This window comes from Mastigoproctus giganteus, chromosome 2, assembly GCF_048544385.1.
Source record: "Mastigoproctus giganteus isolate SK-2022 chromosome 2, ASM4854438v1, whole genome shotgun sequence".
Lineage (NCBI taxonomy): Eukaryota > Metazoa > Arthropoda > Arachnida > Uropygi > Thelyphonidae > Mastigoproctus > Mastigoproctus giganteus.
Window position 1 is genome coordinate 171,783,022 of NC_143576.1, and position 551,157 is coordinate 172,334,178.

At 37.2% G+C, this 551,157-nt stretch overlaps 2 protein-coding genes across 2 annotated transcripts; one reads left to right on the top strand and one right to left on the bottom strand.

Annotated features, from left to right (window-relative positions):
* Positions 1-32,826: 32,826 nt before the first annotated feature.
* Positions 32,827-194,935, bottom strand: LOC150089752 (succinate dehydrogenase [ubiquinone] iron-sulfur subunit, mitochondrial-like). The gene is made up of 9 exons (XM_090368781.1): positions 194,793-194,935; positions 171,659-171,730; positions 144,157-144,215; positions 136,236-136,321; positions 112,098-112,155; positions 102,520-102,598; positions 64,078-64,194; positions 58,056-58,280; positions 32,827-33,265 (listed from the first exon to the last, which is right to left on the bottom strand). Exons 1-9 carry the CDS (start codon positions 194,859-194,861, stop codon positions 33,173-33,175), a joined length of 858 nt encoding a protein of 285 aa, XP_090224907.1. The 5' UTR covers positions 194,862-194,935; the 3' UTR covers positions 32,827-33,172.
* An 8,038-nt stretch (positions 194,936-202,973) lies between these two features.
* melt (ventricular zone expressed PH domain-containing protein melted) lies at positions 202,974-486,770 on the top strand. Its single transcript, XM_090368782.1, has 16 exons — positions 202,974-203,043; positions 206,660-206,906; positions 241,152-241,296; positions 244,848-245,022; positions 269,950-270,113; positions 282,157-282,366; positions 285,347-285,567; positions 310,417-310,721; positions 323,173-323,371; positions 335,499-335,811; positions 361,240-361,375; positions 371,519-371,658; positions 400,038-400,166; positions 422,705-422,854; positions 461,018-461,116; positions 486,555-486,770. The coding sequence occupies exons 2-16, from the start codon at positions 206,686-206,688 to the stop codon at positions 486,768-486,770; spliced, it is 2,823 nt and encodes a 940-aa protein (XP_090224908.1). The 5' UTR covers positions 202,974-203,043; positions 206,660-206,685.
* The last annotated feature ends 64,387 nt before the right edge of the window (positions 486,771-551,157 follow it).

Below are 551,157 nucleotides of genomic sequence, written 5' to 3' on the forward strand. Positions count from 1 at the left end.
AGGAGATAAATCAGAAATTGGAAATTATAGACCAATTAGCTTGTTATCCCATATCTACAAGTTGTTCACAAGGGTCATTACTAACAGATTAGAAAGAATACTTGATGAGAATCAACCGAAAGAGCAAGCTGGCTTTAGGACAGGATTCTCAACTATGGATCACCTTCACGTAATATCACAGCTAATGGAGAAAGCAAATGAATATAAAACACCATTATGCCTGGCATTTGTGGATTATGAAAAGGCATTTGACTCCATACAGCATAAGGCAATGTTTCAGGCACTGGAAAGACAAGGCATAGATACTCCATATATTATGATTTTGAAGAAAATATATGAGAGTGCTACATCCTTTATTAGACTAGACAAAGACAGTAGCAAATTTAAAATCGAGAAAGGAGTTCGACAGGGAGACACAATATCTCCGAAGCTGTTTACTGCTGCCCTTGAGGAAGCTTTCAGAAGATTAGACTGGTCGCAGAAAGGAGTCAATGTGAACGGAGAGTACCTAAACCATTTACGATTTGCAGATGACATTGTGGTCATAAGCCACGATCCCAAAGAATTAGAGGAAAATCTTAATCAATTATGCACAGTTAGTAAGGATTTTGGACTAAAGATGAATATGGCTAAAACAAAAGTAATGATGAACAAGTATGCCACAGAAAGGGAAATAATGATTGAAGGAGCAGTAATTGAAAACGTGGAGTCATATACTTATCTGGGACAAGTTATTAGCTGTAATAATGATAAATGGCTGGAAGTCAAGAGAAGAATAAATTTTGGATGGATAGCATTCAGGAAATATAGTCACATACTGAAGAGCAATATCCCAGTTTCTCTGAAATGTAAAATAATGAATCAATGTATACTCCCCACCATGACTTATGGAAGTGAAACTTGGGCACTCACCAAAAGAATGGAAGAGAAGCTGAGAACTACACAGCGAAGAATGGAACGAATCATATTGGGAATCAGACTGTTAGATAAGAAGAGAAACACATGGATTAGGCAGCAAACTCAAGTAAAGGACATTCTTATCAAAATTAAAGAACTAAAATGGTCTTGGGCAGGACACATAGCTCGAAGACATGATGACAGATGGACTAAGAAAATAACAGAATGGTACCCAAGAGGAGCTAGAAGAAAACCTGGAAGACAAAGGCGGAGATGGATAGATGAAATTCATGAGTTTTCGAGTAGTAAATGGATGGCCAGTGCTCAAAACAGAAGGAACTGGAAAGTTGCTGGAGAGGCCTTCATCCTGCAGTGGATTGAAAATGGCTGATGATGATGATGATGACGGGGCATCTGCCCATTATGGAAGGTGTGTTCGTGACCATTTGAACAGGCGTTTTGGGCGTCGATGGGTTGGCCGTGGTGGACCCGTTGCCTGGTCCCCACGCTCACCTGATTTATCAAGCCTTGATTTCTTTCTGTGGGGGGGGCCTCAAATCTATCGTGTATGAATCGCCTGTGGAGACGGAAATGGATCTCGTGGCGAGACTCGTCTGCTTTGCTGCTACTGTCAAAGAAACTCCAGGTGTGTTCGACCATGTCCACCAATCAATGCTGCGACGGTGTCACGCATGCATCGCATCTCATGGTGGAACCTTCGAGCATCTGTAGTAACATCATGAAATGCATCCATCTCATACTCCATTATTAATATTATGTCAAATAAATGTTTGCCACTAATTACTGTCTTGTGTCATTTCTGCTTCTTGTGCCTCTGCTACTACTTTCCCGTGATGCTTCCAGTTATGGGTTCCTATGCGATTCACATTCCTTTAGATGTTACCTACCTCCCTTAAACGTTTGTACCAATATTTTTGAGACACCCTGTAGTAGAACCTGGATAAGAAGTTTTCCAAGGGACTGGAGGTTTAGAACTTCTTAAGAGGGAAAACCTCTTAGAAGGGAAAATGACCTGAGGGTATTGAAATATTAACTACACAAATAAAAATTAACAGATACACATGCATAAGTTAAAGATCATTTTTAAGTACTATTTCAGAATTTATAAATATTTTACTTTGCCTATGGGAAACATTTTTAAACTGAGGATTTCTAATTGCTTAGAACTGTTTACACAGTTCTAAGCGATTAGAAATTTCTTTTAGAACTGTGTAAACTACACTTTACATATTTAAATAAAAATGTTTGTATAATTGCATAAAATGTTTATAGATCTATATCACTTTTCAATTACAAAATAGCTATCTGTGATTACACCACTCTGCATGGTTTTTGTCAGTTTGCAAACTAATAGCTGTTTTTAACCAAGTTTTTTACACTGATTTCAGAAATGCTATTCATTTTTTTATATCATCTACCATTTTTTTTACTAATCACTTAAGATGTCACAAGATGTATGACTGAAAGTTAGAAGGAAATGCTGGGAATTTGTAAACTAAATCTGGTGAGTATGGGCTTGGCAAACCCAGGGTCCTAAGCTGGATATCATCATTATTCTCTTTCTTGCTTTCTTGATGATTCCCTTCTACTTCTCTCTCTCTCTCTCTCTCTCTCTCTCTCTCTCTCTCTCTCTCAGGGTAATGCGGGATTTTTTTTTTTTGGCTGATGCAGCATAAGCCTTAGGCTTCCATGCACCATATGGCTAATAATAATAATAATAATAAATCTTCACATGTTGGCAACACTGCCTTCAGTCATTTGTTTCTTGACCTTGAGAGCTCAATCTAGCAGTGTTTATCACCGTGAGCTCAGTTTATTTTTGAGCTTATCATGTCAAACTTATGCTGAAAAGTGAGTAAAATGTCTTTGAACAATCCAAACTTATTTTGTTATATTTGTGGAAGTTATGTAGTCCTTAAGCAAAGACAAGATATTACTGATTTTTTAAAAAAATATGTATTGTGCTTATTTTGGAGTGAAACTCAGTGATAAAGATAAACAAATGGGCTCCACATAAAGTTTGCTGAACCTGTGTTGAAGCGTGAGATTGGGGGAAAATGGTAAAAAGAAGGCTATGCAATTAGCATGATTAGGTGGAAGCCTACAAACCACTGTGATGACTGTTACTTTTGCTTAGTTAATGTAGAGGGATACAATACAAAGAGTAAGAAGGGCATTGTGTATCCTAACATTCCATCTGTCATTAGACCCGTCCCACATGTAGATTACCTGCCAATTCCATGCCCTCCACTTATATTGGAAAATGTAACAGCAGAGTGCTGAAAGTGAAGCTTCTGAAATTGAAAGTGAAATTAAAGTCTACACATCTGGAGACATTGAGTCCAGCCCTCAACTGTTTTCACAGCATGAACTCAGTGATCTGGTGAGAGATTTAAATTTACCAAAGGAATCTGCAAAACTCCTTGGTTCTAGACTTTAGTCAAAATCTTCTAGCACTTGAGACAATTTTCTCATAGTACAGACACAGAGAACAAAACTAGTCCCCTACTTTTCTGAGGACTATTCTGTGGTTTTTTGAAGAACAAGGCTGGTTGGTCTGTGCTGAATTTAAAGTAATAGGCAAGTAATAATTACTTGGATAGCAATCTGGTTACACAAAAATGCCTTGCTTTTAATGTGAGTGATACAGTCAAGCAAGGAGTAAGCAGTGGGTTTTTTTTTTTTTTGTTTTTTTTTTTGTAGTTGTTGGCGCATAGGCTTCTGTGGCCATAATGCACCTCCCAAGGTTTTTGCAGTACATTGATCCAAGCCCGAGGCGGGAATCGAACCCGCGACCTTTGGGTTGCCAGGCAGGCACTTTACCCACCCGGCTAGCCCGGTCGGCAAAAGCAGTGGGATGTCAAGGTCTGGCCAAAGAGGGGTAATTTGTTTCCTGGTTCAAAAGAACATAATTCATAAACCACTGGTAGACCACAAAACTGTCCTCCACCCACATCAAACTGGGTTTGATGAAACTGTTTGTGAAAGCTTTATCTCAGGAAGGTCCCTGCTACTACCTTTGTACTAAATTCCCATCAATCACCCAAGAGAAGTTTAAAACAAGGTATTTTTTGTTGGACCTCAAATTTGTAAACTGATGAGGGACCAAGATTTTGAGGGAACTATGAATAAAAGTGAAAAACAGGCACGGATTAGCTTCAGGTCTGTTGTTGAGAATTTCTTAGAGAATAGCAAGGATCCAGACTGCAAGAATATAGTTGAAAATATGTTGGCAAACTTTAAGAAGCTGGACTGCAACATGAGTGCAAGGTACATTTTTTACACTCCTACATTGACTACTTCTCAGAAAATCTAGGAAGTGTTAATGAAAAATAGGGTGAGACGTTTCATCAGGACATTAAGAAATGGAGATGTTTTTAATGTACCAGGGGAGGTGGAATGTCAACATGATGGCCGACTATTACTGTATGCTGAAACGAGACTATAAAGTAGAAGAATATGCAAGAAAATCAAAGAAATGAAAAATCTGACCAGTTTTTAAAATGGGTAAGTATTTAGTGGACTTCTTATTATACCAGCTTGTTAATAGTGTTTTCAGCATATATTTAAATATAAAAGTCTGGTAAAAGTAGCAACTCGTTATAATTTCAGTGCACAAATTCTGCCAAAAATTAATAAAAATCGAATTTTCTTTTATGATTTTTAAAGAAACTTGACTTAATGGAAACAAAGAGAAGTAATTTTTGAAATAGAAAATGATTCAGAAACATCCCTTTCTGAGAAAATTGTGAATTTTTTCAAAATGTATAGTGTTATCAAAACTGCATTTCCACAGGGTAACCCATTTTAAGACAGTTGAATTTTAACATTGTAGAGTGTGTGCACACTGTGTAATTTTATCCTTTAATTTAATCTTTACTGCATTCTTTATATTAATGAAGGGTTAATCACTAACAGTTCTAAGTGTTCAAACTATTCATTTATCAAAGCTGGAATTTCATTTGGTAATAATATTATTTTTGCACAATCTATTATTATTTTTGCATAATAAGTTGTTTTTTTGTATTAACAAACATCCATAGTATGTATATGCATAATACACATCAAGTTATTTTGTATTTAATTATGACTGCATTCTTATTAAAAAAAAAAAAAAAAAGTCCAAACTACGATTCAGAGCATAATGCAGCCTTATTAATCATTTTCTACCAGGCAAATGATAATACACATTTTCTCACTGCAAATCTACCAATTTCTAGAAAAGCATACATTTATAACTTAAGGGATATTTGTTGTTGTTGTTGTTATTTGATTTTTAGGAGCATTAGCAACTAAGGCCATATTGCTCCGGGATATGCGGTGGTCATTCCCTGACCTTTCCGCATCCTCCGTATTTGGTGGTGACGGGCTCGAACCCCGGTCTAATCAAGAAGCGAGTGCTACGCACTGCTGCTCCTTCCCACCTGGCTACGGAGGCGGCCAAGGGATATTTGTATTTTATAGCACTTCACCAATCTGTTCAAATTTATTGGCCATTGAAAATTTTTACATTCTGTTATATTTTTTCCAGTAGGGTGGGGTAAAATAGCAAAAATAATTAATGCCACTGATGGAAATGTTTCCTCACCTACTGTCATGATGTGGACCCTAATGGTAGCAACTATCCTTGCTTTTTTTTTTTCAAAAAATCTGCACTGAAAGTTTTCACAGCAAAGATCCACTTTTCTACATATCAAAATAGGCTTTGCTGACAAGATTTCCAGAAAACTACAAAAGTAGATATGAATTTAGGCTTATTACTTCCCTTTCACAAGTTTTCAACAAAAACTGTTATACTGGGTTACCCAAGAAAAACCTCATTCATCTAGTATTAGTATTGGCCATTTGGTGCAAGAAAACCTAAGACATGCTACACCAACCAAAAAAAAAAAAAAAAAATAGTAAAATAATAATAATAAAAAAATTAAATAAAATAAATAATAAAAGAAAAGGAAATAGACAATCTATGCATTTCCTTCCTCCTGTAGATAACTGTTCAGCTGACCTTTGAATTTCCCCAAATTATCCAATTCTACCACCCATGTAGGTAACTTATTCCAGTAATTTATAACTCACTGGCTAAAATAAAACTTCCTGTAATCCAGTCTAAACATCCCCTCCCCATAACTTGAATTTAATCATTATCATCTGTCAGTCCGATGTTCTACAGGTTGATGTAAGAAACTTTGTCATGTCTGCATACTTCTCTCCATTGTTGATTTCATTCCAGTTTTCTCCTCTCTTAATGACATCAGTCTTTATCATGTCCTACCACCACATTCTTGGTCTCCACCTTGGTCTTTTGTCCTTTAATTGTAAATCAAACATTCTTCTTGGCAAACGCCTCTCATTCGTCATCTTGACATGTCTGAACCATTTCAAATGGGACCTTTCAATCCTGTTCTGGAGTTTTTCAACCTGAATTCTCTCCCGAATCACATCATTCCTGATTTTGTCACGTCTTGTCTTTCCAGCTATACTCCTCACAAATCTCATTTCTGCCCCCTGTATTCTGCTTTCATCCTTTTTCCTCATATTCCAAAAATTTCAGATGCATACATCACAATTGGTATGTAATAGGTATATGGCCTTCTTACACTTCAGCAGTACGTTTCTGTTCTAGATCAGATCTCTTGTCTGCCTGTAGAAAATCCCGCCCACTTGTATCCTGCTACTTATTTCTTCATCTATCACTCCAGTCTTTGTAATTGGGCTTCCTAGATACTTGAAGTTGTTAACCATTTTAAACTCTTTCCTTTTCATTGTAATGTATCAATCAGGCTCTCCACTCCTCTTTAGAACCATTACTTCACTCTTCTCCTGACTGAAAACCAGTCTAAAATCATTAATAACCATAAAAATTTTGTTCTCATTCATTTTACTTTTGTCTCTCAGAGCCTTAACCACCTCAGTCAAGTCTCCTCTCAAGTGCCTAGTTTCCAGACTGTGCAACCCACACATTCGAAGTCGTTCCTTATATGGATAAACCTTTGCCAATTTCACCAGGCAAGTTACCCATCTTTGGACCCTTTCAAGAAGCCCAGTCTTTTTTTAGGTGCAGTCTCCATACCTAAACACAGTATTCAAAGTGTGATCTAACAATAGCATTATATAATGGGATTATGACGTCCTTATCTCTGCTAGCAAATGTTCGATAAATCATTGATAGCACACCATGGGTCTTCCTTGCAACCTGTCTACAATGCTTGGAGAACCTCATCTTTAACCGTATCGTTGTTATTTTGGTTTTTAGGAGCATTAGCAACTAAGGCCATATTGCTCCGGGGATATGCGGTGGTCATTCCCTGACTTTTCTGCATCCTCCGTATTTGGTGGTCACGGGCTCATCAAGAAGCGTGTGCTACGCACTGTTGCTCCTGCACACCTGGCTACGGAGGTGCCAGACCGTATCGTAACTCCCAGACTACCCATGTGTATTATGTCCATTAACTGCACTTGTTCTCTGGTTGGTTTGCCTGTTCTGCTGTTAAAAAAAAAAGTCCAGTATAAAAACCTTGCTATTTTTGCCTGAGACCAACTAACTTAGCATGGAGTGAAAAGCCTATAAAAGTTCCTTGCATCATCGGTAGGATTCAAACCTGGGTCTTTTCCATCCAGTATGGAAAAAACTGCCTGGTTATAAACACAGTGATTATAACTGCTGTGTTATCTGTGAGGTGAGTAAAGAGACGGGTATTTGTTGATATGGGGGGTTTGATGGCGCATAAGCTACTTTGGCTATAATGCGCCTATTCATTTATTATAAAAAGAAATGAGAAAGTTTCATAAATTCAGAATTGATTAAAAAGTCCAGTTTGCTTTAAGAAGTTGAAAAATTCGGAAATATCTGCATCATCTCCAATGAGATTCTCTGAAGTTATTGATCTACGAAGATTAACCAGTGATAGCAGGGTTGAAGTTCTGTCTTGTTCATAGGCAGTCAATGAGAATGTGTTTAATACTCAGATTTATATTACAAAGTGGACACTGTGGCGGGTCGTTCCCTGTGAGTAAATAGAGGTGGGTCAGATAAGTATGTCCTATGTCCTATTCTTACCCTTGAAAGGACTACTTCTTCTCGTCTTGATGTGCGGACACTGGAGCGCCAAATTTTTAGATCATGTTTAAATTGAAAGAGTTTATTATTAATTTGAGAGTGCCATATTGCTGTCCATTTTGACAGGCATGCAGCCTGCATGGTTAGTGCATAGTCTGATGGCGGAACAGGGATATTAGTTAAGTCGAAGCTAGTTGGATTTTTTGCAGCTTTATCAGCCAGTTCATTGCCCAAAATTCCAGAATGAGCTGGAATCCAACAGAAGCTGACCAGTTGATGGCGTTCTTCAATTTGTAGTAATATGCTTTTTATTTCGTCTAGAACAGGGTGTACTTTATCTAAGGGGTTACATAAATCCAAGATTGAGCTGAGGGAATCAGTGTAAATAACAGATTTTAAAGCACAGTCAGAAGAGATTTTGTAAAGCTAGTTTGGTTGCATATAATTCAGCTGAGAAGATACTGAATTCAGATGGCAAGGATGCTGAAATAACGTATTTGGAAACACTGCAGCTGCTCCAACGTTTGAATTAGATTTAGAGCCGTCTGTATAAATTGGAGAAAAGTCAATGTATCTTTGAGTGTGAGCTTCGTGAAGTTGTTTAATATTTGATGTTTGTAAAATGTTCTTTCCCCATTGAGAGAGGTAAGTGTCACAGGTCGGTATAGCAGGTGGAACCCATGGTGGTTGAGAACAAGTTGTTACCTGTTGTACGGAATGGATGGAAACATTCCAAATTTGCATCAGTTCAAGAAGGCGAAGACCAGCTGGCTTTACTATGCTTGGTTTATTTCTGAAAAGGTTTTCGAATGGTGGATTGAACAGGTATGACTGAGTCGGATGCATGGCACAGCTTTGTATCTTGACAGCATACTTCAATAACAGTGTTTTCCTACATAAAGTTAGTGGGGGTTCATGGGCATCGATGTAGAGACTATGCGCTGGTGATGTTCTGAAAGCACCGAGTGAAAATCTCAAAGCACTGTGTTGAATTGGTTCAAGCCAGCACAATGCACTCAATCTGGCTGAATCATAGATGGGAGCTCCATAATCAAGACGGGATCTGATTAATGCGCAATATAGCCGAAGCAGAGATGTGCGCAGAGATCTGCGCCCCATGTTTGGGAGGATAAAGCTCTGAGTATATTTAACTTTTTTAGACAGGAAGTACGTACATTTTTAATGTGGTCTAAAATTTAACCTGCTATCAAGGGTTAATCCTAGAAATCTGATGCTATTAGTGACCGGGATGGAGACATTATAAATTTGAAGTTCAGGATCCGGATGAAGTTTGCGCTGTCTACAAAAATGGATGGCAACTGTTTTAGACCTCATGTTTTGGGAATGGCAGGAGATGGAAAGATCATCTGCATAAAGGTAAGTCTCAACTGTATTTGGAAGCTGATTGGTGATGAAATCTATTCTAAGAGCAAACGAAGTGGCATCAGTACTGATCCCTGTGGTATTCCTCCTTCCTGTATAAACATTTTGGAGAGGGCATCTTGGTACTGAACTTGAAACGATCTAGTACGTAGGAAGTTCTGAACAAATATAGGAAGGTTGCCTCTCAGACCAAGAGAGTAACGATCACTAAGTATGCCATGCCGCCAGGTAGTGTCAAAAGCCTTCTCGATATCTATTGAAACCATTAAAGATGTTCATGTTTAACAAAGGCATTTCGAATGGCGAATTCAGCCTTGACCATAAAATCTAAGCAAGACCTATTTTTACGAAAGCCATATTGGCTATGGCTCATTAGATGTTGTGACTCAATGATCCATACGAGTCTTCTGTGGACAATTTTTTCAAGGATTTTGCTCAGGCAGCTTGAGAGAGAGATCGGTCTATAGCTATAGGGATTAGTTGGATCTTTCCCAAGTGTTAGGAATGCCAAAACAAGGTGATGCCAAGAAGCTGGAAAAACATTTTCTAAAAATATACGATTGTAAAAAACCAGAAGCAGGCGTAAAGCTTTGTCATCGAGATGTTGTAGCATGACATAATAAATCCCATCTGGCCTGGCAGCACCATTGTGGGCTGTTCTAATAGCATGCAAAAGTTCAGAGTATTGCAGAGGTTTGTTATATGGAAGAAGACGGGCAGTTTTAAAGTTTATGGCATGCTTTTCTCCAGTGTTTTTAATTCGTTGGAATGATGTAGAATATGCTGATGCTGCTGATATTTCAGCAAAAGTATTGCCCAAAGCATTAGAAATATCTAAGGAACTGGATAGATCTTGCCCTTTCCAGGAGAGGATTGGAGAAGGTATAGTGGGAAACTTACCAGATAACTGTCTAATTTTTTTCCATATAATTTTGGGATCAGTGTTTCTGTTAAAGGTCGATGCAAAACGGGTCCAGGATTCTTTCTTCACTTGCCTTTGTGTAAAACGTGCTTTTGCCTTTAGGTTCTTGTAATTAATAAGGTTGATTTTGGTTGGACATTGCCGAAATAAATTCCAGACTTTGATTTTTGCTTTCTTTGCTTTTGTGCATTCATCATTCCACCAGTAATTATAATGCTTGCGACCAGGGGGATTTGATAATGGTATTGTGTCCTTGGCCACTTTTAGGAGATGTGATGTAATCTGTTACATTATCAATATTCTGGAGCAGTTTTTTTTCTCGTCAAGAGAGATTGATGATCGAAATTTTGCCCAGTTTGCACGAACAAATTTCCATTTCCTGCGGAGTTTGTTTGAAGGAGACTGTGATATTAAAAAATTGCATATGATTGGAAGGTGGTCACTGCCCATAGGATCATTTAAAACATACCACTATTGGAGAACAAATTGAGAGATCTATTGCTGAGGTGTGTCCAGTTGGGAGTTGAGTGTGCGCACCAGTATTGAGTAAGGTGAGGTTTTGTGACTCTAGAAAGCTTTCAACGAGTTGACCACGTGTGTCTAGTTTAGGATCGCCCCATAAGGGGTGGTGCCCATTAAAATCCCCTAATATACAGAGAGGTGGAGGTATCTTCAAGATCTTTTAAACAGTAAGTATGGTTTGGTGGTAGGTATATTGAGTCAAATGTTATTGAAATATGCAGAGTTATATGAACAGCAACAGCTTCTATTTCAGTTTGAAGTGGAAGGTTAGGTAAGTTTCCTGAAGACAAAGGGCAACTGGAGAATATCAGTTAATTAGATCACGGATATCATCTGTGTTGCAACGAAAGCTTCTGCAATTCCATTGTAAAATACAAGGCATTATTTGTGTTTAATTGATGGAGGTGTATCTGACTGCTTTTTGAAGGTTACTGGCTTATGACGTTCTAATTTAGATTTATCTTTTTTGGAGAAAACTGGCCGACCTGTGTCCATTTCTTCTTCTGCATGGATTTCTAGAAGGGGATCTTCCTGTGTCCTGAAAATTTTTCACTACATTTGCGTTTGAACTATGAGATATGGTATCTATGACTGGAGTAGGAGATGCCGCTGGTATTGTCAGAGGACTATTATTTGCCTGGGCAGAGAACTTGGAGTGTTGCTTAGAAAGAACATTTCTAGCCCAATCAGAAATTGATTTGTTAGTGGGAACTGTTACATCAGTTTGAGTGGAGACTGTCTGATATTTTTTTACAGCATTGGCATAGGTCATATTTTTGGTTATAGAAGGAGCAAGTAATTTTCTCGCTTCTGGGTAACTTACTTTGTTCTCAACCTTGTATTTTACTATTTTCTTCTCGGTTTTCCACTTTTCACATGTCTTTGAATATGCAGGATGGTCACCTTTGCAATTTGGGCAGGTCATTTTTGTAGCTGTACAGTTACTTTGTATGTGATCTGAGGATCCACAATTAGGGCAGACAGGAACTCCTCTGCATACAGTTTGTGAGAAACCCTTTTGGCATTTGTAACACCTTAAAGGGTTTGGAATGTAAGGGCAGATGCGGCAAAGTAAATAACCTGCTTTTACAGAGGGTAAGTTGGGTGTATTGAAGGTGAGAATAATATTTCTTGTAGGTGTAAGTTCATTATCTTTTTTAATCATTATTCGTCTTGCTTCAATTACATGTTGTCCCTGCAGCTCTTGGGTTATTTCTTCCTCAGTGACGTTTAATAAGTCCCAACTGGATATCACACCCTTAGATGAATTTAGGGTTGTGTGTGTGGAGATATTTTAACTGGAATGCCAGCAAAGCTTGTAAGTTGTAACAGCTTCTCGGAATGTCTGTGGCTGGTGGTTTCTACTAGTAAGTCTCCTGATTGCAGTCTCTTCACCGTCTTGGGAGACCCTGCAATACCCTCCAGATGTTTTTGTATGACAAACGGAAACAATTTATTAATGGGCTGACTAGGAAGAGAGTGGATAATTAAGAACGATGGGCAAGGTTGCTCCATCCGATCAGTCTTTTGTCTCTTTGGATTATCATTCTCAATATCCTGATGGTCTGTGTTTGCCGTGTTTGCTCCTTTTAGCCCTTGGCAAGTGGACTTACCTGTCAAGATTTCCGGCCCCGCCACAGGGAGGCAGGAGCAGTGCTGCTAGGAGGCCAAGCGGTTAAAGTGTTAGTTGGTTAGTGGAAATAGAATATATGGATAAATAAAGAAAGGTGAGTTTCCTTTCTCTGTTCTAACTTGTGGCTTTTAAGTGTAGAACGATATAAAAATAAAGCTGCTAATAGAAACATACGAAATTAGAAATAACTTTAATCGCTTTTGATGAGCACTCTATATATAGCAGAAAAATCGCTTGACCTAGAATTTGCTTGGCACCCGGGGCCAGAGACTGGTATCTTGCATGTGCTTCCATCAGTATACTGCAGGAGAAATAAGACATAGGATAATCTGGATTAATTCAGCACAAGTTTTATGCTGTAAAAATTATATCCCCACTTCCATAAATTGTAAACTAAAAAAAAAAAAAAATTGTAGTAAAGGCTGTTTTGTTTCCTGTAAATAATGAAATCAAGTAATTCAAAGAAATGAGAAAATATATATCTCATTTGGTTTTAACTGATTTATTTAGCATATTCTGAGTATTTTAAGACCAAACATTATAGTCTTGAAAATACATTAAGACCAAGTGCTGTTTGATATCAGTATCACAACTGGGTACAATAAACCCTTCATATTTACAGGGGATATGTTCCTACCGTTGCCATAAATATTCAGTACCAAGGCAAATGTTCACAATCAACAATAATTGAAAGATGTAGACTTATGTAGCTGCTGCAAACGGATGAGTTTTCCTTGCATTTTTATCATATTTTTGATTAGTTAACGTATTAATTTGTGTTTTACAAATATCATTTATTAATTAAAAAATAACAATATTTGTAAAACAAATTAATATGTTAGCTGTTTTACAAAGATTTTATCATATTTTTGATTAGTTAACGTATTAATTTGTGTTTTACAAATATCATTTATTAATTAAAAAATAACAATATTTGTAAAACAAATTAATATGTTAGCTGTGTTTTACAAAGATTAAATAGGCTTAGTAGCGTCCATTAGCACATTTTTAAAATTTAGCTGGCGACTTTGTAAGTTACAACTCTACTTGTACCACTATTATATCGGTGTTTGGCGGGAATATCGTAGCGTAACCAGTAGTGCAAGAATAGTAGGGTGTTAATTGTAATTAATAAGTATTTTGAAGGTTTTAATCACTTTTAGGGTATATATCTTTTGTATTTAGCTAAGGATATAACTAATTTAATATTGTGATTGTTATGGTATAGTGTAACATGATAGCGTATATCGAAAACTTGATAGCTAAGATATAATATAAAACTATAAGGTATGTTCGTGTCAGACGGCACCTGGGATTTCTCCCATCTCCGCATGTGTTCGCTGTATCGAGGACAGTACACTGTCAAGCCAGAGACTTGAAAGTGTGTGGGCCATGTCTGTGTAGTGTGATGTGTTGTGCCCATTGTTTGTCCGGCTTATTGGCCACCAGGCCCCTAGCGGGGCCCGACGTTGCCCATACCTCGCCATGTGGAGGCTAGCCAGGTGTGTCCAGTATCACAAGTTGCTCTGGCAGGTCCTGCCACCTAGTTTCCTCGGATTTCAGTGGCTAGGACCTAAAAAAAAAAAAAAATTATGCATTTCACATTAATGCTTAATGGGATTGCTGTTAGGAAATCGTTGGTTGGAGTTGAGCGCTAGAGAGATGTGTTAAAAGGCCTAATAAGTCAGGCAGAATTTTGATGTTATTAAATTTAGACATGTGAGGCTATATGCTAGATAAAAGTGTTAGTTGTCTTAGAGATTTACATGAAACCAGTAGAATTTAGACATTGATTAGAATTTGGAGGCATTGTTAAGGGGTGTACTCAGCCAGTTTAGTGAAAGGGGAGAGACTGAAGACTGCGGGGAAAACAGATAGAAGAATAGGGACAATACAGTAGGCATCCCCAAAGGAGTGTCAGCAGCAAAGCCGCAGTATGTCTTTGTCAGTCATGGTTGTCATGTCCGTGTATTGTCGAATCCGCTAAGGTCAAGCTGCCCGTCCCACTCTGGGGGTGGGATATGTTAGCTGGCAGCGGGAACCCACCAGGCAAAGGGGTGGGGGAGAGACACATTTACTTCATTCATAATCTGCATTCTCACTCTACATGCATTTTTTTTATTACTTTTTTTGTATTTTATATATATATATATTTTTATTTTCCCCCAAGTTTTACATATACTGTATATATATATATTTTTTTTTTTCACTCACACTCATTCATCTTTTTCTCACACACCAGGGGGGGATGCAATGTACATAGCAGATTTCGTATTACTGCATTAGCTTAGTATAGTATTATATAGTCAAGTATGGTATTGTAAATTAATCAATTAAATTTATTAACCTTATTAATTTTCATTGTTAATTACATCGTATTTAAACAGAAATCATGCCCCAGACTAGAGTAGCAAAGCAATGTGTACAAAAAAGTAGTGGGAGTGTTGTGGCTCGGGGGAGAATCGAAGGGGGCGATTCTCCAATGCATCACAGGCTAAAAAAATATGCAACTTGTGAAATGTTTGCAGAACTTTCTGGAACGGGACATTACCAATGGGGGACGTCTTTGTGTATGCACGGTGTAAGGAGTGTGAAGAAGTTAGGCGCCAACTCAGCTTTGTTATGGGCCTTTACAAGAGCTTGAAGAACAGGGTAGATGCCCTCAACAGACTTAAATTGGGGAACCCATCAAGCTCTCAGCTGCCCATAATACCAGAGCTTGCACTTGATCATCAGGCAACACAGTGGCAGAATGCACTGGTCCCACAGGCGGTGACTCTATTTTTAGGGAAATGGGAATATATTGTGGAAAAAGGATAGGTGGAACAGGACCAGGGTATGTCTGTCAGAGGCAAAAGTTAATAACATTGTAGAGTGGATATCTTCTTTAAAGGGCACAAAAAAAATGACATTGTTGTATATGTTGGCACTAATGACATTAAGATTAGGAGAACAGTGGCATTACATAACAACTACAGATCAATGTTGAAAAAAAGCTACGAGTTAGGGTTGAATTTGAAAGTGTCTGCAATTCTATCCAGACATGATGGGGGGGGGGTATATGATAATGACAGCCTTCTCAATCAGTTCGGCCTTGGAGAGATTGTGCACGGCTCATGGGGTAGAATTTTTCTCAACCTGGTCCATGCTTGGTAACAGGAAAGACTACTTCGACAGGTATGGGATACACTTAAATAGAAAGTGTGCAAGAATATTTGCTGATGCTATCGAGGGCAGTGTTAGATGGGTCGGAAAACTGCTAGCTTGAGAGGATTCACAGACTAATAGATTAACTATAGCCACAGGCAGAGATGAAAGTGAATGTTGCTTTCCAAGCTGCATTCTCATTCCAACAAAAGGAGCAGCAGCTTGGAAAGCAAGATGCTGGGGATTGCAAGGGCTGATGGGAGTAATCATGGAACAAGTAAATAAGTGGGTTGTGTTAGAGTAACTAAGGGAACATGTGCATGTATACCAATTCTAGGAGTAGAGTAAATAAATTTCATGAAGTTGAGGTGCTGGTGAAGACATCAAAGGCTCGTTGTTGGGATATCAGAGACGTATCACACAGAGATAAGGAATGCAGAATTGGAATTTGAGGAGTACAATGTGAACAGAAAGAATAGAAGAGGAGGAGAGGTGTTGTTGTTGTTGGTTAAGAAATACAAAATCTAAGGAAGTGCATCCATTTGACATGGATGGACAGTGTAGTGTGGAGTCAGTTTGGTGTGATATAAGCACTGAGAGAACGAAGTTGAGAGTAGGAGTGTGTTAGAGGGCTAATGACTGATGAGTATAACGAACAACTGTACAGAGAAATAGAGTGGCCCAGTATATCAGATTACCTTATAATGGGGGATTTTAACTTCCCAGATATAAACTCGAACTTGTGGGTTGGTCAGCCACACACTAGCAAGACTTTTGTGGATTTATTGGATGATTGCTTTCTACAGCAGCATGTTCAAGAGGCAACCGAAGAGAGTAATACTCTTGATCTCATTATCAGCAGTGATTCTTCATGCATTAAGAATCTGCAGATAAAGGAACCACTACAATGCAGTGATCACAGTGTACTGATGTGGAATTTACTTAAAGAGTTAACTACCATCAGAGATACAAGGAAGGGTTTTTGCTTTCATAATGACTACAGTGGTCTCAGTGATTTTTTAAATTCTATACAGTGGGCCAACTGATGATGTTGTTACAAACAGCAAAATCTAAATGAGAAGCATTCAAGGAATTAATCTTGGAAGCTACTAGGCTTTTCATACCAACTAAGAAATACTGTTCAAGGTTTAGGCCTAAATGGATGTCAGATGACCTAATGAGACTCGTGACAGAGAAGAAAATTGCATGAGACACGGATGCCGGTGGTAGATATAAGATAGTCTGTAATCAAATCACAAAGGAAATTATGCAAGCAAAGGCAGATAATGAGAAATCTGTGGCAAAAGATGCAACAAAAAACAGTAAAGACTTCTTTACGTATGTAAACTCTAGAAGGAAGGGGATGAATCAGATTGGTCCACTTGTTATCGACGGTTCAATTATTGATGAACCTGCTGGGGTACCTGACAAACTAAATGAGTATTTTTCATGTACATGAGGTCTATAAGGAAGTGGAGGCCAGAAACATATTAAACTCTGGCAGGGAGCAAATTATGATTTTGTGATAACTGAGAGCAAAGTGGAGGAGAAATTGTTGAAATTGAACATAAGAAAGACACCTGGGGTGGATGGCATCTATCTAGTTATATTAAAGGAAGGAACAAAGGAAGTAAGCAAACCCTTGGACTCAGGGGAGGTCCCCATGGACTAGAGATGTGCAAATGTGTCCCCAATTCACAAAGGGGGTGACACAAGTAGTAGTAGTGGCATGTGATGCAAGAAAGCAAGTGTATGAGCTTATGCAGCATCAGCCAAAAAAAAAAAAAAATCACACCATTCCCTCCAAATGCCTGTCCAGTTCCTCCTTAAATTTATTCACCCTATCAACTTCCACAACGACAGATGGAAGTTTGTTCCAGCAATTAACCACCCGCTGGCTAAAGGCAAATTTCCGCACATCTATTCTACATCTGTTCTTTCTTAATTTGAATTTATGCCCCCTTAGGTTCGTAATCTGAACAAGTGGAAGGATCCCATCAGAATTCAGTGTGCTCAACCCATTCAAGGCCTTATATACCTCAATCAGATCACCGTGCAGGTGCCTAATCTCCAGCCACTGCAATTTACAGAACTTAAGTCTCTCTTGGTAAGAGGATCCCTTCATTCCCCTCACCAATCTTGTTGCCTTCTCTGTACACGCTCAAGCAAATCTACATCCTTCCTAAAACGAGGCCTCCAGACCTGTACGCAGTAGTCAAGGCGTGGCCTGACCATTGCCTTATACAGAGGGACAATCACCTCCTTTTCCCTGCTAGCAAAATTCCTATATATCATTGACAAAACCCCATGCCCTGCCCTGACAGCCTGTCTGCATTGCTCAGAAAACTTCATATCTGACTGCACAATTACTCCCAGATCTTTTTCATTTTCTACCACCTTAAGTGTAGTACCACACAGTTGGTATGTTTCTCTGGGGTTACTTCTACTCATATGCAGTACTTTGCATTTGTCAAGGTTAAACTTCAGTTGCCACTTCTTAGCCCATCTGCCCAAATTATCTAGATCCTGTTGCAGTAGCACACTGCCATTGCTGTCATTAACAACCCTGCCAACCTTTGTATCATCTGCAAACTTCGACATTAAGCCTGATATACCTTCATCAATATCATTGATAAATATACAAAACAACAGTGGACTCAACACCGAACCCTGTGGGACTCAACCAATAATATTAGTCCACGAAGAGCAGTACCCACTGATTACCACCCTCTGTCTTCTCCCACTTAACCATCCTTTTATCCATTGTAGCAACTTACCCTTAAGTAAGTATAGACCTGTTAGTATAACTTCTGTTCCAGCAAAAATAATGGAGTCACTGTTTAAGGAAGCAATGCAGGATCATCTAGAAAAGGCTGCAGCTGCAGTTATAGATCAGACACAGCATGGGTTTGTTAAGGGGAAGTTTTGTCTGACAAATTTGATTGGATACTGTGATGTGGTCACAAAGAAACTGGATGCAAAAAATCTCTTTGATATCATATACAGCAGACTCTCAATTAACAGGGATCGGATTAACTGGGACACTTCAAGACTCCAAATAGAAAAAAAAAAAAAAAAATCAACCTGAAATCAAAAACTTCAAGTAATAACTAAAGTAGATATAAACAGATGAGATGTATAAGGCTTTGAATGGCTTTAGCAAGCTCAGTGTTGATGGGATTCTTCCTCTTTCTCAGGTAACACCTCAGGGGACATAAATTCAAATTGAGGTAAGGCAATTGTAGAATAGATGTTCTCAGTGTACACCAACGCAGTCGAGCCCTGATTGGTCGGACATTGTCTGAGTGACCGTTATTAGTGTAAGTTATTTTCCACGTACTTTAAGACATCTATACCTTGAACATTTAGGGGTACTAAATATATTTGATCTAATACAGGATAAATAAAAGTTATTTAATGTCACTATATTTATGATATTGAGAATATATATAACAATACGTTCTCAGTGTCCCACGCAGTCGAACCCTGATTGGTCGGACCTTGTCTAAGTGACCATTAGTGCGAGTTACTTGCTACTTCAAGACATCTATATCCAAAACATTTTAGGGGTACTAAATATATTTAACACAGGATTAATAAAAGTCAGGTAATATCACTATATCATGATATTGAGAATATATTAGTATTAGTAACGGCCGCATGGTGCCAGAAAGCTTATGGCTTATGCTGCACCAGCCAAAAAAAAAAAAAAAAAAATCCGAACAAAACAATGATAAAAACAAAAAAAAAATAAATAAATAATAATAATTAATAAATAAAAAAAATAAAATAAAATATAAATAAAAAGGAAATTAAACCTATCATCCTATGCGCTTCCCTTACCCGAAAGTACTATCCAGATGACCTTTGAATTTCCCCAAACTGTCGGCCTCTACCACCCATGTAGGCAACTTATTCCAGTAATTTATAACTCGCTGGCTAAAATAAAACTTCCTGCAGTCCAATCTAAACATTTCCCCCCGTAACTTGAATTTATGTCCCCTAGTTCTAGCATCATTTATAATCTTGAAAATTTTGTCCTCATTCATTTTACTGATGCCTCTCAGAGCCTTAAACACCTCAATCAAATCTCCTCTAAGGTGTCTAGTTTCCAAACTCTGCAACCCACATATTCGAAGTCTTTCTTCATAAGGACGCCCTTTGCCGATCTCACCAGGCGAGTTACCCTTCTTTGCACCCTTTCAAGAAGCTCGATGTCTTTCTTTAGGTGCGGTCTCCATACTTGAACACAGTATTCCAAGTGTGGTCTAACATAAGCCTTATATAATGGGATTATCACGTCCCTATCTCTACTTGCAAAAGTTCGATAGATCATCGATAGGACACCATGGACCTTCCTCGCAACCTGTTTACAATGCTCAGAGAATTTCATGTCTGACCGTATCGTAACACCCAAGTCCCTTTCCTCCAGTACTGGGTTTAGTTGAACTCCACCAAGTGAATAAGTTTTTTTGGGATTACTGTTTCCCAGGTGTAATACCTTACACTTTGTTGGATTAAAGTACAGCTGCCATATTTCTGACCATTCTTGAAGTCTATCTAGGTCTCTCTGAAGAAGCTCAGCTTGACAGTGATCATTAACTACTCTACCAATTTTAACATCATCTGCAAATTTAGACATCACGCCCTGTATCCCTTCATCAATGTCGTTTATGAAAATTAAAAACAGCAGTGGTCCTAATACTGATCCTTGGGGAACCCCACTTCTTACATCAACCCAATCTGAGGAATAGCCATTTATCACAACCCTCTGCCTCCTGCCCTGAAGCCATCCTTCTATCCATCTAAGGATTTTCTCAGTGATTCCAACCTGTTCCAGCTTATAAAGCAACCGCTCATGTGGGACTGAGTCAAAAGCTCTGCTGAAATCTAAATAAACAATGTCGAAATTATTCCCTAAATCCAGCTCGTGAGTGACCCTTTCGAAATAGTGAACCAGATTTGTTAAACATGATTTTCCCTTTACAATAATAATATATATTAATATAATATATAATAATGTGCACAGTGCTGTCCTCCCAGAACGAATAATAAACTAAGCACAACATCCAGGTATTTTGGTAATTAGGGTTGAGACCTTTCCCCCCACCTGGGAAGCTCTGGGTCAACAAGCATAAAACAGAATCTGAACTAAGCATTGCGCTCCTGCAGCTAAGCAATTCAGTAGCTGCCCTTCAGAACTCTTCATCCAGGGAAAATATGGAACCGATAAACCGAAACAATACGGATAATCTGGACCAGGCCGAAAAATCCAAGTACGCCTCTGAAAAAGGCTATAAATAACGATGCCCCAATACTTATAGAGAATAACGAAGATTTGGACAGTACTCTAACAGCGTCCACAGCGAAGAGAAAGGGCAAGCAATCCACAGCTCCCAGATCGGTGATGAAAACCCACTCTAAAAGCAAGAAACAAAGACCAAATGGAGCAAACTATCTCCCAACAAGAAAATGTGACAGAAAAAGGGCAGGAAAAACAAGAAACCCTACTGGACCCCAGACTGCCTGAAGGCACTGCACTGGAGCAGTCTCTTATTCTAAGGACTACCCTAGAAAGCCTATTTAAAGATCAACATAACAGGATTATGACTGCACTCCAGGGGGAAATAGTGGGATTATGGATGAAAATGGAGACAATCCTAGTCCAGACCAACTTGGAAAAAGAGGTTGCTTTAGCCAAACTTCAAGTCTATCAAAACAGTAGGGCAAAGGAAATGCTACAGCGCACCCCTACCTACTCCCAAGCGCTGAGGTTATTATTTGGTTTTTTTTTTTTTTTTTAGGAGCATTAGCAACTAAGGCTATATTGCTCCGGGATATGCGGTGGTCATTCCTTGACCTTTCCGCATCCTCCGTATTTGGCGGTGACGGGCTCGAACCCCGGTCTAATCAAGAAGTGTGTACTATGCACTGCTGCTCCTTCCCACCTGGCTACGGAGGTGCCCCCAAGTGCTGAGGACCAACCTAAACAAGCCAAATGAAAGCACCATTACAAACCGAACCACAACAGCCCAGAGGAAAACCCTCATACCAAAACAGCACCTAGTTGTACTAAAGCTAGCCTCTACAGAAACACACAAGACCAGTGAAGAAGTAAAACAAACAATAGTAGAAAAGCTGAAGGGTGACTTCAAGCATACTAAGATTAGATCTATTCGGAAAACAAGAAACGTAGGGGTGTTAATTGAAACTGAAACTGCAGAGGACATAAAAGGTATAATCAGCAATCCCAAAATTTCAACGCTGGGACTCCTGGACGGAAAGGGCCAAGCATCATTGTATTTGATAGACAAAGAGATAACACCAGAAGAATTAACAGAGGAAATATACTGCAAAAACTTGAAGCAGACACTCATGAAGGAAGAATCAGGGCAACACATTATGCCGAAACATAAAACTAAATCCAGAAAGGAAATGCCATAAATTGGATCATAGAGCTCTCAGCAGCGGCCTGGAAATCTTTGAGCTTACAATCAAGAATCTGTATAAACTGGGGCAGCCACCGTTTTCGTGAGCACATGGCTGTTCCCAAATGCTACAGGTGCTGCCGCTTTGGTCACATGACCCACACCTGTAAGCAAACGCAGCCTACCTGTGGCCACTGCGCGGACACTGAACATGAATTCGCATTCTGCCCCAGGAAAGCAGAACCTGCAATTTGTGTGAATTGTAAAGAAACAAAGTTACCATTTGATCACTCACTACGGGATAATAAGTGTCCAATCTACATAAAGGCTAAGAGTGCATAACAAAACAGAACCGACTATGGGGAATAACAAGAATCACCATAATCAAACAAAGATTAAATTAGCACAGCACAATGCTCAGAGATCTAAGGCTGTTGCCGCACAAATGGCTAAAAAAGCCACAGAAGAAAATTATGACATACTAATGCTACAGGAGACCTACAATAAAGAAGTAAAAGGCTACCCCCTACATTACAAGATCGTACAAATCGATGGAGACAACCCATGGGCTGCCATAGCTGTCCGGAATCCTGACCTCACGGTAACCAAGATCTCAGACCTATGTACAAACTGGGCTGTATGTACCCATATAGCCTCACCTTTAGGGGAATTTTATGTCACCTCTATATATGCCCATCCGGGAGAAGATATATTGTCTGTGACAAGATATTTGCAAAATATCCAACTACAAATGCAGAATGCCAAACTCATAGTAGGAATGGATGCCAACTGCAGATCCCTTTCTTGGCACAGTGAAAGACCAGACCGTGGGGGTGCAAGAAATGGTCAGCACCTGGAGGATTACGTCTCCAACAGTAATCTAGCAGTTCTGAACAGACCTAATCAACTGTCAACTTTCTCCAGCACACTATGGGAGGTAAATATTGATGTAACTCTCGCCACTTGGTCGATTGTTGGGCATCTCTCCCCCTGGGTGGTACAAGAATACTGGACTACCTCAGACCACAGAGTCCTAACCTTTGACCTCCACCACTCCCTCGTAGCACAGTATCCACCTAGATTCCTCTCGCCAAGATATGCCATCCAAAAAGCAGACTGGAACTTATTCCAATAAACATTGATGGAAAAAGCCAGGAATTTCGACCCAAAATATCTCAATCCAGACCAACACCAACAAAAAGTAACGCAGCTTATAACTGAAGCAGCAAACATGGCCATCAGGAAGAAGAAGCCCGTTCCCAAAGCGGTCCACTGGTGGTCACCGGAACTCCAGGCAATAAGACAGCGAGTGAATAATGCCTGAAAAAGGTTCCAAAGGGCACGTAGATCTTCGCCCCAAGCAGAGGTTGACATACTCAGACAGCAATACCGGGAGGTCAGGAACCAATATACGGCTCAAATTAAAACAAGAAAGAGACGCTCCTGGGAAGACCTTGTATCCACAGTGGGAAATGCAGACCCCTGGGGAGTGGTATATAAAATCACCACCAGTAAATTCCCCAGGGGAGAAGTCGTTGCTGCCACCTTAACACCTCAAGGGACATACACCAGATCCTGGCACTTTTCCATTAATAATATATTGGACCATATCCTCCTACCTTCAATAATTCCACACACGCACAAACAGAGAACTCTCTGAAAGGGGAATGATAAATACTCCACCGACAGTGGAGCCCCCTTTCACGATAACGGAACTCAACATAGCTGCAGCCAGAATGCAAAACAGGAAAACTCCCGGCGAAGATCAAATAGAGCCGGAAATACTAAAAAAAGGCAGTGGAAATTACACTGGATACTATATTAAACCTAGCAAATCAATGCCTCACGGAGGGGTTTCTTTCCAACTTCGTGGAAGACAGCCCGAGTCAGACTTATCCTGAAAAACCCCACTAAACCCCAGGCTCATACAGGCCTATCGCTCTGCTGTCAATGCTGAGCAAGCTCGTTGAGCGACTCATCTACCACAGAATTGAAAATTGTTACCAGAATTCTCAATTGATGTCAAGAAACCAATTTGGTTTCAGGAGGGGATGCTCCACCACTGATGCCCTCGAGAGGATCATCGATGCAGTCAGAAACTGCAACAGGAAATATTTCCTCCTCATCTCAATTGACTTCGCTGGAGCCTTTGACTCCCTCTGGTGGCCCAGTGTTCTGGCCAGGCTCCAACGGGCTCAAATCCCATCAAATCTATTTCACTGCATGAAATCTTACCTGAAAAACTGAAGAATCACTGTCAGAACTCCCTTTACCTCTGTATCCAGACCGGTTTACAGGGGCTGCCCCCCAGGGATCCGTCCTAGGGCCACTCCTGTGGAACCTGGTGCTTGATGAGTTTTTAAATCTGGATATTCCAAATGTCATTACACAGGCATACGCTAATGATCTATAGAACTTATGATTATGATTATGATACTTCAAGCAGACAGCAGGGCTCAACTGGAAGCCATAGGCAATCATGCCACACACATGCTACAGGATTGGGCTAAGAGGAATCTTCTAACGATCTCAACTGAAAAAACAAACTCAATACTCCTCAGGGGTGCTCTTGACCCTGGTAGACCTCCACTAAACAAAATAAATGGAGCGACCATCAAACTCAAACAGGAACTAAAATACTTAGGAATAATACTAGACCGAAACTTCACATCTCATCTGTTATCTCAGAATGAAAACAAGGAGGCTCTCAGCCCTGATAACCAAAATCACCAGGAGGGACTGGGGACAACCCGCAAAGAGGGCCCTCTCTGTTCTATACAAAGCTCTCTTCATCCCTATCCTTGCCTATGGTGCAGGTGCCTGGTATCAGAAAGCAAATACAGCAGTCAATAAGAAAAAGCTGAGTCGATACACGGATCCATACTATTGACAACAACTAGAGCCTGCTGCACAGTGAGCACCCATGCGCTCCAGGTCCTGGTGGGCTTCCTTCCCCTGGACCTGGAGATTGTGAGCTGTGGGCTGCTACACCAACATTCGAAAGGAAGAACCACAACTTATCTAGACTACACAACAGATCCACAGAAAAGCAAATCCTCAGAAAATAAGAGGTTAACGGAACACCTGCAATCTATCTGGCAAAATAGATGGAATCTTACCACAAAAGGGCAAGTCACCAAAAAATTTATGCCCGATGTCAGTAGGGTATATCCTATTTCCCAGTCCTGGTTTTCCCCTGGCTTGCACACCACCTTCCTTCTTACGGGACACTGATCCTTCAGAGGGAAACTCCACGAGTTGGGAATCTCCGACAACCCGAGCTGTAACTGCGGTCAGAAGGAAATCTGGGAACATCTTATCCATGACTGTGACAACTATGAGGACCTCAGATGTCAGCTATATACGTGCATCAACTCCTTGCTAAGAAACCAAGAAGAAATAATACTGCAAGAAGAAGATAATTACTGGGCTTTCACCGTCTTTGACGGTGAAAGCCCAGTAAAGAGTAATTCAACTCTTTGAAAGACAAAGATCCCTGCCACATCATCACTAACCTATGAAAACACAGATGTAACTACCTGAGATGATTGCGAAACTCTGAACTAGTGACCACCTGAAGTAGATACAACACATGAACGTAACGAACTGGACCTGACTTCTGGACTTGGACCTCCACCAGACTAATGCAAAGACGAAGATTGCAACTTAGACTCGGACCTTGAAGATTGCATCTTATGATGCCATACAGCGCCCCGGCTCTCTCTAGCCTGCTTTTTACTCCTTTCCCTAGAAGGGGGGAGGGGACGTCCTGCCACCCTCTTTCTCCTTTAGTGGGGCATGCCCCACTATTTCAACAGGGGTCATCTTCCCTGTGGACTCCTTACTTCCAATTTCCAACCCCCCAGTCTTTCCCCCTCCTATCTCTTTCCTCTTACAACAGCACCTGCCCCACACGTACAAATTTAACACCAAAATTCATGCCCAACCTATTAGGAAATCTTATCACCTCCAGCGCTTATCCTTTATAGCCCCTCTAAGCAGCGTATAATGTACCATCTGTGCCCAAAAGAAAAGAAGAATTTTTATTTTAATTATTTTTTATTTATTATAATTTTTATTTTATTTTATTTATTTTTTTATTTATTTATTTTTTTTAGGTCCTAGCCACTGAAATATCAGGAAAATCGGTGGTGGGACCTGCCAGAGCAAACTTTAAGGGAACACCTGGCTGGCCTCCACGTGGCAGAGTGCGTCAACGACAGGTCCCATCTGGGGCCTGGCAGCTAACAAGCCAGAGGAACAAGGGGCACAACACATGACCCACACACTTTTAAACCTCTGGCCTTGACAGTGTACTGTCCTCGATACAAAGAACATACGCAGAGATGGGGTAAATCCCTGGTGCTGTTAGACCCAAAAATACTCTGTACTGTGTAGAATAGATGTGCAGAAAATGCCTTTAGCCAGTGGGTGGTTGATAGTTGGAAGTCAACAATTTGAATAAGTTCAAGGCAGAACTAGACAAACATTTGGAGTGAATGGATGGGTGAAATGGGAAGGGGGGTTATGCCTCTACTAGTGCTAATTAACATATGTAATGACCATGATCATTTAAAAAAAAATAACGAGTTCAATGTTTTTCTTTTATAAATTTTTTTTTTTTTTCTCTTTGTTAGTTGTTGGCGCATCGGCTTCTGTGGCCATAAAGCACCTTCCAAAGTTTTTGCAGTTCTCTGATCCAAGCCCGAGGCGGGATTCAAACCCGTGACCTTTGGGTTGCCCAGCAGGCACTTTACCCACTGGGCTAGCCCGGTCGGCTCTTTTATAAAATAAAAATATTGAACTCATGGACAATGACATTATTGAAAAAAAAATAATGAAGACAGTGCTGATACAAGAGGATGGATTAGAAAAATATGGGATCCTACTGATGATCTTTTCAGGATGGTGCTGCCTTCTAAGAGTCTAGAGAAGGATACAATTGTGTTCTTGAAAAACTTGCAGATATTCATTTCCTCTTTCATTGAAAATCCCTGTAGGTTTCCTTGTAATGGAGTATAAAAGCCTTCAATCATCTTTAAGATTTCAGAGTACATTCCAACAAGGGGGGGGGGCTATTCAGCCAGAACCTTAGACATGCACAAAGTCTCCACCATTACCTTAAGTGACAGCAGAAGCTTTTTAATCGCATCGCTCTTTTCTTCTCAATTGCTTTCGCCTTACTTTCTTTAAGATCAAAACTGCTCTCATCATCAATGGCCAAATTCATAACCCTCCACAACTCTTCTTCTTCCAATAATATGCTTTCAGGTTTTCCACTGCATCAGGCAACAGCTTCCTCCAAAATACAATTCACATCACTGGTTTTATTTCATCTAGAAATTCCTTTATGTTTATTAAATACAGTTCAGCTATGTACTTTTTCCAGCAATTACTATAACACAGCAGAGTCACTATTTGGTCAAGGATTCTTGCAAACATGCAGCAGGTGTTGTAGTTGAGACATTGGATCAATGTCTCAACTACAACACCCCTAAACAAGTATATATTAGTTAGAAAAAAAAAGCTTGGCTTATCGAAATTATTTGTTAATAATTGAAACCACAGATATCAAGGGTTCACTGTATTTCTGCATCTGGACGAGTCCCAGGTTGTCCCCACCCACCAAATTTAGAGATTCAAAAACCAAAAATCTGTATTCTTCTCTCTCTCTTTCTTTTCTTAGTTGTATACCCAGTACCCCCTAATTACCCCTCCCTAGTTCTGTTACTATATGTGACAGTATTTCACAGATACCTTGACTGCAAGTAAGCATATACACTTGTAATAAAAAAAAGGTAATTGTGCCTATTTTAGAGTTTCCAGGGAAGTATCACAAAAAAACCAAGTTGAACTGTATCTAAGACTCTACATTTCACTTTTTACCTAATTAAAGTGGATGGATTTATAGAGATCACATATTAATGTACAGTCTGTCCTCGTATAGCACGAGAGTTGTGTTCCTAGAAACCCTTGTGCAATGCAAAATCGTGCAATATAAACAACAGTCCCTATGGGAAAAGTGGGGTTAGGTGCCGACCACCCAAGATTGAACACACATTTGGAACCAAAACATTAACAAACACAATAAATAATCGGGTAATTTTAATCGTTATAAAATACTTACGTATTTCATAACGATTAAAATACATAATAATAATATAATATATTTTTTTATTATAATATAATAAATAATAAATATTTTTATTATTTATTATATTATAATAAAGTATTTTTAGTATTTTTTAATACTAAAAAGTATTTTTTACGAATAAAATACGTATTTTATTCGTAAAAAATTTATTATATTAAATAAAATAGTCGTAATAAAATGCTTACATATTTTATTACGACTATTAAGTAATAAAATATTGCTAATGCTTTTGTTTCTATCATAAGCAAACTTGTTTTTGTTTGATTTTCTATCCAGATGACAGCCGTTCCATCTCTTCCGATTCTTGTGTCTTAATCTAATGGATTTTAATTACACTTTCAGTTGTTCCCGCTATGAAAGTTGTTTTTTTTTTTCTCCGCATTCTTTGTAATTCTCGGCGTTGCCTCATTTAGGTCTGTAGCACGTGCAATATCACATGGTCTTTCATTTCGCTCAAAGCGTTTCACAATTTCATATTTTTTTCTCTATCGACAGAGGCGGACTGGCCATAAGCCTTACCCGGGAAACCCCGGTGGGCTGGAAGCCGGTGTGATTTTGGCCATAAACATAAAATAAGAAATTTTCCCGGGTAAGAATTTTTGACCCAGTCCGCCTCTGTTTATCGATATTGCTTTTTTTTTTTTTTCTCTCTCTGAATCTGCAGTGTCTTCGCCAGGACGCTTCCTTTTCACACCTTTTAAGTATTTTACTAATTTTTAGGGAATAAAGCGCAATTACAAAACGAGGAGGCATGCTTGATACACATAAACAAAGCTGCGCGTGTGTAGCAACTGAATAAACAACACCGTAAAGGCTGAGATACACTATTAACACCTCACATTTTACTAAAGCACATTTCTAGGGGTTATTTACCATAAAACAATAAAAACAATTTCCAGTTGTGTTTCTGCTAGTGGAATCTGTTATAAACAGGGTTGAATTTGAAAGTGTCTGCAATTTAGGGTTGAATTTGAAAGTGTCTGCAATTCTGCCCAGACACGATAGGAGGGAGTATATGATGAGAACCTTGTCGATCAATTCGGCCCTGGAAAGATTGTGCAAGGCTCAAGGGGTAGAATTTTTTTCAGCCTGGACTGTACTTGTTAACAGGAGAGATTGCTTCTACAGGGATGGGATACACTTAAATAGAAAGGGTGCAAGAATATTTGCTGATGCTGTCGAGGCAGTGTTAGGTGGGTTGGAAAACTGCTAGCTTGGGGGGGAGACAAAGACCAATAGATTGACAGTAGCCACTGGCAGAGGTGAAAGAGATTCTTGCACTGCTTCTATTAGAATGAGCAGAAGCCTGAAAAACAAGATGCATGGTATTTCAGAGACTGCTGGGAGCCATTGCGGTACAAGTAAACACATGGGTTGTGTTAGGGTAGCTAAGAATAGAAACAGGTGCAGGTATACTTGCGTGTACACCAATGCTAGGAGTTTAGTAAATAAATTTGATGAATTTGAGGTATTGCTCAAAACATCAAAGGCAGATATTGTTGGGATATCAGAGACGTGGTGTCACACAGATATAAGGGATGCAGAACTGCAATTTGGGGAGTACAACGTCTACAGAAAGGATAGACAGGATAGGAAGGGGGGAGGGGTTATGCTATTAGTTAAGAAACACATAAAAACCAAGGAAGTGAAGCCAGTCGACATCGCTGGACAGTGCAGTGTTGAGTCAGTTTGGTGTGACATAAGCATTGGGAGATCAAAATTGAGAGTAGGAGTGTGCTATAGGCCTAATGACTCTGATGAGTATAATAAGGAACTGTACAGGGAAATAGAGTGGGCCAGTAAATCAGAGTCTTATAATGGGAGATTTTAATTTCCCAGATATTGACTGGAATTTGGGGGCTGGTTACTCACGCACTAGCAGAGCTTTTGTGGATTTATTGGATGATTGTTTTCTACATCAGCATGTTCGGGAGGCAACTAGAGGGAGTAATACTCTTCATTTGATTATCAGCAGTGATTCTTCATACATTAAGAATCTGCAGATAAATGAACCACTAGGTGGCAGTGATCACAGTGTGCTGAAGTGGGATTTACTCAAAGAGGTAACTACCATTAGGGGTAAAGGGAAGGGTTATTGCTTCCGTAAAGGCGACTACGATGGACTGAGACAGTATTTAAATTCTATACAGTGGGACCAACTGATGATGTTACCAACAGCAAATTCAAAATGGGAAGCATTCAAAGAACTTATCTTGGAAGCTACTAGGCTTTACATACCAACTAAGAAATATTGTTCAAGGTTTAGGCCAAAATGGATGTCAGATGAACTAATGAGGCATATGGCAGAGAAGAAAAATGCATGGGATACTTACAAATTAACACATGACACAGAAGCCTACGATAGATACAAGTTAATATGCAACCAAGTTACAAAGGAGGTTAGGCAGGCGAAGGCAGATTACGAGAAATCCTTGGCAAGGGATGCAAAGAAAAACAGCAAAGAGTTCTTTACTTATGTAAACTCTAGAAGGAAGGGGATGAATCAGATTGGTCCACTTGATATTGATGGGTCAACTGTTGATGATCCTGCTCAGGTAGCTAACAAACTAAATGAATATTTTGCATCGACATTCACACATGAGGAGTTATTCAGCAAAGGGAATGCCAGAGGTGTATTCAACTCTAGCAGTAAGCTACAGAATCTTGAAATAACTGGGAGTAAAGTGGAGGAGAAACTGTTGAAGATAAACACAAGAAAGGCACCCGGGGTGGATGGGATCTATCCAGTTATATTAAAGGAGGCAGCAAAGGAAGTAAGCAAACCCTTAGCCATAATTATGAGAGCTTCCTTGGACTCAGGGGAGGTACCCATAGACTGGAAATGTGCAAATGTGACCCCAATTCACAAAGGAGGATCAAAGGCTGACACAAGTAATTATAGACCTGTGAGCTTAACTTCTGTTCCAGGAAAATTAATGGAGGCACTGGTTAAAGAAGCACTGCAGGATCATTTAGACAAGACTTCAGTTATAGCTCAGACACAGCATGGTTTTGTTAAGGGGAAGTCTTGCCTGACCAACTTGATTGGATACTATGATGCAGTCACAAAAGAACTGGATGCAGGGAATAACTTTGATATTATATACTTGGATCTTAGAAAGGCTTTTGATACTGTTGCACATGGAAGACTGCTACACAAATTGGAGCAGTGTGACATTGGAGGCAAATTGCTGCTATGGATAAAGGGGTGGTTGAGGGGGAGAAGACAGAGAGTGGTAATCAATGGACACTGCTCATCGTGGACTAATGTTATTAGTGGAGTCCCTCAGGGCTCAGTGTTGGGTCCATTGTTGTTTTCTGTATTTATAAATGATATTGATGATGGTATATCAAGCTTAATGTCCAAGTTTGCAGATGATACAAAGGTTGGCAGGGTTGTCAAGGACACTACTGACACTATGCTGCTGCAACAGGATCTGGAAAGGTTGAGCAGATGGGCTGAGAGGTGGCAAATGAAGTTTAACATTGACAAATGTAAAGTACTACACATGGGAAACAGCAACCCCAGAGCAACGTATCAACTCTGTGGTACTACACTGACAGTGGTAGAGAATGAAAGGGACTTGGGGGTGATTGTGCAGGCAGATATGAAGTTCTCTGAGCAGTGCAGACGGGCTGCAAGAGTAGCTCATGGAGTATTGTCAATGATATACAGGAATTTTTCCAGCAGGGATAAGGAGGTGATTATTCCATTGTATAAGGCAATGGTCAGGCCACACCTAGAGTACTGTATACAGGTCTGGAGGCCTCATTTCAAGAAGGATGTAGAGCTGCTGGAACGAGTACAGAGAAGGGCAACAAGACTAGTGAATGGAACAAAGGGGTGCTCTTACGAAGAAAGGCTTAAGTTTTGCAAATTACAGTGTCTGGAGACTAGGCACCAGCGAGGTGATCTGATAGAGGTGTATAAAGCCTTGAATGGTTTAAGCATGCTCAATGCTGATGGGATTCTTCCTCTAGCTCAAAAAAATCACCTGAGAGGGCATAAATTCAAATTGAGGAAAGACAGATGTAGGATAGACGTGCGGAAATTTGCCTTTAGCCAGCGGGTGGTTGGTTGGTGGAACAGACTGCCATCCCTTGTGGTGGAGGTTGATAGCCTAAACAAGTTTAAGGCTCAGCTGGACAGGTATTTTGAACGAACAGAGGGGTGAAGTGGAAGTGGTTTTTTTTTTTTTTTTTTTTTGGCTGATGCTGCATAAGCTTGCTTTCTTGCATCAAATGCCTCTACTAATGCTAATGCTAAACTGGTAGTAAACTCCATCTAATTGCATTTGCGATTATATCGACAGCTGGAATTGTGTTGGTTTTTACGTTATTATGGTGAAATGTGTTTCCCCTTCACTGATATGAAACACAAATACATTTTCAGAATCTTCTTCATTCCTATCGTGTTGCGTTCAGTTGGGGTGATTCCACGTTCGACTGCCATTTCTTGTAAACACAAAGGCGAATCGTGTATAAGCGAATTCGGTTCGTGTTATATAAGATAACGTTCCCCTATTTATAAATCGTGTATGATCAAATTCGTGTAATGTTAACGTGTTATACGAGGACCGACTGTATTCGTTAATTCTGGAGTGAACCTTTTAAGCTCTCTTTATATTGAATATTGAATAAAAAAATAAAACCACCATCATATATAAAGAAAAAATTTTATTGCTGCTTCCATAAGTTTCCTATTTACTACAAAAGTGCACTCAAATGTATGCTGTGCATTTGGACCTGAGCTATATATTTAAACAGTTGAGCAAATAGCATTAACAAATGTAATAAGGATGGAGGAGGAGGAGGGGTGTATATGTATTTGAATGAAACTGCTAAACATAATTTCAATAGTACAATGTCCTGAGAAGCTAAGTGACAATCAACATGAAATACTTAGCAGATCCAGTTAAATGAAAATTTGTGTTCATGTCCAGAAATGCACACACACTAAAAATATACTTCTTGATTCATCTACAAACACTACTCTGGAAGTCATAATTTAAGCATTTCCTGTCATCTGTGGAGCATCTTTCTTTGATATTCCAGATAAAAGTTTTTTTAACTCTCCAATTGCTTTACCGGGATTCAGGCTCTGATGGAAATCAATAAACAAAGCAAGGTTAATCAACAGTAATAAAATATTACTCAAACTTCAACTTTAAAAAAAAAAAATTCATATTGAATAAAGAATAAAAAACATACTATGCATAAGTTCTAAATAGGATAAAAATGCAATATTCATTGGAATATTAAATTTCAATTTCTTACTCAACTAAAATTAAAAGTACACATTAACCCATGTGTTGTTGTTATTTTGGTTTTTTAGGCGCATTAGCAACTAAGGCCATGTTGCTCCAGGGATATGCGGTGGTCATTCCGACCTTTCCACATCCTCCGTATTCGGTGGTCACGGGCTTTAACCCATGTGAATTGTTACAAAACCAAGTGAATTTTAATAAAACTAACCTCTACACAATAGAATTACTTAATAATAGGTGATGTTTTTGTTTTTGGATTCAGTATTGAATCCTGTCATCAGACCTAATAAGGAAAGATTTGGAAACTATTCCTGATTTCACAGGGTAAAAGACTATTCACAATCCCAATTATGAATAATAATCTTCTCAACTATGAAACATTAAAAACAGGTGTAAAATCTTTCCTGATTCAGCCTAATGACAGGATTCAATATGGAATCCAGAAAAGTTGCCAATTAAATAGTTCTAATGTATGGTATCTAATTTGGTTATTCATATTTAATTAATTCATTATGAACAACCACATTAGCATTAGTAGAAACATACGATGAAAGAAAGCACCGTATGCCTCTAAAAAAAAAAAAAACTCAGATTTCACCCCTCTGTTCGTTCCAAACACCTGTCTAGCTCAGCCTTAAATTTATTTAGGCTATCAACTTCCACAACAAAAAGTGGAAGTCTTCCACCAGGCAACTACCCACTGGCTAAAGGCAAATTTCCACACATCTATTCTACAACTGTCTTTCCTCAATTTGAATCTATGCCTTCTCAGATTTTAATCTGAGGAAGAATCCCATCAGCATTCAGCTTGCTCAACCCATTCAAGCCCTTATACACCTCAATCAGATCACCTCCTATGTGCCTACTCTCCAGGTGCTGCAATTTGCAGAACTTCAGCCTTTCTTGGTAAGAGCACCCCTTTGTTCCCCTCATCAATCTTGTTGCCCTTCTTTGTACTCATTCTAACAACCCTAAAATGAGACCTCCAGACCTATACACAGTACTCAAGATGTGGCCTAACCATTGCCTTGTACAACAGGATAATCACCTCCCTGTCCATGCTAGCAAAATTCTTATATATCATTGACAAGACTCTATGACCTGCCCTTGCAGCTCATCTTGCACTGCTCAGCGAACTTCATATCTGACTGCACAATTACTGCCAGGTCTTTTCCACTTCCCTGAGTGTAGTACCACAGTTGGTACATTTCTCTTGGGTTATTGATACCCATATGCAGTAGTTTGTGCATTTGTCAATGTTAAACTTCAGTTTCCACTTCTCTGCCCAACTTATCTAGATCCAGTTGGAGTACAAACCTTTGTATCATCTGCAAACTTGAACATTAAGCCTGATATACATTCATCAATATCATTGATGAATACACAAAACAATAATGGACCCAGCACCAAACCCTGGGGAACTCAACTAATAACATTCGTCCACGAAGAGCAGTGTCCATTGATTGCCACTCTGTCGTCTTCCACTCAACCATCCCTTTATCCATTGTAGCAACTTGCCCTTAATGCCATACTTCTCCAATTTGTACAGCTGTCTTCCATACACAACAATGTGAAAAGCTATACTGAAATCCAAGTATATGATATCAAAATTATTTTTTGCATCCAGTTCCTTTGTGACAATATCATAGTATCCAATCAAATTGGTCAGACAAGACCTCCCTTTAACAAACTCATGCTGTGTCTTAACTATTACTGCAGCCTTGTCTAGATGATCCTGCAATACTTTAACTCCATTATTTTCCCTGGAACACCAATTAAACTAACAGGTCTATAGTTACTTCTGTCACCTTTTGAACCCCCTTTGTGAATTGGTAATACATTTGCACACCTTCAGACCATGGGGACCTCCCCTGAGTCCAAAGCAGCTCTCAAAATTATGGCTAAGGGTTTGCTTACTTCCTTTAATATATAACTGGATAGATCCCATCCAACCCAGGTGCCCTCCTTATATTTAAATATAACAATTTCTCCTCCACTTTGCTCTTAGTTATTACAAAATCACTTAGCTCCCTGTTAGAGTTTGATAAACTTCTGGCATTCCCCTCCTTGAATAACTCCTAATGTGTGAATGTAGATGCAAAATACTCATTCAGTTTATCAGCTACCTGAGCATGATCATCAGTAGTAAAACCATCTATGTTAAGTTGACCAATCTGATTCATCCCTTTCCTTCTAGATTTGTTTACATAAGTAAAGAACTCTTTGCAACCTTTGCCAAAATTTCTCTTAATCTCCCTTCGCCTGCCTAACCTCCTTTGTGACTTGATTACAGACCAGCTTATATCTGCCATGGGCTTCTGTGTTGCCTGACAATATATATGCATCCCATGCATTTTTCTTCTCTGCCACAAGCCTCATTAATTCATCAGACATCCATTTAGGCCTATGAATAGTATTTCTTAGTTGGAATGAAAAGCCTAGTAGCCTCCAAGATTAAGTCCCTGAAGGCTTCCCATTTAGAATTCAATGTTGGTAACATCATCAGTTGATCCCACATCAGTACACTGTGATCACTACCACCTAGTGGTTCCTTTATTTGCAGATTCTTAATGCATGAAGAATCACTGATGATAATCAGATCAAGAATATTGATCTGATTATCACCTGTTATTACTGCTCATTCCAATAGAAGCAGTGCAAGAATCACTTTCACCTCTGCCTGTGGCTACCATTAATCTATTAGTCTGTGAATCCCTTTTCCAATCTAGCAATTTTCCGACCCACCTAACACTCTATAGCCTCAGCAAATATTCTTGCACCCTTTCTATTTAAATGTATCCAATCCCTGTATAAACAATCTCTCTTGTTAACAAGAGTAATAAAGGAACTGGATGCAAAATAATTTTAACATCATTTACTTCATGTTAATTGATTTAAGAAAAGGTTTTGATGTTAAAATGGGCACTGCTGTTCTTGGACTACTGTTATTAGCAGTGGAGTTCCCTAGGGCTGAGTGCTTGGCCCATTGTTTGTTTCAATATTTATTAATAATGTTTCAATAAATTATTATTTTAATAATGAAGAAGGCATATCAGGCTTAATGTCCAAGTCTGCTGATGATACAAAGATTAGCAGGGTGGTTAATGATAGTAATCAAGCTGTGCTACTGCAAAAAGATCTACAAAAATTAGCCAGATGGACTGAGAAGTATCAATTTAAATTTAACATCAACAAATGCAAGGTACTCCCCATATGGGTAGTATTAATCTCAGAATAACATACCAAATCTGTAATACCACACTCAGGAGAATGAAAATGAACTGGGGGTAATTGTGCAGTTAGACATGAAGTTCTCTGAGTAGTGCAGGTGCCTGGTAGGATAGTCATGAGGTTTGTGAATGATATACCGGAATTTTGCCAGTAGGTATAAGGAGGTGAAGCCACATCTTGAGTAATGCTTACAGGTTTGGAAGCCTCACCTACAGAACAATGTGATCTGCTGGAATGGATAGAGAAGAGCAATAAGATGAATAAGGGAAACAAAAGGGTACTCTTACCAAGAGTCTTCAGTTCTGCAAACTGCTACATATGGAGACTAAGCACCTGTGAGGAGATCTGATTGAGGTGTTTAAGGCTTTGAATGGATTAAGTATGCTTGATGCCAATGGAATCCTTGCTCTTACTCTAACTACATACCAGGTGGCATAAATTCAAATTGAAGAAAGATGGTTGCAGGAAAGACATATGGAAATTTATCTCAGCCAGCAAATTTTCTTGAATAAATCCAAGGAAGAATTAAGCAAACTGTTAGCAGGAACTGTTAGCAGGAATGGGCAGGTGATATTGGAAGTGTTTTTTTTTTTTTTTGTGGGAAGTGAAGGTGGTTTCTTTTTTTTTTTCACTCTGCTGCTGTATAAGCTTGCTTTTTTGCATCAAGCTGCCATTGCTAATACAAAGTCTACATCATGCCATTTATGTAGCAGTCTACATAATGTGGTGCACAAAAATTTTGTCATACAGTCATTTTACAAAAACAATAACAGTTATGAGGTTGCTTGACACTGATTTCATCTTCACTGAAACATGGGTATGTAATTTTGAAGAAACTGATTCTGCTCTCGAAAAGAAGCCTCCAGATGGAATATGAAGTATCCATACACCAGGAAACTTCACAGCTGTCAGGACTGCTCTCATATGTTGTCCAAAGCTTTTTGCATATCAACATCATTGAACTTATCCGATAGGAGTGTATGACAAATACTGCATCAGTACTTAAATTTCCATCCTTTCAAGGTACAGGTATGGCAAGGATTAAAAACTCAAATGGATCATGAAGACTTTATTCACAATCTATGGATGTCTCGTGAAGTCCATGTTTTGTGAATAAACATAACTTTTGTTATTGGTTGGAAGAAACCCTTGCCAATTCCACCAGCAACCACTATACACTAACCAGGTAACAGTGTGGTGTGCAACTGCACACCTTCAAAATTATTTTGAAGATGATAATGGAAGGGTAACAGCTATGCTAACATGACTGCAACTTTTTTTTACTTAGGAATTAGCTACTAGGTGTCCTCAAGTTAATGAGGCAACTTGATTTTAACGAGATGGTGTGATGTCTTGTACTACCATGGTGTCAATGGACACCATATGAATGCTTTTTTTTTTTTTTTTCATAATCATATCATCTCCAGGAATGGTGATATTTCTTGGCTTCCAAGATCCCGAAGATCTGCCAGGATGTGACTTTTTAAGTGAGAGATACTTAGAAAGCAAGGTGTACTCTGACCATCCACACAATATTGAAGAGTTGAAAGCAAAAATTCATGATGAAATTGCCAAAATTCTTTTGGAGCTGCCATGTCAGATCATGGGAAACGTGCATGGGTGATTAGAGAATGTCTGCATAGGAATGCAGGTCACCTTGAGGTTATCTTCAAAAAATAAATGCTGTGCTATGTACTTAAAGATGGCATATTTGTTATTTAGCAAATACAGTCCATTCCGGTTATTTGGGACACATCGGGACTAGTGCATTTTGGCCCGATTAAGCGGCTGCCCCAATTATCCGAAGTTTCACGTAAATAGTTAAAATAGTTAAAAATACAATGTAACCCCCCCCTTTTTTACAATTGGTTCACTGTACAATCAAATCACGTTACCACGAACTCAACATAGTAAAGTACCATTCACTATACGATGTGCAGTAAGCGCCGGTCATTATGATCTCGTTTGTGAATTGAATTTTAATTCTATTAAACAGTGATTCTAATTAGCGAAAATAGGAGGAATATTATCCACAGGCTATAAAAGCAAAGATATGTTAAGCACAAATTTACCCTTTATTACCTTACCAATTAAAAAATTAAATGCTAAGTGAAAATCGGAATAATTAATACATACTGTACGTACATACGAACTAGTTGACATTTGTGGGCGGGGAGAGGTTAAAATTTAAAACAGTAAAAAGATAAGCAATCAATAACAAAGAACACAGCACACAGAAATTGCAAGTAACACAATACACGCAAGTGAGAACCGAGTAACGAGTTACAAAGCTTTAAAAATAGGAATGAAGAGAAGTTCTGAAAATTAATTTTTTTACATGATTTAAGATTTCATGGAAGTGTAAACACATTTCACCATAATAACCCACAGAATTCCAGCTGTCGGTATTATCGCAAATTCAGTAGGATCGAGTTTACTGTACGTTTATGATAGATTTCACTAACAGAAAAGCCCAATAAACAGGTGACTGCTAATTGTTTTATTGTTTTATGGTTGTGACCTCCAGAATTTCGACCGAACCACGTGGTACCGTCGGAGACAATCGTAGGGTAATCTCCAGTGCTGCGGTCTCCTGCCCCGATTAAACAGCATGCTGTCCCAATTAAGCGAAGTAAACCCTGGCTATTTTCTCAATCGGTTTCTGTTTTTTAAGATTTTCCCCAAATAAACGGCTGCCCAGACTAACCGGTGGCCCAAATAACCGGAATCCACTGTACAAACTTTTTTTTTTTTTTCCTTTTTCCCCACATCTAACATCTCTTTTCTGGGGCTGTAATTAAACAATCTCAGGTGGTGAGCATTCCCCTCCACATATTATTTACAACTTGCACAATGTGCAAAATGGCATCTGACTTTGAACTTTTCTTGAAATTTTATTACTAACTGGAAAACTAAAATTGTGGCACTACACCTCACACCTAATTCTAAAACTGATTATGACATGTATTTTACAAAATATCATGATAAATGTATAAGAAATTTTAATTATTTAAACAAAATAACAATATCACTACCACCAACTACTGTTGAAAACTTGGTTAATGACTAACACATTGATTTTAGCCTGGGATCTGCTGACGAGGCTAGTGGGAGCCAGACGTGTTCAAAGCCGCTAAGTGGATTTTCTTATTTATTGATTTGAAATTATTGTTTTTCCAAAACTTTTGATTTAAAATTTAGTAGTATAGCATTATTTTGTGATTTTATGATTAATCTGGTGTATTTATTCTTTACTTGGCCTTGTAATTGCATAAAAGTATCAGTAAGGGTATCATATCCACATGTTACAAGTTTAGCCATATTTAGCTGCTTTATTGACCAATTGATACATCAAATTATTTTCTATAAGTAGCTTATAGACCTAGTCAGGATCATTAGTTTATTCTGAATTGAGACAGCGAGATTTGGAAGTTAATTAATACTTAAGTGTCCGTAGATTTACCGTTCGTAACTTGCGCCATTGTTATACTATACGTTATATCCCAAACTAGATAGCGTTAGTATAGTACAGTATATATAATATAATATTGTCAATTAATCAGCAAAATCTATTAATTTTGTTAAACTTCGTTGCCAATTAAATTGTACTTTTAACTAAATACATATAGCGACTTAGATTACAAACAAAACATAATTAATTAATACATAACTTGATATGGAAGTTATATAAACGGAACTCTAGATAATATTTGATACTGAAAAATATATATAGCGTTATAACTGTGCTGGGATACAAGTTTAGGGTTATAATTTTGTACTGAAATTGAAATTTTCTTGAAATTAAATCGAGATCATGATTCGAGCCAAAGAAGCAGAGCAAAAAGCTCAAGCTAATGGGAGTGCTGTGGCTCAGAGGAGAACTGAGGGGGGCAGTTGCCCTCTGAATCACAGCCTTTTAAAATGCACTGTCTGCATGATGTTTGTGGAGAAATTGGGTATGGGACATGATATTGCCATGGGGGATGTCTTTGTGTGTGTGTGTGTGCACGATGCAAGGAGTGTAACGAAATCAGGCGACAACTCAGCATTGTTATGGGCCTGTATGAGAGTTTGAAGGACAGGATGGATGCCCTCGAAGTATCTAAAGTGAGGGGCCCATCAAGCACCCAGCTGCCCACATCAATGCCAGAGCTTGCACTTGGTCATCATGCAACACAGTGGCAAACCCCAAAGGCAGAATGTGCTGGTCCCACAGGAACTAGTAATTGTTGGTGACTCTATTGTCAGGGAAACATGCTTTGTAAAAAGGATAGGTGAAACAGGACCAGGGTATCTATGCCAGGAGCAAAGGTTGATGACGTAGAGCAGATATCTTTTAAGGGCACAAAAGGTGATGTAGTTGTACATGTTGGCACTAATGATAATAAGAGTAGGAGACCGGCAGAATTACTTAACAAGTACAGGTCACTCTTGAAAAAAAGCCGTGAATTAGGGTTGAATTTGAAAATGTCTGTAATTCTGCCCAGACACGATAGGAGGGAGTATATGATGAGAGCCTTGTTGATCAATTCGGCCCTGGAAAGATTGTGCAAGGCTCAAGGGGGTAGAATTTTTTTCAGCCTGGTCTGTACTTGTTAACAGAAGGGACTGCTTCTACAGGGATGGGATACACTTAAATAGAGAGGGTGCAAGAATATTTGCTGATGCTATCGAGGCAGTGTTAGGTGGGTTGGAAAACTGACAACTTGGGGGGGTTGTTGTTGTTGTTGTTGTTGTTGTTATGGGATTTCTGGCGCAAGGGCTACATAGGCCATATTGCGCCTATCAAAGCAATTAAGTGTACGTGTGATAACTGCTCTGGGAGCAATTAGAGTTGGTCATACATTTTAATTTTTTTCAAGTAGGTGAAAAATTCTGAGAGTTTTGCGTCATTACCTATGATGCTGTTGAGAGACAAGGGGTTTGAGATGGAGCTGAAAGTAGTCTGTCGGGCAGTGTCAAACAAGCTACATTCAATCAGAATGTGCTTCACTGATAACGGCTGCAAACAGTGCGTGCACTGAGGGGGATCATTTCCTGTGAGCAGAAACAGATGAGTAAGGTGAGTGTGGCCAATTCGGGTTCTGGCTAGAAGTACTTCTTCCTTTCTGATTTTACGGAGGCTAGAGGTCCATAGTTGTGGTTCGGGTTTCAATTGAAACAGTTTATTATGTGTTTGCTTTTTCCACAAAAGAGTCCATTGTTCCATACATATTTCTTGTATTTTATGTTTATAATCAGGATAGGGAACAAGATCATTTGATAAGGCTACGTTGGAGGGATGCTTTGCGGCATCATCAGCGCACTCATTTCCAGGAATACCGCTGTGACCTGGGATCCAGGAATAGACAACAGTGCAATGTTGCTCATGGAGATGTATCAGTTCTTGTCTTATTAGCTTTACCAAAGGATTGCAAGGAGAGGTGTCTGTGAGAGCTAAGAGAGCACTCTTGGAATCAGTGTACACTATACTTTTATTCGTTGACAGGAGGGAAATATTTTCCAGGGCAAGTTTAATTGCATAGAGTTCAGCAGTGTAGCTGCTGCATTCAGCTGGAAGTGGAATAGAAACAGTTGTATTAGGGAAGATAGCAGCTGCACCCACTTTATTGCCAGACTTTGAACCGTCAGTGTAGATCTTAGAAAAGTGGGAATAATTTTCTTCATGGACAAGATGCAATTGTCTGATGTTAACATCTGCTAGAACACCTTTTCCCCATTTTTCAAAGTAATCATCATATGAAACAGTTAAGGTAATCCATGGGGGATCCGGGTCTTTTAAATCTCTGATGATATTATGAAAGGAAATATTCCAGCATTCTAATAGGTTCTGTAATCTGATACCGGCAGGTCGGATTGTTCTGGGTTTGTTTCCATAGTGTGTTCTCCACTGCGGATCATACAGTAGTGGCCAAATAGGATGAGTGGGGATGCTTTTAATTTTAGCCGAGTAGTTTAACAGTAACATCTTTCTCCTGATACTGAGTGGAGGTTCGTGAGCCTCAACATACAGACTTTGAACAGGTGATGTTCTGTATGCACCCAGGGCAATCCTAAGGGCAGCGTGTTGGATTGGAGCAAGACGAGCCAAAGTACTCTCTCTAGCAGAGTCATACACAGGCGCTCCATAATCTAGGCGAGATCTAATTAGAGACCTATACATGTGGAGCAGGGTGTACCGGTCTGCACCCCAAGATGTACTGGAGACGACCCGAAGTATGTTAATTTTCTTAAGGCAGGTGGTTCGTAGGTGTTTAACATGCTCCTGAAAATTTAGATTTTTATCAAAAATTAGCCCTAGGAGACGAATACTGTTAACGATTGGAAGAGGATGATTGGCCAAGTGTAACTCGGGTTCTGGATGCATTTTCCGCTTGTTGCAGAAGTGCGTGGCCATAGATTTGTGTTTTGATAGTCGATATCCATTTTGTGTCATCAATAGTTCAATATTATTTATTGATATTTGTAATTGCCTCTCAATATAATTTATAGTCTGAGAATGGCAGGACAAGGTAAGATCATCAGCATAAATATATGAGTCAACAGTGTTTGGAATGCTGTTTGTGATATTGTTAATTCGTATAGCAAATAGAGTGGCACTGAGGACAGAGCCTTGAGGGACACCTTCTTCTTGTCTGTACGTGTGAGACAGAGCCTGCCGGTATCGAACTTGGAATGTCCTGTGGCAAAGGAAGTTTTGGATAAAATATGGTAAATGCCCTTTCATATCCATAGAATGGAGATCCTTTAGGATTCCATAACGCCATGTGGTGTCGAAAGCTTTTTCTATATCGAGACACACCATGACGAGATGTTGATTCCTGATATAAGCGTTTCTTATATTTGATTCAGCCTTTATCATGAGATCTAAGGATGATCTCTTCTTCCGAAAGCCAAACTGATTGTCGCTGATTATGTTTCTAGACTCAAGGTACCACGTCAATCGACGGTGCACCATTTTTTCTAAAGTTTTACTTAAGCAGCTGGTTAGAGAAATCGGTCTGTAGTTGTTAGGGATCGAATGATCTTTTCCTGGTTTAGGGATAGCAATTACATATGAATGTTGCCAGGAGCTAGGAAATGTGTGTTCATAAAATATCCGATTGTAAAATTTCAGTAGAGAGGATAACGATTGCTGATCTAGGTTTTTAAGCATTACATAGTAAATTCCATCAGGGCCAGGGGCACTGTTGTGGGACATATTTATAGATTCTTTCAATTCTGATAGAGTGAGCGGTTGATTATAGGGTAAACAGCGGGTAGTTTTGAAATTTAGTTTGAATTTTTCAGTATCGGCTTTAATTTTTTGGAATGATGGATGATACGCGATGGAGGCGGACAATTCAGAGAACACTGTTCCTAAGGCATTTGCAATATCTTCGGGATTAGAGATCTCCTTCCCATTCCAATTAAAAATAGGTGCAGGTAATGTAGGGTATTTACCATTTAGCTGCCTTATTTTTTTCCATATTATTCTGGCATCAGTGTCTTTATTGATTGATGAAGCAAATTTTATCCAAGAGTCTTTTTTAGCCTTTCGCCTGATGTACCGTGCTTTGGCTTTAAGTTTCTTATAATTGATAAGGTTGGCAGTGGTAGGGCATTTTCGGAATAAGTTCCATGCTGCATTCTTTTCTCTTTTCACCTTATTACAGTCATCGTTCCACCAGTGGTTGGTATGTCTACGATTTCTTAATTGAGACTGTGGGATGGCAACCTTTGAAGCTGATAGTATCTGCATTGTGATATGTTTTGTGACAGTATTGATAGAGGCAGACTCAATGATGTGATCATCAAAAGAGATATGATTTTTATATTTAGTCCAGTCTGCTTTAGAAAATTTCCATTTCATTTGTGGATCAGTTGTTTTGGAGTTCGTGGTTTGAATTCTGCATATTACTGGATAGTGATCACTGTTGAGAGGATTGTCAAGTGTTGTCCATTCGATACTTGGGAAGAGGATCGGAGAGCAGATTGAGAGGTCTATTGCAGATGGTGTTCCAGTAGGAAAATGAATGTAAGTGGGTAAACCTGTGTTCAGTAATGTTAAATTCTGTCTGTCTAGTAGTGTCTCAATGAGTTCTCCGCGTCTGTCTGAGACGGGGGATCCCCATAGTGTATGATGTCCATTAAAGTCTCCTAATAGGCAAACTGGTGACGGTAATTTCAAAACAAGGTTTTCTAGTTCATGAATCGTACATTGCTGATTGGGAGGAAGATATATTGAGACGATCGTTAAAGAAATGCCAATCATTACACGAGCCGCAACAGCTTCTAAGGCAGTTTGAAGAGGAATTTGTTTACAAGGAACCCTTGAGTCTATGAGTATGGCCACTCCACCATGAGCACTGTTTGTCCTGTCTTGTCGAAAAACAGTGTAATATTTAACTGACACGGACACTTGTGGTGTTAGATTTGTTTCTTGTAGGCATATGCTCACAGGATGATAACGATCAATTAGTTCATATATATCGTCTATGTTGCTACGAAAGCCTCTGCAATTCCATTGAATTATGTTGTTCATTGTGTTGGTTTTGAATTAGAAGTTGAATCTGTCTGTTTTTTAATGTTACTCTGCTTGTGACGGTCAATTTTAATTTTGTCCTTTTTTGGAAAGACTGGACGTGTGTCTATGTCGTCTTCTGCATGAAGATCTAGGATAGGTTCATTACAAGTATTGTTTTCTGCAATATCCATAGCTGTGTTATCAGATAATTTCTTTCTAACATGAACTGAATTTTCCTTCTGATCTGCAGTAACTGGATCTAATTTAGTAGTGGATGGTATCGAGATCGGGGTATTGTTTGTCCTATCTACTGTTTGGTGTTTTGTTGGCTGTGATGCAGGTGATAGCAATGATCGAGCCCAATCAGAAATTGACACTTTTGGTGGGACTGATATATCTGTTTGCGTTGAAACTGTTTGTTGTCTTTTGGATGCTTCAGCATATGTACGCTTAGGCATGTTTTGTAATAGGTTCTTTCTGGCTTCAGGGTATGTGTCCTTGTTCTCCACTTTGTATTTTTGGATTTTTTTCTCCAGCTTCCATTGCTCGCAGGATCTGGAAAAGGCTGAATGGTTGCCTTTGCAGTTTGGACACCGTAATGATTCAGCATTACAATCAGTATGGACATGTTCTTTTGATCCGCAGTTTGAGCAAACTGAATCTCCTCGGCAGACAGTTTGGGAATGTCCAAACTTCTGACACTTGTAGCATCGAATAGGATTGGGTATATAAGGACGGATGCGACAGTTTAAGTATCCTGCTTTTACTGCTGAAGGAAGGTTTGGTGTAGAAAATGTGAGAATGATGCTACGAGTAGGAACAAATTGTCCATCTTTCTTCACCATTATTCGTCTTGCTTCAGTAACTTTCTGGTCTTGGAGTTCTTGAACAATTTCCTCCTCTTTGACGTTCAACAGATCCCATTCGGAAATTACTCCTTTGGAGCTATTCAGGGTAGCATGAGGAGATACTTTAGTAGGAACTCCACCAAACGATGTAAGTTTCAGAAGGGACTCAGAATGTTTACGATTGGTGGTTTCGACTAATAGGTCGCCAGACTTCAGTCTTCTTACCATTTTTGGTGATCCGGCTACACTTTCTAGACATTTCTGTATATAAAAAGGAGACAAAGTACCCAAAGACTGATTCGTTAGGGAATGCAGTATGAGGAAAGATGGATATTCCATTTGAGGTACATCTGTTTTCATCCTCTTCCGTGTTTGATAGTCAGAGTCAGTTTGTTGCAAATCCAAAGAAGCAGGATTTACAGTCTTGAGAGGTGGAAAATTTTCGGTATCCATAATTGCTCCTTTTGGCCCCGGAAGGATAACTTTTCCTTCCAGGTTTCCGGCCCCGCCACGGGGAGGCAGGAGCAGTGCCACGAGGTGACCAAGCGGCTGTTAGTTGTGTTAGTGAAATAAGAAAAAGAAACAGAAAGGTGACTTTCCTTTCTGGGCCTTTGCCTACTACTTGTAGTGCGAAAGAGCTACTCTAATAGAAAATGAGGAAAACGGTATTTAGAACGAAAAATAATCTATATCTGGCAAAAGCTCTTTAGGAGGATCGCTTTAACGAACGCACTGAAATCGCTTGGCCACGGAACGCTTGGCACCCAGGGCCAACTTGGGGGGGATACAAGGACTAACAGATTAACAGTAGCCACTGGCAGAGGTGAAAGTGATTCTTGCACTGCTTCAATTGGAATGAGCAGAAGCCTGGAAAACAAGATGCAGGATATTTCAGAGACTGCTGGGAGTCATTGCGGTACAAGTAAGCACATGGGTTGTGTTATGGTAGCTAAGAAAAAGAACAGGTGCATGTATACTTGCGTGTACACCAACGCTAGGAGTTTGGTAAATAAATTTGATGAATTTGAGGTATTGCTCAAAGCATCAAAGGCGGATATTGTTGGGATATCAGAGACGTGGTGTCACACAGATATAAGGAATGCAGAACTGGAATTTGGGGAGTACAACGGCTACAGAAAGGATAGAAAGGGAGGAGGGGTTATGCTATTAGTTAAGAAACACATAAAATCCAAGGAAGTGAAGCCAGTCTACATTGCTGTACACTGCAGTGTCGAGTCAGTTTGGTGTGACATAAGCACTGGGAGATCAAAATTGAGAGTAGGAGTGTGCTATAGGCTTAATGACTCTGATGAGTATAACGAGAAACTGTATCGGGAAATAGAGTGGGCCAGTAAATCAGAGAGTCTTAAAATGGGGAATTTTAATTTCCCAGATATTGACTGGAATATGTGTGTTGGTCACTCACACACTAGCAAGGCTTTTGAGGATTTATTGGATGATTGTTTTCTACATCAGCATGTTCGGGAGGCAACTAGAGGGAGTAATACTCTTGATGATTCTTCATGCATTAAGAATCTGCAGATAGAGGAACCACTAGGTGACAGTGATCACAGTGTGCTGAAGTGGGATTTACTCAAAGAGGTAACTACCATTAGAGGTAAAAGGAAGGGTTATTGCTTTCGTAAAGGCGACTACCATGGTCTGAGACAGTACTTGAATTCTACACAGCGGGACCAACTGATGTTACCAACAGCAAATTCTAAATGGGAAGCATTCAAAGAACTTATCTTGGAAGCTACTAGGCTTTACATACCAACTAAGAAATATTGTTCAAGGTTTAGGCCTAAATGGATGTCAGATGAACTAATGAGACATATGGCAGAGAAGAAAAATGCATGGGATACATATAAATTAACACATGACACAGAAGCCTATGATAGATATAAGTTGATCTGTAACCAAGTTACAAAGGAGGTTAGGCAGGAGAAGGCAGACTACAAGAAATCTTTGGCAAGGGATGCAAAGAAAAACAGCAAAGAGTTCTTTACTTATGTAAACTCTAGAAGGAAGACGATGAATCAGATCGGTCCACTTGATATCGATGGTTCAACTGTTGATGATCCTGCTCAGGTAGCTAACAATCTAAATGAATATTTTGCATCGACATTCACACATGAGAGTTATTCAGAGAGGGGAATGCCAGAGGTGTATTCAACTCCGGCAGTAAGCTAGATAATCTTGTAGTAATGTACAGTAATGGCAGTGTGTTACTGCAACAGGATCTAGATAATTTGGGCAGATGGGCTAAGAAGTGGCAACTGAAGTTTAACCTTGACAAATGCAAAGTACTGCATATGGGTAGAAGTAACCCCAGAGAAACGTACCAACTGTGTGGTACTACACTTAAGGTGGTAGAAAATGAAAAAGACCTGGGAGTAATTGTGCAGGCAGATATGAAGTTTTCTGAGCAATGCAGACAGGCTGCCAGGGCAGGTCATGGGGTTTTGTCAATGATATATAGGAATTTTGCTAGCAGGGAAAAGGAGGTGATTATCCCTCTGTATAAGGCAATGGTCAGGCCAAGCCTTGAGTACTGCGTACAGGTCCTAAGGCCTCATTTTAGGAAGGATGTAGATTTACTTGAGCGTGTACAGAGAAGGGCAACAAGATTGGTGAGGGGAATGAAGGGATACTCTTATCAAGAGAGGCTTAAGTTCTGCAAATTGCAGTGGCTGGAGACAAGGCACCTGCGCAGTGATCTGATTGAGGTGTATAAGGCCTTGAATGGGTTCAGCACACTGAATTCTGATGGGATCCTTCCACTTGTTCAGATTACGAACCTAAGGGGGCATAAATTCAAATTAAGAAAGGACAGATGTAGAATAGATGTGCAGAAATTTGCCTTTAGCCAGCGAGTGGTTAATTGCTGGAACAAACTTCCATCTGTCGTTGTGGAAGTTGATAGGTGAATAAATTTAAGGAGGAACTGGACAGGCATTTGGAGAGAATGGTGTGATTTTTTTTTTTTTTTTTTTTTTTTGGCTGATGCTGCATAAGCTCATACATTTGCTTTCTTCCATCACAAGCCACTACTACTACTATTACATGGATTTATCTTGTAATATAAGCCAAAGTAGTGTTTGCAGATACATCTCAAGAATTAGTTTCCTGCCTGAAGATGTTCTGAGGGTGGCAACGTTTCAATTGAGATGGAAGATCTCTAGACAAAAAAGCCTAAATAACTTCAAGGGGTGGTTAGAAGAATACTTGGCCTTAACTTTGTCTACAGTAATGTAAAGAGCATTGTCAATATAATGTGCGAATTCATACTCCTGTTTGGGAAGACTAATGCTGACATAATGTGGCTAACTGAAATGATGTGTCACCCGGAAATTGGGGATGACAAGTTCCACTACGGTATGTTATTAAGATTCTTAGCAAAGCTTATTATCTTAGTACTTACCTCTAGATCCATATTGTTTAGGGTTAAATTTACATAAAGGAAAGTAAAGAGTAAAAGTTTGATTATATTAATTGATTAATTAATTTAAAAGCATGTCTCTAGGAAGAGGGAATGCACCACCTTTTTCCTGGTTGTCTATAAAATTATATGAAGAAGATTTGCATGTTGAAAAACCAAGAGCTGGACGAGAAGCTTTCAATGTCGTTGTCATCAGTTGATGAATGACATGAGTTGTAAGTGTTGATTTATAGTATTGTGGTACCCAAGATGCATCATGTTAAACACGTGGAAATTTGATTCGTGTGAGCTGCCATATTGGTGATAGATTCGTGGGTAATTTAGTGTTTAAAATTTCGTAAGAGCTATTTTGATGGAACCATTCTATAGCTAGGGCTTTGTACTGGAATATCTTATAATTCGATTTAAGTTTAATCAGTGTAATTGCATTATCTATTAATGGATCATGATTAAAAGAGTGTACATGCTGACTGAGTTCAGTTCCTGGTTGGTCTGATTTGAAAATATTATAATGATAGTATGCTCTCGTTTAGCTGTTCTGGAAGTTCCATATTTTGTGGTGGTGCTACCTATGTAGCATGTGTTACATCCAGATTGGCATTTTATAAGGTATATTATATTGTTTATGTCTTGGATATTGTATTTATATGTTTCTCTGTATTTGCTGAAAAAAGTACTTAGTTTATTATATGATGAAAAAAAATCAGTGTAATGTTTATACCTCTAAAAATATTCCGGAGCTGAGGTGCAAGTTGGCTATGATACGGAAGTGTGACTATTGTATTTTGTGTATGATCAGTACTAATGTTATCAATGCAAGGATTATTAATTTTTTCTTTTACAGCTAATATGGTTTCTTGAATTAACTGTTTCATTATAATAGTTTCAAATCATACCAATCAGGAACTGAACTCAGTCAGCACGTACACTCTTTTAATCATGATCCATTAATAGATAATGCAATTACACTAATTAAACTTAAATCAAATTATAAGATATTCCAGTACAAAGCCCTAGCTATAGAATGGTTCTGACAAAATAGATCTTATGAAATTTTAAACACTAAATTACCCACGAATCTATCACCAATATGGCAGCTCACACGAATCAAATTTTCACGTGTTTAACATGATGCATCCTGGGTACCACGATACTATAAATCAACACTTACAACTCATGTCATTCACCAACTGATGACGACAACATCGAAAGCTTCTCGTCCAGCTCTTGGTTTTTCAACATGCGAATCTTCCTCATATAATTTTATAAATGAAAACCAGGAAAAAGATGGTTCACTCCCTCTTCCTAGAGACATGTTTTTAAACTAATTAATCAATTAATATAATTGAAAACTTTTTCAAATCAAAATCAATTAATATAATTGAAAACATAAATCTCATTCTGAAGGACACACAACATGGTTTTTGTTAAGGGAAATTCATTTTAACTAACCTAGTAACTATTCTGACTATTTTCCTAGTGGAAACTATTTTGACACAAGTTACTCATGAGCTGGATATAGGGAACAATTTCGACACATGATAGGTTATTATATAAGCTGGAACATTTTGGGATTACTGGAAAGAATCTAAGATGGATCGCAGGGTAGCTGCAGGACAGAAGGAAGAGGGTTGTGATTAATGGATATTCCTCAGACTGGGTATCAATCTGAAGAATGACATCAGAAGAGGGATCTACCGAGGATTAGTTCTGGGACCACAGTTGTTTCTGATTTTCATAAACAATGTCTACGAAGGGATAGAGGGTGGGATATCAAAATTTACACACAATGTAAAGATTGGGAGAGTCGTTAATAATCACTGCCAAGCAGCACTCTTTCAGGATAACCTGAATGGACTTTGAAAATGGTCTGAAAAGTTGCAGATAGGTTTTAATGCAATCAAATGCAAGGTCTTAGACTTAAGGAATAGCGACCACAAAATAACTTACACTTTTGGTGGGACTGAATTTAAAACAGTAGAAGACGAAAGGGATCAGGGAGTTATGATACAGGCAGATATGATATTCTCTGAGCAGTGTAAGCAAGCAATCAAGAAAGCCATACTGTGCCCATACTTGGACACAGTATTCCAAAAGGCACTGAGCTTCTTGAAAGGGTCCAAAAACAGGCAACTGTATGAGGAAAGACTTCAATTATGGGGCTACAGAGCTTGGCAACCAGGTACTTTAGAGAGGGACCTAAAAGCAATTGAGGTTTAAAAGACTCTGAGAGTAAAATTAATAAAGGCAAATTTTCACTGTTAAAGAATTGCAGAAGTAGGGACCATAAATTCAAATTACAGGGGAATAGGTTTAAACTGGATTATTAGCATTAGCAGTGGCAAATGATGTGAGAAGTAATCATAGAAGCTTATACAGCATCTGACAAAAAAAAGAAAAAAAAAATTTCACCTATTCATTCCCTCCAATAGTTTGTCTAGTTTTTCCTTGAATTTATTTAAGCTATCAACTTTCACAACAGATGGAAGTTTGTTCTAGCAATCGACCACTTTCTGGCTAAAAGCAAATTTCTGCACATTATTCTGTAACTGTCTTTCCTCAATTTGAATTTGTGTCCCCTTGTGTGTGGTCTGAGCAAGAAGAAGCATCCCATCAGCATTGAGCTTGCACAATCCATTCAAAGCCTTAAACACCTCAGTCAGATCACCTCACAGGTGTCTAGTCTATAGATGCCACAATTTATAGAATTGAATCCTTTCTTGGTAAGAGCACCCATTTGTTCCCCTCACCAATCTCATTGCCCTTCTCTATACTTATTCCAATAGCTCCACATCTTTCCTAAAATGAGGCCTCAAGACCTGTAGGCAGTACTCAACATGTGGCCTAACCATTGCCCTTATATAATGGGATAATCACCTCCTTATCCCTGACAGCAAAATTCCTGTATATCATTGACAAAGTCCCTTGAGCTGCCCTAGCAGCCTGGCTGCACCGCCCAGAGAACTCCATATCCAACTTCTTGCAAGCAGCCTGTCTACACGGCTCAGAGAACTCCATATCCGACTTCTAGTCAGTGTGACCAGACTAACCGGCTGGGTCAGTCTAGTCACACTGACCCAGCCGGTCAAGATGAGGCTTTTGCAATTACTAATGACCATGCACAGATTGTTCATTTACCTACAAGAATACCGGACAGTCCTAACCATACAGCCAACATGCTTGATCTTTTTCTCACAAACAACCCTTCTAAGTACACGGTCAAAGTGAGTGGTCCTTTAGGAACCTCAGATCAAAACTTGGTGATTGTCTCTTCTCCAATGGAGCCTTTATCTCATGGCTATTACCAACCTTGTGTTGCTTGGCATTACAAGAATGCAAAATGGAATGACCTGCGAGATTTCTTTTCTTCTTTTCCTTGGTTGGATTACTGTTTCAAAACTTCTGATGTCAACGTTTGCTCAGATCGTGTCAGTGAAATTATTCTTGTAGGGCACCTCCGTAACCAGGTGGGAAGGAGCAGCAGTGCATAGCACACGCTTCTTGATTAGACCGGGATTCGAGCCCGTCACCACCAAATACGGAGGATGCGGAAAGGTCAAGGAATGACCATTGCATATCATGGACCATTGCATATGGCCTTAGTTGCTAATGCTCCTAAAAATCAAATAATATTCTTAGAGGAATGGAATCTTTTATTCCACACTCCACTTTAAAATCTTGTCCTTTATCTAAACCTTGGTTTTCCAATAAATGTGCTAAGGCTGTTCAAAAGAAAAATGTTGCATATCATAATTGACTTGTTTCCAATTCTTCAGTTTCATTTTCTGTCTACACCAAAGGTTGCAACAATTGTAAAGCAGTTATTAATCAGTTCAAACTAGATTTTGAACAGGCTAAGAGTAGAAAACTTGCTTCTTGCCCTAATGGTAGCCGAGCATTCCGGTCTCTTGCCAAAACTATTGTTCGCAACTTTTGCCCATCTCTGTTCCCACCTCTGTCAAAACCAGTTCTGTTGTCACTTCAGCCAAGGATAAAGCTGACCTGCTAGCATCCCATTTTTCTTCCAACTCATGTATTAATGATCTTGGTAAAACACCTCCCACCATTCCCAACACACTCCATTCAATGCCTCCTGTGGTCTTCATTCAAAAGGATGTCGGAAGGATTTTGACGAATCCTGATGCTAAGAAAGGTACAGGTCTTGATGGTATTTCTCCACTTGTTCTCAAAACCTGTGCTCCTGAACTTATTTCTGTTCTTTGCCGTCTTTTTTCACTTTCTTATTCCAAAGGTGTTTTTCCTTCTGCTTGGAAATTTGCTCATGTCCGTCCAGTTCCTAAACAGGGTGACAAATCCCTCCAATCCAATTATTGTCCCATTGCAATTACTTCTACTCTTTCTAAAGTAATGGAGAAATCAATTAACCGTCAACTCTTAAGCTACCTAGAAACCTTCTGTCCGATCAACGATTGCCAGTGTGGATTCCGTCAGTTGTTATTTGTTTTTTTAGGAGCATTAGCAACTAAGGCCATATTGCTCCGGGAATATGCGGTGGTCATTCCCTGACCTTTCCGCATCTTCCGTATTTGGTGGTGACGGGCTCGAACCCCGGTCTAATCAAGAAGCGTGTGCTACACACTGCTGCTCCTTCCCACCTGGCTACAGAGGTGCCAGATTTGATGATCTATCAAACTTTTTCAAGTAGAGATAGGGACGTGATAATCCCATTATATAAGGCTTTTGTTAGACCACACTTGGAATACTGTGTTCAAGTATGGAGACTGCACCTAAAGAAAGACATCGAGCTTCTTGAAAGGGTGCAAAGACGGGTAACTCGCCTGGTGAGATCGGCAAAAGGGCGTCCTTATGAAGAAAGACTTCGAATATGTGGGTTGTAGAGTTTGGAAACTAGACACCTTAGAGGAGATTTGATTGAGATGTTTAAAGCTCTGAGAGGCATCAGTAAAATGAATGAGGGTGAAATTTTCAAGATTCTAAATGATGCTAGAGCTAGGGGACATAAATTCAAGTTACGGGGAGGGGGGGGATATTTAGATTGGACTGCAGGAAGTTTCATTTTAGCCAGCAAGTTATAAATTACTGGAATAAGTTGCCTACGTGGGTGGTAGAGGCTGACAGTTTGGGAAAATTCAAAGTTCATCTGGATAGTACCTTAGGGTGAGGGAAACACACAGGTTTAATTTCCTTTTCTCTTATTAATTATTTATCATTGTTTTATTCGGGGGTTTTTTTTTTTTTTTTTTTTTGGCTGGTGCAGCATAAGCCATAGGCTTTCTTTCGCCATGCGGCCATTACTAATACTAACTGTTTTTTGTAATTGATTATCCAGTTTTCTCTCTGATCGCTCACTGAGGGTGATGGTAGATGGCTCTCTGTCTTCTAACTTACCCACTAATGCTGGCGTCCCCCAAAGTTCAGTTTTTTCCCCCCATTCTTTTCCTCTTGTATATTAATGACATTCCATTGACTGGAAATCCTATCCATAGTTTGCTGATGATAGCACATTGCATTCCACTTTCCATTTTGAGAAACCTTGCCCTGCTCAATCAGCTTCAACTTCTCAAATATTCACTACCAATTCCTTAAAATTCCGATCTCCAGGTATTTCTCCAGTGGGGTAAAGACAACTTAGTTGATTTCAATCCTTCTAAAACTCAGTCTTGTCTTATATGTAACAAAAAAGATTCTTCTGCTCCTATGCTTATGTTTGGTGACACTCCAATTTCTAGGCAAAATGATATATCTCTTTTGGGGATTACCCTGACTTCTAATCTCTCTCTCTTGGCACAAGCACATTACAAATATTGCTTCCTCTGCATCTAAAAACTTGGTTTTCTCTTTCGCTCTCAGTGTTACTTTTCTTTCAAGCAGCTGTTCACTCTACAAATCTCAAATCCGCCCTACTATGGAATATTGTTCCCACATCTGGGGCGGTGCCCCCAAAACCTCTCTCAGGCTTCTAGATTCCATTCAGAAGAGGGCAGTTAGGTTAATTAATGACTCCTCTCTAACAGAGTCTCTCCACTCGCTGTCTCATAGACTTACTGTTTCTGCTGCATGTCTTTTCTACAATACTTCCATGGGCACCGTTCTTCTGAATTAGCTTCTATTATTCCCGCTCTCTCTCTTTCAAAACAGTCCCGAACACGTGCCGCCACCAGCCAACATCCGTTTACTGTCCAACTTTAAACTCCAGAATCAACTTTTCATCTTCCTCGTTTATTTATTCAACTGTTGTTTTCTGGAACAACCTTCCTTTGTACGTATTTCCTGAAAATTACAGTCTACAGAAGTTCAAGTCTAATATCAACAAAAATCTTCTTTCATCTTCTCAACCTCCAACCCAAGCACGGTACCAAGTACTATAGGTTCTAATACCTCTCGTGTTTCGGGTTTTCATTTAAAAAAAAAAAAAAAAAAAAATCTGAAAATGGTGAGTACAGTATATACAGAAAGGAAAGATAGGACAGGAGGGAGAAGATAAAGGACCTATGCTCTTGGGCTAAGAAATACATAAAAATCTAAGGCTCAACGTTACTCTGGCTATCCGCATCACCTGGTTGATGTGGATAGCCAGAGAAATGTTGAGTCAGTCTGGTCTGACATATGCAATAGGAAAATAAAAATAAGTTTTCTCCAGTTCTTATCAGAATAGGCACTGGAAAAACATCATATAGGATTGTTATAAGCCAAATGACTGTGACATGTGTATAATGAACAAGTACACAGCAAAAAAAGGCCCATTAAATCAGAATGTCTTGTAATTGTAATTTTAATTTTCCAGATATTGACTGCAGCTTGTGGGTTAGTCATTCGCACAGTACATTAGGGAGTCAACAAAAGAAAGAAAAATAATTTTTATCTGATTATGAGCATTAAGAATCTCAGATAAAGTACCCAGTAGGTGGCAATGATCATAATCTCCTGACGTGGGATTTACTTAAAGATATAGCTATTGTCAAGGATAAAGGGAAGAGATTTTGTAAAGATGACTACAGTGGTCTTAGCCAGCTGTTAAATTCTTTTCATTGGAACCAAGTGATGATGAAAACTGCAAACTAACTGGGCAGTTTTTTTTTTTTTTGAAGTAATCAAGAAGCTACTAAGCTTTTTATATTAAGAGATATTCAAGTTTTAGACCTAAATGGATGTCAGATGAATAATGGACTAGTGGTAGAGAAGAAAAAATGTATGGGATTATTATAAATTAGCAGGGGGGGCATGGAATTGTACAGCAAGTAGAAACTAGTCTGCAACAGTTCACTAAGGGGTGGGCATATAGGCATGGTAAGGCAGATTATGAGAAATCCTTGGTTAAGAATGCAAATAAAAGTGGCAGAGTACATTACTTTGTTAATATTAGAAGGAAAGGGATGGACTACATTGGTCTACTATTGGCATAACTATTGATAAAAGTATTCAGGATAATCAAACTGAATAAATATTTTGCATATACAATCATGCATGAAGATACTTTTAAGGGTGGGAATACTAGCCATATATCATGTTATAACTGGGAGCTAAAAATCCCATTTATAATTGGAATTTTTTGAAAACTGAAAAGAAAATGAAACTTATATATTGTATATAAACTAAAAGTAAATATGGCACTATGGGCTGTTGGACACTATCCAATCTGGAGAGCCAGCAGCATCACTGTAAGGTCCTCTCACCATAAGTTCCCACATCAAGGAGGGCAATAATATTAAAAACTGAAAGGAAGACAAATGCAAGAGAGAATTCACTTAAAAGGCTTAGCATTATGATTTATAACACAGTGATGAGGATATTTCTCCACTTCAACCCATGGTAACATTGTAGAAAGGTGTCTAGGAAGAGGACAACTCAGCTCATTAGAGTTTAGAAAGAATAGTTGGTATTTTATTGTTGCCGGCATGGTGTAGTTGTATACACTTAAAGAGAAAATTATTTCTCAAAATGTCAACAAATTTTATAATCAGTAATGTCAGTTTAATATTTTCCTATGCTAGAATGTCTAACTGGATAAAAATGTTTTCATATATAAACAAAACTAACAAAACTTTTGCTGTAATAATACAAAATAATACACTTTAACTATTTTTGTTTTGAAACAGTCTAGACAGAGATAAGTGACATGCATTTTTAATATGACACTGGCTGTTACTACTGTCTTAGCCATCTCTTTTACACTGGATAAAATTCAATTGTTGTTCCTGTATATTATAAATGAAACAATCTGTTTCATTAAATTAACATATTGGATGTGTATTCTTCTGACACTGTGTTGAAGTTCTGAATGTTTTCTGGAAAATTTAAGTTTGGTACAAGGCATCTCTCATGCTGCCCAGAGTTATCATAATTCTAAAAGATCGCATTAAATTTCAATATCAGAAAAAAAAAAAAAAAAATCATCTTAATCTCAAATAGAGCAATGTGTTTGTTTTAATGTTTATTTCACATACCAATGACTCAGCATGGCTAAAAATCTTATAAGTAACACTTTCTTGATACTGTAAACATATTCAAAACTGAAATTTATGTTGACAACTTTGTCAAGCTGCTAAGATTTTCAAGCCAATACAAATATCACATACTAATTAATTTTATCAAATAAAAGATAACAAATTACATACCTTGGGACAAGTCTTTGTGCAGTTCATAATAGTATGACATCTATATACAGAGAAAGGATCTTTTAACCTATCTAATCTTTCATCTGTAGCCTGATCACGGGAATCAATTACCCAACGATAAGCTTGCATAAGTACAGCAGGTCCCAAGTAACGATCACCATTCCACCAGTAGCTGGGACATGATGTAGAGCAACATGCACATAAGATGCATTCATAAAGACCATCCTGCATATATGTAGAAAAATAAACATATGACAGTTTTAAATTAAAAAATTTTCTAAATACTACCTCTTCTATTTAATGATTTAACTGTATATTTTTACTCTTTACAGGCAGTCATTTTCATTACATTGGGCTTTTTATATAATTTGTATTCAGATGCCATGTAGATTTTGGATTTATAGCAGAAATATGCCTTATCTCGATGGTTTATCCTTTTTTTTTGTTTGTTTGCTGTATATTGAGTTAGATTTTCTGTTACATGATTTGGCTTTTAAGTTCTGCCAACTTCTAGAGTACTGCATTCAGTTCAGGTATTAGCTTTTGCAACTTTACATTCTGCTGCATGTGAATTTATTTAGATCTCCTACTGATATTTTATTTTTAGGTCTCCTGTCATTTGCTAGCATATTCTGCCATCATCTCTGCTTTTATATTTAACCAATTAACAGGTAGTAATATTAGTATTAGCTATATGGTGCAAAGAAGTAATAGGCTTATGCTGCACCAGTCAAAAAAATTAAAAAAATAAATAAATAAAAATAATAAAAAATACATAAAACAAAATACCAATTGACTGCTTCCTCAGGTAGGTGTCTATTTAACTGACCGCTGAATTTCTAAAAGCTTCAACCAACCACAAAGACAACTTAAAGTAATTAACTCTGACCTAGTTCTATAATCATTTATAACACTGAAAATTTCATCCTCATTCATTTTACTTTCACCTCTCAGTTTTATACACCTCAATAAAGTTTAAGGTGCTTAGTTTACAAGCTCTTAGCCCAATCAAAATCTTTCCACATATGGATATCCTTTGGCCAATCTCAACAAGCAAGCTGCCTGTCTTTGAACCATCTCAAAAGGTTCAATGTCTTCTCCTTTTTTTAGGTGCAGTCCCTATACTTGAATGCAGAATTTCAGGTGTAGTCTTATAATTGCCTTGTACTGTGAGATTATGATCTCCCTATCTCTACAATCAAATGTTCAATAAATCATCGATAGGCCACCATGTGCTCATGGCCACCATGAGCTCTATGTTGCTCAGAGAACTTCACGTCTGACTGGATTGTTAACTCCAAAATTCCTTTTTTACTCTATTACCTTTAATTCAACTCCACCAAATGGATAAGTTATTTTGGGATTGTTATTCCCCAAGTGTAAGACCTTACATTTTGCTATATTAAAACATAGTTGCCACTTTTCTGACCATCACCGAAATCTATCTAAGTTGTCCTAAGAAGCACTGCTTGACTGTGATCAATAATTATTCTACAAATCTTGACATCATGCTTCTGTCCCTTCACTTATGTCATTTAAGAAATATCAATAAATGACAGTGGTCCCAGTACCAATCTTTGGGGAACCCCACTGATTTTAGGAAGAACATCCCCTTATCTGGGTTTCTAAGGTTGAGAAAGAATGTACTGTGTAGCAATTTCACATGGCAGTATCGGGGATAATTGGAGTGAACCAGAGCTGAAGGCTGTGTTACACCAGAAAATAGCCTCAGTAAAAAAAAAAAAAAAAAAAAACTTGTATGAAGCATACTCTGATCATATAAAAAAAAATTTTTATTAAAAAGTTTTTATAAAAGTTTTAAAAAAAGTAAATTTCTGCTCACAGTTATTACAATGGGAAGTGACCCCTAAGGAGACCTCAAAGAATATTCCCTGTGAGGAGGGGAAGGGAGCACAACACACTATGATTAATTGAAAACAAAGAACTAAGCTTGTTATGAACTGTAAAGGAATTACAGAATGGGTATCAATTTTGGCCTTCCTCAACAAAGGTTAGAAGCTTAAGAAATACTGTTATAAAGGTTCTTAACAGAGGTTGCATAATGTCAACAAAATAAAACAGATATTTACAATTCCCAAATCTACTGATGCAATGACAAGAATGAGTGGCATTTCTTCCTGAGTAATTTTCCAGCTAAAGGCTAAAATCACAGTTGAAAGCACAGTACCCAAGCAAGTAATGGCTAGCACCCCAAAGTAGAAAAGAGGAGAAGAGAAAAATATGATCATCTTATCTACCACACAAAGAACAGTTCATAATCTTTTTAAAAAATGATATTCCAAAAGACAGCATTATATTAGAAGTTACCAATGAAGATGATTTGCCCAATTTTTCACAAGCAGCTCTGTGCAATGTTCTGTTTTAAATGTCATCTTCAAATTCAGTGAGAGAAAATATGAAGCAATGCCAACTGAATTTTAGGATGTATAACATCCATACTACAATCAGTTTTGTCAGCAGTATAATTTCTGTAATATTTCATTAATTTAAATTTTGCAATATACTGTAAGTTTAAATTTGTAAAGCTTAATATTCCGATAGCCTTTGTTATCAATATTTTGACGAGAACTTTGTATCTTTCCAAGCAACATTTGGTAGCTGAAATTTAACTTCTTTGGTGGTTAAAAGTTTTGTCAACGGTTTAATTTCTGTAATATTTTGTTAACATATTTTTTGTAATATACTGTAAATTTAAATTTTGTAATCTTTCTAAAGTTCAAATTTTACTTAAATAATGAGTGCTACAAGATCCACTTACAATACAAAGTCCAAGAACAGAGGTATGAGTTGCAACTCCATTGTTTGTATACCTGTGACCTGTATTCTAAGACTGGTCTAGTAGACAGACCCTAACTCAACTCACGATTCTTTTCTTTGCACCCGATGTAAGGAGTGTACGATCTCAAATTAGAACCTGATGCATTACAAAAAAAATTTGAGCCACTGAAGAAACGAGGGCTTGCAATAGAAACAAATGAAACTGGGAATTCATCAGGGATTCAAGTATCCCGTGACCTGTCAAGTGGTGTACCCTGATTCAGATCCGAGAAAAGAATAATCAAATGCAGACTGTTCTGGTCAAAGGTGTTCTAGTTTTATTGGGAGACTGTTGTCAGGGAAATGGGTAACATTTTTTGTAATAAAGGTAGGTGGTCCAGCACTAGAGTATGTTTTCCAGGAACAACAATTGATAATGTTACCAACAGATTGTCAGATTTTAAGGAACCTAAAGAGAGCATTATAGGAAGTAACGATATTAAATGTACATGACCCTGATCATCTGTTGGATTTTTTTTTTTTTTTTTTTTTTTTTTATGTGAACCCCAAACACGAGAGGTATTAGAACCTATAGTACTTAGTACCGTGCTTGGGTTGGAGGTTAAGAAGACGAAAGAAGATATTTGTTGACACTGGACTTGAACTTCTGTAGATTGTAATATTCAGGAAATACGTATGAAGGAAGGTTGTTCCAGAAAACGGCAGTTGAATGAATAAATGAGGAAGATGAAAAGTTGGTTCTGTGGGTTTGAAGTTGGACAGTAAATGGATGTTGGCTGGTGGCGGCACGTGTTCGGACTGTTTTGAAAGAGAGAGCGGGAATTATAGAAGCCAATTCAGAAGAACAGTGCCCATGGAAGTATCTGTAGAAGAGGCATGCAGCAGAAACAGTGCATCTATGAGACAGCGAGTGGAGAGACTCTGTTAGAGATGAATCATTAATTAACCTAACTGCCCTCTTCTGAATGGAATCAAGAAGCCTGAGTGAGGTTTTGGGGGCACCACCCCAGATGTGGGAACAATATTCCATGGCAGGGCGGATTTGCGATTTATACAGAGTGAGCAGCTGTTTGGAAGAAAAGTAACGCCGAGAGCGAAAGAGAAAACCAAGTTTTTTAGATGCAGAGGAAGCAATATTTGTAATGTGCTTGTGCCAAGAGAGATTAGAAGTCAGGGTAATCCCCAAAAGAGATATCCTTTTGCCTAGAAATCGGAGTGTCACTAAAGATAAGCATAGGAGCAGAAGAATTCTTTTGGCGAGATATAAGACAAGACTGAGTTTTAGAAGGGTTGAAATCAACTAAGTTGTCTTTGCCCCAATGGAGAATTACCTGAAGATCGGCATTTAAGGAATTGGTAGCAGATTTTCGAGAAGTTGAAGCTGATTGAGCAGGACAAGATTTCTCAAAATGGAAAGTGGAATGCAATGTGCTATCATCGGCAAAACTATGGATAGGATTTCCAGTCAATGGAAGAAGATCATTGATATATAAGAGGAAAAGAGTGGGGGAAAGAACCGAACCTTGGGGGACACCGGCATTAGTGGAGAAGTTAGAAGACAGAGAGCCATCTACCATCACCCTCAGTGAGTGATCAGAGAGAAAACTGGATAACCAATTACTAAAAACAGTTGGCAAACCATAAGATGGAAGCTTGTTTAGAAGACCTTTATGCCAAACACGATCAAAAGCCTTTAAGATGTCAAGAGCAACTACTTGTGTTTCACCGAACCTTTCCACTGAATTAGTCCATAAATGGGTAACATAAGCCAGAATATCACCAGTGAATCGACACTGACGCAATCCATACTGGCGATCGTTGATCAGACGAAAGGTTTCTAGCTAGTTTAAGAGTTGGCAGTTAATTGATTTCTCCATTACTTTAGAAAGAGTAGAAGTAATTGCAATGGGACGATAACTGGATGGGAGGGATTTGTCACCCTTTTTAGGAACTGGCTGGATATGAGCAAATTTCCAAGCAGAAGGAAAACCACCTTTGGAATAAGAAAGTGAAAAAAGGCGGCAAAGAATAGGAGTAAGTTCAGGAGCACAGGTTTTGAGAACAAGTGGAGAAATACCATCAGGACCTGGAGCTTTCTTAGCATTAAGATTCATCAAAATCCTTCTGATATCCTTTTGACGGAAGACCACAGGAGGCATTGAATGGAGCGTGTTGTGAATGGTGGGAGGTGTTTTACCAAGATCATTAATACATGAGCTGGAAGAAAAATGGGATGCTAGGGATGCTATCCTTGGCTGAAGTGACAACAGAACCATCTGGTTTGGACAGAGGTGGGAGCAGAGATGGGCAAAAAAGTTTCAGCCGATAGCTTTGGCAAGAGACAAGAATGCTCGCCTACCACTAGAGCAAGAAACAAGTTTTCTACTCTTAGCCTGTTCAAACTCTAGTTTGGACTGATTAGTAACTGCTTTACAATTGTTGCGAGCTTTGGTGTAGGCAGAAAATGAAACTGAAGAATTAGAAACAAGCCAATTACGATATGCAACATTCTTCTCTTGGACAGCCTTAGCACATTTATTGGAAAACCAAGGTTTAGATAAAGGACAAGATTTTAAAGTGGAGTGTGGGATAAGGGATTCCATTTCTGCAAGAATAATTTCACTGACACGATCTGAGGAAACGTTGACATCAGAAGTTTTGAAACAGTAATCCGACCAAGGAAAAGAAGAAAAGAAGTCTCGCAGGTCATCCCATTTTGCATTCTTGTAATGCCAAACAACACGAGGTTGGGAATAGCCATGAGATAAAGGTTCCAATGGAGAAGAGACAATCACCAAGTTTGATCTGAAGTGCCTAAAGGACCTCTCACTTCGACCGTGTACTTAGAAGTGTTGTTTGTGAGAAAAAGATCAAGCATATTGGCTGTATGATTAGGATTGTCCGGTATTCTTGTAGGTAAACGAACTATCTGTGCTAGGTCATTAGTAACTTCTATTCCTTCTATTCTACATATTTCCATAGTATTCACTTCATTTGGCTCATTTAATGTAATACAAGAGTTAATCTAGCATAAAATAATAAATACATTAAGTTAACTTTTTTATTAATTAGAATTCATCTGGATAAATAATTGTGATAATAAACAGCTTTTCTTTTTGCTTAAAGATGGCAAATTGAAGGAATGCATCTTTATAAAGAGAGAGAGAGAGAGAGAGAGAGAGAGAAAAATACATCTAAAAATACTAGTACATCATTATTTTACCAGTTTCTTTCTATCTTCAACACTCTGTAAATTTTGGCTTTTTCCAAATTCTCCTTCATCCCTCTTTTGAAGCCAAGGCTGGATAGATTTATACTGCTCATAAAAGTTGTTCATGTCCTGAAAGATAAAAAAGACCCATTAATGGATATATCAAAAAACAGAATATTTTACTTTACATATTATGATAGACTGGCAATAGTAGTATAACTGTTTTTTGCATGTTTTCTTCTGTATCTAAAATGTTTGGAGAAAGAATAACCCATAACTTCACAGCAGAAAATAAGACATACAGACATAACTTCCAAAATACAAGAAAAAATATATCGAACAAGTTAGTTAATGTGAACAGTGCATTTCATTTTAGGTGGGTTTGATTTTTTTCTTTCTTAAGTTAAGACTTTTTTAAAATTTTCTGTGATTAATAGAAGTGAAAAGTAAATATAGTTACTCCTTATCCATCAATTACTAAGATTATAACTTATAAAACACTTAATAAAACTCCATAGTTTTTCTAATCTTAGCCATTCAGTTTAATGTCAACTGTATAATATTTATTAGTCTCTCCCATATACTTTTAAGTCTCTTCACAATCAACACCACATTCATGAATGCATGCACAGACTGTCTACAGCTAGCAACACTGCATTTAATCTACGAATTTTTTTTTCATACACACTAAAATATACACACACTACATACAGTGAACCCCTGCTTTATGACTGATTCATTGTGTGATCAAATCATGTTACGATGGACTCTCCATAATAAAATACAGTTAACTATACAATATGTAGTAAACACCGGTCATTGTGATCACATTTGTGAATTGAATTTTAATTCTATTAAATGGTGATTCTAATATGCAAAAATAGGAGGAATATTATCCATAGGCTATGAAAGTAAAGATATAAAGCACAAATTTACACTTTATTACCTTACCAATTAACAAAATTAAATGATATGTGAAAACTGGAAGAATATTTTCCACAGGTACACAGCTTAATTAATATATACTGTATTATGTATATATTAAATGATATATAATTTTTTTTTTTTTGTTGTTGTTGTAAAATTTAAAACAGTAAAAAAAAAAAAAAAAAGCAATCAATAACAAAGAACACAGCATGCACAAATTGAAACTAACATGACACACACAAGTGAGATATGGAATAACAAGTTTATGAAGCTTCAAATATAGGAAAGAAGAGAAGATTCTGAAATTTTATTTATGTTTTTTATATGACTGAAGATTTCATGGAAGGGGATACACATTTCACCATAATAATGAAAAAAATCCACAGAATTCCAGCTATTGGTATTATCGCAAATGCAATAAGATTTGAGTTTACTACCCATTTATATAATAAATTGCACTAACAGAAAAGCCCAATAAACCAGAAACTGCAAATTGCTTTTGTTGTTTTATGGTAGTGACCTCCAGAAATATGCTTTAGAAAAATATTACAAAGGCATTCACAAAATTGATTGTTATAATCAAACATAAGATAACAAGGAAAGTATAGTGTGTTTTAATAATTTGAATTGGTTTTTTGAAATTTGATTCTGCAAAGCAGCTAATTCTACTAACCAGTGATCATGTTAACTGACGCCTACTTATTTCACTTAACGATGGGCTTACGATTGTCTCTGACCGGACCATGTAGTCCTTCCTCTGAGCCAACAGAAGTGTTTGTAAATGTGTAGCACACGTGTTTTGTTTTTCCTTCCTTTAGTTGATTTTTTGTTGTGCTTATTTGACATAAATTTACTGTATTGAATTCATGTTTATACAAAATTATGCAAACTGATAATATGGCCTCCTAAAAAGTGGAGTAAGAAGAAAATTTCAACTTCTGAGATCTCGAAACGAATTACCAAAAAACAATGTGTGGATTCACATTACAATATTTTCACGATACAGTGGTGTCTCTGGAACAGATTAATATCTGTAAAGCAGGGGTCCACTGTATTACACAATAATATATACATGCACACAGTACCTACACTATACGTACATACACACACACTATACGTACATACACACACACACTAATATATATATGAACACACTACGTACAATATATATATATACACACACACACACACACTACATGTACACTATATACAGTAGACTTTCAGAATAACGGCCTTCGGGGATTCAAGGTGCCGTTATTTTGATTTTTCCGTTATCTAGAAAGTTTTATTTCTAATATATTTAATGCAGAAATAATGAGGCTAAATAGAGAGATTAAGAATGCAATTTATTTTATTAACTTTATGCATATAAAATAATCCAATATTATATTCTGCCATTAATACACTCCTCCTCACACCCCATTCTATTTTCTTTATTATATCAAGTTTAGTCTGCACGGGTAGCACAATAGTACCATCACTGTCCTCCCCAAATCGGGTAGAAAAGGCCCAAGTTTGAATCCCATTGATGACACGAGCAACTTTTATGAGCTTTTTTCACTCCATGACTGAGTTAGTCGGTGTCAGGTGTAGATAGCAAGGTTCCCCCCCCCCCTGGAAAAACTGAGTTTTTCGTCCAGCAAAACAGGCAAATCAACCAGAGAACACACACAATTTACAGACAATACACATGGGTATATGAATTAACTTTCCAGGTGAGCCTAATTTAATAGTTTAGATTATATCAAGTTATGTCAATTATATCAATATAATAGTTTGGATTATATTAAGTTTTCCACTAATCTTTGTTATTCTTCTTTTCTTCTCTGTATGAGGTTAATTAACTTTAGGAGCCATAGAGAAGGGTTTTTAATTTAAAAGAAATGAAAAACAGCAGTATAAGCCATAATATCAGTACAGAATTCACTTTCAAAATGGTGAAAGTAAACAAACACAGTAATCAATTGCCTTGCCGTTTTATTTTTTTTGGCACTACACACCTGCACTGTATGTAAACATCCGATCTCAATGTGCCGTTATCTCGAATGTTCCATTATTTGGGGTGCCGTTATTTTGACAGTCTACTGTACACACACACAAATATACAGGGTGTTTCAGTTAAACGTTTCAGAACTTCTAAGAGGGGTAGGGTACATCCTGACAACTCGAAATCATATAGCAATGTGGGGTCGGAAATGCTTTCCTGAAGCGGTGTTGTACACAGAAGCACCATAAAGAAAAGAGACCGTAAGTGAGAAATCGTTTTAATAATACATGAAAAGAAGCAAAATGTACATGGATTAAAGTAAGTGTTCGAAGTTTCTTCCACGGGCTACAATGCACGCCTCACATCTCCGACGCATGGACATCCGAACATTCTGGAATACTCCAGGCGAATTTCGAATTTCTTCGGCAGCTACTGCGATTCTTGCAACTAGCTCCTCAGCATTGTCAACAGGGGTGTCATAAACTAGCGATTTCATATGACCCCAGAAATAAAAATCAAGACATGATAGGTCGGGTGACCGAGCAGGCCAACGCACGGGACCACTACGTCCGATCCACTGTTGACCAAATGTGACATCCAGGTAGTTACGAACATCTCCGCTATAATGGGCAGGGGCTCCATCGTGTTGGAACCACATTGTCTGTTGCGTCGATGCAGAAATCTGTTCATCTCTCAAAAGTTGTGGCAATACTTGCTGCAGAAAGATCAAGTAGATAGGTCCGGTTAGACGACACGGTAACAGGTAAGGTCCGATGAGGTGATCTCCCATAATACCGGCCCATACATTGACCGAAAATCGAATCTGTACTGCACGACGACTTCTGTGTACAATACCGCTTCAGGAAAGCATTTCCGACCCCACATTGCTATATGATTTCGAGTTGTCAGGATGTACCCTACCCCTCTTAGAAGTTCTGAAACGTTTAACTGAAACACCCTGTATATGTGCGCGCACACACACACACACCGATGAGCCAAAACATTATGACCACCTACCTAATATGATGTCCTCCACGTGCAGCCAAAACAGCTTGTACCTGGCAAGGCATGAATGCTACAAGATTTCTAAATTTGTCTAGTGGTATCTGGTACCAACACGTAACCAACAGATCCTTTAACTCCTGCAAGGTCTGTGGTTGAGACACCGCAGATCAGAGTTGCTGTTCCAACACAAACCACAGATGTTCAATGGGATTGATGTCTGAAGAATTTGGAGGCCAGGGAAATACCTGGAAGTCTTCCTCATGTTCCGCAAACCAGTCTCAAGCAATCCTGGCAGTGTGGCATGGTACGTTATCCTGCTGAAAGATGGCACCACCGGAGGGGGAAACCGTTGCCACGAAAGGGTGTACCTGGTCAGCAATGATGTTTAGGTAGGTGATAGACATCAAAGTGCCTGGCATTAAAAAAAAAAAAAAAAAAATACTTTCAAATTTGCTATCTCTGCCAGTAGTGTGTCAACCATTCTGAAAAACAGCATTTCTCAAACTGTTTGAGGAAACGGGACCCAGTTGGAAGTGTGCAAAATTATGCCTGTATGATTATTATATATAGATGAAGCCGTTATTAAGTGGGTGAAGTTGAGACAAGACCAAAACATGACGATATCAGGGCCATTAATAAAAGAAAAGGCTATTGAGTACGCATCTTTTCTGGGGCATAAAACATTCCAAGCCAGTTCTGGTTGCTGGAAAATTTAAAAAGAGGCATGGCTTACTCAAAAAAGTTTGGTGAAAGTGGACTTGTAATGGAAGAAGACGGTACCCATTGGAAAGAAACAATTTGAAAAAAATTATTGAGGACTACGAGCCCAAACACATATTTGCCATTGATGAAACAGGTCTATTTTTCAAATGTTTGCTGATGAATTATGCCTGTTGCAAATTATGCCTGCAATGGACCTGTGTAGGAGACAGACTTTTAAAGACACACTGACTTTTAAAGGTGATACATGCTAAGGTGATAAAATAGTAAGGAGTAAATTAGTCTTGGTTGGTGCAAATATGGCTGGTAATGAAAAACTGAAGCTTTTGGTAATAGAGTAAACAAAACTGATGTTTCAAAGGAGTAAAGGTGTTAGAGTTGGACTACAACTACAACAAAAAAGCTTAGATAATAAGTGAAATTTTCTAACGGTGGATTTTAAATTTCAATAGAAAGATGACTAAAGAAAACAGAAAAATCATGCTGATTGTCAACAACTGCCCTGCCCATCTTCACTCGGTAATTTTGAAACTTACAAGTGTAAAGCTTGCTTTCTTCCCTCCGAATACCTCGTCTAAACTGGGGCCAATGGACCAAGGCATAAGAATACAAAAATGTACTACCGAAGGAGCATACTGAGAATAGAAACCAGCCAGCCTATAGATTTTGTTATAGATTTGCAGATTTGCATATCAAAGTTGACAAAAGTGTGGAGTCAAGATGTGACGGAAACAACCATTACGAACTGTTTTGCAAATGCAGGTTTTGCTAAAACGCCAATTATCAGCGATGAGAGGGAACTACTACACTTGAACAATCTTGGGAAGAACTCCAAGTAAGAGGTTTGATAAGTGGAGAAATTGGTCTTGAAGAATTTTTAGGAGTTGATAATAATGTCATAGTGGCTGAATATCCAAGTGACTGCAACATTTTGGAGACTATTCAAAGAACTAGTGACAATATCAGCAATGAGTTGGATGTAAATGAAGGCAATATTAAACCTACCAAACATCAAATGTTGGCAGAACTTGAAACTTTGCGTTGAGGTCTTCAATGTGAAGAAAATGTGCCTGAAAATATATTTAAGTCATTTGTTATGTTATTGTTATTTGGTTTTTAGGAGCATTAGCAACTAAGGCCATATTGCTCTGGGATATGCAGTGGTCATTCCCTGACCTTTCAGCATCCTCCGTATTTGATGGTGATGGGCTCAAACCCCCGTCTAATCAAGAAGTGTGTGCTACGCACTGCTGCACCTTCCCACCTGGCTATGGAAGTGCCTTTAAGTCATTTAAGTGTTTATACAAATGCAAACATTTTTATGAACGATGGACAGTAAAATCCTGTGTACAACAAAAAATAACCAAATATTTTACGAAATAATTCTTAAAAGATGAACCCTGTCACCATTGGTTCGAAGAAGAATGGCCTGCACAGCTTTTCTTGAGACATTACAGCAAAAACATTAACTGTGAGACTGTCCCTTTCGTGTTCAAAAAACTCATGGAGATTTTCACTGCCCCATAAGTTGTGTCAACTTACTCATCCCATTATTTTGTTGCATGAAACACTAACACACACAGCCCGCTTTCTCCAGCACGGCGACCGTCCTGGAGAAAGCGGCCTGTGTGTTAGCATTTTGTTAGCATTTAGCTATATGTATCATTCTGGCAAAAATAGCACTGGCAGATGAGTGCCAATCTAAAAAAAGTTTATTGAATTGCTCTTTTAACTGGTATGTGTTTTGTGGTGTAGCTTGATGTAATTCTGAATAAAAAATTATCAAAATCAGAAACATCATTTACAGAATTGTCTGTTTTGGTTTTTAGGAGCATTAGCAACTAAGACCATATTGCTCCAGGAATATGCGGTGGTCATTCCCTTGACCTTTCTGCATCCTCCGTATTTGGTGGTGACGGGCTCAAACCACGGTCTAATCAAGAAGCATGTGCTACGCACTGCTGCTCCTTCCCACCTGGCTATGGAGGCGCCTTCATTTACAAACACCCTGTATATACTCACACTATATACACACAGTCAGTCCTCATAACACTGTAGTTGTGTTCCTGGAAACCCTCGTGCAATGCAAAATTGTGCATTATAAATAACAGGCCTTATGGAAAAATAAGTGTTAGGTGCCAACCATCTAAGGTTGAACACACATTTGCAACCAAAGCATTATCAAATGCAATAAATAATCATAATAAAATATCTAATGCTTTTGCTTTTACTGGAATCAAACTTGTTCCGGATCTCTTCTTTGTTTGATCTTCTATCCTTTTTTTTTTTTTACGAAAACCCCAAACGAGAGGTATTAGAACCTATAGTACTTAGTACCATGCTTGGGTTGGAGGTTGAGAAGATGAAAGAAGATATTTGTTGACATTATACTTGAACTTCTGTAAACTGTAATTTTCAGGAAATATGTATGAAGGAAGGTTGTTCCAGAAAACGACAGCTGAATGAATAAACGAGGAAGATGAAAAGTTAGTTCTATGAGTTTGAAGTTGGACAGTAAATGGATGTTGGCGGCACGTGTTTCGACTGTATTGAAAGAGAGAGCTGGAATTATAGAAGCCAATTCAGAAGAACAGTGCCGATTGAAGTATCTGTAGAAAAGGCATGCAGCAGAAACAGTACATCTATGAGACAGTGAGTGGAGAGAGAGAGAGAGAGAGAGAGAGAGAGAGAGAGACTGTTAAAGATGAGTCATTAATAAACCTAATTGCCCTCTTCGGAATGGAATCTAGAAGCCTGGGAGAGGTTTTGGGGGCACAACCCTAGATGTGGGAACAATATTCCATAGTAGGGCAGATTTGTGATTTGTACAGAGTGAACAGCTGTTTGGAAGAAAAGTAACGCCAAGAGCGAAACAGAAAACCAAGTTTTTTAGATGCAGAAGAAGCAATATTTGTAATGAGCTTGTGCCAAGAGAGATCAGAAGTCAGGATAATTCCAAAAAGTGATATATCATTTTGCCTAGAAATCGGAGTGTCACCAAAGATAAGCATAGGAACAGAAGAATCCTTTTTTCCAGATATAAGACAAGACAGTTTTAGAAGGATTGAAATCAACTAAGTTGTCTTTGCCCCACTGGAGAATTACCTGAAGATCGGCATTTAAGGAACTGGTAGCGGATATTTGAGAAGTTGAAGTTAATTCAGCAGGGCAAGGTTTCTCAAAATGGAAAGTGGAATGCAATGTCCTATCATAGGCAAAACTATGGATAGGATTTCCAGTCAATGGAAGAGGAAATGAGTGGGGGTAAGAACTGAACCTTTTGGGGGACACCAGCATTAGTCGAGAAGTTAGAGGACAGAGAGCCATCTACCATCACCCTCAGCGAGCAATCAGAGAGAAAACTGAATAACCAATTACAAAAAACAGTTGGCAAACCATAAGATGGAAGCTTGTTTAGAAGACTTTTATGCCAAACACAAATGAAAGCCTTTTAGATGTCAAAAGGAACTGCTTGTGTTTCACCAAACGTTTCCATTGAATTTGTCCATATAAATTGGTAACATAAGCCAGAATATCACTAGTGGATCAACATTGATGGAAACCATATTGGCAACTCTTAAACTACCTAGCTTTCTCGGTAGTTTAAGAATTGGTGGTTAATTGATTTCTCCATTACTTTAGAAAAAGTAGAAGTAACTGCAATGTAATGATAATTGGATGGGAGGGATTTGTCACCCTTTTTAGGAACTGGATGAATATGAGCAAATTTCCAAGCAGAAGGAAAAACACCTTTGGAATAAGAAAGTTAAAAAAGGCGGCAAAGAACAGGAGTAAGTTCAGGAGCACAGATTTTAAGAACAAGTGGAGAAATACCATCAGGACCTGGAGCTTTCTTAGCATGAAGATTCGTCAAAATCCTTCTGACATCCTTTTGATGGAAGACCACAGGAGGCATTGAATGGAGTGTTTTGGGAATGGTGGGAGGTGTTTTACCAAGATCATTAGTACACAAGTTGGAAGTAAAATGGGATACTAGCAGCTCAGCTTTATCCTTGGCTGAAATGAAAACAGAACCATCTGGTTTTAACTGAGGTGGCAGCAGAGATGGGCAAAAAAGTTGCAGCCGATAGCTTTGGCAAGAGACAAGAATGCTCGCCTACCATTAGAGCAAGAAGCAAGTTTTCTTAGCCTGTTCAAAATTTAGTTTGGACTGGTTAATAACTGCTTTACAATTGTCGCAAGCTTTGGTGTAGACAGAAAATGAAACTGAAGACTTGGAAACAAGCCAATTACGATATGCAACATTCTTCTCTAGAACGAGATTTAAAGTGGAGTGTGGAATAAAGGATTCCATTCCTACCAGAATAATTTCACTGACACGATCTGAACAAATGTTGATATCAGAAGTTTTGAAACAGTAATCTAACCAAGGAAAAAAAGAAAAGAAATCTTGCATGTCATCCCTTTTTATATTCTTGTAATGCCAAACAATATGAGGTTGGGAATAGCCATAAGATAAAGGCCCCATTGAAGAAGAGACAATCACCAAGTTGTGATCTGAGGTGCCTAAAGGACCACTCACTTCAACCATTTACTTACAAGGGTTGTTTGTGAGAAAAACATCAAGCGTGTTGGCTCTATGATTAGGATTGTCAGGTATTCTTGTAGGTAAATGAAAAATCTGTGCAAGGTCATTAGTAATTGCAAAAGCCTCAGCATCTTGACCAGCTGGGTCGGTGTGACTAGAAAACGGAAGCCAGCTGGAGTTCTGAACATTAAAATCACCATGGAAAATTACCTCACTGTTAGGAAAGTTTTACTCTTTCCTAACAGTGAGAAAGTAAAGTTGCAAAGAGAGGAAGTCAAAAAGCTCCAAGTAATTAGTGGAGTTGGGAGAATGGTAGAGACAACAGATGAATTTGACACAATGAGGTAGAGAGATTTTAAGCCAGAGAAGATCGAAGAGAGGAGATTCCAAATTACCAAGTCTCTGACAGGGAATATCAGAACGGACATATGCACACGTACCAGCTTTGAGGCATAAGGAATCATACAGCAAATAATTTGGGCAACTGAGATGAGCAGTAGTTGAATCAACCGATAACTGAGATTCTGTCAGAAAAAGTACATGGGGTTTGGCAGACTGCAAGTGGAAATGGATATCATTGAGATTAGAATTGAAATTTTTGGATATGGCATACACACGGTAAGAATATACCCAGGTCCTTGACATAATGTGTCCTCGACAATGCCCCCCCACATACACACTACTTGAGCTCCCTCCAGTCACTATCTGGCAGAGTAAAGTAGCAAGATTATACACTAGCTGATCCAGAAGCCTCCTAAAGAGTTACCAATAGGTTTGGTCCGGTGTACTAGCTAGCAGCCAGACTGCGAACACTGTTCTAGTGCTGTACACTCGAAATGTAAGAAAGATTGGATCTCACCATGATGTTCATCATAACCTCAAAAGTCATCAGTCATACTGCATGATGGAAGAGATGGGGAAGGGTTGACCGGAACTTAACTCTGGAGACTAAACATGGGGTTCCACCACTTCAAGCTTCCAATAAACAAAGTGGTGGTATTGCACTGGTTGATTAGAGTCATCTACCAACTAATATTGCCTAGTAACACAGAGGGGCGGCATTCTTAAATGTGGTGTGGGTACCACACCTCAATCTCTGCTTATGTTGGTTCACACCTGGGTGGTAACCCACAGTGTGCTTGTGCAGGGAGGCTATACCCAGGATTACTAACAGTCCCAACCTTGTGAAGGGGCAAGCCGAGGATTTGGCTGTCACAGACCGTCCGGACTTCACCGAAATTGGGTCCACTTGACTTAAATGTCACCCGAACATCAGTTCCACAGCGTTTTAGACTCCCAGGTAGCGAGTACAGCTTGTCTGGCATATCTGATGGCTGTGACAACCTCAAAGACCAAACGACTTCTGTTATCCAAACAGATAACAGAAGTTCCATCTCTTCCAATTCTTTGTGTCTTGATCTAATGTCTTTTGTTACACTTTGAGTTGTTCCTGCTATAAGAGTTGCTTTTATTTTGTCTGCATTCTTTCTAATTGTTCTCAGTGGTTAAGTTATGTTATTTCTTAACTTAACCTTACAGGTTAAGTTAGGAAATAATGTTTCTTAACTTCATCTGTAACGCCGAAACATCAATCAATATATCGTTCTCGTCTTCTACTGCCACTACCAATAACAGTCTGTTTATCGAGAATGCAGGGTGAAATCACGGTAGTGGTAAACTAGTCTGTCCAGTCAAGTTTCCCGTAGTTCTTTTCTGAGGTAAAGAAAGCGTTGTTGGCTTTCTTTACCTCAGCCGCTTTTCTTTTTCTCTTTGAACCTGCAGTATCTTCACCAGCATGCTTCCTTTTCACACCGTTTTCATGCATTTTACCCATTTTCGGGGAATAAAGCACAGGAGGCATGTTTAATACACATAAACCAGTACTCAGTTTTCTGCCTGTTAGAGTGTGTGTGTGTGTGTGTGTGTGTGTGTGTGTGTGTGTGTGTGTGTGTGTGTGTGTGTGTGTGTGTGTGTGTGTGTGTGATATTAAAAAAAGTTACATGATAGTTATTACAATAATATAACTATAAACAAAATTACAATTCATAACGCAAATTATATATATATAATTTTATTCTTTATATAGAGGTACTAAATATACATCAATTATAGATCACCACAAAATTAAAAGGATACTGTACACATTTTTATAATGAAATAAATATATAAATTTTAAAAAAAAAAAGTTTAAGTAATTTGAATCCAAATTACGTGGCACCCTGGTTTAAAACCACTGCTATGTATATTCACACACACACACTATATATATATATTCAAAGCTTTTTATAGCAATCCACCATAGGGATGACAAAAATGGTTATACAAAAAGGACATTATATCAAGGCTCATAAAATTGGCAAAAAACTAAAGAAAACATTTAATGGAATTGGAACATTTAATATAATCATAATAATATAGTCTAATGTACTTTAGAATATGTACTACAATATTAAACAAGAAAATGAAGAATGTACATTTTGGATCAATTGTACAATGTAGTAAGATAAATTTGTAATATTACATATGTACAATATCTGTGTGTGTGCAAGCGTGAGCAGGCTTGTTTGTTTGTTATTTGGTTTTTAGGAGCATTAGCAACTAAGGCCATATTGCTCCGGGATATGCGGTGGTCATTCCCTGACCTTTCCGCATCCTCCGTATTTGGTGGTGACGGGCTCGAACCCCGGTCTAATCAAGAAACATGTGCTATGCACTGCTGCTCCTTCCAACCTGGCTACGGAGTCGCCGCGTGAGCAGGCACATGCACATTGAGTGATCGCCGAATTATGACTACCTACCTAATAGGCCTCTGTAGCCGAGTGGTCATGAGCGGGAGTGCAGTAGCACACGCTCTTTGAGTAGACTAGGGTTCAAGCCCCTGAATGCTAAATACGGTCGATCTGCCAACCCGCATTGGACCAGCGTGGCAGATTATGGTCCATTTCCCTCAGCATGAATTGTTGAGGAGGATTCCATCCTGCAGTGGGTTGATAATTTCTGCAGTTTACCTTTTTTTTTTTTTACCTAATACTGTGTTGGGCCACCATTCGCCCCAAAAACAGCCACTATTTGCCTAGGCATTGGCTCCACTAGATGTCTACAGACATTTGGTTGGTTATTTGGTTTTTAGGAGCATTAGCAACTAAGGCCATATTGCTCCGGAAATATGCAATGGTCATTCCCTGACCTTTCCGCATCCTCCGTATTTGGTGGTGACGGGCTCGAACCCCGGTCTAATCAAGAAGTGTGTGCTACACACTGCTGCTCCTTCCCACCTGGCTACGGAGGCGCCTCTACAGACATTTGTAGGAATGTGCACCCATGCTGCCTACAAGGCTTTCCACAGTGTTGGAATAGAAGACAGCTGCTTGTCCATACACTTCTCCTGATGAAAAACATTCCACAGGTGGTCAATTGGATTCAGCTCAGGAAAATTTACAAGGCCAATCAAAATAGATGATATACTCATCATGTTTCTTGAATTCAGTGAATTTCAAGGAAGTGCACCTTCACTCGTGCTTACTATGGGCCCGATGACACAGCACACTGTCTTGAAAGTGAGAGCAGAGTGGAGGAGAAATTGTTCAAGTTAAACATAAGAAAGGTGCCTGGAGTGGATGGGATCTATCCAGTTATGTTAAAGGAAGCAGCAAAGGAAGTAGCAAACCCTCAGCCATAATTATGAGGGGGTCTCCGTAGCCAGGTGGGAAGGAGCATCAGTGCGTAGCACACGCTTCTTGATTAGACCGGGGTTCGAGCCCGTCACCACCAAATATGGAGGATGCGGAAAGGTCAGAGAATGACCACCGCATATCCCGGAGCATTATGGCCTTAGTTGCTAATGCTCCTAAAAACCAAATAACAAAACAACAACAACATAATTATGAGAGCATCGTTGGACTCAGGGGAGGTCCTCACAGACTGGAGATGTGCAAATGCTTCCCAATTCACAAAGGGGTATCATAAGGTGACATGAGTAATTGCAACCTCTTAGTTAACTTCTTTTTGGGGAAGATAATGGAGTCACTAGTTAAACAAGCACTGCAGGATCATCTAGACAAGACTGCAGTTATAGTTCAGACACAGCATGGGTTTGTTAAGGAGAAGTCTTGTCTGACCAACTGATTGGATACTATGATGTGGTCAAAAACAAACTAGATGCAAAAAATAATTTTGATATCACATACTTGGATTTCACAAAAGTTTTTGACACTGTTGCACATGGCAGACTACTGTACAAACTGGAGCAGTATGGCATTAAGGGAGAGTTGCTGTTTTGGATAAAGGGATGATTAAGTGCAATAAGCCAAAGAATGGTTATCAATTGCACTGTTCTTCATGGTCTAATGTTATTAGTGGAGTTCCCACAGTGTTCAGTGTTGGCCTATTGATGTTTTCTATATTTATCAATGATATTGATGAAGTAATAACAGGTTTAATGTCCAAGTTTGCAGATGATACTGTAATGACAGTACACTACTGCAACAGGATCTATAAAAGTTAGGCAAATGGCCTGAGAGGTGGCAACTGAAGTTTAACATTGACAAATGAAAAGTACGCATACACAGTAACACCAGAGTAATGTACCAACTGTGCAGTACTACACTCAGGGTAGTGGAGAATGAAAAAGACCTGGAGATAATTGTACAGTCAGATATAAAGTTTTCTGAGCAGTGCAGACAAGCTGCCAGAGCAGTTCATTGGGTGTTGTCAATGATATATACAGGAATTCTGATAGCAGAGATAAGGTGATTATCAAAAAAGGAATGGTAGAAAATGCCTTCAAAGTTTAGAAGCTCCATTAACCAACCAAGTCACCATTCCTATTATCTATTTCAATCAAATCAGTTACTGACTCACAAGGGACCATAGGAGAAATCACTCTCAGAAACATGCTTGTGATGATTGTCGCATTCCTCCAAACTCGGTTCCAATTGATTGTGAAAACTTTCTACAAAAACAGTTTTTTTTTTTTTTTTGGACAAAACATCAGAAGTTTGGAAAACAAACTTATTGAATTTGAATGACTGTTTCTTGCTCATATCCATGACTTTGTTTAACTGAAGTTTGCCTTAATGAAGTTCTTGAGGTTGTCGCAGACATTCTCTCAGATATGCCAGACAAGGTGTACTTGCTACCTGGGAGTCTAAAACGCTGATGGAATTGATATTCAGGTGACATTCAAGTCAACTGGACCCAATTTCGGCGACGTCTGGTCGGTCTGTGACAGCCAAATCCTCTGCTTGCACCTTCACAATGGTGGGACGGTTAGTAATCCTGAGTATAACCCCCATGCACAAGAACACTGTGGGTGAACACCCAGGTGTGAACCAACATAAGCAGGGGTTGAGGTGTGGTGCCCCTCTGTGTTACTAGGCAATATTAGTTGGTAGATGACTCTCATCAACTGGTGCAATACCACCACTTTGCTTATTGGAGGCTTGAAGTGGTGAAACCCCATGTTTGGTCTACAGAGCTAAGTTCTGGTCAACCCTTCCCCACTCTTGCATCATGCAGTACGACTGATGTCTTTTGAGGTTATGATGGGCATCATGGGGAGATCCAAACTTCCTTACATTTCAAGGGTACAGCTGAAAAACAGTGTCTGCAGGCCACTAGTTAATACACCAGACCGAACTTATTGGTATCTCTTTAGGAGGCTTCCGGATCTCCTAGTGTATAATCTTGCTACCTCTACTCTGCTAGATAGTGACTAGAGGGAGTCCGAGTAATGTGTATGCGGGAGGCATTGTCGAGGCCACATTATGTCAAGGATCTGGGTATATTCTTACCATGTGTATGATACCTGTTGTTGTTTAGGAGCATTAGCAACTAAGGCCATATTGCTCCGGGGATATGCGGTGGTCATTCCCTGACCTTTACGCATCCTCCGTATTTGGTGGTCACTGGCTCGAACCCCGATCTAATCAAGAAGCGTGTGCTATGCACTGCTGCTTCTGCGCAACTGGCTACGGAGGTGCCTGTGTATGACACATCCAAAATTTCATTACTTCATACAGAATGATCCCCAACTTTTCTTACTATTAAATACACAATGAATTGTCAAAATAATGGAGTTAGTTTATCTGTGAAAAGATCTAAACCTCAAAACACTACCTAGTCCATTTCACATATATACGTCGTCTCAGTTCTAATCTCAATGATGTCCATTTTCACTTGCAGTCTGCCAAACCCCATGTACTTTTTCTGACAGAATCTCAGTTATTGGTTGATTCAACCACTACTCATCTCAGTTGCCCAAATTATTCACTGTACGATTCCTTTTGTCTCAAAAGTGGTACTTGTGCATATGTCCGTTCCAATATTCCCTGTCAGAGACTTGGTAATTTGGAATCTACTCTTTGTGATCTTCTCTGGCTTAAAATCTCTCTCTACCTAATTCTGTCAAATTCATCTATTTCCTCTACCATTTTCCCAACTCCACTAATCACTTGGAGCTCTTTGACTTCCTCTCTTTGCAACTTGACTTTCTCCAGTCCAAGTTTCCTAACAGTGAGGTAATTTTCCTTGGTGATTTTAATGTTCACAACTCCAGGTAGTTTCCATTCTCAAGTCATACAGATGAAGCTGGCCGAGATGCTGAGGCTTTTGCAATTACTAATGATCTCGCACAGATTGTTCATTTACCTACCAGAATACAGAATTCCGGACAATCCTAACCATACAGCCAACGCACTTGATGTTTTTCTCATAAACAACTCTTCTAAGTACACAGTCGAAGTGAGTGGTCCTGTAGGCACCTCAGATCACAACTTGGTGATCGTCTCTTCTCCAATGGAGCCTTTATCTCATTGCTATTCCCAACCACATATTGTTTGGCATTACAAGAACGCAAAATGGGATGAACTGCAAGATTTCGTTTCTTCCTTTCCTTGGTCAGATTACTGTTTCAAAACTTCTGATGTCAATGTTTGCTCAGATCGTGTCAGTGAAATTATTCTTGTAGGAATGGAATCCTTTATTCCATTTTAAAATCCTGTCCTTTATCTAAACCTTGGTTTTCAAATAAATGTGCTAGGGCTGTTCAAGAGAAGAATGGTGCATATCATAATTGGCTTGTTTCCAATTCTTCAGTTTCATTTTCTGCCAACACCACAGCTTGGAACAATTGTAAAGCAGTTATTAATCAGTATAATCTAGATTTTGAACAGGCTAAGAGTAGAAAACTTGCTTCTTGCCCTAATGGCAGCCGAGCATTCTTGCCAAAGCTACTGGCTGCAACTTTTGCCCATCTCTGCTCCCCACCTCTGTGAAACCTAGTTAGTTCAATTGTCACTTCAGCCAAGGATAAAGCTGACCTGCTAGCATCCCATTTTTCTTCCAACTCATGTATTAATGATCTTGGTAAAACACCTCCCACCATTCCCAACACACTCCATTCAATGCCTCCTGTGGTCTTCATTCAAAAGGATGTCGGAAGGATTTTGACGAATCCTGATGCTAAGAAAGGTACAGGTCTTGATGGTATTTCTCCACTTGTTCTCAAAACCTGTGCTCCTGAACTTATTTCTGTTCTTTGCCGTCTTTTTTCACTTTCTTATTCCAAAGGTGTTTTTCCTTCTGCTTGGAAATTTGCTCATGTCCGTCCAGTTCCTAAACAGGGTGACAAATCCCTCCAATCCAATTATTGTCCCATTGCAATTATTTCTACTCTTTCTAAAGTAATGGAGAAATCAATTAACCGTCAACTCTTAAGCTACCTAGAAACCTTCTGTCCGATCAATGATCGCCAGTATGGATTGCGTCAATGTCGATTCACTGGTGATATTCTGGCTTATGTTATCCATTTATGGACAAATTCAATGGAAAAGTTTGGTGAAACAAGCAGTTGCTCTTGACATCTCAAAGGCTTTGGATCGTGTCTGGCATAAAGGTCTTCTGAACAAGCTTCCATCTTATGGTTTGCCAACTGTTTTTTGTAATTGGTTATCCAGTTTTTTCTCGGACTGCTCACTGAGGGTGATGGTAGATGGCCTCTGTCTTCTAACTTCTCCACTAATGCTGGTGTCCCCCAAGGTTCAGTTCTTTCCCCCACTCTTGTACTCTTGTATATTAATGACCTTCTTCCATTGACCGGAAATCGTATCCATAGTTTTGCCAATGACAGTACATTGCATTCCACTTTCCGGTTTGAGAAACCTTACCCTGCTCAATCAGCTTCAACTTCTTAAATATCTGCTACCAATTCCTTAAATGCCTATCTCCTGGTAATTCTCTAGTGGGGCAAAGACAACTTAGTTGATTTCAAACCTTCTAAAACTGTCTTTTCTTATATCTGGCAAAAAGGATTCTTCTGCTCCTATGCTTATCTTTGGTGACACTCCGATTTATAGGCAAAATGATATATCTCTTTTGTGGATTACCCTGACTTCTAATCTCTCTTGGCACAAGCACATTACAAATATTGCTTCCTCTGCTTCTAAAAACTTGGTTTTCTTTTTTGCTCTCAGCATTACTTTTCTTACAAACAGCTGTTCACTCTGTACAAATCGCAAATCTGCCCTACCATGGAATATTGTTCCCACATCTGGGGTGCCCCCAAAACCTTTCTCAGGCTTCTAGATTCCATTCAGAAGAGGGCAGGTAGGTTAATTAATTTATATACACTTAACTTATTTATACATTATTATTTTTAAATTGTGGTATTACTTGGGAGTGTCTGGTTTGTAGTGAACCCAACCAACCCACTAGTTATAATTAAAATTAGTCCTGGTATGGATAGCCTTACATATAAAAATATATAAGATACATATAAAAGCAACTAAATTAATGAAATTTTAAAGAAAGTTGGAGAAATTGGCAAATGTTAGTGAAAATTAATGACAATTAATGTTCCTCCTCATGGTCATACCTCTGCTACTCCTCAGGGGCTTTGAGCAGACATATAGTCATACTGGAGGAATGTATTATACATACTCATTTCTGTAATCTCTGTACCAGTTTTGCAGGTTAAATACTTGGTAGATAATTTGGAATTATAAGAGTAATCTTATTGAATATATGTACTAAATTTTATATAAGTACTAAATTTTAAGTAAACAGGGTGGTTTTCGTATATTACAGCAAACTGTGATAGGAGATTCAAAGCCCTACAGGTATGTAACATATTGAAATATCATAGTATCTCACCTCCATGTCCTGTGGTGGTCAGTCTGAAAATGTTCAGTTTCCCGCCAAATATTAATCCTTTTGTGTAGCAAAAAAATCGGTGAATTTTCTGTGTTATGGTTGTGTGCTGGCTATGCATGTATGGACATGTTTTACATAATTTACTGTTACCTAATAAACCTGATATTAATATAATAATATACCTGATAACATGTAAAGAATGCGGCATCCAGTATATAGGACAAACCAGTACTGTACTACACATAAGATTAAATCTGCACCGATCTCAAATAAAGAAATACGGGGAAAATCCACCAAAAGACAGAAATACAGATGCAGACAAATACACCAATGAAATAGAGCTAAGACTACCAAAAACACAACTTTACTAATATCACCATAGCCATACTAGCCATCATGGAAAACACCAACAAAAGGGAACTACTAGGAGATCTTTTCATTCTTCAATACAAATCCTTCTACCCTTACAGGTTGAATAATTGGATCAATGGTAGGAACTTCACCTATTCCTGTTATAAACAATGCACATATGCAATTTTTCAATTAATAAAAAACATACAAAGTAACGGTTTGAGAAAATATAAAATAAAACAAGATTATAATAGCTATAATAGGACAAGACCCCAAGACATTAACAATTTCGAAATACTCCTCACGGAATGGGATACGAAGCATACATAATACCCTGTTTGCACTAAAACAGAGTAAGCTAAAAGCCCTAAACAGGATATACCATAAGATTTCTATCAAAAATATACATCTTAAACACACATTAGAAGATATCATTAAATTCAGAATAGGATTAGTATACACTGAAAATACAAAAATGAGTATTGCACAATAAAATTTCTGAATTTTTTTTTTTTTTTTTTTTTTTTTTTTTATGAGAACCCCAAACACGAGAGGTATTATAACCTATAGTACTTAGTACCGTGCTTGGGTTGGAGGTTGAGAAGACGAAAGAAGATATTTGTTGATATTGGACTTGAACTTCTGTAGATTGTAATTTTCAGGAAATACGTATGAAGGAAGGTTGTTCCAGAAAACGGCAGTTGAATGAATAAATGAGGAAGATGAAAAGTTGGTTCTGTGGGTTTGAAGTTGGACAGTAAATGGATGTTGGCTGGTGGCGGCACGTGTTCGGACTGTTTTGAAAGAGAGAGCGGGAATTATAGAAGCCAATTCAGAAGAACAGTGCCCATGGAAGTATCTGTAGAAGAGGCATGCAGCAGAAACAGTGCGTCTATGAGAAAGCAAGTGGAGAGACTCTGTTAGAGATGAATCATTAATTAACCTAACTGCCCTCTTCTGAATGGAATCAAGAAGCCTGAGAGAGGTTTTGGGGGCACCACCCCAGATGTGGGAACAATATTCCATGGCAGGGCGGATTTGCGATTTATACAGAGTGAGCAGCTGTTTGGAAGAAAAGTAACGCCGAGAGCGAAAGAGAAAACCAAGTTTTTTAGATGCAGAGGAAGCAATATTTGTAATGTGCTTGTGCCAAAAGAGATTAGAAGTCAGGGTAACCCCCAAAAGAGATATATCATTTTGCCTAGAAATTGGAGTGTCACTAAAGATAAGCATAGGAGCAGAAGAATCCTTTTTGCGAGATATAAGACAAGATTGAGTTTTAGAAGGGTTGAAATCAACTAAGTTGTCTTTGCCCCACTGGAGAATTACCTGAAGATCGGCATTTAAGGAATTGGCAGCAGATTTTCGAAAACTTGAAGCTGATTGAGCTGGACAAGGTTTCTCAAAATGGAAAGTTGAATGCAATGTGCTATCATCGGCAAAACTATGGATAGGATTTCCAGTCAATGGAAGAAGGTCATTGATATACAAGAGGAAAAGAGTGGGGGAAAGAACTGAACCTTGGGGGACACCGGCATTAGTGGAGAAGTTAGAAGACAGAGAGCCATCTACCATCACCTTCAGTGAGCGATCAGAGAGAAAACTGGATAACCAATTACTAAAAACAGTTGGCAAACCATAAGATGGAAGCTTGTTTAGAAGACCTTTATGCCAAACACGATCAAAAGCCTTTGAGATGTCAAGAGCAACTACTTGTGTTTCACCGAACCTTTCCATTGAATTAGTCCATAAATGGGTAACATAAGCCAGAATATCACCAGTGGATCGACACTGACGGAATCCATACTGGCGATCGTTGATCAGACGGAAGGTTTCTAGGTAGTTTAAGAGTTGGCGGTTAATTGATTTCTCCATTACTTTAGAAAGAGTAGAAGTAATTGCAATGGGACGATAATTGGATGGGAGGGATTTGTCACCCTTTTTAGGAACTGGCTGGATATGAGCAAATTTCCAAGCAGAAGGAAAAACACCTTTGGAATAAGAAAGTGAAAAAAGGCGGCAAAGAATAGGAGTAAGTTCAGGAGCACAGGTTTTGAGAACAAGTGGAGAAACACCATCAGGACCTGGAGCTTTCTTAGCATCAAGATTCATCAAAATCCTTCTGATATCCTTTTGACGGAAGACCACAGGAGGCATTGAATGGAGCGTGTTAGGAATGGTGGGAGGTGTTTTACCAAGATCATTAATACATGAGCTCAAAGAAAAATGGGATGCTAGCAGGTCAGCTTTATCCTTGGCTGAAGTGACAACTGAACCATCTGGTTTGGACAGAGGTGGGAGCAGAGATGGGCAAAAGTTGTGGCCAATAGCTTTGGTAAGAGACCAGAATGCTCGGCTGCCATTAGGGCAAGAAGCAAGTTTTCTACTCTTAGCCTGTTCAAACTCTAGTTTGGATTGATTAATAACTGCTTTACAATTGTTGCGAGCTTTGGTGTAGGCAGAAAATGAAACTGAAGAATTAGAAACAAGCCAATTACGATATGCAACGTTCTTCTCTTGGACAGCCTTAGCACATTTATTGGAAAACCAAGGTTTAGATAAAGGACGAGATTTTAAAGTGGAGTGTGGGATAAAGGATTCCATTCCTGCAAGAATAATTTCACTGACACGATCTGAGCAAACGTTGACATCAGAAGTTTGGAAACAGTAATCAGACCAAGGAAAAGAAGAAAATAAGTCTCGCAGGTCATCCCATTTTGCATTCTTGTAATGCCAAACAATACGAGGTTGGGAATAGCCATGAGATAAAGGTTCCATTGGAGAAGAGGCAATCACCAAGTTGTGATCTGAAGTGCCTAAAGGACCTCTCACTTCAACCTTGTACTTAGAAGGGTTGTTTGTGAGAAAAAGATCAAGCGTATTGGCTGTATGATTAGGATTGTCCGGTATTCTTGTAGGTAAATGAACAATCTGTGCTAGGTCATTAGTAATTGCAAAAGCCTCAGCATCTCGACCTGCTGGGTCGGTGTGACTAGAAAACGGAAGCCAGCTGGAGTTGTGAACGTTAAAATCACCAAGGAAAATTACCTCACTGTTAGGAAAGTTGGACTGGAGAAAGTCAAGTTGCAAAGAGAGGAAGTCAAAGAGCTCCAAGTGATTAGTGGAGTTGGGAGAACGGTAGAGACAACAGATGAATTTTACACAATGAGGAAGAGAGATTTTAAGCCAGAGAAGATCAAAGAGAGGAGATTCCAAATTGCCAAGTCTCTGACAGGGAATATCAGAACGGACATATGCACAAGTACCACCTTTGAGGCGAAAGGAATCATACAGCAAATAATTTGGACATCTGAGATGAGCAGTAGTTGAATCAACTGATAACTGAGATTCAGTCAGAAAAAGTACATGGGGTTTGGAAGACTGCAAGTGGAAATGGACATCGTTGAGATTAGAATTGAGACCACGTATATTTGTGAAATGAATTAGGAAGTCCTTGGGAGGTTTAGATCTTTTCGCAGATAAGCTTGCTCTATTATTTTGACAATTCATGGTGTATTCAATAGTAAGAAAAAGTGGGTGGGACATGCTGTATGATGTAATGAAATTTTTGGATATGGCGTACATGTGGTAAGAATATACCCAGATCCTTGACATAACGTGGCCTCGACAATGCTCCCCGCATACACACTACTCGGACTCCCTCCAGTCACTATCTGGCAGAGTAGAGGTAGCAAGATTATACACTAGCTGATCCGGAAGCTTCCTAGAGAGTTACCAATAGGTTCAGTCCGGTGTACTAACTAGCGGCCGGCCTGCGAACACTGTTTTAGAGCTGTACCCTCGAAATGTAAGGAATATTGGATCTAGCCATGACATTCATCATAACCTCAAAAATCATCAATCATACTGCATGATGGAAGAGATAGGGAAGGGTTGGCCGGAATTGGGTCTATGACTACATTAATCTCAGAAATATCATGCATAAAACTAAAACTTTTCTTTGAATAAATAATATCAATATAGAAATCAGGCATAGATATGACAGACTCATCAACCGGTGCAATACCACCTCTTGCTTATTGGAGGCTTGAAGTGGTGGAACCCATGTTTAGTCTTTAGAGCTAAGTTCCGGTCAACCCTTCCTCATCTCTTCCATCATGCAGTATGATTGATGACTTTTGAGGTTATGATGAACATCGTGGTGAGATCCATTATTCCTTACGTTTCAAGGGTACAGCTCTAAAACGGTGTTCGCAGGACGGCCACTAGTTAGTACACTGGACCAAACCTATTGGTAACTCTCTAGGAGGCTTCCAGATCAGCTAGTGTATAATCTTGCTACCTCTACTCTGCCAGATAGTGACTGGAGGGAGTCCGAGTAGTGTGCCTACTGGGGGCATTGTCAAGGCCACATTATGTCAAGGATCTTATTATGTCATTATGTCAAGGATCTTATATTCTTACCATGTGTATGCCATATCCAAAAATTTCATTACTTCATACAGCATGTCCCACCCACTTTTTCTTACTATTGAATACAATATGAATTGCCAAACTAATTGAGCAAGCTTATCTGCGAAAAGATCTAAACCTCCCAAACACTTCCTAATTCATTTCACAAATATACGTGGTCTCAATTCTAATCTCAACGATGTCCATTTCCACTTGCAGTCTGCCAAACCCCAAGTACTTTTTCTGACAGAATCTCAGTTATCGGTTGATTCAACTACTGCTCATCTCAGTTGCCCAAATTATTTGCTGTATGATTCCTTTTGCCTCAAAGCTGGTACGTGTGCATATATCCATTCTGATATTCCCTGTCAGAGACTTGGTAATTTGGAATCTCCTCTCTTCGATCTTCTCTGGCTTAAAATCTCTCTACCTCATTGTGTCAAATTCATCTGTTGTCTCTACCGTTCTCCCAACTCCACTAATCACTTGGAGTTCTTTGACTTCCTCTCTTTGCAACTTGACTTTCTCCAGTAAAACTTTCCTAACAGTGAGGTAATTTTCCATGGTGATTTTAATGTTCAGAACTCCAGCTGGCTTCCGTTTTCTAGTCACACCGACCCAGCTGGTCAAGATGCTGAGGCTTTTGCAATTACTAATGACCTTGCACAGATTTTTCATTTACCTATAAGAATACCAGACAATCCTAATCATAGAGCCAATACGCTTGATGTTTTTCTCACAAACAACCCTTGTAAGTAAATGGTTGAAGTGAGTGGTCCTTTAGGCACCTCAGATCACAACTTGGTGATTGTCTCTTCTCCAATGGGGCCTTTATCTTATGGCTATTCCCAACCTCATATTGTTTGTCATTACAAGAATATAAAAAGGGATGACATGCAAGATTTCTTTTCTTCTTTTCCTTGATTAGATTACTGTTTCAAAACTTCTGATATCACGTTTGTTCAGATCGTGTCAGTGAAATTATTCTGGTAGGAATGGAATCCTTTATTCCACACTCCACTTTAAATCTCGTTCTAGAGAAGAATGTTGCATATCGTAATTGGCTTGTTTCCAAGTCTTCAGTTTCATTTTCTGCCTACTCCAAAGCCTGCGACAATTGTAAAGCAGTTATTAACCAGTCCGAACTAGATTTTGAACAGGCTAAGATAACTTGCTTCTTGCTCTAATGGTAGGCGAGCATTCTTGTCTCTTGCAAAAGCTACTGGCCGCAACTTTTTTTGCCATCTCTGCTTCCACCTCTGTCAAAACCAGATGGTTCTGTTTTCACTTCAGCCAATTATAAAGCTGAGCTGCTAGTATTCCCAACATCGTGTTGTTTGGCACTTCGAGACTTCACGGAAAACCTTGGTCAGATTACTGTTTCAAAACTTCTGATGTCAACCTTTGCTCAGATTGTGTCAGTGAAATTATTCTTGCAGGAATGGAATCCTTTATCCCACACTCCTCTTTAACATCTCGTCCTTTATCTAAACCTTGGTTTTCCAATAAATATGCTAAGGCTGTTCAAGAGAAGAAGGTTGCATATCGTAATTGGCTTGTTTCTAATTCTTCAGCTTCATTTTCTGCCTACACCAAAGCTTGCAACAATTGTAAAGCAGTTATTAATCAATCCAAACTAGAGTTTGAACAGGCTAATAGTAGAAAACTTGCTTCTTGCCCTAATGGTAGTCGAGCATTCTGGTCTCTTGCCAAAGCTATTGGCCGAAACTTTTGCCCACCTCTGTCAAAACCAGTTCTGTTGTCACTTCAGCCAAGGATAAAGCTGACCTGCTAGCATCCCATTTTTCTTCCAACTCATGTATCTTGGTAAAACACCTCCCTTGATTCCCAACACGCTCCGCCTGTTTTCACTTTCTTATTCCAAAGGTGTTTTTCCTTCTGCTTGGAAATTTGCTCATATCCAGCCAGTTCCTAAAAAGGGTAACAAATCCCTCCCATCCAATTATCGTCCAATTGCAATTACTTCTACTCTTTCTAAAGTAATGGAGAAATCCATTAACTGCCAACTCTTAAACTACCTAGAATCCTTTCCACCTGATCAACGATCGCCAGTATGGATTCCGTCAGTGTTGATCCACTGGTGATATTCTGGCTTATGTTACCCATTTATGGACTAATTCAATGGAAAGGTTCAGTGAAACACAAGTAGTTGCTCTTGATATCTCAAAGGCTTTCAATCGTATTTGGCGTAAAGATCTTCTAAACAAACTTTCATCTTATGGTTTGCCATCTGTTTTTTGCAATTGGTTATCCAGTTTTCTCTCTGATTGCTCACTGAGGGTGATGGTAGATGGCTCTCTGTCTTCTAACTTCTCCACTAATGCCGGTGTCCCCCAAGGTTCAGTTCCTTCCTCCACTCTTTTCCTCTTGTATATTAATGACCTTCTTCCATTGACTGAAATCCTATCCATAGTTTTGCCGATGATAGCACATTGCATTCCACTTTCCATTTTGAGAAACCTTGTCCTGCTCAATCACCTTCAACCTCTCGAAAATCTGCTACCAATTCCCTAAATGTGGATCTTCAGGTAATTCTCCAGTGGAGCAGACACAACTTAGTTGATTTCAAACCTTCTAAAACTCAGTCTTGTCTTATATCTAGCAAAAGGATTCTTCTGCTCCTATGCTTATCTTTGGTGACACTCCGATTTCTAGGCAATATGATATATCTCTTTTGGGGATTACCCTGACTTCTAATCTCTCTCTTGGCACAAGCACATTACAAATATTGCTTCCTCTACATCGAAAAAAACTTGGTTTTCTATTTTGCTCTCGGCTCTCGCAAATCCGCCCTACCATGGAACATTGTTCCCACATCTGGGGTGGTGCACCCCAAACCTCTCTCAGGCTTCTTGATTCCATTCAGAAGAGGGCAGTTAGGTTAATTAATGATTCATCTCTAACAGAATCTCTGCACTCACTGTCTCATAGACGTACTGTTTCTGCTGCATGCCTCTTCTACAGATATTTCCATGGGCACTGTTCTCCTGAATTGGCTTCTATAATTCCCGCTCTCTCTCTTTCAAAACAGTCTGAACATGTGCAGCCACTAGCCAAATTCCATTTACTTTCCAACTTCAAACTCACAGAACCAACTTTTCATCTTCCTTGTTTATTATTCAACTGCCGTTTTCTGGAACAACCTTCCTTCATACGTATTTTCTGAAAATTACAGTCTGCAGAAGTTCAAATCCAATATCAACAAATATCTTCTTTCATCTTCTCAACCTCCAACCCAAGCACGGTACTAAGTACTATAGGTTCTAATACCTCTCGTGTTTGGGGTTTACATACAAAACAAAAAAAAAAGAAAAAAAAAAAGACCCATAGGAATGACTATAACTACAAAAACACAATAGCCAACATGGCCATTGCAGATCAGCCCTGTTTCTGTCATGAAGAAAAATACAAAAATTATATAGATCCACATCACAACCACATATTAACCAGCGACCTTAAAATTATAGAAGACAATATTCTACAAGAAGTGATGAGCAAAGGAACAAAATTCAGACCCAACTCCAAAATTTACTTAAAAAACATACACAACTCCATTAATATGGATCTATTGCAATTCACATACAAAACAGCATATAAATACAACACCCCAGTGGAAGCTTTTTAAAGATGGATTAATATTATCACAAAACTTATCTTAACTAGATTCAGAGACATCATGACACACCAATATGACCACAAGATATAAAATTTAAATAGTATTAAAGAAAAAATCAAAAACCTACAAAACAAGTTCGTTATCACCAATATATAGACAAAGCAAATAACTTCAGCATAATTTGTAAGAGATTCTATAAACGCACCCTAAAACAGGAATTAACCACAGTGACACTTATAAGTTCATCAGCCCCACCCCTAACATAATCACTAAAAAACTAATAGCAATACACAAGAAAATTAAATTAAAAATGGATAACACCCTATATCCACACATTTACTGGATTCCCAAATTCCACAAAGACCCTACAGGCAAAAGGTTCATCACCACTTGTAGAAACAGCTACAACAATACGTCTAGCAAAATAATGGAATCCAAATTAAATATTATAACCAGCAATCTCACAAACACAAAATTCATCTCCAATAACAGGCAGTACATTGAATATATTAGAAACAACCATATTAACAAAGTATACACTTCAAAAACTTGTTCAGTAGTATATCTCATGACAATTTGATAAAAGTACTATCTGAATATTACATAGAATATAAAGATAAACTAGGATGTAGAAAACAGTACTGAATAGATCTCATCAACCTTAATTTGAAAAACAACTACATACAGATGAGCAATAGCATCTATGTGCAAATTAGAGGCGTGGCTATGGAATCAAGTAGTTCATACTCCATAGCTAACCTCTATTTGCACTTTTATGAAAATAAGCTTAAAGAAGACATCACATACTACAGGTACATAGACGATAGGGATTCCCGGGATCCGGGGATAAAAATGTTCCTTTCCCGGGATCCTGGGATTTTCCGGGATTATTGTAGGTGGAATTAAAACTGAAAATTTCACAGCATTTTATTTATTCACATATCTATATATATATATATATAAACTACAAATTGAAACGAATTCAAAACTTACTTTTTAGAAACTTAACATGTTCTTTTTAAACCTTGACAGACTAGTGACTATATTGTTAAACAAAAATTTATTTCACTTTAGTTTATTTTGAAACTGGTTTGGTAATTTACATGTAATATAAACATAAGAAACACAGGCAATTTACACTTTTATCGCTGAGTCTAGTTCTAAGTTTGGTTATAAATAGTCCTGCAGCCGAAAAGGACCTTTCAGCTTCTACACTTGTTGGTGGTATGGATTTGAGAGCGTCCATTAATTTTAATACATTTGTTGTTTTTTCACCAGTTGCCTCAAAGATTTCAAACTCCTTAGATATATTCTTTGCAAGTGATTGACCTTCAGCTTCATGTTGAGGGTCTTTAGAAACATATTCGGTTTGTTTTTTGATTTGACGTGCCAATTTCTCACAAAGCGTCTGCTATCTTTCACTCTCACTGTCACACTCTTTCTCGGAGTCGGAATGTGACGAATCAGATTGCGATGATTCAGAAGAGGAAAACCCACTGTCACACTCTTTCTCGGAGTCGGAATGTGACGAATCAGATTGCGATGATTCAGAAGAGGAAAACCCAAGACGAGTTATTATTCGTTTTGCTGTAACCAACAAGGCTGACTTGCTTAGAAATGGTTGCAACTCGATTTCTACTATTTTTATATTTCTTTTATAATACGTTTTTCCAGTTTTTATATACTTCAATAATCCAACCAAAGCTTTTTGCCTTCTCTCGTTTATCCTTAAAATTAGTGCTTCCTGAACTTTTCTCGAAAAGATAGAATTTTGCTCAGAAAGTTCTTGTATGATGAAAGAAAAAAGTCCCTCTGCAGTAAGAAGTGTCGCATCACGACTGCAAAGGTTTTGCGATCCGATTTCGACAGGTTTCAACGTACGCACAAGGTCATTAAGAGCTGTATACTCTGCTTCACATATTGGATTTTTCATGTTATAGTCAATCATTATTTTTTCAATTTGCGACTTTAACTGTAAGAATCGTTCTAACATGGCTACCAAACTGTTCCATCTAGTTTTAGAATCGAGTACTGGGCTTAAATTTTCTTGCTTGAATGAAGATTTAACATAATTCTGAAGCGTATCATTTTTCAAGGGAGACTTTTGAACCATTCGCACAATCGTTCTAACTTTATTAGTGATATTAGCTATGTTTAATGCACTGGAGAATAGGTCATCTCTGAAATCACATTTTTGTTGGATTGTTTTCAAAACTTAGATTTGAATCGTAATTTTCCATTTCATCCTCTTCTAAATCTTCCTCAATTACACCTTCCGAATCATTCTGTCTCTTGTACAGAATGTCACATATTGTAAGGTGTATAGCGTGAGCATAGCAAAGCTGATGTTCACAATCTATCAACTGTCCGAATTTCACCATAACACTTGCCCCATCGGTTACACACGCAACTATATGATGCTCTATTGATAATTTAAACTCCAATAACTTCTGTTTTACTTCTTCAACCATTTCTTCGGCATTTATTCTACCCTTAATAGCAATCATTCCTAGATTCTAAAATTTGTCTTTATCTTGATGAACATTGATATTTAAATAACATTTGTTTTTAAGCGACGAATATTCGTCTAGAGAAAGGCTGAACCTCTTACCATTTTTTAATGATTGTTCTATTTCTTTTATTATATTTTCTTTTATAATATTATACTGTTTATACACTAATTGCATAACATGATTGGGATTTTTAGGAAGAAACAAACCTTTTTCACTGAATGCTTGCTGAATAAATTCACTTTTACATATGGCACTGATAGGAAATCCATCTACAGCTACAAGCTTTGCAATGATTTCTTCTTTTGTGTCTTTCTTTTAAAAAACTAAACAATGTTGGCTGAGAATGAACACTTTTTAAACATTTTGAAGCGCTTTCTACAGATTCATCCCCTGCCGACATAGGCTTCTCAATAGAATGTTTAGTTTTTAAATGCCGAAGCAAGCCACTTGTAGAAAAACCTCTACATTTCAGTATTGGACCACAATGACTACACTTTGCTTCTTCATTATTATTACATTTAATGAATTACTGCCAGACAAATGTTTTTGATCTCTCCATCGTCACAAAATATTAAAACAATAAAATATATATAAAGTGGCTTAACTGCAAGAGGATCTTTCTACGACAAATGACATGTATAATCGAGAAGAGTCAAGAAATGACGACGATGACATTACAGAGATATGTAAGAAAGTGCTGGCCTTTTGCTTTCTGCTTTATATATATATATTACAAATATAATGTATGAAAATAAATATTTTTCCAAATTAAAATAATACACATCTTTATTGCTGACGATATCTCAAATTATGAAGAAACTATTTATCTTGCCAGCGCACGATGATCGCACATATATATAATGTGTGTGTAAGACTGTTAGTATTGATTATTAAAGTTAGTAATTCAGACCGGGAAATCCCAGGGATAAATCCCACAGCAAAAATCAACCGGGATCCCAAGAAACAATCCCTAATAGACGATGTACTAGTCATCAACCATACAGACTTCGACAACATGGCTAAAAAAATCTATCCCGAAGATTTGACTATAGAAAGAACCAACACAGAAAGCAACCAGCAAGCCACCTACATAGAAAGTCAAATCACAATAACAAACGACTTTGTATACACCAAACACTACAATAAAAGAGACCTGTTCAGCTTCCCAGCAATTAAACTAACTGGGAAACTAAATTAGCCAAAAATATACATGGAAATGTTATCAGAAACAAAATAAACAGAATTATACACATATGCAATAGCCCAGAAAGCATTATAGCAGCTTTAATAAAACTCAAAAATATCCTTATCAAAAACAAAATACCTAACAATTACATCAGACACCATATAAATGCAGCCACACAAGCTAAACTCATACAGCAACCAACTAATATTAGTCCTAATAGTATCATAGAAAAAAATTTTTCCATGGAGCATAAAAGCTCCAATTAGAGCTATAATTTTACCCCCTTTTGATCCCCAGGTTAATTGCGCATAGGTGTGGCTTGAAACCTATCCGGATGGTACCTGGATGTCCAAAATCAAAATACCCCAATAGCAGAGTTATTAACACCAGGAATGTAAATACACTGGTCATCACCATACAAATATAATGCATTTCCACTAATTCAAGATTTAATTACAAGCACATAAACGCAGAGTTAATATTCACAATGAAAGAGGCTGTATGTATTTGTAAATAGTTATCCCCATGGGCACATACAGGGCTGTCATGCCTTAGAAAAGCGTTGCCAGTCCACACCCTACGGATAACACATTTAATTTTAATAACTATCATTCCATCTTTTCCCATTTTATTTTAATTACCACCATGTCAATTATTACCATTTATTGCTATCATTTTTAGCCTTGTTAGATATCATATTGTATCTGCGTCCCACAATAATACACCATGCTTTAAATTACAATCAACACCAGCCTTCACTCAGGAATGCAAAGCATGTGACTTTGCCGATGGGCAAGGTCAACCATCATGCCACGGATAAAACCTGGTACGTCTGCGCAATGAACTGTACAACACACACACACACACACACACACACACACACACACACACACACACACACACACACAAACTAAACTTTGGCAGGAAATTGAACATTTTCAGACTGACCACCACAGGACATGGAGGTGAGATACTATGAAATTTCAATATGTTACATACCCGTAGGGCTTTGAATCTCCTATCACAGTTTGCTGTAATATACGAAAACCACCCTGTTTACTTAAAATTTAGTACTTATATAAAATTAAGTACATATATTCAATAAGATTACTCTTATAATTCCAAATTATCCACCAAGTATTTAACCTGCAAAACTGGTATAGAGATTACAGAAATGAGTATGTATAATATATTCCTCCAGTATGACTATATGTCTGCTCAAAGCCCCTGAGGAGTAGCAGAGGTATGACCATGAGGAGGAACGTTAATTTTCACTAACATTTGCCAATTTCTCCAGCTTTCTTTAAAATTTCATTAATTTAGTTACTTTTATATGTATCTTATATATTTTTATATGTAAGGTTATCCATACCAGGGCTAGTTTCAATTATAACTAGCGGGTTGGTTGGGGTCACTACAAACCTGACACTCCCAAGTAGTACCACAGTTTAAAAATAATAATGTATAAATAAGTACTTCGCAACTGAGATGGCATATTGTATTACCTACCCGCCCACTGATGACGGAGCCAAAAAGCTTCGAAACGATCGTCTGGGTGGTGGTACGCTGAAAATAAATAACAGTAGTCTTCTCTACTAGAGAAGCGTTATTTATTTGAAGTAATTCAATAGTAGCTATCTTGTTGTGAAGGCAACCACATTATGAGATACATTTAAAACGATGCCTTCTACGCTACAACCGTAGCTCAAATATATGGGTTAACTATGGTGTATTTACACCGATATTATATAGTTAATTATCAAAACCCATAAGGATTATGCCTAGTGCATTTAATTTTCCAAATAAATAAGTACATATACAACCCATGCACATGTAACGTCTAATTGTCCACAGACAATAACATTAAGGTTGGAGCCAATATTTATTTAAACCTAAACGTTATTTGACATAATTCCAATATATATATATAAACACACACACACACACACAGTTGAACTTAGTTATAACGAGCATCCAGGAACCAACAAAATTTCCTCATTATAACCATTACTCGCTATATCAGTGATAGCAGAGATGGCGGAACCCCTGGGGCCGTTAGACAATGAACACTTTATATCAGTGATGAGTTAAGTCTACCTCCTATTATTTTAAATTCTCAATAACTTGATAAAAAGATAGATTCAAAAAACAAAAGAAATATTAGAGAAAAAAATATTAATAAGTATATACCTACATATTATTTGTATTAATATGCTTGCATAAACTACAGTACGCTTAATACTAAACACAATTTATTTCTCTGTAATTAAAATCAATACTATTTAATAATAAACACAATTTCAATTAGTCTTTATTTATGAATATTAAAATTGTTGTTTGTTTTAAAGATTTCACTTTGATATTTCTTAAGTTTCCCCTTAAAACACTCAACGCATTAAAAGTCTCATTACTTGCCTCAGTTCCTTCAAAAAAATTGACTGTGTCCATTGCACCTTGAGCTTGTGAGATTGTTGGCAATGGTTTCGATTCACTTTCACTTGTCATCACTGCCGTTATCGTCTTTGTTGAGCACAACATCTACAATGTCCCTCTCTGTAGGAAGACCACTAGTTAACAATTTATTGACTCGTACAAATTCATCGATGTTATCTGTATTAAAACCTACAACATTGTTACATAGCAGATAATGGTAAGCTGTTTTCTTCATTTCCATCATCTTCATCTATGATTGAAATTTCATTTGAATTTAATTTCGATTTCTTGAAGCAATTCGATGTGGTTGTTGAAGTAATGTTGTTCCACGTATCATTCTAAATTTATAGCATCCAATATACTCAGTAAGTTTCTGTTCTTTTTGACTGATCAGATGTAGAACTAGAAATCTTTTATAAATCCTTTCAAACTCCTGATTACACCTATGTCCATTGGTTGTAAAATTGATGTCGCATTGGGAGGCAGAAGCACCAGCTTAATGTTGGACAAATTTTGAATCTAGGGATGTGCAGGACAGTTATCAACTAACAATAAAATATTTTTCTTCTTTTTAAATAGCTCCCTATTCCAATCATTTACGTATTGCCGAAAAATATCCAAAGTCATTCAAGCTTTCTTGTTTGCATTGTAATCCACAGGAAGTTTCCTTATGTTTTTGAAACACCAAGGTTTTAATGATTTTCTGATAACAAACAGTTTTTTTTTTTTTTTTAATCAGTTCCTGTCATATTTGCACATAAAAGCACCATCAAGCAGCCTTTGATTTTTTTTCTACCAACACATTTTCCCCCTTTGAATTTAAATGTATTGTCAGGTGCCAAATTATAAAAAAGTCCTGTTTCATCAGCATTGTAGATGTCTTCATCATTGATATCTTTCCTGATTTCTGCCCAAACACGGTCAATCCATTCATTTGCCATTATTGAATCTGCAGATCGGGATTCTCCACTAATTTTTGCATAAATTATGTTATGTCGGTTTTTAAATTGATCCAGCCAACCGTTGTTACACACAAAATCGTTGCATCCAAATTGTTTAGCAAATTTTTCCGCTTCAGCCTTCAAGATCGGCCTGTCTGTTGAAAATCCAGCACTTCTTTGTGTGGTGCACCATTGAAGCAATGCTTCATAAACGTTTGTAACCTCGCACTTTCTAAATTTATTTTTTCAGTTATGTTCTTTTCCAGTGCTGATAGGTAAACACTATTATTATTATTATTACTATTATTATTAGCTACATGGTGCAATGAAACCTGAGGCTTATGCTGTACCAGCCAAAAAAAAAAAAAAAAAAAAAAATTCCTCGTGTTACCCTGAGAGAGAGAGAGAGAGAAAGAGAGAGAGAGAGAGAGTCAGTCAAAAGTAGAAGGGAATCGCCAAGAAAGAGAAGAATGACAATATCCAGCTCAGGATCCTGAGTCCACAATGTCAATACATTTGAAGAGGACAAAGAAAACTTTTTACACACTTCAACACTTTTCACACCAACATTCTAACTCACGAATAATTTAGACTTTTTCACGAATTGAGAGCCACTTTCATTTTTTAGTAAACATGTTTCAGAAGGAAGGGTTCGTTTCTAACTGATTTTACTTTAAAATGATAAAGTGATCTGCAAACAAAGTTCTTAGATGCCCAAAATGCATAAACGTTCTTAGAAGTCCCGAAATAAATTTATGGTTCAGTGAATACAATACAATTTGTAAATAGGGTAGCGTGACAAGCGGAACACCAATGCACTATTGTATAGCCCCATCTCCAGAAGGTCAAGGTCATAAAACCGGTCACTAATCCGATGCAGGTGGTCATAAAGCTAAGTCACCATTTTCATTTTCGTCTATTCCAAGAATTGGGTTTTTTTCAACTACTCGAGCAATTAAGAATGTTTGCATAGTTACCAAAATTTTTTGGTATATCCATGTAGTACGCTCATTATAACAGTGAGCAATTGTATGGGAATACGCATAAATTAAAATCAATATGGCTTTTTGCTCATTACAGCCGTGATCTCAATATTTCCGTGCTCATTATAACCAAGTTCAACTGTATATAAAACCTATGTGAAATGGATAAAGGAATGGTCGAATATAAGAAGACAGAGTGGTTATCAATGGGCACTGCTCTTGGATGAATATTATTATCTCAAGAAGAGCAGTGCTCATTGATAAACACTCCCTCAGGGTGCAGTGCTGGGCTCATTGTTGTTTTCAATATTAATGATATTGATAAAGGTAAGTCAGACTTTAATGTTTTATGCAGTAACCACAGAATAACATACTACACAGTTGGTATGTTATTCTGTGGTTACTGCATATGGGTAGCAGTAACCACAGGATAACATACCAACTGTGTGGCACTACATTCAAGGTAAATCCTGACATGAAGTCTTCTGAGTAATGCAGACAGGCTGCAGGGACAGCTTAAATAGCTTTGTCAATGATATGAAAGAATTTTGCCAGAAGAGATAAGGTGATTATTCCATTGTATAAAGTAATGGTTAGCTCACATCATGTCTGGAGGCCTTGTTTTTGATAAGAAAGTTTTGTTGGAATGGGTCCAATGAGATTGATTAGTGAGGGGATTAGGTTACTACAAAAGGTTACTCTTACCAAAAAAGAGATCAGTTCTACAAATTGCAATGTCTGGAAACCAGGCACCTGTGAAGAAATCTGATTGAGGTGATTAAGGCTTTGAATGGATTGAGTATGCTAGATGTTCATGGTATTCTTAAGTCTTTCTCAGACAACACACATTAGGGGGCATAAATTTAAATCGAGGAAGGACGGTTGCATGATGCATGTGCAGAAATGCTCCATCTGGTGTGAAAGTAGTAATTTGAATAAAATTTAAAGGAGAATTGATAAATTATTAGAGGAAATGGATAGGTGATGTGGGGAGGTTTTTTTTTTTTTTTGTTGATGCTGTATAAGCTTCCTTCCTTGTATCATTTTTTTCTAATATTATAGTATGCATATAAGGTAAGTTCTGGTTATAGTGATCACATTTGCAAATTGAATTTTGATTCTAATAAATGGCGATTCTATTAAGCACAAATTTACACTTTATTACCAAAGGTTTATTACCAATTAAATGATATGTGAAAATTGGAAGAATATTATCCATAGGTTAGCAAAATAAAAATAAATTTATACTTACATACATAGCTTAATTAATATACATATTAATGAAACATAACACTTCGTAATATGATTATAATTTAAAAAGTCACTTATTTTAGATTTCTTTAAATTATCAGTACAAAGTATATTTATAGATTTTTCAATATTGTATAACAGTCTATATTCACGATCACTTGCACCAGTTTTTTTTCAACACTTTCCTCAGGACAGCTATAGCTTCACCAGTTTGCCATTTTGTAACTGGAATTCGTTCGGGTTCATCTTCATTTTCCTCCTGGCAAAATTATCAGTAGCAGACTGGGCAATTTCTTCATCTGTTAAAGCTGTAATAACTTGTAGATCACCTTCTATGTCCACCCAATCATTAAACTCCTGTTAACCCATGTCTAAGCTTTTCAACGTGATCAGTATCGTGACTTAGTTGACCATCATGGATAATTAATCTACATTTTTTGAAACAGTTGTTAATGCAGGTTTCTGAAACTTCATTCCAGGCACTCACTCATTGTCATATAAAGTGCATCTAGAACAGTTATCTGCTTTACGATATCGAATGATGTTCCCGAACCTTCATCTATAGACTGGATGATTCTTCATATCATATCCAATCTATAAAAAAAGTCTTAAAGGTTTTTATTATTCCCTGCTCGACAGGTTGAATCAGTGACGTGGTATTCAAAGGTAGAAAAGCTAATTCAATGTTTCTGAAAGTCAACTTTGGATGAGCTGGGCAGTTGTCCAAAACCAATGCAATTTGTTTGTTTTTCTTATCCAATTGCAAATCCCATTTATGAAGATAATCTTAAAAGAAAGATGTCATCCAAGCATGGCATTATTAGCATATTCAACAGGCAGCTGTTTTACTCCTTTAAAACATCTAGGCAATTTACTCTTGCCTATAACTAATGGCTTCATCTTGATTGTTCCCATCATGTTGCATGTTAAAAGAACTGTAATCCTATCCTTGATCTTCTTTCCTGCAGATGCAGAGGAATTTTTAAATATCACGCAATGGTCTGGGGTAGCCCTGCAGTACAACACTGCTTCATTGTATTAAAAATGTCTTCAGGATTATGAGTGCTTAACAGTTTGCCAAGAGGTTTTCAACCAGGTGTCAGCTGCATAACCATAGGAATCCTGTTTTTCTACATGGAGATTTTTGTAAACAATATCATGCCTCTCCTTCCATCTTGTCAGCCATCTGTCCATTGCCTTAAACTATTCGTGTAGGTTTTTCAGCAAAATCATTGGCTTTTTGAAGAAGAATGCTACGATTGATTGGTGCATTAAATGAGCTGGCCTGTTTGAGCCAAAAGAACAGAGCTTCATCTACTGTTTGGCATTTCCCTTCATGCTTCCTTTTTCTAGTTTCACTAATCCCATTAGTGTTTAATGTGTGGTGTGATTTTAATAATTTTAATAAAGATGACCGAGTCATCTTTATTAAAATTAACTAATTTCACTGCTGTTTCCTTTGAGACATATTGCCATAGTTTACTTTATCGTACATTTCTATAATTCGTAACTTATCTTTTACACTCAAATTCCATCTCTGTTCACTGACATTTTTTTTTTTTTGGTAGTAAAAAAGATAAGCATCAATCAATAACAAAGCACATACAAATTGGAACTAACATGACACATGCAAGTGAGACAAAGTTTAGATATAGAAATTAAGAGCAGATTTCAGCAAAGGGGAAACACGTTTCACCATAATAACATGAAAACACAGAATTCCACCCGTCGGTATTATCGCAAATGCAATAAGATAGAGTTTACTACCCATTTATTGCACTAACAGAATTGCATTAACAGAAAAGCCCAATAAACCGGAAACTGCAAATTGTTTTTATTGTTTTATGGTAGTGACCTCCAGAAATGTGCTTTGGAAAAATATCAAAGAGGCATTCAAAATTGATTCTTATAACCAAAAATGTGATTCTAGTAAACGACGAAAGTGTAGTGCATTTTATTGATTTGACTCAGTTCTTCGAAATTTGATTTGACAATGCAGCTAATTCTAATAACCAGTGATTACTATAACCGGTGCTTACTGTATTTAAAAAAATGGAGTTCATTGGTGGCTTGAAATAGCTACATAGATATTGGATAAATGAATAGCTTCAAGCTATTGCTTAACTGCTTTAAAATAAGAATATTTATTTGTGGACAGCAATTGATTAAAAAAATTTTTATTTATTTGCTATCCACAAATAACAGTTTTGAAGGTGGTAGAAAAATTTAATTATTGATAAACTTTTTCCTTAGAACCAAGAAATGGAAAGTTTTCTTGCAGACAGTCACATTTAATGAAGAGAAATATTACAGAAACACATTCTTTAATACAAAACAGAACAAATTCATTTATGAAATATATGAATTTCCCATTCAATTTTTTTTAGAATTCAAATGAATTTACTTACTGGAACTAAATCTTTAATGACATACATGTGAGGAAGAGGATATATTTTGGATGGTTTACTTGTGTTAGTTTCAATTTTGCTGTAATAAAGAAAATAAAAGAACAAGAAATCAAAAAAAAAAAAATTAACAAGTAACAGGTAATACAGTGAAATGTCAGTATAAAGAATCTGTGTTCAGGACCAAAATGTTCGTTATAATGAAATTTTAATACACTAAAATGCAATAAAATGTTAGAATAACAGTGACACATTACAAATAATTACAATGAAAGGAACTTACATGATTTTACATTTTTAATGAAAAATTTAAGTATTGTATATAAAAAGGGCACTATAAAAATTAGGTAGATGGGCTGAGAAGTGGCAATTTAAATTTAACATCAACAAATGCAAGATATATGGGTTCCATTATGAAAGAGTTTTCCTTCATAACAGAAATAAGTATGCATCCATTCTTGTAGCCCATTCATCACACTTAAAAGAAACTACAAAAATGTTAAACTTCTTTTGGGAAAAAAATTCAGTACAAGGATCATGGTTGGCTAGTGTGTGATTTTAAAGTTCAGAAGTTGAAGTGGATGGTTGGAATAAATTCAAGGAAGAACTAGACAAGCTATTGGAGGGGGATGTTTTGTATTTTCTGTTTTGTACAAATGAATGGATACGTGAAATGGGATGATTTTTTTTTTTGGTTTTGTTGGAGTTAGACTGTCTTGGCCACACTCCTTCCCCAGTGTTCACTCCTATCTCTAGTATCCCACTTGCACAAAAAGCAAGGCATTATTGCATAACTAGTTTGTTGGCTGAGTAGCAGACCAGTAACTTTAGTATTAGTAGTGGCAAATGATGCAAGAAAAATTATGCATCATCAGCCAAAAAATCTCATTTTTGGCTGATGTATAAGTTTGCTTTCTTGCATCATTTGCTATTACTAATGCTAAAGTTACTGGTCTGCTACTCAGCCAACAAACTAGTTATACAATAATGCATTGCTTTCTGTGCAAGTGAGATACTTGAGCAAGGAGAGAACATTGGGGAAGGAGTATAGCCAAGACAGTCTCTAACACCAGATTCAAAGAACAGTAAAGATGGGCCGCTAGCAGATTGAAACAAAATTGTTACCACCTCTGCCTATAAAGCTAGGTTTAATGAAACAGTTTGCCCACACCTTAAAAAAAAAAAAGAAAAATTGTTTCAAGTATGTTTGCACTCAATTCCCATCACTTACATAAGTAAAAATCAAAGCAGGAATTTATGTTGGATCTCAAATCTGCAACTGCTGCTATATGGTATTTGAAGAATCCATGAATCAAACTGAAACAGATGCTTAAACTGGCTTTAAAAATGTACAGTTTTTTGGAAAGCAATAAATTTTTGTACAATTTTTTGGAAAATAAACACCCATATAATGAGAACACATGACATACTGGAGAGATTCAGAAAACCAGGCTGCAATATGAGTGTTAAGGTACACTTCTTGCACTCTCATCCCAACTATTTCCCAGAAAATTTAGGTAGTTTAAGTGAACCACAGGAGGAAAGATTACATCAGGATATAAAAGAAATGGAAAAAAGTACCAATGAGATGGAATGCAAACATGATGGCCAACTACTAACAGATGTTAAAAAGAGGAATTTGGGTTAAACTTGCTCCTTTTTGAGTGCCTGAGGAAATAAAAAAGGAACAAGGTTAACTCAATCTAGTGTATAAGAAATCCAGTCTGCAGATATGCTTCACAGAAAAACTAGCCCCCCTTTCAAAATTTTCATTAATATTCTCAATTTTTCATTCACTAACTTTTGAAATTTTCATTAAAAATGTAGTTTGAATTTCTTACCAATAGTAAAATTCAGAGAACCTTTCTTAAAAGGCAGAGCAATATAACTGCTGGATTTCTATTTGTCCAATTTTAAAATTTTTGGGATGGCTCAACAAATTTTTCTAAAAGATTCAAATATAAAATTTCATGAAAATCCATCCACAGGGAGTCATGTTATTGCATGTAGACATGAATATGATGAAGATCAACAGGCACATATGCATATATAGGCTTAAAATACACTTTCTCCACATATTAAAATCATGAAATTTTTATATGGTACTCATATCCAAAAATTAAAATACAGAGCCATCTAACGTAACCTTTTAAGCACGTGATTATATTTAATAAATTTGTAATGGGAAAATATGATATCTAAGATTTAGGGGTGGGGGAAAATTGACAAAAAAATCAGAAGAAAACTAAACTAATCAGAAAACAGATCCAATTATTGGGAAACTTCTTACTAAGACAGAAGAGGTGGAGGGGTTATCTCTTGGTTAAGAAGCATATTAAATGTAAGTCATCCAGTTGACATGGTGACGTGCGTCAGTTTGGTGTTATATAAGCACGGGGAAAACAAAATTGAGGGTAGGAGTGTGTTATAAGCCTAAAGACTGTGATGAGTATACCAAACAGCTATACAGTCAGTTCTGCTATAACGCGGTATATGTGTTCCTAAAAATCTCCGCGTATGGCATTTTGTGCATTAAAAACAACATGGCTTATGGGAAAAAAAAAAAAAGTTCAGTGTGAAGTAAAACACTAAAAAAAATTAGAAACCCAAAAAAATTGCTAACAGGTTTAAACATCTTAAATTTCTAATATATAAATAAATAAATATTACAGTAAATATAGCATTGTAATATATATACATATACTAATTGATATTTCCAGTGCTTTTTTTTTATAAAAAAAAAAAAAAATGTGCCGGTACTCATTCTTTGCTATCAGGAAAAATTGAAAATTAAAAGGATATGAAAAGTACTCTAAAAAAATTTTTTTTTTCTGATATTGTTACTTTAGTAGTAATGTTTTTAGAATAAGAACAACGAATAAGAATAACACAGTTTATTAAGCAGAAATTTATTATTCAAGTATATAAAAAAATAAGTAAAATGTGAGTAAAATAAGTAAAAATAATTTCATAATAAAGTTTTTGTAGAATATTCCAAATTTTTATTAAGTTCACATCAGACACTCTATGCCAGGGTGTCGGCAACCTTTTTTGAGTGAAGAACTATTTTTGATCTAATTAAAAAAGGAGAGAGAGAGAATCCGAAGAGCCACACCTCAGCTCAAGCTGGGAGAAGGGAGGTGGGGGAGGTGAGAGTTTTTAAGAAAAGAAATAGTGGGAAGGTGTTTATTAAAAAATATATATTTTTTGAAATATTATTTATTAATATTGAAAAAACGTAACAAACATCCAATTAGGTACAAATTAATGTGATTTTTCTGATGAACTTCTTGAGCGAGTCTCTCAATATCATGCGAGTATGTTGCAATTAAACATGCTGAGCTTTAAACATGCTCACATTGTTCAGACGATGGTTTCTTGATTAATTTTTTAATATAGTTCATGTTCAAAAATATTTGCTCACAGAAATACGTCGAACCAAAAACTGAGAGAAGTCCAAATGCAAATATTTTCAAATTTATATGTGGGTCCGGTAAGCTACTGCATGCATCGAACACAATTTGGTCTGCATTTTAAACTCATCTATCGCCGTCCATTTGTGTAGAATTGCAAGGCCAGCCTTTTGCCTTTCCAAATCCTCAATTTCAGTTTTAAGGCATTTTAGTCTTGCACTCCATATGTCCTTGATTTTTAAGTCCTCTTAACTCATTTCAAATTGTGCTTCATGTGAGCTGTAAAGTTAAAAAACCGCAGTTACGTGTTAAAAGAGCTGCATGCAGCTTGCAAGCCGCAGGTTGCTGACCCCTGTCCTATGCCGACTTCTTTTCTTCCTTTGTGTGTCGGTTGCTGAATGACATTTCCAAAGCAGCCATGAATTGACATATTTTGCTAGATCGAAGCAGGTCAGTGGCGGGCCTACAATTTTAAAAAAACAGTAGTGAAAAAACTGTTCATGTCATCAACGAAGTGCTGGTTGGGCTGGCGATCAGATTCATTTGTGAAAATCCTCGTTCACATTCACTCGATGAATGTCATCAACGAAGTGCTGGTTGGGCTGGCGATCAGATTCATTTGTGAAAATCCTCGTTCACATTCGCTCGATGAAATTGGTATTGTACTCAGAGGGTCCTCATTTTCCATCTCTCGTCATCGGTATTGTGTCACTAGTTCTTAAATTTGAATTTTTTTTCTTTTCTTTGAAACTGTCCAAAATGTCGGTGTCATTCGGATATTCAGGTATTGTGACCATGTAAACAGAGATAGGGAAAATTTATGGAAAAATGTGGATAACGCACTTCTGCGAAACAACAGATGATAATTTGTTGGGGTAAAAGTAAATCACTTTTCTAATTCTTGAACACTTACAGTTGATTCACAGCGGTGTCCAATGCATGGGCCACCCGGAAAGTGAACTAAAACAGCATTTTAAATTTTGTTAATTATCAAAAAAATTCTCATTAAATGTTTTGTTTAGTAAATGTAATTATGTTTTGTACTTATTTTCGAATATTTTCAATTTTACTTTTTCATGCAACAAGATATGAAAAATGTAAAACACTAAAGAAATCTAACTTTGAATTTTTTTGAATATGGCCACTGTACGGGAAAAGGTTGGACACCACTGCAGTAGAATGTGGACCAGAGCCCATTGGGAATATACCTTGATCTGCTCACTCTTGACTAGCGCAACTCCTCCATATGTGGGCCAGGTGGTCAAATAGGTTTTACCAGGTACCACTAAGTTGTAGAATGCTTTAGCTCTCTTAATTCGCGCAGCAGGACTATGCCTGAAGGCAAGAAATGTGAACAGTACATACCGAGCTAATCCTCTCCTAATCTGTTCACTATATGAAAATTTTATTAACTCAACAGAAAGTTTGTTTGTTTGTTATTTGGTTTTTAGGAGCATTAGCAACTAAGGCCATATTGCTCTGGGGATATGCGGTGGTCATTCCCTGACCTTTCCGCATCCTCCGTATTTGGTGGTCACGGGCTCAAACCCCGGTCTAATCAAGAAGCGTGTGCTACACACTGCTGCTCCTGCCCACCTGGCTATGGAGGTGCCTCTCAACGGAAAGTATAATAAATGTAACTTCCAAGGGAAAGTCAAAATAATTCACTATAAAAGGACTTCGTTAAACAGAGGTCCGACTGAGTAATTTAGATTATAAAAATGGTTATACAGTTTTATATAGAAATATCTTAACAACAGACAGTAAAAAATGCAAATTTAGTTTAATAGTTTTAAGCTTACTTGAATACTAAGTAAACATATAAAAAAAATTTATGGAATATTACAAATTTCGAAGTGCACTGCATCCAAATGTCATACATCACTGTTAATAAAGGTGCCGGTACGGCATATCATTGCGTACTGTCCCAAAAAAACACTGGAAATTTCTGATATTTCAACGAAAACATCAGTCTGTTGATAAGCAATCAATAACAACAAACGCAGCATGTGCAAGTGAGATACCTAGTAACAATTTTGCACTTTAAAAATAGAAAGCTTAAAAAATAGGAATGAAGAGTAGATTCTGAAAATTTATTTGTTTTTTTTTATATGATTAAAGATTTCATGGTCCTCTTCTCTCGCTATCCCAACTCATGAAATTTCTGTAAGAACTGAAAAATGTGAGCTCCCAAAAACATCAGTCGGCCTACAATATCACGTGTTATCTTGTGAATACAGTGAATGACAACAGTGGACATGTGTTTTTGTAATGGGCGGCACCTAGAACGTCAGTTCATCTCCACCGACACAGTCATTTAACTCATTCGTTTCTGCTGAGGGCTGATGACCCTCCTATGTGTGAGTCCTGTGGCACAATTTTAACAATAAGACACATTTTAGTTGAATGTCCAGATTTTAGCAATATCCGTTTTACCGCTTTTAATCATCTGACTGAGCCGTATATACTGAGTCAGATTTTATCTGACAATGACCATGTGTCTGCTATTTTTAGCTTTTTGAAATCAGTAAACCATTTTACCCATATTTAAAAAATTAACCTTTTTAATGTTTCTTGTTTACTGATATTTGCCTTTTACCGTTTATACTTGTTTTTATACTTTGACTTGGTGACCTAATTCGTTAGGCCACTAAAAATTTTATTTTTTAATGACTAGGTTTTGGCACATTATAGCCTTAGTCGCTAATGCGCCAATAAAACCCAACAACCAACAAACAAACAAACAAACAAACAATCATCTCCGCCTCGTATCTCTGTGAAGAACAGTACCACTGTAGAAGGGCCAGAAATAAATGAATGACAACAGTGTGTCTCCAACCAATACTACTACTACAGTAAATGGGGAAATATAGCTCTCACACACATTTGACATTTTTAAGCTTTATGTATTGCTGCACAGGTCACTACATTCAGCTTGGTGCCAGGTTTTGCACTCACCTGGTATCACTCACAGACAAATTCATGCATGAACCAACGCGAAAATCGCGTTATACTCTCATTGTTCCTTAATATATCAGTCGCATCGGAGCAATTCGTGTTGTCAAAATGCGCGTTATAGCAGAACTGACTGTACATAGAAATAGAGTGGGCTAGCAAATCAGAATGTCTCATAATGGGGATTTTAACTTTCCAGATGTTAATTGGAATTTGTGGGTTGGTCACTCACACACTTTTGTGGATTTCTTGGAGGACTGTTTTCTGCAGTGGCATGTTATAAAGGGGACAAGAGGAGGAAATACTTTTGATCTGGTTATCAGCAGCAGTGATTCTTCATACATTAAGAATCTGCAGGTAAAAGACCCACTGGTTGACAGTGATCGGTGTACTAATGTGGAATTTCATTAAAGACAAAAACTGTCAATGGTAAAGGGAAAGTATCTGCTTTCATAAAGTGACTACAGTGGTCTCAGACAGTTTTTAAATTCTGTCAGTTTTACTTACAGCAAATTCTAAATGGGAAGTATTCAGGGAAATAATCAAAGAAGCTATCAAGCTTTTCATACCAACAAATGAAATATCGTTCAAGGCTTAGACCTAAATGGATGTTAGATGAACTATTGAGATAAGTGGCACAGAAGAAAATTGCATGTGATGCATATAAATTATCTGGTGATACAGAAGCCCATGGTAGATATAAATTAATCTATAATCAAGTCACAAAGGAGGTTACACAAGCTACGGCAGATAAGACGACTCTGGCAAAGAATGCAAAGAAAAATGGCAAAGACTTCTATGCTTATATTAACAGTAGAAGTAAGGGATTGGATCACATTGGACCACGATGTCTATGAGTTAACTGTTGATGACCCTGCTCAGGTTGCAGACAGATTGAATATGTATTTTGCGTCTACAGTCCCACATGAGGAATTCTTTAGGGAAGAGGATGCCAGCAGTTCATCAAACGTTGAGTAAGCTAAATGACTTTATGATTTAAAGTGGAGGAGAAATTGTTGATGTCTGACATAAAAAAAAAGACACACCTGGAGTGGAATCTATCCAATTATATTAAGGGAGGTAGCAAAGGAGATAAGCAAACCTTTATCCATAATTATGAGAGCATAGTTGGACTCAGGGAAGTCCCCATTGGCGAGAGATGTGCGAATGTATTCCCAATTCATAAAGGGGGATCAAAAGGCAACACGAATAATTACAGACCTGTTAGCTTACAGTGTGTTCCAATGAAATAATGGAATCACTGGTTAAAGAAGTAATGCAGGACCATCTGAACAGGTATGCAATTATACTGCAATCACAGCATGGATTTGTCAAGGGGCAGTCTAGTCAAACCAATCTGATAGGTTATTATGACATGGTGACCAAAGAAGTGGATGTAAAAAATAATTTTGACATCATATACTTGGATTTCATGAAGGCTTCTGATAGCATTCCACATAAGACTGCTGTACAAACTGGAGCAATGTGGCATTAAAGGAAGTTACTGCTATGGATAAAGGAATGATTAAGTGGAAGAAGACAGGGTGGTTATCAATGGGCACCGCTTTTCATTTACTAGTGTTATTAGTGGAGTTCCTCATAGGTCAGTGCTGTGCCCATTGTTGTTTTCAATATTTATCAATGATACTGATGAAGGTATATATCAGGCTTAATGTCTAAGATGATACAAAGGTTGGCAGGGTGGTTAACAACAGTCATTAGGGTGAGCTACTGTAACAAGATCTAAGAAAATTGGGTCGATAAGTTGATAAATGGTAGCCGAAGTTTAACACTGACAAATGCAAGGTTACTGCATATGGGCAGCAGTAACCACAGAGTAACTTATCAACTCTGTGCTACTACACTCGGGATAGTGAAGAATGTAAAATACCTGGGAGTAATTGTGCAGTCTGACATGAAATTCTCTGAGCAATGCAGACATGCTCCAGGACAAGTCATGGGGGTTTTGTCAATGATATACGAAAACTTTACTAGCAGGGATAAGGAGGTGATTATTCCTTTGTATAAGGTCATGGTTAGGCCACATGTTGAGTGCTGTACAGAAGTCCAGAGACTCACTTTAAGAAGGATGCCTATCTGCTGGAACGGATACAGATACAGACTGGTGAAGGGAACAAAAGGGCGCTCTTACACAAAAACGCTTCAGTTCTGAAAACTGTAGTGTCTCGAGACTAGGCACCAGCAAAGAGATCTGATTGAGGTGTTTAAAACCTTGAATGGACTGAGTAAGCTTAAAGTTAATGGCATTCTTCCACCTGCTGAGACTACACACATGAGGGGGCATAAATTCAAGCTGAGGAAGGATGGTTGCAGGATAGTTATGCAGAATTTTACCTTCAGCCAGCAGGTGGTTAATCACTTGAACAGGCTTCTATTGTTATGGAAGTGGATGGGATGAATAAATTCTAAGATCTATATAAATTTTTGGCGGGTACAGATTGGTGAACTGTGTAGGTTTTTTTTTTTTGGCTGATATTATATAAGTTTGTTTTGTTGCATTATTTGCCATTACTACTACTATAAATCAGAAGAGTTGGCAAATACAGATATCCATTTGAAGAAGGGGTTTCATTCAGATACTCTACTGTAAGGAGCATTCTCCTTACAGTAGAGTATCAAATGATCCATTTGAGCACTGACTCCTGAAGCCTGAACTGGGAGTGAATCACCTGGCAGTCAATAAAAACTTGAATCCCTGTTGAGTCCCCAGTTTAAAATTCATCTCTAGAGTATTTTTCAGTGACTTAATTTCAACTAGCAACTCACCAAGTTTCAGTTTTAGATTGAATATTCAGTTCTAGATTATATTACAAAGAAGCATATATTTACACTTACAAAGGGAATGCACGACTGTCATCTCAGATTTATTAAATTTTGTCAAGATAAAGCACTCCTTAAATGAAGAAAATGGTCAAATGATGTGACTGCAATGTTCAGAAACTCCCGAGAAAATCAAGGGAGAAAATCTGCCTTGCTCCTTATCAATACATGTATCAAATGTATCCGTTTCAATATCTAAAATAACAAATTTATACCTTTATAAATAAGTTTATATATTTATATCATAAATATGTAATACATATTTATGATATAATATTAATGTATATGCATGCTGTATAAATAACAAAATATACAAATTAATAACATTTATTACATTACAATTTTAAAAAATCGTAAATATGAAAAACATACCAAATACATGCCAATGTATTAACACCACCTATATTCATTGCACAGGAACCACAAATACCTGCAAATATTTTTGAAATATACTATAATACAGAAAAATTAAACAGAAGGTTCTGAAGCTAAACTTCTTTAACAATATTATTATGAATAACTTAAATTACAGGATTTCCAAACTGTGGGAAGGTTATTGCTATTATAGGCATTTTGCACAGGAATGAAGCAGAGCAAAAGGTTTGTACTATTTCTACAATTTTGCCCAGAATAAAACAGAAACAAAAGAATATTCGGCTAAGGTAAAGAAAGCCAACACGAGAGCCACGGGAAACTTTGGGAAACTTTTACGGACAAACTCGTTTCCTGCTACCACAGTTTCTCCCTACATTCTCGGTAAATAGATGGAATGGTGTGTGTGTTATCGGTAGTGGCAGCAGAAGTCAATAACGATGTATTGATTAGTTTTTTCTCATTATTAAAAGCAGATTATTGGAATTCATGAGTGGGCTGAAGATCTATATAAATCTACTTATGGGTACACTGTCTAGACTGCCTCAGTCTTAGAGTGTTTATCCTCCTCTTTCCTGCTGTTTTAAAATAGGAAAACAACTTCTAGAGACAGTGCATATTATTGGTAGTGGCAGTAGAAGTTCGTTTTCCTATTTTAAAACAGCGGGAAGGAGGGGGATAAACAACCTAAGACTAAGGTTATCTAGAAGGTGTACCCGTAAGTAGATTACAGCCGCAAAGGCATTACACTTATGAGCTCCAATAATCTGCTTTTAATAATGAGAAAAAACTAATCAATATATCATTATCTACTTTCATCAATTCAATAATATTAACACAAGCTTTACTTTTCTGCAAGAGAGCATTGGTGGAGATTTCTTGATTAACATCGGTTGCACAATACAGTGCAACCTCGATATAATGCACCTCTACATGCCATGGTTTCAGATATACTGAAATAAGCAGGTATGATCATGTCCCCCATGTTGAAAGTGTGTGTGTGTGCGTGTGTGTGTGCGTGTGTGTTCAAAGAACTAGCAATCACATATTGGAAAATAGAAAACATGAATACTGTATATATTTTTCTCTACATCCTATTTCTAAGAGGGGGAATTAGCTAAAAACTGACTGTATATTCGCTTTGATATAATCAGTATTCAGTTTCAGAGTAATTTTTGTAAACAGGATTCATCAGAGACTAATTACTGTGACCACCCAGTTTCTCCTCTCAACTAGAAAATGCAATAAAAGAATATATATGTGGAATGCCAATTACAAACAACTACCTCAGGAGAAGAATAGGGATATCATTCTTTTTTTGTTAGTTGTTGGCGCATCGGCTTCTGTGGCCATAATGCACCTCCCAAAGTTTTTGCATTTTACTCTGATCCAAGCCTGAGACGGGATGCGAACCCGCGACCTTTGGGTTGCCAGGCAGGCACTTTACCCACCTGGCTAGCCTGGTCGGCTAGGGTATCATCCATAAAGTGTGTTACATTTGTTATAAAGTAAATTTTTGTAAGCAATAACACACATCTTTTCTTCAGCTAGAAGTTACACTTAGGATAGCAAAAACTGCTAAAGGCTAACTGAAAAGTGAATGAACTGACAAGTGATTTATGGAGAAATCACATTACTTCACTTCTATGGTTTTGATTTAGTTTTATCAAAACACAGTAAATTCTAGTGCATCAGAAATAAACAGGCACAATTTGTAAATCAGTAGGACTGAAATAATGGCGAACAAAAGAAAAAAATAATTATACAGTTGAAGAAAAGTTAGATTATCGAAAGAGTTAAGAGTGGCAAAACAAAATGCAATATATTTCACAAGTGTGGAATTCCAAAAGGAATTCCGCACTCGTGAAATTCCACACTACAAATGAATGCAAAAAATTGCATTCATTTGTAGACTCTGTAGAAGATGAAGTAGGCTCCAAAGAAAGAAAACTAGACTTGTGAAAACAGTGATGTCAACCAATGCTTATATACAAGTGGTTTCTACAGAAGCATAATGAAGGAGTACCAATAAATGGGGTAATTTTGAAAGCACAGGCACTTAAATTTCATGAGCTACTTGGTGGAGATAACATTTAAAGTTTCTGAAGGATGGCTTTGGAGATGGAAGGCTCATTGTGGCATATCCCAGGTTAGTCTTGTAGGTGAATCTGCATTTGGTGACAATACAATAGCAGCATTTCCTGAATTTCTGCATAACATGATACAAACTGGTGAACTCACAAAAGAACAGTTCTACAACTGTCACAAAACAGCACTGTACTATAAACTTCTCCCAGACAAGTCACTGAATATTAAAAAGGCACTTAACAAAGCAAACAAGAAAACTAACAGAGAGAATTACTGTGTTACTATGCACAAACAAGACTGAAAATCACAAACTAAAGACTGTGCATCATTAAAAATCACAGTCCTCGGTGTTTTCAGCATGTCGACGTGAAATCTCTATCTGTGATTTATAAAATATAGTTCCAATGCTTGAATGACTCTGATGAGTATAATGAACAGCAGTACAGAGAAATAGAGTGGGCCAGTAAATCAGATTATCTTATAATGGGGGATTTTAATTTCCCAGATATTGACTGGAACTTGTGGGTTGGTAATTCGCACATTAGAAAGGCTTTTGTGGATTTATTGGATGATTGTTTTCTACAGCAGCATGTTCGGCAGGCAACTAGAGGGAGTAATACTTTTGATCTGATTATCACTAGTGATTCTTAATGCATCAAGAATCTACAGATAAAGGAACCATTACGTGGCAGTGTGTCAGTAAATGTAGGATTCACTTTAAAGAGTTAACCACCATCAGGGGTAAAGGAAAGGGTTTTTGCTTTCATAAAGGTGACTACAGAGGTCTGAGACAGTTTTTAAATCGCTCAAAGCGTTTCACAATTTCATATTTTTTCTCTATCGACAGAGGCGGACTGGCCATAAGCCTTACCAGGAGAAACCCCGATGGGCCGGAGGCCGGTGTGATTTTGGCCATAAACGCTAGTATGAGGCCACTACAAATTTTCCTGGGTATGAATTTTTGACCCAGTCCACCTCTGTTTATCGATATTGCTTTTCTTTTTCACTCTGAATCTGCAGTGTCTTCACCAGGATGCTTCTTTTTCACACCTTAAGTATTTTACTAATTTTTAGGGAATAAAGCACAATTACAAAACGAGGAGGCACGCTTGATACACATAAACAACGCTGCGTGCGTGTAGCATCTGAATAAACAACACCGTAAAGGCAGAGATACACTAATAACACCTCACATTTTACTAAAGCACATTTCTAGGGGTTACTACCATAAAATAATAAAAACAATTTCCAGTTGCGTTTCTGCTAGTGGAATCTTATAAACTGGTAGTAAACTCGATCTAATTGCATTTGCGATTATACCGATAGCTGGAATTGTGTTGGTTTTTACGTTATTATGGTGAAATGTGTTTCTCCTTCACTGATATAAAACAAATACATTTTCAGAATCTTCTCTTCATTCCTATTGTGTTGCGTTCAGTTGGGGTGATTCTGCATTTGACTGTCATTTCTTGTAAACACAAAGGCGAATCGTGCATAAGCAAATTTTTTTCGTGTTATATAAGATATTGTTCCCCTATTTATAAATCGTGTATGATCGAATTGTTGTAGTGAAAACACGTGTTATACGAGGACTGACTGTACTTCAAATTTATTTACTATGCTCTTAGCAATGTTGTACATGTAAGTATACAGGCACCTGATTTTACTCCTAGTAGGGCTTTCTCTTGTAGCATGCTCTCTGTATAGACTGACTTCTATACTCTGTATAAAGTCAGTCATTCAGTAAATCAATTACCACTCCACACTTTTTGTTTTGACTAAGTTGTTGTTGTTATTTGGTTTTCAGGAGCATTAGCAACTAAGGCCATATTGCTCAGGGGATATGCGGTGGTCATTCCCTGACCTTTCCACATCATTCGTATTTAGTGGTCACAGGCTCGAACCCCGGTCTAATCAAAAAGCGTGTGCTACGCACTGCCACTCCTTCCCACCTAGCTACGGAGGCACCTTGTTTTGACTAAGTATCAAAGTGATGGAGTCCGTGTTCCATCTATTATAATGTAACTGTCACAAAAGTCTTCTAGGTTAGTGCAGTACACAGAGAAAAGATTGCTGAATGTACAAGGCCTGTAATGTGCTTTTGATTTGGTGTCAGCATTTGAGGCATCCATCTTGCTGCACATTTCTTCATGCCCAGTGTATTAGTCAATATTATTAGTAGCGGAAAATGATGCAAAGAAGCAAGATTATACAGTATCAACCAGAAAAAAGGGGGGGGGGGGGAGAAATAATAATAACACTACCCACCTAATTTGTCCATCCTATCTAATAATATATCTAATTCTTCTTTAAATTTATTCAAACTATCCATTTCCATGACACAGATGGTAATTTGTTCCAATCATTAATTACTCTCGGCTGAAAGGAAATTTTAATACATCTACCCTGCAGCCTCATTTTTTCTATTTCAGTTTATGTCCCTTTATATGTGTCTTGCCCAAGAAAGAGTTGGAATACTATTGTCATTAAGTTTACTCAATTCACTTAGAACCTTAAAACACTTCAATCAGGTCTCCTCACAAGTACCTAGTTTCCAAGTGCTGCAATTTGAAGAACTGAAGTCTTTTGTGGTAAGAATACCCCTTTGTGTTCTTGACTAATCTGATTGCTCTTCTCTACAACTGTTCCAAAAAAAAAAAAAAGTAGACATCTTTCTTGAAATGAGACTTACAGACCTTTATACAGTACTCAAAATGTGGCCTAAACATTTCCTTATATAATGGGATAATCACCTCTTTGTCCCCTGCTGGCAAAGTTCCTTCACATAACTGACAGAACCCTGCGAGCTGTTCTGGCAGCCTGCTGAGAGAACTTCACACAAGACTGTACAGTTACCCCAAGGTCTCTTTCATTCTTCGCAACCTTGATTGTGGTACCACCTAATTGGTAAGTTATGCAGTACCTCACATTTATCAATGTTAAACCATAATTGCTGCTTCTCAGCCCATTTGCCTAATTTATCTAAGTTTTCTGCAATAGTATGCATTGATTCCTGCCAACCTTTGTATTATCCACAAAATTTGACAACAAACTAGGTATATCTTCATCAGTATCATTAATAATACTGTAAATAGTAACAGATCCAACACTGAAAACTAGAGGAATAATAAATTTTATGACATCTGCATAACAGTAAATAAATTTGATGAATTTGATGTACTTAATCAGTTGCAAAATGTGAATTAATCAAATGCAGATGTGGGGTTATCAGAGATATGATGTCACTCAGACATAAGAGATGCAGAACCTGAATATGAGGAGTAAAAAAGTGTGCAGAAAAGACAATTTATAATATGTACTTGTCCGGGCAGCACCAGAGGGTCACTCTCAACTCTACATGACCCATTGTATTGATACAGACTGCGGAAATCCGGTCAGTGGCGTAATGTCATATATACAGTAATATGTGCGGTATGTTGTTTGTGTTGTGTTGTGTGACTGGCTTCTTAGTTACCGTACAGAAAGGACATTTGTGTATTGTGTCTATTGTCAAGTGGAACAAGGGTTTCCTCTACAATCTGATCTGATAGAGGTGTATAAAGCCTTGAATGGTTTAAGCATGCTCAATGCTGATGGGATTCTTCCTCTAGCTCAGAAAAATCACCTGAGAGGGCATAAATTCAAATTGAGGAAAGACAGATGTAGGATAGACGTGCGGAAATTTGCCTTTAGCCAGCGGGTGGTTGGTTGGCGGAACAGACTTCCATCCCTTGTGGTGGAGGTTGATAGCCTAAATAAGTTTAAGGCTCAGCTGGACAGGTATTTTGAACGAACAGAGGGGTGAAGTGGAAGTGGGTTTTTTTTTTTTTTTTTTTTTTTTGGCTGATGCTGCATAAGCTTGCTTTCTTGCATCAAATGCCTCTACTAATGCTAATGCTAATACAAACCGCGTATTATAGACTGTGATGCTACAAACTATGTAAATGCCAGACATAGTGTAAGTTTTAGTGCATAGTGTAGTGTTGGGTTGTGTTGGCCTGTTGTTCCTCCAGCATTTAGCTAGGGATTCTAATTGAGCCCCACATTGCCCATCCTTGCCGCAGGGAGGCAGCCACTGTAGTACTAGTAAAAAAGTTCTCTGGCAGGGATGAACACTGGACTGCACCTGAGCTTGTCAGGAAGGGCCCTGGGGGAACATGCTAGAAGAGGAAAATGTGGTGGTAGGATCCACCAGGTAAAAAGTTGGGATGAGAGGTGGGGGAGGGGAGATGGGAGTGTGGGAGAAGAAAGTCAGAGGGTCAGAGTGCTCTATGTGGGGGAGAATCTGATCTATGGATACACAGTGCAATTCTTCATGAAATCCCAACCATCCAGTGTCAGCAGTTCCCATGCCATGCCTCAAAAAAGAGGAAGCATGGCATCAGCAAGGCAAGGGTGATTCCTTGTGAGTTACCCCCACTACAATCCAAGTAGGGGATGCCTGCCAGAACACTACACACACACACAACATATGTTCAAACCTTACACACACCTTCCACTCTTACAAATACACAGGTATACACTTTTTTATTATTATTATTACTTATTTAAGGGCAAACTGGTAAGTGACAACAATCACTCACTCATGTGCCTCTTTTTATACATCTTCATACACTCAGAGACAGCACACAGGTCCACTTAAACAACTATCAAAGCATCCACACTTTTTTTTTTTTTAATTCCTTTTTTGACTTGACACAACCACATCCACTGCACGGTTTACACAGATGGCTTTACTTGCACCCACATTTGCATATCTTGTTTGTTTGTTTGTTATTTGGTTTTTAGGAGCATTAGTAACTAAGGCCATATTGCTCTGGAGATGTGTGGTGGTCATTCCTTGACCTTTCCGCATCCTCCGTATTTGGTGGTGACGGGCTCAAACCCCGGTCTAATCAAGAAGCGTGTGCTATGCACTGCTGCTCCTTCCCACCTGGCTACGGAGGCGCCTTGTATATCTTAACCTGGAAATATACTTTTTTTTTTTTTTGCACACAGGGTATAACAATTAATATCTATTGGACATTCTCGTTCACTCATCAATCACACACATAGATCCCTTTTATAATAGTACCCTGAATATACATAGCACACCCACACTTCACTTTTTTTTTTTTTTTTGTTCCCAGGTTGAGTGGACTCATTTCCCACTCAACACTAACTACACTATTACATACTGACTCTTAACATACATTCCATCAAAAACATTTCCTTTCATACTTGAACTGGGTGGGAAACACATTCTAGCAGGCCAGTCATTATCAATAGTTGTCATAGTCAAGGACAGGAACTTTTAAGGTAGAGATGGGTGTCACAGTTTAGGTTATCACTGCATGGTTGCTTCTAGTCTTGAAAGCTTTTTGAGCAAGAAAAATTCTGAGAAGGCCATGTAATGCATATCATCAGAGATGAGAAGTTGTTCATTGCCGTGGCTTATTGGTCCTATTTTTGTAATGAGTGGGGATGATAATTGGGGCAGTCATATAAGACATGGCCCAATCCTGATCAGCACCACAGCTACATTTTGGGTCCTGTGTGAGGCCAAGTTGGCATAGTTTTGCATTCAGGGAGCCATGCTCTGTTAGTAAAAATGTAGTGTACAAGCCTGGTGCAAACCAAGATGGAGGCTTGGAGGAGACTAGGGTTACCTGTGGCAGGAATGTCCCCTTTATCTGATTGGTCCCATCTATCTTGCCATTACTGGTATGGACAGGTCACTATCCTTTTCTTTTCCTGTTTAGGATCAGCTCTTAGGTCTATGTTGGTCTATCCCTATGTCAGTAGGATCTGCCTTCTAAGCCTACAGTTTAGGCCTCTCTGAATTATTTCCAAATCTGATGGCAACACACCAACTAGAACCTGCAGGGCAGGTTTGCTGACATGCAGCATGCCCTGTAACATTCTAGGGAACCAGCCACCAGCCCTGTAAGTAATTACTGGGAGGAAGACAGCCTTATAAATGAGGGCTAAAGTCTTCCTTTTTAAACCTCAGTCAGATCTACTTATTCTGACAATTATGCCAGCATACCTTCTCGCTTTTTTACCATCATTTGTTGGATGAGAGTGAAATGTTAACGTGGAGTCAAAGATGACTCCAAGACATTTTAGTTCTGTTGTGAGGGCTATTGTTTTTCCTGAAATCGTTATCAGAGGTGATCTTAATTTGCCTTTTAGTATGATTAATTTAGTTTCTGTACTAGAAATTACCAGCTTATGGATTTGTGCCCAGTTCTGTAGAAATTGAGGGCATGATTTGCCTGGTCTTCCAGAGCCCTTCTAGTGTTACCCTTCACTGCAAAGGTGACCTTGTCCACTTGGCCTGTCAGCCTCCTGGAACTCATCCAGCACCAGGTTCCAAAAACAGGGACCAAGCACTGAACCCTAAGGGCATCCACAGGTAACATTTCGCTATATACATTAAAATCTAGTTTGCACTGCTTTTTCCTGTTATTAAGATAATTGTTGAAGCAATTATAAAGTTCTGTGGAATATCAGCAAGACGTATTCTCCTGATAATAATGGGCGACCATCGGCACCAGCAAAATAAATTGAAATAGCCAGTATGCAGGTTTCCTGGGTGGTTTAAGCTGCAGTAATTAGTTTATTCATTGCATCCTCAGTCAAACAGACACTCAGTCATCCTCAGTCAAACAGACAGTTTGGCTTCATTTTGAAGCCAAACTGTCTGTCCAACCAAAGGTTTGTATTCAGATAATGTGCTTCTAAGCAGTATACTAGGAGCCTTTCCAATACTTTGCTCAGAACTGGTAACAAAGCTATTGGCCTGTATGATTTAGGATCATTTGGAGGTTTTTCTGGATTCTTTACGATTAATCTCAGGTTTGCCAGTTTACATGTGGTAAGAAATATACCTTTGCTTAGACAGTTATTAAAGAGTTGGAGTAGATGTTGAGACTGACTTTTGGGAAGAATTTTTATAATTTCTGGTTCGATTAAATCATGGTCAGGCCATTTCTTTTCCTTGGTTCTATTAAGAGCATTTGCTAGTTCTACTATTGTGGAGGGAGAGTTCTATATCCAGAGATACATAGGCCTCATTCTCATTGTAGATTTGGTTTGTTTATTCATAAGTGAGTGATTGGTCATCATCCAGGAACAGAGTCGAGGATGTTAGAATTTGCTGTTGATAACATCATCAGATGGATTGATTGTTCCATCCCAAGCGTGGCAGTCCTGTCATAGCATCAGTGGTGTGAATTACATCACCTTTTGGCAGTTTATTGGTAACCATATGGTATACAACACTTCAGGGGTCTGCATTACATCACTCCTTATTGGGCATGGTTCTGTTTTGAACAAGCTTCATGAGATGGGTATCTCTAATGACACACTGTCACTGTGGTGAAGTTGAAGAGTGGGATCACCTCATCAATTCATTTTCCATCTATCTGAATCTTAGACAACTGCTTCCGGACCTTAACGATAAGAGCACTCCACAATTCTTTCTTCTTATTAATTGGGTATAATTATTTCTCAGGGAGCAGTGTATCCCTTCAGGCATTTACTTCAGCTGGAGGCCAGTTAGATCTAGATCTTTGAAAATGTACAGAAAGGACATTATTATTATGTCTAAGGTGGCACCAAGACTTCCGTCTATCTCCACCTGATAAGCTGACTTTGTGCAGAACCTCTGCAAAATAGACCTGTATGGAAGGTCTCCTCACCACCAGGGAGACGCTGGCACCGGCACAGCCGCTCCCTGGTGGCGAAGAGACTCTAATAACCGCCCATATTCACTTGGTACTGGGCCTGGTCTTCTATTTTAAGTGCCTCATGCACAAAAATCCCGCACCCACCGGAAATAGTGTTATACCGGTGGGTGCCAGCAAACCCGTTCCCAGGCTGCCCACAACTGAGAGCCAGCAAAAAAATATATATATATATATATATATATATATATATATAAAAAAAATAAAATTATATACATATATACACACACACACACACACAATATAAACTAAAAATTAAAAAAAAAAAAAAAAAAACAGATAAAATGTATATAACCAAATCTTAATTAGTAATCAGATTATTCCAATGTCTTCACCGTTGAAAAACAGTTACACAGAACTCTTGCAGTGCTTGAAATTTATCCTGATTAGCAATAAGATCACTTTCACAGCCTCTAACTAAATTACCAATCTTCACTTTTAGCCTTTCTCTATGTTCAACATACAAACTACAATCATATAATAAATGACTCCAAGTCTCAGGTTGACCACAAGTGCATAAAGGAGAACTGACTAGACCAAAGTAATGTAGTTTAAAGTTCAATGACCCATGGCCAGTTAAAATAAACGATGTTACCATAGAAGGAAAAAACCATTTGTTGTTACCTCCCCAGTTACACTAAGATCCCATCTCTGTTGCCATATACCAATCAACTGTGTTAGAACATTTTTCTTAGCTTTAGCTATCTCTATAGTGACATCAGATGTAATATTCATGAAAGAAACAACTATGCCTTTTTTTTTTTTAAGTAATAACAAAGGGCCGATACACAATGTACAAGTCTAGAGGCAAATGCCCGGCCAAAACCTGCACATCATTCGTTGAGACTGTTCTGCACAAACTAGAAATAACATAAAGCATTGAGCGCTGAATCGATAACAATTTCTGTTTAAATTTAACTTTAGTAACTCTGAAGTACCATGCTGATGCTCCATACGCAACTATGGGTAAGAAGACTGCCTTGTAATATAAATTTAAAACTTCCCTTTTCAACCCCTAATCTGACCTAGTTAATCGAATTATTGCTGCACTAAATTTTTTAACTTTTTTGTGTAAGTAATTTAAATGTGGGAAAAACAATAATCTATCGTCAATTCTTATACCTAGATATTTCACCTCAGATACTAGGGGAATCTGCCTCCCCTTAATTAAAGCTTTTGGCGGTCGCGCATAATTTAGTTTCCCCTTAAGAAGCATCATAACAGTTTTAGTTGTAGATATCAATAGTTCATGCAGATCAGCCCATGACACAAGACTTTCTAATACCTGAGCCACTCTTATTTCAAGCACAGACCTGGATTTACCAGTAACACATAAAACCAAATCATCTGCATAAGCAATCTTATGCAGATTTTCAACTGATTGTTCTAGCCATAAATTAAGTACTAAGTTCCAAAAAAGTGGGCCCAATACAGACCCCAGACCCCTAAGGACACCCTCTCGAAAGATTCCTATTAAACTGTAGATGCTTAGCTTTCAGTATAATTTTCCTACCATGCAAATAACTCTGTATCGTCCTATATAATAAGTCTGGACATTGCATATCCCTTAATGCAGACAGAATACTCTCATACCACACCATGTCAAAAGCTCCAGTAAAATCTATGAAGATGGCTAACACATACTTATCCTTAAATTAGAGTAGGAGTGTGTTATAGGCCTAATGACTTGAATGAGTACAATGAACAATTGTACAGAGAAATAGAGTGGGCTAGTAAATCGGAATGTCTTATAATGGGGGATTTTAACTTCCCAGATATTGACTGGAACTTGTGGTTTGGGCACTCACACACTAGTCAGACTTTTGTGGATTTATTGGATGATTGTTTTCTGCAGCAGCATGTTCGAGAGGCAACCAGAGAAAGTAATACTCTTGATCTGGTTATCAGCAGTGATCATTAATGTATTAGGAATTTGCAGATAAAAGAACCACTAGGTGGCAGTGATCACAATGTACTGACGTGGGATTTACTTAAAGATTTAATTACCATCAGGGGTAAAGGAAAGGGTTTTTGATTCCGTAAAGGTGAGTACAGTGGTCTCCGACAGTTTTTAAATTCTGTACAGTGGGATCAACTGACGATGCTACCAACAGTAAATTCTAAGTGGGAAGCATTCAAGGAATTAATCGTGGAAGCTACTAAAAGTTTCATACCTATTAAGAAATATTGTTCAAGGTTTAGGCCTAAATGGTTGTCAAATGAACTAATGAGACTCAACTCAGAAGCCTATGGCAGATATAAGTTAATCTGTAATCAGGTCACAAAGGAGGTTCGGCAGGCGAAGGCAGATTACGAGAAATCCTTGGCAAAAGATGCTAAGAAAAACAGCAAACGTTTCTTTACTTATATAAACTCTAAAAGGAAGGGGATGAATCTGATTGGTCCACTTGACATCGATGGTTCGACTTTTGATGATCCTGCTCAGATAGCAAACAAACTGAATGAGTATTTTGCATCTACATTCATACATGAGGAGTTATTAAGGTTTGAAAATGGCAGAAGGTTATCAAATTGTAGCAGGGTGCTTAATGATCTTGTAATAACTGAGAGCAAAGTGGAAGAGAAATTGTTGAAGTTAAACGTAAGAAAAGCACCTGGGGTGGATGGGATTTATCCAGTTATATTAAAGGAGGCGGCAAAGCAACTAAGCAAACACTTAGCCATAATTATGAGAGCATCCTTGGACTCAGGGGAGGTTCCCACGGACTGAAGATGTGCAAATGTATCCCCAATTCACAAAGGGGGATCGAAGGGTGACACGAGTAATTACAGACCAGTTAGTTTAACTTCTGTTCCGGGTAAAATAATGGAGTCACTGGTTAAAGATGCATTGCAGGATCATCTAGACAAGACTGCAGCAATAATTCAGACACAGCATGGGTTTGTTAAGGGAAAGTCTTGTCTGACAAATTTGATAGGATATTATGATATGGTTACAAAGAAACTGGATGCGAAAAATAATTTTGATATCATATATTTGGATTTCAGGAAAGCTTTTGACACTGTTGCGCATGGAAGACTATTGTACAAATTGGAGAAGAATGGTATTAAGGGTAAGTTGCTACAATGGATAAAAGGATGGTTAAGTGGGAGAAGACAGAGGGTGGTAATCAATGGATGCTGCTCTTCTTGGACTAATGTTATTAGTGGAGTCCCACAGGGTTCGGTGTTAGGTCCACTGTTGTTTTGTATATTTATCAATGATATTGATGAAGGTATATCAGGCTTAATGTCGAAGTTTGCAGATGATACAAAGGTTGGCAGGGTTGTTAATGACAGTAATGGCAGTGTGCTACTGCAACAGGATCTAGATAATTTGGGCAGATGGGCTAAGAAGTGGCAACTGAAGTTTAACCTTGACAAATGCAAAGTACAGCATATGGGTAGAAGTAACCCCAGAGAAACGTACCAACTGTGTGGTACTACACTTAAGGTGGTAGAAAATGAAAAAGACCTGGGAGTAATTGTGCAGTCAGATATGAAGTTCTCTGAGCAATGTAGACAGGCTGCCAGGGCAGGTCATGGGTGTTTTGTCAATGATATATAGGAATTTTGCTAGCAGGGAGAAGGAGGTAATTATCCCTCTGTATAAGGCAATGGTCAGGCCATGCCTTGAGTACTGCTTACAGGTCTGGGGGCCTCATTTTAGGAAGGATGTAGATTTACTTGAGCGTGTACAGAGAAGGGCAACAACATTGGTGAGGGGAATGAAGGGATCCTCTTACCAAGAGAGGCTTAAGTTCTGCAAATTGCAGTGGCTGGAGACTAGGCACCTGCGCGGTGATCTGATTGAGGTATATAAGGCCTTGAATGGGTTGAACATGCTGAATTCTGATGGGATCCTTCCACTTGTTCAGATTACGAACCTAAGTGGGCATAAATTCAAATTAAGAAAGGACAGATGTAGAATAGATGTGCGGAAATTTGCCTTTAGCCAGCGGGTTGTTAATTGCTGGAACAAACTTCCATCTGTCGTTGTGGAAGTTGATAGGTTGAATAAATTTAAAGAGGAACTGGACAGGCATTTGGAGAGAATGGTGTGATTTTTTTTTTTTTTTTTTTTGAGTGATGCTGTATAAGCTCATACATTTGCTTTCTTGCATCACATGCCACTACTACTACTACTACCAGGTTAGTGAAATTCATGAGATCATTAATGGCATCCTCCGTAGAATGGCCTCTCTTGAAACCATACTGATAAAGCAGGGTCAAACCATTTTTATCCATGACTTGGTTCAATCTTAAAAATAACAATCTTTCAAAAACTTTGCCAAGATTGGCCAATAACGAAATTGGTCTATACCCTCTTGGGTCATTTGGTTTTTTACCCGGCTTAACTAACAGCTTGATCACACCAACTTTCCAGATCTCAGGAAAGGTACCTTGAAGTAAGCATTTATTATATAAGTTTAACATGATGTTAGGATAAATCTCAATCACTTTAAGAACAGCGATATTCTCTACTAAATCGATCCCAGGAGCTTTGGAAATGTTAACTTTCTTAGAAACGGCTCTCAATTCCTCTAAAGTAAATAAGCTAATATCAACATACCTAAGGTATGTTACATTAGAGTCCTTGATACCTTCTTGCTCTGTTGTCTCCCCCCCTTCTTCCTCATGAGGAAACAACTCCGATGTTATTGCCTGCACTGTTGTAATCCAATCAGTTGTTTCCACACCATTGACGATTACGGTATTCATTATCTCTCCAGGTCTTACTTTATTCATACTTAATTTATAAATTAATCCCCAAGGATCTGTATTGCCCACACTAGTAACTAGATTTCTCCAAGCCTTTAATTTACTCTCATAAATAGCCCTATAATAAATTTTTTTTTTATTCCTATAACATGTGTGATAAAATTGAGCCTCATTCAGCCCCCACCGCCTATACCTCTGATATGTCTTCCTACCTAAAAATACTTCTTTCCTTAACCTGGATAATTCCGCATTCCACCAATTAACAACTCGCCTCTTAACTCGTTGTCTTCTTGAGGCACAACTGAGGGCTGTTATTTGTTATATTGTTATTTGATTTTTAGGAGCATTAGCAACTAAGGCCATATTGCTCCGGGATATGCGGTGGTCATTTCGTGACCTTTCCGCATCCTTCGTATTTGGTGGTGACGGGCTCGAACCCCGGTCAAATCAAGAAGCGTGTGCTACGCACTGCTGCTCCTTCCCACCTGGCTACGGAGGCCAACTGAGGACTCTAAGCAATGAAGACTGAACGAAAGCAGCATACTCACAAGCATTTAAAAAATTCAAATTCAAATATTGTCTCCTGAAAAATCTAAAGCCACTGACCGTGCAAAACTAGACCAGTGAATCTTCTTATAAGTAAATCTAGTTAATTCAAAATTATCAAAATCTAAAGTTTGGTTGATTTAAATCAACCAAATTAATATGAAAAACCAAAGATCTATGATCACTATTCGTATAGTCTGTTTTCACAAGCCAATGACAGATTCGTCTGGATAACCCCTGAGTAACTAAAGTCAAATCAATGTTCGACCTCCCATGAACATTATTAAAAGTATAAGGCTGACCTGATATATTGACTACACACAAATTATTCATTAAAATAAAGTCCTCCATTAAGCGACCTCTCTGATCAGTCATGCAGCTAAACCATAAGTTAGACTTTGCATTGGAATCCAATGCAATAATTAAATTACTACAACCAATTTCACTGAAAACTATTTCCATATAATGGATAGAATTAACAATTTCGTGACTTGGAGGACAATAAAGAGATATTAAATTAAAAGACAGCCTAGGAGTACTAATGTTCACACATGTTGAGTTCTGACTACACAGCCCAGAGAGGACAGTTATCTACAATAACTTATTAAAGACCACAATTGCTGTTTTAGGTTTCACATCAATTACATTTATAACTCTGGCATCAGCAGGAAAACCAACAATTTTATGTCCATGTGCAAAGGAACCAACATACGGCTCCTGCATACACAAAATGTCAACACTTTCTTGCACGGCCACTATTCTAATTTCATCAGTAACTGCACGACATCTTTGGGCGCTGAGTTGAACCAACTTAAGCACATTACCTTCATCTTTAAGTTGAAAACTACCATTCACATTAAAAGTACTACAGTTATCCATCAGAGGTACACGTACTGGCAAACTCTACAGCCTTTTTATACTCAGGACAACTACTACTCCTTAATGAGTGATCATAAGCTCTACCTCTGCACTTGCAGTTCACACAGCATGGATCTTTATTTTTATTTGGGCAATCAACAAAAAGATGGCCACCCTGAGCACAATGACCACACGACAGTCTTGTGTGTGCAGTGTTCTATAGAATGGCCATACCCCAAACACTTAAAACATTTAGTCACAACTGTAAAATGCCTGAATTTGTGTGATGTATATCCAAAATACAACCTGTCATTACACATCAAATTTTCCAACATGTGGGGAGCTACCCCAATCACCCAGTTATTAAACCTTGCCTTGGAACTGTTACTAAATCTAAAAACAATGCCCTCTCTGACCTCTTGCTCCTCATATCCATAATCTTGAAGGTTTTTCTTATATAAATCCCTAATAATATCCTCCTGAGTTAATTCCTTAGGTACATCATACACTAAGATGGTAAGGTTCTGTAACTTTACTTTATCCAGATTAATACCCTTTTGAAAAAATACCTCTGCCTTACTGAGTTTATCCAAATCCTTATCATTATCTGTTTCAACTAAGACTCCTTTATTTCTAATAGCTCTTAGTAAGTACACGTGCCCTGAGTGACCGGGGTTCAAGCCCGTGACTACTGAATACGGTGCTGTTTCTTGTATTCTATCTATCTTGTGAACTCCTCTGACCGTTTGGTCGTCCCGGAGTATAAACAGAAAATTTATTTATTTATTTATTTCTAATTTTTATTTCTTGAAACTTTTCCTTTAATGTGTTAACAATAACCTCTTTAACTTCCTGACTTGACTTATACTGTTCTGAGGACTCCTCAGCCCTGAAAATAACTTTATTAATTTAATTTTGCCACTTTGCTCAGCTTCCTGTTATTATCCACCATACAGATATCATTTAATTCAGCCTGCCTATTTGAGGCAGGCTGAATCCAGCCCTAACCTTGTCCGCATAAGTTCCCTTTTGTTCTACAACATTAGATAAAAAAGCTGCCCTCTTACAATGTCATCTAATAAACTGGCACGCACCTCCATCTCTTCTACCCTTGTTTTAAGACGTTCATTGTCAATGACTAATGCTGTTAATATAGTCTCCATGTCAATCCATACGTCAAGTAAGAAATTAGTTGCAGCTTTAGTCACTATTATTTTCACTAGTCATGTAGTCAATAACTTTTTTCTTCAACTTTGTTACAAACTCAAAAATAGTAGACACGTCAGGGTACCTCTGCCTTTGATCCTGTATGTTAGCAACAATTATTTCACTCTCACGCACATTTGTGCCTGTACTTCTCCCGGATTCCGAATAAAAACTATCTACATCAGAAATCATATTATCAGGCTGAATATCTGGAAAATCAGTTATCTTAACATTTGACAAATCATTTGTGAAATCTGTTACAGCAACATCTTCTTCTAACTGCACCCGCTATTCAACCATGCAGCCAACTTTAACTACATTTTCCACACCACCTACCTGAATATGAGAATCAGCATTACCAGACATCCCAGCTTTAGTATTCACACTAACAGTACTCATTGCACTACTACCTCCACTACTTAAAACATTACTTGCTTTAATATTTTTAACTTTAGATGATTTCCCAGAAGCCTTCTTTACAGAATCAGTATTGTACAACATGGGAACTCTGGAACGAAGTTGGGGGAAAGCTCCAATCTTCTCTTCCGTCTCCCTCCTTTACCAAGCTTCTTACTATGAATTCTGTCTTCATCTATAATTTGCAACATCTATAATAGTCGGTTCAAAGCAACCGACTATTATTAACTGAGACGCAACAATATTATTAACTGAGGATAAGTTAACTACGGCAAAAACTACAATGTCAATAAATAAATCTATCAAGAATTAATGTTACAACACAAGAAAACAGTAACAATCGAGCTAGCAACCCGACCAGTCTGCAGTCGCAGAGAACTTTTGCCACACACCCAAGCACTAGTCTACAGAAAGGACAAACAGCATAGGAAGGTGAGGGTGGTTATGCTTTTAGTTAAGAAGCACATAAATATCAAAGGCACTGCATCCAGTTGACATGGGTGGATAGCGCAATGTTGAGCATTTTGTGGCTTCAGTTCTGCAAATTGCAACATCTAGAGACTAGGCATCTGTGAAGTGATCTGATTGAGGTGTTTAAGGCTTTGAATAGATAGATTGATCAAGCTCAATGCTGTTGGCACTCTTCCTTTCGCTCAGACTACACGAAGGGGCATAAATTCAAACTGAGTAACATTGTTGCAGGATATACAGTTTTTTTTTTTGTTTTTTTTTTGGCTGATGCTTTATAAGCTTGCTTTCTTGCATCATATGTCAATCCTACCACTAACAATAATAATACCTGATGGGTCTATTGACACTAACTGTGGTGAAATCAAAACTTTGAAGATAATTTTAGGTCTCATAAGAGTAATGGAGGGAGGAAAAATCAAAAAATTATTGGTTTCCACCCTAACAAAGGTGAGTCAAATAAAAGTTAAATTTTAAATGTCTAAATTTAAATTACATGCCACATGAATTACATGTGGCATGTAATTTAAATGATATGCTCCTAAAATGAATTTAATTTAAATGATATGCTCCATGTAATTTAAATGATATGCTCCTAAAATGAATTTAATTTAAATGATATGCTCCATGTAATTTAAATGATATGCTCCTAATGCTCCTAAAAACCAAATAACAAACAAACACAAGTTGCCATAATTTGAGGACCACACATGGTCCTCAAATTATGGCAACTTTCCAGCAATTGCATGAAGTAATTGGGCATCCTCCATGTCTACACTTGATTTGCAATTTTCCTGTTATTGAAAGATTAAAAAATCTGGCTGGGTGTCAGTTCACAATGAGAACAAAGTGATAGGAGCTTTCAAACAATGGTACCAACAGCAACTGAAAGATTTATCACCAGAGTAGAAAAATTCTGGTATAAAGCTGGAATAAGTGGTTTTTTTTTTTTTTAACAAAAAAGTATTACAGATACTTGGGAAGGAATAAAAAAAAAAAAAAAAAAAAAAAGACAATCAAATCCATGTAATGTTACAATTTATTTGTTTTAATTCCTTTAGTTGCACTGCTTATATATGGTAAATGTATATATTTCACTGGTTATATTATTAGTAAATGTATATTTGCTTTTATAAACAGTACTGTATATTATGACTCTCAACCACACACATTTTCCATTATCAGTACACTATATTCATGTTTACATAGGGCTGCCCCCTCATAACAGAACAGAAAGGAAAAAAAAAATATATCCACAAAAGTATTTTGATGTGAAATATTTCTCTCCAATATTATATCGTATCAATTTAGTAGTACTGACTGATATCGCCAATTTAAACAGTATGTACAGTGGCGGACAAAAAAACTGCATCACCTTTAAAAAAATTAACATCTGGTCATTTTTTTGTTGCAAAGCAAAGGTACTGCGTCACATAACGCTTCTATTGCATCAGACAGTAATTGCAAGGTATTGCATCAGTTGTTTCTATAAATAGGCGTTGGATGGTTATACACACTCATTAGTATCCTGTTTTGCAGAGGTGTAAGCATGGCTCCATATGTTCAGTTGACACCAAGAAAAAAAGTGTTGTTCAGTCCCAGGAACGGCTTTCTACACGTGCTATCACTGATAAAATAGGCTGCTACCAGTCAACAGTGTCCCAGGTGCTGAAATTAAAGTTAGAAACCGGTGATGTGAAGAGAAGACCTGGATCAGGCCGTAAGAGAGTGACTACGCCTTCCCAAGATCAATATTTGAAACGGCTATGCCTTCATAATTGCCATGCTAATGCTCCTGATCAAAAATTGGACTTTGAGATGGCCTCTGGTGTTGAAACAAGTGCACAAACTATCCAAAGACATGCAGATCACATTAGGGCTTTCGGAATGTGGTCTGCATGCCTACCGGTTCAAGAAGAAGCTTTGTTGACCCAACAAATGAGGAAAAAGAGACTTGCTTAGGCCAAAAGTGCATGTTTCATGAACAAAATGGGACATCGTAATCTTTTCTGACAAATTGAAATTCAATCTGCATGGCTCAGATTGGAGCAACAGGTCAGAAGATGAAAATCAAAGGCATACTATTCTAACTGCATAACATTGACTGTAAAGTTCCCCAACGGTCAGATGGTCTGGGGATGCATAACAAGCAAAGGGATGGGGCGAATTAAGTTTATTAATGGAATGGTGAATGCAGAAACCTACACTGCTATCTTGGAGGAGTGCCTGAAACCCGTTATTAGGGATCACCACAGACATTCAAAACTGCATTTTTCAACAGGACTTAGCACCTTGCCACACAGCAAAATTGGTACGTTTTATGCTATTTAGATTTAATGATGAGTACGTCTTCTTGCCTCACAAGGCTTAAAACATACTTACACCAATGTTTTCCCTCATTTTTCTCCCTTAAGGTGCAGTCATAACTGAGAAATGCTGGCATTGCAGTGTTGGACTGGCCAGGCAATAGCCCGTATTTAAACCCTATTGAAAATTGCAGGTACATAATGTCATCTAAAATTGTTCAGAAGAAGCCAAATTTTCCTTGGTGATTTTAAGGTTCACAACTCCAGCTGGCTTCCATTTTCTAGTCACACCGAACCAGCAGGTAGTGATGCTGAGTCTTTTGCAATTACTAATGACCTAGCACAGATTGTTCATTTACCTACAAGAATACCGGACAATCCTAATCATACAGCCAATACGCTTGATCTTTTTCTCACAAACAACCCTTCTAAGTACACAGTCGAAGTGAGAGGTCGTTTAGGCACGTCAGATCACAACTTGGTGATTGTCTCTTCTCCAATGGAACCTTTATCTCATGGCTATTCCCAACCTCGTGTTGTTTGGCATTACAAGAATGCAAAATGGGATGACCTGCAAGACTTCTTTTCTTCTTTTCCTTGGTCGGATTACTGTTTCAAAACTTCTGATGTCAACATTTGCTCAGATCGTGTCAGTGAAATTATTCTTGCAGGAATGGAATCTTTTATCCCACACTACACTTTAAAATCTCATCTTTTATCTAAACCTTGGTTTTCCAATAAATGTGCTAAGGCTGTCCAACAGAAGAATGTTGCATATCGTACATATGCAACATTCTCCTATTGGCTTGTTTCTAATTCTTCAGTTTCATTTTCTGCCTACACCAAAGCTCGCAACAATTGTAAAGCAGTTATTAATCAGTCCAAACTAGAGTTTGAACAGGCTAAGAGTAGAAAACTTGCTTCTTGCCCTAATGGTAGCCGAGCATTCTGGTCTCTTGCCAAAGCTATTGGCCGCAACTTTTTCCCATCTCTGCTCCCACTTCTGTCCAAACCAGATGGTTCTGTTGTCACTTCAGCCAAGGATAAAGCTGACCTGCTAGCATCCCATTTTTCTTCCAGCTCATGTATTAATGATCTTGGTAAAAAACCTCCCACCATTCCCAACACGCTCCATTCAATGCCTCCTGTGGTCTTCGGTCAAAAGCATTTTGATGAATCTTGATGCTCCAGGTCCTGATGGTATTTCTCCACTTGTTCTCAAAACCTGTGCTCCTGAGCTTACTCCTATTCTTTGCCGCCTTTTTTCACTTTCTTATTCTAAAGATGTTTTTCCTTCTGCTTGGAAATTTGCTCATATCCAGCCAGTTCCTAAAAAGGGTGACAAATCCCTCCCATCCAATTATCGTCCCATTGCAATTACTTCTACTCTTTCTAAAGTAATGGAGAAATCAATTAACCACCAACTCTTAAACTACCTAGAAACCTTCCGTCTGATCAACGATCGCCAGTATGGATTCCGTCAGTGTCGATCCACTGGTGATATTCTGGCTTATGTTACCCATTTATGGACTAATTCAATGGAAAGGTTCGGTGAAGCACAAGTAGTTGCTCTTGACATCTTAAAGGCTTTTGATCGTGTTTGGCATAAAGGTCTTCTAAACAAGCTTCCATCTTATGGTTTGCCAACTGTTTTTAGTAATTGGTTATCCAGTTTTCTCTCTGATCGCTCACTGAGGGTGATGGTAGATGGCTCTCTGTCTTCTAACTTCTCCACTAATGCCGGTGTCCCCCAAGGTTCAGTTCTTTCCCCCACTCTTTTCCTCTTGTATATCAATGACCTTCTTCCATTGACTGGAAATCCTATCCATAGTTTTGCCGATGATAGCACATTGCATTCAATTTTCCATTTTGAGAAACCTTGTCCTGCTCAATCAGCTTCAACTTCTCGAAAATCTGCTACCAATTCCTTAAATGCCGATCTTCAGGTAATTCTCCAGTGGGGCAAAGACAACTTGTTGATTTCAACCCTTCTAAAACTCAGTCTTGTCTTATATCCCGCAAAAAGGATTCTTCAGTTCCTATGCTTATCTTTAGTGACACTCCGACTTCTAGGCAAAATGATATATCTCTTTTGGGGATTACCCTGACTTCTAATCTCTCTTGGCACAAGCACATTACAAATATTGCTTCCTCTGCATCTAAAAAACTTGGTTTTCTCTTTCGCTCTCGGCGTTACTTTTCTTCCAAACAGCTGCTCACTCTGTATAAATCGCAAATCCACCCTGCCATGGAATATTGTTCCCACATCTGGGGTGGTGCCCCCAAAACCTCTCTCAGGCTTCTTGATTCCATTCAGAAGAGGGCAGTTAGGTTAATTAATGATTCATCTCTAACAGAGTCTCTCCACTTGCTTTCTCATAGACGCACTGTTTCTGCTGCATGCCTCTTCTACAGATACTTCCATGGGCACTGTTCTTCTGAATTGGCTTCTATAATTCCCGCTCTCTCTTTCAAACCAGTCTGAACACATGCCGCCACCAGCCAACATCCATTTACTGTCCAACTTCAAACCCACAGAACCAACTTTTCATCTTCCTCATTTATTCATTCAACTGCCGTTTTCTGGAACAACCTTCCTTCATATGTATTTCCTGAAAATTACAATTTACAGAAGTTCAAGTCCAATTTCAACAAATATCTTCTTTCGTCTTCTCAACCTGAAACCCAAGCACGGTACTAAGTACTATAGGTTCTAATACCTCTCGTGTTTGGGGTTCACATAAAAAAAAAAAAAAAAAAGTAAGATTCAGCTGCAGGAAAGCATTGTAAGGGTGTGGTACCATGAAATTGGGCAACCGTACATCCAGAAGTTGATTAACTCTATGCCAGATCGTTGCAAAGCTGTAATTGCAGCTCAAGGTGGAACAACAAAATACTGAGGAGTTATTTTGCTGATTTACAGTACATAATACTATTACGTTAATGTGTCATTTCAGTTTGTACACGTAAATGCAATAAAATGTATGTTTGGTTGTCATGATTGCCATTTGCACAATTTCTCACATTTCCATTAATTATGCATTTTACCCTTTTAGAAGATATTTATGGAATCCAATAAAAAGATCATCTAATACAGAACTATAAGTTTTTCAAATTATTTCACTTTTTCACCACTACATCACTTCCAGTTTCTACTCTCCCTTAAACTTCTCTTAGTTCAGGCACTTTGTGTATTTTTCATTTCCATTTTCACAGACACTTTATTTATTTTACAAACCACACATTTTATATATATATAAATAATTGGTAATAAATAAATAATAAATAATTACTATATAGGTATTCAAAGTGTATTAAAACATTGGCATAAAAGCAGGCCAATAAAGCCAAAAGAACCTATAAAGACTAAGATAGCCAGTGTTGGTTTACATTGATATACCCTAGAAATAAACATAATTAGCAATAAAATAAAATAAAAATATAATGATTATGCAGCTAATTATTGATGATCAGATATAATTGGTACTATTCAAGTGCCGAATTCAAGGAAAGTGAAAAATGAGGTAAAAAGTCATTATTGTGATGTTGCTACTTCACACAAAGTGAAACATTAAGAAGGCTAGTGTATTTCAAAGTTACTTTACTGGTAACCTTTATTCTGTGATAACTTCAAATGGAAAAATTTGTGACATGTTCACTAGAACGTTTTTTTTCCCTCATTTTTAATCACAGAAACCACCCTATCAATTTGATGGGGACTTTTTCAAACACCCACCCTATATATGATCAATCTAACAACAAGTATAGATAAGTAAAGATGAACAAGAATAAATTACCTTCTCGGCAGGAGCGTCGAAATGTCAAAGTAGGATCGATTTCATTTTTTATTTTTATTAGTGCATCTAATACCATAGGACCACACCTAAAATGTATAAAAAATGCATTGCATTACATCATCTTTAACATACCATGCAATAACAAGAATATTTTTATATAATTTCCATTTCGAACAGAACTTTTTTTCCATTTATGAAACTCAAGTAATTTTATATTTAGGTATTACTGCATTAGTGATGGAGATACCAGAAATAAACCTAGTTATAACTGGGAGTTAAATGATTTTATGATAACTGAGAAGAATGTGGAAGAAAAATTGTTCAAGATAAAAGTGAATATGAAACCTATAACTGACAGAATCTATCTAATTATTTAACAGAAGCAGCAGAAAAAAAGGCCAACTTTTAGCCATAATTATGAGAGATTCATTCCAGAGGAGATCTCTACGAATCAGAGATGTGTAAATGTCTCTCCATATTTATAAAGAGAAATCAAAGGAAAAATTAAGTAATTACAGACCTGCAGCCTTGACTTCAGTGCCAGGAAAAACAGTGGAGTTAATGATTAAACAAGTAATGCAAAATCAGTTTGACAGGCATGCAGATGTATATGGAAAGCACAGCACAGATTTGTTATGGGAAGATCTTGTCTGACCAATCTGACTAGCTACTATGATATATTTAACAAAGGAATGCAAAACAATAATTCTGATATCATATAGCATTAGCAAGGGGACATGATGCAAGACAGCAAGCTTATATAGCATCAGCCAAAAACACACACACACACACACACACACGCACGCACGCACGCACGCATGCGCACGCGCCTTCTCATTTCACCCATCCACTAGCTCCGAATGTTTATCTAGTTCTGCCTTGAATCTGTTTAAGCTATCAACTTCTACAATGACAGATGGAAGTTTCTTCCAGCAATTAACCACCAGCTGGCTAAAGGCAAACTTCCACACATCTATCCTACAACCGTCTTTCCTCAATTTGAATCTATGCCCTCTCAGGCAATTATTCTGAGCAAGAGGAAGAATCCCATCAGAAATGATTTGAGCATACTCAAACCATTCAAGGCTTTATACACCTCAATCAGACCACCTCGCAGGTGCCTAGTCTCCAGACACTGTAATCTGCAAAACTTAAGCCTTTGTAAGAGCAACCCTTTGTTCCATTCACTAATCTTGTTTCCCTTCTCTGTACCAATTCCAACAGCTCTACATCCTTCTTAAAATGAGGCCTCCAGACCTGTATACAGTACTCAAGGTGTGGCCTGACCATTTCCTTATACAAGGGGATAATCACCTCCTTATCACTGCTAGAAAAATTTCTGTATATCATTGACAAGACACCATGAGCTACTCTTGCAGACCATCTGCTCTGCTCAGAAAACTTCATATCTGCCTGCACAATTACCCTCAAGTCCTTTTCACTCTCTACCACTGTCAGTATAGTACCACACAGTTGATACGTTACTCTGGGGTTACTGTTTCCCATATGCAGTGCATTACATTTGTCAATGTTAAACTTCAGTTGCCACCTCTCAGCCTATCTGCTCAACTTTTCTAGATCCTGTTGCAGCAGCATGTTAATCAATAGCATCATTAACAACCCTGCCAACCTTCATACCATCTGCAAACTTGGACATTAAGCCTGATATACCATCATCAGTATCATTGATGAATACAGAAAATAACAATGGACCCAAAACTGAACCCTGGGGGGGGGGGAACTCCACTAATAACATTAGTCCACGAAGAGCAGTGTCCACTGATTACCACTCTGTCTTCTCCCACTCAACCATCCCTTTATCCATAGCAGCAATTTGCCTCCGATGCCACACTTCTCCAATTTGTGCAGCAGTCTTCCATGTGCAACAGTATCAAAAGCCTTTCTAAGATCCAAATATATGATATAAAAATTATTCTTTGCATCCAGTTACTTTGTGACTACATCATAGTGTCCAATAAAATTGGTGAGACAAGACTTCCCCTTAACAAACCCATGCTGTGTCCGAACTATAACTGAAGTCTTGTCTAGATGATCCTGCAATGCTTCTTTAACCAGTGCCTCCATTAATTTCCCTGGAACAGAAGTTAAACTAACAGGTCTGTAATTATTATTATTTTTATTAGCCATATTGTGCAAGAATCCTGAGGCTTATGCTGCACCAGTCAAAAAAAAATTCCCGAGTTACCCTGAGAGTGAGAGTGAGAGAGAGAGAGAGAGAGAGAGAGAGAGAGAGAGAGAGAGAGAGAGAGAGAAGTAGATAGGAATCACCAAGGAAGAGAAGAATGATGATATCCAGGTCAGGACCCTGGGTGTGCCAAGCCCATACTCACCAGATGTAGCCCCTGGAGTATTAACCGTGTCTTAGATCATACTTAGATTTTAGTAAAGCTTTTATACTATTCTACATGAAAGTGAGAAGAAATTGGAGAAGTTTGGCATTAGGGGAAAAGGGAGGTAATTAAGAGCACTACTCTTTTTGAACAAATATTATTGGTAGAGTCCCACAAGGCTGAGCTAGATAGTTTCATTTCAGAACAGCTAATCCTGATATAATGCGACATCTCACAATGTACATTTCAAGTTACACACGTATTTATATGACACCCTGTCTGCTATTACATGCATGAAACACATTATGTTGCATTCTTTCTCACTAGCATCATTTCAGTTATGTATGTCTATAAATGCATGCTACATATTTTGATTTATTACATATTTTGTGTATAAAAATTGACATACAATTCCTATATAATATCGGTGCAGATATACCATAGTTTACCCATAAATTTAACTACATATGTAGTGTAAAGGCATCGTTTAATTTTATCTCAATTTGGCATCTCTCATATTCTGGAACGACTTCGCAACTGTGATAGTATGTCTGCATTATCAGGGTGCCTGCCTGCCCACAGATGATGATGCCAACTAGATCTGAAACAGCCATCTGGGTGGTGGTGGTGGTACCCATGAGAATAAATAACAGTAGTCTCCTCTACTAGAGGAGCATTATTTATTTGAAGTAGTGCAATACCTGGTATCTCATTGTAAAGGGAGCTACAATATGAGATAAAATTAAAGTATGCCTTTACACTACATATGTGGTTAAATTTATGGGTAAACAATGGTATATATTATATAGTTAATTTAAACCCATATCATATTATGCCTTGTGTGCATTTAATCTTTAAATAAATTTCCTATTTATTTCAGAAGTGGTGTCACTCAGATATAAGGCATGCAGAATTTGAATATGTGGAGAACAATGTATTTTTTTTTTTTTTTTTTTTTTTTGTGTGAACCTCAAACATGAGAGGTATTAGAACCTATAGTACTTAGTACCGTGCTTGAGTTGGAGGATGAGAAGACGAAAGAAGATATTCGTTGACATTGGACTTGAACTTCTGTAGATTGTAATATTCAGGAAATACGTATGAAGGAAGGTTGTTCCAGAAAACGGCAGTTGAATGAATAAATGAGGAAGATGAAAAGTTGGTTTTGTGGGTTTGAAGTTGGACAGTAAATGGATGTTGGCTGGGGGCAGCACGTGTTCGGACTGTTTTGAAAGAGAGAGTGGGAATTATAGAAGCCAATTCAGAAGAACAGTGCCCATGGAAGTATTTGTAGAAGAGGCATGCAGCAGAAACAGTACGTCTATGAGAAAGTGCAGAGACTCTGTTAGAGATGAATCATTAATTAACCTAACTGTCCTCTTCTGAATGGAATCTGGAAGCCTGAGAGAGGTTTTGGAGGCACCACCCCAGATGTGGGAACAATATTCCATGGCAGGGCGGATTTGCGATTTATACAGAGTGAGCAGCTGTTTGGAAGAAAAGTAACGACGAGAGCGAAAGAGAAAACCAAGTTTTTTAGATGCAGAGGAAGCAATATTTGTAATGTGCTTGTGCCAAGAGAGATTAGAAGTCAGGGTAATCCCCAAAAGAGATATATCATTTTGCCTAGAAATCGTAGTGTCACTAAAGATAAGCATAGGAGCAGAAGAATCCTTTTTGCAAGATATAAGACAAGACTGAGTTTTAGAAGGGTTAAAATCAACTAAGTTGTCTTTGCCCCACTGGAGAATTACCTGAAGATCGGCATTTAAGGAACTGGTAGCAGATTTTTGAGAAGTTGGAGATGATTGAGCAGGACAAGGTTTCTCAAAATGGAAAGTGGAATGCAATGTGCTATCATCGGCAAAACTATGGATAGGATTTCCAGAAGAAGGTCATTAATATACAAGAGGAAAAGAGTGGGGGAAAGAACTGAACCTTGGAGGACACCGACATTAGTGGAGAAGTTAGAAGACAGAGAGCCATCTACCATCACCCACAGTGAGCGATCAGAGAGAAAACTGGATAACCAATTACTAAAAACAGTTGGCAAACCATAAGATGGAAGTTTAGAAGACCTTTATGCCAAACATGATCAAAAGCCTTTGAGATGTCAAGAGCAACTACTTGTGTTTCACCAAACCTTTCCATTGAATTAGTCCATAAATGGGTAACATAAGCCAGAATATCACCAGTGGATTGACACTGACGCAATCCATATTGGCGATCGTTGATCAGACGGAAGGTTTCTAGGTAGTTTAAGAGTTGGCAGTTAATTGATTTCTCCATTACCTTAGAAAGAGTAGAGGTAATTGCAATGGGACGATAATTGGATTCGAGGAATTTGTCACCCTTTTTAGGGACTGGCTGGATATGAGCAAATTTCCAAGCAGAAGGAAAAACACCTTTGGAATAAGAGAGTGAAAAAAGGCGGCAAAAATAGGAGTAAGTTCAGGAACACAGGTTTTGAGAACAAGTGGAGAAATACCATCAGGAACTGGAGCTTTCTTAGCATCAAGATTCATCAAAATCCTTCTGATATCCTTTTGATGGAAGACCACAGGAGGCATTGAATGGAGCGTGTTGGGAATGGTGGGAGGTGTTTTACCAAGATCATCAATACATGAGCTGGAAGAAAAATGGGATGCTAGCAGGTCAGCTTTATCCTTGGCTGAAGTGACAATAGAACCATCTGGTTTGGACACAGGTGGGAGCAGAGATGGGCAAAAGTTGCGGCCAATAGTTTTGGCAAGAGACCAGAATGCTCGGCTACCATTACGGCAAGAAGCAAGTTTTCGACTCTTAGCCTGTTCAAACTCTAGTTTGGACTGATTAATAACTGCTTTACAATTGTTGCTAGCTTTGGTGTAGGCAGAAAATGAAACTGAAGAATTAGAAACAAGCCAATTACGATATGCAAACTTCTTCTCTTGAACAGCCTTAGCACATTTATTGGAAAACCAAGGTTTAGATAAAGGACGAGATTTTAAAGTGGAGTGTGGGATAAAGGATTCCATTCCTGCAAGAATAATTTCACTGACACGATCTGAGCAAACGTTGACATCAGAAGTTTTGAAACAGTAATCAGACCAAGGAAAAGAAGAAAAGAAGTCTCGCAGGTCATCCCATTTTGCATTCTTGTAATGCCAAACAACACGAGGTTGAGAATAGCCATGAGATAAAGGTTCCATTGGAGAAGAGACAATCACCAATTGTGATCTGAGGTGCCTAAAGGAGCTCTCACTTCAACCGTGTACGTAGAAGGGTTGTTTGTGAGAAAAAGATCAAGCGTATTGGCTGTATGATTAGGATTGTCCGGTATTCTTGCAGGTAAATGAACAATCTGTGCAAGGTCATTAGTAATTGCAAAAGCCTCAGCATCTCGACCTGCTGGGTCGGTGTGACTAGAAAATGGAAGTCAGCTGGAGTTGTGAACATTAAAATCACCAAGGAAAATTACTTCACTGTTAGGAAACTTGGACTGGAGAAAGTCAAGTTGCAAAGAGAGGAAGTCAAAGAGCACCAAGTGATTAGTGGAGTTAGGAGAACGGTAGAGACAGCAGATGAATTTGACACAATGAGGTAGAGAGATTTTAAGCCAGAGAAGATCAAAGAGTAGATTCCAAATTGCCAAGTCTCTGACAGGGAATATCAAAACGGACATACGCACAAGTACCACCTTTGAGGCGAAAGGAATCATACAGCAATAATTTGGGCATCTGAGATGAGCAGTAGTTGAATCAACCGATAACTGAGATTCTGTCAGAAAAAGTACATGGGGTTTGGCAGACTGCAAGTGGAAATGGACATCGTTGAGATTAGAATTGAGACCACGTATATTTGTGAAATGAATTAGGAAGTGCTTGGGAAGTTTAGATCTTTTCGCAGATAAGTTTGCTCTATTAGTTTGACAGTTCATGGTGTATTCAATAGTAAGAAAAAGTGGGTGGGACATGCTGTATGAAGTAATGAAATTTTTGGATATGGCGTACACATAGTCAGAATATACCCAGATCCTTGACATAACGTGGACTCGACAATGCTCCCCGCATACACACTACTCGGACTCCCTCCAGTCACTATCTGGCAGAGTAGAGGTAGTAAGATTATACACTAGCTGATCTGGAAGCCTCCTAGAGAGTTACCAATAGGTTCGGTCCGGTGTACTAACTAGCGGCCGGCCTGTGAACACCGTTTTAGAGCTGTACCCTCGAAATGTAAGGAATATTGGATCTGGTCACAACATTCATCATAACCTCAAAAGTCATCAATCATACTGCATGATGGAAGAGATAGGGAAGGGTTGACCGGAACTTAGCTCTAGAGACTAAACATGGGTTCCACCACTTCAAGCCTCCAATAAGCAAAGTGGTGGTATTTCACCGGTTGATGAGAGTCATCTACCACCTAGTACTGCCTGGTAACATAGAGCGGTGGCGTTGCTCCATGTGGTTTGCGTGCCACACCCGCACCCCTGCTTATGTTGGTTCACACCTGTGTGGTCACCCACCATGTACTTGTGCATGGAGGTTATACCCAGGATTACTAACAGTATACAGAATAGATAAGTCATGGTGTGTTTGTTTTTATTGTGGTCTCCAGGGTTCCCCCTACATCAGGGGTGGGCAACTTTTTTCGTCAGCGGGCCGAATAAAATTTTCGTATCATGATGCGGGCCGAATGAAATTTTCGCATCATGATGCGGGCCAGAATAGATTGAACGATTTAATAAAAAAAATCAGAACCTAAAAAATGTTATATTACTTGAATTACCAAGTTATTAATGTATTTTTAAAAAAAATATCTGAATGTCCAATTATCATTGAAAATGCGGCATTCGGCATCAATTTTTCTTTTTTTTTTTAATTGGCTCATTTTATGGGCTATAAATTATATTAAATTAAAAATTGTAATAATTAGAAAAGGCATAAAACAAAATATCTCGCACCAATATTATTTTTTTCAATAAGAAGTCAAACCCAAAGGAACTTCATTCGATCGATGCTACAATAATAATTAGGAAATAACTCTTTGACGCTGCGTAGAATCACTTGGTTACTGTTGTACTGGCCACAATTCCCGATTGAACCGAATTAAGCCGAACGTTTACGGCGAGTAGTCAGGTATGGATTTTCGATATTTATGCATTTACCGAGGGGGGCCGGATTCAACATCGTCGCGGGCCGGCTGTTGCCCACCCCTGCCCTACATGCTGCTGCAGCATCTGAATAGGCACAAGGCCAAGGCTTGTTGTTTGGTTTTTAGGAGCATTAGCACTAATAAGGCCAAGGCCAGCAAGTGTATGTATGTAGGTGTGTAAGTATGCATGTAGTTACATTGAGCATTGAGTGCCCCTGGCAACATCGCAGCCAGGGGACAGAAGACACCTGGTTCCCTTCCCCCTGACTCCCAACCTTGGCCACAAGGAGACTACTTGTTAGCTGAGACTCTTACTAGGGCTACCAGGCAAGCCTGGTAGCACTTCATACAAAAAATCAAAATAACTAACTATAAAAGAAAAATTCTTTGAAAAAAACTAAATAAAAACAACTGCTCGTAAATACTCTTACGTGTTCAAATCAACCTCATAGTTCTGCATATGCGGTTTCTCTCCAGGTTTGTCAGGATCCTGTAAAATTAACAATATATTATTATACACACATTATAAAAGCTGTTTAGCATTCGCACTCTCTCTCTCTTGTGTGTGTGTGTGTGTGTTTAATTGCACATAAGCTACACTGGCTATAGTGCACCTGAAAGAGATGAATAATCAGCGGTGACCAAATCTGGTTATAGCACAGAGCTTACAATATTACAGAACTAGTTTCAAAGTGTATGACTGTTGTATAGAACAGCACTCATTTGTCACTACAGTCTGAACCTCCTAAAACTGACTGTAGTCAACACTGATGGGAGAATGAAAAAGTCTTATAGAGTAAGTAAACTTTCTGAAAAGTTTCTGCAATCCCTGCAAGTGTTCAAGCATCAAATGAGTAGCTATACACAAAGTGATCACTTTTTTTTTTTTAGGTACACCTACCCAACCCATTAATGCCCAAGGGGTCATTAGCAACCCATCTTTTAAAAATCTCTCTAGTTCAGCACCCAACTAATAGATGAATCTTACATTAATACAGAAAATTTTTCTACGTCTGTTGTAATGTTATATTTTTAGCCGTAAAGAGCACTTGCGTGTTTACAAGTGCAGCAATTCAGAGTGATTTCTGGTGTGTCCCGACATGTCTTCACAATATTACTGGTAAATTGGTTTTAGTTAATTATTTTTTATATTCGTTATACGTTTTTGTTGGAACAAAGTTGCTTACAAACATTTTTGATATTATTCTACTTTTATGTTGAATAGAATATCAACTACAATGTATTTTTTTCCTGTGGGTCATTAATGACCCTTTGGACATATGTAATGATTTTCCCTGACAAATAAATATACTTTGTTTTTTAGAAAGAAACCACTGTGTACTGCTGAATTATTGGAAGAAATCATAAATTTTGACTTAGAAAATGATACAGTAGTGCCTGATGGTATCTATATTACTCCTCTGGAAAATGGTGAGAATACTGCCAGCGATTCCAGTGATGAAGAAGATTATGACCCAAACCATTTAAGTAGCAGACAGTTACAGGCAGAGGACGAATTTGTTTTCAAAGGAGTCAAAATTAAGAATTTTAGAGATTGAAGAAGAAAGTGAAGAGTTAGATGCAGAAAACGTTATGTCAGCAGAAAAAGTAAACAATTCTCGTCTATCCAATATTCAAGAAACTAAAGAAATCTTCCCAAATAAAGGAATTGCCTAAAAAAAAAAAAGGTAAAAAATTGGCAAATTTCAATGGGCAAATGGTGATCTTAGTCTTGTTATTCCCAAAACTGGCTGGAAGGGTACTATGCCATCGCCTTTAACGTTATCAAAATAAAGTCAGGAAAAAGAAAGAAAGTTGAGCTTTTTATGAACAAGTACTTAGTTGAAGAACTTGTAAAATACAGTATATGGTCATGTATGCTAGCCAAAAAAATGTAGCTGGATTTGAATTATCAACAAACAAGTTGTATGTGTTCATTGGTATTCTTTTTCTCAGCGATTATGTTCCTTTACCTCACAGAAGAATGTTTTGAGAAGGAAGTGAAGATGTACACAATGTTTTAGTTTCAGGAACAATGCACGTAAGAGGATTGAAGAAATCTATAGGTATTTTCATGCAGCGGATAACAACTCAGCTCAGGGTGACAAAATGGCCTAACCATGCCCTATTATGGTTATTCTCAACCAAAAATTTATTCAATATGCTCCAATCCAACCCAATATGTCTATCGATGAATCAATGATCCCCTATTTTGGTAAACATGGCTGTAAACAGTTCATCCAAAGTAAGCCAATTCGTTTTGGTTACAAAGCCTGGGTCATGAGCACCAAGCCAGGATATTGGGTACTGTTCGATGTATATCAGGGAAGACAAGCAAAAGGTATAACTGCTACTCATGGTCTAGGTGAAGCTGTTGTGCTAAACTTTGCTGAAGTTTTGCAAAGAAATTATCCTGATATTCGATTCTCATTATATTTCGACATTTTTTTTTTTACATCGGCCAGGTTGATTTATGATCTTATAATAAAAAAAACCTGGGTGCAACAGGAACAGTATGAGAGAACAGAATGGTTTAAAAGATACAAACAAATGAAATTAGGGAAGAGAGGGAACATGGATAGTGCAATTGATAAAGAAAAGAACATAATAGGTGTAAAATGGAAAGATAATAGTGTTGTGACTGTTATGTCAAATGAACATGGCATTCAGCCTATTCAAAAATGCAAGAGATTTTCCTTGAAGGACAAAATGAAAATAGATGTACCTCAACCCAATGCTATAAAGATGTACAATACAAACATGGGTGGTGTCAATCAAATGGACAATCATATTTCTAACTACAGAATATCTATGAGGGAAAAAATGGTAAACGTCCATACTATACTGGATGATAGATCTTTGTGTTACCAACGCTAGCCAGTTAGCACAAGCTTATGGATACGAGAAGGATAACCTATATTTCCGAAGGGAAATTGCACAGTTGCTTTTAAAAAAGTACGGAACCAAACTAAAGATGCCTGGTCCAAAGCAAGCATCAATATCTTGTACATCTGAAAAACATCACCTTATTATCTGCCAACAACCAAGATGATGTGCTCTCTTTGCAAAAACAAAACAAAAGCGTGAAGACTGCCAGGTTCCCCTTCATAACAAAAGTTTCGATACGTTTCATAAAATGTAGTTACCTGTTTTTAAGAAATAAATGATTTTCTTTTTACTATAATAGGTGTCTCAGTGCCCAAGGGGCCACTAGCAACCCACCTTCTAACTCATAAACTACAAGTGTAAGATTTTTTTAATAATTTTTTTACTATTTTTAGGTCAATTTGAACACACCATTATTTTTTTTTCACAAATCCTAAAGGTTTTATAATTCTGGGCATTAATGGGCTAATAGCAAGTAAGTCCCACTTAAACCTCACAGAACAGCCTGGATTCATAGTGACATGGGCTAAACAAGGTTTCAAAAGCAAGCCACAGGGATGCTGGTCCATGCTGACTTGACTATTTCCCCACAGTTGTTGCAAATTGAATAAGAATACAGATTGGATTACAGATAATTTCCTGTTGGAAAAACCCATTCACAGATGTATACACTGCATCTGATTGGAAACAATTTCCAGAATCTGTGACATTCATATGTTGTTCCAATGGTATCAAGGAGGAAGGAGGGGGGGAGGGTCCAAAGTGCACCACAAAAACATTCCCAATACCATTACATCACAAAGCATGCATTACTGTCACCTGACAGAGTGGGCTCATAGAATCATTCTGTCTCTGCCATATTCTGGAACACCAATCAGAAACAGCAGGAACTGGGATTTATGAGACCAAACAATGTTTTTCCAATCCTCCACTGTCCCAACATTGGTATTCCTGAGCACACTGTAACCATACATTTTGGTTTTTTATTTGCTAACAGAGTGCAATCCAGTTCAGCTGTTCGTTGCAATACCCCATCCGTGAAAGGTACGATGAACTGTATATTCTTAAATGCCTCTTTGGTTACAATTATTTTACTAGGTTATTATTTGACTGACTGTTACTCCGCACAATCCTTATCAGCCTCCATTGGCCTCTCACATCAATGAGCTATTTCTGAATATGGAATTGCTGTTGGCTGGATGTTATCTGGTTATTGGGGAAATCTCGATACGCTCAAGACACAGTATTACATGAAAATCCCAGTAAGTTTACAGTTTGAGATACCTGTACTAGTCTATCTGGCACCAACTACCATGCCAGGTCACTCAAATATTTTATCTTACCTATTCTTCACTAATTTGTATATGTGATGCCATTACTGAAGGAGTACTCCATTTTATGAAAATGGGTAGGTGCACCTTCCCATTTATTATAGGTACACTTTCACTTGGTGAAAGTGTACCTATAATAGAGCTACAAACACTAAACACCATTTTAGCATTTCTTGCACATGATGCAAGAAAGCAAGCTTATACAGCATCAGCCAAAAAAAAAAAAAAAAAAAAAAAAAGCCCTTCCCAATTCACTGATTCATTCATTCCAAATATTTGTCTAATTCTGTCTTTAATTTATTTAAGCTATCAACTTCTACAACAACAAATGGAAGTTTGTTCCTGAAATCCACTACCCACTGGCTAAAGGCAAAGTTCCACAGATCTATTCTACAACTGTCTTTCCACAGTTTGAATCTAGGCCTCCTCAAGGGTTGTAATCTGAGCAAGAATCTCATCAGCACTGAGCCTGCTCAATCCATTCAAGGCCTTCTACACCTCAATCAGATCGCCTCGCAGGCGCTTAAGTCTCCAGAAGCTGCAATTTCCAGAACTTAAGCCTTTCTTCATAAGAGCACCCCTTTGTTCCCTTCACCAAGATTGTTGCCCTTCTCTCTACTCATTCTAGCAACTCTACATCCTTCCTAAAATGAGGCTTCCAGACCTGTACGCAGTACTGAAGGTGTGGCATGACCATTGCCTTATACAATGGGACAATCATATCCTTATCCCTGCTCGCAAAATTCCAGTATATAATTGACAAGACCCTATGACCTACTCTGGCAGCCTGTCTGCACTGCTCAGAAAACTTCATATCTGACTGCACAATTACCCCTACGTCTCTTTTATTCTCCACTACCCTGAGTGTAACACCACATAGTTGATACATTTCTCTGGAGTTACTGCTACCCCATATGCAGTAATTTGCATTTGTCAATGTTAAACTTCAGTTGCCACTTCTCAGCCCATCTACCAAACTTTTCTAGATCTTGCTGCAGCAGCATACTGGCATTACTGTTATTAACCACCCTGCCAACCTTTGTATCATCTGCAAACTTTGACATTAAGTTTGATATACTTTCATCAATATCATTGATAAATATACAAAACAACAATTGCAGCTCCAGAAGCTGCAATTTCCAGAACTCTGGCCCAACACCGAACCCTGAGGGACACCGCTAATAACATTAGTCCACATAGAGCAGTAACCACTGATTACCACTGTCTTTTCCCACCCAACCATTCTTTTATCCATTGTAGCAACTTGCCCTTAATGCCATACTGCCCCAATTTGTACAAGTCTTCCATGTGCAACAGTATCAAAAGCTTTCCTGAAATCCAAGTATATGATATCAAAATTATTTTTTGCCTCCAGTTCCTTTGTGACCACATCATAGTATCCAATCAAATTGGTCAGACAAGACTTACCCTTGACAAACCCATGCTGTGTCTGAATTATTACTGCTGTCTTGTCTAGATGATCCTGCAATGCTTCTTTAACCAGTGACTCTATTATTTTCCCTGGAACAGAAGCCAAACTAACAGGTCTGTCATTACTCATGTCACCCTTTGTCCCCCTTTGTGAATTGGAGATACATTTGCACATCGCCAATCTGTGGGGATTCTTCCGAGTCCAAAGATGCTCTCATAATTATGGCTAAGGGTTTGCTTATTTCCTTTGCCACCTCCTTTAACATAACTGGATCCCATCTACCCCAGGTGCCTTTCTTGTGTTTAACTTTAACAATTTCTCCTCCACTTTGCTCTCACCTATTACAAAATCATTTAATTCCCTGTTAGAATTTGATAAACTTCTGGCCTCTCCTCCTTGAATAACTCCTCTTGTGTGAATGTAGATGCAAAATACTCTTTTAGTTTCGGCAGCTATCTGAGAATGATCATCTACAGTCAAACCATTGATATCACATGGACCAATCTGATTCATCCCCTTCCTTTTAGAGTTTATATAAGTGAAAAAGTCTTTGCTGTTTTTCTTTACATCATTTGCCAAAGATTTTTCATAATCTGCCTTCACTTGCCTAACCTCATTTATGACTTGATTACACACTAGCTTGTATCTACCATAGGCTTCTGTGTCACCTGACAATTTATGTGCACCCTATGCATTTTTCTTCTCTGCCACAAGTCTCAGTTAATCTGACATCCATTTGGGCCTAAACCTTAAACAAGATTTCTTGGTTGGTATGAAAAGCCTAGTAGCTTCCAAAATTATTCCTTGAATACATCCCATTTAGAATTTGCTGATGATAACATCATCAGTTGGTCCCACAATATAGAACCTAAAAAATATCTGTGACCACTGTAGTTGCCTTTACAAAAACTCTTCCCTTTACCCTTGATGGTAGTTACATCTTCAATAAATCCCACATCAGCACACTGTGATCTCTGCCACCTAGTGGTTCTTTTATCTGAAAATTCTTAATGCATGAATAATCACTTCTGATAATCAGATCAAGAGTGTTACTCCCTCTTGTTGTCTCTCTAACATGCTGCTGTAGAAAATAATCATCCAATAAATCCACAAAAGCCTTGTTAGTGTGCAAGTGACCAACCCACAAGTTCCAGGCTATATCTGGGAAGTTAAAATCCTCCATTATGACTGATTTACTGGCCCACTATTTTTCTGTATAATTGTTCATTACACTCATCAGATTCATTAGGCCTATAACAAACTCCTACCCTCATTTTTGCTTTCCCAGTGCTTAGGTTACACCAAACTGACATTTTCCTTAGATTTTACGTGTTTCTTAACTAACAGCATAACCCCTCCTCCCTTCCTATCCTGTCTATCCTTTCTGTACACATTGTACTTCCAAAATTCCAATTCTGCATCCCTTATATCTGAGTGGCACCATATCTCTGATATCCCAACAATATCCACCTTGGATGTCTTAACCAGCACTTCAAATTCGTCAAATTAATTTACTATACTACTAGCATTGGTGTACATGCAAGTATACATGCATCTGTTCTTACTCTTAGTTACTCTAACACAGCCCATGTATTTATTTGTTTCATGACCCCAGCAGTTCCTGAAACTAGCAACTTGCTTTCCAGGCTGCTGCTCATTCAAATATAAGCAATGCAAGAATCATTTCTACCTCTGACTGCGGCTACTGTTAATCTATTAGTCTGTGAATCTCCCCAAGCTAGAAGTTTTCCGACCCACCTAACATTGCCTTGATAGCAGCATCAGCAAATATTATTGCACTCCTTCTATTTAAGTGTATCCCATCCCTGTAGAAGTAATCTCTCCTGTTAACAAGCACAGACCAAGCTGAGAAAAATTTTACACCATGATCCCTGCACAATCTCTCCAGAGCCAAATTGGTTGACAAGGTCCATATACTCCCTCCTATCGTGTCTGGGCAGGGTTGCAGGCAGTTTCAAATTTAACCCTAACTTGCGACTTTTTTTCAGCATTGAAAATATTTAGAACAGCTTGTTCTACAAATTTTTGAATACAAATTTTTGAATAAAATATTTATTTATTTACATGTCACTCTGATATATCCATCAGGCTAAAATTACATTTTATGATTATATTTTGATACATCTTATGGTATTTTTATATATATATTTTTATATATATTTATACATATATCTTAATATATATATATATATATATATATATATATATATATATATACACACACACACACACACACAAGGGGGTATCAAAACGTTCGTACCCTGACCTAGATAAAACATCAGTAGGAAGGTGCTATATTTAATATAAGTTGTCTACATATTCAATAACTAACATATGAAATTTCATTCCCATAGATGATCATACACCAGAAGTGGAGCCCGGAATCTGAGGAAGGACGCTATGGTTGAAAAGGTGGAATAACAAGCAGTGATCAAGTTCCTGCATTTGCAGGGCAAGAAAGCTCAGGAAATTGACGAAGAAATGAAAGCTATGTATGGGCAGAATTGTCCATCCTATGACACTGTAAAAAAAAGTGGAAACAGGAGTTCCAGTGCGGTCGTACAAGTGTCTGAAAAGCCAAGAGAAGGAAGGCCATCAACATCTACAGACAGTGAGACAGTTGTAATGGTTGAGCAGCTGGTGCTGAGTGACAGATATGTGACAATTCATTTCATCGCAAATGCAGTAGGAATTATTTATGGGTCTGCCCACAGTATTTCACATGTCTAAGGTTTATGCATGATGGGTTCAAACATTACTGATGCCTTTGCAGAAGCAATGTCGAATGCAACGTTCTTGCCAACTGTTGGATTTCTGTGAGGCTTCGAACTACTGCAGCACCCACTCTATTCTCCTGACCTAGCACAGTCAGACTTCTTGTTTCAAGAAATGAAGAAACCATTGCGTGGATGCCACATTGATTCGTCTCAGGAAGTCATCAATGAAGTGGAATCGTGGTTTCAGGCAAAAAGTACAGACTTCTATGATCAAGCATTAAACAACTGATTCATAGATGGGAGAAATGTGTTATTATACATGGAGAGTACATCATCATCATCAGCCATTTTCAATCCACTGCAGGATGAAGGCCTCTCCAGCAACTTTCCAGTTCCTTCTGTTTTGAGCACTGGCCATCCATTTACTACTCAAAAACTCATGAATTTCATCTATCCATCTCCGCCTTTGTCTTCCAGGTTTTCTTCTAGCTCCTCTTGGGTACCATTCTGTTATTTTCTTAGTCCATCTGTCATCATGTCTTCTAGCTATGTGTCCTGCCCAAGACCATTTTAGTTCTTTAGTTTTGATAAGAATGTCCTTTACTTGAGTTTGCTGCCTAATCCATGTGTTTCTCTTCTTATCTAACAGTCTAATTCCCAATATAATTCGTTCCATTCTTCGCTGTGTAGTTCTTAGCTTCTCTTCCATTCTTTTGGTGAGTGCCCAAGTTCCACTTCCATAAGTCATGGTGGGGAGTATACATTGATTCATTATTTTACGTTTCAGACAAACTGGGATATTGCTCTTCAGTATGTGACTATATTTCCTGAATGCTATCCATCCAAAATTTATTCTTCTCTTGACTTCCAGCCATTTATCATTATTACAGCTAATAACTTGTCCCAGATAAGTATATGACTCCACCTTTTCAATTACTGCTCCTTCAATCATTATTTCCCTTTCCGTGGCATACCTGTTCATCATTACTTTTGTTTTAGCCATATTCATCTTTAGTCCAAAATCCTTACTAACTGTACATAACTGATTAAGATTTTCCTCTAATTCTTTGGGATCGTGGCTTATGACTACAATGTCATCTGCAAATCGTAAATGGTTTAGGTACTCTCCGTTCACATTGACTCCTTTCTGCGACCAGTCTAATCTTCTGAAAGCTTCCTCAAGGGCAGCAGTAAACAGCTTCGGAGATATTGTGTCTCCTTGTCGAACTCCTTTCTCGATTTTAAATTTCCTACTGTCTTTGTCTAGTCTAATAAAGGATGTAGCACTCTCATATATTTTCTTCAAAATCATAATATATGGAGTATCTATGCCTTGTCTTTCCAGTGCCCAAAACATTGCCTTATGCTGTATGGAGTCAAATGCCTTTTCATAATCCACAAATGCCAGGCATAATGGTGTTTTATATTCATTTGCTTTCTCCATTAGTTGTGATATTACGTGAAGGTGATCCATAGTTGAGAATCCTGTCCTAAAGCCAGCTTGCTCTTTTGGTTGATTCTCATCAAGTATTCTTTCTAATCTGTTAGTAATGACCCTTGTGAACAACTTGTAGATATGGGATAACAAGCTAATTGGTCTATAATTTCCAATTTCTGATTTATCTCCTTTCTTATGCAGCAAAACTATGACTGCATTATTCCACTGCTTAGGCATCACACCTTTTCTAATGCACTTTGTGAAGAGCCTTGCCAGTTTTTGTGTTATGTCTCTTCCTCCCAATTTTAACAACTCTACAGTAACTTCATCTTCCCCCGGGGCTTTCTGATTCTTCATTTTCTTCAATGCATGTTCTACCTCATCAGGAAGAATATCGGGTATGTCGTATGTGTTGCTACTTTGCAATCCATCTTCCCCACTGCTGGTATCATTCCCTCGCTCCTTGTATAATTCTCTATAGTAGTCTTCTGCTATTTGAATTATGCCTTCTCTGCTGTTTATAAGTACACCATCGCTATTCTTCAGTTTCAGTATCATTTGTCTTTCTGTATTACTGCTCATGGCTGCTGATTTCAATCCTTTGTTTTCCCTTAATGCTTGTTCTACTTTTCTTGTGTTAAATCTTCTTATGTCCTCTCTGAGTCTCTTTCTAATGGCTTTGCATAACTCAGTATACTCAATTTTCTCCCTGTCAGTGTTTTTCTTGCTCTTCATTTGTCGTCTTTGGTTCATCATGACAAGATTTTGGATTTCTGTTTCCCTATAGGTTTCTTGGGCTTTATCACTTTCAGAAAGTTGTAATATTCCTCGTCGATATCTTGGTCCTGAGCAGTCTGCAGAAGCTCAAACTTGTTCTTAAGTTCCAGTACATACTGCTTTTTCTCCTCCTCTGTTATCTCAAAGACCTTTGTATTATTTACTCGAGTCAGTTTTTTCCTTTCCTTTCCTACATCTATATCAAGTGTACATCTTACCATTCTATGATCACTTCCAACATTTACCTTATTCAGGACGGTAACATCATTCACACTATATCTTCTGTTAGTGAGGATGAAGTCGATTTCATTAGTTGTTAATCCATTTGGACTCTTCCATGTCCACTTTCTGTTCACCCTTTTCTTGAAAAAAGTGTTCATTACTGACATTCCTTGAGATTCTGCAAATTCCACAAGTCTTTCACCTCTTTTATTTCTTTCACCAATTCCAAAATTTCCTATAGTTCCTCTTTCTGCGCTGTTTTGCCTTTTTCCAACCTTAGCATTGAAATCCCCCATAATAATAGTGTAGTGGGTTTTCTGCTCATCTAGAAGACTCTCAATTTCAGTGTACATTTCTTCAACCTCTTCATCATCATGGCTCGATGTCGGTGCATAAATCATTATAATCTTTAGCTTGTACCTCTTAGAAATCTTGAGTATTAGTCTTGACACCCTTGGTGATGTACTTTTGAATTCCAAAATGTTGTTTTTAAAATCTTTATGGAGCAGAAACCCAACTCCACCTTCACTCCTTTCACTGTTTCCATTGGTGTACAGCAGATTTCCACTTGATAAACTTATAAGTGATTCATTTCTTCTTCTTGTTTCAGCCAAACCGATGATATTCCAATTTACATTTTCTAATTCCTTTTCCAGCTCTAATATCCTGTCTTCACCGATGAGTGATCGTACGTTATAACAGGCCAAGTTCAATTTCCGTGCATGGCAGCCTGGTCGTACCCAGAGATTCTTAGCACCCTCTGCTTCCACTCTGATCCTCTTGCTGCCGTAAGAGGGAGAGTGAAAGCTGCTGGGGACTGAGGGCCATTTGTATTGTTGTGCTCTCATTGCTGGAGAGTACATAGAAAAGTATTAAAGTTCGTGTGAAGTTCACCTTTCTAAGGCTATTATTTGTAGGTAAGGGTACAAACTTTTTGATACCCCCCCCTCATATATTAGTTTTTATTTGATAGTATGAACCAGGGCTGTAATGCTCAATAAGTTCTACGTTGATATCAATATTTGCAAAAGAATAAGAGAAGTTTACCTCAATATGATATGTAGAATCCTTTTGTATAATACTCTCCAGAAATTAAATTGAAAACAATTTTTTAAAAAAAATCGAAAATCTTACATTACAGTAAGAAATAATTAACGATAATTAAAAATCAAATGAACACAATTAAAAATCAATTTTAATGAAATTAAAAATTAAGTAAAAAATTAATTTAACAAAAAAAATGCAAAACAATTTTCCTTCCTCGAGGTAGTAAATTATAATTTAATCCTTTCGATACAAGTGAAATCTGGTCCTGCGATAGCATATACCAGGAAAGATTTTTAACCTGTTGATATGCAAGTTCGTTCAATGTTGGGCGAGGGAGTGTTTGCAAACTAGCTGAAGTATTCTGTGGTAGACCGCTGTGTGTATGTGGTGGGGGGGGGGTCATCAGACAACTCATATGCATTTGGTTGCAAGCTCGCGACAATGTGTTAGAACTCGTATGAACGTGTCTTAACCCTCTCAATAACGTATTCAATTTGTTAACATTTCTGTTTTTTTTTATTTCTGAGGCCTGTGCTTCATGTCGCAAATCTATGGAGGTCTTCAATACAGACCAATCGTTCCTAGGATGCAGATAATTTAATTTGTCACGAAGTTTCCTAACTTGGGAAAGGTATTTTTGTTTATCAGAATACCGAGATCTTAAGGCATGCTTAACTATATTATGCGATGTGGTAAGTGCTAGTTGCTTAACGTCCAAAATTTTATGATTTAAATTAACCCTGGCAAACTTCGGAATGATGTAGTTTTGAAGGCAATACTTTAGAAGAAAAATATGGTAACCTTGGGCCGAGTATCTTAGTGTTAATCTAATGTAATTTTGCACCAAGGTATTCAAAAAAATCCCCCATAATTGTGTGTATCGATAGTTTATACCTTTAGAGAAAGGAAATGAATGAAATAGTCAATAAGAGATTAAAAATGAATTTGATAGTATGAACCAGAACTGTAATGCTCAATAGGTTCATATCAATATTGGCAAAAGAATAAGAAGTTTACCTCAATATGATACATATTGAGGAAGGAAAATCGTTTTGCCTTTTTTTTCGTTAAATTAATTTACTTAATTTTTACTTACGTTAAAATTGATTTTTAATTTTGTCCATTTGATTTTTAATTATTGTTAATTATTTCTTACTGTAATGTAGGATTTTTGGTTTTTTTAAAATTGTTTTTGTTTTAATTTCTGGAGAGTATCATATTGAGGTAAACTTCTGTTATTCTTTTGCAAATATTAGTTTTTATTAAATTTTGTATAATATTATGATTATTTTATAACACATATATTTTATATATGTTATGTAATATTTTGACATTAATTTATTATGGTATATTTTACATACCATAATAATTCAGCAATAATTCCGACACAGTATGGATTTATTAAAGGAAAGTCTTGTCTGACAAATTTGATTGGATACTATCAGGTGGTTACAAAGGAACTGGATGCAAAAAATAATTTTGATATCATATACAGCAGGCCTCCGTTATAACGTGGTTCGCTTTACGCTGATTCGCTATAACGCTGCTTTTATATTATAACCCGTATCTGACTATAACGCTGTCACAGATCACTATAACGCTCTTTTACAGATTACATTTTTGACATATTTAACGATATCATTTCATTTGATGGAGTCGATAGCTTGAAAATGAATAGCAAAACAGCATTAAAACGTTTCCCACGCTCAGTGAAATTTAATTGCAGTAAGTGACTTGTTACGTAGTTCTGAGATCAACATTTTAAGAAATGATCAAATATATTGCTTGTAATATTTGCATTATATGCATTTATCCGAAGTCTAGTCATCACTCAGTACAGTATTAGACATCGTGCGTAATGGAAAGTTTACTTGAACATTGTATCATAATTAATTCAACCAACGCAGTTACATTTTCAAAGAGCTAATAATGACCGATAGGAATGAAAAAGCAACAACGTCTGGGCGCAGTAAGAAGACTATAAATGTAAGAAAAGCCTGAATTTGAAAATTAAATTAGACGTTTTGAAGCGAATCGATTCCGGTCAACGACAAGCGGATGTGTGCCATAATTTAGGACTTGCAACTTTAACTGTAAGAACAATTATAAAAAAAAATAAATAAAGAATTAATTTTAGCAGCGGGAAAGATAGCTGTTCCACGGCAAGCAACTAGGGCTAGGCCGACTATTAGGATTGAAATGTAAAGACTAATTTTATTGAAGATAATATTCCAATGCAGAATTCAGTTAAGTTAAATATTTAAAAAAAAAAAAAAAAAAGAGAGAGAGAGAGAGAAAGAGATTAGCCAATATGATGATCTGAAGAAAACTCGCCTAAAAAAAAAAAAAAATGTGGAACCATTTAAAACTGGTAAGGGCTGGTAGAATAGATTTAAAATCCAGGGAGAAGCCTAGTGCAGATCAAGGAGCCGAAACTTTCAAAAAAGAACTTGTTAAAATTATTGAAGAGGGGTATTATGTGTTATACTTCTCAACAAGTTTTTAACATAGATGAAGCATGACTTTTGTGTAAACGAATGCCTAAAAGAAGTTTCATATTGAAAGAAGAAAAAACATGCCAAGTTTCAAAGCGGCGAAGAATCAGTTGACTTTATTGTTGGGTGGTAATTAAACTGCGGGCCATTTAAAATTAATACCCCTTTTAGTTTATTTGGAAGAGGGCCAAAGTTCTACTCAAAATCCACACATTTTTCATGATTAAATTCATCCATTAAATTAAATCAATTAAATTCATTATTTTTTTTCGAATTTTAAGTTTACTTTTGATACGCAAGTAGTTACCACATAATTATACATATGTAATGCAGAATATTTGAATATTAAATATTTTGACCGACATTTGTGCATCTTTTCATTACTGTTTATTATTGATTAGGAAATACCTATGGCACCGACCCCCAGCTCATAAATACATATGTTACCTTATGGGAAAGCGGCACTCGTTTAGCGCGGATTCACTTAGCGCTCTGTTTTTCCGGAACGAATGATCAGCATTAAGCGGGGGTCACCTGTACTTGAATTTCAGGAAAGCTTTTGCCACTGTTACGCACTGACGACTATTGTACAAATTGGAGCAGAATGGTATTAAAGGTAAGTTGCTACAATGGATTAAAGGGTGGGTGAGTGGGAGAAGACAGAGTAGTAATCAATGGACGGTGCTCTTCTTCGACTAATGTTATTAGTGGAGTGCCAGGGTTCAGCCCACTGTTGTTTTGTATATTTATCAATGATATTGATGAAGGTATATGATAGGTGGAACAGAACCAAGGTATGTCTGCCAGGGGCAAAGGTTGATGATGTTGTACAGCAGATATCATCTTTTAAAGGGCACAAAAGGTGATATTGTTGTACACGTTGGCACTAATGTTATCAAGACTAGGAGATGGGCAGAATTACTTAACAAAGTACAGGTCACTGTTGAAAAAACGCCGTGAATTAGCGTTGAATTTGAAAATGTCTGTAATTCTGCCCAGACACAATAGGAGGGAGTATATGATGAGAGCCATGTCGATCAATTCGGCCCTGGAGAGATTGTGCAAGGCTCAAGGGTAGAATTTTTCTCAGCCTGGTCTGTGCTTGTTAGCAGGAGAAGCTGCTTCTACAGGGATGAGATACACTTAAATAGAAAAGGTGCAAGAATATTTGCTGATGCTATCAAGGCAGTGTTAGATGGTTCGGAAAACTGCTAGCTTAGGGAGGATACACAGACTAATAGATTAACAGTAGCTGCTGGCAGAGGCGAAAGTGATTCTTGCACTGCTTCTATTGGAATGAGCAGCAGCCTGGAAAACAAGATGCAAGGTATTTCAGAGACAGCTGGGAGTCATTGTAGTACAAGTAAACACATGGGTTGTGTTAGGGTAGCTAAGAATAGGAACAAGTGCATGTATACTTACGTATACACTACTGCTAGGAGTTTGGTAAATAAATTTGATGAATTTGAGGTGTTGGTCCAAACATCAAAGGCAGATATTGTTCGATATCAGAGACATGGTGTCAAACAGATATAAGGAATGCAGAACTGGAATTTTGGGAGTACAATGTGTACAGTAAGGACAGACATGATAGGAAGGGAGGAGGGGTTATGCTATTAGTTAAGAAACACATAAAATCTAAGGAAGTGCAGCCAGTCGACATCACTGGACAGTGGAGTGTCGAGTCGGTTTGGTGTGACATAGGCACTGGGGGATCAAAATTGAGAGTAGGAGTGTGTTATATGCCTAATGACTTAATTTCCGAGATATTGACTGGAATTTGTGGGTTGGTCATTCACACACTAACAAGGCTTTTGTGGACTTATTGGATGATTGTTTTCTACATTAGCATGTTCAGGAGGCAACTAGAGGGAGTAATACTCTTGATCTGATTATCAGTAGTGATTCTTCATGCATAGGAATCTGCAGATAAAAGAACCACTAGGTGGCAGTGATCAGTGTGCTCAAATGGGATTTACTCAAAGAGAACTAACATCAGGGGTAAAGGGAAGGGTTTCTGCTTTCGTAAAAGCGACTACGGAAGTCTGAGACAGTATTTAAATTCTATACGGTGGGACCAACTGATGATGTTACCAACAGCAAATTCAAAATGGGAGGCATTCAAAGAATTAATCTTGGAAGCTACTAGGCTTTACATTCCAATTAAGAAATATTGTTCAAGGTTTAGGATTAAATGGATGTCAGGTGAACTAATGAGACATGTGGCAGAGAAGAAAAATGCATGGGATACATATAAATTAATGGGTGACATGGAAGCCTATGATAGATATAAGCTGGTTTGTAACCAAATTTGGGCAGATGGGCTGAGAAGTGGCAACTGAAATTTAACATTGACAAATGCAAAGTACTGCATATGGGTAGAAGTAACCCCAGAGGAATGTACCAATTGCATGATACTACACTTAGGGTGGTAGAAAATGAAAAATACCTGGGGGTAATTGTGCAGTCAGATATGAAGTTTTCTGAGCAATGCAGACAGGCTACAAGATCAGATCATGGAGTTTGGTAAATGATATACAAAAATTTTGCTAGCAGGGACAAGGAGGTGATTATCCCTTTGTATAAGGCAATGGTCAGGCCATGCCTTGAGTACTGCGTACAGGTCTAGAGGCCACATTTTAGGAAGGATGTAGATTTGCCTGAGTTTGTACAGAAAAGGGCAACAAGATTGGTGATGGGAATGGTTGATTGATTGATTTTGATTTTATTGGCGCAAAAATAACTGCAGTTATACTGCGCCAAGAAAAGATGGGAATGAGGGATCCTCTTACCAAGAGAGGCTAAGTTCTGCAAATTGCAGTGGCTGGAAACAGGCACCTGCGAGGTGATCTGATTGAGCTGTATAAGGCCTTGGATGAGTTTAGCATGCTGAATTCTGATGGGATTCTTCCACTTGCTCAGATTAAGAACCTAAGGGGGCATAAATTCAAATTGAAGAAAGACAATTGTAGAATAGATGTGCAAAAAATTTGCCTTTAGCCAGCGGGTGGTTAATTGCTAGAACAAACTTCCATCTGTCGTTGTGGAAGTTGATAGCTTAAATAAATTCAAGGAGGAACTGGGCAAACTTTTAGAGGGAATGGTTGTGTGAATTTTTTTTTTATTTATTATTTTTTTTATTATTATTTTTTATTTTTATTTGGCTGATGCTACATAAGCTCGTATGCTTCCTTTCTTGCATCACATGCCTCTATTACTATTACATGGCTGTGTAATGTGTTCTCTTCATGACTCATTACACAGTCCTCTTATCCAATGTTATATACAGATGTTAAAAACTTAATTACACTATATAATTATTTGATTTTTACATTATATATCTATGTCTACAATCAAATATTTACATTGAATAACATGACACTAAGGATCCTAGTGTGACTGAAAAATAAGCAGATGTATATCTGCCAATACTTCTCTTCTGTCCACTTATTTGTCATTCCATTCTTGGTCCATGAAAATCATATTTACATATCTAAGAGGTTCTGTGAGGTATTACTCAGTAGGGTGAACTGTCCCAGCGCTGTGCAAACTTATTTTGGTTGCAACCCCCTTTATTAAATATAAAATTGATGCTACCCCTCAATGTAAATGAGGTAGGATAACCAGATTTTTAGAGAAGAAAAATGGAATTTTATAAATTATGTAGTAGAAAATTTTATTCGAGTACTGAGAGAGGAATAAAAGAATTGTTTCCTTTTAATTTACACATTAAAATAATTGTTTAATATTTTTATTGAATACAGCAAAAAAAAAAAAAAAAAAATCATATTCTTATTCTTCAACTAAGATTACAAAACAAAAAATTAACATTTACAAAACAAATACAAATGAGAAGGATGAGCCTGGATAACTGATAATACTTGGTTCATATTTGACACAACATTGAAACTGCTACTCTCATGTCATCATCTAGATCAAATCTGGAATGCTGTTTTGTATTTAAAGCTGTTAATTTTGAGAAACCAACCTCACATAAATATGTACACCTGGAAGGTAGCAATGTTTGTATTGCCATTTTCGATAATTCTGGATACTCATCTCTTAGAGAAAGCCAAAATTTTTCACAAGTTGCAGTCTTGAAACGAGAACATAATGCTTCGTTAGACGACAGGCTGACAAGATTTCCTTTTGCTGAATGCTAATTTTGGGACAAGAAGAAATTTCAAAAGCCAAGGGATCACGAATTGAATACAACTTTTTTTTCTGGAGATACATTAAATCGTTTGTAAAAATTGTTAATTAGCATTGTTAGGTGGGTGGCAATGAGATCTGTAAATTGTAGAATGTCGATATTATTGCTATTAACAAAATCAAAAAAAACATGGGAACGTTTCGGTATTATTAGGCTTAAATTCAGTTTTATAAAGATTCAGCTTCTTTTTGAAAACTTCTATTTTATCACTGATATTAATATATTTGTTCCCTGTACTTGAAGATTTAATTTAAATCATTATGTTTTTCAAATATATCAACAAGTTAAGTAAGTCTTCCAAGCCATTTTTGATTGGTAAAGAATTGAGCAAGGTTCTAAATTTTATCCAATAAAAACAATAAAACTTCATGTGTGAGGTCAAAAAGACATTTCAATACTTCACCACTGGACAATCACCTCATTTTCATATATAAAAGAAGCGTTTCATAAGCGGATCCCATTTCATTACAAAGTACACTTGGTCGTTGACTTACGACCTACGCGACTTACAACCGGCCGCACTTACGACCACAAAAAAATATATAAATAATAAATAAATTAATAATAAATCAGGAAGTCACTACTGAGGACACCCATAACCCAGGTGAGGAGGCACATCAATGACGGGAGGCCTGAGAACACCACCAGGCACATACACTCAGTTGCTTTCAAGCATCTGTTGTGTGTGGTGTATTAATTAAAATTCTACTGAAATACCCATAAAATGTTTAGTAAAAGGAAAATGCCTTCATCTACATATACGCCAGCTAAGACAAGGAAAACTATTGATTTAGAGTGTAAAATGAAACTTATCCAGCAGTATGAAGGCGGAAAGAAAGTGAATACTATAGCACGTGACTTGAAGTTATCACATTCCACGGTATTGATGATACAAAGAAAGAATTCGGGAAGCTGTGAAAGGTTCTGCACCTATTAAGTCTACAATTTTAACCGAACAATGGCAGGGACCCATCCATGAAATGGAGAAATTGATGTTTATGTGGATGGAAGATTTAAAAAAAAAAAACTACACCCATGAGCCTTCACACAGTGCAAGCAAAGGCTAGAAGTTTGTTTCGGAGTTTAAAATCACGTGCCGGAGACAATTACGCAGAAGATTTTCAGGCTAGTACTGAAAATCTTCTGCGTAGTACTGGGTGGTTTAAGCGTTTTAAAAAACGATTTGCTTTGCATAATGTACATGTCACAGGAGAAGCAGGAAGTGCAGATGAAGCCAAAAAATTCGTTAATAGTTTTGACTCTAATCAAAGAAGAAGGTTATCTACCGGAACAAATATTCAATGTAGATGAAACTGGCTTGCAATGGAAACGCATGCCTAATCGTATGTACATATACCAAGAAGCAAAAAAGATGCCAGGATTCAAAGCTTTTAAGGATCGGTTAACTTTGTTGCTTGGTGGGAATGCTGCAGGTTTTAAGCTCGAGCCTTTTCTCATTTATCATTCAGAAAACCCTCGTGAATTTAAACACATCAACAAGCACACACTGCCCATTTACTACCGTTCAAACCCTAAAGCTTGGATGACTCAAGCACTTCGAAGACTGGTTCATGAACTGCTTCATTGCCCAGACTCATGAATATTGTGCAGAGAGAGAGGTATCCCTTTCAAGATTTTATTGGTTATGGACAATGCCCCTGGTCATCTCCCTCATCTGGACGACCTTCATCATGATGTTAGAGTGGTTTTTATGCCTAACACAACCACTCTTATTCAACCCAGGGATCAGGGTGCTATTTCGGCATTCAAGGCTCACTATCTCAGAACAACATTCGCACAAGCCATCGAAGCGATAGATTCTGATGCTGATTTATCTTTGCAAGACTTTTGGAAGCAGTACAACATTCTTCAGTGTATCAAGAATATTTCGACCGCATGGGAATGTGTAACAAAGAATTGTATGTGGGGAATTTGGAAAAAGTGTCTAAAATGTTATGCGAATACTACATTTGAAGGATCTGAAAAAGGAGAGGAGCTGGAAGTGATTACAGAAAAAATAGTTAAACTTGCAAAAAATCTTAAATTAGAATATGAAATAGAAGACGTAGAGGAGTTGCTAGATTGTGAGACAAAAGAACTTTCGGATGAAGAGTTGACTGAATTGGAAGCACAGAGAATAGCACAAGAAAAAGCGAGAGAGGAAGAAGAGAAAGAAATTCACTGCAAAGGGTTTATCAGATTCTTTTTTGCAACTGAATAAAGCTCTTGCCAGTTTCGAAGCAGTGGACCCTAATGTCGAACGATTTACAAAGGTTGAACGTATTATTCAAGATGCTGTGCGTTGCTATTGTGAGATATATGAAGGAAAAAAGAAACAAACTGTTCAAACAAAGCTCAGCATGTTCCTCATCGAGAAAACATCTCCTACCTCAACCCAAGAACACGAACCTGATGATCCACAACCCAGCACAAGCAAAGATTAAAAATTGATTTTGTAAATTTCATTTGTATTAATTTTTACATTAATTTTAGATTGTATTTTTGTGTTTACAGTACATTATGTATAATATAATTATAGATTGTAGTTTTGTATTTTTATAAACAGTATGAATAATAAACCAATTAAAATGTAGAGAACGTTTGAATTTAACCTCATAGAGAGAGATAGCTTAGGCGTAGAAACGAAGGTATGTACAGTATCGCTAAGTAAAAGATAAAAACATTACTGTATTTAAAATGAAAAATAAAAGATGATAAAAATTTAAAAGATTATAAAAATAAATTATAAAGATGATAAAAAGATTATAAAGGTTAAAAAATACTGTTAATAAATATATGGCCGACATACGACCAGATCGACTTACGACCTGTCAGTCAGAACAGAAGTCAGTCGTAAGTCGACGACCAACTGTATAGTAAAAGTCTGCTATTTAAGCTTCTACTTTTAATAAAGTTGATCACACGTACTGCATCTTTCAAAACTTTGTGCAAATCAGTTTGCATTTACTTTGCTACTAATGCTTCCTTATGTATAATACAATGATTAAAAACTATATTTGGAGCAATTTCCTTTATTTGCCTTTTAAACCTTTATTTTCTCCTATTAATAACAGCCAAACCATCAGTACAAATTGCAAAACAGCTGTTCAACATTAGATTATTGGTTTTAAAGATTTTTATTTATAACATCACAAATCTTCACGCCCGTCATTCTAATTTTAATAAAGCTTTGCAAAATAGAAAATCCTTCAAAATATCCACTCAGTCATACGGTATCTGACATATACAATAAGTTGAGCAAGGTTTGAAATATCTGTGGATTCATCTACCTGTATTGCAAATATTGGACTTTCAATCGATTTAATAAATTGAATTTTATGTTGTCCACAATAACTGTAATATTCCGCAAGACTGTCTCTGGACAGAGCAGGTGCAGGCCATTCCGAGGGTGGACAGGGTGCATTGCACCCAGGCGCCAACATTCAAGGGGGTACTGAAAACCTGAAACTTACATACACATACTGAAGAAAATTTTAAAGGGGTGCCAAATTGTGATTGGCACCAAGGCATCACATTCCCTAGAACTCCACTGGGACAGGAATGGCTTTTAAGTCGTTGCTGTACTTTTCTCCATGAATAATTGAAATCATATTTATTGCAGCAGGGAGAACATGAGACTCGCAAAAAAAGATTCAGTTTTTTTTATTAGCTCTGGATTTCCATATGTGTCTTTTAATTTAATAGGTTTCATGCTTTCATTAGCCAGTTTTTCATAACATATTGCACAGACATTGCTCATCATCAACAACACTGTACATGAAGCCATACTTCATAAATTCCTCTTGATATTTTCTATTCTCTTTCTTTCCTTTTCATTTGGAATATGATGGCTCTCAACTAGAAATTGTTGGTTGCACTATACTTGAAATAACGTTAGTGTTCAGAGTTTCACATGCTATATTTCACACCTTATTAGCTTCTGAAGTATCGTCACTCCTCAGCCATTTTGTTCTGATTACCCAATTGTCCATGGTAAAATTTATATTTTTTCCTCTTAAAAACAACGATAATAATGAAACATGTAATATAAAAAGTAGCAGAAGAATGGAAAACACAACCAACCTGACGTGGAAGCACCAAATTTCGACGCAGAATAAAGCATGTGCAACAGACTTGCTATATAACATATATTTACTCCCACAGTATATTTGCACCTCTGGCCTTTAGGCAATTTGAGAATTTGTTCTGTAGGAAGCACGAATTAAGAGCTAGAGGGATCACAGTTCAGCAGCTGAGTAGTACTTCTCAGTACTACTCAATAAGTGAATTACAAAGCTGAATGTGTTACAGAGTGTCATGGATAAAATTGAATATCGATTTATTATGAAATTCTTGTTTTTATTATCTTGCTACACCCACCTTATTCTCTTGACTTGGCACTGTCTGACTTCTTCCCACAGCTGAAAAGTATTAATACATACTGAGAAGTCACATATTCCCGACGTGGACAATAAGTAAGAACGTCACCTTCGTCAAACGTGAAACCATCCTAACAAAATAGAGTGGCAGTAGGGTTCATTTGTATCTCAGACTTTGTTCAAGTAGTAAGGTCTCTACACAAAAAATAATTTTATTAAAAATTGCCACGACCCCTTTAATTTTTCCCGTGACCTTCTGGGGGTCACGCCTCACAGTTTGCACACCACTGAACTGTCCCAACAATGAAATCTGCAGAAGGTATCATGCAATATGGTACTTATTATAAACTGAGAGGAAGCCACTAGCACAGTTCCAAGAATCCTCGTAGCCACATTCTACAATGACATCTTAGGTAATCATACCTACCAGCACTGTCAAATTACATGGAAATGAACATGCATATAGCAATACAATTAATGTTCCAAATTACACAGCTTGTTGACAATTTGAGGAGAACAAATTTGAAACGACACCCTAATCTGTACAGAATCCTGATGAGAATCCCATGGGACATCTTTATAATGAGGATCAGGACATGGCCAATGCTTTTCACTGGTGAAATGTAAATATTACCCATCAAAAAAAAAATAATGATAATTAACAGTGTGGTTTACCCACTATGAAAATAGCAATTAGGAATTCATTATTTAATGTGATATTACATTTTTTCTTTTAAAATGACATTTAATTCTGTAACATTACGATACTGTTTTAATTAACTTCAAGTACATCATAATCAGAGCAACACAGCCATTCTTTTTTAAAGAAATTATCAAACTAAAAGTTTTAATTATTTATTAATATGCAAGTTAAATTAGATTTTCATCAACTCACTTTACAGAATTCTAATATGACACTCATCATATGAATAAAATCATGTAGGACTAGGTATGATGTAACACGCAACATTATACAGTACCTAGTCACAAGTGGCATCTATAATCAACCTATGTGTTCATTAAAACTTAGGCACCTTTTCAGTAAGCTTACTCTAGGCACCAAAATTATGACTACACAGTCCTGATAATGCCAATTTTTTTTTTTTTATGAGAACCCCAAACACGAGAGGTATTATAACCTATAGTACTTAGTACCGTGCTTGAGTTGGAGGTTGAGAAGACGAAAGAAGATATTTGTTGATATTGGACTTGAACTTCTGTAGATTGTAATTTTCAGGAAATACGTATGAAGGAAGGTTGTTCCAGAAAACGGCAGTTGAATGAATAAACGAGAAAGATGAAAAGTTGGTTCTGTGGGTTTGAAGTTGGACAGTAAATGGATGTTCGCTGGTGGCGGCACGTATTCGGACTGTTTTGAAAGAGAGAGCGGGAATTATAGAAGCCAATTCAGAAGAACAGTGCCCATGGAAGTATCTGTAGAAGAGGCATGCAGCAGAAACAGTGCGTCTATGAGAAAGCGAGTGGAGAGACTCTGTTAGAGATGAATCATTAATTAACCTAACTGCCCTCTTCTGAATGGAATCAAGAAGCCTGAGAGAGGTTTTGGGGGCACCACCCCAGATGTGGGAACAATATTCCATGGCAGGGCGGATTTGCGATTTATACAGAGTGAGCAGCTGTTTGGGAGAAAAGTAACGCCGAGAGCGAAAGAGAAAACCAAGTTTTTTAGATGCAGAGGAAGCAATATTTGTAATGTGCTTGTGCCAAGAGAGATTAGAAGTCAGGGTAATCCCCAAAAGAGATATATCATTTTGCCTAGAAATCGGAGTGTCACTAAAGATAAGCATAGGAGCAGAAGAATCCTTTTTGCGAGATATAAGACAAGATTGAGTTTTAGAAGGGTTGAAATCAACTAAGTTGTCTTTGCCCCAATGGAGAATTACCTGAAGATCGGCATTTAAGGAATTGGCAGCAGATTTTCAAGAACTTGAAGCTGATTGAGCTGGACAAGGTTTCTCAAAATGGAAAGTTGAATGCAATGTGCTATCATCGGCAAAACTATGGATAGGATTTCCAGTCAATGGAAGAAGGTCATTGATATACAAGAGGAAAAGAGTGGGAGAAAGAACTGAACCTTGGGGGACACCGGCATTAGTGGAGAAGTTAGAAGACAGAGAGCCATCCACCATCACCCTCAGTGAGTGATCAGAGAGAAAACTGGATAACCAATTACTAAAAATAGTCGGCAAACCATAAGATGGAAGCTTGTTTAGAAGACCTTTATGCCAAACACGATCAAAAGCCTTTAAGATGTCAAGAGCAACTACTTGTGTTTCACCAAACCTTTCCATTGAATTAGTCCATAAATGGGTAACATAAGCCAGAATATCGCCAGTGGATCGACACTGACGGAATCCATACTGGCGATCGTTGATCAGACGGAAGGTTTCTAGGTAGTTTAAGAGTTGGCGGTTAATTGATTTCTCCATTACTTTAGAAAGAGTAGAAGTAATTGCAATGGGACGATAATTGGATGGGAGGGATTTGTTACCCTTTTTAGGAACTGGCTGGATATGAGCAAATTTCCAAGCAGAAGGAAAAACACCTTTTGAATAAGAAAGTGAAAAAAGGCGGCAAAGAATAGGAGTAAGTTCAGGAGCACAGGTTTTGAGAACAAGTGGAGAAATACCATCAGGACCTGGAGCTTTCTTAGCATCAAGATTCATCAAAATCCTTCTGATATCCTTTTGACGGAAGACCACAGGAGGCATTGAATGGAGCGTGTTAGGAATGGTGGGAGGTGTTTTACCAAGATCATTAATACATAAGCTCGATAAAAAATGGGATGCTAGCAGGTCAGCTTTATCCTTGGCTGAAGTGACAACAGAACCATCTGGTTTGGACAGAGGTGGGAGCAGAGATGGGCAAAAGTTGCGGCCAATAGCTTTGGCAAGAGACCAGAATGCTCGGCTACCATTAGGGCAAGAAGCAAGTTTTCTACTCTTAGCCTGTTCAAACTCTAGTTTGGACTGATTAATAACTGCTTTACAATTGTTGCGAGCTTTGGTGTAGGCAGAAAATGAAACTGAAGAATTAGAAACAAGCCAATTATGATATGCAACATTCTTCTCTTGGACAGCCTTAGCACATTTATTGGAAAACCAAGGTTTAGATAAAGGACGAGATTTTAAAGTGGAGTGTGGGATAAAGGATTCCATTCCTGCAAGAATAATTTCACTGACACGATCTAAGCAAACGTTGACATCAGAAGTTTTGAAACAGTAATCAGACCAAGGAAAAGAAGAAAAGAAGTCTCGCAGGTCATCCCATTTTGCATTCTTGTAATGCCAAACAATACGAGGTTGGGAATAGCCATGAGATAAAGGTTCCATTGGAGAAGAGAATCACCAAGTTGTGATCTGAAGTGCCTAAAGGACCTCTCACTTCAACCTTGTACTTAGAAGGGTTGTTTGTGAGAAAAAGATCAAGCGTATTGGCTGTATGATTAGGATTGTCTGGTATTCTTGTAGGTAAATGAACAATCTGTGCTAGGTCATTAGTAATTGCAAAAGCCTCAGCATCTCGACCTGCTGGGTCGGTGTGACTAGAAAACGGAAGCCAGCTGGAGTTGTGAACGTTAAAATCACCAAGGAAAATTACCTCACTGTTAGGAAAGTTGGACTGGAGAAAGTCAAGTTGCCAAGAGAGGAAGTCAAAGAGCTCCAAGTGATTAGTGGAGTTGGGAGAACGGTAGAGACAACAGATGAATTTTACACAATGAGGTAGAGAGATTTTAAGCCAGAGAAGATCAAAGAGAGGAGATTCCAAATTGCCAAGTCTCTGACAGGGAATATCAGAACGGACATATGCACAAGTACCACCTTTGATGCGAAAGGAATCATACAGCAAATAATTTGGACATCCTGAGATGAGCAGTAGTTGAATCAACTGATAACTGAGATTCAGTCAGAAAAAGTACATGGGGTTTGGAAGACTGCAAGTGGAAATGGACATCCTTGAGATTAGAATTGAGACCACGTATATTTGTGAAATGAATTAGGAAGTCCTTGGGAGGTTTAGATCTTTTCGCAGATAAGCTTGCTCTATTATTTTGACAATTCATAGTCAATAGTAAGAAAAAGTGGGTGGGACATGCTGTATGAAGTAATGAAATTTTTGGATATGGCGTACATGTGGTAAGAATATACCCAGATCCTTGACATAACGTGGCCTCAACAATGCTCCCCGCATACACACTACTTGGACTCCCTCCAGTCACTATCTGGCAGAGTAGAGGTAGCAAGATTATACACTAGCTGATCTGGAAGCTTCCTAGAGAGTTACCAATAGGTTCAGTCCGGTGTACTAACTAGCGGCCGGCCTGCGAACACCGTTTTAGAGCTGTACCCTCGAAATGTAAGGAATATTGGATCTCGCCACGACATTCATCATAACCTCAAAATTCATCAATCATACTGCATGATGGAAGAGATAGGGAAGGGTTGGCCGGAACTTAGCTCTAGAGACTAAACATGGGTTCCACCACTTCAAGCCTCCAATAAGCAAAGTGGTGGTATTTCACCGGTTGATGAGAGTCATCTACCACCTAGTACTGCCTGGTAACATAGAGGGGCGGTGTTCCTCTATGTGGTGTGGGCGACACACCTCGACCCCTGCTTACATTGGTTCACACCTGGGTGATCACCCACCATGTACTTGTGCATGAAGGTTATACCCAGGATTACTAACAGTCCCACCATCGTGAAGGTGCAAGCAGAGGATTTGGCTGTCATAGACCGTCCGGACTTCGCCGAAATTGGGTCCACTTTGACTTGAGTGTCACCCGAATATCAGTTCCATCAGCGTTTTAGACTCCCAGGTAGCAAGAACAGCTTGTCTGGCATATCTAAGAGAATGTCTGTGACAACCTCAAGGACCAAAGTTACATTTGTATAGTTAGTATAGTTACATTTGTATAGTTATTAGTATAGTTACATTTGACATTTCAACTCACCCAACGATAAATAGAAAAAGTTTTCAAACTTGTTTTTGGAGCAGCACTGGCTGCTGTCTGAGCAGCCCTCACCTATAATAAAAAAAAAGTAAAATCTACCAAATATTAAAAAAAAAAATTTAGCACAAAATGGGCACTTGGTACATTATGTATTACTTTATTATCATTAAACAAATAGAGGTTTTAACTTATCCAAGTACAGTAAACCTTGATTTAAAGCCTGTTTATTAAATCTGATTAAGAGAAATATATACAACTGCCAAAGTTGCTAGAATTTTATTCCATAAAATTCTAGCAACTTTGGTAATTATATATGAATTATTATTTTATATTGGACTATATATGAATTATTAAATAATCATTAAACAGTGTTTAATGATTTTTATTTCATTTAATTATTAAATTCAAATTAAATTTCAAATTCAAATTGATTAAATTTCATTTAATTAATTATTTTTATTTAATGATTAAATTTTGGACAGCAAATAGTAATAATTCATAATTTATAACAAAAAAAGCCACAATTTTTATGTGCAAACAAAAAAAGCATTTCATCTCTGTGCATCCACCATATTGCCCATTCATTCTTCCAATCAGTTAAGGGTAACAAACAATATCCAGAACTTCAGTACAATATGCAGTATACAGATAGTCTATGAGATATGTATGGAAAAAAATGAAATACTAACTGCTGGATTTCTATTGGCCCAAATTTTTTTATTAAATATGGAAAGGCTCAACAAATCATTCTAAAAGAGCCAAATAAAAAATCTCATGAAAATTGTTAACTGGAAGTTTAGTTATTACATATGTACAAAGAAATAATAATTACCAGATTTCTATTAGTCTGATTTTAATGAAATTTAGGATGGCTCAACAAATCTTTCTAATAAAAAAAAACAATATAAAATTTTAGGAAGATCCATCCACTAGGAGTTGAGTTATTACATATAGATGGACAGAGGTGGACTGACATACATAGTGAAAACAATAGGCACTTTATGTATATATGCTAATGCACATGAAAATGGAGACATGAAAGTTCAAACTACAGCACAGTACTGTAGAACTGCACAAACTATAAAACAGTACTATAATGTAAAAACTTTACAACACTGTTGCCAATACAGAATGAATTACAGCATCGCAAGTTCACACAAGAGCAAAATTTCTTGTCTCATGCACATGTTCTGCTCTAAACTGGGCCCATTCCAACAATGGATTGGGTCCATTGTTGTTTTCTGTATTTATAAGTGATATAGCAGGCTTAATGTCCAAGTTTGCAGACGATACGAGGGTTGGCAGGGTTGTTAATGACACTAATGACAGTACACTGCTGCAACAGGATCTAGAAAAGTTGAGCAGATGGGCTGAGAGGTGGCAAATGAAGTTTAACATTGACAAATGTAAAGTACTACATATGGGAAGCAGTAACCCCAGAGTAACGTATCAACTCTGTGGTACCACACTGACAGTGGTAGAGAATGAAAAGGACCTGGGGGTAATTGTGTAGGCAGATATGAAGTTTTCTGAGCAGTGCAGACGGTCTACAAGAGTAGCTCATGGTCTTGTCAATGATATACAGGAATTTTTCTAGCAGGGATAAGGAGGTGATTATCCCCTTGTATAAGGCAATGGTCAGACCACACCTTGAGTACTGTATACAGGTCTGGAGACCTCATTTTAAGAAGGATGTAGAGCTGTTGGAACGAGTTCACAGAGAAGGGCAACAAGATTAGTGAATGGAGCAAAGGGTTGCTCTTACAAAGAAAGGCTTAAGTCTCGCAAATTACAGTGTCTGGAGACTAGGCACCTGCGAGGTGATCTGATTGAGGTGTATAAAGCCTTGAATGGTTTGAGCATGCTCAATGCTGATGGGATTCTTGCTCTTGCTCAGAATAATCGCCTGAAAGGGCATAGATTTAAATTGAGGAAAGACGGTTGTAAGATATATGTACAGAAGTTTGCCTTTGGCCAGCAGGTGGTGATTGCTGGAACAAACTTCCAACTGTCGTAGAAGTTGATAGCTTAAATAGATTCAAGGCAGAACATGACAAACATTTGGAGTGAGTTGATGGATGAAATAAGGGTTTTTTTTTTTGGCTGAAGCTATATAAGCTTGCTTTCTTGCATCATATGCCTTTGCTAATACATTCCCATGGTATATAAATTTAGACTTGTTTATAAATTCTTCATACAGCAGGAGTGTAAACAGTGCACATGGCATTTAGGGGGTCAGGCACCACCAATGGTTTCCCACATCTGTGCCATAAGTACTCTTGTGAAGAAATACAGTGACACTGTAAAAGCCAGAAAAGTTTTGTGTGTTGTATATGTAAATGTTGTATATGTAAAGGCCTTGAATGGGTTGAGCATGCTGAATTCTGATGGGATCCTTACACTTGTTAAGATTACGAACCTAAGGGGGCATAAATTCAAAGTAAGAAAAGACAGATGTAGAATAGATGTGCGGAAATTTGCCTTTAGCCAGCGGGTGGTTAATTGCTGGAACAAACTTCCATCTGTCGTTGTGGAAGCTGATTGGTTAAATAAATTTAAGGAGGAACTGGACAGGCATTTGGAGGGAATGGCGTGATTTTTTTTTTTTTTTTCTTGGTGATGCTGCATAAGCTCATACACTTGCTTTCTTGCATCACATGCCACTACTACTACTACTACTAAAGTGTTTTGTTGGGTTCTGGCTTTTGGCTGCAGGGCCCTTGGTGGAACCTTATGTTGTACATACAGACCGCTAGGAGGTAAGCCAGGCTGCCCATTGTTCTCTGCCAGAGTCGTCTGAGCTTCCTGTTCGGAGAACAAGTTAAAAAAAAAAAAAAAGAGAGAGAGAGAGAGAGAGAGAGAGAGAGAGAGAGAGAGAGAGAGAGTGTGGAGAGTACAGAGTAACACAAGAAGTGGGAAGTGAAAGTGAGAGGATGTAGATCAAGGCAGCCAGTAGCGTAGCTTAGGTCGTCAACGTCCGGGAGCAACATGTCTTCCTGGCACCCCTGAGTGTGATAATGTAATGTGAATGTGATAAATAATTCCTTCAGTTTGCTCCCCCAAAGCTCCGCACCCGGGGCAACTGCCCCTCTGCTCTCCCCCCCCCTCGCTAGGCTTCTGAGGCAGCTTCCCCTAGTTAAAGGTGGTGGATCTCTGTACTGAAACTAGCTTTCTCTGGATACTGATTATTTTTGTGCAAGTGTAAACACAAATTAAGTATGGTATTTCAACAAGTTACTTCAATGGTCATAAAAAGGAACAAAACTGCTTCATTATGATATAAAAGCAAGGCCAGCCATCTCACTGGCTGCAAGTTAAATATGCGTTATTGTAAAACTATTTAACTGATAGTAAATACCGTCAGACCAAGATTTATGACATCACCAGGTCCCAAGTAAGCAAAAACCCTAATTCAGTAGATGCTATCTGTTATTTCCAAAGTACGTTAAACTGACGATTTAGTGTATTCGTGCCCAACATGAATTTACCAGCAGGTAACAAAAATAAAACAGCATCAGTTTGATTCTTGAATTTGGAGAACTGTATCGATGGCAATCCCTTCTGCTTTAACTTATATAAATAAAAAAGAGAACAGCAGATATGGCTATAAAACTTTGATCACAAATCCAAATCATACTGAAATTTTTCTCATTTAAATAAATTTTTTTAAAAAATCATCAAATAAAAAAGAATACTCAAACTCCTTTAATCCAGTAACTTTGGGAGATGATTTATGACACGAAATTTTCTTGACCATGGGGCTTTGAACCTTAGAAGAGTAACCCATTTTTATTATTGATGATGTAAATATCATTAATAACACTAACCAACAAAAAAAATTTTTTTCTCATACCTCTGCAATGAAAATATGTGATTCTGGAAGAAATAAACGTGCTGATTACGAAAATCACTATAAAAAGTCTCTACTATCGCATCTACATCAAAAGATGTACTGTTTAATGTTAAAATAAAGGGATATATACATATAATTCAAGTTTGCAATACAAGTGTAAAAAATACCTGTAATTGTCCTTAAAAATGTTTGCTACTAAGGGATTTTCTCTTGTATTCCTGCTTACCCTCCCTCACAAGGACTAGCAGTAATCCCCCATCATTACAGGATCCCAGCGACCTTGATACCACTTTCCCATCATGGAAATATCTTGATGAAACCACTCTCCTTGTTCATCACTCACATCTCCCAGATTTTCGAAAATTTTGAGATGGGAATGAAGAAAATGAATTTTCAACGACATTCGAAAGCCCATGTTTTTATAGCACTTGAGTCAGACACCAAAATTTCACAGTTTTTGCTTTCCTATTAACAAAAAAACCATGTACTACAAAATTAATGATTAAATTCCTTCCTTAAGTTTGGCATATGCTAAATTAGGAAACACACTTCTCAAGTATGAAAATCCGTTACTTTCTTTATCTAGTCCCTTCACGAAATTTTTTTATCAATCCAAGTTCGACGTGCAGGGATGGAAGAAGAACCTTGTTTGATCACACTAAAGGAATGTAGTTTACAATTACATTGTCCCAATGTTGCACAATATTATAATGTTCTTCTGTTGCACAGCTGTCCAACAAACAAAAAACAACATTTTGTGAAATCCCCCTGCAAACAAATAACCTTAAGATCACTGCATATGTTCCAACCATAATCCTGGTATTTTATAGCATGAAAACCTTAGGCTTAAGGTTTTCATGCTTTCTTGACTTAAGTCCAACTGAATGAAACACAGGAACTGATGGAAATTTATTGCCATTATGAAGCAAAACTGCTTTTAAAATTACTTTTGAGACATCTGTGAATAAATGCCATTCATCTGACTTATGCATGACACCTAGTTCTTTCAGAAGTCCAATATTGTCTTTGCAAAAACACTGTCTTCCACAGCAAAATATTTCAAAAACTTTTCATTTCTTTTTCAAAATACTAAAATTTTTGTTCCTGCTGCGAGTATAGTCCACTGCTGTAACCTAGAACTTAACAGTTCAGCTTGTTCTTTCGGAAAATTTAAGTCTCAAACCAAATCATTCAACTCATCTTGTTTGATTAAATATACCTCACTACATGAGAGAGAAGTAGAAAGGAATCACCAAGAAAGAGAAGAATAATGATATCCAGTTCAGGACCCTGGGTATGCCAAGCCCATACTCACCAGATGTGAGCCCCTGGGGCTAAAAAAAAAATTATTCAAACTTTACTTCTAACAACACTACGGCAACAGATGGAAGTTTATTACAATTAATTACTCTCTGGCTGAATGCAAATTTCTGTACATCAATTCTGCAACAACACTTTTTAAATCTAGTTCCCTTGTGCATGACATCTAAGGAAAACTAAAGCGACATCGGCATTTAGTTTACTCAACCCCTCTTCAAGCCTTAAAAACTCCAATCAAGTCTCCACGAGCATGGCTTACTTCCAGATGCTGTAATTTACAGAACACCCCAGCCCTTGATAAGAATACCCATTTTCTCTCAACTAATTTACTCTCCTCAGCATCCTTTCCAATAGATCTATGACCTTCCTAAAATGCAGTTTCCAAATATGTATACAATATTCAGGATGTGGCATAACCTCAGTTTTATACAATGAGATAATCTTCTCTTTATCCCTACTGTCAAAGTTCTGTATATCACTGACAGAACCCCTAACAAATTGTCGGTACAGCAGAGAGAACTTCAGGTCAGACTAAACAACTATCCGGAGATCACTTTCTTTCGCACCTTGAGTTTGGTGCTACTCAAATGGTATATTATTCTGCTATTGAGGTTTACTGATTAATGCAGTACTCAGCATTTATCAATATTAAACTGAAACTGTCCTTTTGCAACTCATCAGGCAAAGAACAATGTCCATTCATAACTACTCTATCTCTTACCATTTAACTAGATATCCCTTTATCCATAAGTAAAACTTATCCCTAATTCCACATTGCTCAAATTAACAGAACACTCATTGGTTAAAATTCCCTTATTAAAGCACATTCCACTGTTTTTCATTTCAAAAATAGTTAAATTAAAAGAAACAAGTTAAATAAAAATTCATTGAATTCAAAATCCTTAATTGTAATTTGGATAGAACATATCTACAGATGTAAGGATTTTTCCTCACATCTAAAAAACCCTATGACAAAGCATATAAAACTGAGAGCCAACAGCCAGTGAGTTCTCAAATATTTTCTGTGAAGTGTTGTCAGCATCATGGATAAAAGTGTTCAAATTTCAGCAAAGCTTTTGACTCAGTCCCACATGAGCGGTTGCTTTATAAGCTGGAACAGGTTGGAATCACTGGGAAAATCCTTAGATGGATAGAAGGATGGCTTCAGGGCAGGAGGCAGAGGGTTGTGATAAATGGCTATTCCTCAGATTGGGTTGATGTAAGAAGTGGGGTTCCCCAAGGATCAGTATTAGGACCACTGTTGTTTTTAATTTTCATAAACGACATTGATGAAGGGATAGAGGGCGTGATGTCTAAATTTGCAGATGATGTTAAAATTGGTAGAGTAGTTAATGATCACTGTCAAGCTGAGCTTCTTCAGAGAGACCTAGATAGACTTCAGGAATGGTCAGAAAAATGGCAGCTGTGCTCTAATCCAACAACGTGTTAGGTATTACACCTGGGAAACAGTAATCCCAAAAAACCTTATTCACTTGGTGGAGTTCAACTAAACCCAGTACTGGAGGAAAGGGACTTGGGTGTTACGATACGGTCAGACATGAAATTCTCTGAGCATTGTAAACAGGTTGCAAGGAAGGCCCATGGTGTCCTATCGATGATCTATCGAACTTTTGCACGTAGAGATAGGGACGTGATAATCCCATTATATAAGGCTTATGTTAGACCACACTTGGAATACTGTGTTCAAGTATGGAGACCGCACCTAAAGAAAGACATCGAGCTTCTTGAAAGGGTGCAAAGAAGGGTAACTCGCCTGGTGAGATCGGCAAAAGGGCGTCCTTATGAAGAAAGACTTCGAATATGTGGGTTGCAGAGTTTGGAAACTAGACACCTTAGAGGAGATTTGATTGAGGTGTTTAAGGCTCTAAGAGGCATCAGTAAAATGAATGAGGACAAAATTTTCAAGATTATAAATGATGCTAGAACTAGGGGACATAAATTCAAGTTACGGGGGGAAATGTTTAGATTGGACTGCAGGAAGTTCTATTTTAGCCAGCGAGTTATAAATTACTGGAATAAGTTGCCTTCATGGGTGGTAGAGGCTGACAGTTTGGGGAAATTCAAAGGTCATCTGGATAGTACTTTCGGGTAAGGGAAGCACATAGGATGATAGGTTTAATTTCCTTTTTGTTTATTTTATTTTTTTTTTATTTATTAATTATTATTATTTAGTTATTTATTTATTTTTTGTTTTTATCATTGTTTTGTTCGGATTTTTTTTTTTTGGCTGGTGCAGCATAAGCCATAGGCTTTCTTGCACCATGCGGCCGTTACTAATACTAATACTAAATCTATATAAAAATAATAACAGTAAATGGATATACTGAAATGAGAGATACTAGTATAAAATCTAAATAAAATTCATAAATTAAATCAATAATTGCAAGAAACTTGAAATTTAGCTATTTCAATGTCTGTTGGATGTTTTACAGCTTGATCTGCAGGTTCATTTCTTTGAGCCCCTCTATGAGGTGATATCCAACAGAAGAAAATGTTTTATCCATTTAGAGTAAATTAGAGTTTCAAATATGGAATCGCACCTAAAAAAAAGACAGAGCATCTTGAAAGGGTCCAACGACAGCAACGCACCTTGAAAAATTTGCAAAAGAAAGCTCACGAGGAAAGACTTTGAGAGGTATAAGGCTCCGACAGGAGAAAGCAAAGCGAATGAGGGTGAAATTTTCACTGTTATAAACAACTTCAAAGCTAGGAACAATAAATTTCAATTACAAGAGAAGACATTTAGACAGGACTTGATATCGATGGTTCAACTGTTAATGATCCTGCTCAGGTAGCTAACAAACTAAATGAATATTTTGCTTCTACATTCACACATGAGGAGTTATTCAGGAAGGAGAATGCCAGAGGTGAACTAAACTCTGGCAGTAAGCTAGAGAATCTGGTAATAACTGAGAGTAAAGTGGAGGAGAAATTGTTGAAGATAAATACAAGAAAGGCACCTGGGATGGATGGGATCTATCCAGTTATATTAAAGGAGGCAGCAAAGGAAGTAAGCAAACCCTTAGCCATAATTATGAGAGCTTCCTTGGACTCAGGGGAAGTACCCATGGACTGGAGATATGCAAATGTGACCCCAATTCCCAAAGGAGGATCAAAGGGCGACAAGTAATTATAGACCTGTTAATTTAACTTCTGTTCCCGGAAAATTAATGGAGGCACTGGTTAAAGAAGCACTGCAGGATCATCTAGACAAGACTTCAGTTATAGCTCCGACACAGCATGGTTTTGTTAAGGGGAAGTCTTGCCTGACCAATTTGATTGGATACTATGATGCAGTCACAAAAGAACTGGATGCAGAGAATAACTTTGATATTATATACTTGGATCTTAGAAAGGCTTTTGATACTGTTGCACATGGAAGACTGCTGCACAAATTGGAGCAGTGTGGCATTGGAGGCAAATTGCTGCTGTGGATAAAGGGGTGGTTGAGGGGGAGAAGACAGAGAGTGGTAATCAATGGACACTGCTCATTGTGGACTAATGTTATTAGTGGAGTCCCTCAGGGTTTAGTATTGGGTCCATTATTGTTTTCTGTAGTCTGTCATCATATAGCACAATAGTTGTGTTCCTAGAAACCCTCGTGCAATGCAAAATCGTGCAATATAAACAACAGGCCCTATGGGAAAAGTGGGGTTAGGTGCCGACCACCCAAGATTGAACACACACATTTGGAACCAAAACATTACCAAACACAATAAATAATCGGTTAATTTTAATTGTTATCAAATACTTACGTATTTTATAACGATTAATTAAAATACGTAATAAAAAATAATATTTTTTTATTTTTATTATAATATAATAAATAATAAAAATTTATTAATAAAATAGTAAAAAATTTATTATATTAAATAAAATAGTCATAATAAAATACTTACGTATTTTATAATACGTAAGTATAAATTATAATACGTAAGTCGTAATAAAATGCTTACGTATTTTATTACGACTATTACGTAATAAAATATTGCTAATGCTTTTGCTTCTATCGTAAGCAAACTTGTTTTTTGTTTGATTTTCTATCCAAACAGATGACAGCCATTCCATCTCTTCCAATTCTTTGTGTCTTAATCTAATGGATTTTAATAACACTTTGTGTTGTTTCTGCTATGAAAGTTGTTTTTATTTTCTCTGCATTCTTTCTAATTCTCGGCGTTGCCTCATTTCGGTCTGTAGCACGTGCAATATCACATGGTCTTTCATTTTGCTCAAAGCGTTTCACAATTTCATATTTTTTCTCTATCGACAAGAGGCGGACTGGCCATAAGCCTTACCCAGGAAATCCCGGTAGGCCGGAGGCCGTAGTATGAGGCCACTATAAATTTTCCCGGGTAAGAATTTTTGACCCAGTCCGCCCCTGTTTATCGATATTACTATTTTTTTTTTCTCTCTGAATCTGCAGTGTCTTCGCCAGGCCGCTTCCTTTTCACACCTTTTAAGTATTTTACTAATTTTTTGGGAATAAAGCACAATTACAAAACGAGGAGGCACGCTTGATACACATAAACAAAGCTGCGCCCGTGTAGCAACTGAATAAACAACACCGTACAGGCCGAGATACACTACAGTAATACCCCGACTTACGCTACCCCGACTTACGCGAACTCGGAGTTACGCGGTTCTTGATTTTTTTCGTTTGGCAACGCTGCCGCCCACTATCTTCAAGGTCGTTTTTCATTTGTTATCGATATGCGGTGCGACGGCGGAGAATGAGAGCGAAAGATGAACAAAATTCAACTTTGTTGCTTTTATGTTTTTTATATCAGTGAAGGGGAAACACATTTCACCATAATAACGTAAAAAGCAACACAATTCCAGCTATCGATATAATCGCAAATGCAATTAGATGGAGTTTACTACCAGTTTATAACAGATTTCACTAGCAGAAACGCAACTGGATTTTTATTGTTTTATGGTAGTAACCCCTAGAAATGTGAGGTGTTAATAGTGTATCTCTGCCTTTATGGTGTTGTTTATTCAGTTGCTACATGCGCGAAGCTTTGTTTATGCGTATCAAGCGTGCCTCCTCGTTTTGTAATTGTGCTTTATTCCCTAAAAATGAGTAAAATACTTAATTAAAAGGTGTGAAAAGGAAGCGTCCTGGTGAAGACACTGCAGATTCAGAGAGAAAAAGAAAAGCAATTATCGATAAACAGAGGCGGACTGGATCAAATATTCTTACCCGGGAAAATTTATAGTGGCGTCATACTATGGTTTATGGCCAAAATCACACTGGCCCACCGGGGTTTCCCCGGTAAGGCTTATGGCCAGTCCGCCTCTGTCGATAGAGAAAAAATATAAAATTGTGAAACGCTTTGAGCGAAATGAAAGACCATGTGATATTGCACGTGCTACAGGCCTAAAAGAAGCAACGGCGAAAAGCACATGACAATTGCAAACTTGACAGGTTGAAAATTGAAAAGGGCTCAATTGTAAAGGGCTTAAAAATTTTAGAAAACAGACTCCAACGAAGAACGCGTTATAGCTACAAAGCAAGGAATAAAAAAATTATTAGCTTGCTACGAAGAAATTCTGCGTGAAAAAAAGAACGCGCTGTGTCGTCAGACGAATTTGTTAGATTTTATGAAGCCATCGACATCGAAATAACTTTTTTTACGTAAGTCATTTGTTTTTCTAATACATATTTTGTATTAATATGTATAAACAACTGCAATTTTATTAATATTTTTCTTCTAAACTAGTGTTTTTGTTAGTCCTTGGTCCCAATTAAGCAAAATTTATATGTATTTATATGCAAAGTTGTACCCCGACTTACGCGAATTCGACTTACGCGATTTTCGTCGGACCCACCTATCGCGTAACTTCGGGGTATTACTGTATTAACACCTCACATTTTATTAAAGCACATTTCTCGGGGTTACTACCATAAAACAATTTCCAGTTGCGTTTCTGCTAGTGGAATCTGTTATAAACTGGTAGTAAACTCCATCTAATTGCATTTGCGATTATATCGATAGCTGGAATTGTGTTGGTTTTTACGTTATTATGGTGAAATGTGTTTCCCCTTCACTGATATAAAAAACAAATACATTTTCAAAATCTTCTCTTCATTCCTATTGTGTTGCGTTCGTTTGGGGTGATTGCCATTTCTTGTAAACACAAAGGCGAATCGTGCATAAGCGAATTCGGTTCGTGTTATATAAGATATCGTTCCCCTATTTATAAATCGTGTATGATCGAATTCGTGTAATGTAAACACGTGTTATACGAGGACCGGCTGTATTTATAAATGATATTGATGATGGTATATCAAGCTTAATGTCCAAGTTTGCAGACGATACGAAGGTTGGCAGGGTTTTCAAGGACACTATGCTACTGCAACAGGATCTGGAAAGGTTGAGCAGATGGGCTGAGAGGTGGCAAATGAAGTTTAACATTGATTTTATTTGATTTGGTAGTTGTTGGCGTATCGGCTTCTGTGGCCATATTGCACCTCCCAAGGTTTTTGCAGTATTTTGATCCAAGCCCGAGGCGGGAATCCAACCCGCGACCTTTGGGTTGCCGGGCAGGTACTTTACCCACTCGGCTAGCCCGGTCGGCTAGTTTAACATTGACAAATGTAAAGTACTACATATGGGAAACAGCAACCACAGAGCAACGTATCAACTCTGTGGTACTACACTGACAGTGGTAGAGAATGAAAGGGACCTGGGGGTGGTTGTGCAGGCAGATATGAAGTTTTCTGAGCAATGCAGACGGGCTGCAAGAGTAGCTCATGGTGTATTGTCGATGATATATAGGAATTTTTCTAGCAGGGATAAGGAGGTGATTATTCCCTTGTATAAGGCAATGGTCAGGCCACACCTAGAGTACTGTATACAGGTCTGGAGGCCTCATTTCAAGAAGGATGTAGAGATGCTGGAACAAGTACAGAGAAGGGCAACAAGATTAGTGAATGGAACAAGGGGGTGTGCTCTTACGAAGAAAGGCTTAAGTTTTGCAAATTACAGTGTCTGGAGACTAGGCACCAGCAAAGTGATCTGATAGAGGTGTATAAAGCCTTGAATGATTTGAGCATGCTCAATGCTGATGGGATTCTTCCTCTTGCTCAGAATAATCACCTGAGAGGGCATAAATTCAAATTGAAAAAAGACAGATGTAGGATAGACGTGAGGAAATTTGCCTTTAGCCAGCGGGTGGTTGGTTGGTGGAACAGACTTCCATCCCTTGTCGTGGAAGTTGATGGCCTGAATAAGTTTAAGGCTCAGCTGGACAGGTATTTTGAACGAACAGAGGGGTGAAGTGGAAGTGGTTATTTTTTATTTATTTATTTATTTTTTATTTTTTTTCTGATGCTCCATACGCTTGCTTTCTTGCATCAAATGCCTCTACTAATGCTAATGCTAACAACAATGGACCCAACATTGAACCCTGAGGGACTCCACTAATAACATTAGTCCACGATGAGTAGTGGCCATTGATTACCACTCTCTGTCTCCAGCCACTCAACCATCCCTTTAACCATAGCAACAATTTGCCACCAATGCCACACTGCTCCAATTTGTGCAGCAGTCTTCCATGTGCAACAGTATCAAAAGCCTTTCTAAGATCCAAATATATAATATCAAAGTTATTCCCTGCATCGTATTCTTTTGTGACTACATCATAGTATCCAATCAAATTGGTCAGGCAAGACCTTCCCTTAACAAAACCATGCTGTATCTGAGCTATAACTGAATTCTTGTCAAGATGATCCTGCAGTGCTTCTTTAACCAGTGCTTCCATTAATTTTCCTGGATCAGAAGTTAAACTCACAGGTCTATAATTACTTGTGTCAGCCTTTGATCCTCCTTTGTGAATTGGGGTTACATTTGCACATCTCCAGTCTGTGGGTACCTCCCCTGAGTCCAAGGAAGCTCTCATAATTAAGGCTAACGGATTGCTTACTTCCTTTGCTGCCTCCTTTAATAACATCATCAATTGGTCCCACTGTATAGAATTTAAATACTGTCTCAGTCCATCGTAGTCGCCTTTACGAAAACAATAACCCTCCCCTTTACCTCCTTGAGTAAATCCCACTTCAGAACACTGTGATCACTGCCACCTAGTGGTTCCTGTAGCTGCAGGTTCTTAATACATGAAGAATCACTACCGATAATCAAATCAAGAGTATTGCTCCCTCTAGTTGCCTCCCGAACATGCTGATTTAGAAAACAATCATCCAATAAATCCACAAAAGCCTTGCTAGTGTGTGGGTAACCAACCCACAAATTCCAGTCAATATCTGGGAAATTAAAATCCCCCATTATAAGACTCTCTGATTTACTGGCCCACTCTATTTCCCTGTACAGTTTCTTATTATACTCATCAGAGTCATTAGGCCTATAGCACACTCCTACTCTGAATTTTGATCTTCCAATGATTATGTCACACCAAACTGACCCGACACTGCACTGTCCAGCGATGTCGACTGGCTTCACTTCCTTGGATTTTATGTGTTTCTTAACTAATAGCATAGCCCCTCCTCCCTTCTTATCCTGTCTATCCTTTCTGTAGACGTTGTACTCCCCAAATTCCAGTTCTGCATTACTTATATCTGTGTGACACCACATCTCTGATATCCCAATAATATCCACCTTTGATGCTTTGAGCAATACCTCAAATTTATTTACTAAACTCCTAGCATTGGTGTACACGCAAGTATACATGCACCTGTTCTTTTTCTTAGCTACCCTAACACAACCCATGTATTTACTTGTGCCCCAATGACTCCCAGCAGTCTCTGAAATATCCTGCATCTTATTTTCCAAGCTGCTGCTCATTCCAATAGAAGTAGTGCAAGAATCACTTTCACCTCTGCCAGTGGCTACTGTTAATCTATTAGTCCTTGTATCCCCCCAATCTAGCAGTTTTCCGACCCACCTAACACTGCCTCGATAGCATCAGCAAACATTCTTGCACCCTTTCTATTTAAGTGTATTCCATCCCTGTAGAAGCAGTCTCTCCTGTTAACAAGTACAGACCAGGCTGAAAAAGTTTCTACCCCTTGAGCCTTGCACAATCTTTCCAGGTCCAATTGATCAACAAGGCTCTTAACATATACTTCCTCCTATCGTGTCTGGGCAGAATTGCAAACACTTTCAAATTCAACCCTAATTCACAGCTTTTTTTCAACGGTAACCTGTACTTGTTAAGTAATTCCGCCGATCTCCTACTCTTAATATCATTTGTGCCAACATGTACAAGTATATCACCTTTTGTGCCCTTAAAATCTTTGTGGACAAAGGAATTCCAATTGCTCTTGGCTCTTCAATCCATATCTTCAATTCCCTCTCTAAATCAGGCCATTTTGCTGACTTGCCTCTCATGGCCTTCTTCTGCCGTGGTGTTTTCAGTAGGGTTTCTTCTTCCCGTAGCCAGTCTCGAATTGTTTTCTCAGTTGGAGGAGGAGGACCAAACTTATGTTCAGCAGCACGATTTCCATTCACTTTTGCAAAATGGATCACTTTTAACTTGAATTCATCACTGTACGAAAATCTTTTCTGAGCCATTTCTGGGCAGAACGTACCAAAACTTAACCTAATATACCAGTAACAAGTGCGAAACAATGAGCGCAAAGACAACAAGAGGGAAAAAGCGGGAAATGCAAGTAAAAAAAATCTACAACCACTGTATAAGACGCACCTAGTTTTTAGACCCCAAATTTTTCGAAAAAAAGGTGCGTCTTATACATGGGAAAATACAGTATATACAGATCTGGAGGCCTCATTTTAGGAAAGATGTAGAGCTGCTGGAACGAGTACAGAGAAGGGCAATGAGACTGGTGAGTGGAACAAAGGGGTGGTGTTTCCAAGGAAAGCTTAAGTTCTGCAAATTGCATCTTCTGGAGACTAAGCACCTGCAAGGTGATCTAATTGAGGTATTGAGGCCTTGAATGGATTAAGCAAGCTCGATGCTAATGGGAATATTCCTCTTGCTCACATTACTCACCTGAGGGGAGCATAAATTCAAATTAAGGAAAGACAATTGTAGAATAGATGTGCAGAAATTCGACTTTAGCCAGTGGGTGATTGATAGTTGGAACAAACTTCCATCTGTTATAGTGGAGTTCAGCAACGTAAATAAGTTCAAGGCAGAACTAGACAAACATTTGGCATGAATGGATGGGTGAAACGGAAGGTTTATTTTATTTTATTTTTTTTTTTTGGCTGATGCTATATAAGCTTGCTTTCTTGCATCATATGCACTACTAATTATGAGACCAGCTAATTATGAAGTAATGTCACTTGGAAACTAATGTCTGCTAAATTCTGTGAAGGGGTGGAACTGCCACAGACCAGCATGTCGTATTCCAGCTAATAACATACGTGGCACAAAACACATTGAACTTTGCCCCTTTTGTAGAATTGTAAAATATACTGATGTCTGGCTTTTTTAATCTCATTTTGAAGCTAAATTTTACCACTAAGATGAACACTATATCAAAATAACATTCTCCTTTTTTTTTTTGCAACATATGATACTGGCACCTTCCCAGGAATGCAAATACACTTGGGTTGGTTTGTTGTTTGTTATTTGGTTTTTAGGAGCATTAGCAACTAAGGCCATATTGCTCCGGGATATGCGGTGGTCATTCCTTGACCTTTCCGCATACTCCGTATTTGGTGGTGACGGGCTCGAACCCCGGTCTAATCAAGAAGCATGTGCTACGCACTGCTGCTCCTTCCCACCTGGCTACGGAGGCGCCCCACTTGGGTTGGCTTATATACTGAAGTAGCCACAATCTCTTAGTGGGTTTTCTCTTTATTTATGTCTGCCAGAGACAAAGGTTGATAATGTAGTGGAGCAGATATATTTTAAGGGTACAAAAGGTGATATTGTTCTGCACATTAGCACTAACGATATTAAGAGTAGGAGACCGGAGGAATTACTTAAAATGTACACGTCAATGTTGGAAAAAAGCCACGAGTTAAGCTTAAATTTGAAAGAGCTGAAATTCTGCCAAGATACACGATAGGAGTATATGATGAGAACCTTGTCAATCAAATCGGCTGTAGAGAGATTGTGCAAGGCAAGGGGTAGAATTTTTCTCAGCCTGGTCTGTGCTTGTTAACAGGAGAGACTGCTTCTACAGGAATGGGATACACTTCAATAGAAAGGGTGCAAGAATATTTGCTGATGCTATTGAGGCAGTGTTAGATGAGTCGGAAAACTGATAGCTTGGGGGAAATACAAGAACTAATAGATTAACAGTAGCCACTAGCAGAGGTGAAAGGGATTCTTACACTACTTCTATTGGAATAAGCAACTGGCTGGAAAACGAAATGTGGGAGATTTCAGAGACTGCTGGGAGTCATCGCAGAACAAGTAAATCTATGGGCTGTGTAAGGGTAGCTAAGAATAAGAGCAGGTGTATGTATACTTGAGTGAACACAAATGCTAGGAGTTTGGTAAATAAATTTGATGAATTTGAAGTGTTGGTCAGAACATCAAAGGCAGATATTGTTGGAATATCAGATATGGTGTCACACAGATATAAGGAATGCAGAATTAAAATTTGGGGAGTACAATGTGTACAGGAAGAATAGACAGGATAGGAAAGGAGGAATGATTATGCTATTAGTTAAGAAACACAAAATCTAAGGAAGCGAAACCAGTTGACATGGGTGGACAATGCAATGTCGAGTCATTTTGGTGTGACATAAGCACTGGGAAACCAAAATTGACAATAGGAGTGTTTTAGGCCTAATAACTCTGATGAGTAAAATGAACAACTGAACAGAGAAACATTAGCATTAGCAAGTGCACATGAGGCAAGAAAGCAAGCTTATATAGCATCAGCCAAAAAAAAACCCTTATTTCACCCATCCCCTCGCTCCAAATGTTTGTCAAGTTCTGTTTTGAATCTATTTAAGCTACCAACTTCTACAACAGATGGAAGTTTGTTCCAGCAATCAACCACCCACTGGCTAAAGGCAAACTTCCGCACATCTATTCTACAACCGTCTTTCCTCAATTTGAATTTATGCCCTCTCGGGTGATTATTCTGAGCAAGAGGAAGAGCCAATCAGCATTGCCCATGCTCAAACCATTCAAGGCTTTAAACACCTCAATCAGATCACCACGCAGGTGCCTAGTCTCCAGACACTGTAATTTGCAAAACTTAAGCCTTTCTTCGTAAGAGCAACCCTTTGTTCTGTTCAGAGTGGGCCAGTAAATCAAATTGTGGAAGAGAGTGGGCCAGTAAATCAAATTGCCTTATAATGGGGGATTTTAATTTCCTAGATATTGACTGGAACTTGTGGGTTGGTCACTTGCACACTAGCAAGGCTTTGGTAGATTTATTCAATGATTGTTTTCTACAGCAGAATGTTCAGGAGGCAACTAGAGGGAGTAACACTCTTGATCTGATTATCAGTAGTGATTCTTTATGCATTAAGAATCTACAGATAAAGAAAACACTAGGTGGCAGTGATCATAGTGTGCTGATGTGGGATTTACTTAAAGAGGTAACTACAGTCCGGAGTAAAGGGAAGGGTTTCTACTTTCATAAAGGTGACTATGTTAGCCTGAGACGGTTTTTAAATTCTATACAGTGGGACCAACTAATGATGTTAACAACAATTAATTCTAAATGAGAAGCATTCAAAGAATTAATCTTGGAAGCTACTATGCATTTCGTATGAACTAAGAAATATTGTTCAAGGTTTAGACCTAAATGAATGTCATATGAATTGAGCCTCGTGGCAGAGAAGAAAAATGCATGGGATGCATATAAATTATCAGGTGACACAGAAGTCTATGGCAGATAGAAGCTAGTCTGTAATCAAGTCACAAAGGAGGTTACGCAGGCAAAGGCAGATTGTGAAAAATCTTTGGCAAAGAATTCTTTACTTATGTGAACTATAGAAGGAAAGGTATGAATTAGATTAGATTGGTCCACTTGATATTGATGGTGTAAACTGTTGATGACCTGCTCAGGTAGCTAACAAACTGAATGAGTATTCTGCATTACATTTACACATGAGAAGTTGAATTAAACATGCCAGAGGTGTATTAAACTCTGGCAGTGAGCTAAATGATTTTTTAATAACTCAGAGCAAAGTGGAGGAGAAATTGTTGAAGATAGACATAAGAAAGGCACCTGGAGTGGATCGGATCTATCCAGTTATATTAAAGGAGGCAGCAAAGGAAATAAGCAAATCCTTAGCCATAATTATGACAGCTCCCTTGGACTCTGGCAAAGTAGCCATGGACTAAAGTGCAAATGTGACCCCAATTCATAAAGAAGGATCAAAGTTTTGAGTCAGTTTGGTGTGACATAAGCACTGCTAAAGCAAAAATAAGAGTAGCAGTGTGTTATAGGCCTAATGAATTTAATGAGTACAATGAACAATTGTACAGGGAAATAGTGGGTTAGTAAATCAGAATGTCTTATAATGGGGGATTTTAACTTCCTAGATATTGACTGGAACATGTGGGTTGGTCATTCACACACTAGTAAGACTTTTGTAGATTTATTGGATGACTGTTTTCTGCAGCAGCATGTTCGAGAGGCAACCAGATATGGTAATACTCTTGATCTGGTTATCAGCAGTGATCATTTGTGTATTAAGAATTTGCAGATAAAGGAACCACTAGGTGGCAGTGATCACAGTGTGCTCAAGTGGAATTTACTCAAAGAGGTAACTACAATCAGGGGTAAAGGGAAGGGTTTTTGCTTTCGTAAAGCAACTACGTAGATCTGAGACAATATTTAAATTCTATATGGTGGGACCAACTGATGATGTTACCAACAGCAAATTCAGAATGGGAAGCATTCAAAGAATTAATCTACTAGGGCTTTACATACCAACTAAGAAATATTGTTCAAGGTTTAGGCCTAAATGGATGTCAGATGAACTAATGAGACATGTGACAGAGAAGAAAAATGATTGGGATACATATAAATTAATGGGTGACATGGAAGCCTATGATACATATAACTGATCTGTAACCAAGTCACAAAGGAGGTTAGGCAGGCAAAAGCAGATTATGAGAAATCTTTGGCAAAGGATGCAAGGAAAAACAGCAAAAAGTTCTTTACCTATGTAAACTGTAGAAGGGGATGAATCAGATTGGTCCACTGGATATCGGTGGTTCAACTGTTGATGATCCTGCTCAAGTGGCTAACAAACTAAATGAGTATTTTGCATCTACATTCACACACAAGGAGTCATTCAGGGAGGGGAATGCCAAAGGTGAATTAAACTCTCACAGTGAGCTAGATGATTTTGTAATAACTGTGAGGAAAGTGGAGGAGAAATTGTTGAAAATTAAACATAAAAAAGGCACGCCGCATGGATGGGATCTATACAGTTATATTAGAGGAGGCAGCAAAGGAAGTAAGCCAACCGTTAGCCATAATTATGAGAGCTTCCCTGGACTCAGGGGAGGTACCCATGGACTGGAGATGTGCAAATGACCCCAATTCACAAAGGAGGATCAAAGTGCGACAAAAGTAATTATAGGCCTGTCAGTTTAACTTCTGTTCCAGGGAAATTAATGGAGGCACTGGTTAAAGAGGCACTGCAGGATCATCTGGACAAGACTTCAGTTATAGCTCGAACACAGCATGGTTTTGTTAAGGGGAAGTCTTGTCTGACCAATTTGGTTGGATACTATGATGTGGTCACAACGGAATTGGATGCAAGGAATAACTTTGATATCATATATTTGGATCTTAGAAAGGCTTGTTTTACTGCTGCACAAATTGCAGCAGTGCAACACTGGAGGCAAATTGCTGCTATTGGTAAAGGAATGGTTGAGTGGGAGAATACAGAGAGTGGTAATCAATGGATACTGCTCTTCGTGGACAATGTTATTAGTTGAGTCCCTCAGGGTTCAGTGTTGGGTCCATTGTTGTTTTCTGTATTCTATAAATGATATTGATAATGGTATATCAGGCTTAATGTCCAAATTTGAAGATGATATGGTCAGCAGGGCTGTTAATGACAGTACGCTGCTGCAACAGGATATAGAAAAGTTGAGCAGATGAGCTGAGATGTGGCAACTGAAGTTTAAAAGTGACAAATGTAAAGTACTGCATATGGGAAGCAGTAACCCTAGAGTAACGTATCAACTCTGTTGTACTACACTGACAGTGGTAGAGAACAAAAAGGATCTGGGGGTAATTGTACAGGCAGATATGACGTTTTCTGAGCAGTGCAGATGGTCTGCAAGAGTAGCTCATGGTGTCTCGTCAATGATATACAGTAATTTTTCTTGCAGGGATAAAGAAGTGATTATCCCCTTGTATAAGGGGATAATCACCTCTTTATCCCTGCAAGAAAAACTGCAAGGTCAGGCCACACCTTGAGTAGTGTATACAGGTTTGGAGGCTTCATTTTAAGAAGGATGTAGAGCTGTTGGAACGAGTACAGAGAAGGGCAACAAAGTTAGTGAATGGAACTTTGCTCTTACAAAGAAAGTTTTGCAGATTACAGCGCTTGGAGACTAGTCACCTGCGAAGTTATCTGATTGAGGTGTATAAAGCCTTGAATGGTTTGAGCATGCTCAATGCTGATGGGATTATTCCTCTTGCTCAGAATAATCACCTGAGAGGGCATAAATTCAAATTGAGGAAAGACGAGCGGAAGTTTGCCTTTAGCCAGCAGGTAGTTGATTACTGGAATAGACTGCCATCTTTTGTTGTGGAAGTTGATAGCCTAAATAAATTTAAGGCTGAGCTGGACAGGTGTTTGGAACGAATGGCGGGGTGATCTTGACAACTGCAGGATCATCTAGAGAACACTTCAGTTATAGTTGAGTCACAGCATGGGTTTGTTATGGGGAAGTCTTGTTTGACCAATTTGATGGTCAAAGACTCCCCAGTTCCTGCATCCAGTTCCTTTGCATCAAAAGCAACTGGATGCAAATAATAATTTTGATATTATATACTTGGATCTTAGGAAGGCTTTTGATTCTGTTGTACATGGAAGACTGCTGCACAAATTGGAGCAGTGTGGCACTGGAGGTAAATTGTTGCTATAGATAAAGAGATGGTTGAGTGGCAGAAGACAGAGTGGTAATCAATAGTCACAGCTCTTCATGGACTATTGTTATTAGTGGAGTCCCCCAGGGTTCAGTGTTCATATCAGGCTTAATGTCCAAGTTTGCAGATGACACGTTTGGTAATAACACTAATGACAGTACACTGCTGCAACAGGATCTAGAAAAGTTGAGCGGGTGGGCTGAGAGGGAGCAACTGAAGTTTAATATTGACAAATGTAAAGTACTGCATATGGGTAGCAGTAACCTCAGAGTAACTTATCAACTGTGTGGCACTACACTTTGGGTGATAGAGAATGAAAAGGATCTGGGGTAAATGTGCAGTCTGAGACATGAAGTTTCCTGAGGAGTGCAGACAGTTTGCAAGAGTAGCTCATGGTGTCTTGTCAATGATATACAGGAATTTTTCTAGCAGGGAAAAGGTTGTGATTATTCCCTTTTATAAGGCAATGGTCAGACCACATTTTAGGGAGGATATAGAGCTGCTGGAACGAGTGCAGAGAAAGGCAACAAGATTAGTGAATGGAACAAACTGTTGCTCTTACAAGGAAAGGCTTCAAGCTTTGCAAGTTACAGTGTCTGGAGCCTAGGCAAATGCAAGGTGATCTGATTGAAACATATAAGGCCTGGAATGGTTTGAGCATGCTCAATGCTGATGGGATTCTTCCTCTTGCCCAGATTAATTGCCTGAGGGGACAAATTCAAATTGAGGAAAAACAGTTGTAGAACAGATGTGCGGAAATTTTACTTTAGCCAGCTGATGATTGATTGCTGGAACAAACTTCCATCTGTCATTATAGAAGTGGATAGCTTACATAAAATCAAGGCAGAACTAGGCAAACGTTTGGAGTGAATGGAGGAGTGAAATGGAATTTTTTTTTTTTTTTTTGGCTCATGCTGTAGAAGCTTGCTTTCTTGAATCATATGTCTTTACTAATGCTATTTATCCTAATAATATCCACATAAGCAAGTGGTGATTTTGAGAAGTTTTGAACAGTGTAAAACAAACTACTGTGATAAAAAGCCATGTTTCATTACATAGAAAACTGTACTAAACACATAGGAGTAACATAAACACCTTGTAGCATCATAGGCCCTCACAGCATGTTTACACAAGTGAGCAATAATATACCCAGACAAAAATGTACCGTATTCAGCAGTCAGGGGCTTGAACCACTGTCTACTCATAGAGCATATGCTATTGCACTTCTGCTCCTGACCACTCGGCTACGCAGGCCTTGTTAAAGTTTAATAAACTCCTGCATCCCCTTCGCTAAAGAATTCCTCAAATGTAGATGCAAAATAACTATTCAATTTGCTTTCCAAGCTGCTGCATATACCAATAGTAGCAATGCAAGAATCACTTTTGCCTCTGCCTGCTGTTCTAGTTAAACTATAAGTGTGTAACCCTGCCACAAGCTAGCAGTTTTCTGACCCACCTCACTGCCTGAATAGCATCAACAAACGTTCTTGCACCCTTTCTTTTTAAGTGTATTCCAACCCTATTTATTTACTTTTATTTCATTAATCTATTGAAATGTGAATGTGCAATGAAAGTCATCAGGTTGACTATCAACCTAAATTACACAGCGACATATAAATAAAAAGACAAGAGGGGAGTCTGTGGAGAGTGCCATCCACCCGGCACATATGTTCAAATGTGTTAAAGATGCAATATTTGGGGGAAAGGGTATGGAGAACCTTGCATGCTTTAAATATTCTTTTCGAGAAGTACATTAAAAGTATATTATTCCCCTACATTTTTTCCCAATTCAAATATTTCATGTCATGTTTATTTATCTCCTGTTCAATAACACGACGATGAAATTCTTAAAAGCAGATTGTCGACACCGATTGTACCCATTTTTCCTTTAAAATGTCATTTTAGCCATTAGCTATTTTACTTACAGATATCTGCCACGGCATACCCTGTAAGGTAGCACTCAATAAGTATCTGGAACAAATCAAAGTTGACATGCTTATCAGTTTCACCTGATCACACAAGACGAACCCAAGGGTAAAATACCATTACAGTACGTCGGCTAGCGACGTAATGTGGTCAAATTTGAAATATTATAAAAACTGTGATATACATTCGCAATAACCCGGGATTGTTGGGAAATAAATTTGCCCGTATAATAATCGAAAGTCAAGATATTTTTAACCCGCGAAATGAAAGAACTCGTAAATATAACAAAAACATAAATTTATTAACCTAAATTTACATAAACAAGGTGGTCACATTTGTAAACGATGCTACAATACAATTTAATAAAACAAATGTTTTGAAAAGGAAAATAATAAAGTTGGTTTGTGGATTATTTGCTCTCCCACGAAAAATTTTAAGTGTCATCTTGTCAGCAAGAGAGGCGGCTCCTTGTTTTTCATGTTATGGAGTGAAGACTCATTCAACTTGACATTTGAATTCTCTTTCATGTTCATTAATGAGCGTACGCCCACTAAAGTTAAGTTCAATAGAACTTAACTTTAGTGGGCTTTTTTCGCTCCGTAGCTGAGTTGGTCGGTCTCAGGCGTAGATAGCAAGGTTTTCTCCCCCCCCGGAAACTCTGGTTTTCCGTCCAGAAAAACAGGCATATCGACCAGACAACACCCCAATTTATAAACATTATACACAATGCACAGCAGATTAATGTAATTATTCGGGTGGCCTAAAAATAATAGTTTTTGTTCAATAGTCTACGCGGTAGCACAGTGGTACCATCACCGTCCTCCCCACAGCCGGAGAAGAAGGCCTCGGTTCGAATCCCGTCGATGATGCGAGGACCTTTGTTGGGCTTTTTTCATTCCGTGGCTGAGTTAGTGAGTTCTCAGTCGTAAATATCAAACTTTTCCCCCCAGAAACTGAAGTTTTTTGTCCAGCAAAACAAGCAAATCGATCAGAGAACACATGAAATTTACAGACACAATACACGTATGTAGTTGAAAGTGATATCCGTCATATTAAAACGGTAAATGAATAATCCTTTCCCATTTTAATATGATGACCAACAGGAGGGACGTGGGTGATCGCTAGCGCAGATGCGCAGGAGGCACTTCCAGTTGGTGGGGTTCGATGGTCTTGCCCTTCTCTTGTGGTAGCCATACGGGGGACAGCGCCACTTGCTGCACTGTCTACCTCGGGAGACTGTCTCCGACTTTTCGAACCTACCCCTCTGCCTTAGGCCTGATCGCGAATGGCTTTATCTTGCGCCACTCTCGATGCAGTATGATTATTATTTCTCTTCGACATCATCCATCTATGGAAATGGACGTGTTTAGCTTCGGCATACATATGCCACCAGATGGCGCCACAATCCGCCTTAGCCGTCACTCCGACCTTGTTTGTTATTTGGTTTTTAGGAGCATTAGCAACTAAGGCCATATTTCTCCGGGATATGCGGTGGTCATTCCCTGACCTTTCCGCATCCTCAGTATCTGATAGTGACGGGCTCGAATCCCGGTCTAATCAAGAAGCGTGTGCTACGCACTGCTGCTGCTCCTTCCCACCTGGCTGCAGTGGTACCACTCCGACCTTGGGGAAAGTAGTTCCACTGAGCAACTTTCGCGATGTTTATTTATTATTATTATTATTATTTATTTTTCATTTTATTATTATTATTATTTATTTTTCATTTTATTATTATTATTATTTATTTTTCATTTCATTATTATTATTCTAATTTATAACTATTATTATTATACCGGTCTCCCAGCGTAATGGAGCCGCGTTCGCTTCCGCCAAAGCGGGACTTGAATCCTGGGCCATCGCGCCCTATTATTATTATTAGGTTTAGCTCGAAAGTTACTTTCAACTACCTATTATTGTTATTGCAGTAGGATTTTAGGAGCATCAGTGACTAAGGCCACATTGCTCCGTGTATATTGTCTGTAAACTGCATGTGTTAAGTGGTGGTCAATTTTCTTTTTCTGGACGAAAAACCCGAATTTTCGGGGGAAAACACATGCTACCCTCGCCTGAGACCTACTAATTCAGCTACGCTGTGAAAAAGGCCCACAAAAATTCCTCCCATCATCGACGGGACTCGAAATGAAGTCTCTTCCACCCGGTGTGGGGAGGACTGCGATCCTACTTACTATGCTACCCACGAGAAGTCAACTAGCTATGTGTATTGTGTCTGTAAATTGAATGTGTTCTCTGGTCTATGTGCCTGCTTTTCTAGACGAAAAAAAAGAATTGCTATCTACGCCTGAGACCGACTAATTCAGCCACGAAACAAAAAAAAGCCCATAAAAGTACCTCGCGTCATCGACGGTATTAGACCCCGGGCCTTTCTCACCCGGTGTGGGGAGGCCGGCGACGATATCAGAGTGCTACGCGTGTAGACTTTGCTAACCCTGTATTTTCTTGTCTTTCATCATGATACATTCGTTATTTCGAATGGAGCACCTAAAGTAGTGGCGACATTGATATACTGCCACCGCAGGAGGAACAGAAGATTCGGGTGGGGGAGATCCAATAGTTGATTTTGTATGGTTCTTAAAGGGCACAAATTCTCCTCGGGTTCCATGTGTCTCCCATGGAGTGTCTGCTTTGCCCCATCATTCTAGATTCGTTTGTTCCATATGGGCTGGAGGAGACTTCCGGCTTAGTTCACGAGGGATATACCACTTTTCTAACTTCCTTATAGCCTGGTAGAGTGCTTTGTGTTTTTCTGGAAGCAATCCTTCAGATTAGCTGTCACTGTCTTCTGTTAACCTATATGGTCTATCAGGCCCCCGTCCTCCTACTTTCCGAGCTATTTCAGGCTCTTCAACGGTGATTTCCAGTGTGGTTGGCAGCTTTTTGTCACCATTGTTTTTGTCTTTCTAATGATATTCTCCAGCTCGGAGTTAGTCCGAACTAGGATCCCGAAAGCTAATGTTAGAATGGGACTGTATAGGTGTTGATGGCTTCACCTGTGTTCCCTCCATTTGCTTTAAGCAGGATTCTGGGTCTGTGTTGGTATTTTGCGTCAAAATTAAATTATTATATTAGGGTTACCCATAATTGATTACATTAACCCGTATTTGTGTCTATAAATTACGTGTGGTCTCTGATGATTTGCGTGTTTTGCAGGACGAAAAAAACCCCAGTATCTGGGGAAAAATACCTTATTATCTACGCCTGAGACCGATTAACTCAGCCATGGAGTGAAAAAAAAACCATTAAAGTTCCTCGCTTCATCGACGGGATTTGAAACCGGGAATTTTCCACCGAGTGGGAGGAAGACGGTGACGATACCACTGTGCTACTTGCGCAGACATACACTATGAGCTAGCATCTATTGATTATCAGCAGTGATTCTTCATGCATTAAGAATCTGCAGATAAATGAACCACTAGGTGGCAGTGATCACAGTGTGCTGAAGTGGGATTTACTCAAAGAGGTAACTACCATTAGGGGTAAAGGGAAGGGTTATTGCTTCCGTAAAGGCGACTACGATGGACTGAGACAGTATTTAAATTCTATACAGTGGGACCAACTGATGATGTTAACAACAGCAAATTCAAAATGGGAAGTATTCAAAGAACTTATCTTGGAAGCTACTAGGCTTTACATACCAACTAAGAAATATTGTTCAAGGTTTAGGCCAAAATGGATGTCAGATGAACTAATGAGGCATATGGCAGAGAAGAAAAATGCATGGGATACTTACAAATTAACACATGACACAGAAGCCTATGATAGATACAAGTTGATATGTAACCAAGTTACAAAGGAGGTTAGGCAGGCGAAGGCCGATTACGAGAAATCCTTGGCAAGGGATGCAAAGAAAAACAGCAAAGAGTTCTTTACTTATGTAAACTCTAGAAGGAAGAGGATGAATCAGATTGGTCCACTTGATATTGATGGGTCAACTGGTGATGATCCTGCTCAGGTAGCTAACAAACTAAATGAATATTTTGCATCGACATTCACACATGAGGAGTTATTCAGCAAGGGGAATGCCAGAGATGTATTCAACTCTAGCAGTAACTACAGAATCTTGAAATAACTGGGAGTAAAGTGGAGGAGAAACTGTTGAAGATAAACACAAGAAAGGCACCCGGGATGGATGGGATCTATCCAGTTATATTAAAGGAGGCAGCAAAGGAAGTAAGCAAACCCTTAGCCATAATTACGAGAGCTTCCTTGGACTCAGGGGAGGTACCCATAGACTGGAAATGTGCAAATGTGACCCCAATTCACAAAGGAGGATCAAAGGCTGACACAAGTAATTATAGACCTGTGAGCTTAACGTCTGTTCCAGGAAAATTAATGGAGGCACTGGTTAAAGAAGCACTGCAGGATCATTTAGACAAGACTTCAGTTATAGCTCAGACACAGCATGGTTTTGTTAAGGGGAAGTCTTGTCTGACCAACTTGATTGAATACTATGATGCAGTCACAAAAGAACTGGATGCAGGGAATAACTTTGATATTATATACTTGGATCTTAGAAAGGCTTTTGATACTGTTGCACATGGAGGACTGCTACACAAATTGGAGCAGTGTGACATTGGAGGCAAATTGCTGCTATGGATAAAGGGGTGGTTGAGGGGGAGAAGACAGAGAGTGGTAATCAATGGACACTGCTCATCGTGGACTAATGTTATTAGTGGAGTCCCTCAGGGCTCAGTGTTTTGTCCATTATTGTTTTCTGTATTTATAAATGATATTGATGATGGTATATCAAGCTTAATGTCCAAGTTTGCAGACGATACAAAGGTTGGCAGGGTTGTCAAGGACTGACACTACTGACACTATGCTGCTGCAACAGGATCTGGAAAGGTTGAGCAGATGGGCTGAGAGGTGGCAAATGAAGTTTAACATTGACAAATGTAAAGTACTACACATGGGAAACAGCAACCCCAGAGCAACGTATCAACTCTGTGGTACTACACTGACAGTGGTAGAGAATGAAAGGGACTTGGGGGTGGTTGTGCAGGCAGATATGAAGTTCTCTGAGCAGTGCAGACGGGCTGCAAGAGTAGCTCATGGAGTATTGTCAATGATATACAGGAATGTTTCAGCAGGGATAAGGAGGTGATTATTCCATTGTATAAGGCAATGGTCAGGCCACACCTAGAGTACTGTATACAGGTCCGGAGGCCTCATTTCAAGAAGGATGTAGAGCTGCTGGAACGAGTACAGAGAAGGGCAACAAGATTAGTGAATGGAACAAAGGGGTGCTCTTACGAAGAAAGGCTTAAGTTTTGCAAATTACAGTGTCTGGAGACTAGGCACCAGCGAGGTGATCTGATAGAGGTGTATAAAGCCTTGAATGGTTTAAGCATGCTCAATGCTGATGGGATTCTTCCTCTAGCTCAGAAAAATCACCTGAGAGGGCATAAATTCAAATTGAGGAAAGACAGATGTAGGATAGACGTGCGGAAATTTGCCTTTAGCCAGCGGGTGGTTGGTTGGTGGAACAGACTTCCATCCCTTGTGGTGGAGGTTGATAGCCTAAATAAGTTTAAGGCTCAGCTGGACAGGTATTTTGAACGAACTGAGGGGTGAAGTGGAAGTGGGGTTTTTTTTTTTTTTTTTGGCTGATGCTGCATAAGCTTGCTTTCTTGCATCAAATGCCTCTACTAATGCTATTGCTATTAGAAGTCCAAATGAAAATGTTGCATAAACAAGTGGCCACTTGGTTAGGCACTTTTACTTAACAGCGAGTATTCCGCCTCTTCCCTCAGCATGAATTGTTGAGGAGACTTCCATCCTGCAGTGGGTTGATAATGGCTGCACTTTACCTTTTTTTTTATTCCGCCTCTTTACCCCTCTGAACGAACTGGTTTCAGTTACTATGGAATGTCTTCTAGGAAGAATCGAAAAGATGGACTCAATTAGTTTGGTTATTGAACCCTTAAATTATCACGTTTGCATCACAAACGTTATCGGTTGTATTGAAATTGGCCTTTGATGAGAAGCGCTGTACTGAAGTCTTGGACAGGTAGGTCGGGCAAGTCAAAACAGACGAGCAATAATCATAAATCTCCATGGAATGTGGTGGAGGAGAATTCAACGATATTGTTTTCTTGCAAAGTTGTGTTGGACCAGTCGAGTTTCTTTAAATGTAATCCGAGTCTATAGCGAGATGCACCTCGTAACTGCATAGGTTTTCAGGGCCAAGCAGCCACTCATAGCCTCGAATCAGGTATTCTCCAAAGAATGTAAGATATTATTTTGAGTAATGCCAAGCCAATTGTTTTTGCACCATGGAACAAGAAAAACAGATCCCGTTGTATGGTGAGTCACATTACACAGTGTTCAGATCAGATGATGATGTAGGAATGCCTGAGCCTTATCATTGTTTTGTATTGGATTTGGCTCTTAATAAAATTCAGTAGATTCATGTTCATTGTGTGATTTGGTTCTGAAGTTTTTTTCTTTGGATTATTGGTTGTAATGCAAACCATCAATTGGAAACTATATAATAAAATCTTAGACAGTTCTGTGTTGCCCGCAATCTGACAGTTCTCTATAAATGGCCAATCATGTTTGCAATGAGTTCCCCACAATCAGTAGTTTAAATTTTGAGGAAAGCCTGGTTGACACAGTGTACAGACTTGAAATTGACGAAAACGTTTGAGATGAACTTCAATGCTCACTCAGGAGCGTCAAGAGCTAGCTGGCCCAGGACAAACAGCTTTACTAGGCTCTTTCCCCTTCAGTTCCCATTGAAACGGAAAGGTGGGTGTGGTGACGCTGTTTGTTATGTGTTTCCTTGCATGACCATCGACTCACTGACCGTCTTTTCGGCACTCGACGCCCCTGCAGCCAATAGAGTCCTTTTGTACACCTGAACAGGCGACCGTATTGAAGGAAAGTATTTCAAGTCTGCCTGCTTCCTCCTTTCTTTGCCTCCTACAACCAATATGTCCCTCTTACGTAACTGAATTGGGAACTGTATTGAAGGAAAGGACACAAAGTGTTGCCTCCTACTATAATGAACTTGTCGTAAGTATATCACGACGGATAGATGCTGTCACTAGAGCCAGAGGTGCACCTTCATCTCGTGAATTTATCTGCTACAATTTTATTTTCCTACAAATATTGTAATTGTTCATTATCATCACTCTTACTCGAACTGCTCAGGGTACGTCAAGATGCTTTAAGGGAGTCCACGAATAATTTCCAAAATTCCTTATCTGTATTTAAAAAAACTGATAAAAATTAGTGCAGAAAGAGTTTTGACGCGAGGAACTGTTATGGGCTTTTTCATTCCTTGTCTGAGTTAGTTGGTCTGAGGAGAGGACAGTAAGGTTTACCCCGAAGAAACTCGGTTTTTTTTTTTTTTTTGTTCGGAAAAACAGGCAAACCGACACGCAAGTTACAGATATAATACTCATGGGTAGATGGGGTAATTTTCGGATGGTTCTAATATGAGTTTTTATTTTAGTATTATTATTTTTAAACTATACTTGATGCACTTGACGGAAAATCTCTTCTCTCTTTTACCCTTTCCCATCTTTTGCCCGCGGCAAGTTCTTCGGTGACTACACCCTCTTCCGGCACAATTTTATATTTGGATTATATTTCTCTTTCTGTTTCCTCTATGAGCCAATGACTTTATTATTCCTTTTAATATTTTTTACTGACTTATTTACTCGCTTCTAAAAAGAATATAATTTGTGGCATTCAATTTTTAGCAGCCTTTTGCTTGCTGCTGCTATGTGCAGATCTTTTTCTTTTGTGTATCCATGTTACTTTACTCGTCATTAGTTCATAATTCGTGTACACCGGTGGATTAATAGTTTTGTGCTAACCGATTTGAGAAATTTTAGTTAATGTTAACTTCCAGTATTAACTTACCTTCTTTCTCTATTTATTCGACTTTTACAATAATTATATACATAAGTACTGTATGAGTTTATGTTATATAAGGAGTGGAAACTTACACAGTGGCCTAGTTTAGAATATTTTTAGAATATCACTTACGAATTTCTGTTTTCCAGCGGAAAAGCTACTGGTTTGAAAGGACCTTGAACTATAATGTTAGAGAAAACCGGTTCAGTTGTTAGTTGTCTCTAGAGAGCCGCAAGAGGATACGCTGTCGTTCACTCACCTTTTCTTTACTACTGTCATGGAGAAATCCATGAGTGAGTGGGTTTCACGTGTGACGTTCCTAATACATGTTCTAGTAAAATACTAAACTTCTCACTATAATAGTGGGTAAGTATGTCATCTCATGGAAGTGATATTTGTGTGCCCGGCAAAAGATTTTAAATAGTTTTGGTCTGCTGGGGAAATAATATTAGAAAAATAGTCATGGGAAATTCAGTTCATTTCGTGGTTTGCCGTAGGCACTTCAACTTGTTTTAATGTCATCCCATTTCATCTGTGGCATCCTTCATGAGTATAAATTTAGAGGAGCTTAATGATTTTTTTTTTTTTTTTTTTTTGTACAATTGGCTTCTTTCAAATCGGAATTGGTAAGAAAGATGATATGTGGTCTCTGCCACGGTTCGTTGCACTTTTCGATGTCATATTACAGTTTCGTTACCATTTAAAATATGGTATGTAATTTATAGCTATTTTATTATCAACAGTTCTCGGCATTATACTGACACTGATAGAAGTGCATGGCGTTATGTTTACAGATGAAGTCAAAGAGCATCAATATTGCACGTGTATATGTATGGATGCTGGAAAAGTTTAGATGTTATACAATTTGGTTTTGGCAATCATACAAATGGACACTACGAATGAGGTGCTCTCTTATTTTTTTGAAAACGAACATTGTTATACAAATGAATATTACATGTTTTTGTCCTTTTAATATGTTTCAACAGTAGTATCAAGATCTGCTGAGACAGTTTGTGCAGGTAGCAATATATTTATTTCACAACGCAATTTGAAATGTTATCATTGATGATCATATTGTAGGTAGTGGGACTAGAATAACATTTACATACATATGTTCATAGGGACTCCCTGGCAAAACTAGGATACTCAGGACTATCGAATGTCCCAGTTTCACACACATGTAAATATATTGATATCAGTGAGATGTTCCTTTTCACTCAGATGACCATAGTCATTTGCATTGCTGAGTCTGAGATTTCAAGAAATTTGTTGGTCCGAGCTGAAAGAAAAAAAAAAAAAAAGTTTCAGAAAACTGGGCATTTTTATTTTCAAAAATGCAAACAGAATTTTCTTAAGAATATTAATGCATATTTACAATATACAAATATTTATTTACCTTTCTTGACCATAGTGTAAATAAGTGGTCTTATGAAAGAAATTGCCTAAACATAGACACTGTACCGCAAGTGTTGTAAATTTTGATTACAACTTCCAAGAAATGTTAATTACCTAATGAAAGAACAGAAGGTTAATGAAGGGTGTCATATCCCATAGAAAGTACTTGTTTGAAAGAAAATGTTTATTTTATATTGATAAATTTATATTGTTTTAATAAAAGTTACACACAAATTTTATGTGTATTTTACATGTCAACATTTTGATATCAAAATTTAAAAAAAAAAATTGTTCTGGTTTGTCAATCAAAAAATTTGCAACCTTACATATATATTTGTAATTGAAAAACACTGCACCTTTGGAATCTTCCTTGGTTAAACTAGGCGCCTCCATAGCTAGGTGGGAAGGAGCAGCAGTGCATAGCACACGCTTCTTGATTAGACCGGGGTTCGAGCCCGTCACCACCAAATACGGAGGATGCGGAAAGGTCCGAGAATGACTACCACATATCCTGGAGCAGTATGGCCTTAGTTGCTAATGCTCCTAAAAACCAAATAACAACTTGGTTAAACTGTTGCATCACTAGTAATATTTGCATGCTGGGACATGCTTATGACTACTCTGCATCATTTATGTGGTAGCTATTAGATACCAATTTTCCCCCCTGATATTCTACTGAGTTGGTAGTAGATTCATATCTGATGAAAAAAAATCCTTTTATGAACCATTACCCAGTTAAGCCAAAATATTTTTTATTTCAATTTTACCAAAAATTATAAGCAGTTAATTGCTTCTGATAGATTTCCACAAGTGGTCTTGTCTCTGATTTATTGTTATTATTATTATTTATTGTTTTATTTTTTGGTTGAAGTGTTAATAAATGCTAATATGAAATTATTCCCTGATGGGGGATGAATAAAGGAAGAACTGTATGATGGAGGCCTCTATGTCATGTCTATTATATCCACTGTGTGTGTGTATATAAATTTCTGCAGCATTTCATTTTGTAACTTTTGTGTTTACTTAAACTTAAAAGCAGTTTACACAATACTGCTTGTGTAAACCACTTATGTTCCCACTTTTATATAGTAATTTTCATGTTGCTTCTTTATCAAATATTTCTGTTTCCATATCTTTCATTGTTTTATCTGTGTGTTTTATAACTTACAAATTATAAATAGTAGATTACTATAAAGATGGTGTGGATTGAGACATCACACCTGCCCCAATGTTTTACATATCAGTAAAACTTTATTTTCTGAATAGTGGGAAGTCTTTCTCTATTACTCTTTTTTTTTTTTTTTTTATAAATTTCTTTTTTTTAAATAATGGATAGAAGTAAGATAGCGATTCAGTATCTTTGAGAAAATGAACTTCAAGAAAATAAAAGCACATTATTTAATTCTGTGATAATTTGTAATACTGTTGGGCAAATTCTCACATTACTGTACAATAGATCAGGGTTTTTTTGGTCTTGTATAGAGTGCAGTACCTTTTTGCAAACCTAAATCTTCCAATTGAACACTACTCTTTTAAGAACAGTAATTGTTAGCAGTGAATTACATATGTGTACAAAAATGAAATTTAAAAAAAATCAATGATAAAAAATTAGCAGAACTCAGTAGCTCCACAGAAAAAACAACTGTTTATACTCTGGCATGATCCTGAAGTCAGAGGAGCCTACAACTAATCAGTTTGATGAATACAATCATTAACCATATATTTAAGTCACATGGGTTTGAACCATGGTTAATTCAAATACATGCTGCACTTGCACCTGAAGGATACGTTAGCCTAGAGAGCTCTGAATCTTAATGTTTCTTAATTTGCATTAAAATCAGAAACCCTCATTTAAGACTTCATTCTTTCTTTTCTGCACCCCCCCCTCCTTCACCATTAAAAAACAAACAGCAAATATTGATAATTATCTCTTTTATTAAAAATCTCGTGGTACTTCAACAGGCTATAGCAAAACCAGTTTAAAAATTTGTACAATAGGTTACCCCCACCCCATTATTTTGGCCTGATGATAAGTGGCAGGGAATCCTGAAAGATATTATTTTATCATTTGTTTGTGCTTTTTAGTAAAAATCTACAACCACTACTTCTTATTACAATAAACTAAACTTTCATAATTTACATGGAGAACTCAGTTTTTCTGTTATTCTAATATTGTATGGTTTTTAATTATTGTCATGTCTACATCTAGTGTGGTGTTTTTTTTTTGTCTATTAAAAAAAATGGTCAGTTAAGTCTGCGAATGTCTTCTGATTTCATATAGAATTATTTGATGATTAATATAAGTTGATTGAAAAGTCTCTTGCAATAGTGCAAGACATACAATATCCAGTTGATTGCCAAGCATTGTAGATAATATTTACAAACACTAAACTTGAAAGTGCTATCCGCTATTTTCTTGACTCCAGAACTCAAGGTCATTCAATTAAATACAGCAATAAATACTATGTAAAATGTTTGCCAATAGCTACTGCAGAGAGACTTTTCAATCATCTTATAGTTATTAACTTATGCGATATCTTTGTCATATTATTGGATTTACAACAGCTTTTCTTCCTTTCTTACCCAGTAGGCAATGTTGTATAAACCAGTCGCATGGTCTTCAAGATGCATGAGCTATTTGCCCAAGTGCTTACTAATCGAGATCTTTCTAGGGCAGGAGATCTGTTTTCTATAGATGACAAAAGTATTGTGGGAGACCTATCGGATGTGTTGAGCAAAATTCAGGATATTGCTAGTGCTTCTAATTTTACCCACAATGACAACAATCAAAGCGTTGTAGAAATTTGTATCACTAGAGTGACATCAGCAATCAGGTAACAGTATTTGACAGTGCATATTATAAATTCTAAGAGTTAGTACTATGATTACATATTTAGTATACTTCTACAACAGATATGCAAAGTAATCATTTTACTTTACGGAGGTATGCTGGATTCTGTTATCAACTGGTCTGTAATGTTTGTGCTCTTAAGTGAAAATTAGCTATAGTGTATATCACAATTTGATCAGCACACAGAAAAAAGTTTCATCCATTACATTACTTTTTCAACTGCTATTGTTATGCTTATAATATCCTAATTTACAATTTCAGTTAAGTAATTAATTAATAAAATTAATTAATTAATTAATGTAATGGATGAAACTGTTTCCTGTGAGCTTTTATTAGTTTGGGTATACTGATAAAATTAATTAATTACTTAGTTAAAATTAATTAATATTTCATAAAACTCATGAAAAAGAAATTAAAACACCAACCCATGTTTTCTGCAAGTCTTAGTAATATTACCACACCATTCCCTGTAGTAAAGTATAGTGATACTTAATTTCCTATTTAAAAATTAATTCATTAAATTTTGGATAATATATTGTTCTGTTCCTTTATTACCAATCAAATCAGAGAAAAACAATAAAACCTCCAATTCTAATGTCTGTTTATTTATAAACATTATGGACTTAAATGACAAAAAATATGACCTTTAACATCATGGAAACACAGACATATACTGGTCACTAAGCTACAGGTTTAAAAACAAGACAAAGTTAATTTACTTTGTCCTCTCCCATCTGACACCAAGCATTCCCTAAAGAGTATTTCTAAAAATGTTTGAACAAAGTTTGTGATTATTGTGGGCATCTCTTTGTTAGTGCACAGGTCTAGAAACCTTTTCTTTCTTTTCAATTGTTGACTGTATGGATAAATTAAAAATGCAAGTAACATGCAGAACATCTGTAATAAAAGGATTAAATAGTTGTCTTTGTGAAGCTCAAAATATAGAATTTTTAACAAATAAAAACTTTTATCTCAAATATCACAATGTAAAATTCATTAATAATACGCAGACTTCATTACTTATTAAGTTTAGAGCAGTAATCCTCGCACATACTATTTTAAAGGTCTGCATTGGTAGAACATTCCTTACCATTAACTCTTGCAAGGGGACACGTTTGAAGCATTTTTCCTTTTATATGCAGATAAAATTTCTCTTAGCATAATAACTGCTTTTTTTTATTTAAAAATAATGGGCCATTGTTATTTTCATTGTAAAGATTTTTCTTTTAGGCTAATTCATATGTTCCCTTTTTCCAGTTAGCAAAATGGTGGTTCTAAGTTTGTGTTCTGTACTCCCCCAAAATCAGAAAGAACTTTCCTACCTCTGGAATCCATGGGCCTACTAATTGCCTGTATCAAGCCCATAGAACCGTTCCCCATCTCTTTCATCATGCAGTATGACTGATGACTTTTGAGGTTATGATGAACATCATGGCGAGATCCAATCTTCCTTACATTTCAAGGGTACAGTTAAAAAACGGTGTTCGCCAGCCAGCCGATAGTTAGTACACCGGACTGAACCTATTGGTAACTCTATAGGAGGCTTCCGGATCAGCTAGTGTATAATCTTGCTACCTCTACTCTGCCAGATAGTGACTGGAGGGAGTACGAGTAGTGTGTATGCGGGGGGGGGGGGACATTGTCGAAGCCATGTCATGTCAAGGATCTGGATATATTCTTACCACGTGTACGGCATGTCCAAAAATTTCATTACTTCATACAGCATGTCCCCTCCACTTTTTCTTACTATTGAATACACCATGAAGTGTCAAACTAATATAGTAAGCTTATCTGCAAAAATATCTAAACCTCCCAAACACTTCCTAGTTCATTTCACAAATATAAGTGGTTTCATTTCTAATCTCAATGATGTCCATTTCCACTTGCAGTCTGCCAAACCCCACGTACTTTTTTTGACAGAATTTCAGTTATCAGTTGATTCAACTACTGCCATCTCAGTTGCTAAAATTATTCGCTGTATGTGCCCATTCCGATATTCCCTGTCACAGACTTGGTAATTTGGAATCTCCTCTTTTCAATCTTCTCTGGCTTAAAATCTCTCTACCTCATTGTATCAAATTCATCTGTTGTCTCTACCGTTCTTTCAACTCCACTAATCGTTTAGAGCTCTTTGACTTCTCTTTGCAACTTGACTTTTTCCAGTCTAACTTTCCCTAACAGTGGGATAATTTTTCTTGGTGATTTTAATGTTCATTACTCCAGCTGGCTTCTGTTTTTTAGTCATACCTACCCATCTGGTCGAGATGCTGAAGCTTTTGCAATTACTAATGACCTTGCATAGATTGTTCATTTACCTACAAGAATACTGGACAATCCAAACCATACAGACAACACGCTTGATGTTTTTCTCACACACAACCCTTCTAAGTATACGGTCGAAGTGAGTGTTGGTGATTGTCTCATCTCCAATGGAGCCTTTATCTCATGACTATTCCCAACCTCTTATTATTTGGCATTACAAGAATGCAAAATGGGATGACCTGCGAGATTTCTTTTTCTTGGTTGGATTACTGTTTCAAAACTCCTGATGTCAACGTTTGCTCAGATCGTGTCAGTGAAATTATTCTTGTAGGAATAAAATACTTTATTCCACACTTCAATTTAAAATCTCGTCCTTTATCTAAACTTTGATTTTCCCATAAATGTGCTAAGGCTGTTCATGAGAAGAACGTTGCATATTAAATTGGCTTGTTTCCAATTCTTCAGTTTCATTTTCTGCCTACACCAAAGCTCCCAACAATTGTAAAGCAGTTATCAATCAGTACAAACTAGAGTTTGAACAGGCTAAGAGTAGAAAACGTGCTTCTTGCCCTAATGGTAGCCGAGCATTCTGGTCTCTTGCCAAAGCTATTGGTTGCAACTTTTGCCCCTCTCTGCTCCCACTTCTGTCAAAACCAGATGGTTCTGTTGTCACTTCAGCCAAGGATAAAGCTGACCTGCTAGCATCCCATTTTTCTTCCAACTCGTATATTAATGATCTTGGTAAAACACCTCCCACCATTCCCAACATGCTCCATTCAATGCCTCCTGTGGTTTTCCGTCAAAAGGATGTCAGAAGGATTTTGACGATTTTTGATGCTAAGAAAGCTCCAGTTCCTGATGGTATTTCTCCACTTGTTCTCAAAATCTGTGCTCCTGAACTTACTCCTGTTCTTTGCTGCTTTTTTTCACTTTCTTACTCCAAAGGTGTTTTTCCTTCTGCTTGGAAATTTGCTCATATCATATCCAGCCAGTTCCTAAAAAGGGTGACAAATCCCTCCCATCCAATTATCGTCCCATTGCAATTACTTCTACTCTTTCTAAAGTAATAGAGAAATCAATTAACTGCCAACTCTTAAACTACCTAGAAACCTTCCGTCTGATCAACGATCGCCAGTATGGATTCCGTCAGTGTCAATCCACTTGTGATATTCTGGCTTATGTTACCCATTTGTGGACAAATTCAATGGAAGAGTTCAGTGAAACACAAGCAGTTCCTCTTGACAGCTCAAAGGCTTTTGATCATGTTTGGCATAAAGGTCTTCTAAATAAACTTCCATCTTATGGTTTGCCAACTGTTTTTTGTAATTGGTTATCCAGGTTTCTCTCGGATCGCTCACTAGAGTGATAGTAGATAGCTCTCTGTCTTCTAACTTCTTCACTAATGCTGGTGTCCCCCAAGTTTCATTTCTTTCCCCCCACTCTTTTCCTCTTGTATATTAATGACCTTCTTCCATTGACTGGAAATCCTATCCATAGTTTTGCCGATGATAGCACATTTCATTCCACTTTCCATTTTGAGAAACCTTTCCCTGCTCAATCAGCTTCAACTTCTCAAATATCCGCTACCAATTCCTTAAATGACGATCTCCAGGTAATTCTCCAGTTGGGCAAAGACAACTTAGTTGATTTCAATCCTTCTAAAACTCAGTCTTGTCTTATATCTCGCAAAAAGGATTCTTCTGCTCCTATGGTTATCTTTGGCTCCCGTCAATGACATGAGGAATTTTTATGGGCCCTTTTAACAACATAGCTAAGTTAATTGGTTTCTGGTGAGGGTAGCACAGTTTTTTTTCTCCTGGAAACTCGGGTTTTTTGTCCAGCAAACAGAAAATTGACCTCAGAACATGCAATTTACAGACAATATAAACAGATAGCAATATGGCCTCAGTTGCTAATGCTCCTAAAACCTACAACAACAAGGGCAAAGCGAAATTACATTAATACAAGCAAGCTACATCTAAAAAGCAGTTAGAAAAAAAAACAACCAACAAAATCACATAATTGAAAGAATTCTTTAATGGAATTGTAGAGTCTTGCATAATACAAAAGACGATTTACATGATCTGATTGGCTGATATGAACCAGCAGGCATATGCCTACAGGAAACTTATTTAAATCCACAAGTGTGTCATACCATTAAAAATTACGCGTGTACAGAGAAGGGCAACAAGATTGGTGAGGGGAATGAAGGGATCGTACCAAGAGAGGCTTAAGTTCTGCAAATTGCAACATCTGGAGACAAGGTGCCTGCAAGGTGGTCTGATTAAGGTGTATAAGGCCTGGAATGGGTTGAACAGGCTCAATTCTGATGGAATTCTTCCTCTTGCTCAGATTATGAACCTGAGGGGGCATAAATTGAAATTAAGGAAAGACAGTTGTAGAATAGATGTACGTAAATTTTCCTTTAACCAGCAGGTAGTTGATTGCTGAAACAAACTTCCACCTTCGTGTGGAAGTTGATAGCTTAAATAAATTTAAGGAGGAACTGGACAAACTTTTGGAGAGAATAGATGTGTGAAATGGGGTTTTTTTTTTTTTTTTTGGCTGGTGCTACATGAGCTTGCTTTCTTGCACATCACATGCCTCTACTACTACCCATACAACCAGTCATTCATATTAACAGAACTTTTAGAATCTCTTAATAAAACATCCAGTAGTGCTGCTAGTCTAGATGGTATCTACTACGAAATGTTAAAACAACTAAAGAACAGAGTAAAAAGAACATTGCTAAAATATTACAATAGAATATTTTTAGAAAATACTTTCCCAGACTCCCGGTGTCACTCAATTGTATTAGCCTTCCCGAAGCCATGAAAGGACCATAACTTTCCACATAACTACAGGGTGATTACTCTGACTAGCTGTTTAGGTAAAGTCCTGGAAAAAATGGTTCATAGGTGGTTCACATGTTTCTTGGAAACCAACAACTTGTTAAACAGTAATCACTATTGGTTTTGAAATAGTCGGCCCCTGTTAGATGTGATGATAAAAGCAGGAGCAAACATCTGTAATGTCTTCATAAGGGGACATCTAGTCATGATTAATCTCGATATCGAGGCCTTTGATACCACCTGGTGACATGGTGTACTTCAAGATGTTAATTCTTTTGGCTTGTGACAGGTCAGGTATCCCAATTTATACAAAACTTCCTACACCACAGAACATTTCAGGTTAGATACATCAACAGTTTATCAAAATCATTTCAACAAGAAGAGGGTGTTTTTTTTTTTTTTTTTTGTTATTTGGTTTTTAGGAGCATTAGCAACTAAGGCCATATTGCTCCGGGATATGCGGTGGTCATTCCCTGACCTTTCCGCATCCTCCATATTTATTTAGGCGCCTCCGTAGCCAGGTGGGAAGGAGCAGCAGTGCGTAGCACACGCTTCTTGATTAGACCGTGGTTCGAGCCCGTCACCACCAAATACGGAGGATGCGGAAAGGTCAGGGAATGACCACCACCACATATCCCGGAGCAATATGGCCTTAGTTGCTAATGCTCCTAAAAACCAAATAATAACAACAACATCCTCTGTATTTGGTGGTGACGAGCTTGAACTGCGGTCTAATCAAGAAGCGCGTGCAACGCACTGCTGCTCCTTCCCACCTGGCTATGGAGGCGCCAAGAGGAGGGTGTACCATAGGGTTCCCTTCTCAGTGCGACATTATTTGCAATAAGAATTATTACAAACGTGACACGAGAAGTACCGAATACAGTAGACTCGTACATTTGTTGATGAGACCTTATTATCTCCTCTCAATCCAAAACTATGAATACCATTGAAAGGCAACTTCAAATTTTCAAATAGGAAAAGTTCTCTATTTTATCTGAACACCATCCAGCATAGTGCCCTTGGGATAGCTGTGTTGGGGGCCTTTGCAACATATCCAGTCCACAGCCTGTATATTGAGGAAAATGAACCCCCTCTCACAGTACATAAACTAAATTCAGCTATGCTGGATTTAATTTATGTACTGTGAAATAAGAGTAGCTTTTATTTAAATATTTGTACTGAAAGCACTCTGCATGTGTGTCAAGTTTAGTATCAATTTATTGCTAATAGTCTACAACTATTAGCAATTACAGTTCTTTACTCTTCTGCTTCTTCAGTAATTGGAAAATTAAAAAGATGATTTACCTATTAATTATCTTTGTTTTATTTTTATTCTTTAATTTTAATATAAATGAAGTTTTCAAATAATATTTAATAGAACTAATAGTCGAGTACCCTAGTACTTTTAATTCTTATTACTTGTAATTCTGCTGTTATCACAAAAAAAACACCAAAAGATCAAATTGCCAAACTATTTGTAATATACAGTTACAGCTATATATGCTTAATTAGGTACTCTGGGCCCAGGTGTCACTGTTATTTGATTGGTTAGAATTAAATAGGATTAAGTATTAATAAATGACTGGTTGAATTAAGTATTGTGCAGCTAGAATTAAGTATGATTAGACTTTGATTGGGGCAATAAAAAAAAAAAAAAAAAAAAAACATAAGACAAAACAAAAGGATATTGACGGATAAGAATCAGATCCACATATTCAAAAACAGGGTCCTGAACTAATTTAACAAAAAATCCAATAGAATTAGTACCATAAATAGACAAAGACCAATCAATAAACTATGGCAGGCCCATAGCCTAACTCCATAACCTGCCAGTTTTATGTCAGCCTACATGTGACCCTTTGATGACTGTTGTCTCCTCACCAAAGCATAAACTTTCAGAGATCAGCAGGGTTAAACCTATATAAAAGTAACGATAAACGAGAATAGTTAAAGGAGATGCACTAATATAAGTAAATAAAATTCATGAAAAACATTCGTAAATGTTGGTGATTATAAGACCATGTACTTTGTTTTAGCAAGAAGAAATATATAAATATAATTAATATATAAATATTTAATATATCCATGAGTGTGGCACTACGTGAAATGCTGCATAAGAACTGTTTATGTGCTGCACACTCCTGTTCTAGACTATCAAATAACAGTGAGTGATGACACCTGGTCTAGAATATCTGGTAAAGGTGTTATTTTATTTGGGGGTTTTGGCACAAGGGCCTATTGGGCCATGTTGTGTCTGTTCATGATTTACTTATGACTGATTTTATATGTTATTATGATCAGAGACAATTATGCAGATTTATGCTTTTCAAATAGTTAAACAGTTCTTCAAAATTTGTATCATTGCTAAGAATATGTGAGAAAAGTTAAGGGTTCCTGCACGTTGGATAGGGAGCTAAAGCTGAATTTTCGGATAGTTGATTGTTGGGGACATTCAAGGAGAATAATTTATTGTTAGCTGCGACTTGCAAAAGAAACCTTGAGGAGGGTTCTCTCCCATAAGCAAATACAGATGAGTTGGATGAAAATGGCCAATGTGGAGTCTTGTCAGAATCACTTCTCACTTGCTTCTGAAACTAGATGTCCACAGCTGTGGGTATTTTTTTTTAACTGCAGCAGTTTATTTTTGATTTGAGTTTGCCAGAGTTGAGACCATTGTTTTCTAATGTTATTTTAATAATGTATTTATAGTCAGTATAGGGCACTTTCAGTTGACAGAAAGATCCAGTGTTGGGGTGTTTAGCAGTGTCATCCACACGTTCGTTACCTGGGATACCAACATGAGCTGGGATCCAGCAGAATGTAACCTTCTGGTTAGCTGTTTTGTAGTGACATAATTTAGATCGGATCTCTTTAAGAATGAGAAAAGGTAGATTGGATGGTGGTGATTGCACTTAAGGAGTCTGTTTATGTTATTTAGAGCTAGTTTTATTGTAAATAATTCTGCGGTATAGATACTGCATTCAATAGGAAGAGACACAGCTATTGAGACAGTGGAAGAAACTGCTGCAGCATCTAAACTAATCTGTTTTGGAGCCATCAGTATAGATATTTTCCCGATCTTATAAAGAAATTGTCACAAAGAGGTGAGAATTGAGTCCAGGGAAGTTAAGGCATAGCAACATTATTAAAATGATAATGAACATTACAAAGCCACATTTCAATTTGGCTTGTGATTATTGATGACATTATATAGGTGCTACAGATGTCACATTGTGCAGCAGAATTAGAAAAGCACTACATCCCACTTTGTGCTTAATAGATTCTGTTTAATTGACACTGAGCATGACACACTAAGGCAGCAGTTCCCAACCTTTTTTGACTCACAAATCCCTTTCAACATATTTTTATCACGAACCACTAAGCTTATATTCTCTGAAATTGTATAATAGTTGTGAATTTTCGTTATAAAATATTTCCAGTACTGCGTTTTTATAAGCGATATTGCATAATATAAAATTATTATTAAGTACCTATACTTAACAATGGGCTTTGAGAATAAAAAAAATTTTGTATGGAAAACATTTATTTAACATGATATACTGTAAAATAGTAAACTAATTATAAGGAATTGTGGGAAATATTTCTTTCGTTGGCAGTTCTTTACTTTATGTTTAATTTTATTTTCATGCCAATATTTTGAACCTCTTTATGTAGTATTTGGGAATTTTGACAAGCTTGAATGGGTTTTTTGAAGGTAATCTTGTGCCAAATTTGAGGGATGATTTTAATTTTCATGCTTTTCATGCATCATGCACAATGATGTTGTATTTCAACATCATTGTTTTATGCTTCCAATCATCAACAGTCCATAATGATTTTCAAAGCTTAAAAATACTATGAATTCACATTAAAAACAATTTAATATTGTATAATGTTCAAATCCAACACGATATGGCATGGTGCAACACAGCGACTAACAATGTTTACCGGAGTTTATCTGACCCATGACTGAATGGTGCGATACATATTGCCACATTCACACCCAATCCCGCCACTAACGTCCTTCCGTTCATGCTCGCTATGTAAGGACGCATGACCCAAACCACAATAAAATATAAATTTTGAACGAATCACATAAATTAATATTAAACTGTTTTGTAGTTTACGAAAATACTAAAAATATACAGAAATATATCTAAGCAGATGCCATTACAGAATTTTTAGTGTGAATCCCCGGAACAATTTCTAAAACTCTTGGGGTTCACAAATCTCCACTTGGGAACCATTGCACTATGGCAGTGTTCATGTGATACACTAAAATGCTGTTGGGAAATGTCATTTTGTATTCATTTCTGTAATACTGGAAGTGACATCATAAAACTTAAATATTTATTTTCTCAAACATTTGCAAAAGTAAATTCTTTCTTGGTTAGGAACCCACTGTAGAATTTATAACATGCATTTCTAAATTGTCCTATATGCACACATGCCAGAAGTATTCAGACATCCTAGGATTTGTGAAAAATGATCTATACTGCAAACCATGTGCTACAACGAGGCATAAATGCAACTGCATTCACACATGAAGTAAGCAAATCGATGAAATACATTTTCATCTGGGACCCATTTACTGTATTTCATTTTCATGAAATACAGTAAATGGGTTGAGCTGTTGAATTTAGCAACTCCCAGTGGAGTGTCACCATAGGGATACTATCGTAGCAGTTAATCTGTTTGTGGCATTACAGCAACATCACAACACCTTAGCTCAATGGTGGTTTGTTGAAGTAATCGTGAAACGACATCTTGGAAATGTTTAGATAGACTACAGAAATTTACAGAAAGAGGTGGAGGGCACTCAGAAGTGATACATAGATCCCTCCGATTTTTGTTGAATACTGTCAACTAAGAGTTCAGGGAGGAACCGTATTAGGTCAAGGATAATATGTAGGGAGCTGTGTAGTATCAGATTTCATGGAATAGCTGCAGCGCACAAACCAAACATTGTAGTGTATAGTATCAGCTTGCCTGGTGCACAACTCTATGTAAATGGTCCCTGGAACATTGGAAAGCTGTGTTATGGATTGAAAAATTTCAGTGTACAGTTTTTCTGATCTAATCAATTTACCACAGTTTTTCTGATTTACCACAGTTTGGTGCTGCCGCCACCTTTATTTTTTTCTTAACGTTCAGGCGTAAAAAAAATTCAGTGATGTGTTCTCAGAAAAGGGCGTTTCTGAATCATTTTCTAATGGTGATTTCAAAAATGATTTCCATTTGTTATCATCATGTCAGGTTTCTTCAAAAATCAGGAAAGAAAATTTGGCTTTTCACTAATTTTTATTAATTTTGGCAGAATTTGTGCACTGAAATTATAACAAGGTACTACTTTCACCAGACTTTTATATTTAAATATATGTTGAAAACACTATTAAAAAAAGGCCAGTGTGATGAAAAGGGGGGGGGGGGGCTTAAAACATTTCAAGTTCTGGTTGGCTGGACAAATTTAAAAAGTGCCATAGCTTACTCGAAAAAGTTATTTCTGGTAAAAGTGGAGTTGTAATCGAAGAAGATGGCACCCTTTGGAAACAGTGTTGAAAAAAAAATTATGGAGGACTGCGAGCCTAAAGACACGTTCAACATTGATGAAACAGGTCTGTTTTTTAAATGTTTGCCGAACAAGACAATGACTTTTAAAGGTGATAAATGTTTAGGCAGGTAATGAATGTTTATGGCTGGTAATGAAAAACTGAAGCTTTTGATAATAGACAAAAGTAAACAAACCCGATGTTTCAAAGAAGTAAAGTCGTTAGAGTTAGACTACAAGAAAAAATCTTGGATGACAAGTGAAATTTTTGAACAGTGGGTTTTAAATTTCAATAGAAAGAAACCAGAAAAATCAGCACATTGATTGTTGACAACTATCCTGTTCACTTTCAGTCAGTAATTTCACACTCACAAACAAGCTTTGTAAGTTTCGGTAACTTACAAAGCTTGTTTGTGAGTGTGAATCTTGTTTTCTTCCCTCCAAATACCACGTCTAAACTACAGCCAATGGACCGGGGCATTATCAAGAATTTTAAAATGCATTACCGAAGGTGCATACTGAAAAAAATTATACTGAGAATAGAAACTAACCAACCTATAGATTCTGTTATAGATTTGCAGATATGCATATCAGAATTGGCAAAAGTGGGAATTTAGAATTGGGAATTTATTACAAAGATTATAACCAGTTCCTAAATAGTTTCATCAAACCCAGTTTGATGCAGGAGGGGGACAGTTTGTAATCTACTAGTGGTTTATGAACATGTTCTTTGATCTGACTGTCCCACTCACAGAAAAAGGGCATTTTTGTGTAGCGAGATTGCTGTCCAAGTAACATGCCTATCACTTTAAAGTCAGCACAGACCAACCAGCCATATTCTTCATACTTAATATTTGTCAATAACTTCTTCATGTTCTCATATGTTTCTTTCAAATGCACAGAGCAAACTACTGGAATTGGCCCATATTTATTTCCATTGTGGAGCAACCTTTGAGACTCCTCTTTGATGAGTCAATAAAAAGTCACTGTGTAGGATTATAACTGATTCCTAAATAGTTCATTAAGTCATATTACTGCAAAAAACCATAGTATAGTCCTCAGAAAAGTACGAGACTAGTTTTCGTGCTCTGTGTCTGTACCATTAGTAAAATATCCCATGTGTTAGAAGATTTTTGACTTAAGTCTAGAATCAAGGAATTTTTTCATATTCCTTGGTTAAAGTTAAATCTCTCACCAGACCATTGAGTTCATGCTGTGAAAACAGTTGAGGACTGGACTCAACATCTCCAGATGTGTAGACATCAGTTTCACCATCAGAAGCTTCACTTTCAGCACTCTCTACTGCTACATTCTCCTATATAAATGGAGGGCATGGAATCGGCAGGTTATCTCCATGTGGGACTAGTCTAATGGCAGATGGAATATTAGGATATAAATGCCCTTCTTACTGTTTGAATTGTATCCCTCTATGTTAACTAAGCAAACATATCAGCCATCACAGTTGTAGGTCCCACCAAATCATGCTAATTGCAAATGGCATAGCTTTCTTTTTACCATTTTTCCACAATCCCGTGCTTCAACACAGGATCGGCAAACTTTATATGTGAGCTCAGTTTATTTTTGATAATCTTAAAAATAAACTGAGCTCACACTGATAAATACTGCTGCATTGAGCTCTCAAGGTCAAGAAACAAATGATTGAAGGCAGTGTTGCTAACATGTGAAGATATAGTTTACAAATTCCTAGCATTTACTTCTGACTTAATACATTCAATAATACAACTCATGACATCAACTTAAGTGATTTGTGAAAAAAAAAAAAAATCATAGAAAAAACAGATAGAAAAAAAATGAATAGTATTTTTGAAATCAGTATAAAAAATTGAGTTAAAAACAGCTATTTGCTTACAAACATTGAAAACCATGTAGAATTGTGTAGTTGGTTGTTGTAAATGCCATGTGAGTTACAATTACATTCTGGACAACTTTGCTGTTCCTACACGGTACAGTATGGGAAAGGCATCATTTTTTGTTTTGTTTCAATATGTTAGTGGATCATGCTGTACTGCATGATCCACTAACTGCACAGCCTGTAGTGACTTAGTGTGAAGATGGCATGCAAAAGCTTCATTGGCCTGGCTTGAGCACCAGCCTTAACCCTGTTGAACACCCTTTGAATGAATGGAACATTGATTTGTGTCAGGCCAACAAGCCTTCAGCTATTAGTTGAATTGAGCACTGTGTTAAAGGAGGTATTGACAAAAATACTGCCTTCCTGTAATCAAAAATTGGTTTGGAATCTTCTGACAATGGTACAGTTTGTTTGTTGCATTTAGTTGCATCCAGTTATATTTAGCAATATAGCAATATAAGGTAAAATTTATTAGATATCTTTTTTGTTATTGTGAGCAGCATTTAGTATTTGAATTCATAATGAATAATATTAAGTCAGGCTAGTGAACATCATATCCATGTGCACCTAAATTAATCAAATATGGCAAGCAAACTGTTTTTTCTCCCTACTTGTGCACACTAGACTGAAATGGAATGAAATAATAAACATCACAAAGGGGGGTTCAAAAGGTGACACAAGTAACTACAGACCTGTTAGTTTAACTTGTGTTCCAAGGAAAATAATGGAATCACTGGTTAAAGAAGCATTGTAGGATCATCTAGACAAGACTGCAGTAATAGTTAAGACACAGTATGGATTTGTTAAAGGGAGGTCTTGTCTGACCAATTTGATTGGATACTATCATGAGGTCACAAAGAAACTGAATGCCAAAAACAATTTTGATATCATATACTTGGATTTCAGGAAAGCTTTCGATACTGTTGCACATGGAAGACTGCTGTACAAATTGGAGAGGTATGGCATTAAGGGTAAGTTGCTACAATGGATAAAGGGATGGTTGAGTGGGAGACGACAGAGAGTGGTAATCAATGGACACTGCTCTTACCAAGAAAGGCTTAAGTTCTGCAAATTGCAGTGCCTGGAGAGTAGACACCTGTGAGGTGATCTGATTGAGGTGTATAAGGCCTTGAATGGGTTGAGCAAGTTGAATGCTGATGGGATTCTTCCTCTTGCTCAGACTAAGAACCTGAGAGGAAAGATAATTGTAGAATAGATGTGCAGAAATTTGCCTTTAGCCAGCAGGTAGTTGATTGGTAGAACAGGCTTCCATCTTTTTTTGTGGAACTAATAGCCTAAATAAATTTAAGGCTGATCTGGACAGTCATTTGGAATGAATGGAGGGGTGAAGTGGGAGGTTTTTTTTTTTTTTTTGGCTGATGCTGTATAAATACAGTTATTTCTGTTCAGATTACTTATTTTCATTGTAACTTTTACTGTGAGAGCACAAATATTGACAAAGGCCCATACACTTTAATGGCATCGTAAGGGTTCGATTTCGCAGTGTGTGTGTGTGTGTGTGTGTGTGTGTGTGTGTGTGTGTGTGTGTGTGTGTGTGTGTGTGTGTGTGTGCGTGCTGTTGTCAGCACATATTAATCCAAGACCTGTTAATTAAACTCTGGCCAACATTAAAATCCTGACTGGATATCACTGGACAGGTGAAAAACCTAGACATTGTCCTGGAAAATCAGCCAGTTATATGTGGTTAACCTGCGACATGTATGAAAAAAAAAAAAAAGTTTAAGATTTTTGTTTGTCAAATTTTAATGAAATGTGGAATGAAGTGGCATTTTTTTGGAGACATAAAAATCGGTTCACTGGTATTTGAGTTGTGTGTTAATGAATGGACATGTTGCAGCTTATTAGTGGTGCATTTATTTGAAAATGCATAATAAATATTTGCCGTATCATAGGGACATATAATCAAATTTTAATCAGTAAGGAGCACAATTTACAATGTAATTCTCCAAAGTAGGATTTGCAGAAAACAATTTTATGTGAGAAGACAAAAGATAAAAATATAAACACTCTTTTTGGTAAACAAAATTTTTTTTTGTATTTGTCAGAATTTAAATACTGTTTACCATCTTTTAGAATATATTGATTTTTCACTGGTTGTTTCAAAGTACTACTGGAAGACAGTCTTTCAGTGCTTTGAATAAAAGTGAATAAGAATGAATGAATAAAAATGAATGAATGCCTCTGTACGAAAATGAACAAATAAATAAATGATATTTTTATTCCTTGGATATAAACTTGAATGTTGGTATTATTCTAAGAGTCAGTATTGCTGTATGATTTATTATAATAATCTTTAGATTGTATGAACCAGGGCTGTAATGCTCAATATGTTTTATGTTGATATCAATATTTGTAAAATAATAAGAGAAGTTTACCTCAATATGGTGTGTAGAACACTTCCGTATGATACACTCCAGAAATTAAAACGAAAAAATTGAAACTTTTACAAATTAAAAATCAGTTTAATGCAATTAAAAATATGAAAATTAATCAACACAAATTAATGACCTGGTATACAACATTTCTTGCGATGATTGCACTTCGTCTTACCAAGGTTCGATGCATTTTCCTCTGAATATTCATGTTAATCAACATGCAGCCTCAGTTCATGCTTCTCGTTCAGCGTGTCAGAATTAGCCTTTCATGCCGTTAACGAAAAACATATGTGATTATTAATTGCAGAAACCATAGAAATTAAATTACATGAGAATTCTGTTAATGTTCGCCGACCATATCTGATCTCTGATTCGTGGGATTTTGCATGCATGTGCGAAGAATAATCCTTAAAGTTTCGTGCTCACCCCTATTCGATAATTTTCATTCCTGTGATCACGACATATGGTCAAAAAGCGTTTTCAGCTTCAGGAAGGAAAATCATTTTGCAATTTTTTCGTTAAATTCTTTTAATTAATTTTCTTATTTTTAGTTGAGTTAAATTGATTTTTAATTATTTGTTACTCTAATCTAAGATTTTCGATTTTTTTCGTTTTAATTTCTGGAGAGTATCATACAGAAGTGTTCTACTTACTATATTGAAGTAAACTCTTATTATTTTACAAATTATAATAATCTGTATTCTGTTAAATGAATTATTCTGTTACCAAGTTTTCCAATGGTATGTGATAAATAAACTCTACTGGATACCCAGCAATTTCTGGGTGATTTCCGATTGAAATTCCATGGAATGAATTTCTGTTTTGTAGCTCTTAGATAACTTACAACAGAAATTTGAATCATTCATTCTATTGGAATTCTTTGTTTGTGTTAGAACATCAAAGGATAAGGAATAGAAACATTTAGCTGAACTGCTAAAATATTGTCGTTATTGATTTGAGAGTTAGCATTTGTGCGAATCTACAGTGGAAAAGTATTATAATTTACCTTATGCTTACTGCAGCTTCATACATATATAAATGAATTGAATATTCTACGCATCTTTTTTTAACAAACCTTTTACTTTTAAGAATTAATTACTAATTGTTCTTTTTGCAAGTATATACATAGATCTACATTTGATTTTGGCTCATGGGAGTACATATATAGATCTATGTTTTTACAAGGTCACTTCAAAAAAAAATTTTAAATAATGCAGCCATTTTTGTGGGATTCTCATCAGATTTATCCAATACAATGTTACCAGCTTTTATCCGTGTTTCCAATAGTTTTCATAATTTTAATATATGGAAACATGAAAATAGCTTTGATAATCAGAGGAACATCACATTGGCCAGAATTTTCAGATTTTGTCTTACAGCTGGAATTTAAAAAAAAAAAAAAAAAAAATTCTTCAGTTCAGAAGCAGAAGTTGATGAAATGAAACAAAGTGTACACAGATATAGAGGTTATTATTGCTTCAAAAGAAAGCAAAAGTAATGGTGAGTTTATTTTTTTAATTCTGATATGATTTTTAATAATAATTTTACTCTAATGCTGGGAAAAAGATGTTAATATTTAAAAGTCTGGGTGCGAGGTTAGCCTGTGCAGACATTGCTCCTTAAAGCTCTTCAAACAGAGAAGTTTTTCCTGATTTATTTTCTGCTTTATTAGTTTAAATTGTCATATTAACTTATTTTCTAGAGTAGCTTTATATTCCTAGTTACGATACTTAGTTTAAAGTTTAAATTAGACAGAGATTTCGTAGATATTACTTAGTATCGGTAACGGTATCAAATCCACGTGTCACAAATTGAACGAGAGGTCTTTTAACCAAATTTAGTCGATTTATTAACCAATTGTTATATCAAATTATCTTCTATAAGTAGATTATAGATCTAGTCAGGATCCTTAGTTTATTCTAAATTGAGATAGCGAGATTTCGAAGCTAATCAATACTTACGGGTCCGTAGAAATACCGTTCGTGAATTCCCGCCATTTTTACACGATAGCATAAGCTTAGTGTAGTATACTGCATAATATAATATTGTCAATTAATCAGTAAATCTATTAATCTTGATAAACTTTATTGTCAGTTAAATTGTATTTTTAACTCTATATATATATAACGACTTAATCGTAACAAATAAGTAATACATAACTATAGTGGTACACGTGATACGGAAGTTGTATAAAGGGAACACTAGATACCGAAAAAAAAAAAAAAAAAAAAAATATATATATATATATATAACATAACTGTTTTGGGATATAACTTAAGGATTTAATTTTTGTTTTAAATTTTATTGAATTAAATTGGAATCATGACTCTGACCAGAGCAGCAAAGCAAAAGGCTCAAGCTAATGGGAATGCTGTGGTTCAGGGGAGAACTGAGGGGGGCAGTTGCCCTCTGAATCACAGTCTATTAAAATGCACTGTTTGCTTGATGTTTGCGGAGCAGTCGGGTACGGGACATGATACTGCCAAGGGGGATGTCTTTGTGTGTGCACGATGTAAGGAGTGCAAGGAAATCAGGCGACAACTCAGCGTTGTTATGGGCCTTTATGAGACCTTGAAGGACAGGGTGGATGCCCTCGAAGGAAATAAATTGAGGGGCCCAACAAGCTCTCAGCTGCCCACATCAACGCCAGAGCTTGCACTTGGTCATCAGGCAACACAGGGGCAGCCCCCTAGGCAGAATGCGCTGGTCCCACAGGAACTAGTAGTTGTTGGTGACTCTATTGTCAGGGAAACGGGGAACATGCTTTGTAAAAAGGATAGGTGGAATAGGACCAGGGTATGTCTGCCAGGGGCAAAGGTTGATGACGTTGTAGAGCGGATATCATCTTTTAAGGGCACAAAAGGTGATATAGTTGTACACGTTGGCACTAATGATATTAAGAGTAGGAGACCGGCGGAATTACTTAGCAAGTACAGGTCACTGTTGAAAAAAAGCCGTGAATTAGGGTTGAACTTGAAAGTGTCTGCAATTCTGCCCAGACACGATAGGAGGGAGTATATGATGAGAGCCTTGTCGATCAATTCGGCCCTGGAGGGATTGTGCAAGGCTCAAGGGGTAGAATTTTTTTCAGCCTGGACTGTACTTGTTAACAGGAGAGATTGCTTCTACAGGGATGGGATACACTTAAATAGAAAGGGTGCAAGAATTTTTGCTGATGCTGTCGAGGCAGTGTTAGGTGGGTCGGAAAACTGCTAGTTGGGGGGGATACAAGGACTAATAGATTAACAGTAGCCACTGGCAGAGGTGGAAGTGATTCTTGCACTGCTTCTATTCAAATGAGCAGAAGTCTGAAAAACAAGATGCAGGATATTTCAGAGACTGCTGGTAGTCATTGCGTTACAAGTAAACACATGGGTTGTGTTAGGGTAGCTAAGAATAGAAACAGGTGTATGTATACCTGCGTGTACACCAATGCTAGGAGTTTGGTAAATAAATTTGATGAATTTGAGGTATTGCTCAAAACATCAAAGGCAGATATTGTTGGGATATCAGAGACGTGGTGTCACACAGATATAAGTAATGCGGAACTGGAATTTGGGGAATACAATGTATATAGAAAGGATAGACAGGACAGGAGGGGAGGAGGGGTTATGCTATTAATTAAGAAACACATAAAGTCAAAGGAAGTGAAGCCAGTTGACATCGCTGGACAGGGCAGTGTCGAGTCAGTTTGGTGTGACATAAGCATAGGGAAATCAAAATTGAGAGTAGGAGTGTGCTATAGGCCTAATGACTCTGAATGAGTATAATAAGGAACTGTACAGGGAAATAGAGTGGGCCAGTAAATCAGAGAGTCTTATAATGGGGGATTTTAATTTCCCAGATATTGACTGGAATTTGTGGGTTGGTCACTCGCACACTAGCAAGGCTTTTGTGGATTTATTGGATGATTGTTTTCTACATCAGCATGTTCGTGAGGCAACAAGAGGGAGCAATACTCTTGATCTGATTATCAGTAGTGATTCTTCATGCATTAAGAACCTGCAGATAAATGAACCACTAGGTGGCAGTGATCACAGTGTGTTGAAGTGTGATTTACTCAAGGAGGTAACTACCATCAGAGGTAAAGGGAAGGGTTTTTGTTTTCGTAAAGGCGACTATGATGGTCTGAGACAGTATTTAAATTCTATACAGTGGGACCAACTGATGATGTTACCAACAGCAAACTCAAAATGGGAAGCATTCAAGGAACTAATCTTGGTGGCTACCAGGCTTTACATACCAACTAAGAAATATTGTTCAAGGTTTAGGCCTAAATGGTTGTCAGATGGACTAATGAGACATGTGGCAGAGAAGAAAAATGCATGGGATACATACAAATTAATGGGTGACATGGAAGCCTATGATAGATATAAGTTGGTCTGTAACCAAATCACAAAGGAGATTAGGCAGGCAAAGGCAGACTACGAAAAATCCTTGGCAAAGGATGCAAAGAAAAACAGAAAGCAGTTCTTTACATACTTGAACTCGAGAAGGAAAGGGATGAATCAGATTGGTCCACTGGATATTGATGGTTCAACAGTTGAGGATCCTGCTCAGGTGGCTAACAATCTAAACGAGTATTTTGCATCTACATTCACGCATGAGGAGTTATTCAGGAAGGAGAATGATGTAGGTAAAGTAAACATTGGCAGTGAGCTGGATGATTTTGTAATAACTGAGAGGAAAGTGGAGGAGAGATTGTTGAGGATAAACATAAAAAAGGCACCTGGGGTGGATGGGATCTTTCCAGTTATATTAAAGGAGGCAGCAAAGGAAGTATGCAAACCCCTAGCCATAATTATGAGAGCTTCTTTGGACTCAGGGGAGGTACCCATAGACTGGAGATGTGCAAATGTAACCCCAATTCACAAAGGAGGATCAAAGGATGACACAAGTAATTATAGACCTGTTAGTTTAACTTCTGTTCCAGGTAAATTAATGGAGGCACTGGTTAAAGAAGCACTGCAGGATCATCTAGACAAGAATTCAGTTATAGCTCAGACACAGCATGGTTTTGTTAACGGCAGGTCTTGCCTGACCAATTTTATTGGATACTATGATGTAGTCACAAAAGAACTGGATGCAGGGAATAACTTTGATATTATATATTTGGATCTTAGAAAAGCTTTTGATACTGTTGCACATGGAAGACTGCTGCACAAATTGGAGCAGTGTGGCATTGGAGGCAAATTGCTGCTATGGATAAGGGGATGGTTGAGTGGCAGAAGACAGAGAGTGGTAATCAATGGACACTGCTCAACGTGGACTAATGTTATTAGTGGAGTTCCTCAAGGTTCAGTGTTGGGTCCATTGTTGTTTTCGGTGTTTATGAATGATATTGATGATGGGATATCAAGTTTAATGTCTAAGTTTGCAGATGATACAAAGGTTGGCAGGGTCGTTAAGGACACTACTGACGCTATGCTGCTGCAACAGGATCTGGAAAGGTTGAACAGATGGGCTGAGAGGTGGCAAATGAAGTTTAACATTGACAAATGTAAAGTACTACATATGGGTAACAGTAACCCCAGAGCAATGTATCAACTCTGCGGTACTACACTGACAGTAGTGGAGAATGAAAAGGACCTGGGGGTAATTGTGCAGGCAGATATGAAGTTCTCTGAGCAGTGCAGACGAGCTGCAAGAGTAGCTCATGGTGTCTTGTCAATGATATACAGGAATTTTTCTAGCAGGGATAAGGAGGTGATTATTCCCTTGTATAAGGCAATGGTTAGGCCACATCTTGAGTACTGTATACAGGTCTGGAGGCCTCATTTCAAGAAGGATGTAGAGCTGCTGGAACGGGTACAGAGAAGGGCAACAAGATTAGTAAATGGAACAAAGGGTTGCTCTTACGAAGAAAGGCTTAAGTTTTGCAAATTACAGAGTCTGGAGACTAGGCACCGGCGAGGTGATCTGATAGAGGTGTATAAGGCTTTGAATGGTTTGAGCATGCTCAATGCCAATGGGATTCTTCATCTTTCTCAGAATAATCACCTCAGAGGGCATAAATTCAAATTGAGGAAGGACGGATGTCGGATAGATGTGCGGAAATTTGCCTTTGGCCAGCGGGTGGTTGGTTGGTGGAACCGACTTCCATCACTTGTTGTTGAAGTTGATAGCCTAAACAAATTTAAAGCTCAACTGGACAGGTATTTCGAACGAACGGAGGGGTGAAAGGGGAGAGGGTTTTTTTTTTTTTTTTTTTTTTTTGGCTGATGCTGAATAAGCTTGCTTTCTTGCATCATATGCCTCTACTAATGCTAATGCTAAGTATTTATAGACAAAGTTTTCGAAGTCTTACAATTTCATAAGAAACTAATGAAAGAAACCTATAGAAACCTATGGGGAAAATAGACTTCAGACACATTTGGAAAAGTTGCTCATAAATCGGTTTATATATTTAGTAAAGCACGATAATGTACATTAGCATATATATGCATAAAGCACCTGTTGTCTTCTCCAAGTCCATCCTTATGTCTCTTTGTATGTCTTCTTGTAATAACTCAATACTTAATAGATGAATTTTAATAAAATTTTATATTTTGCTTTTATATTTTGGAAAAATCATCTGTTCAGCTATCCCAAATTTTATTAAAATTGGACCACTGGAAATTCTGTAATCATTATTTCTTTCCCTGCCATCCACATGCAATAATTAATAAATCTACCCCCAGTGGCTGAATTTTGATGAAATTTTATATTTAGGTATTTTAGAAAGCTTGTCAAGCCATCTCAAATGTCATTAAAATCAGACCACTAGAAATCTGCCAATTATTATTTCTTTTTTCATACATATTACATAGGCTATCCATATATATATATATTGTAGCTGAATCATTGGATATTACGTTTGTTTCTGTGCACTTATTGTAAGGTTGAATGGACAATATGACATTTCTGTGCATGAAATGCTTAGTTTGTACATATTTTTTGCTTATTTTTTTGTTATAAATCGTGAATTATTACTATTTATTAATGTGCCTGAAATTTAATTTCCTGTATGTTTTAACTAACTTAACTTTATTTTTGGCATCAAATTCTTTTGCTGGTTTCTTGGTCAAATAAACAACTAACCACAATAATGAGGCTATCAGATTATTGTAAGAAAAGGTGGAGGACAAAATAAAAAAGAGTAAAAAAAAAAGCAGAAACTATGAAACAGATACTAAGCTGGCATGAAAAGCATATCTTCAACAATAGCATATAAAAACTAGTTCTGTTGTAATTACCATTACTAGAAGCATATGAGGCAAGAAGGCACGCTTAACAGATGGAAGTTTGTTCCAGCAATCAACCACCCAGTGGCTAAAGGGAAGTTTCTGCACATCTGTTCTGCAACTGTCTTTCCTCAACTTGAATTTATGCCCCTCAGTTGTGTAATCTTAGCAAGAGGAAGAATTCCATCACAATTGAGCTTGCTCATACCGTTCAAGGCCTTATACACCTCAGTCAGATCACCTTTGCGGAGGGCTAATCTCCAGAAGCTGCAATTTGCAGAACTTATGCCTTTCTTGGTAAGAGCAATTCTTTGTCCTTCCTAAAATAACTTCTGGACATGTATGCAATACTCAAGGTATGGCCTGACCATTGCCTTATACAAAGGGGTAATTGCCTCCTTATCCCTGCTAGCAAAATTCTTGTATATCATTGGCAAGACCCCGTGAGCTGTTCTGGCAGCCTGACTACACTGCTCAGAAAACTTCATATCTGGCTACGCAATAACCCTCAGGTCCTTTTCATTCTCCACTACCCTGAGTGTAGTACCATACAGTTGATGCATTACTCTGGGGTTATTGCTACCCATATACAGTACTTTGCATTTTACAATGTTAAACTTTAGTTGTCACCTCTCAGCCCATCTGCCCATCTTTTCTAGATCCTGTTGCAGTAGTGTACTGTCATTAACAACAATGCCAAATTTTATCATCAGCAAACTTGGATATTAAGTCTCTTCATAAGTATCATTGATAAATGCAGAAAACAACAGTGGACCCAACACCAAACATTGGGGGACCCATTAATAATGTTAGTCCAAGAAGAACAGTATCCATTGATTACCACTGTCTTTTCCCACTTAGCCATCCCTTTATTCATAGCAGAAACTTTCCCTTAATGCCATACTGCTCTAATCTGTACATCAGTCTTTTATGTGCAACAGTATCAACAGTATTTCCTCATATCCAAGTATATGATATCAAAATTATATTTTTCCCTCTATTTCTTTTGTGACCACATCATAGTATCCAATCAAATTGATCAGACAAGACTTCCCCTTAATAAATCCATGCTGTGTGTGTGTGAACTATAACTGCAGTCTTGTCTAGATAATCCTGCAATGCTTCTTTAACCAGTGACTCCATTATTTTCCTCGGAACAGAAGTTAAACTAACTGGTCTAATTACTCATGTCACCCTTAGATCCCTCTTTTTGAATTCGGGATACATTTGCACATCTGCAGTACAAGGAGAACTCTCCTGAATCCAGAGATGCTCTCTTAATAATGTCTAAGGGTTTGCTTACTTCCTTTGGTGCCACCTTTAATATAACTGGATAGATCCCATCCACCCCAGGTGCCTTTCTTATGTTTAACTTCAACAATTTCTCCTCCACTTTGCTCTCAGTTATTATAAAATCCTTTAGCTCCCTATTACAGTGTGATAAACTTCTGGCATTCCCCTCCTTAATTAACTTCTCATGTGTGAATGTAGATGCCATATATTCATTGTTTGTCAGCAACCTGAGCAGGATCATCAACAGTTGAACCATCGATATCAAGTGAACCAGTTTGATTCATCCCCTTCCTTCTAGAGTTTACATAAGTAAAGAAGTCTTTGCTATTCCTCTTTGCATCCTTTGCTAAAGATCTCATAATATGCCTTTGCTTGCCTAACCTACCTTTTGACTTGATTACAGACTAGCTTCTATCTACCATAGTCTTCTGTGTTGCTTGATAATTTATATGTACCCCATCCATTTTTGTTCTCTGCCACAAGTCTCATTAGTTCATCTGATATCCATTTAACCTCAACCAGGAAGAGTATTTTTTAGTTGGAACAAAAAACCTAAGTAGTTTCCAAGATTACTCCCTTGAATGCTTCCCATTTAGAATTTGGTCCCACTGTGTAGAATTTAAAACTGTCTGAGACCACTGTAGTCACCTTTGCAAAAGCAAAAACCTTTTCCTTTACCCTTGATGATAGTTACATCTTTAAGTAAATCACATATAAATACAATGTGATAAATGCCAACTAGTGGTTCCTTTATTTGCAGATTCTTAATGCATGAATAATCACTGCTGACAATCAGATTAAGAGAATTATTCCCTCTGGTTGCCTTTCGAACATGCTGCTATGGAAAACAATCCAATAAATCCACAAAAGTATTGCTAATTTGCGAACTTGTGGATTGGTCACCAACCCACATGTTTCAGTCAGTATCTGGGAAGTTAAAATCTCCCATTTATAAGACATTCTGATTTATTTGCCCAGTCCATTTCCCTGTACAATTGGTAATTGTACTCAACAGAATCATTAGGCCTATAACACACACACACACACACACACACACACACACACACACACACACACACACACACACACACACACACACACACACACACACACACACACACACACACACCTCCTCTCATTTTTCGTTTCCCTGTGCTTATGTAACACCAAACTGACCCAAATTGTACTGTCCACCCACATCAGCTGGATGGTTACCTTAGATTTTGTGAGTTTCTTAATAATAGCATACTTAACTAACCTCTTCTCCCTTTCTATTCTTTCTGTACACATTGTACTCACCAAATTCCAATTCTACATTCCTTATATCTGTGTGACACCATGACTCTGATATCCCAACAATATCTGCCTTAAATGTCTTGACCAGCATTTCAAATTTATTTACTATACTCCTAGCATTGGTGTACATGCAAGTATACATGCACCTGTTGCTACTCTTAGTTACCCTAACACAGCCTATATATTTACTTGTTCCATGATGACTTCCACCAGTACTTGAAATCCTGATCACCTTGCTTTCCAGGTTGCTCATTTCAATAGAAGCAGCACAAGAATCACTTACACTTCTGCCTGTGGCTACTGTTAATATATTAGTCTGTGAATCTCCCCCCAAGCTAGCAGTTTTCTGACCCACGTAACGCTGCCTCAATATTATCAGCAAATATTCTTGCACTCTTTCTATTTAAGTGTATCCCATCACTGTTGAAGCAGTCTCTCCTGTTGACAAGCATAGACCATGCTGAGAAAAATTCTACCCCATGAGTCTTGCACAATTTCTCCAGGGCCAAATTGATTGACAAGGCTCTCGTCATTTTTCTATACATTAAAATAATTTTCCTCCTAGTGATATTTATTCAACCAGTGGGAGAAGAGAGAGATGTGATTATGGGTAATACGTAAAAAAAAAAGTAAATTGCAGCCATTATCAACCCACTGCAGGATGGAAGCCTCCTCAACAATTCATGCTGAGGGAAATGGACCATAATCTGCCACGCTGGTCCAGTGCGGGTTGGCAGATCGGCCGTATTTAGCAGTCAGGGGCTTGAACCCCGGTCTACTCAAAGAGCGTGTGCCACTGCACTCCCGCTCCTGACCACTCGGTTACGGAGGCCAAATACGTAACAGAAGCTTTTTTTACTGTGGTATATTGTTTATCTAACATGGCCATGCAGTACCATGCTTGATTTCTATATGTAATGTATTTATGTATTCGTAGCAGAGGAAAAGACACACACAGTGTCGAAAGCTTCTGTATGTATTTTATTTTACTTCATTCAAAGAAGCGAGCACAGTGAGCAGGGGACAAAGCCTCCTAGTATTACATTAATTATATTAATGTTATATACAGCTTGATTGGAATTTTTTTTCCCTCCTTCACCACAAAAATAAAAAACATATTAAACTCTGCTATTGTTTTCTTTACTATTCATTTGATATATACAACTGATGCCCATTAAAACGTGATTCGTTATCATGCAGTTCCACTTATAATGCAATGCAAGCATGGCTGCATGTTGTTAACAGGAGAGACTGCTTCTACAGGGATGGGATACACTCGAATAGAAAGGGTGCAAGAATATTTGCTGATGCTATCGCGGCAGTGTTAGGTGTGTCGGAAAACTGCTAGTTTGGGGGGATTCGCAGACTAAAAGATTAAAAGTAGCCGCAGGCAGAGGTGAAAGTGATTCTTGCACAACTTCTATTAGAATAAGTAGCGACCTGGAGCGAGGGGTGCTGGGGTTTTCAGAGACTGATGGCAGTCATCGGGAAACAGGTGGGTATATGGGATGTGTCAGGGTAACTAAGAATAAGAATAGGTGCATGTATACCAATGCTAGAAGTATAGTAAATAAATTTGATGAATTTGAAGTGCTGGTCAAGACATCAAAGGCGGATATTGTTGGGATAGCAGAGACGTGGTGTCACACAGATATAAGGAATGCAGAACTGGAATTTGGGGAGTACAATGTGTACAGAAAGGATAGAGAGGAAATTAATTAAGAAAAACCTAAAATCAAAAGAAGTGCATCCAGTTGATATAGATGAACAGTGCACTGTTGAGTCAGTTTGGTGTAACATAAGCACTGCAAAAGCAAAAATAAGAGTAGGAGTGTGTTATAGGCCTAATGACTCGAATGAGTACAATGAACAGTTGTACAGAGAAATAGGGTGGGCTAGTAAATCAGAATGTCTTATAATGGGGGATTTTAACTTCCCAGATATTGACTGGAACTTGTGGGTTGGTCACTCACACACTAGTAAGACTTTTTTGGATTTACTGGATGATTGTTTTCTGCAGCAGCAGCATGTTCGAGAGGCAACCAGAGAGGGTAATACTCTTGATCTGGTTATAAGCAGTGATTATTCGTGTATTAAGAATTTGCAGATAAAGGAACCGCTAGGTGGCAGTGATCACAGTGTACTGATGTGGAATTTACTTAAAGATATAATTACCATCAGGGATAAAGGAAAAGGTTTTTGCTTCTATAAAGGTGAGTACAGTGGTCTCCTACAGTTTTTAAATTCTGTACAGTGGGATCAACTGACGATGTTACCAACAGTAAATTCTAAGTGGGAAGCATTCAAGGAATTAATCGTGGATGCTACTAAAAGTTTCATACCTATTAAGACATATTGTTCAAGGTTTAGGCCTAAATGGTTATCAAATGAACTAATGAGACTTGTGACAGAGAAAAAAAATGCATGGGATGCATATAAATTATGAAGCGACAAAGAAGCCTATGGCAGATATAAGCTAGTCTGTAATCAGGTCACAAAGGAGGTTAGACAGGCGAAAGCAGATTGTGAGAAATCTTTGGCAAAAGATGCTAAGAAAAACAGCAAGGATTTCTTTACTTATATAAACTGTAAAAGGAAGGGGATGAATCTGATTGGTCCACTTGATATCGATGGTTTGACTGTTGATAATCCTGCTCAGATAGCAAACAAACTGAATGAGTATTTTGCATCTACATTCACATATGAGGAGTTATTAAGGTTTGAAAATTGCAGAAGGTTTTCAAATTGTAGCAGGGTGCTTAATGATTTTGTAATAACTGAGAGCAAAGTGGAGGAGAAATTGTTGAAGTTAAACATAAGAAAGACACCTGGGGTGGATGGGACCTATCCAGTTATATTAAAGGAGGTGGCAAAGCAACTAAGCAAACCCTTAGCCATAATTATGAGAGCATCCTTGGACTCAGGGTAGGTCCCCACGGACTGGAGATGTGCAAATGTATCCCCAATTCACAAAAGGGGATCGAAGGGTGACAGGAGTAAATACAGACCAGTTAGTTTAACTTCTGTTCCGGGTAAAATAATGGAGTCACTGGTTAAAGATGCATTCCAGGATCATCTAGACAAGACTGTAGCAATAATTCAGACACAGCATGGGTTTTGTTAAAGGAAAGTCTTGTCTGACAAATTTGATAGGATATTATGATGTGGTTACAAAGGAACTGGATGCAAAAAATAATTTGGTATCATATATTTGGATTTCAAGTAAGATTTTGACACTTGCGTATGGAAGACTATTGTACGAATTGGAGCAGAATGGTATTAAGGTTAAGTTGCTACAATGAATAAAAGGATGGTTGAGTGGGAGAAGACAGAGGGTGGTAATTAATGGGTGCTGCTCTTCGTGCACTAATGTTATTAGTGGAGTCCCACAGGATTCGGTGTTGGGTCCTCTGTTGGTTTGTATATTTATCAATGATATTGATGAAGGTATATCCGGCTTAGTGTCGAAGTTTGCAGATGATACAAAGGTTGACAGGGTTGTTAATGGCAGTGTGCTACTGCAGCAGGAACTAGATAATTTGGGCAGATGGGCTAAGAAGTGGCAACTGAAGTTTAACCTTGACAAATGCAAAGTACTGCGTATGGGTAGAAGTAACCCCAGAGGAACATACCAACTGTGTGGTACTACATTTAAGGTAGTAGAAATTGAAAAAGACCTGGGAGTAATTGTGCAGTCAGATATGAAGTTTTCTGAGCAATGCAGGCAGGCTGCCAGGGCAGGTCATGGGGTTTTGTCAATGATATATAGGAATTTTGCTAGCAGGGAAAAGGAGGTGGTTGTCCCTCTGTATAAGGCAATGGTCAGGCCACGCCTTGAATACTGCGTACAGGTCTGGAGGCCTCATTTTAGGAAGGAAGTAGAGAGAAGGGCAACAAGATTGGTGGGTGGAATAAAGGGATCCTCTTACCAAGAGCGGCTTAAGTTCTGCAAATTGCAGTGGCTGGAGGTTATCTGATTGAGGTGTATAAGGCCTTGAATCGGTTGAGCACGCTGAATTCTGATGGGATCCTTCCACTTGTTCAGATTACGAACCTAAGAGGGCATAAATTCAAATTAAGAAAAGACAGATGTAGAATAGATGTGCGGAAATTAGCCTTTAGCCAGTGGGTGGTTAATTGCTGGAACAAACTTCCATCTGTTGCTGTGGAAGTTGATAGGTTAAATAAATTTAAGGAGGAACTAGACAGGCATTTGGAGTGAATAGTGTGATATTTTTTTTTTTGGCTGATGCTGCATAAGCTCATACACCTGCTTTCTTGCATCACATGCCACTACTACTGCTCTCGCTGAAGATTTCACCTGTATGTTTAAATTCTTTGTGTGCACGTGCCGATATTTTCAGTTTAACGTGAATCTGCGATATGCATTATCCTTTGATTTCCCTAAGAACTATAATGACTCGTAACTTTACTGCAAAGTGTTTGAATGTATATTTTTTTAAGAAGTTCACTGGATGCATGCAAAATCACATAAGTGATTTGCATACATGGCACAATCCTTTTGTTATTTCATACCAGTAACGATCTGTTTGATTTGTATTTCAAATGAACAAAGTGACAAGCTGTCGTGTTTTATTTATTGCGCTCATGCACAAAAATTGAAATAATCGAATAATCTAGATAATTGAAAACATTACTGGTAAAATTCATGATCCAGATGATGCATCTGAAGGCAATGAAGATGAGGAGCCAAAGCCACCACTTGAGATTTCGGAGGCACTTGCTGGTTTGCAAACTGAATTTCTTGAAACAGAAAAGGTAAATTCTCTTTCAATTTTACAGTTAAAATGCCTTATTGAAATTGTTAAAAAGAAACAAAGATGCAATGAAAGTCAACCCTTGATAGTTTGAAAAAAATGAAAGACTTGAAAGTAACGACTAAAATGTGCAACCGTTTGTTCCCTAATGTCTACTTAGTATATAGTTGAAAAAACACTGAGTGCATTGTTTTCCTTTTTCGCCCGAATTTTTGACTGTTTGTTAATTTTAAAGCACGAACATAAAAGTCAATACAACCTCATTGAAAAGCAGTTTTTATGACAAAAGGTGTGTATTTATAGTGTTTATGTATATTTTACAACATTGGTTTTTTGAATACTGTATTGTTCTTTGCATGATTTTTCTTAGACGTAGTATCACAATTATTGTGCAAAAAAAGAGATGAGAATGAGAAAAATTGATAGGACCTGTGAAGTTTGAATGTTGAAAAATGGCTAGAGTTTGCTAATGCTATCCTACTTATATTGTGATGCAATTCTTTTGATCTTTGCAATTCTTTTGATCAGTGGGTTTCACCTGTATGATATGTCTCTTTTTGAGTTCATCTCTATTCTGCATTTTAATATTTTATTTTGTCATGCCCTCTAATTGCTCTGATTTAATCTTTTGATGAAGTCTTTTTTTATATTCAGTTCGCAGTTCTAATTATAATTTTTGCGCCAGTAAAATCAAAACCAAACCAAATCTAATTATAATTAATGTATAGGCCCTAGTCTTCTTTTTTATAAAAATTAACTTCTGTCCCCTCTCCACAAAATATCTAAAAATGGTAATCCCCATTTCCCTTTCTTCCAGTTCAATTTTGAACCTGATAGTTTCATGTCTATTCCGCACATTTGGTAAACTTTCAATAATCCAGATTAATAGCAGAAGAGGTAGTACAGAATATAATTAGTTGCTAATGCTCCTAAAAACCAAATAACAACAAAATAATATAATCATGTGTAAATATTTTTAGATGATAATTCATAATGCATCAACATCTGTTAATTTAGTATAAGTAGTGACAAATGATGCAAGAAAGCAAACTTAAGAGCATAAGTCAAAAAAATCCCATATCACCTGCCCGTCCCCTCCAATAGTTTGTCTAGTTCTTCCTTGAATTTATTCAAACTACTGCTTCTACAACAACAATGGAAGTTTTCTCCAGCAATCAACCACCTGCTGGCAACATATGCTGCCTCATGTGTATAGTCTGAACACTAGGAACAATTCCATCAGCATTGAGCTTGCCAATCCAGTCAAAGGCTTAAACACCTCAGTCAGATTGCTTCATAGCTGCCTAGTTTTCAGAACTAAAGCCTTTCTTGGTAAGAGCAACTCTTTGTCCTTCCAAAAATGACGCCTCTGGACATGTATGCAATACTCAAGGTGTGGCCTAACCATTGCCTTATACAAAGGGATAATTGCCTCCTTATCCTTGCTAGCAAGATTCTTGTATATTATTGACAAGACCCCTTAAGCTGTTCTGGCAGCCTGGCTACACTGCACAGAAAACTTCATATCTGGCTATGCAATAACCCTCAGGTCTTTTTCATTCTCCACTACCCTGAGTGTATTACCATACAGTTGGTGCGTTACTCTAGGGTTACTGCTACCCATATACAGTACTTTGCATTTGACAATGTTAAACTTCAGTTGTCACCTCTCAGCCCATCTGCCCAACTTTTCTTGATCCTGTTGCAGCAGTGTACTGTTATTAACAACGATGCCAAATTTTATCATCTGCAAACTTGGATATTAATTCTGATATACTTTCATCAGTATCATTGATAAATGCAGAAAACAACAGTGGACCCAACATCAAACCTTGGGGGAACCCATTAATAATGTTAGTCCAAGAAGAACAGTGTCCATTGATTACCATTGTCTTTTCCCACTTAGCCATCTCTTTATTCATAGCAGCAACTTTCCCTTAATGCCATACTGCTGTAATCTGTACAGCAGTCATTTATGTGCAACAGTATCAAAAGCTTTCCTGAAATCCAAGTATTGATATGAAAATTATATTTTTCCCTCTATTTCTTTTGTGACCACATCATAGTATCCAATCAAATTAGTCAGACAAGACTTTCCCTTAATAAATCCATGCTGTGTGTGAACTACTGCAGTCTTGTCTAGATAATCCTGCAATGAATTTTTAACCAGTGACTCCATTATTTTTCTCGGAACAGAAGTTATACTAACTGGTCTAATTACTCATATCACCCTTAGATTCCTCTTTTTCAATTGGGGATACATTTGCCAGAGTAACAGTTTTCCTACCCACCTAACATTACCTCAATGGCATCTGCCAATATTCTTTTCTCCCTTTTATTTAAGTGTATCCCATCCTTGTAGAAGTAGTCTTTCCTGTTAACGAGCGAAAACCATGTTGAGAAAAATTCTACCCTATGAGCCTTGCATGGTCTCTTCAGGGCTTAATTGATTGACAAGGCTGTCATTATGTACTCCCTCCTGTTTGTCTGGCAGAATTGCAAGCACTTTCAGTTTCAGTCCTAACTTGTGACTTTTATAAATGTGTCTTTATACTTTTTTTTTTTAGATCCTCAGATCTCCTACTCTTATGAACTAATATCATTAGTACCAACTTGTATAACAGTATCACCTTTTGTGGCCTTAAAATATTGGTTGCTCTACAATCAACTTTTTCCCCTGGTACCCATACCTTCCTACTCCAACTTTTATTTTTGTATGATATATTTCCCATTTCCCTGACAATTGAGGCACAAACTATAGGTACTTCATTGTGGGACCAAGGATCACTGCTGTAGAGGATGTCATTATGTTATCTGATGCTGGGGCATGTACTCTAGAATTGGGCCAGGTGGCTGAATTATTGATGGGTTCCTCTCTTTTAATCCTTTGAGGGCATCAACCCTATTCTTCAAGCCCTCATATAAGTCTATCAGAACACCGAATTTGCACTTATCTCGTCATTCTCTTTCCACTGCTCACACAAGGCTGTCATGTCCTGCTAAAGGTAGCTTCACAAAGCGGGCACACATAACATAATTGCAATTTGTAGAATTGCCTTCTGAAGTTCTTTCCCCAAACCAAAATATTTCCACTTTGAGCAGAATTGAGCCCTTTAATTTTGTTTGATTCTAACTTTAATTTAAAATCAGCTCACAAAACTAAGATATTGAAAAGAATAATATTACACTAATCCTGCTTATTTGACTGTAGTACAAACTATACTATTTTAGATTACTTTACATACTAAGTTATAAAGTTACATTATAAAAAACTTGTAATGCTATAAATTTGCAGTTCATAAGCCTAACCAAAACACTTTTAATAATGATTACACTGCTACAAAACTACGTAAAAACCCTCCACCTATATCGATATTATAACAGTGGTGGCAGAGTACGACTACCACATACCACACAGCTAAATTCAAATCAGAAGTAAAAAAAGTCCAATAATCTTTAAGCAATAAAGGAAGTTTTACTTTTTACTTAATGGCTTCCAAAAGAGCATTGCACTCCAGACGGTATTAGTAGTAGTGCCAAATGATGCAAGGAAGCAAGCTTTTACAGAATAAGTCAAAAAATAAAAAATTGTATTAGAAAAAAAAAATTTATGAAATTGTTTATATTCAAAATAAAATTGAATTAGCAGTATTTTTCCCTATAGCACAATGGGGCCACAGGCTTTTGCTGCATCTGTACCCATCAAAAAAAAAAAAAAAAGTAAAGAGTAGATAAGAAAATAGTCAAATTATATGCTTCCCTCCTATGTAATCCAGTTGAAAATTGGTGAAATAATGAGCACTGTAACTCGTGTGGTATAAGCTTATGAAGGGAATTAATATTTACCTTACAAGGTAGTGAAGCATTTGACTATTTAAGCCATCACTGGAAGACACTTTTTAGCATTGTGTATAGGTCATCGAGTAATATTCTCTCTCTCTCTCTCTCTCTCTCTCTCTCTCTCTCTCTCTCTCTCTCTCTCTCTCTCTCTCTCTCTCTCTGAAATTAATATTTTCGAAATTCACTTCCTTGTATTCTTTGGCCATTTCAACAGTAACTAACACAAGTTTCAAAATCGCAGTTTTAACAGGATTAGTTAATTACAGGTACACCTTCATTGGGAGTAGGTTTTTAGTTAATAATTTTTAATTCTTTGCTTTCATGCATTAAACCAAATGGAATTTGGAGGTGAGTTTTGTTAAAATATAAGAATATAAGAAGCTTTAGCTGAGTTAGGTTAGAATAAAGTTTTGCTTAATTTTTAATTTTTGCACTTAAAGTTAATTGACACAAGCAAAGTAAAAAAGTGTTTTACAAAGGTGCAGAACTTTGTCAGCCCATTTGACATTAAGTTAGTTATTACTTATAGTAGTATATTAAAAATACAAACTGATAACAATAACAGTGGCTTTAGCATTATTTTTGCAGTGTAAATATTTTTATAGATGTCTTGTAGCAAATGAAATTAAACCTAAGTCTTGATTAGCATTGTTATTGCATTCATTTCTTGGTGGAGAATCGATATTTTATACAAAATTTTGTATATAATATTGTTGGAAAAAATTCTGCACTAAGACAAACTCAGAAAATGTAAACAGGAATGGGAAAAAGATTGCCATGAAAAAGAAAAAAGAAAATATAGTAATTATATCATGTGATTATAAATGCTAATTTGATATCTTTTTTTTAAAAACTGAATTTTTTTAGGGATACAGAAACCATTGAACAGCATGCACCTGCTATGGTATCTTTGTTGGAATCTTGTCTCAATCATGACCTTCGACCATCTCCCAAAGATGAAGATCCTCCTCATGCCAAAATCGCATCTGATATAGTGAGCTGCATATTTTTGGTAATTTTACCTCATAATTTATAATATAACATTCAGGTATTTCAGAAGTATCATTTCAATACGAATGCCCAGATATTTATTGATCTGTTATGGTTTTTCTTGATTTTAAATTTCAAATCACGAAAGACTGTGATAGTATCAGTCACTTTGTTATATTAATGCCTATCATCTTTATTGGGATTATTAACCTATCTTCCACTAATAATGAGATAATCCTTAATAATTTTTGTGAGCTAATGAAATTACCATTTGCCTGTATATCCCTAATGACTTTTGTGTTTACAGTCTGGTCCAAGCCAACTTTCAGTATACCAATGGATACTACAACAATAATAGATTGGTTTTCTTTTCATTCCCACCTTGTTTCGAGATAGATTGGTTGAAATAAACCCTGATTAAAATAAAAATTTAATTATAAGGAAGACCATTTTAGAACTCCTGTGTTTACAGTACACTCCACGTTACAGCACAGGTATACCCCACTTAGCACCATTAATTGGAGGAATAAAAACAGTGCTAAGTGAATCCATGTTGAGATGTGTCCAGGGGAAATAATTTTAACTGGTTGGCATGACCAATATTTCTAGATGATTTTTAAGGCACCATTTCTCTTCATAGCAATATTAAATGTGGTAGGAACATTTTAACCTTTAAATATAAAATTTCAAATGCATAAATTATGCGAGAAAACTTACCTTAAAATTATGGAACCTTAAAATTATGACAGCTAAAAATGGGAGGAGAAGAAAGAAGGGCACATGTGGGAGGAGAAGAAAGAAGAGAAAAGAAAAGAAAGAGAAAACATCAATAATAAGGCATCAGCCTGTTTAACTCTAGGGGCTCACATCTGGTGATGTGAGCCCCTGGTGGCTTGGCACACCCAAGGTCCTGAGCTGGATATCATCATTCTTCTCTTTCTTGGTGATTCCCTTCTACTTTTGACTCTCTCTCTCTCTCTTTCTCTCTCTCTCTCTCTCTCTCTCTCTCTCTCTCTCTCTCTCTCTCTCTCTCTCTCTCTCGGGGTAACTCGGGGAATTTTTTTTTTTTTTTGGCTGGTGCAGCATAAGCCTCAGGCTTCCTTGCGCCATATAGCTAATAATAATAATAATTTTGGGCTGATTGTTGGTGATATTTTCTTTTTTTTCCCTTCACAGTCTTTTTAGCTGTCACTTCTTTTTATACATTTTCTTTCTGCCCCTCTTTTTAGGGTTCGTAGTCTAACGAAGGAGCCTTATAATGTCACTCACTCGGTTGTATGTCCGATGATGTGTCACAGCATTGTATCTCTGCAACCACTCAACCTATTGACTTGAAATTTTGCATGGGTTTGTTTATCATGTGGGCCAACATAATGCCATATTGATCGTTGTTGACAAAAATTTGTCTGAGAATTGGGGGATGTGGGGGGGACAAAAATGTTGTCTACAACCTATAGCTTATTATACACCATGGGAAAAAGCTCAACGAGTAGGTTTAAAATATTTTTAACTACACTAAGGTAAAGAGATTAAAAATGGCAGCGCCAAACAGGAAAAATGTGAGTAATTTTCGTATCCCTTCCCTTCTATTTCCGTCACTAATGGAGCTAAAGATTTAAAAATCACATTAGCTGTGCGTTATTCGATGCTTATCAAGGGAAAACTATTCTGATTGAATTCTATAATTTACTTTTTGTGTTAAAATTAAAAAACCAATTTTTTATTGCACTTCGATAGCGCTCTTCCTTTTACTAAATAACTCTCCTTTTGGTGACAAAAAAAGGTTGTTAGTTAATAATTCTATAAAGGTCATTTATAAATTTTGTGATGAGAATTATTTTTTAACAATTTTCAAAGCTGGAGTTGTTCTGGCAAGGTGGTACTCAGAGAGCCAGTGTTGAGGTAGCAGTGGTGGGGAGGCGCCTGCACTGAGTCTTGCACGGCGCTCACCTGCCAGTCGCCTCTCCCTCAAGACTTTAATCGCTTCTCCAGGAAGAAGTCTGAGTCACTTCTCCCACCCTTGTCATTCACAACAACTGGAAAGACTCAAATAGACAATGTTTTTGTTAGTTCTTCAGTTTTAGGCCAAGCCTGGGTACTAGAAACTTTTTTTTCAGTTACCATCTCTCTATTTGAGATACTACACTAACTGTCATTTGTGTCTATGGACCCTTCATCCTGAGTGCCCAGAACTCAGTAGTTGACCAATTTATTTTTCATTTCTTTTCCTTCTGTATTCACATTTGCCATTCACAGTGGTTTGTCTCTGTCCTGCTTTTTAGATGACTGTTTTTTCTCATGTTTAACTATGATTATAAGCCATACTTCTTTTTCTTCAGTTGTTAAAAGAGCCAATTTGCTTGGCTTCTTTTTGTGTATTGCTTTTATTTGATGTATATATGCTTATCACTATTAATGCTGGTAGTGGAAAATGATGCCAGGATGCCTGCTTGTAACAAACAAGCATCAGCCAGAAAAAAAACTATCTACCTTATCTGTCCATCCCCTAATAAATGGTCTAATTCTTCCTTATATTTTTTCAAACTACCCATTTCTATAACTCCAGATGTTTGTTCCAACAATCAATTACTGTCTTTCTGAAAGCAAATTTTCATGTATCTGTGCTGCATCCATCCTTTTTCAGTTTATGTCCCCTTATGTGTGTGTTATATGAGAAAGAGTAAGGATACCATCATATTTAGATTATTAATTTCATTTAAGCCCCAAACACTAAAATCAGTTCTCCTTTCATGTGCCTAGTTTCCAAGTATACCCATTCCAAGAGATTCACATCCTTCTTAAAATGAGGCTTCCAGACCTGTAGTGGTACTCAAAATGCAGCTTATTCGTTACTTTTCAATTTGGGATAATCACCTCATTGTCTCTGTTAGCAAAATTCCTGTAATCTTTCATTTTATTTCTCTGGATTTGCCAATTGTTACAAAAATTTTATGTAATTTTTACACTTATGCACTGGAAATTTTTCACTTATTTCCAGTGCATATGGATTCCCCCCCCCCCCCCCCGGATTCATTATGATTCTATTTATGTAAAATATAGCAACATCAAGTTTAATTCACTTAAGTTCCATTCTTTATCTTGATATCCTTGGAAGTTTTGTTGGTTTTTTTTTTTTGGTAGGTGGGGAATTTACTTTTTTTTTTTTTTTTGTGAAAAGCCTGCAGACCAACAATCTGAATTTGATATCACATTACTAGACCTTAGATCAGCTTAAAAAGCTTTACTTCTTTTTTATACAAATAGAGATAAACATGTGATATTGAATTCAGAGCAGTTTTCTTTTCACTTAATTCAGTCTTTTTTATTTATTTTTATATATTTCAAAATTATTGATATCATGCAGTGTTAATGTAACTATTTCTCATGTTAAAGACTTGTGGAAATGTGGACACTGATATTGAATAAATTTTAAGTTTTAAAGCATGATGAATAATTACAGTTAAATTTATGCTTTTAGTCCTACATCGGCTTGTTATGTCAGTGATTTACATTTAGTTACTTTTTTATTTTCATTTAATCTTTTTTGACAGATTTTTTTCTCCCCCTGTTTAGAATCACAATAAGAAGTTGGTGATGAAGCTAGCTTTACCAATTGCAGTGAAATTTCTGCACCGAGGAAACAAAGAGTTAAGTCGCAATTTGTCAAGCTACCTCTCCTTGGCAGCTATTAACAATGCAGAACTTCTAGCTCCACATATTCAGCCAATTATAGATAGCATCATTAGTGGTAAAGTATTAATTCTTCCCCCCCCTTTTTATATAACTCCTAGTGGTTTACTGTGAGATGTAGCCAGTGAATGGCTATCTGTTATTAGTTTATTGCTTCAAAAGATTTATTAAAAAATAAATAAAAGAACAAGCAGCTGCTATGCTTTGAAATAAGACATGCTTTTCCATATTCAGAATTTTATTCAAGATATCTTAAAAGGACCATTGAATTATCTGGAGTTTTATCTAAAAATTACTTTTCCTAGTACAGTGGGCATCTTTCTGAGGTTTGCCAAATTGGTTATTATTAGCAATTTTAAATGTTCTATAAAAGACTACAATAGTAAGAAATCTATTAAGGCTCTCTCTCTCTCTCATACACACACACACACCTCAGCACTTGGATACTTAGGTACCATCAGTGAGTTAGGGTTGAGAAGGGAACATATCAGAGTTGAACAAAGAAGAAATGTCCATTGAAGCATCTGTAGAGAAGGTATGCAGTACCCAGCTAAATATCTGTATGATGAGGAATAAGTGAATTTCTGAGAGAAAAGATAGGATGTTATTTCATATGTTAACCAAGTTGTCTTCTGAACAGAGTTGATAATTTTTGGAAAAGGTTTTTGGGATACTGCAAGGATACTTGTTCTCAGATGTGGGAACAAGTATTCTTTTAGTAAAAGAAATTTGTACTTGTATGCTGTAAAAAACTTGGTGCCAAGGGTTGCTTGAGTTTGGCTGCCATGCTGAAGAAACTTATTAAAGAGAGAAAAGGTAATATGCAGCATTCAAAATAAAGTTTTAAACATGAAGTCGTTCCTATACCTATGTAGTATATTATAAAAATGAGATATAGTTAATGCATTTAATTCAGTGTATAGAGAGCTTAGAATATTTTTAATATTAGTACCGGCAGTTTTTAAGTGGATGAAGTTGATTTGAGACCAAAATATTAGTACCGGCAGTTTTTAAGTGGATGAAGTTGATTTGAGACCAAAACATACTTATGTCAGGGCTGTTAATAAAAGAAATGGCTATGGAGTATGCATCTTTTCTGGGGCACAAAACATTCCAAGCCAGTTCTGGTTGGCTGGACAAATTTAAAGAGTGTCATGGCTTACTAGAAAAAGTTTTTTGACGAAAGTGTAGTTGCAATCGAAGAAGACTATACCCATTGGAAAGAAACAGTTTTGAAAAAAAAAAATAATAAAAAAATACGGAGGACTAAGAGTCCAAAGAATTGTATTCAACGTTGATGAAACATGTCTATTTTTTAAATGTTTGCCAAACAAGATACTTACTTTTGAAGGTGATAAATGTTTAGGTGGTAAAAATAGTAAGGAGAGAATTACACTTTTGGTTGCAAATATGGCTTGTAATGAAAAACTGAAACTTTTGGTTATAGGCAAAAGTAAATAACCTCGATGTTTCAAAGAAGTAAAGTCGTTAGAGTTGAACTACAACAAAAAAACTTGAATAACAAGTGAAATTTGAGTAATGGATTTTAAATTTCGATAGAAAGATGACGAAAGAAAACAGAAAAATCACATTGATTGTCGACAACTGCCCTGCCCACTTTCACTCGGTAATTTTGAAACTTACAAGTGTCGAAGCTTATTTTCTTCCTTCTGAATAATTGATCTTAACTGCAGCCAATAGACCAAGGCATTATCAAGAATTTGAAAATGCATTACCGAAGGCGCATACTGAAAAAAATTATACTGAGAATAGAAACCAACCAACCTATAGATTCTGTTATAGATTTGCGGATGTGCATATCAGAGTTGGTGAAAGTGTGGAGTCAGATGTGATGGAAACAGTGATTAAGAATTGTTTCGCAAAAGTAGGTTTTGCTGAAATGCTAATTAACAGAGATGAGAGGGATGAACTACTAGAAGACATTGAGCAATCTTGGGAAGAGTTCCAAGCGAGGTTTGATCAGTGTAGAAATTGTTGACAAATTTTTAGTTTATAATGATATCATAGCAGTTCAATATCCAAGTGACTCCAACATTTTAGAGCATATTTAAAGAACTAGTGACAATATCAACGATGAGTTGGATGAAAACGAGGGCAATATTAAATCTTCCAAACAAATGTTGGCAGCATTTGAAATTTTGCATTGAGGCCTTCAGTGGGAAGAAAATGTAACAAAAAATATATCTGAGTGTTTAAAATTTAAACAAATGCAAACATTTTTATGAACAGTGTACAATAGAATCCAGTGTACAACAAAAAAAAAAATAACCAAATATTTTATGACATTAATTCTTAAAAGTGTACTTATAAATTTTGGGCATCATGTAAGTAGTAATTTCTTAATATGTATGCATTAATAAATTGTTTTAAAATGTTAGAACATTTATTCATTCCCATCTTTTACTATATTTCTGAATTTACAGTATTTTTCATTGTTGAAAAGGTCATATTTCTTTATAACAAAATTTCTGTATAACAAATTTTTTCAAGGGAACAATCGATTTTGTTATATAGAGGTCTGACTGTATGTAATGTATGCTATATATGTAATGTACAAGCTTAGAGTAAAAAATGTGAAATAAAGTGAGATATAAGCAGATATAATGTGTGAAATTAGATTCCGTAGAAGTGTTGTGTATCTAAAAAAATTTTTTTTGTAATAAATAGTTACAAAATAAGCAAAAAGTTACAAATTAAACCAAGAAGTAGGTGATTTAGACCAGTGCTTGGCAGTAATGCTGAGGCCAAAAGTGTGTGAAATGTCATAATGAGATACACAATGCCAACCACAAAAAAAAAAAAAAAAAGCACTATATATCATTTACAGTTTCTAGATTCTAGTTTTGAAAATTTTTATCACTAAATGCCACTGTCATTTAACCTTAGATTTCATTAGCCCACATATTTAGTTTTGGTTTGTCATGTATGCAGTTGTTTTACCACCTTTATCCTCTCAGAAAGGTGAAGAGCAAATTATCGGTTGGCCTGAAAAATTGACATCTTTTGCCTGTGGGTAAATCTGAAACACACACACAAGTAGATTAGAGTATGAGTGGAGATATGCTGACTACATCAGATGTACTAATAATGGAAAAAATTAAATAGGTACCTGTAAAATAAAATAAAAATAATACAAATAGTACTTAATGCTATAGATCCGATGATTTTAGCTTCTTCATCAAGGGTCAGCAGCCAAAGAAACACAGCAAGAAGTAAGGTCTCTGTTTGTGATATGAAACATCATAAACAGAGACCTTAAGCAAGAGACAAAAAAAGTGCGCTGATGTATATTTTATATAGCCGACCCAACAGAGACCAAAATGGAAAGGAATAAAAACTAGATCAAATCTAAACTAAAAGGTCAAATCAAGGTAAAATTAAATTAAAATAGCAAGCAACACAAGAGGAATTTAAACAAAAGTAATGTGAAATGAAGACGAAAGGATATAGACAAAGGAGGACAACTTACTGTGGTGCCAAGCAGAAGCCAGTGATATGGACTGAGGGAAGTAAACATCATTGAAGAGACCTGTGGAGTCAGGAACTCTATAATTTCTCTGTGATGCTACTAAAAACACTGACTCAACTCTATAAAATGCCTTTATTATAATGATATAAAATAACATAAAATTATAATAAATATATGCGTACTGATCTTATAAACTGTATTTTAAAATATTAAAATAATAATAAAATAAAATAAAATGATGTATAACAAGGATAAAATGCAATAAAATATAAAGTTAAAAAGTACTAAAAAGATGTTTAAAATCATTAAGAACCACTAAAATAGGAGCTTTCAGCAGCAGCAGCAGCTGCCTTCATCAGCAATAATGGTTACAGGTTATCCGACAATCTATATATATACATACGTCTCAGCAGGGCCACGACATGAACTATGGCATCTGCACATGGTCCACTTCTCGTGCATTGGAACGGGAAATTGGACGGGTCACTCTAAATCGTTTCTCTCTCTTCAAAGAGTGGCTGAATGCGACAGCCCTTATCCCTATTAAGACTGTAGTGTTCAGATGAACATATCCTTAAAACTCTCTAGCCATTTCCTGTTCCAAAAGCCATGTGCTCTATCCTCGATCATGGCTTCTTTAGTTGTAATACCATGCCCAATTTCCCAGGCATGTTCGGCTACTGCTGAACCTCCATAATTGGCAGTCTTGAGGGCTCTATTGTGTTCCCCCAGGCAATCTCAGTCTGCATTTTGTTTCCCCCACATAACACTCCCCACAATCAGGACACTCAATTTCATATATGACCCTACTAGTGTCATTACCCGCAATAGGATCTTTGGTTGTGGACACTACTGTGTGCAGTCTCTGACCCGGCAGCTGCACACAGCGTATCTTACACAAACGTAAGACACAGGAAATGGGTTCCGAAATGCCCAGATAGTAGGGAATGTATGCAGTGGCAACAGGTGTAAAAGCATCTCTGTGATTGTTACTCATGCCTCTTAAACACCTCTCAATAATGCTTTGGAGGTAACCGCACATTACTAGGTCAGCCGTAACCCATTTAATCTCATCGCATCTTTCTTCAGATGAGGAGCAGTGGGACCCTACCCTTTCCATTAAGGCCTTAACCACATTATTTTTGTGGCGGCCAGCCTGAGCAGTTTTAAAGTGTGTGTGTATTGGCCATGACACGAAGGTTTTCTGTAAATCTTAGTTTTCAAGTGTCAGCCTTCTCTTTATACACACATATCTAGGAATGGAAGGGTTCCCCCCTGCTCAACCTCCGAGGTAAACCGAATATAGGGCGAACCGTTATTTAACGAATTGAGTATTTCTGTTTCATATCCTCTTCATATTACCGTGAACATGTCATCAACATATCTCTTCCATTCCTGTAATGGGGGAGCACTAGAGCTCCCCCATTACGGGAATGGAACTTTGTGCAACTGTCTTCGAACTCTTCCATGGCTAAGTTGGCTATAATTGCACTAATAGGTGAACCCTGGCCACTTCGCGGACCTGCTGGTACATAATCTTTTGAAATAACATGGTAGTACTAGATAAACATAAGCCAACACCTTCACAAATATCCTCGCCACTTAGGGTTGTCCTCTCTTTCAAAGTGCCATCCCCACTCAAAGCATTCTGCACACAATCCAAGCCATGTTTAATGTGTACGGTTCGACTGTTGATGATCCTGCTCAGATAGCAAACAAACTGAATGAGTATTTTGCATCTACATTCACACGTGAGGAATTATTAAGGTTTGAAAATGACAGAAGGTTATCAAATTGTAGCAGGATACTTAATGATTTTGTAATAACTGAGAGCAAAGTGGAAGAGAAATTGTTGAAGTTAAACATAAGAAAAGCACCCGGGGTGGATGGGATCTATCCAGTTATATTAAAGGAGGCGGCAAAGCAACTAAGCAAACCCTTAGCCATAATTATGAGAGCGTCCTTGGACTCAGGGGAGGTTCCCACGGACTGGGGATGTGCAAATATATCCCCAATTCACAAAGGGGGATCAAAGGGTGACAGGAGTAATTTCAGACCAGTTAGTTTAACTTCTGTTCCTGGTAAAATAATGGAGTCACTGGTTAAAGATGCATTGCAGGATCATCTAGACAAGACTGCAGCAATAATTCAGACACAGCATGGGTTTGTTAAGGGAAAGTCTTGTCTGACAAATTTGATAGGATATTATGATGTGGTTACAAAGGAACTGGATGCAAAAAATAATTTTGATATCATATATTTGGATTTCAGGAAAGCTTTTGACACTGTTGTGCATGGAAGACTATTGTACAAATTGGAGCAGAATGGTATTAAGGGTAAGTTGCTACAATGGATAAAAGGATGGTTAAGTGGGAGAAGACAGAGGGTGGTAATCAATGGGTGCTGCTCTTCGTGGACTAATGTTATTAGTGGAGTCCCACAGGGTTCGGTGTTAGGTCCACTGTTGTTTTGTATATTTATCAATGATATTGATGAAGGTATATCAGGCTTAGTGTCGAAGTTTGCAGATGATACAAAGGTTGGCAGGGTTGTTAATGACAGTAATGGCAGTGTGCTACTGCAACAGGATCTGGATGATTTGGGCAGTGGGCTAAGAAGTGGCAACTGAAGTTTAACCTTGACAAATACAAAGTACTGCATATGGGTAGAAGTAACCCCAGAGAAACGTACCAACTGTGTGGTACTACGCTTAAGGTGGTAGAAAATGAAAAAGACCTGGGAGTAATTGTGCAGGCAGATATGAAGTTTTCTGAGCAATGCAGACAGGCTGCCAGGGCAGGTCATGGGGTTTTGTCAATGATATATAGGAATTTTGCTAGCAGGGAAAAGGAGGTGATTATCCCCCTGTATAAGGCAATGGTCAGGCCACGCCTTGAGTACTGCGTACAGGTCTGGAGGCCTCATTTTAGGAAGGATGTAGATTTACTTGAGCATGTACAGAGAAGGGCAACAAGATTGGTGAGGGGAATGAAGGGATCCTCTTATCAAGAGAGGCTTAAAAAATTGAGAGTAGGAGTGTGCTATAGGCCTAATGACTCTGATGAGTATAATAAGAAATTGTACAGGGAAATGGAGTGGGCCAGTAAATCGGAGAGTCTTATAGTGGGAGATTTTGATTTCCCAGATATTGACTGGAATTTGGGGGCAGGTCACTCACACACTAGCAAGGCTTTAGTGGATTTATTGGATGACTGTTTTCTGCATCAGCATGTTCGGGGGGCAGCTGGAGGGAGTGGTGCTCTTGATTTGGTTATCAGTAGTGGTTCTTCATGCATTAGGAATCTGCAGGTAGATGAGCTACTGGGTGGCGGTGATCGCGGTGTGCTGAAGTGGGATTTACTCGGGGAGGTGACTACCATTAGAGGTAAAGGGAAGGGTTATTGCTTTCGTAGAGGCGACTGCGGTGGACTGGGACAGTGTTTGAATTCTGTACAGTGGGACCAACTGATGATGTTGCCAACAGCAAATTCAAAATGGAGAGCGTTCAAGGAACTCATCTTGGAGGCTACTAGGCTTTACATACCAACTAAGAAATATTGTTCAAGGTTTAGGCCTAAGTGGATGTCGGATGAACTGATGAGACGTGTGGCAGGGCAGGGAAGTGCATGGGATACATACAAATTGACACATGACACAGGGGCCTATGATAGATACGAGTTGATCTGTGACCGGGTTACAGGGGAGGTTGGGCGGGCGAAGGCAGATTGCGAGAAATCTTTGGCAAAGGATGCAAAGAAAAACAGCAAAGTAAACTCTAGAAGGAAGGGGATGAATCAAATTGGATGGTTAAGTGGGAGAAGACAGAGGGTGGTAATCAATGGGTTCTGCTCTTCTTGGACTAATGTTATTAGTGGTGTCCCACAGGGTTCGGTGTTAGGTCCACTGTTGTTTTGTATATTCATCAATGATATTGATGAAGGTATATCAGGCTTAATGTCGAAGTTTGCAGATGATACAAAGGTTGGCAGGGTTGTTAATGACAGTAATGGCAGTGTGCTACTGCAACAGGATCTAGATAATTTGGGCAGATGGGCTAAGAAGTGGCAACTGAAGTTTAACCTTGACAAATGCAAAGTACTGCATATGGGTAGAAGTAGCCCCAGAGAAACGTACCAACTGTGGTACTATGCTTAAAGTGGTAGAAAATGAAAAAGACCTGGGAGTAATTGTGCAGGCAGATATGAAGTTTTCTGAGCAATGCAGACAGGCTGCTAGGGCAGGTCATGGGGTTTAGTCAATGATATATAGGAATTTTTCTAGCAGGGAAAAGGAGGTGATTATCCCTCTGTATAAGGCAATGGTCAGGCCACGCCTTGAGTACTGCATACAGGTCTGGAGGCCTCATTTCAGGAAGGATGTAGATTTACTTGAGCGTGTACAGAGAAGGGCAACAAGATTGGTGGGGAGAATGAAGGGATCCTCTTACCAAGAGAGGCTTAAGTTCTGCAAATTGCACTGGCTGGAGACTAGGCACCTGCGCGGTGATCTGATTGAGGTATATAAGGCCTTGAATGGGTTGAGCACGCTGAATTTTGATGAGATCCTTCCACTTGTTCAGATTACGAACCTAAGGGGCCATAAATTAAAATTAAGAAAAGACAGATGTAGAATAGATGTGCGGAAATTTGCCTTTAGGCAGCGGGTGGTTAATTGCTGGAATAAACTTCCATCTGTCGTTGTGGAAGTTGATAGGTTGAATAAATTTAAGGAGAAACTGGACAGGCATTTGGAGAGAATGGTGTGATTTTATTTTATTTATTTTTTTTTTGTTGGCTGATGCTGCATAAGCTCATACATTTGCTTTCTTGCATCACATGCCACTACTACTACTACTACTACTACTACTACTTAAGTTCTGCAAATTGCAGTGGCTGGAGACTAGGCACCTGTGCGATGATCTGATTGAGGTGTATAAGGCCTTGAATGGGTACAGCACGCTGAATTCTGATGGGATCCTTCCACTTGTTCAGATTATGAACCTAAGGGGTCATAAATTCAAATTAAGAAAGGACAGATGTAGAATAGATGTGCGGAAATTTGCCTTTAGCCAGCGGGTGGTTAATTGCTGGAACAAACTTCCATCTGTCGTTGTGGAAGTTGATAGGTTGAATAAATTTAAGGAGGAACTGGACAGGATTTGGAGGGAATGGTGTGATATTTTTTTTTTTTTTTTGGCTGATGCTGCATAAGCTCATACACTTGCTTTCTTGAATCACATGCCACTACTACTACTACAACAACATTGAGAGATGCCATTATCTCACGCTCTTCTACCTCCTGAGCATGGACGAACTGCACAAATTCCCTGCTGTTTTTAATGGTATAATCCGAGTGTCCTACTACAGGAGATACAAGTTCAGCTAAAAATCTGCATAGTGCATGCATCAGACTGACTACAAACGACACAATGGGTCTGAGAGGTACCCCAACCTTGTGCAATTTAGGCAGGCAGTAAAATTTAGGCAAGTGATAACCCGATGCATGCAACCTCCAGGAAACCTCCTCAGATATTTTTCCCACCTTGAACCAACTCTGGACTAATTTGTTAACTTGTTGTTCTAGCCCACCCAGGGGGTTCCTACGAATGATCTTATGTGTAGACCTATCATTTAATAAACTAAGGGCCTTTTTCTGATAATCATCTTTGTTCAACACTACTGTGGATCTGCTCTTGTCCGCACGTAGTATTACAATACTATCATCTTGTTTTAATTTTCCTAATGCTCTTCTTTGTGCAACTGTTAAATTGGGAGAGGCTTTGCATGCTGAACTTAGCACGCACAATGTCCTAATCCAGATCTCATTAGCTGTGACTTCAGGTAGATTGGCCACAGCCCTCTCTATACCCATTGCTATATCCACTATGGGGAGCCTACGAGGAACTAAACTGAAATTAGGACCTAGACTTAATATTTTTTTCTGTTCATTCGTTAACTGCTTGTCACTTAGGTTATGAATGAACTTGACCCGAATGATTACATTACTTTCCGTCTCAGCTTCTTCTCTTAACCTGTTATACTTATTCACTTGCCTTTGTCTATATTCATCCGAGATCCGAGCAGCTTTGGCCAACACTGTTCGGGCGCCTCCGTAGCCAGGTGGGCAGGAGTGGCAGTGCGTAGCACACGCTTCTTGATTAGACCGGGGTTCAAGCCCGTGACCACCAAATACAGAGGATGCAGAACGGTCAGGGAATGACCACCGCATATCCCCGGAGCAATATGGCCTTAGTTGCTAATGCTCCTAAAAACCAAATAACAACAACAATAACCAACACTGTTCTGGATACCTGTGTCCAATGCACTAGTTCCAAACATTCACTTAAATGCCTGGAACTTGTTTCTTTACACCTCCTGGTATACATCAAATGTTTATGAAATTTACTGATCCAGATACCCACCACCTTTCTATGGTATATCATAGTAGCATGTTTTAGCTGACTGCTTGAAATGGTGTTTACACTCTAAAATCGTACTGAACCAAACTGTCAGATTTGCACCAATGCGCAAACCTTAGGTGTTGCCTCTGCTTCGCTTCAGTAATACATAACTTCTGAAATTACGGGATCTCCTGCAGTACAGAATGACCATAAACCAAAAATAATTAATTGAGGAAGCCTCTGGAGTCAGGAACTCTATAATTCATCTGTGATGCTACTAAAAACACTGACTCAACTCTATAAAATGCCTTTATTATAATAATATAAAATAACATAAAATTATAATAAAATATATGCATACTGATCGTATAAACTGTATTTTAAAATATTAAAATAATGATAAAATAAAATAAAGTATAACAAGGATAAAATATAAAGTTAAATGTGCTAAAAAGATGTTTAAAATCACTAAGAACCACTAAAATAGGAGCTTTTGGCGGCAGCAGCCACCTTCATCAGCAATAATGGTTACAGGTTATCCGACAATATATATATATATATATATATATATATATATATTATTATTCTTTGTATTATAATTCTTTTGTATTATCATTCTATTGTTTCTTAATCTGTCTTTTGTGCATCGTTAATGCCATTGTTATTGCCATGTTGGCCAATTGAACATTATACGTGCCAGTGTATATACGTTTACAATAGTTCGATTTTCTTAAGTACTGGTGTTTTATACATATAGGTATTGGCGTTAATACAATACTGGTCTTTAAGTTAGCTTTGTCTCGGTTATCTTAAATTCACATGGCCTATACATTTAGGATTTAGAAACTTATTGCGTATTGCTAAAGAAATTTTCATGATAATTACTGATGAAAATTTTTTATACAAAGAATTTTTTATAATACAAAGAATAATAATAAGTACTCTGTTCGTACCCAAGCATTGCTAAAACGGCTACTGGGACAACAGAAAAAGCTATAAAGAAATTAAATAAAACTACTATATTAGAAAATTAAAAATAAAATACGAAATGAAACAGCATAAAAAATTCCTACATATAGGTATTACGGAACATACATAAAGGGCCTTAAATTAATTACAAAATGCACAATAGATAACAACATGGACGCTAAAACAAATAAGAATAACATGCTGTACGGGTATCACAGCATAAAAGGCACCCCGGGACCGAAAATGACCACGCGGGACCCGTCTCTTCATAACAATGGTCACTTAGCATACAATGCCGCCACACCACTAGGGAGAAAAGAAGCAAATAACCTAAAACGTCTAAACAATGAAAATATCGGGCTACACACACAACAAATAAAACAACTCAAATTCAAAAAATGCAACAGCAAACTCTGTAAAACCTGTCCCTACATGCACAACATACACCATCAAAATTCTAAAGAAGTGCCAACATTCTGTCACACCAAAAATGTAATCTACCTAATTACATGCAGGCTATGTGGGATACAATACATTGGACAAACAAGTACAGAACTCCACCTTCGGATGAACCTTCACAGATCACAAATAAACAGATATGATGAAAACGCTGCAACAGATGTCCAACAAAACAGGACAGACAAATACAATAACGAAATCGAATACAGACATTTCAAAATGCATGACTTCGCCAACATATCCATTGCCATTCTAAACATTATTGATAACAACACACAAAGAGGAATCATGGAAGATATGTACATTCTATTATATAAATCCCTATATCCTTATGGATTAAACAATCGATTCAACGGAAGGAACTTCGCATTCACCAGCCCAGAAATATGTACTTACAACATTTTCCAGATCAGCAAAAACTGGCAATATAAAGGGATTAAAAACGGAAAATTACAGGAATACAATAAAAGCAACAGCAAAATACCAATAAATATCAATGATTTCGAAAAACTCTTAACAGAATGGGATACAGACCCCATAAACACCAAAAATATACATAACACACTATTCTCTATTAAAATAAGCAAACTTAGAGCACTTAGCAAAATATACCAAAGGCAAAAAACTCAGAACATACACCTCAACAATATACTTGAAGACATATTTAAATTCAGAATAGGCATAAATTTCAACGTACACACTAAAAAAGAGTACTGCATAATAAAATACCAAAACCGTTTATACGACACAGTTAATATCGGTAATATCATTAATAATAACAAAAGTCACCTACCTATCAAAAACACACAAATAAAAATTAGATACAGATACACCAAACCCATAGGACTAACCATCTGCAATTACAAAAACACCATTAATAAAATGAATGAAGAAGAACAACCATGTCACTGCCAGGAAAGTAGATATAAAAATTTCATCAATACACATTACAATCATATAGTAACAGGAGACCTCAATATCATCGAAGACAAAACACTAAGAGAAACAATGAAAAAGGGTACAAAATTCAGACCCAACACCCCAATTAGGTTGGATTATATAAAAAAATCAATATACACAGATCTGTTACAATTTGCATTCAAAGCAGCACACAAAAACAATGAACCCATAGAATCATTCCAATGTTGGATAAACGCCAATACGGAAAACATATTGGAATGCTTCAGGGAAAACACAACACTACAAAAACATAATAAAAATAACAAACACTTAAATTTAAAAACCATCAACAATAAAATTAAAGAAATACAAAACAAATTCGTTATCACTAGAACCGACAAAGCAAACAATAATTTCAGTATCATTTGCAAGAAATTCTACATAGAAGCCATTAAAGAAGAATTGCATGACAATGAAACATACAAGTACATAGACGCCAATCCAAACAGCATCAGCAAAAAAATTTTGGCCATGCATAAAAAACTAAAAATTAAAATAGACAGGATGCAATACCCCTACATTTACTGGATTCCAAAATATCACAAGATACCTACGGGAAAAAGATTCATCACTTCAGGCAAAAATAGCTACATCAAGTATACTAGTAAGATTATGGAAGACAAATTAAAAAGCATCACCAAAGAAATCGAAAACACCAGAATTATCACCAACAACAAAGAATATTTGGACGACCTAAAAAAACAAAACAATCATATAAAAAGTATAAACACATATGACTTCAAAAACCTCTTCACAAGTATAGCACACGACAACCTAATAGAAGTACTACAGATATACTACCAAAAACATCAAAACATACTGCAATGCAAAAAACAATACTGGAATGACCTCACAAAAATCAGTGTTAAAGGCAATTACATTCTAATGGGCGGCAGAACATATATACAAAGCAGGGGGATAGCTATGGGCTCCAGCAGTTCATGTGCCATGGCTAACCTCTACCTGCACTATTATGAAAGTAACATTACCAACAAAATTAAATTCTACAGATACATAGATGACGTACTCGTGATCAACCATGACAACTTTATAAACGTAGCAAAGAACACTTACCCAACAGACCTAAAAATTGAATGCACAAATCCAGATAATAACCAAAAAGCTGTCTACCTAGACAGCGAAATTGCCATCAACACAGACAAAATATGTACACAACACTATGACAAAAGAGACCATTTTAATTTCGAAACAATAAAACTTACACACTGGGATAGTAACATAGCTAAACATATACACGGGAATACCATAAGAAACCAAACAAACAGACTATTAAAAATATGCAGCAATATAAATAGCGGAAAGACAGCAATACAAAAACTCATCAGAACACTGGATATAAATAAAATTCCCAAACAATACAGTAGATATCATATAAAAACTGCCATATACGCCAATATTAGAAAACACCACCCCAATGTAGACCCGCATACTTTCATCAAAAACCATCTAAAAATAAAATAGTAATTACTCAAAAGAGTATCCCCAAGATTATAAGGTTTATTGCACTCAGGCGAGGCTCGTCGCCTGACTGCACTACAACCTTTGCCAAAATTGAACCCCCCACACACCCACCCCACCCCCCCAACAAAATAAACCCCCATAGTAAGAGGCTGTATATATGTATATAGCTTTGCCTCTGGACATACACGTGCTGTTACGCCTTGGAAAAGTGGTACCGGCACAGTCCGAGGTAAGGCATAAAACAAATGTAAAAATTAATGTAAATACACATGTAAATAAAGGAATTTAATCCACAAGTTAACACAAAACTACAGAAATTTAACAGAATTTCATCGAACCAACAACAAACCACCATAATAGGCATTGGCTTGAAAATCGGGGACTTCGGCCAATGCGACATCAGCACACAGTGAAATGCTAATGCGACTGCGCCATAAAAATAACCATACATAAAAACAAATTAAAAGCGGGAAATTCCCTTTTCGACTCCACGACCTCCACTGGACCACATTTAAGTAAGTAGTAGTATAACAATATAAAATGCTTACCCGTTGGGCTTTGTGTATTCTATCACAGTTGCTGAAGAGATTGTAAAAAAATTAACTAATTCATAATTAATACTAGTTTGGCTAACAATAATTAAGAAAATTAATATAAACATAAGTCCTTAGTATCCAGAATTAAATAAAATAGCAAAGCTGTGATAGATACAAACAGAAACGGGTAAGTAAAAAAGCATTACATCCAATGGGCTGTTAATCCACTCAAAGCCCCCGATGAAGTAGGGGATTGATGGCCACGTGATGTAAGGCAAAAATGTACAAAATGTATAAATATTATTATATAGTTATAAAATAGTATTGATGATTACCTATTGCTACAGATACATAAAAAATTTTCATCAGTAATTATCATGAAAATTTCTTTAGCAATACGCAATAAGTTTCTAAATCCTAAATGTATAGGCCATGTGAATTTAAGATAACCGAGACAAGGCTAACTTAAAGACCAGTATTGTATTAACGCCAATACCTATATGTATAAAACACCAGTACTTAAGAAAATCGAACTATTGTAAACGTATATACACTGGCACGTATAATGTTCAATTGGCCAACATGGCAATAACAATGGCATTAACGATGCACAAAAGACAGATTAAGAAACAATAGAATGATAATACAAAAGAATTATAATACAAAGAATAATAATATATATATATATATATATATATTGTCGGATAACCTGTAACCATTATTGCTGATGAAGGTGGCTGCTGCCGCCAAAAGCTCCTATTTTAGTGGTTCTTAGTGATTTTAAACATCTTTTTAGCACATTTAACTAACTTTATATTTTATCCTTGTTATACTTTATTTTATTTTATCATTATTTTAATATTTTAAAATACAGTTTATACGATCAGTATGCATATATTTTATTATAATTTTATGTTATTTTATATTATTATAATAAAGGCATTTTATAGAGTTGAGTCAGTGTTTTTAGTAGCATCACAGATGAATTATGAAGTAAACATCAGCCTGGCTGTATCGGTGAACCAAAGAAGTTATCAAATTAGTTCCCTGCGTATTTATAACATGTTAAAGTAACCCCCAAGTGTGGGAGGGGAGAAGGTATAAATAGGTCAAAATTAACATTACCAGTGTGATGTGGAGGTCGGCAATTAAACAAATGAAGCATATCAACTCAGGATAGGGGAGAAATACAAAACCGAGAAAGTAGTGTAAAAAAGACTAAACTTTGTTGGGGACAAAAAAAGCAAGAGATAGCAGAAAAATAGCATCTCGAATATTGCTTTTGGTCAACCTAATTGCTGACGAGAAATAAAAAAAAAAACATAGGGTGTAAGAACAGTAAAAAGTAATAGGAAGAAGGGGAATACAGTGGTGCTCGGGCAGTCTGGGGTTGCAAAACCCATGCCAATAGTAGGTCTGGGAGTATGCTTCATGTGTTTAAGTCAGTAATGTTATTATATTATAATAAATAAATGACTAAATAATCTTAAAAATTAAAATAACCATCAAAACATAATACCACCCTAGTTAGCCAATCGGTGGGCACAAGTTTTCTAGACCGTGAGACACCAAAGAGGCTAAGGGGTATTGTCTGTACATTATATACAAGCCTGAATGTAAAAGGATATCAACCTGCTATTATATTTTGTTAATATCAGTATGGTTGTCAATCAACTTTTTATAATTGATGATATTAAGTGCTTTCTTAAAATGATGGTAAAGAAAGGTTGAAGGGAAATTATTGCCAAGAAGTTTATTATGGAGAATTTTGATATTATCTAAAATCAGACTGTTGCTATATACGGTGGCTATCCTGATATATTGAGAGGGTATTATATTTGAATGAACTTTTTTTTTTTTGGGATGTTGGAGTGCCATCTCTTTTGTTATATTTGTTAATAGCAGTATGTGAGTTAGTGCTGTTAATGTTCAGGTCTAAGTAATTAGCAGAAAGGTCATTATTAGTTCTTTCTAGAGTGAGTTCTGGATAAATACTAGAAGTCCTGTAGAAATGTGGTGTAGCTAATTACCAACATTTTTTTTACTTAATCACACAACTTACATAATTTTTTCCATTGTTACTACATCTGATGTGGTCAGCATTTCTCCACCCATACTCTCTGGCACCTTCGTAGCCAGGTGGAAGGAGCAGCAGTGGGTAGCACACGCTTCTTGATTAGACCAGGGTTCGAGGTCGTCCCCACCAAATATGGAGGATGCGGAAGGGTCAGGGAATGACCACTGCATATTCCCAGAGCAATATGGCCTTAGTTGCTAATGCTCCTAAAAACCAAAATAACAAACCGCCCACCCACACTCTAATCTACTTATCTACATTCCATTATGGTTGTTGGGTATTTCTGCTATTACTAGTAGTGCCCCTTGTCTGTAAACCATCCCAATATTTTAATATATCATTCTTTTTTAAATTATCATCTTTTTAAGCCATTACTATTCACTTAAACACATGTTATATATATAATTTATATTAAATTAAGTAAGTATAGATGGATGTGAAAGTTACACAAGGTGCCAGTAAATATAAGGGTGAGGAAAGTAGAAAAAGAAGAGTAGTAGATTAGTGAAAGATGAAAGAATGTTAATATCCTAGAGGTTATTTATTTATTTTATTTTTTGTTAGTTGTTGGCACATCGGCTTCTGTGGCCATATTGCACCTCCCAAGGTTTTTGCATTTTCTACTCTGATCCAAGCCCGAGGTGGGATTCGAACCCGCGACCTTTGGGTTGCCAGTCAGGCACTTTACACACCCGGCTAACCCGGTCAGCCCTAGAGGTTATGATGAATTAAATAAATTATGGGCTGAATTGCCAAGCCAATATAAAGTAGGGGGAACTGTAAAGTAAAATTAGTACAACAAAATATTAATTAAAATGCAAATAAAAATAAAATGAAAATGGTGTAGCTGTCATCAGATGTGGGGGGAAACAATTTTAGTAAAAGGTCTATATAGGTAATGCAAAAATGCGTGATCTGATGTCAGCAGAAATAAATATTGATACATGATCAGGTATTTCATCAGGGGACTACACCTGACCATGTATCAGGAACTGCATTTCTTATCAGCCTTAATGTCTACGTTAGAAGGTGATACTAAGTTTGGCAGTGGTTAATGACAGTAATCAGGGTGTGCTACTGCAACAGGATATAGAAAAATTAGGCAGATGTGCTAAGAATAAGTGGCAGATGAAGTTTAACGTTGATAAGTTGCATATAGTCAGCAGCAATCCAAGAATAATATACTAGTTAGGTTAGTACCACACTCAGAGTGGTAAAGAATGAAAGAGACCCAGGGTTAATTGTACAGTCAGATATGAAGTTCTGTGAGCAGTGCAGACAGGTTGTTAGGACAGCTCATGGGAGTTCTGTCAATATATATATATAGAACAATATCCAGAATATCCAGAACATACATCTCATCCATACTTTAGAAGATATATTTAAATTCAGAATCGGAATTGATTACCCAGATAGAACAAAAAAAGAATACTGCATTAAAAAATTCCTTAATCATTCATTTCACTACGTCAACATCAGAGATATCATAAATAAAACCAAGACATGCCTTCCTATAAAAAATATCAACATAGAAATCAGAAACAGACACAACAAGCCAATAGGGATGGCCATATGTAACTATAAAAATACCATTACTAATATGAACACCACAGATCAACCCTGTTACTGCCAGGAAAACAAATATAAAAAATACATAGAACCCCATTACAATCATATCATTACAGGCGACCTTAACATTATAGAGGACCATATCCTAAGAGAGATTATGAAAAAGGGAATTAAATTCAGACCCAACACCCAAGCCAACCTAAAAAACACACACAAATCTATTTACATGGATTTTCTGCGCCTCCGTAGCCAGGTGGGAAGGAGCAGCAGTGCATAGCACACGCTTCTTGATTAGACCGGGGTTCGAGCCCGTCACCACCAAATACGGAGGATGCGGAAAGGTCAGGGAATGACCACCGTATATTCCCGGAGCAATATGGCCTTAGTTGCTAATGCTCCTAAAAACCAAATAACAACAACATGGATTTTCTATAGTTTGCCTTTAAAACTGCCTACAAATTCAACAAACCAGTAGAAGCCTTTCAAAGTTGGATAAATACTTCCACCGAACTTATTCTGGCCAGATTCAAAGAAATTATACCACACCAAAATTACATTAAACAATACAACCTTAAAGGAATTAATTATAAAACCATAGAACTACAAAATAAATTCATCATTACAAATACAGATAAGGCCAATAACAACTTAAGCGTTATATGCAAAAATTTCTACATTGACACGCTTAAAGAGGAGATGAATCTCAGTGATACATACAAGCTCATGAACTCCACACCTAGCTGCATTACCAAAAAACTTATAGCCATTCACAAAAAAATTAAATTAAAAATAGATAATACAAGATACCCATTTGTATATTGGATCCCCAAATTCTATAAAGTCCCGATTGGAAAAAGGTTCATCACCTCTGGCAGAAACAGCTACATAAAACCATCCAGTAATTTAATGCAGGACAAATTAAATATTATAGCCAACCAACTCACTAATACTAAATACCAATAACAAAAAATATTTAGACTACATCAAAAACAAAATCAATAGAATCAGAAGTCTATACACTTACGATTTTAAAAACCTTTTCACCAGTATATCACACGACAATTTAAAAAAGTTCTTTTACACTACTACGAAACTTATCAAAATATAATAGGATGTAATAAACAGTATTGGCACGACCTTATTAATCTTAGTGTCAAAAACAATTACGTACTTATGGGAGACAGCATTTACATGCAGAGTAGGGGAGTGGCTATGGGGGCTAGTAGTTCTTGCTCCATAGCCAACCTTTACCTGCATTATTTTGAAAACAATATCAAAGAAGAAATTATATTCTACAGATACATTGATGATGTCCTGGTTATCAATTTCGATATTATAGCCCAGGAAATTTATCCTGCAGATTTAACCATAGAACGCACCAACCCGGATAGCAACCTACAAGCTTGCTATCTCGACAGCCAAATCACAATCACCAATGACAAGGTTTACACCCAACATCATGATAAGAGAGACCATTTTAGCTTCCCAGTTATAAAGCTTACCAACTGGGAGAGCAATTTGGCTAAGCATATCCATGGCAACACTATTAGAAATCAGACAAACAGGTTAATACACATCTGCAATAATCTAGATAACATGACAGAAGCAATAAAAAAAATTGATAGATATTCTCATCAAGAATAATATACCTGCCAATTACAGCAGACACCATATTAAAGTGGCCATACTTGTGAACCTCAACCTACACCACCCCAATGCCAATCCCAGTATACTTATTGAAAATACACTGAACCAGTTTAGAACTATAACACCAATAAATGGCCTGTAGCCCATCTTTGCCTGGTGGTCTAAAAACTAGTGTCCTTCATCAAACTAATCTAATGACTTTCCAATTTTAATTCCCGGATTTATTGCACTCAGAAGAGGCTCGTCATCTGATTGCACCGAAACCCAGCTGACCAAAAATCCCCCCCCCCAAAAAAACAGACAATCTAATAATTGGTAATTTATCAACTTGTATCAAACTCCCAACAACAGAATAAGCGTGCCTAAGGTATTTTGAACACATAACATTTATATCCCTTCATTTAATTACAAACACAGTATAAAACCTAGAGACACAGGGTGAAAATTCACATTGAAGGAGGCTGTAAATATCTATATAGCTATCCCCTCAGACATACACGGGTTGTTATGCCATAGAAAAGCTATACCAGCCCTTGTGTAGGGGATAGCATTTCCTATATATTTACATTAACACACTTTTTCATTAACATACTTCTTGTATTTAATCATACTAACACTTATTGTACTTGTATAAACGTCATTTCATTTATATAGGTTCCTTCCACCCTCAGAAGCAACCCCCCCCCCACTAACTCAAATATAAACCCTCTCAAGGCTATCAGAACATTTGCATTGACATAGGGCATATTGCCTACAGCAATTTCACCATAATGCCATAGTCAATGAAAAGCATGGCTGCGCAGTATCATTTAATCAACACGTAAAACAACCAGAAGGCGGGAATTGATCCCTTTTCAGTCTGGCCACCACCACAGAATAAGAAGGAAGTAAGAACCCATTCTCATTTAATCTGATACATACCCATTTGGCTTTGTGTCACCTATCTCAGTTTGCTGATTATGACACTATTTTTACAAAATTTTAATTTAACACATTATCTTTTTTAATTTATTAACACTTCCCATTTAATTTCTGTTAATTTCAATACAATCACCTAAAAATTAAAATCAGGCAAAACTGGAATGGGGACAAAAGAAACAGGTAGGTATGAGACATTCTTTTAGTCTGGCTATCAGCCTGCTCAAAGCCCCTGAAGAAGTAGCAGACCAATGACCAAGTGAGAGAATGTTGTTTACAATTTTCATTGTTTATTATAATTTTTTATTGTTATTTCCATTGTTCATCAACATTTTTATTTTTATTTCCATTTTCATTAATATAATTTTATATAGGCCTTCCAGGCTAAAGCTAGTTTACGTTTACCAACTTATTAGTTTGGTCCTTATACACCTAATTCCCTACAGATAGATACCATTAAATAAAATTGACTAATATAATTTCATGCATGTATAATGCCTAATTGCCCTATGTGCAATAGCATTAACATTGCACAACTGACAGGTACCTAATACTGTAATCTTTACCAGATATCATTTTTATTCAATAAGAACACAATATATATATGTGTATATATTTATATATATTAAATGTAATTTTTTAAAAAGTTACAGTGGATGAAAAAGTTTCAGTTGATGAAAGATTAATAAGTATGGTATGACAGATGCACCTAAAAGTGCAAAGCAGCATTAAAGGATGCAAAAGTATATATAAGTTTGTATAAATATATTGAATAAAGTATACATAAACTGATGTGAAAATTACACAAAGTGCCAGCAACTAGAAGGGTGAGGATAGTAGGTATGTGAAAGGTGAAAGAATGATAATGTCCTAAAAGTTATGATGAATTAAGAAAATTATGGGCTGAATTACATAGCCAAAAGAAGGTGGGTGAACTGTAAAGTAAAATTAATACGGTAAAATGCAAATGAAACAAAAATAAAATAAAATAAAAAATAGTACAGCTGTCATCAGATAAGAGGAGGAAAACATATTTAGATAAATGTAAGCAAATGTGCAGAATCTGATGTCGGCTGAAGCAAATATTGATACATGGTCAGGTATTTCAACAGGAGAAAAAGTATCCATGTTGGACACTTCTGTACTGGCATCTTATAGAAAAGTCACGCAGAAGAAACAATGTTTATGACAAAGTGCCAGTAACTAGAAGGGTAAGTTCTCACCCTTCTAGTTAGTGGCACTTTGTGTAACTTTCACATCCATTTATGCACACTTTATTCAATATATTAATACAAACTTTTATATATATATAGAAATTCTGCCAGTAGTAGTAGTAGTGGCATGTGATGCAAGAAAGCAAGCATATGAGCTTATGCAGCATCAGCTAAAAAAAAAAAAAAAAAAACAATTCCCTCCAAATGTTTGTCCAGTACCTCCTTAAATTTATTTAACCTATCAACTTCCACAACGACAGATGGAAGTTTGTTCCAGCAATTAACCACCTGCTTGCTAAAGGCAAATTTCCGCACATCTATTCTACATCTGTCTTTCCTCAATTTGAATTTATGCCCCCTTAGGTTCGTAATCTGAACAAATGGAAGAATCCCATCAGAATTCAGCGTACTCAACCCATTCAAGGCCTTATACACCACAATCAGATCACTTTGCAGGTGCCTAGTCTTCAGCCGCTGCAATTTGCAGAACTTAAGCCTCTCTTGGTAAGAGGTTCCCTTCATTCCCCTCACCAATGTTGTTGCCCTTCTCTGTACACGCTCAAGCAAATCTACATCCTTCCTAAAATGAGGCCTCCAGACCTGTATGCAGTACTCAAGGCGTGGTCTGGCCTGACCATTGCCTTATACAGAGGGACAATCACCTTCTTTTCCCTGCTAGCAAAATTCCTGTATATTATTGATAAAACCCCATGACCTGCCCTGGCGGCCTGTCTGCATTGCTCAGAAAACTTCATATCTGACTGCATAATTACTCCCAGGTCTTTTTCATTTTCTACCACCTTAAGTGTAGTACCACACAGTTGGTACGTTCTTCTGGGGTTACTTCTATCCATATGCAATACTTTGCATTTGTCAATGTTAAACTTCAGTTGCCACTTCTCAGCCCATCTTCCCCCAAATTTTCTAGATCCTGTTGCAGTAGCACACTGCCATTACTGTCATTAACAACCCTGCTAACCTTTGTATCATCTACAAACTTCGACACTAAGCTTGATATACCTTCATTGATAAATATACAAAACAACAGTGGACCCAACACTGAACCCCGTGGGACTGCACTAATAACATTAGTCCACGAAGAGCAGCGCACATTGATGATCACTCTCTGTCTTCTCCCACTCAACCATCCTTTTATCCATTGTAGCAACTTACTCTTAATACCATTCTCTCCAATTTGTTCGGCGCCTCCTTAGCCAGGTGGGCAGGAGCAGCAGTGCTTACCACACGCTTCTTGATTAGACCGGGGTTCGAGCCTGTGCCCACCAAATACGGAGGATGCAGAAAGGTCCTGAAATGACCAACGCATATTTTCGGAGCAATATGGCCTTAGTTGCTAGTGCTCCTAAAAACTAAATAACAAACAACAACAACAGCTCCAATTTGTACAGTAGTCTTCCATGTGCAACAGTGTCAAAAGCTTTCCTGAAATCCAAGTATATGATATCAAAATTATTTTTTGCATCCAGTTCCTTTGTAACCACATCATAATATCCAATCAAATTTGTCAGATAAAACTTTCCCTTAACAGACCCATGCTGTGTCTGCATTATTGCTGCAGTCCTGTCTAGATGATCCTGCAATGCATCTTTAACCAGTGACTCCATTATTTTACCTGGAACAGAAATTAAACTAACAGTGGTTAATCATCCCATTTTATAAGGTAATGGTTAAGTTGCATCTTGAATACTTCTTATAGGTCTAGAAGGCATATTTTAAGATTGATGTAGATCTCTTTAAATGGAAATGATCTTGTGCATAAAAAGGCTTTAGTTCTACAAATTGTAATGCCTGGAAACTAGCCACCTAGAGGAGACCTGATTGAAGAGCTTAAGGTTCTAAATGGATTGAGTAAACTAAATGCTGATGGCATCCATACTTATTCTTGGACAGCACACATAAGGAAATATAAACTTAAATTGAAAATGGAATGCTTCAAGATAGATGTGCAAAAATTTGCTTTCAGCCTGAGAGTAATTGACTGTTGGAACAAACTGCCGTTTAATGTTGTGATAGTAATGGATAGTTTGAGAACTAGAGAGGATGAACAGGTGAAGATGGTTAGCTTTTTATGTGTGCTCTTACCCTCCTCTAGATTACACTTAATATTGTTACTTTTTTCTTTTATAGATTCCTGGTGTCTTTATTCTTTCACAGTTTAAAAAACTAGTTAAGGTGTACTGTTCAACTTTGGTGCCATCATATTAGGAACATATTATTGTAAATAATTTTAGAATTTTGTTGTTTAAGCAGTGAAATGACATCTAAAAAGCATTCTAATAATCATGCATTTTAATTATAAATAAATCATGTTTAATTTTTTGTGCTACCTTATTATGTATTAAAGTAAATGAGTAAATAATTTTCTCATAAACGAACCTGTTGACGAAATGACAGTCTGTTGTTAAAATTAATTAATTTTAACAACAGACTGTCATTCAATACATTATAGATATCTGAAAAAAAAAAAAAAAATCCCTTTTAATATAATACTTTTAGGACTTGTATCTTAAAATTTGCTTTTTACAAATCATATGTTCAGAGAATCTTAAGTCATCTGTAAGCAGTTTCAGAGAATCCAGGATGGTTGGTAACCCTATGTCAGATACAGAATACGAGTACCTGGTATAGGGTTTTTCATTATAGTTTTAGAAGGATTGAACTTAACTAAGTTCACTCGTCTTATTGGAGAATTACCTGAGATGTGCATCTTGGTGAACTACTTGAAAAAATTTTGTAAATATGCATTTTTGGTATCCTGGAATCTTTCTTTTATAATGCTAACAGAAAATTGCTATTTTTTTTTTTTTTTTTTTTACAATTTTAATGTTGTTCTTTTATTTGCAGTGCAAGATTGTGTACAGTGCAAGAGAGAGAGAGAGAATTTTAAATTATGATATTATTACTCATGAAATACATAATTTTAACTGAGATTTAAATGCAAACTGATATTTTAAATTATCTGAACCATAAAAAATTGGGTTAATAAAAGTTTCTATAATAATGTAACTATTGCGAAAAAATATAATTTAAAGAAGACAACTTTTTTATTTTATTATTATTATTTTTTTTTAATATTGAGCTAATCATTAGATCCACTGGCTTTTAAATTAATTATTTCAACAGAAAATTACTCTGAAAAAAGACAGAATGTTGCAACATAGACTGATCTAATAAATTTTGATATTTTTTTTTTATTATAAATTTAATTATTTCATTTTTTTACATGAATTGCATTCATTACAGGAAATTACTCGCTGGCTCGAGTGTTGCCACAGATTTATGCAGTAAATAAAGAGCCTATCCATGATCATGTGATGGCACTAGTATCCTTGCTTCCTCAGTGTGAAAACTCAGAGAAACTTAGTCTTTTGAATCTTTTTGGCCTTATTGCTAAGTATAAGCCTTCAGTAAGTATGTATGTATATGTAATATGATATTCAAGGAAGCTACATATATATGTTAATTATGATGTATTAGACGGCTACTTCCTTTGTCTTGTATGTAAATGTAATTTGTATTTTGATAATAGTTACCTTTCTCTGTGTACAGGTATGTATGTTTTTTTTTTTTTAATGAAAGCTCCAATAAGGTATTAGAACCTATAGTTAGCATGGGTAGCAGGCTGAGAAGACAAAAGATATTTGTTTACATTAAACTTGAATTTCCGTAGATCGTAGGTTTTAGGAAATGCATGTGGAAGGAGGGGTTCCAAAAAGCAGAAATAGAAGGGATAATGAGGAAGAGAAAAAGTGAGTTTGGAGTTGCACTCGGGGGGGGGGGGGGGGTATTTATTTATTAATTTATTGTATTAAGTTGTTCTGGCCACCCCGCTGTATGATACGTTTACAGTATCATACAGATACTGTAAACGTACATACATATATACAAGCCAGTAAAAAATAAGAAAGTTTCTGTGATGTCTACATTCAGATCAGGAACGTCATTTACACTAGAATTTGCCAAGGATAGAGATGACTGTAGTGAGTAAGCTAAATGTGAATGGCATTCTTCCTCTTGCTGAGACTACACACGATATTTATTTATTAATTTATTGTATTAAGTTGTTCTGGCCACCCTGCTGTATGATACATTTACAGTATCATACAGATACTGTAAATGTATATACATACATACAAGCCGGTAAAAAATAAGAAACTTTCTGTGATGTCTACATTCAGATCAGGAATGTCATTTACACTAGAATTTGCCAAGGATAGAGATGACTGTAGTGAGTAAGCTAAATGTGAATGGCATTCTTCCTCTTGCTGAGACTACACACGAGGGGTCATAAATTTAAGTTGAGGAAGGATGGTTACAGGATAGATGTGCAGAAGTTTGTCTTCAGCCAGCGAGTGGTTGATTGTTGGAATAATCTTCCATCTGTTGTTGTGTAAGTGGATGGTTTGAATAAATTCAAGGAAGAGCTAGACAAATTCTTGGTGGTTTAGGATGGGTGAAGATCGTGTGTGTGCGCACTTTTTTTTTTTTTTTTTGCTGATGCTATATAAGCTTGCTTTCTTGTATCATTTGTCACTACTCCTGCTATTAACCTCAAGTATTGAGTTTAAATTCTGACAAGCCTTTTGTGACAACTATGTCCACTTCAGAATTTATTGTCAAGCTAGGGGTTATGTATCATCTGTGTCTGCAACAAGGGACTGCTTGGGCCCACATTGTCCAAACTATTGGAATTTTGAGCACATGTCCCAGTCAACATTGATGCGCCTAGTGTGGCTCAAGGAACCACAAATGAGAATCTACAGTATATCAGTCACATAGGCTATGCAGTGCCAGGAGCTCTGATAGCCAGAATCCGGTCATAACCTGTTATTCTACTGACCGATACACATCCAAATGAAGTTAAAAGCACAGACTGTCTGTGCTCTCAATGTAAGCAGCTTGCACTGCACAAGAAACTGTGCTGTATTATTCCCGGTCTCCATAGTGACAGAATACAGCCAGTTGTGGCGGTGGTTATGGAAGTGGACACCCACCCAGAAAAAAAGGAACAGATTACCTCATTCTGTCCACTCCCACCAAAATAAATTTTGTCTCTGTTCCTTGTTTCCTGACCTTGACCTTCACTAGTATAAGCCCTAAAACTTGTGAAATCAGAGTAAAGAAGGCAGGCCAAATAGCATCAGAGACAGAATTTCATTTTGTGACTAGTATTTGGACCATCTGACCGTAGCTATTTCACTGCAAGAAATCCCCCCCCCTTTTTTCCAAAGAGTAATCCTATCCGACACTGTATCAGCTATGTCCACTCCATAAAAGCGAGTTTCACTAAAGAACGAAGCCAATCACCAAGTGTCTGCGTTCCAATATATTTAATAACCGTCCATAGTAAAGAGCAAGCAAATCAACTATACCTTTCATCAAAATCCATCAAATAGATGCTTTGACATCCTCATGGTTCAAGAGCACATCCCTCCTGCAAAACACTTTCAGTGCAAATTTTTGTAGTTCCAGAAAGCCCTAATGTGTTTTAACCAACTGTTGCTTACCACTTTTGCCTGAACACTCCACCCTAGGAGTATTCTGGACAAATTCATAACACAGATTCTCATATTCTTCACAGTAATAAAATATACACTCCCACCATTTCCTTAGTTCCACATTAGCAATTAGATCTATCTGAGATGCTGAGTTCATTGTTTGCCAAAAATTGCATTACGTTTCCCACAAACCTTCTCACCTACCTTTTATTCCCCTACCAAGTGCTTTCAAACTGCTGTGGAAATATTAATGTAATATTTATACTGTATAATATATGAATGGCAAGTTGCATAAGTTAACTTTGATCTAAATACTTGAACTAAAAGCACTTTACCCTTTACAAAAATTTTAAAATATATGTCAAGTTTTTTGCTTCAAGTATTAAGACTAGTGTTACTTATATTGTGTGTCCAAGTACGAACACCTCATATGAAAAAAAGACATTGAGCTCCTTGAAAGGATCTAAAGATGGGCAACTTGCATGAAGATTTAAACTAAAGTATTTTTACTAGATATTCCTAGTAACAATACCTTAGTTTTGTAGAGATTGTGTAGGTTATTACTTAGTATCGGTAAGCGTATCAAATCCACGTGTGGACAGGTTTTGTAGCTCCCGCGAACGAAAAGTTTTTAATTATACTTAGCCGCTTTATTGACTTAATTGGTAGATTAAATTATTTTCTATAAGTAGCTTATAGACCTAGTCAAGCTCCGTGGTTTATTTTGAATTTAGATAGCGCGATTTGGAAAGTAAATAATACCTCGTGTCCGTAGATTAACCGTTCGTAACTTGCCACCATTATACGATACATGTGCTAGCGTAAGGTTTAACAGAAAACTAGATAGTGAGTATAGTAGTATCAATTAATCAGTAAAATTTATTAATCTTATTAAATTTCATTGTCAATTGAATTGTACTTTTTTTAACTAAATAAATATACCGACTTAGTTATTACAAACGTAACATCATAAATTAATACATATAAGTTGACAGGGATAAAAAAAGTCATATAATGTAACTCGGAGATAATATTCGATACCGAAATACATATATAGTTATAACTACATTGGGATATAGGTTTAGGGTTATATTTTGTATTGGAATTTTATTGAACTTGAATAGAAATCATGACTCAGACCAGAGCAGCAAAGCAAAAGGCTCAAACTAGTGGAAGTGCTGTGGCTCAGGGGAGAACTGAGGGGGGGGGGAGTTGTCCTCTGAATCACAGTCTATTGAAATGCACTGCTTGTTTGATGTTTGTGGAGCAATCAGGAACGGGACATAATATTGCCAAGGGGAATGTCTTTGTGTGCACACGCGATGTAAGGAGTGCGAGGAAATTGGGCGTCAACTCAGCATTGTTATGGGCTTATATGAGAGCTTGAAGGATAGGGTGGATGCCCTCGAGGGATTTAATTTCAGGGACCCATCAAGCTCTCAGCTGCCCACATCAATGCCAGAGCTTGCACTCAGACATCACGCAACACAACGGCAACCCCCAAGGCAGAATGCGCTGGTCCTAAAGGAACTAGTTGTTGTAGGTGACTCTATTGTCAGGGAAATGGGGAACATATTGTGCAAAGAGGATAGATGGAACAGGACCAAGGTATGTTTGCCAGGGGCAAAGGTTGATGAGGTTTTATGGCAGATATCATCCTTTAAGGGCACGAAGGGTGATATTGTTGTACACGTTGGCACTAATGATATTAAGAGTAAGAGACCAGCAGAATTACTTAACAAGTACAAGACAATGCTGAAAAAAAAGCCATGAGTTAGGGTTGAATTTGAGAGTGTCTGCAATTCTGCCCAGACACGATAGGATAGAGTATATGATGAGCCGACCGGGCTAGCCGAGTGGGTAAAGTACCTACCCGGCAACCCAAAGGTTGCGGGTTCGATTCCCGCCTCGGGCTTGGATCAAAGTACTGCAAAAACCTTGGGAGGTGCAATATGGCCACAGAAGCCGATGCGCCAACAACTACCAAATCAAAAAAAAAAAAAAAAAAAAGTATATGATGAGAGCCTTGTCGATCAATTCGGCCCTGGAGAGATTGTGCAAGGCTCAAGGGGTAGAAATTTTCTCAGCCTGGTCTGCACTTGTTAACAGGAGAGACTGCTTCAGGGATGGGATACACTTAAATAGAAAGGATGCAAGAATATTTGCTGATGCTATCGAGGTAGAGTTAGGTGGGTCAGTAAACTGCTAGCTTGGAGGGATACACGGATTAATAGATTAACAGTAGCCACTGGCAGAGGTAAAAATGATTCTTGCACTACTTCTTTTGAAATGCAATTGAGCAGCATCCTGGAAAGCAAGGCAATGGGAATTTCCAGGACTGCTGGGAGTCATAGTGGAACAAATAAATACATGGGCTGTGTTAGGGTAACTAAGAGTAGAAACAGGTGCATGTATACTTGCATGTACACCGATGCTAGGAGTATAGTTAATAAATTCGATGAGCTCGAAGTGCTAGTCAAGACATCAAAGGCAGATATTGTTGGGATATCAGAGACATGATGTCACAAGACTTAAGCAGTGCAGAACTGGAATTTGGGGAGTACAATGTGTACAGAAAGGATAGACAGAACAGGAAGAGAGGAGGGATTATACTGTTAGTTAGGAAACACATAAAATCTAAGGAAGTGCATCCAATTGATGTGGATGGACAATGCAATGTTGAGTCTGTTTCGTGTGACATAAGCACTGGGAAAGGAAAAATGAGAGTAGGTGTGTGTTATAGGCCTAATGAATCTGATGAGTATAATGAGCAGTTGTGCAGAGAAATATAGAATGGGCCAGTAAATTAGTGTCTTATAATGGGGGATTTTAATTTTCCGGATATTGATGGAATTTGTGGGTTGGTCACACACTCACAAGCAAGGCTTTTGTGGATTTATTGGATGATTGTTTTCTACAACAGCATGTTCGGGAGTCAACCAGAGGGAGTAATACTCTTGATCTGATTATCAGTAGTGATTCTTCATGCATCAAGAATCTGAAGATAAAGGGACCACTAGGTGGCAGTGATCATGATCACAGTGTGCTGAAGTGGGATTTACTCAAAGAGGTAACTACCATCAAGGGTAAAGGGAAGGGTTTTTGCTTTCGTGAAGGTGACTACGGTGGCCTGAGACAGTATTTAAATTCTATACGGTGGAAACAACTGATGATGTTACCAACAGCAAATTCAAAATGGGAAGCATTCAAAGAATTAATCTTGGAAGCTACTAGGCTTTTCTTACCTACAAAGAAATATTGTTCAAGATTTAGGCCTAAGTGGATGTCAGATGAACTAATTAGACATGTGACAGAGAAGAAAAATGCATGGGATACATATAAATTAACATGTGATGCAGAAGCCTGTGATAGATATAAGCTAGTCTGTAACCAAGTTACAAAGGAGGTTAGGCAGGCGAAGGCATATTACAAGAAATCTTTGGCAAAGGATGCAAAGAAAAACGGCAAAGAGTTCTATTACTTATGTAAACTCTAGAAGGAAAGGGATGAACCAGATTGGTCCACTTGATATTGATGGTTCAACCGTTGATGATCCTGCTCAGATAGCTAACAAACTAAATGAATATTTTGCATCGATATTCACACATGAGGAGTTATTCAGGGAGGGGAATGCCAGAGGTGTATTCAACTCTGGCAGTAATCTAGATAATCTTGTAATAACTGAGAGTAAAGTGGAGGAGAAATTGTTGAAGATAAATACAAGAAAGGCACCTGGGGTGATTAGAATCTATCCAGTTATATTAAAGGAGGTGGCAAAGAAAGTAAGCAACCCTTAGCCATAATTATGAGAGCTTCCCTGGACTCAGGAGACTTACCCATGGACTGGAGATGTGCAAATGTGACCCCAGTCCACAAAGGAGGATCAAAGGGAGACATAGGTAATTACAGACCTGTTAGTTTAACTTCTGTTCCAGGGAAATTAATGGAGGCACTGGTTAAAGAAGCATTGCAGGATCATCTAGACAAGACTTCAGTTATAGCTCCGACACAGCATGGTTTTGTTAAGGGGAAGTCTTGCCTGACTAATTTGATTGGATACTATGATGTAGTCACAAAGGAACTAGATGCAAAGAATAACTTTGATATCATATTTTTGGATCTTAGAAAAGCCTTTGATACTGTTGCACATGGAAGACTGCTACACAAATTGGAGCTGTGTGGCATTGGAGGCAAATTGCTGCTATGGATAAAGGGATGGTTGAGTGGGAGAAGACAGAGAGTGGTAATCAATGGACACTGCTCTTCGTGGACTAATGTTATTAGTGGAATCCCTCAGGGTTCAGTGTTGGGTCCATTGTTGTTTTCTGTATTTATAAATGATATTGATGATGGTATATCAGGCTTAATGTCCAAGTTTGCAAACGATACAAAGGTTGGCACTGTTGTTAATGACACTAATGACAGTACGCTGCTGCAACAGGATCTAGAAAAGTTGAGCAGATGGACTGAGAGGTGGCAAATGAAGTTTAACATTGACAAATGTAAAGTACTACATATGGAAAGCAGTAATCCCCATATCAACTATGTGGTACCACACTGACAGTGGTAGAGAATGAAATGGTCCTGGGGGTAATTGTGCAAGTAGATATGAAGTTTTCTGAGCAGCGCAGACGGTCTGCAAGAGTAGCTCATTGTGTCTTGTCAGTAATATACAGGAATTTTTCTAGCAGGGATAATGAGGTGATTATCCCCTTATATAAGGCAATGGTCAGGCCATACCTTGAGTACTGTATACAGGTCTGGAGGCCTCATTATAGCTGTTGGAACGAGTGCAGAGAAGGGCAACAGGATTAGTGAATGGAACAAAGGGTTTCTCTTACAAAGAAAGGCTTAAGTTTTGCAAATTACAGTGTCTGGAGAGCTTTCACACCTCAAACAGATCACCTTCGAGGTGATCTGATTGAGGTGTATAAAGCCTTGAATGGTTTGAGCATGCTCAAAGCGGATGGGATTCTTCCTCTTACTCAGAATAATCGCCTGAGAGGCCATAAATTCAAATTGAGGAAAGACGGTTGTAGGATTGATGTGCAGAAGTCTGCCTTTAGTCAGCAGGTGGTTGATTGGTGGAACAAACTGCCATCTGTCGTTCTAGAAGTTGATAGCTTAAATAGATTCAAGGCAGAACTTGACAAACATTTGGAGCGAGAGTTTGGGTGAAATGAGGTTTTTTTTTGTTTTTTTTTTTTTGGCTATTGCTATATAAGTTTGCTTTCTTGCATCATGTGCCTTTGCTAATGCTAAGATCGGCTAAAGGGTGACCATACAAGGAAAGACTTTGATTATATATACTACAGAGCTTGGCAACCAGGCACCTCAGAGGGGACCTGATTGAGGTTTATAAGGCTCCCAAAAGGATTAGTAAAATTAATGGAGGTGGAAATTTCGCTGTTATAGAAAAATGTAAAATAAGGCAAAAAATTCAAATTACAGGTAAGAGGTTTAGGATTGTAGGAAGTTTTGTTTTTGCCAGCAAGATGTTGATTACTGGAACAAGTTGCCTCTGCAGGTAGTTGAGGTTGACAGTTTGAAGAAATTCAAAGGTTAACTGGAAAGTTAACTAACTAAGGAGGGAAGTAGATAATTTGTATTTTCTTATTTACTTCTTTTTTTTTTTTTTTTGGCAAGTGCAGCAATTCTTGCAATATAAGCTAATATTAATAATATATTTGTGTTTTCCTTTTTGATAAGGACTGCTTAAATGATGATGATGAGAGTTGTTTAAGAAAAGTAAGGAAATCATACCCTTAATAAACTAAGTGCAATCAGGCGTTTGATATCACCATGATTACCCTTTATGCAAATGCGTCATTTATGTTATGAACATGGACAATATGGAATCATTGGACAAGTAATAAATGTCCCACATTATATATATTTGTCTTATATAATGTGGGACATTTATTACTCCCACATTATGTTTACATCTCACTTTATCACCTTATTTTGTATTTTTTACTCTAACATAAATGCGATGGTGCTATATACATAGATAAATATTTATCTAAAGGACCGGGTCAGAAATCATCTCCAACAAGTTTCATATTTGATATACATGCAGAAGAACTTTCTTTTTCAGCTATATATTTGGGACATGCATGAAAATTTAAAAATGGATTGAAAATTACTCCCTTTATGATGGTTTACGATTACTCCCTTTTCAAGTGAAATTCGTAGATCTGATTGTTGTGGAGTAACTCCCCAATATTTGCTATATATGGCAATGAAAATTATGCAAATGCATACGCAGAAAATTTGCAAATTGCATTTAAATCAGTAGGAATTAACAGCTAACATTGCTCATTCTATATTGGAATCTAAAGAATTTATAAACAAGTCATTAGAGATTTCTCCAGAATTATGGAATTCACTACAATTTCATGAATTAGTACAAGTTGTTTGACAGACTGATAGTACATTTTCTAAAATTCTTACAAAAATAGGCAGTGGAGAAGCGTTATTACTAGATGAACTTAAAATTATAGATTCGAGATTTGTTACCAAAGAAGATGCTACTAATTTATGTCTGCAAGGGATTCGACTATTTTTAAGAAATAGTGATATAAATGCCTATAATACAAATGCTTTAGTTGCAGATAAAACCCATGAAGTGGTTGCACAAGGTTTATACCATGGATTTATTTATTTCCATACTTGCTAATTGTTCTTAAGAACAATTAGCAAGTATGGAAAATAAAATTCATAAAATGTCAGTGACTGAAACTGCAGGACTTCCATACATTCCATCATTATTGAAAGGAAAACCGTATATGATTGCTGCAAATATAGATGTGGTCGATGGATTGGTAAACTGTCAACAATGATGATGCAATCGGTACTTGTATATTTTGAATTTGTTTCACAATATGTGAAAGATAAACATTTACCTAGTCAATCTGTTATTATTATAAAACGATCAACTAAGATTTCCAACAATAGGAAATTAACATGTAGACATACACAATTTCCTTTAGTATGTGCTTGTGCTTTGACTATACATAAATCTCAAGGAGGGACCTTTGACAGACAAAGTTGTATATAATTATGAGAAAGATCAGCAACTTGTATACGTGGCTTTATCTTGAGTGACCTCATTGCAAGGTTTATATCTTACAAATCCCCCCACGACAATTTCACATTTCACTATGGCAAAGCTACTAATAATATAGAACTTCGTGCTGAACTAGATCGCTTGAAAAATAATAAGCTACTGTCTCTACAGGATGAACTGCAAGATTTCATAAAAGTACAAAGTGGCATATCTATATCGTCAATGAACGTACAAAGTTTATGGGTCCATGTTCGAGATACTGAAATGGACACAGTCTTGCAGCAATCCAAAATATTGATCTTAAGGGAAACGTGGTTGCGTAATGATGAACATATATTACTTAAACCATTCCAATGTGTGACTCAATTTAAAAGGTTGAATGTTCATAGTGGTGGTGTTGCGGTATATCAACGTGAAGGTTCAACTATCATCAATACACCACATATCTTTGCACAACATAATAGCAGCAATGCAACAGCAGTATCAGATGAAATTGGAGACATTTGTCGATCTTTGTGCAAATTCAATAGTGAATCTATTTTTATTGTTGCTATATACATCACTCCAGGGATGTCATTAGATATAATTCAAAAATTCATAAACAAGAATTTGATGCTTGGAAAATTATTGGAAGAGCCACTGGATTGCATACCTATAGTTCTCGCTGGTGATTTCAATCTAGAATTAAATTCTGAGGCTGGAAAGAAGTTTTGTAAATTTATGAAAGATGTCTTCAATTTAGATATTAAGTCAAATACTTTAGTAAATACTACACTTAATGGAACGACAATCGATGGAGTATTCACTCAGAAATTAAAATCATTTGATCGTCAAAATTATATATCTTATTTCAGTTACCATAGACCAATAATTTTAGTGTTATTATAATATATTTTATATGAATTATTTCATTGTACACTAGTACAATGAAAAATTCCCTTCATTATAGTTCATTGTACTGAAATTATTTTTTCAATAAAAATAATTCAGCAATACTTTTTTATTTATTTTATTGTACCAGTTTTCGTAATGTTTTATTTTACTGTATCAGTTTCATAATGAGTTCCTGCAGCAAGGACTTTTTTAATGGCTGCTGCTGTGACACTATCAGTCTCAGAGTAGAGCAGCAGCAACTCGTTATGTACCTGGTACATAATTTTTTTTTTTTTCCCACTTTATTGTCCATGCTCTGTGTAGGTTTATCATTTGGTGCCATTGACTGCACTAGACTATTTCCCCATTTTTCCATTGTCTTTTTTACATTTTATTACCTTATTGTTTTTCACTTTCTTGTTATTCTATTCAACATATAATTTAATATATACCTATTAAATTAAAAATTTAGAATTATTTTTTTTTTAAATAACATGCCAGTGGTCTGATAAAGTGTGTCAGGAATGTAATAATTATGAATTAATAGTTTAGTTAATAATGAACAGTAAAGGTATGATTGTGTGGAAAGTATTTTAATAGGAATGATCATAAAAAGACATGTTCCGTACTGCAAAGCATTGTACTGGTTGAATTAAAAATATGCAAAATAATTTAACCAGGACTAATACACTTCTTTAGTATGTGAAGAGGGATGAAAGGTAACTACCAGTAACCAGCAAATAATGCAATGAAATAGAGTAATGACAAAGAATGATATACTTCACTTGCATTGGAAAATCATATTTGTATCGTTAGTGATCACAGTATATTTTGTTTGTTGTTGATGGTGGTTTTTCAGGTGCATCAGCAACTTAGGCCATATTACACTACTGGGTATTATGTTTGTGCAAGTGTGTTCACAGGCCAATTTACATGATTCCTCCAGTCTGTGGTGGACCTCAAATCTAGACCTTTCCAAATGAGTGACCTGTGCTAAAGCCTCTATACCATCTCAAAGGATGTGCATTTTGATTTCAGTGGTGTTAACAAAATGGATTGCATATGCACTTTTAGTGCAAGTTTATAAGTATGTGAATTCTCATTCTGCATGCAATTCTGGAGAAAGTGGGTATTAATGTACAATTTAAAGGTTATTTTTTTGTTTTTTTTATTTTTTTTTTCTGCTGCATCAGCAACTATGGCTATAGTGCACCATGCTTATGGTGGAAAATACAGTGGTGAAAAAAAAAATTAAAGATGACATACACTGTATAACGATAGTATTTACTTACTGTGCAGTAGCAAATTTTCATTATATCTCCACTTAGTTTATGATAATGATGTTTGTGAAGTTGGTTTTGGAGTCTTTTTGAATTAGATAAACTATTTGAAAGTCATAGGATCCAATTCAGACTTTGAATTTCATTCTTTTTTTTTTTTTTTTTTTTTTATGAAACCCCAAACATGAAAGGTATCAAAACCTATAGTACTTAGTACCATGCATGGGCTGAAGGAGGAGTGGGGGGGGGGGGATGCCGGAAACTTTGCTCTAGAGACTAAACATGGGTTTCACCACTTCAAGCCTCCAATAAGCAAAGTGGTGGTATTTCACCGGTTGATGAAAGTCATCTACCACCTAACTAGTTGTATTTTGAATTATTCATACTTAAAATATATATAAAAACCAATGTATTTTGCTGAAGCAATGGAAATAACTTTGCAATACATGGCATTTTGAATAAACCAATATTAAAAAAGTTTTAATGAAGGGATACATTGTACAAAGTAGATATGTTCTACAAAAATAGAACTGATGTGACAAATTTTTGATTACCTTGTACTGTATGTATCTGATTTATTTATTTATTTTTTTAAATAATAGTAGGTTGGCATTGATATTTTACAAACCTGCACATAGGTTATTTACTCTTAATATTATTTCTTAATTTTGTTTTTCATTTTATTTATAACACAGCATAAAATTTTGATGTTAGTGAACATTTTACCTAGCTGTTGGAGAGTAATCTTCCACAACTGAGCGAGTGTCTTACCATTTCAAGCACATCAACCTCTACCCTTCAAATATTTCTTGATATGGCATCTGTGCGACCTTTGCCTTTCACTGAGCATGTGCAGAAGATGAAAATGGCTGCCGAATTGCAACCAGGGACATTAAGCCTTGTGGCACGCATGTTAGGCATTATTGGGAAACTTAGTTTGGTAAGTGTATGTTGTATAGATTGTTAATTTTATTTTAATTCAATTAAAATAAAACTGCCTCACCATCATAATATAGTTGGTTATATATAGTTTCCTCTGTCATTTACAAAAACAGTTCTTCCTCCTTTTTATTTTTGCAAAAAAAATGTAACTTAGTTTAAATGTAGTTTTATATTAAAATTGGAATTTTGAAAATAATCTGCAAATTTCTGCTTATTTTCATTAAAAAAATTGCCACCAGATGTATTAATCTACATTTCAAAACAGAAGTGTGGGATACTAGTGTTGTTCTTTGTAATGTGCAATCATTTCATAGTACTTGTGTGGTGTGTAGTTAATTAGCAATGTCTTTCAGTAAGGTGTCAAAGAAAAATAATGTAAAATTTCAGAAGATACATACAAGATTTTCCCTGTATTGTAAAATTCAAAAAAAAAGTAACGTTTGCCTTGCCTTGTATATACTATATATAAATGTGATTTATTTTATTTTTTTTTTTTTTCATTTTCAACCGAATCAGACATGAAATAGCAAAAAAATAAACAGTTGTAGAAGAACAAACACAAAGCCATTGTTAGTGAAATTGCACAGATAGGAATGAAGAAGTAGTAAGGGTTCTTTAGAAAAGGAACATTTTTTGATTGCTAGATTGCAGTTATCAAAGTACAGTAGACTCTTGATTTTTTGGGATAGATGGTAAAAATAAAATCCCAGATAATCGATTTCCCTGTTAATTCAAAAAAATCGGAAAATGTTCAGCAGTGTACCTAAAAAAAATATGGCGATAGATAAAAAATGAAAAAACTTGCCTCACACTACTCATGTGTCCAGTACGATGCTTGTGTTGAGCACCAGCCTGCCAATGGTGGTGCACAATAATTTTCACAATATTTTTTTACAAGTTTTGTTTTAACTTTGTCTATTGATATCTTTAAAACATGTTTTGTTTTTAACAATTTTATGTTTTAATTTTAATTAAAATTATATTTTTATTTTAATAGTCTGGTTTGTCTAGTTCAGCCTTAAATTTATTTAAGCTATCAACTTCCATAACAATAAAATTCAAGTCTGGTCCATCAATCAACTACCCGCTGGCTAAAGGCACACTTCTGCATATCTATTCTACAACTGTCTTTCCTCGGTTTGAATCTATGACCCCTCAGGTTCTTAATCTGATTGTAAACTCTACAAGCCACTGGTTAAAAAAATTTCTGTTTATACTCCAGCATGATAACCAAGTCAGTAGAGTGTACAATAAATCATAAATACAAATATTTATCGTATTTAGTAGCCACGGGCTTGAACCCCGATCCACTCAAGGAACGCATGCTATGCACTCTCGCTCCTGACCACTCGGATATGTCAGGCTTAAGTTTATTTCAAAATTAGTTAGACCAAATCGAATTTTATCAGTAAATATATAGTGAAGTGTTTCTCATACATAGTTGTGGTTCAAAATAGCTATACATGATTGTCGCATATTGAAAACTGTGAGCACAGTTTTATTCCCTGTCTGATTGGATTATCAAAAACAACAACAGTCATTTTTTTTTTCTGCTCATCAATTTTCAAAAAATGGCATTATAACATTTGCTGTAGTGCACCTAATTGACATATGTAGTGCATCATGAATTGTATCATTTGGTAATGAATGAAGTGTTGAAGGTGCTTTAATTGTTAATTCCTCATTAATGGCTGTTGTTATTAATGTAGCTTATGTTTTTCACATAATGTGTCAACAATCCTGATTCCTTCTGATGGAATTTTTACACAATGAAATCAGAGACAATGGATTACTGACTTTTACAAGAAAGCATGTTTATTTTTGTGCTGGTGACCAAGAGAAATCATAGCCCACATTATATCTGCCATCTCTGTGATGGAAATGTGAGACAACGGGTCAGAAAGATGAAATGGCTCGCATTTGGTGCACCTGTGGTATGGAATGAACACAGAGACCACACATTGGTTTTCTGTTTTTGCAATGCAGTATTAACGGATACAGTATGAAGGACAAAACTTCAATACTATGTCAAATGTCTAGTATCAGCTATTCATCATGCCACTCATGATGAAGATGTACAAATTCCAGCTAAACTTCAGAAGTTTAGTGATTCTAGAATAGACTCTAATTCTGTTTATTCCCTCCCCTTAAGTAAACATAAGTGAATTAACTAAGCATAGTGAATTTGAAGTTGTGGGTGAAGTTTAAACCATCTCAAAGAAGACTCAACAATTTACACAAACTGAACTAAATGATCTGATATGGGAGTTGAATTTGCTGAAGAAATTTTGTATAGCTATTAGGCACTGTATTGAGTAAAAAGAATCTGTTGGCATTTGCTTTTCATGGACACACAGAAAAAAATTCATTCCTGTCTGCCACAAGGAGGGATTGTATTCTGTACTGAAGTAAATGGGTTAACCCTTTCATTAATGAGCTTCCTGAATGCCAGTGGATTCCCTGTAGTGAGCTTTCCATAGGGGTCTGCTCTGTGAAGTGTTTATGAAATTTTGAAGTTTTATAAAAATTAAAATTTTGCTTCTTTGTACATAAATCCTTTTAAATATTAATTTCTTCTTATTTTGATTTGATTATCCTTAATTAAAATATGATTATTGTCAGAAGCGAAACCAGAATTAAAACAAAAGAAAAAGAAAAAAAAAATTAGTTAAAAAAAAAATTTATAAAATATCTTAAGTTTTCTTAAGTAAGAAGACAAAAAATTGAATATTGATTAATTAATTGTCATTATCAGCTATAATGGAAATTGTTGTCTTTAATTTAAACTTGGTTTAGAAGAATTATTTGAAGGCATAAGTTAATGGGAAGAATAATTATGAATCATTAAAAATCAGAACACACACACACACACACACACTTTTTTTTTTTTTTCCCGTGAAAACAGCAGAAAAACAAAAAAAAAATTCCAAATAGTTATTTCATTTTTTTAAAATGTATATGTTTGTGTATATGTACAGGACAGGGGTCGAGATTGTCTAGAGTTTCTAGTTTCCCAGCTCGGAAAAGTTGATCACTCCACTTTGCTAACCTTTTTGCGGGTCATCAAAGGAATCACAGACACCTTTCCAACTCTACTTCCTCATTACCTTCCTCAGATCTGTAGCCAGGTGGAACCATCTGCTTCATCTACTACTCGCATGTATGTACAGCAGTTGAAGGCTGATTGTAACACTCTTAAGTAAGTCTAATGCCAGTTTTTTTTATTATATTATTGATTAAAGCTATGCTTATTTTGTATGGATAATAAACATTCCATTTAGTTTACAAATTAGTGGGGGAACCCCTGATGGATGGCAGCTGTTGTACAACAGATTAATATGCTTCTATGAATTAATTAATAGAAATAAAATATTGATAGCATTTGAAAAACTTATAGAAATGAGAAACCATTTCTGCAATTCAAAAAAAAGGAAGTTGAGAAGTGTATATTCCTGTATCAAAAATACATTGAAACTTAGTTGGAAATAATTGTACACTCCTAATTAGGCAGAGCTTCTCTTAAAATGGAGAATTTCAATATTTAATCACATTCTACCACAACAGTTGCTGTGGTAGAATAAACAGTAAATAAGGTCATGTCAGGTTTAGTAGTAGCAGTTATGCACATAAATAATAACTTCAAATACTGAAGGAAAATATTCTTAGGCAGGGTGATCTTATGGTCAAGTCAATTAATATTGATAGGTAGAAATAATTGAGATATGGCATTACCCTGAAATAAGGGATGAAAGTTTCATTACAGTAAATATGGTGTATATAAGAGAGATAGAAAACTATGTGAGGGAATATTATGCTTCTAATCAAACTGTTTGAAAGTGGCTAGATTTGTTTCTAGAAATCTGTTTCCTAATCAAGTCCAAGTGGAAGTAGAGTTGGTGTGGTGTGAGATTACTATTCATGAAGGAAAGATTGGTGTGTTATAGACCAAATAACTTAGGAGTAAAATAAAAATCTGTTTAATCAACTTGAATGAGAAAAAAAATGTGATTACCTCATTATGGGTGACTATAATTTATCTCTTGTTGACCAGGAATCTTGGATTGATAATACACCATTTGGGATTAGATTTTTGAACCAATTGAATGATTATTTAGTCCAGCATGTCAGAGAGAGAGAGAGAGAATGAGAACAAGGGACACAAATGTCCCTGACATGGTTCCCACCCAAGGATATGTGTAAGAAGTGATTGATAACAGGAAGGGACTACTGTGTTATGAAATGGTAGTGTCCAAAATGGACTTTATTGATTGAAGAGATAACTGTGTTCTGTGGGACATGAATACATTATCTTATGTGGTAAGTAAGGGATTTATTGAGGAAGTCACTAACGCATTCATTCTGAAAAAGAAAGATAAAATGATAGATTTAGCATTTGGTTGTGCCCTGAATATCTCTTTGCTTCTTCCAGGGCATTTTCTTAGTTTATCAACTTTGCTCTAATTTCATCTGTTACCATTTCTAAATTAATATTAGAGTTGTGAAAACTTTACCAGTAAAGGAGACATACCATCTCATTGGCCCTTTGAGTTTTTCATTTCTGAAATTTTCTTCCAATTTTTTCTCTGTACTTCTGGTGAACTTTCATTCCCATTTTAATATATGTGAATATATGTTTTATATATAGATTAGTTTTTTAATTTCCTCTATACGCTAATTAATATTGCTACCAATTTTGATAATCCTTAAAACACTTATTTTAGTAATATTATCATGATTTTTATGCATGTTTAATAACTGATAATGTTATTAAAGCTTTGTCCTATAAAATTATTATTCAAATATTTCATACTTGTGTAACATTATTAAGGTACACGGAAACAGATAATAATTAAGACACTTATTATTTATGCATTGATGTGCATTAATCCCAGACAAAGTCCCTGTCAATGTGTAAATACAGCAATTAGCATTAGTTTTATAATTATTTCATTTGCTTTATTTTTTGCTTATTTAGTACACAAAGATGCGCCTGTATTACATGTCGACATTGTCCTGCATTTTACTTGGATATTGCAATCCAAATTCTGCTAGATTAGAATGATTAGTTTAGTGATTAGTTAAATGACTAGTTTAGTTTTATATAGATTAGTTAGGTTGCAATTCTATTAGAATGAGCAGCAGCCTGGAAAGCAGCATAATAGAGATTTCCAGGACTGCTGGTTGTCATAGTTGAACAAGTAAATGCATGGACTGTGTTAGGGGTTGTCACACCTTGAGGTTGTCACAGCCATTCTCTCAGATATACCAGACAAGCTGTACTTGCTACCTGAATGTTTAAAACACTGGGTGATTACCCAGGTGTGAACCAAGGTAAGCAGGGGTCAAGGTGTGCCGTCCACACCTCATGGAGGAATGCCGCCCCTCTGTGTTACCAGGCAATACTAGGTGGTAGATGACTCTCGTCAACCAGTGCAATAACACCACTTTGCTTATTGGAGACTTTAACTGCTGGAACCCATGTTTAGTCTCCAGAGCTAAGTTCCGGTCAACCCTTCCCCATCTCTTCCATCATGCAGTACGACTGATGACTTTTGAGGTTATGATGAACATCATGGCGAGATCTAATCTATCTTACATTTCGAGGGTACAGCTGTAAAACGGTGTTCGGAAGCTGGCCACTAGTTAGTACACCAGACCGGATCCATTGGTAACTCTTTACGAGGCTTCTGGATCAGCTAGTGTATAATCTTGCTACCTCTACTCTGCCAGATAGTGACTGGAGGGAGTCCGAGCAGTGTGTGCGCGGGGGGCATTGTCGAGGCCACGTCATGTCAAGGATCTGGGTATATTCTTACCACATGTACAGCATATCCAAAAATTTTATTACTTCATATAGCATGTCCCCCCACCTGCCACACTTTTTCTTACTATTGAATACACCATGAATTATCAAACTAATAGAGTAAGCTTATCTGCGAAAAGATCTAAACCTCCCAAACACTTCCTAGTTCATTTCACAAATATACATGGTCTCAGTTCTAATCTCAACGACGTCAGTTTCCACTTGTAGTCTGCCAAACAAACCCCGTGTACTTTTTCTGACAGAATCTGTGATTGGTTGATTCAACTACTGCTCATCTCAGATGCCCAAATTATTCACTGTATGATTCCTTTCGCCTCGAAGGTGGTACTTGTGCATATGTTTGTTCCGATATTCCCTGTCAGAGACTTAGTAAATTTGGAATCTCTTCTTTTCTATCTTCTCTGGCTTAAAATCTCTCTACTTCATTGTGTCAAATTCATTTGTTGTCTGTACCATTCTCCCAACTCCATTAATCACTTGGAGCTCTTTGACTTCTTCTCTTTGCAACTTGACTTTCTCCAGTAAAACTTTCCTAACAGTGAGGTAATTTTCCTCCTTGGTGATTTTAATGTTCACAACTCCAGCTGGCTTCTGTTTTCTAATCACACCGACCCAGCTGATTGAGATGCTGAGGCTTTTGCAATTACTAATGACCTTGCACAGATTGTTCATTTACCTACAAGAATACCAGACAATCCTAACCATACAGCCAACACACTTGATCTTTTTCTCACAAACAACCCTTCTAAGTACAAGGTTGAAGTGAGAGGTACTTCAAATCACAACTTGGTGATTGTCTCTTCTCCAATGGAACCTTTATCTCATGGCTATTCCGAACCTCGTATTGTTTGGCATTACAAGAATGCAAAATGGGATGACCTGCGAGACTTCTTTTCTTCTTTTCCTTGGTCTGATTACTGTTTCAAAACTTCTGATGTCAACGTTTGCTCAGATCGTGTCAGTGAAATTATTCTTGCAGGAATGGAATCCTTTATCCCACACTCCACTTTAAAATCTCGTCCTTTATCTAAACCTTGGTTTTCCAATAAATGTGCTAAGGCTGTCCAAGAGAAGAACGTTGCATATCATAATTGGCTTGTTTCTAATTCTTCAGTTTCATTTTCTGCCTACACCAAAGCTCGCAACAATTGTAAAGCAGTTATTAATCAGTCCAAACTAGAGTTTGAACAGGCTAAGAGTAGAAAACTTGTTTCTTGCTCTAATGGTAGGCGAGCATTCTTGTCTCTTGCCAAAGCTATAGGCTGAAACTTTTTTGCCCATCTCTGCTCCCACCTCTGTCCAAACCAGATGGTTCTGTTGTCACTTCAGCCAAGGATAAAGCTGACCTGCTAGCATCCCATTTTTCTTCCAGCCCATGTATTAATGATCTTGGTAAAACACCTCCCACCATTCACAACACGCTCCATTCAATGCCTCCTGTGGTCTTCCGTCAAAAGGATATCAGAAGGATTTTGATGAATCTTAATGCTAAGAAAGCTCCAGGTCCTGATGGTATTTCTCCACTTGTTCTCAAAACCTGTGCTCCTGAACTTACTCCTGTTCTTTGCCACTTTTTTTCACTTTCTTACTCCAAAGGTGTTTTTCCTTCTGCTTGGAAATTTGCTCATATCATATCCAGCCAGTTCCTAAAAAGGGTGACAAATCCCTCCCATTCAATTATTGTCCCATTTCAATTACTTCTACTCTTTCTAAAGTAATGGAGAAATCAATTAACTGCCAACTCTTAAACTACCTAGAAACCTTCCATCTATCGCCAGTATGGATTCCGTCGGTGTCAATCTACTGGTGATATTCTGGCTTATGTTACCCATTTATGGACAAATTCAATGGAAAAGTTCGGTGAAACATATGCAGTTGCTGTTGACATCTCAAAGGCTTTCGATCGTGTTCGGCATAAAGGTCTTCTAAACAAGCTTCCATCTTATGGCCCTCCGTAGCCAGGTGGGAAGGAGCAGCAGTGCGTAGCACACGCTTCTTGATTAGACCGGGGTTCGAGCCCGTCACCACCAAATACGGAGGATGCGGAAAGGTCAGGGAATGACCACCGCATATTCCCGGAGCAATATGGCCTTAGTTGCTAATGCTCCTAAAAAAAAAAAACCAAAATAACAACAAATAACCATCTTATGGTTTGCCAACTGTTTTTTGTAATTGGTTATAATTGTTAATTGTAATTGACAGTAGTAAAAGACAAAGGAATGGGTTTTAATTTCAGAAAAGGAAGTTATGATGCCTTAAGGTACCACATGGCCTCTATCAACTGGGTAGATATCGTGCAGAGAATGAATACAATTGAACTGTGGTATGCCTTTAAAACATTAATCTCAGATGCCTTGACTGGGTATTTACCATTAAAAAAATACTCCACCAGGAGGGATCCAAGTTGGATGAATAGTGAAGTTGCCACATTCCTTGAGCAAAAAAAGGTGGAATGGAAATGTTACAGAGCAATAAAAAGTACCGAAGCCTAAAACACTAAAAGATGATCTGTAATAGAGCCACAGAAAAGGTTTGACAGGCAAAGGCAGTTTATGAGAAATCACTAGCAAACAGAGCAAAGAGAGGGGATAAGGAATTCTTCACATATATAAATGCCAAGAAGAGCAGGACTAACCAGATCGGACCTTTATGTAAGGGAAAGGGGATAGTATTAAATACACCAGCTGCCATTGCAGATGAACTCAACAGTTATTTTGCATCGATATTTACAAATGAAAAACCTTTTGTGGCAATGGGAAATTGTGGGAGCGAAGTTGAAAATATGTAATTAATGATATTGAAATTTCGTAAGATTATTTAATGAAAAAACTTTCGAGCCTACAGGCCAGTAAGGCTCCTGGAGTTGATGAAATATACCCTATAATCTTAAAGGAGGTGGCAAGTGAGTGCATTGAACCATTGAGGCTAATTATGCAAGCATCACTAGACTCTGGGGAGATTCCCTTGGATTAGAAAAGTGCCAATGTATCTCCCATAAATAAGGGTGGCCCTAAGAGTGAAGTGGGAAATTATTGACCTGTCAGTCTGACTTCAGTGGCAGGGAAAACCATGGAGGCAATGATCAAGGGTGGAATTCAGGATCATTTGGATCGAATTGAAATTCTCAAGGATACTCCGCATGGTTTTGTAAAAGGAAAATCATGTTTAACAGATCTGGTTCGCTATTTTGAAAGGGCCACTCACGAGCTGGATTTAGGGAATAATTTCGACATTGTTTATTTAGATTTCAGCAAAGCTTTTGACTCAGTCCCACATGAGCGGTTGCTTTATAAGCTGGAACAGGTTGGAATCACTGGGAAAATCCTTAGATGGATAGCAAGATGGCTTCAGGGCAGGAGGCAGATGGTTGTGATAAATGGCTATTCCTCAGATTGGGTTGATGTAAGAAGTGGGGGTTCCCCAAGGATCAGTATTAGGAACACTGTTGTTTTTAATTTTGATAAACAACATCGATGAAGGAATAGAGGGCGTGATGTCTAAATTTGCAGATGATGTTAAAATTGGTAGTGTAGTTAATGATCACTGTCAAGCTGAGCTTCTTCAGAGAGACCTAGATAGACTTCAGGAATGGTCAGAAAAATAGCAGCTATGCTTTAATCCAACAAAGTGTAAGGTATTACACCTGGGAAACAGTAATCCCAAAATAACTTATTCACTTAGTGGAGTTCAACTAAACCCTGTACTGGAGGAAAGGGACTTGGGTGTTACAATACAGTCGGACATGAAATTCTCTGAGCATTGTAAGCAGGTTGCAAGGAAGGCCCATGGTGTCCTATCGATGATCTATCGAACTTTTGCAAGTAGAGATAGGGACGTGATAATCCCATTATATAAAGCTTTTGTTAGACCACACTAGGAATACTGTGTTCAAGTATGGAGACCGCACCTAAAGAAAGAAATCGAGCTTCTTGAAAGGGTGCAAAGACAGGTAACTCGCCTGGTGAGATCAGCAAAAGGGCGTCCTTATGAAGAAAGACTTCGAATATGTGGGTTGCAGAGTTTGGAAACTAGACACCTTAGAGGAGATTTGATTGAGGTGTTTAAGGCTCTGAGAGGCATCGGTAAAATGAATGAGGACGAAATTTTCAAGATTATAAAAGATTCTAGAACTAGGGGAAATTCAAGTTACGGGGGAAATGTTTAGATTGGACTGCAGGATGTTTTAATTTACCCAGCGAGTTATAAATTACTGGAATAAGTTGCCTACATGGGTGGTAGAGGCTGACAGGTTGGGGAAATTCAAAGGTCATCTGGATAATACTTTTGGGTGAGGGAAGTGCATAGGATGCCTTTTCTTTTATTAATTATTATTTTTTTATCATTGTTTTATTCGGGTTTTTTTTTATTATTATTTTTTTTATTTGGCTGGTGCAGCATAAGCTATAGGCTTTCTTGCACCATACTATCCAGTTTACTGTCTGATCGCTTGCTGATGGTGATGGTAGATGGCTCTCTGTCTTCTAACTTTTCCACCAATGCTGATGTCCCTCATTGTTCAGTTCTTTTCCCCATACTTTTCCTCTTGTATATTAATGACCTTCTTCCATTGACGTCAAATCGAATCCATAGTTTTGCTGATGATAGCACATTGCATTCCACTTTACATTTTGAGAAAACTTGCCCTGTTCAATCAGCTTCAACTTCTCGAAAATCTGCTACCAATTCCTTAAATGCCGATCTTCAGGTGGGGCAAAGACAACTTAGTTGATTTCAACCCTTCTAAAACTCAGTCTTGTCTTATATCTCACAAAAAGGATTCTTCTGCTCCTATGCTTATCTTTAGTAACTCTGATTTTTAGGCAAAATGATATTTCTTTTTTGGGGATTATCCTGACTTCTAATCTCTCTCTCTTAGCACAAGCACATTAAAAATATTGCTTCTTCTGAAAAACTTGGTTTTCTCTTTTGCTCTCAGCGTTATTTTTCTTCCACACAGCTGCTCACTCTGTATAAATCGCAAATCCGCCCTGCCATGGAATTTGTTCCCACATCTGGGGTGGTGCCCCCAAAACCCCTCTCAGGCTTCTTGATTCCATTCCGAAAAGGGCAGATAGGTTAATTAATGATTCATCTCTAACAGAGTCTCTCCACCCACTGTCTCATAGATGTACTGTTTCTGCTACTTTAATTTTCCATGGGCACTGTTCTTCTGAATTGGCTTCTATAATTCCTGCTCTCTCTTTCAAAACAGTCCGAAAACGTGCTGCCACCAGCCAACATCCATTTACTGTCCAACTTCAAACCCACAGAACCAACTTTTCATCTTCCTCATTTATTCATTCAACTGCCGTTTTCTGGAACAACCTTCCTTCATACGTATTTCCTGAAAATTACAGTCTACAGAAGTTCAAGTCTAATGTGAACAAATATCTTCTTTCGTCTTCTCATCCTCCAACCCAAGTACGGTACTAAGTACTATAGGTTCCAGTACCTCTCATGTTTGGGGTTTACATAAAAAAAAAAAAAAAAAAAAAATCTATATATATATATATATATCGTGAATGATGTTACCGTCCTGAATAAGGTAAACATTGGAGGTGATCACAGAATGGTAAGATGTATACTTGATATAGATGTAGGAAAGGAAAAAACTGACTCGAGTAAATAATACAAAGGTCTTTGAGATAACAGAAGAGGAGAAAAAGCAGTATGTACTGGAACTTAAGAACAAGTTTGAGCTGCAGACTGCTCAGGACCAAGATATCAATGAAGAATATTACAACTTTCTGAAAGTGATAAAGCCAAAGAAACCTATAGGGAAAAAGAAATCCAAAGAAGAAAAATTAGTCAAGAAGCAGTGGAATAATGCAATCATAGTTTTGCTGCATAAGAAAGGATTTAAATCAGAAATTGGAAATTATAGACCAATTAGCTTGTTATCCCACATCTACAAATTGTACACAAGGGTCATTACTAACAGATTAGAGAGAATACTTGATGAGAATCAACTGAAAGAGCAAGCTGGCTTTAGGACAGGATTCTCAACTATGGATCACCTTCATGTAATATCACAGCTAATGGAGAAAGCAAATGAATATAAAACACCATTATACCTGGCATTTGTGGATTATGAAAAGGCATTTGACTTTATACAGCATAAGGCAATGTTTCGGGCACTGGAAAGACAAGGCATAGATACACCATATATTATGATTTTGAAGAAAATATATGAGAATGCTACCTCCTTTATTAGACAAGACAAAGACAGTAGGAAATTTAAAATCGAGAAAGGAGTTCGACAAGGAGACAATATGTCTAAAGCTGTTTACTACTACCTTTGAGGAAGCTTTCAGTAAATTAGACTGGTCGCAGAAAGGAGTCAATGTGAATGGAGAGTACCTAAACCATTTACGATTTGCGGATGACATTGTGTTCATAAGCCACGATTCCAAAGAATTAGAGGAAAATCTTAATCAGTTATGTAGAGTTAGTAAGGATTTTGGACTAAAGATGAATATGGCTAAAACAAAAGTAATGATGAACAAGTATGCCACAGAAAGGGACATAATGACTGAAGGAGCAGTAATTGAAAAGGTGGAGTCAAAGCTGGGACAAGTTATTAGCTGTAATAATGATAAATGGCCGGAAGTCAAGAGAAAAATAAATTTTGGATGGATAGCATTAAGGAAATATAATCACATGCTGAAGAGCGATATCCCAGTTTGTCTGAAATAATGAGCCAATGTATACTCCCCATCATGACTCATGGAAGTGAAACTTGGGCACTCTCCAAAAAAATGGAAGAGAAACTGAGAACTGGACAGTTTAGAATGGAATGAATTATATTGGGAATCAGACTGATAGATACGAAGAGAAACACATGGATTAGGCAGCAAACTCAAGTAAAGGACATTCTTATCAAAACTAAAGAACTAAAATGGTCTTGGGCAGGACACATAGCTCAAAGACATAATGACAGGTGGACTAAGAAAATAACAGAAAACCAGGAAGACAATGGCGGAGATGGATCGATGAAATTCATGAGTTTGTGGGTAGTAAATGGATGGCCATTGCACAAAACAGAAGGAACTGGAAAGTTGCTGGAGAGGCCTTCATCCTGCAGTGGATTAAAAATGGCTGATGATGATGGGTGACAGTGATCACAGTGTACTGATGTGGGAATTATTGAAGATGTATCTACCATCAAGGTTTAAGGGAAGGGCTTTTGCTTTCGTAAAGGTGACTACAGGGATTTTAGACAGTTTTTAAATTCTGTAAGTGGGGTTAACTGATGATGTTACCAACGTTGAATTCTAAATGGGAAGCCTTCAGGGACTTAATTTTTTAGGCTACTAAGCTTTTCATTACAACTAAGAAATGCTGTTCAAGATTTATGCCTAAATGGATGTCACAAGAACTAATGAGGCTCGTGGAATTGAAAAAAATGTGTGGGACGTATATAAAGTATCAGGTGACACAGAAGCCTATTGCAGATATAAGCTAGTCTGGAATCAAGTCACAAAGAAAGTTATGCAGGCGAAGGCAGGTTATTTGAAATCTTTGGCAAAGGATGCAAAGAAAAACAGCAAAGAGTTCTTTACTTAAGTAAACTCTAGAAGGAAAGGGATGAATCAGATTGGACCACTTAACATAGATGGGTTGACTGTTGATGATCATGCTCAGGTAGCTGATAAACTGACTGAGTATTTTGCATCTACATTCACACATGAGGAATTATTCAATGAGGGGAATGCCAGAAGTTTATCAACCTCTAACAGGGAGCTAAGTGATTTTGTAATAACTGAGAGCAAAGTGGAGGAGAAATTGTTCAAGTTAAACATAAGGAAGGCATCTATGGTGGATGGGATCTATCCAGTTATATTAAAGGAGGCAGAAAAGGAAGTAAGCAAACCCTTAGCCATAATTATGAGACCTTCTTTGGACTCAGGGGAGGTTCCCATGGACTGGAATGGTGCAAATGTATCACCAATTCACAAAGGAGGTTCAAAAGGTGACACAAGTAACTATAGACCTGTTAGTTTAACTAGTGTTCCGGGTAAAATAATGGAATCACTGGTTAAAGAAGCATTGCTGGATCGTCGAGACAAGACTGCAGTAATAGTTAAGGCACAGCATGGGTTTGTTAAGGGAGGTCTTGTCTGACCAATTTGATTGGATACTATGATGTGGTCACAAAGAAACTGAATTCCAAAAATAATTTTGATATCATATATATTTGGATTTCAGGAAGGCTTTTGATACTGTTACACATGGAAGACTGCTGTACAAATTGGAGAGGTATGGCATTCAGGTACATTGCTACAATGGATAAAGGGATGGTTGAGTGGGAGGTGACAGAGAGTGGTAATCAGTGGACACTGCTCTTTGGGGACAAATGTTATTAGTGGAGTTCCCCAGGGTTTGGTGTTGGGCCCATTGTTGTTTTGTATATTTTTTTCAATGATAGTGATGAAGGTATATCAGGTTTAATGTCCAAATTTGCAGATGATATAAAGGTTGGCAGGGTTGCTAACGACAGTAAAGACAGTATGCTACTTCAGCTGGATCTAGATAAGTTGGGCAAATGGGCTGAGAAGTTGCAACGAAGTTTAACATTGACAAATGCAAAGTACTGCATATGGGTAGCAATAACTGAAGAGAAATGTACCAACTGTGTGGTACTACAGTCAGGGAAGTGGAAAGTGAAAAAGACCTGGGGGTAATTATGCAGTCAAATATGAAGTCTGCTGAGCATTGTAGACGGGCTGCCAGGGCAGGTCATGGAGTCTTGTCAATGATGTGTAGGAATTTTGCTAGCAGGGACAGGGAGGTGATTATCCCATTATGCAAGGCAATGGTCAGGCCACACCTAGAGTACGGTGTACAGGCCTGGAGGCCTCATTTTAGGAAGGATGTAGAGTTGCTAGAACGAGTACAAAGAAGAGCAAGAGAACTTAAGACCAAGAAAGGCTTAAGTTCTGCAAATTGCAGTGCCTGGAGAGTAGGCCCATGCAAGGTGATCTGATTGAGGTGTATAATGCCTTGAATGAATTGAGTTAGCTGAATTCTGATGGGATTCTTCTTCTTGCTCAGATTAAGAACCTGAGGGGGCATAGATTCAAATTGAGGAAAGACAGTTGTAGAATAGATGTGCAGAAATTTGCCATTAGCCAACAGGTAGTCGATTGGTGGAACAGACTTCCATCTCTTGTGGTGGAAGTTGATAGCCTAAATAAATTTAAGGCTGAGCTGGACAGGCATTTGGAATGAATGGAGGGGTGAAATGGGAGTTTCTTTTTTTTTTTTTTTTTTTTTGGCTGATGCTGCATAAGCTTGCTTTCTTGCATCGTATGCCTCTACTAATGCTAACTTCTTCCACCGTTGATCTCCTGTTGTTCAAAACAAATTCTTCTACTTGGGAGATGTTTGGCCTCAAAATGACCGATTCCAGGTCTTGGTTGATGAGCTTTGTTCTCGCAAGACTCCCATCCTTAAAAACTGCTCGGACAAACGTCTGACATTTCCTGATGAATTTCAAGTGTATTTATTTTACCCTGAGACATAATAGCTTCAATGTACCTTGTATTTCCAGCATTAATGTTGTTGGTAATATTATTTTTAATTAATGTATAATATACATGTATATTTTATATATACAGTGCAACCAACCTCAGTATAATGTGGGTGTCAGGCGACAACTTTAATACTTGTTATAAGCGAAGCACTTTAAAGGCAAAAAATATTTTACCATTTTTCCCAATTTTTTTAGCATAAATACACTTTACTTAGTAAATAAAAACTTTATATTTACTAATGTTTTATGAGTATACAGACTAAAAGACTTAAAAGAATTAAAGGTTATATAATTCCCTTTATATTATACTAATACACAATTCTGTCTAATACACAATGCTGTCATCTAGCCAGTGTCCCATAAAACAACAATGATTTACATTTTATGCATCCATTCTAGAGCAGTCATGTAATTTAGTTTGCTGGAACTGATGACAGCATTTTTTTCAGTACATATCACTGTTATCACTGGCCTTCTGTTTATCAATTGTCCTCCTACTGTTTACAGAGGTTGTGATTTGTTCCTCACTCAGGTAATGCACAATTGGAGCTTCTACATTCATCTCAATCCAAGCAGCCAGGTCATTTGCTCCAAGATTGCTCTTAAGTACATTACAAGCAGCCTTTGCTTCTTGTTCTGAAAATGCTGCTAATTCAAGATGATTATTTCTAGTGATCTCGTTATTATTATTATTATTATTATTATTAGTAATCTCATTTTTTCCAATACATATTTCCAGAAGTTTTCAATTGTTGTTGAGCTTACTTTCTTCCATGCTAATCCAACATTGTATTCAATGTCTTTCAGTATTAATGTCTTCAGAAATTCTACAACTTGAATTTCTGAATTCATAATTCCATGATAATAGGCTTTTAAAGCTTGAATATTACCATGATCCATGGGATGAATTAGTGTAGTTGTGTTTCTTGGCAGAAACACGACTCTAATCTTGCCATCTTTTGATTTCAAGACATCAGTCAAAGGGTGAGTTGGGCAGTGATCCAACAGTACCCAAGCCTTTCTTCAAGTTTTTTGGAAAGCAAGTGGCATCTTCTATGGTACAAATTTACTTTCAGAACACAAAACAAAAATGTCACTCGTCATCCAAGCATTGAAACTATTATTATAAATCACAGGTAGAGATTTTATGTTTATGTTGATGTGCTTAAAATGCTGTGGACTTTGGCTTTAGCCTGTGATTTCCAGTCTTGCCTGCACACAGTAACACAGTAATTCTCACTCTGTTAGTTTCCGTGCCTGCTTGTTGGGTGCCTTTTTAGTATCCGGTGACTTGTTGAGGACAAGTTTATTGTAGAGCACTGTTTCATCACAGTTGTGCAACGGTTAATCTCTGTCAATTCACTATCTTGTACCCCCAGGAGTTCACACCTGGTGAGTATGGGCTTGGCACACCCAGGATCCTGAGCTGGATATCATCATTCTTCTCTTTCTTGTCTTCTTGGTGATTTCTTCTACTTCTCTCTCTCTCTCTCTCTCTCTCTCTCTCTCTCTCTCTCTCTCTCTCTCTCAGGGTAACTTGGGAATTTTTTTTTTTTTTTTTTTTGTAATAATAATAATTTACCTGGGGCAGATGGAATCTGTCCAGTTATATTAAAGGAAGTAAGCAAACCCTTAACCATAATTATGAGAGCTTCCCTGGACTCAGGGGAGGTACCCATGGACTGGAGATGTGCAAATGTGACCCAATCCACAAAGGATGATCAAAGGGAGACACAGGTAATTATAGACCTGTTAGTTTAACTTCTGTTTCAGGGAAATTAATGGAGGCACTGGTTAAAGAAGCATTGCAGGATCATCTAGACAAGACTTCAGTTATAGCTCCGACACAGCATGGGTTTGTTAAGGGGAAGTCTTGTCTGACTAATTTGATTGGAGACTATGTTCAGTATCCAGTTCCTTTGTGACTATGATGTAGTCACAAAGGAACTGGATGCAAAGAATAACTTTGATATCATATATTTGGATCTTAGAAAGGTCTTTGATACTGTTGCACATGGAAGACTGCTGCACAAATTGGAGCAGTGTGGCATTGGAGGTAAATTGCTGCTGTGGATAAAGGGATGGTTGAGCGGGAGAAGACAGAGAGTGGTAATCAGTGGACTAATGTTATTAGTGGAGTCCCTCAGGGTTCAGTGTTGGGTCCATTGTTGTTTTCTGTATTTATAAATGATATTGATTATGGTATATCAGGCTTAATGTCCAAGTTTGCAGATGATACGAAGGTTGGCAGGGTTGTTAATGACACTAGGATCTGCAACAGGATCTAGAAAAGTTGAGCAGATGGACTGAGAGATGGCAAATGAAGTTTAATATTGACAAATGTAAAGTACTACATATGGGAAGCAGTAATCCCAAAGTAACGTATCAATTGTGTGGTACCACACTGACAGTGGTAGAGAATGAAAAGGACCTGGGGCTAATTGTGCAGGCAGATATGAAGTTTTTTGAGCAGTGCAGACAGTCTGCAAGAGTAGCTCATGGTGTCTTGTCAATGATATACAGGAATTTTTCTAGCAGGGATAAGGAGATGATTATCCCCTTGTATAAGGAAATGGTCAGACCACACCTTGAGTATTGTATACAGGTCTGGAGGCCTCATTTTCAGAAGGATGTAGAACTGTTGGAATGAGTACAGAGAAGGGCAACAAGATTAGTGAATGGAACAAAGGATTGCTCTTATGAAGAAAGGCTTAAGTTTTGCAAATTACAGTGTCTGGAGAGCTTTCACAAACAGATCACCTTCGAGGTGATCTGATTGAGGTGTATAAAGCCTTGAATGGTTTGAGCATGCTCAATGCTGATGGAATTCTTCCTCTTGCTCAGAATAATCGCCTGAGAGGCCATAAATTCAAATTGAGGAAAGACGGTTATAAGATAGATGTGCGGAAGTTTGCCTTTAGCCAGTGGGTGGTTGATTGCTGAAACCAACTTCCATCTGTCGTTGTAGAAGTTGATAGTTTAAATAGATTCAAGGCAAAACTTGACAAACATTTGGAGCGAGTGAATGGGTGAAATAAGGGTGTGTTTTTTTTGTTTCTTTTTTGGGTGATGTTATATAAGCTTGCTTTCTTACATCATGTGCCTATCCTAATAATAATAAAAATGATAATGACATTACACAGAAATTCAGGAAATGCTTCTGTTGCTGTAATGTCAGCAAATGCAGATTTTGTAATGTCACCAACTGCAAGCTAACCTGAGGCATCCAGCCTTCCATCTCCAAAGCCACTCTTCGGAAGCTTTAAATTCTGGTTCGACAGTGTGTTGTTATCTCCATCAAATAGCTTATGAAATATAATTCCTTGTGTTTTCAGAATTATCCCATTTCTTGGTATGCCTTCACTATGCTTCTGTAGAAACCAGTGATATAAGCATTGGGCCACATCACAGTCTAGTTTCCTTTCTTTAGAGGCCTACTTCCTCTTCTATGAAGTCTAAAGAAAGAAGTTTTTCTTCCTCTTTCATCCAACCACAGATCATATACTGCATTTTGTTTCACCATTCTTAAATCTTTCAGTAATCTTTAACTTTTCTTCAACTTTATAATTTTTTGTTTTGGTGGCCATTACTTCAATCCAACATGATTTATTAATTTTGCCATGTATTTATTTGATAGCCTCGAATTTACTGTGTTTTGAGAAAACTAAATCAAAACCAAACTAACCATGTATCATAGTGCCAAAGCGAAGCCACTTGATTTCTCCATAAATCACTTATCAGTTCATGTGTACTCATTATTTCATTTACGTAGGCCTTTGCAGTTTTTGCTGTCCTAAGGGTAACTTGTAGTCGAAGAAAAGATGTCACGTGTGCTGTTGTTTACAAAAATTTTAACTAATGTACTTGATGAATATTAGCCATATTTCCCTCCAGAGGTGGTGGTAGTAGTAGTAGTGGCATGTGATGCAAGAAAGCAAGTGTATGAGCTTATGCAGCATCAGCCAAAAAAAAAAAAAAATCACACTATTCCCTCCAAATGCCTGTCCAGTTCCTCCTTAAATTTATTCAACCTATCAACTTCCACAACGACAGATGGAAGTTTGTTCCAGCAATTAACCACCTGCTGGCTAAAGGCAAATTTCCGCACATCTATTCTACATCTGTCCTTTCTTAATTTGAATTTATGCCCCCTTCCCTTAGGTTCGTAATCTGAACAAGTGGAAGGATCCCATCAGAATTCAGCGTGCTGAACCCGTTCAAGGCCTTATACACCTCAATCAGATCACCGCGCAGGTGCCTAGTCTCCAGCCACTGCAATTTGCAGAACTTAAGCCTCTCTTGATAAGAGGATCCCTTCATTCCTCTCACCAATCTTGTTGCCCTTCTCTCTACACGCTCAAGTAAATCTACATCCTTCCTAAAATGAGGCCTCCAGACCTGTACACAGTACTCAAGGTGTGGCCTGACGCCTTAAGTACTGCTTATGATTAGCATTTCACTTGTATACTCTTTTATTCTGAAGTTTCTCCCCTCATCTCCAGCTGAGAGGAGAAACTGAGTGTCTACAGTAATTAATTTGTCTCTGATGAGACCCGTTTACAAAAATCACTCTTCAACTGAATACTGAATATATCAAAGTGAATATATAGCCAATTTTTTGCTGATTTCTAATCTTGGAAATATGGTAGTAGGATGTAAAGTAGGTAGAAGTATATACAGTATACTTCTACTGTATATACTTCTACTGTATTATTTCATATTGGAAATAGTGATAAATAGTCACTATTTTCAATATGAAATTGTTTTTTTTCACAATTTGTTTTGGGAGTAAGGCATGATCATACCTGTGTTATATCTGAAACTGTTGTATGAAGAGATGCATTATATTGAGCTGGCACTGTACTTATATATAGGTAGAGGGAGAGGAACAGCCACTAATCTTAAACCACTGATAAACATGCAATAGATATTTTTTAGCATTAGCATTAATAGAGGCATATGATACATTAAAGCAAGCTTATACAGAATCAGCAAAAAAAAATAAATAAATAAATAACTTCCCATTTCACCCATCCATTCTCTCCAAACGTTTGTCCACTTCTTCCTTGAATTTATTTAAGCTATCAACTTCCACAACCACAGATGGAAGTTTGTTCCAGCAATAAACTACCCACTGGCTAAAAGCAAATTTCTGCACATCTATTCAACAACTGTCTTTTCTCAATTTCAGTTTATGCTCCCTCAAGTTTGTAAACTGAGCAAGAGGAAGAATTCCATCAGCATTGAGCCTGCTCAAACCGTTCAAGACCTTATACACCTCAATCAGATCACCTCGCAGATGCCTAGACTCCAGATGCTGCAACTTGCAGAACTTAAGCCTTTCTTCGTAAGTGCACCCCTTTGTTCCCCTCACCAGTCTTGTTGCCCTTCTCTGTACTCATTCTAGCAACTCTACATCCTTCCTAAAATGCGACTTCAGACCTGTATGCAGTACTCAAGGTGTGGCCTGACCATTGCCTTATACAAAGGTATAGTCACCTCCTTATCCCTGCTAGCAAAATTTCTGTATATTATTGACAAGGCCCAATGACCTGCTCTGGCAGCCTGTCTACACTGCTCTGAAAACTTAATATCTGACTGCACAGTTACCCCCAGGTCTCTTTCATTCTCCACTACCCCTGAGTGTAACACCACACAGTTGGTACATTTCTGCATATGGGTGTTGCTACCCATATGCAGCACTTTGCATTAACAACTCTGCCAATCTTTGTATCATTTGCAGACTTTGACATTAAACCTGATATACCTTCATTGATAAATATACAAAACAACAGTGGGCCCAATGCTGAACCCCAGGGACACCACTAATAACATTAGTCCACAGAGAGCAGAATCCATTGATTACCACTCTGCCTTCTCCCACTCAACCATCCTTTTATCCACTCTTGCAACTTGCCCTTAATGCTGAACTGCTCCAGTTTGTACTGTAGTCTTCCATGTCCAACAGTAATAAAAGCTTTCCTGAAATCTAAGTATATGATATTTAATTATTTTTGGAATCCAGTTCCTTTGTGACCACGTCATAGTATCCAATCAAATGGGTCAAACAAGACTTCCCCTTAACAAACCCATCAATTATTACTGCAATCATGCCTAGATGATCCTGCAAAGCTCTTTTATCCAATGACTCCATTATTTATCCCTGAAACAGAAGTTAAATTAACAGGTCTGCAGTTACATGTGTCACCCTTTGATCCCCCCCCCCCTTTGTGAGTTGGAGATACATTTGCACATATCCAGTCCGTGGGGACCTCCACTGACTTCAATGATGCTCTCATAATTATGCCTAAGGGTTTGCTTACTTTCTTTACCACCTCCTTTAGTGTAGCTGGATTGAACCCATCCATCCCAGGTGCCTCTCTAATGTTTAACTTCAACAATTTCTCCTCCACTTTACAAAATCAGTTATTACAAAATCATTTAACCCTGTAGAGTTTGATAACATTTGCCCTTCCTCTCCCTGAATAACTCCTAATGTGTGTGAATGTAGATGCAAAATACTCATTTAGTTTGGCAGCTATATGAGAATGATCATCTACAGTCAAACCATTGATATCAAATGGACAAATCTGATTCATCCCCTTCCTTTTAGAGTTTATATAAGTTTAGCATTAGTAAAGGCACATGATGCAAGAAAGCAAGCTTATATGGTATCAGCCAAAAAAAAACTTCTCATTTCACCCATCCACTCACTCCAAATGTTTGTCTAGTTAGTAGATATTACATTAGTAGATATAACATTACATTACAGTAGATATAACATTAGTAGATATTACAACTTCCACAACAGATGGAAGTTTGTTCCAGAAATCAACCTCCGAATCATCATCAGCCATTTTCAATCCACTGCAGGATGAAGGCCTCTCCAGAAACTTTCCAGTTCCTTCTGTTTTGAGCACTGGCCATCCATTTACTAATTGAATTTCATCCATCCATCTCCACCTTTGTCTTCCAGGTTTTCTTCTAGCTCCTCTTGGGTACCATTCTGTTATTTTCTTAGTCCATCTGTCATCATGTCTTCAAGCTATGTGCCCTGCCCAAGACCATTTTAGTTCTTTAGTTTTGATAAGAATGTCCTTTACTTGAGTTTACTGCCTAATCCATGTGTTTCTCTTCTTATCTAACAGTCTGATTCCCAATATAATTCGTTCCATTCTTCGCTGTGTAGTTCTCAGCTTCTCTTCCATTCTTTTGGTGAGTGTCCAAGTTTCACTTCCATAAGTCATGGTGGGGAGTATACATTGGTTCATTATTTTACGTTTCAGGCAAACTGGGATATTGCTCTTCAGTATGTGACTATATTTCCTGAATGCTATCCATCCAAAATTTATTCTTCTCTTGACTTCCAGCCATTTATCATTATTACAGCTAATAACTTGCCCAGATAAGTATATGACTCCACCTTTTCAATTACTGCTCCTTCAATCATTATTTCCCTTTCTGTGGCATACTTGTTCATCATTACTTTTGTTTTAGCCATATTCATCTTTAGTCCAAAATCTTTACTAACTGTGCATAAGTGATTAAGATTTTCCTCTAATTCTTTGGGATTGTGGCTTATGACCACAATGTCATCTGCAAATCGTAAATGGTTTAGGTACTCTCCGTTCGCATTGACTCCTTTCTGCGACCAGTCTAATCTTCTGAGAGCTTCCTAAAGGGCAGCTGTAAACAGCTTCGGAGATATTGTCTCCTTGTCGAACTCCTTTCTCGATTTTAAATTTCCTACTGTCTTTGTCTTGTCTAATAAAGGAGGTAGCACTCTCATATATTTTCTTCAAAATCATAATGTATATGGGGGTATCTATGCCTTGTCTTTCCAGTGCCCGAAACATTGCCTTATGCTGTATGGAGTCAAATGCCTTTTCATAATCCACAAATGCCAGGCATAATGGTGTTTATATTCATTTGCTTTCTCCATTAGCTGTGATATTACGTGAAGGTGATCCATAGTTGAGAATCCTGTCCTAAAGCCAGCTTGCTCTTTCGGTTGATTCTCATCAAGTATTCTTTCTAATCTGTTAGTAATGACCCTTGTGGCCGACCGGGCTAGCCGGGTGGTTAAAGTGCCTGCCTGGCAACCCAAACGGCGCGGGTTCGATTCCCGCCTCGGGCTTGGATCAAAGTACTGCAAAAACCTTGGGAGGTGCATTATGGCCACAGAAGCCTATGCGCCAACAACTACCAAAAAAAAAAATATGACCCTTGTGAACAACTTGTAGATGTGGGATAACAAGCTATTTGGTCTATAATTTCCAATTTCTGATTTATCTCCTTTCTTATGCAGCAAAACTATGATTGCATTATTCCACTGCTTAGGCGTCACACCTTTTCTAATGCACTTTGTGAAGAGCCTTGCCAGTTTTTGTGTTATGTGTCTTCCTCCCAATTTTAGCAACTCTACAGTAACTTCATCTTCCCCCGGGGCTTTCTAATTCATCATTTTCTTGAATGCATATTCTACCTCACCAGGAAGAATATCGGGTATGTCGTATTTGTGTTGCTACTTTGCAGTCCATCTTCCCCACTGCTGGCATCATTCCCTTGCTCCTTGTATAATTCTCTATAGTAGTCTTCTGCTATTTGAAATATGCCTTCTCTGCTGTTTATAAGTACACCATCGCTATTCTTCAGTTTCAGTATCATTTGTCTTTCTGTATTACTGCTCATGGCTGCTGATTTAAATCCTTTGTTTTCCCTTAATGCTTGTTCTACTTTTCTTGAGTTAAATCTTCTTATGTCCTCTCTGAGTCTCTTTCTAATGGCTTTGCATAACTCAGTATACTCAGTTTTCTCCCTGTCAGTGTTTTTCTTGCTCTTCATTTGTCGTCTTCGGTTCATCATGACAAGTGTGTCTTGACTAATTTTTTCTTCTTTGGATTTCTTTTTCCCTATAGGTTTCTTGGGCTTTATCACTTTCAGAAAGTTGTAATATTCCTCATCGATATCTTGGTCCTGAGCCGTCTGCAGAAGCTCAAACTTGTTCTTAAGTTCCAGTACATACTGCTTTTTCTCCTCCTCTGTTATCTCAAAGACCTTTGTATTATTTACTCGAGTCAGTTTTTTCCTTTCCTTCCTACATCTAGATCAAGTGTACATCTTACCATTCTGTGATCACTTCCAACATTTACCTTATTCAGGACAGTAACATCATTCACAATATATCTTCTGTTAGTGAGGATGAAGTCGATTTCATTAGTTGTTAATCCATTTGGACTCTTCCATGTCCACTTTCTGTTCACCCTTTTCTTGAAAAAAGTGTTCATTACTGACAGTCCTTGAGATTCTGCAAATTCCACAAGTCTTTCACCTCTTATTTCATTCACCAATTTCAAAATTTCCTATAGTTCCTCTTTCTGCGCTGTTTTGCCTTTTTCCAACCTTAGCATTGAAGTCCCCCATAATAATAGTGTAGTGGGTTTTCTGCTCATCTAGAAGACTCTCAATTTCGATGTACATTTCTTCAACCTCTTCATCATCATGGCTTGATGTTGGTGCATAAATCATTATAATCTTTAGCTTGTACCTCTTAGAAATCTTGAGTATGTCTTGACACCCTTGGTGATGTACTTTTGAATTCCAAAATGTTGTTTTTAAAATCTTTATGTAGCAGAAACCCAACTCCACCTTCACTCCTTTCACTGTTTCCATTGGTGTACAGCAGATTTCCACTTGATAAACTTATAAGTGATTCATTTCTTCTTCTTCTTTCAGGCAAACCGATGATATTCCAATTCACATTTTCTATTTCCTTTTCCAGCTCTAATATCCTGTCTTCACCGTATATCTATTCACCTCCGTATATCTATCCTACAACTGTCTTTCCTCATTTTGAATTTATACCCTCTCAGGCGATTATTCTGAGCGAGAGGAAGAATTCCATCAGCATTGAGCATTCGCAAACCATTCAAGGCTTTATACACCTCAATCAGATCACCTCGCATGTGCCTAGTCTCCAGACCCTGTAATTTGCAAAACTTAAGCCTTTCTTCATAAGAGCAACCCTTTGTTCCATTCACTAATCTTTTTGCCCTTCTCTGTACTCATTCCAGCAGCTCTGCATCCTACTTAAAAGGATGTAGAGTCTGGAGACCATACACTACTTAAGCTGTGGCCTGACCATTGCCTTATACAAGGGGATAATCACCTCCTTATCCCTGTTAGAAAATTTTCTGTATATCATTGACAAGACACCATGAGCTACTCTTGCAGACCATATGTACTGCTCAAAAAACTTCATATCTGCCTGCACAATTACCCCCAGGTCCTTTTCAGTCTCTACCACTGTCAGTGTAATACCACACAGTTGATACGTTACTCTGGGGTTACTGCTTCTGTTATGCAGTACTTTACATTTGTCAATGTTAAACTTCAGTTGCCACCTCTCAGCCCATCTGCTTAACTGTTCTACATCCTGTTGCAGCATAGTACTGTCATTAAGGTCATTAACAACCGTGCCGGCCTTCATATCATCTGCAAACTTGGACATTAAGCCTGATATACCATCATCAGTATCATTAATAGATACAGAAAACAACAATGGACCCAACACTGAACCCTGGGGAACTTCACTAATAACATTAGTCCACAAAGAGCAGTGTCCTTTGATTACCACTCTCTGTCCTCTCCCACTCAACCATCTCTTTATCCGTAGCAGCAATTTGCCTCCAATGCCACACTCCTCCAATTTGTGCAGCAGTCTTCCATGTGTAACAGTATCAAAAGCTTTCTTGAAATCCAAGTATATGATATCAAAATTATTTTTTTGCATCCAGTTCCTTTGTGACCACATCATAGTATCCAATCAAATTGGTCAGACAAGACTTACCCTTGTCCATGCTGTGTCTGAGCTGTAACTGAAGTCTTGTCTAGATGATCCTGCAGTGCTTCTTTAACCAGTGCCTCCATTAATTTCCCTGTCAAACAAAAGTTAAACTAACAGTTCTGTAATTTCTTGTGTCTCCCTTTGATCCTCCTCCTTTGTGAATTGGGGTCATATTTGCACAACTGCAGTTCATGGGTACCTCTCTTGAGTCCAAGAAAGCTCTCATAATTATGGCTGAGGGTTTGCTTACTTTCTTTGCTCCCTTCTTTAATATAACTGTATAGATTCCATCCACCCCAGGTGCCTTTCTTATGTTTATCTTCAACAACTTCTCCTCCACTTTTCTCTCAGTTATTACAAAATCATCTAGCTCACTGCCAGAGTTTAATTCTCCTCTGGCATTCCCTTCCCTGAATAACTCTTCATGTGTGAATGTAGATGCAAAATACTCATTTAGTTTGTTAGCTACCTGAGCAGGATCATCAACAGTTGAACCATCGATATAAGTGGACCAATCTGATTCATCCCCTTCCTTCTAGAGTATAGACGTCTTTGCTGTTTTTCTTTACATCCTTTGCCAAAGATTTCTCATAATCTGCCTTCGCTTGCCTAACCTCCTTTGTGACTTGATTACAGACTAGCGTATATCTGCCATAGGCTTCTGTGTTGTCTGATAATTTATATGCATCCCATGCATTTTTCTTCTCTGCCACGTGCCTCATTAATTTATCTGACATTCATTTAGGCTTAAATATTGAACAGTATTTCTTAGTTGAAACAAAAAGCCTAGTAGATTCCAAGATTACTTCCTTGAATGTTTCCCATTTAGAATTTGCTATTTGTAACATCATCAGTTGGTCCCACTGTATAGAATTTAAAAAATTTCTGAGACCACTGTAGTCGCCTTTATAAAAGCAATAACCCTTCCCTAATGATGGTAGGTAAATCTTTAAGTAAATATCACATCAGTACACTGTGATCACTGCCACCTAGTGGTTCCTTTATCTGCAAATTCTTAATGCATGAATAATCACTGGTGATAATCACATCTAGAGTATTATGCCCTCTGGTTGCCTCTCTAACATGCTGCTGCTGTAGAAAACAGTCATCCGATAAATCCACAAAAGCTTTGCTACTGTGTGAATGAACAATCCACAAGTTCCAGTCAATATCTGGCAAGTTGAAATCCCCCATTAGAAGACTTCTGATTTACTGGCCCATTCTATTTCTCTGTAGAACTGTTCATTGTACTCATCAGAGTCATTAGGCCTATTTCTCTAAGATTATGGCTGTCCAGTTCACCTGCAACATTTAAACATTAGTAGATATTACATATCATAAAATTGTATTTTATTATATGTAAAATCTACTTCGTTTTCACACATTACTGATCAGCTAGCATTATTGAACCATTCAAAAATGTGTGTTCTCCTTCATTGGTATTTCTCAACTTGTGGGTCATGAAATTTTTGATGACATGTCAAATTAATTTAACACTTTTAATTATTTGTTTAAAAATATATTATGAAATGTATAGTGTATACAATTAATGGATAAGCACCTATTATTTTTTTTTGTTAATTATGTTTATGCTTTGGATATGAAAAATTTGTCTGTATATAAAACTTCTAAAATGATGTATCAGCTGTTATGTGTGGGTCACATTATAAAAAAAGTTGAGAAATGCTGTTTTGAATAATTAGTTGAGATAACAGTCAGACTTTCACTACTTCATCGATCTTTGTTGTTAATAGTGATTTATACTATATTGAATATGACAGTGAGAATTATAATTTTGATAGAAACAACAATCTAAATTGGAAATTACCTCATATGTTTTCAGGTCACAACAACTTGTTAACCAGACACCAGGAGGTGTAACAATAGTTAAAGTTGGTGGAAGCAAGCAAGATATAAGTGCCATTCCTACTACTGCAACATTTTCTCCAACTTGTGTTTTACCCATTCTTAACCCAATATCATCCCTGAAGTCACCTCGGACTCAAATAAGGGACAGTAGGTCTACAGTTACAACTTCACGGCACAATTTATTAGGTCCTGCAGAAGCCAGGTCTTTGTCACAACTGGGATCCTTGCAGACTGTGAACAGGAGTACAGGCCGACTGCCGTCTTCTATGAACACACTTTGTAAGTTTTAATTTTTTTTTTTTTTTTTTTTTGAATATAGATATTGGGAGAAATTCCCGATTTTTATGAATATTGGTATTGTATCAGAGTATGGCATTTTGAAATTTAAAAAAAATGCCCACTCATCATCATTTTTGAAATGAGTAATCTAAGTAACAATAAATTATTTAAAAATAGCGAAATAAGTGTTTGCTACAACCATTTGGTTGTTGCTAATACTTATTTTACTATTTTCCCTACAACCATGTTGACCATTCTAAAGATTTTATCTTTACATGTCAGTTTTTATATTTGGAAATTTATGTCACTAGTGTTATGTAAATAATTTATGTTGTGCTTAAAAGTTTAACAAAGTTTTTGATACTAATTTTGCATTAGGCCGCCGTAGCCTAGTGGTCAGGCGCGCGGGTGCATAAGTACACCTGCTTTGAGTGACCGGAGTTCAAGCCCGTGACTACTGAATACGGTACTGTTTCTTGTAATCTGTCTATCTTGTGAACTCCTCTGACCGTTTGGTCATCCCGGAGTATAAACAGAAAATTTATTTATTTATTTATTAATTCAGGGTGAAAATGATTAAAATATCTTATTTAGCAATAAGTTTTGCAAGGTATTAGTTTAGATTTTTTTTTTTTTTTTTTTTGTCTTCTTTTGCTTAAATGTTTTGGAACAAGAAATCTAAAGTAAAAGAGGTTGATTGTGTATATGAAGAGTTTTAGTATATGCATTGATTACATTGGGGGAAAACAGAATACAAGATATGGGAAGTTGGAGGGGGGGAGAGAGGGAGAGAGAGAGAGAGAGGGAGGGAAAGAGAGAGGGAGGAAAGTTCATACCTACCAGTTTTTCTGTAAGATTGCTGGAAATCTTATATTTTTTAAGTTTAACAGAAAGTTTGCTCCTCTACTTGATTTTTTGTCCTCAAATGAGCATACCTCATTTGTAAAGATTGTATGCTTGATATTTGCTGTGGTTTTTATTCAATTTTTCTATTTGATTGTAGTAACATATTTATGTTTTCTGTGATTCAAGCTCTTGAATCACAGAATATTTCACTACATTAAAAAAAAAGTTTAAATTCATCTTCCTAATTATTTTGTTTAAAATGGAAACTTGCACCTTACTTGAGTGTTAATTTATTTTCTGTATTCACACCTTTTGTAAAATGCAGTTTTCATGCCTATGCAGTATTCTAGATGATGCCTAACCATTGCTAATTTAATGGAATAATCATCTATCTCTACTAGAAAAGTTCCTATATATCATTGACAGAATACCATGATCTATCTTACAAGCCTGTCTACATATCAGATTGTATAGTTACTCCCAATTCCTTTTCATTTTCATGAATTTGGATAATCTTGAATCTTGAATTTGGTATAACCGAAGTGGTATGTTATTCTAGCATTTCCAGCCTTAAACATCAGCTGCCATTTCTCAGCCCATCCAAATAATTATCTTGGTCTTGTTAAAGCAGTATACCTTTACGTGATACTGTCATTTACCAACCTACTCACCTTTGTATCATCAGCAAACTTAGAAAATAAACATGAAATACCTATATCAGTATCATTAAATAAACAATAAGTTAAGTAAATTAAATTAAAAACAATATGGGCAAAGCAGTAAACCCTATGGAACTCAATTAATAACATTAATTGAACTCAATGGAACATTATGGAACTCAATTAATAACATCAAAAGCTTTACTTAAATCTAAGTAACGTCAGAATTATTGTTTGCATCCAGTTCTTTTTAGTGAAACTTCATAGTAGCTGCCCGTCACCACCAAATACGGAGGATGCGGAAAGGTCAGAGAATGACCACTGCATATTCCCGGAGCAATATGGCCTTAGTTGCTAATGCTCCTAAAAACCAAATAACAATATCATAGTAGCTAATGAGATTACCAAGACATGATCTTCCCCTTAATAAAGCCATGCTGTGATTTGGTTCGATTCCTGTCCTGAAGATCGCTGCAAGAGAATGTTATGTTGTTCCATATAATTCCAAATAGCTTTGATTATAAAAGTTAATTTTTTATTATTATTATTAGCCATATGGTGAAAAGAAGCTATAGGCTTATACTGCACCAGCAAAAATTAAAAAAAATAATAAAATAAATTCTGAGAGAGAGAGAAGTAGAAGGGAATCGCCAATAAAGAGAAGAATGATGATATCCAGCTGAGGACCCTGGGTGTGCCAAGCCCATACTCACCAGAAGTGAGCTCCTGGGGTTAAATAGAAACAAAAGTCTAAATTTTTATTACTGGCAACCCCCCCCCAATAGATGTTTAGCCTGCAGCTTTTGCACGATAAATAGAATTACTTGTAACAAACTTAATCTTTGCTCTTAAAACAGTAATACCCCTTAAATAAAAATAGCATAAATTTAAAATAAACAATCAAGTTCATAATTACAGTTATTTCAATGCAGCAACTTAGATACTTTAGCAACACTACTACCCATAAACCAAAGCAAATTTCGTACTGAACTAAGAACAATCATGCACACAAACACCCAGGGTTGTGTTAGGGTAGCTAAGAATAGAAACAGGTGCAGGTATACTTGCGTGTACACCAATGTTAGGAGTTTAGTAAATAAATTTGATGAATTTGAGGTATTGCTCAAAACATCGAAGGCAGATATTGTTGGGATATCAGAGACGTGGTGTCACACAGATATAAGGGATGCAGAACTGCAATTTGGGGAGTACAACGTCTACAGAAAGGATAGACAGGATAGGAAGGGGAGGAGGGGTTATGTTATTAGTTAAGAAACACATAAAAACCAAGGAAGTGAAGCCAGTCGACATCGCTGGACAGTGCAGTGTGGAGTCAGTTTGGTGTGACATAAACATTGGGAGATCAAAATTGAGAGTAGGAGTGTGCTATAGGCCTAATGACTCTGATGAGTATAATAAGGAACTGTACAGGGAAATAGAGTGGGCCAGTAAATCAGAGTGTCTTATAATGGGAGATTTTAATTTCCCAGATATTGACTGGAATTTGGGGGCTGGTTACTCACACACTAGCAGGACTTTTGTGGATTTATTGGATGATTGTTTTCTACATCAGCATGTTCGGAAGGCAACTAGAGGGAGTAATACTCTTGATTTGATTATCAGCAGTGATTCTTCATGCATTAAGAATCTGCAGATAAATGAACCACTAGGTGGCAGTGATCACAGTGTGCTGAAGTGGGATTTACTCAAAGAGGTAACTACCATTAGGGGTAAAGGGAAGGGTTATTGCTTCCGTAAAGGCGACTACGATGGACTGAGACAGTATTTAAATTCTATACAGTGGGACCAACTGATGATGTTAACAACAGCAAATTCAAAATGGGAAGCATTCAAAGAACTTATCTTGGAAGCTACTAGGCTTTACATACTAACTAAGAAATATTGTTCAAGGTTTAGGCCAAAATGGATGTCAGATGAACTAATGAGGCATATGGCAGAGAAGAAAAATGCATGGAATACATACAAATTAACACATGACACAGAAGCCTATGATAGATACAAGTTGATATGCAACCAAGTTACAAAGGAGGTTAGGCAGGCGAAGGCAGATTACGAGAAATCCTTGGCAAGGGATGCAAAGAAAAACAGCAAAGAGTTCTTAACTTATGTAAACTCTAGAAGGAAGGGGATGAATCAGATTGGTCCACTTGATATTGATGGGTCAAGTGTTGATGATCCTGCTCAGGTAGCTAACAAACTAAATGAATATTTTGCATCGACATTCACACATGAGGAGTTATTCAGCGAGGGGAATGGCAGAGGTGTATTCAACTCTAGCAGTAAGCTACAGAATCTTGAAATAACTGGGAGTAAAGTGGAGGAGAAACTGTTGAAGATAAACACAAGAAAGGCACCCGGGGTGGATGGGATCTATCCAGTTATATTAGAGGAGGCAGCAAAGGAAGTAAGCAAACCCTTAGCCATAATTATGAGAGCTTCCTTGGACTCAGGGGAGGTACCCATAGACTGGAAATGTGCAAATGTGACCCCAATTCACAAAGGAGGATCAAAGGCTGACACAAGTAATTATAGACCTGTGAGCTTAACTTCTGTTCCAGGAAAATTAATGGAGGCACTGGTTAAAGAAGCAATGCAGGATCATTTAGACAAGACTTCAGTTATAGCTCGGACACAGCATGGTTTTGTTAAGGGGAAGTCTTGCCTGACCAACTTGATTGGATACTATGATGCAGTCACAAAAGAACTGGATGCAGGGAATAACTTTGATATTATATACTTGGATCTTAGAAAGGCTTTTGATACTGTTGCACATGGAAGACTGCTACACAAATTGGAGCAGTGTGACATTGGAGGCAAATTGCTGCTATGGATAAAGGGGTGGTTGAGGGGGAGAAGACAGAGAGTGGTAATCAATGGACACTGCTCATCGTGGACTGATGTTATTAGTGGAGTCCCTCAGGGCTCAGTGTTGGGTCCATTATTGTTTTCTGTATTTATAAATGATATTGATGATGGTATATCGGGCTTAATGTCCAAGTTTGCAGACGATACAAAGGTTGGCAGGGTTGTCAAGGACACTACTGACACTATGCTGCTGCAACAGGATCTGGAAAGGTTGAGCAGATGGGCTGAGAGGTGGCAAATGAAGTTTAACATTGATAAATGTAAAGTACTACACATGGGAAACAGCAACCCCAGAGCAACGTATCAACTCTGTGGTACTACACTGACAGTGGTAGAGAATGAAAGGGACTTGGGGGTGGTTGTGCAGGCAGATATGAAGTTCTCTGAGCAGTGCAGACGGGCTGCAAGAGTAGCTCATGGAGTATTGTCAATGATATACAGGAATTTTTCCAGCAGGGATAAGGAGGTGATTATTCCATTGTATAAGGCGATGGTCAGGCCACACCTAGAGTACTGTATACAGGTCTGGAGACCTCATTTCAAGAAGGATGTAGAGCTGCTGGAACGAGTACAGAGAAGGGCAACAAGATTAGTGAATGGAACAAAGGGGTGCTCTTACGAAGAAAGGCTTAAGTTTTTCAAATTACAGTGTCTGGAGACTAGGCACCAGCGAGGTGATCTGATAGAGGTGTATAAAGCCTTGAATGGTTTAAGCATGCTCAATGCTGATGGGATTCTTCCTCTAGCTCAGAAAAATCACCTGAGAGGGCATAAATTCAAATTGAGGAAAGACAGATGTAGGATAGACGTGCGGAAATTTGCCTTTAGCCAGCGGGCGGTTGGTTGGTGGAACAGACTTCCATCCCTTGTGGTGGAGGTTGATAGCCTAAATAAGTTTAAGGCTCAGCTGGACAGGTATTTTGAACGAACAGAGGGGTGAAGTGGAAGTGGGTTTTTTTTTTTTTTTTTTTTTGGCTGATGCTGCATAAGCTTGCTTTCTTGCATCAAATGCCTCTACTAATGCTAATGCTAACACTCAGTGAAGAATGCCTGTTGGGATTAATAATGGTACCTGATGCAGTGTGGTGATCATTAATGCATTTTGTATACACCTTTTTTTCACATTGTTTTGTGCCACAAGATCTTGACCTTGTTTTCTTTCTTTTTAGTTATTTTTTTAATGTAATTGTGTCCCAGTTGTTGTTTTGTATTGTCACATAATGTATTCATTACATATGTTAGTATGCCTTACACACAAAAAATTTCTTAGCATACGTATACAGTAAATCTTCGCTAATCCGGATCGAAATATGAAAATTCTGTTCACAGTTGAGTACTTTGAAAGACACAAAGGAAGGCAGATGAGTAACTCTCACTGCATGCTAATTGACTGTGCAGAGAGAGAGATATGGAACATACATTATATTGTCTTGCGTGTTATTCAGTAGTATCGTTGTTGACTTTGTGCCGGACAGTATCGCTTCATTTGTGTACTTCTTTATACGTATATATGTACATGTTGACACATTTTATATTATTATGGGTTCTAAAGAATTGAAAAGTGAAATGGAAAAAAAAAAAAAAAAGCTTTACTTTAACTATCATTAATCTGAAAATGGTGTTCCTGGAAAAAAAAATTGCTGAAGAATTTGGTGTTGGCCAACAGGCTGTGTCAAATATTTAAAAACAAAAAGAATCTATAAAGGCATTTCCTTTAAAATTCGATGTGGGGAGTGATAAAAGCAGTGTATTAAATAGAGAGACATTAAAAAAGCCAAAAGAATTGTTGCTGGAAGAAGCTGTATTTAAGTGGTATTTACAACAACGATCAAGTTGCGTTGGTGTGTGATGCCAGAGCCACCTGATCAATGTATAAAAAGACAGTTAACAACATTAAAACTATTGTCTTTTTATGGTATTTAAATAAAGGCTGTACAGTGATTTTGTTTTATTTATTTTCATCAGCACTACCTGTATCATTAAATTTTCCATTTATTTGTGTTCTAAGTATTTTTTTGCCTTTTAGGGCTATCTTTTGCTTCACTAAATCTGGATTCTCGTGTAATCTGGATGACCTCCCCCCCCAATTACTCCAGATTAGCGAGGGCTTACTGTGTATATATATATATATATACACACTGAGTGATCGCTGAATTATGACCATCTCTATGAAAACCGAATGCGACCTGTTGACCACGTGAGGTACGAGAGTGCGCAGTAGTCAACCTACATAGCATAGATAAGGCATCAGTGGTTCAGTAGGTAGTAACATTCCAAGTGTGATGGGTAAAAGAAAGGATTTACCGGGCTTTGATAAAGGACAGATTGTGGGAGCTCGACAAGCTGGTGCCTTGATTTCCCAAACGGCTGAACTGGTGGGGTGTTCGAGAGCCGGCATTGTTAAAGTGTACCCAGGACTGGTATCAAAATGGTCAAACAACGACCCAATGGCAAAACTGCAAAGGTCAGTGAAAAGTTGATGTTAGAGGTGAGTGCTGGGTCCGACAACTCATACAGGCGAACAGGCGCAGCACTGTTGAAGAGTTGACTACCCAATACAACATGGGCCAACCCGTAACAACATCTGGCATGGCCATTCATTGGACGCTTGCACATATGGGCTATACCAGCAGACGACCCCTATGGCATCCTCTCCTAACCAAGGTTCATCGGCATAAAAGACTCGCCTGGTGCAAAGAGCATGCAAGTTGGACATTAGAAGACTGGAAGAAGGTGTGCTGGTTGGATGAGTCACGTTATTTACTTCACACCGTGGATGGTCGTGTATGGATTTGGCATCAACAACATGAGGCTCTTCATCCATCATGCATGGTATCAAAAGTGCAGGCCTGTGGAGGCAGTTGTATGGTGTGGGGCATGTTTCACTGGCAGTGGTCTTCGCTATCATCAACTGCTTGCTGACTGTGTATACCCTGTTATGTTACACTTTTTCCCGAATGGCGATAGTGTCTTCCTAGATGACAATGCGCCGAGCTGTCGGGCACGTGATGTGCAGGAATGGTTTGATATCTTGTTGAACCAATGCCACATCAGATAGCTGCTGTACTGAGGGCAAAAGGAGGACCTATGAAGTATTAGGTAGGTGGTCATGTTGTATTGAGTTGACTACCCAATACAACATGAGCCAACCCGGAACAATATCTGCATGACCATGCATCACACATGTGGGCTATACCAGCAGACGACCCCTACGGCATCCTCTCCTAACCAAGGTTCATCGGCATAAAAGACTCGCCTGGTGCAAAGAGCATGCAAGTTGGATTAGAAGACTGGAAGAAGGTGTGCTGGTCGCATGAGTCATGTTATTTACTCCACACCATGGATGGTCACGTATGGATTTGGCGTCAACAACATGAGGCTCTTCATCCATCGTGCATGGTATCAAAAGTGCACGCTGGTGGGGACAGTTGTATGGTGTGGGGCATGAACTTTCACTGGCAGGAACTTGGACCCCTGGTGCATGTGGAACAACGTATCAGTGGTCTTCGCTATCATCAACTGCTTGCTGACTGTGTACACCCCATTATGTTACACTTTTTCCCGAATGGCGATGGTGTCTTCCAAGATTACAATGCGCCGAGCCATCGGGCACTTGTTGTGCAGGAATGGTTTGAGGAGCACAGTTCTGACTTCCAACCTATCGATTGGCCTCCGAACTCCTCTGATATCAATCCCATAGAGCACTTGTGGGACACTATGGAAAGGCATATCAGGCATCTGGATACACCAGTCACCTCCATACCTTCATTGCTGACTACGTTACACACACAGCTTGGTTGGCCCTACCTCCTGAACACTTCCGACATCTTGTTGAACCAATACCACGTCGGGTAGCTGCTGTACTGAGGGCAAAAGGAGAACCTACGAAGTATTAGGTAGGTGGTCATAATTCAGTGATCACTCAATGTATATATATTTTACTAGTTCTTAACATATTTTATTTCAGATTCATGCTTTCTGTTTCATATAATTTATATGTTTATTAAGCATCTTATTTTATTATCACTGTTGGTGATTACAAGAATTTTATGCATAATGTTTCCTTATGCTGAAGGCCTTTTTATAGACACCAGCATACATATGCTAACGTTAAGCAAAATAACAGGTGGATAAAGGATAGTAATAGCACTTTGCTTTCCCTCGATTAATCTAGATTCTTGAGCATAAAAGTTAGAAACAGAAAGACGAGCATAAAAGGCAAGAGGTAGTTAACAGTATGGCTTACATTGATTGGGAGCTTAACCATGTTCCTGGCTTTCTTGTATATGGTGTGGGCAGACATGTTGATCAACAATTGTTTTCTCCACATGCATTTGTACTGCACATATGATGTGTCAGTTATGTTTTGAATGTAAATATTTACTAAACTATCATGAACAAATGTAAAAAGTATTAGAACCTGTAGTACTTAAGTACAGTCAGTTCTGCTATAATACGTATTTTTGCAACATGACTGATATATTAGGGAACAATGTGAGTATAATGAGATTTTCGCATTGGCTCATGTGTGATTTTGTCTCCACTTGGAGACAAAATCACACAAAATCACACTTCGTAAACTGGTTACTCTGTATCTCACTTGTGCAATTTGTGTGTGCCGTGTTCATTGTTATTGATTGCCTATCTTTTTTACTGTTTTAAATTTTACAGTCCAAAAAAAAAAAAAAAAAGAAAATTTCATTGAACAGAAATATCACTCAAACAAACTTCTTATCCTGTCAAGGTAAAATGCTATATTTACTGTAATATTTATTAGAAATTTAAGATGTTTAAACCTGTGTTAGCAATTTTATTGGGTTTCTAACTTTTTTTAGTGTTTTACTTAGCAGACTGAACATTTTTTTTAGTGTTCTGCCCCTATCCCAATTTTTCCCATAAGCCCTGTAGTTTTTAATGCAAGAAATATCATAATGCGGAGATTTTTAAGAGCACATGTACCGCGTTATAGCAGACCTGACTGTATCATGCATTGGTTGAAGCCTGAAAAAAGGGAATATACTTGTTGACATACCACTTGGATTATTTGGAAATATCTATGAAGGAAGATTGTTCCAAAAAACAGAAGTAGAAGGAATAAGTGACAAGGAGCAAAATTTGATTCTGAGTTTGGTGTTGGACAGCAAATGGATGCTGATTGGTTGCACTATCTGTGAGACAGAGAGTGGAGAGACTTTGTAAGAGATGGGTCATTAATTAACCTGCCTGCCCTCTTTTGATGGATTCCAGAAGCTTGAGAGAGGTTTTGTAGAGAGTGAATAGTGTAGTTGTTTAGAAGGAAAATAATGCCAAGAGAACAAGAATCCAGTTTTTTTTTTCATTGCAGTGGGAGCAATATTTGCAATTTGCTTATGCAAAAAAAGAGCTCTCTTTTCTAATAAAAGAGATGCACAGTTGCCATCTGTACAATTTATGAAGGAGAATTGATTTTTTTTACTCAGTGGCAACCTAAATATTTTTGCAAATTTCTGTTTATTTTCCTTATTGAATTGGAAATCAGGTGTGCTGTGGTAGTCTGTATTATAGAATATAAACATGCAATAATAGCGCTGTTCTCTGTAATGTGAAGTTATTTCTTTGCACTTGCATACTTGCGAAGCTAATTAAAAATGTCCTTCAGTAAGATGCCGAAGAAATATGAAGTAAAATGAAGAATACATATATGCAAGACTTTCCATGTATTATAAAATTTGAAAAATGTGACACATTTGCCTTGTGTACCATATGTAGATGTAATTTTTCAGTTTTAAGCAACAGGAAACACAATGTAATCAAACATTTGCAGACAAATAAGAAATAACTACAGAGTATGCAGTACATAGAAAGAAAGAAATGTGAAAACACGTTGCATTTCATGGTGGGAAAATATGTCATATGTGCTGCTTGTTTATTTACATATCAGAAATATGTTTTCTGATAATGAAATAGCAAAGAAAAAATACAGTTGTGGAAGAACAAACAACAGGATTTGTTAGTGCAATTAGCATTAGTAGAGGCATATGATGCAAGAAAGCAAGCTTATACAGCATCAGCCAAAACAAAAAAGAAACTTTCCATTTCACCTATCCATTCACTCCAAAAGTTTGTCTAGTTCTGCCTTGAATTTATTTAAGCTGTCAACTTCCACAATGACAGATGGAAGTTTGTTCCAGCAAATTAATGGATGGGCAAGAAAGAGGTAGTAATGGCTCTGCAAAATGGGTAGTCTGTCGGTGCGGTAATCAAAATGATTCCAAGCTATTTCCCTTTCTGTTCATCTTTTGTTAAAAAAAAAAAAATCAAATCAAAAGCTGCTTGCTCTCAGTACCAGCACAGGAAGATGAATATATATGGTACAACGGTGATCTTCTGAACAACCAGAAAGCATATCGATTCCTTCAAAAACTGTCTGGAACTGTTAATGCCTGTGTTATGGCACAGGAGGTCCTCAGTATCTGAGTATTCATTCCGAGTCCCCGCAGTTACGAGGTTGCAAATAATACAAAAAAAGTATGAAATAATAAATAATATTATAGTATCTATGTACTTTGTTTCAACTTATGTTGAGGCACCCCCCCACTACACATGTGACTATTTCTGTCCTCCTGCTTTTCCTGCAAGCGTCCTGTTGACTCGATCCCCCTCTACCTACAATCAGTTTCTCATTTACTGAACCTTTGATGTTTTTGCGCCATGAAAATCAAAATCATCAAATCTCATTTACTGTTGCTTGCTTGTAGTAGACGTGTGTGATATTTTCAATAATTTTTAGTTAAGTGAATTCTTAGTTTTCTTATCATTAACCATGTGTTCAAAGTGAAGTGCTGATGATAAAACATAATTAAAAAAAAAGACAACACAAAAGTTATGGTTTAGATGTTAAATTATAAATGAGGAGCTAGCAGAATTAGACTACCTACATCTGAAAATATGGCAAAAAAAAAAAAAAACCTCTAGATTCATTCCTTATTTGTAAAACTGAAAAATAGTGTTAACTTCAATAAACTTTATTTAACCTTACATCATTAAACTTTTTATAATAAAAAAACGTCTAATAAAATTATTGTCTTATATTTTAGTTCCTTCAATCCATTTTTTACTATGTACAAGTACATGACACACATTACAAAAAATTGATCCCCATTTTAAGTGAAATTTTCTGGACCCAGTTATCCTTGGATAACAAGAACCTCCCTGTATTCCTTAAAATTTGGATAGCAACAGTATTAAAAGAGGCGACTGAATACTCGGTGGTAATAAGCCATCCTTGACATCTGATAATTTGCATGTTGAAAAGTGAGTTACATGCCTTCCTGTGGAAGTAAATAAATATTTGGTGTACATTTACTGCTATCTAGAAAAAAGTGGAAAAAAGAAAGATGAATTTAAATAGTTACAACTAATGCATGCCACTGAAATAAAATTTTTGAAGCATGTGTGTACATGTTTGATTTATTTGGTTAAATGTGTAACTAGATGGTAGAGCAGTGTCAACCTCTGAAAAGTCAATTGAAAGAACTAGAAGTAGTGAGAAAAGCCATATAAGTGCTTTTCAGAGTTACCTAATTGAAAAAGCACAACAAACAATCACTAGTGATTGGCAAGTTCTTGTTCAAATCTAGTTTATGATCCAAAAATTTTGAAAGAAGACAAATTGATGATGAACTCAAGAAAAAGAACTGTCTGAATTAAAAACTTCTGGTAAAAGCTATCCTAAACAGACCAAGAAAGCTGTTAATTCTAGGCATGTTATCTTCACTCATGAAAAAAAGACTGTTCATGTGTCTCCTCTAGCTTGAATAAAGCAGTTTGCTGGTTTCTTTTAAACATTATGCCAATATTTGAAAATCCAGTCATAGCTCTTCAATCAGTTTACTTCACATTCATGTACTGAGGTCCTTCGTCGTAGATATGTTAAAGAAATATCACATGTAGCAACCTTTTATAGAGCAAGGATCATTGACCTTTCTTGTTGATTTACTCCATATTTTTGTTGTTATTTGTTTATTATGCTTCTTTTATAGAATATTGCTATATAATTACAAAATATACATTTTTATCAGTACATCAAAGTGCAAGTCGTATAGGATCCCCGGCTGGTCTTCATACCAGTATGATGAAATTGGGATCTTCATCGGGTGTTAACAGGAGTATGACTGCCATCAATAGCAGGCATAATCTAAGTATTCCTATGGCTCGAGTATCCAGTGGTGGAGTGACAGTAATGACTAATATCTCCATGTCACCACAGAAGGGCATTAGGTAAGTATTCTTGTCTGCTGAATCTAAATTTAGTTTTACTCATCTTCTTGTGCACTAATAGAAATTTCTACTATTTAACTCTCTAGTGGATGTGTTGTAACATTATGCACAAAAAAGGAATAAAATTTAAATGAAAATATCTATTAGAATTATGTCAAGAGTGGATTTTAATATGACTTCATCATGGCTTTTAGTTTTAATCTGCATCATTGATTAATTTTTAAATGGAGGGATATTTCCATAAACAAAAATCCATATAGGGTTCAAAATTCTTCTTATTATTTTTCTGGCTTCAATTTCTCTCACTTTGTTGGAAAAGAGACTGCTGGAAATAGTGTTGGGATGACAGGACTGCTCTTACTAGAGTTACCTGTTCTTATTATCCAATATAGTATCAGAGTAAAGAAATATCAGAATAAAGAAATCCAGTATCAGAGTAAAGAAATAATATTATAGATTCTAGCCTCTTTTTTTTTAATTTTGAGTGTTCAACATAATGCAAGAGCATGCCGATATGACTTTTTTAGAATGCCCACTAAAGAGTTAATGATTTAAAATAATCACACTTTAGAATAATCACACTCCTCTTTTTATTGACTGTAACTTTTAACTTTAAATAATTAAATTACTTTGGATAAGCATTATTTTATAGATCAGACTCATTCCTTCTACTGTTAATTTAAGTAAAGAAGTCTTTGCAGCTTTTTTTGCCATTCTTTGCCAGAGATTTCTTGTAATCTGCCTTAGTTTACTTAATCTCCTAGGCGCCTCCGTAGCCAGGTGGGAAGGAGCAGCAGTGCGTAGCACACGCTTCTTGATTAGACTGGGGTTCGACCCCGTGACCACCAAATACGGAGGATGCGGGAAGGTCAGGGAATGACCACCGTATATCATGGAGCAATATGGCCTTAGTTGCTAATGCTCTTAAATAATAACAACAACTTAATCTCCTTTGTCATTTGATTACAGACTAGTTTATATCAGCCATAGGCTTCTGAATTGCCTAATAATTTATATGCATCCCGTGCATTTTTCTTTTCTGCCACAATTCTCATCAGTTTATCTGACATCCATTTGACTCTCCAGTCTTGAACAGCACTTCTTAGTTGGTAATAAAAGCCTAGTAGCTTCTATGATTGTTTCTCTGAATACTTCCCATTTAGAATTTGTTGTTGGTAACATCACTGTATAGTCCCACTGCATAGAATATAAAAACTGACTGAGACCACTGTAGTCACCCTTATGAGAGCAAAAGCTATTTCCTTTATCCTCGAGTAGTTATGTCTTTAAATAAATCCCACATCAGTACACTGTGATCACACCCATCCAGAGGGCCTTTTACCTGTAGAATCTTTATGCATGAAGAATCAGTGCTGATAATCAGATCAAGTATTGCTTCCTCTTTTTGCCTCTCTAACATGCTGCTGCAGAAAACAGCCATCCATTAAATCTACAAAAATTATGCCTGATGGTTTGCACATGCAGAATGTTTTCTACCTTTTCTACTTAATCTCCCATCTTTCCATGGTACCTAAATTCATATCTTTCCATAGTCAATTTGCTCTTCAGTTGTGAGATTTTTCTTACAACTGAGGAACAAACTGACTATGGAAAGATAAGATAGCCTGAAAGACTTTATTTAAAAAATTTAGGCATCAAATACTAATTTAAGCTAGATTGACCTTTCTTTAACAGTATCAAAAATTAAACTGATCCAGTACCCCAGGGGCTCACATCTGGTGAGCATGGGATTGGCACATCCAGGGTCCTCAGCTGGATAAAATTAAAAGAAAGGCATTTAATGCTTGGTTTGTGTGCTTCTCTTGTCAAACAAAGGATAAAATGAAACATGGTCAAACCAACAACAACAAAAAAAGAAAAAAAGCAGTTTCTCATATCTTGCAGGATCACTTGTTTATCCACAAAACTTGTTATCCCTGAATATCTTTATAAAGAAAAGGTGTGTTGCATATATAGTTTACATTGAGGCACCTTAAGGTTTCGTTTTTCTCTGTGTATTGATTCAGTAGTTTACTCAGACTTCAAAAAAATATATATTTATTTCCGAGTATGTCAAATCAATCATATTAAACCTTTGTCCTTTAAACAGCATTCCAAAGTCAATATGTTCACTTTCATTATTAGTATGAATCTGAGTCTTGAATCTCAGTGTATTAATATCATTATTTGCTTCATTGCATCATGATGCAAAGAAGCAAAGCTTACACAGCACCAGCAGAAAAAAAAAAAAAAAAAACTTCTCCTCCCCATTTTTTCCAATAGATGTCCAAACCTCCCTTAAATTTATTCAAACTATCTACCTCTACAGCATTAGGTGGAAGTCTGCCCTGTCGTTTTCTAATTTTAATTCATGCTGTCTTGTGTGTTTCATATATATGAGAAAAGGTAAAGGTGCTACCAGCATTTAGTTTACTTAACCAGTTTAAAGTCTTATACACTTCAGTTAGGTCACGACACAGATTTTGAGTTTCTAGAGACTGCAATTTACAGATTGCTAGTCTTTCTCGGTGAGAATATTCCATGGAAGGACCATGGGAGGTGATCTTGGATGTGCTCAGAGCTGGTGTAAACAGCTGGTTGTGGAAAAATGTTTATGATTTGGAGCATACCACTTTAGGTGGCTTTGGACTAACCATTGCCACCCATGGCAGGAACCTTTTGGTAACCAGAGAAATGGATATCTTGAGGGCAGTAATCTTGGATGTGCTGAGAGCTGGCATAAACCAGCTCTGAGCATATCCAGGATCATTACATTACATATGCTTCAGCCTTACAAGTTGAAGTGCTTGTAGTGTAGGTGTTACAGTACTCCTCTGTATTACTGAAGCAGTTGTATATTTCCATCAAGAGTCGAATCATAAACATTTTACTGTCATTAGCCATTCTCATTAATTTGCAGAAGTCCTCATTTGTCGTCAAGTTTTTGTGTTTCTTTGCAATTGCGCTGAGTCAGTTGAGTGGGCGAGCTTTGGATCCTCATTCATCTCTCTGTTTGGATGATTGTAAAAGTTTTGAAAGGGTCTTTTTCTTGCAGTCTCATTACAAGGCTATGCAGGTCATTACTGCATGCTTCATCAGGGTCAACGTCGTTGTTGTCTTGACACATCGTCTTACATATTTCAATTGTTTTGCAAATGTCCAAGTCCAAGTCCAATTCATAAAATTTATGATCTAGTATGAGTTCTTCATTGTTGTCGTAGATCTTGACATATTTCATCTCTGACAGTATCTCTGTTTCCTTGTTGCAAAATGGAATGTGCGGCGTTACCATCTCGTGCTTGTACTCATTGAGGTCCTGAGCCAAGTCATAGTTTCAGTAGCGTATTATGGGTGGATACTGTAGTTGCAGATCTCGTAGTGCTGCATGTGTAATTTGCAACAAAGCATGACAGAGTAACATGATCCAACATGATAGTATTATTGTAACAATACAAATGCTTGTATCATTGCAATCATACTATTCAACAAATGGCTACAATCAAATGGGTAATTAGGCTATTGGCCTAACCTCTTCCAAATGTTGATTTGGTGGAGTAAGCAGCAGGCGTGTGTATCCAATTTATCACTAACATTGATTCGGTCGAGTAAGTAGTGGGCGTGAGCATAAATTACATTGTTCATGATTTCAGTTCTAGCTGTTCCAAATGTAGTAGGTGTTGTCAAAGATGTTTACTACACATAAAACACCTTTTGTGCATACAGGGTACATGCATGATTTTTTTTAATATAATTTTTTCATTGTTTCACTTGCCATTATAATATGAACTAAAAATAGGCAAAATATGCATGCAATTATCCAATAATTTTCCATTTAATATAGGTTTATTGCAAATAATTGAATCAATATTTATTCAGTAACAAAGTATTCAATATTTGAAATAAACTGTTAATGAAAAGTTTTAGAATAAGAATAATTTTATTTTATTTTTTTCAACAGGTCTATTGAAAAAATAATAATAAATTTTGTTAGGCATTTATTATTTATTAAAGTGTTATTGTGATGTGTATCATCCAAAATTATTTTAAATGTAGAGAATGATTTTTCTGCAGCGATAAAAAACGATTGGACTATATTTAAAAATGTAAGCCTTCAAAGCCTCTCCTTGAAATGGAAGTTGCTATTCATGTCTATAACAAAGCCATCTATTTTTCTTAAAATATGAAATCCGGAGTTCTTTTTGAAAACATTATCAGATTTATTCTTTATGATTTAAAGCAAGTTGAAAAACATTGTTACACCACATGATAGAATTTTAAATGTTTATTGAAGTGAATCACACCAATTTACATTTAATACTTTAGCGACATTTTGTGTTTTTTAGAATACTATTTCTGTCTTTTATTGTCCTGATTGCACTTTTAATCATTGCCTTCATGATTTTTCCAACCACTGAAGTCAGACTGACAAGTCTAGTTACCACTTCACTTTTAGAACCACTTTTATCTATTGACAATACATTAACACTTCTCCATTCCAAAGGAATCTCCACTGAGTCTGATGATGCCCTCATAATTAATCTCAATGGTTTAATGTACTCTCAGCCATATCTTTCAAAATAACTGGATATGTGCCATCAACTTCTGGAACCGTACTTGCGTTTAGTTTCAAAATTTTTTTCAAATAAACAATCACAATAATTTCGTATAACTCAGCTTCATTTGTACAGTCTCCCCTTGCCACGAAGGGTTTTTCATCGTTAAGTTCGATACAAAGTATCCGTTAGATTCTTCAGCGACATCAGTGAATCTATTACTATCTTCTTGGGTTTTTTTTTTTATTTATTTTTATTTATTTTTTTTTTTTTGCCAATGCAGAAAAAAGCCTGTTGCTTCCTTGCACTATAAGGCAGATATTATTACTATTATTTAAGATTTTCCCCACACTGTGCCTGATTACACAAGGGTCCAATCTGGTTAGTTTTCTTCTTTGTATTTGCATACATGAAAAATTCCATGTCCCCATTCTTTGTTCTGTTAACCAGTGCTTTCTCCTATTCAACCTTTGTTGCATTAACCTTTTCTATGATACTATTACAAATTGATGTAACTTCAGTATTTTCATCACTCTGTGATAACTTTCCCATGCCATTTTTTTCTGCTCTGTTAGACTAGTCATCTCTGTATTCATCTATCTTAGTATCCTCTTGCTATATTTTCTTATGTGTTCATGGCTTCTGTGACTATTGCTCTGACCCTTTGCAGTCTGGCTCTAACAGTCAAAAAAATGACTAGCTAAAATTTGATGTTCAAAAACTTTTTATTTTTGGGATTTACATGGGCTAATATATAAAACAGCATGTAAAACATTTTAGAAGCCTAATGCATATTTCTTCCTGGAAACACAAAACACAGAGCTTTCCATCAGATAATTCACAATGTTTTTACTTTAGAGACCCTACTTTGAATTACATACTTGTTTGTTCTTTTGTGGGTGGGCAGACTACAATATCCAAAATATCTGCAGAAATCTCTTCATTCTAAATACATTCTTGAAAAATGGATTTCTTTGTATTCATTCTTCAGACCAATGTTTTTTTATATCAGATAGTTTTATTTATTTATTTATTTAGTGGACAGGAGCAGCAGTGTGTAGCACATGCTTCTTGATTAGACTGGGGTTTGAGCCCGTGCCCACCAAATACGGAGGATGCGGAAAAGTCAGGGAATGACCACTGCATATCCCCAGAGCCTTTGTTGCTAATGCTCCTAAAAATCAAAACAAACAAACAAACATTTATTTAGTCCCATGCTGATAATAACACCAAAAAATGCCTTTGGTTCATTTAGTAAGACCAAAACCCAGGTCACACCTTATGGAATCACATCTTAACAATTTCTCAGTTTTCTTGAGAAATGCCTTTACAAGATCTTGATAGCACGTCTAAATACTTCACTCTAACACAGAGTATAAGTTATTCCATGACTTCTACAATGAAAAAAAAAAAACAATGCCGCCTGCCCTTAAAAATTGAATATGAACATCTATAAACATAACATAGTTTTTCAGATTGTTTATATGAAGTTTAAATGGATAGCAACACAATAACTTCCTCGCCATAGTGGGAAAACACATTTCGTGATAGGAAGTGCAGAAAGTAGTAATGGCTGTAATGTCGGATGGGAAAAGGACTGAAAAATGTCACTTGCCATTAATAATTGAACTTAAATATCAGTAAACATCTGATTAGTTTTTCAGAGTGCAAAAATTGTGACAGTTGCCAGTTGTGACATTGGACTTGGAGGGGACTGAAAAAACACCACCTGCCATTAACAGTCGAAAATAAACATCAGTTTAGTTTTCCAGATTGTTTATATGAAGTGTAAATAGATGGCAATACAATAATTGAAGCAGTACAACATCACAAGGCACCTCTGTAGCCAGTTGGGAAGGAACAGCAGTGCGTAGCACACGCTTCTTGATTAGACCGGGGTTCGAGCCCTTCATCACCAAATACGGAGGATGCGGAAAGGTCAGGGAATGACCACCACATATTCCCGGAGCAATATGTCCTTATTTGCTAATGCTCCTAAAAATAAACAAAACAAACAAACAAACAACGTCATGATCAGAAACTACAATGATTGTAGCACTGCAGTGCCCGACTCAAAAGAAAATCACTGCCACCTGTCATTAACAATTGAATATAAACATCAATAAAGATTGAATTAGCTTTTCAGATTGTTTATATGAAATGTAAATAGATGACAATACAGTAATTGAGTTGAGTAATTTCCATTTAGACTGCAGTGAGGGAAACCACCTCTGCCTTGCTTTCATCATTCCACCTTGTTCATAGGCATGGCATGGCATCTGCTGACACTGGCTTCAGTTAGCCTGGCCAGTGTGGGATTTGGAACAGAGACGAGAAGTACGGTACGATCTCCCCACCTGGTGGACTCTACCACCCTAAACCTTTATTCTACTCTTAACAGTCTCTCTCTCCATGGAGGATGATAAGAAAGTTTTCCTATCATCCACCTTCCTTATTTTCACCCCTCCTCTTTTTCCCAACACCCAGCTATCATTCCTGTATGCTCTCTTTCCAATAAAAACCTTGCAGAGCTCTTTTTTTTCTCCTTTGGGGCCCCTCCCTAACAAGCTCAGTTGACATCCAGGGTTCTTCCCACCAGAGTCTTTACCTATACCCTTCACCCAGCCTACCTTCTCCTGGTGGAGGACAGGCAGTGAGGGGGGTCCACCAGAGGCCCATGGCTAAATAGCCAGAGGAACAACATACCAACACTACACTATGCAGACTACACCAACAGTCACACTATCTCTCGGCCTTTACAGAGTTTGTATTGCAACACAGAGTTGAGTGGGGGACACCCGGTGCCACTTGACAAGAAACACTATACATCAGCAGCAGGCAAACAAACTCTGTAATCTGAAACACACTGGTGCAGTGGCTGTGATATTGGAATGAAAGTTGAATTTTACGATGTTGTGGTGGATGCATCATCAGATCACAAAAAATTAAGTGTTCCATAATTCTAATGTATTCACCCCTCTCTTCCCCTGCAATCTACCAAGTTGATAGAGGTATCATTTTAAACTGTCATAGTCCTCTTTCCTGAAATTAAAATCCCTTCCTTTATGTTTAACAACAGCATCTTCCAATATAATCATTCAAAAGGAAAAATTAAATGCAAATATAAACATTAAAGCATGAAGAATTAAATGCTAATGCAATACAGATCCTTATTTGAGTTTATTTGAAAAGAAATTAGAAATTTTCTGTTGAGGAACCATCTACACTGATTAAATTATATTTAATACATTAACTTTATTGTCTTTAAAAAAATCATATTATTCGCATTCTTTTTGATTTGAACTCATTATAGTCCTTTTTTTTTTTAATATTAACGTTTTCAGAAAATTTTCTTTTTCTTTTCAACATTTTTGTGCCTTACCAGTTAACATATGTGTGCTGGATTGCATTTAAATATGCATGTTTTTATGAACTGACTTGGAAATATTTATATATAATATTATATATAAATTTATATAATATTATTTATATTAGTATTATTATCCAGTATTATTTATATAATACTGGACCAACCAGGTCCAGTGGCTCAAAAATAATTTTTTAACTATTAATTTTCATGGTAGTAAGTAACTTAGATGATTTATTATGCTAGAGACATATTGAAGTTGGTATGTTAAAAAAAAAAATCCAGTAATTGTCTAAAAAATTTTATTCATCAGTTACCAAGAGGGTCCATTGGACCCATAAGCAGAAGTTTCATCAATTTAATTATAATTTTTAGACTGTTTCTTATTTATTTAGATTTTTCTATTATAACCATTGAATATGCTTAGAAGCAAATCAACTATTATATACCTATACCATATTGCACTGCCTTTTGTAATTGCTGCATCATCTAATTGCACAAAAGGGGGAATTGACACACTTGACTACATGGTGCAAACCTATAGTGGTAAAGAATGTCATGAAGTTGACCTATCATTGTATTCTACAGTATGATTGATTGTTAATGCAATATATGATTTTATTGTATGGAATGAATTATATTCTCGAAGTTGAGAAAACAAGGGCAAGAAAGGGAGAACAAAGTTTTTCATAAAAACTAGGCAAAGGACTTGCTGGGGCGAAAAGAGTAGAAAAATGCAAACAGTTTGTATGCTCTGCAGTTCTGGCATTGAAAAAATATAATATACTTTGCAAATTATTTTGTTTCTTTTTGTAAGAAGTTATATAAAAATTATATAATATATAAAAGAAGTAATATATGTTTGCAGTTAAGTTTGTTTTTTTTTAGTTTACAGTAAATTATTTTTTGTATTCTGTGCAGTATTTATTATGAACAAAATAATTAGTAACCATATATTGAGCTTGCTATGATATAGGTTTTTTTTATATTATTATAAGGTTTATATTAATGGGAGTTTTATTATATAATGGGAATAAATGTTTGAAAGTATTTTCTGTTATTATTTTACCATATTGCTTAAAATCTTATGAGCAAAAGTTTCAAGTAAAAAACAAAGTTCTAGAATTATTCCATGTGTTCTTTAAACTGGGACAATGGACCCAGCTAGTATTTGGTGACAGCTTTTTTTTATATGGTAATTCAAGGGTTAAATTATACTTATATATAATTAAATTTTCTGTTTTCTTTTATGTGATTTTGCCAACTGGTGTATATGCACTGCTAAAAATGGAACTTTCCTCTTCCAGTGACATTTCTTAGCTCCTGAATTTTTTTTTTTTTTTGCTTTATTTTTGGGATTTTTATCTGTAGATATGAACAGGTTTATACATGTATCAGGCAACTTGTATATAAGTGCTACATTATGAGTACAGGAACTCCCCGGCTTATGTAATACTCGACTTGTGGAAATTTAACTTTACGAAAGTTTTTGCTGGCCGGTGCAAACTTAAAAAAATCTTGGAAACGTATTTTGCATCCTGTAGGAATAAATGGAGGTGTCGTGAAAATATCGTAATGTGAACCCAATAATACATTTTTTTTTTTTAATTCGTTCCAAGTCCTTGGAAATTGAAAATTTTGCTATGTTACTAAGCTATTTATCTCAATAAAAGGTCCTATTTATAATGTAAATTGCACTACCTTGCACTTTCCAGTTTATTGGGCTTTTCTGTTAGTGCATCTAATTATAAATGGATGGTAGACTCGATCTTATTGCATTTGTGATGAAACCGATAACTGCAATTGTGTGGGTTTTTAAGCTATTATGGTGAAATGTGTTCTCCTTCACTGAAATCTTCAATCGTATAAAAAACAAATTATCAGAAACTTCTCTTCATTTGTATTTACGTATTACAATGAGGTAGGGAAAGAAACCAATGAAAAATGCAAGTGGTGGTAGTGCCAGGAAACAAAACAAAATTCATTTAGAATAGAACATGAAAATGATTAACAAGTACGAAGCAGGACAAAGTTTGTCATCTGTTGCATGGAATTAGGTCTCGCTGCTTCAACAGTGAATGCTATTTTAAGGGACAGTGTGCGTATAAAAAACATGTCAAAGGATCAACGCATTTAAGATCATCACTGATCACAAAACAGCATTCAGGTGCTATATCGAAGATGGAACAGCTATTAATAATATGGATCGAAAATCAGATTCAGAAGTGAGTGACCCTGAGTCTAATGACCATTCAAGCAAAAGCAACAAATATTTATAAAGATATTAAGGATAAGTACAGCGAATCCTAACCCAGGTTTGTGGCAAGCAACGGGTGGTTTAATAGGTTCAAGTATTGCACTGGTTTTCACAACATTAAAGTATGCGGTGAAGTCGCTAGTGCTGATTCTGCAGCTGCAGAGAAATTTTGTGATGTGATGGAAAAAATTATTGATGACGGCAGCAATTCAACGTAGCAAATTTTTAACGTTGATGAGACTGCTCTGTATTGGAAAAAAATGCTGGATCGAACATACATTGCCAAAGAGGGAAATACAATTTCAGGTTTCAAGGCATCAAAAGATAGGAACACACTCTTGCTTGGGGCTAATGCAGCGGAAGATTACAGATTAAAATCACTGCTTGTGTACCATTCTGGAAATCCTTGTGCATTTAAGGGCATCAATAAAACCACCCTACACGTGCATTTTCGATCTAACCAGAGAGCGTGGATAACAATATCTCTCTTTGAGGATTGGTTTAAATGCTGCTTCATTCCCGAGGTTGAAAAATATTGTAAAGACAACAACGTTCCTTTCAAAATTTTGCTTCTATTAGATAATGCTCCTGGACATTCTGTACATCCAGATGATTTCAATTTTAACGTGAGAGTCATATTTCTACCACCAAACATGACTTCACTCGTCCAACCTATGGATCAGGGTGTTATTTCGAATTTAAAGGCATGCTATTTACGCACAAAATTTGCTCAGGCATTGTCTGCAGTAGACGATGAGAAAAATTTTTACATTAAGAGACTTTCGGAAATCTTGCAATATTTGCCACGCCATCTTAAACATTAATAAGGCCTGGGTGGAAATTACTAAAAGTTGTTTAAACGGCACAGAAAATATGCTCACAGCATGTAAAAGGCTTCAAAGGATTTGAAAAAGACGAATCATATGAAGAGGTTACAGGTAAGATTGTAAAAGGTGCAGAGCTACTTCAGTTGGAAGTTGATGCCAAAGACGTGGAGGAGTTAATCAAGGAAGAAAATGCTGAAGAAGCTCAAGATGAACCAAATGAGGAGCCGAGACGCTTCATCACCAGAGAGATGGCAATGACATTTCATGAAATTGCATCAGCAATGGCTAGGTTTGAGAAGATGGATCCTGACAGCGAACGATTCTTAAAAGTTAACAGAGGGGTGAATGATATGCTTGCTTGCTACAAATAAATCTACAATGAAAAGAAAAAGCCATCATCCAATCATCCATTAATATGTTCTTTCGTAAGATTGAGCAGCTGACCCCTTCTAAATCACCACAGCCCTCAACCTCTGCAGCAGCATACTTATCATCTGAAGGCATCGATTCTGGGAATGATGCTCGAGAGGTAAAACTTACTGATGTTATGCCTGTCTCCTCTCTTTTTTCGTAATTTTCCTGCACATAAGATAAAAGATAAAAAATTGAATAAATACAATAAATAATTCTGTTTACATGTTCGTCAAACATTTCTTTTTTTGATTCAATCAATTCAGCGAGCACAGTTGTGGGTGCTGCACAAGCATGAGGGAAATTCCGAATTCCATAGCGTTCTGCGGAATGCAACCCGTACTTAAATTGCCGAGTTCCTGTACTACTAAATTGCTATGTTATAAGTGTTATATGTACATCTGGATACACTTATATCCAGATGTAAGCATAGCATAATAATAACCAACTTCCCTGACAGAATTCCAGAATCCTTTGATTATAACTGATAATATAACAAACTGATGAACTCTAATACAACTAACTAGACTTTAAACGTATTGTAATACTGATAATTGAATTTAGCATGTATCTTTTTTTTCCTGTATGTTCTTTCAAAGAGAGAGAGAGAGAGAGAGAGAGAGAGAGAGAGAGAGAAACAGTGATGGTAATATTGTTCTAATTTATTAAACAAGAATCACTATTTATTTGGTTTTTATGTACTTATGTGTAGTGGTAGCATGCCAACATTGCAGGAAGAAGGACCAAATTCTGTCACTGTATGCGTTGGAGGAAATACAAGTCCACAATCTGAGCTTAATCATGAGTCTTCAAATTTAAAACCCAGCCACTCTACATCCACTACCACAACTGCAAGTCAATCAGCAATGACATCTTCAGGTACCAACCAGGTAACTGTATCTGTTGGTTCTACTACAATTCCATCTCCTGTTAGTAGTGCTTCATCACAGAGTCCAAAGATGAGGAATAATTCAAGTGTCACTGTAATTACCCACTCTGAAAATCAGCAGTCTGGCAATCCCCAAGTAAGATTACACATGTAATAAAACATTCTTTGCTCGTGTTCTTTGATAAGAATTGCATGCTCATGTCTCTTGCAATGTACTTATTTCTTTGAAAATGAGAGTTGAAGGACATTATGCATGCAGGAATGAATAAGTTAATGAAGAAACACATTACATTGTGTTGAAAGAGCATAATTTAAATATTTAATTAATTCATAATTTTAACTATTCATAACAATCTCCAGATGTTTTGGAATGCCTGTGGTTCCTTTTTCTGTGGAAGAATTGTTAAACTATATAAGAGAACATATTATGATATCTACATTCTGATAAATTATACACAGTCCTTCTAATGCAGTTACCAGACATGATGAAGCCAAAGGGAATGTGAATGTATAGAAGGAAAAAACTTAGGATAAAGCAGTCAGAGGTTGCAACCTTTATTAGGCAGTGAAGAATCCTTAGAGGATAGCTGGCTTCTCTTTTTTGTTACACTAAGCTGTGGAGAGCACAGAAAGGCTAGTAATGTGATCTATCCTCATTTAAACTGTTAAGGTTTACTGGCTGTAGAACTCATCTAGCAGTCATGTTAGCCACGTAAATAATTATGTGGCCAACAATGACGGCTAGCTGTGATGATTTCTTTTATATATGCTCTTGCTAAATAGTTTATGCATATGGTTTTTAAGGTGTTTATTTTAAATTCTTTTGTGGAAACTCGAGTATAGTGTGATAAGGTACATCAAGTTTGACTATTTATAATAATGGAAAGGTAATATTTATGCTAAATTTACAATAATTCTGTTTTGGCCGTTAGAGCATTCTTTGTTCTAACTGTCAATTCTAGCTGCCTATGCTTTAGCATAGCACTGGTATTTGAAAGTTTGAAAAGCTGCTTTTTAAATTCTACAAGTTATGGATGCAGAGGGCTTTAATTGGGTGGAGGGGTTTGTCACATTGATTAGTTGTATCTAATTTGGGACAAAATATCACCTTATCAGAAAAGATATAGATTTTTAAAGACTGAGTTTTAATTAGTAAAGGCCTATACTGCCATATAATAGCACCACTGCTAGAGAAAGACATGGTGACCTACTCCAGTATTTTTTACTGGAAAATTTTATGAACGAGCTTAAGAATCTCGGAAACATCACAGGAAGCCAAGGTCAGCAAGCTATGATTGATGTATTTCGGTTACGTAATGCATTCCAATTTATTGGAAAAATCGATAATGCTCGGAAAGGTCAGTGTAATAAGGAGAAGAGGTCAGCAAAGAACACGCTGGCTCGACACCATCAAGAGCAACACTGGTATGAGCATGAAGGACTTGAAGAAGCTGTTGAAGACCGAACAGCATGGAGGCAGCTCTCCCATAAAGTCTCTGAAAGTCAGCTGTGATTGAACTGATGAAAACAACAAACAATAATGTTATTATTATACAAATAATAACAAAACTATACAAATATATACAAAAAACTAAAAGATTTTCAAAATACTAAAATATTTACAATCATACCTCTCCTATATTGGAACGATGCGTTCCTTCATCAGCTGATGTTAATATACAAAAAAAAAAAAAAAAAAAAAAAAACGTTACAATGGAACGTCAAATGATGCCAGGCATGGTCATGTATTAGGCAGTGAAGCACGTGTACAAGGTTGGCGAACATTAAATGGAAGGAACACAAATGGGTTACTGGGCAGAATCAGACACTTGCTGTTGACAATGTGGAGCACATACGTGGGATGCATGCCAACATTCATTGCATTGCAAGACAACTGCCTCCATAACGTTCACCAACCTCATGCATGTACTTCACTGTCTAATACATGTGACCACTCCCAGCATCATTTGATGTTCCATTGTAACATTTCTTGTACATTAATGTCAGCTGATGAGGGGACCCATCATCCTGATATAGTTTATATATTTGTAAATATTTTAAATATTTGTATAGTTATTTTAGTCCTCTTTTGGATGCAACAATATTCCTCATGAATTATGGAACTGGAAGCAGAAGGCCTTTTCCTAAGTTACCTATGTAAATGAAGGTAAATAATTACATACTGATATTTATTCGAACTTGAGAATGCCGTGTGGTGGGCAATGGGAGAAGAGGGATGCGGGTCATGTGGTACAAGTGGGCGGGGCAATTATGTCACTACAAATGCACAGGTAAATGATTACATAGGTCATTTCTTGATAGTGTCTTTTACGTAGAAAAGATTTGACTTACTCCGTCTTACCTCTACATTTCATGTAGAAAAGCGTGTGCATGGGATTGCCTAGCTGTGGGCAAAGCCCCCCAGTAATTTGATTATTATTCTTTTGTATATGAAAGCTTCCATAAAGTCTGTCCTCTTTTGATGGTGGGAAACATTCAACATTTTTTGATCTAAGATGGTTCCTCAAAAAAGATCTCACTTAATCAATAGAGAAAAAAATTCAAGCAATCAAGAAGTTCCCAAACTTTTATACCTTGCACTTCTTAAAATATTTCATACCCCCATTCAAAAATAAGTGCAGATAAAGATTTTGCGTATAATTTAGCTATGAATATACATGCAGTAGAACGTCGGTTATTCAGAAGTCAGTTATCCGGAACATCAGTTATCTGGAATAATTTGAAAGGCTGATCTTTCTTCTTTCTTCTTTTTTTTTATTAATGGTAGTACAGTAAGCTCCAGTTATAGTGATCACGTTTGCAAATTAAATTTTTATTATAATAAGTGAAATATCATGTTTACTACCTGTTTATAACAGATTGTACAAACAAAAAGCCCAATAAACCGAAAACTGCAAATTGCTTTTATTGTTTTATGGTTGTGACCTCTAGAATTCTATATGACCTTCAGAAATATTTTTTAGAGAAATAACACAGACTACTGGGTTTTCTCGGAAACCATGAGTGAATTTCAGTAATCTACCTCCAGATTTGATAAGAATAATATCGGCCCAAAACTGTGCGATTTATGATTTTTCTCATAAAATGTGAATGTAAAGAAAATGCGTAGTTTTAACATTTCAACAAAAAAATGAAAATTATTAATAGAATTAGAAAAGGTGAAAATTTAGAAAATCTCTCCAAAGAGTTTAATGTGGGGACTTCAACAATTTACAGCATCAAAAAAAAATTCCAATGCTATAACAAAATTTGTGTCGCTTATGGATGGTGAAGGAGGATCTAGCAGGAAAAAAAAAAGTCGAAACTTGAAAATGCCGCTTTAGAGGTGCACTCACTTTATTTTTTTGTTTTGTTCAGGGCGAAGTTTAGGTGAACCAGTGTCTGACCCAATGTTTTGCGAAAAATCATTGGATTTTAATCGAAAATTAAGAGGTAATAAAGATTTTGAGGCAAGCACAGGTTGGCTGAAAAACTTGAACTGAGACACGGTATATGTGAACTAGATATTCAAGGCGAGAAACTTTCTGCAGACGAATCGGCAGCAGTGTCCTTTAAAAGTAAGTTTGCTTCAGTTATAACAAATTACGAGAAAGAAAACGTTTATAATGTTAATGAAACAGGCTTATTATAGAAAGCATTACCGAGAAAAACCCTAGCCACTAAAAGAGAAATGCCTGCATCAAGTTTTAAGACGAGAAAAGAGCGATTTACAATTGCTATGTGTGCAAATGCCACTGGAATGCACACTGTCCATGTTCATTATCGGTAAGTCGAAAAAACCAATAGCATTTAAAAATCTTTCTAATTTTCCTGTTTTGTATAAAAATCATAAAAACGCCTGGATGTATCTTTCTATTTTCAGAGACTGGTTTATAATTTTTTTTTATTTAAATTTATTTAATCTTACCTTACGATTTATTATTAAATTTTTCAGTTTAATCTTACTGGAAAAATTATCCTGAAAATTTTCCAGTTCGATTATCCGGAAAATTTGGCCATCTGGAAGAGGTCTGACATCAATTATTCTGGATAACTGATGCTCTACTGTACTTTCATAAATTAATACAGTATATATGAGGGGTGATCATTTAATTTGTGGACTGGTGCAAGATTTTACATTTACCATGCGAATTTTCTATAACTGCCACTAGATGCACTCTTCCTGATTGCTACTGACCAGACTCCGTGTGCTCATGCCAGTACTTGTTGAACTAGTGTTGCATGAGTAGTGTTTTTAGCTGCGTGTCACTGATGATCGTTTTGAAGCAAGTATCATGTCAGACATACAGATTGAACAGCGATATGTGATTCATTATTGTGTCAGATGGGTCTTAAATGATTGGAAACAGTTAAAAGAGATAAATGAAGTGTATGGCAATGAGTGACTGTCTTGGTGGATGGCCATATTTAAATGGTACAAGTGATTCGGTAAAGGCTGTGAGTCTGTTGCATATGACCCAAGACCTGGTCAGTTTTCCTCCTCAACAATTGAGCAAATTTCAAAAGCCCAGGAAATCTTGGATGAAGACACATGAATTACACTTTGTGAATTAGCTGTTAGAATGTCCATTTCATATGGTAGCGCTCACAATATTGTGAAAGATCATCTGAAAATATTGCAAATCTGTGCTCTCTGGATTCTACACAATTTGACTCCAGAACAAAAACAGCAATTTTGTGCTTCCACGAAGCACATTTTGTGCTTCGTGGAACAACTATGAATAAGAAGGCATGCTCTGAGGTTCTCAGAGTCAAACTTTGCCATGTCATTTGTGAGAAACCTCAAAAACTTTCTAGTGTGAAGTGGATTCTCCATCAAGACAATGCCAGGCCCCCATACAGCTAATATTGTGCGGCCAATGATCACTGTAATAGGTGCCAAGGTATGCCACCCCACCCTTATTCACCGATCTTAGCCCTGTGTGATTTCTTCTTGTTTCTATGTCTGAAAGGCATGCATTTCACATCCGACAGCGATGCTCACAGAGCCACAACGGAAGCACTTCACATTTAATACATCGGTATGACGATAGCGAAAGTGTGTAAAGTTTAAGGGGGAGTATTTCGAGGAGAAATCTGCAGAAGAATTAAGATAAATCTTGCACCAGTCTGCGAATTAAATGATTATCCCTCATACTTCAATATATTTAATCTCAAAGATTGAAATAAAATTGAAATAATAAAACATCACGCTTTGATATTTAAGTTTGTGATCTGGAGTCAGAGTTTACTGATACATTTATTCTAGAAGTCAACTTCATAATCAACAAAATAACATAGTCTCTTTCAGCCCTCCTCCACTGCCTTGAAATTAAAACTTAAGAGAGACTCTCTTGATCTAACAATTAGGCAGAATGCTACTTTTCCCTTTAATGGTGGGTTGCCCAAACAAAAAGGTCTTAGTATGGGCAGCCCCCACCCTCGCTCTTCCCCAATAATGATTCATCACTTATATGGAACCATGGTGAAGAAATGCCCAGTACCTTCCATGAACATTTCAGCAGTCTGAGCCAATATTAAATTGGCAACTGAAAGAAACATAAATAAAACCCTTTTCTGGATGTGAAAATCTGCTTAAAAAACAATAAACTTAGTATCTCAATCTAGAAAACCCACCAACACATCCATTCTAAACTGTCATTCTAATTGCCTCATGTCATTCAAAATAGGGATAATAGAAACATTCAGAATCTGCACACCAGATAAAACATATAATAAATCACAACCAATGCCCAGCAAATGGTCAACAAAACCATTAAATAATTGTTAAGACCATCCACGATACAATCCCCTCAGACTAATTAATTTTCCCCTTTCACCAAGGGGTAGACAGAAATAGAATAGCTAAAAAAACATGACACATAAAAAAATAGTCTCTTATCTGTTGATGGATGGGAGGAGTGAAAAAGAAATGTCCAAACAAGGATAGATAAGCAGGGAAATATCACCAAAAGGTGTTGAATGTCACCTACCATAAAAATAAGAGAGAGACTTTCTAAAAGATTTTCATATACAGAAGGATTACAAAAATAAAATTAAAAAAAAAAAAGTTAAAAAATTCAGTAGATGTTTTTGTTAGGTTTTTTCACTCTTTCCAGTAGAAAACATTTTTTCTTTAACTCTCTCCAATAGAAAACAAGTCAAAACCAGTATCAGACAACAAAGCAATAATTTATTTTACACTATGCAGCAAAACCACAGCCCTCAAGGAAGCCTCCAGTGCAACATGGATTGTCTCCACATGACCTGCCAGGTCAGTTCTACAGCTGGTAATCTTGACAGCTTAAACAAGGATGGATCATCTAACCAACTTCCCTTAACCTCCACTGCTCAATGTGCCTCACAGCAAAGAAGAGCCAGCTAACCCCTCCCCACTGCTCAGTAAAGGATGAGACTGCTGACCTCTATGTCTGAAGTCTTTTCTTTCCATATACTCACTTTCCCTTTGGCTTCATCATTTCCAGTGACTGTAATAGAAGGACTCTGTGTATTATCAGAATGCAGATATCTTAATGTTTCCTCTTATAGTTAAACCTTCATAGAGGATGGAGCCATAGCATTCCAAAACATCTGAAGGTTGCAAAGCATAGTTAAATGTTAATATTTAAATTATGCTCTTTTTCAATGCAGTGTAGTATGTTTCTTCATTCTGAAGAAACACACTACACTGCATTGAAATTCTTCACTTCACTTCACTTCATTCTGAAATTCTTCAGAATGAAGAATGCACATTCTTTAAGATTTATTTTTACTTTTTATATAAAAGTTCTTTTTAAATTAGTTGTTAGTATCAATACACATCGATAGACAACAATTACACAGTAGTTTCAAAGTGTGGCATGGTACTGCATTATGTTGAGATGCAGCACTGCATTTAACCAAACAAACCAGTTCTGAAATATGAAAATTACCTTGTGTACCTGAAAATCAGTATCTAGCAGGGCAGTTTGTGGATGTTAATGGAGGGAGAGAGGTGAAAGTATGATCCCCCCCCTCCCCAGTGGCCTGGCAACACTCTGGCTCTCATTTTGTTAATGAAAGGTGTTTGAGGTTTGTAACTCTGGAAGACAGTTGACGGTGAAATTTCTCTCTATGGATTTGTGCTCCACAACATTATAAGTACAGTCAGTCCTCGCATAACACGTGTTTACACTACACGAATTCGATCATACACAATTTATAAATAGGGGAACGATATCTTATATAACACGAACTGAATTCGCTTATGCACGATTCGCCTTTGTGTTTACAAGAAATGGCAGTCAAACGCAGAATCACCCCAACCAAATGCAACACAATAGGAATGAAGAGAAGATTCTGAAAATGTATTTATGTTTTTTATATCAGTGAAGGGGAAACACATTTCACCATAATAACGTAAAAACCAACACAATTCCAGCTATCGGTATAATCGCAAATGCAATTAGATCGAGTTTACTACCAGTTTATAACAGATTCCACTAGCAGAAAGGCAACTGGAAATTGTTTTTATTGTTTTATGGTAGTAACCCCTAGAAATATGCTTTAGTAAAATGTGAGGTGTTAATAGTGTATCTCTGTCTTAACGGTGTTGTTTATTCAGTTGCTACACACGCGCAGCTTTGTTTATGTGTATCAAGCGTGCCTCCTTGTTTTGTAATTGTGCTTTATTCCCTAAAAATGAGTAAAATACTTAATTAAAAGGAAGCATCCTGGTGAAGACACTGCAGATTCAGAGAGAAAAAGAAAAGCAATATCGATAAACAGAGGCGGACTGGGTCAAAAATTCTTACCCGGGAAAATTTATGGTGGCCTCATAAGCGTTTATGGCCAAAATCACACCGGCCTCCGGTGTTCCCCTGGTAAGGCTTATGGCCAGTCCGCCTCTGTCGATAGAGAAAAAATATGAAATTGTGAAACGCTTTGAGCAAAATGAAAGACAATGTGATATTGCACGTGCTACAGACTTAAATGAGGCAATGCCGAGAATTACAAAGAATGCAGAGAAAATAAAAACAACTTTCATAGCAGGAACAACTCAAAGTGTAATTAAAATCCATTAGATTAAGACACAAAGAATTGGAAGAGATGGAACGGCTGTCATCTGTTTGGATAGAAAATCAAACAAAAAACAAGTTTGCTTACGATAGAAGCAAAAGCATTAGCAATATTTTATTACGTAATAGTCATAATAAAATACGTAAGTATTTTATTACAATTATTTATTGTGTTTCGTAATGTTTTGGTTACAAATGTGTAAATGTGTGTTCAATCTTGGGTGGTCGGCACCTAACCCTATTTTTCCCATAGGGCCTGTTGTTTATATTGCACGAGGGTTTCTAGGAACACAACTATCATGCTATATGAGGACTGACTGTACAGTAAACCCTCGATTTAATAGACTATTAGGGGAGAAGGGGTGTCTGTTAATGCCGAAAGTCCGTTAAATCGAATGTAACCTGGAGGGGCATTTTTTATTGTTCTTAATGTAAAAAAAAACTTTAATACAATATAAAATGTTGCAATTTGGCCTTTGATTTACAGATATCAGAAACAGTTTGTTTTTTACTCCGTAAATTTCACAAGCATGCTACTGAGACGTCTTGTTGTAATTTCTCAGTTAGCTTTAATTTCTGTGCCACATTTAAGTTCACACACTTTCTTTTAACTCCTCTGTCACTTAATGCCATTTTATATTGTAAGGTTTGCAAAATTATTTAATAAATAAAGTCACAATTCAGAAATCACAGAAACACTCTGTATACAACCTGACCGCACTATAGCTTGTGGCAGACTGAGACCAAAACAAAGCAAGTCAGTAGACCTGCAGTGTAGTGTCCCGAGGCACATTCAGCTCGCAAGTCACCGCTTGCTCTTATCTGTAATCTGTGAAAACAGCTGTTTGAACACATTTTCAGAAAAAATAAAAAACAATTTCCTGAATTTGATTATAGAAATAAAAGTACGTAATTATCAAAACAATAATGGAAATAGGTAATTGTTAAATTAAAAATTAATAATAACACTGAAGTTTTGTATAACCTAAAAAAAATAATATGGTTGAGATTAATACGTAGATTACTGTATTATTATTATTTGTCCGGTCCATTAAATCTGAAATCAGTTATCGGAGTCTGTTAAATTGAGGATTTACTGTTTAGTAGTTTATCCATTTGTCACTCATTTGGAAGTTTTGAGTTGAAATTCCATCGGAAACCAGAGGATTGCTTAAATGCCTCTTCAATCAGTGCTGTAGTTATCCAAGCTCAGGCAGAAGGAGTCATAGGAGTCCCAACTTGTTTATTATCAAGGACACCTTTTATTATTATTTTACCCACAGATCCATGTTTTTGAAAAATTTCACATACTTATCACACCATTTTTATTAACTAATGATTAATTTGTTTTTCCATTTTTCACCAAAGCTCTGAATTTCATCAAGTAATAAATATTAAAATAAATTTAAAATAGGTAATACAAACCATTTAGGATTTACTATCGAAAATAGTTCATGGACCCCGATACTACCTTTGTGTGACCCCTTACTGACCAGACATTGGGAATCAGTACCCTAGTTTATTATCTAATATGTAAAGAACTTTATGGGCCAATCCACTTGAGAACAACCTCCCTCCACAGATGGTTTTCAGCTAGCTACCTTTGATAGTGAGGGAATTATCATCCATAAGAAAGAACCAAACCTTACAGCACATCTAAAAACTCTTAACTTAAGTTAAGGATTCTTTCTGTTGCCACAGAGCAGTCACAGATCCTCTCTTGAAGGAGTAGAACTCTGTATGTATATGTTGTGTTTACAGGCCAATTCCTTTTTAATGGTAACTTTCCCTAATTTGTTTGTTTTGGGTCTCTCTGTCTCTGTTCAATTTACCTTCATCTGAAGAGAAAGAGAAACCCAAAAGAAACAAATTAGGAAAAGAAACTACAGAGGTGATCAAAACAGATATAATTCTATAATTCCCACTGAATATATGAATTTCTGCACTTTCAACCACATTTTCTGTAGAAAAACTGTGCAATATAGAGCCAAAATCTTTTTTTTAGAAGTACTAGTAAACTTTCAATTCCTTCTGCTGAGTGTTAATGCTCCCCTAATAGAAGGAAACTGGTGAAAAATTTTCTTCAGAGTGAGAGTATTTCCCAAATTAAGAGAGGTCTTCCCCCCCATTCACGAAAGCCTGAATTCCATTGAGCATGTATGAGATGATCTAGGGAGATAAATTTAAAATCATCGGCAACTCTCCATTAAGGAGCTCAACAGAAACTTGCATGAGCTATGAACTGCTTCCCTAAAACTGTGGATTTTAGTATCCAGGACTCTTGAATGATATTATTAATAGTACAAGGATTCAATGAATGTTGCCTAGCCATCTGGGGCTATCTCATCATTCCCCCCTCCCAACCACCACCACCACTTAAAAAAAATGGCTGTTGTAAATGGCAAATTAAACTGCAAAGGTTTGGAGTTTAATTTGCCAGATATGCATGATATAATTTACCCATAAGCCCACAATACTGTTGTATCATAACAGTGTATTCTGGACACTTTCATTGACTTGTATTAATTATTTACAAAGACACTATTTTCCTCTTTTTTTGTAAATTGTTTCAATCAGTGTATTTCTACATAAGTGAATTGGTGCATGCATATTTATAGAGAAATCAAAATATGTTATTTGAAGTAATGGTACAATTAAAGACAAGCAAAGTAAGTGGTGACCTGGGGAACTGAGAATCACATCTGTGTTGAAGATGTTGACATTTGCTTACAATTCTATTTTAAGGTTAACAAAAAATATATACTTCCATTATGTATTGAGACATGCTGCATTATAGTTAATGTAAAAATAAAATTTAATAAAACAAACAAGATAATTGCTCTGTTGAAATAATAATGAATTTAGAGACATCTAGTAAATTAAAAGTAAATTTGGAATATATAAAAACAAATAAATAATGGTCCATTTTACCAAATATCTTTTGGTTTAATTAAATAAATGTTTACATAGTCTGACTTTTTCCTATATCATTGCAGTACTTCCCTTTTTTTCCAGCTACAGATGCCCTGTTGTGCTGAAAAAAAAAAGGGGGGGGCAAGGTTCCTCTTAGTACTATTCTGATTGTTGAGGGATCTGGCCCACATGGTGCTGGGAATGCATGGTTGGAGCCCTCCTTGAATGTTTGGTTGCTTAGCTGTAAATGGCAGCCCTCATGGCTGCTGCACAATCTAAGGCAGCAGGGGAAGTGGGAAATTTTCATGGCAAGAGAGCACTTGACGTCTCTGTTGACACTAGCATCAGCCTTAGATTGTTAAATTTATGGGGAATATGGGGTACCTTATATTTCTGAATAAGGTGAATTAGTGGGTGGGGGAAATAATCAACCTGTCCATGTTTGAGTCTAACTTGTGGTTGTGTTGTATTGTCCAGTCCTTGAAGTCTCTCTCTCTCTCTCTCTCTCTCTCTCTCTCTCTCTCTCTCTCTCTCTCTCTCTCTCTCTCTCTCTCTTTCTTTCTTTCTTCCTGTCATGTCTGGATGTTCAGAATCTAGGGCTGGTTTAGGTTGAACAGGTAATTTTGTTGATACTACAGAAAATAGGGTTCCACATATTCTGACATGTTAGATTTAAGCATGTGCCATTTAGGGCTTTTGTACTGTATACCACACAGCCATGACCAGTTATTTAACATGTTTGTTACCACTAATTCATATATGCTTCAAATGACACTCAAGTGATGTGCCATGATGCACATATGCAGTCATTCTTGAGTGATTGATAAACAAGTACAGCAGGCCCCTGTTATAACGTGGTTTGCTTTACGCTGATTCGCTATAACGCTGTTCTTATATTATAACCCGTATCTGACTATAACGCTGTCACAAATCACTATAATGCTCTTTTACAGATTGCATTTTTGGCATATTTAACGAAATCGTTTCATTTAATGGAGTCAATAGCTTGAAAATGAATAGCAAAACAGCATTAAAACGTTTCCCACGCCGATTTGCAAAATTTTCCCACACTCGGTGAAATTTTCTCGCACGCTAATTTAATTGCAGTACAGTGACTTGTTACGTAGTTCCGAGATCAACATTTTAAAAATGATTAAGTATATTGCTTGTAATATTTGCGTTATATGCATTTATCTGAAGTCTAGTCATCACTCAGTACAGTATTAGACATCGTGCGTAACGGACAGTTTACTTGAACATTGTATCGTAAATTAATGCAACCAATGCAGTTACATTTTCGAAGAGCTAATAATGACCGATAGGAATGAAAAAGCAACAACGTCTGGGTGCAGTACGAAGACTATAAATGTAAGAAACAGACTGAATTTGAAAATTAAATTAGACGTTTTGAAGCGCATCGATTCCGGTCAACGATAAGTGAATGTGTGCTATAATTTAGGACTTGCAAGTTTAACTGTAAGAACAATTATAAAAAAAAAATAAAGAATTAATTTTAGCAGCGGGAAAGATAGCTGTTCCACTGCAAGCAACTAGGGCTAGGCTGGCTATTAGGATTGAAATGGAAAGACTTTAACTAATTTTATTGAAGATAATATCCAATGCAGAATTCAGTTAAGTTACATATTATTAAAAAAGAGAGAGAGAGAGAGAGAGAGAGAGAGAGAGAGAGATTAGTCAATATGATGAGCTGAAGAAAACTCACCTAAAAAAAAAAAAAAAAAAAAAAAAATGTGGAACCATTTAAAACTAGTAAGGGCTGGTTGAATAGATTTAAAATCCAGGGAGAAGCTGGAAGTGCAGAAGGAGCCAAAACTTTCAAAAAAGAACTTGTTAAAATTATTGAAGAGGGATATTATATGTCATACTTCTCAACAAGTTTTTAACATAGATGAAGCAGGACTTTTGTGGAAACAAATGCCTAAAAGAAGTTTCATCTTGAAAGAAAAAAAAACATGCCAGGTTTCAAAGTGGCGAAGGATCGGTTGACTTTATTGTTGGGTGGTAATGCTGCGGGGGATTTAAAATTAATGCCCCTTTTAGTTTATTTGGAAGAGGGCCAAAGTTCAACCCAAAATCGACACATTTTTCATGATTAAATTCATTAATTAAATTAAATCAATTTAGATCAATTAAATTCATAATTTTAATTGGAATTTTAAGTTTAATTTTGATATGTAAGTAGTTACCACATAATTATATACGTATGTAATGCAGAATATTTTATCTGTACAAATATTTGAATATTAAATATTTTGACCGACATTTGTCCATCTTTTCACTACCGTTTATTATTGATTAGGAAATATCCTATGGCACCGACCGCAACTCACAAATACATATGTTACCTTATGGGAATGCAGCGCTCACTTAGCACGGATTCACTCAGCGCTCTGTTTTTCCGGAACGAATTATCAGCGTTAAGCGGGGGTCACCTGTACTGTAAAAGTAAAGGCACATTAAATTAAAACTATTTCATATCAGTTTTTAATGATTTAACCGTACACTATTTTAGCAATGTACTGCTGCAAAGACTTGATACACAATTTTATTTGTTTGCTTTTTTGTGCTGAAGTTAATTTATGTACAGACAGTAAACTTTGATCATTTGAAACCTCAAAAGTTTATTCAATAGCATTATTAGCATAGGCATATAATGCAAGAAAACAAGCTTATGCAGCATCAGCCGAAAAAAAAAACAAGCTCCCATTTCACCCCTCCGTTCGTTCGAAATACCTATCCAACTCAGACTTAATTCCATATATATAACATAACCTCAGCACAAAAAGGAACAAAAAAGAAAAATCAAATACATAAACAAAAATAAAACTCTTGTTACTTTGTACCAAGTGTTTTACATAACATGTTTGATGATTAAAAAAAAAGGAGGAGAGTGCAATCAGCGTACTGATATTGATCAGCAATTATTAATTTTATGAATTTAATGTGCCTTTATGATAATGTGTGTCAGAGCACATTGTTGATTCATATAAGCATCAGTGGCAGTTAATGTGTTAAAGGGATTTTTATTCCTCTTCAGATTACTTAATTTCTTATAACTACTAAGATTTGTACTTTTGTGTTTTATGAAATGTACTGCTTGTTTGATGTTTGTGGAGCAATCAGGAATGGGTCATGATATTATCAAGGGGAATGCCTTTGTGCGTGTGTGTGCACGATGTAAGAAGTGTGAGGAAATCAGGTGCCAACTCAGCGTCATTGTGGGCCTATATGAGAGCTTGAAGGATTTAAATTGAGAGGCCCATCAAACTCTCAGCTGCCCACATCAATGGCAGAGCTTGCACTTGAACATCATGCAACACAGCGGCAACCCCCAAGGCAGAATGCACTGGTCCCACAGGAACTGGTTGTTGTCAGTGACTCTATTGTCAGGGAAATGGGGAACATATTGTGCAAAAAGGAGAGGTGAAACCAGGGTATGTCTGCCAGGGGCAAAGGTTGTTGATGTTGTAGATCAGATATCTTTTAAGGGCAAAAAAGGTGATTTGTTGTACATGTTGGCATTAATGATATTAAGAGTACGAGACCAGCAGAATTACTTAACAAGTACAGGTCAATGTTGAAAAAAAGCCATAAGTTAGGGTTGAATTTGAAAGTGGCTGCAATTCTGCCCAGACACAATAGGAGGGAGTATATGATGAGAGCCTTGTCGATCAGTTAAAGGCTGGGGCTCACATCTGGTGAGCATGGGCTTAGCACACCCAACATCCCGAGCTGGATATCATCATTCTTCTCTTTCTTGTGATTCCCTTCTACTTTTGACTCTCTCTCTCTCTCTCTCTCTCTCTCTCTCTCTCTCTCTCTCTCTCTCTCTCTCTCTCTCTCTCTCTCTCAGGGTAACTCGGGAACTTTTTTTTCCTGGTGCAGCATAAGCCTCAGGCTTCCTTGCACCATATGGCTATTAATAATAATAATAATAACTAACTTCATTCACAGATTATTTAATTGGGACTACCAGCCATTTGATGAGGGATTAGTAAATCTGAAAACAACCTGTTAAAGAAGTGTCTCGCATTGAAAACAAATAACAGGACAGAATTTTATTTGACGTTGTTTGTATAAAATTAATACACCTTGAGAAAACTCATGATAAAGTACAAGATAGCTCCCAGTTTTACTGATTTATTTCATAAACTATATTATTTAATAAAGCTTTTGTTTTATTTAATAATCAAAGTTTAACTTTTATATACCCCATAGCAACTTAACATAGAACTGCTTTATTATTCACAAGTCTGAAAACTGGCTGTCATGGCAGTCTCTTGTATTTTAAAAATATAACAGTATATTATATTTTTTACTAAAGTTTAGTCTGTCTTGAGTGTTATTATTGGTATCATTATTACTTCAGCAACAGACTGCAAGGAGCAACCAGTCAAAAAATAATAATTAATTAGTTAATTTCCCCATTCCTTCCAGTAATTTGTTGAAACTTCCTAAAATATATTCAAACTACCCACCTTCAACATTAAGGAGAGGTTTATTCAAGCAATTGATTACTGTGTGACTGAATACAGATATCTGCACATCTGTTCTGCAACCAACCTTTTCTAATTTAAATTTATATTCTCTTGTGTGTTTCATCTGAGAAAAGGCAAAGATAGTATCAGCATTTAGTTTCCTTAACCCTTTTAAATCTTTATATACTTCAGTTAGGTCACCACACAGATGTGTTGATGACCATCCTAAAATGAGGTTTCCAAACCTGTATGCACTGTTCAAGACCTACCATATACAATGGGATAATCACTTCTATCCCTGCTGGCAAAAGTTCCTGTATGTCATTGAAAGAATCCCATGGACTGTTCTAGTAACTTGTTTCTACTGCTTAGAGAATTTCACATCAGGCTGTACCATTAACACTAGATCTTTTTCATATTTCGCAAACTTAAGTTTGGTACCACAGGGATGATAAGTTAAATTGGCCGCCACCCAAATGAGTGATTTGTATTTATCACTTATATCTTAATTGCCATTTTACAGCCAATCTGCTATCTCTAAACCCTCTTAAGTAGCATACCCTCATTATTGTCATTAACCACCATGCTCACCTTTGCATCGCCAGCCATCTTAGACATACTTGAAATAATTACATTTCCATTAATATCATTAATAAATATTAAAAAAAGTAAGGGCTCAACACTGACCCTCGTGGAACCCTACCTAGAATATTAGTCCATGAAGAGCAGTAGTCTTTCATAACTAAGCTTTATTATTACTAAATTACAGTTGCTCAGAGCGAAACGGATACAAAAATATAGATTGTGACAGGTTTAATAATAGGAAATATACATATATTAGATTAGATACATACAAATAAAAGCTTTTGGTTGTTTAGTTAACCTTCTTCAGTTGAAATGAAATGACACGCTTCCATTCTAACTGCCATTCCATTTCAACTGAAGAAGGTTAACTAAACAACCGAAAGCTTTTATTTGTATGTATCTAATCTAATCTAATAGATTAGATACATACAAATGTATATTTACTATTATTAAACCTGTCACAATCTATATTTTTGTATCCGTTTCGCTCTGAGCAACTGTAATTTTGTATTTATTACTAATAATAATGAATTATTATTATTACTAATAATAATAATTCATTATTATTAGTAATAATAATGAATCCAGAGCCCACAGGCCTCTTTAATCATATAACTAAGCTTTGTCTCCTACAACTTAGCCATCCCTTTATTCATTGTGGTAACTTCTGCTAAATGCCACATTGTTCCAATTTATACAATTGTGCATAAGGTATGATCTTTCTTTGACAAATTCACAATTGCCTTATAGCTACCTACCAAGATAATTTTGCATTACTTCTTTAACTGTTTCCTTTATTATTTTTCCTGGTGCGGGTTAAAATTGCTGATTTGTAGTAACCCACTTCACCCTTTGAACCACCCTTATGAATGGATGATACATTTGCACATTTACAATCTGCAGGTACTTCTGAATCTAAGGATGCTTTCATGGTTAGAGTACCCTGTTGGGTCTTTGACTAATCTTGTTCTTCTCCGCACCCATTCCAACAGATCCACATCCTTCTTAAAGTGGGACTTCCAGACCTAAGTGTAGTACTCAAAATGCAGCCTAATTATTGCCTTATACAATGTGATGATCACCTCCTTGTTCCTGCTAAGAAAATTCCTGTATAACATTGATAGAACCTCATGAGCTGTTCAACAGCCTGCCTGCACTGTTAAAGTTCATGTTACACTGTACAAATATCTCTAGGTCTCTTTTGTTTTCCATACCCTGAGTGTGGCCTATTTGTTATAATATTCTGAGATTACTGTCCATATTCAGTACCTTGTATTTATCAATGTTAGACGACAATTTCCACTTCTCAGCACATCCTGTTCAGTTTTTCTAGACCTTGTTGTTGTAAAATTCCTAGTGTGCATTAACCACACTGCTAAACTGTATATCATCTGCAAACTTAGACTATCAGCTTGATATGTGTTTATCAATATCATTAATAAATCCTCCTTTGTGGCTTGATTGCACACCAGTTTCTACTTATTGTAAGTTTCTGTGTCCTCCAATAACCATTCCATGCATTTTTCTTTCTGCCATTAGTCTCATGTGTGGCATCCATTTAGGTCTACACCTTGAACAATATCTCTTAGTTGGCATTGTTGTCACCTTTCTGAAAGCAAAATCCCTTTACCCTTGATAAAGTTATATCATTAAGCCAATCCCTCATCGATACACTACGATCACTGCCTTCTGATGGTTCTTTTATCTGGAGACTCTTAATGTATGAAGAACCATTGTTGATAATCAACTTGAGAATATTGCTTTCTCTTGTTGCCTGTCTAACATGCTGATGGAGAAAACAGGGATTCAATAAATCCACATAAGTTCTGCTTACAAGTTCCAGTCAGTATCTGTAAAGTTAGAAATCTCCCATTATAAGACATTCTGAGTTACTGGCAAACTCTGTTTATGTGTGTTCATTATATCCCCCATATTGTGTGTCATTATGTACTTTGTTGCGGTCTGGAGTTTCCTCCATTTGCCACTGGATCTTCTGTACTGGCATTTGCCATGCACCAGCCATGTGGGTGTAAGGTGTGTCTGTGTAGTTTATTGTTTTGTTGTTATGTTGTGGCCAGCATTGGCATTTAGAAGTCAGGGGAGCAACAAACACCGGATCACCAGGTCAGTATCCCTTGCTTCCTGTCCTAATCCATAAGGAGGCATGCCATATTCTGCTATCGGGCCACTATATTGGGCCTTCTGGATGCAAGTTCCAGAAGACCCAAGATTTGTCAAAAGGAGGGGGGTAGCTGGGTAGGTGTAGGTTGGTGTGTAGTATCACTCCACTCTGAGGTAGGAAGATATAAGATTCAAGAAAAGCAGCAAAGGTACTAGGAGAAGGATGGACAGTGGCAAGTTGTAGTTTGCCCAAGTTTTGAGCAGAGAAACCTTTGTCAAGAATCCTACCTTGGTAAAACAAGATCAGCAGTGATCAAACCCTCGATGGGGTCCACATTCCCGCTCTGAAGAGGCCTTCAGAGGAGAAATCCACTCCTCATGGCTGGATTAGATTGGTATGTAGTGTCATGGCCATACATTTTTCTTTCTTGGGCATTTCCTGGGGCAAGGGGAAAGAACAGGAGTCTGCAACAGAGCAGTAGGATCTCCAGACAGTTCAGTTTGTCACATTCAGAAAGACACGATTGGGGTTTATGAGTGCTGAGCATGGCAGAGCCATGGACTAAGATGAAAGGATGGAAGTCTGTGTGGCATCTCCTGGATGATGATAACAGTTCAAGAAATACTCCTCACAGTCAGTTATCCTATAACGTACTACTACTACTACTCATTTGTTTTCTCCTGATGTTTATGTTACACCAAACAGACCAAACAATGCACTGGCTACCCACATCAATTAAGTGCACTACTTAAGGTTTTATATGCTTCTTAGCTGAAAGAATAACTCCCTCCTCCCCCATCCACATATCATGATTGGAAGAGTCTGTTTGCAATCAGTTACAAACACTGAAATTCTTGGATATTCAGTTAAATAGGGGCTTGAAATTTGCATTGCACATCAGCTACATCTGAAATAAGGTTAGGGAACTTACTATATGACTGTATCTTCCTTCCATTATATCTTATGGCATCTCCACTTGGATTGGAAGTGCACTCGGGAAAAGAAATAGTGAGAAACTGCTTTTGGTTCAGCACATAATGCCCTTAAAATTTGTCGAGGCTTGCTGTACAGTGTCAACTGAAGCAATTCAAGTTGTATCTGGTCGATTGCCAGTGAACCTGCATCTAGTGTTCAGAAGCATGTGCTATTATCTGGATCAGTCCATTCCCTGTGAGTTGCTGGGCATTGAACTGAAGCTTGTAAATGATCCATGGCAGGAAAAGAAGCGGTTGTGGGAATTGCTGATGGTTAATTGGCAGAACCATTGAACTGAATTGGATAAAGGAGTAGTCACTCACAGATTCTTCCCATGCATTAATGGAATTCCACATCAGGGATGCAAGTGGTTCATTCCAAATCTGCATTTACAGGACATGGATAATTTTTTTTGGTAAACTGAATGGGCTTCGTTTTTCTGATTGGACAATTTGCTTGTGTGGAGTTCAGGAGATTTGGCAGCATATCTTCTGCTAATGCCGGGAATACAAAGGTCTCCAGCTGCAGTTAGTGGAAGCCTTTCCTAGCTTGGATTGTCTGAGTGAGGGAAAAGGAACATTGCTGGTCAAGACAAAGGAAGACTTTTGGGCATGACAGCATTTTTCAGAAAACAGATGTTATTAGAATATGAGGAGGAAATGGTAAGGCAAAATTAAATTGTTCCCAAAACAGAACTGTTTTCTAATTCAATTACAGTGCAAGTATGTATGTGTTGTAATCTGTTCTGGAAAAGAGTGGGTCACTTGTCCTGCTCTACAGCAAAGTCTAAAATGGGATTCAAGTCAGTCTCTGTGATGAGCCATGGTTAGAGGTGTAATGCACTTTGTAGGACTTACTGCTGGTTGACTGATGATTATTTTGTTGTGCTCTGTCAAGATTTGATGTACAAAATAGCCTGAGGATGCAGCTATATGTGCTGCACATGCCACATACAGTTTCTCATGATGTACTATAGTGCATTGCATCAACCGAGCTCAATGAAAAGAGGGATGACAAAAAGTCCTCTGTAATTCCTTGTACTGTGCATAAAGTAATTAATAGTTCATTCTGCTGTCTATATGTGACTCATACGTGATCTTTTCCTTGGTTTCTTGTGGTGTGTGAACCTTAGGATATATGCAGTTCCTTGTGGCACAGCACAAGGAACTGCACATATGTTTGTTTGTTTGTTATTTGGTTTTTAGGAGCATTAGCAACTAATGCCATATTGCTCCAGGGATATGCGATGGTCATTCCCTGACCTTTCCGCATCCTCCATATTTGGTGGTCACAGGCTCGAACCCCTGTCTAATCAAGAAGCGTGTGCTACACACTGCTGCTCCTGCCCACCTGGCTACGGAGGCACCAAACTGCACATATGTACAAATACATCTGATTTTTGCAAATGACTTGAACAGGAATGCAATGCTAATCTTCTATTGCACAGATCAAGTCAAGGGATTTGGTTGGGCATCTTGGCTAGACATTTGATGAACACTTGACCCTGACAACCAATTTGCGACTTTAGGATTGTGCAACTGACCCAGGCCAATCACTCATTGCAGCCAACATTAATGTTACATCACATTACAAAATCATATTCACCACTACACTGATGAGCTTTGCTGGGTAGAGTACTTTTACAAACATATAGCAGGGTTAGCATGTTCTGGCTTGAGAACACACACACACACACACACACACACACACACACACACACACACACACACACACACACACACACACACACACACACAATCTGTATGATATTATTTTCATGTTACCTCATTCTCTTTATGATGTTCCAAATTTTAACCTGTACGATAACATGGGTTGCCAAAAGTTGGCAGAAATTGCCTAGTACAGTAAATAAAAAAAATGTACATTATAAATGTTATGTCTGAATGGCACCATATTTCCAATACTCCTACAGTTTCACATTTGGTGTCTTAAACAGCACTTCTTATTCATCAGATTTGTTTACTGATGAATAAGACATATTCTTAGCATTAATGTACAGGCAAGTATACAAGCACCTGTTTGTTCCATAAAACAGCCCATGTATTTGCTTATCCCATGAGGGAACTCCATTAGTCCTTGTAATTCCTGATACATTAGTCATGATTTGCACCCCCTTCCGTTAATATAATTGTCTAGATTACACCATGTTGTTCACTTTTAGCTGCATCAGTTTCTTTTTCACCTTACCTTTTGTTATTAAAAATCTTAATTCCCAATCAGTTAAATACTAATTGGGAGTTAAGACAGAGTCGTCAACAGGTATACCATTCATATACAGCAGACCAATGTGACTCACCTTTACTTCTGTTATTAACATACACTAAGAATTCCTTTGCTGGTTTTCTTTGTATTCTTATCCAAAGCCTTCCTATAATCTGTCTGAGCCTGTATAACTTCCTGAATAATGTCATTACATGCTAGTTTTTACTTATTGTGTGACTGTATTCCCTGACAATTTATAATTATTCCAAGCATGTTTCTTCTCTGCCATTAAATTTTAATTCATCTGTCATCGATTTTGGTCTAAATCTGGAACTGTATCTCTAGGAATGGGAAATAATTATTTCTCTTCCCATTTGGCATTTACGTGTTTTGAACAACATCAGTTGGTACTACCGAAAAGAGCTTAAAGAAATCTTTGAGCCCATTATGATCATCTTTACAAAAACAAAAACATTTCCCTTTGTCCTTGACACTAGTTATTTCTTTGAATAAATTCTGCATCAATATGCTATGATCACTGATATTTAAAGGTTCCATTACTTAAAGATTCTTAATATATGATGAAACCAGATCAAAAATATTGCTTTCTCTTTTTGTCTCTCCAACTTGTTGTAGAAAGCTGTTATCCACCAAATCGAGAAATGTTTAGCAACTGGGGGAGCTGCAAACCTACAAATTCCAATTGATCTTTGAAAAGCTGAAATTCCCCATGATAAGACATTCTAATTTGCTTGCCCATTCTATTTGCTTGTATAATTGTTATTTTCACAGTCATTTAGCCTGTGACAGGGGTGGGCAACCTCTGGCCAGCAGGCCAACTACGGCCCGCATTAATTTCCGGATAACTGACTTCCGATTATCCGGAATAATCTGAAAGGCTGATTTTTTTTTTTTTTTTTAATCAATGATAGTATTTGCAACAAATGTTTATTATGCTACAAGAGCATTCTGTGTTTTTTTTACATTGTATATTTGGCAAAATGTTGGATTAGGATTAATGGGTTTTCTTTGAAACCATGAGTGATAGAGTTTAGTTATTTTATGAACCCAATTTTCCATGACAATTCTCTTCATTTCATATTATGTATACTTTTAGTCCAGATTTGGTAAGAATACAGTAATATTGGCCTGAAACTGTGTGATTTATTATTGTTTTCTCAGTTTTTTTTTCAGTAAAATGTCAACGAAAAGAAACAGCACTGAAATGGGCAGAAAATCAGGAAGAATGGTCGATAAATCAAATTAATATTCTTGGAACTTGAGAGATTTAGCAACAAGAAAGAAAAAAAAATTGCAACAAATGAAACAAAAAATTGATCGAACGTTATTTTAAAAAATTACTTAAAATTTTTTTTCCCATAAAATATGCAGTAAAATACCATAGCATTAGCAAAGGCACATGATGCAAGAAAGCAAGCTTATATAGCATCAGCCAATAAAAAAAACTCTTATTTCACCCATCCACTCGCCCCAAATTTTTGTCCAGATCTGCCTTTGAATCTCTTTAAGCTATCAACTTCAACAACGACAGATGGAAGTTTGTTCTTCCAGCAATCAAACACCCACTGGCTAAAGGCAAACTTCCACACATCTATCCTACAACCGTCTTTCCTCAGTTTGAATTTATGCCCTCTCAGGCGATTATTCTGAGCAAGAGGAACAATCCCATCAGCATTGAGCATGCTCAAACCATTCAAGGCTTTATACACCTCGATCAGATCACCACGCAGGTGCCTTGTCTCCAGACACTGTAATTTGCAAAACTTAAGCCTCTCTTGGTAAGAGGATCCTTTCATTCCCCTCACCAATCTTGTTGCTCTTCTCTGTACACACATAAGCAAATCTACATCCTTCCTAAAATGATGCCTCCAGACCTGTACGCAGTACTCAAGGCATTGCCTGACCATTCCCTTATACAAGGGGATAATCACCTCCTTATCCCTGCTAGAAAAATTCCTGTATATTATTGACAAGACACCATGAGCCACTCTTGCAGACTGTCTGCACTGTTCAGAAAACTTCATATCTGCCTACGCAATTACCCCCAGGTCCTTTTCACTCTCTACCACTGTCAGTGTAATACCACACAGTTGATACTTACTCTGTGGTTACTGCTTCCCATATGCAGTACTTTACATTTGTTAATGATAAACTTCATTTGCCTCCTCTTAGCCCATCTGCTCAACTTTTCTAGATCCTGTTGCAGCAGTGTACTGTCTTTACTGTTGTTAACAACCCTGCCAACCTTTATATCATCTGCAAACTTGGACATTAAACCTGATATACCTTCATCAATATCATTGAAAAATATACAAAACAACAATGGGCCCAACTCCAAACCCTGGGGAACTCCACTAATAACATTTGTCCACAAAGAGCAGTGTCCATTTATTACCACTCTGTTGTCTCCCACTCAACCATACCTTTATCCATTGTAGCAACTTTCTCTGAATGCCATACCTCTCCAATTTGTACAGCAGTCTTCCATGTGTAACAGTACCAAATTTCCTGAAATCCAAGTATGTATGATATCAAAATTATTTTTGGAATTCAGTTCCTTTGTGACCACATCATAGTATCCAATCAAATTTGTCAGACAAGACTTTCCCTTAACAAACCCATGCTGTGTCCGAGCTATAACTGAAGTCTTGTCTAGATGATCCTGCAGTGCTTCTTTAACCAGTGCCTCCATTAATTTCACTGGAACAGAAGTTAAACTAACAGGTCTGTAATTATCTGTCTCTCCCTTTGTCCTCCTTTTTGGATTGGGGTCACATTTGCATATCTCCAGTCCATGGGTACCTCCCCTGAGTCCAGGGAAGCTCTCATAATTATGGCTAAGCATTTGCTTACTTCCTTTGCCATCTCCCTTAATATAACTAAATAGATTCCATCCACCCCAGGTGCCTTTCTTATGTTTATCCTGAACAATTGCTCAACCACTTTACTCTCATTTATTACAAGGTTATCTAGCTTACTGCCAGAGTTTAATACACCTCTGGCATTCCCCTCCCTGAATAACTCCTCATGTGTGAATGTCGATGCAAAATATTCATTTAGTTTGTGAGCAGATTCGTCAACAGTTGAACCATCAATATCAAGCGGACCAATCTGATTCATCCCCTTCCTTCTAGAGTTTACATAAGTAAAGAACTCTTTGCTGTTTTTCTTTGTATCCTTTGCCAATGATTTCTCGTAATCTGCCTTTGCTTGCCTAACCTCCTTTGTGACTTTGTTACAGACCAGCTTATATCTATCATAGGCTTCTGTGTCACCTGTTATTTTATATGTATCCCATGCATTTTTCTTCTTTGTCACATGTCTAATTAGTTCATCTGACATCCATTTAGGCCTAAATTTTGAAAAATATTTCTTAGTTGGTATGAAAAGCCTTGTAGCTTTCAAGATTAATTCTTTGAATGCTTCCCATTTTGAATTTGCTGTTGGTAACATCATCATCAGTTGGTCCCACCGTATAGAATTTAAATACTGTATCAGACCACCGTAGTCACCTTTACGAAAGCAAAAACTCTTCCCTTTACCCTTGATGGTAGTTACCTCTTTGAGTAAATCCCACTTCAGCACACTGTGATCACTGCCACCTAGTGGTTCCTTTATCTGCAGATTCTTAATGCATGAAGAATCACTACTGATAATTAGATCAAGAATATTACTCCCTCTAGTTGCCTCCCAAACATGCTGCTGTAGAAAACAATCATCCAGTAAATCCACAAAAGCTTTGCTAGTGTGTGAGTGACCAACCCACAAATTCCAGTCAATCTCTGGGAAATTAAAATCCCCCATTATAAGAATTTAAGCTTAACTCACGGTTTTTTTCTAACTTTTACTTGTATATTTTAAGTAATTATGTTATAAATTTTATATGTTATAAAATAAATTAATTTTAAGTTTACAATATTAAATTATAACTTATTTCAGTTCTAATAAGTTTATATATAATATAACTTATTAGAACTGAAAAATAAGCCTTTGATTTTAAGTTTACTACTTTTGTGTTAACTTTTGGGATAACCCTCATGGTTTTAAGTTTTATTAGTTCATTTTTTAACTAATTAGAACTGAAATTATGGTTAATATGTTGGAAGGTTAATTAATATTCAGATTCATGCACAACATAATGTTGTGTTTTTTTTGTTTTTTTTTTGTAGCGCATCTCTGTCTTTGAACCATATCCTATGAGGGATGCTGTCCAACACTTTTGTGAAAAGCATCTTGACAAGATCAAAGTTTATATGGTGAAAGTGTTTGTGAAGATTCCATTACCGGTTAAGTGCACTATAGAAGGTAAGTTGATTTAATTTTTTAGCCATTAATGTGTTCAAAGAAGGACATAATGTGGTTGTTCTAATGAATTTATTAAATACAAATAACACTAATTAAGTCATGTAATTTGCTGCTCAAATTGTATATTGTTCTGGGATTACTGTTACCCAAATATACCTTGTACCAGTACTTTGCACTTAAACTTCAGTCTTTTCAACCCATTTACTTAATTTATTCAGGTCTTATAGCATACCTTGATTACTGTCATTAATCATCTCATTAATCATCCTGATACCCTTTGTATCATCAGCAAGCTTAGACATTCAGAACCCCAGTCATAACGTTAGTCCATGAGAACAGTCCCCCCCCCACCCACTTTTTTATCCATAGCATTAACTTGCCTTTCACTGCCACACTGTAATGTGTACAGAAGTTGCTCTGTGGAACAGTATCAGAAGCCTTCCTTGGAATCAAAATATACAATGTCAAAATTATTTTTTGCCTTAAGCTTCTTTGGAAAAATTCATAATCTATAATGATTGGTCAGACAAGATATTTACCAACCCAAGAGAGTCAACTTCAACTCAAATGGAACTAAATGGCCTGATTCAAGACATATCTTCCTAAGGCAAGCTGAACTCATGGATCCAATTGATGAGTAGGATTTTTGAAGTGGGTAAGGTGTACTTTAATTTTCAGATGCACATCTGTTGGGTAAGTTTTTATATTGCAGTTAGCAAGTATAATTACATATTCAAATATGTATATTTAATTTTTTTTTTTTTTTTTTTTATATCATTATCGATACTGGGTTGGAAAAACTGTAATATGGCTGACAGATCTGGGAATGCTATTCATTCTGGTTAAATATAAGAATATTTATAATACATTCTGATTAAACATACTACTGATATTAAATAAATTTGTTTGCAAATAGTGTAGGTTTAGTTTTTTTTATTTATTTGCATATACAGACATAATAATAATGCTGGGAATGTAGCTTTTGGCCAATTATCATTTTGCAAAATAATAATTAGTAAAAATTTTCAAAAATGCTTTGCCTTTAAACCACTAAACATTTTTTTCCCCCGCACTATGCCCTCTTTTTAATCTACTTTCTCTCAGATTATGAAAATAGCTTCAAAACATCCTATCATGTTGGATTAATGTATCAGTTATATATTTAATTATGTATATATATAAAGAAAATAGAGACAAATGGGCCTGGAGTACTGGGGTCCATAGTTTAACAGATATTTATTTACAGTATACCCAGTATAAAATAAAATATAAGTACAATTTCAGTGATTGTGAAATTTCAGTGATTTTTCAGTGAAATTTCAGTGTACAATTTCAGTGATTCTGAAATTGTACTTATATTTTATTTTATACTGGGTATACTGTAAATAAATATCTATTTGTTAAAGAAAATAGATATATCACTATAGTATATTAACACATGTTTGTTGTAACAGATTGTTGAATTGCTCTTGCAGTGGAATCAATATAATAGCAGTTAATTGGCATTAAATTCATAAATTAAATTAGTACAAAAAAAAAAAAAAAATTACTTTCATCATGTAATCTAATATAGAAAGTGCAAAAAATAAGAATTAGAAAGTATAAATATATAGGGATGAAAAAGAAAGTACAAATATAGTCAATTTTAATTCTGTTAAACCAGATGCATAGCACCTTTCATTTAGTATGACAGGTACTACAAAACCTGTCCTACTGAAAGAAGGTTTAGGTCAAGGTAAATGGTATAGCAAAATTTTATATATATATATATATATATATATATATATATATATATATATATAATCATAAATTAGAATAAGGTTAAAATAAAATAATTCCAGCAGTACGGCAAGACAAGAGCGAAAAAACAAAATCAAACCTAAATTCAAATAAAGCAGGGAGGGAAGAGAGGGGTAACAAGAGTAAAAATATTGCAGCAGAAACTCTAAATTAATTTAGAAAATCTAAATGTACGAATAATAATTCTTTGAAATTTAAAAGCCAATTAAATAGAAATTTAACAGTGCTCCCTCTGATGGGCACCAGGTCCAAATTTATGTGAAATATCACCAAACAGAGATTTAAACCACTACAATAAAACAAAACCAAAAATAGACAAAAATAGACTGACCATTATGCCCCATCTCGACAGAGGACCACAAGGCCAATAATGGTCAGGGAATCACTGCATTTCGAATGCTAAACAAATCGCCGCAAAGGAGAATCGATCGTAAGATCAGTCCGCCACACCGATCCACAGATTGAACCGCCAATGCAGGGAACTGAACAGCGGTGGTCCTGATGCAGCGAAAATCAAAAATAGAACAGACATAAGCACTCCAGTGCCAAGCCACACTACTGACAAAAGTAAACTTAACCCGTTTATATAAACGAATAATAAACTATAGATGGCAGTACAGGCGCAGCGTTAGCAATTCGCCCAATACTATCATGTGACATATAGTCATTTATGCACATATAGTCAGCAGTGTAAAATTATTATTTAAATATAAATACATATATTTAAATAATGTTGAACTAGTTGAAAAATGGAATATTTCATAATAAAAATAAAAAGGAGGGTACAGCATACATCAGGGGCAGCAAGAAGCATATTCCTCTACATGATGCTTGAAATATAATCATAAATTAGAATAAAGTTAAAAATAAAAATAAAATAATGCCAGCAGTACAGCAAGACAAGAGCGAAAAAACAAAATCAAACCTAAATTCAAATAAAGCAGGGAGGGAAGAGAGGGGTAACAAGAGTAAAAATATTGCAGCAGAAACTCTAAATTAATTTAGAAAATCTAAACGTACGAATAATAATTCTTTGAAATTTAAAAGCCAATTAAATAGAAATTAACTGTTAAATTTCTGTTTAATTGGCTTTTAAAGAAGAGTTGGAACAACTACTTCTGAGTGATATTTACAGTAGCAACAAGCTTGAATCTGGGAAATGTTGGAATATTAGAATGCTGTAAAATAAGTGATATAATGGTTTTAGAGAAATGTTTGTTAGAAAAGCTATTGAAATTAAAGGAGTGCACAGCTCAAGGAAAGGATGATATATATTCATTATACTTAAAAAGGCTGCATTTCAGTGCATCAAAACTTTGGGAATGTTCATGAAAGTGTCATTAGACTCCAGAAAGATTGCCTTGTACTGGAGATATGCCAGTATCTTCCCAATCCACAAATTTGGCGATAAATAGGAGTTGGGTAACTATAGGGCATTGAGTGTGGCTTCATTGTCAGAGGAATATCATGGAGTCTGTGATTAAGGTTGCAGTTCAGACAATCTTAACAAGAATGGTATCTCAAATAGGTGTGGGTTCATTAAGGGAAGATCATGGCTGATCAACCTAGTAAATTACTGTAATGTAGTCATTAAGTAGCTGGATGCAAGTAACAATTTTGACATATATATCCAGACTTTAGTAAATCTTTTGCTATGGTCCCTCATTGAAGGCTGCTATATAAACTGGAAGAAGTAAGAGTTACTGGTAAGATCCTACACTGGATTGCAGACTGGCTAAAAGTTAAAGACAGAGGGTTGTCATAAATGGTTGGTCTTCAGGGTGGATCAACATAACAAGTAGGTTCCCTTAGAGATCAGTATTGAGCCAACTCCTATTTCTAATTATCATAAATGATATTGACAAGGGTATCCAAGGTAAGCTCTCAAATTTTGCTGATGATTTGAATCTTGGAAGGGTAGTTAAAATTTGGGCCATGTTGCTTAAAAAAGACTTAGATCAGTTGCACATATAGTCAGAAAAATGGCAACTGAAGTTTAATGCTGCTGAAGTCACATATAGGTTTGTGGGGGGGAAGAAGCTAAAAGTGGTTTAGTATGAGAGGAGTTTGTGATTCAATCTAACATATGATTTCTGCAGTGTAAATCGGCAGCTAGGAAGGCACAAAGTGCATGAGGAAGGTCTGTTCTCCCTCAAGGATGAGACACAAACCAGAGGGCAGAAATATGAAATCTGAGGGAATAACAGAAGATTGTATCTCATAAAGATCACGTATGGGAAGCAGATTGTTGAATATTGGAATAAGTTGTCACCCAGGATAGTAAAGGCAGTAAGTCTAAGTGTAAAGCAAAATTGGATGATTTCCTTGTAGGATGGGAATAGTATGAATATTCTAATTTATTTGAATTTTTATTGTTATTTTATTTATATGTAGCTGATGTAGAAAGAAATTTGCTTCCTTACCTCATTCAGCTTTACTAATACTGTTATAATTCTAAATCTGCTTTAAGCAGTATCAAAAATAATGAGATAACCTGAAATACGAATATCACATATTATCGGGTTGTCACACCATTCCATTTCAGACAGTAGCATCTCCGTTATATATGTAATTGTGGTAAAAATTTTTATGTGAATGCATATGTATAAAGCAATTGTTATTTATATTTTAAATTTTTTTTTTTATTTAAATTGAAATTTGGACAATCGTATGTTGCCATTGTATTAACAAAAAAAAAAAAAAAAAAGCATATATGGTCGGATTGAGTGATATAGCGTCTATGAATATGTCATGAGAGTAAATAATACACAATTTTGACAATATGATTGTCATTTTAGAGTGCAGTGTAAAATTATTATTTGACACTGCACTTACTTTTTTTTATGAAGACCCCAAGCACAAGAGGTATTACAACCTATAGTTCTTAGTACCGTGCTATTGGGTTGAAGGTTAAGAAGACGAAAGAAGATACTTTGTAATTTTCAGGAAATATGTATTGAAGGGAAGTTGTTCCAGAAAATAAAAATTGAAAAAATAAATGAGGAAGAGGAAAAGTTGGTTTTATGAGTTTTAAGTTGGACATTAAAGGGATGCTGACTGTTATAGCATGTGTTCAGACTGGTTTGGAAGAGAGAGTGGGAATTATATAAATTACTGTAACTGTCCTCCTTTCAGTGGAATCTGGAAGCTTGAGAGAGGTTTTAGGGGCACCACCCCAGATGCGGGAACAATATTCCGTGGTAATACAGAGCGAGCAACTGTTTAAAGAAAAGTAAACAAGAGCAAAGGAGAAAACTCAGTTTTTTTAGATGCATAGGAAGCAATATTTGTAATGTGCTTATGCCAAGATAGATTAGAAGGCAGGGTAATTTTAACTTTGACATAAAGTATTAAGGTTATTTTTTATAACCTTAATGGCATCCATTAGCATTAGTACAGGCATACAATGCAAGAAAGCAAGCTTATGCAGCATCAGCCAAAAAAAAACCCTCCCATTTCACCCCTCCATTCATTCTAAATATCTGTCCAGCACAGCCTTAAATTTATTTAGGCTATTAGCTTCCACAACAAAAGATGGAAGCCTGTTCCACCATTCAACTACCCGCTGCCTAAAGGCAAATTTCCGTACATCTATTCTACAACTATCTTTCTTCAATTTGAAACTGTGCCCCCCTCAGGTTCTTAGTCTGAGCAAGAGGAAGAATACCATCGGCATTCAGCTTGCTCAACCCATTCAAGGCCTTATACACTTCAATCAGATCACCTTACAGGTGCCTACTCTCCAGGCACTGCAATTTGTAGAACTTCAGCCTTTCTTGGTACCCCTTTGTTCCCCTCACCAATCTTGTTGCCTTTCTTTGTACTCATTCTAGCAACTCTACATCCTTCCTAAAATGAGGCCTCCAGACCCGTACACAGTACTCTTGGTGTGGCCTGACCATTGCCTTGTATAACGGGATAATTGCCTCCCTGTCCCTGCTAGCAAAAATTCCTATATATCATTGACAAGACTTCATGACCTGCCCTGGCAGCCTGTCTGCACTGCTCAGCGCACTTCATATTTGACTGCACAATTACCCCCACGTCTTTTTCATTTTCCACTTCCCTGAGTGTAGTACCACACAGTTGGTACGTTTCCCTTCGGTTACTGCTACCCATACGTAGTACTTTGCATTTGTCAATGTTAAACTTCAGTTGCCACTCTCAGACCATTTTCCAAACTTATCTAGATACAGTTGGAGTAGCATACTGTCATTAACAACCCTGCCAACCTTTGTGTCATCTACAAACTTGGACATTAAACCTGATATACCTTCATCAATATCATTGATAAATATACAAAACAACAATGGGCCCAACACCGAATGCTGGGGAACTCCACTAATAATATTTGTCCACGAAGAGCAGTGTCCATTGATTACCACTCTCTGTTGTCTGCCGCTCAACCATCCCTTTAACCATTGTAGCAACTTACCCTGAATGCCATACCTCTCCAATTTGTACAGCAGTCTTCCATGTGCAACAGTATCAAAAGCTTTCCTGAAATCCAAGTATATGATATCAAAATTAATTTTGGCATTCAGTTCCTTTGTGACCACATCATAGTATCCAATCAAATTGGTCAGACAAGATCTCCCTTTAACAAACTCATGCTGTGTCTTAACTATTACTGCAGCCTTGTCTAGATGATCCTGCAATGCTTCTTTAACCAGTGATTCCATTATTTTCCCCGGAACACAAGTTAAACTAACAGGTCTGTAGTTACTTTGTCACCTTTTGAACCCCCTTTGTGAATTGGTGATACATTTGCACACCTCCAGTCCATGGGGACTTCCCCTGAGTCCAAGGAAGCTCTCATATTTATGAGTAAGGGTTTGCTGCCTCCTTTAATATAACTGCATAGATCTCGTCCATCCCAGGTGCCTTCCTTATGTTTAACTTCAGCAATTTCTCCTCCACTTTGTTCTCAGTTATTACAAAATCACTTAGCTCCCTGTTAGCGTTTGATAAACTTCTGGCACTCCCCTCCTTGAATAACTTCTCATTTGTGAATGTAGGTGCAAAATACTCATTCAGTTTATCAGCTAGTTGAGCATGATCATCAATAGTTAACCCATCTATGTTAAGTGGTCCAATCTGATTCATCCCTTTCCTTCTAGAGTTTACATAAGTAAAGAACTCTTTGCTGTTTTTCTTTGCATCCAAAGATTTCGCGTAATCTGTCTTCGCCTGCCTTAACCTCCTTTGTGAATTGACTACAGACTAGTTTATACCTGCCATAAGCTTCTATGTCACCTGATACTTTATATGCATCCCATACATTCTTCTTCTCTGCCACAAGCCTCATTAATTCATTTTACATCTGTTTAGGCCTAAACCTTGAACAATATTCCTTAGTTGGAATGAAAAGCCTAGTCGCCTCCAAAATTAAGTCCCTGAAGACTTCCCATTTAGAATTCAATGTTGGTGACATCATTAGTTGATCCCACTGTACAGAATTTAAAAACTGTCTGAGACCTCTGTTGTCACCTTTACGAAAGCAAAATCCCTTCCCTTTAGCCTTGATGGTAGTTACATCTTTAAGTAATTCCCACATCAGTACATTGTGATCACTGTCACCCAGTGGTTCCTTTATCTGCAAATTCTTAATGCATGAATAATCACTGCTGATAACTAGATCAAGAGTATTATTCCCTCTGTTTGCGTCTCGAACATGTTGCTGTAGAAAATAGTCATCAAATAAATTCACCGTCTTGCTAGTGTGCGAGTGACCAAACCACAAGTTCCAGTCAATATCTGGAAAGTTAAAATCCTCCATTGTAAGACATTCTGATTTACTGGCCCACTCTATTTCTCTGCACAATTGCTCCTTATACTCATTAGATTCATTAGGCCTATAACCTACACACCTACTCTCATTTTTCCTTTCCCAGCTTATATTATTTCACACCAAACAGACTCAACATTGCATTCTCCACCAACATCATTTGGATGCACTTCCTTAGATTTTGTGTTTCTTAACTAACAGCATAACCCCTCCTCCCTTCCTGTCCTGTCTATTCTTACTGTACACATTTGGGGAGTGCATCCCCAAATTCCAATTCTGCACTGCTTATATTTGTGTGACACCACGTCTCTGATATCCCAACAATATCTGCCTTTGATGTCTTGACTAGCACTTCACTTCAAGCTCATTAAATTTATTAACTATACTCCTAGCATTGGTGTACATGCAAGTATACATGCACCTGTTCTTACTCTTAGTTACCCTAACAAGGCCATGTATTTACTTGTTCCACTATGACTCCCAGCAGTTCTAGAAATCTCCATTACCTTGCTTTCCAGGTTGCTGCTTAATTGCATTTCAATAGAAGTAGCAAGAATCACTTTTACCTCTGCCAGCGGCTACTGTTAATCTATTAGTCTGTGTATCCCCCCCAAGCTAGCAGTTTTCCGACCCACCTAACTCTGCCTCAATAGCATCAGCAAATATTCTTGCACCCTTTCTATTTAAGTGTATCCCATCCCTGTAGAAGCAGTTTCTCTTGTCAATGAGCACAGACCAGGGTGAAAAAAAAAAAATTGTACTCCTTGAGCCTTGCACAATCTCTCCAGGGCTGAATTGATCAACTCGGCTCTCATCATGTACTCCCTCCTATCGTGTCTGGGCAGTTTTGCAGACACTTTCACATTCAACCCTAACTTGCGAATTTTTTTAAACATTGACATGTAAATCTACAGATCTCTAACTCTTAACAACATCACCTTTTGTGCCCTTAAAAGATATCTGCTGTACAATGTCATCAACTTTTGCCCCTGGTCCTGTTCCACCTATCATAATTATTATCCACATAATAATTTGTTATTTTACCATTTATACTTATTCCTCTTATGCATTTCCATACTTTTACACAAAATTTAAAGCAGTGTAGCTGATCATTGGTGTACTAATGTTTCACATACACTCATGAGCCCAAAACCTTATAACGACCTACCTAATATTGTGTTGGGTTGCCTTTCACCATGATAACCACTTGCACTTAGCACTGGCATTTACTCCACAAGTCTACTGAAGGTGTCCTCAGATATCCTGGAACAGCTAGACCCTGGAGTTTGGCACTGGCATTGACTAGCAAATGCCACATTCCACCACATCTCACAAATGTTTGATGGACTGATGTTGGGGATTTTGCTGCCAGGAGAAACATGAAATTTTTAGACATAAGTCTCAAACCATTCCTGCACTATGTGGGCCTGATGGCACAGGGCATTGTTTTGTTGAAAGAGTCCATTGGCAGAAAATCTGGAGATGCAGTCACCATGTAGGGCAAAACTTGGTCTAAGATCTGGCAGCAAGGGTGTTTTCAGTGGAGATGAGGGGACCAAGTGATGTCCATGAAAACATCCCAAAACTGTGATACTACTGCAACTGGCCTGTTTTTGTCCAACTATGTTGCAGCTGTTCACCTGTTTGCTATTAAATCCATACCTACCATCGGCATGATGGAGCTGGAACCTTGATTCACCATGATAACCACTTGCACAGGTGACTCTTTTTCAGTTGTCTAATGTTCAGGAATGGTGCTCCCATGCACACTGCAGGTGAGGTGTCGATAACAGAAAGTCAACAAACATGGGCACACGAACAAGTTGCTTACTTACAGGTCATTCTGTTGGCCTATCCGCAAGCATGTCTGCTGGGTGGTGTGCTCTGAAACATTTCTCTGTGTCCCCCTTGGTGTAGTCTACCATTGATTGAGGGATTGTGGGCCATTTGTTATCCCAGACAATACGTGCCAACCACCATTCACCTCGAATGGTGGCCTTCCCATCCTAGCACATTGGGTGGTTGTTTGTTCCTCTTTGGATCATTTCCACCACATCTGCACTACAGTGGCCCTCACACAGCCAACAGTGCCTTCGGTTGATGAGATGCTGGCCCCTGCCTTTTTAGCACCGCAATTATCAGGTCCTTTCCTTTCCCCAATTGCACAGGCTTTATACTGATGAACTGAGAGGTACCACTCATGCCATCACTATATGCTTCACTGGTCAGTGGCATCACTACTAAGTGCTATGGGGTGTGCCCACTCATGTAGATAGGGTGGTCATGATGTTTGGGCTCATGTGTGCATTTTTTGGAGAAAAAAAGAAGTCTCTTCAGTGGCTATCTAAATTAATAATCTTTTTTTTTAGATATTATAGTAACTTTGGCCATATTGGGCCTTTTTTTAATTAAAATACAAGATCATTTCCTGTGTTTTTGTTTTAACAGTATTTGGTTTCTGCTGTTTTACTTATTCCACTATATAGTTTAAGCTTATTATATATATATATATATATATATATATATATATATTATTATCCCTCCCCATCATCCAGAAAGAAAATCAAAGAAGCATGCCAAACTTCATTTTGCTTGCCAAGGCAAAGGAGAACATTGCCTATATAACAAAACGTTCTTTGTAATGAAGACACGTAATCCTCGCATTTGGATCCACCTTATGTTTCTTGCATTGCAGGTTGGTATTTTCACAATTATATTGAAATATATATCCAGTCTTTGTTTTCATTATCAAAGAAAAATACTTTAAGTAAGAATAAATACTTGAAAAGTCTCTATTTGCATATACTTGTGCAACATTTCTAGGCAAATTTTAAATTGTGGAAATTAATTTAAAGTCTTGAGTCAAGACTTTAATACTCTTAGACATTTAGTCAAGAAATATTTTTAAACTCTTGACTTAATTGCCAGCAAACTGGTTTTTCACTGGCAATTAAGCCTCCCAACACTTCTTTTCTAATTCTCTCTATATAACTCATTTAAGTACTTTCATTTTGATTCTCAACTATGGATCACCCTCAAGTAATATCACAGCTAATGGAGAAAGCAAATGAATATAAAACACCATTATGCCTGGCATTTGTGGATTATGAAAAGGCATTTGACTCCATACAGCATAAGGCAATGTTTCGGGCACTGGAAAAACAAGGCATAGATACCCCACATATTATGATTTCGAAGAAAATATATGAGAACGCTACCTCATTTATTAGACTAGACAAAGACAGTAGGAAATTTAAAATCGAGAAAGGAGTTCAACAAGGAGACACAATATCTCCGAAACTGTTTACTGCTGCCCTTGAGGAAGCTTTCAGAAGATTTGACTGGTCGCAGAAAGGAGTCAATGTGAATGGAGAGTACCTAAACCATTTACGATTTGCAGATGACATTGTGGTCATAAGCCATGATCCCAAAGAATTAGAGGAAAATCTTAATCAGTTATGGAGAGTTAGTAAGGATTTTGGACTAAAGATGAATATGGCTAAAACAAAAGTAATGATGAACTAGTATGCCACAGAAAGGGAAATAATGATTGAAGGAGCAGTAATTGAAAAGGTGGAGTCATATACTTATCTGTGACAAGTTATTAGCTGTAATAATGATAAATGGCTGGAAGTCGAGAAGAATAAATTTTGTATGGATGGCGTTCAGGAAATATAGCCACATACTGAAGAGCAATATCCCAGTTTGTCTGAAACGTAAAATAATGAACCAATGTATACTCCCCACCATGACTTATGGAAGTGAAACTTGGGTACTCACCAAAAGAATGGAAGAGAAGCTGAGAACTACACAGCAAAGAATGGAACAAATTATATTGGGAATCAGACTGTTAGAAAAGAAGAGAAACACATGGATTAGGCAGCAAACTCAAATAAAGGACATTCTTATCAAAACTAAAGAATTAAAAAATGGTCTTGGGCAGGACACATCGCTCGAAGACATGATGACAGATGGACTAAGAAAATAACAGAATGGTTATTTTCATCCAAGATGAAATTTCCTTCATCCAAGAGGAGCTAGAAGTAAACCTGGAAGACAACAGCGGAGATGGATAGATGAAATTCATAAGTTTGTGGGTAGTAAATGGATGGCCAGTGCTCAAAAAAGAAGGAACTGGAAAGTTGCTGGAGAGGCCTTCATCCTGCAGTGGATTGAAAATGGCTGATGATGATGATGATACTAAGAGAAATATATTTGTAAGATTTTATGTCTTACAGTTTCATGACGTTTTCAGGTTTAGTTGGATTTTTATTGTGTATAACAATCCCTCATTTGCAAATTCAGCAGTATTAATGATTTATTGTTGTCGATTTTATAACTTTTATGTGAATAAATCGTGGATAATTATTTTTTAAATTAGTACCGAAAAACGGGTATTTTTCTATCAATACCGGAAAAAAATGACCGGTATTCGGGATCGCAGAATCTTGGTATTGTAAGCCCTAGTTATATTCAATGAGTATAAAAATAAACAGAAGTGATATATTGCAGTTAAAACTTCCTCCAATGGAGGATGGTATACAGAGATTGTTCAGTAGGTTGACAGGTTGAAAGTAACAACCAGTTTTGTTAGTAGCATTAACATGATTTTTCAATGAAACAACGAACAAATATCAAATTTTGCTTTAAACTGAAAAATTTGCAACAGAAACATATGAAACATTTAAAATTGTTTATGGTAATGAAGCCATATTGGTATGTTTGAGTCGTATAAGTAGTCAAAAGATGCTTGCAATGACCAAAGAAGTGGGTATTCATCAACCTCTCAAAATGGGGACAGATTTGCAAAAGCTTGGAAAATTCTGGAGATTGTCGTTTAACCCTAAGAATGATGGTTGATGAGTTGGATATGAATTAAGGAGGAAATCCTTGAATTCTGCATGAAGATTTAGGGAAAAAGAAGATCTGTGAAAAATTTGTACTACACAGCTTCATGGATGAGCATAAGCAATGAAGAATATTGTGCAACGGCTCCATCCAGACTTGTCAAGGCAATCCTAACTTCCTGAACTCTATCACTGAAGATGAGTGTTGCATGTTTCGATATGACCCAGAGATGAAGCATCAGAGCATGTAGTGGACTTCAAAATCATCACCAAAGCCCAAAAATTTTGTTTTACAGAAGTCCAGGATGAAGACAATACTGATCATGCTTTTCAACAAACAGGGTATGATTCACAAGGAATTTGTACCTGAAGGGGAGAGTCAGTACTATGTTTTTTTTTTTTTGTACAAGTGCTTCAAAGACTATTGAAGCACATTTCCCAGGTGAGGCCACAATCTCGAGAGAAGGGCAGCTGGCTCTTGTTGCACAACAATGCCTATGCACTTGTGAAGACATTTAAAATATAACATTGTGAAACATGGCATTGCACAGATCACCCATCCATCCTACTCTCCTGATCTAGCATCAGTGGATTTCTTCTTTCTCAAGGTAAAAACTGCCCTCAGAGAAAAGAGATTTCAGAATATTGAGGACCTAAAGAAAAACATAACTGCCGAACTGAGCATTATCTCTTTGAACACTTTTGCTGATTCTTTTCTGAAACTTTTAGAATGGTGTAATAAGTGCACTTAAATCAGGTGATTACTTTGAATAAAAATAAAACAGTTTTTGAGCTCCTTTGCTTTGTGTTCTTTTCATTGCACCACTCTGAGAACTTTATCACCACACCTCATACTTGACTGGACTTGCTTGGAAAAGAGTAAAAATATGCTTATAAAATAGCCTGTCACTTCACTGACCGAATTTCTGTCGTTATTGTGTCAAATTCACAACTTTTTCCATGTTGATTTACTTGCACACCATGCCACTAAAAGAATAACTAAATGTCTAATGAGATATACACTTCTCGTGAGTTTGAAGCATTGTTACCACACCCACAGGTCAGCACATTGGTGTATTTCTGTATCCTGTTTAGTTTTTGGAATAATTGTACATATTGCATAACCATTCGTTACTTTAACATTACAAGGGAAACAGTTGCATTTTTTAATTGCAACAATGCAACAGAGTATCAACAATGACAGCCAACTTTCAGGTATAATCCTCATCCATTCGTGACTCGAATTAAGCAGACGCTACATTCTCTGTCTGAGTGTTCATTCGACATTTGTTTCTGCTCTAGATTCCAAGCCACATTGGGATCAGGGGAAATGAACTGGCAGATGTTGCGGCCAGATCACCAGAACCCCACAACACTTATTGCCTGTTAGTCCCCTATACAGATTACAGACAGCTAATACATTCTGATTTACTTTCCCAATGGCAACAATCTTGGCATGAGCAAGTCACAAACAAGCTCTATCAGATAAAGCCTGTAATCTGTTGGCAGTCTGGTCTGCGCAGGAACCACAGAGAGGAAGTTGTTCTAGCTTACCTCTGCATAGGACACAGTCATCTTATGCATGCATTTCTGCTGAGGGCAGATGACTCTCCTTTGTGTGAGAACTGTGGCACCGTTTCAACTATTCGTCACATTTTTACCGAGTGTTTTAGACATGAATGTGATTTATATTTTACCAATTTTAGTCATCTGGCTGAACCTTATATACTCAGTCAGATTTTATCCGACAATGATATATAGGAATTTTGCTAGCAGAGACAAAGAGGTGATTATTCCTTTTGAAATGGTCCAGCCACACCTTGAGTACTGCATACAGGTCTGGAGGCCTCATTTTAGGAAGGATGTAGAATTGCTAGAATTAGTACAAAGAAGGGCAACAAGATTGGTGAGAGGAACAAAGGGGCGCACTTATGAAGAAAGGCTTAAGTTCTGAAAGTTGCAGAATCTGGAGCCTAGGCACCTGCAAGGTGTTCTGATTGAGATGTATAAGGCCTTCAATGGTTTGAGCAGGCTCAATGATGACGGGATACTTCCTCTTGCTCAGACTAAGAACCTAAGGGGGGCATAGATTCAATATTGAGAAAGATAGTTGTAGAATAGATGTGCAGAAGTTTGCCTTTAGCCAGCGGTTAGTTGATTGCTGGAACAGACTGCCATCTGTCGTTGTGGAGGTTGATAGCTTAAAATAAATTTAAGGCTGAACTAGACAAACATTTGGAGTGACCAGATGGGCGAAATGGGAAGGGTTTTTTTTTGGCTGATGCTGTATAAGCTTTTCTTGCATCATATGCCTATGCTAATGATGGATAGCCAACTTCACATTTTTCTGCATAAATATTTTAATATACATTAAAATTTCTCTTATTTTCCTCAACATAAATAAGACAAGGATCCATAGATTCTTTAGCATTTGCAGAGGCATATGATGCAAGTAAGCAAACTTATACAGCATCAGCAAAACCAGATGGGATCTATTATGTCATGCTGCAATATCTTGATGACAAAGCTTTGCACCTCCTCCTGGTGTTTACAACCATATTTTTTTAGAAAATGTTTATCCAGCTTCTTGGCACCACTCTATTGTTTTGGCATTCCTGAAGCCTGGAAAAGATCCATCCAATCCCCATAGCTATAGACCAATATCTCTGTCAGGCTGCCTCAGCAAAATCCTTGAAAAAATTGTCCACAGTAGACTCGTCTGGATCATTGAGTCACAACATCTAATGAGCCATAGTCAACATGGCTTTCGACAAAACAGATCGTGCTCGGATCTCATGATCAAGGCTGAATTTGCCATTCGCAATGCCTTTGTTAAACACGAACATCTAGTAATGGTTTCTATAGATATAGAGAAGACTTTTGACATACGGCGGCATGGCATACTAAGTGATCTTTATTCTCTCAGTCTACGGGGCAACCTTCCCATATTTGTTCATAATTTTCTACACACTAGATTGTTTAATGTAAGATACCAAAATGACCTCTCTACAGCTTTCATTCAGGAAGATGGTGTTCCTCAGGGATCAGTACTGTGTGCCACTCTTTTTGCTCTTAGAATCGATTCCATCACTAAACAGCTTCCAAACACAGTTGAGATGTACCTTTATGCAGATGATCTTTCTATATCCTGCCATTCCCAAAACATGAGACCTATTGAAAGGCAGCTTCAGATATCGCTCAATAAAATACAACAATGGGCCAGCGTTAATGGCTATCGACTCTCACAACAGAAAACAGTTGCCATCTATTTTTGTAGAAAACAAAACTTCATCTGGATCCTGAACTTCAAATTTCTAATGTTTCCATCCCAGTCACTACTAACATCAGATTTCTAGGATTAACCTTGACAACAAATTAAATTTCTTAGACCATATTAAAAATGTACGTACTTCCTGTTTAAAAAAGTTAAATATACTCAGAACTTTATCCACCCTAACATGGGGTGCAGATCGCACCTCTCTGCTTTGGTTATTAATCAGATCCTGTCTCGATTATGGTGCTCCTGTCTATGATTCTGCCAGAGCAAGTGCTTTGTGCTGGCTTGATCCAGTTCAGCACAGTGCCTTGAGAATTGCACTTGGGGCTTTCAGAACATCACCAGCACATAGCCTCTACATTGATGCTCATGAGCCTCCGTTAACTCTATGTAGGAAAATGCTGCTACTGAAGTATGCTGTCAAAATACAAAGTTGTGCCTCACATCCAATTCAGTCATACCTATTCAACCCACCATTAGAAAACTTCTACAGAAATAAGCCTAGTATAGTAAAACCAGCTGGTCTTCGCCTTCTTGAACTGATGCAGGTTTGGAATGTTTCCATTCATTCTGTACAACAGGTAGTAATGTGTGCTCAGTCACCATGGACTCTTACTCCTCTACCCACCTGTGACACTTACCTTTGCCAGTGGGGAAAAAATATTCTTCAAACATCAAATGTGAAACAACTTCATGCAGTTCGCACTCACAGATATTTTGATTTTTCTCCAATTTATACAGATGGCTCTAAATCTAACTCAAATGTTGGAGCAGCAGCAGTGTTCCTAAATACTACTATTTCAGCATCCCTTCCACCTGAATTCAGTATCTTCTCAGCAGAATTATATGCAATTAAACTAGCCTTAGAAAATCTCTGTTCTGACTGCTCATTAAAATTTGTTATTTACACTGATTCCCTCAGCTCAATTATGGCATTATGTAACTCCTCGGATAAAGTTCACCCTTTTCTAAATGAAATTAGAAGATTATTACTGCAGATTGAAGAGCGCCACCAACTGACCACCTTCTGCTGGATTCCGGCACATTCCGGAATTTCTGGTGATGAACTGGTCGATAAAGCTGCAAAAAATCCAACTACCTTAGATTTAACCAATAACCCTGTTCCAGCATCAGACTATCCGCAAATCATTCATGGTGCATGCTTAACAGAATGGACAGCACTCTGGCACTTTCAAACAAAAAATAAACTTTTTCAATTTAAACAGGATCTTAAAATTTGGCATTTCAGTGTCCGTGCATCAAGACGAGAAAAAGTAGTCCTTTCAAGAGCATGAATAGGCCATACACATTTGACTCTCCATTTACTCACAGGAGATGATCCACCACAGTGTCCACATTGTTCTATCAATTTGACTGTTAAACACATTCTCATTGAATGCCCATACTATAAACAAGACAGAAATACAACCCTGCTATCATTGGTTAAGCTTCGGAAACCAATAACTCTAGAGAATATTCATTGGTGGAAATGCAAATATTCCTGATTTTTTAAAGTTTCTGAAGAAAATTGGAGCTTTTAGTCATTTCTGATTTCAGCCTTTTCTGACGTTACAAGAATTTCTCATATATTATTACAATAAATATGAGAATTTTCACCCATCCCCTCACTTCAAAAGTTTGTCTAGTTCTGCCTTGAATTTATTTTAGCTGTCAACTTCCACCCACAGATGGACATTTCTTCCAGCAATTAACCACCTGCTGGCTAAAGGCAAATTTACACTCATCTATTTTTCCACTCAATTTTGAAAAATACAGCTATCATTTTCTTCTTTATAGATCGGGATTTTCTGACAATTACGGGTGTGTCGTCATCATCAAAGACCCAAACTTTGTTTTGAGCTTTGGTCGGCAGATCGTAATAGTACAGCCAAGTCTCGTCACCTGTCACGATGTTGTTCACATACCGAGATTGTCCCTTATCAAACTTTTTTAGCATCTCCCGGCACCAAGTCACACGTCGTGTCATCTGCCCTTCAGTCAGGTGATGCGGCACCCAGAGAGAACAAAGTTTCTTCACGTGCAAATGATCTTGCAGAATCGAACGAATTGCTGGTGCATTTAGGCCCAAAGTATCCTCTATCTGTTGGTAGGTCACTCGCCTGTTTTCGTCAAGCATTTTCCTCACAGCAGTAACGTTTTCCTCTGTAACTGACATTCGTGGCCTTCCCGGCCTCTCAGAATCCTCCAGAGTGAAATTTCCCCTTTGGAATTCTCTATACCACCTGAATATCGTTGTACGATGTGGACAATCATCATCTAGTGCAAGAGTCATTTCTTCTAAGCACTGGTCTATGGTTAAACCGTGCACGAAATTATACCGCAAAACTGTCCTTATCTCATTTCGTGACCACGATGCCATCGCAAGCACTTTACACTCTCACTACTAATGAATAACTGAGCCCATCGACTTGGCGCGGTGGCTACTATGCACGTATGAACATGTCTCAACATGCAGCAACAAGCAGCTTCCTGTGATTCATTGTTGCGTCATATTGCAGAACTTTCCTAGTACCCTTTGTATATAGGAATTTTTCTAGCAGGGATAAGGAGGTGATTATCCCCTTGTATAAGGCAATGATCAGGTCACCTGATCTGTATACAGGTCTGGAGGCCTCATTTTAAGAAGGATGTAGAGTTGATAGAATGAGTACAGAGGAGGGCAACAAGACTGGTGAAGGGAACAAAGGGGTGCTCTTATGAAGAAAGGCTTAAGTTCTTCAAATTTTAGCTTCTGGAGACTTAGGCACCTGTGATGTGATCTGATTGAGGTGTATATAGCCTTGAATGGTTTGAGCATGCTCAAGGCTAATGGGGTTCTTCCTCTTGCTCAGAATAATCACCTGAGAGGGCATAAATTCAAATTGAGGAAAGACAGTTGTAGGATAGTTTGCCTTTAGCCAGTGGGTGGTTGATTGCTGGAACAAACTTCCATCTGTTGTTGTAGAAGTTGATAGCTTAAATAGATTCAAGGCAGAACTTGACAAACATTTGGAGCGAGTGGATGAGTGAAATAAGGATTTTTTTTTTTTTTTTTTTGGCTGATGCTATATAAGCTTTCTTTCTTGCATCATGTGCCTATGCTAATGCTAAAAAAATTTGTTCCCCGTACCAATCTCGTTGCCCTTCTCTGTACTCATTCAAGTAGCTCTACATCCTTCCTAAAATGAGACCTCCAGACTTGTGTGCAGTACTCAAGGTGTGGTATGATCATTGCCTTATACAAGGAGATAATCACCTCCTTATTCCCTGCTAGCAAGGTTTCTATATATCATTGACAGAGCCCCATGAGCTGCCATTGCAGTCTGACTGCATAATTACTTCCAGGTTGTTTTCATTCGCCACTACCCTGGAGTGGAAGAGTAGTGGCAAATGAAAAAGACCCAAGATACTGCACATGGGTTACTGCTGCCCATATGCAGTACCTTGCATATATCAATGTTAAACTTCAACAACCATTTTTCGACCCATCAACCAAATTTTCTTATATCTTGTTACAGTAGCTTACTGTTATTAACAACACTTCCAACCTTCATTTTGGCTGCAGACTTATATTAAACCTGATATACATTCATCAATATGATTGATAAATATAGAAAACAACAAATGGCGAGCCTCAGCTACTGGGCAGGTGGCAGATAGCAAAAGACCCTCAGATATGGGGGTTAGCTGCGAATAAGGGGAAACCCAAATAAGCAGTCCCGGACCAAGGTGTAGGTGGGTAACTGGTGGTGTGGTTACACACAGAAAAACTACATATATCCAGTGACAGCACTGTGACATGGCAAGGAAGCTCTGCCATTAAATAAGAGCTACCACATCTATATAGTTGCAACAGGTTTGGCAGATCAGCAGCTTAAATCAATTTCCTTCAACAGAAAAAGAAACCTGTTGCTTTCTTTTAGCATAAAAGAAAGCAACAGGTTTAGCAATAATTTAGCAATAAAAGAAGAATAAAATGTAATAATCCCAGACATGACACACCCCATCTTGGTGGTGATATCTATGATGGCCCCAAACCTGATGCACGATCACCACCAAGCAAGAGGACAACAGATATTAAATTAGCCATACTCAATATTATGACATTATCAGAAAAAATAGGAGTGTGTGGACGTATTAAGGGACAGAAAAATAAACATGCTAGGATTGAGAGTGAATCAAAATGGAAAGGAAATGGGTGTAGAAAGTTAAGGAGGCTATTATCTCTATTGGTCTGGAGGTGATGTAGCAAGGAAGGGTGTAACCATCATTATAGACCACAGGATGAAAGGCCGACCAGGCTAGCCAGGTGGTAAAGTTCCTGCCTAGCAACCCAAGGTCACGGGTTCGAATCCTGCCTCGGGCTTGGATCACAGTAAAATGCAAAAACCTTGGTAGGTGCATTATGGCCACGGAAGCCGATGTGCCAACAACTAACAAAAAAAAAAACAAAAAAAAACGGGATGAAAGAAAGGCTACTGGAGTTGAATAACATCAGTGATAGACTCATGTCAATTAAACTTCAAATGGACGGCTGCCAAACATTGGAGGTAGTAAAATGCTACACACTGCAAGCCAGTTGTGAAGAAATGGAGAAGCTAGAGTTTTAGGATAAGCGTGAAGAGAACATCATAGGCGGAAATAGTCTTTATGAGTGACCTGGACGTGAGTCGGAGTGGAGAGATAAGGACTGGAAGACATCACACGTCCATGTGGGCCTAGGGAGATAGGGAGCTAGGAATAATGGTGATGAGAGACTGTTGGATTTCTGCTTACGGAACAGATTGGTCATAGGAAACACCTGGTTCAGGAAGAAGAAGGGTCACAAGATATGGATGGACCTGTCAACAGGAATCCCTCATTGACTATATACTGGTGAATAAGGAGCTACATAGAAGATTAGTGGACTTCAAGGTCATTCCGAGTGTCTGCCTAGGTAGCAATCACAAGTTACTTGGAGTTATTAGATTCCCTAAATTGAAGAGGATCAAAATAACAAGAGAAAGAAAACTACGGGTATGGAAATTAAAAGAAGAAGAAAAAGGAGCTGTAGTAGTAGTGGCATGTGATGAAAAAATGCAAGTGTATGAGCTTATGCAGCATCAGCCAATAAAAAAAAAACTTACAAAACAATTCTCTCTAAATGTTTGTCCAGTTCCTCCTTAAATTTATTTAACCTATCAACTGCCACGACAGATGGAAGTTTTGTTCCATTTAACCACCCACTGGCTAAGGCAAATTTCCACACATCTATTCTACATCTGTCTTTCCTTAATTTGAATTTATGTACCCTTAGGTTCATAATCTGAAAAGTGGAAGAATCCCATCAGAATTGAGCATGCTCAACCCATTCAAGGCCTTATACACCTCAGTCAGATCACCTCGCAGGTGCCTAGTCTCCAGCCACTGTGTAAGTGTAGTACCACACAGTTGGTACGTTTCTCTGGGGTTACTTCTACCCATATGCAGTACTTTGCATTTGTCAAATTTTCTAGATCCTATTGCAGTAGCACACTGCCATCACTGTAATTAACAACCCTGCCAACCTTTGTATCATCTGCAAACTTCGACACTAAGCCTGATATACCTTCATCAATATCATTGATTAATATACAAAACAACAGTGGACCCAACACTGAACCCTGTGGGACTCTGCTAATAACATTAGTGCACGAAGAGCAGCACCCATTGAATTTGTTGTTTTCAGATTACCAATCAAATTTGTCAGACAAGACTTTACCTTAACAAAACCATGCTGTGTCTGAATTATTGCTGTTTTTGTTATTTGGTTTTTAGGAGCATTAGCAACTAAGGCCATATTGCTCCGGGATATGCAGTGGTCATTCCCTGAATGACCTTTCCGCATCCTCCGTATTTGGTGGTGATGGGCTCGAACCCCGGTCTAATCAAGAAGCGTGTGCTACGCACTGCTGCTCCTTCGCACCTGGCTACGGAGGCGCCTGAATTATTGCTGCAGTCTTGTCTAGATGATCCTGCAATAAATCTTTAACCAGTGACTCCATTAATTTACCTGGAACAAAAGTTAAACTAGCTGGTCTGTAATTACTCGTTTCACCCTTCGATCCCCCTTTGTGAATTGGGGACATTTGCACATCTCCAGTCCATAGATCTCCCCCAGAGTTCAAGGATGCTCTCATAATTACAGCACACTATAGCCACAGCAGCTTGTGCACCATTAAACTCCCATACCACACACACACACACACACGCACACACACACACACGCACACACACACACACACACACGCACACACACACACACACACACACACACACACACACACACACACACACTTCCTTTGCCGCCGCCTTTATATAACTGGATAGATCCCATCCACCCCAGGTGCCTTTCTTATGTTTAACTTCAACAATTTCTCCTCCACTTTGCTCTCAGTTATCACAAAATCATTAAGCACTCTGCTACAATTTGATAACCTTCTCGCATTTTCAAACCTTAATAACTCATTACGTGTGAATGTAGATGCAAAATACTTATTCAGTTTGTTTTCTATCTGAGCAGGATCATCAACAGTTGAACCATCGATATCAAGTGGACCAATCAGATTCACCCCTTCTATGTTCAGAGAACAGTTCAGGAAGGTTGTATCTAAAACGATGGTGAACAGCGTGGACTCCGAATAGAAAGCATTCAAAGACTGCATAGTAGGGCTGACAGAGCAGGTATGCAGAAAGATAAGCAACAGAAGGAGATGGAAAGAAGCCCCATAGTGGAATGAGAGGACAAGAGAGAGGCTGTGAAAAACAAGAATAATGCTTTTAGGACCTACATCCAGAACAGAAATGAGGAGAATAAAGAGAGATATAAAACTTTGAACAGAGAGGACAAGAGGATAGTCAACAAGGAGAGAAGGCTATGGTTGGAGGAATGGAGTGAAACTTTGCAACAAGATATCAGTGGTAATAAAAAGATGCTGTATGGCATGGTCAGGAATAGAAGAAGAGAGTATGAACAGAGCAAATACCTGATTGATGAGAACCTAATAACCAAGGATGAAAATATAAGAGAAACATGGAAGAAGTATTTTTCACAATCTATTGAACGTGCAGGACAGTCAGCAAAAGGGACAAAGGCAGGATGATCATTAAAGAGGGGGATGAGAGAGAAGATACACAGAGAGACCTAACGTGGAATTGATGTGGTGCAGGCATGGAAATACATCATGACAGTTAAATCTGCTGGTGTGGATTTGATAAATGGAGAGATGCTGAAGGCTTCAGAGTGGACATAGACTTTCGCAAAATCCAGGATGAGAGACAGGCCAAAGGACTGGAAAGAAGGTTTGATCATCCCGTTATTCAAGAGGGGGGATCAGAAAGAAGTGTTCCAAATATAGAGGCATCACACTGACATCACATGTGAGCAAGCTGTATGAGAGAGTGTTGGAATGGAAGATAAGAGGAACGATTGAAATCCTGATGGCTGCATAACAATATGGCTTTAGACCTGGCAGATTGACAGTGGATCTAATTTTCTGCATTAGGTAATTGACGGAAAAATATTATGAACACAACAAAGAACTATGGATGCTGTTTTTGGACATAAAGAAAGTGTTTGATGTTGTAAAGAGAGAGAAAGTGTGAGAAGTATTGAGAAACTTGGGGATAGAGGAACATCTTGTGGAGAGAATTGAGAATATCTACACCAACACAGTGAGCAAAGTAAGAACAGTGGTTTGGCTGGCAACCACTGTTCTCAGCCCAAGTTTGAGTCAAGGAGCCATCCTGTCACCAATACTATTCATAGTTGTCATGAATGATGTGCAGTAGAGTTGCAGAACAACTTGGGCAAGATCAGATGAAAGTGATGCTCTTTGCAGATGACTTCTGTATATTTGGAGAGAGCAAGAAACAAGTGCAATGGCAAGTTGATCGTGGACCAATATGGCCAAATTGGGCTGGTTTTCGGTCAGAAGAAGAGTAAAGTAATGGTTCTAAAGAGGAGTGATAAGCCTGATGGATACATTGTAATGGAAGGGAAAGTGCTAAAAATGGTTAACAACTTTGTGATGGTAGGAAGTACCATCACAAAGACTGGAGAGATAGATGAAGAAATAAGGAGAAGAAAATAAGCTGGCGAGAATTTCTGTAGACAGACAAGAGATCTGATCTGGAACAGGAACATACTACCAAAGTGTAAGGCTATATACCAGACTTACTACATACCAATTGTGACATATGCATCTGAAACGTGGACTATGAGGGAAAAGGATGAAAGCAGAACAGGGGGAAGAAATGAGGTTTGCGAGGAGCATTGCCAGAAAGACATGATACAACAAAATCAGGAATGATGTGATTACGGAGATAATTCAGGTAGAGAGACTTCAAAATACGATAGAAAGGTCCCGCTTGAGATGGATCGAACATGTCAAGAGGATTAACAAGAGGTGCTTGCCAAGGAGAATGTTGGATTTGCAACTAAAGGACAAAAGACCAAAGGGGAGACCAAGAATTGAAGTGCCAGGACATGATAAAGACCGATGTCAGTAAAAGAGGAGGAAACCGGAATGAAATCAATCAGTTAATGAGAGAAGTACATGGACAGGCCATGGTGGCGAGGCTTCTTGTGTTGATCCATGGAACAGCAGAACAATGGCAGATGATGACGATGATGAACATAGTGTTTGGGGAGGGGGTGCCACCGATGGTTTCCCACAACTGCACCATAAGTACTCTTGTAAAGTATACATTACTCTGTAAAAGCCAGACAAAAGTATTGTGTTGTATATGAGAAGTAAAATATTATGTTGGGTTCTGTTGTTGTGGTCTGGCTTTTGGCTGCAGTACCCCATGTTGCCCGTACACACCGCTAGGAGGTAAGCCAGGCTGCCCATTATTCTCTGGCAGGTCCTGCCATCTAATTACCCAAGCATTCAGTGACAAGACCTATAAAAAAAAAAAAAAAAAAAACAGATAGAGATTGGGGAATATGAAAGTCAAGTGGGATGATGATGAACAATGAGCCCAACACTGAACCCTGAGGGACTCCACTAATAATAACACATTAGGATGATTTGCGGTTATTTTGAAACAAGCGATATGATACAAGCTTGAATCTACAAGGGCAGACAAAATAATGGGAACACCTGACATTAAAGTAGTTTAGTAATGGCTGTATAATTTATTTATGAATGTGCAGTGATGATTTTCCTTCACAGTACAAGTATTACTGTAAAGGAAAAATGATACAAGCTGATGTTTATATAAAAAGATTCATGCAGAAAATGGCTGACCTGTCTCAATTTAAAAAAGGTCAACTTTTTGGAATATGTTTAGCAGGGACATCAGTGACTAAAACTGCTGATTTGTTTAATGTATCCAGAGCAACTGTATTGAAAATCTTCATTCACTGAGTATGGAAAAACAAAATCGCATAGGATGAATTGTAGCAGAAATTCAAAGCTGACTGAAAAGTAGACCAAAAACAAAAATACCGTCTCAAAAATAACTGCATCATTTTATGTGAGTCTGAGTAATCTATTATATAGCAAAACAATTTGGCAAGAATATCATAAAGCTGAAATTTGTGGCAGAGCCACTATTACCAAACCACTCATTACTGATAGCAATTCTAGAAAGAAGATATAATGGTGTAAAGAGCCTATAAACTGGACACTTTATGATTGGAAATGTCATATTTTCAGATGAATCATCATTTGTACCTTTTCAAACATCAGGGAGAATTTATATTTGGCTGATGCCAAAGGAAGCTCATCTTGATTGTCTTGTGCCAACTATCAAACATGGAGGAGAAACAAAAACAATAGTTTGGACATCAGTATTCTTGGTATTCTTTCATCGTGAACAGGGTAATTACTGCCACTGATTACCTTTATATTTTGAGTGATTGTTTCCCACAATAGATGCCACAGTTTGTGTTACTAATTGTTTGAGGACGATGAAACTGGGGCTAAGCATCTCCCATGGCCTGCACAATCATCAGATAAACATTATTGAGCTACTATGGCATATTTGGAGAGAAGAATGAGAAGCAGATTTCCTCGACCTTCATCACTCAAGAAGTTCGAAATGTTCCTCCATGAAGAATGTACCAATATTCCTTTTAAGGCAGTTCAAGATTTATTTGAACCTTTCCCACATAGAATACAGGCCTAACACTATTTTAGTGGATACTTCAAACTCTTATCAAAGGTATTTCCATTATTTTGTCCACCTCCTATATGTGTCTTTTGATCAGAAGCATAATTGCCCCTTCCTTTCTACACACTTTATACATGGCAGTCAAATTTCTTATGTGTAGGAGAGCTTTTCAGTCGGCACCACATATCCCTCTTGCTGTTCCTTGTAGGAACAACAGTTTGTGCACCTCATCAACCTGGTTATTCTGTAGATTTAGGTATAGTCTTAAGACCTGATTCATCTTGTACAATGGAATATGAAAAATAATTACATCCTTCTTCCCTATATATACAAAGGTCTGAAAAATCACTGATAGGACACAGTATGCCTTTCTGTCTTTCAGTTTACACTTCTGGTAAATTTTGTAACTTTGTGTCTGGTTGTACTGTAACTCCTAAGTCATTTTATACTGAACTACCTTTAACTCTCCTCCCCCTCCCCAGTTTTGAAGTTCCCACTCTGAAAGTTACCCCTCCTCAGTCTGCAAGTTACTTAAACTTTCAAATCATCATGAGACTCTTATAGCTTCCCCCAATATTCCATTATTGTCATTAATGAAGATTAGAAACAAGACTAACCCAAGAGTAATTCCTGATTTACTACACTTGCCATACTAGCCCACTCTAAAGAATACCCATTTAAACCTATTCTGTTCTTCAGCCAGCCCCTGATCCACCTAAAAATCTTCCAGTTTATGTAATACCCTCTCATGGAGGATCACATCAAAAGGTTTACTAAAATTTATCTATATAATATCAAAGTTGTTTTCAATATTCATATATTTTATGACCTACTCATAGTAATTAACCAGATCCATTGAGCTAGAGTTCCAATTTCCTCTTCATGAACCCATGCTGCATTTCCTTTAGGATTCCATTCTTATTGAAGTGGTATTACATCACATTCTTAACCATGGAAGCCATCATCTTGCAAGCCACAGAGTTACACTCACCAGTGTGTATTTTCCTTTATTGCTTTGGGTCCTTCCTTATGGATTAGGGAAAATATTAGTGATTCTTAAGTCAAAAGGATCATCCTAGAGTCGGATGATGATCTCATTGACATTACTAATTATTTGATACACTAACATGCATCCTGTTTTTTTTAGTATAACTGAATGTATACTGTCAGTGGTGGCTGGAGTCAAATATCTACATGATATTTCTTCTCTTGTATTAGCCATTTAAATTTTTCTAGGTTCAACAAGCCTTTTGTTACTACATATACATATAGGCCTTGAATGGGTTGAGCACGCTGAATTCTGATGGGATCCTTCCACTTGTTCAGATTACGAACCTAAGGGGGCATAAATTCAAATGAACAAAAGACAGATGTAGAATAGATGTGCGGAAATTTGCCTTTAGCCAGCGGGTGGTTAATTGCTGGAATAAACTTCCATCTGTCATTGTGGAAGTTAATAGGTTGAATAAATTTAAGGAGGAACTGGACAGGCATTTGGAGGGAATGGTGTGATTTTTTTTTTTTTTTTTTTGGCTGATGCTGCATAAGCTCATACACATGCCATTACTACTACTCCGTATTTCTGTTTATCACAAAATAATCCTGATAATACAAAATTATAGATGTAATTTTCATTTATCCTTCTTGTGGCACAGGCATTCAATCTTTCTCACAGCCTCCTTTTACAAATTGCCAACTTGCATACAAGTTCAGGAATTCCTCTTTTGAGTGTACATAAACTCTGAACAATAAATCATTTTATGCTTGTTTCAAAAAAATGTTTAATAAAGCTTCAAAAAAATAGCCGTATGATCAAATTTTATTGTTTTATTAATTGATTAAACAAATAATTTACTAAATGGTAGGTTTGAAGGGTTACTTATAACTGACAATAACAGATTTTGTGCAAAATGGCCTACTTTTCAGCAGTGTGTTAGAGCTTGCTTGTGCATGCTCCACCTTTTGCCCAATATTTGCTAGCACATTCCTTCATACCATCATCCCTGGAACCCTGCCCTCCTTTAGCCTCAGTAATCTTTTTAATATATGCATCTCACAGATCATAATATCACGTATTTTACAGCAAAGTGACTCCGACTTCACTGATTTCTCCTGAATCTGCTTTCAGTTTTGAAGTTCATTGTCAAGTTTCTGTTCAACTCATCTGCTTTTTTTTTTTTTTTTTTTCATACAAGATGGAAGTGGTGGATTTATAGACAACCCAGAGGAAGTAACAGATGACCTTGTTCCAGTTACCAGAAAAAATTTGATTGAAAGCAGTTTTGAAAACTTGTTCCAATCAAATGCTCTAAGATGGAATTATAATAAAGTTCCTCAGCAGGCTTCATATAAACAGTTTGATTTGTTATAATATTAAGATTTCACCTGCCTGGCTCAAAATTTTAAAGGAATGAGTAATTTGTCTGTTGAATCATTTTTGTTAATGTTAAATACAGTCAGTTCTGCTATAATGCAGTTCATGTGTTCCTAAAAATCTCCGCGTTATGGTATTTTGGGCATTAAAAAAAACGGTGCTTATGGGAAAAATAGGGATAGGGGCAGAGACTCAAAAAAAATTTTCAGTCTGGTAAGTAAAACACAAAAAAAGTTAGAAACCCAATAAAATTGCTAACACATCTTAAATTTCTAATAAATAAATATTACAGTAAATATAGCACTTTTTACCTTGACAAGATATGAAGTTGTGTGGTGAAGGTCTGTAGCTGGTGAGTTATAGCAAAGAGGTAGGAGGGTTATCATTCTTAGAACGAAATGTTGTTATACCCGATGTGGAAGGGCATGATTCACTCCTGATTTTTTTTCTTCTGTGCTGGTTTAAAATAGCTCTCTAGCTTTTGTTGCTTTTCCTGACTCCTCCTTTTACAGGATCTGCCTGTATGGGTCCAAATGCCACCAAGCACTATCCAATACATTCAGCATTATAATCATTATCTTCAATCTACTGCAGGTACTTTTCAATTCCACTTAAAGCAGCTGATAACTCTGCTGTTTTAAGTTCTCATGGGGCAACCTGCTGGACTTCGTCTTCATCCTCATCTTGACTTTCCACTTGACTGATTGCAACAAGTTGTTGCATGTCTTCAGTAGATGGATCCTCATTGTGATACTCTAGAAGCTCTTCTATATCTTCATTTTATACTTCCTCGAAACTAACTTCATTTGCAACAGCAGCACAACCTGCTTTCATTTGTTTTAGTTGCTCTGAAGGTTCAAAACCTTCAAAATCGCGAATTAAATGAGGGATAAGTTTCCGACACACACAATTCAAACAGTCTTTTGTAACATCATTCCAGGCTTCTACAATCATATCAATGGCAACTTTGATGTTAAATCTCTTCCAAAATTCTATAACAGTTTGTGCCTTGTCACCTTCAGTAGCAGCAATTAACATCTTGAATGTTCGCCTTAAATAATAAGCCTTAAATGCTGCTATCACACTGCAGGGGGCTGTAGTAGGGAGGTTGTGTTTAGAGGTAAAAAAGATGAATTTGATATTTGGAGAGTTCAGAAACCATCTGAGGATGGCTTGGTGCGTTATCAAGAATTATTAGAATTTTAAAATCAAAGTTCTTCTTCTTGCAATAATTCTTGAAACTGTCATGGTAAGCTTCAACTAAAATATCAGTGAATATTTGCCCAGTCATCCAACCTTTCTTGGTAGACCTATAGTGAACACCAAGGCTGGATTTCACAATTCCTTTTAAAGCTCTTGGATTGGTAGAGTGATAAACCATTACTGGTTTAACTTCAAGTCTCCGCTGGTGTTGGTGGCAAACATCACAGTTAAGTGATTTTTGCAGCCCTAAATCCTGAGGCATGTGCTTCTGCCTTCATTCATCTTTTTTATTTTTTTTTGCATTTATTGAATTTCCAATAGAGGCCTGTTTCATCCAAATTGAAAATTTTATCCAATGTGTAGCCGCCCGCCGCCTTCAATTATTTTCTGTACCACAGGTGGAAATGCCTTTGCGGCTTCCTCATCTGCACTTGCAACTTTGCTAGACAGCTTAACATTGGGAAAATAGTAGCGGTGTTTGAAGCCACTAAACCAGCCACTAGTAGCATTAAAAGGAGCCATTTCTGCATTTCTTTTTAAGGTCTTCATATATAGTTAAGTGCTTTCTCTTTCACTGTGAGAAAGCTTTCTCCTGATTTTTTTTTTGGTTTGGTCTTCAATCCATATGCTTAGCAGCCTTATCATTTCTTCTATTTCTTTAGGTCTTATTCTAATTGACTCTGCAGCACTTGAAGTTGTTCCAGCTATATATATGTAGCTTTTATTTTCTCGGCATTGTCTCTGATGGTGCACAATGTGGATTCACTTAGGCCTGTTGCTCTCGAGATATCACATGTTCTCTCATTTCTTTCAAAATGTTTAATTATTTCAAGTTTCTCTTCTATACTTAATGCTTTCCTTTTGCACTCACTGCTTGGCTTCTTGGAACCAGGATGCTTACCCATGTCTGGGATGCTGTATGAATACACTTTTTATAAAGAAAAGTTAACAAAAGCTGGAGAACAGTCCAAGATACACACTTGTAGGATAACACACGCGGGTGAACTGAGCTAAGAGATATGTGAAGTTCTTGTGTGTAAGGTGAGAATATGTAGTGTGTTTCTGCCTTTAAGGCAGAAACACTATTATCACCTCATACATTGAGCTCATGTCAAACTTCAAATGTGTGAGAGCTATATTTCCCATTTAGTTGTATTGGTCGGAGACTATGTACGCTTACATACATAGATTAATTATTACTGTAATATATACATACTAATTAAGCAGTCAATAATGACAAACACGGCACGCACAAAAGAGAAGATTCTGAAAATTTATTTGTTTTTTATATGATTGAAGAGGAGGGGGAAACGCATCTCACCATAACGTAAAATCCCACAGAATTCCAGCTATTATTGCAAATGCAGTAAGATCGAGTTTACTACCTGTTTATAATTAGACCACATTAACAAAAAAGCCCAATAAACTGGGAACTGCAAATTGTTTTTATTGTTTTATGGTAGTGACCTCCAGAAATGTGCTCCTTCTCTGCTCACGCAATCCCGTCTCACGATTTTTCTGTTCGAACAAAAAATCTTGTAAATACAGCGAATGACAACAGTGTCTCCGACCAATAGTAAATTACAGTAAATGGGAAATATAGCTCTCACACATTTGAGGTTTGACATTTTTAAGCCTCATAAGCTTGTATGTATTGCTGCGCAGGTCGCTACATTCAGCTTGGTGCTGGGTTTTACATTCACCTAGCATTACTCGCAGATGAAATCGCACATTGACCAACTTGAAAATCACGTTATAGTCACAAATTCATGTTGTGAAGATTTACGTTATAGCAGAACTGACTATATATGGAAGCCTGTGTTCTTATATTTCCAAAAATGGTTTTGACTTATTTTAGAAAGTTCATCTATGATAACAATAATAAGTTTATTGTACCAAAACAATGTATTAATCAGGTTATAAATCTTTTAATTATATAAAATAAGAACTTCATTATTATATAAATATTATTAATAAATAATAAGATATTTGATTAATTTTAGAGTACAATTTGTTATTGAATTAAAAAAAAGTCTCATAAGGTAAGTTGTTTCATTACAGTTGACACACTGCTTATACCTGGAGATACTTTAAAGTGGGTCCTCCCTCCCTCAAAAGTTTCAAGAAATATGGATACAGTAGGCCCTCGATTTAATGGACTAATTGGGGGAAGGGGTGTCCACTATTGCCGAAAGTCCGTTAAATCGAATGTATTTTAAAAATATATATTATTAACGAACTTACAATGCACAGGATGTATTAAAATGTTATTATAATGTATACTTATGAATAAAATGTTATTATAATGTATACTTATGAATAAAATATTATATAATGTACATTGAGTAATTTATACACGTTACTAAAACATTTGCTAAAAATATAAAAATAAATATACGACAGGAACCAAACTTTATTTTAATTAAACACGTCAAAAACTATACAGTGTAACTAACGAAGTGTTTCCACCACTTTTCTTTTTTTTTCACACAGATGTTTTCAATGTGAACATTAGTTTTTTTCATTTAAATCCCTTTTTTTGAGGGGGAAAAAATACTTTAAAATTCTTAAACTCCATTTAAATAAAAAAACATACAAAAAATGTTAAAAAAGATATATAATATGCAATATTAATATTAACTTAATTGGAAGAATTACAATTTTCAGAGTCAGAAACAACTGTCATGTGGAGAAACAGGTGTTAATTCCTTGCTGGTAGAGGGTTCTGGTGAAATAGGTCCAGTTGATGAAATGGTCTTGAAGAAATCATCAAGCTTCAGTTGCCTTACACCTTGGTGCTGCTTCCTTATTACTGTAGATCGAAATTGTCTAAAATGTTCATAATAAGGAAGCACATCAGGATCTGATGATGATTCAATATAATGTATGATGTCATCCGTATGTTGTCTTATAACAGACAATTTAGGATGAGGTGCAACTGATTCTTCATCTTTGCCATCATCATCGTCCTCTTGTTCTCCATGAAGAACATTTTCTGCAATCTCTACCTCAGAAAAAATTTGATAGTCCAGATCACCTTCAACATTTTTGAGCCACTGTTCCACATCATTCTTAGTTGCATTTTTTGTTGCTGGCCCTCAGAAAAGTGTCCCAAAAATTAGATGCCTCAGCTCCCTCAAAGTCCATTTCTGGTTCTACTTCATACAACTTTTTCCAAGCATTGGTCAAAGTAGTAAGTAATCTTCATATCTTTCCACGCAACTGCTAAGTTGAAGATAGCAGATCTGATGTTGTATGCGTGTAAATTTTGCAGTGTCCCGGTGCCTCTTGTATCTTCTTCTGTGTCTTCTGTTTCTTCCAAAACAACCATCACCTCTTCCAAAAACTTCTTATACAACCTCTTACATGCAACAATTACACCCTGATCCAGGGAAATAGTGTTAGGAGGCAGAAAAACACATTTAATTCTTCCAACCCTGCTAACTAACTTCTCATCATTAGGGTAAGCAGGTGCATTATCTAGCAGGAAAACAGCCTTTATTTCATGAGAAGGCATTTTCAGCACATCTTTCTGATAGCATTGCACATCAGGAATAAAATGGTTAAAGAACCAGTCACTGAAAATATCCATTGTAAACCAGGCGTTTTTTGAGTGGGAATATATCACCAGTAACTGGTTCATTAAATCCTTTAAAGCACGAGTTTTTTTTTTTTTTTTTTTTGCCTTACCAACTACCATAGACTTATTAAAAAAAAAAAAAAAAAAAAAAGGTTCTAAATTTTTCCTTTAGGACAGAAAATTTTTTGTCCGTTAAATCTGAAGTCCATTAAATCTGGATCCGTTAAATCGAGGGCCTACTGTGTATATATATATATATATGTAAAACATAGAAATAAATGATAGAGGACATAGTAAGATGGGAAAGTTATTAACAACAACGTGCCATGCCTAATGGAAGATATGAGAAGAAAAGAATGTTAAGATCCTAATGAATTAAGTGGAAAAATTGGCTGAATTGAAAAGCCAAATCATATTTACAAAAGCTAGAAAAAAGGGGTGATTAATGCATATTAAAAAGTAGTAATAAATAGAAATGAGAATAATGAAAATAAAAATTGGTACATAGATCAGGTATTTCATCAGGGGACTACACCCAATCATGTACCAAAATACTGCGTTTCTATACAAACCCATGCCGATGGAGGTAGCAATAAATTAAAAAATTAAAAATTAAAATTTAATGAAACCTTCATAGACATGAGTGAGGTAGCCCCAACGCAGTGTGTATATTTTAAGTAAACCGTTAAATTAAAAGGTGTAATTAAAAGGTGTACCAGGCAGCAGCATAGAAAAGGGAAGTAATACAAGGTATGGGTGGGAAAAAAGATAGTAGTAAAAAAAGGAGGCGAAAATAGCGAGAATAAGAAAAGAAGGAATGTCCGAATCACCCTCGTATTGCACTAATAGTTCAACGGACGGAAAAAGCAGAATAGAAAGTATAAAGACGTAAAGAGAAGGAAAAGATTTTAAAGATACTAGGCAAGCTGGGTTCGTAAGTACCCAACCTCTTAGAGAGGGCCTTGGCTGTGAAGGTGTTAGTAGAAGAGGAAAATTAATACTGCTAGCCTGTGAAATATTTTGTTAATGTCACATGTAAAAAAAAAACTAGTATAAAATTACATACCTTTAAAATTATGTAGCATCAATTAGTAGAATTATGTAGCGTCAATTAGTAAAATTATGTAGGATCAATTAGTAAAATGCATAATAAACATGATTAATAAATAGAATACAAACAAGGAGAGGTTGCTTAGTAGAAAAATAATAATGGACGCCCTCTATAGTTAAAAGTGAGGAAAAGGTCCGAATAATAATTAAAAATAATTAAGCAAAAATAATTAAAATAAAATAATGGAAAAAATTAAATAGATAAAACTTAAAAGGTAACTTAGAAAGTGAAAAGACATGAGCATCGTTCAGAATAGAAGTCATATGATGTGATCACTTTCAAAGTGGTGGGAATACCACCATTTAAATTTACAACTATACATCTGTACAAATTATCATGTTAACCCTAATCAAAATGAGATATAGTGAAACCAAATTTATGTTTAATGAAGTTAGAAAGATTTTTAATAATACGATTTATAAAATTAATAGGAATATCATTTAAACATAATTTGGTATATAAGCCGTTTAAAGCTTTGATAAAAAGTGTTTGATTGCTGCTAAGATACGCAAGACGTAAAATTTGTGTATGGATGATATTTTTATGAACTGTAATGGAAATATTAGAGTTCCAATTTGTTAAATAAATAATATTGAAATTAAATTGACTTCTTTTATCAAATACTTCCAAGGTATTACGAAGAGGTGAATTATTTAAAGTAATGCTTAAATTGAGAAAGTTTGCGTGTTGGTTACCATTATTTTCTTTGTTTAAGGTAAGTTCAGTAGGATATATCAATTTAGCAATATTTTCAAAATGATAATTTAAAATCAAGATATCATCAACATATCTAAATGGGAAGAAATTAAGGTTTGGATTGTTATTAGTATAAAGATCTTCGTAGTAATGTAGAAATAAGTTGGAAACTATACTGGAAATTTGTGAGCCCATGGGAACTCCTATTGATTGTCTATAGGTATTACTGCCATCGTAAATATAGTTATTAAGAATACATAAGTTGATATAATTATTCCAGACAGTCTCATCCACGGGTAGAACGTGCTTGTATTTAAGATATAATTGATTGAGTACAGAGATAATTAAATGATGTGGTAAGGAAGTAAATAAATTAGTAAAGTCATAGGTTTCGATACTAAAGATTTTGGCATTAGAATTGAAGATTTTAATGATGTTGTGGTTATTATTAATGATCCAGGTTGATGGAATATTAATGAAGATGGTAGTTAGTAGTTTAAAAAATTGTTTACCTGGAAGATAACAACCGCTTTTTTTGGCACTAGTGATGAATCTAAAGCCAACAGGATCTTTGTGGAACTTGGCAATCATATATAGGAATGGTAATGTAGAATTGCGCATTTTGGTATGTAGTTTTTTATGCAAAGCTATAAGTTTTTTGATGGTCGTATTAATGCCAAGATTACAGCGTAAAAATGTGGTACTGTTGTCGACTTCCTTTTTAAGAGTAGTATAGTAGAACTGCTTACAAAAGATTGCGAAGTTGTTAGAAGCTTTATCTACAGGGGTGATGATAAATTTTCCTTGTAGATCTGAGATGGCATTTTTGAGATTAGAGTGTTTAATATGTGAATTATTATACAAGTTGGCCTCCGTAGCCGAGTGGGCAGGAACGGGAGTGCAGTAGCACACGCTCTTTGAGTAGACCGGGGTTCAAGCCCCTGACTGCTGAATACGGTCGATCTGCCAACCCGCACTGGACCAGCGTGGCAGATTATGGTCCATTTCCCTCAGCATGAATTGTTGAGGAGGCTTCCACCCTGCAGTGGGTTGATAATGGCTGCACTTTACTTTACTTTTTTATACAAGTTGTGACATTTTGAAACTGATTTTGATATAATATATATGTATATATATATATTATATTGCTTACTAATCATTTTCATTTCAGATCGCCATGATCCATTTGAAACATCAGTTTTCTAATTTTTTTATTTTCTGATTGTTATTTTATCTACATTCTATGATTATCATTTAAATACCATTTGATAGATAGGATTTCTCGATTTTCTTTGCAAAAATGAACAGTATAAATGGTTTTACTCCAAAAATCTAAAAACTGGGACATTTTTTCTTAAATAATTTTACTAATTTGCATAGTTTTGTAAGACTGTGTATTATAAATTCAAGGTTACTTTACTAGTATATACAGCAAATTATAGGCTTAATTAAAACACAGACTGATAAATTAGTACACCAGAACCTTTTCAGTTGGGGATTTGCCATTCGCATTTTGATCATTCATAGAAAATATTTTTGAGACCATCTGTCTTTTCTTAATTTGAATTTATGCCCCCTTAGGTTCGTAATCTGAACAAGTGGAAGGATCCCATCAGAATTCAGCGTGCTCAACCCATTCAAGTATCACCAGTTTATCTGACATCCACTTAGGTCCACACTTTGAGGAGTATCTCTTAGTTGCTATAAAAGCTTAGTAACTTCTATGACTACTTCCTAATAACTTCCTTTAGAATTTGCTGTTAGTAACTATTTAAGTTTCTATTCAGTGGGACCATCAATTGGTCCCACTGAATAGAACTTAAGACACCATTGTTAACCACCTTTACAAAAGCAAAAGTCCTTCCTTTTGCCCTTGACACTAGTTACATCTTTAAGTAAATCCCACAATCAGTACACCGTGATCACTGAAACCTAGTGTCTCTTTTATCTGCAGATTCTTAATGTATGAAGATCACTGCTGATAATTAAATCTGAAGTATTGCTTTCTCTCATTGCATCTCTAACATGCTGATGTAAAAAGCAGTCAAACAATAAATCCAGAAAAGTTGCTCCAATTAGGCCTATAACAGACGCCTACTCTTATTTTTGTTTTCCCATTACTTATGTCATGCCAAACTGATTCAGCATTGCACTGCCACCCATGTTGACTGGGTGCACTACTTTAGATTTTATGATAAATAGATATTCTCTTAGATACTCTTAACTAAGAGTATAACTCTTCCCGTCTTGTCTGTCCTTTCTGTACACTTTATAGTCCCCATATTCAAATTCTTCATCCCATGTGAATGGAATCCCTATCTTTGATATTCTTACAATGTCCGTGTTTGAAGACTAAACCAGTACTTCAAATTCATTAGATTTGTTTACTATACTCCTGGCATTAATGCACATGCAAGTATACATGCACTGTTTTTACTCTTAGTAAGTATAATACAGCCCATGTACAATCAAGGTGTTGGGAATTACAGTGAATGCAGTCAGGGATTACTGAATGTCCCAAGAATAGCAGTATAAGAATCACTTCCACTTCTGATACATCTGATTGTGGCTGCTATTTATTAAGTGTTCTGTGTATTTTCCATCTCCCAAGCTAGTAGTTTTTCGACCCACCTAATAGCATCAGCAATTATTCTTGAACCTCTTCTGTTTAAGTATATCCCATCCTTGTAAAAATAGTATCTCCTGTTAATAAGCACTTACCATTTGCAACATGTTGAGCCCAAGAAATGAAACATACTTACTGATAGAGCCAACATACCATAAGATAGTTGGTTATCTCACCTTGCCATCACACCCTAAAGAATCTGAATTTGGAGCAGTCACCGGCAAAAGGCAAACATGGAAGCTTTTCTGTGATATGTAGACAGTACACACCATGCCAATCTATCAATTGGCATGGTGGCACTAAACCTGGACTGCAGATCAGTGGAAATCAGTCCTGTAGAGTGATTAGTCCTGCTATACCCTCTTCCAATCTGATGCATATGTTTGGTTATGGAGAAGGCCGGGAGAATATTTACTGCCTGTGTACATTGTCCCATCTGTAAAGTTGAGAGGAAGATGAGAAATTGCTATGGTCTTGGAGTCTTTTCTGGACACAGCATTTAGAACCATGAATGCTGCAGCCTATACCTATGTTCTGGAAAATTCTGTGTTCCCTACATTGTGGCAGTTTTAATCAAGTAGTCCTTACAGTTTGCAGCATGGCAATACTGTGTCACAAAGCAAAGATTATAAACATGTGTTGCAAAAAGAATAATAACAGAACATTGCAGAAGCCTGCACAGAGAACCAACTTCAACCCAAGTGAATATCTTTTTGATGGACTGGAATGCCAAATTAGGGTAGGGCCATAATAGCCCCCTTTGTTAGTGACTCATGCTTTAAAGGAGCAGTTAAGTACAATACCACCAAAGTTTTCTGCCAAAAATTAGTTGAAAGTCTTCCACAACGTTTGAAGTAATCATCATGGCCAGAGGTGGGTCATTTATAAAATTGTTTGAGTAAATACTAGTTTTGTTTTAGCTACAAGTGTCCTATGACTTTTGGTACGATATTACATGTATAAATACTTTTTTCTGTTTATTTTAAATTATATTATTTATTTTTATTTTTTTTATATCATTGCCCAACAATACCCATACTGTTCTAATACTAAACTGATTTAATATGGAAAGATCAACAATATCTTGCAAGCTAAGAGAAGCTAAGTTCCTCTCCATTCAGAAGTATAACCCCTACAAATGACAGGGTCCTGGCGTACTATTTTCATTTTGAGTGACACTTGTGTATATGGTTATGTATATAATTCTTTCGTTCTTTCAGGCACGAGCAACAATGGCTTTAAGTACGAGAGAATCATCAGTTAGTAGCTTAAAAAATTGCTGGGATACCTTAAAAGCAGACAACAAGTCTTTTTTGACTCTTGTCACTTCAGCATTTCCTTCAGCTAAGGTAATTATTATTTGCATTGTTTTTTTTTATAGCAAAACTTAGTTTCATTTCAAAATTACCTGTAGAGAATAGTTCTAAAAACTTTGGCTGCTGTAAACTAAAACCACTTAAATCAAAACCATATAAATGAGAACTGAACTGCAAAGAGTATGCTGAAATAAATAAATACCACTTCTCTAAGTGTCAACATTGGTTTATCTGACTGCACAATATCCACGGGTCTTTTTCATTCTCCACTTCCCTGAGCGTTTTCATTCTCCACTTCCCCGCATATGGGTAGCAGTAACCCAAGAGAAACTGAAGTTTCTCTTGGGTTACTGCTACCCATATGCGGTACTTTGCATCTGTCAACGTTAAACTTCAGTTGCTATTTCTCAGCCCATTTGCCAAACTTATCTAGATCCTGTTGCAGTAGCATATTGTCTTTACTGTCGTTAACAACCCTGCCAGCCTTTGTCTCATCTGCAAACTTGGACATTAAGCCTGATATACCTTCATCAATATCATTGATAAATACACAAAACAACAATGGGCCCGGCACCAAACCCTGGAGAACTCCACCAATAACATTAATCCCCAAAGAGCAGTGTCCATTGGTTACCACTCTCTGTTGTCTCACACTCAACCATCCCTTTATCCATTGTAGCAACTTGCCCTTAATGCCATACTGCTCCAATTTGTACAGTAGTCTTACATGTGCAACAGTATCAAAAGCTTTCCTGAAATCCAAGTATATGATATCAAAATTATTTTTTGCATCCAGTTCCTTTGTGACTACATCATAGTATCCAATCAAATTGGTCAGACAAGACCTCCCTTTAACAAACTCATGCAGTATCTTAATTATTACTACAGTCTTGTCTAGATGATCCTGTAATCATTCTTTAACCAGTGACTCCATTATTTTCCCCAGAACACACTAACAGGTCTATAGTTACTTGTGTCACCTTTTGAACCCCCTTTGTGAATTGGGGATAGATTAGCACACCTCCAGTCCATTAGGACTTCCCCTGAGTCCAAGGAAGCTCTCATATTTATAGCTAAGGGTTTGGTTACTTCCTTTGCTGCCTCCTTTCATATAACTGAATAGACCCCATCCACCTCATGTGCCTTCCTTATGTTTAACTTCAATAATTTCTTCATCACTTTGCTCTCCATTATTACAAAATCACTTAGCTTCCTGTTAGAGTTTGATAAACTTCTGGTGCTCCCCTCATTGAATAACTCCTTGTATGAATGTAGATGCGAAATACTCATTCCATTTATCAGCTATATGAGCATGATCATCAATATTTGAACCATCTATGTTAAGTGGACCAATCTGATTCATCCCTTTCCTTCTAGAGTTTACATAAGTAAAGAACTCTTTGCTGTTTTTCTTTGCATCCTTTGCCAAAGATTTCTCATAATCTGCCTTAGCCTGCCTCACCTCCTTTGTGACTTGGTTACTGACTAGCTTATATCTGCCATAGGCTTCTGTGTTGCCTGATAATTTATATGCATCCCATGCATTTATCTTCTCTGTCGTGAGCTTCATTAATTCATCTGATATTCATTTAGGCCTAAAGCTTGAACAGTATTTCTTAGTTGGCATGAAAGCCTAGTAGCCTCCAAGATTAAGTCCCTGAAGGCTTCCCATTTAGTATTCACTGTTGGTAACATTATCACTTGGTCCCACTGTATAGAATTTAAAAACTGTCTGAGACCACTGTAGTCACCTATACGAAAACAAAACCCCACATCAGTACACTGTGATCACTGTCACCCAGTGGTTCCTTTATCTGCAAATTCTTAATGCATGAATAATCACTGCTGATAATTTAAACATGGGCTGATCAGTTACTCTCTCTGGTTGCCGCTCGAACATGTTGCTGTAGAAAACAATCATCTAATGAATCCACAAAAGCCTTGCTAGCATGCGAGTGACCAACCCACAAGTTCCAGTCAATATCTGGAAAGTTGAAATGTTCTTGTTTATACTCCATCATGACCTCCAGGTCAGTGGAATTTACAATAAATCATCAATGCAAAGTCAATCGTATTTAGCACTCACGGGGTTGAATCCTGGTCCACTCAAAGAGTGTGTTCTACTAGCACTCTCGCTCCTGACCATTCAGCTACATCAGGCCTCATTATACAACATTCTGATTTACTGGCCAGTCTATTTCTGAGCACAATTGTTCATTATGCTCATCAGTCATTAGGCCTATAACACACACACCTACTCATATTTCCTTTCCCAGTGCTTATGTCACACCACACTGACTCAATGTTGCATTGTCCACCAATGTTAATTGGACGCACTTCCTTAGATTTTGTGTTTCTTAGTTAATAGCATAACCCCTCTTTCCTTCCTGTCCTGCCTATCCTTTCTCTACACATTGTACTCCCCAAATTCCAATTCTGTACTGCTAATATCTGTGTGACACCATGTCTCTGATATCCCAATAATATCTGCCTTTGATGTCGCTACCAGCACTTCAAACTCATCAAATTTATTAACTATACTTCTGGTGTTGGTGTACATGAAAATATACATGCACATGTTCCTACTCTTAGTTACCCTAACACAGCCCATGTATTTATTTGTTCCATATTGATTCCCTGCAGTCCTAGAAATCCCCAGAACCTTGCTTTCCAGGCCGCTGCTCATTCTAATAGAAGCAATGCAAGAATCACTTTTGCCTCTGCCTGCGGCCACTGTTAATCTTTTATTCTGTGCATCCCCCCCCCCCCAAGTTAGCAGTCTTCCAACTCACCTAACACTGCCTCGATAGCATCAGCAAATATTCTTGCACCCTTTCTATTTAAGCGTACCCCATCCCTTTAGAAGCAGTCTCTCCTGTTAACAAGCACAGATCACGCTGAAAAAAATTCTACTCCATGAGCCTTGCACAATCTCTCTCCAGGGCCAAGTTGATTGACAAGGCTCTTGTCATATATTCCCTCCTATTGTCTCTGGGCAGAATTGCAGACACTTTCATATTTAACCTTAACTCACAACTTTTTTTTTCAACATTGACCTGTACTTGTTAAGTAAATCTGCAGACCTCTCACTCTTAATGTCATTAGTGCCCACATGTACAACAATATCACCTTTTGTGCCCTTAAAAGATGATATCTGCTCTACATCATCAACTTTTGTCCCTGGCAGACATACCCTGGTCCTGTTCCACCTATCTTTTTTGCATAATGCAGGGTTATTCAAAATGAAGTCCGGGGTTTCAGAATTTTTTTTTGGGAAAGCGCATGTGTCATAATCATTTGTAGCCATCTCGAAAGAACGCTTAATATCTCAAGTTTCGTTCACACGCTCGCAATGTTCAGTATGCTGCACGGCTAACCACCAGATGGCATTGGACGTATACCGCCGTGCAGTCGTTCGTTTGCCTGTGATGCTAGTTCTGCTCTGTTGCGACATGGCTTCAGATTGTAATGAGAATGCTTTTACTGTGTTGGAGTTTCATGTAAGTAAATCTGTTACCGTTGTGCAACGCCACTTTGCTGACAGAGTGATTTTTTTCTGATGAATCAACCTTCCATTTGTCTGGGAAAGTGAATAAGCAGAATGGGCGATTTCAGTGCGATTTCATTAAAGGCTCTCATATTGAACATTTATTAGGTATGTAAAAAAACTTCATTACTATACTTGCATTCTGGAAATATTTCTTTCTTCCTATGTCTGCTCGTGTGTGTACAGGAATTGTTTGAAACCCCAGATTTCATTTTGAATAACCTTGACAATAGAGTCACCAACAATAAATAGCTCCTGTGGGACCAGTGAATTCTGTCTTGGAGATTGCTGCTGTATTGCCTGATGCACAGGAGTGAGCTCTGGCATTGAGTTGGGCAGCTTAGATCTTGATGGGCCCCCTCATATTAATTTCTTCGAGCACATACTGGTCAAAGTTCAAGAAATAATGTTTCCACTTGCTCAACAACTGCAAGACAAGCAGGTCAACCTATTCCTAGTCATGCAAATTATAGAAGCAGTATGTGAAAGCTTGAAAGACCTTTGCCAAAACAGTTCTAAGCAGTTCCATGATGTTTTTACTGCTTTTCATAGTGTTCTTTAGTGAAAACACAGTGTTTTCACAAAAGAACTTGCCAATAAGACTGGCACTGAGCTTAAAGTTCCCAGTAAACTGAGCAGTAGAAGTAATAACTGAATTCCCTAGTTCAGTTGTGGATGTGAAGAATATTTTCAGGGGACCATCTGGATTCCTCAAAATGCACCTTCAAGTTGTCGGCCATCTACAGAAGTTGATACTGAAATACTTTTGTGAGAGGTCCACAGAAGAAGTGTTGAAGAGTGCTGAAATGTACAAAAAATGACTTGCCCTGTTTTCCAGCTTTGGAAGTGGAACTGATGATCTGGAATCAGTTATGAAAAACACAACACCACAAAGTAGACTCTCCAGCAGAAGCCTCCAGAAGCTTGTCTTTTGTCCCAAACATCAAGATCATTCTGCAACTCATATCGATTCTACACAGCAGAAAGGTCATTTTTGGAGTTGTGTCGCATTAAAACTTACCTTAACAGCACTATGACAGAACATCGGTTCACTGGCTTAGCAATGATGAACATAAACAGGAACATTCTTTTCACGGCAGGCGAGATGCTATAAATCTGCCAAAAATTTAGCAGGAGACTGAACTTAAACTACTTTTGAAACCCCATAAGTGAAATAACAGTGAATTATGTAGCACATTTTATGGTGTAACTCTTTATGTAAAAATGAGAGTTAAAAGGATTCTGAATTTTTTTTTACTACAATTTCCTGATCTTTGTGATTCTGCTGATATGTAAAAAATAATGCATTATACCTTGTACACACAGCACCTAGATACTCTATCATAATTGACACAAGAACTTGTGCCCCACCCCAGAAAAAATTTCTGGATCCGCTATGGGTGTTTGTCAGAAATATGCAGTTAGTTTCTTCTGTACCAATTCTCCAATTCTGAATTCAGTATGCCAAGCAATAAGAAGACTACAACATTAGCCTTGCAAAGTTCCTCGCTATCAATAAATGTTTAACCATGAGAAATATGTGGAATGTACTTAGCCTATGCAAGTTGACTTACTAGTTGGCATATTATCCAGATGGCTGAACTAGTAGCATCATTTGCTGCTGTAAAACAATAACTGTCCCACCAAGATCTAGAGCATAGTAAACCCATGACCTGAATTCCAGCTTCTCTCACAAGAAAAGTTTTCCATAACACTGAACAAAATTTGGGTCACATCTTGTTACGGGCATGAAAGTAAGTTTACTTTGTAGATTTCTTCTTCAAAAGGAGTGTTTCATTTACAATGGATTTCCTCAGCCTACAAATTATTTTTTGGTAGGAATTTTTTCCCACCATAAAGTGTGGTTCAGGGTGTCTTGGTCAGTTAAACTTTGGGCTGTCATACACTCCAGTACTCCATCCATCCATGTCCTCCTAGGTCTTGTTCTTCTTCTTCCAGGAGGTATCCTTTATAGGTTTTGGGGTGCTAAACCTTCAAACACGGAAATGTTTTTGAAAAAAAATAGTTTTTTTATTTTTATACCATCCAACAATAATCAGCTAACATGGCATCACTTCCATTTGCTTTTGTATCTTTGTTTCATTGCTGTGATGTCTTGATAGAAGTGTTCACCATGTTCGTCGCTGATGGCACAACAATTTGATGGGAAGAAATCCAGGTGTGAGTGTAAGAAGTATTGAGGTCTTCCACAAGCTGCCTGTAGTTGCCGGCTTTAACATTTCCTAAAAAACCAGTTGAAACATTTTAAAGGGCTTTCCATACTGATTTCTCCCTATCACTAAGGACACATTCAAACTGTTCGTCTTTGGAAAGTTGCCTTATTTGTGGACCAATGAAAATGCCTGATTTAATCTTCTATGTACTAAGTCTTGGGAATTTCTCTTGCAAGTATGTGCATGCAGGACTGTTCACTTCCAAAGGCTTCAGGAAATTTTTCATGAGCCCCAGTTTGATGTGGAGTGGTGAAAGCAAAACTTTATTTGGTTCTACCAGAGATTGAAATGCTACGTTTTCTTCATTCCAGGTGTTAATGATTTTCATTGAGGCCAACTCCTCTTCTCGTAGTGCATATCCTTGGCACTACTATCCCACTCGCAGAGAAAGCAACAATACCAGTTTAACCCTTTTGTAGTCCTAATAAAATGGCGATTACCTTAAAATCACCACATATCTGCCACTCATACTTCTGATGGTGTACACCTAACTGGATGTTCTCCGTGTTCGCGTATGGTGTTTTTTTTTTTTTTTTTTTTTTTGTGGACAGTATACACAAGGGTATTGAAGGCAGCATATTTCCATTGTGTAATAACACAACCTTAAGGCTAACCTTAGAAGCATCTATAAATAGTCTCATTCTTTGGGAACATGCCTCATGATAATTGCTGCTATTAGACCATCAACGTCCTTACAAACTGTTAGTTCACCTTCTGTTAGATAGAATTTATCATAGTCTTTATTTCAAGTGTGAAATGTTGTCACTTTCACAGAATGATCTGGCTAAGATTTCACTATTTTAACCTTGAGGCCTAAAGTTCTGCCTTATTTTTCGGCAGTTCGAGATCCCTGATAGGGATCATTAAGCTCATTATCTGTGATCTTATGTGGTTCGTAAGGATAAATGTTTAGAGAAAACGGTGGATCCCTTGATGTAGACAGCTGCTGTACTTCGTCATATATATTAAGTTGATGTTCATCAGTATCTTCATCAGAGTGTACAGAAAAATGGTTGAGTGTGTCAGGAATAGGTAGTACTTCACCCTGAGGCACGCGATGAATTGCAGATGATATATTTGGGTATGTGACTGTCCACTTTTTCTTCATTGTCATCCCTTTTCTAATAGGAGGCACCATACAGAAGTAACAGCATGTGACATGATTTGTTGGCTCCCTCCACATCATGGGCACTGTGAAAGGCATAAAACATCCCTTTCGATTTACCCACGCATTTAGTGGTTTTTTTTTTTTTTTTTATTAGTTGTTGGCACATCGGCTTCTGTGGCCATAATGCACCTCCCAAAGTTTTTGCGTTTTACTCTGATCCAAGCCCAAGGCAGGATTTGAACCCGCGACCTTTGGGTTGCCAGGCAGGCACTTTACCCACCTGACTAGCCTGGTCGGCATGCATTTAGTTTTGATGAACAGGCAGTGTGGCATATGTGTGGAGTTCAGTTCTTGTTCTGGCCACCTAGGCACCTCTGTATCCAGGTGGAAAGGAGCAGCAGTGCGTAGCACACGCTTCTTGATTAGACCAGGGTTCGAGCCCGTCACCACCAAATACGAGGATGCGGAAAGGTCGGGGAATGACCATCGCATATCCCCGGAGCAATATGGCCTTAGTTGCTAATGCTCCTAAAAACCAAATAACAAACATCTGGCCGCCTACTTTACAAAGTACAAGAAGTAGGCCTTTTTTATGGCTCGAGTTAAGGGACATTTTCTTGAAGTTAACGTGACTTCTCCACATACGTAACAGAAGTCATCCAGACTATTCACACAATTATGAGGCATATTAATCTAACACGACACTAATACTTCTCAAAAAGTAGGAATCTAACAGAGAACCCTTTAACTGAGAACAAATCACCCAGTATTAAAGAATTATTGCAACAGAATTGAAGATGCATTTGAGGAGACAACGACTTATCTTGTGATGTAGACTGAGACGACAGTTTCTGATCGCATGATAAGAGCATGGTGGTACTGAAACGAGTACGCAACAACTCGGTGTCTGTAAAGTCAGCAACAAAACTTATTTTGAAAAGAAAATTATATACGTTTTCATTTAGTGTTATAAATTTGTTGTCAGATATATTAGTGCAATATGTTATTTATTAAAAACACACGTTTATTAGAACTGAATTTATTGTGTAGTTAAGTATACATCTTTGAATTTTTTTTAATAACCTAGAAAATAAACTATAAAACTGCAAATTCTTTACTTTGCCATTTATAGTTATTGATCTTATTTAAAATTCTGTGGTCAGCTTCTTCATAGCTTGTTCGTTTCCATGGACGTTCATGGCTGGCAGTAATTCTTTTGAAATCTATATTGTAAGTTATTTGAATTTTCCTTAATTTATCTATAAAAATCCACAAAGTAGGGTGAGTAATACTACTACCAAAAGCTAACTGTGGTTTGCAATGGCAAACTTCAGCAAAATTGTTTGTTCTATCGCTTTCATTTAATGTTCGCTGATATACGGACCAAATATTAGAGGTAAATGTTGGTGCAATTCTGGTATCATTGTTTCTGAGACATCCTGTATACGTATTGGTAAAACCATTCTAAAATTGGTTCAAACTCTTCTGGTAAATAATGTCTTCTTGGGGAACAAATGCAATAGATGTGATCAATTTTGAATGTAATGCAAAGTCGATATCCTTATTTCATCTTCCTAGAAGACGACATGATGCCAAGTGTTTCTAAAGATTTTTAATTAAGTGACCATTAATGTTTACTTCTGGAAACTACAAATAGCTTGATGGATTGCAAGTTTGTAATCCACATTTATGCTCTCTGGATTCAGTTGAGGCCAAAGTTCACATATCATGTTAAATAATTTTATAAGTGTTTCACCTCTTTTATCTGGCAGAAAACAAAACAATATAGGAAAAACTGCACCTCCATCATTTCTAGCTAGTATGACGAAAATTTAAGAAAAAAGAGGATGAGAGAGAGCAAAAAAAAAAAAAAAGTGCCGTCCATAAATAATTCCTTCATATGTTCACTCCATGTTCAGTGATATTCACTAACAAATACCAGGATGTGCTGTGGGTTGGACTGGTCCTTTCCTGAATCTGCGAGAAGAAAACGCTCAATTTATCGGACTGTACTCATAACAGGAATACTCCTCAGGTATAATTATTGCCTTGTGAGATTCTGGATTGGTCAGTGCCCTTATTAAAGTTTTAGGATTGTAATGCATTTAGGGCTTATGCCTCAGGCTGCAAGAAAGCCTAGACTATGTATGAGTTAAGTGCAAATGCATCATTAATATACAGCCAATTCTAAATTAGCAAAATATTTGCAAAGGCGGCATCGTTTAAGTCATATCTCATATTGTGAATACCTTCACAACGAGTTGCCATGATATTGCACTACTTCGAATAAGTAACGCTTCACCTAAAGGAGAAGACTGACGTTATTTATTCTCAGTGGATACCACCACCACCCAGACTGCACCATTTTAGGGCTATTTGGCCCTTCTTCGGTGGGTGGGTAGGTACCCGAGTGATGCGATGATGACAAAACAGTTATGAAGTATAACCGCACAATATGAGAGATGCCTGATATCATGGCAACTTGTTGTGATGATATTCACAATATGAAATATGACTTAAAATGATGCTGCCTTTGCAAATATTTTGCTAATTTAGAATTGGCTATGTATTAATGATGCATTTGCACTTAACTCATACATAGTCTAGACTTTCTTGCAGCCTGAGGCATAAGCCCTAAATGCATTATAGTCTTAATATATCATACACCATCAGGCATCTCCTATATTGTGGAGGTGTACAGCTCTAAAATGGTGTTTGCAACTTACCACTAGATAGTACACTTGCTGAGCTAATTCTCTAGGAGGCTTCCAGATCAGCTAGTATATAATCTCGCTGCCTCTACTCTACCAGATAGTGACTGGAGAGAGTGAGTAGTGTGTATGTGGATGGTATTGTTGAGGCCATGTTATGTAAAGAAGCTGAATATATTCTTGCCATATGTACTAATATATTCTTGCCATTTGGATGCGCCATATCCAAAGACTTCGTTACTTCATACATGCCCTCTCTACCTTTGAATACATCGTGAATAGTCAAACTTATCTGCAAAACAATCTAAACTTCCAAAACACTTCCTCGTTCATTTTACCAATATATGTGGTCTCAATTCCGATCTCATTGATGTCCCTTTCCACTTTCCATATTCCAGTCTGCTAAACCCCTTATCCTTTTTTTCTGACAGACTCCCAATTTTTGGTTGATTCAACCACTGCTCATCTCAGTTGTCCTAATTATTCATTGTACAGATCATTTTGCTTGAAATATGTTATTTCTGCATATGTCCATTCTGATATTCCCTGTCAGATACTTAGTAATTTGGAATCTCCTTTTTTTGATCTTCTCTGGCTCAAAATCTCTCTGTCCCATATTGTCAAATTCATCTGTTGCCTCTATCGTTCTTCCAGCTCCACTAATCACTTGGAACTCTTTGAAACTTAACTTTTTTTTCTGCAGTCCTACTTTTCTAACAATGAGGTAATTTTCCTTGGTGATTTTAATAGAGCTGCAATCCTTTAACACAACAATGTAACCTTCACCAGGAAAATAAATGCTGGGGATTCTACAGTTAGATGCATAACTGAGCTACTGTTTTTAACACTAATGCATTTATTGTGGGTAGACAAGATGTACTAATGTATGCACATGATGTTAAGTTACTAACCCCTATTCCATCTGGAGCTGATCTTGTGGTGATGATTCATTAGCAATAACACCATGCAGCTTTCTGACTACCTGAACAACTGGGCTGATGCTTAACCAAGACAAACCAATCTTGATACTTTTCTTGCTAAAACCAATAACAAGACCTTGCTATCTTTCTCTCTCTGAGTTGAGCTCACCCAAGTCATAAGCAGCCACAGAGACTTGGAAGTTACCTTGACTCCAAGCTTTGCTTCTACAACTACCTAGAAACCTTGTTAAATAAAATCAGCCTCTAATAAAGAAGCCTCAGATGGCATTCCAGACATCATCTGCTTTATATTAATGATTTACTCCACTAATCGCTTGGAACCCTGACTTCCTCTCTTTGAAACTTTACTTTTTTCTCCAGTCCTACTTTCCTAACAGTGAGTTAATTTTTCTTGATGATTTTAATAGAGCTGCAAAGCTCTATTAAATCGGATCGTAAAGTATGGAAGAACATCACAGAGAAAGTCCGAAACCCTGCGGCACCTACAGCAGCATACTGGTTGCGTGGCCAACCGCCTCCCCCAGCTGCCAGCTAAGGACCAAGAAGAAGAAGAAGAAGAATAGAGCTGCAATCCTTTAACACAACAATATAACCTTCACCAGGAAAATAAATGCTGGGGTTCTACAGGGAGATGCGATAACTAAGCTGTATTTACACCAATATTATGCCGACTAAGCTAGTCGGGTGGGTAAAGTTCCTGCCTGTGGCAACCCAAATGTCGCGGGTTCAGATCCCGCCTCGGGCTTGGATCAGAGTAAATGCAAAAACTTTGGGAGGTGCATTATGGCCACAGAAGCCGATGCGCCAACAACTAACAAAAAAAATAAAATAAAACAACCACCAATATTATATAGTTAATGATTTACACACCAAAATGAAAGCATCCAGGCCTTAATCTACCCTTCTCTGCAGTATACAGCTGAAACTTGAGTGTCTGCAATCATTAAAGTTGTCTCCAACATTAAAAGAAAAGAGTTATGCAGAAGAATACTAGCTCCTGAAATGAATAACATGCTAGAATCATCTCCCTTCACAAATGCTGGCTACTGAAATGGTGATCATTAGCATTAGCAAAGGCACATGAGCACATGATGCAAGAAAGCAAGCTTATATAGAATCAGCCAAAAAAAAAAAAAAAAAACCGCTTATTTCACCCATCCACTCGCTCCAAATGTTTGTCAAGTTCTGCCTTGAATCTGTTTAAGCTATCAACTTCCACAACGACAGATGGAAGTTTGTTCCAGCAATCAACCACCCTCTGGCTAAAGGCAAACTTCCGCACATCTATCCTACAGCCATCTTCCCTCAATTTGAATTTATGCCCTCTCAAGCGATTATTCTGAGCAAGAGGAAGAATCCCATCAGCATTGAGCATGCTCAAACCATTCAAGGCATTATACACCTCAATCAGATCACCTCGCAGGTGCCTAGTCTCCAGACACTGTAATTTGCCTTAAGCCTTTCTTCGTAAGAGGAACCCTTTGTTCCATTCGCTAATCTTGTTGCTCTTCTCTGTACTCGTTCCAACAGCTCTACATCCTTCTTAAAATGAGGCCTCCTGACCTGTATACAGTACTCAAGGTGTGGTCTGACCATTGCCTTATACAAAGGGATAATCATCTCCTTATCCCTGCTAGAAAAATTCCTGTATATCATTGACAAGACGCCATGAGCTACTCTTGCAGACCATCTGCACTGCTCAAAAAACTTCATATCTGTCTGCACAATTACCCCCAGGTCCTTTTCATTCTCTACCACTGTCAGTGTGGAACCACAGTTGATACATTACTCTGGGTTTACTGCTTCCCGTATGTAGTACTTTACATTTGTCAATGATAAACTTCATTTGCCATCTCTCAGCCCATCTGCTCAACTTTTCTAGATCCTGTTGCAGCAGTGTACTGTCATTAGTGTCATTAACAACTCTGCCAACCTTCATATAGTCTGCAAACTTTGACATTAAGCCTGATATACCATCATCGATATCATTTATAAATACAGAAAACAACAATGGACCCAACACTGAACCCTGAGGGATTCCACTAATAACATTAGTCCACGAAGAGCAGTGTCCACTGAATACCACTCTCTGTCTTCTCCCACTCAACCATCCCTTTATCCATAGCAGCAATTTACCTCCAATGCCACACTGCTCCAATTTGTTCAGCAGTCTTCCATGTGCAACAGTATCAAAGGCTTTTCTAAGATCCAAATACAGTGGATTCCGGTTATTTGGGCCACCGGTTAATCGGGGCAGCTGTTTATTTGGGGAAAATCTTTAAAAAACGAAACCAATCGAGAATATAGCCAGGGTTTACTTCGCTTAATTGGGACAGCATGCCGTTTACTCGGGGTAGGAGACCGCAGCACTGGAGATTACCCTACGATTGTCTCCGATGGTACCACGTGGTTCGGTCGAAATTCTGGAGATCACAACCATAAAACAATAAAAACAATAAGCAGCCACCTGTTTATTGAGCTTTTCTGTTAGTGAAATCTATCATAAATGGACAGTAAACTCTTATCTTTCTGAATTTGCGATAACACCAACAGCTGGAATTCTGTGGGTTTTTATGGTGAAATGTGTTTACACTTCCATGAAATCTTCAATCATATAAAAAAATTAATTTTCAGAATCTTCTCTTCATTCCTATTTTTAAAGCTTTGTAACTCATTACATTGTTCTCACTTGCGCGTATTGTGTTACTTGCAATTTGTGTGTTCCGTGTTCTTTGTTATTGATTGCTTATCTTTTTACTGTTTTAAATTTTAACCCTACCCACAAATGTCAGTGAACAGAAAGGTCAACTAGTTCGTATGTACATATTACAGTATGTATTAATTATTCCGATTATCACATATATTCTTCCGATTTTCACGTATCATTTAATTGGTAAGATAATAAAGGGTAAATTTGTGCTTAATATATCTTTGCTTTTATAGCCTGTGGATAATATTCCTCCTATTTTCGCTAATTAGAATCGCTGTTTAATAGAATTAAAATTCAATGCACAAACGTAATCACAATGACCGGCACGTACTGCACATCGTATAGTGAACGGTACTTTACTATGATGAGTTCGTCATAACGTAATTTGATTGTACAGTGAACCAATTGTAAAGGGGGGGGGAGTACATTGTATTTTTAACTATTTATGTGAAACTTTCGATAATTGGGGCAACCAATTAATCAGGCCAAACTGCACTAGTGTCTCAAATAACTGGAATGGACTGTATATAATATCAAAGTTATACTTTGCATTCAGTTCCTTTGTGACTACATCATAGTATCCAATCAAATTAGTCAGACAAGACTTCCCTTTAACAAACCCATGCTGTGTCCGATCTATAACTGAAGTCTTGTCTCGATGATCCTGCAATGCTTCTTTAACCAGTGCCTCCATTAATTTCCCTGGAACAGAAGTTAAACTAACAGGTCTGTAATTACCTGTCTCCCTTTGATCCTCCTTTGTGGATTGGGGTTACATTGGCACAACTCCAGACCATGGGTACCTCCCCTGAGTCCATAGAACTCTCATAATTATGGCTAAGGGTTTGCTTACTTTCTTTGCCCCCGCCTTTAATATAACTGGATAGATTCCATCCACCCCTGGTGCCTTTCTTGTGTTTATCTTCAACAATTTCTGCTCCACTTTACTCTCAGTTATTACAAGATTATCTAGCTTACTGCCAGAGTTTAACTCACCTCTGGTATTCCTCTCGCTGAATAACTCCTCATGTGTGAATGTCGATGCAAAATATTCATTTAGTTTGCTAGCTATCTGAGCAGGATCATCAACAGTTGAACCATCGATAACAAGTGGACCAATCTGATTCATCACCTTCCTTCTAGAGTTTACATAAGTAAAGAACTCTTTGCTGTTTTTCTTTGCATCCTTTGCCAAAGATTTCTCGTAATCTGCCTTTGCCTGCCTAACCTCCTTTGTAACTTGGTTACAGACCAGCTTATCTATCATAGGCTTCTGTGTCACATATTAATTTATATGTAACCCATGCATATTTCTTCTCTGTCACATGTCTAATTAGTTCATCTGACATCCACTTAGACCTAAATCTTGAACAATATTTCTTTGTAGGTATGAAAAGCCTAGTAGCTTCCAAGATTAATTCTTTGAATGCTTCCCATTTTGAATTTGCTGTTGCTAACGTCATCAGTTGGTTACACCGTATAGGTTTTAAATTCTGTCTCAGACCACCGTAGTCGCCTTTACGAAAGCAATAACCCTTCCCTTTACCTCTAATGGTAGTTACCTCTTTGAGTAAATCCCACTTCAGCACACTGTGATCACTGCCACCTAGTGGTTCCTCTATCTGCAGATTCTTAATGCATGAAGAATCAAGAGTATTACTCCCTGTAGTTGCCTCCCGAACATGCTGCTGTAGAAAACAATCATCTAATAAATCCACAAAAGCCTTGCTAGTGTGTGAATGACCAACCCACAAATTCCACTTAATATCCGGGAAATTAAAATAGTAGTAGTAGTAGTAGTAGTAGTAGTAGTGGCACTTGATGCAAGAAAGCAAGTGTAGGAGCTTATGCAGCATCAGCCAAAAAAAAAAAAAAAAATATCACACCATACCCTCCAATTGCCTGTCCAGTTCCTCCTTAAATTTATTTAACCTATCAACTTCCACAACGACAGATGGAAGTTTGTTCCAGCAATTAACCACCCGCTGGCTAAAGGCAAATTTCCGCACATCTATTCTACATCTATCCTTTCTTAATTTGAACTTATGTCCCCGTAGGTTCGTATTCTGAACAAGTGGGAGGATCCCATCAGAATTCAGCGTGCTCAACCCATTCAAGGCCTTATAGAACTCAATCAGATCACCGCGCAGGTGCCTAGTCTCCAGCCACTGCAATTTGCAGAACTTAAGCCTCTCTTGGTAAGAGGATCCCTTCATTCCCCTCACCAATCGTGTTGCTCTTCTCTGTACACGCTCAAGCAAATCTACATCCTTCCTAAAATGAGGCCTCCAGACCTGTACGCAGTACTCAAGGCGTGGCCTGACCATTGCCTTATACAGAGGGACAATCACCTCCTTTTCCCTGCTAGCAAAATTCCTATATATCATTGACAAAACCCCATGACCTGCCCTAGCAGCCTGTCTACATTGCTCAGAAAACTTCATATCTGACTGCACAATTACTCCCAGGTCTTTTTCATTTTCTACCACCTTAAGTGTAGTACCACACAGTTGGTACGTTTCTCTGGGGTTACGTCTACCCATATGCAGTACTTTGCATTTGTCAAGGTTAAACTTCAGTTGCCACTTCTTAGCCCATCTGCCCAAATTATCTAGATCCTGTTGCAGTAGCACACTGCCATTACTGTCATTAACAACCCTGCCAACCTTCGTGTCATCTGCAAACTTCGACATTAAGCCTGATATACCTTCATCAATATCATTGATAAATATACAAAACAACAGTGGACCCAACACCGAACCCTGTGGGACTCCACTAATAACATTAGTCCACGAAGAGCAGCACCCATTGATTACCACCCTCTGTCTTCTCCCACTTAACCATCCTTTTATCCATTGTAGCAACTTACCGTTAATACCATTCTGCTCCAATTTGTACAGTAGTCTTCCATGCGCAACAGTGTCAAAAGCTTTCCTGAAATCCAAGTATATGATATCAAAATTATTTTTTGCATCCAGTTCCTTTGTGACCACATCATAATAACCAATCAAATTTGTCAGACAAGACTTTCCCTTAACAAACCCATGCTGTGTCTGAATTATTGCTGCAGTCTTGTCTAGATGATCCTGCAATGCATCTTTAACCAGTGACTCCATTATTTTACCCGGAACAGAAGTTAAACTAACTGGTCTGTAATTATTCGTGTCACCCTTCGAACCTCCTTTGTGAATTGGGGATACATTTGCACATCTCCAGTCCGTGGGAACCTCCCCTGAATCCAAGGATGCTCTCATAATTATGGCTAAGGGTTTGCTTAGTTGCTTTGCCGCCTCCTTTAATATAACTGGATAGATCCCATCCGCCCCAGGTGCCTTTCTTATGTTTACCTTCAAAAATTTCTCCTCCACTTTGCTCTCAGTTATTACAAAATCATTAAGCACACTGCTACAATTTGATAACCTTCTTCCATTTTCAAACTGTAATGATTCCTCACGTGTGAATGTAGATGCAAAATACTCATTCAGTTTGTTTGCTATCTGAGCAGGATCATCAACAGTCGAACCATCGATGTCAAGTGGACCAATCATATTCAGCCCCTTCCTTTTAGAGCTTATATAAGTAAAGAAATCCTTGCTGTTTTTCTTAGCATCTTTTGCCAAAGATTTCTCGTAATCTGCCTTTGCCTGCCGAACCTCCTTTGTGACCTGATTACAGACTAGCTTATATCTGCTACAGGCTTCTGCGTCGCCTGATAATTTATATGCATCCCATGCATTTTTCTTCTCTGTCACGAGTCTCATTAGTTCATTTGATAACCATTTAGGCCTAAACCTTGAACAATATTTCTTCATCGGTATGAAAAGTCTAGTAGCTTCCACGATTAATTCCTTGAATGCTTCCCACTTAGAATTTACTGTTTGTAACATCGTCAGTCGATCCCACTGTACAGAATTTAAAAACTGTCTGAGACCACTGTACTCCCCTTTACGGAAGCAAAAACCCTTTCCTTTACCCCTGACGGTAGTTACCTCTTTGAGTAAATCCCACTTCAGCACACTGTGATCACTGCCACCTAGTGGTTCCTTTATCTGCAAATTCTTAATACACGAATGATCACTGCTGATAACCAGATCAAGAGTATTACTTTCTCTGGTTGCCTCTCGAACATGCTGCTGCAGAAAACAATCATCCAATAAATCCACAAAAGTCTGACTAGTGTGTGAGTGACCAACCCACAAGTTCCAGTCAATATCTGGGAAGTTAAAATCCCCCATTATAAGACATTCTGATTTACTGGCCCACTCTATTTCTCTGTACAATTGTTCATTGTACTCATTCGAGTCATTAGGCCTATAACACACTCCTACTCTTATTTTTGCTTTTGCAGTGCTTATGTTACACCAAACTGACTCAACAGTGCACTGTCCATCTATATCAACTGGATGCACTTCTTTTGATTTTATGTTTTTCTTAATTAACAGCATAACACCTCCTCCCTTTCTGTCCTGTCTATCCTTTCTGTACACATTGTACTCCCCAAATTCCAGTTCTGCATTCCTTATATCTTTGTGACACCACGTCTCTGCTATCCCAACAATATCCGCCTTTGATGTCTTGACCAACACTTCAAATTCATCAAATTTATTTACTATACTTCTAGCATTGGTATACATGCAAGCATACATGCTCCTATGCCTATTCCTCGTTACCCTAACACATCCCATATACCCAACTATTCCAGGATGACTGCCATCCGTCCCTGAAACCCCCAACACCCCTCGCTCCAGGTCGCTTCTTATTCTAATAGAAGTTGTGCAAGAATCACCTTCACCTCTGCCTGCGGTTACTGTTAAACTATTAGTCTTTGTATCCCCCCAAGCTAGCAGTTTTCCGACCCACCTAACACTGCCTCGATAGCATCAGCAAATATTCTTGCACCCTTTCTATTTAAGTGTATCCCATCCCTGTAGAAGCAATCTCTCCTGTTAACAAGTACAGTCCAGGCTGAAAAAAATTCTACCCCTTGAGCCTTGCACAATCTTTCCAGGGCCGAATTGATCGACAAGGCTCTCATCATATACTCCCTCCTATCGTGTCTGGGCAGAATTGCAGACACTTTCAAATTCAACCCTATTTCACGGCTTTTTTTCAACAGTGACCTGTACTTGTTAAGTAATTCTGCTGGTCTCCTACTCTTAATATCATTAGTGCCAACGTGTACAACTATATCACCTTTTGTGCCCTTGAAAGATGATATCCGCTCTACAACGTCATCAACCTTTGCCCCTGGCAGACATACCCTGGTCCTGTTCCACCTATCCTTTTTACATAGCATGTTCCCCGTTTCCCTGACAATAGAGTCACCAACAACTAATAGTTCCTGTGGGACCAGCGCATTCTGCCTTGGGGGTTGCCGCTGTGTTGCGTGATGACCAAGTGCAAGCTCTGGCGTTGATGTGGGCAGCTGAGAGCTTGATGGGCCCCTCAATTTATTTCCTTCGAGGGCATCCACCCTGTCCTTCAAACTCTCATATAGGCCCATAACAACGCTGAGTTGTCGCCTGATTTCCTTACACTCCTTACATCGCGCACACACAAAGACATCCCCCATGGCAATATCATGTTCCGTTCCAGAGAGTTCGGCAAACATTTCACAAGCTGCACATTTTTTTAGGCTGGGACGCGTTGGAGAATCGCCCCCCTCAGTTCTCCCCCGAGTCACAACACTCCTGCCACTTTGTGCCCGTTGCTTTGCTGCTCTAGTTCGGGGCATGGTAGTTTAAATTAATAAAATCAATAAATTAAATGTCAGTAGTATTTGAATAGAAACTATGAAATAGAAACAGTGAAGCGTATTACTATATAATTATGCGTTAGAGCTACCTCAATTAAAAAATTTGAATTCCCTACAAAAACTTTGAATTCCCTATATACAAAAACAATGGCTACAAAAATCGAACAAAAATAACGGTTTTACCTATCGTAAGTAAAATCCACAAAAACTCTTTATCTAAATTAAAATAAAAAATAACCAGCGTAACTATAACTATATGACTACGTATTAAGTACAATATAAAACAACAATCATGTAAATAAAAGGCAAACACTTATCGTTTTTGCGGAGCCTGTAACTGTCAGCTGTAACTTTTAAATAGAGTCAGCGCCCTCTATTATAAGACACTCTAATTTACTGGCCCACTCTATTTCTCTGAATAATTGCTCATTATACTCATCGGATTCATTAGGCCTATAACACACACCCACTCTCATTTTTTCTTTCCCAGTGCTTATGTCACACCAAACAGACTCAACATTGCATTGTCCACCACATCAATTGGATGCACTTCCTTAGATTCTATATGTTTCTTAACTAACAGCATAACCCCTCCTCCCTTCCTGTTCTGTCTATCCTTTCTGTACACATTGTACTCCCCAAATTCCAGTTCTGCACTGCTTATGTCTGTGCGACACCATGTTTCTGATATCCCAACAATATCTGCCTTTGATGCCTTGACTAGCACTTCAAGCTCATCAAATTTAATAACTATACTCCTAGCATTGATGTACATGCAAGTATACATGCACCTGTTTCTACTCTTAGTTACCCTAACACAGCCCATGTATTTACTTGTTCCACTATGACTCCCGGCAGTCCTGGAAATTCCCATTGCCTTGCTTTCCAGGCTGTTGCTCAATTGCATTTCAATAGAAGTAGCAAGAATCACTTTTACTTCTGCCAGCGGCTACTGTTAATCTATTAGTCCGTGTATCCCCCCAAGCTAGCAGTTTTCCGACCCACCTAACTCTGCCTCGATAACATCAGCAAATATTCTTGCACCCTTTCTGTTTAAGTGTATCCCATCCCTGTAGAAGTAGTCTCTCCTGTTAACAAGCACAGACCAGACTGAATAAAATTCTACCCCTTCAGCTTTGCACAATCTCTCCAGGGCTGAATTGATTGATAAGGCTCTCATCATATACTCCCTCCTATCGTGTCTGGGCAAAATTGCAGATACTTTCAAATTCAACCCTAACTCACGGTTTTTTTCAGCATTGTGTTGTACTTGTTAAGTAATTCTGCCAGCTCCTACTCTTAATATCATTAGTGCCGACATGTACAACAATATCACCCTTTGTGCCCTTAAAGGATGATATCTGCCCTTCAACGTCATCAGCCTTTGCCCCTTGCAGACATACCCTGGTCCTGTTCCATCTATCCTTTTTGCACAATATGTTCCCCGTTTCCCTGACAATAGAGTCACCTACAACAACTAGTTCCTTTGGGACTAGCGCATTCTGCCTTGGGGGTTGTCTCTGTGTTGTGTGATATTTAAGTGCAAGCTCTGGCATTGATGTGGGCAGCTGAGAGCTTGATGGGCCCCCACAATTTAAATCCTTCGAGGGCATCCACCCTGTCCTTCAAGCTCTCATATAAGCCCATAACAATGCCGAGTTGACGCCTGATTTCCTTGCACACCTTACATCGCACACACACACGCACACAAAGACATTCCCCTTGGCAATATCATGTCCCGTTCCTGATTGCTCCACAAGACTGTGATTCAGAGGACAACCGCCCCCCCCCCTCAGTTCTCTCCTGAGCCACAGCACTTCCACTAGTTTGAGCCTTTTGCTTTGCTGCTCTGGTCTGAGTCATGATTTCTATTCAAGTTCAATAAAATTCCAATACAAAATATAACCTTTAACCTATATCCCAATGCAGTTATAACACTATATATATGTATCAAGTAAATCTATCAAGGTCACCTACAACTATTAATGATATGAAGGTCATGATTACAACTACATTTTTAACAGGTGTAATCTCTCCCCTCCTAATTTTGCAGGACATCTACACACATCACAGCTTCCATTATGCACCAAGATACACTCACACACACACACACACACACACACACACACACACACACACACACACACACACACACACACACACACACACACTGCTTTCAAAGGTACACAGACTAAAACCCTGTGACTAATTCATACCATCACAGTTCCTCCCAGTACTCCAAATGTTGGAAACAAATGGGATAGACATTTTAGGTACAAATGCATATCTATCCATGACAACAATTACCCTCCACATTGGATGATACTACTTGTCAGCCAATAAACCCTACCACTCCAAACCTCAGTGCTGACCTCATTGTCATCATTAAACATTAGTGACTAATGTTTAATCCCTGTGAACTGCTCTGATTATTTGATGTAAAGTGTATCTGAACTAAAAATTGTATCAATTAAAAATCAAATATATTTATCATTTTGATTTAAAAAAGATAACACAAAATATGATATCTGCCATACATGCATTGCCCAACTTCTGTCTTGATCTCCAAAGTAGCATCCAAAGTAGAGATAATAAGCTTGTTTAACTGTTTATGTTTTAGACTGATAGTTTTGGCATAAACTGTCTGCATGCACATAACAGAAATTTTCACAAAGCCACAGTAGTGTAATTTGTCCATATTAATCATCAGAAAGCTATTCATATACAAAGAAGGATTTAGGATCAAAGCTTGCTTTTATTCCATGGTCCTCTTACTGGGTTTATTTCATATCAGTACTATTCTAATTACATCTTAACCGGATGCAGCCATTCCTGAATAAATCTCAGGTTAGAGAATTTCTGGCTTTAAATTTTAGAAATTTTATATTTTAAGTCAGAATATTAAATTTTAGAAATTTTATATTCTGATTTAAAATATAATGTTTCTAAATTCAAAATGAGAACACAGATCCTCTACATGAGAAAATCACAATAAGTTAACATTTGTCTGACTACACAAGTTTTCTGTCCAACATGTCTAATAAAGTTTTGTGACTTTAGGATTTTCATAATTTTTTACACTATGACAAAGAAGGACTAAGATAATAAAACATGCTTCCCAACCTCAAATGCACATAACATCAGATAGTTAATAATTAGGAGTCATTCCCTATAACCTCTTAATCCCTGTTTTATGTAAATTCAGTATGCAATTCTTAATTTCTAATGTTGGTTATGAAAGTAGGGTGGTTTTTTTTTTTTTTTTTTTTTTTTCTATACTGTAACAAGCTGTAAATTTTCTTTCCCAATGCAGAATTAATTTTAATTAAAGTGGTAGTTTCCTCTTTCCTATATATTACCTAAACAATTTTGACCAGTGTAATTGTTATTATCATTTTCTTCTTTTTTTTTTTTTTTTTGTTTTTGTTACAGAAGCTAGTTTCATGTGGTTTGTGGTAATTCCCCCCCCCCCCTTCCTAAAATCTTGTTAAATCTATTGATTTAAGGACATTCCACTTCCTATTTCATCTTTTTTGTTTTTGTCAAACTACTTTTATGCTTGCAGGATCAGGATATGCTAATTGCTGAGTTACGAAATGCCAGGTTCTTTGATGTTTTTGAATACAACGCACCACAAAATCTGTGGGGATGTTTTTTATGTAACCATCCTGATAGAGCATTAGGATTTCTTCAGGATAGTGAACCTGTAATTGAGGTAAATTCTTAATATTGTGTTGATTTATTTTTTTCTCTTCTCAATTTTATTAAAAGTTTAAATTTATAGAGTAATAGCAGTTTCTTTTATTTTGGTGCAGGAATCCTTCACAGCATTATGCCAGGGGGCTAAAAAAAATCAAGAATAAAATTATAAAATAACATATTATAAAAATATGTACATGTTAGATATCCTGAAGGACATCTAACAGGGTGCCCTAAAGTCAAAAGTTTAGCCACCCGAAGTAAAGTTAAAGCAAGCAGGCAAAGGAGTGTATACTTAGGAAATAGAACTGTATTATAGAAATGCAATATCCACTCTTAGATCATGTGGCAGTAGGAGCAACTTCTTCCCCATCAGTCAGGTCAGAGGTAGCAGCACTGATTGCAGAAGGCGCCTCCGTAGCCAGGTGGGAAGGAGCAGCAGTGCGTAGCACACGCTTCTTGATTAGACTGGGGTTCGAGCCTATCACCACCAAATACGGAGGATGCAGAAAGGTCAGGGAATGACCACTGCATATCCCGGAGTAATATGGCCTTAGTTGCTAATGCTCCTAAAAAAAAACCAAAATAACTGATTGCAAAGATTGCAGTCTAGGTTCTGTATGGTGAGCAACATTTCAGTCCATTGGAATCTCCCAGAGAGAGAGAGAGAGAGAGAGAGAGAGAGAGAGAGAGAGAGAGAGCGAGCACTCCTGTTACTGTTAGGTGTCAATAGAGGATGTGACCTGAGACAGTTGTTGTTGTTGTTATTTGGTTTTTAGGAGCATTAGCAACTAAGGCCGTATTGCTCTGGGGATGTGCAGTGGTCATTCCCTGACCGTTCCACATCCTCCGTATTTGGTGGTCACGGACTCGACTCCGGTCTAATCAAGGAGCATGTAACCCATTTGCAGTATTCAAAGATTAGCCTGGTCATCATCTTGATGGAGAAAACTGATCTTTTATCTCTGATGAGATTAGGAAGCCAAGAAACATCCACAGTTTTGGCCGTATTAGTAGCGGTCATTTGCTGGAGAGGTGAAATTTTCATACTCAAGGAACCAACCAATATTTGGAAATGAAGACTATTTTCACTGTGGTTGGATGCAACAGACACTCAGATTTCTGACCCATAGAAAACTTTGGGAAGATTTTGGTAACAAATTATTTACAAACCACAGAAAGACATCTAACATGGAATAGCTGATTTTTTGCTATACAACGGAGAAGAGCAGATTAGACACATTAATGAATTAAGATCTTGGTGTCGAAAATGTCTCCAAGATTGAATTGGGATGAGACAATCTTTATAGTGGTCTTACAGATTGAAAACACCACACCAGATTTGGGCAGATTTTGTGGGATTTATGGATAGGTTGAAGGACAAATACAAGACAGACAAGAAGGACAAGAACAAATAACTTTTGATTAATTACCTTTTGGATGCAGAGTGGATTATTTTCAGAATCAATCTTTGCAAGTACCTTTACATCGTTGGCATAAGCGAGAATATCATATCTATTGACAACAAACAGAACTAGTGCCATGAAGAGAACAGTTGAGAAAACATCATCTTGGGAACTCCCATGATAATGGATCTTGATCTCCTATGGCAATTGCACTTAAAGATTATGGTTGTTTGTTCTCTCATGCAGGCAACCAGAGAAGGTCCCTGTTAATATGGAAATAATTCTTGAGAAAGTGCACAAGAAAGGGAGGCCTGCAAATCCAGGTAGATGATGATCATCTCTATTCTGTTTCCAAATATATGTGTGATCTGTGAAGTAACAGAAGAATACAGCTTGCCAGGAATAGCATACTGCATTTGAGGGGTGGTTGATTCTGGAGAATTTGAGTAATCATCAAAGCCAGGATGGCAATCTCAAGTAACTTGAAGCAGAAAAGATTGACCTGAAGTCTTAACTTGGGAAGCAAAATGGTTTTTGGAAGAAGTCTGTGTGGTAGTTCCAGCCAGGAGGGAAGTAATGCTGTTCTAGAATAAAGTTAAAGATTCTGAGAAGAGATTCAAGGATAAATGCACTTAGGCCCCCAAGGATAAATTAAAGAATCATTCTTGAGTGCTGAAGATGGAAAGGTATTCATTGCATTCATCAGCTGAACTTAAAAATACAAACAATATCGATGGATTGAAATGGAATGGAGGAGCGAGGTATATCTGGATGTCTGCCATCACAGGGTATGGGTTGAGAACTTGGTAATATGATCAAACCACCAATTAATATCAAAGTGATGAGTAATGTCAGCCATTTGTGAGTTATAGGAGGGAGTTTCCTTTCCTCAGAATAGGTTCCATGGTTCTTAATGCAACAGATTTTAGTTGGTTCAAGGTTGCTTTTGACCTTGAAAAAGGCAGAGATTGCTAGTGAATTTCCACTTGCAATCTCAAAGACAGAAATACCTCATAGAAACAGGGCTTCTTACAAAACCCTCTTTCTCCCAAAAGGTGTGATTAAGAGCAGGAGTCTGGCTTTTATAATGGATAATAGGCCTAGGTTTTAGACCTAGTTATGATTTGCAGTTAAGACAACCTATCTGGTAACAGTTAATGATAGGTCACAATCAATAAGAATGAGGCTGTAATTCTTGTACTCAGCTTCACCAGTAAGTTAAAATTGCTTCTTGGGATGTTAAAGGTAAACAGAATTGCTTCATGATCAGAGTGGAATAGCTGGATCAGGTGAAGATTGTAGTAAGTATACACTCCTCGATCTATCTGTTCACTTAGGTTCAATATTGGAAAGTTGGCTGGAGGGGATTTGACTCATAAAAAAAGGGAAATTAAAAGAATTAATGTCTTCAGTTCACAGGGAATCAATGAAAAGACCAGATCAAGGTAAAGAATGCTAGGCTAAACTTTGGAACAGGGTGTGCACTCCAGACTACTGGCAAGAAGAAAAGGAAGAAGGCAGTGATTGATCAGTGGTGACTCCTCCCACTCACTGGATTATTCAAGCAAAAGAAGTGTGGGTTTTTTAATAGACTTTCATTTTCAGCTAGTGAAAAAAAGTCAGGTTTGTTATGCCACTAATTCAGGATGGATTCAAGTAATTAATGATGTCCGTAATCGGTAAAACTTTAGAACAGGGCAAAAATTAAAGTTTATTAAAAAACCTGCACTTCTTTTGCTTGAATAATCCAATGAGTGGGAAGAGCCACTGGTCAATCACTGCCTGCCTTTGGTCTTTTCTTCTCGCCAATAGTCTGGAGTGTTGCACCCTGTTCTAAAGTTTTACTGAATGCTGTCAAAAGAGAGAATTGTCCACAGAAAACATAGAGGAGTTAAAATGGATTCATTGGTCTTTTTGACATGCAGTGAGGAACAAGTAACCCACCAGTACCACACATAATAGTGAGTTCTCATTACTACCAAGCCAGGTCTCTGCCAAACAGATAACATCAAGTGCATTGGAAAGAAGAAATTTGATAGGGTCTAGTTTATTGTACAATGAGAAAACATCGTGGAAAGCAATTTTCATGCAGTAACTGAGAGCATGAGTGACAATTTTATCGATTGGCTTGGACATTTGGTACAAGTGGATCTCTTGGAACTTGGGCTGATATAAAGACTGCAGTATCAGAAGCGATAGATTCCTCTGGCAACAGTATTGAGTGAGTGCAGTATATGAAGTGCTTATAATTATGGACAATAGATTAGATATCTGCACAGTGGCCAACTTTCTGGATCAGCACTATTATGCTGCATTTTTATTTTGTTTCAAAATACAACTCATTTCAGTCATTTCACTGAAAAGTCATTTTAGTATTGAAATAATTGTACATAACAGAGATTTCAGTAAAATGCTAAAGAAATATGATATAATATTTCATAAGACGTATATGCAAGATTTTCTATGTATTGTAAAATCAAAAAAAAAAAAAAATGTCCTTGCTTAATCAGATACAGTAATACCCCGACTTACGCGAACTCTGAGTTACGCGGTTCTTGATTTTTTTCATTTGGTGTAAAGTGATGCTTCTTATTGACAATGCACCTGGTCACCCTCCTGCCACCCTAATTAATTTCGACCCACGTGTGAAAGTTGTGTTTTTGCCTCCAAACTCAACCAACTTGCTTCAACCGATGGACCAGGGAGTCATCAAAACATTCAAGGCTTACTACACGAGGCGTTCGTTTGAACATCTCAATGAAGCTATGAGACAAAATAGTGAGATATCTGTTAAAGACTTTTGGAAACAATTCAATGTTTTAGATGCCGTAAGAATCATTGAAGAATCTTGGGATGAAATTCACAAAAAAACATTGAATGGTGTCTGGAAGAAACTTTGTCCATTTTTTTTTCAAAAACGAGACAAAAACAATGCCAGAAACTGATCATGTCGCTCATGTGATAGAAGTTGTTAATCTTGCCAGGCAGTTAGATTTAGAAGTCAATGGTGATGATGTCAATGAGCTGTTGGATTCACATAGTCAGGAGCTGACAATGAATGGGCTCATAGAGATGCGTGAGCAAAACGTCACTGAAGTATCTGACACTTCAGACCCAGTTCAACCAGAAAAGCAAAGCACATGACAATTGCAAGGTTGACAGAAGGTCTCAGCTCAATTGAAAATGGCTTAAAAATTTTAGAAAACAGACTCCAATGAAGAACGGGTATAGCTACAAAGCAAGGAATAAAAAAATTATTAACCTGCTAAGAAGAAATTCTGCATGAAAAAAAGAAGGCGCTGTGTCGTCAGACGAATTTGTTAGATTTTATGAAGCCATCAACATCGAAATAACTTTTTTACGTAACTCATTTATTTTTTTAATACATATTTTGTATTAATATGTATAAACAACTGCAATTTTATTAAATATTTTTCTTCTAAACTAGTGTTTTTGTTAGTCCTTAGTCCCAATTAAACAAAATTTATATGTATTTATATGCAAAGTTGTACCCCGACTTACGTGAATTTGACTTTAGCGATTTTCGTCAGACCCACCTATCACATAACTTCGGGGTATTGCTGTATTTGCAAAAAAAAAAAAAAAAAAAAAAAAAAGCATAGAGACAGTGTGCAGTGCATAGAAATAAATGCAAAAATAGATAATATAGCATTTTATAGTAATGATAATGTTCTGCGTCTCAAATGTTTATTTGCATTTTTTTTTGCCATAGAACGTTATCTTCCTCAGTTGTGCCGATCATGCAGACACATTGTTCAGAAATATTTTTCTCAATAGCAGGCAAAACAGCAAAAAAATATGATTGTGAAAAAACAAAAGCTGGCATTGTTAGTGAAATTGTATGAATAGGTATGATGATTTTGAAAAATTGGCCATTTTTAATTGGTACAGATAGCAGTAATCAAAGTGATTCCCAGCTATACCCCATTCTGGTTATGATTATGTAAAAAAAAATTTTTTTTTTAAATGTCAGATTGAAAGCACTTTTGCTTTCAATTATCATTTTCATTTTTGACACTGTTTGACATCTAAACTGTCTGAAAGCATGTAGATTCCTCCAAAAAACTCTCCGCTACTTAACATTGATAATGTGCATAACATGCACGTTATCAACATTAAGTTGTTTATCAACATTATGCCTAAAAACTGGAGTAGCTCGAATATCAAAAGAAGATGTTGAGCAACTAGTATTAATAGACTGTCCTTGTGATCTCATTAATTTGTATGCTAAAAAGTGAGCTGCATACCTTCCTGTGCAAGTGGATGAATGTTTTCTGGACATTTACTGAGAGAAGTGCTGAATGGAAAAATAGATTTGAACAATTTTAACTAGTGCATGCCACTGAAGTAAAAGTGCATGTGTAACTATGCTGGTAGAACAGTGGTAACCTTTGACAAGTCTATTTAAAGAAGAGGTGAGAAAAGCCATATGAGAACTTTTCAGAGTTACCAAATTGAAAAGTGCAAATTATTACTAGTAATTGCTACAGACTAATATGCAAATTCAGTTCATGAACCAGAAGTTTCGAAAGAAGCCAAATTAATAAACTTGCCAAGAAAAAGAACTTTTCATTCACAAAAAAGTAGCCAAGGAAGCTTGAAGTATGAGATTGTCCCAAGTCATTTGTTCTTATAATGATTCCTCATCACAGTGATAGGTGTGAGAGAATATTTAACCAAGTGAAAAAAGAACTAAATTCAATTATTTTTTGGTGATGTTTTGCAAAAGGTCATGACAGCCAAGTCTGAACAGCAGTGCTATTGTTATAAACAAAACTTGACTTAACATTTCTGAAGAGGGCAAAGTCAACAGTTATCTCTCTTGAAGCAATCAAAATCAGTTGATGTCTAATAGAATATTGAAACATGAATCCATAAACAGAAAAATGTTAGCTAAGTTAATGTTTAAAAGCACATTTTACTATTAAATAAACCTGTGGCCTTATTTCAATATATAATGTGTATTTTGCCAGTGAAATTTAATTTTTACTGACAATGTGGACATTAAAAATCTTCCTGCGTTTTCTGAAAAATCTCCTGTTCATAAATGCGTCTAGCTTTTTGAAAAATGAAAAGTTGGTGGCTAAGTGAATTGATACCTGTTCAAATTTATAAAATAACAAAGCTTTATTTTCAAAATAAATATATGGGATTAGTGATGAGCATAATTAGATGTTATAATCAGTTCATTCAATTATGGTCAGTAATTAGTAGGTTTACTTTGTTAATCACCTCAGTAACAATTATTCTCTTGTTGCATACTCTCCTGAATGACTGCTAGCATTTGTTGTTCTTCTTTGAGAGATTGTGTGTCAATTCTACTGCCTTCACCATGTCTGTCTGCATATAATAACTTTACTCCCAATGGATGGACATTGATGAAATTTTTTATTTGGCCATTTAAAAACACTGTCAAGCCATCCCAAATTTCACTAAAATTGGAGCAGTAGAAATTCAGATTTTTTGTTTACTACAAAATTTCGACCTTTCTGAATAAGTGGAGGTATATTTCAAATGCTTAACAATTACTCAACAAGAAATTGTCTGATTGAAACTACATTTTCAGCTTGTGTACTGTTACTTCCTGAGGGTTTTAGGATTAATTCCAATTCAACAGCTCCAGTTTTCTCGCCATGCAGAAACCACTGTTAGTTTTGAACGTTCAGGCATCACTTGAGAAGGAAAGGAAGATCAACACCAGATCTTCATCATCTATATTGTTGGTGCTTGGAAAACTTTTGTGACCAATTATGATTCTAGAGACCCCCCCTCCCCCAGTCTCCTTGCAAAAAAATTAATCTATTATAAATATGCTTCAGACATTACTTGAGACGGAAAAGCCAGATAGATACTTAATTTTTTTTTTTTTTTTTTGTGGAGATTTTAGGTCTAATTCCAATTTTATAGCTCTCCTGCCTAACCTCTATGGAAACATCATAAATCTGGGAATGATAACTGACACTTTTAAAAATTCTAGCACTTATTTAGAATATTATCTTCATTTTTGTACAAAATATCATTCTTATTAAGTTAACCTGTAATCTCCTTTGCACCCATTGCACCCTCAAAAAAAAGAAAGAAAAACTGTTATACAAATCTCCTCACACCTACTTATCATGGGAACAACACATGGTGAGGATTTGATAAATTTTAACCCCTCAGGCACATTATTTGATAATCAAACATGCCTCTAATATAACACAGTGCATACATTATCTAATATACGTTTGTTGCAGTTGTATATGGAGGCGCCTCCGTAGCCAGGTGGGAAGGAGCAGCAGTGCACAGCACACGCTTCTTGATTAGACCGGGGTTCAAGCCCGTCACCACCAAATACGGAGGATGCGAAAAGGTCAAGGAATGACCACCGCATATCCCGGAGCAATATGGCCTTAGTTGCTAACGCTCCTAAAAACCAACCAAACAACAACAAACAACAGCAATTTTATATGCATAAAGTGTCTGTTCTCTTAACCATCCATCTGTCCGTATGCATATAGCAACTTGGCTCCCAGTGGAGAGATTTTGATGAAATCTTGTATTTGGCATTTTAGAAAGATTTATCAAGTCATTCCAAATTTCATTAAAATTAAACCAATAGTAATTCAAATTCTTTCCCCTGCACAACACTATAAAATTTTGGTTTATCCCTTTACATAAAGTATTACTCAAAAGGTCAGAGTCAGATTAATGCCACACTTTCAGCATATGTTTCATTAGTCCTAGGAAGCTTTTAATTCTAATTGCAGTTCCATGGCTCTCTGAGTCTCAATGCCAGAGAAACATTTCAGTAAATTTGGAACAGCTGTGCCAATCCTTTTGAAGTTACAGGACTTATTTAGAATAATCTTCTGAACCTTAATGTACAAAATTTTCTGTTGAGGTTAACCATGGCAAATACTTCTTGAGTACAATATAGTTTATAACTCCTTCAACTCTTGTTGTTTGATAATTGAGGGCACCTGAAATATAAAGCACCGTGTACATTACCAAATATGATTTTATAAAGTAATTGTATTATAAAATATATAATCTAATTTTATTGCATATATGTACTACTGTTGCATAACTTGGGAATAGTATAGCAATTCCCAGGTTATGCAATAATAAATCTGAATTTTAGATATTGATTAAGCTATAAAATAGAGTTAATAGTGATATATGATGCAAGGAAGTAAGATTATATATCATTAGCCAAAAAAAAAAAAAAAAAAAAAAACACTTCCACATTGCCTATTGATCCCCTTTAGTAATTTGTCAAATTCTTCCTTATTTTTCAAACTGCTCACCTCCACAACACCAGATCGAAATTTGTTCCAACAATCTGCAACCATCCTTCCTCAGTCTAAATATATGCCTCCTTTACTTGCATTGTCTGAGCAAAAGCAAGTATGGCATTAGCATTAGTAGAGGCATATGATGCAAGAGAGCAAGCTTATACAGCATCAGTGATTATTAGCATTAAATGCTAATGCTAATAATCACCTCAGAGGGCATAAATTCAAATTGAGGAAGGACGGATGTCGGATAGATGTGCGGAAATTTGCCTTTGGCCAGCGGGTGGTTGGTTGGTGGAACCGACTTCCATCACTTGTTGTTGAAGTTGATAGCCTAAACAAATTTAAAGCTCAACTGGACAGGTATTTCGAACGAACGGAGGGGTGAAATGGGAGTGGTGTGTGGTTTTTTTTTTTTTTTTTTTTTGGCTGATGCTGAATAAGCTTGCTTTCTTGCATCATATGCCTCTACTAATGCTAATATCAATTCAGAAGCAGAGCAGAGCAGAGACAAGAATTGGGCAATCAGACAAAAAAAAACAAACCTTCCCATTTCACCCATCCATTTGCTCCAAATGTTTATCTAGTGCTGCCTTGAATTTATTTAAGCTGTCAGCGTCCACAGTGACAGATAGAAGCTTGTTCCAACAATCAACCACCCCCTGGCTAAAGGCAAATTTCCGCACATCTATTCTACAACTGACTTTCCTCAATTTGAATTTATGTCCCCTCAGGCGATTAATATGGGAAAGAGGAAGAATCCCATCAGCATTGAGCTCGCTCAAACCATTCAAGACCTTATACACCTCAATCAGATCACCTCGCAGGTGCCTCGTCTCCAGACACTATAATTTGCAAAACTTAAGCCTTTCTTTGTAAAAGCAACCCTTTGTTCCATTTACTAATCTTGTTGGCCCCTGTACTCGTTCCAGCAACTCTACATCCTTCCTAAAATGAGACCTTCAGACCTGTATACATTACTCAAGATGTGGCCTGACCATTGCCTTATATAAGGGGATAATCACTTCCTTATCCCTGCTAGAAAATTCCTGTATATCATTAACAAGACACCATGAGCTACTCTTGCGACTGTCTGCAATGCTCAGAAAACTTCATATCTGACTGCACAATTACCCCCAAGTCCTTTTCATTTAGCATACTCAAACCATTCAAAGCCTTAAAAAAATTAATCAGGTCTCTTTTCAGACGCCTAGTTTCTGGATGCTACAGTTTACAGAATTTAAGTATTTCTTGGTAAGAATACCCTTTTGTTCCCCTCACTGATATCACTAATTAAGCCTGATGAAAGCATATCAGGCTTATTGTTTAAGTTCACAAATGTTACAAAGGCTGGCAGAATGGTTAATAACAATAATCAGGGTATGGCACTGCAACAATAGCTAGAAAAATTAGGCAGATTGGTTGAGAAGTAGCATTTGAAGTTTAACACTGAAATGCAAAGTGGTGCAAATGAATGGCAGAAATCCCAGAATAACATAGCAACGGTATGATACCACACTTGGGGTAGTGGAAGATAAAAAAAGACCTTGTGAGTAATTTTCTGTAGCCAGGTTCTCTGAGCACTGATGATAGGCTGTAGGGACAGCTCGTTGGATTTTGTCAAGGCATTGGGATAGCTGCCATCTTCTGGATTTACAACAGAAAATCTGTTTTTTTTAAATTAATTTTTTGTGTCCCCCAAGGTTCAGTTCTTTCTCTCACTCTTTTCTTCTTGTATTTTAATGATCTTCTTCCATTGACTGGAAATCCTATCCATAGTTTTGCTGATGATAGCACATTGCATTCCACTTTCCATTTTGAGAAACCTTGCCCTGCTCAATCAGCTTCAACTTCTCGAATATCCGCTACCAATTCCTTAAATGCTGATCTCCAGGTAATTCTCCAGTGGGACAAAGACAACTTAGTTGATTTCAATCCTTCTAAAACTCAGCCTTGTCTCATATCTCGCAAAAAGGATTCTTCTACTCCTATACTTATCTTTGGTGACACTCCGATTTCTAGGTAAGTTGATATCTCTTTTGGTGATTACCCTGACTTCTAATCTCTCTTGGCACAAGCACATTACAAATATTGCTTCCTCTGCATCTAAAAAACTTGGTTTTCTCTTTTGCTCTCGCCTTTACTTTTCTTCCAAACAGTTGTTCACTCTGTACAAATCACAAATCCACCCTACCGAATATTGTTCCCACATCTGGGGCAGTGCCCCCAAAACCTCTCTCGGGCTTCTAGATTCCATTCAGAAGAGGGCAGTTAGGTTAATTAATGACTCATCTCTAACAGAGTCTCTCCACTCGCTGTCTCATAGACATACTGTTTCTCCTGCATGCCTTTTCTATAGATACTTCCATGGGCACTGTTCTTCTGAATTGGCTTCTATAAGTCCCACTCTCTCTTTTTCCAAACAGTCCGAACACTTGCCGCCACCAGCCAACATCCATTTACTGTCCAACTTCAAACTCACAGAACCAACTTTTCATCTTCCTCGTTTGTTCATTCAACTGCCACTTTCTGGAACAACCTTCCTTCATATGTATTTCCTGAAATTACAGTCTACAGAAGTTCAAGTCTAATGTGAACAAATATCTTCTTTCATCTTCTCAACCTCCAACCCAAGCACAGTACTAAGTACCATAGGTTCTAATACCTCTCGTGTTTGGGGTTTTCATAAAAAAAAAAAAATTTGGCTCTTCTCTGTCTCACCCTCATAATATAGTCAGCCACAGAGCTTCTCCGTTTTTCTATTAAAAAATAATAACACTACATTAAAATTGGAATTTTTTAAAAAAGATTTGATGAATTTCTGCCTAATGTTTGTTAACAAATTTGCCGCCAGGATGCTATCATAGACTACATTGCAAAACAGAAAACCAGGATAATAGTGATATTCTCTGTTGTGTACAAATTTCATAGTACTTGAGCAGTGAAAAGATAATTGAAAATGGCTTTCAACATATGAAGGGGTAGAAAGGAGTATAAAGAGGAAGTATTTATCATTTGTGTGCCTCATTTTTCAGATCTCACTCTGAAAAATGAACCATTTTGAGCTGCTACTGATGGCAGGAATCAAAGTGATCCCACTGTGGTGACCCTTTATAATAATAATAATAATAAAAAGTCACATTAAAACAGCTTGCTCCCAATGCAAGCTGTTTTTTGCATTGGGTTGTTTCCCAATGCAAGCATTGCAATCAGAAGACATGTGAGCTTCCTTCAAAAAACTGTCTTGCATTTAGTTGATAAGCCTAAAAACTGGAGTAGAAAGAGCATTAAAAGAGGAGATTGAGCATTTGGTGGTAATAGACTGTCCTTGTCATCTTATTAATTTGTGCTTTGAAAGTGAGGCTGTATGCCTTTCTGTGAAAATGGATGAATACTATATACCTCATATCCATCTACTGAGGTCATTACTCCTAGATATATTGAACAGTGTTACGAATGTTATGTACAAATTTGTTCTTATCAATGGTTTTAAAACTTTCCACTTCCATCTTTGAAATTGGTTACCATAGCAGACTAAATCAGAAGAATGATTCATATATACTTAGGCATTTCTAAAAATGCATCATGGGGAATCTGAAAAAAGAGAAGATTCTGTACTTTTGCTCTGTGAGGAAGTGCTTTATGGCTGCATGTGACTGCAGGGTACACAAGTGCCCATTGAAAAACAATGTTCTTATAAATATGTTGGTAGCACAAACATCATCAGTTGGCAGTGCATCATTTTCAAATTATAAATTTTTTTGTGGACAAGTTTCCAGTACTTCTGGTGTCATTAAAGATAAAGAAATAGATGAAGCAGTAAATGTTTTGCTGCATTAGTTCTGTCAGTTTCTCGTTTCATGATAACATTGTACCAAATACTATTATGAAACAAAGAATGATTGTACAGTGAAGAAAGAATTGATGCACACTGGTCCTTAGCTTGGGAACTGACAAATGCATAAAGATGCTTGAAATATAACAAATTATGCTTGGCATTTTAACAGTTCCTTATATCAAATCTGAGTGTGAGGGAATATTCTGCCAGATTTTAAAAATAAAACTGAATTCAGATCTCTTTCTGGTGAAGTTTTATAGATGCTCCTGCAACCAAGTCTAGACAGTGGAGTGATTACTGGGAACAAAACTGTGCCTGAACATTTCTGAAGAGGGCAAAGTCTGTAACAGTATCTTTCTTGAAACCAGAACAACAATCAAAATCAGTTGATGTCTGATATCTAAACAGAAATCCACAGATAGAAAATGTTAGGTAATCTAATGTTTAAAAGCATATTGTACTGGTAAACAGTCCTATGGTTATTATTTTACTATAAATTGTCTTGTTTTTTTAACAAAATTTAATTTTTAGGTGGCTATAACAAAATCTCCTGCCTTTTCTGAAAAATCTGTGTTTTTGAACCCACTCTTGCTTTTTGCAAAAAAAAAAAAAAAAATCAGGGAGGTCAAGGCTGTGTACAAGAAAGCATTAGCTAAGAGAGCAAAGAATGGGGACAAGAAATTTTTCATGTATGTGAATACAAGGAAGAAAAAAGCGAATCAGGTTGGACCTTTGTGCACCGGATGTGAGAAAGATGACATTTTGGATGAATTGAACAGGTACTTAGCACCTGTCTTTACTGAAAAATGACTCTTCATGCTGAGAAGAGGCTGAGCCATATGAAATTAGCAATGTCATAATTACAGATCATTGTTTATTAGGAAAACTTTTAAGCATAAAGTTAAGTAGGACTCGCAGAGTTGATGGCATAACCTGTAGTTTTGAGGGAGAGAATGTGAGCGAGTGCATCAAACTATTGAGGTTAATTATGAGGGCATATTTGGACCAGGGAGAGATTTCTTTGGATATTGGAGAAGTGCCGATGTATTGCCAATACATAAAAGCAGTTCTAAGAGTGAAGTTTATAACTTCCCGTTAGTCTGACTTCATTGGTAGAAAAAATCTTAGAGGCAATTATTAAGAATGCAATCCAGGGACATTTAGATAGATATGGCATTATGAAGAATGCACAACATGCCTTTGTTAAGGGTAAATCATATTTAATAACTTAGTAGGCTATTTTGACACCTGTTACTCATGAGCTGGATTAAGGGAATAATTTCAACATAGTTTATTTGGATTTTAGCAAAGCATTTGACTTGGTCCTTCATGAGAGGTTACTGTATAGGCTTGAACAGGTTGGGATTACTGGTAAGATTCTAAGATTGATTGGTAGGTGGCTGCAGGGCAGAAGGTTTATGATTAATGGATATTCCTCAGATTGGTGTAATGTCGTTTGTGTGGTCCCTCAAGGATCGGTACTTGGACCACTATTTTTTTTCTCATTTTTATAAATGACATCAACAAAGGGATAGAAGGCGTGATGTCAAAATTTGCTGATGACATAAAGATTGGCAGAGTCATTAATGATCAATGCCGAGCAGCACTCCTTCAGAATGACTTGAACAGACTTCAGAGATGGTCAGAGAAGTGGCAGCTATATTTTAATGCTGCTAAATGCAAGGTCTTACACTTAGGGAATAGCAACCCACAAATAAATTATACTTGGCAGGGTTGAATTAAAAACAGTGGAGGAGGAAAGGGGTCTGGGAGTTACAGCAGGCAGACAGGAAAGCTCATGGTGTCCTATTGATGATTTATCGAATGCTGACTTTTATAGATAAAAATCATAATCCCACTGTTTAAGACAATTAAGGTAAGACCACATTTGGAATACTATGTTCAATTATGGAGACCTCATCTGAAAAAAGACATTGGGCTTCTTGAAAGGATCCAAAGATGGGAAACTCAAATGGCAAGTTTGGCAGAAGGACGACTGTGTGAGGAAAGACAGGTTATGTGGGCTTAAGAGCTTGGCAATCAAGCACCTCAGAGATGACCTGATTGAGGTTTATAAGGCTCTGAGACGGATTAGTAAAATTAATGAAGGTGGAATTCTCACTCTTCTAAACAATTCAAAAATTCAATTCAAATTACAGGGTTTGAAATTGTAGGATGTTTTCTTTTAGCCAGTGAGTCATTGATAGCTGGAACAAGTTGCCCTCACAGGTATTTGAGGCTGACAGTTCGAATAAATTCAAAGATCAACTGGATATCACCTGTGTGAGGAGGGAAGCGTATAATTTGTGCTTTCTTATCTACTTGGTTGTGGTTTTTTTTTTTTTTTTTTGCTAGTGCAACAAAAAAAGCCTGTGGTAAATACTATTACTTTACTAAGCAGATTGACTTAATTTATAACTTGCTGAAAATGGCAATTGAGGTTTAATTGATAACTCAGAGTACTGCATTTGGTTGACAATAATCCCAGAATAACATATCAGTTGGATAAAAACATTCTCAACATAGTTGAGAATGAAAAACACCTAGAGATAATTGTACATTCTTACATGAAGTTGCTTGAGCAGTGCAGATGCACTGCTGGTACGGCTTATAGCAGTGCTACTGAAAATGTGGTCTGCGAACTGTTTGTTATCGGTCCGCAATAAGATAAGTGCAGAAATTGAGAGTAATTCATTTTTATTGTATTTCAAAAGTATCAGTCCGTGATGGATTGTAAATAAAAAAACTGGTCCTTCACCACAGATGGTTTGAGAAGCACCTTATATAGGAATCACCTTATAAGAATCTGCCAATGATATTTTCACAACACAGAGCAAATTGATTATCCCATTGTGTGAATTAATGGTTAAGCTGCATCATGAATACTGCATACAGCATTAGAAATCTCATTTTAGGAAGGATGTAAATATATCTGATCAGGTGCAGAAAAAAGGCTTTTGGGGAGCTTGTGGTTGGTTGATGTTTAGTGGCACAAGGGCTGCTAAGGCCATATTGTGCCTTGGGGAGCTTGTGAGAAAACCTCATTGAAGTGTTTAAGACTTTAGTTAAGTAAACTAAGTAATAAGTACTGATAACAGCTTTACACTTTCTTGGATGATACATTCAATGGATATAAATTTAAACTAAAAATTATTTATTTGTAAGATGGACTTGAAAATTTGCCTTCAGCTGAAGAATTGACATGTTCACTACCTTTTATATTTGTAAGGGTCTTTTATGTGTGCCTTGGGGTGTTTCTGTCGGCTGCTGGAACAAGTAGGCAGTGCATTTTAGTAAATGAATTTCATCTATAAAGAATTATCCCAAGTAATGCTAGCACCTGTTGTTTGTAGCATTCTAGCATCAACAGATGCATTTGAATGACTTTCACAATCCACACCACTTGAATAAAATTCTATTTCAATATCAGATTGATGTTATAAAGAGGTGATTCAGTCTAATCAGCTTCAACATACTGTCCATCTCTGTTCATTTTCAGTCCTGATGTCCCAGGCTGTGAATATATCAACTCTTTAGGGTAAAATTTTATAGGAAACACTTTTCACACAGAATTTTATCTGTTTACACAAGCTAAAGAATTAAAACTCAGCAAGTACAATCTTAAAAAAAATTTTACTTTTCTCATTTAAAATACTAAACAAGATAAAATAACTTCAACATAAACAAAGCACATATGAAACTGTGAACCAAGTATAGCACTCTCTAGACAGTGCGATTGATAATAAAAAAAATCCCAGCCCACGGTTCAGTCAGTTGTGAATGCATATCAGCATTGAGGCACAAAAATTGCAGTTCATTTGGATGCAAGTTTGCATTTGTGCACCAAATGCGTTAAAGGAGAATCAGATAAATTCTTAGATGGGATGGGCAAACAAATTGAGTGCTTTTTTATAGCTGGTGCTCTGTAAGCTTTCATCATTTTGCCCTACTAATACAATGCAACCTCTTCATGCCGTAGTTTTGGATATACTGTGGGATATGATTATGTTCCCAAAACAAATTATGAAAAAAAGTAGTGAGTACAGAGAACTAGCAATTTCATATTGGAAACTGAAAAAAGTGAATACCTTAGTAGTAGCAGTAAATGCATATGATGCAAGCTTATATAGCATCTGCCCAAAAAAAAAAAAAAACAATTTCACACATCCATTCCCTCTTAAACATTTGTTCAGTTCCTCTTTGAATTTATTTAAGGTATCAACTTCCACATCAACAGATAGAAGTCTGTTCCAGCAATCAACTACCTGCTGGCTAAAGGAAAATTTCCGGACATCTATTCTACAACTGTCTTTCCTCAATTTGAATTCATGCCCCCTCAGGTTCACAATATGAGCAAGAGGAAGAATCCCATCAGAGTTGAGCCTGCTGAACCCATTCAAGGCCTTACACACCTCAATCAGATCACCTTGCAGGTACCTAGGCTCCAGGCTCTGCAGTTTGCAGCACTTAAGCCTTTCTTGGTATGACCACCCTTTCGTTCCCCCACCAATCTTGTTGCCCTTAGCATTAGCATTAGCATTAGTAGAGGCATATGATGCAAGAAAGCAAGCTTATTCAGCATCAGCCAAAAAAAAAAAAAAAAAAAACCCTCTCCCATTTCACCCCTCCGTTCGTTCGAAATACCTGTCCAGTTGAGCTTTAAATTTGTTTAGGCTATCAACTTCAACAACAAGTGATGGAAGTCGGTTCCACCAACCAACCACCCGCTGGCCAAAGGCAAATTTCCGCACATCTATCCGACATCCGTCCTTCCTCAATTTGAATTTATGCCCTCTGAGGTGATTATTCTGAGAAAGATGAAGAATCCCATTGGCATTGAGCATGCTCAAACCATTCAAAGCCTTATACACCTCTATCAGATCACCTCGCCGGTGCCTAGTCTCCAGACTCTGTAATTTGCAAAACTTAAGCCTTTCTTCGTAAGAGCAACCCTTTGTTCCATTTACTAATCTTGTTGCCCTTCTCTGTACCGTTCCAGCAGCTCTACATCCTTCTTGAAATGAGGCCTCCAGACCTGTATACAGTACTCAAGATGTGGCCTAACCATTGCCTTATACAAGGGAATAATCACCTCCTTATCCCTGCTAGAAAAATTCCTGTATATCATTGACAAGACACCATGAGCTACTCTTGCAGCTCGTCTGCACTGCTCAGAGAACTTCATATCTGCCTGCACAATTACCCCCAGGTCCTTTTCATTCTCCACCACTGTCAGTGTAGTACCGCAGAGTAGATACATTGCTCTGGGGTTACTGTTACCCATATGTAGTACTTTACATTTGTCAATGTTAAACTTCATTTGCCACCTCTCAGCCCATCTGTTCAACCTTTCCAGATCCTGTTGCAGCAGCATAGCGTCAGTAGTGTCCTTAACGACCCTGCCAACCTTTGTATCATCTGCAAACTTAGACATTAAACTTGATATCCCATCATCAATATCATTCATAAACACCGAAAACAACAATGGACCCAACACTGAACCTTGAGGAACTCCACTAATAACATTAGTCCACGTTGAGCAGTGTCCATTGATTACCACTCTCTGTCTTCTGCCACTCAACCATCCCCTTATCCATAGCAGCAATTTGCCTCCAATGCCACACTGCTCCAATTTGTGCAGCAGTCTTCCATGTGCAACAGTATCAAAAGCCTTTCTAAGATCCAAATATATAATATCAAAGTTATTCCCTGCATCCAGTTCTTTTGTGACTACATCATAGTATCCAATAAAATTGGTCAGGCAAGACCTGCCGTTAACAAAACCATGCTGTGTCTGAGCTATAACTGAATTCTTGTCTAGATGATCCTGCAGTGCTTCTTTAACCAGTGCCTCCATTAATTTACCTGGAACAGAAGTTAAACTAACAGGTCTATAATTACTTGTGTCATCCTTTGATCCTCCTTTGTGAATTGGGGTTACATTTGCACATCTCCAGTCTATGGGTACCTCCCCTGAGTCCAAAGAAGCTCTCATAATTATGGCTAGGGGTTTGCATACTTCCTTTGCTGCCTCCTTTAATATAACTGGATAGATCCCATCCACCCCAGGTGCCTTTTTTATGTTTATCCTCAACAATCTCTCCTCCACTTTCCTCTCAGTTATTACAAAATCATCCAGCTCACTGCCAATGTTTACTTTACCTACATCATACGTGAATGTAGATGCAAAATACTCGTTTAGATTGTTAGCCATCTGAGCAGGATCCTCAACTGTTGAACCATCAATATCCAGTGGACCAATCTGATTCATCCCTTTCCTTCTCGAGTTCAAGTATGTAAAGAACTCCTTTCTGTTGTTCTTTGCATCCTTTGCCAAGGATTTTTCGTAGTCTGCCTTTGCCTGCCTAATCTCCTTTGTGACTTGGTTACAGACCAACTTATATCTATCATAGGCTTCCATGTCACCCATTAATTTGTATGTATCCCATGCATTTTTCTTCTCTGCCACATGTCTCATTAGCCCATCTGACAACCATTTAGGCCTAAACCTTGAACAATATTTCTTAGTTGGTATGTAAAGCCTGATAGCCACCAAGATTAGTTCCTTGAATGCTTCCCATTTTGAGTTTGCTGTTGGTAACATCATCAGTTGGTCCCACTGTATAGAATTTAAATACTGTCTCAGACCATCATAGTCGCCTTTACGAAAACAAAAACCCTTCCCTTTACCTCTGATGGTAGTTACCTCCTTGAGTAAATCCCACTTCAACACACTGTGATCACTGCCACCTAGTGGTTCATTTATCTGCAGGTTCTTAATGCATGAAGAATCACTACTGATAATCAGATCAAGAGTATTGCTCCCTCTTGTTGCCTCACAAACATGTAGAAAACAATCATCCAATAAATCCACAAAAGCCTTGCTAGTGTGCGAGTGACCAACCCACAAATTCCAGTCAATATCTGGGAAATTAAAATCCCCCATTATAAGACTCTCTGATTTACTGGCCCACTCTATTTCCCTGTACAATATATTATTATACTCATCAGAGTCATTAGGCCTATAGCACACTCCTACTCTCAATTTTGATTTCCCTATGCTTATGTCACACCAAACTGACTCGACACTGCCCTGTCCATCGATGTCAACTGGCTTCACTTCCTTTGACTTTATGTGTTTCTTAATTAATAGCATAACCCCTCCTCCCCTCCTGTCCTGTCTATCCTTTCTATATACATTGTATTCCCCAAATTCCAGTTCCGCATTACTTATATCTGTGTGACACCACGTCTCTGATATCCCAACAATATCTGCCTTTGATGTTTTGAGCAATACCTCAAATTCATCAAATTTATTTACCAAACTCCTAGCATTGGTGTACACGCAGGCATACATGCACCTGTTTCTATTCTTAGCTACCCTAACACAACCCATGTGTTTACTTGTAACGCAATGACTACCAGCAGTCTCTGAAATATCCTGCATCTTGTTTTTCAGACTTCTGCTCATTTGAATAGAAGCAGTGCAAGAATCACTTCCACCTCTGCCAGTGGCTACTGTTAATCTATTAGTCCTTGTATCCCCCCCCAACTAGCAGTTTTCCGACCCACCTAACACTGCCTCAACAGCATCAGCCAAAATTCTTGCACCCTTTCTATTTAAGTGTATCCCATCCCTGTAGAAGCAATCTCTCCTGTTAACAAGTACAGTCCAGGCTGAAAAAAATTCTACCCCTTGAGCCTTGCACAATCCCTCCAGGGCCGAATTGATCGACAAGGCTCTCATCATATACTCCCTCCTATCGTGTCTGGGCAGAATTGCAGACACTTTCAAGTTCAACCCTAATTCACGGCTTTTTTTCAACAGTGACCTGTACTTGCTAAGTAATTCCGCCGGTCTCCTACTCTTAATATCATTAGTGCCAACGTGTACAACTATATCACCTTTTGTGCCCTTAAAAGATGATATCCGCTCTACAACGTCATCAACCTTTGCCCCTGGCAGACATACCCTGGTCCTATTCCACCTATCCTTTTTACAAAGCATGTTCCCCGTTTCCCTGACAATAGAGTCACCAACAACTACTAGTTCCTGTGGGACCAGCACATTCTGCCTAGGGGGCTGCCTCTGTGTTGCCTGATGACCAAGTACAAGCTCTGGCGTTGATGTGGGCAGCTGAGAGCTTGATGGGCCCCTCAATTTATTTCCTTCGAGGGCATCCACCCTGTCCTTCAAGGTCTCATAAAGGCCCATAACAACGCTGAGTTGTCGCCTGATTTCCTTGCACTCCTTACATCGTGCACACACAAAGACATCCCCCTTGGCAGTATCATGTCCCGTACCCGACTGCTCCGCAAACATCAAGCAAACAGTGCATTTTAATAGACTGTGATTCAGAGGGCAACTGCCCCCCTCAGTTCTCCCCTGAACCACAGCACTCCCATTAGCTTGAGCCTTTTGCTTTGCTGCTCTGGTCAGAGTCATGATTCCAATTTAATTCAATAAAATTTAAAACAAAAATTAAATCCTTAAGTTATATCCCAAAACAGTTATGTTATATATATATATATATATATATATATATTTTTTTTTTTTATTTTTTTTTTTTTTCGGTATCTAGTGTTCCCTTTATACAACTTCCGTATCACGTGTACCACTATAGTTATGTATTAATTATTTGTTACGATTAAGTCGTTATATATATTTATAGAGCTAAAAATACAATTTAATTGACAATAAAGTTTATCAAGATTAATAGATTTACTGATTAATTGACAATATTATATTATGCAGTATACTACACTAAGCTTATGCTATCGTGTAAAAATGGCGGGAATTCACGAACGGTATTTCTACGGACTCGTAAGTATTGATTAGCTTCGAAATCTCGCTATCTCAATTTAGAATAAACTAAGGATCCTGACTAGGTCTATAATCTACTTATAGAAGATAATTTGATATAACAATTGGTTAATAAATCGACTAAATTTGGTTAAAAGACCTCTCGTTCAATTTGTGACACGTGGATTTGATACCGTTACCGATACTAAGTAATATCTACGAAATCTCTGTCTAAGTTAAACTTTAAACTAAGTATCGTAACTAGGAATATAAAGCTACTCTAGAAAATAAGTTAATATGACAATTTAAACTAATAAAGCAGAAAATAAATCAGGAAAAACTTCTCTGTTTGAAGAGCTTTAAGGAGCAATGTCTGCACAGGCTAACCTCGCATCCAGTTGTTTAACAATTGACCTTCTCTGTACTTGCTCAAGCAACTCTACATCCTTCCTAAAATGAGGCCTTCAGACATGTATGCAGTACTCGAGGCATGGCCTGACCATTGCCTTATACAAAGGTATAATCACCTCCTTTTCCCTGCTAGCAAAATTCTTGTATATCAATGACAATATCCCATGACCTGCTCTGGCAGCCTGTCTGCACTGCTCTGAAATTTTCATATCTGACTGCACAATTACTCCCAGGTCTTTTTCATTTTCTACCACCATAAGTGTAGTACCACACAGTTAGTACATTTCTCTGGGGTAACTTTAACTCATTGGCACCTCCGTAGCCAGGTGGGCAGGAGCAGCAGTGCATAGCACACGCTTCTTGATTAGACCGGGGTTCGAGCCCGTGACCACCAAATATGGAGGATGCGGAAAGGTCAGGGAATGACCACCGCATATCCCCGGAGCAATGTGGCCTTAGTTGCTAATGCTCCTAAAAACCAAACAAACAACAAACAAAAACTTCAACTGATATGCAGTACTTTGCATTTATCAATGTTAAACTTCAATTGCCACTTCTCAGACCTATCTCCCCAACTTTTCTAGATGCTGTTGCAGTTTTCCAGCATCCACTATAGGTTTTGATACCTTTCGTGTTTGGGGTTTTCATATTAAAAAAAAAAAAAAAAAAAAAAGTATCACACTCCCATTACTGTCATTAACAGCCCTGCCAATCTTTGTGTCATCTGCAAACTTCGACATTATGCCTGGTATACCTTCATCAATATGATTGATAAATATACAAAACAACAGTGGGCCCAACACTGAACCCTAGAGGACTTCACTAATAACATTAGTCCACAAAGAGCAGCATCCATTGATTACCACTCTCTATCTTCTTCCACTCAACCACCCTTTTATCCATTGTAGCAACTTGCCCTTAATACCACACTGCTGCAATTTGTACAGTAGTCTTCCATGTACAACAATGTCAAAAGTGTATATACTCGTATCTATTGTACATTCTACTACCATATTTCCAAGAGGATAAATTAGCTAAAAACTGATTGTATATTTGCTTTGATATATTCAGTTGCAGAGTAATTCTGTAAATAACATTACACGACATCCTTTCTGTAACTAGAAGTTACTTAGGACAGCAAAAACTGCTAGGGAGTAAACTAGGCAAAAATATACATGAACTGATAAGTGATTTATGGTGAAATCACATGACCACTTATTGATAGGCCATACAGTTTGGTTTAGATGTAGTTTTCTTAAAACACGGTAAATTCTAGGGCATCAGAAATAAATACATGGCAAAATTAGTAAATCAATAGGACTTAAGTAAGGGACATCAAAAGAAAAAAATATACAGTTGAAGAAAAGTTAAAGATTATTGAAAGAGTTTAGAGTAGCAAAACAGAATGAAGCATATTTTGTGAGTGGGAAATTCCAGAAGGAATGATACTTGGTTGGATGAAAGAGGAAAGAAAATTGCATTCATTTGTTGACTCCGTAGATGAAGTAGGCCTCCAAAGAAAGAAAACTAGACTTTATGAAAACAGCGATGTGCACCAGTTGTAACAAGTGATTACAACAGAAACATAGTGAAGGAGTACTGATAAATGGGATAAAATTTTGTAAGCACTGGTGCTTAAATTTCATAAGATCTTGAAGATGATGACACATTTAAAGTTTCTGAAGGGTGGCTATAGAGATGGAAGGCTCCTCATAGGATATTCCAGGTTAGTCTTGTAGGTGAATCTGCATTTGGTGACATTACAGTAGCAGAAATGTTTCCAGAATTTCTACATAATGTGATTCAAGATGGACAACAGATGAACGGTTGTACAACTGTGATGAAACAGTGCTCTACTGTATACCTCTCCCCAACAAGATACTAGATATTAAAAAAAAAGCATCCAACAAGCAGGCATGAAAACTAACAGAGTGAGAATTACTGTGTTACTGTGTGAAAACAGAACTGGAAATCACAGGCTAAAGCCATTGTGCATCAGTAAAAGTCAAAGTCCCTGGTGTTTTAAGCATGTCAACGTGAAATCTCTCCCTGCGATTTATAAAATATAGTTCCAATGCTTGAATGACAAGTGGTATTTTTGCTTTGTTGTTCAAAAGGGAATTTGTACCATTGGAGATGCCACTTGCTTTACAAAAAAACTTGAAGAAAAGGCTCTGTTACTATTGGATCACTGCCCAACTCATCCTTTGGCTGATGTCTTGAAATCAAAAGATGGCAAGATTAGAGTCATGTTTCTGCAAAGGAACACAACTGAACTAATTCAGCCCATGGATCAGGGCATTATTATTTGAGCCTTCAAAGCCTGCTGTCGTGGTGAGCTGCTTGCTGGAATTGTGAAATCAGAAATTAAAGTTCTAGAATTTCTGAAAACATTAATTAATATTGAAAGACATTGCATACTATGTTGGATTAGCATGGGAGAAAGTAAGCTCAACCGCAATTGGAAACTTCTGGAAATATATTTATTTATTTATTGTACCCCCACCACTAGTCACAATACTGTACAGATAATTACAGACTTATAGCACTAATTCCCGCTCCTTTGGCCCCGGGTGTCCAACGCATTCGAGGTCAAGCGTTTATATTGTGAATTAAATAGCAATCTTTCTCAGAAATAAAAGTTTTTTTAAGTTATATCATTTTCTATCAGCAGTTCATTTATTAGCAGTTTATTTATAAATGTTCATTTATAACATTTATCGTTTTATATCGTCAATAAAATGAGCGAATTCGAACTGCTGGTTAAAACAAGTAACGCGGACATAATAGGGCTTACGGAGATGTGTTGCCACCCAGAAATTGGGGATGATGAGTTTCAGTATGGGTTGTACAAATTTGTATAATGTATTTAGGAAGGATAGGGTAGATAGAAGGGGTGGTGCTGTAATGCTTCTTATCAGAAGCAGCCTGAGTGCGATGATAGCTTTCCTGGATTCAGATGTTTCACATGCTAGTATAGAATCTGTATGGTGTGAGATAGTTGGAAAGAAAAGTATAATGCAAGTAGAAGTAATATACAGACCAGGTGGCTGTGAAGATTATGACGAAAGCCTCTACATGCAAATGGAATGGGCCAGTAAGCGTCAATGTCTTATTATGGGTGATTTCAATTTGACTCTAATTGATTGGAGTAAATGGGAAGGAAACTCGACATGGGGAAAAAAATTTTTAAATCAACTAATGACTGTTATTTGTATCAACATTTAAAGTACTAGAGAAAAGAATATCCTAGACCTCATCATCACCCATGAATCAGATGACATAACAGGGCTTCCAGTAGCAGGAAGTGATCACGGAGTTCTGCAGTGGATGATGATGAGAGAGGTAGCAGCAGTAAAAGGCAAAGGAATGGGTTTTAATTTCAGAAAAAGGAAATTACGATGCCTTAAGGTGCTACATGGCCTCTATTAACTGGGTAGATATCGTGCAGAGAATGAACTGTGGTATGCTTTTAAAACATTAATCGCAGATGCCTTGAATGCGTATATACCATTAAAAAAATACTCCACGAGGAGGGTTCCAAGTTGGATGAATAGTGAAGTTGCCACATTACTTGAGCAGAAAAAGGTGGCATGTTAAGGTTACAGAGCAATAAAAAGTATTGAAGCCTATAACAGCTACAAGATTATCTGTAATAGAGCCACAGAAAAGGTTCGACAGGCAAAGGCAGTTTATGAGAAATTACTAGCAAACAGAGCAAAGAGGGGGTGTTAAGGAATTCTTCACATATATAAATGGTAAGAAGAGCAGGACAAACCAGATCGGACCTTTACGTAAGGGAAAGGGGATAGTATTAAATACACCAGCTGCCATTGCAGATGAACTCAACAGTTATTTTGCATCGATATTTACAAATGAAAAACCTTTTGTGGCAATGGGAAATTGTGGGAGCGAAGTTGAAAAATATGTAATTAATAATATTGAAATTTCGCAAGATTATTTAATGAAAAAACTTTCGAGCCTACAGGCCAGTAAGGATCCTGGAGTTGATGGAATATACCCTATAATCTTAAGGGAGGTGGCAAGTGAGTGCATTGAACCATTGAGGCTAATTATGCAAGCATCACTAAACTGGTGAGATTCCCTTGGATTGGAAAAGTGCCAATGTATCTCCCATACATAAGGGCGGCTCTAAGAGTGAAGTGGGAAATTATCGACCTGTCAGTCTGACTTCAGTGGTAGAGAAAATCATGGAGGCAATGATCAAGGGTGGAATTCAGGATCATTTGGATCGAATTGAAATTCTCAAGGATACTCAGCATGGTTTTGTAAAGGGAAAATCATTTTTAACAAATCTGGTTCGCTATTTCGAAAGGGTCACTCACGAGCAGGATTTAGAGAATAATTTCGACATTGTTTATTTAGATTTCAGCAAAGCTTTTGACTCAGTCCCACATGAGCGGTTGCTTTATAAGCTGGAACAGGTTGGAATCACTGGGAAAATCCTTAGATGGATAGCAGGATGGCTTCAGGGCAGGAGGCAGAGGGTTGTGATAAATGGCTATTCCTCAGATTGGGTTGATGTAAGAAATGGGGTACCCCAAGGATCAGTATTAGGACCACTGTTGTTTTTAATTTTCATAAACGACATCGATGAAGGGATAGAGGGCGTGATGTCTAAATTTGCAGATGATGTTAAAATTGGTAGAGTAGTTAATGATCACTGTCAAGCTGAGCTTCTTCAGAGAGACCTAGATAGACTTCAGGAATGGTCAGAAAAATGGCAGCTATGCTGTAATCCAACAAAGTGTAAGGTATTACACCTGGGAAACAGTAATCCCAAAATAACTTATTCACTTGGTGGAGTTCAACTAAACCCAGTACTGGAGGATAGGGACTTGGGTGTTACGATACGGTCAGACATGAAATTCTCTGAGCATTGTAAACAGGTTACAAGGAAGGCCCATGGTGTCCTATCAATGATCTATCGAACTTTTGCAAGTAGAGATAGGGATGTGATAATCCCATTATATAAGGCTTTTGTCTGACCACACTTGGAATACTGTGTTCAAGTATGGAGACCGCTCCTAAAGAAAGACATTGAGCTTCTTGAAAGGGTGCAAAGAAGGGTAACTCGCCTGGTGAGATCGGCAAAAGGGCGTCCTTATGAAGAAAGAGTTTGGAAACTAGACACCTTAGAGGAGATTTGATTGAGGTGTTTAAGGCTCTGAGAGGCATCAATAAAATGAACGAGGATGAAATTTTCAAGATTATAAATGATGCTAGAACCAGGGGACATAAATTCAAGTTACGGGGGGAAATGTTTAGATTGGACTGCAGGAAGTTTTATTTTAGCCAGCGAGTTATAAATTACTGGAATAAGTTGCCTACATGGGTGGTAGAGGCTGACAGTTTGGGGAAATTCAAAGGTCATCTGGATAGTACCTTCGGTCAGGGAAGCGCATAGGATGATAGGTTTAATTTCCTTTTCTTTTATTAATTATTATTATTTTTTGTTATTGTTTTATTCGGGGTTTTTTTTTTTTTTTTTGGCTGGTGCAGCATAAGCTTTCTTGCACCATGCGGCCATTACTAATACTAACTCAATTCTACACTCAGAAAGTCTCGAGTAAGAACAGAGAAAGGAAATTCACCTTTCTTTTTTGTTATATACACTGAGTGATCACTGAATTATGACCACTCCTATGAAAACGGAATGCGACCCATTCACCATGTGAGGTACAAGAGTGTGTAGTTAGTCAACCTACATAGCATAGATAAGGTGTCAGTGGTTCGGTAGGTAGTAAAATTCTGAGCATGATGGGTAAAAGGAAGGATTTATCAGACTTTGATAAAGCACTGATTGTGAGAGCTCGATGAGCTGGTGCCTTGATTTCCCAAACGGCTGAACTGGTGGGGTGTTCGAGAGCCACCATTGTTAAAGGGTACAAGGACTGGCATCAAAATGGTCAAACAACGATCCAACGGCAAAACTGCAAAGGTCAGTGAAAAGTTGATGTTAGAGGTGAGCTCCGGGTCTGACAACTCATACAGGCAAACAGGTGCAGCACTGTTGAAGAGTTGACTACCCAATACAACATGAGCCAACCCATAACAACATCTGGCATGGCCATGCATTGGACACTTGCACATATGGGCTATACCAGCAGATGACCCCTATGACATCCTCTCCTAACCAAGGTTCATCGGCATAAAAGACTCACCTGGTGTAAAGAGCATGCAAGTTGGACATTAGAAGACTGGAAGAAGGTGTGCTGGTCGGATGAGTCACATTATTTACTTCACACCGTGGATGGTCGTGTACGGATTTGGCATCAACAACATGAGGCTCTTCATCCGTCATGCATGGTATCAAAAGTGCAGGCCAGTGGAGGCAGTTGTATGGTGTGGGGCATGTTTCACTGGCAGGAACTTGGACCCCTAGTGCATGTGGAACAATATCATTGGTCTTCGCTATCTTCAACTGCTTGCTGACTGTGTACACCCTGCTTGTTACACTTTTTCCCGAATGGTGATAGTGTCTTCCTAGATGACAATGCGCCGAGCTGTTGGGCACTTGCTGTGCAGGAATGGTTTGATATCTTGTTGAACCAATGCCATGTCGGATAGCTGCTGTACTGAGGGCAAAAGGAGGACCTATGAAGTATTAGGTAGGTGGTCATAATTCAGTGATCACTCAGTGTATCTATTACATTCTTTACTAACAACTAACCCTTCTAATTGCTTGGCCTCTTTGTGGCACTGCTCCTGCATCCCCGTGGCAAGACCGGAAACCTGGGAGGGAAAGTTATCCCCCAGGGCATAAAAGAGCTAACCATGGACAATGATGATTATCCTGCTCTTGAGCAGCCTAGGCTCTCATCTAGTATTGTCAGCGATGCTCACCATGAAATTGCATATGATGGAACAAAGACAAAAAGAATGCATTAGGACACAGAACAACAGGAATACCCATCATTCCTTATTTTTCATTCTCTTTTGGACAAATCTATTAGCACTCTATCACCATTTCTTATACAGAAATGTTTAGAAAATGTTGCGGGCTCACCCAAAATGGTGAGAAGACTAAGTTCTGGTGATCTATTGGTCAAAACTGCAAATCTTACACATTCTGAGACTTTGCTGAAATTAACAACATTTGGAAGACCACCCGTACAAGTCACCCCATATGCAACATTAAATACCTCCAAGGGAGTAATTGCAGAGTGGGATCTGATGAACTTAGCAGAAGCTGAATTGGTCCAGGAACTTAAATATCAAAAAGTTATACAAGCCAAATGCATCACAATCAGGAGGGATGGAGATCTAATTCCCACCTACAACATCATTCTGACATTCTGAACACCAATCTTACCATCTAGTATCAGAGCTGTCTATTTCATTTGCCGAGTACAGCCTTTTATTCCGACTCCTATAAGATTCTACAAGTGCCAACAATTTGGTCACTTGCAAATGGCTTGTCGAGGAGATCCAGTCTGTCCAAACTGTGGGTCAAGAGAACATTCACAAACGGACTGTGATGCTAAAACACGACACTGTCCAAATTGCAGAGGCACACGTCCAGCCTACTCCGGATCATGTGATCTCTGGAAAACGGGAAAAAATCCAGAAGTATAGGGTAGAATGAAAAGTTACGTATCAAGAGGCAAAGAAACAAATTATGCTCAATGTACCCAAGAACACGTATGCAACAGCAGTGAAAAAATATCAATCTACAGCAACACAAACTGAAGTTGCCATTCTTCCAACCATATCTTTTGCAGATTGGGCCAAATCTATGCTGTCATCATCAATGAAACAGTCTCCTAAGGAGCAGAAGGTAGCAGACAGAGCCAACAGCACTCCAGTCAGAGTTCCACCAACTGTACCATAGATCATCAGAAGCTACAAAACTGAAAACGGATTCAACTCCCACTAAGAAGGCAAATGATCTCGTACCAGTAAACATGGATACCAATAATAACGCCGACCTGGAAGAACCTATCCTAGACCTTCACACAGAGGATGACATGAACACTGTACCCCCAATCTTTCCAAGAAGAGAGAAAGTGAAGCTCAATTACCACAAACAGTCTGGGAATAAAAAAGAGTCAGAATCATCCTCGTGTAACAAAACCAAATCCTGCATCATATTGTACAATGGAGCTGTAGAGGACTTCACAGCAACATTGATGATATTAACGACCTATTAGATTGTTAAATTTGTCTCTTGTAGGCAAATTTAACATCACAAGAGACAAATTTAACATCACAAGTGTCTCTCTCAATTAGAAATCATACCCTTTTTAGGAAAGACAGAGCTGGTACAAATAATTCTCATTGAGGAATAGCCATACTCCTAGATTCATGAGTACCTTGCAGACGGATTCTGTTACAAACCTCCATCAAAGCTGTTGCAACATGTATAGTGATTGGTATTAATTTGACACTTGTCTCTATCTATCTATCTATTGCGTAATCATCCCTATACTATTCATGAACTTGAAGATCTTATTCTACAGTTACCAACCGCTATCTGTTTATTGGGGGAATTCAATGGACACCATCCATTGTGTTGTCCTCTCAATGCAGATAGACGAGAACAACTCATCGAACAGCTTTCTGACAGATAAAATCTAACTATACTAAATACTGGCTTGCAAACTTACATCCATCTCTCTATGGGTACAACCTCTGCAATAGATCTCAATCTGTTCTCCGTGCCTCTTTCCTATTGTTTATTGGATGGCCCTTGACAATCTGCTCAATAGTGATCACTTCCAGTTAGTATGTAAAATTCAAACAGCACATTCCATAATTTCAGAAAACTACATAAAATGGAAATTTTCCAAAGCAGATTGGGCAAAATTCACTTCTCGAGTGTCCAAAATTCACTTTTGGGCAAAACTCACTTCCCAAAAACAGATCATCAAAACCCATCCTATCATCACATTATGAGACAAATATTGGCTGCTGCATGTACTGCAATTCCACAATCACAGTCAACCATCCATGAAACTATAAATTATTGGTGGAACGAAGAGTGCAAGGGTGCAAAAAAAAGAAAAAACCGAGCACGGAATCTGTTTCAAAAACGACCTACCACCACCAATCTTATAAACTACAAGAGACTTAGAGCCAAAGCCCATCACATTAGGAAGAAAGCTAAAAAAAAGACTTGGATTCGATTTGCAAGCTCGATTAATAAAAATACTCATACAAGAATAATATGGAAAAAAAATAAAACAGCTATATGGCAAATTTCCCTCATTATCCTCCCCACTTCTCATCTGGAATGGGCAAGAGCTTTCTTCTCCCACAGATATAGTGAATGCCTTAGGGACAATGTTTTCACAGTTGTCTGCCTCAACAACATATGATTTATCATTCCAAAAGATCAAAGTATTAGCCAAAAAGTCAAAACTGAACTTCAGATCTACGTGGTCTTTACCCTACAATCAAAAAACAGTGCTGCAGGTCCCGATGGAATATATTACATAATGCCCCAACACTTAGATAAAAAATCTGTCTCTTTACTACTGACCTTTTCCAATCACATCTTCCTTGAACATTCTTTCCCAGTTCCTGGCATCACTCATATATAATAGCAATTTCCAAACCAGGGAAAGATCATTCTATTCCTCAAAACTATAGACCCATTTCTCTCACCAGTTGCTTAAGTAAAACCTTGGAAAAAATAATTCACCATCAACTCACATGGTATCCTCAACTCCAAAAATCTAATATCAGATAATCAATTTGGTTTCGGAAAAAATTGATCAGCCATGGATCTCATGGTCAAAGCCGAAACAAACAGCGATGCGTTCACCGGAAATGAGCATCTCGTCGTGGTATACCTTGGTGTAGAGAAAACCTTCGACACCACGTGGCATTTTGGTATCCTGAGAGATCTGCATTCCTTTGGCCTGAGAGGCCACTTACCATATTTCATACAGGACTTCCTTCAGCAGAGGTCCTTTCAAGTTCGATACTGACAAGTCCTCTCCCAAACATATCTACAAGAAGAAGGGGTCCCCCACAAAGCTCTGTGCTCAGTGCCACCTTATTTGCAACAAGAATAAATCACATGACTAAAAATATTCCCAACACTGTGAATTAATACCGCTATGCCGATGATCTCGGTATTTCTTTTGTTCACAAAACATGACCTTCATTGAGCAGCAGCTCCAAATTTCTATTAATAACATTCAGCTATGGATGGCACAGAATGGGTATCGACTCTTTTTTAAAATCTAAAGTAGTTCACTTTTGTAACAAAAGGAAGATGCATCCAGATCCAGAGCTACACTTAACAAATCAGCCTATCTCAGTTGTGAACAGCATTCACCTCCTTGGTCTGATTTTCGATAGCAAATTGAACTTTGTGGAATACGTTTAAATATCTACGTATGCCTTGCCAGAAAAAAAATTAAATACTCAGAATTATTTCTTCAACATTATGGGGTGCAGATCGAGACACATTACTTCATTTGTATAGAGCCCTAATCAGATCTCGCCTTGATTATGGTGCCCCGGTGTATAATTCTGCTAGGGTGAACGTGCTAGCACAGCTTGTCCCTATTCAACATTCTGCCTTGAGGATTGCTATAGGCACTTATAGAATTCGCCAGTTCCAAATCTTTATTTTGAAGCTCATGAATTTCCCCTAAGCCTCAGGAGAAAGGTGTTACTTCTTAACTATGCAACTAAAATCCAAAGTCTACCTACCCATCCCATTAGACTGATTCTGAATGACCCTCAGTTCACAACGTTCTATAGAAATAAACCCAAGGCAATGCAACCTACTGCTCTCAGATTTCAGGCATTATCACAAGTTTGGAACATACATCCTGACAAAGTTCTTAAAGATTCAAATAGTCCAGATCCCCCATGGTCCTCTATTAAATCATCCTGTGACAGTTATTTCCTAAACTGGGGAAAGCACTCTCTTGAAAATGTCAACATACAACAACTCCATATTGCCCACACACAAAAAATTATCTGCATTTTACAAAAATATATACTGTTGAGTCAAAATCTGAGAGTGGAGTGGGTGCTGCAGCTGTCTTCCCTCATAAAACCTTCTCTGTATCACTTCCCAATGAATGCAGCAGCTATACAGCTGAATTGTGCGCCGTCAAACTAGCAATAGAAAATATTCTCTATCTGTCCATCCAAAAAAAGCATAATATACACAGACTCCCAGAGTGTGCTTATAGCTTTATAGAATACTTCTTCTCAAACACATCCTTTAATAAAGTTCATAAAATCCAAACTGATCCATCTCCAAGAACTCCAGCAAGTGGTCATTTTCTGCTGGATACCAGGAAATGAATGTGTGGACTATGCTGCTAAACATCTATCCAACAGAGAATTATCACAGTATTATATTCCGTATCTTGACTACAAAAGTAACATACGAAGAATATGTAGGGAACAATAGACAATTCAATGGCAAGCCCAAATGCATGATAAACTCTGCCAAATAAAACCTGAACCACAATTGTGGTCCTCCAGCTTCCCCATAAACAGAAGAGCGGAAGTAATCTTAATCAGAGCACGAATTGGCCACAGTTAACTCACCCACCTTTATCTCCTCACAGGTAATGATCCTCCACAATGCACACAGTGCAACTCTCCACTTACAATGAAGCATATTCTTGTTGAGTGTGCTTTATACACCACTGCCTGCCAAGTCTCATTTAGTTTTCTGCCAAACCTTAAAGAATCCTTGACATATTGCTCTGCCACATCATACATATGTGGCAGATCTGCTGGATTTTTTTCACTTTATTAAACACATAAAATTATATGATTGTTTTTGACTAATGTCATAACAGTCATTATGCACATGTAACATTTATAACATTGATAAGTGCATTATGGCCTAAGTAGCCCTTGCACCAAAAAACAACAACAACATTCCCACTCCATTACAAGATATTGAAGTTCTGCGATTCACGTACTTGCACCATTATAAGACATTGAAGTGCTACAGTTCATAAAAAATGAATTTGGAATCCCTGCCTCAAAAAGTAGCTAATGAGAAATTGCAGTCAGTGCATACAATTCAATGTAATGTCCAGTCTGTGAAAAAAAGTCTTTTTAATAAATGAAATATGACCCGGAAAGCTGAATTCCACGCCCTGGAAGTATTTTCTCAACGGTAAATTGTAGTCAAAAAGATAAACACAGATCTGTTGCAAGTGCATTATCTTCATAAGCATTGAAATATACTTAGTTAGACGTTAACATTTCCATTGAACTCATCGAGTACACAGACTTAAGACCAATCAGTGATGCAATGCACAACCTGAAGCACCTGCCCTCTTCGAGTACTCAGACTTGAAAGACCCCTCAGGGAAGCACCTGTCCTCAAATACTGTCTTGAAAGAGCACTCAATGATGAAATGTGGGCTAACTAGGGATGAACTAGCCTATTTGTACTAGTCCTTGAATCATTAGTGATTATCTAGCAGCTCTGATGTTGTTATTTGGTTTTTAGGAACATTAGCAACTAAGGACATATTGCTCTGGGGATATGCGGTGGTCATTCCCTGACCTTTCCGCGTCCTCCGTATTTGGTGGGCACGGGCTCGAAACCCGGTCTAATCAAGAAGCATGTGCTACGCACTGCTGCTCCTGCCCACCTGGCTACAGAGGTGCCCTAGCAGCTCGGAAATCTTGTGCCAGGAACCTCATCACACAGCTGTCATTATTGGCACAAAGAACCACCTTGCAGTAATCTAAAGATCCCCAAATGAAACAGCTGACCTTAGGACATTGTGTTGTAGGAACTGGTGATGCCTTGGAATTAATTACAGTTCCAATATGATTTAGCCGGAGGATCAACTCATGCAACAAGGATCATTCAAGAAAATGTTGGAGCTTTTCGCAGCATGGTAGAAATTGTTTTCAATACAATGTTGCATGGTTCACATTTTAAGAAAGAAATAGTCACCTTCTACTGAAGAGGATGTTGGTTTTCACCTCCACAAGGATACAACGAAGTAGTCACATCCAACTGTAGAAGATGTGAGTTTGACAATAGTGCCATCTGTGGTTAAATCACTTCTTCCATTTTGGTTGCTGCAGCTGAGAGAAACATTCTACATGTATCAGTTTCAGTCATGAAAAACTGGAATGTGCTACATGACATTCCACATGCATCCATTTCACTCAAGAAAAATTGGAATGTGCCATGGAAGTACACAGATAGTTTTATCAGCATTGTTCTTGCTCCATCTGCAGCATGACTCGTCGTCTCTTGAAAATATGTATTGGAAAAAATTAGATCACTAATAATAACCTTGAATTAGCAGCATTTTCAGAATAAAAAGCAAAGGCTGCTTGTAACGTACTTGATAGCAGTCTTGGAGCAACGACCTGGCTGCTCTGATCGAGATGTATGTAGAAGCTCCAGTTGCACATTATCTAAGCTAGGAAGAAATCACGGCCTCCGTGGACAGTAGGAAGACAATTTACAGACAGAAGGCCATCGATGTAGGGATTGACCCAGAAGGTGTGGGTGACTTGTGTAAGGAAAAGACACCAGAAATTAACAAAATGCGTGAAAACATTAATGGGGGGATGGCATGGTTAAAATGTCATAGTGATAATGAACATCTTCATTTGTTGCATCTGACCACAATTAAAAATTATGTATTGAAAAAATGCTGTCATCAGTTCCAGAAAACTAAATTACATGACTGTTACTGAATGGATATGTAAAATGTAAGTCCACAACAGCATTGTGATTAGTAGAGTGTAAAGGGAATGATATAATCTTTAATCCTTCGTCTTTTAGTCTAAAATTTTTTTCGGCTATAATGCACCTCACTTATAACGTGAGTATTAAAGTTGTTGCATGACACCCGTGTTATATCAAGGTTGCACTGTATTAATAGTCCACCTCTCCTCTTGTTATAGGAGCATAAAATAATCAGCTTAGTCTTTTAAAATATTTTTTAATTTCTCTGTTGGCACAATTAAAAAAATAAAGGAAATAATTGGCATTACTCCAGTACAGTCAATTTGAGGGGCTTATAAGACAAAAATATAAAGCTGCTTTTATAATAGTAGTTTTTCATTGGTTTTACATTGTTCATTATTGTTTAAAGTAAAATGAGTGCATAAGCATATTAAATATACAAATAAAAAAAAGTAATTCAGATTTGAGCTGTTCATTAGCCATTCTGTAAATAACAATGTCTCTGTAACGCTAAACAACACTAAAAAAATGTTTCAATAGAAATATGATGGACTTTGTATATTTTTAATGCTAACTTTGACTGTGCAGCCCATCATTTTGCTGTCAACCTTGGATCACAAGATATTTCATATTTTAATTTTGGCATACTTAGATTTTGGTCCATCTGTTCTTATTAGTTTGACTGCTAATTGAGAAGTTCTGGAGTCAGGGGCTTCCTAGATCTTGCTGCAGTGCTGTTTCCTAGACTATTCTGTTCCCACTTGCTCTCTTCATACAAATGGATATATAAAGGAAGCCTTGCAGACAGATCAGTCAGCTGAAATTATGTTATTATACATTAGTAAACTCATACTCTTATAGTTTTTGGTATCATTGCAGTTCGGATGTTTTTTAAAATTTCACATCAGTGTGTTAATTCACCAGAGAGCTTTTGTTTTCTCTGACATGTGCATTAGACACACAGAAAACAAAAGCTATCTGGTGAATTAGTCTGATGTTATTGACTATTCATGAGCAATCTATAACACCCCTATTAAAGAAAGCGTATGAACTTTATTTTAGCTGCAAATTATGTAATCGGGACAAGAAGTGGGCTCATATATGCTGCATTGATTGTGTTTTGCATTTCAGAGGCTGATTAAAAATAAATGTAAAGTATTATTGTCATGTGTTGTTCCCGTGGTAGAAGCCCAGTAATTATAGCTCATTTATAAACCTACTGGATTTGGGGTAAAAGAGTGAGCTTGCTTGACACATGGGGCCTTATCTTTGCACACGCTTCTTGATTAGACCGGGGTTCGAGCTCGTGCACACCAAATACGAAGAATGCGGAAAGGTCAGGGAATGACTACCGCATATCCCCCCCTTGGAGCAATATGGCCTTAGCTGCTAATGCTCCTAAAAACCAAATAACAAACAAACAGCCTTATCTTTGAGCTGAATTTAATCTTCTGCTTGAAAATTATAAACAGTGTCCTCAAAATGCTTATTTGATAGTCTCGTGTTTTGTGAAGGTGGAGAGTCAAAATGCTTAGGCCACTGTCTCAATGATTGTTATTATAATTATTAACTTATTAACATATGTTTATCATAATAACAGTATGATAAACATATTGTTATTACAATCATGTATTATTATTGCAATTTGTTACAAGCATATAAATTTGAATTTTGTGATCAAGTTTTACTACAATTATTGTAGTAAAACTTGCAAGATATTATATCTTGCATTGTTGTTTCAACCATGATGTACATAAAACTACTCATTCCTGCAACAAATATGAAAAAATCAGAATTCTAAATGGTTCTTTTTTTTTTTTTTTTTTTTTTTAATGTGTACCCTGACTTTTGGCTAACTCTATATAATGAATCATTATATTTCTCTTTTCAAAGAAGTGTTACTTATTTTGTAGTGTAACATGTAAGCATCTTGTAGTAGCTTCACGATTTGAAAGTGTTGTATCTTTGAAAAGATTTTTTCATTCAAATTTTGCTGCTGTTGTTGTGAGGGTTTTACAGCACTGAGCTACATAGACCATCATTGTGCCTCAAATTTTTTCTGGTCCGTAAAAAAATAGACATAAGGCCTATTATAAAATAATAAAGGCAATAAAAGATTAGGAAAGACCCGAACAAGATAAACATAAAAAACATAAATATGATGTCTACAGAGAATTTTAATGAGTCTTGTAACTTTCCCTGATATATGTACACATAAGATTAGATTAACACAATTGGTAAGATATTTGATTCTTAAGAAATAAAACCATTAAAGGAGAAGGCATATGCATATAAAGAGCTTGGCAATTTATAGTGAAAGCAATATAATTGACAAGCACACAAACAAAAAGGCTGTTTTCTGGTGTATTCTTGAAGATCTTTAAATTTAAAATTTAAGTTCACTATTTGCTGGTGGCCAGTTAAATCAATTATTTCCTTATTATTATTTATGATGTGAATAAAATAATTTTCTATAAAATTAATCTTTTTTTCTGTTTCAAAGTGAATAAAATTCCAGAGTAGTAAAAATGAACAAGATCTTACACTGGAGATCATTTTAGGATGTACATTTTGTTGAGTAAAAAACAAATTAGCAATGAAACTGCTTTTGCCATCTCCTGTAATAGTTTTATTCTTTTGACATTGTTCTTTCAATATTTATAATAAAGAATTAAATACAGATTATTTAACTGCAAAAAAAAAAATAAAACTGAAATCTACACTTCATCCAATATTTCACTCAATTTTTAGGGACAGCTAAAAGAAAAAAAAGGGAAATGGAAGCTATTTCGTCGTTGGAGAACCCGTTACTTTACTTTATCAGGAGCTCATCTTTCCTACAGAGGCTCAGTAGGTGCAACATTAGATGTATGAAATAAAGCGAGGCCAACTGCTTTTATTCTTTCTTTATTATATTTATTATTTTAAAACTTTGGTTTTTTTTTTGTTTCATTTTGAAATTCCTGTTACTGTTATTAATCCATGAAATTTTATAATAGAATAATACATATTTTATGATACATTAACGTAAAGTTAACTAAATCTATATAGTTAATTGTAATATGTAGGGGGACTACAGAAATGTACAAGCTTACTTGAAGATGTTATTTTCAGCTTAATGTAGCACATTAAGCTGAAAATAACATCAAATTAAATTTAGCCATATGGATTTTAATAAAAATCCTTCCTTGCGCTAATACAATTGATAGAAGGTGTACCTTAAAAAAAAAAAAATTTTGGAAAGTCATTTGCATTACTGACTAGATGGTGGGTACACATCTAGTCAAAGATTTGGTTCAATCCACCTTAAAGAAAGATTTTAAATCACTAAAAGTTAAATTGCTACGTGCCATTCACAACCGAGGAGCCCTCCTGGAAGCCACCAACAAGGAAGAGCTGACCTCGATTTCCACGGCACCTGCACTGCAGGTAGCTGGCCTGTCCAGCAACCCGCTTAAACGCGCTGATCCATCAATCTTTGTTTATATGCCCAATACCACCACTGGTACAGAACTCGTGGAGGACTTGTTTAACAAAAACCTAGACAAGTTTGACATCTCTTTTGAAGAGATTAAACAGGTTCAGGTTCTCTATGAAGGCTCGCTCATCTGCGGCATCACACCACGTCATTACAGTGTCCCCCAGGCTCTTCAAGTACATAATGTCCCATGACAGAATCTTCCTGGGCTGTAGTGCTCACCGATTCAGACCCTTCACGGTGCTAACAAAGTGTCTCTTGCTTTGGGCATACAGCACAGCATTGCATCCACTCCTTTCCTACATGTGCTTGCTGAATGCCCACACAGTGATGAAAGCCCTTGCTATGTTAATTCCAAAAGGAGAAAGAAAGAACATGGCCACTCGGTCAGAGATGCAGCCTGCCCAGAATATCAAAGAGCCCTCAACCTAGCAAGACTAAGGACCGCTGATGGATGAACCTGTTCTAACCCTCCTACAGCAACAATCAGATGATGATAGGCCGCCACCACAACCACTCCCAGTATATTCAGCCTCAGCAAACTCTGGGAACAAGAATCCCTTTACAAAACTTAGAATAATGCAAATAAACAGTCACCAGTCTCGGGCAGTTGCTAATGAAATTAGAAGGGCAGCAGAAGAACACCCAATAGATATAATCTCCATCCAAGAGCCCTATGCCTCCAGAACTCCAATGTCCAACAGTGCTAAGATTATGGAATACTCCATATATGCAAAAGTCATCCAATCTACCACAAAGGACCCAAAATCCTGTATTGTGGTGCTTAACAGAAACCTTGATGTACTGGTGATCCATGGATTATGCACAAAATTTGCAACCTGTATTCAGATAACATTCTACTCACACTCATTCTATCTAATATCTCTATACTGCCCACCATCTATGGATATTGAAGAGTCACTCCACTATATTGAGCACGCAATTGGACCTTCTTGGCTCTAAAGCTATCGTCATCACCTCAGATGTTAATGCAAAATCCCCACTCTGGCACTCCCCAGCTTTGGACCCTCAAGGACTTCTCCTGGAAGACTTAATCTTGTCTAGGAATCACCATCCACAATCAGCCCAGCCAGCTAACAACCTTCTGCAGCCCATCAAGTCAGTCCAATATTGACATTACAGTCTCGACCAAGGATCTTAGGACAGCAGTCAGCGAATGGACTTTCATTCCAGACTGGACACTCAGTGACCATAGAGTGATCCTATTCAACCTCTGCCTGAACTTAAGACTCAACATCCATGAACCAGACCCCGAACTTTGTTAGGTTCTCCACGAAAACAGTTAACTTGACCGCTTTTGATGACACCATCCAGAATGACTTCCCTGATTCGAACATCCAGGGCCTGGAGCATATCTCAGCAGTTGAACTAGGACATAAGATTCAGAATTCTTTATCAAAAGCAGTGTACAAGTCTGCTAGGAAAAAGACTGTCGTGCTAAGACTTGTGCCTTGTGGACAGCTGAACTAAACAAACTCAGGAAAGACACCCACAGTGCCAGGAGGGAATTGCAACGCCATCGAGACTGTCCTCCCCCTGATGTCGAATGTCTTCACGCTGTCTACCTGACAAAGAAGAATGAATATACCAGGGCTATTGCTGCTCACAAAAGGGAAACCTGGACTGGATTTGTCAGAGACTCAGGTAATGCTAACCCATGGGGCCTCCTGTACAAAATCACGAGGGACAAAACCTTTGTCCCAGAAATCTATGGATCGGTTACCACTGCTATGAGGAAAACCACCAACTGGGAAGACTCAGTCAATGAGATACTAGATAAGCTCTTTACCCCAGATGATGTATCAGCAGATATGCCAGAACACACGACAATCAGAAGAAACAATGCTGACTATACATTTGTATAGCATTCAACAGCACTAATCCTTTTACCCCACAAGAACTTGATACGGCTATGATGAAAATTAATCCAAAGAAATGTTCGGGCCCCCCAACTTGATTGAGTATATGTTTATACAAAGATTTTATAAATTAAAACCCAATCTACTGCTACTCCTGTTTAATAAATGCCTTCTGGAGGCAAAATTTCCGAAGTACTGGAAGGTAGCACTCCTTTGACTTATACCTAAACCAAACAAGCCACCAATGGAACCAAGATCTCTTAGGCCAATTGCACTTTTGGCCAACCTAGGCAAAATCCTGGAATGCCTTGTGGCCCTGAGGATTGTCAACTTATTCCAATCACAGGATCTTATTTCCCCAACACAGTACGGTTTCACTTATGGTTGCTCCTGTGACGATGCCCTCTTCGACCTGGTTCTTCATCTAGAAACATCTAAGTCAAAGTATGAGCTTGCTGTTTGTGTTGACTTTGGTGGGAGAGTGCACTGGAATGTCTCCAATCAGCCAAAAAGCAAAGTACTTTTCTGAAAGGTCAGTTATGGTCAAAACAAAGCATCGGCACATCACCAGACCAGTCTTTCGGGGGTGCCCCCCAAGGATCTGTCCTAGGACCCCTAATCTGGAATGTAGTTTTACAAGATTGGCTGAGCAGATCATTTGAACGCACCAAGGTAATTGCATTTGCTGATGACCTTACCATTGTTGTCTCCGGACACTCAAGACTTGCTCTGGAAAATACTGCTAACCTAGTACTAACTAACCTTACCAACTGGGCTAAGACTAACAAACTGCACATTAATCCTCACAAGACAAATATGATGATCTTTAAAACTAAACTGGATCTTCGGCAGCACCTTCAGGTCAAGATAGACGGAATACAACTCCCCCTGGTGACACAGACCAGGGTCCTTGGGGTCGTCATTGATCACCAGCTATCCTTCTTACCACACTTGCAACATTTATAGGCGCCTCCGTAGCCAGGTGGGCAGGAGCAGCAGTGCATAGCACATGCTTCTTGATTAGACTGGGGTTCGAGCCCGTGACCACCAAATACGGAGAATGCGGAAAGGTCAGGGAATGACCACCGCATATCCCTGGAGCAATATGGTCTTAGTTGCTAATGCTCCTTAAAAAAAAAAAAAAATATATAGCAACATTTATATGCCAAAATCAAAAAAATTCTCTGCCTCAATTGTCAGAATCTGCAGAAGCAACTGGGGTCTCTCTAAGCATACCTTACAGTTATACTATAAAGCTGTTTTCTTACCTATCACCACCTATGCTGCAGGTGCGTGGTTTCACCGAGCAACCAATTGCAAAATCAAAGAGAAGCTTAACTCTATCCAGAAAAGCATTATTCTTGCTACCCATCTCACTTGTAGAACAGCGTCAACTGTGGCACTGCAAGTAATATCTGGAAACATCCCCCTGTATCTCTTCCTCATCTATAGAGGACTTGCCTACCACCTGAAGAAAAGCATCCCAACTGAAATACTGGATATTGAACTCAACCTGGACAGTTTTGATACCAAACAGGGAAGGGTTCATTGCTATAACGAGCTAATCAATTTCTGGCAGACAAGATGGAACATGACCACAAAAAGTCTTGTTACCAGAACATTTATACCAGATGTCACATTCACAATCAGCAAAGCAGTCAACAAGTGATTCTCAATCAGCATGGAAACCTTTCTCATCACTGGACATGATCCCTCAACCAGAAACTCAACCAACTAGGTCTACTAAATGCTGATCTCTGTTTCTGGGGGTCTGTCAAGATTTAGGAACATCTATTCTTTGAATGCACTATCTACGAGGACCATAGACAACAACTCCAGGCAGAAATTTTGGGATTTTCTCCATACCAAGTAGAACTCCTGGTACAATCCAAAAGAACTTAGGTGCGCTACAGCACTTTGCAGCAGAGGTATTCAAGTATAGAAGGAGGATCATCTTAGCAGCTCCTGCAAATCAATAACTAGTGGCTGCTTGGCTTAAAGTTGACTCATTACTTCTTTCCACTTGCACAGGAAGATATTGGGGTGTTTTTTTTTTTTTTTTTGGTTTTTTTTTTCTCTCTCTCTCTCTCGCAGTCTGCTCTGGGTGGGTAGTGTTCCCTGACCTGGAGTAGCCCTATCACTCTCCTGCTAGCCTTTCCCTATCCATCCTGTGTGTGATAAAAGAAAAGAAAAACCCTCTTTCTTTTTTTTTTTTTTTTCTATCATTCTGCTTGCTGACATCCTGGCCAATGCCCTCTTCCTTTCCTTGACCAGGTTGTGGGATTTAAACTTTTTTTTTTTTTTTCTGCGTTCTGACCTGGGCTTGGGCTCCCCAGGTCAGAATGCAGCTTCTCTCTCACCCTATATGTTTTATTTATTTTTTTTTTTGTTTGCATTGTTGTTCTAGCAATCCATCCTAGATTGGGACTTCCCTGGGCCGGGATAGTCTTTCTCCTTCCCTCTCTTCATGTTACACAAGTTTCTTTCCTCCTTGGGAAACTCATTCCCCAGGGTGGAGGGCGTGCAGATAGTAGGGGAGGCCATGCCCTCCTTCTGCTAGGGATGAGCACCTGGAGGAAGCCGTCCTCAGGTGATCACTGCTTCCAGGTAGCCAAAAGACCAAAACACAGCATCACACTACAGAACACACACATAAGCTCATAAACACGGTTTTTCTCTCCTGTGCGGGATGAAAAACTTTTAAACTTCTTTTTCTCTCTCTCTCTCTCTCTTGCCTTCCTTTTTGTCTATCTTCATCCAGCATGGGATATTCCTATGTGGAATGAAATTTTTTTTTTTTTATTTTACACGACACACTGGCCTTACCTTGGTAAAGTCTGTAAAAACTGAACAGAGCAACGAGGCGGAGTTGAACTTTTGTTCTAGGAGCCGCCCATACAAAAACACAAAAAAAAAAAAAAAAAAAATCTAGTCAGTGATGCAAGTGATCTAGTTATTCTTTTTCAAGAATAATAGCAGTACACTAAACATAAGATATTGACATGACAGAAATGTATCCCTGAATGTGAGGTACTGTACATTGTTTGGGCTTGTCTTTTACCTCTATGCTATTATCCATATAAAAATAGCCATGCATAGTAGCAACATCTAATAATCTGGCAGTTAGAATACATTTGCACTGAAGTTTGCACAAATGGATATTGGTTAATACCCACAGTTGCAGACTATGGAATTAATACAATCTTTATATAATATAAGAATTTCCTATGCATTTCTCCAAAAGTCCAGTTCAGAATTCAATATTGGACCATACTTTTCTGAAGAGATGATATCTGAGCAGGCCTGTGATCCTTGCTTTCAGACATTGGATTCCTCAAGGTGAATGTTTTTATGCAGTTTACAGTTTTCTTGCAGTATGGCTGCTTCAGTTGTTTGACCCTCCCCCTCTTTGATAGTTTGAAGAACATCTTCCTCAAGGATTTTGACATGAGTTGAAAGTTGAACACTTAAAAAAAACCTGAAAACATTTATCATATATCAAGTTGCTAATATCCTGATTTTGGCCTGCTACTGTTAAAAACTCTGTTATTCAAGTACTTCGACTTGAGCACTTTAAAGATTGCAAAGATCCTTAACTGTCATCTGTTCAGCTGAAGTTTGTAGATGGTTCCAGCATCTTAGGAGAGTTCCTGGGAACTTCAGTAATCCTGAACTGATAGTTGCTGTTGTCTACTTTAGATTTTATTAGCTGGCTGAGAGAAAGCTGTTTTAGCATCTTTGGAGAGCTTCTCTGTATTTTGAACACTGATTAGATAATTTCCCTGCTACTGTTTATAGAGTTCTGGCACTCTGGTGTAAATGTAGATTGATTATGATGATAAAGGCCCTCTGTGGCTGTAGTGGCTATCCTATCTGATCTCCTGAGATTTGGGAAGGGCTAGGAGTGTCCCGAGATGAGTCTGGGACTCCTGACCCAGAGATGCTGCCTGATGTCTCCATCTGGATTATCTTGCTGTTCTTTGAATGACTTGTTTAAAGAGTGTTAATTGGTGGGGGGAGATGATCATTCTGATTTAATGTCTTAGTATTAGTATTAGCAATGGCCACATGCTGCTGCAGAAGCCTATGGCTTATGCTGCACCAGCCAAAAAAAAAAAAAAAAAAAAGATTAATAAGAAAAAAGGAAATAGACAACCTATGCGTTTCCCTCTTCCTGTAGATAATTATTCAGCTAACCTTTGAATTTCCCCAAACTGCCAGCCTCTACTACCCAACATCATCATCAGCCATTTTCAATCCACTGCAGGATGAAAGCCTCTCCAGCAACTTTCCAGTTCCTTCTGTTTTGTGCAATGACCATCCATTTACTACCCGCGAACTTGTGAATTTCATCTGTCCATCTCCGTCGTCGTGTTCCAGGTTTTCTTCTATCTCCTCTTGGCTATCATTCTGTTATTTTCTCTGTCCATCTGTCACCATGTCTTCGAGCTATGTGTCCTGCCCAAGACCATTTTAGTTCTTTAGTTTTGATAAGAATGTCCTTTACTTGAGTTTGCTGCCTAATCCATGTGTTTCTCTTCTTATCTAACAAACTGATTCCTAATATAATTCATTTCATTCTTTGCTTTTGCTATGTAGTTCTCAGCTTCTCTTCATTTGTTTGGTTAGTGCCCAAGTTTCATTTCCATAAGTCATGGCGGAGAGTATACATTGGTTCATTATTTTACATTTCAGACAAATTGGGATATTGCTCTTCAGTATGTGACTATATTTTGTGAATGCTATCCATCCAAAATTTATTCTTCTCTTGACTTCCAGCCATTTATCATTATTACAGCTAATGACTTGTCCCAGATAAGTATATGGAACCACCTTTTCAATTACTGCTCCTTCAATGATTATATCCCTTTCTGTGGCATACTTGTTCATCATTACTTTTGTTTTAGCCATATTCATCTTTAGTGCAAAATCCTTACTAACTCTGCATAACTGATTAAGATTTTCCTCTAATTCTTTGGGATCATGGCTTATGACCACAATGTCATCTGCAAATCGTAAATGGTTTAGGTACTCTCCATTCACATAGACTCCTTTTTGTGACGTCAAATCTTCTGAAAGCTTCCTCAAGGGCAGCAGTAAACAGTTTCGGAGATATTGTGTCTCCTTGTTGAACTCCTTTCTCGATTTTAAATTTCCTACTGTCTTTGTCTAGTCTAATAAAGGAGGTAGCATTCTCATATATTTTCTTCGAAATCATAATATGTGGGGTATCTATGCCTTGTTTTTCCAGTGCCCGAAACATTGCCTTATGCTGTATGGAGTCAAATGCCTTTTCATAATCCACAAATGCCAGGCATAACGTTGTTTTATATTCATTTGCTTTCTCCATTAGCTGTGATATTACGTGAAGGTGATCCATAGTTGAGAATCCTGTCCTTAAAGCCAGCTTGCTGTTTCGGTTGATTCTCATCAAGTATTTTTTCTAATCTGTTAGTAATGACCCTTGTGAACAACTTGTAGATGTGGGATAACAAGCTAATTGGTCTATAATTTTCAATTTCTGATTTATCTCCTTTATTATGCAGCAAAACTATGTTTGCATTAATCCACGCCTTAGACGTCACACCTTTTCTAATGCATTTTGTGAAGAATCTTGCCATTTCTGTGTCATGTCTCTTCCTTCCAATTTTAACAAATCTACAGTAACTTCATCTTCCCCCGGGGGCTCTCTGATTCTTCATTTTCTTCGACACATGTTCTACCTCATCAGGAAGGATATCTGGTATGTTATATGTGTTACTAATTTGTGATCCATCTTTCCCACTGCTGGCATTATTCCTTCGCTCCTTGTATATAATTCTCTATAGTAGTCTTCTGCTATTTATAAGTATGCTATCGCTATTCAGTTTCAATATCATTTGTCTTTCTGTATTTGCATTAGTAAAGGCATATGATGCAAGAAAGCAAGCTTACGCAGCATCAGTCAAAAAAAAAAAAAAAAAAAAAACCTTCTCATTTCACCCATCCACTCACTCCAAATGTTTGTCTAGTTCTGCCTTGAATCTATTTAAGCTATCAACTTGAACAGCCTGCAGTCCTGAACAATCTGCAGAAGCTCAAACTTGTTTTTAAATTCCAGTATGTACTGCTTTTTCTCTGTATTATTGCTCACAGCTGCTGACTTAAATCCTTTGTTTTTCCTTAATGCTTGTTCTACTTTTCTTGTGTTAAACCTTCTTATGTCCTCTGTCTCTGAGTCGCTTTCTAATGGCTTTGCATAACTCAATATGCTCAATTTTATCCTTGTCAGTGTTTTTATCTTGTTCTTCATTTGTCGTCTTCGACAGAGCCATGCCGAAGGTGAGGCAAACAAGGCTCTTGCCTCGGATTAAAAGCTGAAAGGGGTGCCAAAAGAAAGATTAAATAATTGCCAACATTGCCATGATTAACATTAGAGTGCAATTTTTCATTATTGCGTCAGGTACTTTTTTAGCATTAGCATTAGCATTAGTAGAGGCATTTGATGCAAGAAAGCAAGCTTATGCAGCATCAGCCAAAAAAAAAAAAAAAAACCCACTTCCACTTCACCCCTCTGTTCGTTCAAAATACCTGTCCAGCTGAGCCTTAAACTTATTTAGGCTATCTGGACAGGTATTTTGAACGAACAGAGGGGTGAAGTGGAAGTGGGGTTTTTTTTTGGCTGATGCTGCATAAGCTTGCTTTCTTGCATCAAATGCCTCTACTAATGCTAATGCTAAAAAAGTACCTGACGCAATAATGAAAAATTGCACTCTAATGTTAATCATGGCCCCATACTAAAATGGCTCAACATGGCCCTGGTCTTCAGTTCATCATGACAACTGTTTCTTGACTAATTTTTTCTTCTTTGGATTTCTTTTTACCTATAGGTTTCTTGGGCTTTATCACTTCCAGAAAATTGTAGTGTTCCTCATCGATATCTTGGTCCTGAACAGTCTGCAGAAGCTCAAACTTGTTCTTAAGTTCCAGTTCATGCTGCTTTTTCTCCTCTTCTGTTATCTCAAAGACCTTCGTATTATTTACTCGAGTCAGTTTTTTCCTTTTTTTCTTACATCTATATCAAGTGTGCATCTTACCATTCTGCGATCACTTCCAACATTTACCTTGTTCAGGACAGTAACATTATTCACGATATATCTTCTGTTAGTGAGGAAGAAGTTGATTTCATTAGTTGTTAATCCATTTGAGCTCTTCCATGTCCACTTTCAGTTCACTGTTTTCTTAAAAAAAGTGTTAATTACTGACATTCCTCAAGATTCTGCAAATTCCACAAGTCTTTCACCTCTTTCATTTCTTTCACCAATTCCAAAATTTCATATGGTTCCCCTTTTATCTCTTGTCTTATCTCTTGCCAACCTTAGCATTAAAATTCCCCATGATGATAATGTAGTGGGTTTTCTGCTCATCTAGAAGACTCAATTTCAGTGTACATTTCTTCAACCTCTTCATCATCATATCATGGCTCGATGCTGGTGCATAAATCATTATAAAACCTTTGGCTTATACCTCTTAGAAATTCTGAGTAGTAGTCTTTGACACCCTTGGTGATGTACTTTTGAATTCCAAAATGTTGTTTTTTTATATTTTTATGTACCAGAAAGCCAACTTCACCTTTACTCCTTTCACTTTTTCCGTTGGTGTACAGCAGATTTCCACTTGATAAACTTATAAGTGATTCATTTCTTCTTCTTGTTTCAGCCAAACCAATGATATTCCACTTCACATTTTTAAATTCTTTTTCCAGCTTTAATATCCTCTCTTCATCGATGAGCATTTTTACATTGTAATGGGCCAAGTTAGGTTTCCGTGCATGGCAGGCTGGTCATACCCAGAGATTCTTAGCTTCCACTCTGATCCTCTCGCTGCTGTAAGAGGGGAGTGTGAAAGCCGCTGGGGAATGAGGGCCAATTGTTTCGTCGTGCTGTCATATGCTGGAGGGTTTGGTCTTTTCCTCTTCACTGACCAGGCATCTTGAAGAGAACCATTCTACATGTTCGTTGCCACGTAAGTGATGTAACAGTGCTTACCATCGAGAAGGTGTGCACAAGTAGATTTTAGGGAGGCAGGCCAACCGGACTTCTCCTAAATCTTCTGATATAGAAAGATATTGGATCCATAATGGGATTATGACATCCTTATCTCTACTAGCAATTGTTCGATAAATCATCGATAGGACACCATGGGCCTTCCTTGCAACCTGTCTACAATGCTTGGAGAACTTCATGTTTGATTGTATCCCAAGTCCCTTTCCTCCACTACCGCCTTTAGTTCAGCTCCACCAAGTGTGTAAGTTATTTTGGGGTTTCTGTTGCCCAGGTGTTAATACCTTACACTGCTGGATTACAGCAAAACTGCCATTTTTCTGACCATCCCTGAAGTCTATCTAGGTCACTCTGAAGAAGCTCTGCTTGGCGGTGATTATTAACTACTCTACCAATCTTTATACTATCTGCAAATTTAGACATCATGCCCTCTATCCCTTCATCTATGTCATTTATGAAAATCAAAAACAACAGTGGCCCTAATACTGATGCTTGGGGAACCCCACTTCTTACATCAACCCAATCTGAGGAATAACCATTTATCACAACCCTCTGCCTCCTGACTTGAAGCCATCCAGCTATTCGTCTAAGGATTTTCCCTGTGATTCTAACCTGTTCCAGTTTATAAAGTAACCACTCATGTTGGACTGAGTCAAATGCTTTGCTGAATCCAAATAAACAATGTCAATATTATTCCCTACTAATGAGACTCATGGAACAGAAGAAAAATGCATGGGATGCATACAGATTATCAGGTGACACAGAAGCCTATGGTATATAAGCTGGTCTGTAATCAAGTCACAAAAGAGGTTAGACAGGCAAAGGCAGATGACGAGAAATCCTTGGTCAGACATGACTTCCCCTTAACAAACCCATACTGTGTCTGAATTATAACTACAGTCTTGTCTAAGTGATCCTTCAGTGCTTCTTTAACCAGTGCCTCCATTAATTTCCCCGGAACAGAAATTAAAACTAATAGGTCTGTAATTACTCATGTCACCCTTTGATTCCCCCTTTGCGAATTACCTTAGCTCTTTTTTTGTTATACACTAAAGTGAGTGTTACAACCCAAATGAAATCATCTTATTCTGTGATTACTGACTATCTATTCTTGATAGTCTTAGTAGTAGTAGTAGTAGTGCCATGTGATGCAAGAAAGCAAATGTATGAGCTTATGCAGCATCAGCCAAAAAAAAAAAAAAAAAATCACACCATTCCCTCCAAATGCCTGTCCAGTTCCTCCTTAAATTTATTCAACCTATCAACTTCCACAACGACAGATGGAAGTTTGTTCCAGCAATTAACCACCCGCTGGCTAAAGGCAAATTTCCGCACATCTATGATGGTCTTCATTGATGGTGAACTACTAGCATTATTCTGCACTACTATAGAAAGATTTGGTGGCTGTCTGCTATTAGTGAAAAGCCACATTATCCCTTCCCATATTCTCCAAGTTAATGTCCTTGAAGAGTTAACTCAACCTAGTTTAGTCTTCAATTAGACCACCCAATTGATTACCTTTGGTCCAAAATCCCTTTAACAAATTCTGTGTTATTCATTAGCTTGTCTTTATTGTTCTCCTATTGCTACCGTCAGATGGAACTTAAAACTTTCTTTCCAACATAAACTTTCATCTAATGTCACAAATGCCGAAATTACCTCCTGTTGTCCCAGATAAACCTAACCTCCACCTAGCACTCAACTTTTGTCCTAACCAACAAACTACCAAAGAACAATGATGACAGCATTCTTCTACTACTTTTGATGCATATTGAGTAGCACTCTAAGGCATCATTTTAACATGCAATAAACTAAAAGAAGCAAAACAGCATTATTACCGTAGCATCCCATATTGTGGAATCCTTCACAATCAGTTGCCTAGCCTTCTACTTTCAAAATAGCAACACTTCCCAAACACAGAAAGCTATTGTTGCTTATTCACAGTAGAGCACCCACAGGTTACATTTTGGGAATAATTGTTCCTTCTTTGGTGAGTGGCTGATTTTTGCAAAAATATTTCACTTATGGGTTTGTCTACTTCAAACTCAGGGTCCCATTGAAAAGGGAAAAACTATTCCCAAAATAGTGCCATCTGGTTGGTGGCACTCTATTCAGAAGAGCAAAAGTAGCCATCTCTATTTGGAAAGCATTGCTTATTTGAAGGTGCATTGCCAGGCAACTTGTTGTGACGATTTCACAATATAAGAAGTTATAATGATGATGCCAGTTTGCAAGCTTGTTTTGTTTTGTTTCTGAGTTTACTGCACGTTAATAGAACGTCTGGTGCAAAGGGTGTGAATTGCATTATGTCTAAATCATAATTTGGTATGATGTGCAGAATGTTAGAGTTTAAAGCTAAAATGCCTGGGATGGAAGAGAATGCCCAGGGCTGTTGCTGGTAAGCATACTAGAGAGACACTGAAGATGAGAATAATACAAAAAAAAAAAACAACTTTCATAGACCATCACCAGAGAAGAAGTGTGCAGTACTGATGCCTTTGTTTTAATAATTGTGCATACAATCAAGTATGTCACAATAAAAAATGGAACAGTCCTATTAACAGCAGTAGTAGTAGTAGTAGTAGTGGCATGTGATGCAAGACAGCAAGTGTATGAGCTTATACAGCATAGGCCAAAAAAAAAAAAAAAAAAAAATCACACCATTCCCTCCAAATGCCTGTCCAGTTCCTCCTTAAATTTATTTAACTTATCAACTTCCACAACGACAGATGGAAGTTGGTTCCAGCAATTAACCACCCGCTGGTTAAAGGCAAATTTCCGCACATCTATTCTACATCTGTCTTTTCTTAATTTGAATTTATGCTCCCTTAGGTTCGTAATCTGAACAAGTGGAAGGATCCCATCAGAATTCAGCGTGCTCAACCCATTCAAGGCCTTATACACCTCAATCAGATCACCGCGCAGGTACCTAGTCTCCAGCCACTGCAATTTGCAGAACTTAAGCCTTTCTTGGTAAGAGGATCCCTTCATTTCCCTCACCAATCTTGTTGCCCTTCTACACGCTCAAGCAAATCTACATCTTTCCTAAAATGAGGCCTCCAGACCTGTATGCAGTACTCATGGTGCGGCCTGACCATTGCCTTATACAGAGGGACAATCACCTCCTTCTCCCTGCTAGCAAAATTCCTATATATCATTGACAAAATCCCATGACCTGCTCTGGCAGCCTGTCTGCATTGCTCAGAAAACTTCATATCTGACTGCACAATTACTCCCAGGTCTTTTTCATTTTCTACCACCTTAAGTGTAGTACCACACAGTTGGTACGTTTCTCTGGGGTTACTTCTACCCATATGCATTTGTCAAGGTTAAACTTCAGTTGTCACTTCTTAGCCCATCTGCCCAAATTATCTAGATCCTGTTGCAGTAGCACACTGCCATTACTGTCATTAACAACCCTGCCAACCTTTGTATCATCTGCAAACTTTGACACTAAGCCTGATATACCTTCATCAATATCATTGATAAATATACAAAACAACAGTGGACCCAAAACCGAACCCTGTGGGACTCCACTAATAACATTAGTCCACGAAGAGCAGCACCCATTAATTACCACCCTCTGTCTTCTCCCACTCAACCATCCTTTTATCCATTGTAGCAACTTACCCTTAATGCCATTCTGCTCCAATTTGTACAATAGTCTTCCATGCACAACAGTGTCAAAAGCTTTCCTGAAATCCAAATATATGATATCAAAATTATTTTTTGCGTCCAGTTCCTTTGTAACCACATCATAATATCCTATCAAATTTGTCAGACAAGACTTTCCCTTAACAAACCCATGCTGTGTCTGAATTATTGCTGCAGTCTTGTCTAGATGATCCTACTGTGCATCTTTAACCAGTGACTCCATTATTTTACCCGGAACAGAGGTTAAACTAACTGGTCTGTAATTACTCGTGTCACCCATCGATCCCCCTTTGTGAATTGGAGATACATTTGCACATCTCCAGTCTGTGGGGACCTCCCCTGAGTCCAAGGATGCTCTCATAGTTATGGCTAAGGGTTTGCTTAGTTGCTTTGCCGCCTCCTTTAATATAACTGGATTGATCCCATCCACCACAGGTGCCTTTCTTATGTTTAACTTCAACAATTTCTCCTCCACTTTGCTCTCAGTTATTACAAAATCATTAAGCATCCTGCTACAATTTGATAACCTTCTGCCATTTTCAATCCTTAATAACTCCTTATGTGTGAATGTAGATGCAAAATACTCATTCGGTTTGTTTGCTATCTGAGCAGGATCATCAACAGTCGAACCATCGATATCAAGTGGACCAATCAGATTCATCCCCTTCTTCTTCTTTAGCGTTTATATAAGTAAAGAAATCCTTGCTGTAACATTATTTCTTAGTGAAGTGCCTGGCCAGATGCCAGCCTTTCATTTTGTACTTTTAGTAACAGTTAATATTGCCACACTAGAATGAAATATGTATTTTGTAATTAATTTAATGTCCAATTAGTTTAATTCCTTTTGAATCCCATTGATCCCAATTTAATTAGTTCTCAAATTAATTTTTAATATATATTTTTTTAATATGGAATATGGTGAAATGTGAATTCTATAGTGCAAAGGGGATCAGGATGATGATGCCATTTTGCAAACTTGTTTTGTTTCTGAGTTTACTGCATGTTAATAGGATGCCTTAGTGCACTACTCAATATGCTATGGGATGATGTGAGGCTCAATGGGACTCAGTATGATATGGGATTTACTTAAAGATGTAACTACCATCAAGGGTAAAGGGAAGTTTTTGCTTTTGTAAAGGTGACTAGAGTGGGATCAACTGATGATATTACCAGTGGTGAATTCAGGGACTTAACCTTGGAGAATACTATGCTTTTCATACCAACTAAGAAATGTTATTCAAAGTTTAGGCCTAGACTATATCCTCCTCAGGTAGTGGATAAACTGATAAATATGTTCGAGGGGCAGCCAAAGAGAGTAATACCCTTGATCTGATTACCATCAGTGATAACGTATGCATTAGGAATTTGCAGATAAAGGAACCGCTAGGTGGCAGTGATCACAGTGTACTGATGTGAGATTTACTTAAAGATGTAACTATGATCAAGGGTAAAGGGAACGGTTTTTGTTTTCATAAAGGTGACTACAGAGGTTTCAGACAGTTTTTAAATTCTAGAGTAGAATCAACCGGTGAATTCTAAATGGGAAGCCTTCAGGGACTTAATCTTCAAGGCTACTATGCTTTTCATACCAACTAAGAAATACTGTTCAGGGTTTAGGCCTAAATGAAGGTCAGATCAATTAATGAGGCTCATGGCAGTGAAGAAAAATGCATGGGATGCATATAAATTATCAGGCGACACAGAAGCCTACGACAGATATAAGCTAGTCTGTAATCAAGTAACAAAGGAGATTAGGCAGGCAAAGGCAGATTATGAGAAATCTTTGGCAAAGGATGCGAAGAAGAACAGCAAAGAGTTCTTTACTTATGTAAACTCTGGAAGGAAGGGGATAAATCAGATTGGTCCACTTAACATAGATGGTTCGACTATTGATGATCGTGCTCAAGTAGCTGATAAACTGAACGAGTATTTTGCATCTACGTTCACACATGAGGAGTTATTCAATGAAAGAAGTGCTAGAAGTTCATTGCCTTATACAAATGGATAATCACCTCCTTTTCCCTACTAGCAAAATTCCTATATATCATTGACAATACCCCATGACCTGTACTGGCAGCCTTTCTGCATCGCTTAGAAAACTTCATGTCTGACTGCACAATTACTCCCAGATCTTTTTCATTTTCTACCACCATAAGTTTAGTACCACACAGTTGTACATTTCTCTGTGGTTACTTCTACCCATATGCAGTACTTTGCAATTATTAATTTAAACTTCAGTTACCACTTCTCAGGCGCCTCTGTAGCCAGGTGGGAAGGAGCAGCAGTGCGTGTAGCACACTCTTCTTGATTAGACCAGGGTTTGAGCCCATCTACATTCACACATGAGGAGTTATTCAATGAAAGGAGTGCCAGAAGTTCATTGCCTTATACAAATGGATAATCACCTCCTTTTCCCTACTAGCAAAATTCCTATATATCATTGACAATACCCCATGACCTGCACTGGCAGCCTTTCTGCATTGCTTAGAAAACTTCATGTCTGACTGCACAATTGCTCCCAGATCTTTTTCATTTTCTGCCACCGTAAGTTTAGTACCACACAGTTGGTACATTTCTCTGTGGTTACTTCTACCCATATGCAGTACTTTGCAATTATTAATTTAAACTTCAGTTACCACTTCTCAGGCGCCTCTGTAGCCAGGTGGGAAGGAGCAGCAGTGCGTGTAGCACACGCTTCTTGATTAGACCGGGGTTTGAGCCCATCACTACCAAATACGGAGGATGCGGAAAGGTCAGGGAATGACCACCGCATATCCCGGAGCAATATGGCCTTAGTTGCTAATGCTCCTAAAAACCAAATAACAACAACAACCACTTCTCAGCCGATCTACCCAAATTTTCTAGATGCTGTTGCAGTGGAACTGTCATTAACAACCCTACCAACCTTTGTATCATCTACAAACTTCACCATTAAGCCTGATATACCTTCATCAATATGATTGATGAGTATACAAAACAACAGTGGGTCCAACATCGAACCCTGGGGGACTCCACTAATAGTCCTTGAAGTCCTTGACGAGTTTAGTCCTTGAAGAGCAGTGTCCATTGATTATCACTCTCTGTCTTCTCCCCCTTAACCACCCTTTTATCCATTGTAGCAACTTATCCTTAATACCATACTTCTCCAATTTGTACAGTTCTTCCATACACAACATTTTGAAAAGCTATACTGAAATCCAAGTACATGATGTCAAAATAATTTTTTGCATCCAATTCCTTTGTAGCCACATCATATTATCCAATCAAATCTGTCAGACGAGACTTTCCCTTAACAAACCCATGCTATGTCTGAATTATTACTACAGTCTTGTCTAGATGATCCTGCAATGCATCTTTAACTAGTGACTCCATTATTTTCCCCAGAACAGAAATTAAACTAACTCTATAATTAGTCATGTCACTCTTAGATCCTCCTTTGTGAATTGGGGATACATTTGCACGGGGCGCCTCCATAGCCAGGTGGGAAGGAGCAGCAGCAGCAGTGCATAGCACACACTTCTTGATTAGACCGGGGTTCGAGCCCGTCACCACCAAATACGGAGGATGCAGAAAGGTCAGGGAATGACCACCGTATATCCCGGAGCAATATGGCCTTAGTTGCTAATGCTCCTAAAAACCAAATAACAACAACAACAACATTTGCACGTATCCAGTCCATGGGGACTTCCCCTGAGTCTGAGGATGCTCTCATAATTATGGCTAAGGATTTGCTTACTTACTTCCTTTGCCGCCTCTTTTAATATAACTGGGATCTATCCAGTAATAGATCCCATCCACCTCAGGTGCCTTTCTTATGTTCAACTTCAACAATTTCTCCTCCACTTTGCTCTGAGTTATTTCAAAATCATTAAGTACCCTGTTACAGTTTGATAAACTTCTGATATTTTCTTCCCTGAATAACTCCTCATGTGTGAATGTAGATGCAAAATACTCATTCAGATTATCAGCTATCTGAGCAGGATCATCAACAGTCAAACCATCAATACGTGAGGAGTTGTGGTTGAAGAAATCAGTAATTGAGTTTCCATTAGAAAAACAGCAGCTGATTCATTTCTCTTGCCAACATCAGGAGCTCATTAAGAGATTTGTGTTGAACCATATTATAAAAGTGGGGGATGCATATGAGCATCATTTTCTCATATTTCTTTTACCAGGGGGAATGAATAGTCATTGTTCGTTTGCAGTTATGTCAGGCGGCTCTAAATAGTGTGGTGAAAAAAAATCAGTACCTATGTAACCAAATACTATTAGTTTTAGTAGTGGTATATGATGCAAGGAAACAAGCTTATTTAGCATGTTTAATGCTGAATAAGCTTGTTTCAAATCATTCCTTAAATTTATTCAAACTACTCACTTCCACAACACCAGATGGAAATTTCTTCCAACAGTCTCTCTCAATTTGAAAGAATTTTTTCGCATCTATGCATCTATCCTGCAACAATCCTTTTTTCCTTTTTCAGTTTAAGTTAATACATTCCATTATTATGTATCATCTGAAAAGAGTAAGGATGATATCAACATTTAGTTTACTCTATCTGTATGAAGAGTAAACTAAATAAAATAAACTAAATAAAGTTTAATAAAGTAAATGTCCTTAAACACTTTAATCAGGTCAACTCACAGCAACCTAATTTGCAGAACTAAAGTCGCTCGTCGTGAAAGTACCCTTTTGTGCTCCTGACCAATCTTGTTGCTCTTGTCATCTGTTCCAACAGATCTAAAATTATGCTTCCAGACATGTATGGAACATTCCCTCCCCCCACCTCCCGAGCCATAGCACTCACTACCTTGAGCTCTTTTCTCTGGTCTGAGGCATCATTTCCAACAATCAAATTCAATATAATTTAAAATACTACACTAAACTAATATACCTAATGCAGTAATAATGCTATGCATTGGTTATGCTATGAATTTTACGTTTTTAAATATATATATATATATATATAAAGTTAAATAAAGAGGTGTTAAAGAGAATGAAATCTATAAAGGATTATAGCTCTAGATTACTACATTAATAGTAGAAAGAACCTAGTGACTATAAGGAATGTTACCCCATACAAAGTGCATCACTCCTTAAAATTCTAATTGTCATTCGAATAACGTAAGTATATGGCAATATTTCTTACAGATTGCATCAGATAAGATTTACGCACGTAGGTAATGACATAATATTGCATCAGCTGTTACTTTCAGTGGCGCCTCCGTAGCCAGGTGGGAAGGAGCAGCAGCAGTGCGTAGCACACGCTTCTTGATTAAACCGGGGTTCGAGCCCGTCACCACCAAATACGGAGGATGCGGAAAGGTCAGGGAATGACCACCACATATCCCAGAGCAATATGGCCTTAGTTGCTAATGCTTCTTAAAAAAAAAAAAAAAAAACCAAACCAAGCTGTTACTTTCAGCTATATAATCATGCTCTACAATAGTTGCAGTCATTCCTTGCTTGTGTCAGGATGGCAAGTTACTTGCAGTTGACATCATGAAGAAAGAGTGCTATTGTTGCTTTACATGAGGAAGGATGTTCTTCCTGTCATATTGCTTACAGAGTGTCTTGTAATCAGTCGACAGTGAGTAGATTTCTTTCCAAACTCAAGAATACTGGTTCTGCTGATAGGAAAAAAGGAACCAGACACAAACGAGTCTCTACGTCAAAACAGGACCAGGTTTTGAAACGCTTAAGCCTTAAAAACCTTAAAGCTTTCTGAGCTGAAAAGAGAATGGGAAGAACATACAGGAGTGGTAGCAAGTGCAGTATAACAGTCAGAAGATGCCTCTTCAAAAATGGACTTGTAGCCCGTTGTCCTAAGAAGAAGCCCCTCCTCACACAAAAAATGAAAAAGGCACAATTAATTTGGTGTAAGGAGTATGTCATATGGGACCCCCCCCCCCAAGAAGTGGAAGTCAGTTATTTTCTCAGATGAGAAGAAATTCAACCTGCATGGCTCTGATGGAAAACAAACAAACAATTTGCCGTAGATGTGGTGAAGAATACCATCCAGACTGTATGGTGCCTACAGTGACATTCCCTACCAGCCAAATGATATGGGATTTCATTTCGTATCATGGAGTAGGTCACCTGCAGTTTATAAAAGGTTCTGTAAATGCAAATGGATACCTGGCTATATTGGAAGGTAAATTGCTGCCAACCATTAGAGACCATTTCAACCTGCCAAGTAACTGCATCTTTCAGGACGACTGTGCTCCTTGTCATCAGGCAAAACGAGTAAGTAAGCACTTCTGTAGTTACTTTAGCTTCATTTCTACATTAGAGGTTCGACAGTAATGTACAGGAACATTACTGTCGAACATCTTTTCACCTGTACATTTGTTACAGGTGAAAAGATGGTTGGAAGAATGGTCCATTACAACTCTTAGCTGGCCAGGAAGCATTAGCATTATCATGAGCAAAGGCACATGATGCAAGAAAGCAAGTTTATATAGCATCAGCCAAAAAAAAAAAAAAAAAAAAAAACACACACACCCTTCTCATTTCACCCATCCACTCACTCTGAATGTTTGTCTAATTCTGCCTTGAATCTATTTAAGCTATCAACTTCTACAATGACAGATGGAAGTTTGTTCCAGCAATCAACCAACCACTAGCTAAAGGCATTCCGCACATCTATCCTACAACTGTCTTTCCTCAGTTTGAATTTATGCCCTCTCAGGCGATTATTCTGAGCAAGAGGAAGAATTTCATCAGCATTGCGCATGTCAAACCATTCAAGGCTTTATACACCTCAATCAGATCACCTCGCAGGTGCCTAGACTCCAGAAACTTTGCAAAACTTAAGCCTTTCTTCGTAAGAGCATTCCATTGGTTCCATTCACTAATCTTTTTGCCCTTCTCTGTACTCATTCAAGCACCTCTACATCCTTCTTAAAATGAGGCCTCCAGACCTGTATACAGTATTCAAAGTGTGGCATGACTATTGCCTTATACAAGGGAATAATCACCTCCTTATCCCTGCTAGAAAAATTCATGTATATCATTAACAAGACACCATGAGCTTCTTTTGCAGACCATCTGCACTGCCCACAAAACTTCATATCTGCCTGCGCAATTACCCCCAGGTCCTTTTCACTCTCTACCACTGTCAGTGTAGTACCACACAATTGATTCTTACTCTGAGTTTACTGCTTCCCGTATGTAGTACTTTACATTTGTCAACGATAGACTTCAGTTGCCACCTCTCAGCCCACCTGCTCAACTTTTCTAGATCCTGTTGCAGAAGTGTACTGTTATTAGTGTCATTAACAACCCTGCCGACCTTCGTATCATCTGAAAACTCGGACATTAAGCCTGATATACCATCATCAATATCATTAATAAATACAAAAAAAACAACATTGGACCCAACACTGAACCCTGGGGGACTCCACTAATAACATTAGTCCATGAAGAATTAGTCCATTGATTACCACTCTGTCTTCTCCCACTCAACCTTCCCTTTATCCATAGCAGCAATTTGCCTCCAATGCCACACTGCTCCAATTTGTGCAGCAGCTTCCATGTGCAACAGTATCAAAAGCCTTTCTAATATCCAAATATATGATATCAAAATTATTCTTTGCATCCAGTTCCTTTGTGACCACATCATAGTATCCAATCAAATTGGTTAGACAAGACTGCCCCTTAACAAACCCATGCTGTGTCCGAGCTATAATTGAAGTCTTGTCTAGATGATCCTGTAATGCTTCTTTAACCAGTGCCTCCATTAATTTCCCTGGAACAGAAGTTAAACTAACAGGTCTGTAATTATCTGTGTCTCCCTTTGATTCTCCTTTTTGGATTGGGGTCACATTTGCACATCTCCAGTCCATGGGTACCTCTCCTGGGTCCAAGGAAGCTCTTATAATTATGGCTAAGGGTTTGCTTACTTCCTTTGCTGCCTCCTTTACTATAACTGGATAGATTCCATCCATCTCAGGTGCCTTTCCTATGTTTATCTTCAACAATTTATCCTCCACTTTACTCTTAGTTATTACAAGATTATCTAGCTTACTGCAAGAGTTTAATACACATCTGGCCTTCTCCTCCCTGAATAACTCCTCATATGTGAATGTAGATGCAAAATATTCATTTAATTTGTTAGCTACCTGAGCAGGATCATCAACAGTTGAACCATCGATATGAAGTGGACCAATCTGGTTCATCACCTTCCTTCCTTCCTTCTAGAGTTTACATAAAGAAAGAACTCTTTGCTGTTTTTCTTTGCAACCTTTGCCAAAGATTTTTCGTAATCTGCCTTTGTCTGCCTAACCTCCTTTGTGACTTGGTTACAGACCAGCTTATATCTATCATAGGCTTCAATGTCACCTGTTAATTTATGTGAATCCCATGCATTTTTCTTCTCTGCCACATGTCTAATTAGTTCACCTGATATCCATTTAGGCCTAAATCTTGAACAAGTTATGGCTATTGTTTTAAATGAAAAGTTCACCAGGTGCAAACTAATATTTAGTTGAACCGCCTCTGGCCCTGATAACATCACACCGTCGAGGCATTGACAAGTTCCATTTCTGAAGATAATTTGACCATGTTTGGAACCATGAACTGATAGTTCGTGGTGTCAAACACATATTATGGCTTCCTGAAGTTCACGAAAGGTCTTTGAGGCAACTGCAGATTCCACACGATGCCAACAATTCTCTATAGGATTCAGGAAACAGCAGAGACTTGACTTCAAAAGATATGCTCTTTCATAATTTAACATCCATTTGTCAAAAAAAAAAAAAAAAAAGGAAAAAAATTGAAACGTGTCAGGCCAAGAATTATTAGCACTTCCCTCCCCTTTGTATTTATTATGAAAGGAAATTAGTTCCAAAATACTGTAATTATTTGTAAAAATGTATTGCATTCCATCTTGAAATTAACCTAGAAGGAACTAGTTCAAATTAATATGTTTGTATGAACTTGTTCCTTCCAGGTTCTGGTACATAAATATGCATTCTCAACAAGTTTAGTACTAATGCAGCAGCAATAAAGTTTTAATTTGTGCTGCTCTTTTGATTTCTGCAAAGTCCCCAAGAATTCTGAGGATTTTGCAACAGCCAAACTGATTCACAGTGTGAAGGTTTTGCTTTCTTCTTCACTATTTTACATATCTTGCATAACATTTAGAAATCTTAATCTGGAAATTTTTTTTAAAAAGTCTTCCAGCTAGAATATACCAGAACAGTATTCTGCAACTAATATGACTGTTGAAGAGCATTTGCAACTGTGAGATGTGGAAATACCACACCAGTGGTGGTTCAACCTGCAGGCTACACACAGCTCATTCCTTCACACTGTGTGAAGATTTTGCTTTCTTCTTCACTATTTTACAATGGCTGTTCAATAAAGAATGTTCATAATTTTTCATGAACAACTGTACTGCTTGCTACTTCTAGCTGAGCTGCAGAATTTAATACCAAACTAAGCTACATTACATAGCAACTGCGCAATTTTTGACTCATGTGCACAGTGTGACTTTGCCAGTCAGTCAAATTTATGCCTGTTCAGTTTCCCCTACGTAACAATGGATGTGACACGCAAGGAATATTTTGCTGCTCTCAAATTTTGTTTCCGTCTCAGGAAAACATCAGCTGTATGAACTGTTAAAAGAGACTTATTGTGAATCTACTTCCATATAACTCTGCTCACAGGTGATTTAAAATGTTTAAAGATGGACATGATTCAATCACAAAAATCGCCGATCCTTGAGCTCCAACCACTGCCGTCACCACAGGGGAGGTGATGGCAGTGGTTGGAGCTCAAGATGACTATTTGTATATGACACATGTTTGTGCATGCTGGGTTCCAAGACTACTCACATTTGAGCAACAGCAAGTTTGCATGTCAGGAGCTGCAATGGATGGTTACTGAAGATGGCCAGGTTCTGCACAAGGTAATAACAGCCAATGAAACCCGGCTTCATCATGTCATCCCTGAGAGTGAGCAATAAAACTCGATTTGGAAGTCTACATCATTACCAACAAGGAAAAAAGCAAAAGTTTTGGCTTCTGCAGGAAAGGTTATGGTCATCTCTTTTTCTGACAGTCAAGGAATGGTTTACCAGCATGTTTTGGCATGTCATGTGACTGCTATGGTACCTTACTACAGACTATCCTGCACACTTTATGGAATCACATTCATTGCAAATGACTACAACTGCACACAGGTGGGTGGGTGGGTGGCTGGCTGTCTGCATCATGACAATACAAGACCTCACAATGCTCATACTGTCAAGTACTTAACCAGCATTAATGTCAAATGTGTTCCTCATCCACCCTAAAGTCCTGACCTTGCACCCTGTGGTTTTTTTATTTCCAAAGTTAAAGGAGCTGCGAGGAAAACATTCCAGTTATCAGAAGACATTGTAAAGACATCGGAAGTGATTCTCAAACACATGCCAAAAAATTACTTTGACCATGTTTTTGAAGAATGGCAGAAACATTGGAGTAAGTGCATTTCATCAAATGGGGTCTATGAAAAGGACCATCAAAATATGAATGATTAATAAAGGTATGTTGTGAAAAAAAAAATCATTCTTTATTGAACAGCCCTCATACAATATTATTATAACCATATAATAAGAATGTCATTAATATAAAAATTGTTTGGTTACCAAACAAACTCTATAGTAAGGAATGGTCTGAAGAAAGTCTCATAAAATGAGACTTTCTTCAGACCATTCCTTACTATAGAGATAACTAATCATTAAATTAACATTTTAAAACACCAGAAATGCACATAGTATGACAAAGAATTTTCACAGGGCCACTCATGCTGGTAACTCTTGGTCTGTGGAAAGAATAAAGAAAAAATAATAGGAGTGGTAGTTCATAATAAATTATGTAAATGATTTATGCAGAAATAAGGGAGAAATAATAAGCCTATTTGGAATATTACTTGTAATAGTAATAATGTAATGTTAATAATATTAATTATTAAAAGTTTATACAACTTTGCGGCCACCACACAAAGATTTCTACTTCACCTATTTCTTGTTACCAAAACATTGCTTTCAAAAATTTTATTTAAAAAGCAAAGGATAGCTGAAATACTGAATAATGGGTGTAGCACTTATCATTAAAGTATGGTGCCTGTCATAATTATAAAATTAAGAATTAAATTTAATGTTATAATAAGTTCTCCATTTTGGTATTTACCACATATTATAAATGTATAGTTAAGTCCAAGCTAAATACTAATGCATATTTTCTTTCAGAAAGGAGAAAAAGAAATCCAGCCCATTGAAGTTAGTCAGATTCGTAGTGTACGTGCTATCAGTAGCCGTGGAAGAAATATTCCAAAGGCTTTTGAGATATTCACCAATGAGAAAACTTTTGTTTTGAAAGCAAAGGATAGCAAAAACACTGAACAATGGGTGCAGTGTCTATCAATAGCCATGGCTCATTCTCATGCTAAAGAAGTTGCTCATTGAAGTGCAGATAACAGCACAGTGCTCAGAAATTTTTTGTAAATTTTTTAATCATCGTTGAAGTCTGATAGTACCGAACTAGCTTTTGTAAAAATATTCCTTATTTCTTCAAACTCTTTTCGGATATATGTACAAATGTGAATTCAGAACAAGATAGGAATTTACATTTGTTTTTAAAATGTTACTATTTAATATCAACCTGTGAAAACTGTGATAATAGTTTAAATGAAAAAGTTCGTTTGAATCCCAGTAATCAAGGCACTTTTTTTTTTTTTTTTTTACTTATTTTTGCAATATTTGTACTAATTAATTTCTCAACTGGAGGAAAGCATGCAGTTTGCCAAAAAAAAAGTCTTCCACTTGTGTGGTTCTGCTTCTCAAACATTTTCATTAGACTTTCTGCTGATGAAAATATCACATCAATGCCTTTGAAGCCTTAGAGCCATTGAAGTCGTTTTTGTAGTCCTGTTGAATAGGTAAAAGTTAATATGTTTAGAAAAGTATTAAAAATAAATATTATTTTAATAAAGAGATTTTTTAATAACTGTTTTGTTTATGGAAAAGTTGAATAACTAAATTGGACATTTTTTATACAGCTGTATTCCTACCTGACATTTTGAATATTTTAAATTGCACACTTTTATTTTGTATGATGTATCTACAGTACTGTATTTTCTGAATCACTACCCCCTTGGGTAAAAACGTTTTTCTTTTATATGTGGACATTAAGTGCCAAATTATGGGGCATTCCATTTATCTTGAAACCTTGTTAATACTCATTTATATGAAAACAAGTTGGTCTGAATGCATATATTTTTGAATATTTATCATTTCATATAGATGAAAAAAAATTTTTTTTTAACCTTTTTCATTTTTGCACTTATAATACTGAATGTAGCACATCATTTATTAATACCCAGAAAGCATCCAATAGAATCCAATGCTTAGGTTAGCTTTTTTTGGTTGATCCATAATTTTAAGTCTCTTATGATTTGACATATTCTGTGAGAAGAAATTACAGGCCTAAACATGAGAACCATGAAATATCACTTTACAAACACTGCCAAATTTGGTGAGCAATCATTGTTTGTGTGATCACTCCATCATGCTTAAACTATAATCAACCAACAGGAATGTTCTGTCTTTTAATTAAAAAAAAAAGTTTTTGGCATTTCCCAATAGTGATCTGAAGTAGCTGTTATTAGACCACTGTTCCTCAAAATAAAAGTGCAGGTTGAGATTACTCTTGACATCAGTCAGTTAGCATTTTGAGAATCCAGAGGCATCTCGTGAAATTGCTCGGGATTTTCCTGTATCTAGAACTAGTAAGTTTATGTACTGACAAATCTATTTAAATAGATACACATATCATTACCACAGACAGATAAGCCTAGAGTATTTTCACAAAAATTAAGAAATTTACTGAAGAATAGGCTTTAAGGCATTATATAAATCATGTTTGTTTTAATTTAAAAATTAGGCCCAGAAAAGGTTGCAACCCCTATATATTTGGTTTTTAGGTGCATCAGTAATTTAGGCTGTATTACACCATTATTCTGTCTGTGCGTGTGTTTCAAAGGCTAGTATGCATGTTGTGCAGGCTAGAAAAAAGCCAGAATAGCTCACAGAGGGAACCCTACTCCCTCCGCCTGAGATTCATGCAGTTCAGACATGCTGCCAGGAAAGCTCTTAAATTGTACTGACCTATATGCATGTATATAATTCAGTTGTTATAAGATATATGAAATAAACTATGAACTGACACAATTTGGCCTCAGTCATTAAACTTAATACCAACAACAGACAGGACAGCTCACCTGAGATTCATGCAGTCAGACATGAAATTCTTGGAGCAGTTCAGACATGCTGCCGGGACAGTTCTTAACATACTTAAATTGTACTGATCTATATGCATGTATATAATTCAATTGTTATAAGATATATGAAATGAACTATGAACTAACACAATTTGGCCTCAGTAGCCCTTGTATCATTAAACTTAATACCAGGACAGCTCACAGGATTTTGTCAATGATAAACAGAAACTTTGCTAGCAGAGATAAGGAGGTGATTATCCCTTTGTATAATGCCATGGTTAGACCACATCTTACAGACCTGGAGGCCTCACTTTAGGAAGGATGTAGGTTTGCTGGAATGGGTGCAGAGAAGGGCAGCCAGACAAGGGAAGGGAACAAAAAGGTGTTCTTATCTAGAAAGGCTTCAGTTCTGCAAATTGCAGTGTGTCGAGACTAGGCACCTGCAGGAACACACCTGATTGAGGTGTTTAATGCCTTGAATGGATTGAGTAAGCTGAATGTTAATGGCATTCTTCCACTTGCTGAGACTACACACATGAGAGGGCATAAATTCAAGTTGAGGAAGGTTGATTGCAGGTTAGAAGGTTGATTGCAGGTTGTGCGGCGCCTCAGTAGCCAGGTGGGAAGGAGCAGCAGTGCGTAGCACACGCTTCTTGATTAAACCAGGGTTCGAGCCCGTCACCACCAAATACGGAGGATGCGGAAAGGTCAGGGAATGACCACCGCATATCCCGGAGCAATATGGCCTTAGTTGCTAATGCTCCTAAAAAACAAAAACAAAACAGCAGGTTGTGCGGAAGTTTGTTGTCATCCAGCACATGGTTGATTGTTGGAACAGGCTGATTGGAAAGCACAACAACAGATTCCATCTGTTGTTGTGGAAGTGGCCAAGTTGAATAAATTCAAGGAAGAACTAGACAAATTCCTGGAGGGTATGGATGGATGGATGAACTGTGTAGGGGGTTTTTTTTTTTTTTTTTTTTTTTTGGCTGATGCTATATAAGCTTGCTTTTCATGCATCATTTGCCATTACTACTATTATACTACCACTATTAGCTCCAGCCCTGTTCAAGAGTCCTTTAGAATATTGTCTGTGACAGAGAGCTCCAACTCAAACTTCTCCCTATAAAAGGTGAAATCTCATTAAAAATGAATCAAATTTTAACAAATTGGCTAAAGATTATGTGAAAATAATAATTATTTGCATTTCAAAGAACTTGCACTTAATGCACTGAACTTTAAACTTGCAGGATTTTGTTACCAATTTGCTTTGGTATTGCACTGTGAATAAACAATACTTTTTTAATGTAATGTATATTGCAGTAACTCATAATGAAGTGGCATTATCATTCTCATTGCGAAGATGCTGTTTATTTGTGGTGTAACACTGTGGTAACTTATATAAGCAGTGCAGTTTGAGAAACTACCATTTTTAGTGTAAGGACTTTATCTTTTCAATACAAATTATTCTCTGAGTCCACATTTTTTAGCAAATGGGTGTATAGCTATAACTTGTTTGTACATATATTTTTCTTCAATCTCTTTACACTTGACATGCTCTGTGAGAATAAATCACAGGCTCTGTAAAGTATGCAGTAAACATCTGTTATAGTCGCACTGGTTTGTTTTGACAAACAGACATCCCTGGGCTTTGCTAAATTACAACAATTATGGTAGTGACATTATCTGTTATTTGCATTGAATTTTTTTAAGAATGAGATTGAAGATACAGAACTTTCCTAAATAATTTGAGTGTTTACTTTAGGGGTATCTTTACTGAAATTATTTTGTATGATCATTATGCATGAATTCTGAACTGTGAGTTATATTGAAAATATAAAGTCCCACTATATTTATTTCATGTTACAGATTCCATGTTTTCATGTGCCTCCTCAGTGATCGATCTAAAATAATAGAAATTATTGTACCATATATTTTCCTATTAAACAACATTTTAAAGGAAATGTTTAATCATTGTTGAACATTTTAATAGTCTCAAGGCAAATGGAAAACTCATAGTTTGGACTACTATGTTTTCTCTGTGTAGTTTCAATAGAAATAACATGATCTTTTATGGATCTGCTCATAATTGTGTGCCTTGCTAGTTGTGCAATTTTCTTCTACTTTGAAGAATAGGAGAATTATTTTTTTGGAGGTTTTTTTTAAATTAATTATTTATTTAGGGATGCCTTTGGAGATCTGGGCTTCCATGCAGCATTACAATCATAATCTGAGAATTTGAAAGCCTGTTGTAGATGACTACCCATAAAGTCATATATATATATATTTTTTTTTAACTGAAGTATAGTAAGCACCATACTACAGTCATCTCTGCATACTTCCACTAAAAATTAATTTTCATTCATTAAGAAGGGGACCACACTTAAAATAGATGCTATGATTTTTGTTCATATCTTGAGTTTACTACATTACATGTTACCTTATAGTTTTCTTTTGTATTCTCTTGCAAATGTTAGTGAAATTCTCTGTACACACTATAAATTTATTGCTGTACTACACTTAAAATATATGGCATAATTGTTATTACTATTTGACTCTCATTTATATTTCAATATATAATATGAGTTACAAAAAAGCTTCTCATATGAACTGTGATCTTTTTTCTGAGGATAATAAGGAACCATCTGGTTCCTTATCTTAAAAGCTTAAAGAAATACTGAATAAGATGGGTATTGTTTAGGAATGCTAACTGTTAATTTGTATAAGTGAACATTTAGTTTTTAAGAATTGTAGTTTTATAATAATTCAGAAAATCAGTTGAAAATTTTCATTTTTTTTGTTCCTTTTTCATATCCCTCAATTGCTTTACTGATTCTTAATAATTGTCAGTTACCATATATATATATATATATATATATATATATATATATATATATATATATATATATATATATAATCCAATTAATCCAAAATTAAATAAAGAGATAAAAGTAATCAAAATATATATATATATTAAAAATAAGAAAAAATATATATATTAAAATAAATAAGAAAAAATAGTAGAAATTTTTTCTTATTTATTTTAATATATATATATATTTTATATTTTTAAGATGTATATATTTTGATTACTTTTATCTCTCTATTTAATTTTGGATTAATTGGATTATATTTACATGGGGGATAGCGTGACGATGTGCTAATGCTGCATTCGTACTGCCATCTATAGCCTAATTTGTTTCTGTATATTTTCAGTTCAACTATTGTTTTGTCAGTGGTGTAGTTTGGCCATGTGTGTACTAGGCTTTGTTTTATTATTTTTCGCTGCATAAGGACCACCACCACTGTGCAAATCTATTGTATCAGTTGTTTGATCTTAGTATCATTCTGTCGTTGCATGGATTTGTTTAGCATTCGAAATGCAGTGATTCCCAGTCAGTCTATTTTATTTCATTTCATTTTATTAATTATTATTTTCAATTTATTTGGTCACATAATGTTGTTAGTCCACACGTTTCCACCTTAGTGAGATTTCACATAATTCGGAAACAAGTGCCTACTAGGGGCACCGCTAAATTTCTTTTAATTGGCTTAATTTTCTAAATTATTTTAGGAATGTTGCTTCACCACTACCCTCTTCTTCTTCTTCTTCTTTATTTCTTCCCACCCCCTATATATTTTTGTTATTTTATTTGGTTGAGTTCTTTTTCACTCTACTGGTTTGCCATGCTGCTGGCAAATATTCTATTTTAGCTTATTATATACATGTATATATATATATATATAGTAGGAGATCACTAAGTAAGAAGTAGTAGGAGATCACTAAGGAAACTGTCCACATAGCTTTTTTTTATTTATTTATTTATTTATTTATACTGACTTTTTTGCAGTACAATTCATATTGTATTGTAAATAGTGCCAGGTATAGAAAGAATCACTATAAATGAGAATCTAGGATATGTCAGTAACATTTACTTTTGGGAAATTAATTCGGACTATATGTTTACATTTTGCTGGGATTTATCTTATAAAAGGATCAAAGGATTATAATGGCTTCTTGGGTGAAATGGTGATAGGAAGAACATTTTTCTTTGTATATTTCATAAATAAAAAAAAAAAAAAATACTCTGATATACTTACAGTTACGAATGGTCCCTTCTATTTGAAGTTGTTGCAAACAGCCAGAACATAAAGGGATAGATGGATAAATTGATCATGTGTAACAGCAACTGATTACAAATGCTTTTGAAAGAGTAGTGAATGTATTTAGTGCAAGTCATGCAAGAATAGTGGATGTCTTTTTCTTTTATGCTCTTGTAAATTTTAGTGAAATTCTCTGTTTGCTCTTGAAATTCATTACTATACTACACTTAAAATATGTGGCATGATTATTAATATCCTTTGATTTTCAATTAAAGACACTGAAAAAATAATAGTCGTAACTTTTAAGGATTAAAGAATTAGAAAATAAGGCATTGATTAAATTAGTTTATTATATGCCGCTGAATAGTTTAAAATAATAGAGATTAATTTCATTCTTATTTTATATATTATAAGGTGTAAGTTAACTCGTACTATTATTGCAGTGAATGTTAGAGCATGGTAGTCTTTTTGGCTTGTAATTTCTTTTTTTTTTTGTATCTGCCAGCTTTTAGAAGTCAAATCTAGAAATGTTTAAACAGATAAATTTTTACTAAAATAAATTCAACAAAAACACACAACATATCTATTAAACTAAATATAAAATAGAAGATGTATTTGTTTTTACCTGCTATCACAGTGTGGAATACTTTATAGAAGTAGAAGTAGCTTTCTTCACTCTTTTCTAGGAAATTCATACTAAAAGTCTATTTGTTTTGACTCAATTTTATATATCTTAAAACCAAAATAGATCAATATGTTGTTTAAGTGGGATCATAGCATGACATACATTACTGATCTGTTTAAAAATTCATAAGAGTTACCTCTGTTTTCTTCCATAGGATTGCTTTTCTTCCAAACTCTCCTTATTTATACATGATTCGAAATTTAAAATGATTAAAATAAACTACATTTAAAATCAAATAAATGCATTCAATTCTCTAAGCTCATGAATGCTTAGACATCCCCGGGATCATAACCAAAGGCCCCCAGTCTGACCCCAGGTTTATCCAATACACCTCACAACCGCGAGAAATTGAAAACATTACATGAAAGTTTTTAAAAATAAATGTCATTAAAATTCATAAATGTACAAATATACAATAATAAATATTTTAAAAATTACTTTCCCTTCCTAAAGGGACAAAACTTTTCAACTTGCCACAATCACAGGTCCGAAACTGACTAATGTGAACTGTCCCCATGCTATTTATTACTACGAGATTACTTGCTAACCCGCATGTGTGAAAAAGCACGAATCCGATGTGAGGAAAGGTCTCCATATGTTAATCGTGTTGATTTTTATTTTCATTTCTAAGGTTTCAGCTATTAAGTTTTGTTCGAATAAAACTTAATCAATAATAAATCACTGAGCATTGTCCATCTTCCAGGAACTCTCCTAGTGAAAGGCTCTAAAACCTCTGCCTTTTTATTTATTTATTTTACTTTTTTTTATTATTATTATTTATTTTTGCAGCAAACTGTTTGCAAAGGTAGAAATATGTTTCTCTGTCTCAAAGGAGTAAACTAGGAGGCCAGAAGTATCATCACTTTGGGAAAAAATACTGAAAATTATTACTCATTTTGAAGCTGGTAAGTGAGCAGCCTGTGTTGGATGTGACATAAAATACTGTCTACAATAATAAGAACAACTGTAGCTGATAAACAAAAATATAAAGATTTTGCTGAAAATGGAGAAATTATTGATATAGATTTTTAATTATCAATCTAAGGGAAATATGAATTCCATTTTGATAAATCATAAGGCTAAGGGTATTTTCAGCAGTCTCAAAGTGGATAAAGAAAATTAGAAGTAGAATTTTGGCAAGTAAGGGTTGGTTTGATAAATTTAAATTAAGGATAGTGAGACTGCATTTGAAATTCTGTGTTCTGGAGACTGCATCTAAAGAAAGACATAAGTTTCTTGAAAGGTCCCGACAACTCATATGGGAATAATAAAAGGACATCATATGAGCAAGATCCACAAAAAATGCAGATTATATTTGAATACTATGGAATTCTGACATTGAAACAAAACACAAAAACTTGGGATGTACCTCAGAAAGTATATATTTAGCGGCCAGTTTGTTGTCAACCACTAGAATAAACTACATCCTGGCAGTGTGAGGGGTTGAGAGTCTGAGAAGATTTAAGGAACAGCTGAATCAGTACCAGTGCCAGTTCATTTGGTTGAGTCAGCACTTTAGTTGTCATCTAAGAATCAACAGACTTCTTCTGGGAGACAATGCCCCTTTGGATTTAAAGATTGAAATTCACAGTTGTGTACTACAGTGAGAAACCAAGGTGTATTGAAAGTTGTTAGCTTCCTGCAGTTTTGGAGTCAAACAAGAAAGCTTTGGTTACAGGCTTTTTCCAAGAGTGGTTCTGCCATCATTTCTGCTCTGCAGTAAAGATTTATCTCAGAAAGAAAACAGTAAATATTTGCCTCAGCTTGGCATAAATAGCATTCTGGATTGTCAACAATGCCCCAAGTTACCCAGACTAATCTTGATTAGATCAATTAGAGATGGAATGAAGTCTGTTTCCCCCCCCCCCATGAATACTTTAACTTTAATACAGAAATTGACCTCGCAGCTCATGGACCAGAATGTGATTGCTAATTCAAGTGATGCTACCGTATGATCACATTCACTAAATGCTTAGAGACCACTGACGAAGAAAGGAGCTCACTTTGGGGGAGTATTGGAAGTTCTTTAATGTCAAGAATGCAATAGACAACATTAGCATTAGTAGAGGCATATGATGCAAGAAAGCAAGCTTATTCAGCATCAGCCAAAAAAAAAAAAAAAAAACCACTCCCATTTCACCCCTCCGTTCGCTCGAAATACCTGTCCAGTTGAGCCTTAAATTTGTTTAGGCTATCAACTTCAACAACAAGTGATAGAAGTCGGTTCCACCAACCAACCACCCGCTGGCCAAAGGCAAATTTCCGCCCATCTATCCGACATCCGTCCTTCTTCAATTTGAATTTATGCCCTCTGAGCTGATTATTCTGAGCAAGAGGAAGAATCCCGTTGGCATTGAGCATGCTCAAACCATTCAAAGCCTTATACACCTCTATCAGATCACCTCGCCGGTGCCTAGTCTCCAGACTCTGTAATTTGCAAAACTTAAGCCTTTCTTCGTAAGAGCACCCCTTTGTTCCATTCACTAATCTTGTTGCCCTTCTCTGTACTCGTTCCAGCAGCTCTACATCCTTCTTGAAATGAGGCCTCCAGACCTGTATACAGTACTCTAGGTGTGGCCTGACCATCGCCTTATACAATGGAATAATCACCTCCTTATCCCTGCTGGAAAAATTCCTGTATATCATTAACAATACACCATGAGCTACTCTTGCAGCTCATCTGCACTGCTCAGAGAACTTCATATCTGCCTGCACAATTACCCCCAGGTCCTTTTCATTCTCCACCACTGTCAGTGTAGTACCGCAGAGTTGATACGTTGCTCTGGGGTTACTGTTTCCCATATGTAGTACTTTACATTTGTCAATGTTAAACTTCATTTGCCACCTCTCAGCCCATCTGTTCAACCTTTCCAGATCCTGTTGCAGCAGCATAGCGTCAGTGGTGTCCTTAACAACCCTGCCAACCTTTGTATCATCTGCAAACTTGGACATTAAACTTGATATCCCATCATCAATATCATTCATAAACACCGAAAACAACAACAACGGACCCAACACTGAACCCTGAGGAACTCCACTAATAACATTAGTCCACGTTGAGCAGTGTCCATTGATTACCACTCTCTGTCTTCTGCCACTCAACCATACCCTTATCCATAGCAGCAATTTGCCTCCAATGTCACACTGCTCCAATTTGTGCAGCAGTCTTCCATGTGCAACAGTATCAAAAGCCTTTCTAAGATCCAAATATATAATATCAGAGTTATTCCCTGCATCCAGTTCTTTTGTGACAACATCATAGTATCCAATCAAATTGGTCAGGCAAGACCTGCCCTTAACAAAACCATGCTGCGTCTGAGCTATAACTGAATTCTTGTCTAGATGATCCTGCAGTGCTTCTTTAACCAGTGCCTCCATTAATTTACCTGGAACAGAAGTTAAACTAACAGGTCTATAATTACTTGTGTCAGCCTTTGATCCTCCTTTGTGAATTGGGGTTACATTTGCACATCTCCAGTCTATGGGTACCTCCCCTGAGTCCAAAGAAGCTCTCATAATTATGGCTAGGGGTTTGCTTACTTCCTTTGCTACCTCCTTTAATATAACTGGATAGATCCCATCCACCCCAGGTGCCTTTTTTATGTTTATCCTCAACAATCTCTCCTCCACTTTCCTCTCAGTTATTACAAAATCATCCAGCTCACTGCCAATGTTTACTTTACCTATATCATTCCCCTTCCTGAATAACTCCTCATGCGTGAATATAGATGCAAAATACTCGTTTAGATTGTTAGCCACCTGAGCAGGATCCTCAACCGTTGAACCATCAATATCCAGTGGACCAATCTGATTCATCCCTTTCCTTCTTGAGTTTAAATAGGTAAAGAACTCTTTTCTGTTTTTCTTTGCATCCTTTGCCAAGGATTTTTCGTAGTCTGCCTTTGCCTGCCTAATCTCCTTTGTGACTTGGTTACAGACCAACTTATATCTATCATAGGCTTCCATGTCACCCATTAATTTGTATGTATCCCATGCATTTTTCTTCTCTGCCACATGCCTCATTAGTTCATCTGACAACCATTTAGGCCTAAACCTTGAACAATATTTCTTAGTTGGTATGTAAAGCCTGGTAGCCTCCAAGATTAGTTCCTTGAATGCTTCCCATTTTGAATTTGTTGTTGGTAACATCATCAGTTGGTCCCACTGTATGGAATTAAATACTGTCTCAGACCATCATAGTCGCCTTTCCGAAAACAAAAACCCTTCCCTTTACCTCTGATGGTAGTTACCTCCTTGAGTAAATCCCACTTCAACACACTGTGATCACTGCCACCTAGTGGTTCATTTATCTGCAGATTCTTAATGCATGAAGAATCACTACTGATAATCAGATCAAGAGTATTGCTCCCTCTTGTTGCCTCACGAACATGCTGATGTAGAAAACAATCATCCAATAAATCCACAAAAGCCTTGCTAGTGTACGAGTGACCAACCCACAAATTCCAGTCAATATCTGGGAAATTAAAATCCCCCATTATAAGACTCTCTGATTTACTGGCTCACTCTATTTCCCTGTACAATATCTTATTATACTCATCAGAGTCATTAGGCCTATAGCACACTCCTACTCTCAATTTTGATTTCCCTATGCTTATGTCACACCAAACTGACTCGACACTGCCCTGTCCATCGATGTCGACTGGCTTCACTTCCTTGGACTTTATGTGTTTCTTAACTAATAGCATAACCCCTCCTGTCCTGTCTATCCTTTCTATACGCATTGTATTCCCCAAATTCCAGTTCCGCATTCCTTATATCTGTGTGACACCACGTCTCTGATATCCCAACAATATCTGCCTTTGATGTTTTGAGCAATACCTCAAATTCATCAAATTTATTTACCAAACTCCTAGCATTGGTGTACACGCAGGTATACATGCACCTGTTTCTATTCTTGGCTACCCTAACACAACCCATGTGTTTACTTGTACCGCAATGACTCCCAGCAGTGTCTGAAATATCCTGTATCTTGTTTTTCAGGCTTCTGCTCATTTCAATAGAAGCAGTGCAAGAATCACTTCCACCTCTGCCAGTGGCTACTATTAATCTATTAGTCCTTGTATCCCCCCAACTAGCAGTTTTCCGACCCACCTAACTCTGCCTCGACAGCATCAGGAAAAATTCTTGTACCCTTTCTGTTTAAGTGTATCCCATCCCTGTAGAAGCAATCTCTCCTGTTAACAAGTACAGTCCAGGCTGAAAAAAAGTCTACCCCTTGAGCCTTGAACAATCCCTCCAGGGCTGAATTGATCAACAAGGCTCTCATCATATACTCCCTCCTATCGTGTCTGGGCAGAATTGCAGACACTTTCAAATTCAACCCTAATTCACGGCTTTTTTTCAACAGTGACCTGTACTTGCTAATTAGTGACCTGTACATTGACTGTGATGAAGTCAGATCCTACTGTATGAGTGCTACATGAAGGAAGTTATTGCCCAAGTGTATCACTGATTGCTTCAGTGTCAAGATTGCAATAGACAACATTTACTGTGAAGTCGGATCCTATTCTATGAGTGCTACATGAAAGAAATTATGGCCCAAATTTATCACTGATTTCACATACCTGAAAAATGAAAGAATGGATTATTCAGTTTAAAATTAGATTCATATGATTCTGAAGAACCATTATTAGAACATGCTGAAAAGCTCAATACTCAAGACGGTTCAGCTGAGATTTATTTCAAGGCTTTGCAGGAGTTGCTAGATGGAGAGAGAGAGAGAGATGGAAAAGAAGGAAACTAAGTATTTGGCTTTATGGATTTCTTCAAGAATGAGAGGTAGTGAAGAAGTTTAGTTGACTATCAATGCAGAGAGAAAGAGAGAGATCCTCCAATGACCTTGAATTATGTTCTGACTGCAGAGAGATCTTCCTTGTAGCAACAAAGATTGGTTTCTAAATATTAGTTGCTACAAGAAAGATCTCTCTCTGATTACTTTTGCAAGAAGAAGGATGATGCTTCCATTCCTGGAAGCATCATCTTTCTGCAGCCCTCTAAGTTTCCGGTAAACTTTGCATATTATGAGTAAACTTACGTGCATATCATGTTTAAATTATCATTACAGTGGATAATGATAATTTAAGTATTATCATTATCTGAAAAATTGAGTTTGGTGCTTGGGTTTATGACTTCTCTAGAACTAACTGTCATTATAACATGATGTATTTCTTGCTATTGTTGTCTGTTCTTTATCCATTGCATTTGTAAAGAGCCAGTGAACAACAGATATTGAGGGCCTTACTGTATATGATTTTATGAATTGAGGAAACACTAAAACTAATTAAACTCAAGCATCATAATGGCAGTACTATCCACAGAATATATAAAGATTTACCGACCGGGCTAGCCTGCCTGGCAACCCAAAGGTCGCGGGTTCAAATCCTGCCTTGGGCTTGGATCAGAGTAGAAAATGCAAGAACCTTGGGAGGTGCAATATGGCCACAGAAGCCAATGCGCCAACAACTTAACAAAAAAAAAAAAAAAAACTATCCACAGAATATATGAAGATTAAGAAAGTGAAAGAGAAGACACCTAAATGAATATCAGAGTAAAGTATATTATCAGTCCAACTAGGATTGGTGGTATACAGACACCATACAGAAAATTAGTCACTTAATGGTATTTGGTACCATTTTCTCTATTTACAGGTAAACTGGCTGTGGCTGAAGAAGCAAGTGTTTCCACCAAAGGACAGGGTGCAGAAAAGATGTTATTGAGTGGCAAAAAGGAGTGATGACATTTGAGATATAAAAGACATCCTGTTAAAGAAGTAACTAAATTTTATGGTGTTTCAGAAAGGACAGTAATAAGAATTTTTGAGGAATGGTGAGAGTTGAAATCAACCAGAAACCAGTGGCAGAATTGTGCTAAGTGATCATGACCAATAATAAATATTGCATCTAGTAAATGAAAAACAATTTTAAACAAGACAAGAACCTCTGCAAACAGTTAATCAAGGATTTCAGAAATCAACTGATTTCTGAGATGAAACTACGAACAGAATTGCTTGACATGGATATCTTGAGTAGGCCATTAACAGTTGCACATAAAAAAAAAAAAAAAAACACCTGGCTAATAAGGAGCTAAAGGGCATAAAAACTGGGCTGCTGATGACTGAAAAGCTGTGATCTGGTCTGACCAATCCAAATTTTGCCTGAACTCTAATGATGTTAGTACCAAGTTCATTCACAGGAAAAGCAGTGAAGCTTTTATTGAGATGTCATAAAGTTATTGATGGATCAGTGATGCTTTTGGGATGTTTTAATTATTATGAAGTGGATCTCCTGCTTGAAATATCAACCAGTGAATCATGCTGGCTCTACAAATATTCTGGATGATCAGGTTGTGCCTTTGCAGATACTGTTGAGTTTTATTTCTCCTGTGTTCCGGGATAACAATTGTCTGGGTCACAGTTGTTATTGTAGGGTTTTAGGTGTATCAGTGACTTAGACCCAGTTACATCACTGTAATCTGTACAAATGTGTGTTCAGCCTGTTTGTACGTTGTGTAGGTTGAAAAAGCTGAAATAACTCACGAGAGAAAACTCTCCTTCATTTTCCTGAGATTGGCTAACTGCAGTTTTGACCGAAGAGGAATTTAGATATTCCTCATAATAGATGAGGAATATCTGAAGTTCTCTTTTCCTTGAATTGAAGATGAGAATTTGAACCTTAAAAACTCTTCAAATGAATGACAAAACCATTATACTGTCACAGAAGGTCTGGTTCACAGTGCCTCTGCTATTTTTAACTGGCTCAAGGCAAAGATTAGAATGGTAGGCCATTTAAATTGGCCAACCAAGTCACCAGATTTAAGTTCTATAGAGAATGTATGGGACTATCTTGAACGGAAAGTGAAAGCATCCATGAAACCTGAATTAATTACGGGCTAAATTGTTTTCATATTGATATAAACTATTTAAGAGATCTGTTTGAATCTCTACCAACAAAAATTCATGAAGTGTTTCATGCTTAAAGGAAGAGTTAACCATTTTTAATAAAAATGACAAGGTGACTAATTTTTTGTCCAGTGTGTTTTTATACATTTTGCTTTCATGTACTTTGTAGTTTCACTTTGGGTATATTCACTATATTTTGTATTAGTATTAGTAGTGGCAAATGATACAAGAAATTAAGCTTATATAGCATCAGCCCCCCAAAAAAAATTTTCTCATATCAACTGTCTGTTCCTTCCAATAGTTTTTCTGCACTAGCCTAAAATAAAATAAATAACTGAATAAAAATATATTAAAATAAATAAAATAATGTATGTGTTTCTCTCTCTTCGTGTCAGCTATCCAGGTGACCTTTGAGTTTCCCCAAACTCTGAGCTTCAACTACCCATGGAGTTAATGTTTATCCAGCAATTAACAGCTTGCTGGTTAAAGAAAATTTCCTACAACCTAATCTGAATCTCTTTCTCTATAATATGAATTTACAGCCTCTGGGACCAGAATCATTTATAACAGTGACAATTTTGCCTTTGTTCATTTTACTATCACCTCTCAGCACCTTATAGACCTCATTCAGGTCACCTCTAAGGTTCCTGGTTGCTAAGCCCTGTAGCCCACATATTTGAAGTCTTTCCTCATTCCAGTGTATGCCCTTTTGCAGATTTCACTAAGCACGTTGCTATTTTACTCCTTTTTACTTGTAGTTTTAGTATGATTTAATATTAAGTATTTTATTCACTTTCTTAATCTTTTATATTCTGTGGATAATCTGAATTCCATTCCGGTCTTTACTTGAAAAGAATGCTTTCTGCTTTTCTTGCCTAGCAAAAAGTTGTTTGTATTCAAATCAATGCATAGGTAATCTCATTTTTTATAACTGTGAATTAAAATGATAGAAAAAGATAAAAGAAAGAATTTATACATTCATTACATTTATAAAGGACATGCACGTATAAAGTCATTTATTTTCACAACAGTAAAAGGAATGGGAGGCAGCACTCTGGTACAGAATAATAGGCTAGAGAGGTTAAAAAATAATGATAATAAAATTGAATAATTTTTAAACATGAAATAGAATTTTTTTTAATTCTGGAATAGGTATCTGTTTGATATGTTTGGGAAAGGGGGGACTCAGAAAATAAATCAATTCTCAGGTATGCTGCACATCACTCCTTCCTATTATTAGGAGAAGTAACCAGAAACATTTTAGAAAATCTTGACACATACAAAAGAACAAATGACCAATAGAAAACAGAGATGCCACTGATGTTCAATAGACAATGAAACCAAAAAATCACATTATATGCTAAGTGTGCAATATATTAAGGCCAGGTACTCTGCTCAGTAAATACTAATTATGATCAGAGATACAGCCACCTAACGTTATCCTTAAGCCCATAATAATAAATTCAGTAGGTCTGTATTTGAAAAAACAAACTTTGACTGAACTCTCAAGAAAAATGCTTCTATAAAACTGTAAAAGACAGTTTTCAGAAACCAAAAAAACTATAAATGTTTGAAAGTATCGAATTGGTTTTAGATATTTTTTATGAAAGCAAAGTTTTTAGATTGTTATGTAAATATCATATTAATCCTAGTTTACCGAGGTGCCAAATGGCATCATTGGCAGGTGCCATCTTTTATGAGGAATCAAAGTACTAATTATCTTCAAGTGAGTGTGCATGTTCCATGTCATTATTAAGGTGATTTTAATAAATGGAACCTTGTTTTGGTTTAAATGGGTAGCATAAAATGTGTGTTTATTCTGTGCATAGCCATTTACATTGTTTATAATAAATAACAGTATTTGGTATCCTCTTAAATGCTGTTGATTTGAAATACTGTCACTCACTTGCATGATTGTTTCTCGACACTAGTTAATGCTAAAATTTACCTAGTGTGGTATATATCCAGTTGTTTTTTTTTTTTTTTTATCCATTGAATTCATATGGGATATCAGAAGCCTCTTCCATTGGATTAATTAAACAGGTTGTAGACAAATGAATCTAAAGATAAAACCAAGCAGCTAAGAATCATGACAGGTCTAATCCTATGTGTTGGGGGGGGGTGTATCTAGTCCATGTGGTCCACATGTCACCTTCAACATTATCCATGCTTTCTGACACCGCAATGAAATCTTAGTCATGGCCTTTACCTAGTGTCCCAAAACATACTGCAGTATATCTATTTGTATTCCCCAGTTTCCCTTTGTCTTTATTTTTTAACTTGTTAATAAAATAGTTCACTTAAAAATTTTGTCTTACTCTTTTTTAAATGTTTCATACAGCTAAAGAATTCTAGGTTCTGTTTCCAGAGAATGTTATATCAACCCTAAAGTATCCATCCTTTCCTTTCTCATCCACTGTGATTCATTTCGAAACCATTTCAAATGTTTATGGGGATGGAGGGAATTACTTCTGTAATTCCTCCCTATAAACCTTCCCACACTACCATTTAATTTTATGAACAACATTATTTTGGTTCTCTGTTTGTGCACTGTATTAAATTTATATTGAAGTTTATCAAATTATTTGAAATGCATCATGAAATATTGTTGTCCCATCCAATTCTACTACCCCCACTCCAAAAAAAAAATTATATTGTTTTGTTATTGTTTGTTAGTTCATATTGGTCCATTTTATTTTGAGAATTATGGATTTTTGTTTTGTATTGTTTTTTTCTGGATGCTGATTTATGAGTTTTTTTATGTTTATCATGGTATTTATATATATGTATATATAGTGTTAGTTTTTTTGTTAGTTGTACAATAGTTGTTCATATTAATAATGAAGTAACTGAACCACATGAATTTACTACACAGATACCAGTGACATTGCAGCATTATTTTAGACTGAATCCAGTATAAACCTCCTAGACATTTTCCAATCTCAGCTATTAAAATGTTTATATTAGAAAACATCATGGGGGGGAAACAGAAAAAAAATAATTGTGTGTCATTCCTGGTAAGAGAATGTATATATGAGTTACATACCGATAGAGAGATAGTAATATTGCTGAATAATATTGCTATCAAGGACTTAGATGGGAATGACAATCCCAGTAAACCCTGAATTATGTTTGGCTTATGACTTTTCTCCTTCATTTTTGTATTATTTTTCTAGTTTTTCCCACCTCCTGAAAACTTAGATTTCTGAGTAGAAAGAACTGTTAGTTCAAGTGGAGGTCTTCTTCTTTCCTGATGCTAATGCGCCATAAAATCCTTAAACAGCCAACCAACCGGTGCCTCCGTAGCCAGGTGGGAAGGAGCAGCAGTGCTTAGCACACGCTTCTTGATTAGACCGGGGTTCGAGCCCGTCACCACCAAATACGGAGGATGCGGAAAGGTCAGCGAATGACCACCACATATCCCAGAGCAATATGGCCCTAGTTGCTAATGCTCCTAAAAACCAAATAACAGACAAACAGCCAACCAACCAGTCTTCTTTCCTGTAACCCACTATATTTTTACTTCTTTTAGCATATTTACCAGCCAAAGCCCCCTACACTAATAATGCCAGTGCATACTAGCCATCTGATGCATAAAAAGTTTAGCTTGCTAAATCTCCTTCCATTGCTTTGGAAATCACACACTTTTAACCTGGTAAATCATGTTCTGACCTGTTATATGAACACACAAACACAGGGTGTTTCTAAATTGCACCAACAGAATTGTAGAAGTAGTAAATTTATTCATGTTGGGCACATGTCCATTTATTTTTACTTACTTTTTATTATTTTATATTTTTTACCATCAAAACTCCATAGCTGTTTTTAAAAATTCAAATAGTCATTGCTCCATAGCTGTTCAGAATCAGGTAGATATTTATATGAACTCTTTTACATGTTTTGTCACATAAAACTACCCCTGTAATTCAGAAATGCCGTGTGTGTGTGTGGGATACAATTTGATGTATAAGTTGAGTTAATTGTTGATTTTATGATGGCCTTTTGATTTCCTTTCCTCTGGGAATTATTATGGGAGTTATTTCCATCATTGTTTGAGCAAGTTAAGACTCAGTGTAATTTAATATTTCTACCTCAGATGTACATGTCTACCATAGAATACATATTTATTGTAATTTATAACGTAATAATTAATGTAAATATAAAACATTACAACTTTGTCTTTAACCAGTGAACAGTAATGCCTATCTCAGCTCAGTTAGAGCTCCTAAGTCATTATTTTCTTTATTTTATTTAGTTTCAAATTAAAATAGGTGTTGCATTTATTTTAAGACATCCATGGATTCATATCTGTCAGATAGATGGCCATCTTCCAATATGTGCACATTCACATTTTTTCAATATAAACGAAGTTGTTTGTTGTTGTTTGTTTCTATCAGTTGACTATTTGAAACAGTGAACTCATTCCACTTTTGAATCCTTTTGTTTTACTGTTTTGCAACTAATTATAGCAGATCCGATGTAAATTTTCCCAATTTATTATGTAGGCACCACACTAAGCACCACACTAAGCATAAATAGTACAAATCACACCCCATTTGTACAAGCAGTAATTTATCTTTACTGCTGGTTTTGTAACTAACTACATATCTTCTGGTCACCCAGGGAATGGAAATATGTAGAGTTGCAGCCCACTTTTATATTGCTACTGTAATCAGAGTGACATCCCAATTCCACCCAAGAAATACATAAAAGATTTTTAAGATTGTATGAAAATAATTCTGTTAGAAGAAGGAAAGGTAAAAGTAGGAACCATATAGCATACATGTAAAGTGAGGCATTGAATTGACTTCAGGTCTGAAACTCAAAATCAAAAATGCTGGGAAACACACCATATGAAGAGAAAAATCATAAGCAGTTACTACAGAAAAACAATATATGCTAGGAAAAAGTTATTGAAATCAGACAAACTATACATAAATATCAATTCAGGAAATGAATAATAAAGAGATTGTTAAAGTTAAACAAATTTTACACTTCTGCCATTATATTTTATTAATTATGTATTATTAGAAAAAATAACCTTTAATTCCTTTTTGTATTGCAGTAATTAGAGTATAATAACTAAATTATCATGTGTGAAAATTATTAGAGAAATTAAAAGAGTTACATATAAGTTATAGTGTGGACGGGGGTAGGGATTTGTATAATATTTTGGGAGAGATAACCATACTTCCTCCTGAGACTAAAAAAAAATTTAGAAGAATCAGTAACCATTCAATTAAAAATAAGGTTAAACATTTCTTAATCTATTAAAATCGATGGAGCTAAAAATATGGAGCTAAATTTATTTATTTATTTATTTATTTTTTTTTTCTGCCACCTGATAATGCATATATATCCTTTTTCTATAGGGGGAAGGGGGGGAATGGCTGGAGTTTATGGAAGTAACATCATGGGCTGTGTCAGAGTAACTAAGAGTAAGAACAGGTGCATGTATACTTGCATGTACACCAATGCTAGAAGTATAGTAAATAAATTTGATGAATTTGTAGTGCTGATCAAGGCATCAAAAGCTGATATTATTGGGATATCAGAGACATGGTGTCACACAGATATAAGCAGTACAGATTTGGAATTTGGGCAGTACAATGTGTACAGAAAGGATAGACAGGGTAGGAAGGGAGGAGGGGGTTATTGTTAGTTAAGAAACACATAAAATCTAAGGAAGTACATTCAGTTGACATGGGTGGACAGTGCAATGTTGAGTCAGTTTGATGTGACATAAACACTGGGAAAGGGAAAATGAGAGTAGGAGTGTATTATAGGCCTAAGGGCTCTGATGAGTATGACGAACAGTTGTGCATAAAAATAGAGTGGACCAGTAAATCAGAATGTCTAGTAATGGGGGATTTTAACTTTCCAGATATTGACTGGAACTTGTGGATTGGTCACTTGCATGCTAGCAAAACTTTTGTGGATTTATTGGAGGATTGTTTTCTACAATAACATGTTCGAAGGGCAACCAGAGGGGGTAGTACTCTTGATCTGATTATCAGCAGTGATGTCTCATGTATTAGGAATTTCCAGATAAAGGAACCACTGGGTGACAGGGATCACAGTCTACTGAGGTGGGATTTCCTTAAAGATGTAACTACCATCAAGGGTAAAGGAAAGGGTTTTTGTTTTCGTAAAGGTGACTACAGTGGTATCAGGCAGTTTTTAAATTCTATAGTGGGATCAACTGATGATGTTAAAAAGAATGAATTCTAAATGGGAATTATCTTGGAAGCTATTAGGCTTTTCATACCAACTAAGAAATATTATTCAAGATTTAGGCCTAAATGGATGTTAGATGAAATAATGAGGCTCGTGGCAGAGAAGAAAAATGTGTGGGATGCATATAAATTATCAGGAGACACAAATGCCTATGGTGGATATAAGATAGTCTGTAATCACGTGACAAAGGAGGGTAGTCAAACAAAGGCAGATTACGAGAAATCTTTGGCAAAGGATGCAACGAAAAACAGTAGACTTCTTTATGTAAACTCTAAAAGGAAGGGGATGAATCAGATTGGTCCGCTTTATGTTGGTGTTTCAACTGTTGATGATCCTGCTCAGATATCTGACAAACTGAATGACAAATCTACATTCACACATGAGGAATTCTGTAAGGAAGGGGAGGACAGAAGTTTACTAAACTCTAACAGGGAGCTAAATGATTTTGTAATGATGGAGAGCAAAATGGAGGAGAAATTGTTGAAGTTAAACATAAGAAAGGCACCTGGGGCAGATGGAATCTATCCAGTTATATTGAAGAAGGCAGCAAGGAAAGTAAGCAAACCCTTAGCCATAATTATGCTAGCATCCTTAGATTCAGGGGAGGTCCCCATGGACTGGAGATGTGCAAATGTATCGCCAATTCACAAAGGGGGTTCAAAGGGTGATGAAAATAATTACAGACCAGTTAGTTTAACTTCTGTTAAATGAAAATAATGGAGTCACTGGTTAAAGATGCATTGCAGGATCATCTAGACAAGACTGCAGTAATAATTCAGACACGGCATGGGTTTGTTAAGTCCTGTCTGATAAATTTGATTGAATACTATGATGTGGTTACAAAGGAACTGGATGCAAAAAATAATTTTGATATCATATACTTGGATTTCAGAAAACTTTTGATACTGTTGCACATGGAAGACTGCTGTACAAATTGGATCAATATGACATTAAGGGCAAGTTGCTGCAATGTATAAAGGGATGGTTGAGTGGGAGATGGCAGAGAGTGGTAATTAATGGACACTGCTCTATGTGGACTAATTTTATTAGTGGAGTCACCCAGGGTTCGGTGTTGGGCCCACTGTTGTTTTTTTGTATTTATTGACGATATCGTTGAAGGTATATCAGGCTTAATGTGCAAGTTTGCAGATGATACAAAGGTTGACAGGGTTGTTAATGATAATAAAGACAGTACACTACTGCAACAGGATCTAGAAAAGTTAGGTAGATTGACTGAGAAGTGGCAACTGAAGTTTAATATTGAAAAATGCAAAGTACTGCATATGGGTAGCAGTAACCCAAGAGAAACGTACCAACTATGTGGTACTACACTCGATGAGGTGGAGAATGAAAAAGACCTGGGTGTAATTGTGCAGTTGGATATAAAGTTCTCTGAACAGTGCAGATGGGCTGCCAGAGCAGGCCATGGAGCTTTGTCACTGATATATAGGAATTTTGCTAGCAGAGACAAGGAGGTGATTATACCTTTGTGTAAGGTAATGGTCAGGCCATACCTTGAGTACTGTATACATGTCTTGAGGGCTCGTTTTTGGAAGGATGTGGAGTTGCTAGGGCGAGTACAGTGAAGAGCAACAAGATTGGTGCAAGGAACAAAGGGGGTTCTCTTACCAGGAGAGGCTTAAATTCTATAAGTTGGAGCATCTGGAGACTAGGTACCTGCAAAGTGATCTGATTGAGGTGTACAAGGCCCTGAATGGTTTTGAGCAGGCTCTGTGCTGATGGGATAATTCTGCTTGCTCAGATTAAGAACCTGAGGGGACATAGATTCAAATTGAGAAAAGACAGTTATAGAATAGATGTGCGTAAGTTTGCCTTTAGCCAGCGGGTAGTTGATTGCTGGAACAGACTTCCATCTGTTGTTGTGGGTGTTGATAACTTAAAATAAATTTAAGGCTGAACTAGACAAACATTTGGGTTGACCAGTTAGGTGAAATGGGAGGAAGGGTTTTTTTTTTTTTTTTTTTGGCTGATGCTTTCTTGCATCATATGCCTCAACTAAAAGGAGCAAGGTGGCTCCAGAAAGGTCAAACAGATCTCCCCACATACTTTATATGTGATGCTTTAATTTTTCTAATAAATTTCACACATGATAATGTATAAAGTCTTATGCTCTTTTCTATTCAGTTACTATTTCTGAGTAACAAACAACACTCTTCTTGCTATACATTGTGATTAAATTATTGGTACTTGTCTCATCTGTACTTCCACTACTTTTCCTTAGTATTTGGAACCTAAGGAGTTCAAAGTGTTTTGGTAGCAGTCTGAAAAATTCTGCCATGATATCTTTATCCTCTCATTCTTTGAATGAATCACATCTCTGCCTTTCTATCCAAGAATTTGCAACTATTGTTATTTGTGCAGTTGGGTGTGTGTGTATTGGGGAATCGTGTTTCTCTGTAGCTGGGTTTAGGTGGATAGACCATTCAATCATCCAGAAGTTATTTTTGGATATTTAAATGACTTTTTGTTTTATAGAAGACAACTGGACTCATATATATATATATATATATATATATTTTTTTTTTTTTTTTTATTATTATTATTTTTTTTTTTCTCTTCAATATGTATCTTCTCATTTCAACATTAGTTATGAATTTCTATATATAACATTTACCATCTCCTTTTAGGATTCTTCACTATAGGATAATGTAGTTTTAAAAGTTAATAGCTAAATAAAAGAAACAATTTCATTATGGACATAGAAGCAAAGTGACAGGGGACTGATTTGTGCTGTATGCTTAAAATAAGTTAAATGTTACTAAAGGATTTCTTTGGTACAAAAAAAAATATCATACAAAAAACACAAAAACAATAGCAAGATCAAGTTAGGTGTCTTCAGGAAATCCAAAAGAAAATGGCATTACCATAACATTGTTTATAAGCATGTTAGTTATCAGTGGCAGACCCATGAGCCGGCAGTTCAGTGCTTCTTGTAGTAGTGGAAACATATTAAAGAATACTTTATCACATCCAATCCAAGAAAGAAAAGTTGATGAATGCTGCAAGCTGTGCCATCTGAAGAAACAGTCAGTGGGAAACTGATTTAAAATTTTTTGCATCCAGTGCTTTGATGTTCACCAAGTGTACTGGAGAATTTTAGGAAGAAAAGCCCCACTGATTCATATTTTACGTGAAATACAGGTACTTGTTGGATTGAACACCTGGTTTTAATTTTTATAAGTAGAATTTGCAAGGCTGGAGAAATTCAAGCATTCTCTAGAAATTTAGGTACTGTTCCTTTGAAATAGGAAACTTCCTATGAAAGAACTGCAAGTTGATAGTGAAATACAAGCTAATATTGGCATTCTCTGAAAGGAAAATATTCAACTCCTGATTGGCCAAAAAGGTATTCCATTGCAGGAAGTCATATTACCAGAATAATAAGATGTTGATCACCTGAAATATTTTTGTTGTTTGCAACCCACTGAAAGGCAAACTATAGAGGTTTAAGAGATATCTCAAAATTGGCTCTCTGTTTTCCCAATGGATACTGAAATCGATTCACTGACAAATGGAAGCTTCTCCTGATATAGAATAAAAGTGAAGTGGGGCACAAAGGAATTGATCAGCATCTGGCTGTTTTTGTTCCTAAGTAAAAAAAAATCTTCAACTATAAGTCAGAAATATCCAACAATAATAAAGAATGTGAAGGCTAGTCTTGCACTCTCCCTCATTGACTGATTTGAAGGCTCCCACTTGATGTCTTTCATCTTAGAGGACAACCAAAATGATGTCACAAAATGTTGTTCTTGCCTTTTAGAAAGGCGCCGCCGTAGCCGAGTGGGAAGGAGCAGCAGTGCGTAGCACACGCTTCTTGATTAGACCGGTGTTCGAGCCTGTCACCACCAAATATGGAGGATGCAGAAAGGTCAGGGAATGACCACTGCATATCCCGGAGCAATATGGCCTTAGTTGCTAATGCTCCTAAAAAAACCAAATAACAAAAAAAAATAACATAACAGCCTTTTAGAAAGCTAATAAAAACCGAAAACAGTTTTGACACACTTACATTGGCTTTACAGTACATTATAGATTTTTCAGCTATTTTTCCTGTATTAATTAGCTCTTTTTGACTTTTAAGTGAACAGCATCTAGGAATGATGTAGTAACAACTCATCACTTGGAATTTCTTGTGCTACATCTGTTTTTTTTTTTTTTTTTTTGCATTTGTTTTATTATACCCCCCCCCACACTTCCACCGGGTTTTTTCCCCCATCCTGTAAATACAACTTGTATAACGAGCCAAATTATAGCGTGCCATGGATGCAGTGCTACTACCCTCATTCACTTGTCCACACAGCCTTGAAGGGTGTATTGGATGTGTTATGGTTTTTTGTTGAATGAAAGATGTTTGTACACCCCAACTAATATAAAAAATATAGATTCTGTTGCTTGCATGTAAAAATAGTTGTCATGAAATGACAATTATTTTTATATTAATTTGTTTTTTATGGCAAACAAGGAACAGAGCATAGTACATGTGTCACAGTTGATATTGCCCATGACTTCTCTTTTTCTTACTCAGATTTTTTAGAATAGACCCCAATATACAGATCATCTTTGCCTTGGATTTTGAAAAGGAGAAAAAAATATATATATATATTTATATTTGCTAACAGTTTTTGATTTTCTGAATACAGAATAAGCTGACTTCATTTTTGGTTGTATCAAACATTTAAAAAAATAAAACCGTTCAAATCCAGAGGAATAATTATAATGGTAATTGTTAGCAATTGGAGCTATTTCTCTACCCCCTTTTTTTATATTCTGAAATTATGCACTAATGAAAATGGCTCAGACAACACATAATGGTGTTTATTTGTTTATTTATTTTTATTTATTTATTTATTTTTATTTTTTTATTTTTTTGAAAATACAGTCACCATTTTAAAAACTGCCTCATTATACTTGTAAGCAGTCATATTTTTTTACAACTTGTTTAGACATATTTAAAGCTGTTGTTTCGATACAAAATTAATAAAACTCTTTTCTTTCTTTGCCTTTTCTCCATTCCTTCTTTGCAACTTCTAAATGTAAACTTGTGTTTTGATATGTTTTATGTTTGACATGAAGCTTTAATTTCATTTATTCAACTGGCCAAAGAATTCATACATCTCAAAAAAAAAAACACTCCCTCCAAGTTAAGATTGATGTTTAATGGCCAGAGTTATTTTAGCACTAGTCTAAATAATCCTCAAATTTTTGGTTGTATCAAACATTTAAAAAAATTCAATTCATCTTGTGATCTATTTTTCATTTTCTTCATATCCTATTAGAAAAACATAATTATGGTAGCAAAAAATTCTTAATATATCAGAGATCAAAAAACCTAATACATGCACTCAAATAAATCCAGAATGCTAGCGGTAAGAGTATTGTATTGTATCACACTGCTTCTGAGGTTTGGGGTTCCCTTTCCCATTTGCAAAGAACATTGCTTTGTCTTACCGTCCACTGAAAATTTTCACTGTTGAGGTAGATCTACATTTGGTATTGAACTCAGTGCTTTCTATATCTTTAGTTACAGTTTGACAGCCATTCATCAAAGTATTCCTTTTGATTTTTAATTAGTTTATATATCTTCCTGCAAAGTCTGTTGTCACTAAATTAAGCTAAACTATACATACGATCTAGTTATTGAATAGTTAATTGTGCAGTATATATTGCAGATTCGATACTTGATACTTTTGAATATACTTGTATTAATTTCTCATATTTGTGAACCATTATCATCAACTGATCCTTTTAATAATTGGGAAAAGTAGCATGAGAAGTATTGGAGGAGAGGGGGATAAACTAATAAAACATCTTGTTTTTATTTGGATTGAAATTGTTTAATGAATGTTGCCAATTGAAATATCCAACTCTATAGCTAATTGATACTCACTAATCTGATAATCATTCATATTAGCATTTGCTCTGATCCATGTCTCCATGTTAGATGTGGCTAATGCTCCAGCCCTCCTAATTTTTCAGATAATGATAATCTGTTTTCTATTGAGTATAGGGAAATGCTATGCAATTTTTTCTTCAAAATTTAAAAGGTGGTGTCTCCCCCCCCCCCCCCGAGTTGAACATTCATATCTTAATATTGCTTAGATCAAAAAGTTATTTATGGCAGAACACTCGTGTATAATGTAAAACTTTGCTGAATGAAAAGAGAGACAAAGTACCATCATTGATTTTTGACATGTAATATCACTACAGGTTATTTTAGTGATGCATCCTAACAAACAGCACCTCTCAGTATAAAAGTATCATGTTATTTATGAGTATTTGAAGTATTTATATGCTATTTATGAGGTGTTACTATACTACTAATTAATAAATACTAAACAATATATACTTTTATGTTAAAAAGAATTGTAGCTGTTTATTAGAGCACATCACAAAAAAAAAATGTAAGAGATCAAATTTGCTCTTTAATAGTATCCATGTATCTTTTTATGTTTAGGAAAGTTTCACATTATGCATCTGAGCTGAGTCATAAAATATATGATCACATGTCTTTCTTTAACAATCTAAGTATTTAAATATGATCATAGCTTTATTTTTTTAAATCTCTTTAGTCATGTATTACAACATGAATTTATTGGATAAAAGCACTAAAGAAAATCAAAACATAATTTTGATTGTAAATGTATTTGTGCAAAACAAAAAAAAAAAAAAAAAGTTTTTCTGTGCACAGAAATATGTTTAAATTGCTACTTTGATGAATTTAATCTCTACACACAGTTATCAGAGCTTATCATGTTGTTACTGAATCTGTAACACAAATTCATTTTAATTAGTCATCATTGCTTCTTTCGTTACTAATTTTTTAATATAAAGAATTGCAAATTCTCTAAGTAATAATGAAATGTGAATTTTCTTCCTTAATCTTAATACTAACTAAATGCAAATTGATTCAAATAATTTTATTTTATAAGATAATACATATGATTAATCATGAAATGTGCATTGCACAGCTTTATATTATGCAATCAAAAGCATTACTTGATGTGGCTAATATTTTGGGATAGAAGTTTTTTAAAAATATCTATAAAGTTCCATATACATTTATTCCCAATAAGTGGAATGCATTTTTTAGTAAGTTAGTCAAACATAATGAGATAAGTTGACCTGTTAGTCTGACATTGATATTAATTAAATGATTATTGATTTGGAGGTTTTTTTCTTTTAAGATATATTTTCTCACTTGACATTTCACAATGCATTAATTTGATCTGTAAATGTTTTGATGCCGATTTACACTAATTTATTAATAAGTGAGTTATGTATATCATTTCTTACTTGAACCGGTTAGGAATATTTTAATTTACCAAGTGACAGTGTTTTAGTTAAGGGATTTATATTGCAAATTTCGAACATTTTGTTATACAGTTATAAAAATGCTATAATCTTGTAGTCAGTCTATTGCTCAAAGGAGTGCAGAATGATATATACAGTATTATAATCTGCCAAAAATTAGCAGATTGAAATTATTATTTTTAACAAAATATTTAGTTTGATTTGTATGCTACTTCTCCAGTGATTAATAGGAAACTTTTTCATATTTAGACGTTTCAGTTATTTATAATTAATGCAGTCAATAATGTTGGCAAAATTTATTAAAACGTCTTAGTAAGAAATATGCCTTACATTTAAAATTGTTGTATACTTTTCCTTATCTGTACAAATGAACTGTAAATAGCTGAGAATTAGTTGTTAGGAATATAGTGTAAAATGTAGTTTTAAAGTTCCCTAATAGTAGATTCTCTGCAGGTCTACTTATAAATGTTAAGAACTGCATATAGACTTTTCTAGAAGCTTTATTACATAATATCTTATTCAGTATCAAAATCTAGAAACTGCACTCGTTCATTGTATCTTCTGAAATATAAGATTGGTGGTTTTTTTTTTTTTTTTTTGGTTTTTTTTAATATATATAAATGTACAAATTACCATTACACTGTATAGCACAAAACAAAACTGGGTTCTTCTCGAAGACCCAAAGCACAGAGGTCTTGCTATCATTTGAAAAATTTGTAGTTTGACAGCCCTTTATGAATTATTAAAAAGAAAAAATTGTACTGTTTTATTTCTTTCAGAATCCAAGAATGGAATATTTATGGATCTCTGTCAGCTTAATAAGTTGGTACTTAGAATTAAAAATTGAATGTGGTATTGCACTGTGCTTTCACAACAAAATATATGTTAATTATATATAAAAATTAGCAGGTCATTTATATTTGATATATTTTATATTTTGCGAACTAAATTGTGAAGCTGATGTTTAAAATTTTATGTCTTTATGATGCAATATCATAATGATATTTGATGATTTGTTATCTGAAAAGAATCATGAATTAACTGTATTATCATATCCAGTATGTATTGTTTAAGATGTACAGTTGCACTTATTGTGATTTCATTATGAAGAGTTTAAGTATCTGTATAAAATCTGTTAAATATCATAACCATATCAAATGAAAAAAGAGAGATCTTTATATCTTTCTTAATTGTATATAATATTTTCTTGTTAAACTTTTATGTCATTCCAGATTTTACTAGTACTGTTTGATTATATGTATGTAGATAGTGATAATCCACAGCTAACACTGCCCCCCCAGTCTCTTCATATGCACATCTCCTGAACTTATAGCTGGACTGTATAAATGTTAGAATATTTAAAATTTAAGTAAATAACTTCTTACAAGGAATTTTATTATAATTTTTTTTTTTTCATTGAATCTCTTCATACAATTCTTATCTGTTCCTTAATTTCAATTTGCTATTGGCATGCACCATTCTGTAATTAGGTATCTAATTTTATACAGCTTTCTCTAAATTGCATTGCTTCATAAGTGAAATAAAGCTCTACAATATTTACAGATTATTAAAATGTTAATTGGCCTATTTTTACTCACCATTAAAGCATTTGTGTCATCCTCCGAACCCTCGTTAGGTCATTACATTCTGTGCTTACAAGTTGGCCTATGGTCATAATAGGATTGGATGTATTAAACTTTACTAGTTTTGTCTTACATGAAATAATACTTAAACTCACATGAAGAAAGGTTGGATATAATGGGAGATTATAGAATATATTGTGGCCCAGTAAAAATTTGGATACATGAAAACTGTAAGAATTCATTATGAAAACTTGATCAGATTGAGAGTGAAAATTAATCATTATCATGTAATCAAATTACTATGATTTCACTTCCTATTGCTTCTCATGTTAAATTCATTCTGTGAATTAGAGAACTTTTTTCTGCATCAGTTAATTTGATTAGGCTTGCTTCTTTTTTCAAAAAATTAAGCTTATGTATATTTGTTTTCTAGCAATTTGCTGCTGCTTTCTGCAAGTTTATGTTCCCAGTATTCTATACTTTTCCCCCCTACAGTTTACTTCCTATTCATTATTTCTATCTGGTGTGTGTGTAAATTCACTTTATTGTCAAAAGAATAATACATCCTACCAAACCACACACAATAGTAAAAGCAGTGGCAACATCCTTTAATGGATTACTAGAGGTATTCTCCAAGATAGAAACTAATTAATATCACACTGTCACATTGGATAGAAAAATATTAATTATGGTGACATTTTGGATTTGATATACAGAAAACTAGCTTTTAAATTTATCTGCTTTAAAGCCCAGTGTCAAACTTCATAAATTGTATATTCTTGCTGGACAAGTAGGTCCCAATATTTGCCAAAAATTCTGCTGATCTAACAAAATTCAAAAAATATTTTCAAGATATCAAGCTGTCTTACTTTAATTGGAGTAAATCTTTAAAAGCTAAACAGTCTGAGGATGAATTTCTAACCCATATACCATTGTTTAATACTATGGCTCACATCTGGTGGGTATGGGCTTGGCACACCTAGGGTCCTGAGCTGGATATCATCATTCTTCTCTTTCTTGGTGATTTCCTTCTACTTCTCTCTCTCTCTCTCTCTCTCTCTCAGGGTAACTCAGAAATTTTTTTGGCTGGTGCAGCATAAGCCTCAGGCTTCCTTGCACAGTATGGCTAATAATAATTTTCAAGCACTACAGAACAATTTTCAAGACTGAAGGTTATATGTGATGATTTCCCTGTCAATTTGTAGCTCAAAGAAACAGATAATTGGATAAATCATTAATCTTGTGCTGAAACCATACCTGATAAATCATTGATCTTGCATGATTGTAGCTCCCATTTTTTTCTTTGGCCAAATACAAATCATTAGCATAAGCTGCAGACTCAGTATTAATAACAAGGAATGGTAGACAAAGATCAACCCTAAGGATCTTTGTTGGCCTATAGAATAACAGACAAAGGTCCACCCTATGGATTCCCAACTTTAAACTCTTTCAAAAAAAACTCAAGAAGTGCCAAAAGATAGTTTCCTTTGTGTCATTAACAATTGTGTAGAATCAAAAAAAAAAAAAAGCATCAAAAATACGTTAATTGTCCTTCAGTGAGTTTAACCAGGTGCATTCCTAGGATAGGTTGTGGCCCTGGTGCCAATTAAAATTTTCTGCCCCCCCCTTAAATTTTATTCATATATGTACGTAAGTTTCATGTTTTCAGGTGCCCCTTGAACATTGGCACCTGGGTGCAGTGCACCTCTTGCACCCTTGGGATGGCCTGCCCCTGAGTTTAACAATTATTCAACTTGCATGTCATCAAATACTAAACTAATAAAAAAAAAAAAAAAAAAATACATAGAGTTTTTGTCATTCTGAGCCAAACCACGATGAATAGATTCTAATCTAGCACAGCGAATATGATTCATTAGTTCAGTCAATAACAGTAGCCGAGTGGTCAGGAGTGCGAGTTAAGAAATTTTTAAATGCATTTTAATAAATGATGAGGAAATAGAAATCATTTACTGAAAGTGTAACCTCAACAGAATTATGCTGTCAATGGGATGCACTCAATAAAAAATCAACTAACATTTAAGATTTACGAAAAACTCATAATAATGTGGCTAAACCATAGTAACTCATTGTCCTTAATCAAAAATTAAGCACACCAACCAAAAACTGAAGTTATCAGAGGTACTGTTTTTTTTTTATTCTTAGTGATATCCTCTACATTTAAAATGTTCTTGTTTATGTTCCGGCACGACCACTAGGTCAGTAGAGTTTACAATAAATCATCAATACAAATGTTAATCGTATTTAACAGTCACAGGGTTGAACTCCAGTCCACTCAAAGAGTGCATGCTACTGCACTCGCACTCCTGACTACTCGGCTACTTTTATATATGCATTATCAGATTTCCAGAGAATTTCTTGCATAAACCCACATCATCTCAAATCTTGTTGAAAGAGTAAGCCATCCTATAACAAATTTCAAAAATATTGTAAATATAAAAATACTTCCTATTACTTGTAAAGAGAGATGATAGATGGCACATGTCACATGCTCCTTTGGTCCTTAACAGGAAAAACATGAGGTAAATTCAGAAAGCTCTGGGAAATTTATTATAAAAGTTTATTGAGTGAACAGTTGACTTTGACATTGGATTTTGTTGAATGAGACTTCTTGGGCTTTGAGGGCATTTTTGTGTGCCATTTGGGTGATTACATCTTGGTCTTGGGGTCGTAGGCAAACTTCCAACTCTCATCTTCAGTGACCACTTTTCTTAGGAAGTTTGGAACCTGCATGTCTTGTTCAAACAAATCACCTGTGATAACTTTCCTGCTGTCCATTTGATCACCTGACAACAAACATGGAACAAACTATGCACACACGTGATGCATCCCTAAATCTTGTGTCAAGATTGTGCATACTGGGCACGCAAGTGAAGTGATCTGGCCAGTTCCCACTTGGCATGCATGCACACCAAGTTCAAAATCAACGCCCCCACAAAACATTATGGCCATAGCACAAACCATTTAAAAATACCTGTGTGCAAAGGCCAGTGAGGATCAAAATGGATTTTGATCCTCACTGGCCTTTGGCCTATACATTTTGTAAAGAGTCTTATAGCCGATCTGAAAAAAAAAGACCATTTGTCTAGTTATGAGAATGCAAAAATCTAGATTGATGATATGTACAGGCTTACACTGAAAATTCAGATGAAGTGTGTGTGTGTGTGTGTGTGTGTGTGTGTGTGTGTGTGTGTGTGTGTGTGTGTGTGTGTGTGTGTGTGTGCGTGTGTGTGTGTGTGTGAGAATGGGTTGATAGTTTTTTAGTGAGATTACTTTGTTCATAGTGTGCTGAATTCATTTCATCCTGAGCTGTATAAGCGTGTTTATAACAATCTGCATGTTATGCTGACTAGAAAAACTTACTCCACTGTCTGAAAGCAGCCAACTACAGTCCCAGTAAGAGGCCTTTTAAGAATTACTCTGGCCTCAATAGTCTTTGAACCCAGACTTCTTTAAATCAGTGGCAAGTGAAGAAGCCACTGTACTATCAAAGAGGGTGCGTCTCTTTAGTTATACCTTCTTACCCTTACCTTCATTGTCGATAAAGCCGAAGACTTTTTTTAACATAACAATTAACTTGGAGTTAATTTAGTGTCTGTGGGAACATTTCATCATTTTTAGTATTTCTGCTATATTACGTCGTCATTTTAAGGACCAAGTATTGGTAAATGATATTTGGACATCAAGTGAACTTCAGTCTTCATGTTTGCCAGTATTTTACTTCTTGATAATCAAATTAATGATTTTCTCTGTTTTTACATGTATGTTTTAAAAAGGTTTTCAAAGTATATTCTTTTCTCATTTATTTTAGAGTAAAATCCCATTACAGTGAACTTATCATTGGAACATAAATCAAACAAATAAATTAAAAAAAAAAAAAAAAAACCACTGTCATTAGTTCGTTTGAAAGAATATCATTCAGAATTATTTTAAAGAGCCATTATTTGTTCAATAAATCCTACTACAGTTTTTTTTAGCAACACAGCCATGATTATGGGCAGGATGCAATTATTTTTACTCTCATCCATGGTCACCCCCCCTTTATATTGGGTGACTAGGGCTATTATAGGCAATATCTATTTTTGTTTTCTAGCTTATTTGCATTTTGTGAGGATAAGAAAAACTTGGAATTGCTCTGCACAACCTGAGATCAGCCAGCTAAATTTCTACTTTATAATCAGTAATAAAAACACAAAATGGTAGCATACTTATTACAAAGGTAGTAAATATATTTGTACGGAGATTGTTATAAGAAATACAGTAGAGTAGCTAATTTCACATAATAATGCTTTTTTTTTTTCTCTCTCATTTCTGATTATGCAAAAATTGGGTGTAGAGAATAAGATTACTAATTCTAGTAAATTTTTGGTGGAAGAGTTGACCACTTACAGCGATTTTTCTAGATTAGATTAAAGTGACCAGATCCTTAGTATTCCAATGCAGGACTTCTTATTTTACAACCCCAGCTCTAAAAACAATATATACATATATTTTTTTTTTTTTAATTTTTTATTTATTAAAAAAATATTCACATAAAAAATATAAATTAAAAACATATACTTCTTTGCACTAAACTTATAAAATAAAATATCACCTATACACAAACAAATATAGCCTTTTTTTTTTGTTTTTCACGTATATTTATTTTATTTCACAAAAAAAACCCTATATTATATAGGTATTTCTGTGAAATAAAAATACATACTACTTTTAACAATAAAAACAATAGAATTTAAATAATATAATTAAATATATTTTTCCGTGGAGTGAATTTTTCTTAATTCGTCATTATTTGCTATTACTTTGTAAAATTCTTCACAAGAATTAACAAAATTGTAGTATTGCTTTCAGTGTTTCTACAATTATAATTATCATGCAAAAACTGTAGCCAATAAACAATTAATCTAACCTTCTAATCACAAACTTCAATCACAAATGACAGTTGTAAGATGATGTGATGTCAGCCAACGCCATCTATGAGACAAAAGATATCGCAAGGATACAGAATAAAATAAAAAATGCAATATCGTGATTCATGATATAAGTATGGAGGCTACATGTCCAATATGGGACAGTTTGCAATGCTGGGCAAATTACTTTAATCCAAGACTGTCCCACATGATCCGGAACATTTGGTCACTTTATTCTAGATCAGAGGTTCCCAAACTTTTATACCGTGAGTCTCCTTAAAATTTTTCATGAATTTCATGCACCCCTCCCAAATTCCAGACCAAGCAAATAAACAGATCTGACCTAAAATTTAGTCCCCTGAATATAATATACTTTTATAAATTAAACTGCAACCATTATCAATCCACTCAAGATGGAAGCCTCCTCAACACTTCATATTGAGAAAAATGGACCATAATCTGCCACGCTGGTCCAGTGCAGGTTGGCAAATCGACAGTATTTAGCAGTCAGTTGATAGGGGCTGGAACCCCTGTCAACACAAAGAGTGTGTGGCTACTGCACTCCCGCTCCTGACCATTCAGCTACGGAGGCCATTTTACTTTTATAAATTAATATAATTAGCTTTTATAAATTAAAAAATGCTTAAATACATTTAACCTCAAAGAAATAAAATAAGAATAATAGAAATAAATAAAAAATGCTTCATACTTGGATTAGTGGGATGATTTGTCGATATTTCTTTTAAAAAAATGTCATTAAAACAAAAACATCCCCTCCCAAAAATAACAAGTGTGTTGGGGGTGGGGGGTTCCCCACACTTTGAGAACCTGAGTTATAAAGTAAAAAGTTTAAAATTTCAAAAACAAAAGCTCTTTCATTATAGTCCTATATTGTCAGGTTTTTTTTTTTTTTTTTGTTATTGTTTCTTTATTCCTTTTTTTACCATATTTACAATGTGGAATGCATTCAACGCTATTCTATGTAAATAAGTTTCTGTCACAACTGATGAAACTAACCATTGATTTTCATATACAGTTTTTTTTTTTATATAAACATATTAACCATAGGTCAACTTCAAAAATAATGCATCACTATTTTGCCCACAAAAGACTTACAAGCACTAATGATAAGAGGAGTCATCCAGGACTTGTAAATATTTACAGTATAATGAAATTTTCATTAAAACTAACAATATTCATTGTAACATGATTTCATTGTATTTTTCATGGTTGCTTTAGTGTTTGAAAATCTATCACAAACAATTGAATTTTGTGCAAATCTTTTTCCAGCTTGGTAAATCCCATTTAATTTCATAAGAGATATATATTTGGTATCTGTGATATACCATATGATGAAACATCCTTTCAGAAGTAGCTATGGTAATGGTTAGGTTTGGGAGTTACTGTCAAAACAAATATCTGTGATTTTTTTTTCGTATGGGAATTTGGAAAAATTATAATTGCTATGTTTTATGTCACCAGTCACTAGTGAGACAGCAGATATTTAAAGGACTATTCACAGTATGTGAGCATAGAAAGCAGGATCTCTCTCAGAGAGATTTTCTGTAATCAAAACATACTTATCATGAGGTGTTTTTATTCTGATATCATTTTAATTAATAGCATTATGACAATAAGTATTTCTATTTATAATGACTTTTATACACTAAAATAAGATAAGTAGAATAAAAAGAATCACATGTGAGATGAAGCAACGTCATTTAGAGAAATGTAGCTAGTCACAGTATATTGCATTCCATAAGTTAGTGGAACACAAAAGATAAACTTTGAATTATATGAATAAAGATAAATCAAATAATTTCTGAAAATGGTATTTTTTTTTTCTTGAAGCAAAATTTCTTAATATATTAAAAATTATCTAGCACCTGACCTTGAATTCTGTTTATTGAAATTCTTACCTCTTCTCACCACTGAGTTCTTCTTATATTTTTTTTTTTTGGAGATGAAACAAAGAAAAATACATTTTTTATATCTGTTAATAGCACTTTATTGTACCCTCTAAGGTGAATATTTTTGTAATTGGTATGTTGTTTCATGAAATAAAGCATGATTTCCTGTTAAATATGAAACATAGATCATTTAAGTCACATATTTTGCAAAAGAATTTTAACAAAATAGGCAGTTTATGTTAATTAAAATAAAGCATATACGAAGTGTACTCTTTTAGTTGCAGTTTTAGCTTGTTCAAGGTTCCAAAGCAGAATAGCATGAGGCCCAAACAAGATGATTGTGCAAGACCCTCTTTATTTCTATATCATGAACACCAAAATGGAAAGTGGTGTGGTGGTGGTGGTGGGGGTCCTTCAGTGAATTTACTAAACTCAGAGAAGCCAGTATATATTAAATTAATGAAAATGCATTACCTCAACATCAGAAATAATGGTAGATGGAAACAAAATATATATCTGTATTTTAATCCACTTAGTATAACATTGATATTTATATAAAATTCCATTATCTTGAATACAATTTTATGAAAATTTCACTATAACAAAAATATTTCCAGGTGACTCCTGTTCTTATTAGTGCAAAATTTAATTTGAATTAAATTTGTTTTGATTAATGTAATCAAATATGAAATTCCCACCAAATACCATAAAACAGGGGACAGTAACCTTTTCTGTCATATGAGCTGCTTTACAAAGTGCACAAGTTCTTGAAATCAACCTACCACTGTGTTTGCATCTGTCTTAAATACAATACACTGGTTGTAGAATTCTATTATAAAAGATGCGCTATTATTGGTGCATAATTTTAAATAAACTTTAAACTAAATTAGGCAAGTAAATGAGATTTCTAGCAGTGGTGTTTTCTATAAAATTATATTGTATTTTTATTTCCATGTGCTGCAATCAACAAAAATATGCTTTGTGATCAACCATTTTCTGGCCCCTCTAAGAGATGCAGAGTCCTTTGCACTTCATCTATCTGTTGTGATCAGTGTATTGGACACATCAACAAATCCAGATATGGATTAAGTTCTAGGAAAACAAAATTTTTATTTTCCTTAATCATGTGATTTAATCCATACAGTATGCTTACCTTACATCAGTACACATGTACTTTTTTCGCATTTTCGGGTACATCTGAGTCATTATGATCCACAAATTTAATATTTTCATGAAAAAAAATAGACAACATAAAAAAAAACATATATTTATTATTGTTATCCTTCTTACACATTATTTTTTTATTTTATAACAGAAGGAATAAAAATTAGAGAAAAAATAAAAAATGATAAAAAAATTAAATAATTTAATTACTGGGAAAAACTAGATGAGTTTTGTTTGAAATCATTTTAACTTATTTGTTGCGAAAAATAAAAATATTGATCTATACAGAATCATAAACTATGGCCTCAAAGTTCACTGTTTTTTCTTTGCACATCTATTTAATTTCTGTTCCAGGGAAAATAATGGAGTCACTGGTTAAAGATGCATTGCAATATCATCTAGACAAGGCTGCAGTAATAATTCAGACACACCATGGCAAATTTTTCATACAAGCCTTTCCATTAACAAACCCCATGGGGTTTGTTAATGGAAAGGCTTGTATGACAAATTTGATTGGATACTATGATGTGGTTACAAATGACTGGATGCAAATAATAATAATCTTGATATCATATACTTGGATTTCGGGAAAGCTTTGGACACTGTTGTGCATGGAAGACTTCTGTATAAATTGGATCAGTATGGTATTAAGGGTAAGTTGCTACAATGGATGAAAGGGTGGTTGGATGGGAGAAGACAGAGTGGTAATCAATGGATGCTGCTCTTCGTGGACTAATATTAGTGGGTCCCCGGGTTCACTGTTGGGCCCACTGTTGTTTTGTATATTTATCAATGATATTGATGAAAGTATATCAGGCTTAATGTCGAAGTTTGCAGATGATACAAAGGTTGGCAGAGACAGTAATGGCAGTTTGTTACTGCAACAGGATCTAGAAAATTTGGGCCAATGGGCTGAGAAATGGCAACTGAAGTTTAACATTAACAAATGCAAAGTACTGCATATGGGTAGAAGTAACCCCAGAAAAATGTACAAACTGTGTGGTACTACACTTAGGGTGGTAGAAAATGAAAAATACCCGGGAGTAATTGTGCAGTCAGATATGAAATTTTCTGAGCGGTACAAACAGGCTGCCAGAGCAGGTTGTGGGGTATTGTCAATGATATACAAGAATTTTGCTAGTAGTGAAAAGGAGGTAATTATCCCTTTGTATAAGGCAATGGCCAGGCCATGCCTTGTACTGCATACAGCTCTTGAGGCCTCATTTTAGGAAGGATGTAGAGTTGCTGGAGCAAGTACAGAGAAAGGCAACAAGATTGGTGGGCAACGAAAGGGTGGTCATACCAAGAAAGGCTTAAGTGGAGCCTAGGCACCTGTGAGGTGATCTGATTGAGGTGTATAAGGTCTTGAATTGGTTCAGCAGTCTCAATTCTGAAGGGATTCTTTTGCTCATATTGCAAACCTGAGGGGGCATAAATTCAAATTGAGGAAAGAGCTGTAGAATAGATGTCCGGAAATTTTCCTTTAGCCAATGGGTAGTTGATTGCTGGAATAAACTTCCATCTGTTATGGAAGTTGATAACTTAAATAAATTCAAGAAGGAAATGGATGTGTGAAATGGTTTTTTTTTTTTCTTGGGATGATGCTACATAAGCTTGCCTCTTGCATCATATGCCTCGATTACTACTATATCATTTGGAGCAATGTTGGTTGAAAATAATACATTTTGCATTGAAAGCATGCAAATGGTACCTGTTTTATGCTTGTATGTTGGACAGAAAGCATATCTTTTCCTCGTCCTTCACTTTCAGTTTAAATGGCTTCATGTTATTGTTGCAAAAAAATTTACCACATAAGAATTGTGGAAAAATTCTGTATGTCTTGGCATTCTGTGATGAGCATGAAGCCAAGATACAAGTGATTCATTGTAATTTCTTTTCTTCAACATTTCTAAAATGTTTAAACCCAGAGGCGGATTTAACGGCGGGCGCACCGGGCCCCGACTTCTGAAGGGCCCCGAAACCCCAACTTTACACTTAACGATATCTTATATAACACGAACCGAATTCGCTTATGCACTATTGGCCTTTGTGTTTACAAGAAATGGCAGTCGGACCGGAATCACCCCAACACGATAGGAATGAAGAGAAGATTCTGAAAATGTATTTATGTTTTTTATATCAGTGAAGGGGAAACACATTTCACCATAATAACGTAAAAACCAACACAATTTCAGTTATCGGTATAATCGCAAATGCAATTAGATCGAGTTTACTACCAGTTTATAACAGATTCCACTAGCAGAAACGCAACTTGTTTTTAATTGTTTAAAAACGGAAATTGTTTTTATTGTTTTATGGTAGAAACCCCTAGAAATGTGCTTTAGTAAAATGTGAGGTGTTAATAGTGTATCTCTGCCTTTACGGTGTGTTGTTTATTCAATTACTACATGCGCGGAGCTTTGTTTATGTGTATCAAGCGTGCCTTCTCATTTTGTAATAGTGCGAGCGATGAATCTGTTTAAGGACAATGCAATTGTCATATTTCCATGAAATCCTCAAGAGGAGGCAAAGTGTCATTGGAGAGGTTCCTTGTTAAAGTCGCACAAAAAGAAAGAGTCAACAGATAGCAGTGATTCCGTTAGTGACAGTGAAAGTGGTCCTACCATATATCCGATTGCTTTACGTATATTAAATTTAAATATTAAAAATATGAAAAGGTATGTATGTATTTTGTATTAATCATTTTTACAGTATATGAATATTTTCGAGTTTTGGAACAAATCAACTGGGTTTCCATGATTTCTTATGGTAAAATTCGCTTTGAAATACGAGTGCTTTGGATTACGAGCACGTTTCCGGAACGAATTATGCTCGCAAACCAAGGTACCACTGTATATTGCATATTGTTGAAATTATATTAAGATAAAATTAATTCCTGTTGTTACATCAGCGCTTGGATTTTCGTAGTTTATGAATAATTTTTGAATTTAATTAATCATTAATTTATTGCACTATAACGAAAAATCTTTTCTCTAGTATTCTAATCATTCAGACTATTATGACTTTTCATCGGTAGCCTACCAATGGTAGCTAAAAAAATGAAACGACATCTATCAGGGGCTAAAAAAAAGACGCCAGCAAGTTGCCAACCAACAGAAAGGAGCATTGGACAAATTTATAACTGGTGCTGGCCATTCAAGCCATCATAATTCGAGCAACAATGAAGATGAAGAACAAGGAGCTTCCATCATCCAACAAAAGGAGTTAGTTCAAGTTGAAAATCAAGGTATAGAAGAAAGCAACAATGATGAAGAAGATGAAAAACCAGTTAACCGTCAACCAGGTGAAAAACCAGTAGAAAAAAGTATAGAAGAAAGTCCATTAGAAAATATTGAAACGAAAATGGAAAATATTCCATTCGAAGTTACACTAAAAGATATTGCTCTGTGGCCTAATGTTTTATCTAATGAAATGGTCGAATTTCTAATTTCAAATAAACCAAGAAATATAGGCGATATAACAACACTTAGATTGGTCTATAAACACGGTGATCGCATTTACTACAGAGGCTTGTGTAAAGACCATTTTTACAGAAAAATTTCGAATGGTGAAAAAGAAGAAAAGACGTGGCTAATTTTTTTCCGAAACATCCAAATCAATTTATTGTTACCCATGCAAAATGTTTTCGGGCTCAAAGTCTAAGTTGACTACAGGGTTCCAAAATTGGAAAAATATTGGAATAACTTTGTCCGATCATGAAATGTCAAAAGAGCACATCGCTTCAATGTGTACATTATACAAGCGCTCCTCTACGTTAAATCGCGTTGATGTTCAAAATCTGCAAATTACATCGCAAAAAGAAAATTATTGGAGAGAGATTCTGCGAAGAATTGTATCCACAATAAAATTCCTCGCAAGTTTGGGCATTGCTTTTAAAGGCCATAACGAGAGTGCAACATCTTCGAGAAAAGGCAATTATTTGACTAGTTTAGAGTATTTGAGCGAATATGACGATTTTTAAAGTTGCACCTACAAAAGTATGGAAATCAAGGTAGCGGACACGTAAATTACTTATCGCATCAGACGTGTGATGAACTTTTGCAAATAATTGCCGATTATCTTAGGGCACACATTGTGGAGGAAATGAAATGCGCAAAATATTATAGTATTATTTTAGATTCTACACCCGATGTTGCGCATGTGGATCAACTTACTTTTGTAGTGCGCTATTTATCAGAAAATGAGAATGTTAAAGAAAGATTTTTAAAGTTCTTCCCTAAGAAAGACACGATGCGGAGTATCTAGAAGAGACAGTTTTATCTACCTTGCAAAATTTGCCAGTAGATATAAAATATTGTCGTGGTCAATCGTACGACAATGCAGCAAATATGTCGGCCAAGTACAATGGTCTGCAAACAAGAATAAGACAACATCCTCCATCAGCAACGTTTATTCCGTGCTCCAGTCATTCACTTAATTTAGTTGGTTATGTTGCTGCAGGGAGTTGTAGTAATGCTTCCAGATATTTTTTATTCGTGCAAAATTTGTTTGTTTTTTTTATCCGCATCAACGTTTCGATGGAACCTGTTATGCAATAAATTGGATAAAGGTTCTTATACAAATTTGTACATTAAAGAAATTGTCGGATACAAGTGGTCTGCCAGAGCCGATGCAGTTTTAGCGTTAAAATGTGGCTAAAAAAATATAAAAGAGGCATTAGATGAGATATGCAATTCCACAAAAGAAAAAAAAATTGCTGTTATTGAAGCAAAATCATTACTTAAAGAAATGAATGATTATGAAACTGCTGCAATGACAGTCCTATGGAATAAAATTTTGCAAAGAATCGATGCAACGAGTAAATCTTTACAATCTATTGACTGCACAATTGTTAAAGGTGCGTCATTATTAAAAAGTCTAGAAATTTTTATTAATGAAAACATAAGACATAATTTCAACGAAATCGAATCAGAAGTTAAAGAACTAACAGATAAAACATTTGAAGATGATCGCGAGCGAACATCTACAGAAAATCTAAAGGAATTTTTTTTACATAATGTACTCTACGTAATATGCGATCATTTAACAGCAGAACTGAACAGACGCGGAAAAATCTATGAAAATGTTATAAGTAATTTTAGAGTTTTTTTCCTGTTTACATTGTGTGTAGAAGAAAAGAAAAAATGCGTTAATAATTTAATAGAAATGTATAAAGATGACCTTGATTCCAACAATTTAAAGATGAGTTGGAACAGTTTTTAATCTGTTTAGATGAAGAAGACAAGCGATCAATTAATAATATATACAAAAAAGCATTAGATATGAAAGCAACTTTTCCAAATGTGGAAATTATTTTGAAAATTTTGTTAACCATGCCAATTTCAAACACATCGGGGGAACGCTCATTTTCTTGTCCAAAAAGAGTAAAAAATTATCTAAGAAAATCAATTTCAGAGGAAAGACTAAATAATATGGCTATTTTATATATAGAGAGCGATTTACTTAAAATTATTGATTGTGATGAGATAGTTAATAAGTTTGCAAAACAAAAAGCAAGAAAAAATTTATTTAAATATGTTCACATTTGTAATTTTAATTTCAAGTAAAATTCTATGATTTTTTTTGTTCAAATTTCTGATTGTTACCTCCTATTATACGTATACCATCATTAATTAAACTCTTACATATGTTCAACTATTAGTTCAAAACTTTGTGATTATTATTATGCTATTATTAATTATATTATACATATATTATATTCAAATTTTATTGGAAATAAAACATTAATAGTACATAATATTTTTTATTTATTTAAAAAAATAGTTAACATGTATTTTTTTTTCCCTGTCTCTCTCTTTTTTTTTTTTTAAGGGGCCCAAAATTGTCTTCTGCGCCCGGGGCCTCAACCTACCTTAATCCGCCTCTGTTTAAACCTAGGGTTCAATAGATTAATATATGTAGTGGTAATAGTAGAGGCATGTAATGCAAGAAAGCAAGTGTAGCATCAGCTACAAAAAAAAAAAAAAATTTCACAGCCATTCCCTTTAAAAGTTTATCCAGTTCCTCGAATTTATTTAAGCTATCAACTTCCACAATGACAGATGGAAGTTTGTTCCAGCAATTAACCATCCACTGGCTAAAGGCAAATTTTTGCACATCTATTCTACAACTGTCTTTCCTCAATATGAATTTATGCTTCCTCGGGTTAGTAATCTGAGCAAGTGGAAGAATCCCATCGGTATTCAGGGCCCATTCAAGGCTTTATATACCTCAATCAGATCACCTCGCAGGTGCTGCAATACGCAGCACTTAAGCCTTTCTTGATAAAAGCACCCCTTTGTTCCCCTCACCAATCTTGCAGCCCTTCTTTGTACTCATTCTAGCAACTCTACATCCTAAAATGAGGCCTCCAAACCTGTACGCAGTTCTCTAGGTGTGTCCTGACCATTGCCTTGTATAATTGGATAATCACCTCCCTGTCCCTGCTAGCAAAATTCCTATATATCATTGACAAGACAACATGACCTGCTCTGGCAGCCCCTCTGCACTGCTCAGCAAACTTCATATTTGACTACACAATTACTCCCAGGTCTTTTTCGCTTTCCACTTCCCTGAGTGTAGTACCACACCATACATTCACAAATGCAAAATACTTTGCATTTGTGAATGTTAAACTTCAGTTGCCACTTTTCAGCCCATTTGCTCAACTTATCTAGATCCAGTTGGAGTAGCATACCGTCTTTACTGTCGTTAACAACCCTGCCAACCTTTGTATCATCTGCAAACTTGGAGATTGTGATAAGTAAATAGGAATGAAGCGAAAATTCTGAAAATGTATTTATATTTTTTATATGATTGAAGATTTCAGTGAAGAGGAACACATTTCACCATATCGTAAAAACCCAAGCAATTCCAGTTATCTGTATTATCGCAAATGCAATAAGATCAGCTTTACTACCCATTTATAATAAATTGCATTAACAGAAAAGCCCAATAAACCGGAAAGTGCAAATTGTTTTTAACGTTTTATGGTCGTGACCTCCAGAAATGTTCTTTAGGAAAATATCAACAAAGGTGTTCAAAATTGATTCTTATAACAGAACATATGAGAATGAAAGGGTAGCACTCCTTTAATTAGTCAATGTTTCGTTTGCCCCTATACAAGAGGGCTCTGTATTTAGCTAAATCAGATTACACCTTAAGGTGATTTTTCTAGCGTAGCTGTCTCTTCTGGGCAAAAGTCACATACCTTCTCATGGGCCTGTGTAAACGCTGCGTACATGGCACAACAATGGATTGCTGGCACAAAGTTCCATCTGTCATAGAAGTTGATAGCTTAAATATATTCTAGGCAGAACTTGACAAACATTTGGAGCGTGTGGATGGGTGAAATAAGGGGTTTTTTTTTTTCGACATAATATATAAGCTTGCTTTCTTGCCTCATTTACTCTTGCTAATGCTAAAATGCTAATATTAGATAACTAAGAGAGGAGAACCGTAGGTATGTTGGAAGTCGTTAGATTGATCTCTTTAATATCAGAGAGCTAGAGACTGTTCTAAACTAAATATCAATACATTACCTGTTATTGATCAAATAGAAAATAATTGTATCATGAAAGCTGTTGAATTATTTCCCAACATTATACTTAATATGTAACACAAATGTTTTATTGAGGGGTCTTTCCAGGTATCTGGAAATTGGCTCTCTAGTTAATCCAAAAGCCAGGTAAACCAAGAACAGATCTTCGTTGGGTAATTTAGGTAAAGTATTTGAAATGTTATTATTGGTGAGATTGGAGACTATTTCTAAATAGTAGGTTAGATTTTCCATTTCAGTTTGGATTTAAAAAGAAGTGCTCCACAGAAGACGCCATTCATAATTTGATTGATTTCAGTTTGCAATCCAGCTGTATGTTTTGGCCCTCTTTATTGATTTTGAGGGTACCTTTGATACAGTTTGGCACGAGAGTGTGCATCTATCATTGAGGGCTTTAAATTGTCCAAACTTGCTGTATACAACCATCAAAAGTTATTTGAGTCAAAGAATGATAATGGTTAGATCTCAGCACCTAAAATATGAGAGGGAAATTAATAGGCAGTGCCCTCAAGGGTCAGTGCTAGGACAAATATGTAACCTGGTTCTGAACATGTGGTTAGAAAAAGATTGTGTAGACTATCATAAAATTGCTTATGCTGATGATTAGTTTTGTGTGTTCAAGGCAGATCGAGACAAGATATACAAAATAAAATTGGGGTGGCTGTTGACAGTTTGGTAAAATGAACTTCAAATAATAAACAGGATTTCTTCAAGTAAAATTGCAATGATTTCTTCAAGTAAAACTGCGGTCGTCGAAAATAAACTTTTGAGACACTATGATTAGCTTGCGTGTCGCCGATTTCCCCATATTTTGGTCGAGACACCAAAGTTGCCTGATCTAGGTAGGCCTCACTACTATCACCTACTCTCAGGATCAAATGATGTTCAAGGATGTCTGTGGGTTGATCAAAAGTTCCTAAAGCTTGAATTTCAATGTTGTTTTGTGTAATAGCAAAATTCTTTAATGATAGGGTTTCCATAGTTTCATTAGCACGGGTCTGTGCTTCCACTGTGTATCTACAAGTAACTCCTTCAATTTTTGGAACTTCGTAGACCCGTGTGAAGCCTGAGACTAACCAAACTCGATGGTGTAAACAGGGTGGGCTATCTAGAATATGACAATTTGAACCACTGTCTCCTGCAATATAGTTTGTAATTCCTGGCCAGTTCAAGGATGCCTTAGTTATCGCTTCAAAATGGTAGCCAGGAACGCAATGTAGGCGCCAAGCATAAAAGGCATTCTGTGGACAAGCCACTTGACTTATGAGATGCAATTTTGTAGGGAAAGTGTAATACATTCATTTTGTCTGCTAGTAACACTGCACTTGCTTAAAAGTTAACTGTAACTGGAAAAGAGTTTATTCGGTGTCTGAAATGAACTACAGGCATTGCTTGTATTCCAGGTTCAAAAAAAAAGTCAATTGGACTTTAGTGAAGATTTTACACGGTTGGGATAAGTCTGCTTGGCATTCTTTTATTTTGGCATGAAAAATTTGATGATTGGTGCATGTTGAATCAACTATAAGTGTTGCCAGGTATAAAAGTATCTGCACAGGCGCAACTCGCAAAAGTGGTCTTGGCTCTATGGGAATATGTTCTTCCAAGTATTCATGCACTCTTTCTGTAGTTGTTCTAATAGCTACACTGGCTGAGAGGCCTGCTAGGCTCGTGAGACGGCAGGCAGTACAAAACATTCTCCACATGTCACTGATCAGCATGAAAAATCCCTTGACCATTTGTGCTAATGATTTGATGATGAATTTGAAGTACCAAACAATCAGTGCTGCCAAACTACCCAAAACTATGTATATTAAATAAGATACAACAGGAAAACAATGTTGATTGTTTATCAGCTCCCAACAAAAAATGCAAACCATTCTCTTACACTCATCTCTTCCTGCCAAATGTATTGTTCCTTGCACTACCTTTCCTAGTTGAGAGCCGACCGGGCTAGCCGAGTGGGTAAAGTACCTGCCCGGCAACCCAAAGGTCGCGGGTTCGATTCCCGCCTCGGGCTTGGATCAAAGTACTGCAAAAAAACCTTGGGAGGTGCAATATGGCCACAGAAGCCGATGCGCCAACAACTACCAAATCAAAAAAAAAAAAAAAAAAAAAACCTAGTTGAGATACAAAAAGAAACGGTCCTGGGGTCAATGCAAACTCATGCAGTACTTCTGCCTGCACTGGTTCTTTACTATTACAAAAGTTCTTTCATTACCAAACTTTCTTATTATCAAAGTACCTTTCTCTAATGTGGTGAAAACTGGGTCTGTAAACATAACCTCCAACCCTTGCTCTTCAAAATGGGCTTGTTCATCAGCTAACAAATGTCACCTGTTTGACCTGATCCATCTCCATTGGTGGTGTCAAACACATTTTGGTGGATTCCTTACTTTCTGTGGTCCACACTCTGCCAGCCAATATGTTTCAGCTGGTTGTCTCTGGCATATACATGAAGCCTGTTGATTACACTTAGTTTCGTAACAGTATTCGATACTTCCTTTGCAGCGCTCTATGCTGCATTTGCAACTCTCTCTTCCTCTTTGGTATTCATAAATGGCAGAAGTGCCATTCTCTTTTAGAGACTGTTTAAACATAAAATGCTTGAGGGATTAAAGTGCCATTTTTAAGAATTCTAGACATCCATTGCTTTCCACAATTGATGATGGAACAACTGTTCTGTGGAATCGATTTAAGTAAAGAGAGAGGGATTGGTCATCTCACACACGTATACTCCATGTTTCACCTGACACAGTTCGATATCGGCTCAACAAAGCACAAAAAATGTTCCTAACATCATCATTCTCAGCAAGCATTTCTGACTGAGCATCATCTTTATTTCAGTACACGAAAACCAACCTATAAAGAGAAAAGAAACTATCACTCTACATCTTCTTCTCCAAAAAAACAAGTCCTCTCTCAAGACAGAGGGAACATACTAGTGAGCCTCCTCCTCTTAAAGCTTTGTTATTCCCCAAAATTTACCTTTACAATAATTTTTTTCCTCAAGTATCTCTCCATGCATCTCTAATAAGGCCTGCCAAATCAAAGCCTTGGGCATTGCTTTGCAAATCCAATCTGGCGGCGAGTGGACCTAGCATCCTCTGGATAGTGCTATCTGTTCCACTCAGTTGATTTACCTGATCTGCATTTCCTCGTCCTTCAGTATTATGACCTGGGGGTTCACTACTCTACCTCGGTTCCAATAGGGGGATAACTCTGTTCTGTTTCCTCGCTTCCAACAGAAGCTGACTCGGGAACTATTACTTCAGTTTGTGAGGGGGGTAATAGTTACCACATGTGGGGTTGAAGTTACTCGGCTGTGGCTATGCAAATTATAACCATGTGAGTGGGTGGGTGCACAAACGGTTTCAACTGATTCCTCAGGTTGTCTTCTCACCGATGACCAATTCAGACTCTCATTTGAGAAAGTCATCATAGGTTCTGGAATAGGTGCAGTTCTAGTTGGCTGAGTTATCACAGGCCTGGGGTCTATAGGTGGGATCCAGTCACCCTCTTCCACAATGGGATCATCAAAGATCCATGTTTCTTTAGGCACTGTCTCTGCACATGTCTCATCTTGTGACTCGCTACCTTCTGATTCTTCTACTCTAAGTTTGGGAAAAACTTTTCTATCTACTTTCATTAATCGATCTACATGCACTATCTGCTTGTCTCTTGGGTTATACAGATTCTGTATTTCATAGTTGACCAATGAAGGTTGACTGAGTACCTGTTAAGGGCCTGAACTTAAACGACCTAGTTTCTTTGTAGTACTGACTTTCACCTTAGGAGTGAACAGATAGACAAGACTTCCTACACGAATATTCTTATCAACGGCTACTGTTGCTCTGCGTTGTTCTTGCTTCTGCACTGCTTCCTCTAAATGTTCAGAAACAATCTCATAAGTTCTCCTAAGTCGTGCACACATCTGTTCCGAATAATTTTCCAATGATGCATAAGTCTGCCTGACTTGCATGCCACAGGTCAGACGGCAGCTCTAAGTCTCTAACATAGATTAAAAAGTTGGGCGATTCCTGTGTAGCACTGAATTGCAGCATGATACACCGCAACTACCGCAACAACAACCATCACATCTCAATCTGATTGGGCATCATTCACCACATGCAAAAAAATATTTGCTAAAGTGCGATTCAAACGTTCAACTTTAGCATTACACTGGGGGTGAAAATATAATGTGTGGAGTTAGTGAATATTTAGTTTCTCACACACTTATCGTATCAATGAGGACATGAAGTTAGTACCTTGATCTGTCAGTATATACTTAGGAATTCCATGTCTCATGATTACATTGTTTATAAAAGCTCTGGCTACTTCATCCGCTTTCTGAGTCTGGAGTGGAATCACTTCAGCATAATGGGTAAAATTATCCACTGCTAAGAATAGATATTTATGTCCTCTCAGAGTCATTGGAAGAGGTCCTAAAATGTCCAAGGACACTCTTGTTGTCAATATAGTTTTTGAAAACACTATACATGCCTATCAAAAAAAAATCTTTTCTGATTTTCTCCAGTGTCTTCTTTATTCTTAAATGTCCACCACTGAGAACATTATCATGACACGATTTCAACACTTCTATCTTTAAGCTAACAGGGACCACTATTTGTTCAATTAGTTCTTCCCATGTATCTCCCGGGTCAGACAAAGTATAATAATATAATATTCCCTCTTCACTCAGATAGAAGGAATCTGGGATTTTCGTGGACACTTCGTGGGCTCCCTCGAACTGTTCAATTAACTTCTGCAAACTTAGATCGTCTCTTTGAAGGTTTTTAATCACAATTCTGGTTTGCAGGTGGGGCATAACCAGTGATTCCATGGTAATATCTGCTGAAATAGGAGTGACTAACTCAGTAGTTCTTTGTCTCCTTGTCCTTTTCTGTTTTACCTCTTCTTCCAATGCTGGTCTAGAAAGAGAGTCTGCATTTGAATGCACTTTACCAGGGCGGTAAATAATTTTGTAGTCATATTCTTTTAACAACATGCTCCACCGTGCTAGACGTGGTGAGGGATTTTTCAGTTGAAGCAAATAACTGAATGGTTGACGATCTATTATCAGTGTGAAATGATTGGATACTAGAAAAGGTCTGAACTGCATCACCGTGAAAACAATCGACAAAGCTTCCTTTTCCGTAGTACTATAAATCAATTCTGATTTCTTCAACAGTCTAGAAGCACAGGAAACTGGCTGTCTTGAATTTTCATCCAATTGCAATTCTAAACACACAGCAATAGCATAGGATGAAGCGTCCGCCAAAACAAAAGGTTATAGTGAAGTCCAGATAAACTAACAGGATGGGGTGAAAACAATCGACAAAGCTTCCTTTTCCGTAGTACTATAAATCAATTCTGATTTCTTCAACAGTCTAGAAGCAGAGGAAACTGGCTGTCTTGAATTTTCATCCACTTGCAATTCTAAACACACAGCAATAGCATAGGATGAAGCATCCGCCAAAACAAAAGTTATAGTGAAGTCCGGATAAACTAACGGGAGGGGTGGTCAAAACAGTTTTCAGCTGGTCAAAAGCCTGCGAGTGGAACAATCCCACACAAAAGGTGTTTCCTTTTTAGTTAGCTGAGCGAGAAGACAGGCAATTTCAGCAAAATTTGGGATGAATTTTCTGTAGAATCCTGCCATTCCAAGAAAAGATTGGACCTGTTTGACCATCCATATAGGTCGACAGTCTCGGATTACAGCAACATTGGCTGGATCCAGGTGAATACCGTCCCCACTCACTAAATGCCCAAGATATCTCAACTGTTCTTTTAGAAATTATTATTATTAGCCATATGGTGCAAGGAAGCCGAGGCTTTTGCTGGACCAGCCAAAAACAAATTTCTGAGTTACCCTGTGTGTGTGTGTGTGAGTGAGTAAGAGAGAGAGAAAGAAAGAGAGAGAGAAAGAACAAGAGTCAGAAGTAGAAGGGAATCACCAAAAAGAGAAGAATGATGTTATCCAGCTCAGGACCCTGGGTGAGCCAAGCCCATACTCACCAGATGATACTCACCCATAGCCTTGGTGAGTATGAGCCAAGCCCATACTCACCCTGGGGTAAAAATGCAATGGCCGGGAATCAAACCCGGGTCAACTGCTTGGAAGTCAGCTATGCAAACCACTATACCACCATCACATTTCTTAGGCTTCAAATTTAGATCATATTCTCTTAGATGCTAGAAGACTTTTCGTAACTTCAGGAGATGTGAACCAAAGTCGGAAGAAGTGACGATTAAATCATCCAGGTGTGCAAAGATCGAATCCCTTTTTAAGTCCTGCAATACCAAGGACATCGCATGTACGAATGATGGGCTGTTTTTTTACCCAAACGGCATTTTTTTGAATTTTTTTAAGGATTCACCAGTGGTAAAAGCTGTTTTACGCCGTTCTGTGGGGTGAATTTGAATTTGGTGAAATCCAGATTGAAAATCCATAGAAGTGAAATAACGTGCTTGGCCTAGATCTTGCAAAATTTCGGCCACGTTGGGGTTTCGATAGTTGTCTGCAATTGTCTTTGCATTTAGCTTACTATACACATCCGGTAAGATTGATCTTTTTTTTACACAAGAACAATCGGTGCTGAATATGGTCAACAACTGGATTCAATGCTATTCGACTCCAAAAGTTCATTCACCTGCCTTTGGACTTCTTTCGATAAAAAAGGAACTCTATAGGCTGTTTGCTTTACTGGTATATTGTCAGTAAATTTAATTCTGTGCTTAAACACCTTTGAATTACCTAGCTGAGATGGAGACAGCGAAAATATCCCTATATTAATACAATAAGTCTGACAGTTTGTGCCTTTGATCATCTGTCAAGTGATCGAGGTCAAAGTCTTGTATAGTCACAGGAGATGTTCTTTTCTTATTTTCTTCCTCACCTGCAAAAGTAACTGGATTACTATTACACTTTCCAGGCTAGCGATTCCCATCCCTTTTGGAAGATGGAGAGGCTCGGTCATCAGATTCGCAACGAGCACTGTCACTTTCCCATTAGGCCCTATTCTATCCACTGAACATCTGACAGCTATATAGTCACGACTAAACTTGGAATTATGTTCTGTTAACACTAGTTGCTCTGTGGAACAGCAAGTTGGTTACAAAATGCTGTACCTACTCATTCTGAAGGAGCCAGTATCAAATGTTTACAAGTTAATTTAGCTACAGACGGTTTTGAATTTATAAATCGTTCCCTAATACCTTCTTCCCTTAAGCAAATCCTCGGTGGGACTGACATATTGTTCCTTTACCTAAGTCTATGGTGAACAAAAAGCGTCTTAAGACATTTAACCCTAATATTACATTGTATTGTCCTTTAAAATTTTCTGAAGCTATCAAAACATTCTCCTGAATTATCTAACTGAAGATATGCCATCACTCCAGTGTGTATAGGTGCAACATAACCAGAAACCCTAGTTACGGTCAGGTCTGGAGACCTTGGATTCAGTGACTTATTATGCTTAATTTTATCACATACCTGTGCTCATCAGTGATACACTAGAGCCTGTATCTACTAGAAATTTTTCCCCCATATTTTGTATAAATCCAATAATTAAGGGTAGTTTAGTCATTATCTAAAATATATACCCCACGTTGTACCTTTTTATGAAGGGCATACAGTTTAACTTCTTCGTTCAAATATTTATGTGAAGAAACAATTCTACAGTGTTGGAAGTATTTTATTTCATTCAGAACTTTGTCTATGTCAGAAATATTTATCCTTATTTTGCCTGAAAACCACCTGGTTTGTTGGCCTTCCCAGAACAGCTTTGTTCAAAAGTACCCTCATTTCTAGGTGTTCCCCTTCTTTCTCTTGTGTAAGAGTTCATATTAGTCCTATTTTGATTATTATAGTGCATTCTGTTTGCATTTCTATCCCTATTTCCATTAAAATTGTAACCCTGTGTATTCACATAGGATGACCCATTTTTTAGTAACACAGTGTACTCGTGTGCTCCCTGGTATGAACACCGGTGGGGAGAAGGAATTGGCATCAGGCACGAGCTGTATGGACGGCCGCGAACAGCACAGCATATTTCTCCTTGTTCCATTTCAAAAGTAGGGTTTTGGTATACATGCTTCCAAGTATATCACGGAGCGACATAGCGTCTCCCTGAATGGGCGAGTTCGTTGACCTGAATGCCTGACCATAGCGTCTCTTTGTTTCTCAAACCGTGGGTACATAAGACTGTGCACCGCGGTTGCAGAGAAGGGGAAGGATACATAAGTTACCGCATCATGACGTTGACATTGTTCAATTTTGTTAACAGCCACAGCTTGCATTTGTGAATTATTACACGTAGCATTCTTTAAAGCTGATGCATTACTGATTGTTCCAAGTCTAATATTTGGTCTTTTAAAGGTTTAATAATATTTTTAAAATAATTTTCCTGCTGACTACAGGCATGACTGCTGTCAGCTTGACTATAAATAATATTAATTGGTCTCTGTTTTGTATCTAAAAATTTCATTATTCGTCTCTTCATGTTTCGCAATCGTGACTGCCTGGGAAAAAGTTAAAGGGTTCTGGGATAATACCATTCTTCTAATTTTATTTGAAATCCCCTTGAGAAATTGGGCCAACATGGCCTGGTCTAATATCGCTAATGCCTCCGATGAATTGCTTTCCATTTTAAAGGCCAGCTGGACTAAATTTTTAACTCTTGCACTATAATAGGCTACACACTTCTGATCCTTGTGCAGCAGTAGAAAATTGATGTAGGCATGTGACAATCGGTTCTGTTTTTTCTAACTGAGCCAAAAAGGCACCTTTGAATGCTCTATAGCATTTTTCCTTGCATAATTCAGTTGATTGGGCGAAAAACTCAGCAGTTAGCGACCGAAACTTCGATCTACAGACCACAATTAATTCTCTGTCTTGCTAGAGTGCTAATTCTCCCACACTCTCTAGCATTTCAATGAACAATTGAACAGAAGGGCCTTCATCAGGTTTACCAAAAAAGATTGGCACAAGCCCAGGGTAACCCACAATATTAGACAATTGAGGCCTGCCCGATTTGGGAGGGGATTGTGTTTGCTGTGTACCAAATAACGAAGCAGATAAATTTACTCCTGTCGATTGTGGGCTCTGTTCTTTAATTTCGAGTTTATTAGTATCTGGGTAAGATTAGGGTCCCCCAAAATGGTGACTCACCTTTCTGTAGAGCAGAAAAGGAATTTTAACGTTAGTAATCAACAAATTCTAAAAAGAAAAGTGTTACAACATATAGCAACTCGTTTTTTTTTTTCAAAAGTATATAGGTAAAATCGTTACTAGTTCCTAACTGTTACTGGATGTCAATGTTCCTGAAGACATCTATATTATTTGTATTGATGTGACAAAGAAATGCCTCAACGTATTCTCTATATTAGAATTCTCTGTATTAAACTATTATAGTCAAACGGTTGGTGTACTTGTTTAAATTTGTGATATGTCTTCTCTATAAACACAAGACCACCAGCACTGTCAGCTTTTCTTTCTGCTTCAATAGTAGACCCCTTAATCTCGTTTTCTATTCTCAAGTTCGTTCTGCTGCAACTTTGCTTTTCAATCCACAACAATTAGAATTGTTCATGGGCATTCATGTGGAACGGGTTTCCATCCCGAAAACCAATTCAGCCTGGTCGCGATTAGCACCAGAGTTCCACAGGTTTTCCTGTTATAGTGTGTGCTTGCCAATCAACATGCTCTGTGTACCACTTGGCATCCGGCAAGATCAGACACTAATATCAGCCTCCAGAAAACCTGGGTTTCGTATGGTCGTCTAGCAATTTATATTAGGACAAAAAAATCTTGTGTCCTCAAGACTTACTCAGATTGACATTGAGAGCAAGCTTGAAAAATCAAAGATTGCATTGTGTCTACACTTTGGGCTCCTTTCCAGATGATTGGGCTCCAAAGTGCCGCATAACTATGGTTCCTTACAATAACTTACACTGTGTCAGTTGTGTGTAGCAAGAGAATTGGTCAAGAGGCAGATAATAAAACAAAACGTGGTTTATTAGACAAAACACATTACGATAAATGGGTTACAGAAATTAACAGTAACATCTTCAATGCAGGGATACTAAAGTTTAGACTTTACGATATGCTCATAATACGTATATGTAGACTTGTCTGTGTTCTTCATGTAATCTGGGGAAGCCAATTATCGCTCATATTCAGCATAGCTGGAAACAATCATAACATACTTGTGGGACATCTAAGTTTGTCACGTTATCTCTTAAAATTACATATTAGGTATACATGAAAAAAACCCTTATCACAGTGTGAGGGTCTATGAGGAGAGATGTCTGGAAGAAAAAAACCAAATGATGCTAGAGGGGGGGATGAGTTTGTCCTTGGGCAGTTTAGTACGATTTATTTTAGAAAGCTGCGGTTGGCTTACCTGAAAACTTCAGTCTCTCTCCAGGGATGGACGTTTCTCCATTTTGATCCATGGGATGTGACATTATGCACCCTTTTCCTACAGCAATCAAGGAGACACCTGCTTTCCACTCTCTCCCAAAAAAAAAAACTCCGCTATCTTTTCACGACAACTCAACAAGCCCTGTTCATCCGACTCCGCTCCTCCTTTTTCCCTTTTTTTTGTATATATATCTCTACACCCCTTTTGTTGGTCTTCTTCAGAGGACTGTACAGGTTCACAGATTAACCTCGCGGAGTGGGAAAGCAAAACGTTGGTGATGACATCTCAGAAATCCGATACTACCAAAAAGGGTTGAGCTCTATGAGGGGGAAAGAGGGGGGCTTCGTGTTGAGATAAAGTTGCATCTCCCAATTGTTGTGTGGTTGTTTCTTTTATTAGTCCTTGTTTCATTTTCCCCTATACAAGAGGGCTCGAAATGACACAACGCGTTCGGTATTTAGCTAAATCAGATTACACCTAAGTTGAGTTTTCTAGCGTAGCTGTCTCTTCTGGGCAAAAGTCACATACCTTCTAATGGGCCTGTGTAAACGCTGCGTCCATGGCACAACAATGGTGTCCCGCTGTAGTGTTTCAACGGCTGCCTCCCCGGGGGCAGCATCGCTGTGCACTCCAAAGCTTAAGCAAAACTCAGCTTTCTCCTAGAAGTGATGCTGTCCCAAATATACAGGCTGGGAGAAAAGTACAATGCAACTACTCTCTCTCTCTCTAAGGATGAACCTAAACAAGTAAAAATGACTATTTTTATATATCACTCTACAGCTCTCTCTCAGGGAACATCAATGAAACACTAAACTGTTTGCAATTCGCCTTGAATTTTATTGGCTCTAAACCAACTCCTGGTTGCATCTGACTTGAATACAAAATCCCCCTTCTGGCACAGTGCAGTTGCCGATGGCCATGGCCAGCTTCTGTAGGACTTCGTCATTAGTCAAAATCTTATTATTCATAACCAGCCTAGCCAGTTCACTACTTACTCCAGCTCCACTGGTGAATCCAAAATTGACCGAACCCTCTCTACAAAGGGCCTATGTCAATCAGTTAGCTGCTGGGAGGTAACTCCTGATCTGACTGTTAATGGCCATACAGTCATTCTGTTCCATCTTGACTTGGTTCCATCGAGAAACAACAGAGCAAGGACAATCGACTTCAGTTTCTCTTCGAGAAACATCAATTAAAAAGGATATGACAGCTCCATAGAACTGGACTTTCAAACTACAGACCCATTTCCACTTTTCACTCGCTAAATGCAGAGGACTTGACCACCTTTATTCCGCAGTCCATACTCAGAGCCTCTTACAGGTGTTCAAGGACGAAAGTATTCCATCCAGGAATCTGACCCTCTTTGACCCGGGAACTTACCACCCTTTGGAAGTCGGGCCACACTGCATGCAGGAACTACCAACGACACCGTGATTGGCCAGCCCCTGATGTGAACGCCTTCATAGGGATTATATCACCAAAAAGGAGTAGACCAAGGCAAATGCAGCCAGAAAGAGTGAAACTTGGACAAATTCCGTAAAAGAAATGAACGGGACAAATCATTTGGTCCTGGCAAATAAGATCTCGAGAGGGAAAACCTTCTGCCCAGAAATATTCAATAGTTTCAGTAGACCCTCAGGAAACTAAGTATATCGTATCGTATGTGAACTTTTCTTCGGCGGCACCCAGGCTAATGCCCATCTCCACCTTGTATCTTGTTTATTCAAGTGGAACTTCCACATATAGACCTGCTGTGTAAATGTGTCAGTGTAAGTGTAGTCTAGTGTAATGTTCGTGTTTTTGGCAGGCCACTTAGCCACCAGGGCATCCGCTACCTGGTGCCCCTTCCTCACATGCAAAGCCGAAACCAGGTACACTAAACCTTCTATGGGTGCCCGCAATCCCGCTCCTGGGCTGTCCACACCCAAAGAGTCAGCAAAAAAAAAAAAAAAAAGTGTTTAACAAACATGCAAGATCGAAATCGCACATCAGCAAAATCTGCCCGACACCTGCGAGAAAGAAAAAATAAAAGCACCATACATACCCCAATAGTGCAAATCATCTTAGTATTATCTTTCTGATATTTAAGAATATAAAGACTCGTGCAAATCTGTTAAACACAACACAAAACAACAACAAAAACTATCCTACCCCTAGAGAGTCAGTCATAGGGATTCAATCTGGGGAGACAACACCCCCCCCCCCCAGACAGACACCCAATCAGTCTGAGGGGAGGAAAAAAATAATAATAAATATATATATATATACCATAATTAGATAAATTATAGTGCAAGAACCCTCCATTATGGCATATCTAACGTCCGATGGCATATCTAACGTTCTATCTCACGATGGCATTAATCGATTCGTTCCATATGTAACATTTAACATGCAATATTTTATGTTATTTTATTTTAACATTTTAAATGCAGTAATATTACGATTCTATATATACAGTATCATAAAACCCCAATTTTAAACAACATGAATTAATACAGACAATCGTCTCCGTTTATGGAATACTCTCCTACAATAATCCTGAAATAAAGCAAAATTGTCAAAACTAGACAGCCATTGCTTTTCAGTATCCCTGCTTAATTCAAACAAATTAGATCTCAAAATACATCTGTATTCCTCATAAATCAGGCAGTCATACAGGACATACTCCCAAGTTTCTAGAGACCAACACATGGCGCCTCCGTAGCCAGGTGGGAAGGAGCAGCAGTGCGTAGCACACGCTTCTTGATTAGACCGGGGTTCGATCCCGTCACCACCAAATACGGAGGATGCGGAAAGGTCAAGGGAATGACCACCGCATATTCCCGGAGCAATATGGCCTTAGTTGCCAATGCTCCTAAAAAAAAAAAAAAACAAAAAAAAAAAAAAAAACCTAGAGACCAACAAAAACACAGGGGGATCTGTTTCCAAACCTAAGTCACACAATTTGGATTTTAATGAACCATGCTCCATAAGCAAGTACAAGGTTTTCATCGTTGGATAAAACCATTTATTACTTTTCCCCACATTAAAACCTACATCTGGACAAAATTATCTGCACAAAAAACCCATTCATTGGCATTAAATCCATTTAAACTCTGTACAGATTCAGATCCAAAATTACAAGTCAATATTGACAAAAATTTTGTACAATTTATTTGTTTATATTTAAATCTTGCATAATTTTCCACGTCAGGTTCTATTAATTGACCAGAAGAAATATTTAAGTTAAATACTATAGACCCATGATCACTATTAGTATAATTTGTCTTAACATCCCAATAGCAAATCCTCTGATGCAATTGTTGAGTAATTAAGGTTAAGTCTATGTTTGTGCTACCATGAATGTTATCAAATGTAAATGGCTTATTAGCTAAATTTAATAAATTTAAATTATGACACACTATAAAATCCTCCAGCTGTGCTCCCCTACTATCACTATAATTAGAATATCACATTCTAGACTTCGCATTTGAATCAGTAGTAATGATACCATTACTATTAGCCGCAAACTCCATTAATATCTATAAGTATTGTATACCAGAACCTATATCAGCAGTTGGGGGACAGTATAGGGAGACAAAATATAAATAAACAGCAGGAGTATTAATATACTGTATATACATGTGGCAAGCTCAAAACATAAACTAGATATTACAATAACGTTTAATTTTTTTATTAAAAACAACAATGGCTGTTTTAGGTTTGGCCTTCAGGGAATGAATTACTTTAGATGTTACAGGAAAACCAGTTACCTTGTATGAGCCTGCAAAGAACACAGCATATGGTTCCTGTAAACACCTATCTTTCCCTTTATCTATCATTACCACTTTGGCCCCATCCATTACACTTCTAGATTTTTGCCCTATAATTGCATAAACTTTAACATCATTACATTGTTAATATCACTATTGTTATGATACACTATTATTATTCATTACTTATACGCGTACTTGAAATATCCAGAGCTCTGAGATACTCAGGGCGCTGTGTATCCTTACAGAATGTTCACCACTCCTACCCCTGCTTTTTACAATTAATACATTTCGGAGGTAAATCTTTGCTTCGACAGTCACTAAAAATATGCCCTGCCTGAGCGCAATGTCCACAAATCACAGATTTATGGGTACAATAAACCGAAGAATGTCCATAGTCAAGACACTTGAAACGTTTAGACACAACCATAAATTTTCTAAACTTATGAGAATTGTATTCAATAAAAAATTCTGTCATTATTAAATAAACTCTTATACATCTGTGGGTGTAAATTGATAACCCAATTAGTCACCATAGTTTTTGAGCCTGTATTAAATCTGAAATTAATACCACCTCTCACTTCTTGTTCAGAAAAGCCATAATCACTCAAATTTTTATGATATAGCTCCTCCATGGGTTCCTCCTTAATCACTTCTTTGGGAACATCAAAAATTAATATAGTAGGATTTGCTAATTTCACCTTGTCATACTTAATTCCTTTTTCTACCAGATGATCACAACTTGCTATTCTATTAAGATCTTCCACCTTTTCAGTCTCAATCAGCACCCCCTTGTTTCTAATCATTCTCAAGTTTCTAACCTTAATGTCTTTAAAATCTTGCTTTAAAGAGTTAACCACAATTTCCTTGACTTCTTGACTTGTATTGTATTCAGCATCATCATCACCAGCTCTCAGAATCCATGTGTTATTTATCCTTGGTTTCCCCCTCTTAGATTTCTCAGTGTCAACACTCTTCTTCCCCCCCCTCTGCATAAGTTTTCCATGAAACTTAACCTCCAACATTTTCTGGCATAACACCTGTCTTCACTTTCTCAGCATAAGAAATTTGCTGATCCCCCAATCCAGATATAACAGGCTGCTCGCTAACAAGATCGGGAAATAAGTTTGCCCCTAATTGCAGCTCATCTACTCTCGCCTTCAACCGCTCATTTTCAATTAATAGTGCAGTCATGATGGTCGCCATGTCGACCCACTTGTCGAATGCGAAGTTTGAGGTAGACTTGGTAACTTTATTAACTTCATTCGTTGTATAATCCACTACAATTTTCTTTAGCTTGAAAATTAGTTCATAAATAGTATTAACATCGGCGTCGCTGCACCTATGTTCATGTATATTCGTGACAATAATATCGCTCTCTCAAACGTTAGTTCCCATCTAACCCCGGGGGCTCACATCTAGTGAGTATGGGCTTGGCAAACCCAGGGTCCTGAGCTGGATATCATCATTCTTCTCTTTCTTGGTGATTCCTTTCTACTTCTCTCTCTCTCTCTCTCTCTCTCTCTCTCTCTCTCTCTCAGGGGGTAACTTGGGAATTTTTTTTTTTTTGGCTGGTGCAGCATAAGCCTCAGGCTTCCTTGTACCATATGGCCAATAATAATAATAAAAAAAAAAAAAATAATAATACTTCGCCTACCAACTTCATCAAAGTAACTATCTGTATCCACATTCAAAAAATTAGACTGCACCTCTGAATCATCAAGTAACTTCGGTTAATAATGTAGTAGTAGTACCATGTGATTCAAGAAAGCAAGTGTATGAACTTATGCAGCATCAGCCAAAAAAAAAATTTCACCCATCCATTCTCTCTAAAAGTTTGTTCAGTTCCTCCTTGAATTTATTTAAGCTATCAACTTCCACAACGATAGACGGACGTTTATTCCAGCAATTAACCACCTACTAGCTAAAGCTAAATTTCCGCACATCTATTCTACCTCTGTCTTTCCTCAATTTTAATTTATGCCCCATTAGGTCCGTAATCTGAACAAGTGGAAGAATCCCATCAGAATTCAGCGTGCTCAACCCGTTCAAGGCATTATACACCTCAATCAGATCACCACGCAGGCGCCTAGTCTCCAGCCGCTGCAATTTGCAGAACTTAAGCCTCTATTGGTAAGAGGATCCCTACATTCCTCTCACCAATCTTATTGCCCTTCTCTGTACACGCTCAAGCAAATCTACATCCTTCCTAAAATGAGGCCTCCAGACCTGTACGCAGTATTCAAGGCGTGGCCTGACCATTGCCTTATACAGAGGGACAATCAAATCCTTTTCCCTGCTAGCAAAAGTCTTGTATATCATTGACAAAACCCCATGACCTGCCCTGGCAGCCTGTCTGCATTGCACAGAAAACTTCATATCTGACTGCACAATTACTCCCAGGTCTTTTCATTTTCTACCACCTTAAGTGTAGTACTACACAGTTGGTACGATTCTCTGGGGTTATTTCTACCCATATGCAGTACTTTGCATTTGTTAAGGTTAAAGTTGCCACTTCTTAGCCCATCTGCCCAAATTTTCTAGATGCTGTTGCAGTAACACACTGCCATTACTGTCATTAACAACCCTGCCAACTTTTGTATCATCTCCAAACTTCGGCACTAAGCCTGATATACCTTCATCTATATCATTGATGAAGGTATATCATCAATATCATCGCGAATTAAATAATATAAATGGACAAAACAACGGTGGACCCAACACGGAACCCCATGTTACTCCACTAATAACATTAGTCCACGAAGAGCAGCACCGATTGATTACCACCCTCTGTCTTCTCCCACTCAACCATCCTTTTATCCATTGTAGCAACTTACCCTTAATACCATTCTGTTCCAATTTGTAAAGTAGTCTTTCATGCGCAACAGTGTCAAAAGCATTTCTGAAATCTAAGTATATGATATCAAAATAATTTTTTGCATCCAGTTCCTTTGTGGCCACATCATAGTACCCAATCAAATTTGTCATACAAGTCTTTCCATTAACAAACCCCATGGTGTGTCTGAATTATTATTGCAGCCTTGTCTAGATGATCCTGCAATGCATCTTTAACCAGTGACTCCATTATCTTACTCGGAACAGAAAAACTAACTTGTCTGTAATTACCTGTGTCTCCCTTTGATCCTCCTTTGTGGACTGGGGTCACATTTGCACATCTCCAGTCCATGGGTAAGTCTCCTGAGACCAGGGAAGCTCTCATAATTATGGCTAAGGGTTTGCTTACTTCCTTTGCCGCCTCCTTTAATATAATTGGACAGTTCCCATCCACGCCAGGTGCCTTTCTTGTGTTTATCTTCAACAATTTCTCCTCCACTTTACTCTCAGTTATTACAAGATTATCTAGCTTACTGCCAGAGTTGAATACACCTCTGGCATTCCCCTCCCTGAATAACTCCTCATGTATGAATGTCGATGCAAAATACTTATTCAGTTTGTTTGCTATCTGAACAGGATAGCAAACAAACTGAACAGTCGAACAATCATCAACAGTCGAACCATGGGTATCAAGTGGACCAATCAGATTCATCCCCTTCCTTTTAGAGTTTATATATTTGGAACTCCTGAATATCCTCCCTGATCTCTTCTATCTGACTTCCTTGATCAATTACTTCCACCTGTCTAGCATTTGAAACTTCCAATCCAGAATCACTCACTTCTGTACTCCTACTACTAGCATTAGCATTAGCATTAGTATTAGCATTAGTAGAGGCATTTGATGCAAGAAAACAAGTTTATACAGCATCAGCCAAAAAAAACCAAAAAAAAAACCACTTCCACTTCACCCCTCTGTTCGTTCGAAATACCTGTCCAGCTGAGCCTACTACCAGCACTAGCGATCAAAGAAGAAGCAACACTCACTCCACTTGAAACAGTAATGGCACAGACCATCAAAGAAAAGCAGCACTCACACCACTTGAAACACTTAATTTGGTACCTTTACCTTAGAAGTATTTACTCTCTGGAGCCTTCATATTACCGTCAGCATGTATCCTAGGAACTGGCGATGGTAAGGGGGAAAGCACTACCTTCTTTTCTTCCCCCTCTCTGTACCTTCTTTTACTTTTCGTGACTCACTAAACTAAGTGAGCAAGGAAATAAGTAATTCATTTACTTCGTAAAGTTAGCGTAAAAAAATTAGAATATTTCACTTAGCAAACTGAACTGTCACTTCACTGTTTGGAATAACACCAGACTATTTTAGTAACAAAAATATCTCAAATAACTGAATTAAATAATATTTAGTAGAACTCACAATACAAGTTAAATATAACCAAAACAAACGTTAACCTAAGTGTTGGCAGGTTTCTGCCAACCTTATTCTAGAAAAATTGTTTCCACCTGATGACATCTCTGAGGATCACCCAGAACATTCAGCAATTAGAGCCAAAAACAGCAATTATATATCAAAAGAGCAAGTGGACCCATTCACCCTAGAAGAACTGGGAACAGTCCTTAAAAATATTAATGTCAAAAAGTGCCCAGGCCTTGACCTAATAGAATACATCTTCCTCATCTGCTTTCACAAACTGCGGCTGCACCATCTACTCCTTCTCTTCAATAAATGCTTGGATGAAGGAAGCTTCCCAAAAGAATAGAAGTTGACCCTCCTCCGCCTCATCATGAAGCCTCACAAGCCAGCAACAGACCCCTGAAGCTTCCGGCCTATCGCCCTGCTGTCTAACCTTGGTTAGGTCCTTGAGCGACTCATTGCTCTCATGGTTGTCTCCCTGCTACAGTTACAAAATTAGGTCTCACCATGCCAGTATGGCTTTGGCCTTTTCAAATTCAAGCGAAACCACCCACACGCAATTGATTAGTTAAAAAAAAAAATTTTTTTTTTAGATCCTAGCCACCGAAATCTCAGGAAATGACGGGGCAGATCCTGCCAGAGTAATTAAGTCTACTGGGTTCCTGGTCTGCCACCACGGGGCGAAAGTGGAGCAATGTTGGATCTCAG

Excerpts from the sequence above, each read along its gene's own strand:
- LOC150089752 (XM_090368781.1), bottom strand. The coding sequence starts at position 194,861 with ATGTCAACTTTGATTTGTTCCAGATACTTATTGAGTGCTACCTTACAG. Across the intron at positions 112,156-136,235 it reads TCGACGCTCCTGCCGAGAAG|GTATTTGTGGTTCCTGTGCA; the intron begins GTAATTTATTCT and ends AAATATTTGCAG. Across the intron at positions 102,599-112,097 it reads AATACATTGGCATGTATTTG|CAAAATTGAAACTAACACAA; the intron begins GTATGTTTTTCA and ends TCTTTATTACAG.
- melt (XM_090368782.1), top strand. The coding sequence starts at position 206,686 with ATGGTCTTCAAGATGCATGAGCTATTTGCCCAAGTGCTTACTAATCGA. Across the intron at positions 270,114-282,156 it reads TTGCTAAGTATAAGCCTTCA|CTGTTGGAGAGTAATCTTCC; the intron begins GTAAGTATGTAT and ends CATTTTACCTAG. Across the intron at positions 422,855-461,017 it reads ATAGTGAACCTGTAATTGAG|GGACAGCTAAAAGAAAAAAA; the intron begins GTAAATTCTTAA and ends CTCAATTTTTAG.